The sequence below is a fragment of the Acomys russatus genome, chromosome 13 (genome assembly GCF_903995435.1).
Source record: "Acomys russatus chromosome 13, mAcoRus1.1, whole genome shotgun sequence".
Lineage (NCBI taxonomy): Eukaryota > Metazoa > Chordata > Mammalia > Rodentia > Muridae > Acomys > Acomys russatus.
In genome coordinates, this window is record NC_067149.1 from 32,447,608 (window position 1) to 33,024,323 (window position 576,716).

General features: G+C 36.8%; 1 protein-coding gene and 1 pseudogene across 1 annotated transcript; both read left to right on the forward strand.

The window, feature by feature from the left end:
• Positions 1–54,276: 54,276 nt before the first annotated feature.
• LOC127197001 (L-lactate dehydrogenase A chain-like) lies at positions 54,277–55,270 on the forward strand (annotated as a pseudogene).
• A 46,223-nt stretch (positions 55,271–101,493) lies between these two features.
• On the forward strand, positions 101,494–439,848 carry Cntn6 (contactin 6). The gene is made up of 23 exons (XM_051155006.1): positions 101,494–101,954; positions 163,849–163,988; positions 246,276–246,402; positions 251,635–251,810; positions 299,393–299,488; positions 319,115–319,318; positions 321,300–321,402; positions 346,253–346,437; positions 351,504–351,640; positions 355,045–355,174; positions 357,388–357,538; positions 382,985–383,112; positions 407,818–407,993; positions 408,348–408,465; positions 409,104–409,262; positions 411,224–411,373; positions 414,483–414,553; positions 419,545–419,779; positions 419,908–420,023; positions 422,063–422,249; positions 436,532–436,644; positions 438,297–438,465; positions 439,257–439,848. Exons 2-23 carry the CDS (start codon positions 163,934–163,936, stop codon positions 439,355–439,357), a joined length of 3,087 nt encoding a protein of 1,028 aa, XP_051010963.1. The 5' UTR covers positions 101,494–101,954; positions 163,849–163,933; the 3' UTR covers positions 439,358–439,848.
• Positions 439,849–576,716: the final 136,868 nt, after the last annotated feature.

Here is a 576,716-nt window from a genome sequence, read left to right on the forward strand (position 1 = left end):
TCAGATGGTGGATAAAAAGGAACCTACCTGTCAGAAGTCTAGGGAAGAGAGGAACAGGGTGGAAGAGGGAGGGAGGATGGCATAAGGAAGATAAAAGCGAGGTGATTACAATCAGGATGTAATGTGAATAAATTATAATAAAAATTAAAAATAAATAACCCGATTAAAATGGAGTATGGAAATAAGAAGAAAGTTCTCAAAAGGTGAAACTCAAATGACTGAGAAATACATAATGAAGTGTGCAGTATCCCTAGCTATCAGGGAAATGAAACCTGAAAGTAAATTGGGTTTTCATCTTATTCCAAGGTCAGTAAACCAGATGACAGTTTATGTTGGCAAGCATGTAGAGAGAAGGGAGAACATACGCACTGTTGGTAAAAGAGCAAATTTGTGCAGCTCTTGTGGAGATCAATGTGGATATCTGTTGGAGTCATCATTTTGTGCGCTGTGTGCAGGTTGTCTTTGTGTTATTCAGCTGATGATTTTTGTCTTGGTAGAGAGTTGAGTACAGGATGGACTTTGGATTGTTACTTTTACGAAGTATCACCTGCCTTGGTATTTTGTAAACACTTTTCTCCATCACATTTTTATTGGTTTAATAAAAAGCTGAACAGCAAATATGCAGGCAGAAGAGGACAAGCCTGACTTCTCGGCAGAGGTAGGAATTCTGAAAAGGATCAGGTGGAGATTCAGCAGCCAGACATGTAGGAAGTCAGGCATACTGGGGCTGAGAATAGAGAGTGGGCTACATGGAAAACATGGACTATTATAGACAGGGTTAATAAAGTTGTATGATCTAGTTGGAAAATAGCCAAAGCCAAGGCCTGAGCTATAGTTTCTATGTCATAAATAGTCTCTGTGTCATTACTGGGAGCTGGTGGGTTGTAACAGTCCAGTGGTAGATGTTCTACAAAAAGCTGAAAATAGACTTACCACAAGATCCAGATATATTACTTTTTGGCTTATACTCAAAGGCCTCTCTAGTCTACTACAAAAAAAAAAAAAAAAAAAAAAAAAAAAAAAAAAACCCTTGCTATCCGTGTCCATTGCTGCTCTATTCATAACAGACAGAAATGCGAGATGAGAGAGTGAATCAACTGATGCATAGACAATGAATATGTGGTACATTTAAGGAATGGAATATATTTTCAGATGTTAAGAAAAATCAAATATTCAAAAATGAAATTCTGAATTTTCAAGGTAAATTGATGACCTACCAACAATTATCTTGAATAATCCCTAGAAAAAAAAACCAGTTATTGTCTTTTTCTTTTATATGTGGACAATAGTTTTTAAGCTTTAGATTTGAATGTTTTAATTCAAATAACAATAAAGAGTAGGTATTTACTTAGAATCAAGAGCCTCAGGAGAATTTTTTAAAAGAACGGGACATAGGGTATAAGGCTATAAAAAGATAAAGAAGATATGAGATGGCAAGGTAAAGGAGAGAAAATGGCAATGAATAACAAGAAAAGTTTTTGAAAAACCATATGGAAACTCATCACTGTGGAAGATGCACACACACATATGTATATATTCACACACACACATATATGTATATTTTTGGGAAAAGAATTAAGTATATTTACCATATAACAAGAGAGACAATGGCCCAAATAGACATCTTTATGCCACTATGTAAAATTCCCAGCACCAAGAATAGTTTATGTTTTGTTGAGAAATTGCTTAAAGAAATCATAGACAATCCCAATAATAGCTTATTGTCAAACTGTTGATTACTCTCTTTATAGTCTCATGGTAAAGTCTTTTCATTAAAGACTAATTAAATATGTCATCAAACGTGGAGAAGTGTAGCCTGAGCCTAGCCATAATCTTCACCCCTACTGATTAGGATTCATGATGTTAGAAAATTCTTTGCATGTTCTCTGAGGAGAATAAGTAATCATTAATTTCATGTAGATACAAACCCTGGGAAATAAAACAGTCAACTACCTGCATAGTACAATGGTACAATAGTGGCACAAATGCTATGATAATTACATTTTTAAATGGAGTTTAAAGCCCATTCTATGAGATGTAATCCATATATGACACAACAAAAGTAGCAAAGAACCTGAAACTCCATAGCCCATGAGAAATTTTACTACAATAATCTAAAAGGTAAATAGCAATAAAATGACTTGGGGAGGGAAGGGAAGGAAGAAATGGTGTAATTATATTATATCTCAAACAAAAACAGGAAAAAAGACTTTCATGACACATTACTATTCCTATAGAACAGAGCATAGCTCAAAACTCATCAGAGAAGCTTCTTTTTGTTGAAAATGGTGATTACTAAGGAGACCTACAACAGGACAAAGTACAGAAAGAGACTTTGGGACACTCAATCCTAAATAGGATATTTTCATCAAACTCTTGCTTTGAGGCTCTGGAGCTATCTAGAAAAGGCAGAATGATTTTAAGAACCAGAGGTGGTGGATGACTCCAAAGCAGCAGTATCTTTTTCTACTCAACAGGATTGATACACTTATGATTTCAGAATTGTGACAGAATGACCCAGATCTGCAGTTTCTAATAGGATATACTCTTTGTACTGAGAAAGTATAGTGAAGACAAAATATCATTCTTATCCAAAATGATATTTGTGATTAATCTCTGCTCATACCATTGGGTTATCAGCAACATTTCACGTTACATTCCAGCTCAGGAGTAATTGGCAAAGATGAAACAGGCTCTATGGCTTTCTATATGTGTGTTTTGCTTTGTTTTGTTTTATCTTATTGAGTTTTGTGTTATGTTTGTGTACCTGTTCTGATTTATTTTTTATTAATTAATTAGTTAATTAATCAATATAATTTACAAGGGAGCCCAGTTATGGGGAAACGATCGAGAGGCAGGCAACATTATCAGTTACTGGGCTCCCTTATGTAGCCTCAATAGAAAAAGATGTATCTAGTCCTACTGCAGCTTGATATACAAATGTGGATTGATACTGATGTAAGATCTTTTCTCTAAGTAGAAAGGAAGAGGGATTGTGGGAGTGGCTGGGAGGAGAGGAGGAAGGGGAAACACTAATCAGGATTTAATGTACAAAAGTTAATTAGTTAATGGAAAAACAAAATGATAATATGCAAAGACATGTAGGTACACACACACACACACACACACACACACACACACACACACACACAAACTTGTACTACTCCTTTGGAAATCAAGTTGGTGGTTTCTCAGAAAACTGGAAAAGGTTCTACTTCAAGACACAGCTATGGCACTCTTGGGCATATATCTAAAAGATGCTCTACCAGAGCACAGGGACACTTGCTCAAGTATTTTCATAGAAGCTTTATTCATAATAGGCAGAATCTGGAAACAACCTAGATGTCCCTCAAGCAAACAATGGATACCTACAGACCCAAAGAAGCCAAGCAACAAGGATGCCTCAAGTGAGGATGCTTGAATCTCACAGAGAAGTGGAAATAAAATAAACATCAAGGATAGGGGGTGGATGGATAGAAAGAGCTGTGGAGGGAGCTGGGGGGCAGGGGGGAACAGGAACCATCAAGTATAGGGAGGATGGTAGGAGAGAAAATTGGGAAAGAGAACTAGAATCAGTGTGGGGCATCTCTGGAATGAACTAGAAACCTAAGACAATAGAAAGTCTCAGGAATTTATGAGGGTGACCCTAGCTGATGATATTTTTTGTTTGTATTTTATATTTTCTTTTCTTGAGAGAGAAATTGGATGGGTAGGGACATGATGAGGAAAGTTCTGGAAAATAAAGGTTAGGAAAGTAGAAGGTAGTGGATCAAAATATAGCATATGAAACAGTAACTAATAATAATTTTTAATTCATCAAAATGAATCTACAGTGGTTCTGGTAGTAGGGTGACTTCACTGTACCCTTGAGTCTAACACACAGTGCATATTTCATTGTGCATGCTATCACCCTCTGCTACACAAGATTAGCAGATTCTCCCTAGATGCCACAATTTAAATTAAAGATCATTATGTGCTCTGAATTGCATTGTTTCACTGTGCATACAAATCTTCTGCTCTTGTAGACATATGATGAGTTAATTGTAAAACAAGGAGGCATTTCATATTTTCTTACCATTCTGATATAATATTTGACTTTAAAATGTTGTTTGAATTTCTGATGTGTCCTTCACTTTTAATAAATCATTTAAATAAAAAATGAAATTTTAAATAGATTATTTTAAATAAGCCCCTAAACAAATTTTGATTTGTAATTAGGACAAATTTTCTAACAATATTCAAAAATGGCCCTAAGCATACTTCTATCATTTTGTATATAACATGTTTCTGTGAAGCAATGTTCTCAAAACTGAGGATTGATTAAAAAAATCAAAATATTGACAATTCAGAAAAGTATTGAAAATACTCTGCATTCTGCAATACTCACATAGAATTGAACTCATAATGTAAGAATAAACATTTCTATCTTTTTACTATATTTGTTTTTATTAAATGATTAAAATATACATATGTCAAATAATTTATTAAATTTTATTTTATGATTTATTATCAGAAAATAATAAACCAATTTTATTTGCATACCCATTTTATATCTTCATATAAATGGAGTCACGTTAAAAACTTCTGGGATACAGAAGATGCTCCAGCATACAACAGGAACCTATACTCAACCATATTCATATCAGTCTTATTCATAATAGCCAGAACATGAAAACAGCTTAAGTATTCCTCAGTAGAAGAATGGATAAAGAAACTGTGGTACATTTACACTATGGAATACATTCCAGCTATTAAAAACAAGGAATTTCCAAAATTTGTGGACAAATGGATTGAACTAGAAATGATCATAATGAGTGAGCTAACTCAGAAGCAGAGAGACTCAAATGGTATATACTCACTTATAACTGGACACTAGCCCAAGGGGCAGGTCCCATGAAAGTCTTCACTTACCAGAAAAGTGGGACAGAGGGGAGGACATCCTATTGAGACTCTAGGTGAGAAATATACAGGGGATAGGGAAATAGATGGATCCGAAGAGTCCTAGAAACCTACAAGAGGAACACTATGATGGGTGGATCTGAGCCCAGGGGTTCTGCTTGATCTAAGGCACCAACCAAGGACAATACATGCAGTCATCATCAAATCCCTACTCAGATCTAGCCAAGGGACAGAACATTCTCCACAGTTAAGTGGAGACTGGGGACTGACTTTCACAGGATCTCTGGTGCCCCATATTTGGCCATGTCCCTTTGTTGGGGAGGCCCAATGGCACTCGGAGGAAGGATAGCAGACTACCAAGAAGAGACTTGATACCCTAGCACCATATTCATGGGTAGGAGGTCCCCCTCAGTCACAGTCATAGAGAAGGGAGATTGGGGTGAAAGCAGGAGGGAGGGAGGAATGGGAGGATGCATGAGATGGGAAAGAAAATGAGATGTAATTGAATTATTTTATTTTTCAATAAAAATGTTTTTTTTGAAAGATATTTTTATTTTTTATTTTTTTTAAATTTTTTTTATTAATTTATTCTTGTTACATCTCAATGTTTATCCCATCCCTTGTATCCTCCCATCCCCCCCCCCATTTTCCCATTATTCCCCTCCCCTATGACGGCTCCTGAGGGGGATTACGTCCCCCTATATATTCTCATAGGGTATCAAGTCTCTTCTTGGCTACTTGCTGTCCTTCTTCTGAGTGCCACCAGGTCTCCCCCTCCAAAATGTTTTTTAAAAAACTTCTGGGATAAAAAAGTCATGAGCAGACGATATTTAAGATTTATCTAAGTAATGCAGCAGAAAAATACTTTTGTAAAGTTTGCATTTTACTATAGTAAAGGAGTGATATAAAGTATAGGAAGAATTACTAATTTTGTTATATGGAAATATTATGTCATGTTAAGAAGGGCAGTGGACATCTGTGGATGTGAAGCTCAGTTGGGGATTGCAATCATTCCTACAGTTATTTTAAAGGGTGAGTCAAATTCTCCAAGTATCATGTAGTCAACAAACATGAAAAACCCTTATCTTCATACAGAATGCAAACTTCCTTGGAAGATAGCACTCATTTTAATTACTTTATTTATTAATGGATAGTCCAATTGGTCTCCAACTTTCTATGTAGCCAGATATGGTCTTGAATGCCTGAGTGCTAGGTTTACAGACATAGATCACCATGCATGGTTCTCTATGATGCTTTGGATTGAATGGATTGCATAGCCCCATATGACAGACAAGTGCTCTATCACTTGAGTTATATTTCCTAAACACTGATAGATCTGCTTAATACACAACTTTCAAAATAGTGACCTATGTACTGGGATTTTATTTATTCAAGTGTCATGGATCTTGGTGCTGCTGCAAAGCCAGAAATAAAATAGAAGAGGCTGGAAATTATTTGCTTTTTCTAAACATTCTCTTATCTGAAAGAAGGTGTAATTATCCTGGATCAGACACTGCCTGTATACAGTAAGTCATTGTGTCATTCACCAAGCTTATTTGTCTTCTACACATGTGTGACAGTTGCCAAGAGACATCCTGTTAAGGGAGCTCACCAGGCATGTGGGCTGTCTAGGAGGTGATCTGGTATTTGCAGGTCTTCTACCATGATGCACCCCCAAACTGCTTCCAGCCTCTGACATGCTGTCAGGCGCCATTGATTTGGGGAAGTACTGTAGGCATGAGATCTCTGGAGGTGATAGGTATTTGCAAGGTCTGTATCATGATGTACACCAGAATTGCTTCCAACCTCTGACTACCCTGTCAATTGTGCTCTGCTGCATCTTTCTAAAATATAGCATTAGAGCCAGGCATGGTGGCACATAGGGAGGCAGAGTCAGGTGGATTGCTGTGAGTTTAAGGCCAGCTTGGTCTACAAAGCAAGTCTAGGACAGCCAGGACTATATTCATGGCCAGCCCAGTCTACAAAGCAAGTCCAGGAGAGCCAAGATTACACAAAGAAACCCTGTCTCAAACAACCAAAAAGAAAAACCATCTGGCATTGGTGTGAACTGTTACCTTCTGGGTATTGTGCAGCTCTGATTGAGCAAACTTCCTATAGGCATCTGCATCCAGCCCCAGAGACCCTGCCACACACTTCTTCAGAGCAGCAGATGGCCATTGACAAGACAGTCACTTCCCTTTTATTTCAGTTAATCATGACCAAGTACAGTATGAAAATTTTAATGGAAAAGTCTAGAAATAAACATTCATTCTTCATCTATGTCATGTGATGAAATTATACATGTTCCTACTGTGTTATGTTCAGAAGATTAATAATGATGCTCTCCAGCTTATATATGCTATACTAGCTTGACACTATCCAAATTGAAAGAGAATAGCCATGTAACTTTTACAATATAATAACTGAGCTATATATTGTTAGTTATTGTTGATAATCTCTTTCTGTACCAAAATTACAAGTGAAGCTTTGTTTTAAATGTATCCAAGGAGGTAAATAGTGTATGCAGGAATTGTCACTGTCCCAGCTTCTGAGATGCACTTCTAATATGCACTGTATGCCTTGGAATAGATCCATCTCTGTTGACCAACAGAAACTATTGTAATAATCTTTATAATAGTCTAATAGTGTATAGAGTATATAGTTTTATCAGTTCTGTAAATTCTTAGGGTTTTCCTGGGGCCATTACAGTCATCATTTTTCCATCCTGACACTTAGCATAAATCTTCATGGACATTACGTGATGTTTGCTTAAACAATGAATGAAGAGTAAGAAGGATTTTAAGAAACATGCTGTCTGCTTTCTCTACAGCACCTTGTATCATTCACTATTGAGTGAAGTGGTCTAACAATCAGAGAAAATTGTTTTCATTTTCACCCATAGGTTTAAGCATGTAAGTGAATAGCAAAAGACCAATATGATAGGAGACTACTTCATTGTTATTAAGATGCACTCATACATTGTAGAACTTGATTCAGGGTTGCTTGGCTTGAGAAGGCTATGGAAATCTCTAAACCTGAGAACTGCTAACCTGTGAAAGGGACACAAAAGATAAAGGTTTGCATTGTCTTTGATCTACTTTGGGTGTCTAATTCTGTTTTCCCTCCCAACATTGTATCATATTGAGCAATAATGTAGTAAAGATCAGTGGCTGGGAGACTATTATTACAGAGTTTCATGTTATTTTATAATAATAATCACAGAAACATATATGTGAAGATTATCTTAGAATTTAAATTACTTAATGTTAAAAAATTTCTCTTTATTGCACCATCTCTCTTTCTCCCCCTTCTCTCTTTTACACACACACACACACACACACACACACACACACACACACACAGTGTATGTAATTTTCTTCCTTTATTACTATTTGTGTCTTTTGTAACCTATTGTATTTACATTTTTATCAACATCATTTTGCTTTAACCCAAAAGAGTATCATGATGGAGAAGCAGTTCCATAGGAAAGAAATATTTTGTGTATGTGTCTATCACAACCACTGTAGCTATTTTAGCTTATTTTGTTTGCCTGACATAATGTTTCTTGCAGCTAAAATATAACCAAAGCTTACACAAATTAACTCTGTTGTTTCAAAATTGCAGAGATGGTAAGTTTCTAAGTATCACATAGTCATCTGAAGGATAATTTCTTCTCTAGACAGAAAAGTGTTGACATTGAACCCAGTATTAAGCATGGAATCAGGCGCTGAACGGTAAAATTCTTCCTATTTTCATTGAGTGTGTGTCAATTGAATAAATGAATGCTAAATAATTTCTTCATTTGTGAAAAATAGATGACTCACATGTTATATTTCATGGTGGAATACTTTTATTTACGTTTCCTATATAGATCATCAATAGTTATAATATAAATGTCATTAAATTAACTTTAGATATACCTTCTAACTTAAAAACTACTGTCCAATATTTGTTTGTGCATCCTCATACTTAACTATTACCTTGTAATCCCTTAGGTATGCAGTCATTTTGATAATGATAATCAGATTTTAAGTAGTTAATTTGTACTTCCCTACACTTTACTGTTTTTAAAACCTTGTTTTAAATAAGCTATGTATAGAATTTTAAAAATACCCAAATGTTTATGTCACTGACAGACTAAGGAATAAAGTGTCTAAATTTAGTAGATACAATAAAACAAGTAATTAAAAAAACATTAAGTAGAAAATGCTATTAATTTATCTCCAAAGGCAATCTACTTGCACTCAACTTCATTAATGTGTCCAGTAAATCCCAGAGATGGTGGAGACAGAGTCCAGATTGTCCTAGAAAACAAATTTAGATGTAATTTTAGCCAAAGTCATTGGGAAATAGAATGAGACAGACACATTTCATTTTATCTCTAAAATATTTCCTTTTAGGAAACATAATTTACTTCAACAGCAGATCAATAAGTATTTTTGAGGAATGAAATTCTTTCCTATGTCTTAACTCTTATAGTCTAAGTATATTTTCTTATGTTAGTATGTTAGAATAAAATGTTGACATATTCTTCAAATTAATCTCACTGAATAGGTAAATTGAGTATATTCTTTCTAATTTAATCAATAAACCAAGATATGTAGAATGCTTTCTAAGTTAGTCATGAGATACTATTTTTGACCATAAGTCAATACAATGTTGCTTTACACTATCAATTATAATATATTATTACAGAATATGATGTATATTAATGTTCAAATTTTGAATTGCCTTGGTTCTCTGATATAAACACCTAAGAACTTTTATTTATCAATATAGCAAAATAAAAGGATACAGAGGGTCCTAGAAATCTACAAGTAGAACAAAAATATATTTTTAATTGTGTTTAAAGAAAACTGTGAACTAGGTTACATATTATTAAAGCACTTAAGTTTCATCATAATTTTTTTTACTCCGAGTAATGTGTTTTGTGGCTGGTTCTATACATCAATTGCTAGAAGACTTGCTCAGCATGCAATCATTGACATTTTTAAATTTTAAAGTCAATTTCAGGAATAGGATTCAGTGAAGGATAAATGACAGTCCTAGCACTCAGGATGTTGAGGTATGTTTCTGATTAATCTGTCTCAAAAGAAAAAATATAAGGGATATATATAATTCAACATGTCACATATATGCAATATACATGTGTATGGGAGATATTGAAACTGTATAAACTAATTTACACAATGCATGTGGACTTCTCTGCATACCCAGTATCATACACTACTATGAAGCAGTATAATTGGACCTTTGTCACTTATCCATAGAATCCTTTGGAAAACTATGGATGACACTGCATGTCTCTAGACAGTATTATGCAGATGATATAAAGCAAAATGCAAAAAAACCCACATTAGAGTCATATATTTAGGTCCTATTGCTATGGTTGTTGCTTTGGTTGGTTGTTTCTGTTTTGCTACTTGAGTGACAGTTCTATTATGTGTATTTTCACACCTGAAATCCTCTTGTCTGTCCATTTCTAGTGCTCAGGATTCCGGTGTGCAGGTCTATGTGGAGCAGAAGTTTAGGAATAGTTGCTGTAAGACTCTGTTCCTCCATCTATGACATGGCATACTTAACACAAGCCTTAAGTAGTAATTTGAAGGAAAATGGCCAGCATAGACCCATGACACTATTAGGGAGGGTAGCTTTTTTGGAGAAAGTGTGTCACTGGAGGGGTGGGCTTTGAGTTTTCAGAGGCTCAAACCTGGTCCAAGTTCTCTCTCTCTCTCTCTCTCTCTCTCTCTCTCTCTCTCTCTCTCCATCCCTATAGCCTGCCAATTATAGAACCCCAAGCTACCTCTCCAGCACCATGCCTGCCTGTTGATCCAGATGTAGAACTACCTCTCCAGTATTACGGCTTTTGCTTGCTACCATGCTCCCCGTTACAATGATAGCAGACTAGACCTCTGAACTTTAAGCCAGATCAAATTAACTTTAAAAAAAAACAAAACAGTTGTCATGGTTATGGTTTGTATTCAGAGCAACAGACTCCACAACTAAGAACTAAGACAGCTTGCTTACTTAAAATTAAAATGTTTCATAAAATTCAGTGCAAAGTTTCAGAACTTAAATATAAAGCCATGCACTATGCTTTACAGCTATAATCTTGTTTCAAGAAATACACATAACATAGTTTAGAGTCAAACAACCAATCTTTATAGATAGTACTATCTCAGAAAATACACACTATTTCCCCCAAAGTATTGAAATTTTTGTGTGCATATTTCACATACTTCAAGTAGAAATTTTAAACCGAATGATTTAATTCTAAATGTGTTTCTACTGTAAAGACATTTATTGATGATATTCTTAGATGATGGCATCTAGTGTGTACCATGTCAAGAGAGTAGAGGATTGGGGGCTGTGAAATGACTGAAGAGAAGGAGTTGAGGAAGATCAAAACCATCTTCCCTACCCCATCATGACTGGACATTCCCCAGGGTTTGGGAGTCACAAGTTTGAACACTCGAATACTCGAGTGGACAGCAGGGCCCCTGGGGATCAGAAGATTGGTGCAGCTACACTGAGTCTGGAGAGCTGATTTGGGCACTGGCAACAACGCACATTAGATGCTATCTTGTAGAGAACTGTAGGACACCAGAGCAGCTTTGGACTTGGGTCTCCCTCCACCCACTCGAGTTTTGAAAAAGAAACCAAAACCATACAATAAAAAAAAGATAGTCTCTTCACCAAATGGTGTTGGTCTAACTGGATGGCTACTTATAGAAAAATGAAAATAGACCCTTATTTATCACTTTGCACAAAACTAAAGTCCAAGAGTAGTAATGATCTCAACATAAAACCAGAAACACTAAATCCGTTAGAAGAAAAAGTGGGGATGAGCCTTGAGCTCATTGCCGCAGGAGAATTTCCTAAACAGATTGCCAATTGCTCAGGGTCTAAGATGAACAATTAATAAATGATACTTCATGACACTGAAAAACTTCTATAAGGCAAAGAACACTGTCATCAGAACAAAACAACAGCCTACAGAGTGGGAAAAGATCCTCACCAACCCTACATCTGACAGAGGGCTAATATCCAAATTATATAAAGACTCAAGAAATTAAACCACCAAACTAAATAATCTAATTAAGAAATGGAGTATAGAACTATACAGAGAATTCTCAACAGAGCAATATTGAATGGCCGAGAAACACCTAAAGAAATGCTCAGCATCCATAGTCATCAGGGAAGTGCAAATCAAAATGATGCTGAGATTTCATCTTTCACCTATCAGAATGGCTAAGAAAAAAACTCAAATGACAGCACATGCTATCTAGGATGTAAGGTAAGTGGAACACTCCTCCATTGCTGATGGGAATACACACTTGTACAACCACTTTGGAAATCAACCTGGTTCTTTCTCAGAAAATTGGGAATAGTTCTATCTCAAGACCCAGCCATACCACTCCTGGGCATATACCCTAAAGATGCTCCAGCATATAACAAGGACATTTGCTCAACTATGTTCATAGCAGCTTTATTTGTAATAGCCAGAATCTGAAGACAAAGTAGATGTCCTTCAACCAAAGACTAGATAAAGAGACTTACACAATGGAATACTATTCACCTATTAAAAACAAGGAAATCTTGAAATTTGCAGTCAAATGGATGGAATTAGAAAAGATCATCCTGAGTGCGGTTACCCAGATGCAGAAAAGCACACATGATATATACACACTTATATGTGGATATTAGCCAAATAATGCAGGATACCCACACTACAATACACAGAGCTAAAGAAACTAAATAACAGAAGGACCCTAGGGAGAATTCTTAATTTTCAGTCAGGAGGGCTAATAGAATGGACCTTGGAAGCATTTGAAGAGAAGTAACAGGAAGGGAGTCTACCATAGGTGTCCTCAGAAAGTATCCACTGAGCAGGAGATCCAAGTAGATGCTGAGACATCAAGCCAAACTCTGGAGTGTAGCACAGGGGGTCTTATGGAAGAGTTGGGGGAATAAAAGAACATAGAGCAGGTCAGGAGCCCCACAAGAAGACCAATGCAGCCACAAAATCCAGTCAGGGAAGAGGTGGTAGGAGTGCTGCAGAGGCTGATATACCTACCAAGGACCATGCGTGGTTAGACCTAGAGCCTCTGCTTAGATATAGTAGATAGGCGGCACAGTCTTCTTGTGGGTCCCATAACATGAGGAGTAGGGACTGCTTCTGACATGGACTCTAAGCCTCACATATTGACATATTGATCACTCTTCCATGATGGGGCGGCCTTGCCAGGCCATGAAGGAGCAGGATACAGGCAGTCCAGATGAGACCTGATAGGCTGAGGTCAGAAGTTAGGGGAGGAGGGCTCTCTTTTATGAGGACGAGGGAATGGCGAGTGAGTGGGTTTGGCTGGGGGCTACAATCAGGATGTAAAGTGAACAAATTAAAAATAAATAATAAAGGAAGTTATTGAAAAAAAAAACCCAAATCTGTACCTTAGTAAATATAATAAGGAGATAGATGGAAGAGGTATATTCAAGTCACTTGGGCCATTTGAAAGATTTTCCTTATGAGAGGATATGACAATAAAATGATCACGTTCATATCTTAAACAAAAGCAATACAAATATAAGTATATGAATGTGTAAAACAATATTAAATATAAGAAGATGACTAGAAACTCTAAGCCATATTTAAAACTGCTTCTTTAGTTAGGGATATTGCTGGGTGGTAGGTAGAGTTCTTGTCCTGCATGCCTGTGGAAACATCGTAGCTACATTCATGAAAATTTTTTGTTCTACAGTTTACCCAAGAAATACAACTATTTTGAAGACCAATTACATTTGATTTATTTTATTTAAATTTATGTTTTCTGTGTCCTCAAAATGCTCCCAAAAATGTGTGATGAAAAAGACTCACTTGAAATTTTAATGATTGGTAAATATAATCACTTTAAAGGGAAAAGTTTTAATGAATAGCAAGAGAGTATAAAAGGAACATCACTAACAAAAGTAAAACAAAATTGTTTTAGAATTTAATTTTGATAAATTCAGAGTAGAATATACATTGCATAGAGGCAAGTCCTTTTTATATGTTTTGCCTTTACAACTATATTACTTCTGAGAGTCCCCATGAACACTTGGCATATACTGCTTGTTTTTCAGAAAATGTATATTGTGCCAGCTTGTAGAATCAGTATAGCTTTGAAAAGCAACTTGATTAATATGAGAAAATGAGTAAAATTCTCATCTCTGTAAGTAGCATCTGAGGGTATCAAACAAGTCTAATTATTGTTAAGGAGGGGAGCCATTCATAGCACTCTCATGAGCTCATTGGTTTCTCCATAGTTCCAAATGTTGTGAAAAATAAACACAAGAGCTACAACTGAATGGTAGAGCCCCACACATTCTAAATGACTGGCCACATGTACTCTATGCATGGAAACGCTGCCAACCTTGGCTAATTACACTGGTTTTAAACCAAGTTTAATGTTCCAAATAACAAGTGCTCCAGCATTATGAAAGCCAAAACATTTGAGTAAAAAATGTTTTTAAAATGTTTAGCTAATACTGTCATAAAATTATTTTTCTTACTAGGATAGTTATATTGTATCTTTGATAATACACTATTCATGCAATATAACACTTGTATGCTCTTTCAGTCTGTTTTATGTATTTGAGTATTTGTTATCTTCAAAGAGTTATAATTAAATGTAGCTAATCATGAGCATGATGAGTTTGTGACACCTGCAGATTTCCCCACAAATCTGAGTAAAATCATTGCTGATGAGTTCGTTATTGGGTACTTTTTCTTGCTTGTTTTATGTCAGTAATTTTAATATCAACATATGTGAATTTCAATCATTCCCAGAGTCTTATGTGTCATTCAGTGTAGTTTTTAGCCCTTGTGTAGAATCCCTTAGTGAAATCGCCTGGCTGTATAAGCACACAATAAACACGAGCAGAAGCAAAATTAAGGATATTATTTTTACCAGAACCTCAATTGTATGGTTTATTACTATTTACATTTCTGACCAAAAAAAAAAAAAAAAAAAAAAAGCCTTTCAATTCATTTACATTTCTATCCTGTTTAACGTGTTGGCAACGACATGAGCTGCTGGAGGGGAAGATGATTTGAAATGCTAATGTGGGACAGAGAGATAGAGCAGTCCAAGAGACTTTGGAGTGAGTAAGGCTTTCAAATCTGGGCTGGTGAAGGGAGATGAAAAATAAAAAGGCCTGTCTCTGGCTTTGTTACCAAAGGAGGAGAGCAGCGTCCCACTGATGTTCTCAGTAACAGTACGGGTTTGTGGTAAAGGTCCACCGAAGGTGAGAGGCTTTCCCAGGGTCACTCATGTGCCTGAGGGAGGACCTCGCAGTTAGTCTCCCAGATGTGTATTCCAGATGTATCCCAGCTTTTTTTTCCCCCTTGAGACCCACTTCTATTATATGTTCTGTGTTTAGAATTATAAATAAGCATTTTAAAAAACCATACTTAGCTTTTCCTATATGAGGATGAAATTACTGAGGAGTCATAATAGTCTTGCTGGAAATGAAGAGTTCCTACTGTTAGTGCAATGTAAGAATATGTGCTTAGCAACAACAAAGGAAGGACTGCCATCTGGTATTGAATGAGAAAACCCAAAAATCTTCTTGGATGAAACTAATAGCACTTAACTCCCACTCTCATGTCTCTGGATTGGGCTTCCAGTACGGTTGATCATAATCAGATGAGCACGATTTTTTTTTCTGAGTACTTTTAAGTGTCTATGCTATTCTGGAAGGTGAGCTGGGGGGTAGGTGTCTGGGCATGGACCTCATACCTCATGTATACTTATCTGGTGCTTGGCTGGCAGGCAATTGCCAGCGGTGTAGACAAGGCATGTGTTTTTCATTAACCATCAATATAGCCTGAGCTTAGTTTTATAATCCTAGACAATCAGGAAATTGAGCTGTAAAATGCCAGATCTGGGCATTTCCACCTTCATAGCTACTGCAATTTAGTTCACAAAGCAGTTTATGCAGCCAAACTAGATTCATACCATTACCATGATGACAAGAGGCAGCAAGCCACATTTTATAGAATATTCAAAAGATTTGTTTATAGAATGTTTTGTAGTCATTAGAAAAGCAAACTCTTCAAAGCAGTTGTAGAGGAGCTGAGCCCAAGAGGTAACTGGCTGTGGAGACATATATAGCAAACAAACAAACAAACACGTTTTGGACTGTAGATGAATAAAGATCAGTGTTAGAAATACTGTAAATTACTTTCACAGTAAAAATATGTTATTTTATTTATATGAAGCATTAATGTTTAAAATTAAATATGTAAAAATAAGTTAATCAATGATCAACTATAAATAAGTTTAGCATCGATTTGCATTCAATTAATGATGTTTTAAAAAGATTTTGATAGGGGTGAGCCCAGATTAAACCAAAAAATTAAGACAGCCACAATTTTGAATGGGTCAAGTGTATGTCAGCATGCAAGAGTTTATTATAGTCAGTACAAAGTAATTGTTGATTGTTGATATAACTATGGTTTATCTTTTAAACAATTTTTATAAAAACAATAAACATAACAATTTTTATAAAAACAAATATGCCAAAAATTTAAAAACAATACAAAGACTTATTGCATCAGTACAAAATTGAAAACAATATCGTGAATTTTTACTTAGAAATATTCAATAACTTTGAAACTCAAAGGTCATTTTCCTGGTTTCAGTATGTAGAAAAGATTATCTCGTTTATTTTTCTTATTTGGGATAGAGTATTCTTGTCTTTAACCGTCCTATATTTAGCATCGACATTTCTTAGGTAAGGTACAGCAAAGAGACCAGCCAGCCACTTGAAAAATCACAGTTAAAAAAGAGGAGTTTGATAGCCTTCCACCCATTAAACTCATACTGTCTTCACACATGAGTGTCTCTCTGCTTTGGGGTGAATCTTAACTTCTGGTTATGTTAGCCTGGGAGGAGTTAGTTGGCTTTTCACTCAATTCCTATGATAATGAGCGTTAAGCTTCCACAGTGTTAAAGCTAGATACAACAAATAGAAACATTAAGAACCACCACGTGATGAGCAACTAACATGGTGTATGTTAGCTGAGGAGTGGGTAATGAAACACTGGGACCTTTAAATCCATGCCCTACAAGGATGATAATAGACATGTCTAAGTGGAGCCAGGAAAGCCCACAAAGCCTCAACTTCACACAAAGAACTGCAGGAAACTGAGAAGTGCTGAGTGAAAGGGATAGTCCTTTCTAGGGAATATCATAACAACTTGTTATACACTAACAAATGGCCAGCACCAAAGCCATAAATACAAGTAACATTATACAGGCTGAGCAGGTAATGTTTATGAATACATTTATATTTATGTATATACATGTACACATATGCATGCAACAATTAATGGAAAAGGTTATGGATTTGGAAATAAGCAATGAGGGATTTAGAGGGGGTAAGGGAAGGACAGAAAGGGAAAGAAGAAATAATGTAATTATATTATAATCTCAAAAAGTAATCCTTGCCCTGCACCTTCTACTTAGTGACTCATTGTTCAAGCCTTCCATTTTCTGAGGCTCAGTGTCTTCACATGTGATAGTACCGCCCAACTTAATCCCGAGATATTGCATTTAAAAATGTGTTAATATCCCTTGCACAACCCTTCCATGAGGCAAGTGCTTCTGCTCCTATTTTAGCCACATAACGAATCAATTACACTGATCATTTATGAGAACCTCAAGTTCTCTAAATGACTAGAAATTAGTAAAAGTAAAACTTTGAACTAATGAATGAATCAAGGTGGCAAACTTGAGTTTTGTCAAGAGCCTGTCCATCAATACTCTATTAGGCACTTGCCGTATAAGCTTAGGGTCAACACCAACTTGTGTTGAATGTGAATTATTTAGTCATTGAAAAGGGAAGCATAGTCATAGGGGAGGGGAATAAGGGGAAAATGGGAGGGAGGGAAGAATGGGAGGATACAAGGGATGGGATAACCATTGAGATGTAACAAGAATAAATTTATAAAATAAAAAAAAGTAAAAAAATAAGAGAACTATAAAAAAAAGAAAAGAAAAGGGAAGCATACAAAATCCTCTTTAAAATGTTTCACTAATTACCTAATATATTAATCCTTATAACTCAATTATTGTTAATAAACTGTCTGACCTACCATGACCAATTTCAATTAGACATTTTTGCTTCTGGTCTATTAAGAGCCTACAGCTTCTACTTTATCCTTATCACTTAATACTCCCCTCATATAATTGCTCAACCTCTCTTTATATTTAAACTCTCTTAAGAGCTTTTGGTTGTTTTATTTTATTTTTAATCATGTGTAATACACAGTCCTTTTTCTCTTTGTGTGGGGATGCAATCTTCCATCCGGGTGCCCAGTGACTCACTGAAACTCAAGAGTGTGAGATGCCCTGAAGCTGAAGAATCAGACAGTTGTGAGGTTCCTAATTTGGATGAGGAAAGACAATCCCAGGTCCTCTACAAGAGCTGACACTCACTCCTCACCCATGAGACAAATTTGTAGACTATTACAGATGTCATTTTGGAGTTTTACACCTCAATGTGTCATTTGAACAGTGTCACCATTTATATTTATTTGAGGATAAATTAGAAAGATGAAAGCTCTGCCTAGACAGGGTAAGCAAGTCCTCAATAGTTCCTGCCTCAAAATACATCTGTCAGATATATTGGGACAGAAGGCTGAAGAAGATTCTCTAACATTATAGAGAGTTTTGGGTAACTATTCAGGTAGCAAACTGTCTCTGTCATCTTCTCATTTGGAAAGCCACTAACCTGCACTCCCGGCATACTCAGGAAATCAAGTTTATTCCTTCTCAAGTCTCTGATGGAGTTGAAGACCAGGTAGCTTAGTTGTTTAGGGCTTTAGGATGTTTTTAGGTCTAGATAGATGTTTTAAGTAAAAAATGACAATAGGTGATGGAGTTTGATTTACATTCATAATTTTAGATGCCGCAAGATAGGAAAGATGTTTTCTTCAAGGCTGTCAAATACAAATAATACAAATAGGGAAAACACTATGAATGTAACATTAATATAATTCCTGATTTTTCATGGTTCTCCTTGTTATAGGTAGTCTATTGTATATATGTGTAATAATATAAATATATATTTAAAAATTAAAAAAGAAAGAAGGAAAAAAGAAATAATAAGTAAGTATATTTAGGAAACTGACATTTGATATCCCACATCAGATAGATCTCAATAAATTGTTACTTTTAGTGAAAAATAAATTAAATACACAAAGAAAGAAAGAAAAGAAAATCAGGTAACCATTTTCTTTGAAATTCATAGTTGTAATTATGTCATCTATTCTTTGATTTAGTCTGTTATTTACATTAAGTTGTTTTCCTATAAAATAAAACAAAACTTCTTAGTTAAATGAAGTAAGGAGATTTGTTTTAATTAGCATTTACAGGGCTTATTTGTAAAAGCAGAAATAAATATTAGAGCAGAAAATTGTCTTTAAGAAGTCAGCAGCTTTACTGGGTCAAGCATGAGAAGGGGAGTTATATTCAGTCACTCTATTCTCCTTTCTCAGAAACCTAGTAATTGAAAAAAATGACAAAACAAAGATAGAATTGTAGACTAAGGACTGTGACTTGGAAACCTTTTTATTACATGATTTCGCATGGTAAGGCATAGAGTGCCCAGAGAAATCCTTCCCAGCCCTGCTTTCCTCCCCCATGTTGAGAGGAAAGGAAAGAGGCCTATTTGGAAGTTGAGGCTTCTTTGTGTTTCTGGAGCCAAGTATTTGGTTATCAACCCAGTGCAGTGCTGGTATTTGAGAAAAAGCAGTGATGTTGGAATCTTTGAAAATGTGATGCCTAGAACATACCATGCACCACAGCAATTGATCCAATTGTGCACCTGCGTAAGCCAACCGAGAATCCACAATCTTGCCTTTATCCTGCTTTATATGTCTAATATACTCTGTTCTTTTGGGATAACCCAACAAGTTTCTGTGTATAGAAGGTGACCTGGGATAATAGAGTTTAAAATTAAACAAGTGCTTAAAAATTACTCCAGAATGTTTTCTTTGAGCTATTCTAAATGCAAAATTCTCTAGTCACCCTTCTGTTAAATTGTATTTAGAAATTCTGGAATGAATTGTGTAATGTGTTTAGACATTCTTTTAAATTTTTCTCTCTTGATATTATTATCAGGCTCAATAAACTTAACTTCATCTCTTTAATATTGCCCATCAGTGAAGGCTCTTTTGAAATGCATCATAGCCCTAAACGACAAAATGTTTAGAAAAAAACCTATGGGGGTATACTTCCTGTTTCTTTTATTTTGCTCTGTATGTATTCTATATCACTTATTTGGATTTCTATTTTCTTCCTGTATAGGTATATATTTAGGAATTGAAAATAAATACAGATGATAGATAGATGATTGATAGATTGATAGATGATAAATAGAGATAGATAAATAGATAGAAAGAGGTAACAGTAGATAGATGGTGATAGATGATAGATAAAGATAAATTATAATGATGGCAAATAGAATTAGATGATAATAGATAAATATAGATTATTATGATGAGAAGATAGATAGATAGATAGATAGATGATAGAAGATAGATGTTACAATTAGATAAAAAGAAGATAAATGGTAGACAGGTAGACACATACTTTTAACTGATTAATTTCTTAATATAAATTTAGACATTTGAAAGTGAATGACCATGGAGATGATTATTATTATTATTATTATTATTATTATTATTATTATTATTATTATTTTGCTTAAGCCAAATTATTGGTGCACTTCTGTCCATTAAACTAGCAAAGATGCCAAGAGTAGTCACCATTTCCACACAGATTTTTTCTGTTCTTATCTTAGAAGTATGGAAACTTCCCAGGGATGAAATGTGCTCTTAAAGGGCAAACACAGTTTGCTTTTTAACAATCAAGGAAGCTTCTCTCCATAACATATTCTTAGACCAACTCAGTACTCAGAAAATGATGAGAACCTGGAGATAATTATACTAGCCAACCAAGGAAATGTCTACTGGATATTCTGGCCACAGCAAGCTTGACCTTAGCTATATTTATGGCCTTCTAGCTCCATAGCGGACCTGGTTTGAATGTCCACATAGGTTAATGTCTCCCTTCTGTTTTTCCTTTGCCTAAATACAATAACATGATTTTCCCAAACAATTTTTTCGTAGTTGGTTTGGGTTGTTTTAGGGAGTCCACTCCCAGTAGAAGCAAGAAGCACCTGTCAGGGGGAAGGAAGCTTCTGCTTCCAATTATTTCTGCCCTCCGGGCACTCCTTCATAAAGGAGCTTTCTCTGCCAAGTTCTAGTTATTATTTCTTGAGGCTTTTTATCCCCTCACCAAGATTCCCCTTGAGACCAAAACTTCTGACAGAACTGCAACTTTTGTGACACCAGCTATTATAGGACTCTCTCATTATTTTTTTTTTTTAACTTCATGGCTCTTTATACCCTTATAATTGCATGCTTTGCACTTTTCATTTAGATTAAAGGGGCATTCTGTAAACTGTTTCCCTCTATTTTTATTTCTATTAGATAATGCTAGTTAGGAAATTTTCTTAAAAACCAAAAAGTTGTTGGAGGAAAGTATCAACATATTTCGTTCAATTATGTTGCTATCTACAATGCTCTGTTCTTTCTAATCTTGGTCTCTGAATGGCTTAAAGGTTTTCTAAAGACAATCTGAAGGAAACACTTTCACCTGCTTTGCAGTTCACACAATAGCATTTTAGAAGACAATTTTCAGTGGGGATAGCTTGAGTAAGAATTCACACATTACCTAACCTTTTATTTCTAAATATATACACTAGGAAGCTTCACAAACATATAGGGTCTACATATGCCAGAACTTTTTATGATTTTGAAAATGCTACTCAGTTACTTCTGTTGGCCAAATAAGTCAGAAAGTTAACCATACTGAGTCAACTTTTTCAGGTCATGGCTAGTGAGATGGAACAGTCAGAAAACTGCTTTCAGTCAAAGCATAAGGACCCACAGAGAAAGCCTAGACTGGCATGTGCACCTGTAATCCTAGTGCTGGGGACTGGAGGATCTCTGGGAATTGCAAGCCAGACAATCTAGATGCATTGGTCAACTTCAGGTTCATTAACTAAGAATGACAGTAGTTAAGGAAAATACCCATAATTAACTTGTTTGACACACAACTACACCTCTCCACAAACAAATGAAACATACACTCATATATATACATACATACATATATATATATATATATATATATATATATATATATATATATATATGAATATGTGTGTGTATGTGTGTGTGTGTGTGTGTGTGTGTGTGTGTGTGTGATTAGCATGTCAGTTCTGATACTCTACTTATAAATTTGACTCTAACCAATCTTAGGAATTGTTCTTTAGACCAGGAATATTAAAGTTCAATTTAAGAACACATTTGTGTAATTTAAAATTAACCAAATGAGCCTGCAGATTTGTGTGATTTGGGTTTCTTAGTAATCTGTGCATCTATCTATCTATCTATCTATCTATCTATCTATCTATCTCTCCATCTATCTATTTGTGCAATCAAAAAATGCAGTTGCATATCAAAATAAAAAGTTGACCATCTTAATTACACATATGTACGTTCAGTGAAATTATACTGTTTCAAGTCCATTGAGAGCATCATTGGGGTTTTAAGCAAAGGCTTTACAAAATTTATTCATACTCATGCATTTTAAAGTCTATTTTCCTTACGACTGTAAATAAAAGTGTAGAAAGCATAACAGGATGATTAAAAAACAAGTGGATATGGGTTAGGTAAGTCATGACTGAAATGGCAGCACTAAGGGGACTGAGCCAAGAGGATTACTATGAGCTCAAATTCAATGTTGGCTACAAAGTAAGTTCTAGCCTAGCCTCGGCTATCATGTGACACATTCTCATAAAGAAAAAGTAAATAAACAGAGATAAAACCACAGTAAACAAACATATCTGTTAACCAATGCTGTCTGTTCTAAAACAGATTTTCCTAATACAATCTCTCTTGTAGGAGATTAAGAATACAGGACACAATTCAGAAAATTATTTCTTAAGGAAAGTTTTGCCACCAGGATAACAAAACAAAACAAATCCCAATAATCAGGAGGCAGAAGCAGACAGATGTCTGCCTACTTTACTTATCAAGTTCAAGAACAGCCAGGGCTACTCAGTGAGGCCCTGTCTCAAAAACAGAACAAAGCAAAACAGAAAAATTGTTAGAATTACTAACCTGTTTTAGCTCTCAAATCCACAGACATTCACATATACCCTCATGAACTGAGAAACAGCTGTAGTATTAAATATCATGAAACACATCTCCCTAAAGCTTTCAAGAATTGCAGATTTACTTGCATTTACTACTATTTTCTGTTTGGAAATCAAACAGAAAATTCAATTAGCTCGATTTGCTAAAGACACCTAAAAATACCACTGTAAAACAAACATACAAACATATACTAAGAATATGGCATTGTTTGCGAGTATAGTACCTCTAGCTTAAGACATGATCTTTGAATCTCACTGCCAGTGTTTTGCCAGGCCTGCCTCTGTCAAAATTTAAGTAGCATAGTGTAGTATTGGAAGTCGCTTTGCATGCCTGCGAAACATTTTAAGTTTTAATCAGGTAAATGATACCATTTGGCATCTATACTTCCATAGACCAGGCCATGTAGAAGCTACTAGCACAGCACATCTGCCCATATTGTTCAAAGTGCTACTGCAAATTGAGTAGGATGCTACTCGTTTAGAATCATGTTTACTGTAGCGTAGTTGAGAATAAAAGTAGATTGTGAATAAGCAATATAAGATCTGGGAAATATTTTTTGCGGCATATACATGGAAGGTCATTTTAGGCTCAACGAGAAATGATTTCTTGGAGTATAAGCATAATGAACCTCTCCATGTCTGAATAAGTTAGTCTGAGTGGGCAGGAACTTTCTTGCTAACTGCTTAAGGTAGCTTTACCTTGTCCCCTGGTCTGATGGCTAAAATGGCTCCAGCAATTACCGAGTGTAGCTATAGGACATTGCTTTATGCTCTTCATTTCAACTCTCTGCCAAAGACATTTCAACATGACCCTAAGATTCACTGTAGCTCATAGAGAGCCAATTTTCAGTTTTGTGGCTGAAACTAGTATGGCTCTGTCACAGTACACCATATTCCACATTACTCCTTGATTCATGCCGTGCAGGGGCTGAACCTGTGCTGCCATTTGACCGAAGTTAGCTCTCATAGACATAGACCATAACTAACAACCACTCTGCCAGCAAATGATTCAAGAATGCTACGAGCAGTGATTTTTTTTCCCCTTTGGTAAAATCAATAGCAACTAAGCTGCCTGCTGAATGATGTCGCTTGAAGCATTGTAAATACCATGATCAAGAAATTCGCCTTCCACCTCTGCCTTCAGGATCACCAACGGCTTCTCATATAGCTTGGAGCTGAAAATCAGTAGAATGAGTACAGCAAGGATTTTTAGGTATTAATTCCTAAGTGGTGCCCTTTCACCATCCTGTAAACAGCCACTCCTTTTTGCCTGTATGTGAACACCGAAGGGGGCAGAACTATTTCCATCTCATTCAGTAGCTGTGAGCTCCGGGCCTAAAGATGCTCTGGTTAGCCAGCAGTGTGGGGTTGATAATACATGATGAGACCAAGATCTGAGTGGCAACTGGCAGCTATGGAAAGTGGTGTAAAGTACTCAAAGGTTTCTTTCAGTTAAGCGTCTGACATTGCCCTTCTCCACCCTTAGAGCAAGAATGCCCATATCACAAACGTCTACATTCAGCACAATAATGCTTATTCTCAGGGTTTTTTGCTTGCATATTGTTAATGTAACCCATTTATTCCAAACAAACAAACAAACAAACAAACAAAAAGCACCCAGTAGATGTCAGGCAAAATACAATGCCTCAAACAATTCTGCAATTGAAATAGTCTTAGTGGACACAGACATAAATATTTTATTCAGACCCTTGTTCTCTGTTTTCTAAGGTATCCGTTGTTTATTTGGGTGAGTAGGTCCATGATGATGCAGCTTGCACACTCTAAGCATCAGTACTTTGTGAAATGAATCTTAAAAGGTCTTGTGAAATCTAGAAGAAGGCATCAGATCCCCTGCAACTGGAGCAATAAGGAGTGACGAACAGCCTGAAATGGGTGCTGTGAGCCAAACTTGGGTTCCCTATAAGAGTAAACAACACCCTAAAACAATGATATGTCTCTCCATCCCTGAAATGAATTTCTTGACCAAGTAATTTTTGACTCTCTTCAGCATTTCAAAAAAATCACAGACTCAATGAAAAAATTCAAGTTCCGACATGTGGGGTTTGAAATTAGGTAAGTATTGTTATTCTAGTAGTTATGACATGTTAATGTATATTTCACACTGTGAGGTAAAAATAACTTTAATGAGAAAATATAAGACATTACCATCAAGTTCCCTAGCAGATGTGATATGTATCATACAGGATCCATATGAGATTTTACAACTGAGTAAGTTAATTTGTATGTTCTTTTTGACCTTAAAATGACAGCACTTGTATTACAACTCTGGATACAAGTAAAAAATTACAGCTTCCAGGTGACTGCGAAATATTTTGTTATTACTTATTTAGAATGATAATAATAAAAAAGAACTCCTACATAGCAACAAGAATCTACAACTTCCATAAAAAATTGATTCAGCACTGGGACCCAAATAAACTGAAGTAATCAGAGCTACACATTACAAACTGCCACAGTGAGGAAGTGAACTACTTCCCTTAAAACTGTGAAATTTGACTATAATTCTACAAGTAGCTTCACTGAAGGAAGCAGCTGACAGACTAACAGAAACTCTTTAATACCTAAATTAAATGAAATATGCTGCACTAGTTTGAAACTTTAATTTTGTTTACTTAGTTTAATTGTAATGGGTTTTCAATATTTGAGAAAGAACTTAAAGATGCATGGGTTGGGAGGGGACAGAAGTCTGGAAGAATGTGGGAGTATAGAAGAATATGATTAAGTATATTTAAATTTTGAATAGTTTCAAATTATAAAAATATAGTAAAATGAAACAACCGTGATTTAAAAGAAATGATTTTTTAAAAATATGAGGTCACTAGTAAGATTTAAATGATTGTTAACATAGCATTAAGTAAGTATGAAGTGGTCAGTTGTTAATTTTAGTGATAAAAAATATACAAAAAACATATTGGTTCCCAGAAGTACATAAACAAAATAAGATATTTTGTTCTCTATTTTTAAAGCAGCTTCACAAACTCATTGATAGTTTGCAATATCTTATGAGTTAATTTAGTAAAATGAATTAAGTAAGGCCCTGAAAATTCAGTCTAAAATATTGCTAAAATTGAAAGGAATTGAAATTTTTATTATATGTGCCTATTTATAACCCAATTATATAGAAGCCACAGCAAGAATTAATATCCCAGGAAAATTCTATCGAGAGAAGTTATATTTTATATCTGAGTTCCAATTTACAGTTTACTATATCATATTACTTTTAGCTGTTGCCAAGAGTACTCTTTAAATAAATAGTCTAGAAAATTGTCCGCTAAGAAGTTGCAGAATTTGAGGTAATGTAAATCGAATAGAGACCATCCAAACATAAACTATTTTTTAAGCCTAGAGAAGTGTCCAGAATTTAGTCTGTTTGTGAAACCTTCCCATAGAGAGATGAAATTAGTTAGAAAAAGTGAGATTTTAAAAACTTAGCCTAAGATTATTCATTATGAATATAAAGAATTCGATGTTATTAATTTTCTATTGCATAAAAAATTAAGTCATTTGGAGGGTCTAACATTGATTATGTGGTTAAGATGCATAAAATTATGAATAAATTGTATGCCGGTATTTTATAACAATAATACCCAAAGAGAAAAATATAACATCAAGAGTTCTTTGTATCCTTTAAAATATTTTATTATTTAGGTGAGAAGCAAGGGCATCCGGGCAGATGCTGGGTCTTGCTGCTGAACTCATGCTTGAGTTTTTAGAGTGGTATGGAAGAATGGGGGGGGAGGATGGAAACACCCAGAGGGTTCAGGATCCCCACAAAGAGACCATCAAGGCTGGTGGATCTGAACTCAGGAGGCCCTGCACAAACTATTGCACCAACCAAAGACAGTGCATGCAGTGAACCTAGACCTGCCTCTGTTCATATATAGCCAACAGACAGCTCATGCTCATGTGCCAAGAGTGGGAACTGCCTCTGACATGCAATCTGGTAACCCCAAATTGATCACTTCCCCTTGGTGGGGGAATCCCAGTGGCACACAGAGAAAGGGGAATCAGGGTAACTAGATGAGATCTGCTATGCTGTGGTCATGTGGTGGGAGAGGAGGGCTCCTCTGTCAGAGGTTTATGGGAGGGGAATAGGGCAGAATAGGGATAGAGGGTAGAAAGGGGAAGATACAAAGGAGATGATAAGAATGAGCTGTAATCTGAATAAATTATAATAAATTCAAATTTAAAAAAAGAAAAGTAGAATTTCTTAAAGATGGGCTAAGGTGTAACTTAGAACTACAGATGAAAATAATCAAATGTAACTCTCACATACAAGTTCTATATTCTGGCTTATTCTCTTAACTATGGCATGTTCCCTAGATGCTGTTATTCCAATGTGCTCTCCTCAGTTCAGGTACAGCATATTGGGAGCACAGAAAGAAGGATAAGCTAGAAGAAGATAAGCACATAATATGTGTTACTGAAGATTCACATTTCAACTTTGAAAACAATCAGCGCCAGGTCAAAACGCCATCCAAGAACTCTTAAGGTGTTTCCTAGCTGTCAATCCAACAATTCCTACAAGCACATTTGAGAATACATGAAAATGGGCATTACTTTGGGTTTAGTTTAATATTGTCAGCTTTTTTCAAACTTATAACATCATGTGCCTTGAAGCTATGTATCAGAATGATTTGAATATGCACATGTAAGTCATCCAAATCTGCATGCAGTCCCTAACTTTGAGATTTTACTGTCGTAAGAGTCTAAGAAATGGAGACAAAAAGGTAAACCACAGTGGACATTGCCTTCAAATATAGGATAGGGAAAAAGACATATATCAAAATGAAACCCATTGTACTGGGGCATATATTAGGTTTGTGGTTTTTGTAAGCATGTGTCATGAGACACCATAATCTAGTTATAAGTTTCTGTCATCCAGGTGTTTAAGCAAAGCTGTAAGATATTTATTAATTAGGAACCAAAAGAAAATGTTCAAGCGCAGCTGAGCACATAGAATTCCCTGAAATATTAACTTGTCCTAGAGGCAGGCGAATTTGCTACAAGCATAAACAAAAACTACAGTTAACACTTGATTTATTTTATGTAACTTCTTCAGGTCAATCAAAATTGGCCCTGTAACATAATTGTTTTTGAAGCTTAAGGGGAATTGTTTCCATCCCACATGTGAGTCATTTTCACAAGTATTTCATGAAATGAAAACCGCTTGATTACTTAGTAAGCCACAGTTGACAAGAAAACATATTACACAAGTAAATGAAAAAAGTCCTTCTACATGAGATTGCAGATCTCTTAGTATGTAGACTATGAAATGTATAGATTGCAAATAATTATAAATTAAAACATAAGTAAATGCACAGGAACATGATAAATACTTCTCTCTACTTATTTACATTTCTTCCAAATAAACATAATAGGTAGTATAGTATGGAATAAGGTTAATAATAAATAAAATTATATAGCAAAAATTGGTATCTTTAAACAAATATAAAATAATACTCCAAATCCAGTATATAAATGTGAAGATGTTTTCTGTTTAATCAATTGAATCAATAAAGAATGGCTCTACCTCCAGTCCCCTCCACCAACTGTTAACAGCCTACCAACAATGCTGTAACACTATTTTAATGAATACTCTTATTTCCATTCATTCTAGAAAGATCAGAGAAATATTTCAGTTCCTGTCCACCATAGTGAACTACCCAAGTTTTTGTGGTTTCCTCTGGGAGCACAGAAAAACAATTATTAATGGGAGCATGGGTGGCTAAATCAGAAGTAACAATGACAGGCCCCACTGCAATGTGAGTGACAGTGATGGAAAGCACCATGCTGGAGTTCCCTGCACAACATGCTGGCAGCAAGTCCGCTAAGAAACGTCAGTGTCTGTGAACTTCTTAGTGGCTTATGTAATTTGACAATGGGTCTTATGAACTTGTAAGTTTTCACATGTTTGTGAGTCATGTACTTTTCTTGTGATACTAGTAAGGATTCTATGTTTTTTTTTTTAACATTCTACACAAGAGAAGGTTTTAATCTCATGAAATAGCTACATGAATACATAGAAATGTAGGAAATTATGAAAAGAGAAAAAATTATAGTCACTGTCCACTTGAAATTGAGAGAAAGAGAGGGAAGAAAGTATAGTGAAAAAGATAAGAAAAGAAAGAAAGAAAGACAGATGATCTTAAGGTATCGGGATGAGGAGTATTTCACTTCATAATTGTGATGCCCTTCTTCCTCTGTTGGGAAGAATGTGGGCAGAATCCCCTAACTTAGTTTCTAGTAAAAATTACAACAAAAGTTTGATCCACTGAAAGAAGTAGGAGGTTTGCTGCTGAAGATATGTCTGAAGTTGGCAGTGTGCCCTTTAATAACTAAGAAAACCTGGCTTCTAGTCCCAGTTCTTGGACAGAGAAGACAGGAAAATTAGAATTTTGTTACTGTACTCTACTACATACGAAGTTCAAAGCCAGCCTGGAAACATGAGATTATGTCTGAAAGTAAATAAATAAAATAAACACATGATCAAATAGTAGGAGGGGTTAAGATCTCAAGATCTACATACAGAAAAATAGTAAAACACTTAAATTATATATGTTGAAATTTTCTGCAACATAAAGTTTATGCCTACCTCATAAGTAAAATACCGTCAAACATAAACTTATAAAGGAGAATATAAATACAGAATCTTGTCCACTAAAGCAATGTGTCACTGCATCTGGTTTTTTCATTCCCATGTGCTCATTATATTTAATAAAATATTTTTCTATATTCTGTGTGTGTGTGTGTGTATGTGTGTGAGAGAGAGACAGAGAGAGAGACAGAGAGACAGACAGAGAGAGAGAGAGAGAGAGAGAGAGAGAGAGAGAGAGAGAGACAGAGAGAGACAGAGACAGAGACAGAGACAGAGACAGAGACACAGAGACAGACAGAGAGAGACAGAGACAGAGACACAGAGACACAGAGACAGACAGAGACAGAGATAGAGAGAGAGAGAGTGTGTGTGTTTTGTTGTGGATTGAACACTAGCCTCATATGTGTTAGGAAAGCACTCTACCACTGAACTATTTCACCAGTCTTAAGTCAGAATTCTTAACTTTATAAATAAAGGAAATTGAAACCCTTGAAATAAATGGGAAAATACATCATTTGCAAAAGACAACGTATCTTTGCAAAAACACCTAAGAATAGCAAATATTAATATATTAATAAAAGTTCAACAAATTTGGTGACTTTGAGGGATATAGCAGAAAATTAATTTCTTGGTTGGAAAAGTGTAAGTGGATGGAATCAATACAAATATCATATTAATTTCACTTTAAAAAAACACTAGAGTAGAATGTTCACAAGCTGAATTCACTCTTCTCTTTAACATATATATTAATATATACAATATAGATATTCAATTATTTTTGTGCCAAGACTATTATTAATAAATTTGTTCCTAATCAATAGAATAAAAATTTATCCAATATTTCCTTATCAAATTGTTTAAAACAAGAGTCAGAATTATTTTCTGAATGTGTCTGAGGGAGAATATCTTTAGAATGATGGAAATTTATGTATTTTCTCTACTGGATCTTGTCATACACATTGACAAAAAAGTTTAAAACGAATTATGCAGAAAGTTGTAAAATAAATAGGGATAAAATCAGTCAATACAAAAAAATTATTAACAATATTCTCAATTGTTCAAATCAGCTAGCATGTCTGTGAAATGAGCATGAAGCACATAGCTCCAGAGTTTCCATTGGCTTTGCCCATTCTGTTTTGCTCTAAACTCTTTATTACATAAATTACTTTGGGTTTTTAAAAATGAAAACAAAAGTATATTTCTCTTTGAGCTTTCTGGAAACGTTTTTTTTTTTGTTGTTGTTGTTGTTGTTGTTTTGTTTTGTTTTTGTTATTTATTTATTTACTTTTGTTGTTGTTTTTTATTTAGAGTGCAAGAACATTTAATGAAATGAAGAGTGTGGCAGATCAGAAATTACATCTCCTTCCTTACCTTCTACTTGTTCCACCTTCTTTTTTTTTAATTAAACATTTTTATTTTTACATATACATTTATATTATTACACATAAAGATTAAAATATCTATAGCAAGAAGAACCATGACACAATCAGAAATTATATAAATGTTACAATCTTAGTGTTTTGGCTATTTGTACTTGACAGCCTTGAAGAAAATATCTTTCCTATCTTGGTGCCTCTAAAATTCTGAATGTAAATTAATATCTATCATATCTAATCATTTTCAACTTAAAACATCTATCTAGACTTAAAAACATCTTAACCCCTAAACAACTAAGCTTAATTGTAAAACTAAACTATCTTATCTTCAACCCCATCAGAGACTTGAGAAGGAATAAGCTTGATTTCCTGAGTATACTGGGAGTTCAGGTTAGTAGCTTCCCAAACAAGAAAGTGACAGAGACAATTTGCTACCTGAAGAGTCACCCACATCACCCTGTAATGTTGGATCATCATCTTCAACCTTCAGGCTCACTAGATCTGACAGACATATTTGTGAGGCAGGAACTATTGAGGACTTGCTTTCCCTGTCTAGACAATTTGGCCGTGGACTCTGCCTGATACTGAGCTTGTCCTTTTTGGGAAGAATTCTGTCTGTGGTAGAAATGAGGATATTTTGCCAGTGGCTTGTTAGTCACATTTGAAGCCATATCCATAAGAAGGTTCTTGGATGCTCATTGTCCTCTTTGAGGTAGGTTGGGTATTGCCAGGAGTTAACCTGTCTCATTGTCAATGAATCTTTAAAATAATAAAAACATTTTAAATGCCATATTCTGTATGTCCCTGAGATTTTTAAAGACCTTGTCTAATTATTTTACCTTATCTTTCTATATAATCATATCTATCTGTTGCACCTAAGATGTATATTCTTGTGATAAAAATAGACTAGTAATTGATATGACCATGTTTTAATCAACAAACAATTAACTTGTATAACTTATTTATCCTAAACAACCTGCAATGGCACTTTCAAAGTATTGGAAGTACAGATCCTCCTGAGACTGTGGGAACCCAGCTGGACTGTGCTAGCTAGCTAGGCATCTGCTTGGTCCCTTTAGGGCAGTTCAGTTCCTCCCAGGTGAGCGGGAACAGACTGATGGGATGGGGGTTTTTGCCCTAAACAATCAGACAGAGCGGCCTGAGTGCGTGGCTTTGGAGCTGTGGCCAGATGGCGTGTCCACAGCTGCCTGTGCCTCTGTTGTGGGCCCTGGGTACCTCCGTGGACTCATGGTCCCAGATCCACACTTTCCATTCCCCTTGGGCTAGTGGCCCCACAGATTAGTCAGAGAGGGATACCGAGAGTGCAAGCAACCTCAGCTGTGCTGGGCTTTGGATTTTGTGCCCCCGTGGTAGCCAACACGTGGGGCTTTCTCAGGACTCATGGGAAGGTCTGACATCAGAACCACATGTTTTCCTGCAATTTCCCCAGGCCCTCAGCTCCTGGGTTGGAGTTACACCACTCACCTTTCAGTCTCAGATACAGATGGAGTTCCTGGGGTCGCAGATACCAGTACCTGGGGCCACAGAGCCACTCTTGGGAGGGTGCGGGTCCAGATTCTGGGGACTGGGCACCCATCCTACATAGACCAGCTGAGTGGCCTGAAGCCAGTCCCACGTGTGCTCTGCACTCACCTAGGGCTCTTCAGGTCTTGTGGTCTGTAGCTCCTTGACTGGTCCATAGTCCCTGTCAGAATTAAACAAGAATTCTCAACAGAGGAACATCGAATTCCTGAGAAACACTTAAAGAAATGCTCAACATCCTTAGTCACCAGAGAAATGCAAATCAAAATGACTCTGAGATTCCATCTTTCACCCATCAGAATGGCTTAGAGCAAAAACTCAAATGACAGCACATGCTGGTGAGGATGTGGAGAAAGGGGAACACTCCTTCATTGCTGGTGGGAGTGCAAACTTGTAGAACTATTTTGGAAATCAATCTCACACTTTCTCAGAAAACTGGGAATAGGGCTACCTCAAGACCCAGCTATTTCACTCCTTGGAGTATATGCAGAAGTTGTTCCACCACACAACAAGGACATATGCTCAACCATGTTCATAGCAGCTTTATTCATAAAAGCCAGAACCTGACAACAACCTAAAAGTCCCTCTTTTGAAGAATGGATAAAGAAACTCTGGTACATTTACACTATGGACTGCTACTCAGCTGTTAAAAACAAGGAAAAAACAAAATTTGTGGGCAAACGGATGGAACTAAAACTGATCATCCTGAGTGAGTTAACCCAGCCCCAGAAAGACACACATGGCATATACTCACTTATAACTGGGCACTAGCCCAAAAGGGATGTCCAATGAAAGTCACACTTATCAGATAGGGATAGATGCGGAGACTTCCTATTGGGATTCTAGGAGAGGGAAATATGGGAGAATGGGGAAATAAAAGGATCCAGACAGTTCTAGAAACTCAGAAGAATAACATCGTGATGGGTAGATCTGGACCTAGGGGGGATCTGCTCATCCTACTGTCCCAACCAAGGACAGTACATGAAGTAAACATTGAACCCGTATTCTGATCTAGCCAATGAACAGCACGTTCTCCAAAGTTGTGTGCAAGCTGGGACTGACTTTGACATGAACTCTGGTGGGGAGGCCTGGTGGCACTCAGAGAAAGGATAAGCAGGCTACCAGGATGAGACTTGATAGATAGCCTATGATCATATAGTGGGGGAGGAGGTCGCCTTGGTCATGGACCTGGGGGGGGGATTAGGGTGAAAGCAGGAGGGAGGGTGGAATGGGTGGATACGAGTGAGGGGAAACCAATTGAGATGTAATCATAATAAATCAATTAAATAAATAAGAAAAGAATTGGAAGTAAACCTTGTACTATATTTTCCATCTATATACAAAATTCTATCACAGTGAATTAAAAATAACCTTGTGAGTAATAATTAAGGCATTAAGTTGAGGAGCATATTCACTAATCTATTTTTTGTTCTATCTCCCCTATATCTTTCCATGTTCTCCCTTCTTCCTTTTCAACCCCTATCTCCAAACCTAAGAATGGGAGATAAAGGAAAAGAGAGAATCCCAAATCCAACCTTTTTTTTCTCTAAATAAGACAAATAATAACTTATAACCAACTGCTATTGAAAATAACCCTCTATGGCCCAAGAAAGCAACCAAAAACTTACCCAATTTCCCTTATAGGAAATCAGTAATCAGTCTCTTGATTTGGGACTAATAATACCTTTATAGGGGCCCAAATAAAATTGGAGCGCTAGTTAAACCAGCTAGGAATAGCGTTTGTAGTCCAGTTTCTAAATGTTGAGAAATTCCTGGCTGAGTCATAGTCCTGTGTAGGACACTCTGAAATACTGGAGCAATTGGGATTGGAAGCTTTCTTTGAAGATGTCTTGGGAGCTGTCTTGTTCTGGTGAGGAACAGCAACTGAAGCACTTGGTGCTGGAAAACAAAAGATGGAAGCTGTAAGTGTCCAGCACGCTGAAAGGAGTATATCCCGTCAGTTCTGATCCAGTGTCAGTGTCCAGTTCTTTTGCTCTAAGAACCTAATTTCTTATATTAGATGAAGTTTTAAGAGCAGTCAGCAGGTTACCAAGAAGAGACTTGATACTCTATGAGCGTATACAGGGGGAGGAGATCCCCCTCAGGAACAGTCATAGGGGAGGGGAATAAGGGGAAAATAGGGGGGAGGGAAGAATGGGAGGATACAAGGGATGGGATAACCATTGAGATGTAACAAGAATAAATTATAAAAAAATTTTTTAAAAAGCAAAAAAAAGCAGTTTGTTGAGTAGGTTTAGTGAAAAGGTGTTTTAAGTAAGATTGTAATGAAATGATACAGAATAGGGACCAAAAAGAAGTGTTAGTCAGATCAGCCACTACATGAGCTCTATTCTACAGGAACACTCTTTTTTTTTTTTTTGAAAGAGTTTCTAGATTTAATTTACTGAAGTTTTTTACACAGTAACTACATTTTTTGAAATTTAGCATCTTTAATATTTAAGGAAATGTGGACACCACTGTGCTATGGGGCTGGTGTCCTGGACTGAAGGAAAAAGTGAAAGCGAGCACAACCCCAGTGCCCATCTCTCTCCTTTCAGGAACACTCTTAAACATGGTGAAACCTCAGTAATATGTCCTCCAATATATGAAGGAAAGCATTTATTTAATTATTTCTGGAATTCCATTTGTTGAAAACTGGCCTTAGGAACTTTTAACACTTTGAAGCTTCCCTCTCACAACAGGGTATGACTGAATAGTTTCCAGAAGCCTGAGGAACAAAGAATGAGGCAGTGACAGCAAATACTCTGACTGACAAGTGATTCTGTTAGTTATGCAGTGTCTATTTAATGACTGATTTGCATTTCATTCCAAGGAAAAAGTAACATATTTGCAAAGTAATTAACAGTTCTTATTTATGTATTGATTTGCTCATTAGCAAAATCTTGATGTATAATGTTGACAGGAACATCATGGTGTTACCTTGAAACACTATATTGGATTTGATAGTGACAAAGCCTGCATTACTTACATGTGGCTCTTGACATGTAAAAGGCTGCTTGGTGGAGGCATCAATTCTTCAAAATCCTAATAAAAGGGATTTAATGTAAAATCATATCCACTTGCTTTTTATCGCCATTTATCTTATTTCTTGGTTGATACGGGACTAGCTGATGCTTTACAAGATTTATGATTTGTTGTTTTTCAAGAAGTGGATTTTGTCCTGGAGTGAAGTGTATCCTTATTTATATCTTGTGGTTACAAATCTCATAACAATTGTTTGGATACATGTTTTAAAGTGAAAGACTTGCTCACATCACTTACCAAAAACAATGATCTTTGCATGTATTATGTTAATTGAGCTATATAACATATATTCTATAATTCACTATTTAAAATGTACAATTTCAGAGGTCTAGAGGAGGGGAATAGAGCAGGCGATGGAGGGATGTTGGAATAAGAATATAAGAGTGAGGAGACTACAATTGGGACATAATGTGAATCAATTAGAATAAAAAATTGAAAAAAAATTCATTTATGGTATTATCCAACCAACCAACTTAGAAGAAGCTCCATCTTTATCAGCATTGATACCTTAGACTTTTTAATTCCTACATTCTACTGAACACTAATCCATTCATTCATTGTTAGCATTGTCCTACAATCTTTCTACTTCCACACTCTGCTAGCTGCCAATTTCTGTCTTTACAGGTTTGCCTAGCCCAGAAATTCCATATAGATAAAAGTCATATATGTGCCCTTTATGTCTGCATTTTCCCTGGGGAAAATGTTTTCAGATTTACTTATGGTATGGTACTTTGTCCTTTATGATGAATATTTTCTGCCATGTTTGTATATGGAAGACTAAGAGGAGGAGGGATATCAACATTCTAGTTACTAGCATATAATATATTTCCATTTGTGTCCCAAAGGACATTACATTTATCCCAGTTTGGCTCACTAGCAATAATGTTTCTGTAAAAGATTACATGTGATAGGCTATTGCCAAGGCAATTGGTTGTTCTTTACCACCTGATAGCCCGGTCCTCTTACTAAGTATAACACTAACTTGTCATAGAATTGAAATTAAGTTAGTGCCCAACTAGAGATTTAACCCCTACAAACAATCATTCATGTTTCTTGAAGGGATTCTGAATGCTACCAGATAATAAATATAATCATCAATGCCACACAAACACAAATCCTGGAATCTACAACAATCCATCTACAAGACATTCTGGTACAATAGTGTCACTTATGCTTTGTGCATAACTGAAAATTTTTAAAAATTGGACTTAAGACCTAGTCCATGAAATGGAACTCATGCTTGATAGTTCTAATAAGACCAACAATGTGTGGATGGATAGATAGCTTATGGGCCCAAGGGAAAGCCTACTGTTATTATTATGCAAAAGAAACATAAAAATAAAATTACTCCTTATGATATATTGCTATACTCTTAGACCAGTGCTTCACTCAACTCTCAATAGGGAAATTTCTTCTTGTAATATTTAAGAATTAACAACAATTTCCACAAGTGTACAATGTGAAGAGAATGGGGGATCTTGAAGCACTAGGGACCAAACAGGTATCTCCATTAAACTTTGCCCCTCAAGGTTATGGGAAGCATATGGAAGAAGAAGCAGATTTTGCGAGGCAGAAGTGGTAGATGACTACATGAAAACACAATCATCTAAGCCTGACAGCACTGATGCACATATAACACTCACAAACACTGTGAAAGCGTGCAAAGGACCTGCACAAGTTCAAGGCAGATAAAGTCATAGCACTGAGAGGTGTAAGTGGACACTCCTAACCAAGATTCTATTTACAATGGATACATGCTGGCAAAGGGAAAAACAGCTTTCTCCAATGGCAAATCATTGGACATAAATGTCATTAGAAATAAACTTGGGTTTTATTATGAAATTTTGTTTTGTTTCAGCATATTTTATATTACTACATTTTTGTTAATTTGCTTTCATTTTTGAGAGAGAAAGAAAAAGAAAGAGTATGAATTACTGTGGACAGGGAACTGGGGAGGACTTTGGAGGGGTGGGAGAAGGTGATACATAATAAAATATATTCTATGAAAATAATAATAAATATATAAATTCATTTGGCGACCTAAAAAGGTATATAGAGTAATTAAGTATGAACATAAACAGGGCAGCTGGAAAGATGACTCAGCAGTTAAGAGCTTTGATTGCTCTTCCCGAGGACATGGGTTCAAATCCCATGATGGCTCACAACTGTCTGTGCCTCTAAGACCTGACACTCTCACATAGACATGCATGTATGCAAAACACCAATGCACATAAAATAAAATTTGAAAATGTAATTGTTTCCATAGAAACGGAGAAGTAACTTAATATAACCCAGTAGCAACCCATAATAAAAATGTTCAGCAAATGACTATTTAAAAAGCATCTTCAGTTTGAATATAAAAAGAACTTTTCATTATATTGAGTTAAAGAGGTGAAATTGGGCACCTTTTCTGTGTTCTAATCTAAAAGGAAATACTCTTTGACTACCCGTAGTATCATGGGGGCTATAGGTTTGTCATACACAGATAGCTCTTATTATTTTAGTTATTCACTCAATAGCTCCATGACTTTTAGGAGAAATAAATGCTTAACTCTGTCATTTGTCTTTTCAGTCTCATTAAAGATGATCATGTAATTTCTGGCTTATGGGAATTTACATGGTGTTCATATTATTGATTTCCAAATGTAAGTTGGTTGAGCAAATTTACGTCTCCAAAAAAAAAAAAAAAAAGATGATTTAGATATAATACATATTTTTATATTTTTTGGTGCATGTGTATGTTCATTTAGTTAGCATGGATGTCTTTGGAATACCTTTGTAAAGATCCTATAGAAGTCAGATTGGATGTCAAATCTTTCAGAACTTGAGTTACAGGTGATTGTGAGCCACAATATAAGTTCTGTCAATCAGCCCTCAGTCTTTGGCAAGAAGAACCAGTGATCTTAATCACAGAGATTTTGCTCTAGATCCAATGTATGATCTTAGTATGTTCATAAATTAAGTTTGTAAGTATTTTCTTGATAATACTACAGCCATTATGAAAATTAATTTAGAGGTACCTAAACAATTTAAAACATACTTATGATATTATACAACTATTCCACTCATGTGCAATACCTAGAGAATCCCATACCTATCTCTGGTGTAATTTCATATTAATGTTGTTGCTGCAAGGAAATGGAATCAAATGACTTATGCATCAACAGATGTACAGATCATGGAAATATGGCACATATTCAATGTGGGATATTATATGTGAAAAAAACTAAATCACTGATTTTCAGAAAAGTGAATAGATTTGAAAAGTATAATATTAACTGAGATGTTCAAAATTCTGAAAGAAAAAAAAAAAAGAACATGTATTTTCCCTAATAGACAAATTTTATTCTTTATTGTATATATACGTACATGAAACTAATCATAAGTGTAGTTATAGAATAAAATTAAAACGAGACCATGAAAGGTGATGAGGCTGCATGGTGTGCAGACAAAGGTAGAGGTGAATCATGAAAGAGGATATGTTTATATCCTTACTTTCAGTTGGACATATCTTTAGTGAATAATCTATGGTTTCCTTGGCAATATTTTAATTGCATTATAATTTTATTATTACTTTATTTGGGGGAAATACTTTTTCCTCCCTCTTTCATTTTTTTCAGTTTTTTAGAATTTTATACCTCCACCAACTCCACATAGATACACAACCTTTCTTTTTTTTTTATTAATTTATTCTTGTTTCATCTCAATGGTTATCCCATCCCTTGTATCCTCCTATTCCCCCCCCCATTTTCCCATTATTCCCCTCCCCTATGACTGTTCCTGAGGGGGATTACCTCCCCCTATATATTCTCATAGGGTATCAAGTCTCTTCTTGGCTACCTGCTGTCCTTCCTCTGAGTGCCACCAGGTCTCCCCCTCCAGGGGACATGGTCAAATGGAGGCTCCAGTTACACAACCTTTCTTACACAAGCATTTTTGTGTTCTCATCCTTCACTGCTTGTCCATACATACATTTAACATGTTTATAATATTTAAGTTAAATCTTTTAAAGATTTACTTTCTAATTTTAAGATATATTTTATTAGGTTTCCCCGGTGGAAATTTGTATATTAGAATGTTCCAACTGAAAAAAATATTTCCTGCCCTTTTTTGGGCTGTGCTTCTTTAGACATTATGGGTATAATGGACTATCTGTTTAATAACACATAATTCCAGGTCTTTCTATAAATGAATTGTTCTTTATTGCAGATAGTCTTTATGCCTTGTAAGCAAGAATAAATAAAGTTAATGATAGGTCAAAAAACAGAGCAAGCCACCAGTTGGAGTCAACCTGTAGGGCATAGAGAGCTTGCAAGAGGAGGTCAGGAATATGGATAGAGACATGCACAGGAAGTATAAGGGAAAGTTATTGAGTTGGAGGTATTTTGGAGACGGTTTGGAAAACAGCAGCCTTATGGATTGTCAGCTGAGGAGGAAGGTCTAATTTCCCTGCCTCTCTGAGTTTACAGGATTTTTACCCTAACATCTTGCTCCTGGTTCTTTATTGGTAAATTCAACATATGCTGCTCCTCCAACACATGGCAAGACCCATGGACATAGAACTCATACCAACTCTGGACAAAATGAAAAGCCATCAGAAATGGTGAGTCACCAAGGAAGTTCTCAAGGAAAAAATTAAGATAGAAAATAACATATTGCAAAGTGTTAAAAATCAGTATAGTGCTACTTTAGATAGCTTGAAAGTAGAAGCAGAGAAAAAAATAGCTAAATGACTTAATGAAATTGGCTCAGTACTGACTATGATTGTTATCATTTTGGTATTTCATATTTTATCTTTACTATTCATATTGATTTTTATACTCTCTCAAAGGAAAAAAAAAGCTTTAGAGACACAGGACAAAGAAAAACATGAAAAGTGCGTTGATAAGATCCAAGCCTTAGAAGAAAAATTAGAGAGATTTATAAATAAAATACAAGAAAAATACTCAGACACAGACAAGAGAAATTAGGCAAGAAGCTACCACATCACTGAATAATCTGAAGAAAGGAAGGCAAAGGTAGTTCATCCAATTACTATAAAAGATTTATGAAGAAGTTAAGTTGAATCCTAAAAGCCTATTAGATTTGAAGAAGCAAGCATTTCATATGGCATGCATTTACCCTATTTGAAGCAGATATTAAATTCATGGGCAACTTAAAACAGATTGGAAAGATTTGGCAACAGGAATGTTGGATGCTCATCCTCAGTTACAATGGTGAACATAGTGGAAAGAGGAAGCTAGGGCCATAGAACAATGAAACAGAGCTAGAGGTACTAATGTTTCCCAGGGTCAGTTACTAGACTAAGGACAATATGCTGATTTATAAAGGCAGCTTGAATTTGATAATCACACCTTGGTTCCATGTCATTTAGCACTTTTAAGTGCTTGAGACAAGGTTGAAGAATCAGGAAAGAAATCTAAGTCATTTACTAAAATTATACAGAGCCCTAAAGAAGCCTTCACTGATGTTTTTTCTCTTTCTTTCTTTCTTTCTTTCTTTCATTTATTTATTTTTTGCAAAGTTTGACTTCAGCTATGAATATAATAGTATCAGATTCAGAAATAAGACATATTTCAATCAAATCTTTGGCTTTCAAAAATGCTAATTCAGAATGCAAAGGGGTTATTCAGCCTTTAATAGGAAGATTATTTTCAATAGATAAATGGGTTAGAAATACGGCTGATATTGAATCTCACATTTAAGATTCTACTCTTATTGGAGAAGTAATTTCTAAAAGTTTTTTTGAAAAATCAAAATATCATAGGTTTTAAGTGTAGTAGAACAGACCAATTGAAAAGGGCTTGTAGCCAAGGTGTTTCTAGAATTTTTTTTTCCTCTATAGATAATTCCAAAAGAAGGCCCTAGCCTTTTTGAGTAAGCAGAAAGTGTGGCAAAGGCTGGCATTGGATGAATGAATGAAGATAGCAAGGGACAGGCAAAGTAGCCCTTTCCATTTGGAAATGCCTGAGGCATCCCATAGGTCCCTATATCAAAATGGATTCAATAATGCCCTGTCAGTGTCATAGAAACTCATCCATAGATCAATTAAAAGATTTTTTTATGTTGTTATAAACAACACAACTCTTGAATATATATATATATATATATATATATATATATATATATATATATATATATATATTAAAGGACAGAAGAGTTTCAGTAGATTAAACAAAAACTATAAGAGCAAGCAGTAATCTAGTATTTAGGCAAACTTCTATACATGATCAGAGACTGCATCTAAAAATGCAAATAGTTGCCATTGAAAGTGAAGGTTTAGTAGACAGAAGCAGATGTAGTAATAATTTTACCAAAATCTTAGCATCCAGAATGCCTCTTCAGGAACTAAATATTCTACTTCTAGGAACTGGATTTTTCTCCAGCAAAAGAAATTGTAAGATGGGTAAAGTCTATAAGGATAAAAGGACAAATACCAAAATTAAAGCCATATGTGGCTAATATAGCCATGAATTTATAGGTACATTATTTGCTGCAGCAATGGAAAACAAATTAACATTCTTCCAATCTCAGAGACAAGCCACAAAATAATGTTTCTGAGAAAAATACTAAAAGGTTTATCGAGAACATACACAAACTGTTCAAGTTGCACATGTGGAGGGCACAATAGCTTTTGGTCTCTCAGAGGTACCAACCATCCATCTTTAAAAGAGTTAACTGACAAAACTGTGTGGGTGGAACAATGTCCTATGACAAAGGAAAAATTACAGGCACTAGAACAGCTGGTACCGAAGCAGCTAAAATCTCAACACACTGAAGAATATACTAGCACATGGAATTCCACAAGGTAATTATGAAATTATACCACTATTAATAGAAAACTGCTAGAAATCTCAGAATTTCATAAGAAACACCATGTTAACATCAAAAATTTGCAAAAAGATTTTTTTTTTACCACCTGGAAATAAGCCAAAGAAACCTACTTGTTCTTTGTATAACAAAACTCTATTACCTGCCAGAAGTAACACAAGGTACCCAAAGGCATGGTATTTGGAAAATGCAAGTAATTTATTTTTCAGAGTTTGAAAAAAATTTAAGCATGAGCATCATAACATACATACATATACGTATTCAGAATTTTAATAGGCATCTGCTTAGAGTTCTCAAAAGGCTGGTATTGTAGTTAAATATTTATTCAAAGTTATGGGTACTAAGAGGATCCATGTGCAAATTAGGACTGACATTGCTCCAGCATATGTTTTGAGTAAAATGAAATAGGTTGCTGCATATTACAACATAAAGCATATTATAAGTATACCACACAATCCTACAAGACAAGCAGTTATTGAAAGATCGAATCACACTTTAAAATATATGCTTAATAAACACAAATGGGGTAATAAAACATTTGGTTTAGTTCTCTCTGTATAAAAATGCTGAATTCTGGGCTCCCAAGAACTGGTTGTATTCTAGATGAGTGCATTGATATGTACTCTAATCAATGTTGTGTAAATTTAGCTCTCCAATTACCCTGATTGGTTAATAAACCATCAGGACATCCTGTAGTAAGGTAGAAGAGAGGTAAATGGAACTTTTGTTCTGGGCTTTGAGTCTAGGGTAGGAACCATGAGAGGGAGAAGGAAGAAGAGATAATGGACGTACCCATGAGGAATGGACATAATGACCCAGAAACATCAAAGACAGATTATATGGCAAGTAACTTGGGCCATGTAGCTGGGAAATAACAACACTAACTTAGAGGATTAATATAAAAGGATATCTGACCAGTTATTGGGTCTAAAAATTATTAATAAAATGAAACCAATAAATCTCTGTGTCTTTAATTCAGGAGCTAGAGCAGTTGAATAGAAAAGGATCCCTTCCTCCAGAATATAATTACCACATCTTTTGGTGTCCAACTTATGGACTCTTAGGATCCAAGCACAGGCTCTGAGAAAGTTCAAATTGCAAAACAAACAAACAAACAAACAAACAAACAAAACAACACACACACAAGAAAAAGCTTAGCATGGCCCATGGGAAAACTGCAGCATTATTTGAGTCCACACAAGAAAAGCTTACAACCAAACCACCTAGAAGAAGGGACTGACTCAAAGCAGACAGAGCCAAGAGTCAGCATCCCGTTAGATCATCCACCTAAGGAAGCACATGCTGGCCTGAGAAGCCTTCTGCCACAGGAAGTAAGAGAGGGGTCAGATATCCTGGTTACATGTGGATGGGACTACCCCTTCCCTGTGAGTGGAAGGGGTGAGGCTGGGTCAAAAACCAACATTTTGTGCTAGCTAAATTACAAAAAAAGCATACATCCATACAGTAGACAGCAGAGCAGAAATTAGAGGTTTATTTAAATAAAAATAAAGAATCTTCAGAGGAATCCAATCTGTAACTTACACCTACAGCAAAATAGGTAGCTCCAGATGAGAAAAATCCACAGAGGCTTAAAGGAAGTACAGAATTGTAGCCCATTGAGATACTAAATTTAAAAGAAAAATAACTTCAGCTATGAAGCAACAATATCAAACAATACTATCTTTATATCGTCTGAGGTCAATTACTAGATGAAGGTGTATATATTGAATTAAAAATATAGTGTCTGTTAAATGTCATCTTAAAACAATGTCATATAATAGCTTACATGTTTTATTTAACAGGTTAACAACATTTTTAAATGTCCACCATACCATAGATTCATATTCAGAATTCCAGTGGACTTTTGCCCTGTATTCTGAAAAAGATGATTCTGAGATTGCACATTTATTAAAGATGATGTCTATCTTAGAAATGCCTTTATCGAGTGAAGTTGATGTTGCTTCAACATATGTATCCTGTAAAATAAAACAATATACAGGTTTACCTTTCAATACTACAATACAAATAATGGTAATCATACCTAAAAGGACTTTAATGAAAATGCTCATAGGACAGAAAAGGGATAAGGGATCTCCCAGAAATTTATTAAATAATGATGTGTTGAATTTAAATTATTTAAATGTCAGTGAGAAAGGCACTAGATTTTGGAAAGGACTGCTGAATTAGAGCAGGCTATAAAGTTCCTAATTTCAGAATGGAAGAAATGTCTTACATTGGGGATGAAGCTTTGTCTATGTTTCAACAGGAAAAGAGAAACTGTGGTTTCCATCAAGATCAATAAGAATCAGATATGACCAGGGGAAACCTCCTGAAGATCTTGCCTACAGACAAGAAAAATTCAATCAAGATGACTAACAAAGCAGGTAACACATAATTCTGATTCCTCTACACGAGAACAGATCTGAGACTTTCTGAGACATGAAAAATGTCTCTACACAGCCAATAAATCTTGTTGGCTACAGAGTCCTCAGGACTTATCCTGCCATCCTTTCATACAACATAGGTAAAAATTGGTATCACAATTTGGCTTAAAATACAGAGTAGCTTATAAAGACAGATGACTTTCACTTGCCCAAACAAAGAATAGAAAATCATTTTCAGTTAAATTGTGCACACTGTACATTTCATAGATGTGTTTACACAAAAATGTTTAATACCTGTGAATGTTCATAGGTTTAGAGAGAAAAAGACCAGGAATCAATGAAGTGAAGACACTCTGTAGGACTCATCCTGAAGAATGCTGAGACACTAGCATGTTTGTTCTAGCACTCAATCATAGTCTGCCTCAGTAGTTGTTTTCTCAAAACTCTGCATCCAGAACAACTGAAAATGACTAGATAAATTATCCAATGTCACAAACTATTCCAGACAGGACTACAAATAAGCCTTTACTTTCACTGCACACAGGGACTGGACAACAAATGATATAGCTAGCTTTTGTAGATTAGTCAATATCCCAATTGTCTTATAGCCCCCAAAGAAATGTTGCCACTACCAACAAAAAAACAAATTTAAGAGAATGATGCCCTACTACCAAACATTTGGCTAATGCATGGTTTAATGACGGTTCATCGACCACTGGTGGAACCAAAGCTAATGGAAAATGGCAGCCTGCACACTGGGGGATGAAATGGTCAGAATGGAGGAAGGACCCACAAAATCAGTACAGCATTATTGGCTATAAGTCAAAAAACTAGGAATCTCTGTCTTCTCTAATTCATGGTGTGTGTGCAATGGTATAGCTATATGTACATCAAAATAAAGAACCATTAAATGACAAAAATATCGCATCATAGGAGGCATGAATGGAAATGGCAAAAATCTATTAAAACTTAGCAGATATTAAATTTTATGTAGTTTATATAGGCAAGAGAGATAACACATCTGAAAATGTAATAATGTACCAATTGGCATCATGTTTAATTAAGACTAGAATATTGATGCATGTGCCTTGTATCCCTACTCTCTCCAAGGCTTTAACCAAGAATTGGTGTTGAATTTTGTCAAATGTTTTTCGTCCATCTAAGGAGATGATCCTGTCATTTTTTCTTTCAGTTTGCTTATATGATGGACTACAATGATGGATTTTCATATTTTGAACCACCTCTGAAAATCTGGCATGAAGCCTACCTACTTGGTCATGATGAATGATATTTTTTATGTGTTTTTGGATTTGGCTTGTGAGTATTTTATTGAGTATTTTTGCTTCAATGTTCATAAAAGAAATTGGTTTGAAATTCTCTTTCTTCGTTGAGTCTTTCTGTGGTTTAGGTATCAAGGTGATGGGGCCTCATAGAAGTAGTTTGATAGTGTTTCTTCCGTTTCTTTTCTGTGGAATATTTTAAAGAGAATTGGTATTAGCTCTTCTTTGAATGTCTGATAGAATTCTGTGCTGACTCTACCTGTCCCTGAGCTTTTTTTGGTTAGGAGGCTATTGATGACTGCCTCTATTTCCTTAGACAATATAGGTCTATTTAATTTGTTTACTGATCTTGATTTAGTTTTGATAGTAGGTATCTATCAAGAACATTTTCCATTTATTTAGATTTTCAAATTTTGTGACATATAGGTTTTTGAAGTATGAGCTAATAATTATTTAAGTTTCCTCAATATCTGTCATTGTGTTTCCCTTTTCATTTCTGATTTTGTTGATTTGAATGTTCTCCCTCACTTTTAATTAGTTTGGCTGAAGGTTTGCCTATCTTGTTGATCTTCTCAAAGAACCAGCTCTTGTTTTTGTTGATTCTTTGAATTGTTCTCTCTGTTTCTAATTTCTTGATTTCATCCCTGAGTTTGAAGATTTACAAATGTATTTTTTCTGCTGATATAATGAGCAGAGAATGAGCCTTAGTTGTTCGGTGCATCATGAACATCTCATAAATTTATAATTTTATGACTGTATGATGCTTGTGAGTAATTATATGTTTTCAGAATAAATAAAGCAGAAACTGATGCTGGAACCGGCCTGACAGGATTAATTCCTCTTAGCACTGACATTCTGCATCCTTCATGTTCCAGCACCAAGTGCTTTAGTTGAGATTCCTCATCAGACCAGGACAGCTTGGAAGAAAATTCTGATCCCAACTGCTCCAGCAATTCAGACTCTCTTACACAGGACTTTAATTAAGCCTGGTATTTCTCAACATTAATAAACTGCTCCAGAAATGCTATTCCTAGCTTGTTTAGCCATTTTCACTAACTTTATTTGGGCCCCTCCAGAGGTATTATTCATCCCCAAACAGACAGAAGCAGCCTTAAGAGAATGATGCCCTATTTCCCTTAAGGGGTTTAGGTAGGCTTTTGGTTGCTTTCTTGGGCTATAGAGGTTTGTTTTCATTGGGACTTGGTTATAAGTGACTAATGGTCTTATTCAGAGAGAAATCAAGATTGGACTCAGGGATGTCTCTCTTTTCCCTTATCTTTCTTTCTTAGGTTATGAGATAGGGGTTGGAAATAAAGAAGAGTGAATATGGAAATATGTAGAGATGATAGTACAAAAAGTAGATTATTGAATCTACTCCTCAAATTAATGCCTTAATTGTTACTCACAAGATCATTTTTATTTCAGTGGTATAGAACTTGGTATATTGATGCAAAATAAGTTTAATTTTTATACATTGGTATAGAATTCAAATTTAAGATTATTCTTCACACACACACACAATATATATATATATATATATATATATATATATATATATATATATATATATATATATATATTCTAATATGAAGTATTATTCCAACAGAACTTATCTCTATCACAAGGCTTAATCCTATGACTTGGAAAGTACTGTTGCAGGCTGTTTCAGATAACTAAGTAATACAAGGTAATTGTTAGTTAACCAAATCATGCTTATGTCAAATACAGGTCTATTTCTATCACAAGAATATACATATTAGGTTTAACAGATAAACATGATTCTATAGATAGATAAGATAACATAGACAAGGTCTTCAAAAACCTCAGAGACCTACAGAATATGGCATTTAAAGATGTTTTTATTATTTTAAGAATTCTCTGACAAAAAAAAATGTTAACTCCTGGCAACATATAGACTAACTCAAAAAAGATGATCAGCATCAATGAACTTCTTTATAGAGTTGGTTACAAATGTGACAAACCAGCCACTGGATAAAATGTCTTTGTTGCTGCCACAGACAGAATTCTGCCCAAAAATGGGCAAGCTTGGATGCAGGCAGAGTCAATGGCCCAACTCTGCCAAGACAGAGTAACCAAATCCTCAATAGTTCCTGCATCACAAATGTGTCTGTTATATATATTCGGCCAGAAGTCTGAAGATGATGTTCGAATGTTATAGAGAGATTTGGGTGACTGTTCAGGCATCAAACTGTTCCTGTCATTTTCTTATTGTGGAAGCTGATTATTTGAACTTCCTCTCTACTCAGGCAATAAATTTTACTCCTTCTCAAGTCTCTGATGAGGTTGAAGGCCAGTAGTTTAGCTTTAGTTGTTTAGGGGTTAAGACGTTTTTATGTCTAGACAGATGTTGTAAGTTGATAAAGATGAGATATTATAGATATTGATTTACATTCAGAATTTTAGATGCACCAAAGTAGGAAAGATGTTTACTTCTAGGTTGCCAAATACAAATAGCTAAAACACTATGAATGTAACATTCATATAATTCCTGATTGTTTTGTGGTTCTTCTTGTAGGTAGTTTGTTGTATATATGTGTAATAACATAAATGTATATGTAAAAAATTAAGGCTAGGATATTAAATTTTAGACTTAAACTTTAGAGTTTACCCCTAACACTAAAAAACATGGGGCATGGGGAATCAAATTAAACCAGGACAACTCTATGGGAATACATATTATTAGGAATCCATAGAAAGGTAGTGGCTCACACCTTTAATACTAACACTTGGGAGGTAGATGCAGGCATATAAGAATTACAGTGATATATATTTAAAATCCACTTGTAAAAAAGTAGGCTGAATTTCAACCAGAATGTCTTTTGTGATTTAAAAAATATCGCTTAAACCTTTAATTTACATATGAACAGAAAAGGAAATATAGGTATATTTTCAATATGCTAAGGTATATTTAGTTTCAAATTTTCAAAATATTTTTTAAATTTTTAATTGAAAGGTAATACAAAAACAAAAGATATTTTGCCAAAACAGAAACCACTCAGAGTTAGGCTTGGGGAAAGGTTTTGATTTTGTCTTTCCAGGAGAATAAAAGCACACAACTAATGAATTCATACACCACTGGACAAGTGAAATTCTGAAGACAAAAGTCAGAGCATTAAGAGAAAATGTTCCAAGAAAAAGAGCAAATTGGCCAAATGTTACTGATGCTCTCTACATAGCCAATAAATCCTGTTTTCATGATATTTTTTCTACAAAACAATCATAGGTATCAGATCCTTCATAGTTACTGGAAACCATGGCACCAGATTCTCTCATTAGCACAGTGACAGATCTGTGAATTCAATGGTCTGAATTGCCAAAATCTGTCTAGGAAAATTCCTAGAATGTGTGATATATACTTTATTTATAGATTGAATCATGTATCCATTGCAAAGGTGTTAAAAGTAGTGCCATTCCTATTTGCATTGTGAATAATTGGATGGATAGAGTTCGTTGGGATAGCTGTAACCTTTAATTAAGATTAATAGCTGAGCTCTTAGCTATATTTAAATTTAAGCACAGCATTTACTTTGCCATCAATTTCCTTCATTTAAAATTTTTCTCTGAAGTTTATCATACTCACTGGCTAATCTGAACATCAGTAAAATTAGTAAGGAGAAAAATTATGCTTCTACTTTTCTCTACGTGGATTTTTTTGGTGGAAGGTATAAATGTGTCTTTGTTTATGTTTGTATACATACATGTACACATGTATGAGAATACTCCAAATGAGATTTTCAGTGTTGAGTGTCTGCTTCAATAATTTTTCCACTTTACTTTAAAATTTTTTATTTATTAGAATTTGTTCACATTACATCCTGATTATTATCCCCTTGATCCAATGTTCAATTTCCACTCTTCCTAGCTAAACTTTTCTACTACACCTCTGAGAGAAAGGGCCTTCCTCCATCAGCATCTGACCTCAGCCTATCAGGTTTCATCAGGATAACCTACTTCCCCTTCCTCTGTGTACCTTGAAAGCCTTCCAGGAGAAGTGATCAAATCATGGGCACCAGAGTGCATGTCAATAGCAATCCTTTCCCTCAAACCCCAGTGGATTCCTCAGTGTCTGTTGTAATGTTCCCGTTTTGTTGATGATTTTGTTAATTTGGATACGGTCTCTGCGTTTTGGTTAGTTTGGCTAAAGGTTTGTCTATCTTGTTGATTTTTCTTAAAAAACTGGCTGTTTGTTTTGCTGATTCTTTGTATTATTTTTTGCTTCTAATTCATTGATTTCAGCCCTGAGGTTTTTTTTCCATCATCTACTTCTCTTGGTTGTGTTTGCTTCCTTTTTTTATAGAGCTTTCCGGTGTGCTTTTAAATTGCTAGTATAGGATCTCTCCAATATCTTTATGAAGGCACTTTGTGCTATGAACTTTGCTCTTAGCACTGCTTTCATTGTGTCCTATATGTTTAGGTATGTTGTGACTCCATTTTCATTGAACTGTAGTAAGACATTACTTTATTTCTTTATTTCCTCCCTGAACCAGTGGTCATTGAGTAGAGATTTGTTCCATTTACATACATTTGTAGGCTTTCTGTTGTTGAAGTACAAACTTAATCCATCGTTCTCTGGTAAAAATATAAGCTGTTATTTTAATATTTTGTACCTGGTGACTCTTGCTTTGTGACTGACTATATGGTGAATTTTGAAGAACGTTCTTGTAGGTGCTGAGAAAAAAATATATTCTTTTGTGTTTGGATAGAATGTTCTGTAGATATCTATTAGGTCCATTTGATTCATAATTTCAGTTAGTTTCACTGTTTCCCTATTTAGTGTCTATCTCAATGACTTGTCTGTTGGTCAGAGAGGGCTGCTGAAGTCTCCTACTACTAATTTTGTTAATTTGGATATGGTCTCTGCGTTTTGGTTAGTTTGGCTAAAGGTTTGTCTATCTTGTTGATTGTTCTTAAAGAACTGGCTGTTTGTTTTGCTGATTCTTTGTATTATTCTTTTTGCTTCTAATTCATTGATTTTAGCCCTGAGGTTTTTTTCCATCATCTACTTCTCTTGGTTGTGTTTGCTTCCTTGTGGAGTTCAATATGTGATTTAAGCTTCAGTAATGTTCCTTTTATGAATGGAAGTGTCCTTCTTCATCTCTTCTGATTAATTTTCATTGAAAGTCTATTTTATTAGATTATAGATTGTAGGTAGTTTATTATATATATGTTATTCCAGCTTGATTCTTCGGTCCATTTGCTTGGAAAACCTTTTTCAGCCCATTATGTCTTTGTTGCTGAGGTGTGTTTCTTTTGTTCAGCAGAATGACGGATCCTATTTTCACCAACATTCTCTTAGCCTGTTTCTTTTTACTGGGGAATTGTGTCCACCAATGCTGAGAAATACTAATGACTAATAATTGCTAATTCCTGTTATCTTGATGTTGGTGTTAATGAGTTTGTGTTTGTATGTAATTGCCTACTTTTAGTTTTGCTCATATGGAATTATTTATTTCCTGTGTTTTCTTGGGTGTAGTTACTTCCTTGAGTTAGAGTTTTCCTTCTAGTATTTTCTGTAGGGTTGGATGGATAGATATTGTTTAAATTAGGTTTTGTCATGGAATATCTTGTTTTGTCCATCTATGGTGACTGGGTATAGTAGTAGAGGCTGTCGTCTGTAGACTCTTAGAGGCTTCAAGCCATGTGTCTTGGTCCTTATAAATTTTAGAGTCTCTGTTGAGAAGTCAAGTATAATTTTGATCAATCTGCCTTTGTAATTTACTTGGTATTTTTCCTTACATCTTTTAATATTCTTTCTTTGTTCTGTATATTTAAGATTTTGATTATTATGTGGCAAGAGGATTTTATTTTCTGGTCCAATTTATTTCTTGATATGTATACTTTTTTGTATGTTTATAGGCATACAAAACTTTCTTGATAATTTTGTTGAAAATACCTTCTGGTCCTTGGAGCTGAACCTCTTTACCTTCTTCTATTCCTATTATTCTTGCGCTTAGGTCTTTTCATAGTATCCCATATTTCATGAATGTTTCGTGTTAGGACATTTTTAGATTCAACCTTTTCTTTTTCTGATCTATCAATTTCTTCTAAATGTATCTTCTACACCTGAGAATCTTTCTTCCATCCCTGAATTTTTGGGTGATGCTTAAATTTGTTTTTCTGTTCTCTCCCCTGCATTCTCCATGTTCAAGATTCCCCCAGTTTGATTCAACTTCCATTTTCAGGTCTCGAACAGTTTTATTCATTTCCTTTACATGTTAGTGTTTTCCTGTATTTTCTGAAGGGATTTATTCATTCCTTCTTTAAAGAACTCTATCATCTTCATAAAATTGGATTTAAGGTCATTTTCTTGTGTTTCATGTGTGTTACCATATCCTAGGCTTGTTCTAGTATGATATATGGGTTCTGTTATTTCCCTATTGCTCTGGATCTTGTTTGTGTTCTTATGCTGGTCCTTAAGCATCGGGTTGTTTCTGGTATTCATAGGGATCACATGATGCAGGCTGAGTTCTAGGCCAGAAAACGGAGCCTGGGAAGGTGGTGTAGTTTATCTCTGGTAGTCCTTGATGACACTGCCTCTGGTTGTTCCTGATGGATGCAGGCCTCTTATGGGTCTGATGGCTTCATTCCTCTGGTTGTCCCTGATGGATGCAGAACTCATTCTGTCCTGGGTGGATCCAGGACTCCAGACATGGAAGCTGAATTGGCCACAGGCATTTAGGTCAGCAGGTAAGGCTATGGTACAGGATATGGAGCACACAATGAGCAGAGTACAGCTCACCAATTCTGGGCTTGCCCAGAGGACATCCAGCAGGCAGTGGGCAGTGGTATAGAGGTCTCTGTTGTCTGCCCAGGTAGCCGCAAACCTCCTGGGATTGAGATTGACCTGTGGGCTGGGAGTACAGTACACAATGGCCAGGCTACATCATTAATCCCTCTAGCTGGAATACAGACACACCTTTAGTACATACTTTTAATTGCAAACAATGATGTCTATTGAATGGCAGACAAAGTGACAAATAAGAGAAAGATTTGATAAAATGTATCAGAGATACAATAATCCAAACCCTTGGGAGAGAACAAACAAGTAAAAGAAGCTACTTAAGAGTAGTACATGGAGAGACAGGAAAGTTGAGCTTGGTGCAGTTCAATTTAAGGCAGTTGAGTTCCTACAGTCAGTGAATTTCAGTTCATGGAGTTCAGAGGCATATTTTCCAAGCAGTACACTTCAGTGAGAATCAGAGAGAACTCAATTTGAATCAGTCAACTTGGAGAAGAATTTTAAGGCAGAAAAATTGAGATGATCCAGCCAGTAAGAGTTTAGAAATAGCTGGAAAGGATTAGCTTATTCAGCAGAAAGTCTTGATGGACAAAAATATTCTAGGTCTAAGTCAGCAGACAGAGGCTGGAAGCTGAGGCCTTCAAGGTTTAGGCTTACAGAAGATTATATTGTATGGAGGATAGCAGCTTCTAGACATAAGCCTAGGGATAGTTAGATAGAAACACTGTGAGTTCAGCCAAGCCATGTATTAATAAAACTTGTGTAAGCTCTTATCTCATCCCATCATCATAAAAATTAAAAACAACATCTATATTCCAGTATATTAATGAAGAAAATATTTTATTTCTGAGGCACTGAAAACAACATTTACAAGAATGACATACAAACTATTGTCCAGCTAGTCCACTGGTGGTTGTCAACCAATAAAAAGTCCAAGAATCCAGTTGTTGTTCAATACATGAGGCTGGATGACTCAGGTGGTTTTCAGTATATCTGCAAATCTTCAGGAGGCAGGCTATGAATTCAGTGAAGAAATAGGCATGGTGTAAGAGTAAGAGCAAACTGGCAAAGAGATAGCAATCTTTCTTCTTTCATGTTCTTTATATAGGCTGCCAGGAGAAGGTGTGGTACAAATGAAGGATTGATCTCACCACTTCAAAAGATCTGGATCAGGAGATGGAGCCACTGTAATAAAGTTCAGGCCATCCTATCATGTGCCCAGTGCCCAACATCCTGCACTAGCTGCACCAAAAGTTCAAAGTTCAAGATGGCATCTGTCAAGAAACAGCTGATTATGAATCATTTTTATGAAGACCAGGCCCCTAGAAAAAAATAACAATTATTGGGATTGGTACAATTGGCCTGCTTGAGCCATCAGTATCTTAGTGAAGGACTTGGCAGATGAGTTTGCCATTATTGATGTCATAGAAAGACAAGCTGAAGGGAGAGATGATGGACCTCCAGCTTGGCAGCCTCTCCCTTAGAACACAAAGATTTGTCTCTGGCAAAGGCCATAATGTGACTAGACTCCAAGCTGATCATTAACCACAGCTGGGGCCTGTCATCAAGACAGAGAGATGTGACTCCATTTGGTACGGGGAAATGTGAATATCTTCAAGTTCATCATTTCCAGTCCTGTGAAGTACAGTCCAAATGCAAGCTGCTCATTGTTTTCAATCCAGTGGATATCTTGACCTATGTGGCTTGAAAATAACTGGTTTTCCCAAAAACCTAGTTAGTGGAAGTGGTTGCAATCTGGATTCTACTTGGTTCCATTACCCGGTGGGAGAAAGGCTGGGAATTCACCAGATAAGCTGTCCTGGGTGAGTCCTAGGGGAGTGTGAGGACTCCAGTGTGCCCTTATGGAGTGGTCAATATTACCTGCATCTCTCTGAAGAATCTGAATACAGAAATGGGCACTGGTGCATAGAAGTAGCAGTGGAAGAGATCCACAAGCAGGTTATTTATAGTGCCTACCAAGTGATCAAACTGAAGGGGTACTCATCTTGTGCCATTGGCCTTTCTGTGGAAGACTTGGCTGGCAGCACAATGAAGAATCTTTGGAGGGTGCATCCCATTCACACCATGATTAAGGGCCTCTATGACATCAAGGATAATGTCTTCCTCAGTGTCCCTTGTATACTGGGACAAAAATGGAATTTTGGATGTTGTGAAGGTGACCCTGCCTCCTGAAGAGGAGGCCCGCCTGAAGAAGAGTGCTGATACCCAATGGGGGGATCCAGAAGGACCTGCGGCACTGAAGTCTACTCATGTCCTAGCACTTCACTGTGCATGCTGTAGCAGGGTTTCTAGGGAGACCACACTCTATCTCCTCTTCATCTGAGCACTGGTTAGTGCAGTTGTCTTGAGATTGTCTGGGGTAAACATCAGTTCCCACACTCTACCCTGATGCTAAGTGGTACTTGGGTAGTTGTATCCTGGTTAGTATGACAGCCCCACTGTGCCCCACAAAACACACTGCCAATTGTGTCCAAGCTTCAATAATCCTGATAGACGGCTGTGTCACTGTTGTGCACCATCACCAAACATGTCTAGAATAGTGATATCCCAATTAGTCATAACCTGGCTCCAGTGTGTAAATCTTCCAGTGTGCATATCTTCTGCATAACTGTTCTAAAGTATACTATTTTGTGCATTATATGTGTCAACTGTACATAGCAATATTATGTAAAAAGATCTGCATATCGATGATGCAACCAACTGCCCCAGTGTCATACCAACAAAAGTACTAAATAAAACTTGAACAGTGAAAAAAAAATCTGATTTAAAGGTATATCTTCCAACCTCAGAATTCTATATTAGAAAGAGGTTTTCCTTCTTCCAAGTATTTATTTTAAAAATATGCCTTACCAATGTGCCCAGGCCTTTGGGTTTTAGTTAATTCTACATATAATCAAATTGAAACCAAGAATAGCCATTGCAAGGTCCAGTTTCATATTGAGTGGTTAAGTGTGGAGTAAATAAATATCCATTATTTTCATCATTTACACAAAATATCAGAGGAAAGGGAAAAGGTTAAAAAATAAATGTGTCCTGGCTTAGTGATGCCTTGCCCTTGTCATTTTGAATAATGCTTTCTTAAACTGAAAGCATTATTTTCAGGCTGTGAACTGGCAGAAATAATACAGCTGGTATTTTTATGCAGCAGAATCTTGTTCTTAATTTTTAATTACCCATGGAGGTAGGAGTAAAAGTTTATCTTTAATTTTTTGTAGTCTTTCTTAAAATTAATATTAATGAAAATAAATGAAAAAGAAACCATGGATTTGAAGGAGGATGTGGAGAGTTATATAAGAGAGTTTGGGAGTGTGAAAAGAGAAATATCATTATTTCATCAGCTCAAAAGTTTAAAAAATGATATTAGTATTACTGATTTCTAAAATAGAAGGAGGTAGTCTCAGTGCACAATAACTAAAGTAGAATTTGATTTTCCAATTGCAATTTCAGTGACTTCTTGTGAGACAACCACTTGTGTTTGGAATGCTGTCCAGTAGAATAGCAGGTTGCTTGTACATCATGATTTGCTCTCTCTGGCCTATTCATTGTCTCTGTGGCATGTAAGAAAATTAGATATAATCCTGTGCTAAGCTGATGTGAAATCATTATATGCAATAATCCTCTTTATGGCTTGAACTCTACTAGGTCCACCCTTGTCTGACAAGTTTTAGGTGCAAAGTCACAGCTAAGAGCTGCAAACAACTGTATAAGAACACCAAATACAATGGAGACTCCTTCAGGCACTCAAAAAACTTGATCGTGTATTCCTCCTTAACTAATTAGCAAATCCTGGAAATTTATTAGAAATAAAAATAAATATAATATATATTAATGACTAATGGTTTGATCATATATCAGCAGAAGCAGAAAGATAAATAATATTGTATCTGATTAATAATAAATGTTGTAATTAATGACCTTGCTGGGTTTTATTTTTCCAAGTCACACTCTTCATGCTATTTATTTTTATTTTAGGTTGAAAAAGAAACCTATTTGATGATCTTGAATTCTTAGACAACATTAAATTTTTAAATAATTTAAATATATTGAAAATTTATAATATTTTAGCTATATTGCTTGTGTCTATGACTCTCATTTTTTTTATCATTACCATTTCTCAAGAATTTCTGATAATTACACTGGCTATAAAGTATTCTTCAAAGTAACTGAGTATTCTGAACAGAAAATTTTGAGGTGGCTTCAAAGGCACATAAAATTTCTGATTGTATTGACCAGTGGTGTCAGAAATTCAAAGGTGTATTTTCAAGCAGCAGTGACAGGGTTATAACTGAATTTCATTAACATCACAGAGCAACATCACTTTCCAAATTAGAAGGATAACAAATGAAAAGTCTGGGAGAAAAAGGAACACAGTTGACAAAGTAACAAAGCAGTTTCTCAGCAGAAAGTGAAAATTAAAAAAAAAAAAAAAAATGGCGCTAGGTAGTGGTGGCCCATGCCTTTAACCGTAGCTCTTGGGAGGCAAAGATAAACACAGCTCTGTGAGTTCCAGGCAAGCCTTGAGCTGTTCTACACAGTTAATTACAGGACAGTCAAAATTATATTGAAATAACCTGTCTTGTAAAATCAAAATAAATAAATAAATAATTGTCATGCTTCATTCCTTATAGCTAAGGAGATGTGTTATATTTAGAGTTTTTATTATTATTCTCCTGGAGAAAACTAAACGTTTTATAAATTTCTGCTTTACTTTTAGACTTCATCTATCCATACCTTATGGATACAGAATTAGGTGTTTGAGAGGTTTTCTCATTTCCTGTTATTTCATAATAAGTGTCTCAAACTGATTTACCAAATGATTCATTAATTAGTGGGCTAGGCCTTGGTGATGACTAAGCATGACAAACACAAAGGTCATTGACTCACTGTGACTTCGAATCATCACAGACTCTAAAGGAAATTGGTGGGACTCAATCTTTCCTTTGTAATTAGTCCTTGACATTTCCATTTGAAATAAGTTTAAATTCAGTGAGGAATAACAGAGAAAAGATAAATTGTTCCACTGGGTGGCCCTATACCTATGTACACATGGACAGTGGTAATTGAAGTTTGTGGATTATACAAAAATAAATGAAGACATGAAGTTGAGAGAGGGACAAAGTGGGAGTGGGGTCTGAGAGAACTTGAAGGTACATGTATGGATATGATCAAAGACATTGCACAGATATGAAACTTTAAAATAATAGCTAAATATACATATTTTCTAAATATGTTCTAAATAGTGAAGAGGTGATATAGCAGAATTTTTGAAATTTTAATAAAAAGCAATGGTGTGAATGTAAACGTTGAACTTCAGGGCTTAATGGTGCCATGATTTTTATTGACCTTGTCCATTTCTATTTTTGAGGCTGTTGTTGACAGATTAATTTCCTATAATGAACATAACTTAATAGGCACATATTAGCAATTATAGAAGGAATGCCCACAGTATCTATGACATGTAAGCTCCAACTTTTCCAAACCTACATTATTTGGGGTTCTATAAATGTTTTATACCTCCCTTTGAGCTCTCCAACCTTAAACACTTGAGAAAGGAAATTTAGGGGAACAGTGGAAGTGGACCTTGTTGAATTCATTTCCTGGGAGCAAGTCCCCAGCATAGTCAGCAGAAGACTAGCAATTCCACCAAAGTTGCTGCTGGAACCTGGAACAGCAGCTAGAGCCCAGAGCCTTGTAGCCTTCGCTGGAATGGTTCTTTCTTGGAGCATCTTAAAGTACAGCAATGAACAGCTGAACAATATCAAGACCCCAAAAGGTCCCCCTTCTGTTTTGGTTATGTATACTCTCAGAGTCTGTACTAGGATGTTTTTCAGCTGGCGAAACCCAAGCCCTCACACAAGGTGGATCGATCTTGAAGTGGATAAATATCACCTGATCTCTCTTACAAGTTGGCTCCCATCCCACTCTTGAGATAAAAACTAAAACATGTTTATATTCACCACAGTGACTGACCAAGGATAACAAGAAAGAGGGAGTTGGATTTGGCCTGTTTGATAATATTTGATAATAGGAGAAATAAAACTAGTACGTAGGCAAATCCTCTTACTCGTTCTTATAGGCAAAGAACTAGTACTGGCTATGTAAGGAAATAGAGTTTGTCTATAGAGACGAAAACTACCTAACAAAGCGAGCATAGCATTCTTCCTCAAACACCACCATGATATTCTCATAGGCAAGCCCTCAGCATCAAGTAGAAAAACACAGGGTACAGAGAACAGCTGGTTTGAGAAACAAGAGACCTGGCTTCTCTCTGATCATTGCTTCTCAACAAATCTGTGTTTGTAGAAAAAAAAAAAAAACCAACATTCTTTTTTTTCTTGTACTTCACCTTCCAACCAGAAGGTAACTTTGTGTTTGTTTGTCCATAACATTTAATCTTTATAAAGAAAAGCTGTGAGTAAGCTTTGTCCGTTGCTGGAGACCCTGAACCAAGCATCACTGAGATGAATTTTCATCTTACTTTAATATAGTATAAAAATTAGCAATAGGTTCTGGTATGTGTTATCCCTGTATAAGATCCACTATGTAACAGTCAACAAGTTATGCAATCTTTCCACATAGTTTCTTTGACTTTACAGTCAGTGTGCTTGGTGTGGATGTTTAACGGATTTAATTAGAAAATGTGTATAAAGTATTTGGCTAAGTGCCTAGCATGTACGCATACTGAGTAAATATTAGTCATTGCTCTTATTAGTGTTACTCTTTTATAAGATTCTGTTACTTATAATAACTTACATTAATCCCACTCTCAAGATTCAGGAAGAAGTAAAAGTCATTCTTTCCTGGAGCAGGACTTCTTGTCGGAAGCAGTTTCTTGCCACTGTTGACTACATTTTTCTTACACTCTTCTGAATGTTCTGGATGACATAGTAGTTGCAAGGTAAATACCTTGCCATTCAACTGTGCTTTGAATAATTTTAAATTCAGAAATATTGAGTTAATATTAGTGCAAATTTTAAAGCAACTACCTTTCGTCATGCTGACAACATTGAAAGACTGGTAGGGTGGGAATTTTTCTCTTCCTTTTACTGAAGGAAATTAAGATATGGCCAACAGAGAGTTAAGTAAGGCAAATAATCTTATTCCCAGATAAGATCATTGAATGATATAGGTGTTCTGATATTCTCATGTACCTTGGGATTCTTTAGACAAGTAATTGGTCTTCCCATTACTGAGAAAGGCATTTGAAGATTGGTAGAATGAAGTTGGGGCATTTCTTAAATTAAAATCTAAGTGATGCTATCCCCCAGAGTCTAATTATCTCAGTAAAAAGTGTTTGTAATGATAGATCTTGGTACACAGATGGCACAGTCTCCTGCTGTGTTTTGTCCTGTTTCTATCACCTTTTAGTTGGGAATGTAATCCTCTTAAGTGTTTTACTAGTAAATTACCATAAAAATCATAGACAGAGTTCATGGACCAGTAACCATTTTGCCACAATATGTCTGGAGTAGATATGCCTTCACTACCTTTAAATATCTATCAAGAGGAACAAAATAACAAATGTTTAGAACGACTTGCAAAAATGAAAAATTGTAAAGAGATGTGTTATATCTATATGGAACTATAAGTCTAATAAACATGCATATTAAAAACTAGCAAACTCATGCAAGAACGGCACACAGCTGGTCAGAACGATGCTGCTGCTAAGAACCCAGGAGTTGTTTTTATAAATGTGTTTTTCAGTTTAGGATCAGCCCTCTCTCAGTAACAACTTCTTTTTAATAGCAGCATCATAGCCACTTGATCCACAGAAGGAAGTAATTAAATTTAATAGACGCAGTCCTCATTTTAAGGACACCCTCGATTTAAAGTAGCAGGGGAGCATAATTAAGTCTAATGGAAATCATGGTTTGAAAACAAAGATACACTATCAAGTAAGGAAAGGGAGACCAAGTCTACACAGTAACAATTGCCTGGCTAATCAGGGCTACAAGCTGTGTTTGTTTCATATTATTCAACAAAGGCAAAGCCTAAAGGCTGAGATTTGTTTATTTATTTATTTAGTTTGAATTGCATTTATAATTGGATTTGAGTAACTATAAACCACAATATTCGAGGGGCTTAAGGCTCATCCAAATCCACAAAGCAAAATGAAGAAACTGAAATAATTAACTGATTTTTCTGAACAAAATAGTCTCTCCTTATACACATGGATAATTAAAGAAAAAACACACATCCCAAATAACCAGCAAAGTCTTTAATGCTATCATTTTAATTTTGTACAACTTATCATAAGTTTCAGTGCAATTGAGGAGACCAACTTTAACCCATAGCTGCAAAATAATATACCTGAAATGATGTTTGAAATACACAAAGTTAGTTTAGAGCATTTGTAGATAACCCAGGTCTACAAGATAGTAGTTTTTGAGTCTATGTGATTTCAATTCACCAGTGCTTCAATTTGTCAGACTTTGGGCCTACAATGTTCTAATTTTGTAGATGATAAATAAAAATAAATAAATAAATAAATAAATAAATAAATGACATGGGTATAGAATATGTAGACAGATAAATATCAGAAAATAATAGTGATCAAATAAGTATTAGTAAAGTAATAGAATAAGTGCTTAGAGAAAGAATAAATACAAGTAATACATGGTTAGAGTTAATTTTCAAATATACATCATAGATGTCAAATTAAGATATTAAAGATGTCAAAATACAAGCATAAGTCTTAAAGACATAAATAAACAAAACACTATATAGCCACCGAACATCACAGAATGCTGTCATACTTTGATAGAAACTCAGAAGTAGTATTACGGAAAAAATGGCTCAGTAGTTAAGAGTACTTGCTGCTCTTGCAGACAAGTTGGGTTCTGCTATTAGTACCTAGGTGATGGCTCATAACAGCCTGTCACTACACTTCCAGACTATTGAATGTTCTCTTCTGGCCTTTCCACTTTTGAGTCAGAATTAAGCATTTGCCATGGGTCATCCTTGTTACTTAGCTGCTTAGGGCTGTCTTACCTGGCCTCCCTGGAAGGGAATATTCTTAGTCTTGATGTGATTTGATGTGATGGGTTGGGTTAGAGGCTTTGATAGCTTTTTCTGAGGAGTAGGGGAGGGGGAATTGTGTAAATACCGAGGGAGGATGAGTCAGTGAAAAGAGGAAAGGGGTGGCTATGATTGAGATGGAAACGGAATAAATAAAATAAAATAAATTTTAAGAATGGAGAAGCCAGGCATGCTTATGCTGTGCATACACTGAACATTTTAGAGATGACAAGGTTTTCAAGGAAGAGCAACATAAGCTGATATAAGCAACATAAGGTGGTCTTTGGGACCACCAGGATCAGGCTATGTGCAATTAAAATGTCCAAAGAGGAAGAGATAATGAAATAGGAAGATGAGAAAAAGTTAACATGACTTTGGGCTCCCCAGAATTTGGACCAGTTGACTTGGCATCTCAATGTATACCTCTAAGCTCTGTTCATTCTTCTCACAGATATTTTACAAATACTTACATTGCTTTACATATCAGAACACAAAGCAATAATAGATGTAATTCTCTCATTTTAGAATTGCTGCAGAAGGTGAACCAGCAACAGACAACATCTTTGATTATCATCAGTCAACAAAAATAGTATTGGAAAGATCCAGGGCAGCTTAGAGGCATGAAACAAACAAGAAAAAGTTGACTTCCAAAAGAACAGGCCAATGGGTTCCCAGAAACTACATGGTAAAACCTGCCTGGAAGGATCTTTGTACACAAGATGTGAGCTAGTTTACAAAGGGATGTAGTTATCATGAGCACAGAAGATAATGGATACTGGTGTAACAGAGCATTTTTCCAAAGTAAGCACTGTCCTGCTTGGTAGCTTTGAAGGCTTGTTCTAGTTGTAAAAGTTTACAGAATTGATACAATATGATTTGGCAGTTCATCATTTTGTGAATATACTTTCCTATCTTTAAAAAATGATCTTGCATTCAGGAACAGAATTTTGTATATAAAGGAATATGGCTTTCATCTGAAAGAGGATAGAAAAATTAGTAATAGCTTTTTTTTCCCAAAAGAAGTGGCCATGATTATATTTAAAGTGGTTCTATAAATAAACATTCTGCAGCCCTCAAAACACTTTAAAGAAAGAACAAAGTTCAGTTCTGTAGCTCATTTAAAAATATCAGTCTTCAGTTGAGATAGCCCCAGAGAGGTTTATTCTCATGGATTTATGTGCTCACAGAAGCTACATTTAAAGTACAGGCTAGCTGAAAGATGCTTAATTACTGACTTTGGTCATTACAGCACTGACTTGAGTCTCCCATTTAACGAGAATGACAGTATTATCAAAACTAACCTGTGAATCTTTATTGAAACTATCTTTGTGGCAATCTCCTTTTAAATGCATTGTTGTTAATTAGACCTTGGGTTTAAAAGCAAGAAGGGTCAGTGGAAAAAAGCAACTGCAATGGTATCCCAGCTACAGTGCTACATCTTTACAAAATTCAATTATTTCTCTGCCTTGTGGTACAAGAAGCATTTGGCAACTGATTAAAACAATTCTTAAAGCAAATTATAGCACTGTCAGAAAACAAGAAATCACAATGTCAAAACACAAGGACGTTTCTATGCAAAACGCCTTGTAAGTGTCTTTGACAGACGATTGCTGTCTGCTTGTTATATTAGTTTCATTAATTTGGTCCACATCAACCACAAAGGAGGGGGGGTACTCCAGAACATTTGCTTTTGATAGAAAAATATTCAAATGCTTAATATTTTCCAAGATAACTAAAGCACCCACATCTGCAAATGATGTTCTTTAATTTTATGTAAACTTACTCAGCACTCAAAGTAATCTGTATGCCAGGTCAGGAGTGCAGATTCTGAACTAGCGGCCATGTTGTTATTGTTGTTTGCAAGAAAGCAACATTTATAAAATTTTCTACCAATGTACAAATGCTACAAGACATAACTTTTATTTATTGCTTTCAGGGAAAACTATAGTATATCAATACATAGTTTGCAGTATATTTGATATATGCCCTATAACCTGAAATTATGAAGTATATTAACTCAAAAATATACAAAGCACTATTTTTTTTTGTTTTGTTTTCAGCTTGAGCTGCTAAGATTTCTTTATGAGGGAATATGTATTTTTTAAGCTTTAGGGGAATCAAACATATGCATTATAGAAGCTGAAACTCAGCTTACAGCAAATTAAGATTACTCATGAGAAATATATTTTATGGACATGGTTTCTGTCCAGTGTTGACACTCAAGCAGTAGACCTTTTATCCTGCCTATGAAGTCTGTATCTCATGATGTTGCACACGGATGATAGCTGAATTCAGGAACATGGAACTCTGTCTTTTATAACAATTCATGAAATTTCTAGAGTCTACCAAAACAAAGCAGCATGACTGTAGTCAACAGAACTTCCCTAATCACTTTATCTTGCTTCACAAAGCTCCGGGTGCATGGTATTTGCAAGGTGGGCATGCTCTGTATTATTTAAGAAGAGAAAATATTTGAATCATGAAGATTATTATCATAATACCATACTGACAAAATATATTGTAATATAGCTTTAACTAGATATAAAGACTCCAGTTGAAGCAAATTAAAGAGAAACATATATATAAGCATGTATAGATAGACTCACAGATGTGGAATCTGGATTTAACAAAGTTTTATGAGTACTTTATATTTGATTCATATAATGAAGTGATATAATCTTTATTTATTCTTCTAACAAACATATATACATGAACACATACATACATATGCACATATTTCTATTCATTGCTGTTGTCTCCATTCTGCAGGAGCATCCAAATTTTCTAGCATTCCACACTTACTTGACTTTTAAGATTGATTATCATTACAAAAAGGTACCAAAGTAGGGACCTTGTACTTTACCAAACCGAGGCAAAAGATGTAATGACCTGAGCTGACTATCACTAGACAGCTATGTCCTACCATGAAAATAAAATGTGTGTGTGTGTGTGTGTGTGTGTGTGTGTGTGAGAGAGAGAGAGAGAGAGAGAGAGAGAGAGAGAGAGAGAGAGAGAGAGAGAGAGAGAGAGATGGATCATATAAAAGAAATCAAAATTGGGTGTTTGTCAAAGGAATAGAGTAAAAAATGAAAACAGGCAAATATAGCAAATAACTACAAGTGGAATAAAATAGGGCAATGAAAAATAAGTAAGGGACAATTATTTATCATCACACTAGAGAGTGCCCTTTGCTAGTATAACTATAAGATCATGTATTTTGACTTCCTACAAATGTGTCTTACACTTCAGTGAATCTCTTAAGAACTCTTCCTCACACACCAGAAAAGAAGGCAAGAATTACTGTGGATCATGGAGTACTTAAGAAAACTCCTTATATAAGTATTTTGTGGAGATCACTTTGTACTCTAATTTTATAGTAACATAAAGCTAAATAGTCTGAAATTACAAACCTAACTTTCCATCTCTATCTGCCCATGGCCCAGCATTTAAGGTCAATTATAAACAAACATTTCATAGGTTGACCTGATTCTCATCCTGTTTAATTCATTATCTTTTATGTATTAAACTCTATAGGATTCTTCTTAGAAGTGACTTCATAATTCTAAAAAATAAAACTTTAAAAAATTTTTTTAAATTGGAGAAAATAATTAATTCAGATGCTTGCACCGAAAAGTTATCATCTTAACTATATTTATTAAGTTCACTTGATTCCAGGAAGGTAAAACTATGAATGGATCTGAACTTACTCATAAAAAACACATGCATCATACACAGAAATGCATATTCAGGTATTTGTAAGACAAATTCTTTCCTTGGGTCTGCCCTTTAAATCTATAATTTATAATTTATAGGATGTTTCTATGTCATTTAAAAAGAGATCATCTTAATTTTAGTTGCAAGATAACATGATATATATACATATATTTTATATATACATATATTCATATATACATATATTAATCATATATTTTATATGCCTATCTTTCAAAATATTGGATGATCTAATAATGTAAAGATGGGCAATATTATATATCATATTTTTTGTTTTTTTAATGTTTTACATATATATTTATGTTATTACATATATATACAATAAACTACCTACAGAAAAAAGAAGCACAAAATAATTAGGAATTATATAAATGTTACATTCTTACTCTTTTGGCTATTTGTATAGAATACATCTTTCCTATCTTGATGAGTCTAAAATTCTGAATGGAACTCAATATCAATCATATCTCATCATTATCAAATTAAAACATCTATCTAGATCTAAAAACATCTTAACCCCTAAACAACTATACTTAATTGCATAGTTACTTGGTCTTCAACCACACTGAGACTTCAGAAGGAATAAAAGTAATTACCTGAGTATACAGGGACTGCAGGTTAGCAGCTTCCCAAATAAGAAGATAACAGAGACAGTTTGCTGTCTGAACACTTACCCAAAATTCTCTATAATGTTGGAGCATTATCTTTAGCCTTCTGGCCCAAAATATCTGACAGACATATTTGCAAGGCAGGAACCATTCAGGACTTGCATTCTCTGCTTGACAAAATTTGGCTGTCAACTCTGCCTTCATCCAAGCATGCCCATTTTTAGGTAGAATTCTGTCTGTGATAAAATGGAGGAAAATTTTCCCAGTGGCTTCTTTACCACATTTGAAGCCATTTCTACAAGGAGGTTCTTTGATGTTCATTATCTTTTTTGAGTTAGGTTGGGTGTTGCCAGGAGTTAACCTGTCTCATTGTCTGTGAATATTAACAATAACCAAAAAATTTTAACATTATGTTTTATGAACTCTTTGTAAGTAAAAGAGAGTATTCTGAAATACAGAAATTCAAAAAAAAAAAAAAAAAAGTCTAAGTTATTTTGAAGTTGTCTATTTAAATTTCACAAAAACCTTAGTTAACATTATTCAGTTTTCATGGAGCTTACATTTAAAATGATAATAGAAGTGTCTTTTCTACCCTGAGATTATTAAGAAAAATATGCAAAACAGACTCCTACCTTTTTTCCAAACATCTTAGTAATGTTTGGAATCCCGTATTAAATTCTTTCGTTGTCCTTTAGCGCTGCTCCATTGACCGATTATAGGCTTCTTCATGTGCATAGTTCCATGCTGTTTGTTATGCTTTTTCTGACCAGACACTCAATAAATATTTACTCAATAGAAATAATTTGCAAGCACTGTCCTTTTCAAATCTCTGTGGGAGTATCTTTTCCAAATAAGATACTCTATTGTAGATATTTAATTAACTGACTCTTTTATAGAATAACTCTTAGTAAAAATTAATATATCCACTACTCCATTCTATTAAGAATTGTTAGGTCCCTAAAATAATAATAATAATAATAATAATAATAATAATAATAATAATAATAATAATAATAATAGGTCATATACTGTCTAATTTTCAAAGAAAATTATTCAGAGAGTTTTAAGGAAGGAAGAGTGTCTCTTTAATTAGAGTGTGAGCTCTAAACTCAGGCAATGATAATTCTGAAACTTAACCATACATATTGAAGCTATGGAAACACCTTTTATGTAATGTAGCTGGTTCTTTTGAAAAATTCTCTAAGACACAGTCTCTTAACCCGTGTGTTAGGGTTAGGGGGAGCCTCAATTCATTTAGCTGTTACAAAGAGTAATAAGCAAGTACATGGAAGCCACACTTTTTTTTTAGTGAGATAATATCCCTGCATGCACTGGGATTTCTTTACAACAGTGAACAGATGCTGTACTTTAGACTGTTCAAGAATAATGTTGAAAGAATCAATCTAACCTTCACACATGGCTTAAGGTGACACCATTCCAGTGTTTGAGCTTCCTTGTGCCTCTGTACCCACTGCAGAACACGCACAGCAAAAATAAGCTGAATAAACATTAAGACTATAACAGTCAAGCAAAGAGGTTGATTTTTAAGAGACCTTCACAGTCAAACTAGGGAATAAGTTAAATGCCTACAGGTCTTGTTTAAATACAATTAAGTTGCTGAATGATTTTTGGCAAGAATCTGTCTTCGTCTCAAGCTTGCTTGAGGGTATATATCTACCACAGTACCATAAAAGAGTATATATTTTCAACGTTCTCTGTAATCAATGCTACCAGCAAAATTGGACCAATAACAGGTGGAAAAGCCATAATCCAAAGTCAGTATGTTTGAATTTTATTAGATTAGTTAAAAGGTAACAAGTCTTCACTATAAGTAACTTCTCAGGATGCCCTCTATCTGCTCTCCTTGCCTTGTCTTAAGACAGTGGTTCTCAAGCTATACATCGAACCCCCTCATCCTGGTACACCTCTAGCTCCAAAAATATTTACATTATGATTCATAATAATAGCAAAATTATATCTACTATTACAGAAAATAATTTTATGGCTGAGGGTTAACACAGCATGAGGAACTGAATTAAAGGGTTGCAGCATTAAGAAGGTTGAGGATTTTGCCTTAAGGTAATGAGATACAGGAAAAATACCCATAATGTTAGCCTTACAAAATACTGCCCATTAGTTTTCCACTGAAAGTAAAACAAAATATGAAAACAATGTGAAATCCTAATAAAACATGGTGACTTTCAAAAGCAGTGTGGACTGACGTTGGCTCTTTCAGAACCCACCCATCATTGCTTTCATAGAAACAAGTGGTTAATGTTTTTGAACAGACCATGGTTGACCTAGGAGACAGGTTGACTTGAAAATGTCAACATATTTGTCAGAACCAAGAAAAGCATACATTGAACTGAATTCATACATTGAAAAAAAATCAATGTTTTTAATTCATTAAAGACAAGAGGACTAAAGGGAAGCAATTTGATTTAATAGAGTCACAGAGCGGAAGAAACAAAATGTATTTGTATGGGAAGAAATGATACTCCAGTGTGGAGGCACACTAAGTGATCGCAATAAAATATCCGTGTTGAAGTGTGTGTTGCTTAGAGTTTTTCCTTTGCTCTGTGAGTTTCTGGCAGTTCTAGTTCAGCAACCTTTGGAACTTGCTTTTTTTTTTTTTTTTTTTTTTTAAGCCAAGAGTTATGCTGTAGGATCAGAATGGCTGAATTCACTTCATGCTTTCACTTAGGTTAGTAAGCTGGCTGCCATCACTAAGTGTCCGGGTGTAGGGGGCAAGTTTTGAGTCTCAGCAGTAGAAATAATCAAATGGGTAAGTCCTGCTTTCAGGGCGTGTCTGCCCACATCCTTTGACCCTTTTCCAAAGCATAATGTATCTCTTGGGCTTTCAAAGTCAGGAACAAAATCCTTGGTGTAGCGAGCCAGCAGTAACCCTGATCATTACAGGATGAAGTGTCGCATCCTGTCCTGTCTAACTGTATTGGAGTGGAATTCTCTGCGTTTAGCAGGCACGGCTGGTCCTATTTGGTGCCTTCATTTGGCCATACCCGCACTTCACTCAGTTAGGGGGAACCGACCTTTCCTCTGGGCCATGCGTAACAGGGTCTTGTGGTAGTTTGAATTATTTGCCATCTACAGAGTGGAGATTGAACCGTTGCTTTCACAGATATGTTAGCCCTGCTAAAGTTCAGGAGATCTGGTCCTTATTGAGTTGATCACATGGTTAGGTACAGATTCAAGAAGCTCTTTAAGTTGAAACACTTGAAGAGGGGGAATGAAAGCACTGTTGAATACACTTAAAGTCTTTAGAAGGCCACTTGGATCTGACCATATAAAAACAGGCGAATACTAGAGTTTCTACTAGACTTAACTTTATTTCTATTCTGATAAATGAATTTTACAAAAGTAAAGAAAAATATAAGTGGCCTCTAGGGAACTTGAAATAGAAAAAAATCAAAACGACAAAGAAAACTGTTAGTTGTGTACTGGTAGTGTAGTTCTGAGTAAACTAATTTCCCAGCCCTGAGAAAGTACCATAGGTATTTCCTTCAATCTGAATGAATATGAAAAGTTATAATCCTATTCGCCTATATAGAAAACTTTACCTTGAGCAAATTTGAGAGCGTCGATACTTTGGTTTATAACAGAGATTAATCTGACAAAATGTTTTCCTTAGAAGAAGAATCCCTTTCTTTTTAAAACATAAGTTAAATTTCTGCAAAAATATGCAAAATTTGGGGGCCTTTTAAGTAGCTTCCTTTGTCTGAGACCATATGAATATTAATTTAAAATAATAAAAAATAAAATTAGGTTATCATAATAAAATAATGTGTTATATAATTATTTATATATCATCTTATGTTAGATAAATATGTTAAAATTATGATATATGTTATATATAATGTTACATAATATAAATGGCAAAATATATTCAAATAAATATGATATTTTTTCAATTATAAATTGCTTCTGTAACCAAATACAATCATGGAAAGACACGTATGTACTGTCAATTAAACACATCCTAATGATGGTCATTTATTCCTTTATACTACCATTAAACATATAATATTAATAAAAACAGATATCTACACTGAAACACCATGTCTTGAAAAAAATTAAAAAAAAAAACAAAAGACAAAAAATATAAACAGATATAGAATCCTGGGGTCAGTGTGACAGCATGTACTTGTACTTAGGGCTGGAAGGCAAAGATATGGAGATTACTAGGCTCACTGTGCAGATAGATTAAGAGAACTTGAGATTCTAGGCCAGTTAAAGATCATGTGGATGAGATCCTAAGGAATAACATCCTAGATTCTTTTCCATCTTACACATGCACATGTATGTGCAAAATGAAACACCTATGAATTTCCCAACAGTACAAAATATTCAAGTGTGTGTATATACACTCATATATATATATATAATATTAAACATGTATTAAGGATAGCATTCTTAAATAAATAAAATGATACCAAAATTACAATATCCTTTTGTTACTAGTCTAAGATCTTAAGAATGCTAACAATTAAACATGAAAAATCATAAAGATATATTTCTGGTAATTATTTTTAACACTTCTGGAAAACTTGTATTCATTTATGTATTCATCCATTCAATTGGTATTTTAATAATGAAGAGCAATAAGATAATGTTTTCATGTTATACTTCTTACCAGCAGTTATGTCAATTTATGACAGTTTATGAATCTGATAGGTAAGGCCCTTTCTCTCTGATAAAGAATATGAGTCAACTCAATCTGCTCCTTGGACAGATCATTCAAAGCAAGGCCTTGAGATCCCAGAGAAGCAAAGGCTATATAAGTATTCTGAAGAATGAAGTCAGGGAGCAGCCTTACAGAGAAAATAATGAGTCAAAACAATTTTGAAGAGAATGCAGATTGACAGAAGAACAACCAATTTCTCCACAAGTTGTCTAAGAACTTAAATACATTTTGTCATTGGTAGACTTCCCTCATCGTCATCCTTTGTCTTAAGAAACTCATTCTGAGACTGATGAGGAAACTATTTATTTGTCTTAAAAACTCAGAACCCATGTACTATTTCATTCAAGAAGAATGTTTAAATAACTGGTACCTAAACCTATGTCAGCAATAAAGTATGCATTATTTTTTTTCCTGACAGCCAATCTCTTGATATACATCAATATATTCATCATTAGTCAGCTACTAGGTTGCAGATAACTCATCATTTGAAAGTCTTTGTTCTGTAAGTTGTTGGGGGATGGTCTCATGTATTTTTATGCTAAATACTGCGTGCTGTCTCTGTGACCCATCTTTTGATTAATTAAAAAGCCATCCCACTTGGGCAGGGCAGAGGAGATAGAGGTGTGGCTAAGGTTCCTGGCCTTAGAGGGAGAGGATCCTGGAAAGGAGAAAGAAGGGGAGGAAGAATACCTGAGGGACCCAAGAAGGAGAAAAAGGAAGGCCACCATGGGTGTGGTGGAAGAAAAGCGCATTGCTAGTGTGGATGAAGATTTGGCCCAGATGAAGAACGTTAGCAAGTATTTGAGATTATGGATGGGAGGTAGCTTAATAGACATTATTAGAAACAGATAGCATTGGATTTCCAACTATGGGAAGTAGTTTAGAGGATTAATGTCTTCCCTGCCCCAGGTTAACTGAGGCTATTTTAAAATATAGCAAGTATCAGCGTCTTGATTGATTGCTAGCTGGGCATACTAATAATACAGATTAATTTACAACAGTAAGTCTTAAAATAGCTAGAATAATTTGGGATTTTATAGTAAGATTAAGAATAACTTGTCAGTAATTTCTATCACAAACTAAAAACACATAAAATGATAGTTTGATTATTCTTTAATTAAAAGAAATAAATCATCCTGTAAGAAAATTCACAGGAAAATAGTTAATTTTTAAAGATAACTTTAAAATTTACAAGAATGTAACTCATGTTTGCTACAAAGTTATCATAAAATAATTCTTAATTTTTAATAAATATTTAGATGGCAATTTGACAAAGTTGACTTGCAACCATAATATTTTATGATGATAAGCAAGACAAACTATTCAATGTAAGTTGTTGAACAATCAATAAATTGAAAGGTGAGTCATGAGCTGAGACTCAAATTAATACATGGAATTAATTATATGATGTGGATGAGAATAGGGTTGTATTTAAATTTCACTGTCTTGTTGGTTCTAATAAGGATGTTCATGTCCTGTTCCACAAATTATATTGGTATGTCTACTTGTCCAGTTGAATGAACTTTATAGATGTAGTTCACTAAGACTTAAAGATCAAGAAATTATTGTGGATAATATGGATGATCACAAGTAGCCAAATATCAACAATTTTTAGAAATGAAGTGTTATTAGCAGATGTTAGGACTGTTGAATCAATGGTCTAGAACAATGTGAAGAAGAGCCATGTCTACAAGGCAAGGGATACAGGGAGCTAGAAAACACAGGAAATCAATTCCTCAACAAAGCTTCCTGAATGATGCTGCCTGACCAGCATCTAAATTTCTGACCATCAGAATCAAAATTAATAAATCCTTGTCATTTAAAACCATTGATTTGTTGTTATATATCATAGAAGCAATAAATACATCTGTGCCTCAAAGAAACTGCACAAAGAAAGAATACTAAAAATGACCAAGGCCACTCTGGCTACTCCTTAAATGAGAATAACCTCTAACAGTCAAAGGTGGTGAATGCAAGAATCTCATAAGTGTTTAGAATAAATGATTGTTGGATAAGTGATCAACACTAAAAATAAATCTATATGACCACTGTAAGGCTCAAGTACTAATCCAGACAAAAAAAAGGAAAGAACATAAAATGAGGACTGGGAGGAAAGCTGCAAAATATTACCTACAGTGGATCACACAACTTTTGTAACATGATCTCAGTAGTAGCTATGCTGGGCTTCCACAAGACTGTTAGTAGCCACACACAGTTTTGGGAGCGAACTGTAGGTTTCTACCATCCCTCCTCATGAACTGTTGCCTACGGATGGCTTTCTGGAGAGGACAGTTATTGTTTTTAGCTGTGTAACCAAGAATGAGTTGAGAAGGCTCCAAGAGACATCCCTAGACTGCTTGTAACACAATTAGTACTCATTCAAATAAATGTGCCACAGAGCAAAATGAAAAGATATAAATTTGGGAACATGACCTATTAGGAAGAGGGTTAGGAATGGGCTAAGAGATAGTTGCATATTGCAATATGTAGAATGTAGTGTCTACAAAATTGCCAGAGAACAAATTTAAGCCATAAAAATTACCAAAAAAAGCTTATCAATCACATATTAAGAAATCATGCATCATATATTAGGTTTACTTTGCAAAAACTATATCATTTTTATCATATAGTTATGTGTAATTTCAAACAATATTAAATTCTTGTCATAGCAGTAGAAAATGAAGCTGGGATAGGACACATGCAAATGTTTTGAGACATTTTCAAGATAATATGGAAAGGTCTTAGCTTCCTCTTATTAGTTAGTGACATAATTTTCATATTTGTTACTGGCAAACTCTTCCTTGTCTTATTTCCAGCTCAGGTGGAAGTTAGCTATTTTCTTGTATGTTTATTATCATGGAATAAATGGCTGTTTTAGGCTATTTCTTTTTTTTCTAGCATGGCAAGTACACAGCTCTATAGAATAAGTCAGGTTACTTCTAACCTCACAGTAAAGCTCACACCAATATAGGGGACTTCTATGTGTGTTGAAAACTCTACTAAGTTACATCAACTGCTAAAACAGCATCACTATCTCTCACTATGTATGTGATTAGATAAAAACAGTCTGTTAGAATTTCCCAAAACTTACATTATTTTCTTACTGTAGTTGGAATCAATTGTCTTCTTTGACTCCAATCTATGAAAAAAGTTCTGTGGTTGAAGTAATAGTACAATTCGTAGAAAAGAGTGACAAGTTTGGAAAGGGGAAAAGAACTGCGAGACAATCTCCATCTTATTTAGTGCCCAAAGTGCTGATTGAAAAAGAACAACGTTTGTGTTGACTTAAGGGAAATCAGCCTATGGACCTAATGCTTTAGGGGACTTTTGTTGCATTTTTTAAGTTCCCTGACCTGAGTAGTTCCAATCAAACAGAATTTTATTCTTTTTTTTTTTTTTCTCGTGCTCCAGATGGAAGAAAATTTAAGCAGCTGTCCAGGCAATGATGAAGCCTTTTCTTCCACATTCTTGCATGTCATTATGTTGGAGATTTACTTTTTCAGCAAATTGAAATCTCTAAAACCTTGTAATCAAATGTTCTCTCTCTCCTTCTTTTTCTATTCCAACTCTCATCAATGGCTTACTCTCAGCAATAGTTCTCCTAAGATGAAGCAATGATGAGTATGCATGGTCATTATCATATTTACTCTCATCAGTACCATGTAGCATTATGTTGTTTACAATAATGAGCTGCTGGAGGCAATCCTGTAAACACAGCAGTGTGACAGCCTGCATGGTGAAAAGCAAGCCTGTGCTCGGGGTGGCTGTAGGTACATGCTGGCCTAACTACCATGATGTGGTTATTTACTATAACTGCAATGAAAGGATATGATAGGAAACTAAATAGTACTTCTAAGGTTACAGAATACATGTGAAAGAAATCTCAATGAAAAAAATTAGGAAGTTTAAATAAAGCTAGTGGAAAATTATGTTGTTGTTATGGGATAGTTTGTAAGTCAATGAATTATTAAATTCACGTAATAAATACAATAAAATTTCAAAGTTAATATAATATATATCAATTTAGGGATTTTTTTGCTTCTTTTACTGTGTTTGTATGTGTGGTATATTTACATGTGTGTGCATATTTACATGTGTGTGTGTGTGCTGGTGTAAACTCACATGTGTGCATGTAGAGACAAAAGTTGTTAGGAATTTTCCTTGATTGCTGTCTTCCTTATTGTTTGAGGTTTGGTCTGACTCAGCTAGTTTCCTATCTAGCTTGCTCAAGTACAAGAAAGCATGTACTTGGCCTGGCCAAGTTGCCTTGAGAGGTACAGGTCACAGACTTCTCAGGTTATATTCTACAGCTCCTGAGGCATGATGTGCCTTCCAGTTTTGAGAGACCAGTATACTCCCTCAGGCAGAGAACCACTCACGTTGCTTTCTGTTTCAGTGCTCATTCCTTCAGAAGTTAAGGAAGCACGGAAACTTGGCAGGACATCTGGTTGTAGACATTAATCTTGTATACCATGTATAGCTTGCAAACACCATTGTATACTGACAACTACAACTGTACTGATCATGGAAATTAACATTATATTCTTTTCTGATAAATGTATAAAAAGTCTGAGAGCTCAGAATTACATGGTCACAACCTCAGTCTTGCTGTGCCCTTCCATCCTGGCCTAATTTAATTCCTTGCAGTTATATCAGGTAACCTTGGCATAGTAAGGAAGCATGGGTGCTTATAATACAGAAGTCTCTGCCTCCCGAGACTAGAAAAAGAGGTGGGCCTCTACATCTCCCAGCATTTATGTAATGGGTTCTAGGATTTGAACTGTGTCTTCTTTTTATTTATTTATTTATTTATTTATTTATTTATTTATTTATTTATTTATTTATTGTTGCTGGTGCTTCCATACTAAGCTAACTTTACAGCACAAGAAATTTAACATTATCTGTAGGCTATGTCCATATTACATGAATATAATTATACCAAAAATGAGAAATGCAAGCTAAAGAGACCTGTGAAGTGTATGCAAAAATAATTTTGGGTTACCTGACCCAAAATGAAAGAAATAAAAATTAATCCAGTACTCTACATGTAGGTATTGATTTAAAAAGATTCTCAAAAGGCAAATCAAGGAAAAATTTGAGGTCACGAAAGAGACTAATACATAGTGAGAGACAAATCCACACAACTCAGACATCTGACTTTGTTTGAATTTTATTTGCTTTATAGAAGATAATTTTAATTTTATTGAGTTGTTGTTTCTTTAGATGACTTTATAATACGATTCCTTTTTAAAATGTATATTTGCACAAATTTGTGATTACCTCCAATACCTAAAGTGCTATCCCACAGAAGTACAACACAGTGCTCCTCTTGTCAGAGGCTGACAGCCTTAGGGGTTGTGGACACCTCGATGAGAGGCAGTGATGCATTTATTAACAGAATCATGTACATGTTAAGCTGATGGAATTGTGGAAAGTGGCATTGGGGGAAGTATATATAATTTCTTCATTATTATACTGGAATGTAAATGTTTTTATTTCTTCAGCTGAGTGCATGAAAAGATAGCTGTACATAAGCTTTACAAATACATGGCCTGGGCTCTCTCTCTCTCTCTCTCTATCTCTCTCTGTCTCTCTCTCTGTCTCTCTCTGTCTCTCTCTCTCTCCCTCCCTCCATTGCTCTTTCCTGTCTGTCCTCCTGAGAGCTGTGCTTATTCTATCTCTGACTCATTCTGTTAAATATTTATCTGATTTGTCACTTTGTTTTTCCTTCAATTAGACATCATTCTTTGGGATTAATGGTTCGTACTACTGGTATGTCTGTATTCCAGCCTGAGGGATTAAAGGTGTGTTGGGTGAGTCTATATTCCAGTCAGAGAGATTAAAGGTGTGTACTAACATCAGAGGAATTAAAGGTGTATACTAAGTGTATGTCTATATTCCAGATGGGTCACAGACCTAGGTCTTTCGATGTGATCCCTTGACAGAGTACCCTTGTTGCTGTATTAATCCTTCACTCTACACTGGAGAATTAGATTTTCTGTCTTCTTTCTAAATTAGCAGAAATCAGGGTCTGGAGAATCCTGTAGCACTTCTTTTCATGCATACACATGTTTCAGCTCACACTGCCTCTAACACTAACTCTAAGGAACTTAGTGCTCACTTTTGGCCTTGTTGGGTACTTGTACACACACACACTCACACACACACACACACACACACACACACACACACACACACTAAAATAAAATATTTTTAATAAGAAGTTAGATTTTTAAGAATATGCTTACAATAAGCAACTGATGGAAACAGATTGCAAGAATAGCCCATGGTCTGTGAGTTCTGTGGAAGGGTAAAAGGAAGGAAAGAGGGAGGCAGAAGGGGCAAGGACACCACAAGAAGACCTACAGAATCAATTAGAAGCTCACGGAGACTGAACCACCAACCCAAGAGCATGCATGGGCTGTGCATACTCTCCCTACATATATGTATCAGATGTGTAACATTGTGAACAAATGAGTTCCCTGAAAATGAGAATAGGTTTTTTTTTTTTTTTTTTTTTTTTTTTTTTTTTTTTTTCTGTCTTCACTTCCTGTCACTGAATCCTTTTCCCTTAGCTGGCCCCAGAATGGGAGGATGTTCTTAGTCCTGCTAAGACTTAGGTGCCAGGTTGATACCCCTTGTGGGTTTCCCATTCTCTGAGAAGGAGAAATGGATTGGGAGGAGAGGTGGGACTTGAAGGAGAGGAAGTGTGGGGATGGGATCAGGCTGTAAAGTGATTAAATAAAAATAAAACTTAAAATATACCCATTTAACCTGTTATTTACTTATCCCCTCTCTCTCTCTTTGTGTGTGTGTGTGTGTGTGTGTGTGTGTGTGTGTGTGTGTGTGTGTGTGTTCATGTAAACACATGAGCAGGTGCCCCCACAAAGACCAGTCAATGCATGAGCATCAGAAGACACATCTGTGGAGTTGATTTTCTTCTTCCACCCTTGTTCATGTTTCGGAGATTGAGCTCCAGCTTCAAGCAGCAAGCATACTTAAATGGCAGAACTGTCTCTCCAGCCCTAATTTAAGTCGATACCTAGAATGATAAAACAAATGTTTATCAACACATGACCACTCTTGTTTTGCTGCATTTTTATTATTGTGTACATAGGAATTGCATTCTCAAAAATATGTGAATTAGATTATGAAACATGAAAGCCAATTTTTTGTGGTCAACTTTGTGTTGCTAGAGTTCAAGCTGTTTGCTTTAAGAGTAATAGAAATATTTGTTTTTATGTATATTTGTCTTCTTACTTTATGGTTCTTGAAGCATTATTCCTGTTCTTACATTCTAGTCTCAAATTATTATTCCAACACTGAATGGTGTTATGGTTATGACAAACGACTTAACTGTCATGTGACATGCTGGTCTCAGTTCCATAGTGGCTACTGTGTTTAGTTTACACCAACCTGTTTTTAAGGCTCATTTATTTGTCCTTCAGTTAGTCTCCTCTAGTGTTCATGAGAGGTTATCCCAGACAAAGTGGAGCTGTTGTACTTGCTATTATTAATAGTTTTAGTGACTATTTTCCTTATCCTGGTAACTCATCATCTCTGTGATGCAACCCATATCCTGCAGTTTCTCATTAGGACAGCCTGAGTTTACCTTGGAGACATTTAGTTTTGTCCTAGTTTCTTTTGCGTTCCTAGTTCCATTTGTCCAGGGAACAACAGCAAATGGAACACAGCCATGTGTGCAAAATCTAAAGAAGATATTCTGAGAAATTTTCGTTGAACAGGTTTATCTTGTTGTCTATCATATTTTCTATAAGTATATGCAGTAGATAGGCAGCACAGTCCTCTTGTGAATCCCATAATATGGGGAGTATGGTCTATTTCTGACATGGACTCTGGCTGCCACAAGTTGGTTGCTACCCCTGGTGGAAATTCACCTTCTGAGCTTCTAGTTGTAATTTATAGAACCATAAATGCACAGTTTGTTAATAATCAGTATAACTTTAGTATGTGATTAATGCATCATCCTTGAGTGTTTTGATGAACATATCTAATAAAAAACTGTAGCCATGGTGTTGGCCAAAACATTGTTATGTGGCATATCAAAGAAGTGTATTTGAAGCCAGGATGCACATTTCAGTCTCCTTTTTGGGGAAATATAAGCAAAGTCAATATCTCTACATTACAAATACCAAAGACATAGATAGAATATATCAAATTCAATTATATTGAATGAGACTTGAATAGTGATCACATCTGTGGCTGTGCCTGAGGACTTTCGGTTTATAGGGTTTATTTGCATGAATAGATTCTTCTAGATTCGTTTCCAGTGATAAAACAGGGCCCTTTTGTCAAGCCTTGGAGTACAATTGTCCAATTGTCATCTTCTTATCTGTTTTGTTTTCACCTTCATCTCCATGTGAGGCAGTCAATTTGAGAAGTGATACCCTTATCTAAATCTAGCCAAGTTGCAGAAAGTAGGAACAACAAGGTAATCAGGTATACACACTTGAGAGAGAGAGAGAGAGAGAGAGAGAGAGAGAGTGACTGACTTGGAATTTAAAAAGCAAACTCTTTAATAAAGATATTGAAATTGGCATCAAATGATAGCTATCATTCATACATAATTGTTAATTGGAAAATACACAGAAAATACAATTGTTATTTTATTTTATTTTTTAGGAGACCTCAGAGATTAAACCCTATCCCATCCTTTTCTCAAATACACTCACTTATCGATCATTTTGACAGGGAGTTGTCTTGTTAAAGAGCCAACAATTCCATTACAGATAAGCTCTAAATATTGATTTGTACCTTTTATTTTCTGGGTCTGAGGTAGGGTGGTAGAGTTAAAAATTCTCAAATCTGCTATGCCTGGATGAATGGAATTTTCTTCAGAGAACATGTTATCAGACCCTTACAAAAGGAAGTTCACTGCTGTTCTACTCCACTAGGTGTTGCTGTGGAGAATTGGCAAAGATTTGCCTGAAGGAGATTGACAAAAGTGAAGGATGAATTCCACTCCAGAATGCATCAAATGTTATGTTGCTGGATGGTTAAACTTTGTAGAAGAAATGGGTTTCAATAATGAGCAATATCTAAGCCATTCTTTCCCTGAAAATACAAGTGTGGGCAGGTAGACATGGAAGGAGATGCCATTCAGCCAGAAAAAAAGTACTGAACTATACAGAATTCATGATGTCTAATTTATAAGCATCCCACAGTACAGTTGTGTGTCTGAAATATTTAGCATGAGCTTTTCAAGGTAAAACAGACAACAACTATACAAACAAAAACTGTATTTGTCCCTTTATCCTATTAAATTTGTATCAATGGAATAAAGTAGAGTAATGGTCATTGAATGAATTAATGAGCAAGTGTGTGAGAAACTTAGGACTGTGTGTGAGTGTATCAACCTTTTGGAGTCACGCAAGCCTTGGCTTGGTGTATTCTTCTTCCATGCATACTGCTGGGTGCACACTCTTACTTTTCTATGGAACATTTCAACATTATGGCTTCTCCTGTTATTCAGGTTCTGCCCTGAAAGTCCTCTTTTGATAATGTGTTTATTACCTTGTATCCTAGTCAAGTCTCACCAAGTCTTAACCTGCCTCTAAACCAAAAGATTTTATTCTCAGGATCATAAACGTTTGTCTGGAGCTTATGGTCTAACAATCACTTTGCCATTTCCTATCATCAATTTGACCTGCTTTTATGTGATACCAAATATGATTTGAAAATTTCTTGTTTTGCCACTAATTAAACAACATTTGAACAAATAAGATAAAGACGAAGATAATTACCTAATGAATTAAAACTGTATGAGCTTCTAATTTATTTAAACATTCTAAAGTAATTTGCATTTTCTTTCAGAGCAAATTCCTTCAATTTCTGTTTAATTTTTTTAATTACTCCATTCACTTTATTTAAGATAATAAAACTAACATTGGCTGTATTCAACACCCAGATATTAAATGATTTTTTTACCTAATAATGCTTTTATCAAAAAGTTTTCACTGTGATTGGTAACTAAAATTGCTGTGTTCATCCTGTACAGTCAGACAAGCATAGTCAGTGTCCCATCACTTCAGTTATATAGATTAGGTTTACTAGGTCCAGAAAAAAGTAGGAAATGCCTTCATAGGAAAAGAGCTTGCTGCAGAATGCCGAGAGCCTAATTTCAGAACTTCAGCAGTCACCAGCCTAGCAGTTCAGATGAAATGGTGATCGCCAGGTCAAGTGACACCCTGTCTCAAAAAAGTTACAGTATTAATTAAAGAAGTCAGGAGAGTAAGTGGAGCAAGGGAGTCAGAAGAGAGCTTGAATGGAAGAACGGATATGATATAAATACAGTACTAATGTTCAAGGTTATCAAAATATTTTAAAGTAAAAAAAGTAATAATATGGAGACCATTGTGGGAAGACATTCTTACTACACCCACACTCACATATGCACACAAACACATTAGGTCTCTCTCTCTCTCGATGTGTGTGTGTGTGTCTTTCCCTTTCCCTTCCCCCATTATTTCTCCCTCATATATGAACATGCAAAAAACTTAAGCAAACAAGTTGAACTGAAATCATAGAATCAAAATCTCCCATCACATTTGAGAACTGTTGCTCCAGTGCATTTGCTGCCAATTTTTTCTGACAGTCAACATGCTGGTTTAGTGGTATTAAACTCAGCCTTTAACACATTGTAGAAATCGTGCTGCAGAAACTGTTATTGTATACTGAGTGCTCCTTTCCCATGCCCCATGAACTTGATAGAGGTCACGTAGTTCATTCTCCTGCTGTAGAGGAGCGCTGCTCTTCCTTTACTGCCTTAGATGTTTAGAAATCATAGAAATTCCCTCTAGTTTTCTTCCTTCTCTGTAATCCTAAACAAACTACTGTACGGTGGCAAGGTGACAGATGGACATAGTCTCCTCACTAAATTACTTCCCAGCCTCAGCAGGGCTTCTTTGATCTTACTTCAAGTTTTCCCGGTAAAGGATCAGGTTTCTTTACACTGCACACAATCTGCCTTTGTCGGAGACCAGTACATTTTAATATTAAAAAACAGTTGTACAGCTTCCTTTACCAAAAAAAAAAAAAAAAAAAAAAATCAACCTCATGGAATTTTATTCACAGAGTGAGCCCTGACCAGGTATTATATTTTGTGATTGAAATGTAGTCATAAATGATACCCTCTTCAGAGCCAACTAATTAATCAAGGGAGGTCTAGATTCATAAATCACTAAAAAGATGTGATAAGTTATTGGCATGGTATTTAAGAACGACATTTGTTTGTTTCAGTTGGAATTGTCATAACAAAGTATCATAGACTTAGGGTCTATAGAATAAGACAAAACAGAACAAAACAACAACAACAAACCAATGAACTTCTCGCAGTTCTGAGAAGTAGGAACAGCAGGAGGATGTGCACTATGGCCAGAATCTTGTGAAAGTCTGTCCTTGTGTTACACAGCTGACTTCATCTATGTCCATGAGCAGCAGAGATGGGAAGGAGGGAAGTAAGGGAAAGACACAAAGATAGGGAGGATCGGAGGGACAGGTGTCTCTTCCTTTTACTTGTACAGCTAACATCCTGCCCTTATGATCCAACTTAGACTTATTTAACTCTTAAAGATTTTGCGTCCAGGATTCTGCTTTGAGACTATCTTCGGTGGGGTTGCTGTGAGTAGTAAATCCTTCTGTGCTCTTTTGTCTACTGGCTGTGCTTAATGGCCTCATACTCACATTAGGAAATATATATGACACTAGATTGTAAGATGAGTGACCTGGATGGGACTTCTTTCTTGAAGCTCCCTGCCCTTCACAACACTGTTATGAGCAGCCAGCCATAGTACCACCCTTACCCCACCACAACAGCTCTACTGTTTTATCTGTGAACAAATCCTGTGCAGGTAAGAGGAACCGCTGTCACAGGGCCTAAATTGCTGGCCTTGGGTTGCTGTCATTAGATGCGAATACAACTACTGTTCTGATACTTTCTTTGTCAGAACACTGAATGGTACTGGAACTTAGAATCTTGATGAAAATACAGTATTTTTGTTGTTTGTTTGTTTGTTTGTATGTTCTTTGTTTTCATTTTTGTTTTTTGAGACAGGGTTTCTCTGTGTAGCCTTGGCTGCCCTAGACTCGCTTTGTAGACCAGGCTGGCCTCAAACTCACAGAGATCCACCTGCCTCTGCCTCCCAACTGCTGGGATTAAAGGCATGTGCTGCCATGCCTAGCTCAAAAGATAATCGTGATAAGAAAGTGTAGAACAAATACTCAACCATATAGGCGAGGTGTTGGATTTTTTGTTCCAGGATATGGCATGTGAGAATACTCCTCATTCTAGCTAGAAAGGTTTGAATGCTCAAAGACAGATATAGACTGATGACCTGTGTCATTGTAAAAGACATCTATGGATGTGTGTAAGTGTGTGTGTGTGTGTGTGTGTGAGTGAGTGTGTGTGTGTGTGTGTGTGTGTGTGTGTGTGTGTGTATGAAAAGGCTAATGGAGGGCTATAGAGATGGCTCAGTGGTTAAGAGCGCCGCCTGCTATTCCAGAGGTCCTGAGTTCAATTTCCAGCAACCACATGGTGGCTCAAAACCATCTAATGTAATCTGACACCCTCTTCTGCAGATACAGCACTCATATGCAATAAATAAAGTACTTTCTCACAAGTGCTAGCTGTGTGATTTTTCAGGCCCAATGTTCTGAAATCCTTCATAGTAGCTCAGTAGGATGCACATTTTGTATAATTATTTTCCACAGTTCCTTTAGGGCAGGTATGGACAACAGGGCCTCACTGCTGGATAAAGGCAATATCTATTGCTAGCAGAACTTTGACTATCTACCTCCCAAATTCCTAAAACTGTAGCCTTCATGTGAGTTTCTGTTTTCTTCACACTCTGCATGGGAGGGTATTACTTTGCTTTGTTTCTCTTCTTCCCCTGTATCTTTTACCATGCCTTAGGGATGAGCAAGAGTCACGGTAACAATTTTTGTCTATTAGTTTGTGAATTCTTCTCATTTTGCTTGCCTAGCTAATTGAAAATCTGGGCCAGTCCCATGCTTTAGAGAAATTTTCTTAGAAATATGTTCAGTATTATCTTAAAATGCTGCCACATAGTTAGCAAACAATGACTTTGAGCTCTTTTTCCATTTCTCTATTTTAAATGCTGGCTTCTTGTTTTGTTAGGATCATCTTTATAAGTCAAGGTCAATTGAAGGTTTGTTGCTTCAGCTAGCCCTGTCAGCAATGCAAACAACTGAGAGTTAGTTTTAGAACTTTCCTGAGGCTGAAAACTGCAAAAAAATACCTACAAGTGGCTGATAGAAATGCAAATTAAAGCAAGATTCTATGTGTTATGTAAACATCCAACTTGTATGTGAAATGGCATTGCCTTCCAGTTTGGGTCTAAAATCTTAAGAGTGAAATAGAAATATTAAATTTCACCTATATGGATAGGATAAATTACTACAATAGATTCTGTCAGAGCTCTACATTGAATTGCTATTGATTTGTCTCATAACAGAAATTAAACAATTTTCACCCTTTTGTACGGTCTTGGTAAATGGGGTAAATATGTATAATTATCTTGTTCATGTAACTCGGTATTGGAGTGTTATATGATCAGGATGAAATGAGTCATTTCTAAGACTGTTGAAACACCGAGACATTGGTTTCTAAATATAAACTCAAGCACCCTTGGATTTAGAAATTCTATAAAAAATACCTGTAATCCTAGTACCAGGGGGAGGCTGAAGAAAAAAGATTAGGGAAAAACACAAGGAAATATGAACTAGAAAACAAACACAAAGGAATTGTTTTAAGTAAAATACAGACATTAGGAAAGATAAAATACCTCATACAGTCCCATATTTCAATATAGAAATTTGAAATAAATGTCATTCATTGAAGAATGGTAATTTTTGATAATTACAAATTAAATAGCAAATTTAGGATCATGAAAAAATGGTTTCTGATAGGATGAGGACGATCCTCAGATATCGGGAATAATATGTACTAAATATGTAATCTTCATACTGTTTCCTAGTCTTTAGCCCTTAAATCCCTTAGAAGCTTTCAAGTGGTGGGCTTTCATTGTGTAGCCTCATGGCATTCATAGATCTGTGCAATCAAAAATGTCTTTGAAACACAAGATGGTTTCTGGAAAGAGAAAAATGTTCATGAAAAGTCAGTTTCAAGCTCTAGAAATAGCAAAGGGCTACAGATTAGTCAGTTCCTGACAACCAATAATTCAAACAACTGTGTTTAAGGAATAAAATGTTTTGTAAGGGGGGCATCACCACAGAGAGGGGAGCTCGACTCTTGCCCTATGTGTCCCCTAGTTGGCTATTCCCAAATTAGTTATTTTTAAATAAACAAACAACTTTACTAAAGTGCTTTTGGGAGTTCTGTGAATCCTTTTAATAAATTATGGAATGTGAGAGGACCACACAGAAGTTGCCCTAGTTTTAGCTTGTTGTTAAAAAGGGAATAAAGGGAATAGGGTTTGTTACCAGCATCTTAAAAGAGGTGGTTTGTGCAGAGCCCTTAATCCATAGATTCTCAGAAGACTAGAGAGAGTATCTGAATCTGAATTGAATCTGCATATTCAAGTACTATCAGGAACTTGTTGAAACCACCATATTCTCAATGTTTGGGGGAAGGGGAAGCAATTTTCATCACATAAATTAAATATGTTATAGTATGAATAAATTTCTAAATTTATGAGTGTTAAAAGATATAATTAAATGGGCACAGGTAACGTGCTATCCCACCAAGAAGAGACTTGATATCCTATGAACATATACAGGGGGAGGAAATCACCCTCAGGAACAGCCATAGGGGAGGGGAGTAAGGGGAAGATGGGAGGGAGGGAAGAATGGGAGGATACAAGGGATGAGATAACCATTGAGATGTAACAAGAATAAATTAATAAAAAATTTAAAAAAATAAATAAATGGGCACAGGTGAACAAAAATCCATATTGGAATGGCTTAGAGCTCTATTTGAAAAAAGTCCATGATGAAGATTTTGAAAAGCTAGGGAATGATCTAGTCATAGCAAGGCAAGCCTTTAATTGCAAAATTTAGAAAGCAGACAGAAGTGGGTCTTTTGAGCCAAGGCTAGTCTGGACCACATAGTGAATCAGCCAATACTATGTCCTACACCTGCCTTAAGACATAAAAATAAAAGAATATATGTGATTAATATAATAAACATTCTGAGACATGTAATAGTCCATTGCATGTGAAAATGTTAACAGATGTAGACTCTACACATAAATACAAATAATCAATTTCTCCAGCACTTGAGATACTCAAAGATGTCTAAAACCAGAAAGAATATAAACTTAAAAGTGAGAGAAAAATTTTAAAATGATACACCTAGACATACCATCTAGGGTCTCAAAATACCAAGAGGGAGTGTTAGAATTTTCCCAAAAAAGAAAAGGATAATAAGAAGACAGATTGAAGCTGGAGTTGTCTGTTGCTTCAGTAACATGAGTCTCTAAGACTATCTTTTAAATTTGTTGGGACATTATTCTCACAATAAATTGCTTACTACCAATCATCCAATGCCAGAATAAATATTTCTCTGGCATAAAAAACTAGGTGAATTGCCAGAACAATTTGGGGAACAAACCAACAGGAAAGGATTTGCACTATGAGATACAGTGAGTGAAGGTGCAGTAAAAATAGGTCTCAGGATCACACCTAGAAAGTATCCAATTTAGAAAACGAGAGAGATGCTTAGATGATCCAAGCTGCAAGTTTGAAAATGCAAATGGAGTTTAAAAGAAAGAAAGAAAGAGAAAAAGGGGAGATTCAAACACTAAAAAATAGTAACTGCTTTGTGAGAAGTGAGCGTTTTTCTTTTCTAAAAATGATATATTAATAAAGTTGAGAAAAGTACAAAATCACAGGGTACTCAAAGTAATATTAAATTTTAAAATAAAATGTAACATGATCGTATATAGTTGGTGAGTTGGCAAAATTTGACTTTATCTGAAAGTGGATATTGAAAGTCGGAAAAGTAAAAGTGAAGTCCATATATTAAGAGATGCTAATGTTTTCAGTATTGTAAATCAATTGATCAAAACCCCACAGAAGTCATAATCATGTTCACTGAATCAGAAAATAGCATTCACAACTGACTAAAGAGAAAACAGAACAACACAGGAAGATATTGGAAGAAATGGGGAGTATTAACATTAATGCTGATATCCTTTCCCATAGTAGTTATTTAACCAAATAGAAAACTAAATTTAACTGTTAAACAAATGTACCTTTTTGAAAGGAAGAATAAAGAATATTACAAAAATGATTGATTATGCTTGTATATGAATGATCTGGTTGAAGGTGTTATGAAGCAGAATTCATACATTAATGTGATATGAGACCTATCACTACTAAGTGTGAGGTATACTCTGCAACTTAAAGTACTGAAATCAGACCACTGAAACTCAAAGAAAGATAAATAATAAAGATGGTAGGTTTCATTTGAATCAAATTCTTCTTGGAACACTTATCTGTGGTAGTCTTTCCTGAAGATCATTTCACTGTCAAACTATGTGTTGTGTCAGTTAATCCTCCATGGTCTGTGGCCAGTCACATGTAATTGGTAACATCTTTTCATTTCCTACAGTGTACTCTCCATTTTCTTTCTGCCCCAGGCCTTCCCTGACCTCATGCCTGTCCAACACCCATAGGTACCCATTAAGTGTTCGCATGTTCACAAAGCAGTGGTGTGAAGGAGTTAATGTCCCATGGTATGAACTCTGAGGAAATAAACCTGAGGAATGATGGACATATGATGATGGAATTTACTTCAGATTGGTCTGGAACAACCCGTCATTATAGAAATGAATGAATAGTGAAATGCACATCCTCATATTGGCTTTTCATTATTGTGTCCCCATCTTTCATGTCTGTTTCTTGGGCTTATACTCCACATTTGAACTCAGATATATATCTTTATTTTAGATCTGCCTTGAAGAAAGCCAAGAATATATAGCTCAGCTTAAGTATATTAGAAGAGAAAAATGAGTTACCAGGAGAATAACAATATATGAGTCTTTATCAAATATTCTGGGGAAAATATTAGGAAATGTTCTTCTTATAATTTTATTTTAGTATGTAGATGTTTTTTTCCTGTGTGTATATCTGTGCACCCTGTGCATACAGTGTCTACAGGGGACTTAAGAGGGCATTGGATCTCCTGAAAGTGAACTTACAGACCATTGTGAACTACCCTACGGGAACTTAACCCACATCTCTGGCAAGAACAGGCAGTGCTTTTACCGCAAGCCATCTCTTCCACTGTCAAGAATTATTCTTTAACAATGTTCATAACGGTTCCTAGAAAGTAACAGGAAATACTATCTCCAGTAAATGAGACTTAGAGATACAACTCTCTTACTATTGCCCTGAACAAATAGTCATAACACTGAAGAAATTAAGAGGGTTATGGTGAATTTCCAACATGGAATAGAAAACTCTAGCCTTTATACATATTTTCTTGCAGAGTTTTGAGAAGATTTCCTTCATGAAGATGACAAGAATATAATACCCCAGCAAGGGGTGTTCTGGTCTCGCTGATGTCTCTGTTACATAGACCAGGCAAGAGTTTGGTAATCAAACTTATAAGGATCAAACATTTCTACAACGAACATGGAGATGAGATTCCAGCAAGGAACAGCAACATGTAGCAGCATATTTTAAGGACAAAAACCTGTGAGAAAGAATTGATGCAATGGAAGCAGAATTTTCCATAGACATTTATGGCAATAACCAATAGATTATGATTTCCAACCAGGTTCTCTCTGTGATGGAAGGCTTGGATACTCTGCTAAGAAACTTACAGACTTAATTGTTTTAGTATTAAAGCAGTCTAGGGAGTGGTACCTCATTATCAAAGGCTACAAAGTGGAAAGCACTGGGTTTCAAGCTATAGGCTTCCAGACCAGTTATCACCTATTAATTTAAAGGAGCAGGAGAAACTTGCAATTCCCATCACAATTGTACGTAGAGAATGTGTTCCTAATTTTTTCTTAGAGAGAATAATGACCAGGAATATAAACCAGCTTCTCAAAACCTAAGATCCTCTCCTGTCATTCTTGAGCACTCATATACATATATTTCCCATTAACATACACAACTTCTGCTCACACACACGTATCACCACACTCCCATACACAATCCTCAACTCACATAAAAGAAAGCAGTGGTCATCTACCATAAAAATTTGTTAAGGGGAGGATAATGTGTGGTATTTGATGATATTTTTGATAATTGTTTTTAATAAAGTAGTAATAGATGCCTGTGTGCTTGAAAACCAAAATTTCTTTAACAAGTAGGGTTCAGAATCCAGGCGAAAAGTGTACAGACCTAAGGACGTACCAGTGTACACAGTGATCAACTATGTGATTATTTACCCTGATCCTATCTATTAAATTGCACTGCTGTATCTATCAGTAAACTGAGAGAAACTTCTAAATTGGCCCCTTGTCCTGTGGAATAAAAGATGTTATGATATAAAGAAACAAAAGAGGAGTCTTAAATGACTTTCCCTTTTCATACTCTGAGACAAAAGTTAAAAAAAAAAAAATTAGAGAAATATCTCATCTAGAACATCACGAATAGAATTTTGGAGATAATACCACTGATAGATTTGAAGTTTGGAGAGTGGGCAGCACCGTCACATGGCTGTTTATTTGGTTAGCTGACCCTTGAACGGCAAAGTAGCCAAGAGAGGAAGCAGTTGATGTCTTATGGGCTGTAATAACACTGGTGGACTCCAACTCACAATCTGAGGTAAATACATCCATTTGCCTGGAGCACATCAATATTCCTTGTATGAATTGGTCTTATAATGGTGTTTTTTCCCCAATGTTTATCAGAAAAACGAGGCAGGAAGCACAGCAAAGGTAATATCCTATTAAAAAGATCATATGTTTCAAGCTTGTTTCAGAATATGTTAATTTTTTTAGGTATTGTACTTCACAGAGATTTATTTGTGTACCAGATTGATGATAATTCTTATTCAAATATTTGGCCAAAACCAAATAATTTGGATGTCTTATTATGAAACAAACACATGCTGCCTACGTAAAGGGACTGGAACTCTGTAGAAAAGCACCTTTAAGAACAAAGCTATCGGGAGGATCCAAGATGGCGGCGAGCAATCATGTTCATAGCAGCCTTATTCATAATAGCCAGAACATGGAAACAGCCTAAGTGTCCATCAGTAGAAGAATGGATAAAGAAACTGTGGTACATATACACTATGGAATACTACTCAGCTATTAAAAACAAGGAATTCCCGAAATTCGTGGATAAATGGATTGAGCTAGAAATGATCATAATGAGTGAGTTAACCCAGAAGCAGAAAGAATCAAATGGTATATACTCACTTATATCTGCATACTAGCCCAAGGGGCATGTCCCACGAAAGCCTTCACTTACCAGGAAACTGGGACAGAGGGGAAGGCATCCTATTGGGACTCTAAATGAGAGACGCATGGGAGAATAGCAAAATAAAAGGATACAGAGGGTCCTAGAAATCTACAAGTAGAACAATATGATAGGCAGATTTGGGCCCAGGGGTCCCGCTCAAACTAAGGCACCAGCCAAGGACAATACAGGAGGTAAACTTTAAACCCCTTCCCAGATCTAGCCAATGGTCAGAATATTCTCCACAGTTGAGTGGAGAGTGTGATATGACTTTCTCACATACTATGGTGCCTCACATTTGACCATGTCCCCTGGAGGGGGAGACCTGGTGGCACTCAGAGGAAGGACAACAGGTAGCCAAGAAGAGACTTGATACCCTATGAGAATATATAGGGGGAGGTAATCCCCCTCAGGAACAGTCATAGGGGGAATAATGGGAAAATGGGGGGGGGAGGAATGGGAGGATACAAGGGATGGGATAAACATTGAGATGTAACAAGAATAAATTAATAAAAAAAATACTTAAAAAAAAAAAAAGAACAAAGCTATCATGGGAAACTGATGATCAAACTGAATTCTGGACACCTTCCATTTAGTCAAACCACAGCAAGCAAATGGAACACACTTCCTCTCAACGAATTTGTACTCCAGAAGTAAGGAACTAAAAAGGGAACGTGCGGATACGCCAAAATTAAGACTATGTTATGAAAAGAAGAGGATACAAGATATTGGAGGGCCACACAAGAATGTGCCCCCTGGGGGAAAGGCATCAATTACAAGGCAGACTGAAGTGTTATTATATTTATATCCCACCACACACTGAAAAGAAAAAGAACAAAGCTATCTATCTAGGAGTAAATCCCCAGTGTGTGTGTTCCCGAGACATTCGCTCATGGCACACACCTAATCACCAAGAAAGAGGCACAGAATTTGGTAGGCTTTGATTTTTTTTCAGGCAACATGTATTGTTTCTTAAAATCTTAACTAAAACATGATGGGTATAGTATATCAAGACATAACAAAAGTTTCATTAATGTTAAATCTTGATGGAAACCATAATTAATAATTAATACATGACTAATGATACTTTATCTCAACTATTGCTTTGAGCAAATGAACTTTTTCCGCAATACAGAGCTGTGAACTGTCTACCCACCGTTCTTCTTATGAGGAGGTTTCGTAAACTATGGGTATACATTGAATGCTGACTGGTGATGAATGGTCTATCTGGGTTGTAAAAGGTCAGAAAGGAAGGAGAATGTCAACTAGACACCAGAAACATTTATTCATGATGATAGACTCATGGAAATAAGCCCATTCCTCCTCTACTTCCCCTCCTTTTCTTTCTTTCTTTTTGTTTGTTTCATATCATTGTCCACAAGAGGGCAGACACTGCAAGCAGCACTTGTCTCTCAAGCTTTAAAAATTCCTTGACTGAAAAGAATGATCTGTGAATGTTGATTAGCTTCTCTCCTTGACCATGCATGGATGACTGCCACTGCATTCTGCCTGTCTTTGCTCGCAGTGGTGGTCAATCATGGCTCCTCAATATGGCATTGAAGAAGCACTACCACCACCTGTTTCTGACAGCATGACTCTAATGGACATTATCAAACCGAAAGAGAAGAACAATTTATCTTTTGAATTCAAAACTATTCATCATATAGATTTTTCTTTCCTGTTTACAGATTCTTAGTTTATCTCTCATCCTGAAGACTCATGGTATGGCTAATTTATCTAGTTATATTTTTCCTTGTGCATTGTTTACTAACTCCAAGGGAGACATATATTGGCAAAGCAGTTGGTGAGTGGTAGTGGATTTTCACCGGTTTTGCCCTATAACTCATGACTCAGAGGCAGGCATTCAAATAAAATGTTAGGATAAGCTATCGCAAACTCACATGAGCTTACAATTCCAAGAAAACAGCACTCACTGAGAACTCAGGAGATTGTAACATCCCTACTTGACCTATATGTGATTTGTGCTCATGTCCATTGAGAAGACAACGTATATATAGAGGAAGTGATAGGCAGTTGGTGACTAGTTTTCCAATTTGAAGAATATATCTATTTCCATAGTATTTCAGGTTTGCTGGATTTAGAGTTTTAAATGTTGAGAAGATTTTCATGGAAGGACATAAAATGTCTACATGCTATCTACAATAATTATATTTCATTGGACTCCTACAAAAATAAAAAAGCTAGTATTTGGGTAAGAATATCCCTATTCACCACGCACAGCTTCATTTGCTCTTATATGGTGCTACCATTAACGATTATCTCTACAAGCCTGAAAAGACACTGGCGTGGTCTTCTGAGGTGAGTTTTACAGTAATAATGGAAAGGGAACAGCTGTAATGAAGTTGCTCTTGAGCAAAGAACAAAAGGGAGCCATCAGGGCAGGGAAGAGAGTCATGATTATCCTACTAACAGAGCAACTTAAAAAAGCCCAAGTGACAGCAAGGTGTGAAAGACATTTAAATTTGGAGTAAGACATTTAGATGATAGATGTCAATTAAAACCTCAAACAAAGTTCATTGAGACAGCAAGCAGATTTTCACCAAATTATTGTTCTTTTATAACAGCAAGAATTTGGCTTGCACAGTCCAGAAGCTTGCTTGCTTACTGACTGAACTTAATGAAAGCTAATCGTGGATCTGAGTGTTGCAAAGTAGGAGGTGTATTTTCTGTGAATTTTTCCACACCATTTCAAATTTCCTCTGCCTGACCATATTCAAGCTCATGTCTCATCCATTCTATCACAGATCTAACAATGCTTCTAACAACTCTTACTTCCTGCTCGGAAGTTCTCCAGATTCAAGATACTTCAAGCTCAAAGAATCTTGATTCCCCCACCCCCCTCTCTTTCACACACATACACACACACAAAATGATGTAAGGTAAAATCCCAACAAGTGATTCCTGATCAATATACAAAGGAAACAATCAATTCATTGTTGGAAAAGAGATATGATTTATATCAATTCTTTCTCCACTCTCAAAATTATCCTATCTTACGACTGGCAATTTGAACTATGTAGTCATATATACCCTAAAATATAAGGAATAACAGATAAATCTTTTTTTTTATCATGGTTACTCTAGGTAAATGGCTTTAAGTTGACATTAACTGTACTTCTTTGATGGTCTCATAGTATTTAATGATCATTCCTACTTTGATTTAAACAATCCAATAAAAGATACAACACTGGTTAATTTTTATTATTGTAACAAAATACACAACAAAAGCTACCTAAGAAAAGGTCTGTTCTGTCTCACAATTTTAGGATGCATGCTTTCGTGGGAGGATAGGTATGGGATAGGTATGGTGGCAACAGCATGAGGCAGACCATTACATATCTAGAACCAAAAAAAAGACAAAAGAGCCAATGCTCAATTAGTTTTTTCATTTGTTTCTCAGTCTTTGACCCTGATAACATGAAACAGTACCATTCACATCCAAAATGAATCCTCCATCCTTGGTTAATCTCTTCTAGAAATACATTTATAGACACAACTGGAGGTGTGTTTTTATGATTGCATAAAATTTGACAACCAAAATTAAACATCACAGTTACTTTCATTGGCTTTCTTTAATTTAATATTTTAAAAAGGAGTTTGTTTATTTATTTGTTGTGTGTGTGTTTGTCTGTGTGATTATATGTCATGTATTTGCAAGTGTCACAGAGGCCAGAAGAGAAGAGAAGTTAAGAGAAAATGTAAGCTGCTTCACATAGATGCAAGAGTCAGGACCATTCTTAACTTTTGAGCCATATCTCTATCTAGCCTTCTCCTTTCTCTCAGTTCCATTATTCAATATCACATTTTCCAATGAATTATTCACATGAGACAAAAGACTAGTCCAACTTGGATTCAGTGGGTGATAAGATGTATCAGTGCATATTAAATGATTGTTGCATGGAAAAACCTCAAGACTAGGTGGCCATATAGCTTTTCTTTGTGTCTGTGAGACTGGTCATGTAGATTAAAGTAGGCTATAGTTGGCTGAGAAGCTCAAATTCCTACTTAGGTTTATGTATTAACCAGAACGGCTCTGCTCCAAGCATTGGTGCTCATTTTTTTCATTTGAGACAAACTAAAAAGAAACAAGTAAAGTGTCCTCAAAGCCAAGGCCAATAGCTGTGACACTGCCTTCTTTAAATACAGAGCTGGTCAAAGCAAATTCACAAAGATAGGCCCCAAATCAAGGGGCAGAGAGGCATTCTTTATGAATGATGAATCTCTAGCAAGAAAGCATATCTAAGGAACAGTGAAAAATTGAGGCAAATCAGTCTACCAAATGTTATAAAAGAAATACCCGTGTATTGTCTGTAAAAGAAAAGGTTACAATGTGTTGAAGGTAGTGATATTGTTAGTCTAATAGTTAAATTTTGTTCAATGAGCACTACTTAAATTCATATTGTATGTGTCTAGTCAACATTGAAAGTCAAGGCAGTGGTTCTATATCTCGTAAATTGCAGATAAGAATGGAGAAGGCAAAACAGTTGTTTAAGCCACTAATCTGCAAGTGGCTATCCAGATTTTAGAGTTTATGTGTTCTGACCTCTTCATTGTGACTAGGAAAGATGATATAGTGATAATTATTATGCATGGGAAATAGCTCAGTCTTCAGGGTTAAAAAGATTAGAAGAAGAACAGCATTAATGAAATACATTTATTTTCACTGAGGCCCAAGCAATTTACCCTGCAATTTAGAAAGAGCACAATGGGCTTCGTGTTAAATAATATTTCTAAAATAGTGAGACTCTTGCAGAGCAATTGGCATTCATTAAAATTCAGTGTTGGGAGCAGCAGGTGGCAAGCGGTTCCATGGAACGATTTTCCAGTGTCCTTCCACAGCTGAAGGAAAACAATTTATGTCAGAAGAGTCTAGGTCTTACTCCCTTTTGAAAGTGATAGTGTGTGTAACAGTTCTTCTATTTTTATATGAATATATTCAAAGGACCTGAACTGAGTTATTGCAATAGCTTTCTAAAATGTACATTTCCTACTATGTAGTTGAAAGAGAATATATTCATTTCACTCACTGTTTTGCTTTTGAATAGCAATACATTTCATGGTAAAGTGCTGTTGCTTTATTTGTCCATGGGGTAGTGAAAATTTGAATATCTGTAAAATTATACATATGTAGAATGAAGTAGAAAAACTACTTGGGGTAAAAGACCATAGAAATTGTTACCATTCAGCCTTTTTTTGTGCTTTTACCTAACAACGGGTAAACATGGTGTGTGTACTTGATTTCTGTTGATATTCTAATTCTGTCTTCTTTTTTTTACCCAAAATAGGAAAGAAAACTGTAAACAGAAATATGATCTGACATTCCTGGGATTATTTGATATAAAGCACAGTGGAGGGATGAGACAAATATTTAGATTCACACTGCTTTCATCAGCATAAAATGCTCTTTAAAGAAGAAAGGGCTTAAATATGCAGTTGACTATTGAAACTCTGGCTAGTTATAGCGGAAAACATTATAATATAGATAAACTTTTTCATAATGCTTTAAATAGTGGAAATAAACTTAGAAAGCCTTATTTTTTATAGTCTATTGGTGCAGCTGTAATGTAGTCTGGCTGCCAGCTAAAGGTTCAGGTTACAGATATTGGGGTTAAATATACCTAGATTCAAATCTCTACCTGACCTTTTATGTTTTTGTAATGTGGAATTTTTCCAAACTTCACTTAGCAGTAAAGAAAAGTTAATATACCTTTCTCTGAAGATTGTGGTAAGAACCAAGTGAAATTTTATAACTTATATCTGATATATAGGAAACTTAGGAAATTATGTAAAATCTTTGATATTCTGGTAACATTTTGTCTTTAATGGGCAGAGGAGAATGTCTTATATAAAACAGATTTTCAGCATGAGTTACTTAACAGAATGAGAGTATCTAAACAAAAACTCAACCATCAAATAACAAAACAAATGAGACCAACAGCACATTATTAAAATTGAGACTATGATTATTCATTATTTTCAAACGTTTCAAGCAAGTAAGTCCAACTTGTACCCCACAGCCAACATGGAGTTCTATGTAAAGTAATAAGCTTTCTTTAAGCATTATGTGTAGTTCTCCTCTCTCTCTCTCTCTCTCTCTCTCTCTCTCTCTCTCTCTCTCTCTCTCTCTCTCTCTCTCTCTCCCCACTTTCTTTTTGAAACTCATTTCTATAACTTGATCTAACAGAATTCAGCATTTATAGATGACAACATCCTGCTCTAATGTCAAATGTTTGGACTTGGCTATAGGAGGATTATTAATCCTGTGTAGGATTTCACCACAAAACAAATATGTGCATGCAATTGTTTACTAGTTGCTGGAAACAGACAATGTGGAGGTGATAAGAAGCCTGAATCTAATGGTATCAGTGCCAAGTTCATTGGAATAGCTCTAGTTTGACAAGTGAGAAGCCACCATATCACTCAGAATGTAAGTAGGGAGTTAGGAAATGAATTGGCAATCCCCATCCCCCCCTCAATGACAGTGGGAGAGCGGGTCAGTCTTCATTTAATTTATAAAAAGAGAACTTTATTCTGTTGTACATTCCATGGAATAAACTGTACCCAGTTGTATATTTGATAAGGTTTGTCAAAATCATATATCCCTGTCACTGCTGCCACAATCTAAAACAGGCCTTTTCATTAACCCAAATGTTCCCAGGTGTCCACACTTAATTAATCTCCTACACTGGTCCCAATTAACTAGGTTTTTTTTTTTCTATCTGTACTGATTTGCTTTATTTATTCTTGAATATTTTTCTCTTAGCATGATATTTTGGAATTCATCCAAGTCATACCAGTGATTTATGTCTTTTTATTTCTAACATGGACTATATTCATTAATATGCCATAATGTCTCTATCTATTCACCTATGGGTGGACTCTGGTGTTATTCTAATTTTGGTCTGCTATGGAAAAAACTTTCTGTAAACATTATCTGAATAGTTTTATGAGCACATATGCTTTCATTTGTATGGAATATATAAGTATAGACAATTTGCTATAGTAGTTGTTATAATTTTTATTAGTGTTTACTATTTGGGATTTGGAGCACATGCATGCTATGGCTTGTGTGTGGTTATAGGATTTCCTAGTTTGTTTTCTGTTGCTGTGATAAACACTGTGACAAAAAGCAACTTGGGAAGGAGAAGATTTATTTCAGCTTCCAGGTTACATTCCATAGTTCAGAGAAGGCAGGGCAAGATCTCAAGGCAGGAACATGGAGTCAGAAACTGAAGCAGAAACTATGGCCGTAGTGTTATTATTGGTGTGAGACTACCTGTCCAGAGACGGCACTGCCCATAGTGTTCTAGGTCCTCCCACATCAATTATTAATCAAGAAAATGTCTCACAGACTTGCCCACAGGTCATTCTGATGGAAGATAGTCTTCGATGAGCTACCTTCTTCTCAGATGACCATAGTTTGTGTCAAGTTGATAAAACGTAGCCAACATTGAGGAAAACTTACAGAACGTGGTTCTTTCTTTCTACCACATGAGATCTGAAGCTTGAATTATCAAGTGTAGGTCAAAGGCTTTCACTAGCTATTCTGTCTTACTAGACTTGTAATACTACTTTTTAAAATGACAACTTAATTATGGAGAGCTCTTCACTCTCATAACAACATGGAGACAACATCCCAGATACCAGCTGTAAGGAAAATCTTGGGAAATTCACTGTTCTTAATGTTATCCATTAATTTAATTTTTATTTATATATTTCTGTTTATATGTATACCACATATATGATGATGTCTTTGGAGGCGGGAAGAAGGCACAGACACCTTGGATCTTGATTTACAGATGGGTGCAAGCCCCTTAATGTGAGTGATGGGAATCGAACTCATGGCCTCTGGAGGAAGCCATGTATTCTTCACCTTGGAGACAATTCTGTAGTCCCAGTCTTTACTAATAGTGGCTGTGTAGTGGTATTACATGGTTTTAGTTTCATTGTTGAGAGAAGAGATCTGTGGCTCTCTGTAACCACTCTCACCAGTCTAGAGACTTTGACTCACACTGGAAAGCATTTCAGGAACAACTGGAGAATTTTCACTGGGGAAATTTTAACATAGACTTAAGAACATGGCTTAAGAAAAAGAGAGGTCTCAGAAGCAACTAAGTTGTAAAAGTTATTTCATGGTACACTCAAAGATTAGTCAATGTCTTTTGCTGTGATAAAACACTATGATCAAGGCAATTTATGAAAGAATGTATGTATTTAACCAGTTTTACAGTTTCTGAATTTTAAAGTCCATTTCAGCAAGATGGCATAAACATCTGAGAGCTTATATCTTGAACTTAAAGCAGGAAGCAAATGACACTGTGTGTGACACTTTTGAAACCAAAAAGCCTGTCATCAATGTCACACCTCCTCCAATAAGGCCACTCATTCTGATCTATTCAAACAGTTTTACTAAGTGAGGAAAAAGTATTCCAACATCAGAACCTATGGGGGTAACTATTATTCAAACTACCATAATAATTTTTAGTTTTGATGAAGTTCAAATTTCTATGTTTGTTTCTGGCTTAGATATTAGTTATAAAAATATATATTTTCCTCCAGCAGTAAAAGATTTGCTTTTACTTTCAAGTTACTTGCTGAGCGAATGGAGTGAAGTAAATGTTTGCTTCTTGTAAGTGATTGCACATTAGTTCAAATACCACCTCTTGAATTATAATGCTTTTGTGATTGAATTCACTTTTCACCTTTATCTAAAATCAATTGACCATATATGCAAGGACCAGTTTGCAGAAATTAAAATGTGCCTGATTTTTTTTTCTGGCCAGTGCAATGCTGCTATAATTACTTACAATGGTAAAAATCAAATGGTAAACACTCCTACTCTGGTATTTATCATTTTAATGTAGGTGTTTGTTTGTTTCAAAAGAAAAATATGATGAACTTTGAAGAATATGTAAAATCTAAGGGCTTATCTAAGGGTATATTTCTTCAATTATTTGGGTCATTTTTCAGTATTCCCCAGAATTTTTTTTTTTGTACTTTATTGTCCTAACTTAACTTAGACTATTCACAATCTTCAGTGTTTTAAAAATTCAAAAACTAAAGATGGCAGTTCCATGATAAGAAAGGATGGTGTGTGAGAAGGAAGGCAAACAGGAAGCTAAGCAAAGACAATCTTTAAACAAGGAGAAAGTGATAAACTGTGCCAATCACTGCCATTATGCCAAGTCAAACAAGGACAGAGAACTGGCTAGGGAGATTTTAAAATATGTAATCCAGTTTTGACTGTGACAAGAGGCAGTTATGTGGAATGTGAGACAAAAGACAAATCCGGCTGGATTCAAGCAAGGATCAGAAAGTCCACATGGGAGGTAATAAGTACAGACTGGTTTCTTCCCGGTGTGTTGTTATAACAGGGAGCCTGGAAATAGAGAAGAAACTGCTTGGGATTGAGATATAAAAAACATTAGTGATGTCAAAGACATGCAGGACCAATGCACATCTCTATGTTACAAACATAAGAGGAGAGAAGACAGGGTGAGCTGTATATTTGAGAAGATAGTATGGCTTTCAATGTCACATAAGGTCTGAGGAGAAAACACTGTTCACGGCCATAGTTTCTTAGATACAGAGAGTGATGCATTCTTAGACACAGTAATAGGGAATGGGTGAAATTCCATTACATTTCTTTTTTAGGAAGATAAAAATGAAGACAGAGAACTGTCTTGGACAAGGTGGAAGATGATGGTGGATGCTGGTATCACTAACACTATGTGAATTCTGCCTTTTGAAAAAAAAATTCTAGTGTGCTACTAGTTGCCTGGTTTTTCTCATACATCACCAAAAAAAAGGTATGTTGAAAATTTGCTTTTATGTCTACAAAGTTAAGGTTAACATTTAGCCATTATCTTAAGATACATATCACTGTAAAACTGTTCGTCTAATTGGGCCTACCAATAGGAGAAGATTACGTACTAAGAGAGTCCTACCACATCTGTATGACATGATGGAAGTCACCTGTACTCCTGACACTTGGGAGACTAAGGCAGGAAAATAGTGTTAGAGGGTAGTCTAGAATGCATGCTGAAATCCTGTCTCAATATAAACAAAAAGCAATCAAGAACAACAAAAGAGAATCATCTTACTTAGGGAGCTCTTAATGACAGAACTTGCCCATAAGGACAAATGACCTTCGGGGTAGACATAGTCACAGAAAAATGAAATCCATGGTCATCAAATCACCCAGTTATACAGACCTTAATTATCATGTGAATTGTAATGAATTCCAAAGTTACCTTTTGACCTAACTTCATTTGATTGGTGGTCTTAAGTTCCTAGCATCCTTTTTTTTTTTTCAGATGTTACGAATATGCCATCTTTGCATCAAGACCTGAAAAATGTTCTCCTGTTTTAGGCATGTTTGTACGTGTTATGGTTTCTATGTATATACATGTGCTTTCTGTGTGTCTTTGCCTTTTATTCTAAGCAGTTAGTCTCTTCAAAAACCATACCAAGACACAGACATATTAAAAAATGTAGTTCAGAGGTCTCTATGTGAAATACAAACAGCATTAACAACAACAGCAACAACAACAACAACAACCAGAACAGAACTGTTACAGAAGCACATGCAAACCTCTTCTTTACCCAGGAGACTGTAAGCAAGCTGTTTATGAGAACACTATTTCTCTGGACTATTTGACTCTATGTAATTTGCCATCGTTAAGAAACCTAATGCTTGTATTTTAATTTAGAAGGGTCTTTGTAATCACCCTTTGATTTTATTGGCCCCTTCTCTTCACTCTAGCTAGCACCAGGAGCTGCTGGCATGCTTCAGAAAGCTTGCATTTGAACACAGTCTACATCGGTGCAGACCCTTGACCGGCTTAATCTTTGCTTGCAAATGACAATGCAGTGAAACCAGAGGAGTTAAAAAAAAAAAAAAAAAAAAACTGCCTCCTTTCCTGTTGGCTACCTAATAAGTAGTTAGTCTGACCCAGTTTTCAATAAGAATGATTTTCTGATGACCCGACAGGAGTGACTCTATCTAGTAAAGAACGAAGGGTGTGAATTTAATCTTTCATGCCACTGGAATGGCAGCTGCTCTCAGCTGCCTGAGTCTATGAAGGATGGGGAAGACAGAACTGGCTTTCAGTGAGGAGAGAATTTTCCCTTTGAATATTCCAAACGGGAGCTTTGCACATGTGCCTCAAGAACTAATTGTCTAGGTTCCGTCAGGAATGCAGCAGGAGAGGAGCGTATTTCATGCTTAAGACCAGAGAGGAGCCACGCAATACTCAGTGGATAAAAGGCTTGCAGTCCCAGCTGGGAAAAAGGGTCCCATTATCTCCCAGCTGCATAGACATTCCATACGGCTTGGTTCTGCCTGGATGCACAGCATGCCTGGCTGAGGGCTCCAGACAGAGTTCTGCAGAAAAATTGTAAAGATCCCGAGACATTTCCCTGGTAAGATCCGTAAGTACAGAATTGCGCTGACTGCTGCAATGAGAATTTTGCTGGGCTAACTGCAGCTTTTCTTGCGTTCAATCTCTTTGTATTAGTAAAACAGGTAAAAGCTGGGGTCGTGTGTATGGTGTGTGTGTGTGGGGGGGAGTGGCTGTTTCATTGATGCTGTGTTTTTATGATGCTGATGGTTAAAAGACGTTTATTCTTGTGAGAGAAAAATGTATTATCTGTATAGGAGGAGGTAGGATCAAAGCAGGCAAAGTGAGACTACAGGTATATTTTTCAGTGTTTCACTAGTCTTTGCTGCAGTAAAACTAACGGGCAAGACTGGATGACAGTGCTAATTCTAGTACTTTTCTATGGCTTTGCACCCTTTCATTAACGGCAGATCAGACGACGTGACTGCCAATTCTTTTTTTTTTTTTTTTTTCTTCTTCTTTTGCTTTCTCCAGTGACTGAGGGGTGGGATTTGCAGTAGCCACAGCCACAGATGAATTAAAGAAACGGTTATAAAAGTTTCCTGGGGGAGGATTTTTACAATGGAAGAAACACAGGGGTGGAGGTCAAGTGGGTGCACCAAATTTCACCTGACATGTTGGTAGCACCCAGCTTACAGATAATAGCTTGCAAAATCGCCTTTCCTCCCCATTCACACCAGCTAAGCCTGCTATGATAAGAATCTTTTAATACTTTATGAAAGTTTCAGAACGTGATGGCTTGGGAGCAAAACTTTGCAGAGTTCTGAAATTAGCCACTATATATGGCCCCAATGTTAACATGATGCTGTAACATTGGAGGTTTGGGGGAAATTGGAATTCAAAGTTCTTCTTTCTCCAAATGAAAACTACTTAAGTTTAAACAATCAGCATCCTTACTATGTCCTCTGAGAAGCATTCACAGAATGGCAAATAGAAGTTCTGCTGAGAAAGAAAAACCAAGGAGAACAGTGGCCTTATATAGTATCATCCTGTAAATAAGAAATTCATGTTGATCTACAGTGATAGTGTTTCTCAAAGGTGTCTATACAGTAAGGAACCATACATTGGCTGTTTAGTCTCTGTTATGAGCAATTTTCATTTATCTGATGGATTTGTTTACTATCTTTTAAAGTCATTGCTGTTGAAATGTGTCATCAGTTTTTGTACATTTCAATCTACAATGAAATAAGATGTTTGCACATTATTTTTTCTAGCCCTTCCCCCCAACAAATGTAAATATATAAATTTCCACAAAACAAACATATGTGTACAAAAAGGCTGGCACAATTTATATAGGGATTAGAAATACAGAGTCATTTCATCTTTGATGATTCACAGATTTTTTTTCTTTAGCATTATCATGGCTATGCAGTATAAAGATTCCCAATCAAGAAACTTTTATATAAGGGGCTTTTTATGAAGTTATATAAACGCATAAGTTATCACCTCTTTCAAGAAGCCCATACCTTAAAATCTAATATGTTTCTTACTTTTATTCAGCATTTCTAGTGAGCTGTCATAATTTTATTTTTAAGATATGTGTGTAACTTTCTTTACTAAAAGTGACTTGGTCACTTAGAAGATGATCACATATTTGGACTGAGCTTCCCCTTCACATCCCACACACAATTAGTTATGTTGTGGAGATAATAAGAAGTACATTTGCTATAGGTCTCTACTCTCAAGCAAGTGAAAAATCGCATAAAAGCAGACGGTTTCCTTTTGGTTTTTTTTAGAGGAGGAAGAGATTATGACATATTCACTTAGTTATTAAGCTACATATTTATAATGACAACATGTAAAGAGGACTGTGGTAGCATAAGCTTTAGTACTTTGTAAAATAACCAAACAAAATTTGAAGGCTTGAAAGGGAGACAGATCCCATCTTCTACAAGAACAATCATGAGGTGCTATTTCTTTGTGCCTAAAATTCTTTTAATATGATGGGACAGGGAGAAAGATACTTTATAAAAATTATTTCTTGTAATATATCCTTTATTCGAAGGATAAGGAGTACTTAGTGTCATGGTATCACCAATGATTGGTAGATATCCTTGTGGAAGAATTAAGTGTTACTTTTCATTTAAAATACAAAAAGGAGATAAAATGAGATAGTACAAAAAGTGAGATAGTACATTGCAAAATTTCTGTTATATATTTGTTTGCAATAGAATGACAAGTTTCATAGAATATAGCTTTGTAGTTATGAACAAAAACTATGAAGAAATAATGATTTGGAGTCATTTTAATACACATTTAAATATGAACCAATTCTCAAAATACATATTTTATTATACATTTAAGTATTAACCAATCCTCAAAATAAACACCATTGTCAATAAAGTGTTGTTTGGGACTCTTTTCAGGTCTTTGTGGTCTCTAGAGAAAGAATTTTAAAAGATATGCAAAGTAAAGTGTAGAAGAAAGGTGACATTTATCAGCAAAAATGGTAGACACTCTCAGTGGATGATTTTGGCCAGTGGCTAAGTGGATATCTGGAGATCAGAACTCTCCCAAGGTGTCAGAAAGGAGAATGCAGAGACATGTTGTGTGCATTTATATTTTAGACACTTTTATTTTCTGTCTAATATCTGTAGGTACAGACAAGTTTCTTTAGATGCTTATTCTAGTCTCGGTGATTGAGAGGCCTATTTGGACTGACGCTGGTGGGAGGAGAAATACCATGTAAAGGCACTTACTATATAGTAGTCTTCTAAGGTTAAGGACTTCTACTCAGGCTTAGACTATGATCAACTTATGACATTCCTGACAGTTTAGAAGTCATGTGTCCTCTCCAGGACAGATGACCCAGATCCTGTGCCTCTGAGAAGCAGAGCCCTGAAGTTCCAGCCCTGTTTTTATAAGCTGTTGATTGTGAGGGAGGAGTACATCCTTAATGTCCTCAGACCTTCTATGTAAAAGTTCCTCTTCAATATTTGAGACTCTGAGATCATGTAGAAGGTTGAGACTAATAATAAGAATACCATATTTCTAATATTCTAACTATTATAATATTGTAAATCACCACATGTATATATCATTAATATGTATTGATGACCAATTATAAGTGAGTATATACCATGTGAGTCTTTCTGCCTCTGGGCTAACTTACTCAGTATGATTATTTCTAGTTCTAATCATTTGTCCACAAATGTCAGGATTTCCTTGTTTTTAATAGCTGAGTACTATTCCATAGTGTAAATGTACCACAGTTTCTTTATCCATTCTTCAACTGAGAGAAATTTAGGTTGTTTCCAGGTTCTGACTATTATGAATAAGGCTGCTATCAACGTGGTTGAGCATATGTCCTTGTGTGGTGGAGCATCTTCTGAGTACATTCCAAGGAGTGAAATAGCTGGGTCTTGAGGTAGCCCTATTGCCAGTTTTCTGAAAAAGCACCAGATAGATTTCCAAAGTGGTTGTACAAGTTTGCACTACCACCAGCAACGAAGGAGTGTTCCTCTTTTTCCACATCCTCACCTGCATGTGCTGTCACTTGAGTTTTTGCAAGGACAATACATGCAGTAAACATTGAACCCCTACTCAGTCTAGCAAATGGACAGAACACTCTCCACAGTTTTGTGGAGAGTGAGGACTGACTCTGACATGAACTCTGGTGCCTCATATTTGGCCACTTCCCCATGTTGGGGGCGCCTGGTGGCACTCATAGAAAGGATAATCAAATTACCAAGATGAGAATTGATAGATAGCCTACGATCATATAGTGGGGGAGGAGGTCCCCCTTGGCCATAGACCTAGGGGAGGGGATTAGAGTGAAAGCAGGAGGGAGGGAGGAATGGGTGGATAAGAGTGAGGGGAAAACAATTGAGATGTAATCTGAATAAATTAATTAAATAATAATAAAAAAGAAAACCTAAAAAATATATAATCAGAAGTGATTATCTTAATATATATACATAAATATGTCAATAATATATAGCCCCAAAATGATCATCACAAATATATACATAAATTATGATAATCATATGTATATAATATATACATATATATGATAATGGTCATTTCACATATATTTATTAGTGACATTGTGGTAATTACCATACCTTAATTTTAAAGTCACTTCAAATATGAGACAAGTAACACTTTAACAACCAGTATTTACACACCGATTCACCATTATTTCTCAGGTGGTTGGGTCCCACACTCAGGAAATGCATGAAGAGACAGTCACAGATTCAATCTTCGTCATATGCCTGAACATTATTTTATTTCACACAGTCAAGACAGGTTATCATTTTAGAATCAAACAGTCATACTTTCATAAATGCACACAGATTTGTAAACACTGCTGAAGACATCTGATATTCAAAGTTGTTACCCAGAAGTTTTAGCTATTATTGAATATGACTTGATTTTCTCAGATAAATGTTTGCATGGTTTTTTGATTGGTACATTTTTTTTCTTAAACTATTACCATAGTTGGTCAGTCTAAGGAATGTTTTCTTGATGTTACTTTAAGATTATTTTTCTTTTCTTATTTTTTTTGACAAATACGAATACCATTGTGATTGCTTATAAAGTTCAAGGGAGCAGTGTAGATGATCTGAACTACTACTGAGCTTACATTAAGTTCATATTATCAAATAAAACTTACGCCTCATTCATTAACTATAGATAATTAATACCTAAACCGTAGAATTGTTTCTCAAATAAGTTATTAAATGTTAATTGAATAAAAGTGTAGATGAGTGTATTGACCTAATCCAATCTGTATGTTATTTAGATTCTGCATCCTGTGCAAAATTGAGAAATCAATCTCAAGGATCTTATGTTTTTTTGTAAGTCATATTACTCTAATGCTTTCTAATCTTTATGAAGCTTTTCAAATAAAATGAAAAAAAAATAGATCCTGTCCACTTTTGTTAAAATATGGTTTATGTGTGTTCATACTACATGAGGTTGTCCATGCCCTAACATGACTAACAGAAGCTGATTATGTTTCTTCTGGAAGCAACTATCTCTGCAAATCCCATTATTGAGTTTTTGATGTATATACAAATATGCTTCCTACTGGGCAGCAGGCTTTCTAGACCTGTCTCTTTAGTTTGCCCACTTGATACTGTAGAATGTGAACCAATCAATTCTTACAATTTTTAAAAAATTTTTCTTTCCTGTGGATCACCCCTTGTGACTGTGTTGTATCTTATTTGTTCATCCTTCATATCTATAAAATTATTCATATTTGTCTTCAACTTTGGACTTATTTGTTTCCTGTCATTATTACAAGTATTTCAGTATTCATATTTGAAATGTTTTTATTTTCCTCAAAATGTTAGTTGTCTTTATCACTTGCTACTTTCATTTAGATGCTGAAATTCTGTTTTAAATATCTATACAAAGATTATATTTATAGGTATTAAAACTATATCGAAGTAATCTCTCACCAGCTTTTAATCTAAAAACTATAGCTACTACTCTTTCAATTTATATGTATTTCCTTAACTCTTTTAATTTCAAAATGTGTTCGTGAGAGATACTTAGAAAAAGAGCAGGATTTTTTTTTTGTTTTGTTTTTTTGTTTTTTGTTTTTTTTTTAGGGTTTTGGAAAAACTTACAGAGTATACAACAATCCTAAAAATAAACCTTAGAGTTACTGGGCTCTGTCTCTAAAGTAGATTAGAGATTTATGGAAACCATCATACTGTGTATGTGTCCCACATAAAATAGGTCCATGCCTGTTATACTTAAGGACTATAATAGTGTGAAATACCATCTATGTGCTAGTATAGGAAGCATATGGAAGCTTTTTTCCTGAAAATTTGATGTGAAATGCTCTACAAAAAATAAATTTGATGAAATTTAAAGTGCATTAGACTATTTCCTAGCAATTTCTTTAAGTAGTGTTACTTTGTACACAAATTCAACTCTTTGCAAAGAACCATGCCTTAGGTATTTGTTGCTTAATTCTTAGATATTTAAACTGTAATATAATTTTGTATCCACAATATAAAACTGCCAAATTTGTTGTTGTGTTTTATGAGGAATGTATATTCTCCCATTTGTCAGTTGAGTCAGTGGTGTAAGCTCTAACAAAGCCTTTATCATTGGTCTGTGTGGTGGAACCTTGTAGTCAAACTTTTCTCTCTTTCAATATTCTCTCCTGCTATCATCCGATCCAACAAAATTTGAATATTATATTATATTAAGATAAAATGGAAATATCTATCAAGGAAAAACAAATAAATACTTAACAATTTTTTTTCTAATTTCCCCCTAAAATATGTGTTTTTTACTGTTTGGAAACAATGAAAATCTGCTACAACTTTTGTGTTTATTATTGTGCCTATAAATATTGTCTCTGGGGTCAGAATGATTTTGTTGTTTCTGTGTGTGTCTTCTCAACACCATGGTTATCTTTTTTCCTTTCTTCTCTTTGTTTCTGTAGAACAATACATGAATGAAAAATCTCCTTGATTTGTTCGTTTGTTTCAGTTGAAATCTTTAAGTTTTGCAAGACTGTTTACATGAGATTTCTGCTCCAAAACTGTGACTCTTGTCATTTGCATAAACATAGACTATTGTATGTGAATTGAGGCTGTGCACATGCATGTGCATGTGTGCATGTGTGTGTGTATATGAGTGTTCAGTGTGCATTGCTATCATGGCATATATCTTTGTGGCTCTAACCTTGGCACTTGGGCATCTGGAAGGCTAAGGCATAGGATTGTAGGTTCTGTGTCAGCCTTAGCTTTTCTAGCAAAAGAAATAAGAGCAGAAGTTCTGTAGGCATATACAGGGGGAGGAGGTCCCCCTTAGTCACAGACATAGGGGAGGGGAGTAGGGGGAAAGCGGGAGGGAGGGAGGAATGGGAAGATACAAGGGATGGGCTAACAATTGAGATGTAATATGAATAAATTAATAAAATATTAAAAAACAAAAAAGAAATAAGAGCAGAATTCTGAAGTCTGGGTATATAGATTTCAGGTGCCACTTGTACCCACTTTTCTGTGTACTAGTTCCAAGAAAGCAATGGCCTCCTTTCATCTCAGTTTCTCCATTCATAACAAAGATAATAACAGTATCGACTTCACAGTATTATGAACAGAATTAAATGGCTTAATTTGTGAAAATATCTTGGAAGGAAGCCCAGCAATTAATAAGATCTCTATGTGTTCATTGGTTCATTATGGTTATATCATTACTGCTACTATAATATTTGTATATTAGCTTTAGAATCAATTGAGTAAAAATAATATAAAACAATGAACAGAATGAAAATTGTAATAATCATCTTATCAATTGCATTTGGTATTTAGTAGAAAATTAAATTTAGTGTGTAAATCACCAAACTGAAAATGAAAATAGTGCTTATGAAAACATTATAGAAAGATTACATACAGATTAAAAATAGTTTCATCCTATATTTAATAAAATAGAAATTGGACCTGACCAAGAGAGTTTATTTAATTTTTTGATATAGAACAGAATAAGAATATACTATAACTACTTTTACAACAAAATGTTACAGAATTATCTGTATTTTACTTGTTTTGTTATTAATTTCATTATTTTTTGCTTTAAATTAACTGTGCTCTATTGTGGTTTGAATGAGGAATGTCCCCCATAGACTTGTGTATTTCAACACTTGGTTGCCAGCTAATGGTGTTGTTTGGGGAGCTTATGGCACTTTTGGGCAGTGCAACATTGCTGGATAGAGTACATTGGTGGGTGCTAGTTTAGGAGGTTTAGAGATCACCTCTATATTCTTCTTATTCTCTCTTTCCTATAAGCAAATAAAATGTAATCCACTAATTCCCTGCTCCTGTCAGTATGTCATGCCTTTCTCAGTATTGTGGACAGCAGCCCTTGGGATCTTTTAGTCAAAATAAGTTCTTCCTCAACTTGCTTTTGGTCATTATTTTATCACAGTAACAGAGATATGGCCAATATATGCCCCCAAAGTTATCTATCTATCTATCTATCTATCTATCTATCTATCTATCTATCTATCTATATCTTCACACATATATGTATATATTCAATAGTTAATTTTACTGAAATATTTCCTTGTGGTAACTATTATAAATTTAAATAGCACATTTTGCCTTTTATAATTGGTTTTGCGTATTTAAGATAGTGTATTTTGAATCTATTTTCACTTTCTCACTTTTTTGAATTTTTATTACACAGTTTGAATTGTTACATATGTTTTTAATTTTTTTTTGCAACAATGAACATCTGTATACATACTTTCTGTTGCAGCAGGAAATTTTCAATATTTATGTGAGTCTCAAATTTCTGTGTTACTATTCTCACCAGTCAGATTTACCAAATGCCAAATCCTGGTATATATGTAACATCTCTTTTCCTCATGAAATATGGGCACAATATTAAAATAATAGGGGAGTAAACATTAATTTCTGTACTCCTTTTATTATCCATTATCATAAATTGTGGTCATAGTTAATTTGTTCATACATATGTACATAATTAAAAGGCTATTTTAATATATTAAGTGAATGAAGTGATAATAAAGACACATAAATAGATATTTGACTCATTGAAGAACTAAGACCAGCTCTTCTAAACAAATGTAGATCTTAGTTGATTTGTGAGTGTTATGCCTTTACTGCTTGCTTTGTCCTCCTACTGGCTTCATGGTTTAACTATTGAAGTATTCTATTGACACCTCTGCACAGTGTGAAAATTCCCCTAAAGATTATCAGTACTAGGATGTATCAACTACTGCCTGTCTCCTTCAAGTGGTCCCAGAATATTTGTCTTTTAGTTGATAAACTGAATTCCTCTGCATCTATTGTTATTGCAAATAAAATTTGACTGACTTTTCACCTCTTGCTTTATAAACTATCAAGAGAATTCGCTGTTCTTGAAAGACTTCTGGCCTGTAAGTCCCAGGGATTCTTCTGTTTCTAACCACCTAAGCCTCTCCTACTCTGGAGTTAGAGGAGCTCGCCATACTCAGACTGATGTATTTCTGAAGAATCAAAGTGCAGGCCTTCACACATACACAGAAGCACCACACCCACAAAGCCACCTATCTAGTACCTATGCCATCACTTTTTATTTATTTTCTATCTATAATTTATGTGGGAAATTATGATAAGTGTATGAGCATAATAAAATTAATGTTTTCGATTAATTAATTAAGAATAAATATAATAATGTATCTGTCCTCTTTGCAGTCAGGATAAGTGGCTTAGATATAATCCATAAAAACCCTCTAAAGGACCTAATTATACTATTTAGTTTTAAACTTCCTTTAAAGTGATTGGCTACTTTTTCTTTTATTGGCTTTTTATTCAAATTATTTGCTTCTTTATTTATCATCATTTTTGTTGCTATTGTGAATCTCGTGGATTCATTCTTATGTAACAGTGAGTATTTGAAATCTGTTCTAAGAACAGTTTTGTGCTTGCTTAATATTTAGGTACTGATTTTTTTTCTTACATTCGAAAACTGTACTAAGGCTCATTAAAGCACTCTGTATTAATCAGTCTTCTTATCTCAATGTTTTGTTTGCATTTCAGTCCAAGATCTTTGGGAATACAATTTAATACCATTGTTAATTGCCATTTTACAGGCAGATTATGAGAAACTGTACTTTTTATTCCTTCAGGTTTACGAAGAAATATAATTATAAATCATTAGGTATACATTCTGTTTAGTATCTCTAGCCTCCCAAGTCTCTTTTTCTTTTTTCTTGGCTATTAAAAATACCTAGCTACTGAGCACTTCAGTCTTGCAACGTGAATTACTTTTATTCACTATTTCAGGAATATTTCTTCAGAGTTTTCATTGTCTATTCTTCTGTCTTAGGTTTCCTCACAAACTTCTAATAATTTCCATTTTGTGATGTTGCATTTGTTCCATATATATATATATATATATATATATATATATATATATATATATATATATCATACCTTGAGCATTCAAAAAATCAACACCTTGATTTCCCTGTGTATCTCTAAGTATTTTCCTGGAATTTTGTGACTACTAGTTAGTGTCTCTTCTCTTCTTAGTTTAGATCTGTCTTTTGATTGCTGTACTATTTTAGGCATTAGAAAGAAATCCCTCAATTATTTATCTCTCTTGGCTCTCTCTCATAGTGCATTATTTTTCTGTTTCTTTGAAATTTCCTCTATGACAAATTCACCTTCAGTAGAAAATTTGTATGATAGGCGAGCTTTGTCAGAGACCTGTGTAAGTCTTTATGACTCACTTCACTTTTGCTTACAGAGGAGCACAACATCTTACCAGCATCCAATTATTTTTCTCAAATTTTTAATACTTTGTTATGATTATGTTCCCTGGTCAGTTTGGAAATAAGACTGAGCCTTTTGAATACATATAATAAGAAACAGCCAAAGATACTAGTATCAATATTTACATCCTGATTGTAGGCCCCTCCTTCGTCGCCTCCCAGTCCCACCTTCCCTTCCTTATCCCCGCCCCTCGCCTAGCTCCCCAGTCCCCAGAAATGAGGAGACCTCCCCCGTATCATCTGACATCAGTCTAAAAAGTCTCATCTGGTCTGCCTGCATTCTCTTCCTTTGATACTTGGCAAGACGGTCCTGGCAGGGGGAAGTGACCAATGTGTGGGTAACAGAGTTCATGCCAGAGGCAGCCCCAATTCCCCATATTATGGGACCCACAAGGAGACTGTGCTGCCTATCTATGACACCTGAGCAGAGGGTCTTGGTCTTCACCATGCATGGTCCTTGGTTGAAGCATCAGTCTCTGCAGCACACCTTGCCTCTCCCCACCCAGATTTATTGGCTCCATCGGTCTCCTTGTGGAGCTTCTGTCCCTTCCAGGTCCTTCTTTCCCCCAACTCTTCCATAAAACTCCCTGTGCTCTACCCCAAAGTTTGGCTGTGAGTTGCAGCATCTGCTTCAATCCTCTGCTGGGTGGAGTCCTTCAGAGGACCTCTATGGTAGGTTCCAATCCTGTTCCTTCTCTTCAACTGCTTCCAGCGTCTGTTCTATTTGCCCTTCTGAATAATAATTAAGCATTCTCCTTAGGGTTCTCCTTGTGATTTAGCTTCTTTAGGTCTGTGTATTCTAGTGTGGTTATCCTGTATTATTTGTTTAATGTCTGCATATAAGTGAGTAAGTATACCATGCATGTCTTTCAGGGACTGGGTTACCTCATTCAAGATGATCATTTCTAATTCCATCAATTTGCCTGCAAATTTCAAGATTTCCTTATTTTTAATAGCTAGTGCTTTCATAGTATAATTGCACCACAGTTTCCTTATCCATTTTTCAATTGGGGGATATCTTAGTTGTTCCTAGATTCTGGCTATTACAAATAAAGCTGTTATGAACATAGTTGAGCAAATGTCCTTGATGTGTGGTGGAGCATCTTTCAGGTATATGCCCAGGAGTGATATATCTCAGTCTTAGAGTAGAACTATTCCTAGATTTCTGAGAAAGTGCCAGATTGATTTCCAAATTTGTTGTACAGGTTTGCACTCCCACACCCCTTTCCCCACATCCTTCTAGCGTGTTCTATCACTTGAGTATCTTACCCATTCTGATGGTGGAAGGTGGAATCTCAGAGTTGTTTTCATTTGCATTTTCCTGTAAGTAGGGTGGATTCTTTTACTTAATATTTTTTCCAAAAACAAATGTAAAATAGCTCCTAAAAGCCAGCCAATCAGTACCCATAAGATTTCAAGATACATTGATATATCTTTCAATGTCTCAAAATAATTATTTTATTCACAGAAGTGCTTTTTCAAAACCTAGATATTGTATCTTTTTATGAGTTTCTTTCCAAGTGAAAAAATCTTCCTGAAAACACTGGGGTTAACTTGCCTAATGCTACAAAATACCAAATAAGCAACACTGATGTTTAGTTGAGTAAAATAATGACAATAAATCAATAGTAATTCAGACATTTTTACTGAAACTAGTATCATTGTAGTGGGCAAGTTAAAATGTTATATTGTCTTGTATATATTAGATATCTACACATATACATATACATACATATATTTGTATTTTTCCTTGAAATTCCTTTTTATAGATTTTTTCTAAATTTTTTTTCTGCAAGTTTTATTCATATATTAACTTCTTTTATTAATAAAGTGTTTGATTAATGTCTAGTTTCTAAATATTCCATGAGTGTGAACACTGACTAATTCTCCTTTGTGTATTAATTGCCAAATTGATATTAGAAGCTTTTCAGTAATGTATTAATTTAATGAATCCTGGCAGAACTATTGTCATTTGACAATTGCTGATGTGAGCACTGAAGATGTTACTTTAAGAAAGACATTTGTCCCAATAGGTGAGAGAAGCATGAGAGAATGGCAAAATAGAAGGATCCAGAGTGTCCTAGAAACCTACAAGAAGAACATTATGATGGGCAGATTTGGGCCCAGGGGTCCTGCTGACACTCTGGCACCAGTCAAAGACAATATGTGCAGTGAACTTCAAACCCCTACCCATATCTAGCCAATGGACAGGCCATTCTCCACAGTTGAGTGGAGAGTGGGGTCTGACTTTCACAGGAACTCTGGTGCCCCATATTTGACCATGTCCCCTTGATGGGGAGGCCTGGTGGCACTCAGAGGAAGGACAGCAGGTTACCAAGAAGAGACTTGATACCCTATGAGCATATACAGGGGGAGGAAATCCCCCTCAGGAACAGTCATAGGGGAGGGAAATAAGGGGAAAATGGGAGGGAGGGAGGAATGGGAGGATACAAGGGATGGGATAACAATTGAGATGTAATATGAATAAATTAATAAAATACAAAAAAGAAGGACATTTGTAAGTTATTCGTAGATTAAATATGTAATATGCTGATTATGGGTTAGTATGCATGGCTATAAATAAGAGACTATCTTGTTTTATTAGATGTCCTCTGAGAAGTGAACATAAGCACTATCTCTCTCATGTGTGTGGACTCTAACCTATACCACTTAAAGTATATTTGTAAATATATACACATGTGTATATAGTATAATATATACAAAGGAAAATAGGATAAGTGAATACTGGGTGATTCTTACTGTTCTTCTGCTTCAAATAAAATAATCCCATGAATAGGAAGTACTAAAATGATACAATAAGAAGAAATATTTGCAGATATTGCTGATCTTCCCTGTAGTTTCAAAATGAGGTACCTAAATCCAGCTTATCCAAACTATTCATAATCTGTCTAAACATTAGCAAGTCAGCCTGAAATCATATCTTATTTTATATCTGCAAATATTTCTTATTAAGTCACTTATGTCCTTTCCCTTAATAAGATGTTCCCAACAAGCAAATAGAAATTTCTCTCAGCAAGTCAAAATTTCTGATCTATATTCTTAAATCTCTGTGTAAACTTATGCATGTCTCATGAACATGTATTTATTCAATTAAATTTGAAAATTAAGACAATTGCGAATTATTTTTATTTATTTTTCTAAACAATTGACATCCTTTCCAATATGCATATGGATTTTTCAATTTTTTAGTGTGTTTGTGTCTAGATGTTTGTGTTTATAAAATAAAATATTAGGATAAATGTATGTTGTCTAACTCGTAACATGATTTCATTCAAATTAACAGTGTGCACATTTTAAATTTCACTAATAGTTTTCACTAAAGCTTTGTGTTCCATTGTTTGCTGACACAAGTACCTAGCTTCATGTTCTATTTTTCTCAGATTTATGAACAGTATTGTGAATTGCCTTGTACCGGAGTATAAACACTCACATAAATACACACACACACACACACACACACACACACACTGACGTATATATTTCTTAAAAATGTAACCCTAATAGTAAAATTTCAACTTCAAATGATGTGCACCTTTTTGAAGATTTCACAAAGAATTACTTAATTATATTTTTTCTAAACAGTCACAAGTATGTATACAGTAGCATTAGAGGAATTTTGTTGTCTATATCCCAATAATGTAATATAGAAGAGGTACAAAGAATCAGGCCCCTCTGAGAAACCTTTCCAGGGGATGAAATGTTACATTATTAAAGATAGGAAAGTTTCAATTCCCTTTCTACTTTCAGGCTTAGAAGTATCCGTAGTCCGCACCATTGTAAAATCTAAATTTTAAATAAAATGTTCTGATTGCACTAACAAAGAATCAAATATTTTACATTTAAACATTACTATAAATCACCTTTTTTTTTTTCCTCTCTATGAACCAAAACTGAATAGCCCATGGGCCATTTACATTTATCCCTTTGATTAACATCAGCCGTGTCCTTTGTGACATATTTACAGTGGAGGGGATACACATCCTTTCCTAACCTCAAGAAGTTGATCATATGTCAAGGATTATTTCATTGTCTTTGTGTCATAAATGTCTTTTAGTGTTTATAATACATTTATAATTCAGCATTTAAGATGTGAGATCTTATATGACATGATACAATCTTTTTTAGTCTTGGTTTCCATATGCCTATGACCAAGCCTTTAGGATGTGGTCTGATTTCTAGATGTGGCGTGATTTCTAAACACTGCTAGGGTTTGGTGAAAAAAAAAAAAAAAACAACAACAACAAAGTTAGCTGATTTTACCAAATATTCTCACAGCACTGTAAGTGATAGACAATTATTGCTAATCCTGTTATTAAAATTAAATAAATGTTGACCTATAGTGTCTTCTAAGTCATAAAATTCTAAATGAATAAATCTCACATTTACTAAAAATATTTCTGGTGCTTAATCTTTGTGGCTATATCACATAGCAGAGTGAGGGCCTGTAGTTGATTATCAATAAATGCTTGCTTAATGAATGAGATTTTCCAATGTAGTAGCAAAACATAATTTTAAACATGTCTGTGCTCACTCCAAGTATGCTATTATGGTGTCATCTAAATCTATGCACACAAAAATAACACAGGCTGAAATATAGTTAATATTCAACTTAAATTTATGTCTCTATTGGCCACCACAGTGATCTACTTTATAATAAAATAGTCCACAAAGTTAAGTATTAATTATGTCACTCCTAATTGCATTTCAGAATATATTTATCATATATTTCACATCCATGACTTTTTAGAATTTAGTATGGTGGAAAAATTAGGAGTGTATATACATAATAAAGTGTAATGAGGTTTAAGAAAAAAATAACTTATACACTGAAGAAAGATCAAATATTTTTCAATGTGTGAGTTTTTTCTCTTCAAATAACCCTGAAAATATGAAATACATAGTTTTTGACCCAGTTCCTCAAAACAAGAGAGGACTTCAATTTATTTTATTTAATTTGAATTCATGTTATTATAACATGTTGGATTTGTATATGGTACAATTTTAATTCAGAATGAAATAATGGCATCATATGTATAACTTCGCAAAGAGAGTTTTAGAAAGAATTTTTGTTTTGTTTAGACCCAAGTAAATTTGCTTTTTTTGTTTGTTTGTTTTTGCTTTTCAAGACAGGGTTTCTCTGTGTAGCCTTGGTTGTCCTGGACTCACTTTGTAGACTAGGCTGGCCTTGAACTCATAGCAATCTGCTTGCCTCTGCCTCCTGAATACTGAGATTAAAGGCGTGTGTCACCACACCTGGCCTGACCCAAGTATATTCACATATCTTTCTGGAACACCCAGCTTTAAAAAAAATTTTTAAAAGCACTATATTTTACATATAGATTAGAATGATAAAATTTATCATGTTATAATAGTATATTAGTCAGCTTTCTTCTCATTTTAAAAAGCACCTGAGATAACAATCATATAAAGATGCAAATTTGTAAACACTCTTAGTTTCAGGAGCTCTATCCTTGGTTGGTTGGCCTCATCATCTTTGAGCCTGTGATGAGATAGCATATCACTGCCAAAAAAATATGTAACTCTATAAGCTGCTCACTTTGGCTTAGCCAGTAATCAAAGTGAAAAGGAGTGTCCAGGATCCCGATATTATCTTCAAGGACACAGCCTTATTCTTTCACTTTCTTCCCAAAGTTTACACCTCTCACTAGCACCATGGAAAGGAGGAAGCCTTTAACACATGGGATTTCAAAGAGCACTAACACATGCTCCATAGCCACACTTTCTAAAGAAAATAACTGTCTCTAATTTACAAGTTTGATCAACAAGTTTCTTTGCAATTGTATTTGAGACAGAAGCCTCCAAGCGACCTACATTTTTCAATTTCACAATATTATTAAAGAGAATTCTGAAGACCTATAGTGGAAATTAATTATTTACACCCAGCTAAGATCTAGAGTCCCTAAATCATTTTTTATGTTTTTTTTTAAAAATTCTTTATTCACTTTATATACCTATCATAATGTCCCCTCCCTCTTCTCCTCCTGGTCCTATACTCCCTCCCTTTTCCCCACTACTCACTGCAGTCTTCACAAAAGGAGAGTCCCCCCCCCCCAACTCACCCCAGTACATCAAGTTATATCAGGACTGAGCACATCCTCTTAACCTGTGCCCTGGAGAGGTAGCCCCACCAGGCAGTAGTGAACCAAAAGCAGGCAATCCGCGCTCTCCTTGCTAGTGGTCCCATATGAAACCTGAGCTTCTCATTGGCTACATCTGTGTAGGGGGCCTAGGTTCTGTCCATGCGTGGTCCTTGTTTGATGTTTCAGTTTCCACAAGTCCCTCTGGCCCCGGTTAGTTGGCTCTGTTGGTCTTCTAATAGAGCTCCTGTCCCCTTCAGGTGCTTCCATCCTTCCCCCCACACCTTTTCACAAGACTCCATACGCCTTGCACAATGTTTGACTGTGAGTCTCAGCATCTGTTTTTGATGTGCTGCCAGATGGAGCTTCTCAGAGGACAACTCTGCTAGGCTCCAGTCTGCAAGCATAGCTAAGTATCTTTAATAGTGGCAGGACTTGGCTTTTCACTAACATGAAGTGAAATATCCTACTACCTCAGGGGAATATAATAGGAAGTGCTGATGAGTGTCAGCAGCATCCATCAGTTTAACTTTGATAACCCAAAGTATATAGCTCACTAGGCTGTTGTTCTCTAATCTCTAATAGTGATATGGTACAAATTCTCAATTACTCAGGTAGGGTTCTTTTGGTCTCGTTTCACGTCTGAGAATTTCCAGTCCTTGCATTTATTGATAGAGTTGATTTATTTCATACAATAGAGTAAGTGCCCACCTATCTGGTTTTTATAATTTTTTGGTTGCTTAACTATGTATCTGGATCATGTGCCCATTATATCATAAACTGGAATCACAGTATCAGAGTTTCTGACATGTCTAACCTGCAAGTGGCAGAGGAGAGGCAAGGATAGTTATGAATGTGGGTCCCTCATAAATCAGAAACTTACTTAAAACATGATGAAAATTATTTGTGGTAGTCTGTAAATCAGCTGAACTACACTCAAGCATCAGTTGTATAGATGGGAACTTTGTCCTGTCACAATGTCAATAGGTTGGTCACTCCCATGAGAGAACTTATTTGATTCCATGAATACTATTTAGACTTTGATATGGTTCTATAGAAATATAAGGTAAAATGGTTAAATACGGTCTTCAAATACCTCAGAGACATACAGAATATGGCATTTAAAATGTTTTTATTATTTTAAAGATTTATTCACAATGAGACAGGTTAACTCCTGGGAATACCCAGCCTACCTCAAAGAAGATGATGAACATCAAAGAATCTCCTTATTAAGATGGCTTCAAACCGGCCACTGGGGAAAATATCCTCATTTCTGCTACAGACAGAATTCTGCCTAGAAAAGGGCAAGACTGGATGCAGGCTGAGTTGACAGCCAAACTCTGCCAAGACAGGGTAAGCAAGTCCTCAATAATTCCTGCCTCACAAATATGTCTATCAGATATATTGGGCCAGAAGGCTGAAGATGATGTTCTAATGTTAGAGAGAGTTTTGTGTGACTGCTCAGGTAGCAAACTGTCTCTCTCATCTTTTCATTTCGGAAGCTGCTAACCTGCATCCCCTCTATACTCTGGTAATTAATTTTATTTTTTCTCAAGTCTCTGATGGGGTCGAAGACCAGATAGTTTAGTTTTACAATTAAGTTAGTTGTTTAGGAGTTAAGATGTTTTTAGATCTAGATAGATGTTTTAAGTTGATAGTGATGAGATCTGATAGATATTGATTTGTGTTCAGAATTTTAGACTCACCAAGATAGAAAAGATGTTTTCTTCAAGGCTGTCAAATACAAATAGCCAAAACACTAAGAATGTAACATTTACATAATTCCTGATTCTTTCTTGGTTCTTTTTGTTATTGGTAGTTTATTGTATATATGTGTAATGATATAAATGTTTATGTAAAAAATAAAATAAATAAATAAATAATAAAGTTCATATTTTAAAAAGATTTTGCAGAATTCTTATTTCAATTTAATTGCTTTAGAAAACTACATCATATAAGTACACCAAAAAATAGTCATCTACTGTCATGAGAAGATAAATTTAGTAGGTAAGGAAAGAACTTCCAGAATTCCATGGTAGTATCATAGAGACACAGCCATTTTCACTGTGGCATGTGTGAGGAAGAGATCATAATGAGAAGGGAAATGGCACATTAACCAGTTGTAAAAGCAAAGATTAAGAGCCAAGCTACTTATATCAGGATCCATAATATACTAAACAAGTAACAGTCTTTGAAACAGATCTTTCATGAATTCTGAAACACATTTCTTTGTTTTGTCATATTAATTAAAATAACTGTAAGAAAATAAGACAATAGCTTACTAATTTTTCAAGTATGATTACAATCAATATATAATGTTTGAAAATGAAGTATAAAGGACTAATTTAGGAGAAGAAAAAGTAAAGGAAAAATTTTTTTTAAAGCTTTCAAAAAACTGCTGCTGGATGTTTCCCTACATTACTCAGTCTTACAAATAAACATAATTCAACATTTACATCCCAAGATAATGTTTTATCAAAATATGGACCTGTCAGATTCTCACTCACATCAATAAATTAGTGAGATGATCACCGACAATGCCTGCATCCTTCTGGGTGTATATGACTCTTTCTTCCAAGAACTGGTATCACTGCATTTCCTTTCCTTTGATCTGGCATCATAATTTGTTTTAATGAGCAGAAATGGTAGAAATGAGTTGTATCAATTATTATCCCAAAAGAGGTCACGCAGTTCCTATTTTTGTCTCTGTGAATCTAGTTTCCAATCTGAAAATAAGATTTATTAAGTCAATGGAGAAGGAGAGAATGCACCCGGACTAATGAGAGAAAATAGTCACACCAGCTTAGAGTCTGTCTGGGAAGTATAATGTCATTTTTCTTGGACCTACTGGGACAATTTTGAAAGGAGTTATGTAAGATGATACTTTGTGAATCTAAAGATGTCAAATACATGCGTCAAATTTTGAAAAGTGTGTTTATGTTAATAATCAGATTTTGGAATGCTTTGTTCCCTAGCATGACATAATGAAAGTCAACTATTTAGTCATTTTAAAAAACTAAATTGCTACAGAATATTTCAGTGTCCTCTTCAGTAAATTTTAGATACCCTAATTTTCACACCAATGGACAGAAATCAAAAGTCATATGGAACAAACCTCTCTATAAAAGAATATGTAGTTAAATTTCAACTTCTTTTTAAATTAACTTTTAAATATTAATTTTTTGTTTTATGTTTGAAAAAGAGATTTTCTATGTCGTCTTGGCTGAACTGGAACTTCCGATGTAGATCAGGCTGGTCTCAAACTTACAGTGATCTGCCTGGCTCTGCCTACTGAATGCTGGTATTAAATGTAATAGTCACCACACCTGGCTTAACTTAGAATTCTTTAAAAATAAACTTCTAAATCAGATCAAGAAAATAAGCAGGAAATTTTATGTGGAATCATTTCCATTTCAATGGATATGATGTGTGAAGAGTTATTAAGACTGTTAACACAAACCTACATGTAAGACCTATGTGATGATTTTGGCCTTTGGGGGAAAAAATAAAAAGTAGAGCAAAGCAGGCTCACAGATGCCTATATAGTCAAAGGCAAGAATAAAAATGATTCCCTTCATTCTTGAAAGCCTTTAAGAATTCCTGAAGTGATTTATTTTCAGTACACTGTGTACTTGAGTGTTATTCTTATGTCTGATTATAAATATTGTTGTTAAAGCCTATCCAATGAAAATCCTACTTCCCTTCATATATTTTCAGTGCAATTGAAATTAGTCAAACAATTTAGGCATACAAATGTAAGTAAGTAAGTAAACAAATAAATAAATGAACATATTTATATACATATATTATACAACTGTAGCTATATAGATATATGTGTAGCTTGGTAAGAATGCATGCTACCACATAAGTATTTTTCTATACTGCAATAATTTTGATTTATTGAAATGAATTCTTTAAGTCAATAATTATAATCAATATTTTTCTTAAAGTTTTGAATTTCTTGGACACTATGACATGATTCTCCAGAGATGAAGAGTCACTCACTACTGACATATATTTGGAGGTTTGTTAAGCTGACTTGACATACATGATTACATGGCCTGAGAATTCCAGAATGTTCTGTCAGCTGGAGACCAGGCCCCAACTTATGTTTTGAAGTTTTCAGAAACAGTTAGCCTATGGCATAACTTAAATTCCAAAGGAAAGACAGGGCAGAAGCAGGAAGTTAGGCAAGAAGAGTACACATTCTTATTTTGTATCTTATTCTATTTAGAATTTCTTTTATATTTTTAATTTATTAAAATTTATTCACACATTACATCCCAATTGTTACCACCATGCACTCTCTTATCTTCCGTAGATTTAATTATTCTTAATGTCATTACCGAGGGTGGTCTATTCTAGTTTAAATGGTTAACTCGCTCTAAAAAATCCAATATATTTTATATAAAATGACTTTCAATAACATTAGTAGATAGGAAAACTGATTGGACCACATTTAAAAACAGATCTTTGTAGCACAAAGTCAGAAAGATTTATATAATAGGTCATATTGTTTTCACTTAGAATTTTAGAGTGCCCATTTTCCTAAAAGCTCTGCTATTCACTGGAGAACTAAATTTTAAATTAATTTAACTCAATATAGCTTGTGACATAATGACATATTGACTCAGCAAATTGAAGAACACTAATTTGCAGTTGTCATTTGGCCAATGTTAAAATTGACACTTTTTATTTTGGGTATTTTGAAAAGGCACTAAGACAACCTTCCCTGTTTAAAATTAAATTGGTCTTTAAATGTGTCATTAATCATATTTTAGCCTGAAAAAGATCAAAACAATTTTGGCCTAGAAGTTCAATGTTTCCAGGGTGATGAAAGTGAACAGTTTAGAAATCTTTGACCACGCTCCAGATATGTTGGCTAATTTCTGAAGATGTTTGGTCTGATACCTTGTGGCTTTCACACCAGGAGTTAATATGAGTAATTAGCATTGTTTTAGAGTGCTGGCCCCAAAGACAGATACTTATCAGATCTGGGGCCCAGTGAGAAAAGAATCACATGAGTTAGCTGTACAGTGAATTGAGTTGCAGAGTCTGCTGCAAGAAATTAGATAAAATTTACATCAAGAGATCCAAAATCAGGTCACTCAAAGTTACTTAAGGATGTAGGTTGACCTCCCAATATCTGGAGAATTTAGGCATGTGATATACAGTTGTAATAAGTATAATTATCACTAATATCCGGCATGTCTGTATAATATACAGAAAACTACTCTGGGCATAAGTATCTCTTAGTACTTATATTTATTTCATAAATTTATAGCTAATTATTTTTAATCAGATTTAAGGTAGAAAGATTCTTACAACAACTCTGAGTAATTACATAATATATAGAGAGCTATTGATCCTGATATTAACATCATTGATATAAATTTAAAATTATACATAGTAACTCACTCTGTTTCCATATATTTAGTGTAAAAAGCACTTGTATTGAAAAGCTGGGCAAGCCTTGGCTGATTAGATTTCGCAGAGTCTGCAGTGTTAAATCTGAAGGAAATGATGGATGTTAGACATACAGGTATACATTGCATGATGATTAAGTTTCATTGATAATTTGAGAGGAATCAAATCATAATGGAAGCACAGCATTGGACATTTCTATGAGGGTCTCCGCAAAGGAGCCACCTGAACAGGGAAATCCTTAGCTAAAAGCAAGTACCCTGAAAGGAATACAAAAGAAAAGACAAAACATATGCCAGTGTTCATGTCATTTTGCCTCTTTAATGCAGACATAATGTGACCAGCTTCTTCTCTTTCCTGCCATACTGCCTTCTTCCCACCATGATGGATTATGCACTCAAACACTGAATCACAATACATCACACCCTTCCTTCCTTCTTTCCTTCCTTTCTTCCCTCCTTCCTTCCTTCCCACCTTTATTCTTTCCTACCTACCTTCCTTCCCTCCTTCTTTCCTTCCTTCCTGCTTTCTTTTCCTTTCTTCCTTTCTTTTCTTTTTCAGGTACTTTATTAACACAACAAGAAAAGTAACTACTACAACCTGAAAATTATATATGAATTCTCTAATGTACAAAGTTTTGAAATGCTTAAAAGAAATAATGCCTGAAAAATGTGAAAGTGACACGTGAGATGTAAATATTTAAAATATTTCTTCAGCCTCTCCTTATGCATATTCTTTCTACTCTAAGAAGAAAACAAAAATTTCAACTTTAAAATAGCACCCAACATGCTTAAAATAATTTTAATGATGTCTGTTATCTTGGGGCCTTATTGACATTTGATAATCTCTGACCACAAAGAACAGAGTAATGTTATTGGCAAATATGAGAATTTTCTCTCTTATCATTTCTTTGCATATATATGTGCTCTATGTGTGTGTCATCTTGTGTACGTGTGTGTGCGGAATTATGTGTGCCCAGGCACATATGGGCAGAGCTCATAGAAAGACCTCAGGTTCACTTCTCTATCCCACTCAATTTTATTTGTTTGAGCAGGGTTTCTGGCTTCTCTTGAAGCTTACCATCCTCTTTAACTAACCACTAGACTGGCTGCCCAGTACTCTCCATTATTTCTCCTGCCTCAACCTCCACAGTAGTAGCTAATATGTGTTCATAGAGATGATTTGCTTTCATGTGGGTTCTGGGACTATGAACTCAGTTCCTTTTGACTCAGCGACACGAATTCCCACCTGCTGAGATATCTCTCCAGCCTCAAATAAACTTCTTATTACTAGAATTTTAATATTAATTGTGGACATATGGATTGATTCTCCAATTTTAAGAGAAGAACACCATTTGTATCAGAAACTGCAGTATATTTGACATTAGATTTTCATCTGATTGGCACCAAAATCCTGAATCCTAAAGAAACAGGTACTTTCAAAGAAAACACAGCAAGGACGCACATAGATATCCAAAGCCAGTCCTATTGATTCTGACTTCCTTACTCACTCTCAGAGCAAAAGGATTCCTTTTGTGAAATGCCTACAAATTTTTGGAATAAAATAGTGTATTATTCTGATGATAGCCCATTATCCTTTATTATTAATTTTATTATCTAAAACATATGAAAGGAAAAATAAACACAATTGTACTTTTATTAAGTTTTCTATTGGACAATTTTAAATCATCTAAAAACTCATGGAAGTAAGACATTGTCTACCATAGTTTTCTAATTCCAGTTTGAAATTAAGTTTATCTTGTGGCAATAAGTTTTAATTCTCAGTAGAGCAACTGGTTTTTCTCTAGTTGCTGATTTTTAAGAAGGGTATAGCTATTTTAGTCTGTATTCACACATATTCTTATATAGAACACATGGTTTGTTTTACATTATTTCTTTTTAACAAATTGGAAAATAACTGCTTATATGGCTGAAAAGGGTTTTATTATATTTTTAGCAATTTTTTATTTTTTATTTTTAGTAGTTTTTATGATGCTTTTCTATTAGCTAACTGGACAACATACATGTGCAGGGCCTTGAGCATCTCTCTCTATTACTATGCTCAGCTAATTGACTTGAGGCAGGTTCTCTAACTGAACTATGGCTTAGCTATCTCTACCAGGCTCATTGAATATCAAGCTTTTGGAATCAACCTGCTTCTGCTCCCCAGTACTAGGGTTATATGCATATGCCAGCATTTTTGGTTTATATGTAGTTTTCAGAAATTCTAACTCAATTTTTCATGCTTGGGGGACTAGCATTCCTACCCATTAAAGCTATCTCCTCAGCCTCCATGAGTATGTGTATGTGTGTGCATTTTTGTGTTAATACAATATAATACAATATATAAGCTTTTGACGATTGCAATATTAACAAATCTATAGTGGCTTACTCTGTTTTATTACTTATTATAATTTATAGTTATTTAATTATTGTTGTAAGTTTTCTTCAAACAGGTCTTAATTGCCATGGCTTCTCTAGTAGACAGGCTCTACACGGTGTATAGATGGTGTTTCAAAATCATAATCTCATGTTGGAGGATTTACTTATCAATTTCCATGACATGTTTGATCATGTCATCTGTATATTCCATGACTTATTGTTAAGAAAAGGGCTGTTTTTATCTCTAAACAACTCTTATTAAAATAACTAGAGGAGCCATTTTTAGGGTATAATGTCAGAAAAAAAAGACAGAATTTCTTTTTTTATTTAAGATAAAAAATATTCATTCTTGTTAAAAGATTGACTTTAAAAAACACCTGCACCAGATGACAGAAGAACATGTGCTCACCTCTGCTTTCCATTAAGGAAGTCACTTAAAGCAGATGTGCTATCACGGGAAGAGTAGACACTTCTTCGATCTTTGTCACAAAGCAAAAATTGTTTCTTGATTTAGGAGCCCATAAATGTGTAGGGAGGAATGAGTGGCTCCAGGAAATGCATGTATATGGACTATGTATATATTCTAACTTTTGAATACTTTGAAAATAGTCACTTGCAAAGAAGGAAAATTTTAGCAAATATATTTTATAGGCGAATACTGCAGAAAAAGTGTCCTTTTCATGTGTTCATTAAGCTTTCCCCCTAATAGTCAGACATCCTGAAATTTTCTCTTCATCTACTACCCTAAGTTCCCACTTCTGGAAAAAGTGACCCACAGGTTTGACAGTAGGCTGATGAGTTGACCAGAATGGCAAGTGCTTTGTGATATAAATTCATTCAAGTTGACCAAGTCCTGAATACATCCTATGTGCTGCATGGTTTATTCTGGAAATTATCTGGACATCTTAGTGTGGTCAGAACTTGCTTTCTTATCTTGATTTCTTGTAAGGGAATATGGTGTACAATTTTCAGCTATGTATTCAGATAGTCATACTGTCTGACTTGTAAAATTTGTTCAGGAAATGTCAGTTTGCAATATTCCTAAAACTATAAATAAAAGGATATACATGTTATAGACACACTGCTAATACCAAAAGAATAGCTATCACTTTATATAGTTGTACACACATATTCCTAAATATTTAAACATACTAGCAAATTCAGTCACAACCAAATCCCTCAGAGACATGTCTCCTTCTCTTCTATTTGTTTATTATAATTTATTATTATTATTAATTATTATTATTCCATTTTTTTTAACAAGAAAGATAAAGTGTAGATTTAGATGAGTGAGGAAGTGGGGGATAATCTGGAATGAGTTGGGGGAGTAGAAGTCATAATAAGAATGTAGTGTATGAAAAAAAGTACTTTCAACAAAAGATGAGTGAGAGGGAGAGAGCTTTCACATAAATAAAATGGAATGCAGAGGGGTGCAGTACTCAAAGCCAGAAATAGTCATTAGGTAAGAGAGCCGTAGTATCCAGGTCACTGCCCTTAGTCAACAGGCTTGCCCACCACAGTCTACATTCCAAAACTGGCTGCCAATGCACTTCAACATTTCCCCAGTGGTGAGAGCACAGTAGGAAGTATATATATGTCCCATCACAGGAGCAATGTGCAGCATCTGTCCTCTCCTGCAGAAACTGCTGGTGTTAAGTGGTTTCGTTTCAGCACCATCTTTCCCCATACCTCTCTTGATATCCTATCGATTTTGAAGCCAGGTTTCCAACCGATACTATGATTAAAAACACAAAACAAATTAATGCAATGGTAGCCAATGCAAAAAAGCCAGTGCACAAGACATGAGGCTAAGAAACCACATTTCAAGCTTGAGAATATTCCATATCAAGCAAAAGGCTAAATGTCATGAATACGAGGAGCTATTTAGGTATTTTGAAAATTCTGTATTAGTAAAATATGTGGTATTTTATACATGTGTAAAATATACTGTATAAAAGATACATATATGTTTGGGTTTTTGTTTGTTTGTTTGTTTGTATTTTTGGTTTTCTGAGACAGGGTTTCTCTATGTAGTCTTAACTGTCCTGAACTTGCTTTGTAGACCCAGGCTGATCTCAAACTCACAGCGATCCCCCTGCCTATGCCTCCGGAGTACTGGGATTAAAGGCATGCACCACCATGGCCAGCTCATGTATCTTTGAAACATCTAAGTTTTCGGAAAATAATTGGTTTAATTAAATACATAATATATAAAACAGTTACATAGTTTTTGTTTGAGTATGATATTCACAAATTTTAGTTAGACCCTAAGTTAGCCAGAAAGAACATAAAAACCTCATAATCTTATCTTTTGGCCTCCCAGGGAAAATGGTATTTGAACTTTTAAGAGTCAGAATTCTAACTCAAAGGCTCCTAACACAATGGGGAAGATAGACATTTATGTTTACAATAAGCTATTGTGTGTGAGCCAAATATGGAAGGGGCATACAGAGCTGAGGTAGGGAATTGTACTAAACAGATAATCTACCTTGTAACACCATAGGCAGAACTGGAGGTCATTTTTTAAATGAAATAAACAAAATAGAGAGAGAAAACTTCTCACTGATCATAGATGCAAAGCTCTAAATCCATCATATAGCTGTCAGAGGTAGGAGGATCAGATGTTCAAGATCATCCTCAGCAGCATAGTGAGATGAAGGCCAGTCTGGGGTATACCAGAATTTGTACCAAAAATAAAGACATATTTCAGGCAAGAGAGAAGAAGAACATTGGCACAAAAAGGATAATGTGAAGCAATATGATGACTTTAATGTTTAAACAAGCCATGGACTTTTAGAATAATAAACAATGAATCAAATTACTTTGGGTTAACTGGTAACCACACTCATTCACAAATATTGATATTCAAATTAGCTTCATCTTCCAGAAAAAGCTCTGAACTTGTATATATTCCTTCTGAATAAATGAAAGCTATGTGTATATTTTGCCAGAATCATAACTTATTCAGTTTATGGTCTATTTATTGGTTTGGAAGAGAAGTAAATATGAAATTATCATATGAAAAATGTGAGCTTTGGAATAATTAATGTAGTAAAATAGATTGCTCAATATGTGAACAAATTCATTGTAAATTCTAGGAAAAGGGCTTGATTTCTAAAGAAAGATAAAAACATCTAAAACAACAAACTATTAAATTAAGCTGTAAAAACAAACATTTTACTAAAGTAGTATTAAAATTCAGTGGCTCTCCATGAAATGTAGCATTTGTGTTGTATTGTCTGCTGGGGGAAATGACTTACATTGTTAGATTCTTGTGGAAACTACTTTGAATCTTTCAGGTAACCATGGACAACATTTTGGTAATAAAGGGTAGTTGCTGTTGAGTTGAAAACGGTAGCATGTTTCATGAATATATATATAACTCATGAATAATTACATTGGCATCCTATCACCCATTGCAACTTAAATTCTTCTATCTGCTCATCAGGCCATTAAAATCTAAGAATTCTTTCCATGATCATTATATATATATATATATATATATATATATATATATATATATATATATATATATATATATATCCACCTTGTCCCAATTACTATATGATTCAAAATATAAGATGATAGATGTTTGAGTAATTAAAGACATCTTTAGTTAGTAAGTGGCTGCAGTAAAGATAGCCAAAAATAGTAAATGGCCTAAGTGGCCATGGACTGACAAATGAGTGGAGTAGTGATGTACATATATTACCCAGATTGGACTACAACAATAAAGGTGATTTTTAAACTTCTTGTCATTCACAACAGCATAGACAGCATTGGAAATAATTTTGATAAACGAGAAAAGTAAAATACAAAGACAAGTTCATTATGATCTCTCTAATACCTGAGATTTAAACATGTTGAGCACAGCTGGAGATTATCAGACCTTGGGATGAACAAATCAAGGGGAAAGATGGGAAGATGGTTGAATAACAGCTATTGAGTTACAGTTACACAGGACAAGCAACTTCTTCTGTTCTATTACCCAACAAAATGACTGCTGGCAATAGCAACATTGTATACATATATAACATATATGTATATATACACCACAAGATTATTATTATGAAGATTCAACCAATGGAAATGATAAACATTGGAGAAGACATATATTTTAACCCTAGTTTGATTATTGAAGAAAATATAAACATTTTGAAGTATCTCCTGGTGCCACAAAAAATATGTCCAATTTTCTTGTACAATTAAAACATTAAAGACATCCAATTAGTAATCCAATAACTGCAGCTTAGATCACCATTGGCTTGTTTTATTTATTCTATGCACAAAGCTTTGGATATATACTATGCTGTCTCTACATGCAGCCTAAGAGTAGAGAGAAATATTGAAGTAATGACATGAAGAATTACCTCACCCTTTCTCCATTAACAACTGTATTCTTCAGTTTCCACTTTATACATGTTAGGCTCTATGTGAAATTGTATGCACACAAACTTAATACCTTGTTTTCTGCCTCAGGGAACCGATCATAGGTCAGTAGAAACAGAAGACTAGAGTAGTAGAATTTACCGGTAGTGTCAGATTCTTCACCACATAAAACAAGAGGTCTACTTAATTCTATGCATTTTACAGTAACTTGTGCAGCAGAGCAAGTCTTTCTCTCAAAAATCAAATGCAAGTCTATAGTTAATAAGTCTATAAGTATACATTAATAAATAAAGCATATGATGTGGATATAAGTGGCTGCTTCTAAGCAGTGAGAGACAGGTGTTATGATAACGACTTACCAAGAATGGTATTTTATCTCAATATATTTAGTATGGGCATTTCTTGCTCTGTGTCCTCTGTCAGATGACTCACCAATAATGAGAAGAACCAGACTGTAAAGATTCACTTTTTATGTGGCATAAAGTAAAAAGGTCACACCAAAGTGCTTTCCCAGGAAAGAAAATGGAAAATCATAAAATAAGTGACTTGCATTGCAAACTCCTTTGAAGGGACCAGAGCTACGCTCCTGCATCATGGATAGCAGTGGGAGGGAGGATGAAGTTCAAAATTGGAGCATTATTTGTGAGTCACTTAAGGTCCCTGCCCTCGTAGCCTGTGGAGTGGAGGACTATTTTCAGAGAAGTTGAGTTGGAACTGCTCCAATTTTCATGCATTAAGACAGAGGAGAAAATCAAATGGACATTGAGGCATTAAAAAACAAAAATAACCCTTTTTTCTAACCCTTCTAAGGAAACCTGTTAGACCCATAAACATAAATTTAATATACACACAATATATATATGTAGGTATAACTATATGTTCTCAAGAATTTCTATGTTTAGAGTAGAGTGAGTCTTGATAAGTTAAGAATAAGGACAGCAGTGAAGAAAATATAACTGTGAACAAAGATATATGAGTATGCTGGTGGTATTTTCACATTTGAGAAAGTTCTCAGAGCGAGAGGCAGTGCTGTTGACTAAATAAGGCAAACCCATAAATGTGAACATAACTAATCAGTTGAAATCATGAACAAATCACTAACTTGCAAACAAAAAAGTTATTCATGGTCTTCAGGGGCAACATATGGGAAATTGTAATAAAATAAAATATCCTGGGATTTATATATAAAAAAACTGAGTGCTTCATACAAGTTATAAAAATGAGAGAAGTAAATCTTTACTCATCAGGATTGGTCTCTGGTGGTCTTTCCTAAACATTCTGTGTCACGATATTGTGATGACATGAACATTACTTAGAAATATAAAACTAAGTGCCAAGAACAGAAAATAAAAGGAAAACAAAGCACAGACACTTTTAGAAAGTGGGCAAAGAAAGAGAATGATAATGTCTTTGTTATCTTCAGACTTTGAGCACTGTTGAGATCGAGTATGTAGCTATCTTACTTTAATAGAAATATAAATACATTTTAAAATAAAAACAAAGGATTGTGGTAAGATTTGGGATGGTATTTGTGTCTGCCACTCAAATAGAAGAGACTCAGCAATGAAATCCCAGATTAGAACCAGTATGTCCTACTCAGGTCACTGTTCACATATCCATAAAGTTTAATCATTAAAACAAGCAGAACAGTGAAAAAACCAGAACAATTACCTAGAACGGTAAGGGACTCAGGTTTGGAAATTAATTCTTGTTTGCATATTGGTTGTATGATGTGCTACAATTGCTATTTGACCTTGATTAAATTTTTTTCTGTCTCAGAAAATTAAAAACATGAATGCATAGTGTCAGAGACACTGTATCACTGGCCTCCAAGCTCACTCATAGACAATACCAAGAGCCATGTGCCTTCTTTAAAGTCCTTGCATTGCTCTTTGCTTCATTGTCCCATGCTCTTCAGTAATTAATTAGTGGACTCCCAAATAGGACTTGAAATGCTGATCTGAAGTTCCAGTGTCCTCAGGATTATCTCTGAGCCTACACAGTAGGAAATGTTGATGAATTCCCAGATTTCTTTATAGGGAAGCCTTTGCGTGCATTCTCTCTAGTTGCTCAGACTTATTAGAAGGACTGAGCCCCAAATACATGTGGTGTGACCCATGCTAAACCTATAGACATAAATAAATTTGCTCTGTCTTATAACTTTCTCTTTCATTTCTTATGGCTCTTCCCAAAACAAGAAGCACCTTCACAGGTTCTGCACTTGAAGAAATCAACTAAAAGCTATTTCAAGTTTTCAGATGGGCTCTATGGTATAATCCATATTAACATAGTTATATAGCCAATACTGCTTCAGGCACAGAGTGTGGCTAGACTAAATATTAGTTATTTGATGAGGAGAATGTCAAACGTGGGCAGGAAGGTGGGTGTTGAATGCCTGATATCTGACTTCCATGATTAATGCAATGGGAAGACTAGCAAACAAGGCAAAATGGCTTTAAAATGTGCTAGTAAAAGAGTCTCTCCATTATATGATTTTGGCTTCTTTGTCAAAAATCAAGTGTTGATAGGTCTGTGGGATTATTGCTTGTGTCTTCTATTCGATTCCATTGATCAACCAGTCATTGATCAGTCGCTAATACCATGAAGTTTTTATTACTGTTGCTCTGTAGAACAGCTTGGAATCATGGATGGAGAGACACCTCCTGAAGTTCTTTTATTGTATGACATTGTTTTAGTTACTCAGTTTTTGGTTTGTTTGTTTTTCCGTACGAAGCTCAGAATTGTTCTTTCAAAATTTGTAAAGAATTGTATAGGTATTTATGCAATGGAATACTACTTACCTGTTAAAAAAAAAGGAAATCATAAAATTTGCAGGCAAGTTGCTGGAACTAGAAAAGAGCATCCTGAGTGAGGTAAGCTAGACCCAGAAAAACACACTTGCTATGTACTCACTTATAAGCAAATATTAGCTATATATTGCACTATGACCATATTACACTCCACAGACCCAAAGAAGCCAGGAAAAGCCCAAGGGAAGATGCTTGAATCCACTCAGAACAGGAAATACAGTAGATATGTGAAGTAGATGGAGGGAGGAAACTGGATAGGAGATGGGGTGGTGAGGATAAGGGGAGCAGGGGGCAGGTGGGCTGAGAGAGAAGGAGGACGGGTGAGAAGAACTGGGAGAAAGAAAAGAAACTGAATCCCAGAGGGCATCTCTGGTACAGGGGAGGCTTCTTGTAGTCTGTAGGGGTGACCCTAGCTGAGACTTCAAGCAACAAGTGTTTAGAAACTTAAAGACTGCACTTACTATAGACAGGTGGGACTCCCAGTGGAGGGAGGTGGACAGGAACACATACATAAAGACTTCAAGCCAAAATGTGTCTTGTTTGTAGGAAGCATAGTGGCAGGCATGGAATAGAGATTGAGAAAATGGCAAACCAGTGACTGCTCCAGCTTGAGACCCACCCCACAGGGGAGGATAGACCACTGTCACTATTAATGATACTCTGATATTCTTATGGACAGGGGTCTAGCATAACTATCTTCTGAAAGGCTTTTTCTCCCAGCTGATGGAGACAGATGCAGGGAATCAAGGCCAAGCACAGGCTGAGCTCACGGAGTGCTATGGGGGAGTGGGAGGAAGGATACAGGTAGCTGGATGTGTCTAGGACACCACAAAAAGACCTTCAGAATAGTCTAACCTGGGCCCACAGTGGCTCCCCAGCACTGAACCACCATCCAATGAGGTTGCATGGGCAAAACCTAAACTGTGGAGTCTCTCTCTCTCTTTCTCTCTCTCTCTCTCTCTCTCTCTCTCTCTCTCTCTCTCTCTCTCTCTCTGTAGCAAATGTGCAACTTGGTAATTATGTGGGTCCCCTAACATTAGGGGTAGGGGTTGTCTCTGAATCTGCAACCTATCCCTGGGTCACTTTCCCCTAGCTGGGCTGCTTGTCACCCCCAGGAGGGAGATGTGCTTAGTCTTGTAGTGACTTTGAGATACCAGGGTAGATTCGTACCAATAGGGGGCCTCTCCTTCTCTGGGAGGAAGGTGAGAAGTAGGGGTGGGACTGGGAGGATAGGCGGGAGGGAGCTGGGATCAGGATTTAAAATGATTAAATAAATAAATGGAAAGAAAGCAAAGAATTTCTCAAGGTAAGATTCATTAGAAAAAGAATTGAATAGTAAACCCATGGGGAAAATATCCTCAGACACAAAACAACCGGGACTTTATTCTCCTTTAAATCAATTTTATAAGTGAAGAAACTCAAACCTCAGAGGGCAAAGTTTCACAGTCTTCTGATCCAAAGGCACTTAATAATGTACTTTTTCATCCTTTTTCTTCATTCTTCCTTGCTGATCTTATGGCTGGGGTACAGTTGGCCAAGGTGGCGGAAATAACTGCACCAAGGATGAATTGATTCTTATTCTGCAGGACCATTCACTTCACTTTGTTAATTCAGTTCAAGTACTGGTCATTTGGTCTTTCATACAGTCAAGTCTCTCTAATTCATAATTTGATAGAAATGATTTTGGCGGACTCTAATGAAAATCTGAATTGCATGTAGCTTTGTTATTGATAATGAATGTTTTCTGCCAAGTAGACAACCCTTGATGCTAATAAGATGGAAACTGTTCAAATCCTGTGTAGGAAACATTCATAATCTCTGCTTTTTAAGTTCATAAGGTGCAAATGGGGATGAGCTGGAATTTTATAGGATTACACATACAGGGCCAGATGTATTGATCCTTCACATATCTTTCCAGTCACTTAGAGACAGAATTAAACAAATCTCTGTGTTCATAAACAAAAGGAGAATTTATTATAAAGCACCTCACAGGCTTTTAGAAGAATAATTAAATACAGACTGTAATATTTTTTTCTTTATGTTAGTAGCTGTAGACAGTATAAAACTACTATTTAGTTTTTAATGTAACTTGTTTTACAGTTTTTTTTCTTTTCAATTTTTATGAATTCTTTGAAAACTCCATACCTCCTGTTTTGTCTATACTTACCTTCTTTCCCTCCAACTATTCCCTAAGTCACACCCTGCCTTACCAACCTACTTTTTTCTTCGTAGTTTTTAAATCTTTCAAGACCAATTTATGCTGCCTGAACGTTGTTGAATGTTATGGTTGTCTCCTGGAGAGTTGTTAACTTACAAGGGGCTACTACTGTCATAGAAGAAATAGTCCCTCCACCTTTCCCAGTAGCAAAAATTACCAATAGCTTCATGGATTGGTGTGGGATTGTGTGACCAAGTCACTTTCCTTACTGTCATTTGGTCTCGCTTGGGCTTGCATGGGTTTTATACATTGTTTTTTTTTTTAAATTTTTTATTATTAATTCATTCAGATTACAACTCAATTGTTATCCCATCACTTATATCCTCCCATTCCTCCCTCCTTCTTGCTATACCCCACTCCCCTCCCTTAGGTCTATGACCAAGCGGGACCTCTTCCCCCACTATATGGTCATAGGCTATCAAGTCTCATCTTGGTAGCCTGTTTATTCTTTCATTGAGTGCTACCAGGCCTCCCCACCAAGGGGAGGTGGTCAAATATGGGGCACCAGAGTTCATGTCAAAGTCAGTCTGTGCTCTCCACATAACTGTGGAGAATGTCCTGTCCATTGGCTATATGAAAGTAGGAGTTCAATATTTACTGCTTGTATTGTCCGTGGATAGTGCATTAGCTTGAGCAGAGACCTCTGGGCCCTGATCCACATATCATGATGTTCTCCCTGTAGGTTTCTATTGCAGCCAGTGTGTTCATGTGTGCAGTTTCCCTACTGAGTCCACAAACAATGTTTCCTTATAGTTACCTGCTGCCTCAGGTTCTATGCTTTTTCTTTCCTCTCTTCCTTGGTGATCTCTAAGTCTTCAGTGAGTGTTTCAGTTATATATTTTTTTAAGGTGGAGAATTTTGCAGTTTTATTCTTTCACTTTGGTCAGTTGTAAGTCACTGTATTCATCACAATCTGCTACAATTGGAAACTCTTGCATGGTGGGTGGGGTGCGGATGCAGTGATCTATAGTTATAACAGTAAATCATCAGGAATCAGTATAATATTATGTCTATTTAGCACCCTACTACTAGTGGGCTACCCAGGCATATGACTGGTCTTGCCATAGCGTCTTAGCTCAATATGGTTCTAGATGTAAGATTCCTCCTGTAGAGGGACTTATATTCAATCAGAAAGTAGTTGGATACTTCCTTGATGTTAGATTCACTGTTGTACCACTAGCTAGGCATATCTTTCTTGGCCAATCATTATTGTAGCCAGAAGACTTAATATATCGGTATGATTGATAACTATTTTGAAGATACTATACAAGACTACTCAATAAAAATATAGTTTACAGGTACATATCAGATTGATGCTGATATGTTTTATGACTGAAATATGTGGTGTGTTCAGTAACAGGGTCTGATTAGTGACCAAGAGCAATTGCAGTAGCCTATCGTATTTGAGGGTTTATGAAAAGTTACTGTCCAAAAACTACTGAAGTAATGTGTAATGGCATGGGGAATTTCATTTGTTAGCTTTTGGTGTCTACTTTCTAGTAGATGCATTGCTGCCCTATCATTAAGGTATTTACATTTTAGCTCTTTTTGCATCTCTCTCTCTCTCTCTCTCTCTCTCTCTCTCTCTCTCTCTCTCTCTCTCTCTTTCTCTCTCTCTCTGTGCGTGTGCATGTGCATGTGCATGTGTATTTGTGTGTGTGTGTTGTTTATTGATGGTTGACCTGATTTTATCTCTTCAGGCATTACTGTTCACCACAGTAATGAAGAGTAATATAAGATAAATAGGATTTATTTTATATTAACTCTTTTGTATTTGTTTTACTCTGTTGCTCATAATTATAAGGAAGTATTTCAAGCTTGTTCTTTCATGCAGGAACAAGATTCCACAAGTCTAGAATTTGAAAATTTAAAGCAAGGCAACTTCACTGCTTTAGATTATTAAGTGAAAGCCCCTGACCAGGCAACATCATAGAGAATGGATTATGGCAGAATGACATGTGTGAAAGAAGCATCCCATGGAATATATGTGAACCTAGAGGGACTGTTGTCCTTTCTGCTTTCTTGTTGAATTGGAACTGCCAGTATCTCAGTTGCATCCCTGTAATGCTACCACCACTTTATGGCATAGCAAAACAGCTCATTTTATAGTGTGCCTGCTGCTAGTCCAGACAACCCTAGTCTAATCTCCAGAGTCTACATGGTAGAACAAGAGAATGGAGTCTTAAAGATGGTCCCTTCATCCTCCACACATGCACCACAAATAAGATTGTCCTGCTCTCAGCTAAATAATATGTAAATACAAAAATACATGTATAACATGTAAAAGAAACTACTTCTATGACTTTTAAGCCTCATCACCATTTATATTCAACCCCATAACACATGAACCTGAAATGATGACCCACTTCCAAGCTATAGCAAATCCTAAAATGCCCTGGAGAGTAGCTAAGTGGCAGATTAAACTCTTTGAGATCTTACACCCACAAATGATATGATTGCAAATTTATTTTTTGCATATTTGGGTGTCGACATTGTTTCTGAAAATTTCTGTGGTTTGTCAAAATCAGATTGTCACCTTAGCTGACTTAGAGCATATCAGAAAGATATTGTCAATGGAAGCCACCCCGTGGTCAAGAAAATCAGGCTAGAGGCTACAGAACAAAACCAGTAATTAGAGAAGTACCTACAAATTCAAATAAACCCAATGAGGTACTTCATGGGGCTGACCTTCTAATTTCACATTATTTCTTGATTTATTTTTATTATTATTTTTCATAACCATCTCTTATTTCTTTCCAATATAGAAAGCTATAATGAACTTTATTATTGAGATTTATTCCATATACTCAATATATAATGGATAATACATATGTAACTTTTATTTTCTCTTGATATCCTCAGAATAGGGAATATTTTCATCATGAATAACACTAGGTTCTTTGGAAAAAACAATCTTAAAACTTCTTATTAAAAAACCCCAAGGTAGTTTTGAGTGTTGTAGTGTATATATTGTTAGTCTGAGATAAATAATGGGCCATTCTGTGTGTGGGAATTGTTTTTGAGATGGGGATAGAACCATATAGACTAGTGCAGTGACGGACTTTTGTCCATCTCTGAGCCTCCTGTGTGTGGGTATACAGCTATGTCTGCATCCTTGTCCTCACGGTAATCTTCTATTTACCGTAGTTCAGTATATTTTTAGTTCCATTTATGTATTTACATGTATCACAGGCTTTATCCCTGATCATTATTCAGTAGTATTCCATGGCCCATACTTTATTTACCCATATTTGTAGTAAAGGTACCCCCTCTCCCGTTTTAGGCTATTTTAAATAAAGCTTCTAATAGTTATGAGCATTTTGCAGGGCAGAAATTATCTGGGTTAAGTGTAAGAATTAAATGATAGTGTAAGGCGTGTTTGACTTATTTTTTTCCTAGTTAGTTGTGTCTTATATTCCCAACAGCAACAAGTGAAATTTTTGAATATTCTCCTTCCTTGTCAGCCTTTGCCTTGTTTTAGTTTTGATAACTCTAAGGAAGTGAGTGCTTGATTCTAATTTACATTTTCCTTGTGAGTAATTTACATTGTCCCTAGTTACACTGAGCCTCTTCTGTTTTCTCATTGAATACTTATTAGCTCTGCATTCAGGTCTCACTATTTGCATTAGATTGTTATTTCTTACTGCTACATTATAAGATGTCATTACGCTGCAGTTATATATTTCCTATTGAGTGTATTACATTTCTTCTAGCCTCTGTTGAAGGTTATATTTTAATTTTTATGATGCCAAGATTATCTATTTTTTCTTTTATGGTTAGTAAATTCTTTTGTTCTGCCTAAGGAATCTTTGCCGATTCCAAGGTCATAAAATTCCTCCTCTGTTTTCTTCTAGATTTTTATAAATTTAGCTTTTATGTTCAGTTTATGACCCATTTAAAATTGATTTTGGTGTATAGTGTGACATTTTATCCAGGTTATATTACTTTTTTCTGGTGTTATTTTTGGAAGCATCATATATCTTCTTGAATTGTTTAGATTTATTAGAAATGCGGAGAAGGTTTTATATAACCCCTTCCAATAATTTTATGGCAGGTTACATGAAACAGTCTAGAGTTTACATGGAAACCAGGATGATTAGTTTGAATAGATTTCATTTTATTTTTATTTTTAAGTTGAGCCTTTCAGCACTTGGTATACAGTACTTAGTAGCATGTGCCATTTTAATAGTGCAGTAGCTAAGTTAAAAAAAAAACATGACACTGAACTGGGAAGATGGTAGATTCACTACCCTTTGCTCTCTCTTGTGTGATGACTTTCTATCCTTCCGTGTCTTCATGTAATATAGACATTTCTTTTCTGTGGTGTGGTGTAATGCTACTGACTGTAAGTAGTGGTGGACACTTGGCATGCTTCGTATTCTGCTATTAATGTCTGACGAAATGCTAAAATTAAGAATCCTATGGCTTTAAAGATGAACATCTTATGAAATTACAGCTAGCCGCCAACCAACAGATATGTTGTATATAATATGTCCTTGCCATGAACCTCTAGTTTTCAGATAAATACTGAGGGATTACCCATGTTTGGTATATTTTGTCTTGAGCTGAAAATATGGCTTCATCCCACTCAAATAAAAACAAGCTTGACACGACTTTAGATCAATGTCAAAACTGCCACTTCTCAATGTCCTCTCCTTGACTAATGGTTTCAGCTGATGCTTTTCTGCAAGTACTCTATAACAGTGCTGAGACAGGTGACAGAAACCATGAGTGGATACACACTCTGACCACCACCAACCCAACACCACCCACGACAATGCCAATAAATCCAAGGTCCTGTTGAGTGATTGAACCCACAGGGGCCTTGCTAACTTTTCTCTGCTCTGGAACACCTTTCTCTGTGGAACGTTTCTCTCTGACCTGATTCCTATTAGTCTTGTCAACACTACTTGGCTGCACTTTGCTTGAGAAAGCTCTGGCACTTCTAAGACTTGGAGTTTTCTTTCTGTCAAGTTTCCCCCTGCTTTTTATCCTCCATAGGTACGATCTATTTTCCTCTGAATAGAACATTGCTCCTCTACTGAACTCTAAAGGGTTACCTCCAAGTTTTACTTCTTACTACTCAGCTCTTAAGGGGCACTTCTTTCAAGTAGATTTTGTAAGTTTCCCTAAGCCAAGGATGATGCTCTTCACCTTATTTCTCCTATACTGGCTCCAGCACAGCATGTAGTAAAACAAGCATTAATTTCAAGTGGTTGGCTTTGGCACCCAAGTGCAAACCCATCTGCTCACTACTGTATCTTCACGACCTGGGTCAGAGACAATCATAATACTTTTCTTAAACTTGTGAGCAAATGCAAGCAGAAATTAATGGAACAACCCGGGTTCCTCATTCTTAAATTACATGGAGCACTTAGGAAATCTGCTGGCTAGGATATATGGAATATGTGGATTTTAATGTTTGATTGGCCTACATTTCAGTTATGCTTACAAAATAGTGAGTACGTTAAAATATTTATCATGGCTATATAAAAATTTATAGTTATATCAGACATAGCTGACTTGAACAATATCTGAATTTTGGAAAGTGTTTAGGCTGTTGATCTATTATTTGTACAAGGGCTGAGGTACAAACCCAATGTTTGGCAGTGTGAATTTTTAGGCTTGGCTCTTGAATATATTATCAGATGTTCAACCAAAGTTTGAAACTGGAATGTTGGGGCAAAAGAAAGCAGTTCAATTTAGACTTTTAAATCAGTAAGCTTGGAGCATAGTTTTCTGCAAATTGATGCTTTTCCTAGGCAGTGACCAATTTCAGGAGAAAGAAGAGAAAAAAGCAAACTGCAATCTGCACACAGTCAAATGCCAGAGGCAATGTGAGTGCTGTGTAGGGTCAGACCAGGTCAGAATAAAAAGGACTACTAACCAGCCACCCATCTTGTCAAATGACATAGCAACTACTTATCATTTATTGCCCTTTACAAATATTAAAAAATAAATCACTGACTCAGCTACCAAACACGTGATTTCCCCGTGGCTTTCCTGACTATAAAGGTTTTGAATGGAAATTGACTATAGTCAGAATTTCTGTAAATTGAAGCTTAAGTTTTCTCTTAATCTAATCATGATTTGTTGATTTGTCAACATCTAACGCTTTGAGATGGTGTCACCTTGGGAGCAAATCCTCCAGATGACTCCACATTGTAATACCTTAAATATTCTTTGTCTTTGGGACATTATAGTTTTTAATTTGTTCTTATTTTTCCATGTGTTTTTAGATTGCTTCTACAATTAATAGTACTCTCTGAATTGTAGTATTTCCATCCACTCTTAACTTTATTCTGAAACTCATAGGACAATCACATTCCTTTCTGCCCTAGCATCTCCTCTAACTATTACGTTCCCTAGTATATTTCATGTATCTTCTTTATCCACGTTTTTAAACATTTAAATTGATTGTTTCTTTGGGGGAACTTTTAGGGTTTTATTATTTTGTCTGGAGTCCTTCCAAGCCTCTGTTTCCTCATTTGGAAAAATGGAGAGTGGTTAAGAAATGAATCAGTTCTTGACTGTTTAAAGCCAGTGTATAAACTTATCCTGAATAATTGAAAGTTATATATGCTTATAGGCATGAGTCTTTTTTCTTCAGGTTAAAATCAATCTGCAACGTGAGCTGAACCCACACTTTGCTTTACCATATAGGAGAAAAGCAAGCATACATACAGATAGGAGAGTTTACAGAGACTTCATCTTCTAAAGAAACTATATGGAACGGCAGCCATGATCGGTATTTTACTACTCCGTAGGTCACTGTCACATCATTCTTTTCATTTCCTTAGTTTTACTCACCAAGATCTGTATTTATTATGATTCTGCCTGTTTTCGTGTTATAACTACTTCCTTTGAATAAGAGTTACACAGCAGCAGGCTCCACATCTTCCTTGAACACGTTTACATAGTTATGTGAATAAACATTAGTAGCCACAATTCAGCACTTGGGAAGTGGAATTTTTGGTACAGCAAACACCACATTTGTCATTTGAAGAAATTCCTGCACTGGGCCTGAAGATCAGAAGACTTTCTCAGAGATCATGTAAGCTCTACCTACAGAATTTCTTGCTATGTTTACACAACAGTCCCTTATAAGAGCAATAAGAAAATTCCCACATAACGAAGCAATTGAAAAAAGAAGAAAGTCTCCTAAGCCTGGCATAAAGCCATTATCTCATCACCCACAGGTAGAATTTGTAAGATCAAGAATTCCATGCCAGTCTTAAATATTTAAGCATAGGTCTGGTCACCTGGAGAGTTAGTTAACATAATTCCCATGGATCCTGGCTGTTCTTATCTCCAGAGAATCAGAATATATATGATATGTGAGGCTCTGTGAATCTGGGTAATGATCTCTTCTGATTATGTACATATATATGTATAATTTCCATAGTGTGTACTATGATGTACAAACATGAAAATTGTATAAAGAATCATTTTGCTCTGTAAAGTATTTATTACTTATAAGCAAAATGGAAAATTTCAGGTTCCTGTCTTTCTTTATATAAAAAACAAGGAATGAAAGGAGGATCTCTAAAAAGATATAGATTCAGATAGTAGAATAAGAAATTCACAATAACTGCAAGCAAAGGAGAACAATTTGTATGTGTTTATACATAAGTTTTTCCATGTTACTTATGTTTTAATATCAATATATAATTTCCATAGAAATTTCATCAAGTTTTAAAAGTCACATCAGTTTTCTTTTTTTTAAATATCTTTTATTCTTTACATATACATTTATATTATTACGTATACATACAATAAACTACCTATAGTAAGAAGAAGCATGACACTATTAGGAATTATATAAATGTTACATTCTTAGTGTTTTGGCTATTTGTACTCAGTTTCACAAATGACTTCATTTCTAAAATATATGAGTTAAACTATCAGTACTGATAACAGCTTTAAAACATATATGTAAGCTCTCCACATAACTGTGGAGAAATGTGCTGTCCACAAACTTCGGGATTTCCTTGTTTTTAATAGCTGAGTTTTATTCCATATTGTAAATGTGACACAGTTTCTTTATCCATTCTTCAACTGAGAGAAATTTAGGCCGTTTCCAGGTTCTGGTTATTATGAATAAGGCTGCTATGAACATGGTTGGGCATATGGCCTTGTTGTGTGGTGGAGCATTTTCTAGGTATATTCCAAGGAGCGGAATAGCTGGGTCTTGAGGAAGCCCTATTCCCAGTTTTCTGAGGAAACCCCAGATAGATTTCCAAAGTGGTTGTAGAAGTTTGTAGTCCCATGGGGAGGCCTGATGGCACTCAAAAAAAGAATAAACAGGCTACCAAGATGAGACTTGATAGCCTGTGACCATATAGTGAGGGAGGAGGTCCTCCTCAGTCTTAGACCAAGGGAAGGGGAATAGGATGAAAGTGGGAGGGAGGGAGAAACGGGAAGATACAAGTTATGGGATAACAATTGAGTTGAATCTGAATAAATTAATTAAGTATAAAAATAAAAAACCTACAAAAAGTATATAGAGACAAAAAGGAAATATATGGAAGCACACTCTCAAAGATATCGTACTTTATTTCCTTGAAATAGTGAGATTTAATTAGGACATAATACCACTGATAATTTGACTCAGCCAGCAATACCAGAGGACATCATCTTTGGAGCCAATAAACTAATTCTGCATCTTATATACAAAAGTGATAGTTGATTAAGTTTCCCTGACTTCTAATCTCTTACTCTGATATCAAGAATTCCAGGCATTAAATATATTTTGTTGATTGAACTCTTCTGTACTGGGAAAAGACAATCGAAGTTATAGCTGGAGGGTCTTTTCTATTTTTCTTCAACTGCTTTGAGGTTTCCATTAGGTTAATATAGTAGGTGAAATGATATTCCCCGGTGTCTGAAGCAGCCATTGAGTTTTGTGTGGGTATGCATATACATTAAAAACAATTGTTCAAAGGAGCAAATTAGATCTTAAAAGAGACAGAAAACGTATTCTATACTCTCAAAATTGAGTAAGTAACTCTGTCACGTCTTGATTTTTACAGAAGAGAATGGCTGTCTGTAATAATTATCCTAAATTGAGTATCTACCAGACAGCTTTATATAGTTGATTTGTGACAGTTACTCCAAAGAATTACCTTGGGCTAGTTCTAGTTGGGTTTCTGTTACTGTTATAAGTACCATAACCAAAAGCCACCTGGAGGAGAGGAGGGTTTATTTAATTCACAAGGTTTTGGTCTATCATACTGAGAACCCAAGGCAGGAGTGCAATGCAGGAGCTGGAAGTAGGAACCACCGAAGAGCAATGTGTCCTAGATTGCTTCTGTGTCTTGCTCACCTACCTTTTGTATATATTCTAGTCCTACCAGCCCCAGGGACCACACTGCCCATAATCAGCTGTGCCTCTCCCAAATCAAAGTTTAATTAAGAAAATGCTCCAACGACATGCCCATAATCCAGTCTTATGACATGAATTCCTCGTATGAGATCCCTTTTCACAGGTGACTCTAGTTTGTAGCAAGTGACAAGAACTCAACAGCATGAGCACACACACACACACACACACACACTCTCTCTCTCTCTCTCTCTTTTGCCATATATTAATGAAATAACAAAAAGTAAGTCTGGCCCCTTTAGCTCAGGATTGGAAATTGCTGTATTTTCTTTCATCACTGAGCAAACATTTAGCAAATACAAATTTCAACATTATCGGCACCATGAAAAAGCCTTTAAGGATTTACAACATATATACTTTGCTGTCTTGGTACCCACTTCTAAGGGCACCCTGAAATGGCTAGAACCACCAGTGAAGATAAGATAGATTTCAGCCAACTTATCTTGCCTATTCCATGGACCTAGATACAGATTCAATGTTCTTTGTCATGAAATCAGTATACTTGGAATAATTTAGGGGATTCATGTAGTCCAGTGTTCTTAGACTGGGGGTCTCAATCCCATTGGAGGTTTATATCTGCTATCCTGCATATCAAGTATTTACATTAAAATTCTTAACAATAGCAATATTACAGCTATGAAGTTCTGACAAGATAATTTTATGGTAATGGATTACCACAACTTGAGGGACAGTATTAGAGTCGCAGAGCTAGAAAGGCTGAAACGACTGAGCTAATCAAACTATATTCTTGTCATAATTAATAAGGTAAAAATACAGTATTTAAACAAAGAATATTCCTAATGCCATATAGAAAACTAGGGACAGGACCTACCCGCAAACACAGCTCTATAGTTCAATGATTTCCGTGAAGACTTCTTGACTAAAAGGAGAAATTATCTAAGAACTAAAAACAAAGCAGCTTTCCTAGCGATAAGTCACTGAGCACCCATGGAATTACAAGCTACCTGGATATACACATTTACTAGTGAGCACCATGCTCATATGAGCTCTTTGCTTCTAAAGTTTTTGATCAAATGAATAACACCAGAACTTTGAATTTCCCCTTTAGCAATCCAAATATGCGCACATTATAAGTGGAAAGCGATTTGAATTTTAATAATTCAAGCTTTTTATTAAGTTCCATGAGATTCTTTGGGTATCCAACTTTTCATTTCTTATCTAATCTTCATTTCAATTTTCAAATAAGTATGTGTATGTATTCAGTTGTTTATATACAATTTGGTATTTATGTAAATATATGTATGTAGGAAAGTGATTAGCATATATTTCTAAAAGAATATTAGCATTGCTTTGTACCTAATACTATTGTTAAGAACCACTTTGAAGAAAATGGATTTCCTTTAAATAAAAACCATATAATGTCATCAGTCCCTGGAGAGATTGGCAGTGAGCTATTGTAAAGCTATAACTTTAGAGACCATGTACAGAACAATGTATTTGTGAAGGAGCTCAGCAAATGTCCCTAAAATTGTGTTCAATGCTTATGTTTCAGTTAATGTTCTGCCTTTCCTCCTCCTCTGGGATTTTGTAGATTAAAACAAACTGTTACATCAAGGAAACTCTTCATTCTCTGACAGAAAAACAAGCATGGGCCTCTCTGTCTGGGTGCCAACACTTATAACCCTAGAACCGAGGAAGCTGAAGCAGAGGTACTTCAGTCATGTCTTCCACACCAGTCTTGCCTATATCATGAGTTCTAGGTCAGAGAAGGGACTCACAATGACATAGAATCTGGACCTATGTTGTCTTGAAGTTATTATCAGGTTAAAAAAAGAGCTTGAGCTACCTTTGTTTTTGTGACCTAATGCAAATAACATGTTAATATGGTTACATCACATTTTTCAATTGTGTACTTTTTAAAATTTCCTCTTGGATGCAATTAATGGTCACATTCTCATCAACTTTGAAAATGTATACAATAAATATGAAATCTCTTCTAGTATTCAAAGTTCTATAAATATGTATCACTTCATTCCAGTAAGTTTCCAGTGACGACATTTCCCAAAGGACAATTGGTAAGGATATGAGACAATTGAATATGCATGCAATGGTGTGGATAGATATTTTTCAGAGCTATCAATAACAATTGATTTAATGTGTTAGGCTATTTCTGTGCAAAATATATTAGGCCTCAGATGATTCAGATAAACTCTTTTTTTCTCTAAACCAATTATAAAAATCTTCATGAAGTAATACTCCATTGAGTATATGCAAATACAAATAGATATATTTTCTCATTTGTATGTAATTATATGTAGGTTTATTCTCCTGTGTATGTGCATATATATGTGGACGTGTGTGTGGAGGACAGACATCCATGTCTAGTGTTTTCAACAGTTACTCTTGCTATTTTTAGTTGGGAAAGTGTCACTCAATGAATTTGGAGCCCACCAGCTGTCTAGACTGGCTGGACAAGCTTTAGTGATCTGCTTGTCTCTGCCTCCCCTGAACTGGGGGTACGGCCATATACAGCATCTTATCTGGGGGCTAGTAATCCAAACTCAGGTCTTCAGCTTGCAAAGCAAGGACTTTACATACTGAGCCATCTTTCCTTCTCCTCTGGACATATGTTTTAAGTGCATAACTTAAAAGATTGTTTCAAAATGTATCTTCAGGATGTGGTCATTTTTATATTTATATCTTGTCTTTCTGTATTGTTTTCAATTAATTTAACGACTATGGTGAGATGAATGTTCATCAAACTAGAAGACTGATTAGTAACAATTAGTCTGGTCATATAGCTTTGCCCAAGAACACTGCTTATATGGAGGGAGCTACTGGGTTTTGAAATCTATGTGTAAACTCTATGGCCAATATGGCAGATGGTTGCCAGTATAAGAATTGCCCTTGGTCTCAGCAAATCTACTGCATCCCCTCATCTTGCTAGCACTCTCCATTGCAATTCTCAAGCCTAATAGTATAAAACCTTTTTATAACTCAGTCCAATTTTATAACCTTGGCATCATTCTTCCATGTATATGAAATAAAACAAAATTACCCAACATTTTATACTTTCCAAAGCAGCCTTCAGTCAATACTGTACTGAGGACTGATGAAAACGCCCCTTCCAAGCCTCTCTGCAAAATCACTGTTTCGCTCTGCTCTGTCACTCAGTGATGCCTGAGGGACTAAGAGCCACTGGACCACACCACTACCCCTGTGATCACAAACATGTGTGAGTTCATTCTCTGAGTCTACTAACCCCACCCCACCCCACTGCAGCCAGAGGACTTGCATTCAAATATTTGAGTCCTAGGCTATAAGACAGAGGGAAGTTACATCCACAATGATGATGCTTCATAAATTAGCTCACACATGCCTGTATATGTAGAGCACATATACTAGCATGTTTGTAGTTCAACCTTTGTTTTTGTGCTTCCACAAAAGAACCACTTCATTTTCCTCTAAGCTACCCTGTAGCTTACTATCACAAATAGAGTTCATGTAGTAGCTAAAGAAATTAATCACTTAAAAAAAATAAAAGTAATTACTTTATCTTCAGAAATTATTTGAATAGAAATAATAAAATAAAATGAAATAAAGAATATAAATGGAACTAAAAACTCTTTTCAGATGGAAACTCGGCCCCTTAAATTAAGAGGTCAAATGTGAGACTGTGACATGAAGTTCCCTCCTAATAAGGGTTGTACTGAACTCTCTGTTGTGATAGAACTTGCTGGCACTGTTGGTGCCATTGCTTTGTTCCTGCAAATGGTAATTCCGAGGGGCACGCTGAGCACCATGATATGGCATGTAGAAATTAAACCCATGGCCTAGAAATAGATAGGATGTTAATTGTCCGTGAGTAGCCATGTGAAGCCATGTCTCATGCCTTGTCCGGCCTGGGGATATAGGGTACACAAAGGGAGGTTCCCAGTGATGCCAGCAGGCTTCCCAAGGAACAATTAGTGGTTCAGTGTCTAATTCAAAGGCTGTTTAGGGGATTGTTCTCCTTGAGTTAATGGGAATATGAGTGTTCAATGAAGGGAGAATAGCCCCAGAAGACAGCGAAACACATTAAGCCTTTATTTTGATTTGAATTGGGAGTGAATAAAGTACTCAATGTTCAGGGAATGTTGTGAAGTTAACATACAAGAATGAATGGAAACTGACTTCTCTGTGTAACAAGGGAGACTGCAGCAGTTAGTACCTGAGACCCCCCAGGGACAGAGCTGAGACAGAGGCGGCCATTCATCATACACTAGAGATTATGGGGTTTTTAAGTAAATGCTATATCAATGTAGTTAAATCTTTCCAGCACCAATAAAAATGCCCTTTGCCTTTCTCTCCTCTATTACAAGTAATTGCTATTCATCTTGTTACGGATATCTTAAAAGTATTCACAGGGTACTTGGAGGGCCTGGGGGAGGAAAAGTTAGAAGGAAAGAATAAAACTGTATATCATTGGCATTCATGAGAAAATTCACATTAGATATTTGAAAGGCAGGTCCCCAGTAGGCAATAGACAAATTGGGAATGATGTTGTGCCAAAAATACCACTCTGGCTGGGACCTTGGGGAGGGTATGTCAGGTAGAGTGAAGGAAAGTGATTTAGAGAGAAGAGATGTATGCGCTTTTCTATATGCATTTAATTTATTTGTATGCACACGTCCTCTGAGAAACTAGTATTCTCTGGGACTTGACAGGTGAGGTGGAAGTGAAGTTTCTGAATGATGCAGCTGTGATTAGACTTCTACTCTAAAGCAGGAGTAGCGTCTTGCAATGTGATCACTATGTTTCCAAATTCATATTCCATGCTTGTAACTGAGACGTTATACACTGGCCAGGTGGTGCAGGATATGGACCTTCTAGTGACAAAATGATGGGTAGCCAAAAGTGTGACTTTACATGCCGGAGCTTCATATACAGATAAAAATCACTGTGGGAAATTACAGATCAGTTGATGATGTGCCAGACATGCAAGTTAAAGCACATCCATAGTTACACACTGCTCTGCAATGGGAACACATTCTGAGAAACATGTTACTCAGAGATTATACCATTGTGCGAACATTATGGAGTTTTCTCATACAAAGACTACAGTGAAGTTCAATAACTCTACATGGCTTGTTTGTTCAATCAAGAAATTCAATAGCCATAAGATATGTGAGGCTATAAGGAGAAGTGCAGTCTGGAATAATAATCAAATATGTAGAACAGCCAATGGAGCAGCAGTCATTTATTACCCCCATTAAGTATTGTTCATGATGGGATGTGTGCTACCCTTACTCAATGGGTAGCAGAGCAGTTTATTTACACCAGCATTTCCACAAACGCATGGGTAACACAGTCAGCAATGAAATGATACTAGCCATGATATTAATAGGTGACAAAACACCCAGATTTATAATCCTATAGGGCCCCTGTTGTAGAGGCAATTGGTCCTTTGACAGAGAAAAATTTTGCAGTACACGGCTAAGTGTCTGTAGGGGTGAGGGGAGGGGGAGCGGGATGTGGTTGTGGGTGTGGGTGCGCAAGGATGACATCCTTACTTGATGAGTTTTTGTATAAAGAGAGTTGTTCTGTTCTCCCATCACTTATTTTCCTGTTTTAAACCAATTGGGTCATAGTTGCTTGGTGGCAGTTAGCCAAGGTTAAGTAACAGTATTTCTCTCTCTCTCTCTCTCTTTTTTTTTCTTAAATTTAAAATGAAAGTCTTTGAAATCTCCTTTCTTGAAGACTATGCTAAATTTTATCTAGAAAATAAAAAGAACGAAAGGTCAAACTATTACTACTTATGGAATGCTAGCTCTATCACATCAATGAAATAAAGGTAAGGCACTCAAACGGTAACAGCTCACACTAAGTGATTCACTGAATCCTTGTAGCTTAGTATACTATATGTATAAGAGAAATGCATGCAGAAGGTCGTGACAAGCAACTATAAAATATGATGTGGAAAAATATACATACTATGAATGTTCCATTTGTTACATTATTAAAGTTAACTTGATTAAATGGATGTATAAATGTAAACCTTGATAGAATAAGATTCCTATCTCTGAGAAAGATCACACAGTTAGAGAGTACCAGGAAGAGGACCAAAAATAAACTGAATCAGAAACATCTCCAATACTGCCTATTCCTTTATATTTCATGAATTTGTATTGAATAACATAGATAATAACAGGCATTACTTATTAAAACCTCAATTCATTTGACACCACTTTAAGCACTTTCAATGGCAAAACTTATCCTCTCCTGAAGCTTTAGTGACTTGTGACTGGTGAGGAAGCCAGGTGTCCCAACTAAGTAAGGAAAGTCTCCAAAGCCCTTACCTCTTATGAGGCAAAGACAGGGGATGTAAATAAAGCTACTGGGAGTTCTCAAGAGGGCCAAACAAAGCGATTCTCTCCATTCAGAACAGTCATTACTTGGTTCTACACTGACAAAATCCAGAGCAACAGAAATCAAACAACACAAATTTGTAAAAATATTATGTTACTAAAACCACTAAAGAGAATTTTTAAAAGAATAAATTAGCATTGACAGCTTGAAGAGGCCTCTTCTTCTTCTTGAGATGGCCATGAAGCCAGAGTCACTAACTGTTATTCCCTTTCCATTTCCTTCAGAATGAATTGGACTGACAGTGTCAATATCTTGTTCCCAAGGGCTTTGGGTCACAGTGTGTTGTATGTGTTGCACAGTGAACTGCATAAGTAAGTTGGTGGCTCTGCCAAATTTTAGGCTCTTTATACCCACATGGAGCCACCTTCCTCCTCCCCAGAATGGCTACTACACTACCACAGATATTTGCTCCCACTCTTTGCTTCCACAACACCCCTTACTCTAGGGATTGATGGAAAGGCCATTTTAGAGCAAACTCTAATGTTGATCGCAGATTATCTCTTTCCTTCCAAAGTGTCTTCTCAGAACTTCCTTCCTATTAAATCAGCCACCTGTTCTACAAATCCAACCACAGCTTTTCTCAGAGTGACTCCAAGTCATCTGGATAGCTGGCAACTTGACAGAATAGGAATTTACGGTGTTATTGTTGACAGGCAAATAACATTTTTTCTTCTGAAACAACTCCTGTTTTGGTGAGGTCAGAGCTGCCAGGGTGCACACAATAGTGGACATGTTGGAATAGAAGGTAGAAGATTCAATTGTCTGGGAGCTGGTGAGCAGGAACTTTGGACAACAGGAACAGGATGGAATTAATGCACATTTTCCTGCATGTGGTCTGTGACTTACTTTTCTTTTCCTTTTTCACAATTCACAGCTTTGAAAATGTGTATGCATGTGTGTGTATGTGTGTGTGTGTATGCGTGTGTGTGTGTATGTGTGTGTGTATGCATGTGTGTATGTGTGTGTGTATGCATGTGTGTGTGTGTGTGTGTGTGATGAATGTCACACAGCTCTGTGGTTTCATATACTCGTAGATAGTTGTTTTCTTTCAATTTTCATTTTCATGTAAGGCATAAAATTTATATATTTGCTCCTAATGGTTATGAAGATGTTAAGAAAGAAGGAAGAAAAGATGGAATAAAGAGACCTATGAAAGCTAACAGTTCTCCAGTATATAAAAATATGGAAGTTGCAGTAAGAAACTCCGCAAGAAAGGGACTATTTGGTTATATTTAATGTTGATTTTTTTATAATGTCTAATGTCATGCTATATCATTCAAGTCCCCAAACCATCTGTGAGATCTTGCTTAGTGTCATCTATAATAGTTTTGCATCAGTTTAGGTTATTCACTATGAAGGAGTTTTTAATTAATATGAAGAGCTATGTCTTCTTAAATTCCATAGAGTAAGCTTTGAGAAAAGTATCCACTCTGTTTAATTGGATATTGTATAAGTAATCACATGTTGGAGTTTGAGTGATATTGATAAATGATAGCTTTTCTATTTGCTAGTATGTGGGTTACAAAGCACCTCTCATTTTAGTCTCCTCATCTATAAAATTAAAATAATAATTGTAGACACTGTTTAGGATTGTGACCATAAACAAAAAAATTCTATGCATATTTGGGAAGCTTCACTTTCTATAAATTGTATTATCATTCTTAATTTATTGTTTTAGCTTTGATTCTTCATTAATTTTCTTCTCCTTAATGGCTGATATGGCTCAGAGATGGCTAGTGTAATGTGTTCTGAGACAGGGCAGGAAACATGAAAAATAAAATGGGCTGTCTGTTAGACTATAGGCAATTCTCCCAGTCTGTATGGATAGCAAAGGTATTGATGAGACAGTCAATCCCCTGATTGATAATATGTTCTCTGAGCCTAGTTATACAGGTTAGGCCACATCAGCTTGGATCAAACAATTGATGCTTGTTGTATGTTGTTTGCACATATTTAGATTTAGTAATGATTAATGAAGAGATATTTAAAATGAAGTCACTATATTCACATTTGTGTGAAATTTTTGAAAATTTAAACATATTTTGATGAATATAACTCAATTATCTGTTAATGACCTCTGCTTAGAAGACTTTCAGCTTCCTGCTTTTATATAAATATAAAGTGCTCCTGGGTTAGAAAGACTAATGAGGTCATCTAGTTCAAATTTCTGCTGGATTGGAAAGACTCTAACACATATCCCAGAAAGAGTGACAGCTAGCTACCCTTTATATATTTCTTATCATTAATTTTATACTATACCTAGGTACTTCACAGAAAGAACACTCCTTTTGTACTGTCATATGTATGTACTCACTCAATCTTTTTTGTAAATCTGAGTAGATGCTCTTCTTCCTGTTATATTTATCATCACAGTCAAATACATGGAGTCTGATTTCCTTTCTCTAAAAATCCCTGTGCTACTAAGTATGTGTGTGTCTCAGAATGTCTAGGTTTCCCAGCTGGTTCACTTGACCACTGGCTAAACATCCCACTTGTTAAAATGCTCAGGGTTGCTATTAAGCTGAGATTTGCTGCTTTAAAGTATCCACCCTTTGGTCTCAGTTCTGCTCTCCTGAGACACAAATAATAAGTTTAATCCTTCTTCCACAAGACAGCACTTCAAATATTTGAAGATGGCTCTCCTCTGCTGCTAAATCCTCACTTCCCCAGGCTAAACATACTCATTTCTTTTCACTGACCCTCATAACTCATGGCTCCAAGCCACTTCATCATCCTGGCTCTACCTCCCAGGAGAGTGTTTCAATTTGTCAAAGTTTTAAAGCATATGTTCAAAAGAGAGTACAAACCCCATACCTGATCACAAACCCATAGGTAAAAATGCCAATCTCTCCTTCTTTGTTCTGGCCACTATGCTTTCATTAGTGGACATAATGACATAGTTGTTATGTCAAAAGACAAGAAAACACGGAATATCAGCCTAACGCTCTGTGTCAATTTGAGGTTTTTACCTTTTAAATAATTTGCTTTTGAGATAAACCACTAATCTCCAACATACTTGCCCTCCTAATAAGTTCAAATATAACAGGTTCTTGGGACTAATCACAAGATATACTAATACTTCACCTAATTTCCATCTAGTTAAATTTTATTTATAGTTTTAGCATCTATACATCTACTTTGTTTTAATTATATTTAATTTTTTAACTATGGAAAAGCAAAAAAAAATGTAGAAATTTCTCATGTAGTCTTTGAACTTTCTCTTAAACATATAAAAAGTAAAGTCATTTTTCTGATAGCTCTAATATTATTCCTAGCATAACTCTATTTATGTCTTCACCCAAGGAAAATAAATGTTCTGCACTCATACATCTTTTAATAGAATCTTACCAAAAATGTTCTTGCTTATTTCTTAATTGGAATTAATGAAGAAGCAAGAAAACTAAAAAGAAAACATCTGTTTTCTCCTTTAGATGAAATCACATACAGGCAGATGCACATGCCTGTATACATGTGCATCTCTGTCATTTGATTCAATGTAGATATTTTTTATTTTTTCTAATAATTAGTATTTCTGTCAATTGAAAGTTCATCAAATATTGAATATGATTGGGCTTATCACTCGAAACCTCCAAGACCCATCCTTAGTAGAGGGGTTGATATAATGTTCATCATGGATTAATTTTCCTTCTCATATATTTTATCAGTAATGACTTTACTTGAACACTATGACTTCTCCTTGCACTGTTGGCTTTTGTTTGGCTTTCCTTCATGAGACAATGTCTCACGTAGCACAAGTTGGCCATGAACAGTTTTGTAATCTATCTATACTTTTCGATATCCAATGCCTTATAGAGGTGCCAGAATTATCAACTTCATGTTTTAGTGTTTAACAGCAACCTTACAAAATCATTTTAGCTACTAACCTTAGGAGACAATTCTTTTAAAAAGATAATATCAATTCATCCGACTGAATTGTGATCTGCGTGGTGGCTTTCTTCATTGTGCTCGCTCTTTTGATCAGGACTCCCTCGACATGTAAGATCTGTCCACTCCTATCTATCAATCTATTCTGCAAATGCAGGACATAAAACAAAACTATGTATAAGCACCATCTACCCTCTCCTACATCTGAGATATCAGTAGAGCTATGACAAGCTTTGTTTTCCTTGGCTACATAGAGTAAGCTTAGACTTGTCAGTGTTTATTATCACCATTTTTTAATAAATTGACAATGAATGTTCTAATACTCTAAGTAATAGCAATATTGCTCACCTTTATTCTTCTATTCTGGGTAAAGTTACTACCATGAACATTTCTATGACAATTTCCCACTACTTTGCAGCTGCAAATGGAGGTACACACAGAATTTGCACCTAAGTTTAGGGGACTAAGAAAAACACAAATTTGGGGAGAACCATGGTGACTTCAAGGCCTCAGGCTTAATCTTAATCCTAAACTGAAACAATTGTTGCCCTCTGGGCTTCTATTTCTTCAGCTAAGCAGGTGAAATGTCTGTCCTTTGTATCTGTGTACTGATTTGCCCTTAAATTTAAAATTCATTGGAAGGATGGATTTTCTGCAGTCCCAATGCCAATTTCCTCATATTGGCCACTTTCAGCAAGAATCCGTGTCTCTAGGAACCACTCTGAGCTTCTGAGAGAGACTGTATTGATGGCTGAGTTAGCACTCTAGCTTTGTTTCTCTTATTTGAAAACAAATATAATTAACTAGGAGTCAGTGCAGCATTTGTAAAGCTGAAGCAGAGGGATCATAAGTTCAAAGTCAGCTTGTACTGCATCACAGGACCTCGTCTCAAAAACATAGAAAAACAAAACAAACCAAAACACTAAAAAATAAATATAAAATAAAATGCAGAGATCATTTTCCTTCTGTAAAAATGTATTTACATTTATTTTATATTGTTAACAACTTAGCATGTGATCACACCCTCTCAAAATGAAGGCATCCTCTTTGACTGCATTAAACTTGCTGTATTATAGCTATCTATTTATAAATCATTTATTGTGGTTGCCTACTGTGAGAACTTGGCATAACAATTATCATAAATGATAGCTTATATTCTGAAAACAAACAACACAATAGCATTATTTATCTTGTTACGTTTCCTGACTTGAAGTCATATAGAGTTTCCAAGTCAAATCCAGAATTTTTTTCAAATCATAAATGTTTCACTCAAATTTACTTTTGATTTAAGTTAGTAGTAAATAACTTCATGAATGCCAAACTTGAAAGGCTGTTGTAAAAATTATTGAATATCTTCTCATAGCTACTGTCCATAGATGTTTATTACACTGAAATAAAACTGTAGAGCCACCTGGAGAAAGTGAAATGGGATTTTTAATTTATCTGATACAGTTAATTAACTGGTCAATTAAAACCAAAAGGGCAATTAGCACTGAGCACAATCCAACTGAAAATGGATTTTGATCTCTCCTAGGAAATTCATTAATGTCAAACACTGTTTCTGTAGATAGCAAAAGAATATAAAGTCCATTTGTGGCCATGATTTCACAACAACAGAATCTTGACAAACCTAAAGGGTACAAATGAGTCCTGCTTAGAGAAAGAAGTTGGTTATTTAGAGGAAACAGCCCTCCTTTGGCCATTGTATTGCCTTAAATTTAGGGAGAGCAATAACCAAAGCAATTTAGTGGGAGTTCTTGTTTTGTTTTCTACTGCTTTTATGAGAAAAAATTCCAATAGTGTAACTGAGTAAAGAAAACGGCAGAATGTTTAACTGACCTGAAGATTCCCATATATGTTAAATCACAGAATTCTCTATCTCTCAAGTCAATGTTATCTAAATCTACCTACAGAAATTAAGTAGCATTATATTAAGAAGGATGAACAATTTCTTTCGTCTCTCCATGTCTTCTCATCATAAAATAAAATATTCTAGGTTATCTTAGATATTCCCTGCAGTTTGCTAAACATAGTAATTAAGTACTGACAATGGTTTATGAGCTCCTTTTAAAGGCTTACTTCAAACTGTGCATATACACATCCACCCTGGCAGTTTAGTCAAGCAAATATCCATAGTTCTCTGAGAAAACAAAAGGCTAGAAAAGCCCTCTTGTAAGAGATAAGGAATGGTACTGTCTCTCTAATGATGATGACTCTCATTGTCTCCCAGGCATGCTGGGTATACCAATTTTAATGATGGTAACAAATAGCACTCGATTCCCTAGGTCCTTATGTCAAGTCAATATTTAATGTTCATATTTATTTCTGGCTTACAAACAATTCATGGACTAATTGCTGGGTTTTAGAGACAAAGTGTTCTGTATTCTTTCTAAAAAAACAGCAACAACAAATCCTGAGACACCTAAAGAAGCTTTTGTGATTGTCTGAGTTAAGTAAAATTTGCACTGGGTATTATCCCCTTGTCAGGGCAACAATTTCTTAATTATTCACTCATACAACTTGGGGATCAGGTGTGGGTCTAGAACACATGCTTAGAAGTGGTCAATAGAGTCAGGATTCAGCGTTGCTGAACATGCAGGACCCAGATTCTTTTTCTACATTACATATGGTATTTTCCCTGAGATTGTCTATATAAAGTTAGATAAACGCAGTTCTGTAATCATTGTACTGAATGAGCTTCCTTGCTAAAGGTATTGCACAGTTTATATTGTGTTAGTACAACCACCCACAAAGAAATTTATCTAAGCTTCAAAGCCATAAAAGGTCAGACAGTCAATACTGTTTGCTTTGCTCCTATTCCACTAGCCTTTGTTTACATAGATGATGCATACATAAACAGACACAGTGGGTTCAAGTGGGCTCGATTTGTACAGCAGGCTACCAGTTGTTGACCTGTGTTAGTGCTTATCTTAATATGTTTTATGTAGTTTACATGTTGTTTTAACAAAATACCAGGCAAAAGTAACTTAAGGATAGAAAGCGTTATTTTGGTTTACACTCTAAGAATATTGCCCAATCAAGGGAGAAAAGTCATAATGAAACTTTGCTTGGCAGCTGATCACATAACCTTGCCACATTGTATCACTGTCTTAAGTAGCAGAGAGAGGAATGCTGATTCTTTGCTAATTTTTCCCTTTTGATGCAGTCCAAGACCAGAGCCCAAGAATCAGTAAAACTGATATTTAGGGTAGAGCTTATCCCCTCATATAAACTGATCATTCTTCACAGACATGTCCCGAGGCTTGGCTCTTCAGTGATTCTAGATATTGTTACCTTCAGAATCATTATAACCTACAGGAAGGTATTATAGTATAAATGAATATTTATACACAAACATATATACAAACATATACATAAATATGAAAGCATGCTTTTGCACTGTATAAATGTATATCTGGTACTATGGGTATACCCAGTGTACAAAATTCCATCTTTGACAAATGTTTTTGTCTTATCAAAAAATTATAATATTCATACTAAGTTGGATGCTTAAAAGGTACAATCTACTACATATGGTTTTGAGAAATGTTTGCCACCAAAACCATATGCATATTAGAGTTTCTTTTAATTATAAGAAATAATTTCAGACCTATGCATAGTATTTTTTAAAGTGTTTGAAACATTGAAAAACGGACATTGAGCAATTCCATGAGAGAAAAATGTGAACACACATAGTCCTAGGGCCACATGGTTCATCTTGTAATAATAGAACAATAACCTTAGCAGTCAGGTTATGAACCAAGTCACCTACTTCTTTGATCCAAAATAGCATTTAAAAGATTGTATGGCCTATAACCCTCACCTGCAATAGGATGCTGGTGACATGTTTATAAAACTTTTTAAAACTCTAGAAATTGTTGTAAGTTAAGTTTGTATTGTAACCTTTCTTTCTTTACCCCTTTGGCCTTAAGTAATCTCAAGGTCTTAGGAATGTGTGATTGCCTTTCAGGCCACTGACCAGCATACATTTTATATATATAGTGAATATATCCATGTTAGTTTCTATGTGTAAATATACACCAGATTTTGCTATCCAGATAGTTTTATTGAGCCAGAATATTTTCCTGCTCCTTTAATGATCTTAACTTTTATAAACTTTACTTTTACAAAAGGCAATAGATACATAAATACTTAGTCTGGCTTCCTACAACAAGAGCAACTAAAATGCCTTTTGGGCTTTGCCCTTATTACCATATGCTGATAAGCAATCAGATGAGAAAGGACAGCATTTGCTATGAAATTATACACTGACTATGAATCAAGCAACTCTTGAAGAGATAGAAAAAAAATTTAAAGGTGATTTCTATGTCAAACTCTTCAATTTTGAAACCCATGATTATAAATGAAGGCCACACCCAGGGTGGCCTGCAGAAACTGATGCACCAACCAAAGACATTGCAAGTAAAGAACCTAGAACCCCTGTTCAGATGTAGCTGATGGACAGCTCATTATACATGGAGAAGGGGAGGGGAGAGCAGGGGACTGCCTCTGACAGGAACTCTGATGCCTGCGATTTGATCACTGGACCTTGATCAGAGGCCCTGTGAGAACACAAAGGATGTAGATGCAGGCTATCCAGATGAGACCAGATAGGCTGTGGTAGGATGGTGGGGAAGGTGACCCTATCAGAGGTCTAGGGGAGGGAAATATTGCAGAAGAAGGAGGGAGGGTGGGAACAGGAAGATAACAGTAGGGGAATTATAATTGAGATGCAATGTAAATAAAATTTTTTAAATGTATAATATATATATATATGTATATATATATATATATACATATATATATATATATATATATATATATATATATATATATATATATATATATGGGGATCTAAATATCCCAAATTATAGTTCATCCCTTTTCAAGTGCCAGTGACATACCCTGCACATTCTCAGCAATGATTCTGCTTTCTCTCTTATTCAGTTATAAAGCACATGGTGATACCTCCGAGTAGATCCTTCTAGAGTCTTTATGAAAAGCTGCTATAATTTGAAGACGAAGAGCAAAGATATTAGTGAAATGTAGCAGCCATAGACACCATATACACAAACAAAACTTGACAAAATAATTGTGTTAGTGACTCCGGCATTTTAGATATTCATGAGAGAAGACATGGTGGACTGCTTGTGGTTCTCTAATTGCAGCTTATTATTGTAGGTTTGTTAGGATGAAAGGAGAAATCTCTACAATGTTAGAAGCCTGAAAGCAATCTCTTTCTCACAGCAGCAAATGCGAGATTATACTTAATACAAAGAAAACAGGAATCTGGAAGAATAGGAGGTAACATGCATAACTTATACCGGGTGGAGTCAAGGTTCTGCTGGCACCATTGGAGCCTTGTATGTTGAATGAGTTGAAAGTTGAGGAAAGAAGGAACTGCTTTGGGCTTCTAATCATTTGGAGGTCTGGTTCTGACACTTGAGCTTATATCCTTTATAACACAGTTCAAGACTAAAGAGAGCAATTAACATTGCATATTGCTCGCAGAAACTCCTAAAACAGGGAATGTGAGCTTTTAGCCTCAACTTTTGACTGGGTCATTGTAACATATGTGAGAAACCATTTTATATGATGTTAAGGGATTTAAGTATTAATAATGGAAATGTTGTGCTTTGGCTTTGGCTATTACTGATTTCAGTGTTGAGGTGTGTTTATTTCCCTTTACAAGGTACTGCAGCAAAGGAAACGGAATTCTGGAAGTAAGAGGCAGAGACAACACAACTCTATAAAGTGAGGGAGCATAAGCTCTGCTTCTCTAGAGACACCCACAGAGCTTTAATCATGAGAGGAGGACAAGAGAGTCTGGTAGAAAAAATAATGAATATACATGAAATCAGTGGACCATATAATTTATCTTGTAAACTGTGACTTTTGGGAGAAAGAAATACTATTAATAATTCTGTCATGACATTTGGGTACACAGATATTGTGCAGGGAAATATGGTTATGCTACTGGTGTGCAATTTTTAAGAAGTATGTAGAGTCTTGGAAGAAATTTATTGTAAATCTAACAATATCTTTCCTGTTAATAGATAAAGTATGTGTAGTGATTAGGGAATAGATGGTTTCATGGGTATGTTTTTTAAATAAGCATCTGGAAGGTGAAGATTCTAAATTTATATGATTTTGAATATTATTCCAAGGAATTTGAGAGTGTGATGAAGAATGAATCAAAATTTTATAATCCTGTCAGAATAGAATAAAAGAAGTTTTATACAAAAAAAATTGATGTTAACTTTCTAGTGGGTAGAAAAAAAAATGGTTCAAGGGAGAAGGTTTAAATAGAGGTAAACATTTTTTATCTTCATGACTTCTAGTATAGGTTAAAAAAATCATTCCTTTTGGATCTCTAAAAGTAAATTGTAATTAATTTGCACAGTTATACCATTTATTCTTATTATTTTCTCGTGTGGGGTAGTGAAGATTTAAATTAAATCTTGGCCAAATATTTAATGTCCCATTTTTCTTAAGCTCTGATATCTTTCTCCATTGGGACCTATGCTCTCCACTGGAGCCTGTCACTCTACAAACACATTATAGGTCCACTCTACCTGGTGATGTTCATGTATGCTGTAGGAATCACAGTCCATCTCATGATTGATTATCTTACTAAGAATGTACCTTGTAATTTTCTTTCTCTTTCTGTGTGGTGTTTGGGTTGAGTTTGATTTTGCTATTTTTTTTTAATTTAGTTTTATTTTGTTTCCCATTCTTAATTTTACTTGTATGGGCATATGTGGTTTGCCTGAAAGTATACTTGTGCAAAACCTCCATATAGTATCCACAGATGCCAGATGAGGGCAAGGCATCAGCGTTCCTGGGACTGCAGTTACTGATAACTATGAGCTTCTATGTAGGAGCTGGCAAATTAACTCAGGTCAACTCAGGTCATCTGGAGGATCACTCAGTACTCACTATTGCTGAGTCAGTTCCCCAAGCCTATTTGTTATTGTTGTTTCTTTGTTTTGGTTTTGGTTTTGGTTCGGATTGTTTCTGTTTTTTAAATATATTTTATTAATTTATTCATATTACATCTAAATTGTTATCCCATTCCTTGTATCCTCCCATTCCTCCCTTCCTCCCATTTTTTCCCTTACTCCTCTCCCCTATGACTGTGACTGAGGGGGGCCTCCTCCCCCTGTATATGCTCATAGGGTATCAAGTCTCTTCTTGGTAGCCTGCTATCCTTCCTCTGAGTGCCACCAGATCTCCCCATCCAGGGGATGTGGTCAAATATGGGGCACCAGAGTTCATGTGAAAGTCAGTCCCCACTCTCTAATCAACTGTGGAGAATGTCCTGTCTATTGGATAGATCTGGGTAGGGGTTCGAAGTTTACTGCATGTATTGTCCTTGTCTGGTGCCATAGTTTGAGCAGGACCCCTGGGCCCAGATCTGCCCATCGTAATGTTCTACTTCTAGGGTTCTAGGACCCTCTGGATCCTTCTATTTCCCCATTCTCCCTTGCTTCTCTCCCTAGAGTCCATCCTATTGGGATTGTTGCTATTTTATGCAATGTCTCTCAAACCAAGATTTTAGATTCATTTAGAAATTCATTCACACTTGAAAATGTAAATACATATTCAAATATGTAATGGGAAATTAAATGGAAAGAGCTTGTGATATCATTATCAGCATCATCACTCAGCGCTGTTTATTGAACTGAGCATAGTTTGTTTCTTTGATTTTCATCTCTGCTTTAAGTCCTGTATACACTTATCTTTATTTTTATAAAGTAGAATATAATCACAATTTCATAAGTATTTATAGTTTTGCATATTTATATTTTGTTTCTCTTTATTTATTGACTGGTTTATATTTATTTTGAAATAAATAGATGCAGAAATAAAGGCATTTTGAAATTTAAAACATCAGGAAATTGTGAAATTCGTTATTCATCAGTTTTTTATATAACACCCAAACACTTTCTAAAGTTATTAGAGCTTGAATATAGTGGTACTACACACAAAAGTTTCACTTGGAGTCCAATATTTTTATCAAAATAACACAGGTGAGTTTATCCTAAGGTTATTTTAAATTTTTATGAGTTTATCAGTGTAATAAACTATTATTAGATTGTTTTTGTGAAGTAAAGGGCATGCTACCACCTTCCCTTGGTTTCATTTATCTTGGAATAGCTAAAATGTCAAAATAAATTAGCGACAATTATGGTGTAATCCCTTGGGGAAAACATATCTCCTACCAGTGAGATATTACCACTAGGAATTGGTTTTTTACACAAATTTTGTGATAATATTAATTTTTGTTCTGTTAATATTAATAAATATAATGACTCATAATGAGTATCTTCTCAATATCTTTATAGAACTTTTAGAAAATCTGTTGTTTTCATGAAACCTTTGTGTATATATATACATGTATATATATGGTGTGTGTGTGTGATGGAATATAATCATTGAAAGTTAAAATTACAGACTTAAAATCCAATTAATGGAAAATTTAATCCACATATTATGCATTGAATTGTGTATTATTCTAATTAATCAAAATATGACCTGATATGTGTAAACCTTAGCAAAATATAACTATTGTAAAATATAGTAATTTCTGTTGCTTTATTTTGATAATATCTTAAAAATAAATTTATTTAATGCTTATCATTTGGTATACATATTAAGATACTCATGTTTGTCAATTTTGTTTCCTTCAGATAGATTTCTAACATCCTGACTTGAAGATAAAATCTTCTTTCCTGCTGATTGCATGGGAGAAATTTTTGACCTTAGAACGTGGAGATGAGGTTGCTATGGAAACTGGTAATTCTGCTGCCACTCATAAACTCTTGTGCAGGTAAAGTGTTCTATTATTACGAGTTTAGATTGATAAATACATTGATGCTATATATCTTCCTTTAGATGAAACAACCCTGAAAATGCACAAGACATTTGTTATTTGAATGACCAAGTGGGAAAGTTGTGAGGATGACCTTTAGTTCAAATAGAAAGTTTAATACTTTAAAAAAAATACATAAAATGACTCTTTTGATACATTGTTATTAAATTTATGAATTTTCAAATACGATATTTAGTAAACTGTAATTAAGTGATTTATCATTTATAGATTCATTTTAGTGAATTTATTTACATTGAAATCTTCATGTATCTAAAATGAAAAATAATGTAAAATGTCCTTGGAAAATTGGAAAAAAAACCTTGGTGTTTGTTTTCTTCTTCCTCAATAACCAAAAAAGGATGACAGACATGTTCATCTACTCAATCTAATGACAATCATATCTGGTTTTGAAATAAAATTTCCTTGTAATAAATCACCTTAAATAAAAGGTTTTGCATTACCTGAAATATGAAATAGCCATATGCTTTCATGGTACTTCTTTGGGATTTTGTTTAGGATATGCTTAACAAGCCTATGCTTTGGGTTGTGCCCTGGTGCACTGTATCTATGGAAAGCTAGACTTGTCTGAGACAGAACTCCTCCAAGACAGGCTCAGTCAAGGTAGCTGTGTTGATTTGCCTTGGATACACATGATCTTTCATCTGCTTGTGGATCAGAGTTTTTCACATGATGGCTTCTTGGGGTTTCAAAAAAAATCCCAAGAATACATTATACCAGGGATTAGAGTCCAGATATAGTCAATTCTGTGGCATTCTTCCAATGACCTCAAGTTACTCAATTAGCCTAATTTTAAAGGGTATAGAATTATCTACAACTCTTGATAAGGACCTTTAAGGATTTATTTAAAGGGACCTGGAATTATAATGGCAATATCAGTGGCTAGAAAATAAATAGTTATCCATAATCTGTTCAGAGCAGCTAATTATTCTGTTGGTGTTGTTTAAGCTGAATTTAGTTTTATTTGATATGTGTGAGTGTTTTGCTTTCCCGGTACATGAGAAAGCCAAAAGAGGATGTCAGGTACCCTAGAACTGGAGTATACTTGTGAGCCACCACTTAAGTGTGGGGAGCTGCACCCAGATCTTCCACAAGAATAGAAAACACTCTTTACTGCTGAACCATCTCTCAGGCCAACGCTGCCTTAACTGCCAAGCTTACCTGCCTACACTGTACCTTAGTTTCGGCACTGACTTGGTCACGGAGCTATCAGAAAAGCCCTTGATCACCTTCACGCTGACTCTGAGTTTCCCTGCTTGTGTAATGATAGCTACCATCTATATCTTACAAAATTGTAACAGTTCGGTAATAACATCATAATTACAAATAAACCTTATCTATGTACATTATCTATGTACTACCAATACCAAGCTATGAAGAGTTAAAATATATGCAAATTAACCTGAAGAATCAGAAACCTTACAAATGTATTCTCATTATCAGGAAATCCGACATCTCCTACCACTGCAATGTTTATTCAGAGTGATCACATTGTTTTGGCTTATGTCACTTCTACTTCTCTATGAGAAAAATGAAGTTAATAATAATGTGGTTTTCATACAATATATTAAAAGGAGACAGGAAAGTCATTAAGATGCCCCCAAATTACCAATGTTCAAAGAACTCTATTCCTACTTTAAGTTTTAGCTTCCTGTCAAAATTCTACATTAACATTCTGCCCTTTAAATGTGTCTATTGAATTAGCATAGGCTCTCTTTTAGACCTTTTGTGCTAAACTAAAATAAACCCATTGTTCTCAGAACACATATCAAATATGAGACATACTCTGTCTCTTCTATTAGCTTCTATTTATACAATTTGGATGTGATTCAACGTGCCCTTTTGCCTTATCCTAAGGGAAAAATAATCATATGTCCTTGGTGCACAGTTTCATCATGAAACACATTGGATCTATTTCTTCTAAACCACAGCCATTTAAATATAATAATCTCAACGAAGTATTGCCCCAGAGGTAAAGATGATGATGCTGTTTTACACAAGAGAGCATTGATTTACGTCTGTTTGTTTTGTTTGAGATTTCATGGTGTGCACCACATGGGGGAACAACGGTAGGTTCGAGAACGCTGTCTTCCATGCCTCCTTCTTTTTGTAATCATTCTTAAAGTCAGGCAAGTCTTTTACAATTGTCTGTGTCTCCCTTCTGACTTTCCCTGTTATAACCCACTAAAATGTATATATTTTAATTCCCTGTTATTCCAATTTGAAGTACAAATTGTTTGTGGTCAGATTCTTTTGTGTTTTCTGTTGTTTAAAGAACTTCGTAACCTTTTCTTAGATCTTTACTACAGATACTGGATCCTGGGTCTCGCAATGACTTGTAGTTTGTTTAATCAGACAATATTGATCCTAAGACGTTTTGTCAGTGTGATCACTTAAAAATGTATTTGCTTTGCTTTAGTAATTTTTTTTATATTAGGAAAGCACAGAGGCCAATTTAGTTGAAAACGCAGCTCTTAAATAGACACACTTGAATTATTTTTTTAATAAAAAAGGGGAAGGGTTAAAAATGTTCCACAAATATCTTGGTGTTAACTGTCTGGAAACTGTAAGAGTTATTTAAGTTGTAAAAATGTGTTTTGAAGCTGTAATTAAGTTGAGTGTCTTAAGATGGGCATAATTATTCTTGATCTTCATCAAATTCTCCTCCTCTCCAGCCCCTCCTCACCTTTCTCCCTTTCCTTCCTTCTTCCTTTTTCTTCTTCTTCTTCTTCCTTTATTTTTCTCTGTTTCTTCCTCTGCTTTTGTCTCGTCTTACATTTTAATATATTAACAGGAAAACAGGAAACAGTGTGGCTGGGTTACCTCTCTATGAGTATAAGACAGAGCTGTGTTAACTATTTAGAAACAGAGCTTCTTGTTGCTGGAATAGCAAATATATAAGAAACCTCAACTTTGTGATGCCTGTGGTCTGTAAAGCCACTAGGAACTATGGCGAGACATGTGGCACATACTGACACCAGAAGTCCATGATCTGGGCTCCAGCTGACTGTAAAGGGCAAGGAAGCTACTTTTGTAGATGTATTGATGACTGCAGACTCACATTTGAGGAAGAGGGACACAGAGGCCTTCTCTGACAAGGTCTACCCTCACCATAAACTAACAACCTTTACAGAAAGCCTTCTAAGATAACTTTTTTATTATTATAATTTATTCAGATTGCATACCAATTGTTATCCTCTCACTTGTATCTTCCCATTCCCACCCTCCCTCCCTCCCTCTTTTGCCCTATTTCCCTCACCTAGACCTCTAATGGAAGGGTACCCCCTCTCCCACCATATGACCATAGCCCATCAGGTCTCATCCAGAGAGCCTGCTTCCCCTTCCGTTTAAAAATTATGATACGGATGCTGAGGTGTAGCTCTCTACTATTGACAGCTCTTGATGAGGGAGCCAGTCAAGAAGAACTCAGTTTCCTTTAAGGGACTAGCCACTGTCCCAAATACTTCCTAGAGCATGGTCCAGGGAGTATATGGGCAACATAAATTAGACATGTGTGTGTGTGTGTGTGTGTGTGTGTGTGTGTGTGTGTGTGTGTGTGTGTGTGTGTGATGGTGGGTCACAAAGGTAGGGGCTGTGGACCTGGAAGGGGGTTGGGGTACAATGTGAAATTCCCAAATAATAAAAAAATATTATGTAGAAAAAAAGGAATCCTGAAAAAAAGGCCATTGAATTTGTTTTACTTCTACTGACATTTATGGTGCCTATTATTAAGAGTTTTTTTGTATATCGAGAGAGTTTCTTTTGGAAAAAATAAAGTTTTAATTTGTGAGGGGTCAATAATTGGTGATAGTTTTTTGGTTAGTTATGGGGTCTTGTGTCCAGGTCCACTCTTGATACTGAGAATCCATCCATTGCATGTCCATTCAGGTAGTGTGCAGAGTTCTAGTCTCTATGTGGAACAGTTCTGCTGTAATTCCAAAGCCTTGGTGGTCTCTGTCACTTCTGGTTCTTATATACTTTCAGCAGAGAGGTAGTAGTATTTAGTATTCCCCTAGGTCACTGGCCTGTCTAGTCTCCGGTTCTTCATCACCAGGTAGTGTCAAAGATAGGTTCAATGTCATGGAGTGAACCTTAAATCCATGAAAATATTGACTGGTTAGTCCTACAAATGTTGTAGCACTATTGCACCAGCTCATCTTGCAAGCAGGTAACCATTATAGATGGAGGAGTTTGTAGTGTAGTCGGTGTTTATCTTTCTCCTTTGGTAATCTGCAAAGTACCTTCCAGGACCTTGAACACTATTCAATAGTGTTGAAGACTCTAGGTAGCCACCAGCTATATTTCTCCAAAGGGTACCACATTTTTCCTCTTTCACAATTTCATTTCCTAGTCATGAGATGACAATTTTTACTTGGTCCTGGGCTCTTGTCATTTGTTACCTCACATTTAAACAACAGAGCCATTTGAACATGGAATGGAGTCTTTGAAGCTTTGAGCTAAAATAAACATTTCTCTTGTTGATATGTTTATGTGCTTATGAAAGCAATAGAAAGCTGACTAAGATGCTATGGTTCTATGTTAAAAAATCAGAAATTTTAACAGCTTTCAAGGTTACAGTTAAAACATTAAAATTTGTCATATAAAATATTATTAATGGAGCAAATTGGTTGGTGATAGGGTAAAACTGATAACTGAGGCACCATATATTGTTGTTGTAAGGTATTCAGGATCAGAGATAGCAAGGGTTAAGCCAGAGTTTGACAGTTGTGCTACAGTCCTTTGTAAATGGTACTCCTTTCCTGTGGCTCCTGCTGAACTTCTGGCCTGTGTGAGTTCCTATTACCACTGCCTTTATGATGAACTGTGAAATGGAGGAATAAGAAAAGTAAAGCATTTCCACGTCAAATTGCTTTTGATCATGATGTTTATCATAGCAATAGAAACCCTAACTAAGACACTACTTTAAGTATTTCTGCTCAAGGTTTTGTGTTTCAACTTTATTGTTTTAACTAAATTATACTGTTTCAATGTGAGTTTAAAAATTCACTTGGCTTATAATCAAGAATTTTCCATTTCTGTGTCATTTTTATTTACTTCTTTTGCTCTGTTCTAAGTGTCTTTGTGTGAATCCTATAAACGCAAAGTGAGGACTGGTAAGATTACTCAGTCAGTAAAACTGTTTTCCTTGAAAATATAAAGATGTGCATTTGATTCCCTGAATCTATTTTTAAAAAGCTACTTATGATGCTTTGTAATCTCAATGTGGAGAAAGTGAAGAGAGTCACATCTCCTTTCTTGAAAAAGTTGGAAAATACATGAAGAAAAGCCCTTGAAGTTGATATCTGTTTTCCATGCCTGTGGGTACTCAACATGCATTTACCTATTCTTTCTTTCTGTCTGTCTGTCTGTCTGTCTGTCTGTCTGTCTGTCTGTCTATCTGTCTGTCTGTCTGTCTGTCTATCTGTTTGTCTGTCTATCTGTCTCTCTCTCTCTCTCTCTGTCCTTCTCTGTCTCTGTCTGTCTGTCTGTCTATCTGTCTGCCCTCCCCTCCCCCCCCCGCTCTCTCTCTCTCACACACACACACACATCTCGCACCTATCTTGTTAGACCTATATTCAAGGACATGGGCATGGAGTTAGTCAGCTTTACTGGCTGAATAAAATTAAAGGCCCATTCTATCATTGGAAAAATGCTTGCATTATGACTTCAAGGCTTAATGTGATGCTGTTTCCAACCGCATTAATTACTTTCGAGAAATAACCTGTCTTAAAATTGCAAGATTTCTTTCCTGCTACTGTTTACATACAAATATATTTACTTTATTTTAAAAATGTCTGGAAAAGAGTTTGATTTTTAATTAACTTATTTTGGACTGATATCAATAAATAAAATACCTAATTTCATTAATACTTTTATATAGCTTACTTTTTTTTAATAAATGGGTTAACATAAAAGAATTCAGAAGAAAATATAACTCCTAAATACATAGAGTTAGCAACCAACCTCTGGGAAAGTTCACTGGGAAATATTTATGATGTCTTGCACCTTACTGTGTTGCAAGTGAGCCTTTTATTGAATTGAGAGCCAGAGTAAATGAGCTACCTGAGACAGAAAGCCACTAGAATGGAAATGGTCACTGTGACCAAGATTTCTTCACAAAAGACTATGTATCACCAGCAAATCCATGGCAATTGGCAGGTGTAATAAACCTGCTATTCTCAAGGATCCCAGAAACACATAATGGATATTCCTTTGGGTCCAGGTGTGATGAATATTGAGTATATCACAAACTACACTCTGCCTATGGTCTGTACGGTCTGTTCATTTTTATTGTTATCATAATAGCACCTTGAGGAACAAAACATTAGGCAATACTTCTAATCCAAGTGACATCTTTGCATTTTCTGATAAAGATGGCTCAAAGTAGAATGTTGATAACACTATTTTTATGCAATGGCCACTGATTGGGTAGTTGTGAGGTTATCAAACCTTTTTCCCAAGTAATTCATTCCTAAACTCTGAATAAAATTGTTTTCCAAGACTGATATAGAAAAGGCATTTCTGTTTAGTCAGCATTGAAAGAGAGTCCCTGCTGCATAGGCTGACATGCCATAGGAAATATAGGCTCTTCACAGAAGAGGGTGACAGAGAGTGCTTCAAGCATGAGGTGTTTGAAAGAGTGTATGAAGTACTCCCATGCACCTCTTTCTTCTTCTAATCATCTCTTTTTCTCTATTTCTAATTCTTTTAGACATGGTATAGTGTATCCCATGCTGAACACAGACTCACTGTGTAGCCAACACAACCTTGAAAACATGATTCCACCTTCCCAATCCTACCAATCCTGGACTGCAGGAAGACAGGCATTATCAGCACAACTGTTTTTGTTGTTGATTTGTAGTATGAATAATTGTCCTCAGGATATTGCACAAGCTATATTATCACTAACAACATAAGACATATTTATTTTAATGGCATTTATAACCAACCACTTAAACATAACATTGGTGGTATTTAAAATAGCAATGATGAGTTTTTCTTCTCCCTATTAAAACTTTCTAGAAACTTAAAATAAAAATTTTAGCATGCCCAAAATATCACTGGACTTCATCATTCTTTTGCATATATCCAATGAACTGAGCCCAATCTTTTATCATATAAAACTTATATCATATTCAAAAATGATCAAGGTTTTTCCATGTTGAGTCTTTGTACTTGATATTAAATTATCTGGAATTCTCTTTAGATCTTTCTGTAACTAGCTGCTTCCATTATACCCATCTCAGATCTATCATATCCATGTACCTTCCTGTAGACTAATCCCATGTAGCCTGCATCTAGTCTAACTGGAGTTTCAGTGTCTCCAATGACCTTCATGGTACTTGAAATTAACTTATTTTTACATGCTGTTACTTTTCTATTTTGTGTTTATATATGGAGTAATATAAACTCTGTACATTGAAAATATTGTCACAAATAATTGCTATGACATCTCTTTCATAATGCAATACGTGACAAACAACATATACTTTTAAACAAATATATAACTGATTGACCTATCAAAATAAGTCCCCAGACTACTTAGCAGTAATCTAATATTCTCATATACCTTTAATAGTTTTATCAGATATAATTCTAATCCATATTTTAAAATAAATAATTTAATCATAATTCAATAGTTACCATCGGGTTGTTTTTATTTTATTTTTTTAAAACTCTAATTTGGGAGCTGGAGTGAAGGCTCAGCAGTTTAGAACATTTGTTGCCCTCCCAGAGGACCTAGACAAGTAAAATTTTCAGTTGGTTATATTAGCATTTGAGAGTAGCAGAAAACTATAAGTATTATTAGTTTTTTAAAAATATTTTTAACCTTCAGGCTATACTTCATCTTCTTTCAGGATTCGGTACAAGTTTTTATTGTTTGAGAACTTCAAGCATCACTATAACACATTTTGAGCAAGTCCACCCCTTCTCCCTCTTTTTAAAATTCTTCCATAACTTTCCCAATTATTTATTCTTAATGTCATGTGCTCTTTAAAAACAAGCTAAGTCTACCTAGTGTGCATAGGCAGAGCACTATCTATTGGAGTCTGGGTAGGCTCTCAGGGGCTGTTTCCTGAATAAACCTAACTCCCCTTTCTCCAGCCGCCACCACTTGCCGAAAGCTGTTTAGTTAGTGGTCATAGTTCATGAGACACTGCCTCTCTAGTTTTGCTGAGATTTTGGCTGCCTTGATCTTGTACATGTCTTGTACACTCAGACACTGCTCTAAGTTCCCATCTACAATGCAACTGTTGTACCTGGCAAATATGTGTTACTTACTGCAAATTCCCAACATCCTTTTTCTAAAAATCTTTCTGTATCCCCTTCCTGTGCCATAATTTCTGACTCTTGATCATAAGGGTTTGATGTAGTTGTGCTCTCAAGAGCTGAGCACTCCACAGTATCACATCTTGTGCACACTGGCCAGTTGTGGGTCTTGTGTTAATCACCTAGGACTGTAAAAAGAAGCTTCTCTGATAAGGCTTGGGAGAGGTACTAATCTGTGTATAAAAAGATAACAACACAGGAGGCAATTTAATACTGTGCCCATTTGTGAAAATGAGAGTATTAGGGTCCTCCCTACAGCCCATAAAATACCCAGTCACGCATTTATGTTATATCTTGCAGAGTAAGATTTATATAGAATTAGAAAATCGTTACTGCCAAACTGCTTGTGCCACTATTGCACCAGTTGGCATGTCAAAGCAGGCCTATTGTTAATATGGCCAACAGGGTTCAAAGGTGCACAGGACTGTCATTTTTATTCCCATGTAGCAGCTCAGTGCCTTACAGAACTATGAACCCTAGCCAGTAGGACTGTTCTACCAGATGAGCATGATGATCTGTGATTCAGTATGTGGTGTCTTCAGCAATGAGGATCTTACCATCAAGATCTGGAATGGAACCAAGATCAATGACAAGAGCCTTCATTTCATCTTTTTTTTTTTTTTCAACATAAATTTTTTTTATTAATTTATTCTTGTTACATCTCAATGTTTAAGATGAGGATCCAGAGGGTCCTAGAAACCTACAAGTAGAACAATATGATAGGCAGATTTGGGCCCAGGGGTCCCGCTCAAACTAAGGCACCAGCCAAGGACAATACAGGCGGTAAACTTTAAACCCCTACCCAGATCTAGCCAATGCTCAGAACATTCTCCACAGTTGAGTGGAGAGTGGGATATGACTTTCTCACGTACTCTGGTGCCTCACATTTGACCATGTCCCCTGGAGGGGGAGACGTGTTGGCACTCAGAGGAAGGACAGCAGGTTACCAAGAAGAGACTTGATACCCTATGAGCATATACAGGGGGAGGTAATCCCCCTCAGGAACAGTCATCGGGGAGGGGAATAAGGGGAAAATGGGAGGGAGGGGAGAATGGGAGGACACAAGGGATGGGATAAACATTGAGATGTAACAAGAATAAATTAATAAAAAAAAAAAAGGAAAAAAAGATGCATTCATTTGTTCCCTTATGGGGCCGTGTAATCAGGCTAGTTAAATCTCTCTTACTTCTCCCTGAGAACTCTGCAGCAGCCTTCTGAGGGTTCTCTATGTATCAGGGTTCCTCTATATTCTTTCCAAGACATAGTTTGTTGGTGCTGATTCTGGTACAGGCTTATTTTTATAGTACACAGTGGTTTTGCCATTACTCCCTGCCAAGATCTCCACAAATCTCATTTCCTATGACATTCAAACTGTCTAATCAAGCATTCAAATGAAATTTCCTTCAACATGTTTTGAAACTCCTCCATGTAATACAGTTTCTCTTGTGTCAGGAGCCCTGCTTCCCTATTTTTATATATAATTATTTCCTTGATTCAAATCAGAACAAGCCCCTGGAAAGTTCTCAATATGTTCTTTCCTTTTCCACTATTGCTCCCCTTCAGAGACATCTTATCCTATTTACTTCAAATCCAACCATTCAGGGTCAAATCAAGTGTATGTTTGCTCTGAAATATCTGCTGAACAGTGGAGGGTGCTGCTCTCTCCCTAATCTCTAATGGCAAAATAAGGAGTTTTGTCATTTTGTTGATTTTTCATTAGAGCCAGGCCACATTCTCAAATATATACTCATTCTGAGAAGCATGGAACATCCAGAGTTAAAGGTCAGAGTGGATAATTAGATGAGACCTTGCTTTAGAAAAAAAAAAAGTGAAAAGACATGGAGTATAGCTCAGTGTTTGCCTGACATGAACAGTGCCCTAAATCTATCACTATAGTACACAAAATATGCATAAAAAAACAAACAAACATTTTGTATTAGGTAAGTTGATAAGGAATCAGCATACTGTCTTCATCTTTGAGCAATATTGAACTCACTGTGAACTCTCCAAATGATGCTGATGCAGTGTCTGAGATCGAGCATTACTGATATGGAGATAATTGCTCATAGTATACCATTGCCACAGAGATTCTGCTATATTTCCATGGAATTCTTGTCATTGACCTCAAATTTTCATACGATCTCCCTTTGTTACCCATTTCAAGTTGAAAGTGATGAAATCTTTTATTAAATCTCCTAAAAAGCCAAGTATACTTTTCTGGAATTTTGTAAGCCAGCTGCTTAATATAACCAGTGTTTTTATATGTTAGTGTAGAAACTGTGGTATTAAAATAAAATATTCAGGAGTATACAAAAGTCACTACTTCTGAAGTGCTTTAGCATATTTCATTATTTAAGGCTTAAGGCTATTTTTCATGAGAGAAACTACATGATTATTAATTATTGTACTTTATGAAATTCCTCCTGGTATGTTGATAGTTTGTACTTATCCATGGTAAATGTTTATACAACATAAATTGTCAAACGCTAACATGAGGACTTTAGTACTTATGATAAAAAAGTTTTCAGTACAGCAACATAAACTTTACAGGGTTGAGAAATAGTTCAAGATGATTAGATCCATCATATATTTTCATTGGGCATAATAATAGTTTGTTGAGATGTAATTCCAACCATCAGATCATTACTGAATTACAACTAGAGACTATCTCTGATTTTCAATGTTCACTACAAGCTTTGGACAAGGACCAAATGACTTACAGGGTCAATGATAAAGAGTATTATACATTTTATTGTTTTGTTATGTACTTCATATTTATTATAGAGTAAATTTGATAATATACATAGTTACGTGCATGAGCACCAAAGTATAGACAATTTTTGTGAGAAATTTTTTATAATATTGCAGGTTACTCAACATATACACATTTTCATTTTAACCTCTTTTTAATTTTGAGCACGTTTTGTTTCTGGAAATATACAGTGCTAAACAAAAGTATTATATATAAAGTCAGAGAATTGGAAGCCAGACCATTTTCCCCTTGAAAATCAGTACGCATTTAAAGGTATATGTACATACACAAATACACTTATGTATTTATGTAAATAGATATTATTATACTGTATAAATCCAAGGAAAATATCAGCAGACACAGAATAGTTAGCGTCCCCAGTACATATGCATGTACAAAGCTACAAAATTTTTCACCTTGTGTATGATATTCTCTATTTTTCTCCTTTAATAGATTTTAATACATGGTTTACACACAAAAAAAATAGTGTTAAATTTAGAAAGACGTTTAACATATTCTTGACTCAAAAACAAACAAACGAACAAACCTATGTTTATAGGTGTACATAAGAGGTTACAGAAAGACAGAAAAAGCGGTTCTTTTCTCTCATGTAATTCACTAATTCAAACCTGCACTTACTGATGCTTCCACTTAACAACAGTGTTTTTTGCTCACTTTGCCAGGAGCTCACAATAGACCAGATTTGGTACAGAGATATCTCAAAACAACATTAAGGTTAGGAACAAAATTCTCCTGAAACATTTTGATGAGATCTGTGATTGGATCTCCATTCAGAGGCAGGAGACAATAGGAAGTATTTCGTGTGTCAAAAAGGGCAAGCTTGATGCTTTTGTTTGTGTTTTTCATCCATACTTACACACAAACAAATTTCAGAAAATACTTATAATCAAAGAACAAAGACTTGGGACACCTGTGGACATCCAGCTGCTCTCCTCTCATCAAATATTTTCCAATTGTTATTTCTGAAATGCTACTCAATAGATTATTGATGGATACAGTCATAAGTTGGCAATGTTCAGAAACCACTAAAACTGTGCTGAACTGATACCACTCCATGGCTGAGAATGTGCTATATCCTCTCTCATTCTTCAAAGTTCATTGATTAAGGAGCATGGCAAATGAATGCATGAACATGTTCCAACCCCACAAAATCTATGTGTATTTTTCCTTAGATGAGTACAAAGTGTCTTTCCCCATTTCTTTTGATTAGTTTGGTTGAAAGTCTATTTTACTAGATACTAGAATGGCTAATCCTACTTGCTTCTTATGTCTCTTTGCTTGGATTGCCTTTTTACAGCCCTTTACTCTGTGGTAATGTCTATCTTTGTTTCTTAGGTGTGTTTCTTGTATGCAGCAGAATGATGGGTCCTACTTTTCCATGCATTCTGTTAGCCTGAGTCTTTTTTATTGGGGAGTTGAGGCCACTGCTGCTGAGAGATATTAATGGCCAGTGGTTGTTAGTTCCTGTTTTTTGTTTGTTTGTTTGGTTGGTTGGTTGGTTGGGGTTTTTGGTGATGGTGGTGGTAGTATATACATGTTTTTCCTTTATTTTGGTTTTGAAATTGTGGGGTTATTAATCTTCTGTGTTTAATTGGGTGTGAATAGTTTCTTGAGTTGGAGTTTTCCTTCTAGTATCTTCTGTAGTGCTGGATTTGTGGCTATGTATTGTTCAAAGTTCATTTTGTTGTGGAATATCTTGTTTTCTCCGCTACAGTGGTTGAAAGTTTTGCTGGGGATACTAGTCTGCATTGACCGCTTGGTCTCCAGTGTCTGCATGACATCTATCCTGACCCTTCTGGCTTTCATAATCTCTGTTGAGAAGTCAGGTGTAATTCTGACAGTTTGCCTTTTTAAAAATGTGGCAAAGAACTAAAAAGAGAATTCTCAACAAAGGAATATCAAATGGCTGTGAAACACTTAAAGATATACTCAACATCCCTAGTCATCAGATAAATGCATATCAAAATGACTCTGAGACTCCATCTTACACCTATCAGAATGGCTAAGATAAAAAAACTAAAGTGACAGCAAATGCTGGCGAGGATGTAGGGAAAGGGGAACACGTCTCCGTTGCTTGTGTGAGTACAAACTTATACAACTACTTTAGAAATCAATCTGGCACTTTCTTTTTTTTTTTTAATTAATTTATTCTTGTTACATCTCAATGTTTATCCCATCCCTTGTATCCTCCCATTCCTCCCCCCCCCCATTTTCCCATTATTCCCCTCCCCTATGACTGTTCCAGAGGGGGATTACCTCCCCCTATATATGCTCATAGGGTATCAAGTCTCTTCTTGGCTACCTGCTGTCCTTCCTCTGAGTGCCACCAGGTCTCCCCCTCCAGGGGACATGGTCAAATGTGAGGCACCATAGTGCGTGAGAAAGTCATATCACACGCTCCACTCAACTGTGGAGAATATTCTGACCATTGGTTGGATCTGGAAAAGGGTTTAAAGTTTACCTCCTGTATTGTTCTTGGCTGGTGCCTTAGTTTGAGCAGTACCCCTGGGCCCAAATCTGCCTATCATATTGTTCTACTTGTAGATTTCTAGGACCATCTGTATCCTTTTATTTTGCTATTCTCCCATGCATCTCTCATTTAGAGTCCCAATAGGATGCCTTCCCCTCTGTCCCAGTTTTCTGGTAAGTGAAGGCTTTCGTGGGACATGCCCCTTGGGATAGTATGCAGATATAAGTGAGTATATACCATTTGATTCTTTCTGCTTCTGGGTGAACTCATTCATTATGATCATTTCTAGCTCAATCCGTTTATCCACAAATTTCGGGAATTCCTTGTTTTTAATAGCTGAGTAGTATTCCATACTGTATATGTACCACAGTTTCTTTATCCACTCTTCTACTTAGGGTGTTTCCATGTTCTGGCTATTATGAATAAGGCTGCTATGAACATGGTTGAGCAAATATTCTTGTTGTGTGCTAGAGCATCTTCTGGGTATATTCCAAGGAGTGGAATAACTGGGTCTTGAGGAAGCCCTATTCCCATTTTTCTGAGATAGTACCGGATAGATTTCCAAAGTTGCTGTACTAGTTTGCATTCCCACCAGCAATGAAGGAGTGTTCCTCTCTCCCCACATCCTCGCCAGCATGTGGTGTCGCTTGAATTTTTGATCTTAGCCATTCTGATGGGTATAAGATGGAATCTCAGAGTTGTTTTGATTTGCATTTCCCTGATGACTAAGGAGGTTGAGCATTTCTTTAAGTGTTTCTCAGCCATTTGATACTCCTCTGTTGAGAATTCTCTGTTTAGTTCCAAGCCCCATTTCTCAATCGGGTTATTCGGTTCGGTGGTGTTTAATTTCTTGAGTTCTTTATATATTTTGGATATTAGACCTTTGTCAGATGTAGGGTTGGTGAAGATTTTTTCCCAGTCTGTAGGCTGTAGCTTTGTTCTCTTGACAGTGTCTCCTGCCTTACAGAAGCTTCTCAGCCTCATGAGGTCCCATTTATTAATGGTTGACATTAAGGCCTGGGCCGTTGGTGTTCTGTTCAGAAAGTTGTCTCCTGTGCCAATATGTTCCAGGCTCTTTCCCACTTTTTCCTCTAAGTGGCTTAGTGTCTCTGGTTTTATGTTGAGGTCTTTAATCCACTTGGATTTGAGTTTTGTGCAAGGTGACAAATATGGGTCCAGTTTCATTTTTTTACACATAGACTTCCAGTTAGACCAGCACCATTTGTTGAAGATGCTATCCTTTTTCCATTGAATGGATTTGGCTTCTTTGTCAAAAATCAGGTGACCATATGTGTGTGGGTTCATATCTGGGTCTTTGATTCGATTCCACTGATCAACCAGCCTGTTGCTGTGCCAGTACCATGCTGTTTTAATTACTATTGCTTTATAGTACAGTTTGAAATCAGGTATGGAGATTCCTCCGGAGCACCTTTTATTGTACAAGATTGTTTTAGCTATTCTGGGTTTTTTGTTTTTCCATATGAAGTTCAGAATTGAACTTTCAATGTCTTTAAAAAATTGTGTAGGTATTTTGATAGGGATTGCATTGAATCTGTAGATTGCTTTTGGTAGGATGGCCATTTTTACTATGTTAATTCTCCTGATCCATGAGCAAGGAAGATCATGCCATCTTCTCAGGTCATCTTCAATCTCTTTCTTCAGAGTTTTGAAATTTTTTTCATACAAGTCCTTCACTTGCTTAGTTAGGGTAACTCCTAGATATTTTATATTGCTTGTGGCTAATGGGAAGGGTGTGGTTTTCCTAATTTCTTCCTCTGCAAGCTTGTCATTTGTGTATAGGAAGGCTGCAGACTTTTTTGAGTTAATTTTGTATCCAGCCAATTTGCTGAAGATGTTTATCAGCTTTAGGAGTTCTCTGGTGGAATTTTGAGGGTCACTTATGTACACTATCATATCATCTGCAAATAGGGATAATTTGACTTCCTCCTTCCCATTTGGATACCCTTGATCTCCTTTTGTTGTCTTATTGCTCTGGCTAGAACTTCGAGTACTATATTGAAGAGATATGGAGAGAGTGGGCAGCCTTGCCTTGTGTCCGATTTTAGAGGAATTTCCTTGAGTATCTCACCATTTACTTTGATTTTTGGCTATTGGCTTGATGTATATAGCCTTTATTATGTTGAGGAAAGTGCCTTGTATCCCTGATCTCTCTAAAACTTTAAACATGAATGGGTGTTGAATTTTATCAAATGCTTTCTCTGCATCCAAGGAGATGATCATGTGGTTTTTTATTTTCAGTTTGTTTATATGGTGGATTACATTGATGGATTTCCGTATATTAAACCATCCCTGCATGCCTGGAATGAAGCCTACTTGGTCATGATGAATGATATCTTTGATGTGTTCCTGTATTCGTTTTGCAAGTATTTTATTTAGTATTTTTACATCTATGTTCATAAGAGAAATTGGTCTGAAATTCTCTTTCTTTGTTGAGTCTTTGTGAGGTTTAGGTATCAATGAGACTATGGCCTCATAGAATGAAGTTGGTAATTTTCCATCCATTTCTATCTTTTGGAGTAGCTTGAAGAGTATCGGTATTAGCTCGCCCTTGAAAGTCTGGTATAATTCTGCACTGAAACCATCTGGCCCTGGGCTTTTTTTGGTTGGGAGACCATCGATGATTGCTTCTATTTCTATAGGGGAAATGGGACTATTTAGCTTGTTTATCTGTTCTTCATTCAACTTTGGCAAGTGAAATTGATCAAGAAAATCATCCATTTCCCTTAGATTTTCAAATTTTGTGGCGTATATGCCTTCAAAGTAGGATCTTATGATTCTTTGAATTTCTTCAGTGTCTGTTGTTATGTCTCCCTTTTCATTTCTGATTTTGTTGATTTCAATACTGTCTCTCTGCCTTTTAGTTAGTTTGGCTAATGGTCTGTCTATCTTGTTGATTTTCTCAAAGAACCAACTTTTGGTTTTGTTGATTCTTTGGACTGTTTTCTTAGTTTCTAATTTGTTAATTTCAGCCCTGAGTTTGATTATTTCCAGGCGTCTACTCCTCTTGGGTGTTTCTGCTTCTTTTTTTTCTAGGGCTTCCAGTTGTGTTGTTAAGATGCTTATGTGCGATGTTTCCAATTTCTTTTTAAAGGCACTTAGTGCTATGAATTTTCCTTTTAGCACTGCTTTCAATGTATCCCACAAATTTGGGTATGTTGTTTCTTCATTTTCATTGAATTTCAGAAACTCCTTGATTTCTTTCTTTATTTCTTCCCTGACCCAGGTGTCATTTAGCAGAGAGTTGTTTAGTTTCCATGTACGTGTAGGCTTTTTGTTATTTCTGTTGTTGTTGAATTGCAGCCTAAGAGCATGGTGATCTGATAGGATAAAAGGTATTATTTCAATCCTCTTGTATCTATTGAGGCTTGCTTTGTGACCTGCGATGTGATCAATTTTGGAGAAGGTTCCATGGGGTGCAGAGAAGAAGGTGTATTCTTTCTTGTTTGGGTGAAAGGTTCTATAGATATCTGTTAGATCCATGGCATTGGTTAATGATGTTATTTCTCGGCTTAGTTTCTGTTTCAATGACTTATCCTTCAGTGAGAGTAGGGTGTTGAAGTCTCCCACTATTATTGTGTGGGGATCGATGTGTGGTTTAAGCTTTTTTAGGAGATCTTTTACAAATGTGGGTGCCCTTGTATTGGGAGCATAGATGTTCAGAATTGTGATGTCATCTTGGTTGACTTTTCCTTTGATGAGTATGAAGTCATCCCTTTTGATTAATTTTGGTTGAAAGTCTATTTTGTTCAATACTAAATGGCTACGCCTGCTTGCTTCTTGTGACCATTTGCTTGGAATATTTTTTTCCAACCTTTTACCCTGAGGTAATGCCTTTCATTATGGGTGAGATGTGTTTCTTGAATGCAGAAGAATGTTGGATCTCGTTTATGTACCCATTCAGTTAGTCTGTGTCTTTTTATTGGAGAATTGAGGCCATTGATGTTGAGAGATATTAATGACCAGTGACTGTTAAGAGTTTTAATTTTGATGTTGTTTCCAGTCGAGCATTTGTGCAGTTGTGTTTTTGCCATGGGATAGTTATCTATTTCTTGGGTAGTTTTGGTTGTAGCTTGACCCTTTGGGATGGAGTTTTCCTTCTAGTACCTTCTGTAAAGCTGGATTTGTGGATAGGTACTGTTTGAATTTGTTTTTGTCATGGAATATTTTGTTTTCTCCATCAATGGTTATTGATAATTTTTCTGGGTGAAGTAGTCTGGCCTGGCATATGTGGTCTCTTAGGGTTTGCAGGATCTCTGTCCAGGCCCTTCTGGCTTTTACGGTCTCTGCTGAGAAGTCGGGTGTAATTCTGATAGGTTTACCATTAAATGTTATTTGGCCCTTTTCCCTTGCAGCTTTTAATATTTTTTCTTTGTTCTGCATGTTTTGTGTTTTGATTATTATGTGGCGGGCAGTTTTTCTTTTCTGGTCAATTCTATTTGGTGTTCTGTAGGTCTCTTGTATGTTTATAGGCATTTCTTTCTTTAGATTGGGGAAATTTTCTTCTATGATTTTGTTGAGAATAGTTTCTGGGCCCTGGAGTCTGATGTCTTCTCTTTCTTCAATGCCTATTATCCTCAAATTTCTTCTTTTCATGGTGTCCTTAATTTCTTGGATGTTTTGTGTCAGGAGTTTTCCAGATTTGGCATTTTCTTTAATGGTTGATTCAATATCTGTGATTGTGTCTTCTAGACTTGAGATTCGTTCTTCCATCTCTTGGATTCTGTTAGAAAAGCTCACCTCTGTGTTGCTCGCCTTCTTCTCTGAGGTCTCCCGTTCTCGTTTTTCTTCTGTCTGTGTGTTTATCATTGAATCCATTTTCATTTTCAGATCTTGAACTGATTTTTTGATTTCTTTCATCTGATTTTTTGTATATTCCTGAGTTTCTTCCATTGCCTCTTTATAGGTCTTCAGAGCTTGAACCGTTTTATTTATTTCTTTCATCTGGTTGTTTGCATTTTCCTGCAATTTTTCCAGTTCCACTCTATGTGCTTCTTTTATATCTCTCACCTGTTTGTCTGCGTCTTCCTGTATTTGATTACGAATTTTATTTGTTTCCTCCATTATCATCCTCATTACTAAGGATTTGAGGTCATTTTCTTGTATTTCCGTTGTATTTGAGTTCTCTGGGTTGTTTTCTTTGAGAAAGCTGGAAACTGGAGACGCCATTTTGTTTTGGGGTTTTTTGCGTATTCTTTTTCGTTGTCCTTTAGACATCTTGCCGTCTTTGTTTTTGTTGGGTAGCTTCCAGAGTTGGATGGAGGGTGTCTGACGATAGATTCACTTATTTTCTCACGATTTCCCTAGGCTGGGAGCTCAAAGGGTCACTGGTGTGGATGTTAGGAGGTTAGCCCTGTTGTTCTGGTCTCTCACAGCCAGTGATCTTCAGCCCCCCTGTGTTGTGGAACCTGCAATTGTTCTGGGTCTCTGAATGAGCGTTGGGTCAGGCCAAGGTATCCACAGCCTTCTGTGCTCCCTGCCAAGTCCAGCCAGGAACACTGGGCCTGAACCACGGGCTGAACTCAGCTAGATTCTCAGGGCCTGAACCGTCTGCCGAGCTCAGCTAGGGATTCTGGGCCCAAAATGCGCACAGGGTCCAGCCAAAATTTTTGGGCTGGGACTACGCACCAAGCTCCACTAGGGCCTTTTGGCCCAAAGTGCGTGCTGTGGTCAGTTATTGACTCAGGGCCCGAACTGACTACCAATCTCAGCCAGGAAGTCTGGATTCAAACTGCACACTGTGTCCAACCAGAGTCTTAGAGCTGGTGGAACCGAGAGCTCTGTCCAGCCTGCGCCACAGCAGGAGTACTGCGGCTGCTCTGAGTTAGCACCTGTGGTTCAACCAAGTGCTCCGCCCAGATTGTGTCACCACAGGGGAGCTGCCGCTGAGCTGAGGTGGTGCCTAGGATGGAACTGCGCACTCCACCAAGCCTGCGCCACAGCAGGAGACCTGCGGCTGCTCTGAGTTAGCGCCAATGGTGGAACCAAGTGCTCTGCCCAGACTGTGTCACTGCAGGGGAGCTGCCGCTGAGCTGAGGTGGCACCTAGGGTGGAACTGCACACTCGACCAAGCCTGTGCCACAGCAGGGGAGCTGTGGTCGAAGCTGAGTTAGTGCCTCGGACAGAATTGCTTGCTGGGCTGGGCCAGTACCCGGGACTCTGGGGCCAAACTGTCTGCCGAGTCCAGTCTGGGTCCAAAGGCTCCACGCGACCCAAATCCTGCCCCGAGTCCCCTCTCCCGCAGCAACTCCCACCAGCCACCACACCAATTGCCTCCACCGGAAGGCTATGAGCTGCAAACCTCAGCCACCTTTGCTGGTGCCGCTGGTGCTGCTGCCTCTGCCGCTGCCACTCCGATCAGAGAAAATCCACATTCCTCCCGTGTGCAGGGGCACACAGGTCCTCCGCACCCTGGTCCCTCCGAACCGTGGAGCACTCCCGCTGCCGTGATGTTCGGACCTCGGTGTTCCTGGCTCGGAAATCTGTGCAATTCCCTGAATTGTTCACTGGAGCCTCCAAACACGGTCCACGCTGCTCGCCGCCATCTTGAAAAACCCAATCTGGCACTTTCAAAGACTATTTAGAATAGTGCTACATCAAGAACCAGCTATACCACTCCTGGTCATACCCCTGAAGGATGCTCCACCAAACAACAAGGACATTTGTTTAACTATGGTCATAGCAGCCTTATTTGTAATAGCTAGAATCTGGAAACAACCTAGATATCTCTCAACCAAAGAACGGATAAAGAAACTGTGGTACATTTACACAATGGAATACTACTCAGCTATTAAAACAAGGGAATCTGAAATCCTAGACCAATTCGTATCAGAAACTTTCTAGAAAGCTGTCATGAAAGCTGTCCTGTTCTGATGGGTAACAGCAACTGAAGTGCCTGGGGCTGGAACATGAAGTATGAGGAATGTCAGTGTGCAGCATGCTGAGAGGAATTAATTTTGTCAGATCTGATCCAGCTTCAATGTCTGGTTCTTTCGTTCTGAACATATAATTTCTCACAAGCATTATACAGTTCTAAAAGTATAATTGTATGAGGTGTGTGGGAAGTATAGAACAATTGAGGCTGGTTCTCTGCTCTTTTTATGAGCAAAAGTAAGACATCTGCAAATTTCTCAACATTTAGAAACTGGACCACAAATGCTATTTCTACCTTGTTTATCCATTTCTCCCCATTTTATTTGGGCCCCTTCAAAGGTATTATTAGCCTTAAATCAACCTGAAGAAATCTTAAGCAAACAATGCCCCATTTTCCCTAAGGAGGGTTTCTGTTTGCTCTCTTGGGCTACAGATACTTATTTTCATCAGGAGTTGGTTATAAGTTAATACTGGTCTTATACAGAGAAAAAACTAGGTTGGACTCAGGGATGTCTCTCTTTCCCTTTATCTCACAAATATGTCTGTCAGTTATATTGGGCCAGAAGGCTAAAGATGATGTTCCAACTTTATAGAGAGTTTTGAGTGACAGCTTAGGCAGTAAACTGTTCCTGTCATTTTTTTTTTTGTTTTGGAAGCTGCTGACCTGCACTACTGGTTGACTTAGATAACAAAATTTTGTTCATTCTCAAGTCTTTGATGGGGCTGCAGACCATAGTTGAGGTTTAGAATTAAGCTTAATTGGTTAGGGGTTAAGATGTTTTATGTCTGAATAGAATGTTTAAGTTAATAGAGATGAGGTATGGATTTTCATTCAGAATTTTAGGCTCAACAAAATAGGAAAGATTGGGCTGGAGAAATGGCTCAGAGGTTAAGGGCACTGACGGCTCCTCCAGGGGTCCTGAGTTCAATTCCCAGAAACCACATGGTGGCTCATAGTCATCTGTAATGTAATCTGATGCCTTCTGGCGTACAGGTATATGTGCAGGCAGAGCACTGTATACATAATAATAAAAAAATCTCTTAAAAAATAGGAAATATATTTACTTCACATTTGCCAAATCACTATGAATATAACAGTTGTATAATTCCTGATTGTTTCATGGTTCTTCCTACTTTATGTAGTTTATTTTATTTATATGTAAAATATAAATGTATTCTGGGTGTTGCCAGAAGTTAACCTATCTTGTTTTCAAAGACTCTTTAAGATATTAAAAGCTTCTTAAATTCTATTTTCTGTAGGTCTCTGAGGCATTGAAGACCTTACCTAACTATTTTTCTTTCTGTATCTATAGGATCATATCTATCTGTTAGACCTAGGATGTATATTCTTATGATTAAAAATAGACTGGTAGTTTACATGACCATGATTTGATCAACTAAAAATTGGCTTGTATTACTTAATTATCCTATTCAGCCTGTAATAGTACTTTCCAGGTATTGGAAGTAAGCTTTGTGTTATAAATGAGTTGTATGGATTCAATACCTCATATTAAAGTAAAAAATATGTATATATATAATGTGTGTGGACAATAGTCTTAAATTTGAATCTTATACAATGTATCAAAGTTAATCAATATACAAAATTCTATACCAATGAATTAAAAATAACCTTTTGTGTTAGTAACAAGTAAGGCCTTAGGTGAAGTAGATGATGAACATCAAAGAACCTCCTTATGGAGATCTCTCCAAATGTAGCAAACCTGCCACTGGGCAAAACATCCTTGTTTTGCCCACAGACAGAGTTCTGTCTAAAAATGGGCAAGATTGGATACAGGAAGAGTCATCGGCCAAAATCTGCCAAGACAGAGTGAGCAAGTCCTCAATAGTTCCTGTCTCACAAATATTCTGTCGGCTATACTGGGCCAGAAGGCTGAAGATGATGCTCCTACATTATCGACGGTTTTGAGTGACTGTGCAGACAGCACACTTTCTCTGTCATTTTTTTTCTTCTTCTCAGTTTGGAAGCTGCTAACCTGCACTTCCAGTTCACTTAAGCAGTTAAGTTTCATTCCTTTTTAAGTCTCTGATGAGGTTGAAGAGCAGCTAGTTTAGTCTTACAATTAACCTTAGCTATTTCAGGATTAAGATGTTGTTAGGCCTCGACAGATGTTTTTGTTGAAAGAGATAAGATATGATAGATATTGAACCTCATTCAGAATTTTACACTCTAAGATAGGAAAGATGTTTCTACAAGGTTGCCAAATTGGCCACAACAACATAAATGTAGCATTCATATAATCCCTGAGTGTTTTGTGGTTCTTCTTGCTGTATGTAATTTTTCTACTTACGTGTAATAATATAAATGTATATGCCAAAAAATTTAAAATAAAATCTTAAAAAAATAAATAAATAAGCTTATATGCATATGTTTTAAAAAGAAATATAATAATATAAAAGAAAAAAAAACAAGGAAATCTTGAAATTTTTAAGTAAATGGATGAAACTAGAAACTACCATCCTGGGTGAGGTAACCCAGACCCAGAGAAACACACATGGTATATACTCACTTATAAGTGGATATTAGCCACATAATGCTGTCTAAATATACTACAACACACAGACTTAAAAAAAACTAAATAACAAGGAGGACCCTACAGAGAATGCTTAATCATCATTCAGAAGCACAACTATAATAGATATAGGAGGAACAGGACAGGAGCCTGCCATACACATCTTCCTAAAGATTCCACCCAGGAAGGGATCCAAGCAGATGTTGTGACTCACAGGCAAACTTTGGGTGTGGAGTATAAGGAATCTTATGGAAGAGTTGGGGAATAAAGCCAGCTGGATGGGTCAGGAGCTGGAGCCAAAGGAGCTAAAAGAAATCCAAGTGGAGGATGGGTATGCTGCAGAAATTGATGCACCAACCAAGGGCCATGCATGGTGAGGACCTAGACCCTCTGCTCAGATGTAGTAGACAGGCAGCACAGCCTCCTTGTGTGTCCCATAATATGAGGAGTCAGGACTACTTATGACATGGACTCTGGTCCTCACTCTTTCATCATCTTATCTGGCAGGGTGGCCTGGGAGGCAGCAAGAGAGGGGGTTTCAACCAGGATGTAAATCTTTTTTTTCCTTTTTTTATTATTAATTTATTCAAATTACATCTCAGTTGTTAGCCCATCCCTTGTATCCTCCCATTCCTCCCTCCCTCCCGTTTCCCCCCCTATTCCCCTCCCCTATGTCTGTGACTGAGGGGGACCTCCTCCCCCTGTATATGCTCATAGGGTATCAAGTCCCTTCTTGATGACCTATTATCCTTCATCTGAGTGCCACCAGGTCTCCCCATCCATGGGACGTGGTCAAATATGGGGCACCAGAGTTTGTGTGAAAGTCATATCTCCAAGTGGAGAAGGAGATCTGACTTTCACACAAACTGTGGTGCCCCATATTTGACCAGGATGCAAATCTTAATGTACAGAGAAAGCCTGAAGCATGTTTCAAAGCTGATATGTTAAGCACTTAGCCAACAAAGCCTCAGTTTACACTAGTGCTTATATTCAGTGGAAAACTAAAACTCGGGAGGAAATCTGGCTTCACAAGGACCATTCATTACATTTTGACAACCTTGTCTTGGTTGTGATTCAGTCTTCTTCATTTTCTGTTCAGTTCAGTGTTGGAGTGACTATGGAGAGAATGTGTGTCAGATTCTTAAGGGATAGGTAGTATCATTCTAAAAATGTCACAGACAAGATCAGATGAGGCAAAATTTCAAATGAACTTCTGCAGCCTCCTTCTTTTTATTCAGATCTTTTAACCAACTACTGGTGAAAATAACCTTTCAGTGACCTCAGGCTCATTACTTGTTTCAGTGGCAGCAGTGTTTCTTTTTTGTTCAGTGTCTGGACTTCCTACTTTCCCATAGCACTTTACAAGTTCTGCTCTTTGTGTGTCCAGGGACCAAGAAAGCTTACTGATGAAATCATGTTGACCCTTCATCTCTTTATTTTTTTTTTTTTTATTATTATTTTTTTTTTATTATTTTATTCTTGTTACATCTCAATGTTTATCCCATCCCTTGTATCCTCCCATTCCTCCCCCCCCCCCCATTTTCCCATTATTCCCCTCCCCTATGACTGTTCCTGAGGGGGATTATGTCCCCCTATATATTCTCATAGGGTATCAAGTCTCTTCTTGGCTACTTGCTGTCCTTCCTCTGAGTGCCACCAGGTCTCCCCCTCCAGGGGACATGGTCAAATGTGAGGCACCAGAGTATGTGAGAAAGTCGTATCACACTCTCCACTCAACTGTGGAGAATATTCTGACCATTGGCTAGATCTGGGAAGGGGTTTAAAGTTTCTCCTGCTGTGGCGCAGGCTTGGTGACCCTTCATCTCTTTAATTTTGTCTCTCCTTATCATTGTTTAAAGTTTCTTAAAAACAAACCCTTTATTAGAAAGCACTTATACTGATTCTAAGGTCTTGATTGAACCCTGACTAGCATAACTCAATTTTGTCATACCTGATGTAGGAAAATTACCAAATCACTATACTTTGATTTCCCCAGTGACAGCTGTTGAGTTCTGAGGTTCTCAGAGGATGAGATTTGTTATGTAAAGTATGATTAATATACTGCATAAATCCAAGGCAAATATTACGAGAGACGAAATACTTAGGGTTTTAATCAGCCTGGCACAGATGGGTTTTGTCACTTTGTGCTGACATGAGTACCTCACCATGCTACTAACGCTAAGGGAGCTTACCACTTAAATTGCTTATCAATCTAAGATATTTGCACCATTCCCAGAAGTCTGCTTTGCCTTTACATTCCACAGTTTTGCATTTATTTATGGTTCATGTCCTTAGACTGTGCTAATTTATATAAAATAATGAAAAACTAATGATGCTTTTAATCAATGCAGCTCTGGGTCATTTTACTTTTGATTTGGCCATGATTTGTGGAGCTTTCCTGAAAAGAAAAAGAAATACTAGTGCATGCAGGGGTATATCCAGTCTACAGGGGTACAAGATTGTCAATTTTTGTTTTCTTTTGTTGTATGGGGACTCCTATTGTACTCCATATAATGAAGAATAGGACACATTTTATTATTTTATTTCACTGTTCATGAAGTATTGGAAGGGCAGAGGTGTCATTTGCTTATCCAGTGCTTTTTTTCTGTGACTAGAATTTGACACAAAACATGTGTCTATTATTCAGTATTCTATCTAATGAAATATCCAGGCACTTTAGTGAAACTGGGCCACTGATTATTTGTATTTCTACTTCTTTCTATTGCCTCATTTCTGTTTGCTTTGCTCCCATGTAGGAGTTTGCAGGAGACTGTAGTAATCTTTCCCTTGCTGCAAAATCAATGCTTGTTTTAAGAAAATACAATGATTTTATGTTCTATATTGTGCTTAGCTGCCCCTCCCAAAAGCCTCCTATATTAACAGCTTCATCTCTGATGTAAGCTGTGATCACTGGTGGAACTTTTTTTTGAAATACTTGAGTCACGAGGGCTCTGCCTTCTTCAGTTCCGTAACGATGTAAATACTCTACTTGAAGGTGGGAGAGATGAGGAAGGTGAGGCCTCCTTGAAGAATTATCATCAAAGGCATAGTCTCTCTCTCTCTCTCTCTCTCTCTCTCTCTCTGCCTTTCTTCTGGCATGTGGTGAGCCAATTTTTTTCCACAACATATTTCCTACCCTGATGGCCAGCCTTACCATGGTCCAAAAATAAAGAAAGTAATTGACTAAGGGACACATCTGATAATATGAGCCAAAATATGCCTTATATTTCTTAATTTTTCATACACATTGCAAATCAATAGAAGTTTATGAAGAACAAATTTCTGGAGTCTAATACCAGTAGTCTATCTATGTTGAAAAATACACCTTTAATTTGATTCCTTTTCCGAACAGCCGAATGAATTTTTCTCAACCTTAGTTGAAGATGTTGCATATTCCTAGGGTGTCTTTTTAAGCATCTGTCCTCTTTTCTTTTGGTAAAAATGTTTTTTCAGGCCATGTTAAGTGTCCATCACATTTCTCATACACAGTGACTTCTGATAATAGCACCCATAATCCCTACCTTCATAGAGATTTTAGAAAGTACCACCTACCTTACACCATATGAGGTATGCATTATGACTGTTCCCATTTTTAATGTGAGAAAATAAATGAAAACTGGTGAGATTAAATGACTTGATGAATATAATGTAACAAAGACATAGGAGGAGTTGCATTTCAGTATAGCCAATTTTGAAAAAACTCAGTGGGAAAAAATTCACTTACTTTGCTGGGACATGAGGTGCTAGGGTGGGTTTGTACCATTAAGGGACCTGGGGATGGTAGGAAGGGCATGTGAGGGTGGGATTGGGAGGAGAGAAGGGAGGAGGCTACGATCAGGCTATAAAGTGATTAAACACATAAACTAATGAAGAAAAAAGAAAAATTGTTTACTGTACTCCATGCATTTTCTACTTTTCATACTTTCTTGTCCCCCAGAGCAAAAATTTGGATCCTTCTTTTTAGGCACAAATTTAAACCACGAGATATCTATAAATTCTCTGCACTACCAACTCAAAGGAAGTCTCCCTCTTTTAAGTTCATACAGTGTCCTGGAAAGGCACATTAGGCAAATGAGATCTAAGTTTGGTAATTTTGGTGATCCTTACTCAATGGGTTTTGGTTTCGGGAACAAAGGATTTTTGCTGCATCCAGAAGCTGATGCTCTGGGAAAGCATACCCGTATCTCTAAAGTACAGGAGACCATGTAGGCTGGCAAAACTACACTAGACTGGAAGTTACAAATGCCTCCTCTGTTGGCATAGGGAAAGTTGCTGTCTACCTCTTTCCTTACATACTACTACTGCATATAATACTCACTCAACCTCAGTTATTATCTGTAGGTAGTTATCTGTATTTTTCATCAGTTGCTCATTTCTTACATTATAGATCTTCATGGGTATGTGACTTACCTTTTTAAAATACATTTTATTAATTTATTCATATTACATATCAATTGTTATCTCATCCCATTCCTCCCTCCCTCTCATTTTCCCCTTACTCCCCTCCCCTCTGACTGTGACTGAGGGGGACCTCCTTCCCTGGTATATGCTCATAGGTTATCAAGTCTGTTCTTGGTAGCCGGCTATCCTTCCTCTGAGTGCCACCAGGCCCCCGCCCCAGCCTGGGGACATGGTCAAAAATGGAGCAATAAAGTTTATGTGAAAGTCAGTCCCCACTCTCCACTCAAATGTGAAAAATATCCTGTCCATTGGCTAGATCTGGGTAGGGGTTCAAAATTTACTGCATCTATTGTGTTTAGCTGGAGCCATTGCTTGAGCAGGACCTTTGGGCCCAGATCTGCCTGTCATAATGTTCTTCTTGTAGGTTTCTAGGACCCTCTGGATCCTTTTATTTCCCCATCCTCCCTTGCTTCTCTCACCTAGAGTTCCAATAGGAAGTCTTCCTCTCTGTCCCACTTTCCTGGTAAGTGAAGACTTTCATGGGACATGCTCCTTGGGATAGTGTCCAGATATAAGTGAATATATACCATTTGACTCTTTCTGTTTCTGCATTAACTCACTCATTATGATCATTTCTAGTTCAATGCATTTTACTACCTCAAGAGACCTAAACATTAACTAAAATCAGCCATAGCTGATTTACACTTTCATACTCCAAACTGTCTTGCATACATTTGATTAATATGTTTTATTTAGTGAGCTAACATACTAAAAAATTGAAATGCAATTTGGTTACTAATAATCATCAGAAAAAAACTGTTGGTATTATCTCTATGGCTTGAACTCTCTTATCGTTTCACACCTTTATTTTAGATGATCCTCACTACCAACCCTGAGAAGCAAATTTCATTGTCATTATTGACAGGAGAAAATGAAAATAAGGCACAGTTCAATAACTTCTGAGTTGTTAGGAGTGGAAATAGTATTTGCATGAACGTGGTCTTAGGGTATATGTTTTCCTATCATACTCAAGAACTGTTCATCAGAGGAGAAATATGCTAGCATCAAATATATATTGAACATTCATGTGTGGTTTAAAATAACTCTATGAGATGGGTTTTAAAGACAGGGCTTCTCTATGTAGCATTTGCTGACTTAAAAATCACTCTGTAAACCAGGTTGTCCTCGAACTCAGAGATCTGCCTGCCTCTGCCATCTTAGTGTTTGATTAAATGTATTCACCACCATGTGGAGCTTTAAGAAAAGAATATCATATCCCTGTTTGGGTTGGATGTTCCAGGTCCCAAGACAGGATTTGAGTGAAGATGGTTTATTTGAAGTTAATCCTGCAACATTCCAGTACAAATTAGGTGACCCACATAGAGAGGATAATGTTTATTCATGAGCAGGTCATATCTCAGCAGGACTGAGATTCTCTGGGTGGTAGTACTGAGGATGCCTCAAAATGTTATCACAGGAAGATAAAATATTTACTTTTTGAAATCTGTTGGAGGTTCTAGCTGCTCCAAGCTCTGTCTATGCATAAAAATAGCTCATAAGTAAAAAGTCACAATATATGCAATACAATTAACAAGGAGATGGTGACTCGAGAAATATTTCATGGTTCAATTTCTAAATTCAAAATCAAGGATGCACACAAGTTACATTGCCTGCCTAATGTCACACAGGTAAACAAAAACAGGGAGGGAGGGATGAATATAGATTGCCCCATATTTGACCACGTCCCATGGATGGGGAGACCTGGTGGCACTCAGAGGAAGGATAGCAGGTTACCAAGAAGATACTTGATACTCTATGAGCATATACAGGGGGAGGAAGTCCCGCTCAGTCACAGTCATAGAGGAGGGGAGTAAGGGGAAAATGGGAGGGAGGGAGGAATGGGAGGATACAAGGGAGGGGATAACCATTGAGATGTAATATGAATAAATTAATAAAATAAAATTTAAAAAAGAAAAGAAAGTTATATATTTCTAAATACTTTGAAAAGGAGTCATATTATGAAAGGAAGACTTCAGACCTGCAAAGATTGTGTGTGATTGGTCCACTGCGAGGTGGTAATACTTGGCAATGGTGTTGCATTTTAGCCTCTTCCTTAAATCACTTTCTCTTTTTGGATTCTATCCACACTCAGGTTTAATTCTTAGTGTTCATGAGATAATATAGCTTTTTAGTATATATTTGGTTCTACATGCATAATGCAGAAAATGATGGCCCATAACCATCTTTTCTCCAGGACAAACACACAAAAGATAAAGATAATATGAAGAATGTCGTTTAATATTGAATCTGTAATGTCCCTGACTCACTGATGCTTTGCATACTTGGCTCATAGTGGATGATGCTGTTTGGAAGTCTGTGTGGCCTTTGGAGATAGTACATGCCTAATGGAAGTAGGTCACTAGGGCAAGACTGAATGTTATTCTCATGCCTGCTTTCTTCCCTGTGATCCCTTCTTGGTCCTTGCTATCTACAACTGCTGCTATCCATGAACCAAGTAGTTTCAACCCTGTCTTTCTTACAAACAGAGAACTAAGTACTCTGAAACTGTGATCTTAACTAAACCCTTCCTACTTTATTTGCTTCTGTCAGATATTTTAGTAACCAATGATAAAAGCAGCTGATATAAAATTCTGAGCCAGGCATGGTGGTGCACACCTTTAATCCCAGCACTTGGGAGGCAGAGGCAGGTGGATCCCTGTGAGTCCAAGGCCAGCATGATCTACAAAGTGAATCCAGGACAGCCAAGGCTGCACAGAGAAACTTTGTCTCATAAATAAATAAATAAATAAATAAATAAATAAATAAATAAATAAATTCCATCACTACCTCTAAGAGTTAAGGTGGAAGTATTACTCTTTTTAAAAGTGTGATTAAATTGACTAATTGATAGATGCTTGTGGGGTGGTCTCACAATGTCATGTCCTTTGTATAAAGGATAACTTTCTCCTTTACAATGGGAGTTTTAGTCTTGGGGATTGACCTCATGTCACAATGCTTGGGAGCAAGTACCTTTAACTGTTTCCTAGATTTCTTTTGCATAGACATGCAGGGATGGAGAATTTCTTCCCACAGAATTCCTGGTGTGAGTGTATTGTATTGATGGTTCTATTAATAGGAATGGCTGAAGCAACAGTAATGGCTGATTCCCATGACTATCACATTGTGGGCATCACCTAAAGCCAGGCCTTCCTAGAGACTTAATATGCCATTTTTAAATCCTTAATCCTTGGGATGTATATAGTTACTTCTTACTGCTACAGGCTAACTATTTCTATTAATACAATTCCAGATGCTTGATTCATGACAATTGTAATATGTGCATAACATAAGTCAAACCTAAATTAATCTATAATTTTTGGTATCAATGTATTTGGAATAAATCAGGAAAATATAGGCCATGTAATCTTCAATTGATTTAAAAAATTTGGTTACAGAATTGGTGTCTTATTGTAAATAAGCTTCAGTCTCAACACCCTTGACTGATAACCAACTGTGGTTTGTACAGAATAATTTTTACTTTGTAGGACCATTGCTTGCACTGTAGAGTTCTTGGTGGAATCCCTTCTTTCTACCCTAGCATAAGGATACCCTACAAGCACCATATTTAAATTGACAAAAATGCCTTCAACATCAAATGTCTATTGGGAGCATAGTGGTCCTGCTGAACCCTCCTGCTGTACTTGGAAGTTCTACCTGCAACAGGCTAGGAAATGATGATGTCAATAATGCACCTGGCCTCAAGCATGAAGACTTGACTTTGATGGCCAGAATCTACAAGATGAAAAGTTAGGCTTGGTGGTGGGTTGTATAGTATTAGTCCCAGGGATAAAGGTGAATGGACGCCAATGCTTACTAGCAAGACAGTCTAGCCTACTAGGCAAGTCCTAGTGAATGATATATTGAGAAATAAAATCTGAATTTCCTTTTTTTTATTATCATAACTTATTCACATTATATCCCAGTTGTAATGCCCTCTCTCTTATCTTCCTATTCCCACCCTCCCTCCATCTTCTGCCCTTTTCCCCTTCCCTAGACCTCTGACAGGTAGCATCTTCCTGCCCTACCATCTGACCACAGTCTATCAGGACTTATCTGGAGATGCTGCATCCCCTTCCTCCTTGTGTCCACAGAGTTTCTCCACCAAGGGGAAACAATCAGATTGCAGGCACCAGAGTTCTTGTCAGAGGCAGTCCCCCACTCTTCTTGCTAACTCCTCACATGGAAATTGAAATGTCCATTAGCTATATCTGAACAGTGGCTCTAGGTTCTCTCCTTGCAAAGTCCTTGGTGGATACATCAGTCTGTGCAGGCCTCCCTGGGTCTAGATCCCCCAGCCTTGATAGTCTCCTTATTGAGCTCCTGACAACCCACTCCCTGTCCTTCTATCCCCAAACTCTTCCATCCAACTTGCAGCTCTTCAGCCAGAGTCTTGCTGCCAGTCACAATATCTGTGTCTATCCCCTGCTGGGTAGAGACTCTCAGAGGACATCTCTGTTGAGCTAATATCCACTTATAAATGAGTATATACCATGTGTGTCTCTTTCTGAGTCTGAGTTACCTCACTCAGGATGATCATTTCTAGTTTCATCCATTTGCCTGCAAGTTTCATGGCTTCCTTGTTTTTGATAGCTGAATAATATTCCATTGTGTGTACCATAGTTTTTTATTCTTCAGTTGAGGTATATCTAGGTTGTTTCCAGATTCTGGTTATTACAAATAAGGGTGCTATGAACATAGTTGAGCAAATGTCCTTGTTGTATGGTAGAGCATCTTTCCTGTTTATGCCAAGGAATGGTATAGCTGGAACTTAAGTTAGAATTATTCTGGGTTTTCTCACAAAGTGCCAGATTGATTTCCAAACCTGTTGTACAGGTTTACACTCCCACCAGCAATGTAAGATTGTTCCCCTTTCTCTATAACCTCTCTAGAATGTGCTGTCACTTGAATGCTTGATCTTAGCCATTCTGATAGGTGTAAAATGGAATCTCAGAGTCATTTGATTTACATTTCCCTGATGATTAAGGACATTGAGCATTTCTTTGTTTCTTAACCGTTTGATATTCCTCTCTTGAGAATTCTCTGTTTGGCTCTGTACCCCATTTTTAAATTGTGTTATTTGGTTTATTCATGTTGTACTTCTTGAGTTCTTTATATAGTTTGTATATTAGCCATTTGTTGGATGTAGGGTTGATGAAGATCTTTCCCAGTCTGTTGGCTGTTGTTTTGTTCTCTTGACAGTGTCCCTTGTCTTACAGAAGGTTTTCAGTTTCATGAAGTCACATTTACTAATTGTTGACCTTAGATCCTGAATTGTTGGTGTTCTGTTCAGTAATTGTCTCCTGTGCCAATGAGTTCAAGGCGCTTCCCCCACCTTTTCTTCTAATAGATTTAGTGTGTCTGGTTTTATGTAGAGATCCTTAATCCATTTCAACTTTAGTTTTGTGCAGGGTAAAAATATGGATCTATTTGCATTTTTCTACAGGTAGACATCCAGTTAGACCTGCACCATTTGTTGAAGATGCTGTCTTTTTTCCATTGTATTGGTTTTGCTTCTTTGTCAAAAATCAAGTGGCAATAGGTGTATGGGTTTATGTCTGGGTCTTCAATTCAATTGCATTGATTAGCCATCCTATTTCTCTTCCAGTACTGTGCAATGTTTATTACTGTTGCTCTGTAGTACAGCTTGAAATTAAGGGTTGAGATTCCTCAGGAAGATCTTTTATTGTACTGGATTATTTTAGCTAATCAGAGTTTTTTGTTTTTCCATATGAAGTCGAAAATTGATCTTTCAAGGTCTGTAAATAATTCTATAGGTATTTTGATGAGAATTGCATTGAATCTGTAGATTGCTTTCGGTAAGATGGTCATTTTTACTTTTTGATCCTTCTGATCCATGACCATGAGATATTTTTCAATCTTCTTATACTTTCTTCAGTTTCTTACTTCAGAGACTTGAAGTTTTTTCATGCAACTCTTTCACTTGCTTTGTTAGAGTTACACCAAGATACTTTGTATTATTTGTGGCTGTTGTGAAGGATATAGTTTTCATAATTTTTTTCTCAGCCATTTGTCCATTGTATATAGGAGGGCTACTGACTTTATTTTTAGTTGATTTTGTATCCAGCCACTTTTTGAAGGTGTTTTTCAGTTGGTGGAGTTCCTTGGTAGATTTTTTTTTTTTTTTGGCATACTATCATATCATCCATGAATAGTGATAACTTGACTTCTTCCTTTCCAATTCATAATCTCCTTTAGTTATCTTATTGCACTATCTGGGACTTCAAATTAGTATTTGAAGAGCTATGGAGAAAGTGCATAGTTTTGTCATGTCTCTGATTTCAGTAGAATTGATCTAAGTTTCTCTCGGTTTAGTTTGATGTTTGGCTATAGGCTTACTGTTTAGGTTTAGGTATTAGGTTAGGTATTATTATGTTTAGGTATGTTCTGTGTCTCCCTGATGTCTCCAAGACTTTAAACATGAATGGATGTTAGATTTTGTCAAATGAGTTTTCAGCATCTATGGAGATGATCATATGGATTTTTTTCTTTCAGTTTCTTTATATTATGAATTACATTAATGGATTTCTGTGTTTTGAAATACTCCTGCATGTCTGGGATGAAGCTTACTTGGTCACGGTAAAAGATATTTGCTGATGTATTCTTGGAATTCATTTGTAAATATTTTATTAAGTATTTTTGCATCAATGGTCATAAGGGAAAGTGATCTGAAATTCACTTTCTCTGTTGAGTTTTTCTTTGGTTTAGGTATCAAAGTTACTGTGGCCTCATTGAATGAGATTGGTAATATTACTTTTGAATCTATTCTGTGGAATAGTTTGAAAATTTTGGTATTAGCTCTTCTTTTGAGGGTCTGGTAAAATTCTGCAGTGAATCCATCGGTCCTTGTGCTTTTTTTGGGGGGGAGGGAGGGGAGACTTTTCATGATTGCTCTATTTCCTTAGGAGACATATGACTATTTAATTTGTTTATTTGATCTTGATTCAATTTTGGTAGTCAATAGCTGTCAAGAAAATTGTCCATTCCATTTATATTTTCAAATTTTGTGGCATATGGGCTTTTGAAGTAAGACCTAATAATTCTTTGAATTTTCTCAGTATCTATCCTTATGTTTCCCTTTTTATTTCTGATTTTGTTGATTTGAGTACTCTCCCTCTGCCTTTTAGTTACTTTGTCTATCTTGTTGATTTTCTCAAAGAACCAATTCTTGGTGTTGGTTCTTTGAATTGTTTTGTTTCTAATTTATTGAATTTGATTATTTCCAGAGGTATATTCCTCTTGAGTGTGTCTGATTCTTTTTATTCTAGAGCTTTTGGGTGTTCTGTTAAGTTGATAGTATGGGATCACTCCAATTTCTTATGAAGGCACTTAGTGCTATCAACTTTCCTCTTAGCTTTCATTGTGTCCTGTAACTTTAGGTATGTTGTGCCTTCATTTTCTTTAATTTCATTTTTTTATTTTGTTCCTGAGCCAAAGGTCATTGACTAGGAAATTGTTCAGTTTCCATAAGTTTGTAGGCTTTCTATTGTTTCTGTTTTTGGTTTCAAGCTTTAATCCATGGTGGCCTGATAAGGCATAAGTCGTTATTTTGTTCTTCTTGAATCTGTTGAGATTCGCTTTGTGAACAAGTATATGCTTGATTTTGGAGAGGTTATTTGAGGTGAAGAGAAGAAGTAATATTCTTTTGTGTTTGGGTGAAATGTTCTATAGATATCTGTTAGGTCCATTTGATTCATGACGTCTGGAACTTCTAGCCCACAGGAAACCCCACAGCCAGGAATGCATGGGTGTGAGGCCCCAAAGTCTAACCACATGCCTGTCAGTTTCACAGCTCTGAACTCTGAAGTTCAGAAGGATCTGTGGGTTACAAAAACCTCTACCCCAAGGAGGCAAGCAGGCACACTGAATATCTTTCTGTCTTCTCCCCAGCTGCCTAGCATACCTGGGTCACAAACAGGAAGGTAACAGAGACAGTGAACTCAACAGAATTGAGGAAGGCACAGGACTGAAACTCCATTGTCTATACCTATCCCCAAACTCTCTGGCCATCACACACCACCAAACCTGCAAACACCAGACACATCAAAATGGGAAGAGTATAGCATAAAAACACAAGGAACAATTCTCATGGCTATTTGATACCACAAGAAACCAGCATTCCAACCACCACCACAAACTCTGGAGATACTATCACACCAAAGACACAAGAGAAAGATTTCAAATGAGAGTTTATAAAAATGAAAGAGGCCTTAAAGGAGGAAAATAGACCCTCAAACTAGATCAGGAATACACAAAGAAAGAAATGAAAGAATTGAAAAACCTCTTAAAGAAAGTAGTGAAAGGGTTTAAAGTTTACCTCCTGTATTGTCTTTGGCTGGTGCCTTAGTTTGAGCAGGACCCCTGGGCCCAAATCTGCCTATCATATTGTTCTACTTGTAGATTTCTAGGACCATCTGTATCCTTTTATTTTGCTATTCTCCCATGCGTCTCTCATTTAGAGTCCCAATAGGATGCCTTCCCCTCTGTCCCAGTTTCCTGGTAAGTGAAGGCTTTCGTGGGACATGCCCCTTGGGCTAGTATGCAGATATAAGTGAGTATATACCATTTGATTCTTTCTGCTTCTGGGTTAACTCACTCATTATGATCATTTCTAGCTCAATCCATTTATCCACAAATTTCGGGAATTCCTTGTTTTTAATAGCTGAGTAGTATTCCATAGTGTATCTGGGAAGAGGTTCTGCATGAACTCATACATCTTTCTTTCTCTTTTTCTTCATTCCTCTTTTCTAAGAAGCACTTTATAAAAGTCTTTTCATTTCTCTGAATATTTGTTCACTCCGTTTTCTCATTTTTGAGGTTCTACAGAAACAGTAGGATCATTGTTTTCTGCAGATGGCACTGATGATGAACAATAAAACAAAACAGATTTTAACATAAAAACAGTATATCAGGAAAGAAGTTATAATACATTATTATTGTTTAAGTTCTCAGCAATCCAAAACATCCTGACTTGGTGGCTCATAAATATTACTTATAAAATATAATTGTTGGTGTAAAATTGTAGCCAAGGAAATTAAGACTGAAAGAGACTGTTTCCAATGTCATGCTCTGAGTAGCCTTTCCAGATTGTTCTGCCTGGTTAATGCCCTGTGGCTATTTTGTTGTAGCATTGAGATATTCTTGTCAAAAGTAGCATACATAGCCTTTGATTGTTGTATTTTCATGTGTCTTTCACTCCATCTTAATAAAACATAAATAAAGCATACTTTAGAAGCTTATATATTCCTGACAGGGCAATCAGATTTTGGGTAAGCAACTCTTGTATACATGGGTGCAGAGGTAAGCGTTTTCCACAGACCTGTCAAGAAGTGAGATGTCTCTTTGTGAATATAATTTAGAAGCCACTGGCTTTTTTTCTGCTGTTCTTTTCAGGTCTAGTTTGGCCATTCATCATCAGAGGCAGAAATCTCTGCCCATTTTCACATCAGACATGTGTCCTCCTGCTGAAAGGTCTTTATCCTGGCATAGATAGGTTCAAGCCAAGGTCTGTGCTTGTATAGAGAACTCAACACTATTTATATCACACCAGAGCTGCCTTGGTGCCACTGACCATTTAACCTGATTCTCTTCCAATTTTAAAGTGCTTTTCCTTGTTGGCTTTTCTGCCAGCTGTGACATCTGTCTTAAAAGACAGTGTTTTACAGGACTTACTTCCTGCTAGCAGAGTTTGCCATCGTCACCACAGTACTAGGCAGCAGTTGCATCAAATAGCCCTTTTTCTTCTTGCTCAGATTATGTGGGATCTTCTGGATAGTCTGTACCATACTTGGCTTCCGTTTTTAGAAACCTAACCCTCATGTGAAATCTCATCCTATAACATGAACAGTCACATGAACTCAATGTGAATTCTCAAGTGAGACAAACAAAAGCGAGCCAATGTTTTCCATAAGTCTTTCACATGAGTTCTCTTTGGTGCCCGGAAAACTCTGAAGGTTAAGAAATACACATTTCCATTTTAAATAAGGAAAATGACTCTAGAGAATGTCAATACCTGCCCAACTTGATATATCTGGCAATGATAGAATTGAGATTTGAACACAGGTAGGCCAAATCTACATATCTAGAAGTTTGTATAGGCTCATCCTATCCTTTTTTAATTCTCTAAAAATATTGTGAGCATCTAATTAAGATGATATTTCAGCAGTAGCACGGTGTTAATCATTGTTTTTTTTTCATTTTTCTTTTTATTTATTGTGATTGATACATGCATAGAATTTCATGGATAGGTGTGTCTATGAGCCTTTGTAACTGTGTGAAGGCCAGAGTTGCACTAGATTATCTTCCTCAATCATTTTCCATTTTTCTGTTTGAGAGAGTCTCTCACTGAACTGGAGATCACACATTTTGATAAGCTAGCTGGTCAGTGAAATCAGCGGTTCTTACCCTAACCTGGAATTATAGGCGCATGCCACCATCCAAGACTTTTGACATGGGTGGCACATATTTGAGCTCAGGACCCCAAGCTTACCCAGCTTAGCTGATTGTGCACTCTTCTTTTAAGTGATTTCAAAGCCCCCTTCATTGCATTTTGTTGTGAGAAATGCATGCTTTGTAGAAACTTCAATTATATAAATGGGATTGCAATGAAAACACTGTCTAGAATTACCTCTTTTGTCTATTTCTTTCCTATGTAAATAAAGAACCTAGACTAGAGCAGAATTCTGACACCAAACATGATATCAGATATACTTTATCCATAACTTTATTTATTTATAAGCTGATAGAGTGGTGATTTTAAATACTTAATTATCTTATATTTCTGAAATTGTGAGATTTTTCTGATGTGCCCACATTTCTGCCTAAAAAGGAGGTTATAGAATTTAGTAGAAGAAACACCAGTAATAGAAAGTTCTATATTCACATCTACTTAGCTTTTCTCACATTCAAATATCTCCATAGTTATCCCCAGAGACTCCAAGTCCTTGCTTAATTTAATATATCCCTTTATAAAATGGGCCTTGTCTGAAGAATCTCTGCTAGAGGCATTTCTCTGGTAACCACACAATACATTCACTTTTACAGAGACTTTGCTTTTTTCCCTAAAGAATTTCCTGTTCATTTAGCTACAGCCAGAGGTAACGTTAACAATTTGTACATCCTTTCGGAGGCACACAATTTACTAAATGTCTTCTAATTGGCATGGGAGCTTGTAAAGCACTGTGCAAGAGGCAATTGGAAGAGTTATCTCCTTAATTACAAATGCATAGAGAAGATCTTTTAGTTTGCATCTCTCTATATGCAGTAGAATAGTCTGAACTTCAAACTAATGATGTAGCATCACATAGAACATTGAATGCTAAGAATCACACAAACTAACTCATATCCTTGTCCTCTCAGGAATGAAATCAGTCACTAGCAGGTAGGATTAACTGAGTATTTTTTATGAAGTCAACTTTCAAAGACTAGGCTACAAGAAAAATACTGAGCAAACTGGTGTTGCCTCAATCCATAGCTTTTACACTACAGTAGTTATTTATTTTTAAATGTACACATACCTATGAGGACTTTTTAAAACTTGTTTAATATACAGTTATGGGTTTTTTAAATGAAACTTTGCTCAAGTATATCTTGTGTTTTCAATGCATTTACTTTCAGTTTCCCTGTTTTGCCTCCACTGTACCCCATTCCTCTTTTCTCTTCCTAAGGACCCCTTTTTTCATGTCATAATACATATTATTTTTGTATTATTGTGTTATATATTTATAAATCATACCAATGATCAATACATTGAAAGATTCATTTCACTAAGAGCTGATGACAGCAAACTTATTTGTTTTAGAAAGTTCAAAGAAAACACCGTAAAAAATGACCTTTCTCCTTACAGTCTGAGTAGGTATGGACTATTTCTTAACCAAAAATTCAGGTAAAATGCTCTTGAGAAATAGGTAAAAAAATATACAAAGAACAGAAAAAGAAAGAAGAAAAATAAATAGGTGAAGAAATGCAGGCCACCCAATGTTAAGACCAACAAAATGCAGATAGTATCCAGGAAAGTTGCTGCTAGGTCAGCAGGGGTTGGAAAATCACCTCATGCTAAACACTAGGAATTCTTTTTATAAACAAATGTGTTCCAATATTTCAGTTTGTCCTACAGTGGCATAAAGACATTGGAGAATTCCAAGCTGTAAAATGGAGAAAGAGTAGCGAGAATGATCCAGTAGGATTTGGAATTTCATGTCAAAATTATGTTGCTTTTCTTTTTCATTTGGTGGATTCATTTTTGGAAGGGAAAACTGGAAGTCAAAAGACAATCATGGAAATCACAGCCCCCAAAAACAGTTGCAAGAAAAGAGTACTTGAGTAGACATAGGACAGACTTAAAGTTTGAAAGTTGACATGGTGTCATATTTTATAGTGAAGTGAAAGTTGAAAGATGCCAAAGGGGGCACATAGTCACCTGATTTCCCAAGTTACTTTAATAGTGGCAAGTTTTCTGAATTAAAGTAAAAAGTAAACTCCACCAAAATTTGATTCATGTTGCTTCTCTGTATAGATTTCAAAGGTCATTCAGGCTTTTTTATTTTTTATTCATGTATAAAAGTTTATAGAAAAATTAATGTCTGTGGGAAAGAAAAGGATAAGAATGACTTGTAGCCTTGATGACTTCAGGACATCATTCCATAAGAATGGATAAAATATGGCAGAAACAGAGGAGATTAGACTCTACAGTGCAAACATGGAGTAGCCTGATTACAGATGGTGGGTTAAGGAGAATGGCTGGTAGAATGTGATTAATGTGCCACAGTTACTGCAGATGCAGGAGTCACAAAGATCTAAGCTAGGAAAAGTCTCAAATCATCGCATGAAAACAAAATTAATTTCTAAAGCATGAGGCTATGGAGGTAGATCATTAGGTAGAATGCCTGACCTACAAGTGTGTGTACCTGAGTTTAGGTCTCCAGCATCCTTGTAAAATTGGGTATGGAGGCAAAACTCTGTAACCCCAAGGCTGCAGGGTAGAGACAAAACAGGTGAGGGAAGGATATACTGGCCATCCAATCTAGACCAAATTGTAAACTCCATCCCTATCTCAGCAAAGTTAGGTAGAAAAATACTTGAAGAAAATATTTTGGTGTGAAACTCTGATTTCTATCTTGCACGTGTGCCAATACCACCAAGCACAGCGTGTGGTGTATGCACAATACACACACACACACACACACACACACACACACACACTCACAATCAGTAGTGAAAAGTATTTATAAAGGAGCAGGGATGAAGAGAGGTGGCTCAGTGATAATAGCATTTACTTCCCTTGCAAAGGGCCAGGGTTCCCTTCATAGCACTCATGTCACATCTCACAAACAGCTGCAATGCCAGATCCATAAGATGAAATTCTCTCCTCTGGTCACTGCAGTCACTGAATGCATGTGATGAACACACAGACATAGAACCATCATGCACAGAAACATAAACATAAGTTGTTTTTGTTTTTTTGTTTTTGTCTTTTTATGGTTTCTCTATGTAGCCCTGACTTTCCTGGATGTTACACTGTGGGTCAGGCTAGCGGATCCACTGCCTTCTCCTTCCCAAGTGCTGGGCTTAGAGGCAAATCCCACCATGCCTGTACATGAATGAAATTTAAAAAGTAATTACAAGGGAAGAAAGTATCTGTTTTTACTAATTACTCAAATTAATGGAAAATAAAAGAATTAGTTAAAAACCACTCATCTAAGTGACAAAAAGTTTTAAAAGCCTATGTAACAAAATAATGTTACTTTAAATCTGTCCATGTTATGTGTGTTTACCCTAGAAAGAGAAAACTGAACTTGTGAACGGAAAATAAAATCAAAGCAGATGAATATACAAGGAAATTTATAGATGTTTTTCAGTGATTTAAAAGGTCACTTCTCTGTGTGAAGTCTGTTTGTAGAGTATTGACTGACGTTTTTTCTTGTTGCCCCACCACTCATTTTGCAAAATTGCTTTTCATGGCTCTGGTTAAAAGTAGACTATATGGAAACGGAGAGAATAAATGCTGAAAAGACAAGTACTCCTCCCGGGAGCTTCAGTGGTTAGGAGCTCAAAACATGATGATTCAATGCTGAATGCATCCCTAGCCTCAACCTTCCTTTGAGGGAGGACACTTGTGTCTGTGGTGAGGATTAGTTTTCCTGAAGGCTTTTCTCAGTGTCTGCTCTACCCTGTCTTTGGAGTGTTCTCTTTACCTTGCTCTTCTAATGTGTTTTCTACTTAGACTAGACAGACACAGGTTTGAAACTGTCAAAGCTGTGTTGCAATTTACTTGTCATTCAAACCTCAGTTTGAGATAAATACTTTGTGACTGGATGTCAGACATGCTACTTTATCAATAGTCCTGTGATTTTTCCTGACATAATATTGCAGAATCTCTCTCTCTCTCTCTCTCTCTCTCTCTCTCTCTCTCTCTCTCTCTCTCTCTCTCTCTCTCTCTCTCTCTCCCTTCTCCGCTCCACACTTCTCTCTTCCCTCTCTCCTCCATCTTCCTGTCTCCTTTGCTCTTTCCCTTCTTCCTTCTCTTTTCTACCAACATTTGCAATGACTGTGCACCAGCTTCCTAAGGATCCCCCCCCCCTCACTTAGTGAACTCTGTGGAGAACAAGGGAAGGATATGTCTGTCCTCACAGGACTAATCTCTTCCCAGTGTCATGTGCAATGCTAATTTTCCCACTGACAATCATCCCAAGGTTCTAGCGAGGCTCAAGGACAAAGCCTGTAATTTGAATGCAAACTTCTCACGTATCTCATACATCTATGACTAAAGGAAGCAAGGTGAAAGCCCTCTTTTATAGCTACCTCTAAATAGTCCACGCCTCTTCCCTAATTTATCATCAGGTAATAAAGTGCTAGGCGCCTTGTATACCATGTGTTCTCTGGACACATCTTTTTTTAAATGAGTTAGCATTCTTGTGATTTCAGTTCTTTGATTGAAGATGAGTTGTAAATCTGCATTTTGTTTAGTTCATTTTTGTCATTCTAAGATTGGGCATAATTCTGTGTGAGTCTTTTCTAGTTTTGTGCATTAGAAGCAGAAACTAAAGTTCTCTAAAAGTCACTTACAAAAGAGTTCACTAAGAAAAGCGGGAAAATGGAAAGAAAGACGAGCAGGCAAATGGATGAATATGAAAGAACTTCAGACAAGGTCAGAGGTTGTGATGAGTAAAGAACAAATGTAAGGAAAAAGTAGAATTGGTGAGAGTCTATGTGAAGAGAGTATTGACATTACAAATACCTTCATTCCCATCTTTGCGTTAAAACAGTGTTCCATCAATACTTTAAATATATCAATAAAGATATAAATTGTTAGATGAAAATATCTTCCTCATAGGTCTCAAACAAAAGCAGCAAATTGTTTTTTATTCTTCCTTTTTTTCCTTATATTATCTTTAAGACACTACTGTAAATATTTAAGAACCTAAGTTTGTTAAATATTTTACTCATTTATCTCTCAGCAGTGTTCAAATAATTTCAGAAAAATGTACAAATCAATCACTAATTAAGGGTGTCAGCCAGTTGAAAAGAACATTAGACTTGAAATAAGGAAAATAGGCTTCCATGAATGCTGTGCTAATTCACAAATATTCAAGGAGATGCTGTAATATCCTGTGAAGTGCGCTTGAGGCTCAGGAGAGGTTCCTACCTCTGTTGACCACCAAGGGTTGACCTTGCACTGACTTTTTAGTGTCTTATCCTTGGTTCCCATTTTTCTGAAGCACTGATAACAATACTTGCTTAACTTGTGATGGTTAAATCATTGGTATACACTAAAATACTTCGTGACTCTTAAGGAAACAACCTACAGTCTATTACTACAAGTCTATGCCTGTTGTTTATTTTTCTCAATTGTTAGAATCTTTCTGTGCTTTCTTTCTGCATTTCTATAATGTCCTTGGCCTTTGTTCTTATGTTATTACTGCTTGTAATGTTATAGCCATTTACAACTTCATGTTAATCAAAACCATGAATTTCAACAAAGGCAACAGCCCCTGCCTCATCTGTGACCTTTTTCCCTTTGATCCTGACATCTGAAAGCTTTTTATACATTCTAATTCTCTTCCATTTTAATAGCTCTGTGAAGCAGTGCTATTTTCTTTGACTGATAAGATCATTGAAGGTGACCTGATTTTCTCCAGAGATACACAATGAATAAAACACATTCACACAAAAACTGAAACATGGTTCCACAGAAAGGGAAAAAAGTCCAGTTCTCTCTCTCTCTCTCTCTCTCTCTCTCTCTCTCTCTCTCTCTCTCTCTCTCTCTCTCTCTCTCTCCTCCATCCTTTCCTCCCATCTTTTCCCCCTCCCTCCATCTTTTTCAGTCATATTAAGTGCAAAAGAGTTCTCAGACATTATGATTATACATGTCTCATCAAATTATGCAAGCTGACTTCCTTATTGCAGATCGTAGATTTTGTTGGTGTTGTTATTTTGTCTTGTTTGTTATGAAATTGAACAGCATTTTTTTCAAGAAGAAATACAGTGGTTTGTGTCTGATTTTGGTTTTGCATTCTTAAGGAGCTTATAAAATACAAACATCTTAATTTGAAGGTGTATGAAGTTGAAGCATAGAATTATTCATACTCCCATGTGATTTTGTGTATGTATATGCTGTTGGGAAGGCATTTGCACAAGTTTTAGCATGCAAGGTGACCTGCTTCTACTTAGGAGTGTACTCGCCACAAAATTTCCTATATCTTTGTGAGTTGTTTGTGTGCTATTAACAATTCTTGTCTTAAAGAGGTAGGCTGTTCATGGGTGTGGAAAATTGATACTTGAGAGCATGTTATTCTGCTCAGTCAGGCTTATTCTTTATAAAGAATCAAAACAGTAATAACAATTACAAAAGCATTCTGAGTAAGATATGCATTGAGCTTCACTTGTATCTTTCAACTGCTCTATACTGAGCCCTCTCTTCTTCCCACATCGCCCAATAACCTTGCTGTTGCCACTTGTATTCTACAGTCATCAAAGAACAGATTCTACTTTAGTCCCATTCCTGAGCTTTTGGAAATAATCCTTAGAGTTTTCAAAACTCTTTATTGTCTATCTATTCAAAGAAGTTTGCATGATAGTAAGATGCTCTTCTATTCATCTGTGGTGCTAATGTTTGCTAAACTGCAGCTACTTCTCTATGTGGCTTGCTAAAAATAGTAGAAAACCCTACACACTGTTTTATTTCTACTACAGGGGGGCGGCAAAACATCTTATGATAACTACGTGGCTTCTCAATGGACTGCTACTCTATCAGATTGGAGTGTGGCATGAGTATTTTCTCTTTCCAAGATCAATGGAAGCTTCCTGGAGTTTGTTTTCACACCACCCTAGAGAAGTGCCTCATCAGGATGTGTAGTTCAATAAAGGCGCTGTAGGCATGTAGTGACTCTGATATATCTTTACCATTTCATTTTATTCTTCTTCAAAACAGTGTCAGTAGTCTAAGGATGCCAAATATGTAGACATAGTAAGCATTGTCTCACCTTATAATATAACGTTCATCAATATTCTGTATTAAAGATAAGCACTTCTAATAGCCTGTTACCATTTTCTCGGAAATTTTCTTGGTTGCCTTTAACTTCAGACATGTAAGTTATATACAAAATGTACATATATTAGAACATATATTACACCTTTTGTATGGGCAAAGAACAGAAAATTCATGAAACATTCCTGAATGCTTACAGTATAAAGTTATATTTTTGTTCCCACTATAAAAAGAATAATCCAATTGAAATGTTTATCATGCATCTGTGAAGGTTTTTTCTCGCATGCCTAATGGTGTTGCACGGACAATTTAATTTCTCTCTTTTAAAACAAATCCCGGAGATATCCATTCTTTACAATAGAGTACATGCAAAAAAAGACCAGCCCTCTAGAGGCCTGGGTTGAATACAAAGTTTATACAGCATCAAATCATTTTTATTTTGTGTATTGTGTTATTGACTTTACTGTCTACCAGCACTGGTACAATTTTATTTTAGTTTTTCTCAAAGATACCTTAAGAAATTTTATTTTTAAAACTAAAATATAATTACACTGTCTCTCTACTCCCTTTTTCTTAATCCATCTCTTCCCAATGCTGCCACACCTTGCTTTCTTTCAAATCCTTGGCCTCTTTTTCATTAATTCTCATTGCTATAAACAACCATAACGCCCCCCCACACCCTTCTTCATCTGTATAGCGTTACCTGTGTATACATGATTTTAAGGCTGATTAATTCATACTCATCAAACAATTGGGGGAAAATTACATCTCCTGAGCTTAACGTACCTTGGTTGTTTGTAGTTCTTTGTCTAGGGCTTAATCTCCAAAAAAAGCTCCCTACCTCCCATGTTAGCATGTCTGTGCGTGCTGCCTTGTTGATGCCGCCATACTGCAGCCTGTCATCTCCCTATCATTCCTAGGAGACCCAATCTCACTGCAGCTTCCTGGTCCTCTAGATCTTACAGTCACTCCATCTCCCTTCCGTAATGTTCCAGAAACCTTATGTGCAAGATTTGGAATATAGATATATCCACTGGAGCTGGATAACTCACGATCAGTTGTTCTATGCAATTTGATTCCTCAAAATTTTCTGTAAGTGCTCTCTACCTTTGCAGGAAAAGTTTCTTTAATGATGGCTGGGAACTGCAGTTACCTGTGGATATAAGGGAAAATAATTCCGTTAGGGATTGTATTGGTTTGGTAGAGTGCCACTAGTAAGTTCTTCTCTAACAACCATGACGTCACTGCCTCTGTGTAGTTCATTATACAGTGTGTTTTGCTTTTCTATAATCCCTGATGTCACATATTTTCTATGAAACATGAATGTGTCAGTTGAACGTTGCCCAAGTGTTCCCTACTTTCCATTATAGAATGCTCCTTAGACTCGAAGATCTGATTTGGTTCCTGGCAACCTTCCAAGAAAACTGTTGTTTGAATCCCTATATTGATTTTCTGTTGCTGCTTGGCAGTATTTTCACAAGCATAATGATTGTAAACATACCTGCCAACTATGTTATGATGTCCGTGGGTCAAGGTTCTGGGTATAGTACACCTTGTTTGCTACAAGTTCTCAACCAACAGCTCCAGTCAAAGTGTTGGTCACAAGTGACTTTCCTTGGAAGACTCTGCTTTAGAAGGGTCTATTCCCATACATATGTGGTTGATAGCAGAGGGCAGCTGCTTGAGTATTATGGATTTAGGGCCCCCACTCCTCACTGGACTTTGGTTGGGCAAATCCTTTATCTCTTGACACATGGACCTTTCCTTCACTGCTTCTTGAATTCATTAAAATATCCAAATTGATACTATCATGAGAGAAAACTTTCTCAAACATGAAAAGCACAGTAGTTTGCTTAAATATAACATGATGTGTTACTTCAGTGTATATCAGGAGAAGTCATGTGTATTCATACTAACCTCAGATGGAACAGTGCTAAGAAGTGCATCATCATCAACAATGAGTTATTGACCTTCATTAATGGATTGATGTCATCATCATAGAGATAGAATGTAGGAGTAAATTCTTTAAAACGGGTGAAATTCAGGTACTGTGTACACATGCTGAACTAACAGCTGTCAGTATGTGACCATGTGATGAGTTGAGCATATATTGTTCATATACCTCCTTCTGCATTAATTCTGGATATTTATACATGATTTTAGATATTTGTACCCATATTAAATCCCTACTTGGAGGATGCAAGAAAATGTGATGTAAAGTACTAAATAAACTGTAACCCACATTCAGAAATATCCCAAGTACATTTCTGAAATAAGTCAATGTCACAGAAATAAAGCAGCTTTCCCTGTGACTTTGTGAAACTAAATAAAGGTAACTGGGCTTTACACATACTTCATATACCACAGGTGCAATGAAACTCACAGAGGTGGAGTTCAAATTAAGAAATCATATAGGGATATAAAACTTGTATTAACATATAGGAATATGTAGATTGGGTTTATAGCATTATGAACAACAAGTGCTTGTTTTAGGATTAAGTTAATACACATTCATTGTGAATGCTATAGAGAGGGAGGGAAAAGTACGAGTTAAGTTTAACATAAAGAAGCCAGAGTGTGGTGGCACATACCTGTAGTAACAACACTGGTGTGGGAGGATTTCAGGCAAGCTAGAGGTAAACAGTAAAATAATGTCTCAAGAAAAAGAGAAACAACATCCTGGCATTGTGTCTCATGCCTGTAATCTCAGTGCTCTGGAGGCAGAGGCAGGCAGATTTCTGGGAGTTCGAGCACAGCCTGGTCTACAAAGTGAGTCCAGGACAGCCAAGGCTACACAGAGAAACCCTGTCTTGAAAAACCAAATAAAAAAAGTAAAGAAACATGAATAAATTGATAAACCTATAGAAAGAAAGGAAAGCAGAAAGAGATTAATTCTAATAGTAATTGGAATAATTATTCCTTATCAAATCTTTATTGTAGAAGGAGTCTCAGGTTTCTCACAATTATCAGATTAAGGACTATAGGTTACAAATACCACAACATAACTTCTTTAAATGTTGTACTTAAGAAACTGCTTCAGCCAGGCGTGGTGGCTCATGCCTTTTATCCTAGCACTTGGGAGTCATAGTCAGGCAGATCTTTGTGAGTTCGAGGTCAACCTGGTCTCCAAAGTTAGTCCAGAATAGCCAAGGCTACACAGAAAAACCCTGTCTCAAAAAAAAAAAAAAAAAAAAAAAAAAGAAAGAAAAGAAAAGAAAAGAAAAGAAAGAAAGAAAGAAAGAAAAGAAAAAGAAAAAGGAAAAGAAAAACAGCCAAAAAAGAAAAACAAAACAAAACAAAACAAAAAACAACAACAACAACAACAACAACAACAAAACAAAAAAAACAAAAAAAAAAGAAGAGAAACTGCTTCATGTGGGCTGGAAAGCTGCCTTAAAAATTAAGACCATTTGCTGTTCTGTCAGTCAACCAGAGTTCACTTTGCAGCACCCAAATTAATCATTTCACAAAGGGAATCTCATGTCCTTCTATGTATTCTGTGGGCACTGCCGTCATGTGGCACACACACACACACACACACACACACACACACAGAGAGAGAGAGAGAGAGAGAGAGAGAGAGAGAGAGAGAGAGATTGAATAAAGATCTTCATGGACTCTTTGTAAATTTTAAAGATATAAACATATGTAATAGGTGCTACCTTAGGGATTCTTATTTTAAAAGAGTACTTTATACTAAATACTAAAGCTTTATATTAAAAGCTTTAAAGAGAATACTTAAGTAGCATACAGACAAGAAAAAGAGTGGACAGTTCTAAACTACTTTGATCTTACAAAAAGCTTTGATTCTAGAAATATTCTAAAGAGACGTTCTCATTTCCACAACTTTAAATATTCGGGATGAGAGGGAAACCTTGGAGATATGAACACCTCAGTATAGGCTTGGCATAGTAAAGGCCAATAAAAGTCTCATCCTTGCTACCCTGGCACATGACCAGCTTCCATAAATAGGATTCATGGTAACGACGTGCTACAGCATGCAAAGCACTTTCCTGAGGCACAATAAATGCTCTCCGTTAGAGAAGCCGCAGAGAGCTCAGCAACCAAAGCACAGGTTGAGCATTGCTGCAGACTCTATTCTGACTCTCTGCACAGTTGGACCAATTAATCCCCGTACTTCACTTCTCTCCATTGTAATACTGAGTTATTAATAACTCATGAAGCTATTGTGAGTATTATGCAAATGAGTAAATTGCTTTCTCCAGCCATTAAGAACTATGTGATTTCAAAAACTATGGTTATCCTGTTTCAAGAAAAGTTATAATCTTAAAACATATTTTAGTTCTTTATTACCTCCATCTAACAAATACTAATTAACTCATCTGCTAAGTTCAAGATAGTCTTATTCATTGTTTGATGTAGGAGATAGTAAAATTTCTCATGTGATAAAAACCCCTTGAAGATCACAAACAAGCTCAAGATAGTAGGTTTACATAGTACTAGATAGTTTTCAGTATGGGCAATGTGTTTTAAATGAGAAATGTCTCCTACAGGCTCCCATAGTTGAATATTTCATCTCCTATGGGTGGCAGTGTTTGCGGAGGGTATAGAGCATTTAGGAGGGAGCTTTGCTGGAAGAATTCTGTAAGGGGTGGGGGAGGTAGCTTTTAGCCTTGACTCACTTCTAGTTCATTCTCTGCTTGCTGTGTATGAATAGCCATGCCTTCTCCAGTCTCTTTCTGCTTGTAGTGCATGGGTAGCCATGCTTTCTCTCCTCTCTCTCTCTCTCTCCCTCTCTCTCTCTCTCTCTCTCTCTCTCTCTCTCTCTCTCTCTCTCTCTGCTTGCTGTGTGTGGGTAGCCATACCTTCTCCACTCTCTCTCTCTGCTTGTAGTGCATGGGTAGCCATGCCTTCATGCCTTCTCCACTCTCTTTCTGTTTGCTGTATATGGGTAGCCATGCCTCTTCTGTAATTACAGATTAGCCCTCTGGGAAGAAAAACCAAAATAAAGTCTTTCTTCCATAAGTTGCTTTTGGTCATGGGGCTTTACCACAGCAACAAAAATAACGGATACAGATATAGATGCTACCCCAGGCTCACCTATCCATTCAAAGAGACTCGCAGAAATCAGTTTATATTTGTGTCATTAGTGTTAACTCTAAAACAAATTTTGGAGAACTATTTATCACAGAGAGCAACCATTCTACAAAACTTACTTAAAAAATAAAACCACGTGCTTCTCTTGGACCATTTGGATAAACTTTCACCTGTCAACAAAATGTTACTTTGGAATACCTCAAATGCGAGGTCTTAAGAACTAACTTATAATGTCAAATCCAAATGCGGTTGTTTTCCTTCCCTGCTTCTCACTGTGCAGTTTTCTTTTTTGAGTATTCCCTGTACATTTGGGCCATTTCATCTTCTATTTGTTGTTAAACAAGAAAATGGGTGCTTTGCTCTTAATTTAGACCAGGAATGACACAGAAGCAGGAAGTGGTTACAATGAGCTGTCCACATGTTCTAGCAGGATGGAGACCTTTTTCAGGGAGGGGCTTATTGCACAACTGCTAGACAGCTAAACTCCAGCTACCTTTTATATGTTTATTCACCATTTTAAAATTATATAAATGAGTTAAAAGAAAATAGAGGAAGAGATAAGCTGGCTTCATCCCTCTCTAGCTCAAAGTTGCACATAAAAGAAAATATCCCAACTACAAAAGTCTATTTCCTGATTCCTCAGAAGAGAACAGAAGCTGGAGAGTGAAGGCAATTAAGGGAGACCACTGAAGAAGTGAAGCTGGTGTTTCCCCCAAATGCTCCCAAATCGGAATTTTTACCCTTTTCATCCATACGTAACGAGTTGTAAAAAGGCTTTAGCTGTTGTTGTCTGTACACTTTGTGAAGTTCCCACTGATAAATCCCAATGGTCCTTTCCCCCTTGATGTGAAAGCCTTCCTCTGGGAGCTAAAGAAGCTGGCAAGCTGCCTGATGTGCAACAAAGGACTTCTCTCTTTACCCCATACCAGCTCTATCAGTACATAAAACACGTTTCCCCCTCTTTCCTACACTGTCATCCTTGGTCTTACATTCCTTTGAGTCATAGACGCCAAAGCGGATGAAATAAGTTTGCACCTGATGTACAAAAAATCACTCTCCATAGGCACTGATTTTATTTGATCTTTTATGGAAAACACAGCGTGTTTATATACACAGTTATAGGATTGTGTTGTCTAGCAACAAAAGCTTCTTTTGCCTTCACCCAGTGTCTTCACATTATTTTCCAAGAATCGATTCTGTAATTTCTCTTCTTTAGCTCAGCAGGTGGTTTAGTTTTACTTTGAGAATTTTTGTTGTCATAGGGGATAGCAGTGGAGAATTAGGAGTGGTCTAAAGAGTCACAGTGGTGCACCAGGTTTGTCCCTACCCAGAACAGGATACATAGTTTATGGAGCGCAGGGTTAACCACAAATAACCCATCTTTTGCTTGTAGATAATGGAGCTGATTCTGCTCAACAAGGTCCACCATTGGGTTGCATGTCGTATGTACAATATGCTGATCCTGCCTGTACCAGCCGAGACCCTAGGCACATAGATGGTAAAAAGCAGATAGGTTGATCTTTCTAGGACAAAGAAGCTGCATGCTCAGCCCAAAAGTTTCTCCTCTATCACATGCCTGGATAGTTTGCCAATGGAAGCTCAGTGTACAACTCTTTCTCTCCGTTAGCTACTACACCAGCATCCCTTCTCTGTGGCTCCAATTCCCCCTTATCATAATGCACCGCCTCCACATACTGCTTCAGCCACACCCTTGTTGAAATGTTAGCATCAGAAGCATTGAAGGTTCTTTCTTGTGTTACTAAATGCGTAATTAGAAACAACTTTAACTCACTGGATTTACAGAAATTGATATTTCTTAAAGTTTAGTTTTGCTTGTACCAAGAAAAAAAATCATGGAAAGATCACTGGATAAATGGAGATATATGGAACTAGTCGTTCCTTCATTCACTTCATACATCTGTTTGGTGTTTTAAAGCTATAGTGATTGGTTATTAAATGAAAAACCAAACACCAACTGGTGTTTTAAACCTTATTTCCTATTTCAAAGAACACATCATTGAAAAATAAGAAAATTATATTTTAGTGTAATATCAGAAATTAATGATGCCAATGTCAAAAATAAATAATTTACCTGCAAATACAGTGGCCATTTTTGGTTTAAATATTTGGAAAGATAATTTTCAGGTGGCTTCTGGAAACCAACAAGTTTTCTTCCAACTTTTTGTTGAGTAATATGATGAAAAATGTTTACTGCCTATTCATGAAAAATCATCAATATTTTTGTACTTCATTGGTCCATTTCCCTGGTGTCTAGAACTACCGTGCTTTCTTCTACACATTCTGTGCTTGCTTATCTGTATAAACTAGGAGTGTGCCTTTTTTTTTTTTTTTTTTTTTTTGGTTTTTCGAGACAGGGTTTCTCTGTGTAGCCTTGGCCATCCTGGACTCACTTTGTAGACCAGGCTGGCCTCGAACTCACAGCGATCCACCTGCCTCTGCCTCCCGAGTGCTGGGATTAAAGGTGTGCGCCACCACGCCCGGCTGAGTGTGCCATTTTTAAAATAGGTTTTGTCACACAATCGCTACAGACTCAGCATTGGCTTGAAGATGATATATAAAGGTGATATGAGAAAAATACCTTCCATATATGAAATGTCCAGACCCAGCATGGCTTGATCAAGCTACAATCAAGCAAGATGTAGCCTAATTTTATGCATTTTTGCCAAATGTTCTTAAAACCATTTCATAATCCATCTATGTATTTTACTGTCATAAGTAAATCATAATATATAGATTTCCTATGTATTGACACCAGCCTACTCCCACTCACTTCTCAAGTTTAGAACAATGTCCATGACAGTTACCACTGTCTCATGTACAATGGGAACATTATGAAGATACATATGAACATAGTATGAAAAAATTCTGTGATTGGATAGTAATGTCTGGTAGAGTTAGACCATTTGAAAGGTACCACCCACTCTGCTAAAAAGAGATAGCTCCCCCAGGATGGACTCCATCCCCTCAGTTTCCAGGTGAGTAAAGTTGGCTTTAGAGTAGTGAAGCATTTCTTACATGTTACACCGTGCCAAAATTATGATTCAGATCTCTAGTTTCTACCTATGTCTGCCTCAGAAAATACTGCACACAGAGTGAGTTAACCAACAGCCACTGATTGTCTTCTCCTTCTGAAGGCTGAGATTTCATGAGCTGAAATTGTTTGCTTAAACTTTCTTTTGTTCCTGGATTGCTTCTTTCTCTGTGCTTTCCCACGGCAGAAGGTATAGCTAGATCCCTGGGCCTCTTATTATTATGGGACAAATTTTGACACAAAGACCTCAGCTTCAACCTCATCTAAACCTCAGCTAAATTCATTCTAGAAACCTCCAATCCAATGATGGGGGAGGACTTGAATATAAGAATTTTGAGCGGGGACTGACTCTGACATGAACTCTGGTGCCCCATATATGATCACTTCCCCTTGGTGGGGAGGCCTGGTAGCACCCGGAGAAAAAATAGGAAGGCTACCAAGATGAGACTTGACAAGCTGTGACCATATGGTGGGGAAGGAGGTCCCCTTCTGTCACAGACCTAGGGGATGGGAATAGGGTGGAAGACGGAGGGAGGGAGGAACGGGGGGAGACAAGAAAGGGGATAAAAATTGATATGTAATCTGAATAAATTAATAAAAAAAGATAAGTGAAGAATTTTGGAGTATCTAAACAGTCCGTCCCTACTCCTAGACACCTGCACACTCTGTATAATGTCTCTTTTGTCATTATGCGACTCCAGCACTCTTTAGATAGACACTGCCTTCATTTTCATATTGCCATGCTTGGAGAATTAAAAGACCACAGGAAATATACATGGTTGAATTTGTGTGTCAGTTTATACATTGGGTCACACAGTGGTCAAACGGTAATGTATTTATGCCATGAGTTCCTTCCAAAGGAGAGAGTAAGGCAAGTTTAAGAATTGCAGAAACTCTCAATCACATCTGTCATGAGGGAAACATGTTAATAAGAGAAAGGAGCATGTCACTGGGAGTACACCGCTGAGAGCACAGCCAGGGATGAATGGCGTTATCCACCTGTAAAGTATCTTATAGACTGGCCATAAGTCAAATCCCAGTTCTCCTTGACACCTGATTCTGTGCCCAGGGATTCCCTTCTCCACCATACCTCATTGACAGGACTCAGTCTTGCCAATACAATTTACTGCCCAGGTGGTAGGCACTTGTTGGAAATGGAAAATCCATTGCTCATCACTTTGCTGTCCTCCTGATAGTGTCTTCAGATCTGTTTCTGCCATCTTATTAGTTTTAGCCTTCTCAGAGCACGTTCCTCATATGTACTTTCAGCCTAAGTCAAGGAAGTCACCGCATGTGACATAATAAGAAATCCTTTTTCTTAAAAGTCTCTGTTCCAAGTTCTAACAGAGAGCTCCTAAATCTTGTATAGTTCCCTGAAAGCTAGAGGGGCTGAGACTATTGAATATTTGGTTTGGGGCTCTAGTTCATAAGATGAAGTTTTAAAATACTTTGTGGTTTGGGGGTTATTAGAGTGTCTATTTTATTTTTTCTTTTCAAGACAGAGTTTCTCTGTGTAGTGTTGGCTGTGCTGGACTCACTTTGTAGATTAGGCTGGCCTCACACTCACAGAGATCCACCTGCCTCTGCCTCCTGAGTGCTGACGTTACAGGCGTGCACTACTGTGACTGTCTAAGTGTCATTATTTTTTAATGGAAAACCCCTTATTGGATACCTAGATAGCTTTGCGATGGAGGATATTTCTAGGAAAAACAATAATGATGAGAAGCTTGGAACATTCTATGTTAGCTCACATAGAGTTTGGAGGGTAAAGAGGGTAGAAATAGTTGCAAAATCAATTTCAATTATGTGTGAGACTTCCATTAAAATGTCTCAACTGTGAAGTTTGTGAAACCTCTGGATTGTGAATACAACCACGTCCTGTGAGGGTGGTCCACCCACAAGTCATGGAGATAGAAGTGCCTGTGTGCCAGATCCTCAGAGAGCTTTCACAGATGCATCCTTTTTAATAAAGCAGGAAATGTAATTGAAACCATGTGTGTAACATCTGAGGACTGTTATAGCCCTTTTCAAGACTCATAAGTGCTATGGGAACCTCCATTTTGCAGCCATGTTGAGCTGACGCTTGGATGTCCTGCGCACCCAAAGCTTACAACTAGTCTCTGCAGTACCGGTTATCATACCAAGACTCAATTCTGTACCTATGGTAATTCTGGCCACTGTCAGAACTGAAGCTATGGACTATGACATAAGTGGCATATGCAGAAACAAGGAGAATTGCATGGTGTGGAAAACCAACTGCAGTTGATGCCAGAAGCTAGTGAATAGAAAAGCAAGGTTTCTAAGACTTGGTTTTCAGAAGAAAAATACCATTATATAATTTTTTTTTTTACTCAATTGGATGATTCTTTGCAGTACTGGCACAGCCATCTCAAGTAATTTTTCCACCCACCACCTCCTTCTCACCCATTTACGTCAATCTCTTGGTACCCTACTTTACATCCTACTCAGGCATCCTAATTTTCTCATGGACAAACTCTTATAACAGTCCATTATTTTCCAGACAGATCATTGTTCATCCTAAGCTTTCTGAAGCTTACAATGTAAGATTCTATTTTCTACAGTCTTCCTCCCTACCAATCCAACCAAGTCCTAGGATTACAGATCTGTGTGACCATGCCTTGCTCATAATCCAAAATCTTAACATCACCAGAAGGTCTTCCTTGATTTTTTTTTTACCTAAAGGTTTCAATAGTTATCCGGGAAACTATGTCTACTTTACCAAGCCACCTCATTCTTTCTTTTCTTTGCATTTGTTTTTGCCTAATGAGCACCCCTCCAACCTTAACCACGTCTTCTGGCAAATGACTACCAATCTTCAAAATAAGAAATAAATATATTTTGTCCAGAAATGTTTCTCTATCAAACATAACAACTGTGGGAGCCTAAGGTCTGAGTGAGTGGATGGCAACCATTTGAAGTGCTTGCCCTCAAATATTGCTTATTTTCTTCACAATGATATTGGGCATTGTGCTCAGCAACCTACATTCTAATGACCAGAAGTAGGAAATACCTTCACAAAAAACTACTTTGTCTGATATTCCAAAGGGTTTATATTTTATAAAAAATATATACATAGTGTTGAGTTTCTCAATTTTATATCATTAACACTTTAAGAAGGACAAACAGGTGTGTGTTTGTGCAGATACACTCGTCATTACAAATACACCTATGCTGTCATGTTCCTAAAAAGGGGCATATAGTTTGAGGAAAACCTTATTAGATGACTTTGCTGCTGTGTATAGACATCAGAGAATGTGCTTACAGAAACCCAGGTGGATTTTCAGTCATGCCTCTGGCCACAATTAGGAGATATGTCGACACTGTTTTTTAGTTGGTTCATAATGAATGGAAAGGATATTTACTAATAATTTTAAAGTATATTATGGTAAATCATTAACCAGGGACCCAGTTCCTTGTTAATATGATGAACTATTATGCTCTGTATAGAACTGCATGCTATTTAATTTCACACATGGTGATAAAAAACGTTTCAGCTCTATTATAATCTTTGAAGACCTTTGACATGTATCTGGCCCACTGAAAATATGAATGGCATGTGACATATAAATTGTGTGCACATGAATAACCACACACACTGCGTATGTACCTTCCTTGTACAGTGAGATTTAATATTTATAATGAATACAAAAGTAAAGTAACTATCTTCCAAATCTTTAGCAACGTAGACTCATTCTATCTTAAATGAATCACTATCACTTCTTCAGTTTAACATGTCACAGGGCTAAGCTTTTGCTGTGTGCACAACTGACAAGTAGATATAAGTGGCAAAATATACAAAGTTCTAGGACTAGGGGTCACAAAATGACTAAGTGAGCACATCTTGTTCCCTTCCACTGTTTGGCAGCTTGGTGGGTGGATAATTTGCCTGAAGTTGCTGAATTGGTTTAATGGAATACTATTGCCTCCTGCTGGCCATTTTAAGTTATTAAAGCTTTATAAGGTCTACTGGTTGCATGCTGAGACTCACAGCCAAACATTGGGGAACAGAAAAGTGGGGGGAAGGAGGAAAGGACCTGGTGGTGACAGGAGCTGCACAGGAAGACCAATAGAACCGACTAACCAGGCCCCAGAGGGGCTACTGAGACTGAAGCATGAACAGAGAACCTTGCATAGACTGGACATAGGCCCACTACAAAGAAGTAGCTAAGGGCTAGCTCAGGATTCATGTGGGTCCCCTGTAAGGAGAGTGAGGCTATCTCTGACATGGACTCTCTTGCCAGCTTTTCAATCACATCCCCCTGGCAGGACTGCCTTGCAGGCCACAGGGGAAGAAGACACATTCAGTCCTGATAAGACTTGATTGGGGGAGGGAGGTGCTCCTCCCTTCTGAGGAATAGGGAAGGGGAATGTGGGAGAGGGAAGAAGGTTGAGACTGGCAGATGAGGAAAGACCAGGCTACAAGGAGGATGTAAAGTGAATAAATACATAAATTTTAAAAAATACATTTAGAAAGGAGAGAACATTTGCCATTTAATGAGTCAGGGTGCACAAAGTGATCTAGACTAAGCAATACTGGCCAAATAGAAGCAATAATTTTTGTTTGTGTGTTTATGCTTGTTAATTTATTTGAAGTATAGCACCAAAGAAAAATGTAATATTTTCCTTTTTTACATATATAATTACTCATATATACAAAGAACCATGGAACAATCAGGAATTATATTAATGTTACATTCAAAGTGTTTTGGCTATTTATATTTGGCAACCTTGAAGAAAACATCTTTTCTATCTTGTTGAAGCAAAACTTCTTAAGAGTAAATAATATGGACCCTTATAGCTAAGTTAAGAATACGAAGGCTCAGCTTTAAACTGTGTTATCTATATGACTTTCAATACATAATTTCACTTGTCTGTACTCACATGTTTCAAATGGTTTAAAAAATGTAACGACTGAAGTGTCATTGTAGGGTTTATAGTCACAGATTCAAATGAATTGGACTTGATAATACATCCCATAGCATGTGGTAAGAAATTATTCTGTGCTCTTAAATATTTCTCCAGTGATCATTGACATATTATGACTGACATATTATCATGCCAATTTTCTTTCCAAGCTTCTATTTTCTTGGAACTTTATAGCTCAATTTATAAATATTATATATAAGAATGCAGCTTCATCTGCTATATGAAGTACATTACTTTTGCCCTATAACCCCAACCCTGTTCCCATATAAAGCAATTCCCACTGACAATGCCAATTTTTTAACCCATTATTTTCTTCCCACTCTACTCATTTTTAGAAGCTAAACTACAGTAGTGAAAAAATTACAATGATCATAATGACTGAGTTCAGAGAAATTTTAAATCGTTACTCAAAAGACACGTGACTTTTCCATTCTGCTAGTAAGGCTCTCTTCCAGTTATTAATAAAAGAAAGACAATGCTTCAGCAACACACACATTATCATTATGTAAGGCTGCATGTCAATGCCCTCGTCATCAAGACACTTTCAGTTCATATTGCAGAAGGTGTCCTGCTCCTTACTATTCCAATTACCCCTCTAATTCACTCAAATCCAGTAGAAAGAATAAATGCCGTTTGTCAGTATAGGTTAGCAAGCCCTTGTTGAACATTACCCCTAATCCATTTGAAGATAGTGTCTATACTAGTACCCTTTTAACCTTACTAATACTTATACAGAGCTGAGAGGCCATTATGTTTTGAAATCATTGCATCTCAGAAACACATTCTCAGCTCTGTGGCGAGTGCTTTTCTTAGCAAACTCAGTTGATTTAATCATTATGCTAAATGTTACAGAAACTAATTTTAGCTATTTCTACATATGTCAGTAAAACAATGTATATTGATTTTTATTGCTTACTATAGTTCATGACTAATAGAGTCACGGCTGTGCTTTTTTATTCATTTGCCAGGAAAGTTTCATTCATTTTCAAGAGTAGCCAAAATATCTTTTAATCAACCTTTATCTGATGGCCACCTCTTTCTCCTTACAAGCATTTTTTAATCCTTGCCAATAAATTTGAGTGTTTTATGAATTGATGTGTTTTTATATAAATGAAACAATTTCTGTCTGCCCTCTTAACTCAAGAAATAATTTTCACTTTCTTTGGGGAGCAATTTTTAATTCATTTGAAAATGTCAGCCTTATTTCTTCTTCTCGCTACCTAGGAGAGCAGGATAGTCACATTTATTGTTTAAGTTTTAGATCTGTTGGCATCTGCCTTTTGCAGGATTAGCCTAATGGAGATGGTTAAGGTCTCTGTCTGTCTGTCTGTCTTTCTCTGTATGTGTGTATCTGTGTGTGTGTCTCCCTCTCTCCCTCTTTCTCTATGTTCCTCTCACATGCCTTTTATTTGCCATCTAGCCAATCCAGACTCAAGACTCAAGCCTAGCTCTGAGGTTTATTACCATGATCAAGAGCTCTTCTACTCACAGCTGCTCAGTTCCCTGAAGATTACAAACAGTGCCTTTGTCACGCTCTGCAATTGTTCAAACTGCTTCCTTTTCCACACCTGACTCTTCTTATACATTATGTATATACGCTCTAGTCCAATTTTCTCCAACCCCTCTGAAAACAGCCAAACTGGAGTTTTCTGGCAAGGTCTTGCTGGCAGGTTTCTATCCCTGGAGCTACAGCAAACTATTCGTACACTAGAATGTAGTCCTTTCTCAGTGTGTTGGCCTTGTAGTACCTGAATAAGCCAAAATATTTCTCTGCCTTTCCAAACCTCCAGACTTGATGTGGCTTCATACATAACAGAGATTACCCTAACCTATACCCATCCCAACTTTTTAAAGTAATGAGAGAAAGCTAGGCTTAGTATTGGAACTTGGAATGTTAGCATTCACAAGTTGATAGTAACATTGGGCAAATAACTTGCACTTCACTTTACTGTGTGTAAAATGTGATTCTGCATCCCTTTAATATGTTTTGAGTAGGAATTAAAACATGTAATCTGCTAATGAGGTAAGGAGTGTCCATGACCACCCTTCTTCCTGATTTGCTGACACTAACAAGTCAGTTCCAGAGTCATCATTTTTACCTTCAGTGTCACAGAATTCCACAAAGCCATTATTCTTTTGCCCCTAGTGTTTACAGTAAAGCTATGGTTACTCATGATTCAGTTAATTACAATGAAAAGATTCCTGTAAATTAGCCAGTGGCAGAAACCAGAAGGCAGATCCCAGGAGAGTAGCTCATGTGGACCTTTGTCTTTAATTGGTCTCTAATTGTTGGTTCATCATAGGCTTCAGCAGATGATGTTTATTTCTCTAATCAACGATGTGTAACAATACACAGGGAAGTTCACCTGATAGTTAATGCATTTTTTTTACTGGATCTTGATCATTAGACAGTTATGTGACAATTGTCATATAGAAAGCTATGTGACTGTTGTGAGCCTCATGCCTTTCCAGTCATCAGTGGATTCCAGGGAACCCAGGCCTCTCTTTATCTCTCACACCTTAAATCATGTAGTTAGCACATAACACACAGTCCAGACAATAGCACAATTGCAAATGACACTCAGAACATAGATTATAAAGCTTAATTCTCAAGAGCCCTGGGCAAAACAATAAGCTTATTATAGAAGTGGGACATTCCTGCATTCCAGATATTGTCTCCTTAGGAAAGCAACAGATGTATTCTATAGTAAGGTCAATTCTTTACTCAGCTAATACTTAGAATACTTGTCACACTCATTAAATCGCCTTAGTATTAATACTGATTTAAAAAACCCAATTCATTCTAGATTGATTGGATCTTTGGAGGAGAATCTGTCTTACCTGAAGTATACTATTAAAATGCCACAAATCTCATATTCTTCTTACTTTTGTTTCTGTGTCACTGCAGATAACATGCTGTAATGGTTTTGTAGTCATCATGATAACAATGGGTAGCTGACTGAACCCCCAGCCTTTTCTTTTAACTCTATTCTGCTTCTTAGTTTACCCCTTGAATGAACTTATGTGTCCACAGACATTTTCAGGTACATATTCATATTCGACCCCTAGGGCTACTTTGACAGATGGTTGATCTCATTAATTATGCATAAGATCGCAATATCCTCACCTTTAGTGTAATCATATTTCCACCTTCTGTGAGGCTACATCACAGTTACTTTCTATGTGCTATAGAAAAGCTATGTCAGATAATTCACAATTCAAGGATATCTTTTCTCCCATATGAGCCAAAACAGGAACTCACAAAAAACAGCTAACTATCCCTCTGCCCAACCCCAACACACTGCTCTGAAAAAGGTGTTTTCTTTCCCACCAAAACAAACAAACAACAACAAAAACAAAAAACACCTAGAGAAAGGTTAGCTTCTTACTGCATTATCTCAGTATTACTGATGCAAAACTCCATGCTAATTTGCTAGTCTTTAAGAAAATGGTTCCTTTAACCTCAGTGACTCAATAAGAAAGAATTTGTTTTCAAGATGGGCATTGCTTAACTGCAGTTGGCATTTGCTTAGGCTGAACATTCATCCAGAGACCACAAGCCTACCCTATTCTTTAGTGCAATAGGTTCTGCACTAATAGTTTAGAACACAACAATGTAGAAAATCTGGTTTGGCACGCCTAGTGTGGACACTGGGTGTTTTGATTAACAGTAAGGGCTTGACACTTGGGTGCCTGGATAACCCTAATGCCAGGCTGCTTATGACCATAGCCAACTCCTCTGCTAAAAGGCAGACAGTAGTAATATGACTCTCTATTTTTCAGATCTAAAAACAAGGACAGGTGTGTATGGGTTTGTTTACTTGTTGTATATTCTGTTTCTAAATGTGACTGCCATGGAAGAGGTACCCACTAAATGCTTATTGAAAGAATATAATATTACCATGAAGGTTGACTGACACCAGAGTGACAGAGTCCTAGACTGAGCCCTGTCACGTTATATCTTCCTAGAAACTGCCTACTCAAAAATGGAATCAACTAAAGAAAAAGCAAAATATACTATGCACAGAAGAGTTGAACGAGTTTTGAGGAAATGGATTAAGTATAACATTTAAAACCTACATTTGTGACATTCATTTATTTATGATCCACAGAATGAACTTACAAAAACATACTATACAGTACTATCACATGTCCTTAACATTCTGAAAAACAAAACAAAACAAAAGAACAAAAAGAACAAAGATAGCCTTAAATTATCTTTTGCCAGCCTTGGGTATGCAGCAAGCCAGGGCCCCTTACATCCATGATGGCCAGTTCCTGAGGGAGGGCCACCTGTAGGAAGTGAACAGAACAGGTGTTAGATTATCAACTTTACCATTAATTTTGTGCCATTTGTGGGTCTGTCAGCTTCTCTGACACTCTTAAGGAACAAAAGCATTTTCTTTGACACAATAGACAAGTCTGGGGTGCTCTCCTTCTCTGCCCGTGTCTGCCTGAGAGCCTCAGCTAGTTGTTTTAGCTTATGGACATAATTGGCCATCAGTCATTTGGGTACCATTGTTCATTGACACACAGCTCAGAATCATCTCTCAGCCACCTGAACAGCAAGGTCCTGGTTTCCTATTAATCTTTGACTGGTCATTGACTATACTGAAGTAGCTCCTGTTTAATGAGACCATTTGTGTCTAACCTCATCCATTTTCTGGATGCACTAGGAATAGAAGTGCCGGTGCTTCCCAGCACAGCCCTGAAAACGCACTAATCAATCAGTCTCTGTGATTTGCTAGGGGTTTCATTGTTCTGGTTGTTTAAATCAAATTCTAGTGAGAAGTTATAAGTGGCCGTTGTTATTCCCAAGTAAGTTATATACATTTAATAAAACCTAAGGAGCTGATACAGTAAAAATGCATAAAGGAGCAGCTAGTGACATCTGAAGCAATTACTTACATGAGGTAAACACACAACAAGGTGGTGAAATATAATCTAGGTGGGGATGAAGTTCACATTGTAGTGAAGATACAGGCATCTCACTTCAGTAACTGTGCATCCAGGAGCAAGAAAGACAAGATTCAGAAACTCAGGCTTCTTGCTATTAAGTGAAAATACTCTCAATGACTACAGTATTCCAGAAATTCAATGAAATAACATTCCATATGTTATTCCAGTGGCAAATACAGTATGAGGATTATACAGGGATCATTATGATTTTAGAAAATTACCCTTTCCCAGCTCACACAAAGAAACAATAAGCATATTCTGATAAATCACACAGAATCTATCTAGCTTCTACTGGAGGTGCTGAAGTAAGGATAAACAGAAAGAGAGAGAAGGTGAGCTATTGCACCTGTGTTCTTGAGGCATGTGTTTGGTCATGTTTTGATGTGCAGCATTTAGGTCAACACTTCCAGAAACAATGGGAGGCTGGAAAATAGTAAACTTTGTTCTCCAAAGAATACAAGGTTTCTCTTCACTAACATTCCTTTGGAACTCTACAAGTAATTAAGTTGCTTTTAAAACGCATTCTGACAAATTTGAAAAGTATTGAGGATTGATTTTCCCTTTGAATTACAATTCCCAATTTGCTGGCAGTGGAGACGGGGATGCAGAGAAGTCAAGAAATATTCTAATCATTGGAATAAAGGGAAGGCCTATATATCTGGTCTGCTCTACATTCCATGTCTCCTACACAAGAGAACAATTGACACCCTGAGTGGCAGCACAGTGGCCAACTGCAAGCTATAAAAAGAATCTTATTTAGGAAGAAGGTCTTGGAGAAGTGATTACTTAATGATCTTGAGATGAAATCATCTTTGACTTTTGTTATATTTAAACTGCAATGGCCAAAATCTGGAACAAAAAGAGCACTTAGGTTGTGGGAGGGGGAGAAGCTGGGTGTGTTAAACCCAGAGGTGCAGATAAAAGTAATTCATCTGAAAGCTAAGAAAATCAGGTCGTTGATGGAAACTACCAAAAGAGGAGAGAGGGGTGAGAAGTCTTATTCCTCAGAAACTCTAGTAAGAACTATTGTTGGTATGCATTAAATTCAGGCTTGTAACACTTGTCCTGAGAAGGAACAAATTAATTATTTAAGCTACTCAGTCATAATTTGTTATAGTAGCCACAGGAATAGATGTCATATAACTATCATCTATCTATCTATCCATCTATCATTCCTCAGTATATGTATATACACACATATAATAATGTATATACATACATATATGTATGTGATACATAAATATTTATATTCATGTCCATATACATAAGTAATTAGATGGCTATTGAAAATAAGAAAATAAACACACACACACACACACACACACACACACACATACACCCATCTTCTGGCTATTTTGGTCTGGTTCCATTCATTGGTGATTTAAACCTTGATGTGAACCTAGGACCATCGTTGTTTTATTTATTTATTTATTTATTTATTTATTTTTTATTTCTGTGTTCTCGTCTACACTATTATTTGACACTTGTGAATCATTGGTATTTAGGAAAAGCTTGTAAAGCAACTTTGTTCATAATACCTTTAAAATAAAATAAATTACATACAATATGCTGTCATTATCTCTACTATGCATTGAAATCATCATGGGAAATTAAAATGAGGGTCTACATTTCCATAGATTAAGAATGAAGAGAATTCTGTTTTCATGTCCTGGTCTAGATAAACAAAAAGGCAGCATGTGTTTTTAGTTCAGTTCTTTAGACAGCTGCACCCAGTAAGAACTGTGCCAAGATTGAGACTTAGAATACAGGTGGTAGGTCCTGGATGAACTACCTGTTATATTTCTGAAGGAGCCAAAGAAATGGTAAGGTCAAGATAAATGAAAAGCCAAAATAATATGGATCTTTATTCTTTTCAGAGAAATTAAGGACAAAATAGCTTTGTTCTAACACTGAGTTTTCTTTTATGGCTACCAAAAAAAAAAAAAAAAAAAAAAAAAAGCAGTGGGGGTAGGGAGGAACAATACCATCCTCAAATTGGAAGTTTAAAGGCAAAATATAAAGACTTTTTAAGAATTGTTTTTGACAAAGTCTTTCTGTTTGGCCCAGCTAGTCTCAAACTTAAAAGCTTCTTGCCTACCATGCTCAGTTCCTGAAGCTATGCCTGAGGGTACACCAAAACGCGTAGGTTAGCTGCTTTTGGCTTTGGAATTTTTGATAAATTACATTGTGTGTGTGTGTGTGTGTGTGTGTGTGTGTGTGTGTGTGTGTGTGTGTGTGTGTGAGCACGCGCGCCAGGGGTAGGGGTAGGGCATGGGTATGCATGTACTCTGCAGACCTTGTGGTCAAAGGACAGCTCTTTCCCCTCTCCTCTCAGCATGTGCTGTGATGAAAGCCCTGCCCCCTCTCTCTGTGTTGTTTGCCATCTGTATGTCTGATGTATGTGTCCATCTGTACGTGTGCAACTAGAGGGCCTAAGTTGATGTAAGATGTCTTCCTCTTTTATTCTCCATTTTATGGTATGGAAACAGAATCTGCCACTGAAGCTGAAGTTATTTACTTCAATAAGGACAACCTATCAGTGGGCAGGCCACTGAGGAGAGTGGCTTCTCCTTTCACTGAAATCTGAGTATTAGCACCTCCTCTGCAAGAGGCGGGACCCCGAAGGCCCTTCTCCATCCATGGTAGAAGGGTGATGAGCCTTCCCTTCCTTGGTTAGCAGCACACAATGGATGCTGTGACTTTGTACCTGACATCCATGCTTAGAGCTATTTTAGTTTTCACCATAGAATAGTGTCTTGTCTGGTCTTTTCTTCACTAGAATTCACTATGTTAACTTTGAAACAGGGCCTTACATCTATTCCACAGTGGTCTCAGACTTGTCTCCTTCCTGACTCTGCCGCAGTCATGCTGGGTCTAAAGGAGTTGGATCTGAGTTAACTTCCTTAAGGCATTTTCCATTTATTTTCCTTACTTTCCTCAGTCCAAATATTCTGAATTTTTATATCTTTGGGATGTTAAAGCCATTTTCAAACATTAGTCTAACTTGTTCAAATTCTTTATTAAGTGGGAAAAACAGGGTTTATCATAAAGTTCTGATAGAATGTAAATCAAATAACGTAGCCATAGAAATGAATATCCTCTTATAGATGTTTTTATGACCATTATCTTTGAACTCCTGTTGTGGGTCACTTGCAGTACAAGACAGTCTACAACTTCCCTCCATTGCTTTAGATAGAAATTAACACTAATTTTCAGAGCACCCCAAACTTGAATCCTCCCGCATATCAATTCAATTCAATTCAATTCAACTTATAGAAATTCATGCTGAGAAATGATTCTCTACTTTCGTTCCTTATATTACAGGGGAAAATCTTAAACTTATAGATAAATGACGCACATGACCAATTACGCTTTACATTTTTAAAAATATTTATTTATTATTTATACAGTATTCTGCCCACACGTGTGCCTGCCCACCACAAGAAGGCTCCAGATCTTATTACAGGTGGTTGTAAGCCACCATGTGGGTGCTGGGAATTCAACTCAGGACCTTCGGAAGAGCAGCCAGTGCTCTTAACCTCTGAGCCATCATTTTAAAAACAGGTTGCTTTATTAAACTTAAGTCTTACAGGGTCAATTAATAACAGAGATTATATTTATTTTACCCTGTGGTTTTTTTTTTTTTTGAATACACTACCAGGAGAAGCTTTATAAGGCCTAAGACCAAAGGTTAGCACTTGAGATATGCTTAACATCTAGGATATTGGAGGTTCAATGCCCAGTACCAATTATTTACATTTAATTTTGAGAAGAAACTCCATAAATTAAAAGGTATTGATATCTTAGTAGTTATTTTTCAATGATAAGGTTGAGCTCAGAATTATAATTCTGAATTTTAAACATATTTCATATTGAACCTTTATCATTTTTGTAATTTTAAGAAATTAGTCAATCTTAAAATGCTATTTGTATGAAAGGAAAATGTTTATAACAACATGTTCCCTTGTTTTCTTTTTCTTCTTAATTTTAATTTATTATAATTTATTCAGATTACATCCCAACTGTTCTCCCCTTCTTTGTATCTTCCCATCCCCACCCTCCCTCACTCTTCTGCCCTATTCCCCTCTCCTAGACTTCTGACAGAAGGGGACCTCCTCCCTCACCATATGACTGCAGCCTGTCAGGTTTCATCTGGATAGCCTGCTTCCCCTTCCCCTGTGTGCCCCTCAGACCTCCCCACCAAGGAGAGGTGATCAAATCTGGGGCATCACAGTTCATGTTAGAGGCAGTCTCCACTGTCCGCATAACCTTGGAGAATGAGCTGTCCATTGGCCAGAACTGAACAGAGGGTCTAGATTTATTGCATGCATTGTCCTTGGTTGGTGAAACAGTTTGTGCAAGTCCCCATGGGTGCTGATCTACTGGCCTTGATGGTCTCCTTGTGGTGCTCCTGAACCCTCTAGGTCCTTCCATGCCCCCATTCTTCCATACAACTCTCACCTGGAGTACAGCAACAAGTCCCATCATCTATCCCAATTCCACGCTGGGTGGAGTCTCTCAGAGGACATCTATGTTGAGCTAATATCCACTTATAAGTGAATATATATTATGTCTTTCTTTCTGAATCTGGGGTACCACCCTCAGGATGATCATTTCTAGTTCCATCCATTGGCCTTCAAATGTCAAGATTTCCTTGTTTTTAATAGCTGAGTAGTATTCCATTATGTAAATGTATCAGTTTCTTTTTCCATTCTTCAGTTGAGGGACATCTAGGTTGTTTCCAGATTCTAGATATAATGAGTAAGTAGGCTATGAACTTAGTTGAGGAAATGTCCTTGTATGTTGGAGCAGCTTTAGGGTATATGCCCAGGAATGGTATGGCTAGGTCTTAAGGTAGAATTATTCCCATTTTTTTCCTGAGAAAGCACCAGTCTTTTCCAAAGTGATTGTACAAGTTTTCCCTGCCACAAGCAAGGGAGGAGTGTTCCACTTTTTCCACATACTTGACAGCATGTGCTGTCATTGAAGTTTTGATCTTAGCCATTCTGAGGGATGTAGGATAGAATCTCAGAGTCATTTTGGCTTCCATTTCCATGACGACTAAGAAGTAAAGCATTTCTTTATATGTTTTTCAGCCATTTGATATTCCTCTGTTTAGAATTCTCTATTTAGCTCTGTATCCCCATTTTAACTGGGTTATTTGGCTTGGTGGTTTTTATTTCTTAAGTTCTTGTTTTATTCATCTTTTTGATGAAGAGCATTGGAAGAAGTGGATATGGAAAAGAAAGAAAATGCAGACATGGGTTAGAAGGGGAAGGAAAAACCTGACACATTCCTACCCTTGTAAAATGCTTCCAAAGTCAATGTAACATCTTCGGGGAAATGTTTATGTTCAAATACTTAAGTGAAAAAAAACCCAGAAACAACAAGAGCATCAAATCAGAACTGCTAGAACCTTGAAAGAATAAACAGAAATTTCCAAGGTCTTCTCCCACACAGGGAACATTCTTCCTGCTCATCAGAGAAATATAAAGATCCTTTGTTGATTATGAGTCTGAAAAATATTAAACTCCATCTCTGTAAACTCTCTCTGTCATCTAATGTTTGTACTGGGGAGAAAACAATATAGCATAATGAATCAGAAGATGCTACTTCATTTTCTTATTTCATATTCGAATTCAGTCTAGTATAATTATGGTGTTTATGAAGTTTAAAGTGATGTATGTTGCAAGAGGGAAATAGAGAGAATGTGTGCTCTTTTATGTCAGTATGAAGCCCATTTCCAGACAGGAAGACGATCTTTAAGAGTATAAGTAATATATGTTTTTGTATCAATCAATGATCATCATTTGTAAAAACATAACATCTCTAGGATGAATTCAAAAAACATTGGAGCTTTTGCTAAATACATAAAATTTAAAACCAAATGCATATAGCAGTAGCAAAAACATTGTATATGGAAAGAAAGATAGAAACTGAACAGAAACCACACACACACACACACACACACACACACACACACACACACACACACACACACTAACTCACTCCACCAGTCTATGAGGAAATTACTCAGAAAGAAACAGGAAATTATAAATGAACAGATCTGCCCTTGGCTGTAGGCAAGATCCCTGAGACAGTACTAAAGGATGAGGTTACCAAACACCCAGAAAGCTATAAGCTGATAAAACATAATCAGGCTGGTTTCACAAAGGACAAATATTTTACGACAAATTTGGTGGCATTTTTGCCTGGCACAGAGGGCATAAAAAGAAAATGAAGGAGGATGCTGTTGGCGAAGGAAGGATGGTATCCTTAGGAATGAGATGCAGCCACAGATCGTGAGAGGAGGCCACTTGGGTGACATGTAACCTCAAATCACTGATTTCATTAAGACATCCATGCCAGCCCTAAGCACAGAAAAACAGAGTAGATGAAATGACATCCTTAGCTGAGGGCCATGTTACAAAATTACATGTCTATTATCTTCAAAGGCTGTACATTTATGGCACATATCTGTATTCGTTCTTTGGAGTTTATTTAATGCTTTCTCAGAGTTATTTATTCTATTTTTTCTAAATGTTCTACATTCTTTTGTTTGTTGGTGTATGCATTGGAGTCAGTGACATTTCATGGAGACACACACATACCTCCAAGAACAATCTATGGGCCATGGTAATAACTGGATGATAATAATGGTTTTTGTAGGGTGTTGTAGCATCTTTAGTCTGGGACATTTTAGGAAAGTGCTTTTAGATGCTTGGTATACTTGACAGTCTGCTGCTATTTTTCAAAGGTTAATGTTGAAATGCTCTAAAATTGGGAAAGTAATAGGGTCAAAGACCTAGAAGTTCAAAAGGTAGAATCCGAGTCTCCTGCCCAGCTGGCCTATTGGTGTCAGTCTACAAATAGGCTTGTCTCTTTCATTCTAAAAATAAAAATAATAAGAACTGAAGCACACACACACACAAACAACTTGTCCAGGTCCCGCTGTGCTTTTTGCTCATCTCTTTTTTTATTGCCTGACGTTTCTGCACCATTTTCTCTTTTCCCCTGGTTTAAATGTGGCTTGTATGTCTCAATCCATTGTAACTTTGATCGGTCAATTTCTTCAAAAGAACATACCAGAGATTTCATTGCTGTTGTTCTTAGGCTTTCATTTTCATTTTTAAGTATCTAACCATTATCATTCTTAATATGTTGTACAAATATTACTATTAGTTATATCTACTGTTTCTTTTCTTTGTCTCTACTATGATGGATGAGAAAGTCAGAAAAATGGCCCCATGTCTCCATACGCTTGAAAATTACAGATATATTTACAAGATCAAGAAGATTTAATGTTATATGTATATTGACATTGATTATCATCCCTTATAAATAAGAATATCTGAGTTTATCTAGAACAGTATGATTACATATATATTTAAATAGGAAAGAATGAGAAGAAAAAAGAGTGGGGGAAAAGGTAAGTATGGATGTAAAGTCAGTCATTCAATGAGAGGTGGATAGAATGTGATATTGTGGAAAGTGGGACTGAGAAAACTGCACACACCAATGAAGAGGCATTTAGCCAGTGAGATACAGTTTGGAATTCTGAATTCCACCATTGCTAAATAACTTAGTATTGTTATTTTATGCACTATTAGGTAATTTTCTCCTTGTTGTGACACAATATCTGACAAAAGTAACTAAAAGAAAGGTAAATTTGGATCTGTTAGATTGCATAGCAGATGAAAGCACTTGTCACAAAGTCTGATGACCCTGTAACCCATAGAGAAGAAGGGGAGAACTAAGTCTACCAAGTTGTTCTTGACCTTTGCATATATACTGTGGCATATGGTACGCGCGCGCGCACACACTCACACACACACACACACACACACACACACACACACTTAAGTAGATAGATGATATGGAGATGATAGATAGATAGATAGATAGATAGATAGATAGATAGATAGATAGATAGATATAAATTTTAAAAAAGAAAAGAATGTTTATTTTTAGCACACAGTTTGATAGGCCAGGCACTCACTATGGGGAAGTCAGGGCAACAAGTCCATGAAGCATCTAGTCACATTGTGTCTGTTGTCAGGAAGTAGCTCAATGAATACCTGGACTCAGGTCATTTTTTTTTTTTTTATTCAATTCCGCACTCCAGTCCTTGAGGGAATATCACATACATTCAGTGGTGGGTGATCCGTTCTCTGTCAAATCTTTCTAAAAATACCTTCCTAAGAATTCCCAACAGTGTCCTTCCTTGATGATTCCAAAGTCAGTGAAGTTGATAATGATAACTAACCACCACATTTGCCATTAAGTTTGAGCTGACTTAATAATGCCACAAAGAAAAAGAATACCATGACATCTTAAAAATATTTTCTTATATGTTTTCTTTTGTTTTAAATATCTCTTTTTGGTTGGTGTCATCATTATTGGAACATCCTGGATTTTTGCCATATTTTCCTTTGATCTATGTTTCCAGTGACTTTACAAATCATTGTCACCCAATCCTACTCTAAGTAGATCGTGGCTTGTAGCTATCTGTATGTGTTCTACGTTCTATAATCCCCCCACTTCAAATGTAACATGTTCTAAAAATTTGTTTTAAGGCACTCAGATCATGACACTTAAATGTGAATTAAGTGAAGAGAAATGTTTTGTTTTATTTTTTGTCGCATATTATTTGAGGGAGGAATCAGTTAAATTTGGGGATTTTTATCAGTGCAAGGGGTACAAATCAACACACATTCACAAACCATACAGAATGTTAGAATGAATTTACAAACAGAGGCCGGTTTATCACAGCTGAATCTCATGTCATACAAATTATATTTCAAGAAAGCTGTTACAAAAAATAAACTAAAAGTCTAGTTTTTCTACAAGGTAATATTGAAAAAAAATTGCCAGCTTTTTGCTGGACATAATTTATATGTTTTGTGATGGCTAAGAATCATTTTTATTCTTAATAGTTTTCTCCTCATCATACTGTGGTGAAGTAGAAGACACTGGAAAACAGAATTAATCAAAACAGTACACTTGACAAGGACACTCTGCAATCCTTTTACGTCTAGATTGAAATCTTTGGTTCATTTTTCTGGGATGTCTATTACCTTTCACTGGTCTAAACATTTTCACATTTTCTTATACTCATTTATTTGACTCTTCATTTCAAATCTCCCATTCATTCTTCTACTACTTTCTGTCTCACCTTATTCTATGTCTTCCTTCTTCCAGAGGAAGAAAGAAAGAATTAAGATAATTTTAGCAAAATTTCCACATCTCTTAATGAATGTGTGTTGTCCCTTAGTGTGATACCATGTTAATATGTGCCACCATCTTGTTCTATGTAAAATCATGTTGTCCTTATGTGAGCAGTTCCTCTGCCTTCCTTTCTGTTATTCTGCAGGACCCTCATACCTCACTGAAGGCTGACCATTGCACAGTGAGGCAAACCCAAGTCACCAGGCCAACTATTATCTTCATCTTTTTACCTACCATAATGCCTTTATTATGTCATGGCACTCAGAGCACAGAAACATGCTATAAATCTTCTTCTTGATAGAGCAACACAAGACCCCATCCAGGTCTCCAATATTAGCTTTATTCCTAGAATCAGGCTATAGAGATTCATGCTAAATTAGTTTTCCTTACTCACTATTTCCAAATGATTCTTTATATTATTTCTTAGCCATGATTCTTCCTGGACCTACACCAGTCTACAGCCTTTTCCAATCTTGTAACATCTTCTGTGTTGATAAATCCCATATTTTACTTCTCTTTTATTTCACTTACACTAGCATCTCTCTTTGGAGAACTAACCTGTTTCTGATACTGAAAACCCTCCATTAACTATAGATTCTGTTCATCACTATCTGAAGAATATCCCCTTCAGTACTGCCTATTATTTCTCAGCAACTTCAATTATAATAGTCCGCTAATACATGTATTTCCAGCATGTCATTCTCTCATGAATTGCAGACTCATGTATAGAATGGAACTTTAATCATTTTCAGTAAGACACCTAATAGAAATCACATGCAGTATTTTTTTAAAAACCACTCTTGGAGCTAGTGAGATATTTTTGGCCAATAAAGGGCATGTCTGATAACCATGAAGACCTGAATTTGATCCTTAGAGTCCATATGAAAAGGCTGGAGATGGTGATGCATTCGAGGTGAGTATACATGCACACAAATGTACATCTATGTACATTCACAGGCACAGGTGTCTGCTCCAACACACACACACACACACACACACACACACACACACACACACACACATCCTACCTGTACAACTAATCTAACTTATTACAGTCTAGGTCTCTTCCCAACTGGGAGCATACTACCCCTGGATATGTTTGTTTCCTGAGGCTGGCAAAAATGCTTTGTAATTTTCTTGACTTACTATTTCTTCTAATGCATCATAGCTATCATTGTCTTAATCTTCCAAACAAAAACAGAAGAAAGAAAAATATTTGGGCTTCAGTTTATTAACTCCCACTATAGGCACCCTGCTCTACGACACTGCTATATCACAATTAAATTATATCAATATTTTTCTTTGAGCATTGAGGTCTTGGAATAAGATGTTTTTCTATCTACAATTTTTCTGCATACATATTATGATTTATTCACTTTTGATTTCTTCTCTGATATCAGCAGATCATTCTTGACATCCTTCATCATTAAAAATATAAAACCACTTTCTTTCCAAACCCCAATTTTATGTCTCACTAACCCTCTCTTTTTCTTCAAATACTTACCACAGTTTTATACATTTATTTATTTGCTGATTTATCTTACACATCCTCCAATTAGAATACAAAATCAATAACAACAGCAGCTTTAGTGGGCCTGGTGGCTGCTATATTTTCAGCACATATTAAGCCCACTAATAAATGTTTTTTCAATAATTGCAAGAAAAAATGAATAGACTTACTATTTTCTCATTTTCACTTAGCCTCGTGTCCCTAATATTTCCTTTCTTATGTTTTTCTTCTCTTTAGTGAGCAGCTTCAGCATGCATATATGCCTGGATTAATCCATTCATATAGACTGTCTCAGAGTCATCTTAATATTGCCTTTTCCTCATACCTCACATCCAATCAGCTTTTCTCCTTTGCTGGCATTCTAAATGCCTGAAAAACAGCTCTCTCATTATTTTTGGTTGCTTTTTTCCCACTGGCAATGCCCAATTATCTCAGTGTTTTCAATGTTGGATAAATAATCTCTCTGATGTGTGATTTCTCATCCTTTATCTTTGCTTCAGTGAATCATAGATCTAAACATGCCATAATCCTACATAAAAAGAAAGCTTGCATGGCTTCTGTTTTCAGATCAGATACACATATCTGTCATGTCATTTAAAGTCAGCCCTTCAAAGGCATTCTAAACTGACTGTTACAGTCTTTGTACCCATGGTTCTCTTAGTTTCTTATTATCCATGACAGTTATATTTTTTGAGTGGCATGCACTTTGCCATCTCTACTCACACAATGCTTGTAAATATAACTTTTATTAGCCTGATATAATTGTCATCTTGTAGGCTTACTGTTGAATGAGCTTACCCTTTGTAATTCCTTCTGAAATCTAGTTTGCTGGTTCAACTCAGCTGTTCTGATTCAAATTCTTCTCCAAGCCGACTGATACAAACTAGCTTCTTTCTATTTCTCATCAAATTGCTGTGCTAGAAAAGCTGTCTCTAAACTCCATGAACTGAACAGACAAAATCATCTGTACTCTACTGCTGAACTCTACTGTCTTCTTGTCTTTCTGTACTGTCTCTCTGTTCTCCTATATTGTCTGTCTGTCTGTCTGGCCCCTACTTCTTCTCTATTGTCTATCTTCTTCTCCTTCTTTGGCTGCTCTTAAGTAGCTCCTCTTTTCTGTCTGTTCTCTAGAGAGTTGCGAGTATCCTGTCTCTGAATCATTCCATCAAATCTTTCTGTAATTTGGCACTTTGTCTGCCCCTCAATTAGATATCACTTGCAAACATGGATGCTTTCTTCTACAAATTAACCTTACCTACATTATTTGGGATTAAATATGTGTACTTGTGGTATATCTGTATTCCATCCAGATCATACTTTAATCTAGGACATGCCTTCATTCATTCAGATCACGTAGACCTAGAAAGTCTTTGGATGTGATCCTTTGACAAAACAGCCATGTTGCTGGATGAAAATTTCTCTGTATATGCTTCTGCACAGAACTTACTGTACATAACTTCCATTTCAGGAATGTTCATACTTTCCTGCTTAGACACATACATGGCTTAAATATTGCTTCCTTTGGCACACTTCCTTAAGCCCCTGGTCAAATTAATTGCTTCCTCATTTGACACTCATTAAAATTATATTTATGCTTTTGGTATAATACTTAACTTGCAATATTGTAGTCATTTAATTATTCTCCCATTGGTGTTTCTTCCTGGAGTGTATCTCATATGAATTCAGAGTGCAGGTCTGGGGACCAGATGGCTTAGGTTCAAAATTGAGTTCCTACTGCTCACTAATAAATTACTTAGTCTTTTTACTCATCAATATCTTCATTTTTAAAGCAGGATTCTTATAGTCTTCTTCACAGAGTTCTTTTAAGGATCAAAGGTCAGAGTTTTTCACATACAAGTTCAATTTTAGCCTTGACCTTTACTCTGTGATGAAATTGCTCTTATTTGATCTTTGATATGAGTAATGTCTACTAATTTATTAATATCTTGCACTGTCAGTTCACAAAGAAAATTTGTCACAGTTATAACAGTTATATTATATATTATATTAGTTATAACTAATATCTGTCATCTGTGTTTTCCTGTGTTTTACTCTTTGCTGTGTTTTATTGCTGTGAAAGAGTAATAGCAAAACAAGCAATAAAGCATAATGCTATATCCTTCTGGCCTAAGCCTGAAAGGATTAATAAAATGTAGAATATATGTACTGAATGACCCTTATTGTGAGTTGTTATGTTCTTTGCATTATTCCTAATGCTTCAAATCATTTTTATGCAGGGTTAATCTGCTAGTTTCAAATCACTAGGTCACCACACATATCTAATGAGCTGGAATGCCTATGCTGCTGTGCAGTTTAGGAATTATAAACAGATTGTGCCCGGTGGGGAGAAGTCAGGCAGTGGGGTATAATCTTTGAAGGGATATTAGGACTCTGCACTTCTCTTTCTGTTTCACAGTGACTATAAATCAAACTTATAAAATATGCATTATCCATTTGTATTTTAGCACAGTATGCCCAAAGAAGTATGGATGGAGAATCAGATTGTTGTTAGATCTTTACAAAAGAAAATTTTAATTCCAGAAAAGCTAATAATAGACAACAAAGAAAGAACATTAAATTAGAATCCTAGTGCCTTTGCCATAACATTGCAGATTTTATTTTAATTTATATTGAAATATTTATTTTTGGAACTCATTTACTGTAAAAGTTTTGTCTTCATACTGAATAAGACACTTCTTAGAGTATTGTTATAATCACAGGTGATTTTAAAGTATGCTGTGTCTTCCACCCAAATACTTGATCACTTATTGTTACAAATATCTATGCTTCTTCTCCTGAGAAATTCCTAAAAGAGGCTACTTGAAAACTATTGTGATTGCTTCAAATGTGGCAAACAAGCCACTGGCCAAAAGGTCCTCATTTCTACTACAGACAGAATTCTGCCTAAAAACAGCAAGATTGGATGCAGGTAGAGTTTATGGCCAGACTCTGCAAAGACAGAGTAAGCAAGTCCTCAATAGTTTCTGCCTCACAAATATGTCTTCCAGATATATTGGGCCGGAAGGCTGAAGCTGATGCTCCAATGTTATAGAGAGTTTTTGGTGACTATTCAGGTAGAAAACTGTTTCTGTCATCTTTTCATTTAGGAAGCTACTCATCTGTACTCTTGTCATACTCAGATAATCAAGTTTACTTTCTCAAGTCTTGGAGGCAATTGCAGACCAGGTAGCTTAGTTATACAATGAAGTTTAATTGTTTAGGGATTAAGATGTTTTTAGGTCTGGATAGGTATTCTAAATTAATAATGACAATATGTAGTAGAGATTGATTTACATTTAGAAATTTAGATACACCATGGTAGGAAAGTTGTCTTCTTCAAGGCTGTCAAATACAAATAGCCAAAACATTAATATGTAACATTTATATAATTCCTGATTGTGTCATGGTTCTTCTTGTCATGGAGAATTTTTTGTATATATATGTAATAAGTTAAAAGTAACTATTTTAATTTCTTGAATCTGATATTAGAGCCTCAAAGACTTCCAACTCTTTTATATAAAAAATGAGCATTACCTTTGAAAGGATAAACAGAGGAACATAAGCTCACTTCACTATAGCATGAAAAAAATCTGACAAGCAGATTTAAAAAATCATGCTTAAAACCCAAACTTTTATTTATCATTTGGTGTGACTTCAGCAATCAGAGGCTGAGTCCTGAGCACTGCTGAGGAAAACACCACAGAATGGAAAGTTTGACTGATGAGAACTCACAATAAAATAAAAATTGATTTGAGTCATCCATACAATGAAAAGACAAAAGGAAATAGGAAAGAGATCAGTGTTAGTGATGGAATCATCTCATGGGCAGCCTCTGACCTCAGAATGGACCTCAATTTAGGATGCAGTAGATGGACACAGTGCTGTCATGCTTGGAGCCACTGCCAAATATCCAGTGTTTCCATCTGTGATATATTAATCTTAAGGTCTACTAGCAAGGGGCAGCTGAGGCTCAGGTCTTATGTCTACCTGCCCAAACATTAACAGGTTTTATATTTCTTTTTTCATGTAGGCACTGGGGTGTATGAAGGAAGCATATCCACCTCCACTCCCTTCCTACGTGAAGGACATTAGTTGCCTGTAATGGTGCCCCCTACATCATCGTTTTTTTTTTTCTTTTTCATGTTTGAAATACATGCATATGTGCCTTACAGAATGGGGAGACTTTGGTCTCAAGTTCCTCATCTATTAAACTGAAATGGCTGTTTTCATTTCACAAGTGTGTCATGGGACGTGTCATGGCATTTGGTGTTTGTAATTGTCATTTGAACACTGCCAGTCACTTCCACAAATGTTATGACTTACCAGGCTATAGATGTAGTTAAGTTGGTAGACTTCTGGCTAGGACACATAAAACCCTGGGTTCTGTCACTAGCAACAAATAAGCTGCGTTTGGTAGTCCATGCCAGCAAACTAAGTACTGTGAACCGATTACAGGAGACTCAAAAGTTCAGGGTCAATATCCAGTTTGAACTTACTGCTTTCAAACTAGCCTCGGCTATATAAACTACTTCTCAGAAAATATACACTCCATTTGGCATTTCTCAGGTTTGAACAGAATTTTTATCAGAGTAAAAGTAAGCAATGTAAATAAATTAAAACTTTTGTGAGTCTCTTTACACAGCAATATTGATGGAATGACTTTACATGCCAGTACTCTTTGTGGGATGTGATAATAGCGAAAATACTGTACAGAAATTCTGTGGTAAAAAGAACATAAAAGCTGCTCTATACCCTTATTATCTCAAAGTTTGTTACTATCTCAGTATCTTCTAACAATATCCAGTCATCGGTTTTAAAAGAAAAACAGAAATTATTATTTATATGTATTTTTGTTAATTCTTTGAGAATTTCATACATTGAATTCTGATTAAATTCACCCTGTCCCCTGACTCCTTCCATATCTAAGGCCTGTTCCACATCCAACTCCATTTCTTGTCTTTCTTTTCTTTTTTTTTAATTCTATCTAGTCTACTTGTTCCCTACATTCTTTGGATGTGTGACCATCCAGCTGATCATGTTACACCAATCATGGTCTACATGCTCAAAGAAAAGTAACTATACTTCTTCAAGGAAATAGCCACCAGTTATCTCAGCCAGTGACTGAATTATATTTTCACCTGGCATTTCCATTCTAATATGAAGTTTGACTTGAAATTGCACAGGTTTTTGCATACTGCTAGAACTACTGTGACTTCATATGTGAACCACCCTGTGGTGTCCAGAAAACACTATTTCCTGGTAGTCTTCTACCACTGCTGGATCTGAAATGTTTTTCGTTCTCTTCTTCAGTTATGATCCCCATTAGTCCTTTAGTATTACACATCTTTGTTTCAATTATGTAAACTGTGAAGAAATAGTAAAACATGAAAACCTTTTCTTCCAAGTAAAATTCTTCCCAGATATGACCCTTGTTAACATTTGGTAAAGTTAGCATCATCTTTCAAGGCATTTGAAGAGCTATGTGAGTATGTAGATAAGTAAGGATGAATGAAAGTTGAACTTTTGTGCAAATGAGACCAGGAGCTGATGAGGCACAGCATTCCTGCCTCAACTTCTTGTGTGCTAGGATCACAGTCGTGCACCACAGAGCATAACTTAAGTATCATCCTTAAACATGCTGACTAAGAAAAATCGATCCCCATGCTTCTGCATTAAGTCTGTCACACTGGACAAAAAGATTGCAGGATACCATTGTGTTTGAAATACACCTTAGTGTGGGTAAGAACAGGGCATTGAGAATACCTGTAGACATTTCTGCACTGTTTTCTGTGGAGAATACTCTTTGTTAAACTAAAGTTAGTATTGAATTTTCTTTTGCCCATAGATTAGCTGAGATTTAATCCTGGTCTTGCAAGTGCTTCATGTTTGAAAATAAGTCCTTTAGCCTGCACATCCTTTGGTGTTGAGTGTTTCTTTTCTTAAATATCCGTAGAGTTTGGAAGTGTTTTCTGTTGACAGCCCAGTTGTCTTCATCATATTTCTGGTACCTCTGTCTTATTTCTAACTAAGTAACATCCAATCTTTCTATTCTTGTATACAGTGTGTGACAACTTTCGAGAGTTTTGTGGCTTTCCTGAACTAATGTGTTATTTTATATTGGGTAATTTCTGTCTATCTCTGGCATGCTGTGATTATTTCTGTCATTTAATCAGTGTATTGAATTACCCCACCACATCTTTCCTACGCTGTTCATGCTTGAGCAGTCTTTATAAAAAGACTTTCTTATCTCCTAGTAGGGAGCGTATTCCTCAACTTATTTATCTTCTCTGGTACCTGCATGGTTTCTTTGTTGAAACACCTGTTTGGAATTTGGCTATATTGTGGAAACACACATTTTGTATACTTGGGGATTCATGGAGTTGGTTGAAATGCAGTAACTTCCTCAAATCACTGACACTGCTCTTAAGATTTTTAAAATGATTTTCATTAAGCTTAGCCTTGGAAAAAACTCTAAGTATGCATCACTAGGAAAGGTCACACTTTTCTAATGGGCTCTGCAGATACAGCTGCAAGTGGGCAGACCCAAGTTTCAAAAATGGAGTCAGCTTTACAGTGATCTAGATAACCATTTCAATGCTGTTCTGTAAGAATATTTGCTCAACTATGTTCATAGCTGCTTTATTCATAAGAGCCAAAGTGTGGAAACAACCTAGATGTCCCTCAATTGAAGAATGGTTAAAGAAACTGTGGTTCATTTACACAGTGATATACTGTGCAGCTATTAAAAACAAAGAAATCTTGAAATTTGCAGGCCAATGGATGGAACTAGAAAAGATCATCCTGAGTGAGGTAACCCAGACCCAGAAAGACAGACATGGTATATACTCACTTAAGAGGATATTAGCCCCATAATACCACACTACAATACACAGACATAAGGAAGGAGGACCCTAAGGAGAACACTTGATTCTCATCCAGAGGGACAAATAAAATAGACACCAGAGCAATTGAAGAGCAGGAATAGGACAGGAGCCTACCATAGAGGTCCTCTGAAAGACTCCACCCAGCAGAGGATAGAAGCAGATTCTGAGACTCACAGCCAAACTCCACTTGCATATAGCCATAATATTATGACAAAATATATAAGCAGAATAGCATTAAATGCTAAAACAATCATAAGTAATGAGGTCATAGGTGTTGTTCACATCTGCTAAGGCTGCTTTGATTACAAGTTTCAAGCTTTTACACACTGGCTCTGTTGTCTTTCCAAATTGAGAAGTTTGCCTTAAATGGTAAGACTTTTGGATTCCGTAGCACTACACACACAGACTGAAAACACTGTGAATAAGTCATAATGACAGGTGCATCGTTCAAACAGTATATTACCGTAGGCTGGCAAGTGCACTGTACACTGCACTCTGTACAATGCACTTTATTGTGTGTATTGGCTCTTCTGCCTTACCTCCCTTGGCTTTCTCCCACAGAATTTCTGTCCATTGTATAATGTACAGCTGAGCAAGAGAAACATCCAACCACACTAAATGTGGGAGCAGGGACTCATTCTAGCAGCCTGTTGTGAGATGTTGTAGCCTCTGAGAACTAACAAGTGAATTGATGCAGAGATGAACAAGGACAGTAGAGGACCAGAATGAGTTGCACTGCATTGATTGATAGTTATTTCATGAAAAAAGGAGACAGCCATTGAATAAGTTTGGATTACAAATGATGTTTTATTTGGTTAAAAAAATGGTTAAATAGGGTAAAAGAGCATATGAGTAAGGCATGTTAATTATTTAATTCTATTGCGATGGTGTAAATGAATGTTCTTTGTAGGAAGAATAAGCTACTAAATTTGGGGTGAAAAGTGATCAGTTCACAAAACTGATGTACATCATTCAGAAAATAATCATTTGAAAAAATTTTATTGCAATACATTTTAATGATCGTATGTATAAAATAATTATGTGTAATTATTTTTGTTTGTTTGTTTGTTAGTTTTTGAGGCAGGGTTTCTCTGTGTAACCTTGGCTATCCTAGACTTTCTTTGTAGAGTAGGTTGTCCTTGAACTCAGAGATCTGCCTTCCTCTCCTTTCCTTAGTGCTGGAATTACAGGGGTGTACCACTGCACCCGGCTTATGCAATAATTTTATATGTAATAATTATATATATGTAATTTTATATTATAAATATGGGGGTACAAATATCAGGGGACAACTTCCAGGAGTGTGTCCTTGCTTTTCTTCTTGACAACGCAGCTCACTGTTGTTTCTGGTGCTTCCCTGCACAGCCTTGTCTAGCTTATACTGTATATGATTTTTTTCACACTGTTTCTAGGACTAGAACCCAATCACCCGGCTTGTGCAGCTTGCACACTTACCTCCTGAGCTATCTCATCAGGACAGAAAAAAATTATAATTCTTGAAGAATATTCTCTAAGCTCACACTTGGTATTATGTAACAGTTTCTAATGTGTGCAGAGCTGAAATTTAATATGAATGTGTCCTGACCCATGGGAAAGTGTCTCAGTGGATATTTTCTTTTCTCTCCTCAGGTGAAGGTCGTTTCAGCCGTCCTATTTTTATTCAGGAGCCACAAGATGTGATTTTTCCTTTGGATTTATCCAGATCTGAAATTATTTTGACTTGTACTGCAAATGGATATCCTTCTCCACACTACAGGTAAAAGAATACTTATTTGTATAAATGTTGTCTTCTTTGTTGTTACTGAAAAACAGATACACAATAAAGACTTTCAGATATACCCTACATTTTAGGAGTAGACCTCATGATATCTTTCCACTGTCATTCAGCCTTTTCTACACAACTCATAGAAGCATTTTTACATATTCAGAACCTTGATGCATTTTTATGCTGTGTTATAGGCATCATTTCCAGGTAACCACAACTATGTATTTCTCTGCAGTTTATTTGACACTTATTCTTGGCATTCGTGACAAACATAGCTATATGTACATAGAACTAAAAAGAATGAGCAAAGACAGCACTGAATGGAGGAGTGGGAAGAAAGTGAGAAGAGAGGTTTACAACTTGAAAACCATATCAGCTTATTTTGCATTTTGTATACATTTCCTTCAGTTGAAGTGGACTTCCTCAGTTTCCATGTACGTATAAAACAGCCTTAAATAAACAGACAATAAAAGTGAAAAATTCAAATTATGCGATCAAATTCTGAAACTCTCCAAGCAGTTCCCGCCCCCCCCGTGCCAAACCAGCGATGGGAAAGGATTGCTTGTCGCTGGACTCTCTAGGAAAATCAGATAGCAGAGAACTTAATCTCAAATGTTCTATTGGAGAAAAGAGATGAGCACATACATACATGATTTCTGTACACAATATACTTTCTGTCAGAAGAAGTAGGGACATAGATGATGACTTCTGTTACCAGGAGAAAACAAATCCATTCAGTAAATGGTATTCTCTCCTAGAAGGCAAGAGAGGCAGTGAAGCCTTAAGAGATGTCATTCTTTTTTTTTAATTAAGTTATTCAGATTACACCCAATTGTTATCCCCTCACTTGCATCTTCCCTTTCCTCCCTCCCTCTTTCACTCTATTCCCCTCCCCTAGGTCTGTGACAGAAGGGGACCTCCTCCCCTACAATGTGGTCACAGACTGGCAAGTCTCGTCCTGGTAGCCTGCTTAACTGTGTTACATTTACACTATGGAATACTACTCAGCTATTAAAAACAAGAAAATCCTGCAATTTGCAGGCAAATGGATGGAACTAGAAATGATCGTCCTAAGTGAGTTAACCCAGACCCAGAAAGACTCACATGGTATATACATACTTGTAGTTGGACACTAGCCCCAAAGGGATGTCCTTTGAAAGTTTTCACTTCCCAGGAGATGTCACTCTCTCTTCATGTATTTCTCTGCTTCATACTGTTAATGACTTCCTGAGACCAAGCAGCATACACATCATGAAAGTTTTATAATGGATGGACACAAGGATTCACAGGACAGTAATGACAGCACAGACAAGAGGACTTTTTCCATGGAGTCAAGATTCTCCAATTTATTCTGTAGTACAAACAACAGACATACTTAGAATGTAGATTTTGGTGTCCTCCTCCAGGGATCTGGGACTAGGCCCAGAAATAGGTCGGATTCAGGAGCCCCACATGGAGACCATCAATGCCAATGCACGTGGACTCAGGGGGCCTTGCAAAACTGCTAAACCAACCAAGGACAATGAATGCAGTGAACCTAGATCTCCTGTTCAGATCTAGACAACGGATGGATCATTCTCCACGGTTGTGGGGAGAGCAGGAACGGCCTCTGACGTGAATTCTGGTGTTCCCCTTGGTGGGAGGCCCAGCAGCACTCAGAGGAAGGGGAAGCAGGCTATCTGGATGAGAACTGATGTGCTGTGGTCATATGGTGGGGGAGGAGGTCTTCTTCTGACAGAGGTCTATGGGAGGGGAGTAGGGCGGAAGAGGGAGGGAAGGTTGGAACAGGAAGATACAAGTGAGGGGATAACAGTCAGGATGTAATCTTAATAAATTAAAAAAAAAAAGAAAAAACTCATAAATATCATCTTAGAACCTCACAGATAAACTTGGAGGGACTGACTAAAGTTCTGTTCCTCTTCCACATGTTGCCACAATGAATAAATCTCTTTTATTTACTTTTTACATTCACACAAAAAAGTGCTCAAAGCAGAGAACCAATTTGTTAGACCTCTCTCTCTCTCTCTCTCTCTCTCTCTCTCTCTCTCTCTCTCTCTCTCTCTCTCTCTCTCTCTCTCTCTCTCTCTCTCTCACACACACACACACACACACACACACACACACACGCATACACACACACACACACACACACAATGCATGAATGTGCATGTTATCAAATAGAGTCCCCCATCCTTATTTTCCAGTTAGGTCTCAAATAGCTATGAATGAAATTCCCCAGTAAAAGGATCCGATTCCAGTTCAAATTCATCACACCTCCTAGAACCAATGTATTAGTTCCTATGCTTAAAAACATGCATCCAACGTGTGTTTTCTATTTTTTATCATAGAACAATTCCCTTGGATGTATAATCATGTCAGTGAAGTGTGTCTGACAATCACATGAATGAAGTGGAACTATTTCTCCATTTATTTAAGCATATTAATTAGGATAAAACCCACATCCAGAGCTGAACTCCTGATCTATATGCGCAGTATTATAATCATTGTACCATAGTGATTAGAATGATTGCAGGGCTACTGTGAAGAATTCATTTGCTGCAGCTAAGCCAACAACTTTGAGTTTGTGTTGAAAAAACAATTACTGTGCTTAATTAGGAGCATGTAATGATGACAGCAGTTATTTCACTGATTGATTCCAAAGTTAAAGAGAGCTGGCAAACTAAGTATGGTATACCCTTCTCTTTGAAAATGATAGTGAACACGAGGGTCTGAGATCACACCTTGTAAGCAAATTATGAAAGACAGGTTTACACTGAGTCCAAGGGGAATATTGGCATCTTAAGACAGGCCAGAGGAAGAGAAGTTTCCTGCATTCTCTGTCCTAAGAGCTCGGAGAAGAAGCAGGATGTATACATTACTTTTGAAAAAACTGCAGAAAACCCAAGGTGGATAGATAGATTTTTTTTATGACTGTCATTTTTGTTTTATTACAAAGAAGTTGTCGCATACAGAACGTGGGGAAATCACTTTAAATTTGACAGATTGGCTCAAATCCCATGACTGAATTGATATTTGACCCATCACTCCATATCTTTATTAGTTCAGGGGATTACCTAATTCTGCATTTTTTTCCATTTTAGTAAGCATTAGTCAGACTTTCTCCAATGAATCTGTCACAGTGCCACACCCCAAATCAAAGATATCCAGAATAACTTTGCAGAATGTCACTCTTTTCTCACAATTATCCACCCTAACAAAATGTATTTTCACTATCATATGCCCTTAGGAATGTGGTGTGAATACTACATATACTATGTAGGAAGAGTCCATTTGGCAGTGAGTTCAGGACAAATTAATCTAAAGCAGTGGTTCTCAACCTGTGGGTCTCCATCCCTTTGGAGGTCAACCAACCCTTTCACAGGAGTCACCTAAGACCATTGGAAAACACAGATATTTTCATTACAGTTCATAAGAGTAACAAGATTGCAGTTATTAAGTAGCAACAAAAATAATTTTATGTGTATGGGTCACCACAGCATGAGGAACTGTATTAAAGGGTCTCAGCGTTAGGAAGCTTGAGAATTACTGCCCTAAAACGTGGAGACAGTAAAAGAAGCAGACAGTCTTTCATTGTTTCCCTCGCCCTTATATTTTAAAGCTAAGGATAAAGTTCTCAATTCAGAAATCGCTTCCTGAAACCCTAACCAAAGGGACTTACTTTTCCCCAGAGACACATGCCATCAATGAGATCATGCACAGCAGGTTCCTGCTGAGTTTTCACTAACCGTAAACATCAGAACTCACTCGCTGTCATTTTGATCCTGACAACTGTGCACTCTTAAACCTAACACTTCAATATACAGATATGTCTGTGTTTAGGGGTTGTGTTTGTGAAAACACCAATTTAGTGTAAAAGCAATACTGAATGACTGGGTTTGTCCTAATCTGCCCTCTGTCATCGGCCTTCAGCCATGACCCCAACACTCAGTGAGGAGAGGTTATGCAATATTATCCCACCTCTACGGGTGCTAGTTATGTGAGTCATTATTCCTAAATTCTTATTTCCATAAATGCTTTAGAAGACAACATATGACTTACAGCTTTGAGGTATATATATATATCTCATTAATGTGCAACATTGATAATTTAAAATATGATGTTGGGAGGTGCCCAATGAGAGAAGTGACTCTTCTAAGAGGTGGTGGATGCATATTCAAGGATCTTGAAATGACCGAGTGGAGTCTTCTAAAGATATTTGTGCCTCCTTCCAAATAGTGCTAATGTCCGTTTACAGATAGATGGTCGATGCACTCAAAGACTGTTGACCAATAGCTAAGCTGAGAGAATTCAGCCTCTTAAAATAAAGCTCTCAAGCTGCATTTGTTTTGCTAGCATATAATTTTAGGTTGGCTTCCTTAACTACCACTGAAATATTTTCATAGTAATTAACTTTCCAAGTGGCAGACTCACAAAGACAATCATATCCTGAAACTTTCAGGCTATTATTGTTTTGTTATCAGCCTTGAATGGGTGTTGTCAAACCCTTGCTGGCATTCTTTATGCTGGGGGGAATGTACCTTTCTTGGGTTTCTGTTTCTAAACCATTTCTGACATTCAGTTTTACAGTGTCAGCTGTGGGGATTCAGGTATGGTATACATTATTTTGAAAAGTCTCTAAAGAAATATATGTCAGAATTATTGGCTGAAGCCTAATTTTTATTTCTCATGTTAGGAGGTCTGCTGCCCTTCTGGTTTCATGTGAGTGAGGGTTTATAACATATAAATGGTAGAAAGCTTCCAAGGAACATACCAATTCATATCACTGACCCCAGAAGAGTTGTATTTCTCAGGCCTGGTAGCATAAGCCTCTAATCGCAGCTTGTGGGAGAGTAATACAAAAGGATTTCAAGTTCAATACCCATATGGGCTTCAGGGTGTATTTGGAGTCAGATCAGACACCTAGTAAGAACATATGTTAAAATTTTTAAAAATTAAAATGAGGGTGAAGATGCAGTCCAGTGGTACAGCACACAGGCAGAGTGTGTGAGGACCTAGGTTCAAGCCCTTGTACTACATACAAAAGCCAAACACTGTTATCCTTCATGAAACTATTGAGATCACCCCACAGGTAATCATGTGTTTTGTCTTGTTTTTGTTTATTTATCTTTATTCTTATCGGAATACAAATCATATCATTTTTATGATAAACATACAGTTCTTCGTATTACAAATGTAACTTTACTTTTTATTTTCTCCTTGAAGGTGGAAACAGAATGGCACAGACATTGACTTCAGCATGACTTACCACTATAGGCTGGATGGAGGCAGTTTGGCCATCAGCAGCCCCCGCACAGATCAAGATATTGGCACCTACCAGTGTTTGGCCACCAATCCTGTGGGCACCATTCTGAGTAGGAAAGCAAAACTACAGTTTGCATGTAAGTTTGTCGAAAAATCCATACTCAATATATCTTAGAATATAGTCTAGTGATATATCTATGTTGGGCTAAAAAGACAGCTTTGTCAGTAAACTGTTCATTTAAGTTAAATGGAGTATTATATGTATAAAAAGTCCTGGTTGTGCATTTTGTAAATCTAGTTTCCTGAGAATAATGAAAATCTGTTTTTTAAGTGTAGAATATTTTTGAAATTGTATATTGTGAAGTATTCCTAGAATCATCCCTAAAAGGGCCACATGCCAGCATTAAGACTGCATAAATATATCGCTACCCTCTCTTTTTTTCTTTTGAATAAAGTATTAGTGTGAATTGCATGGAAAGAAACCCCAGGGCAGTGGTGTCATCTGGGCCAGGCGGGTGTTTCTCCAGGAACAGCGATCACACACCCACAGTGAGATGTAGGTGGAAATAAAGTGGTTGCCACAGGCAGCCTTTATATTAACTGTAACAATGTCCAGCTGTATCACATAAATGTCATCCAAGTAATTACCTTTGTGACATTTGGGGACATTAGTAGATGAACAATAGACACTGCTTCTTATATCCTTTATATATAGTGTTTCTAGGGATTAAAATGCTTCATATTGGATTCAGTGAAAGCCTTGCTTGAGAGTAATTATATCTCACAACCTGGACAAAACAGAAGGCTTGCATTTCCCTCCGGCATGGCTCCCTGCACTTAGATAAGTCAGGGAACTAGAATGTTAGCTCCTTCTGTTTGGGGCTCATGGAAATGTCTGAGCTGTCTATAACTTCAAAAAAACCCTAATTGATAGGTTTTGTTTAGAAATGTGTGTTCTATTCCACCCTGCAAAGGAACATTTGTCATCTACAGATATATGGATTAATAATTGGGTCTATTCCCCATTATCATGAACCCAAGTCTGTACTGCACCAGAGATCCCAGGGTACATGCAGGTCAATGTTTGGGCAATATCCCTGCTTTTGTATTAATATAAATCAATAATCATTGCAGTTGGTTTCTGTATTGGAGAATTACTTGAAAATACAACAGTGAGAAAAGTATAGCACATATACTAAAGAAATGTACAGCTGTTAAGGATAATAACAGGATAATAACAATCATTGTCTCTCCTGTTTGGAAAGCAGATATCCCTTGGCCATTGGAATTAGATTGCACACTGACAAATTAGAAAAGAAATTCCATAAAACATGTATTAATTGTAATGCTTCTGAATTTCTACTAAGTTTCTTGTCAAACATCTGGTCCTAGCATAGTGACGTACTCCTATTGCACTGTTGCTTGGGTGCTGAGACTATCTCAAAAAGGCACAAGCACACAAGCAAATTAAATAAATGCTAAGTATCTACATCTGAAAATATTGCGTTGTGCTCTCTATAGCTATGTAATCCTTTTTCTCAGTTGATTGCACTTTTAAAAATGCTTTAAATAATTTAAGGTCTCTCTCTTTTTTTTTTTTTTTTTTTTTTTTTTTTTCAATTTGACTTAAAGAAACACTTGCACCTAGTTTTCCAAAAAAACTAATCTGGCTTTTCTCAGAGTATATTGTTGGTAAAGACATATTAATTTAATTATATTTATTCATGAAACCTGAGATTACTGTATAAAATCCACTATCATTATGTTTAAAAGTAAAGACCCTTTTGTAACACCATCCACGTGATTCTTGGGAGCTGCCCTCCTCTGTGTTTCAGTTTGAAATGGTGCAATGTATTTTGTAGATGATCACTTGTAAAACATGTCCCCTGGTGGGGAAGACCTGGTGGCACTCAGAGGAAGGACAGCAGGTTGCCAAGAAGAGACTTGATACCCTATGAGAATATACAGGGGGAGGTAATCCCCCTCAGGAACAGTCATAGGGGAGGGGAATAAGAGGAAAATGGGAGGGAGGGAGGAATGGGAGGATACAAGGGATGGGATAACCATTGAGATGTAACAAGAATAAATTAATAAATTAAAAAAAAACAGTAAGCTGTGTGATAACCTTGGAGTTGGTGTTGTGGTCCCTGAAGCACAATCCTGTTCCAGCTACTCAGCTTTCCCCTCTGTGTGTTTAGTTCCCGGGTCTCTCCAGAGAACAACACGTACCCTGGGCAACAGCAGACGTACCTGCCCTTGCTCTATTATTCCCCATTTCTGTCTTCTTCAAGTGAGCTTCCCCTCAGTTCATCTCTTTCATAAATTTAATTGACTTTCTTTTTTTCAGAATTATTTTTGAAAACTTCATTATTACTTTCCAACATGTTTTATCGACACAGCTAAGTCTAAGCAGTCAAGCTAGTAAGAAGTTAACCTGTGACCATTTTTAGCTCTTTTTTCCTACAATTGTATTTATTTATTTTGAGACATTTGTACATGAGACACAATTAATCTTATTCATATAAATCTCTGCCCCCTTTAAGGAGTCCTAAGCTAGGCAGGAACCTTCACAATAAGATCTTTGGATATTTGATTTTCCTACATGTCATAAATTTGCCCAGAAGCCTCACTCATACAAACCTCTCTAAGTTTGAATTAAGTTGTATACCAACATGAAACTGTTTGAACTCTTTTGTTAACTGTCTTTTGGTAGTTGCTTGTAGCACTGCTTTGGCCTTCAGAAACAATAAATTCATATACACTGTGTCTTACCCTAAGTTATCCATATGAGATTCTGCAGGTATATATTAGGTAACTGATGGCTTTTGTTTATAACTTTTATCTTGGTATTGGCAATCTGATGATACACCCTGTTTATTTTTACATATTGCCTATAATTCTTAACCTTATGATTTATCTCAACAGGAAACTTCCCTGATAATGTGGCCTATGTGTAAAACAAGTTACCTATTATGAAAATAGGTCAAATGTGACTTTGCCTTTAACCAGTCATTTACTTTTCTGTCTTTAAGGCATGCTTTAAATTATCTGATCACAAAAGTCCCTGACAAACTTTCCTTAGCGTAGGATTCTAGTCTATTCTGTACTCAGGCAATATTCTTAGTTAACTCCACCCTAATGCCACTCAAGCTTAACTGAAAAGGAAATTCTGTATCTTATTACCGCTTGTCATTCATTCTAGAATTCCTGCACGATAGCTCCAGCTTGGGTCCTTAGTTCACATGTAGCTGCTTTGAGTTTTCTTTTATTTCTCAAGGACCTTCGTGTCAAATGGTGTATGCAGATTTCCTTCTTTCATGTGTATGTTAACGAATTACTCTGTACATACGTACTTCCGAGAGAGCACTGCAATTTGTCTCTGCCATTTAAAGTATTGTCCCTGAGAAACTGAGATAGGTGCTTAGGAAGAAACCCATAATTCCACTAAGATATGTTTAGGAGGCTTTTATTATATAGAAGTCTGATAACAAAATCATAGACAGATAGCATGAAAGTCATGGATCAAACTTTTTGATTCTGATGCATTTTGTATTTAGTCATAGTTGATAGTTCAAATATATCTCTTCTCTTAGTGCAGAATGGAAGGCAGCTTGAAAATTCTTCTACCTGACTCTACATTTATTCATCTGTCCACCATTTGGACATACTAGGTCTTATTTGTATTAAGCATGGTGCTAGGCTTTAAAGATGAAGTAAAATTAATCAAGGCACGTGCCTTCTGTTTTAACAGAGCAAACAAATGATGCCTTAAGAAGAGTTCTAAGAGGAAATCCCCCTCAGGAACAGTCATAGGGTTGGGGAATAAGGGGAAAATGGGAGGGAGGGAAGAATGGGAGGATGCAAGGGATAGGATAACCATTGAGATGTAACAAGAATAAATTAATTAAAAAATTTTTAAAAAGGAGAAGAGTTCTAAACAAAACAAAAAGCAAGTAAACTGCCTATACATAGCAGATACTTTTGAAACATTTTAGGTAAATTGATTATCTTATTTCTTATAGTCAACCCTCTGATAGGATCAAAATTCTTATTTCGGATGTACAGAAAGAGTGGCTTTGCCTGCTCAATAGACATGATCAATAGTCAATCCCAGAAAAAAAGAATATAAGATTCACACCTCCTCCACTCTGGCTGCCTTAAACCTTTTTACAAGGTGAAATAAGAGGTGGACTTAAGGTAACTAAGCACTATCCTGATCAAGATGTAGGTAAGTTTGGAGAAAGAATAAAGAATACTCCCTAAAGGAGATGTGATTTGATTTGAGCATTGAAATACAGGTTTTTGTTTTAAATACAGTAACTAAATAAAGTGTGAACAGGACCACTTATTTAAAAAGAAGCAAGTAGGCACAGAAAGAGGTGCTCATGGTGGAAGGGACAGAAGCTGGCGTTAGGAAACAACTGCTGTTCTGGCTTACTCCTGGAAAAAATGCTTCCTCTTTATGCAATGGGATAATTTAGCGAGACCGAGATTCTGAGGAGACCTAGGAAAGTCAAGTACAATGCAGTGGACATAGGCATCAAGGCAAAATGACTGTTTGGGAAGATCATTATGCATTCAATATGACTTTGTACACAATGATAATTCATGTATAAAATGAAGGGGATGACATTGTCCACTTCATATAAGGCTAATAGAGGACCAGATATTTAATACATACAGAGCAGAGGACAGGGACAAGTGTTAGGCTGCTGTGAGATGAATATGGAAAGGTAGGCAGAAGGCTAGACCTGTATTGTTAACAGGCTAAGATTTGTATTTTATTATTCATTCTAACACCAAGTATTTAAACCATGTCCAGAATTTTGAAGTTTCTCATTAATGGCAATTTGAAATTCATCATAGAGTTCCTTGGCTACGTTAGCTTTATATATTAAAATTACTAACACTAAAGTTATACATGTTTAGGGGTGTTCCAGTCTTTAGTTCATTTAACTTAAAATGTAAGCTTAAAGAATTCTGCATCATATTGCAAGACTGATTTTGAATGCTTCAAGTTTAACATGTAATGACAGCTCATTTTAAAGCACCATAAACATGTAGGAATTTATAACCATCATCATTTTTTTCCAGAGGAATGGAAAAGGTTTATATACACCATGTCATTCATCAATATTTTGAACCTATAAACTATTCTAAACCATAATTTGCAGATAGAGAAATTTGAGGTGATACAACTAGGTTATTTGCCCGAGGTCATTCAAACTATTCAGGCTCTGAGTCTGTCATCTGTATATCTTCCTATTTTGTTTATAGTGTGTATTTATTTTGAAAGTAGGATTCTCATGAATCACTGAGAATCTGGCCTGAGAAAGTAGCATAATATGTAAAGCTTTGCCTTCCAAGCATGAGAAGCAGAATTCAAACTTTGGGGCCATGTAGGAAAAAAAATAGCAGGATGACATTAAAGAAAGAGAGACAGAATGATCGCCAGGGTTTGCTGGACAATCAGGCAAGGATGCTTAGTGAGGTTTTGGCAAGTAAAGCTGCAGAATGCCTGAAAAAAATGGTGATTCAGCTTACTATGACTTCCATATAAGCACACATACCCTCCAAAATGCACATTCATATAGGTACTCATTTAAAAGAATAAAGAATTATATCATAGTGGATAAAAGTCTTAATATGAAGGTCTTTTACTATTTACAGAAGGATTTCAAGGTACTCGTGAACTTGAAAATTATGTGCCTCATTATTTCCTTAACTGGAGGACACTCACATTGATAAATAAAAATGAAAAGCATTTTGGGAGATGAGAAATACTAAATGTCATTGAAATGAGCCCAAAATACACATGATCCTGATGGTGATAAAGTATGTTTATATCTGGAAAACAAATTAAGTCCCGGGAATAGAACTTTTCAAAAATAACTCTCAAAAGTGCATTTGGAAATCACAGATTCTAGTAATTGTAAAGTGTGTATTAAGTGGGTAATACATGCTTAATTATCTATGAAAATAAAAAATGCCCTTAAACATCATTTGTAGAAGAAAATGACATAAACATATACATTAAAAATGTTTATAATTTCTTAAGTGAAAGGAAGTTGACAAATTAGCTTTGCTTTTCGTTACCAAGATGAAGGGCACTATGATATAAAATGGATTTAGTGTTATAAATTTATTTTAATGCTATAATAACATTACTGCCAGTTGGTATATTAAAGAGAAAAAATTGCTTTTAAAAATAATTCACATCTTAAACAAATGGTCTGGGAGAGTGGCACCATTGAATTACAGCTAGCTCCTATCATATTTATCTTGAAAATCAACAGGAATGTAGATTATCCAATGTGTTAGCCTCATTTTCCCCCATATCATCACTGTTGGAAATCTATTTATGTGTCTTATCAAAAATCATACTTTAAAAAAAATTCAGCCTCTTCCAATGCCTTCCTCTACTTATGTTCAGTAGGGCCTAATCTTTTTGGTCCATTTGAATAAAATTGCACATTTAAGCTGCATGGGCTAAGAGTCTTGGTGGGAGAGAAAAATATTACAAAATAAGAGATTCATCTTGTCAAAACTAAGAGTTTCTTATTTATAAAGCTGCATAAGAAACAAGAAGCAGAAACAGGCTTGCTGACACCATCGGACAAATGGCTTTGGTAGAGTCATGTCCACATCTTGGGATAAAGTTGCTCTTCGGACTGGTGAAAGGGTACATTTGCATTAAAGGATAGGATAAATCATTTCTTGGAATTTGTTTTGAATGTGTATCCAATATTATCTAAATTAGGATCTGCTGTTTAAAAAACAACTACACAAAATATATTTAAAAGAATCCTGTGAAAAAGTTTTGTTTGCTTCAAATTATTAATTTATATACTATATTCTTATGAAATATAATATGTACAGAAAATGCAAAAACCATGAATAGATATTACACTCAATGACACCTTACTAAGAGAAATATAGAAATAGAATATTACTGGCACCTGGGACAACTGTTAATGTTATTTTTATAAAACTGTGTTTGTTTCCTAATTTTTCTCTTAACTCAGCTATTTCAGAAATAATTGAAACTTCATTATATTATTTCAACAAGCTTCACAGCACAATCCTAGGCAGTATTAACTCTATCTTTAACCCTCTATGATAATATGGTTTCCTTGCAGCATACTTCCCAGAGATACTTGCACTTTTGTAGCTTTCCGGCTCCAGCTCCTGTCATGATGTCTCCTGGACCTCTGCCTGTGTCCGAATCCCCTACTTTCTTAATTCCTCTTTCCCTGGCTGGCAGGAAGTACATGCCTATTCTCTTCCATACTCGATGATTGTCTGCAAGCTGCTTTATTGGCATATCAGGGGATAATTGGGACGCATTTTTATACAACATTGAGACAGGAGATTTTCAGAACAAGGATGGTAGCTACATATTGGTAGTCCAGAAATCAGAATTTGAATTACACACTAACCTTATGCCTACAGGCAACTTCTCTGTACCTATCTCCTTCTAATGCTTCCTCCTCCTTCCTTCTTGAAAGATTAGCCCTTTCTTAGTTGACAGTTAAGAATTTGTGAGTTATGATTCTAGAAAAGCCCTTTTCTGTGTGTATATGATAAGTGTTTACATGCTTATGGTGTGTTCACTCTGTACGATGAGTGTGTGTGTGTGTGTGTGTGTGTGTGTGTGTGTGTATGTGTGTGTCCTTGTATATGGAGGTCAGAGGATGAGGACAACCTTGGTCCCAATTCTCTTCTCCCATCTCTCTTTGCTTTATTGTTTGATGTCATAGGCCTTGAGGAAATATCATGTCTCAGACAGCACCTTTTAGGAAGAGGACTGGAGTGTTAGATGTTGGCTACCATGACTGGCTTTATATGGGCTCTGATGATGCACACCCAGGCCTTCGTATTAGGTTGCAAGTATATTACCCATTAAGCTGAACACCCAACCATTATTTTTTCCTTTATATAATTTAAGACTAGATAATATATATTAAAGATTGACCCATTAGACAGCTAAAATTTTAAGTTTAATTGATTTTAAGTGAAAAAAATATAATACGTGTATAAACATTATCTCCTGTACTAGTTACTTTTCTCTTTGCTGTGACCCAACAAAAGCAATTTGAGGAAATAAGAGATTATTTAGGCTCAAAGTTTGAGGCTATAGTCTAGCATGGTGCGGAAGGTATGGTGGAGCCAAAGCCTGAGCAACTGATCACATTCATCCACAGTTGGGAATTAGAGATGCTCAGCTTACTTCTCCTTTGTATGAAGTCTAGGATTCCAACTCATGGAATGGTGCTGCCCCAGCTAAGGTAGGTGTTTCCTCCCAGATCTATCCAGACGTACATTTCTTAGTGATCAGATCTAAATCTCAGCAAAGTGATAGTCAGTATTAACTCTGACACCTATGTATCCTTACATATGTTCCTGTATACACTTTTCTATTGTTTATACATAAAACAAAGTCTCAGAGTATTAGTATGTATATGACATTTTTAATCAGAATGCTAGCTGGGCCAGGTGGCAAAGGCTGTAATTCTAGTGTTCAGAATATTGAAGCAAAATTCACATTCTTATCTGCCTCAAGCTGTGTGTGTGTGTGTGTGTGTGTGTGTGTGTGTGTGTGTGTGTGCTTGTGTGTGTGTTTAAAGTCTCTATATCAAACCAAACAAGCAAGGGCAATACTAAACTCTTATACTTTATTATTTTATTAATATATATAGTCTTATTGACAATATTTTGTTCTGATTCTTGATGATGCTTCCTATTTTTCTATCGACTATTTTTACAGTAATTGATTCTAGATAATACAACTGCTATTGTTATAGATAAAGAACACATCTCCAACTGTGTAACTTATCTTTTTATTCTGTTAATTATGTTTCTGATAAACAGAACCACCGAAAATCAATTTAGTCCAATTTATTTCTCTTTTCCTACATGGGTTGATAAATTTATAAAAATCTTCTGTCCTACAGTCCTGAAAGCAGTTTCTATAATAATTGTCTTACACATGTTATTTAAAGCTGTAGTGCACCTGAAATTAATTTATATATGCTGTAATACTGAATATTACATATGTAATATATTCATATATTTAATATAGCTATAATTTATATATAATCATGTATCATTGATATATAATTATCCAAACACACATGTACATGCACATACATTTATATACACACACACACACATACATATATATATATATATAAACCATTCCTCAGTATTCACGGGGTACTTTCAAAATACCCAAATCTGTTCATACTGAAGTCTTTTATGTATAAGGATATAATGTTGTTTTATAACCTGTATCCTTTTGTATACTGTGAGTCATCTTTAAATTTTTCTGAGTACCTAATATAATATAATATAATATAAACGTTTCATAAGGACTCTTGTTTTGACTTGTTTAGAAATAATAAAAATAAAAATAGCCTATTCAATATCAGTACAGAAAGATTTAATTTTAATGATTTTCATCCATAGTTTACGGCATATACAAAGGAATAATCTATTCCTACAAGAAATATTGGTGCATTTTGTGTCTGTAGAAATTGAATGGAACCAGTATTTATATTTAAAATATAGTCTTTTTTTTTTTGAGGTCCCACAGAGTTGAAAAGAATCAAGTGTTTATTCTTGCTAAAATCTGCTTTTTACTTTCCTACATTTTTTCCTTTGTCATATTTGCCTGTGTTCATGCAAATGCCCCGCACGGGGGCTCATTGCTAAGGTATGTTTCAAACACATGAATCTGTGATTATCCTGTAGACCTTAACTACTCAGCTGTGCCTCCAGATTTCATAGCCCTTACACTATGTTGTTATTATTTCTTTGTTGTTGTTCTTTCTTTGTTCTTTTAACGGTCACATAGTTTAGGTTGGCCTTGAATTTGCTTTATAGCTTGGGCTTATAGCATTTTGGCCTCTGTTTCCTGAGTGCTAACACTATAGCTATACCATTCGCAAAGGTGGAAAGGACACATTTGACAGATCACCTTAATTCTGAAGTCTTAGTATCTGAGAGCCACTACAATAGCTGATATGGGTCAAGGAAAAGCATGCCTTAAGTTATAAGCTAAATCCAATGAGGACCAAAACAGAACAGAATAAATGGAGGATAAAATAAAAATACACACCTTTGTAACTCCTCTCTGCTAACCAAGGTAAGATTTTTGTATTTTTAAGACTGAGTCTCACTTTGTAGTCCCTGCTGGCATGGAACTTACTTAGTAAAGCAAGCTATCCTTAAACACACAGAGATCTATTCACCTTTCTCCCTGATTGCTAGGATTCAGGAGTATGTTATCACACCCAGACAAACTTGATCTTTCTAATGTTAAAGTAGGGTAAATTTGGTATATATTACTCATTGACTTCAATGGACAAAATAAGTTTGGCCATCAAACCTGAGAGAAGTACTTTCTGTGAGTCCTCATACAAAGTATTTGTTATATATTAATGTTCATAGGCTGGAAAGATTGCTACCTGGTTTCAGCACTTAGCACATGAACAAGAGGAGTGGAGTTTTAGGTCCCCAGTGAATGTCAGGTGGGCGTGGCAGCATACCTATAACTCCAGACTGGTAAGGCAGAAACCAGGGGGCCCTTGAGATTCTGCTAGGGAGACTAGCTAGACAAGACTTTAGAAGTTCTGTATATGATTAAGTTAAAAGAATGATGAGGCTCCACATATATTCATATATGTTCCTACATACATATGAGAATACATGCATTCATATGTGAATAACACACACAGCTGAAAAGAAAATACCTCATTAACACTTATTAGGTACTAATTAAGTCTTTTACATAGTATTTGCTAAGAAACTTGCCAGCTATGTGCACGGCTGATTTTCCATAAAGTATTGTGACTTTTGCTTGAGCATCTTACTAAACTCAGGCTGTAGCTTTTACAGTGTCATAGAATGGCCCTCTGAAGTCCACCTAATGGGACTGATTTGCTAAAGTCATCCAATCAAGGGACTCTAATGTTCACTTTGCTCATGAATTATAGATGCATTATATAGGGAGAAAACTCCAGGCAGTAACTAAATCCAGATTTTATGCTGACCTGTTGCAGAAAACTAGGATGAGTGTTCATCTTGGTCAATTCTTGTGTACTTTTTGTGAGGCCAGTTCCTTCCTGTATCCAAGATGGATGTTCAGGGAAGGCAGACATTCTGTATCCCAAATATATATATATCAGTTACAGCAAACTTTTAAGTTCTGTGAAGCTGGGCATGACTTCTAGGTTTTTATATCTGTCTTTAAAAGAATCCTCATCAAAACATCAGGTTTATAATTGTTGTTTTTAATTAAAAGGAGTGGACTGTTTTAATTAATTAAAAGGACTGGAGTGTTTTCTTGGTAGTAAAGAACACTTACTGCTCTTACAGACATCCCAGATTTGTTTACCAGCACCCATAGGCTCACAGAGGCTATCTATAGCTACAGTCCTAGGAGACCTGATGCCCTCTTCTGCCCTCTGTAGACACCACATAATCATCTGGAACACATTTATGCACTAATGCAAAATACTCATAATACAAAAGCTAAAAACTCAGCCAATCTTAAATATATTTTCAAAAGGAAATCTTTTTAATTCTCGAGATTGCCATATAAAAATAAAGTTCTTGTTATAACATTAGTTTTACTAATGACAAAAATTTTGTTTATAAAAGTATAGGAATGTTATGATAGATCAATAAAAAAATAAACTGTGATTTAGTTTTGGCATTCTCGTGTTTTAACTATACTTCCATAATCATCTCTAAATAGTGCTTATGAAATTATAGGATATATGATTATTCCTGGCCACTCACTTCCACAACAATTTCTGAATCAACTAGCCTAACGTTAGACATTTAAATCTTTCCAGTGACACTGATGTTGCCAAGATTAATACAGGACTGTGGTGGTAGATGGTATCATCAAGAGATGCTATAGGCCACAACCTGGAAAAAGTCTATTACCTGAATTAGCCAAGGGTCAATGAGAGATGCTGCAGGAAGGCCTACTATAGCCAGTGGAAAAAGAAATTGTAACCTGCATTTTTGGATTCTAGAATGACCCTTCAACAACCCTATCTGTCCATCTCAACAATGTGTTTTTATTGAGCTAAGTCTCCTTAGGAAGCAAAGCAAAAGCAATGAGGTCATTGTGTACTATTCATGTTTGTGCTTCTCCCCCCATATAACTGCATTCTCAATTAAAAAAATAAGCAAAGCCATTCAATGCTATGGAATAAAGATCAACACTTGAACATTTGCCAAAGCAATAGGTTTCCAAACTGTAATCCCATCTCAGAAATACAGCCCTCCTAGGCAATGTTTCCACTCAAGACAGAAAATGCAAATGAGAAGGAGCTTAAATCTATAGCCCTGATTTAACAAGACAATTGCTGAATATTTTGCCCCTTTGTGAGAACTGTGTAGTCCAGATCTATTTTCACATACATATTAATGAGTTGTTTTGCATAAATCAATTCTGTTTGTTTATGAGTGGAGATTATATAACCTTTTCTTAATTCTTTCAGAAATCCCAAACAAACAAATTACTACCGTTTTTACTGAGCTCTATCCCTTGAGCACAAAGGATTTATTTTAATTATTTCATCAGGTTTAAGTAAAAGTGATTATTTTTGATCAAATGCAAGTAACTGTGCTGGAAGTCAACACCCATTTCCAGCTCTCTCTGAGCCTTTTGCAAGGCTCTCTGTTTTTGTACAGCTCTCGGTATCCCTTTACAAGGTTACCCACTTTATTTGACAAGGAACAAAAAGTATCGAGATCACACATAAAATTTATGACAGGTATTTGGTAAGCCTCACTGGCTGAGAACTGTGACTATTGTGTCAGTGTAAGTATTACTATTCATAAAAGTTAATAGGTATGCGGTCAGCCAAGTGCCAGACACAGCCATGCCCTAGCTTGCTGAAATGTTCACAGCAAGAGAGCAACAGAACCAGGACTTTGAGCCTGATGATGATTGGTAACAGTAGTCAAGCTTTGAACCCAACTTTGGCCTTATATGGCATTTCCCAGCAGCAGATGTTCTAACAGGCCCCTCATTCCAACCCGTAAGTCTAGCTGCCTCCTCTCTATGCCACCTCTGTTTCTACCATTAACAGGAGAAAATGTCAGAGGTATGCTCTTCAATAAACCATCTCTCCTCAGCTTCACATTTTTAAAGCAGGAGTGAAGGATATGATTCTCCATGAACACCCACCAAAAACTTACACTTGGACATTGCCGTTGCTGACTCTATGACCCTTTTCTCCCTGTATATGTAAAGCATTATAAAACAAGATTTCCTAAGGCAGCTCATCTTACCCAATGCTCATCTACTTAGAACACTGCATTCTGTACCAGAACTCAGGTCAAAATTTTCCTAGAAGATGAAATGTTTCTCTGGGCTTACAAAAACTAAAAGCCAATCTATTTTTTTGAAAAAAAAATTATTATGTTTCATTTTAACATATACATTTATATTATTTCACATGAGTAAAATAAGCTACATACAGCAGAAAGAACCATAAGGCAAAGAGGAATTATATAAATGTTAAATTCATAGTGAGTTGGCCACTTGTATTTGGCAAACTTGAAGTAAACATCTTTCTTATCTTGGTGGGTCTAAATTTATGAATGGATAATCCTATTTATCATATCTCACATCTATTAACTTAAAATATCTATCTTGACCTAAAAACATCTTAACCCCTAACCTACTAAGCTTAATTGAAAGCCAAACTATCTCGTATTCATACCCATCAGAGACTTGAAAAGGGATAAAACTTAAATACTTGAGTGAACCCAGAGTGCGGGTTAGCACCTTCCAAAATGAAAAAAATGGCTGAGTCAGTTTACTGCCTGAACACTCATTCAACACCCACTATAACACTGGAATATCATCTTCAGCCTTCTGGCTCAATATATCTGACAAACATATTTGCAAGGCAGAAACTATTGTGGACTTGCTTACTCTGTCTTGGCAGAGTTAGGTCATTGACTCTGGCTCCATCTAAACTTGCCTATTTTTAGGCAAAATTCTGTCTGTGGCAGAAATGAGGACATTTTGCCCAGTGGCTCATTTGCCATATTGTAAGCCAACTCCATAAGGAGGTTCTTTGAAGCTCGTGTTCTTTGAAGCAGGCTGGGTGTTGCCAGGAGTTAACTTGTTGTCAGAGAAACTTTAGAATAATAAAAACTTCTTTAAATGCCATATTCTGTTTCTGAAGACCCTATTTAACTATTTTACCTCATATGTCTGTAGAGTCATATCTATCTATTAGACCTAGAGTACAGATTCTTGTGATAAAATTAGACTTATTTTAGACACGAGCATGATTTGCATCAATACACAAAATTCAATACCACTGAATTAAAAAAATAATCTAATTTGTGAGTAACAATTAGGGCCTTGAGATGAGGAGTAGATTCAATAATGTACCTTTTGTTCTATTCTCCCTCTATATTTTTATATCCCCCTTTCTTTCTTTTCAGCTCCTATCTCCTTAGCAATCTTTACCAAATCTTCACACACTCATTCCTACAATGCCAGAGACATGACCAGTCCTCTGCCATATTTACTGGCTATGTGAGTTTCAGTTGAGTATAACCAGAGTTGCTTTCTCAAATATAATCCTGAAACATTAAAGCCCAGAGAATGTAGAAATACAGAATCTTTCCTTCACTAACTCAGTTATCATTCACCATTAGATTTTTTTTCATCTGTACAAAAATCTTAACGATTCTAGCCTATTCTTTGTATTTTATAACCTAGACAAACTCTTTTGTATTAGCCAGCCTTTTATGTTTGTTTTTATTTTTTTAATACTGTTTTAATATTAAATCTGGATACTGTTACTTGGTAATTATTGTAGCTGAATATATGTAAACAATGTGTAAATCGCAGGTCAAAATGTTCTTACTCAGTTAGTTATTCTGAACTACAACAAATTGTTAAAACCAAGAGTTATTCCACTGTGCTATCTATAGGGAACAAAACTACTTTCTTTTCTCCAGCAGTGGATGGGCACCCTGCTTCTCTCTTTTATTATGTTTTGACATCCTCACTGCAGTTTAAGGTTTCCCCTCCTTCTTCATCTCCCAGTTACACCCCCACCCACCCACCCACCCTGACACCCAACCCCGACTCCGACCCTCCCACCCCTCATCCCCACCCTCCTACCTCCCACCCTGGCCATCCATGCTTTCTTCTTTACTCTTCAGAAAAAAGCCGGCCTCCCATAGTTATCAACCAATCATGAGATATCAAGTTGTAGTAAAACTGGACACCTCCCTCCATACTAAGGCTGGACAAGGCAAGCCAGGATTAGGAAAAGGGTCCCAAAAGTAGTCAAAAAACGCAGGCCTCAATCAGTCCTATGCAGATTTCCTGGTTGACAGGTTGGTCTCTGTGGGTCCCTATGAGTTCAGGTTAGTTGATTTTGTGTGTGCATGTGCGTGTGCATGTGTGTGTGTGTGTGTGTGTGTGTGTATGTTCGTGTGTGTGAGTGTGTGGTGTCCTTGACCCTTCTGGCTCACACAATTCTCTCCTTCTCCTATGGTCCCAGCCTCTTCTGCATGATTCCCAGAGTTTTGGTGGCTGCGGGTCTCTGCATTGTTTCCATCAGTGGCTGGATGAAGCCTCTCTGATGACAATTGGGCTTGTTTCCAATCTATGAGTATCAAAGAGAAATTATTTAATTGACATTTTTTGTTTTTGTTTTATGTTTTGTTTTGTTTGCCAGTCACATTTGCTAGATCATTGAGCTACTCACATTCTGGTTCCTAGCTCTCCAGGAAGTGTTAGGGGTGGATTCCTTTTTGTGGCATGAGTCTCAAGCTGGAACAGTAATTTGTTGGCTAACCCCACAATTTCTATGCCACCTTTACCCCAGCCACATCTTATAGGCAAGACAAATTATAGACCAAGGTTTTTTTTTTTTTTTTTTTTTTGGTAGGGTTGGTATCCCAATCCCTCCACTGGAAGTCTTGCCTGGGTACAGGAGAGGGCTAATTCAGGCTCCATATCCCCTGTTAGTAAGTTACTATCTAATCCTGGAGATGCAATTTGTGGCTATATATTTGAGCTTATGTTACTTTTGTTTAAAGTTTTTATATGATTATGTCAGAGTAAACATATTTGTGGTTTTTTTATTCTGTATTTATGGTTTATACATAGCCGCATCTCTACATTATTTAGTATAATTTGTTTGATTGTTTGCTTTAGCTTTGTAAAGACAGTATCTCACTAAATGGACTTGACCAGCCTGAAATCATCTATGTAGAGCTTTGGACTTGGAGAGTTCTGTCTGCCTCTGCCTCTCAATTGCTAGAGTTAAATGTGGTGCCATCATACCTGGCTGCTAATTTCTTTTTCTTCTTGTTGTTAAAACCAATGCATTGTATTTCATCGAAAAAAAAATTGCATAGCTTTCCTCCTACTTCAATTTAAGGATGCAAAACTTTAAGGAACATTGTATTATAGTGGTACTGTCATGTATTTCTACATTTTTTCCTTCTTATTTGGGTATTACCAAATGTCAGACACTACTGTGCCAGAGGTATTAGGCTTTGTAAAGGAAGCACATTATTAATCTTTTTTAGCTATATGGATGATGAAGGATGGATTCTATGTACTCTAACAGCATAAAAAGTTTAATAAATAACCTGAAGAAACTCTAAAAAACTGGAAAGATTTTTTATTGAGAACCCAGGAACTAAAGCTGAAGATGAATGAGATTCTTTTCTGTAGATGAACATTGAGGGCCACCTAGTATTAAGTATCTTTTGTAATATCTGTGCTCATGGTGTTACATTGTGGTAAAACAAACCACCAGGAAATTATAATGTTGCACTAGGTTGTAGTTTCAGTTTTACTCTCAAGTCCTGGGGGCTGTTTCTTTAGAACTTGTATAAGCTCACATATGAACTTATTTTTCTGTTCTGCTTTCTTATGTATCATGGTCTAGGCTGAGCCAAGTGAATGACTCTTCCCCTCTACAGATCCATGTCATCCAGCTGAGTAGGTTAATCATTTTCCATAGAAGTAAAATGGGTTTGCATCAGTGAGAATGCAGAGGACTGCCAGGCTACTGGAAGAGTGCACTAGAATTAACCTGTCACCACTGCTGCCAAGAGTTGGAAACACCAGATTACATTTCAGAGTGGTGAAACAGACTTTATCTCTGATGGAAAATGTTCTAAAACCACACTGCAGTTGTCATGGTAGTCCATAGCTATGGATGTAAGATTTGAGGCTAGTTTGTACTTAGTCTTCCATGAGTGATATCCAGTATGGGTTTGAGAAACACTTCATAATAGAACAGTGTATTTAAAAGACTGGAGTTTGAATGAAAGTGAAACATTCAAAATCCTAGTAGGAAGGAAAAAGGGAGGAAAGGCCTTAGAGGAAGCTAGGGGGCAGCAGGGCCCAATAGAGTGGCCTTTTCACTTTGTCCTGTGTTTGAAGCATGTTCTAAGAAAAAAATACCTTAAGAAATAATTTATGTGATATCATTGTCATTAATTTTTATCTTATCTGTTTTATTGTTTGCTTGGGATGGAGCCTTACAATGTAGCCAAGGGTCTAGTTGGGGTTCACTGTATAGCTTAGGTCACCTTCAAAGATAGTGGTTCTGTCTTAGCCTCATCACAATTAAAAAACATCAAGGGCATGTGCAATTATATAATATAATATAATATAATATAATATAATATAATATAATATATTACATTATATATATTATTATATAACCTCAGTTTCTTTATTACATTACTTGTTATATTATTATTGCATTTAATTTAGAATTTGAATTTAACTTAAGTTTTTTGTACATTTTATAATTTACAAAATATAGTCATGAAATTGCTTTTAGGGCTGTCCACCATTCTTATGTTAAATAATGAAGACATGTGAGACATTGCTATGGGGGCTGAGGAACTTGAAGATATCGTTGGGAAATCTTAGATATCAAATCAAAGTTCCAGATGGCATGTATTTTTCATGGCAAGAAGAACATCCAAGCTCCACCAACAAATAGTTGAAGTGGATTGTTTAATTTGATGAAGATATGAACAGTTATTTGAGAAAAAAAAAGAATTCATTTTCAGAAAAGTCTTGGCTTGATTGAAGCTTCTATACTATTTAAGGAATATCTGAGCTAAATGACTAAAACAGAAAGTGTACTACAGAGGGAAGTTACTTTGAGCCATAGAGAACACATGAAGTCATTATTAAAAGTAAATATTTAAATTATAAAAAGAGAAAGGTCTTGAAATAAATATAAAATATTTCCAGTTCTTAGACATCATTGGGTCCAGAGAGATATATTCCTCTTCATAAATGGCTTCTAGTATTCCTTCATTTGGTTTAACAATTTATTTCATTAATTAAATGGTGATGAATTTTCTTAGAAGGCATTGGAGAGTTAAATAACAATTCTATATTCTTTATATTCTTATTCTAAATACTCTATAGTTGGATTTTTCAGGAAAATATGTTATATATTTTACATGTCAGTGTGTTTAGTCTAACAGACCTTGAAAATTAGCTATACAAATGTTGCTTGCAGCACCACCTCTTGGTTTTGCTCTTACTCTGTCTATATAATATTTAGTTATTTAGTATTTATTCTTAGCAATCTAATGAGGGACACATTATTGTCTCTCTCCTTTGCATTTGTTAGTTTATTAATAAAATTGGACTTTTCTTGTATGTTCCTTGTCAGTTTAGGAGTGGGCAAATTTCCTAGTCATGTTCTTTGCTCAGTCGTTGGTTGAAAACTTCAGAGTAATTCCTAGAGATGAGCTTGATATATTTTTCTATTATACATCCCATGGAATGTAAACATATTTATTTTGACATGTTCATATTGTTTTTATCATATAGAAACTTTATCATGCAAAGTCAGCACTTGTTAAAGTCAATTTATTTCTTATTTCCTTGGAAGTGTTCATTTGTGTCATGCATAAGAACATGTTCTGAAGCTCTGAGTCATGAGGCTATTTTGTCCAGTTCTCCTTTAATTTCATTTCTTACATGTAAGCCTTAGATCCCATGGGAACTTACTTTCGTTCCAAGCCTGAAGTAAATGCCTGACTTTGTTTCCTCAGGCTTCCTGCAGGAGGCTGTCTCATTTGAATTTATAAGTAGGCTAGTTTTAATAAAGCTCACTTTCCAATTAAATGGTACTATTTCTTTTGCTGTATCCACAATCTCTTGCTACATTGTGGTAACCCCTGAGGAATTCTTCCCTGTTCTGTTCCTCCTGGAAGAATGAGACACTACTTGGTTACAGTGAATTATTAAGCCCGGATTTATACAACAGCATGACATTTCTCCTGTAGAGAACATCGGATTGCCAACTAAAGGCAAACTTTTAAAATGGCAGCCCTGCCTAGGTTGCTGTAGCTTAGGTTCTTTATTGTTCCTGTGAAATGAGTCAGATACAAAGAATTCAGAGACATCACAGAGACACCACATCTGAACATGAGAAAGAGACTGAGGAGCTGCCTTTGAGTCTGTTCCATCAATTTCATTTTAATCTGATTTATTTAGCTATATATCTGTGCCTCTCTGTACTTCCTGTGTCAGTTTTATCACAAATCACTCCCCAGACAGCTGTATTGGAAAAGCAATATCTAAGATTGAGATATTGTTAACAACAAAGACTTTTCTTATTCCAGGGCTGCTAGATTCTGTTTGATAAAATTTAATATTTTTACCCTTTCTTTGCATTGTGGGTGAAGTTCATTGTGTATCCACTATTTTTGTTGTCACAACATGACTGGGATTCGAATAAATAATAGACCACAGTATCAATATGTCCAGATAATTTTTGGTACTGTTGTCACTATTTAGTTGGGTGATGGAGAAAAGGAGATAGTGGAAGTTCTGTAATAAGCATCAAAGCTTAACAATAAAATAAGATTTTTCATTGATCAGAATCTAATAACTCACCCAATTTATGTCTCCTTCACTGTTCTAATTCAGGTAAACTTGGTTTCATATGAGTCATGAAGCTTCAAGGTACTGTGGCCAGGCTCTGAGGGTGTATGGTTTATGTGTGAGAGATTAAAAGAATATCCATGAATACTTTTAGTGAAAAGTGTGGGGTGAAGAAGACTGCTATTGCAAACAAAGCCAGTGTCATTTTTGTGTAGATAAGAGGGCTGTTGAAAGTCAACTGCCTCCATTTGCTTCTGCACTTGGCATCTTCATAATTGTAGCTCCAGATCCTCACAGTATTCTTATATGGTTTTACCTACTCTAAGATGAAGCTGCCTTTTCCTGCTGAGACTGACACTCCTTCCCTCAGAAATGTTTGGTGTGATGATTAGTTTCAATTGTCAGCTTAACACTATCTACAATCATGGGGGAAGTGAGTATCAATGAAGAACTGCCCAGATCATGTGGCAATGGGCATACGGATGGGAGTGAGTTTGTCTTGATTAAGTTAAGGGGTGTTGGAAGGCCCAACCCACCATGCGTAACACCATTCCCTGTGTATCAGTCCTGGACTATATGAAGTTGTAGAGATGGGGCTGAACTGAAGTGAACATAAAGATATTTGTTTTTCTTTGCTCTTGATTATGGGTATGATGTTAATAGATGTTTTAAGTCATTCCTCACTTTTCTTTGATTTATAACCTGAAAAACAAAACAGCTTTCTTCCCTACGTTGCTTTTTGTGAGGAAATTTCATCACAGCAACAGAAATGAAACCAGTACTCTTGTCTATGTCAGTTATCTGTATGCAAGACTGATGGAGTTGTTAGTCTGTAGGGCCAACTGGTAGATCCTAGCAGTTAGCAAACTTTTCTTATCGTAAATACATTGTTGCAGGGTAAAGTCAGTCATCAGTATACTAAACAGAGGCATGTGGCTATGTTCCTCTGGTCCTTTAGGAGAAACAACCAAGGCAGTAGATTTGGCTCTTGGGTTGTAGAAAAGACCCAGAAGGTTTTTGTGGTTGTTGTTGTTTGGTTTAGTTTGGTTTGGTTTGGCTTTTGGGTTTTCGAGACAGGGTTTCTTTGTGTAGCCTTGGCTGTCCTGGACTCACTTTGTAGACCAGGCTGTCCTCAAAATCACAACGATCTGCCTGCCTCTGCCTCTGAGTGCTGAGATTAAAGGGGTGTACCACCACCGCTCAGCTGACCCAGAGTATTTTTAACACATGCTTTTCCGGTGTTGATAGATAGTCTCTACTGAGTGTCTGCTAAAATTTCCACTGAGTTTCATTTGCTAGAACACTCAGAAAAACAAAAAGTGAGTTCCAATGTAAGATTACCATAGAGATATATCAATGGAAATAGGTAAAGATTAAGGAATTTGTTAGAACATAACAGAAAGGCAGCCTTAAAAGAGGGACAACACTTGTAACCACTCCACCCAATGCTTTTCAATTTAGTTAATAGGGATGAGAATGCTATTAAAAATATTTTATAAAATGTAACCATATATAAATAAGATTTTCATTTTTACATTTAAAATTTAAGTACAATATACATTCCTGCTAATGTATTAGCTACTATTTGGGTACTACATACATTTATTTGTTTAAATTCATGTTTTTATAAAATTAGTCACAAATCTACTTTCAAGTGTGAGCGATGACTGATGAAAAATTAAAATCAGCAAGAAATAATAAAAAAGTGAATATAGTAAAAATCTGATATGATCTCAAATTCTGGATCTATTTGCAGGCTGTTGGATTTTGACAGTTTATGATCTGAATTGTAATTGTTATATTTATGCAGCTAGAAGAACAATGTATATATAATATTCATACATAATAATTAATATCTTATATGTAAATATTTTGACTATGCTAGAGAGATAGCTCCAGAGTTAAAGCACTTGCCCTCCTCGCAAAGGACCTGAGCTCAATTCCTAGAAGCCACAAGATTACAAAGAGCATCTTATAATTTTCTATGTCTTTGATACTCTTCTAGCATTCATGTGTACATACTCACACACACACAAATGTGTGTGTGTGTACACACACATATATATATATATATATATATATATATATATATATATATTTATTTAAAAGGTTATTATCAAGACTTACTGAAATAATACCTACTGAAATCTGAATTTTTTGGGCATTAAGTAAAATTTTATCACATATATTATAATAAATGTATAGATAACTATAGTTAATTATATTTACATCCACATACATAGATATTTATACACAGATATAGACAACTCCACGTATATCTGAAAATGTAGATTATAATTGCTTTATCTTTAGAGGAGTAGGAAAAAATCTCATGTTTGAATGATCTAAGCGAAAATTACTTTAAACTAAAAATTTAGAAGATAAATGTACAAGGTTTGAGGCATAACGATTGTTTTGGGTCAACGAGGCCATTCCTCTGTCTTTGGGCAGAAATATCTTTAAGCCAATGCAGATTTTTTTAGAGAAGCAATTTAGTGAAAATGCCTATATACCATTTGCAGACAGAAAGAGAAGCTTTTGAATACAAATTGACTTGCTGCTTTCAAGTGACTTTGTGGCGACAAGCAAGAGAACTTTTTTCAGAAACAGAATATCAAAAACATTTTTTGTTGATGTGTCGGTGGCTCGATTGCTTCACATGTCGGCTACTTGGAAATGGGGATTCAAAATTACAATGCCCAGGGGCTCTATCAGTTCTTACTAGGCAGCATGGTGCTTCTTGGGGTCCACAGGGGAGTCTTTATGTTTTATACCAGTAGCTGTGCAGTCCCAAATGTGGATTCAGGTGAGAAGTTTGATGTTGCCACATGTTCTGGTTGCTGAAACTGTAGAGAGCTTCCCTGACTCTAATATTGTCTCCTGGTAACCACTGCCACCATGATCATTACCACACCATTGTGTAATTAGAGAGATAATTCTCGCAATAAAACCAAACTTGATACATTTCCTTAATTATCATATTCTCTGTTATATGAAAAATAAATAAGAAAATTGATATTTCAAAATTTAATGTGAATCTTCAGAAAACTCGGTGTATGGAGTGTGAAACAAATTAAAGAAACTAAAATTTGGCTCAAGAGAATAACCCTATTTATCTGCTCAGCTTGTTGCTGGAGTTTTGACTCTAGAGCAATGCTTGGTGAATAGGAATTGCTCAATCAATTTGGCAGATAAGGCTTGCTTTACATTACTGGAGCACACTCACTTCATCCTCAAAAGCAGATGTCATGACAGAAAGAGTTAAATTGAGTAGCTCGGTGGTGATTTCAGGGAGCAGGGGAAAAGAGTAGGAAGGAAGATAGGGAAAGGGAAAGCCAGAAAGAATGAGGTCATGAGTAAGATATTCATATGGATAGCTGTGCCTCAGAATTGCAACACACATCTCATGAACATGGTACCATTGGTCAAACAAAATTGACTATTTACTCAATATCTTCCACCATGTGTGTGTATATGTATGTGTGTATGTAGGTATGTATGTGTGTGTATTTATGTATGTAGTTAATTCCATTATACTTGGATACTAGGCCCCTCTATCCTTCCCCCTCAATACCAGCCCAACCCCTCCTCTTTTTCCTCACTGTCCTTCCTCCCAAAGATGAGGAGGATCCCAGTTGGTACCAAGTCATCCTGGTATCTCAATTCACCACAGGACTAAGCACATCCTCTGATATTGGGGAGTAATAAGGCAGCCCAGCTAGGAAAAAGAGACAGCAGTATGTAAAAGATTCATAGACAACCCGTACTCCTATTCTTAGGGGACCATTTGATGACCATTGGCTACATATGTGTAGGGGTCTAGGTCTAGACCATACATGATCTTTGGTTGGTGGTTCAGTCTCTGTGAGCTCCTGTGGGCCCAGGTTAGATTACTCTGTGTGTCTTCTTGTGGTGTCCTTGATCCCTCTGGCTCTGTATCCTGCCTCCCACTGTTCCACAGCATTCCTGAGCTAGGCCCATTATTGGCCATGGGTCTTTACATCTGTCTCCATCAGCTGCCAGAAGAAGCCTTCTGAAGACAGTTATGCTAGACACCTCTCTTCAAGCATGCAGAGTATCATTAAGAGTGACAGTAGTCTGCCTTCTTCTGTGGGGTGGGTCATGAAATTTGCAGGCAAATGGACAGAACTAGAAAATATCATCCTGAGTGAGGTAACCCAAACCCAGAAAGACATACTTGGTATCTACTCACTTATAAGCAGGTATTAGCCATTAGTACAGGATAACCATACTACAATGCAAAGGCTCAAAGAATCCAAGGGGAGACCAAGGGAAGATGCTTGAATCTCACTCAGAACAAAAAATAGAATAGGTATCAGAAGTAGATGGAGGGAGGAATCTCTGTAGAGGATGGAGTGTGAAGGATAATGGGATTGGGGATCAGGTAAGTGGAGAGAGGAGAAGAGGAGGTGAAGAGAAGAACTGGGAGAGTGAATAAAAATGGGGTGGGAAACTCTGAGGCAGTGGAAGGCTCTTGGGAGTCTATGGGGTGACTTTAGATGAAACTAGGAGCAACAGGTATTAAGAAGCATAAAGTCAGCACCTCCTGTATGCAAGTGATCCTCCCCAGCAGAAGGAGAGGACAACAACCCACACATAAAACCTTGAACTCAAAATGTGTCTTGTCTACATGAAGTATAGGGACAAAGATGGAACAGAGATTGAGAGAATGGGAAACCAGTCACTAGCCCATCTTGAGGCCTACTTTGTTATTGATTAACACATTTGTTGAGTGTTTCTCCTCTGAGAACATGAAATCTCAGTAGTCTAAGATATTCTCTGTTAATGGTAGTGTGCACCATATGACATACAAGACCTAAAAACAATCTTGAAATTGGGAGAATCTGGTACTGGTGGTAGTGCACCCTTGGCTTTAACTGGCCCTAGGGCAACTGGTGAATTCCTCTGTCCACTGGGCTGATTGATACAAGGTGAGCAGTAACTGTATAGTGAAGACAAACATATATTTTCAAAATCAGAATACCTTTGTTTTGTAAAAATGTTCTTAATCCTGTTGGAAATTTTAAGAAACTGGTTTTAGTGGGTCCTGGTAGTCCATGGAATCCTGGCACATAGGAGGGTGAGGCAGGAGAATGTTTGAATAGAATAGTAAGGTTGTGTGTCAGAAAATAATAATGAATAAAAGAAAAACATTAAAAATGAAAAGAGAATTTGATTATATTATGTTAACATTTATTATATCACTTAATTTTTTATTTTAATAATATTTTATTGATTATTTTTGAATTTCACATCATAAACTCTAATCACATATACTTTCTAGTCCTCCCAGGTCTGCTCCTCAACACCCTTGAGACCTCTCCTACCACAAAAAAAAAAAAAAAAAAAAAAGGAGAAGAAAAAAAGTCTAATTTGTGTTGCTATATATTCATTGGAGCATAGTCAAACTCTCAGTGGACTGCCCCTTCATAAAAACTGAGTCCTTCCCTACTTGAACCCTACACAGAACCCATCCATTTTGGAGAGTTACACTTCATCTTCCTTATCACAATTTTAAGAGTTCTTATTTATGATTTTCTCTGTAGACTATTACTTTTTGGAGGATGGAAGTAGGAGTTGTCACATAAGCCTTCTATGGCCTTCTTTCTCAACTGTGAATCTGCAATCATCAATATCATGCAAAAGTAGCTTCCTTGTCCTTTATAGTAAGCATGAAAATGGATGATGGACTTCCACATGATTTCTAGCATCAGCACATGTCATGTACCTCAACATGGTCTCCAGTGGCAGTAGAGACCACAACAATCAACACAGCCCTCTGCCACAGCATGGGACATGGACACTGTCATTTAAATTTTAAAGTCATCCTTAGTCTTAAATCAGCCTTGAGAATACCATAAATTTTTATATAAATGTTTAAAGACAGCAATTTAGAAAATTAGGATGTTTAATATTTACTTTTTGTGCTCTTGAGTAAATAAGTTATTTTTCTGGTCTTTTTCATTGAGTATAGACCTTGTGCTTGAGGTGATTTATTGCATCTGCAAAACAAATGAGATATGTAATGGCTAAGTAAGAACATTGGAATGTGGTCTTGTTGATTAATCATTATACTAATATTGATAATTAATTTCTGCCTGTCTCATGAAAGGGAAACTTTTGGATGTTAGTATAAAGCCTCTTCTCTCACAGATGCTAGGCACTAAATACTAGAAGTAACAGACATAGGAAAACTTAATAGTAGAGTGAAAATCTGAGTAGTTTACAGGGTATTGTGGCAAGGATAAGCCAAAAGTACACCACAGGGTGATATTTGCTGGAGCCTGAACTATAAATATAAAACCCTCCAGAAAATTGGGCGTCAGAGAAATGAAGGAAAGAAAAAAATAAAGATAATAATAGAGATGGATAAGAGTAGGTGGGTCTAGTCAGATTTTATAGATGCTTGTGTGCTCTGAGGTTCCTCCTTCCCCTTTTAAAATGCCTCCCATCCCTTAACTGAAACTAAAGAAATTTATACTGATACTGTGAGGCTGGACACAGCCAAACTAGGAACACACAATTAATATGCCAGCAGAAACAGAGATAACCTAAAAAAGGAAAGCAATCTGTGGCTCATGTATGCTAACACTGTGGTAAAGATGACAAGGCACTTACATGTGTTGGGCTTTCATTCGAGTTCAGTGCCCTTTGTCAATTGTGTTTGAAAACATGCTATAACTTAGCAATGCATAGTAAAATATATATAATAATATTCATATATATCATATAAGATGTTCATAAAGTCCCCCTTCTGTATCTGAGCGGACAGTTTCCACCACCAGCTTCAGATGCTCATACCTAACAGTGTCAGTTCCCTTCTGCAAACACTACATGCTTCTTTGCGTATAATCCACACACTTGTTACATTTCAATCACTTTAGATTAGTTATAAAACTGATTATAAGTGCTGTATAGATGAGTATCATACTATTATATTTGTAAAAAAGCAACAACATAATACTCTGTAAAATTTAGTACGGAGCCTTTTTTATTTTCAGTTGAACTTCAGTTCTTAGAGATCATAAATATCTGATTGCAGTCCTTGTTCTGAGAATCTCCTGTCTCAGTGTTGTGTAAATACTCATCCCCAGTTGTCCATTGATATGCCAATATATACATATATCTATATCTATATCTATATCTATATCTATATCTATATATATAGAGAGAGAGAGAGAGAGACAGAGAGACAGAGAGACAGAGAGACAGAGAGACAGAGAGAGACAGAAACAGAGAGAGACAGAGAGATACAGAGAGAGAGACAGAGAGACAGAGACAGATAGAGACTGAGAAGAAATAGAACAAGAGAGAGAGAAAGAGAGAGAGAGAGAGAGGGAGGGAGGGAGGGAGGGAAGGAGGGAGGGAGGGAGGGAGCTGGATTAGGAGAAGCTACAAAATGCAAATATCTCTGAGATGTACTCTGGGATGAAACCATATTAATTTAGAGGGTTAAGAATAGGGTAGAAACCTACAAGTAGAACATTATGATAGGCAGATTTGGACCCAGGGATCCCGCTCAAACTAAGGCACCAGCCAAGGAGAATACAGGCGGTAAACTTTAAACCCCTACCCAGATCTAGCCAATGGTCAGAACAGTCTTCACACTTGAGTGGAGAGTGGAATAGGGCTTTCTCACGTACTCTGGTGCCTCACATTTGACCATGTCCCCTGGAAGGGGAGACCTGGTGGCACTCAGAGGAAGGACAGCAGGTTACTGAGAAGAGACTTGATACCCTATGAGCATATAGAGGGGGAGGTAATCCCCCTCAGGAACAGTGATAGGGGAGGGGAATAAGGGGAAAATTGGAGGGAGGGAAGAATGGGAGGACACAAGGGATGGGATAACCATTGAGATGTAACAAGAATAAATTAATAATAAAAAATTAAAAAAAAAGAATAGGGTAATAACTGCTCAGTTATTGTGTGTTGTGAAGCTTAGTATAAAACAAATATAAGAGTCTCAACTATTGTGTGATAGCTGGGTAAAGAGAGAAACTGAGAAACAAATATAGCTTCATAAAAATAATCTTGGCATCCTTTCTGAGCTGAGAGTGATGCTCCAAGTGCAAAGCTTCCTCAGAGAACCACTCAGCCAGAGTGGGGTATGAATTTGCTGCCTATCCGTTCTTCCAAGAGTTGGATATATCCTATCTCTGACTCACTGTCCCAAATCTTTCTCTGATTTGTCACTTTTCATGTCCTTCAAATAGATGACACTTTCAAACATATCTGCCCTTCTATGAAGTAACCTTATCATCACTGTTAGGGATTAAAGGTGTGTGCTAAGGGCCTACCTGTACTGTAGGCAGATTATATCGTAATCTGGCTCATAACTGCGTTCTGGACAGATCATATATCCTAAAAGGTCTTTGGATGTGAACCCTTGAAAGAGCAGCCATGTTTCTGGAATAAAGTTCTTCTATACTCAGTAAGTTAAAAAAAAAATGCTTTCCTTCTATAGGTGTTGCCTTATTGTGTTTGATGCATACTTAATAAATATATACTCTCCTTTGGTTTAGTTACTTTTGTATCCACTGAGACCACTAAAGATATGCTTTTTTCTCTCTACCATTATAGATTCGTTAGTAGGATCTTTAAATTCCCAGCCATAAGACACAGGTTCTGATGACACACTATCTGAGCTGTACCTTCTCTTTTACAGTTTATCTGTCATAGGTTCCTTATGTATAAGTACTTTCATTTGTCTGTGTGAGTGGTGTTTATATTACTTATCCATCCTAGGATGCACAAATAGCCCTGAGAAATCTCTTCAGAGATTATTGACCTAAAAGACAATGGCACTCTTCCCTTTATACCACAAAATGTCAACACTCATGACCATGAGGAGGAGCAGCCTGTGGTATTTTTTGTTTCTTTTCTTTTTTGTCCTGGCTACTCAAACCAAGCTAAGAGATTGCTTCTGTTTCCAACTAGGATAGATAGCTTTTCTAGCCAGTAGGGGTTCAATGACCCTCTATCTAACAATTTGTGTCAAGTTGGTAAAACAGGCTCTGGAATAAAATACAACATGACATGGCTGTGCTTGGAATAAGATTCACATGCTTTGGACTTGAAGCTTTTTTTTATTATTCACTGAACATTTCAGCTAGCCACTGGGAGGTAGCAAAGGAAGCCACACTCAGTCTTCAACAAACTGTATGGTTCAAATATAGCTAAGCTGAAGGCTGTAAAACTAAAATCCCATTGACATTTTCTCAGAAAATTATTAGTTTGTTACATAAAGAGAATAGAATCACTCATATCCTTTGATTCTGCTTTATGACATCCATAGCACCCTCCGATCCATTTCTGTAACTATCCTTGGAGTTGAACATTGATTTACAAAGAATAAAGCTCTGGTCTTTTGTAAAGTTGGCTCATAAGAACCATTTCACTGACTATTTCCCTCCTCAGGGTTTGTGATCATCTGTTTGATTCTATGTAATGATTTAATCAGATAGTTTTATTTTAATTTTCTATTTATTTATTTAATCACTTTACAGCCTAATCCCAGTCCCTTCCCTCTTCTCCTCCGAGTCTGAATCCCACCTTTATGCCTCCTCTCCTCAGTCTCCCTTTTCTTCTCAGAAAAGCGGAGGATCCCCAAGAGATACTAATCTACTCTGCATCTAAAGTTGCCACAGGACTAAATATATCCTCTCCCATTGAGAACTGACAAGGCAGTCCATTATGAGAAAGGGATGCAAAGTGAAGAAGCAGAGTCAGAGAGAGCCCCTACTCCCATGGGTAGAGAACACATATGTTGACCAGACTGTGCCTATGCTACATATGTGTAGAGCGTTTAAGAAAATGTGTTGGTCTGGAGAGATGGCTTGAAGGTTAGGAGCACTGGTTGCTTTTCCAAAGGTCCTAAGTTCAATACCCAGCAACCACATGGTGGCTCACAACCACCTATAATGAAATCTGTTGCCATCTTCTGGTATGTGCAGGTGTGCATGCCAGCAACACATTGTATACACAATAAATAAATAAATCTTTAAAAAAAGAAAGGAAAACTATGGTCCATTTACAGAATGGAATATTGTTCAACTATTAAAAAAACAAAGACATCATGCAATTTTCAGGGAAATGGATGGAGCTGAAAAGATAACCCAGTGAGATAACCCAGACCCAGAAAGACACTCATGGTATGTACTCACTTATAAGTGAATAGTACAGAATAACAATGCTACAACTCACAGACTCAATGAAGCCAAGGACAACCAAATGGAGGATGCTTGAATCTCACTCACAATAAGAAATAAAATAGATATCTGAAGTAGATGGATGGAAGGAACTGTGTGGGAGAGGGGATGGAGAGAGGTGCAGACATCATGATCAAGTGTGAGGAGAGTGGGAGAGGTTGAAAGGGTGGGAGGAGGACCCAAAGAAAGAATGGAAATCAGTGGGGGACAAGGGAGGCACCCCTGAGTCCATGGGGGTGACTGAGAGTTCTAGAAATGGGGATTAAGGAACCTCAATGCACCTGTAGCCAGGTGGTTCTTCCTGGTGGTTTGTGAAATTGGTGACTTGTAGGAGATATTGAAGTATGGCTAAAGAATGTCTGCTGTGTCCTTTAAAGAGAAAATGCTGCATTCATTTGAGACCCGTGCTAGGGTTTATTCATTTCAAAAGTGGAAAAAAATGAAGTACAAAAGATTCTGCTAGCAATCAACACCGTTTGTGGTAAAGTTAGCATTTGTACACGTTCTTTGGGTCTAAACTTGTGGACTGAGCATTTAGTCCAATCAGAGAGCTTTCCTCAGACTCAACTAAGAGCATTTTGAAATCTAATTTGCACACACACACACACACACACACACACACACACAACACATGCATGCACAAACACAAACACACACATATTATTTTCTGATTCAGAAACCCTGAAACTGTATGCCAATGTTTTGGTTGAAATGGCCTTTCCAATTACCATAAATTATCAAAGCTACTTCTCTCCTTCATTTCTTTTGTTTTCTCTCATCTAGTTTTACTCAAGAGGTATTTTTATTTTCTTTACTCTTTTGTGTACATGTTACATGTGTAGGGTTGTCCCTAGAGGTCAGAAGAATGCTGTCAATACCCTAACAGCAAAGTTGTAGGCCACTGGTAGCTTCTTAATAGGTGTGCTGGGAACTGAACTTGGGTCCTCTGGATAAACAGGAAGCACTTTGAATCATAGAGGCATCTCTGTATCCCCACATATGGTTTTAATTGCAGAGGATATTACAAACTTTTGGGTCAAGAGTAAGAATAGCGCCTAGGTAGAGATTGCCTGGTTGTTTTCCCTTTTCTCATGTGTGTAACTGTGATTGTCATTAATAATCAGATAAATGAGCTCATTATAATAAGTCAGATGCCGTTCTCCATCTTTAGTATAATAAAGCTGTTATCTACTGCAAATGTGTTAACTTGTTCTATTCACTAAATTCATATCTCCTTGAAAATCCAGATCCTGAGCTCATGGAAAAGAATCTTGTGGCTCTCTCATCTGATTATTTTTTATTTACATTAATAGAATGCCACAAAAAAGTTCTCTGTCAATGAATCATGGCTAGAAAACCAGGAAACCACTCACTTGGACCTACACTTATTCATAAATTACTTATTTCTATTACATTTATTAACCTGTGGGGTGTGTGTGTGTGTGTGTGTGTGTGTGTGTGTGTGTGTGTGTGGTGTGTATGCGCATGCCTGTATGAATATGTGGTGTGGTTTGAATGCCAAAAGCATCCATGTGGAGATTAGAGGACTGCTTGTGGTAATCTATTGTCTTCTTCCACAAGGTCCCATAGAGCAAATACAGGTTTTCAGCTTGACAGCAAGCACTTCTACTCTCTGGGCCATCCTGTGGTTGAACTATTTATTAATGAATTTCAATAGAAATATTTTTTTCATCATCAACAACAAAACAATGGAAAGACATTTCAGTTGGTATTCTAAATGTATTCTTCACTAGAAGCTCTTAAAATAGGTTCTTACTTCCTACATAGATATTAGCATTCCAGATTTGTGTCTAATCTCAAGTTTTAGCTATTGCTTCTTTTACAGGATTTGACAATAGCATTGCACTTTATTAGGTTATGTCATGTTATGTTACTGAGTTAAGCCAGGAAACACAATAATATCAGAAACAATGTAATGGAATATATAGCATCCAGAGAATGAGAACAGAAAATGAAACTGGGCTAAGCAGAGATATTTTTGTAAGCCACTTAATAAAAGTCTGAGAAAATCAATAATAGAACTAGGAACCCCTCCTTATTCAAAACACTCAAGACATAGGAAATATAGGCAAAGAAAAAGAAGTATGGAGAAATATGAATTCAGTCTGCAGAGTTTTACACAGACTGTTTTCCAGTTTTAATTCTGAAAGCTCTCTTCATGTATACCTGGGAGTCCTATGGGAGTGGCACAGAAGGAGTGGACTTTCCTTGGTGTCTCTCAGCACTTGCGTTTTTGCTGGGTAAGGTGTCTGCGTTTCACTGCTCAGCACAATGTTTGCCTTAGGCCAAAACAAAACACTTATCTTCAAACTGGGAGCTGCATCATGAAAGTGAGAGCGTGTTCCGGAGTCCTGTTTACTCCAGTGCATCCTTCAACAGGGAAACTTCTTCAGAAGGATTCTCAAAGGGAGGATGCGTATTTGATTGCTGGAAAGCAAGGAGCAGGAGAAAATAAATCTCTGCGTTTAAAGTCAGATCTGATGGCTTCAAAGAGACAAATACTTGAAATTGCTTTTAAGGTGTGGAGCAAGAGACAAACTGAGCAATGTCTTGGATTTGGAAGGAGGCTACAGAGTCTGTGTCTCTGTGGGGTGGGGGAGGGTTAGTGAGAAATGAAGTTTAGTCTGGTTCTAAAAAGTGTCCAGATATTTTAACAGACTGGCACTTGGAAATAAATCGTCTTTTCTTGTACTCTGTGGAAAAAAACAGTGCAGAGTTCTTAATTTTTGATTGATGGAAGGGGTCGGAGTATCTGATCTAATTTCTTTTATTTTATTTTTTACATAGAAGTGTAAATCCCGATAGGATGGTAATAGGGGTAGAAGGCTATCGAAGAAAGAACAGATACAAGAAACAGAAATCAGTAGCTAGAGTTTATGCTAAAGTGTTTGAGTTGCATCTTACTAAATGAGTAAATGAGATAAATGCCTTTAATTTCAGCAATTGGGAAGCAGAGACAGGTGTATCTCTGTGAGTTTTAAGCCAGCCTTGTCTACAAAGCGAGATTCAAGACAGCCAGAGCTGTTACACAGAGAAACTCTATCTCAAAAATCCAACCAAGCGCGGATCCAAGATGGCGGCGAGCAGTGTGGACCGCGTTTGGAGGCTCCAGTGAACAATTCAGGGAATTGCACAGATTTCTGAGCCAGGAACACCGAGGTCCGAACATCACGACAGCGGGAGTGCTCCACGGTTCGGAGGGACCAGGGTGCGGAGGACCTGCGTGCCCCTGCACACGGGAGGAGCGTGGTTTTTCTCTGATCGGAGCGGCAGCGGCAGAGGCGGCAGCACCAGCGGCACCAGCAGCGGCGGCTGAGGTTTGCAGCTCATAGCCTTCCGGTGGAGGCGATTGGTGTGGTGGCTGGTGGGAATTGCTGCGGGAGAGGGGACTCGGGGCAGGATTTGGGTCGCGTGGAGCCTTTGGACCCAGACTGGACTCGGCGGACAGTTCGGCCCCAGAGTCCCGGGTACTGGCCCAGCCCAGCAGGCAATTCTGCCTGAGGCACTAACTCAGCGTGGCCATAGCTCCCCTGCTGTGGCGCAGGCGTAGTTGAGCACGCTGCTCCACACTAGGCACTACCTCAGCTCAGCGGCAGCCCCCCTGTGGTGACACAGTCTGGGCGGAGCACTTGGTTTCACCACAGGCGCTAACTCAGAGCAGCCGCAGTTCTCCTGCTGTGGCGCAGGCTTGGTGACGTGCTCGGTTCCATCCTAGGCACCACCTCAGCTCAGCGGCAGCTCCCCTGCGGGGACACAGTCTGGGCGGAGCACTTGTTCCACCACTGGCGCTAACTCAGAGCAGCCGCAGTTCTCCTGCTGTGGCGCAGGCTTGGTGACGTGCTCGGTTCCATCCTAGGCACCACCTCAGCTCAGCCGCAGCTCCCCTGCGGTGACACAGTCCGGGCGGAGCACTTGTTCCACCACTGGCGCTAACTCAGAGCAGCCGCAGTTCTCCTGCTGTGGCGCAGGCTTGGTGACGTGCTCGGTTCCATCCTAGGCACCACCTCAGCTCAGCGGCAGCTCCCCTGCGGGGACACAGTCTGGGCGGAGCACTTGTCCCACCACTGGCGCTAACTCAGAGCAGCCGCAGTTCTCCTGCTGTGGCGCAGGCTTGGTGACGTGCTCGGTTCCATCCTAGGCACCACCTCAGCTCAGCGGCAGCTCCCCTGCGGGGACACAGTCCGGGTGGAGCACTTGTTCCACCACTGGCGCTAACTCAGAGCAGCCGCAGTTCTCCTGCTGTGGCGCAGGCTTGGTGACGTGCTCGGTTCCATCCTAGGCACCACCTCAGCTCAGCGGCAGCTCCCCTGCGGTGACACAGTCCGGGCGGAGCACTTGTTCCACCACTGGCGCTAACTCAGAGCAGCCGCAGTTCTCCTGCTGTGGCACAGGCTGGACAGAGCTCTCGGTTCCACCAGCTCTAAGACTCTGGTTGGACACAGTGTACAGTTTGAATCCAGAATTCCTGGCTGAGATTGGTGGTCAGTTCGGGCCCTGAGTCAATAACTGACCACAGCACGCACTTTGGGCCAAAAGGCCCTAGTGGAGCTTGGTGCGTAGTCCCAGCCCAAAAATTCTGGCTGGGCCCTGTGTGCATTTTGGGCCCAAAATCCCTAGCTGAGCTTGGCAGACGGTTCTGGCCCTGAGAATCTAGCTGAGTTCTGCCCGTGGTTCGGTCCCAGTGCTCCTGGCTGGACTTGGCAGGGAACACAGAAGGCTGTGGATACCTTGGCCTGACCCAACGCTCATTCAGAGACCCAGAACAATTGCAGGATCCACAGCAGAGAGGGACTGAGGATCACTGGCTGTGAGAGACCAGAACAACAGGGCTAACCTCCTAACATCCACACCAGTGAAGCTTTGAGCTCGCAGCCTAGGGAAATCGTAAGAAAACAAGTGAATCTATCATCAGACACCCTCCATTCAACTCTGGAAGCTACCCAACAAAAACAAAGACGGCAAGATGTCTAAAGGACAACGAAAAAGCATACGCAAAAAACCCCAAAACAACATGGCGTCTCCAGTTTCCAGCTATCCCAAAGAAAACCACCCAGAGAACTCAAATACAACGGAAATACAAGAAAATGACCTCAAATCCTTAGTAATGAGGATGATAATGGAGGAAACAAATAAAATTCGTAATCAAATGCAGGAAGACGCAGACAAACAGGTGAGAGACATAAAAGAAGCACATAGAGTGGAACTGGAAAAATTGCAGGAAAATGCAAACAACCAGATGAAAGAAATAGCTAAAACGGTTCAAGCTCTGAAGACCTATAAAGAGGCAATGGAAGAAACTCAGGAATATACAAAAAATCAGATGAAAGAAATCAAAAAATCAGTTCAAGATCTGAAAATGAAAATGGATTCAATGATAAACACACAGACAGAAGAAAAACGAGAACGTGAGACCTCAGAGAAGAAGGCGAGCAACACAGAGGTGAGCTTTTCTAACAGAATCCAAGAGATGGAAGAACGAATCTCAGGGCTAGAAGATACAATCACAGATATTGAATCAACCATTAAAGAAAATGCCAAATCTGGAAAACTCCTGACACAAAACATCCAAGAAATTAAGGACACCATGAAAAGAAGAAATTTGCGGATAATAGGCATTGAAGAAAGAGAAGACATCAGACTCCAGGGCCCAGAAACTATTCTCAACAAAATCATAGAAGAAAATTTCCCCAATCTAAAGAAAGAGATGCCTATAAACATACAAGAGGCCTACAGAACACCAAATAGAATTGACCAGAAAAGAAAAACTGCCCGCCACATAATAATCAAAACACAAAACATGCAGAACAAAGAAAAAATATTAAAAGCTGCAAGGGAAAAGGGCCAAATAACATTTAATGGTAAACCTATCAGAATTACACCTGACTTCTCAGCAGAGACCATAAAAGCCAGAAGGTCCTGGACAGAGATCCTGCAAACCCTAAGAGAACACAGATGCCAGGCCAGACTACTTTACCCAGCAAAATTATCAATAACCATTGATGGAGAAAACAAAATATTCCATGACAAAAACAAATTCAAACAGTACCTATCCACAAACCCAGCTTTACAGAAGGTACTAGAAGGAAAACTCCATCCCAAAGGGTCAAGCTACAACCAAAACTACCCAGGAAATAGATAACTATCCCATGGCAAAAACACAACTACACAAACGCTCGACTGGAAACAACATCAAAATTAAGACTCTTAACAGTCACTGGTCATTAATATCTCTCAACATCAATGGCCTCAATTCTCCAATAAAAAGACACAGACTAACCGAATGGGTACATAAACAAGACCCAACATTCTTCTGCATCCAAGAAACACATCTCACCCATAATGAAAGGCATTACCTCAGGGTAAAAGGTTGGAAAAAAATATTCCAAGCAAATGGTCACAAGAAGCAAGCAGGTGTAGCCATTTTAGTATCGAACAAAATAGACTTTCAACCAAAATTAATCAAAAGGGATGAGGAAGGACACTTCATACTTATCAAAGGTAAAGTCAACCAAGATGACATCACAATTCTGAACATCTATGCTCCCAATACAAGGGCACCCACATATGTAAAAGATCTCCTAAAAAAGCTTAAACCACACATCGATCCCCACACAATAATAGTGGGAGACTTCAACACCCCACTCTCACTGAAGGATAAGTCATTGAAACAGAAACTAAGCCGAGAAATAACATCATTAACCAATGCCATGGGTCAAATGGATCTAACAGATATCTATAGAACCTTTCACCCAAACAAGAAAGAATACACCTTCTTCTCTGCACCCCATGGAACCTTCTCCAAAATTGATCACATCGTAGGTCACAAAGCAAGCCTCAACAGATACAAGAGGATTGAAATAATACCTTGTATCCTATCAGATCACCATGCTCTTAGGCTGCAATTCAACAACAACAGAAATAACAAAAAGCCTACACGTTTGTGGAAACTAAACAACTCTCTGCTAAATGACACCTGGGTCAGGGAAGAAATAAAGAAAGAAATCAAGGAGTTTCTGAAATTCAATGAAAATGAAGAAACAACATACCCAAATTTGTGGGATACATTGAAAGCAGTGCTAAGAGGAAAATTCATAGCACTAAGTGCCTTTAAAAAGAAATTGGAAACATCGCACATAAGCATCTTAACAACACAACTGGAAGCCCTAGAAAAAAAAGAAGCAGAAACACCCAAGAGGAGTAGACGCCTGGAAATTATCAAACTCAGGGCTGAAATTAACAAATTAGAAACTAAGAAAACAGTCCAAAGAATCAACAAAACCAAAAGCTGGTTCTTTGAGAAAATCAACAAGATAGACAGACCATTAGCCAAACTAACTAAAAGGCAGAGAGACAGTATTGAAATCAACAAAATCAGAAATGAAAAGGGAGACATAACAACAGACACTGAAGAAATTCAAAGAATCATAAGATCCTACTTTGAAGGCATATACGCCACAAAATTTGAAAATCTAAGGGAAATGGACGATTTTCTTGATCAAGTTCACTTGCCAAAGTTGAGTGAAGAACAGATAAACAAGTTAAATAGTCCCATTTCCCCGACAGAAATAGAAGCAATCATCGATGGTCTCCCAACCAAAAAAAGCCCAGGGCCAGATGGTTTCAGTGCAGAATTCTACCAGACCTTTAAGGGCGAGCTAATACCGATACTCTTCAAGCTACTCCAAAAGATAGAAATGGATGGAAAATTACCAAATTCATTCTATGAGGCCATAGTCTCATTGATACCTAAACCTCACAAAGACTCAACAAAGAAAGAGAATTTCAGACCAATTTCTCTTATGAACATAGATGCAAAAATACTAAATAAAATACTTGCAAAACGAATACAGGAGCACATCAAAGATATCATTCATCATGACCAAGTAGGCTTCATTCCAGGCATGCAGGGATGGTTTAATATACGGAAATCCATCAATGTAATCCACCATATAAACAAACTGAAAATAAAAAACCACATGATTATCTCCTTGGATGCAGAGAAAGCATTTGATAAAATTCAACACCCATTCATGTTTAAAGTTTTAGAGAGATCGGGGATACAAGGCACTTTCCTCAACATAATAAAGGCTATATACAGCAAGCCAATAGCCAAAATCAAAGTAAATGGTGAGATACTCAAGGAAATTCCTCTCAAATCGGGAACAAGGCAAGGCTGCCCACTCTCTCCATATCTCTTCAATATAGTACTCGAAGTTCTAGCCAGAGCAATAAGACAACAAAAGGAGATCAAGGGGATCCAAATGGGAAAGGAGGAAGTCAAATTATCCCTCTTTGCAGATGATATGATAGTGTACATAAGTGACCCTCAAAACTCCACCAGAGAACTCCTAAAGCTGATAAACACCTTCAGCAAATTGGCTGGATACAAAATTAACTCAAAAAAGTCTGTAGCCTTCCTATACACAAATGACAAGCTTGCAGAGGAAGAAATTAGGAAAACCACACCCTTCACATTAGCCACAAGCAATATAAAATATCTAGGAGTTACCCTAACTAAGCAAGTGAAGGACTTGTATGAAAAAAATTTCAAAACTCTGAAGAAAGAGATTGAAGATGACCTGAGAAGATGGCGTGATCTTCCTTGCTCATGGATCGGGAGAATTAACATAGTAAAAATGGCCATCCTACCAAAAGCAATCTATAGATTCAATGCAATCCCTATCAAAATAACTACACAATTTTTTAAAGACATTGAAAGTTCAATTCTGAACTTCATATGGAAAAACAAAAAACCCAGAATAGCTAAAACAATCTTGTACAATAAAAGATGCTCCGGAGGAATCTCCATACCTGATCTCAAACTGTACTATAAAGCAATAGTACTTAAAACAGCATGGTACTGGCACAGCAACAGGCTGGTTGATCAGTGGAATCGAATCGAAGACCCAGATATGAATCCACACACATATGGTCACTTGATTTTTGACAAAGAAGCCAAATCCATTCAATGGAAAAAGGATAGCATCTTCAACAAATGGTGCTGGTCTAACTGGAGGTCTATGTGTAAAAAAATGAAACTGGACCCATATTTGTCACCTTGCACAAAACTCAAATCCAAGTGGATTAAAGACCTCAACATAAAACCAGAGACACTAACTCACTTAGAAGAAAAAGTGGGAAAGAGCCTGGAACATATTGGCACAGGAGACAACTTCCTGAACAGAACACCAACGGCCCAGGCCTTAATGTCAACCATTAATAAATGGGACCTCATGAGGCTGAGAAGCTTCTGTAAGGCAGGAGACACTGTCAAGAGAACAAAGCGACAGCCTACAGACTGGGAAAAAATCTTCACCAACCCTACATCTGACAAAGGTCTAATATCCAAAATATATAAAGAACTCAAGAAATTAAACACCACCAAACCGAATAACCCAATTGAGAAATGGGGCTTGGAACTAAACAGAGAATTCTCAACAGAGGAGTATCAAATGGCTGAGAAACACTTAAAGAAATGCTCAACCTCCTTAGTCATCAGGGAAATGCAAATCAAAACAACTCTGAGATTCCATCTTACACCCATCAGAATGGCTAAGATCAAAAATTCAAGCGACACCACATGCTGGCGAGGATGTGGGGAGAGAGGAACACTCCTTCATTGCTGGTGGGAATGCAAACTAGTACAGCCACTTTGGAAATCTATCTGGTGCTATCTCAGAAAAATGGGAATAGGGCTTCCTCAAGACCCAGCTATTCCACTCCTTGGAATATACCCAGAAGATGCTCCAGCACACAACAAGAAAATTTGCTCAACCATGTTCATAGCAGCCTTATTCATAATAGCCAGAACATGGAAACAGCCTAAGTGTCCCTCAGTAGAAGAGTGGATAAAGAAACTGTGGTACATATACACTATGGAATACTACTCAGCTATTAAAAACAAGGAATTCCCGAAATTTGTGGATAAATGGATTGAGCTAGAAATGATCATAATGAGTGAGTTAACCCAGAAGCAGAAAGAATCAAATGGTATATACTCACTTATATCTGCATACTAGCCCAAGGGGCATGTCCCACGAAAGCCTTCACTTACCAGGAAACTGGGACAGAGGGGAAGGCATCCTATTGGGACTCTAAATGAGAGACGCATGGGAGAACAGCAAAATAAAAGGATCCAGAGGGTCCTAGAAATCTACAAGTAGAACAATATGATAGGCAGATTTGGGCCCAGGGGTCCCGCTCAAACTAAGGCACCAGCCAAGGACAATACAGGAGGTAAACTTTAAACCCCTTCCCAGATCTAGCCAATGGTCAGAATATTCTCCACAGTTGAGTGGAGAGTGTGATACGACTTTCTCACATACTCTGGTGCCTCACAATTGACCATGTCCCCTGGAGGGGGAGACCTGGTGGCACTCAGAGGAAGGACAGCAAGTAGCCAAGAAGAGACTTGATACCCTATGAGAATATATAGGGGGACGTAATCCCCCTCAGGAACAGTCATAGGGGAGGGGAATAATGGGAAAATGGGGGGGGGAGGAATGGGAGGATACAAGGGATGGGATAAACATTGAGATGTAACAAGAATAAATTAATAAAAAAAAAAAAAAAAAAAAAAAAAAAAAATCCAACCAAGCAACCAACCAACAACCAACCAACCAAACAAACAAACAAACAAACAAAAAACGAGTAAGATTGGGATAGCCCCAGACTGTATTAACAAAAATTTTTCTTACTACTGTAGGGGCTTTGCATCTCTAGGTAGGTTAAAATAAGGGCCAATTCAATCTTGCATTGATGTGAAGATAGAGTTCATGTCAGTAAGCAAACAAGGATTCTGGAAAGTCAGAGAATCAGAGATGGGTCTAAACCCAGTAATACCACATCCCCTCTGTACCTTAAGGAATGTATGTAAATTCATGCAAAGACATTTGCCTTTACTTGGCTGGATTCTTTGGGCATAGACTTGCAGGGTAAGTGACATTAATGTCATGACAGAGTGACACAAACTGACATCTGCAGTGCAGAACATCACACAATTGGGAGCACGTGCTCAGGAACCACACACTCTTTCAATCTTGTCCTGACTCCTAGAGGCCAATGATTCTTTAAGCCAGAAGTTCCTTCTCAGCTCAGTGTGTGTACCCATTTCATATACATTACAGGCAATTAGTAGGATTCATTGACCATTCTCATGAGAATGTGTGGCCCATGGTAGCAATTCTTGACATATGAATAAGTGATAAGATAAAAGGAACTATTTTACACTGTTAAATCAAACTATTTTGAGCATATTAAGTGGTTATGGCACACTATTCAGAGTTTTAACAATTCACCTGTGCTATTTTGCACCCAGTGTTCACATTTTTCTGATGAATATGTATTTTTCCTTATCCTCAAAAAGTGAAGTGTTATCTTCTTGATTCTGGCTGATTGACCCTGGCTACTCAAAGACTTCCTTCAAGCTTGTGAGATCTGGCAAGTGACTGGCCCCCTTTGGTGTCAGGAGCTGGCACTGCCAACACATCGTCTGAATGTGCTCCTCAGGCCTTGGCATCAAAGGCACAGTTCCTTGCTTTAATTAAGCTGAGATGCATTCCTACGTGTGACAGCTGCAAAGATGTATTTTCCTTCCAATTGAATGTTGCAGTACTTACCATGGCATGAACTTCATTTTAAGCACATTTTTTGTAGATCTTGTCCATGTACTGTACCATGGAGGTTCCAGGAGAGAGCATATGGCCCAGTAATTCTTTAAAGCTCATTTTATGGGCCATTTATGAACACGTCCTGCTGGCCTTTGGAACAGAGCCTTGTATGTGGCTGCATTTTTGCTTCTGTTTTTGCCAAAATCTTACACACACACACACACACACACACACACACACACACACACACACACACACAAAGTAAAACCACAGGGCCCTATATGCTATGGTAATCAGAATAGTTTAATGAAAACAATCTCAACAATTGAGGTCTATAACAGCAGCCAGCACCACAGGACTTAAACCGTTAACCCAAGGACAGCCTATGCAGGTCACCTTTGGGGTTTATGAGAATATCTCAAAATGTTATTCAATTTGAGATGATCTGAGTGAATACTCTCATGTTGAGCTATTTTTCTCTTAAGAAAAAAATTGATAAGATAAAAATAGAAATTGGGGGTTTTCCTTGACCTCTTCTTGGAAAGAAATAAATCTAAGCTTTTTAAAGGTATTACATAGCAAAGAAAATATTCGTTGGATGCTCGCATGTCTACATAAATTCATTGGCTCTTGTCTCAAATTTTATCCCAACTAAGTGGTCATTTTTAGCTGACAGAAAGATATTTGAAATACAGACTGGATACAAAAACATATATATCCTGTTGAAAAGATAGGCACTACCTAGTACAAATAATGCAAATTATATCCTGACTATGATCTATATGCTATTAAACAGCTTTAATATCTGAATTATGAATTAACACTTATGAACTAGTCACACTTTGCAACAGCTGTGTTTTGACAGCAGGCAATATTTGTGTAAATTTTGAGAGAAGGTGATTTCCTTCATGGCAGCTAAAAGAAATCACATTGTAATCGCAAAGTTCCTAGACAAATTATGCCACCAATCGATGCTATTTACTTGGAAGTGAAAATGGTGCTTAAGGTATCATGGGTGTTATCAACATGGTCATAATGAGTTCTGATTAACCCTGAAAACATGCCTCATGTTTTTGGGAGTAAGAGGATGACAAGGTGATACCAGGAGCATCCAATCAAAAGCTTCCTAATATCGTACCACGACATTTCTCATCACTCACTTAGACAATATTTTTTCTTTCTGTGACCACTAAAAAGGAACAATAATTTAATGAAATCAATAAAATCTAATAGAATGGTATAAGGTGATAAAAATATTCTTAGATTAGCCACTTCTTAGGCCTACAAGAAACAGAAACAGCAAAGCCTGTCTATTAGCTTTCAGCTTTGAAATATAGTTAGAGAGCTTTGTATTTAAAGTGATGCAAAGCTAAGTTATAAGGAAATCACAGGTTAAGACATCAGCTTTATGTATTCAGTGAGGGAGGTTGAACTTTGCACTCTTGCATTGTTAAGTAAGCATTTATGACTGATTTGTGACTCTAACCATATCATTTCATATTGATGGCACTAAAATACATATGGCCACTTTAGTTTTGCCATAACCAAAGAGAAAATTGAATGGATTTGATTAATGTATCCACTGGTTACATGCCCAGCAGGCCATATTCTCAGCTAGAACACGATTAATGACCACTGATCAGGAGCAAATGGAGAAAGGGGTCATTATAGGGGATAAATAGATTCCATCTTAGGAAATTTTATCATTTTAAAGAGTCTGGACCAGGTGTTGCAGATATGACTAAGTCAGGGAGTATTTGCTTTGTAAGCATGAGGGCCCAGGATCCATCACCAGAGCCCCTGTAAATAAAGCCAGGAGTGAAGGCATACACTTGTAATCTCAACCCTGGAGAGGAGACAGTCAGATTCCTGGGTTTTACTTGCCATTCAACCTGACTCAGGTGAACTCAGGCTCATGAGGAGAGTGCCTGAACAGTGACACTTGAGAATGTCCTCCATCCTTACGTGCATGCTCACACACATGCTTGCCCACATGGCCAAACATGCATACCATGCACACAGTCATACTCAAAACTCTGTCGCGAACAGGTGCATTTTTATAAATTCACATATAGGGTCTCTCTTGTGCATCTCTTTCTCTGAACCCAGGACTTTATATTTTGAAAAACAAAACATATTTATGAAATAATGTATCAAAGAAAGAAACTACAGATGTGTTAAATAGAGATATCTACCTGTACAAATGTGAGTGGAAGCCAAGTGTTCTTTTCATGTTTTGTTTGTAAATGAGTGTATTCGAACACAGTGCTGGTTAAAAAGAGAAAAAGAAAAAGAAATATAACTGTCTTCTCTCCCTTTCCTTCTAGTGCCACTCTAGCTGCACTCTATACTCTTTATGTTCTTAGTTTCATGCACTCTCCACATCAAAGTGCTAAGTAGATATGATTCTTGAGTTCCCTATTCTCCCTAATGACCTAGCAAATATTCTCTTCTCAGTTTCATAAAAATATTTGAAGCCGTTATCCCAAGCTTTCTACTCTAATCAGTAAATTCTCTGCCATCCATATTAGATGCACAAGATATAGATCAGTTCTCCTCACTCCACTTTCTTACAAGGAACCATCCCTCCACATGTCCTCCGATAACCATTTTTCTAATTTAGCAAGCAAGGCAATCAGTATAGTTTTCAAACCCTTCCATGTTCTTCCTAAATCCCCCATCATGTTCCTAGCCTGCTCTGAAGAGTTGGTTTGTATGTCTCTGAACCACAAGCCCGCAACTACATTCGGTTTTGTTCCAAGGTGTCATTGGATTTCTCTTGCTAAGATTACATACGCTCAACATCTGTCTCATCTTTTTCTGCTTCTTCCTTGCTATGTTCCACATTTTCTATTGTTCCTTTATCTCTCTCCTACCCTTCCTATTAGCTCAGTGTCTCTCTACCTTTGAAGAGCATGTATATTCAGTATTTTAAGTCTAAAGATTTATCTGCTAAATTGCTCATATCAAAGATTGGGAAGTCATTCGTTATCTGTTATTGTGACTTTAAATACTTTATTTCCAGACAAATCCTCTTCTTACACATCTGGGCATTGGCTTCCCCAATCCAGGGATGAGGTGTTTCACAGACATATGTCTTTGATTTGCCCACCCCAAATATAACTCTTTAGATCACACTACAGTGAGACATTAAACAACCTTAAGAAAATATTCATGTACACTATGGTTATAAAATAAACTTCACAGACAAATTGACATACTTCAAATATTCTTATAAATAATGTTATTAAATTTTCAAAATATCCAGTTTGTAAGATACTTCATAACAGTTTAATGAGTTGTTCATATGTAGGTGTTTATATTGTTTCTTTGCTCTCTCTCTTTCCTCAAATAGCCAAGCTTAGTACTCTTAGTATCCATGAGATCTGTACTTTCTTCACTTCCTTTGAAGAATGCCTGAGAGTAGAAGGTTAAACTATAATAATAAAGAGATCACTCCATAAATGCCTCAAGCACAATAGAAATTTACAGTGGTTCTTATTCACACAACCATCTTAATGAAATAATTAAACTCATTTTTAATTTGCCATGCATGTATACATGTATTGATCATACACATCCATCGTTAGCACCATCCTCCTCCTCTTAGAGGCCCCAGCCCAGCTCCTGCTAAGCTTTTTTATTTATTATTGTGTTATTAATAATGCTTAGAATCCAGTAAGTACTCTGTGTTAGTGTGTGTGTGTGTGTGTGTGTGTGTGTGTGTGTGTGTGTGTGTGTGTGTGTGTGTGTGTGTTTATTGACTAGGGCATGAGCCACATACTAATAGCTGTATCCCCTAAGTAGAGTGACTGCCCCTCACACACCAGCATCAACCACCACTACCACCACATCTGTGCTGGAATTTTGACAAGGTTGATTGTGCATGGATAAGCACAGTACTGTGATTTGATGTGTAATAGCCATGCTATATCAAGAAGTCTTAGTGTTATAGCTATCTTCCACCTCTCTTCCACAATGTTCCATGAGCATTGCATGAGAAGGTTGATATATGACCACCTACAACTGAATGTTTAGAATTTATACTTGGTATTTGGACCAAGCATGAGTTTTTGCATTAGTCATTATCCATTACCAAAACAACTTCTTTTACTATAGATGAGAGAAGCACAAGTCTATGGTCTAAATAAATATATAGAAAGCAGTTTGACAGCATGACCATTTAGCAAAACAAAAGCAATATGTTTCTCTCTTAAGGCTTATGATCACTTCAGTCATGGGTTTTGACCAGGGTTATAGTACCTGTCATGGAATCTCCTCTGTGAAACACACCTCATATTTAATTAGAAAACATTAGTTATTCCATATTAGCCATGCCATTATTATACCAATAAGTACATTTTGCTTGGATGGTCAGTATTGTAGCATGCAGAGTCTAGTGCTGGGTAAGACCACTCGAGTGTTTTGTCCTTTAGCTGTCTTCATAGTATCCCATGCCACTAAGTAAGCTGTCTAGGATTGAGAATCATGTCCTGGTCAGGTCAGCATTGATTTTTCTGTGTTCTGAACCCAAGCAAGAAAGATCTTCAACAATAAGGTCTTACTATGAAGTTATGGTAGACAATCAAGACCAGTAGTCACAGCTTGTCATACAATCTCTTAAATACTCCAATAACAGTATATTTTTTTTGTATAAAGAGTAGTTTGTAAGTTGAAGTGACTTCCATTTTACTGGCATTTTTAAAAGGTAATGAAGTTGAATGAAAATGAACCATGAGTGTCTGTAGAGATACAGTCTCAAACACAGAGGTTCTTTTTTTTTTTTTTTTTTTTTTTTTCCCCTGTTTGGTGTATGTGCCCAAAGGGAGTCTGGAGGATGTACCACCTAGTAAGAGAAATACATTTTATTCCAATCCTGCCATTACAAAAGAAGGGAGAACAGATCCTGAAGGACAACAGACTCTACTTTAAAATGGTGGTCATGCCTTCTTAATAATATACCTTTTTTTCTATAAGTCTTCTGATTTTCCTATTCAATGCTGAGCAGAATAATAGTGACCCAGCTTTTTGCAATTCTCTGTTATCCTTAGAAATACACTATCTAAGCTTAAACAACATTCTGGTCTTTTAGAAGATTGCCAGTTCACTGAATGCATGAATGAATGGAAGGATGAATGGATGGATGATTTTTACCAATGAAAACATTGGCGTTCAGAGGAGATTAAACATTTGCCCAGTTTTGGAGGCTAATTTTCCCCAGGAATACTGAAAGAGTTAAATGTTGACTATATGGCTTATAAAGATTTCATCCATCTCTGAATTTCTAGGATTCCTTGATGTAGGAAATCACATCTCAAGTAAATTCAAGAATCAGTTTTATGAAGGGATGTAGAGAAAATACAGAATTTACTTTTTGACTCACTGTGCTGGTAGAGGCATGTCCAAAGATGCAAGAATAGAGAAAGTGCTAGGGCTCCTCCCTTGCATCATTGGTTCTATCAATGGCAGCTTTGTCTCTCTGCCAATATGTCCTAAATCTGAGACATTGACAAGCCATTAAAAGGCAACCAATAATCTAAGAAGTTAGACTTGAGTATATTGTCTTTATACTCTTTTAAAGACACTCATCTGGACCTGGAAAATATGTACTAGGCTTAGAGGACTACCTTCTGGGTTACAAACTAAGACAATAAAAGTAGACATATACTGAGTAGTCTTTGCAAATGTGTTTATCACAAACTCTATTTTAATTTTATAAAAAACAAAGATAGAAAGAAATGCAAGACATTGTGAAAGAAGCACAACTGCAGGTATATCAGCCTTTAATTATATATTCTGGTCAGTGAAATATAACTATCTGTAATTCATAACAATTAAAAGAACTTCTTCTTAAGATAGTCATAATCTTCTAGATTTCTTCTGGAAAGTAAGAAATGCTGAACCTGTTTTCTTTGTTTTCCAAGATATTGAAGATTTTGAAACCAAAACCAGAAGCACAGTGTCTGTCCGAGAAGGTCAAGGTGTGGTTCTCCTCTGTGGCCCACCGCCACATTTTGGAGGTAGGTTGTGGGCAGTTTGTGTCTGCCAATCCATGGGCTCCATCAGAAGATGAAGGAGGGCCCTAGAATCACTGACATTCCACCATACATTCAGAGGAACTACAAAAACTGTGAGGAGTTCATGAACCACACAGACAATCCTGTGTTCCAAATTTTTTATTTAAATTACTTTTCATTTGGCTACATAGAAAAAATATAATCGTGAGCCGAGGAGGCTGGGAGCTGTAAACAGTGTTGGTGTAGGCACTCTCACTCCTAGACCCTTGCGTGGGCTACTACTGCCTATTTATATTAAAATCCAATCCTAAATTGGCAGTGGTCTGTAAAGGGATAAAATAGATATTTTAAGACAAATGCAAATTTGTATTCCTAATGTTAACCTAAATAGCATTAATAGGTCATTAAAACATTTTAATTGTTATTTTCATTTTATACAACCTTTATGATGTGCTGGCACACAAAGCAAAATAACATAGTTAGAAACTAACAATATATTTTTCCTCACTACTAACAAATATAGCATTATGTTTGTTTGCCCAAAGTGTGAAGAGGAGACTTACCACGCACACAATGCTGTCTCAGCATAAAGTTATATTTTTGCCATGCACATGTGCCTTAGGCTTTTTGATAGTGCCTTTTTTTTTCACTTATGGAAAATTCTGTTCTAGTACTATAATCTGAGCCTCAAAAATAAGAAAGTTCTAGATCTTTTGGTACTCTGACTACATTCAAGGATTCCTGATGGTGTTGAAAACATTTTCCTAGTTAGTTAAATCATAAATGATAGAATGGTAAAACAATTGGAAGTAAACTGGCTATACATGTCCAATGAAAACTAAACAGCAGCTGAACAAGGAAAACATTTTGTTGTTAGTTTTGCACCTCCCAATCAGAAAGCCTGTGTTGACCTTTTAAAGCAAAAGCTCTCACTGTCATGTTGTGAGCCCTATGAATCTGTGTCAGGGGATAACACGGAATACATTAAAGTAAGAACATTGTAAGGAACAAGGCTCTCTGATGAGAGCAAAGAAAAACATTGCCTATTTCCACTGGGAATCATTTGCATAGTCCCATGGATATCTGTCAGTGATGGTACCTGGGTATTTTGAACAGTTTCCTCCTGAATAGCATTAGCATTCACTTAGAATGACCTCATCTCTTTTGGACACATATGATGGTGTAATGTTCTTTTCTTGTTTGTTGTAGATCACACCACATACTTGTGTCTTCTATACCTCTCTTCACTGTCATATTTTCATTAAGAGCTTTTTTAATTCCCTTGATTAGATTTAAGTGTACGCTGTTAATTTGTTTAATATTTTCCCCAATGGAATTGTTTTCTCTATTTCCTTCTTATAGGAAAGCTATGTCTGTGTGTGTGTGTGTGTGTGTGTGTGTGTGTGTGTGTGTGTGTGTGTGTGTTATACTCGGCCATTTTGACCAATTTGTTCACCAGTGCCAGAAGTCTTTTTGTGGACTCTCTAGGGTTCTGTAAGTATAGGATCATATGATCTGCAAAGAGGAATAATTTGATGTCATTCTTACTTGTTTGACTCCTTTTTAATTAAATTCTCCTGCCTGGTTGTTGTGGCTGGCATTATTTCTACACTGGATAACTGTGGTGTCTCTCTATATAATGTTACAGATTCTAGAGGAGAAAATGTTTCAATATTCCTCACTAATCATGACATTAGCTATAGATTTCTCAGCAGTATGTTTGCCAGTTATGCTGAGCTGTGATATTTCTATATACAATTTATTCAAATGTTTTAAATGCTTATCTTATTTGTGTGTGTGTGTGTGTGTGTGTGTGTGTGTGTGTGTGTGTGCGTGTGTATTTCATGGGCCAAATTATTTCTAATTCTGATGTGCTGATATCAACATTACTTCTCTGAGAAGGTAATTATAGTCTTCATAATGACAGATAATCATAAAGGCTGATACTTTTTTAAAGAAGAAATTGCATATAAATTAGTTGTGCCCTTCTGCCCACACAGAACTAGCACAGTGAGTACAATGAGTACCTCTATATCAAGAAAGACGTCATATTATCTGAGTGCATTAGATTGTCCATGTAGTATGGTCATAGAAATATATTCAAAATACCCCATAGCAATAGAGGTCTGCAAAATATATTTCAATGCATTTTATAAAGAAACATTCTAAGAACACAAGAAAATACAACATTTTTCAATTCTATATGTTCTCTGGAAAAAAATGTTTATGGACCCAAAAGCAAGGTTTAAAATTGAGTGTGTGTGTTTTCCGTATAAGTGCTGACTAGAAACATAGCATCTCAATAATGTAAGCATTGTTAACCCATAGCCATTCAAACAGAACAGCCCCAATTCTCATTAGATAAGCTGTACAACTTTGCTTTTGCTGCACATGCCCTGTGCCAGGGTTGTATCCATAGACACACATTATATAATCTAGCAAAGTTAATGGAAAGAGGATCCATCCACATAGCTATGGAGAAGGCATCACCTACATTGGGTACACACTTTCCTGTGCTACTGCTTTGATGTCACTATCACTCCTGCCAATAACTCCTTACCCATACTCTGTACATATTATGCACAATAAACTCATTGGTTCCACAGTATAAACTTTGGTGGATTAGTACTTTGGTTTGGCTTGAGACTTCATGGGGGTGGGGTAGGCAGTGTTTGGGAATCCTCATGAGTAAAAAATCCTTCCTGTAGTATTATATACATTACAACACAACATAACATAACATTGTATAATAAATTAACCTGACCTAAAATATAATCTAACATAACATGACAACCTAGCAGCAGTAGAGGATAAAATATCATATGCCTCCAGCTGAACAGATATGATTAAGAAATTACTGTTTCTCCTCTTGAGTGAAGAAAAGAAATCCAATTTCTAGACTTGATTGTTTTGTGAAAGCTTTCTACACAAATTTAACAGTAATCAAAAGTATAGGCATGCTATCCCTCTGGGAAAGGGAGGAGGATTTTATGAAGGTTGAAGTTATCTTATCAGGGATTGGACATATGAAACAGAATGTTACCTCATTTATAGAAAGCAATCATGATATAGGCTACAACTTCAATATATAATATTTTATTTAAGTAAAAAATGATTCTTTGTATTCTGTATCATTAAATCCTATGATATATGTAACATTGAGCTTCTTGTCTTTCATACATATACCTAAGATAATCCATATTTAAAGATAAAAAGTTTATTTGGGATCATAGCTTTTAAATTGCCCTTCAATCCTTGATGACATTGGTAGAAGACATTTGGCATAGTAAATTGCTCCTTCATGACAAGTATATAAAAGAGAAAAAAGGAAGGATGTAGGATCACACTGTCCCCTTTGAGGTCATGACTCCAATAACCTAAAGACTTTCTACCAAGCTCTATTACTAAAAGGTCCACTACTTCCCAATACCACTACTACATGGTCTAATCTTATAACTGGATGAGCTTTGGGTGGTGCATTTAATATCAAAACTATAGATATTTATATGATTAGGAGTTCCATGATGGTTAGATTCTTCCTTGTTCACACAATTCTCAGTACTCTGACATTAAAAAATTTCAAAAAATATGACTGTATTGATGGGTCAGAGGTTAAGAGTACTGGCTGCTCTTCCAGGTCTGGGTCATATTCCCATGACCCAATGACAGATCATTGATGTTCTAGGGGACACAGCATTATTTTCTGTACATACATGCAGGCAAAACATTCATACACGTAAAATAATAAAGAAAAATATTTCTGAAATGTAGCTTGCTGGAAGTTTTGTAACACTACTGTAACAGGGAGTATGCTTCACATCCAATTATAAAACTTTATTGAGACTCATCTGTGGACATCAATTCCTGTCTATTAAATTTATCCACTGGTGGCTATGACATATTTGACATATATATCTGTTACTGGTTGTATTCTCCTATGTGGAATGCCCAGCCATCTTAGTAAAATAAGCTTTGCATTTAGCTTCTTATAGTGATTCTTTGAACTGCAGTTTGGTATTTGAGCAAATGGTTTCCAAAGTCATGACATTCCATATAGATAAATGAGCTAGAGGCAGATGCTGGGATGACTCATGGCTAGGCATTGGGCAAAGCATGGGAAACAGTGTGGAAGGGGAGGGGGAGGGAGCAGATAGCCCTGAGGTACTGGAATGCCAACCCGGGACCTTGCATGAACTGGACCTAGGTCTCCTGAAGGGGATGTGGCTGATAGGCAGCTCAGGCTACATGCTTCATGATGGTCTCCTGATGAGGGAAAGAGGTGGCTCTCCCTGGTGTGTACTCTCTTGCTGACTTTTCAGCTTCTTTCAAAAAGAGCTGAACTGTAGCACTCTTTGTTCTGTTCTCATCCAAAAGCAGGCAGCACCAGGACCAACCCACTTGATGTGGAACCCAGGACCTGAAGGACAATGAACGACAATAATGATGCTGACACTTTAGCTTAAATGGAAAATTACTTCAAAGAAAGGCTCAAAATCATGTTGTTAAAGAAAAAGAGAGAGAAAATTATGCTGAAGGAAAGTAAAATTTTCATATCCCCTTTTTTCTAGTTGGTCTTTCTTTTGCTTCTGGGACCAATAAAAGTAATGTCTTAGACAGGACAACATCACAATGCATACACTACTCTTGTCAAACGTGGTAAACCAGGACTAGAGAGGCACCAGAGGGAGCATCATGGGCTGATGGCAACCTCTTACATAATAATTTCAAGCCCAGCCTGTGCTACATAGTGATTATATGTTTCAAGGGTCAAGTTATAAATTTCTGAATTCATAAAGAGTTAATATAAATCATAGAAACTATTAAGAAGTAGAGGACTCAACAACAGAGTATAGGGAATGGGAAACATTCCTACTACTCCTGTTTAGCTAAATAAATAGTTCATTGGAAGCTTGGGGAAAAAAATGAAGATACAAGGGAGACATTTTGTAAAAGATAATTTAGCAGAAATATATGCAAAAGAGCTATGGTGGAACCACATCTGAAATGTTTAAGGAGCAGGGAAAACATCAGTATGAAGAGAGCAAATCATTAATAGGAGTGTCAATGAAAATGCAGAATCCTAGTTTCAAACATTCTAGGGTCTTTAATTTTGTTTTGTTTTCTTAATGAGATCAGAATATATTAAATTAATTGAACAGAAGAGAGATCCACTTCCTGTGACTTCTATTTTCATTATTCCCCAGTCAGGAAGAGTATCTTCAGGCGGATAGTGACCACAATATTGAGGTGAGAGATAATGGGCTTAGACCCATTAATAGTGGTCAATAAATCATAACTTACCAAATTCAGTATATGTGTAGAAAGTATAAGTGAAATAATTACCTGAAAATTTGGATGGAGACTGTATAGGAAAGTCAAGAATAAATATAGGGTGCAGGTCCTTGGGCTAAGTAACTTGGAATTGGATGTTAATAATTAGTGGTATAGACACATCACATGGAGAGCAAGGAGATAAAAGGGGATGGAGACTATTGGGAATTTATTTCATTTTTATGTTATTATTTTGAGTATTTCATACAGTATATATTTTGAATATGTTTTTTCTATATCCCAACTCTCCCCAGGTCCTTTCCCACTTCCCTATTCATGTTAGTTGTATTTTAGTTAAAGAAAAAAATCAAACCAAAGAAATACACACACACACACAAACACACACATACACACACACACCTGAAATCATTTAGGCAACTACTCCTGATGGTGCTATCTGCCCTTGGACATAGTTGATATACCCACTGTCACTCCGTTGAAAAAAATAGTTTTCAATGTCCCAGCAGCTATCAATACCTTGTAAATACCTTCTTGGCTAGGAGTGAAACTGCTCATTTCCCTTTCTCTATGGCAGTATTTGTCTGGTTGTGCATTTGTCCACAATTCTGTGAGTTCGTATGTGTATCTGCTCTGTTTTGTCTAGAAAAGCTGCAGTTCAGAGAGTGTCCTTGTAGGGGAACTGAAATGGCAAAGGAAGTTTTGGTTCCATTTTTGTTTGGGTTTGATTTTCTCTTTCTTTCTCTTTGTCTTTTTTGCCTTTTTTCCTTCCTAAATGAGTTTTTCTGCCTAATATTCTTTTTTTTAAGTCCTTAAAAAGGTTGCAGACCAGCAGTTCAATGTTACCCTATTTCCTGGGATCCATCCTTGTATACAGAAGCCCTGTTGTCTCCCTTTCTCTCTCACTTAAGTTCTTATGTATGAATGTAACATAGGGAGATATTCAATTAGAAATCTGGAGGAATTGCCTAGGAAACATGATTTGATTTAGAAAGATTAATTCAGAACATGCCACACATAAACAGTACTTACTGTTTAGAGGAATAGTGAAATAGTGAATACCCACTACTGTCATTGTAGTTAGAGTTTCTTTTTAATTTTTTTATTTACTTTACATTCCAATCATAGCTCCTTCCCTGTTCTCCTCCCCAATCCCACCCCCTTCTCCTTCTACTGACTGTTCCTCTTGGATGTGTTCCCTTCTTTTCATTCTAGAGGTTTCAGGTGTGCTTTTAAATTGCTTGTATGGGATCTCTCCAATTTATTTATGAAGGTGATTAGTGCTATGAACTTTCCTCCTAGCATTGCTTTCATTGTATCGCATAAGTTTGCATACGTTGTGCCTTCATTTTCATTGAATTCTAGGAAGTCCTTAATTTCTTTCTTTATTTCCTCCCTGGCCCAGTGATCAGTGAGTGGAGAGTTTTTCAGTTTCCATGAGTCTGTAGACATTGTATTGTTTCTGCTGAAGTCCAGCTTTAATCGCTGGTGGTCTGATAAAATACAAAATGTTATTCCAATTTTCTTATATCTGTTGAGGTTTGCTGTGTGGCAGAGTATCTGATAAATTTTGGAGAAATATCCACGAGGTAGAGAAAAGAAGATGTATTCTTTTGTGTTTGGGTGGAATGCTCTGTAGCTATCTGTTATGTCCAATTGACCCATAATGTCAATTTCATTATTTCTCTGCTTAGTTTCTGATTGATGATCTGTCCATTGATCAGAGTGGCATGTTGAAGTCCCCTACTATTAATGTGTGGGGTTTAGTGTATGTTTAGGCTTTAGTACTGTTTCTTTTACAAATATGGGTGCTCTTGCAATTGGACCATATATATTTAGAATTAAGGGGTCATCTTGGTGGATTTTTTCTTTGATGAGTATGAAGTGTCCTCCCCCATCTCTTTTGATTAATTTTGGTTGAAAGTCTATTTTATTAGATATTAGAATAGCTACACCAGCTTGCTTCTTGTGTCTGTGTTCTTGGAAAACCTTTTTCCATCCCTTTACTCTGAGGTAATGTTTATCTTTGAGGTAATGTTTATCTTTGTTGCTGAAGTATGTTTTTTATATACAACAGAATGATGTATTCTGTTCTTGCACCTGTGTCTTTTTATTGGTGAATTTTGAGATCATTAATGTTGAAAGTTGTTAATGACCAAAGATTGTTACTTCCTGTATTTTGATATTGGTGTTGTTAATATGTGTATTTGTGTGTGCTTCTCTTCTTTTTCTTTTGCTAGTGTGGAATTATTTATTTCCTGTACTTTTGTGGATGTAGTTACCCTCATTGGGATGGAGTTTTCCTTCTAGTATTTTCTGTATGGGTGGATTTGTGGATAGATATTGTTAAAAATGGTTTTGTCTTGGAGGCGCTTGTCTTCTTCATCTACAGTTATTGAAAGTTTTTCTGGATATAGTAGTCTGGACTGACATCTGTGGTCTCATAGGGTTTTCAAGACATCTGTCCAGGCACTTCTGGCTTTTAGAGTCTTAGAGGAGACATCAAGTATAATTATGATAGGTCTGCCTTTATATGTTGCTTAGCATTTTTCTCTTGCAGTTTTTAATAGTCTTTCTTTGTTCTGTAGATTTAGTGTTTTGGGTTATTATATAGCAAGAGGATTTTCATTTCTGATTCATTCAAATTGGTGTTCTATATGTTTCTTTTATGTTTATAGGCATCTTTTTGTTTAGGTTGGTAAAATTTTATTCTATGATTTTGTTGAAAATACTTTATGGTCCTTGAAGCTGGGACTCTTCACTTTCTTTTATTGCAATTATTTGTAAGTTGGGTCTTCTCATAGTATCCAAGATTTGCTGGGATACTTTGTGTCAGGAACTCTTTAGACTTAACATTGTCTTTGACTAATGTATCAATTTCTTCTATCATATCTTCTACAACAGAGATTCTGTCTTCCTTCTCCTGGGTTCTGTTGGAGATGCTTGGATCTGTTATTCCTGTTCTTTTCCTTAGGTTTTCTATCTACTGGATTCCTTCAGATTGTGCTTTCTTTATAATAACAGGTTCTTGTTATTTTTGTTCTTACACTGGCCTTTAGCCATCTGGTTGTCTCTGGTATTGGCTTGTGGTCCCTAGGGTCCACAGCTTCCAGGAATGCACATAGGTGTGAAGTCCAGTAGATGGATGTTGTAGAGGGCCAAATGTAGCTCATCTCTGCTGTGTGTGCCCTTTGCCCTGGTAGTCCCAGGGGCTGCAAGCCTCTGTCTTCCCCAGGTGGCCACTGTGGACATCTAGGGATGGGGCACTGGACAGGGAATGGAGTATACCAGAGACAGGGCAGGTCTCTCTGCTGGTAAGTTTGCCAGGAGGACAGGACAGGCTGGGAGTTGTGGTCTGCGGAGTCTTACCTGGTGGTACCTAGGAATGGAGATGGGGTGAGGTCCAGTGGATAATGAGTGCAGGGAGACAGGTGTAGCTCACCAGTGTTGGGTGCTGCCCAGTGGATGGTTATAAGGAGGGGCTTGTAGAGATTGCACCTCTCTTCCCTGACCACCAAGGGCCTACAAGACAGGGATGGGGCACTGGACCTGAAATAGGGTGTGCAGGAGAAAGGCTGTAGTTAGGGTTCCTTTAATTGACAAAGCGCTATGACCAAAAGTAACTTGAGGAGGAAAGTGTTTATTTATCTTACATATTCCTGGACACAGTCCATTGAGGGAAGCCAAGAGGAGAACTGAAGCAAAGGCCATGGAGGGCTGAGGCACATTAGTTTGTACCTCAAAGCTTGCTCATAGAGGATGATGGCACCCAAGCCATATGCTCAGGGTTGGCTAGCCCATAATTGGTTCGCCACACCCCCATATCAAACATTAATCAAGGAAGTGGCCTATAGACTTTCCCAAAGGCCAGTCTGGCATGTGACATTTTATCAGTTAAAGTTCTTTCTTCTAGAATGCTTCTAGCTTGTGTCAAGTTGACAAAATTTAACCAAGACATCTAGGCATTTAGTACTGCACACAATCAATTTTATATGTCAATTCATTTGATATTTTCAGGTAAAATATCCCACTTTTTAAGCTTTAGTTATCATTGTAATGTTGTTATTTTAGTCATGGATTTGTATTTGGTATTCAAAAGGTCCTGTGAAAACATGAATGTATTTATACTTCCTCATGAGATTGGTGACTTTCTCTGGCCTATTCTAGCCAAGAGTATAAATGCATAGTTATAAAGATAAAAAGACATGTAGATTTCACGAAAAACAGTGGATTGTGTTGCTTTAAAATCCATGAATAGTGCTGCAACCAGAAAGCATATGGCTTTCCCATTCTTTAAACTGACCAAAGTTCAATTCAGTAAGTCTCATTGTTGCTAACATTCTCTCCCTGAGGAAGACATAGAGCAACATCCCTCCTCTTCCCAAGGACCCAAGGACAAATCCAAGCACTATTTCACTGAAGTTTATTCTGGGGAAAAATTAATTTATTGGGATTACCATCAGAAGCGAGGTCAGAGTTTATTTAGAGAGGTGGGAGCGTTCCTCCTCAAACTGACTGTACCCATAAAGCCTTAACAATCAGGGATGTGTGCCTCCTCAGAATCTGCACAAGTGGAGTCTTTGCCCCGGTCCTCCATTGCCTCTGTCTATTCCAGACCTTTCCCTAGGCCACATGCAGCAGTTTCCAGTGCACACGCACATACACCACATGCCTGCAGTAAAGAGAATAGAAAAGAAATTAGTATATTTCACTATTAAGTCACTTTTGCATCCTTCTTCATCACTGGATGCCACACACAAGGCACAAAGACCATCATCTCCACATTGAATATGAATGACAATGTATTCAGGTCTTGATAGCACTTAAATTGCATAAATAATCCTTGGCTGGTAAGAGTATATAGCCCCTTCTCTGCATACTTCCATAGAGTATGAACGAACACTGGGACAAAAGAAAGCAAGTATATTCCTTATAGGTTTATATTGCTAAACTTCTCTGTTTCTTGGAATAGGAGTTTATCCAGAAGTGGTTTTTTTAAAAAAAAAAAAAAAACTGTGTTTTCACTTCTTCTCTAGGTAGAGTTTGCAGTGTACAATCAATCCTGGAAATATCTGGACCTTAACAGTAGTGGGTACTCAGGGGACCTTTATTGGCTTGTTTGTAAGCCCTGAAAAATCCCCTTTCTATGGTTTCAGAGAATAGGTGTGTAAATCTGAAGAGAGCTAATATAATCTTCATTCCCAAGCAGCATTTGGAGACCACATGGGTGCGCAAATAGGGATAGGTGACAAACATGTAAGGTCATTTTCAGGATTGCATTATAACCTTGCTACACACAACATCAAGGAATATAGCACAATAAAGGAATTGTTATTCTTGGGGTAGATCTTTGCTTTTGAGCTGATGTACTCGCAGTTTACCAACCAGGAGTTGCTCAGCTTAAAGCCTAAAGAACTATGCAAGATTGGATGTATTGAAATTAAAGGGTTCTCATTCTGGAGAATCCCAAGCAAGGGGAGGTTATCCGTTAAATGTGAGTTCTATATTTCAGATTCTTTACATAATAATTTATTTTTCATCTCAATTTTGAGATCTGTTCTGCAGCCCTATGAAGTTTCTGGAGTGGGAGAGTAGGTATTTGCTGCTTTGGTCTCTTTCATCAAAGACAGTTTCCTTTAATAAAAATTATACTCCAGCAGGAATGATGGTGCACGCCTTTAATCCCAGCACTCGAGAGGCAGAGGCAGGTGGATCACTGTGATACGAGGCCATTGTGGTCTACAAAGGGAGTCCAGGACAGCCAAGGCTACACAAAGAGACCCTTTCTTGAAAAAAAAAATTTTACACTCCATGTAATGCTTATATTTGCATATATATTTTTGTCTGTATTTTAAATGTCACAGTATTATGTATAAGGCTGTCAAATATGTCAAAACCACAAATGTCCTCTGGGAAAATAGAGTTTGCTGTCTGTTTCAGAAAACAGCAGATAGCTTTCAATTGCTTACTGCAGATCTGCCATTTCTAATAATAATATAATTGTAGCGGATGGTGTCAATGAAAAACTACATGAATGCTCCAGAAAGGACCAATTATCATTCTGTACTAATGTTACTGCTGAATCATCACAAGAAGAATGCATCACCACCATTAATAACAGATAAATGTCATAAAGGGTGGAGAGAATATTTAAAAATCCAATGGCTTCAAACTAAGTGTCTCATGAATTATACATTTAATTAAGAAAGGCCAAATGAGAAAGTTTTTAAATTTCTAACTTGGAAAGCCTTTTTTTTTTCTTTCCCCATTAAAAAATATACAAATTATGTCCCAGCTGTGGCTGGTGATGAAACGCATGAAAAACATGCTTCCCCTGCAGGCTAGCTATGGGGATGGATGAGCAGAGGCAGCCTGTGGGGGAAGAGAGCAGGGCAGAGGAGAGTGATGATGGCAGGAAGAATGTGGAGCTTTATAAGTTGTGACATTATAGCCCATGTCTATAAATAAGTGTTTAAACTAGTACATATATAGGGTGATTGGCAAGTATCTTATAATAGTACATCAAGTTAAAAACCCAGAAACTTCTCTATCTACAGATGTTCTCCACCTCTGCTGGCTTTTATTGTGCAAAATAGATTGTCTTGCAATTGCTAGCCAGGACAGATGTTGCATGCATAATGTGTGTGTGTGTGTGTGTGTGTACATTTAATTAAGAAAACCAAAGCCAAATTCTTAATTAAATGTACACACACACACACACACACACACACACACACACACACACATATATATATATATATATATATATATATATATATATATATATATATATATATATATATATATATATATATTCACCCTTGAGTTCAGGCTGGAAAAATACCATCTTATATGTTACAGAACTCACTCATAGACTACTATATTTGTATTCTCTGCTTCTCCAAGTTTGAAATAGACATGGAATTTACATCTTAGGTCCCCATTATATCCAGTTTATGTGGTGCTTGGTATTATGTATTAAGCCCAGGGTATTATACATGCTTCAAGTTCATGGCCATCTTTTTAAAACCACCGTTACCACATGCATATGTGTATACATATATATTCCCAATTATAAGCAGTTGAGTCCATATACTGTTACTTGTATATGTTTTCAGGGCTTCCTGAAAGAGGAAAACAAGCTGGAGTGTTCTTCCCTAGGAGGGTCCACTTCTCCCCCTGTCAGTTTTATTCGGCTGCCTGTGGCTCTTCCTGTGGGGAAGAGGCTTTCCTCTGTCAGTTTGGCATGTTCACTGCAGTCATTCTTGTTCACCTCACATTTGAACATGGTAATGAGTCTTTACAGGTATACCTTCTGTTGTTTCTAAGAGACATAATCTCACAGCGAAGTCCCGGGTTATCAGAGTGCAGTAGTATCCAAGTGTAATCTCAGTATTCAGAGTATAGAACCAAGAGGATCAGGAGTTTAAGGCCATTCATAGCTGTACAGTTTAGCCAAGCTAGGACGTTTCAGACATTATCTCCAAACAGCAACAGTGAATTCTAAACTTCTGTTTGCGTATGAAACCCCCCAGCTAGGCTCACTCATAGACGTGTTACATTGAATCCAGATTGCAGCCAGACAACTTGTTTTTCTGCATCTATAGCCTTGGCTTTTAAAGGCCTATTTTGGGAATTTAGAATGGGATAATCAAGACTTTATGAGACGTGCCATGAGGGTTGCAAATAAACAATTAGAGATATTTCAAAGTTGATGAACCTGCCATCCTATGCAGGTTTTTTAGAATGCTTGAAGATCACAGAATAGAAAGTATTGATGAATTATATAAAGAGTGATAAATTCCTTTAAACTTTGGATCTGAGTTGGGTCTAATGCACGTGGATCAAGGAGGATTGTAATGGAATCTGAGTCTCAGGCAGGAGAATCAAGAAGTAGAAGGGTCAAAAGGCACCTTTACAGAAAGAGCAAGGCTTCTGAAGGATTTGGGTCTACTAATACTACTTACACATGATAACAACTTGATTCTGAAAACTTAACTCTGTTGGAGTCTCCAGCATCCTCTTCCATATAAGGAGCATGATCGTAATACCAAGTTAAATTTATAATACAGCTGTGGTAAGGATGAAGCTAAAGTACTCTTAACATTTTGTTACTCTTCTCTATATATTTTCTCATTCTTCCAACAGGTCTTAAATATTCCACTACTGAAGAAGGATACTCCACACATAGGAACAAATGGGAACATTTGAGTAGCTGAGAGAGAGGGAAAAAAATGAGTTCAACTAGAGAGGAAAATTACAGTTTAAAGTCCCAAGATTATAGGTTGAGGAATACAAAGATCTCTCAGGCACTGGTGGCAACCTGTAATTTTTGTGAAGTGGAAAGGGTTATGTTGCTTTGAGAAAGCTAACAGTTGTTCCTTAGCTCAAAAAGGTCTTGACTAAGGATCCCTAAACTGAGATAAGGCACAAGGAATTTGCTCGAGATTCTCTTTATTTTGCAAAAGGTGCAAAAGTTAGGTGATCAGAATTACATCTTTTTCTTCTTTTTATGTTGAGAAAAATTTACTATCCAGACACCAATCTCGTTTCAAACTAAAGTCTTTGAATATGTACTCCATGGAGAGAGAGCAATGGGCATAGAAGTGAGGCCGAAAGGGACATCAGTAAAGCATTGTAGAATTGTAGAATGAAGATACCACAGGGAAGGTAGAAAGTTCCCAACAGGAATTTGCAAAAGAAAATGGAGGTTCAATATCTGAGAAAAAGACAGCAAATTCACTGCATACTTTTGGTAATGATAACTGAGCTAGCTGCATTTATACGACCAGGAAACAACTCCAAGAGAGATGAAAATACTGAGAGTAAAGTATGCCATTCACAATCGGGTTGCCACCTATGACACATAGCATAAATATTTGTGGTTCATCTATATTGCAGCATCACTGGTCATGATTATCCATGCTCTCTCTGATCATTTCAAAAGACAGAAAGAGTTCATCCTTCATCTTAAAATGTATCAAGTGTCAGTCAGTTGAAGTGTCACACACCTTTAATCCCAGCACTCGGGAGGTAAATGCAAGCGGATCTCTGTGAGTTCGAAGCCAGTCTGGTCTACAAAGTCCAGGACAGAGAACCAAGGTCTAAAAAGTAAGTCCAGGATACCAAGATACCCTGTCTCAAATACACACACACACACACACACACACACACACACACACACACACACACACACACGGAAAATAATTAACTGTCATAGTTCTCAACTTTTCCAATAGATTTCTATTACTGTCATGAACACTGGTGGTATTCAATTCAAAAGAAGCAAAGGTTTCTTTCATTCATGGGTTTGGATGTTGCTGTGCTCCATCTCTGGGTTCTCTGGCTCTAGACAGTATGGGAGCGGTGTCTGTTGTGAAAGAGTGTGAAGTGAAGCTGTTTACCTTATAGGTGGAGAAGAAAAAAAAAAAAAAAAAAAAAAAAAAAAAAAAAAAAAAAAAAAAAAAAAACAAAGTAAGCAAATGGACTGATTTGTTTCTGTCACTTTTATGGCAGGCAACCCAACTGCAGGAGTCTCACTTTAGGATGTAATTAGTACGTTTTAAAGTTACTACCATCTCCCAACAGTGCTAGACTGGGAAAACAGATCAGTTACCATATTCCTGATTCAGGATACATCATTGGTCTTAGTGATACTTGTGTTTTTGTAGTGCAGAGGGCTTTTTCTTATCCATTGTGTACACCATAGATCTCCCATGTATGGAGTGGGTTTAATTTTCCCACATATTTATCATTAGCTTAAAAAATAGGATTTTGCTTTTCTGCTTTCATTTGTGGCATAGCTTCTAGCCTTGGCTACATTTTGTCTTCTATCTCTTGATACATTTGAGGTTGATCAATCCTTTTTTAGTAAAGTCTCGTACAAATATAACATTAAAAGTCAGTCTTGCAAGTCCCCTGGACCTTGTTAACAAAGCAGATTATATGGTATACCTATGGACAGAAGGAAATCAGACAATAAGAGTCAAATTACTGTCCTGTATTTTTAGAATTTTTCATGGTGCTTTAATGCATATCAAGATGGGTGTCAATGCCTAAGGAAAATGTAATGCTCCGTTCTGAGCACTTTTAAGTAAGACTACAAGTGATATTATGTTTATCAGCTGATGCATATTTTCATGTTCAGCTCTTCAGACACTATTTTCTTAAGGGTTGACATTCATTTCCATTTACACACAGAGAATACGCTAATTTAAATTCACGTAGGGCAGAAACATTTTATAGCCAACATAAAGATTTAGTATTTTCTATCTCTTACTGGGAAAGCTACTACAAAAAATAGAAAATATGCATGGACATTTATAAACATGAGTTCTTACACACAGATATTTAGTTTCAACAGGTCAGCCAGACACACCTTTTTTATATATTTCTCACATAATGATGTAGCTTGTGTTTTTTCTATCGATTATAAGATTATTAGGCTAACTTCTGCTTCATGCAGAAGCAATATTTCTATTGCTATTGCTTTATGTCATAACTCCACTTCATATCTTTATTCCTGAGAAAAATGTTTGACATGTGCGTGCTGCTGTTAAAATTATTTCTTTTGTTCTTTGTTGCTATTAAGGGTCTTTTGTTAGCAGATGATTTTATTATTTATTTATTTTTTAAAGTTTAGCTATTCAATTTACTTCCCAATCATAGCCCCTTCCCTCCTCTCTTCCCAGTTCCTCCCTCTCTCTTCCCCCGCTCTCCTTCCCCTGCCCCTTAGCAATGGAGAGCTTTGTTCCCTCCCCAGCCCCACCCACGCCACACACACACACACACACACACACACACACACACACACACACACACACTAACCCACAGCAGCACATGCGGTCAGATCAGGACTGAACACTTTCTTTTATACAGTGTCTTGTCAAGGCAGCCCCACTAGGAGAAAGTGATAAAAAAAAAAATATGCAGCAGAAACCATATCAGAGCAGCCCCTACTCCTATTTCAAGGGGATAATTGGGGATCAGAGTTTATACAATGTTGAGACAGGAGATTCTCAGAACAAGGCCTGCAACCAGAAATGGGGGATACAGAAATCAGCATTTGAATTACACAATAACCTTATGGCAACAAACCTAGCTTTAATTCATTGTTGCCTGATAAGATACAAGGGGTTATTTGAATTTTCTTGTGTCTGTTGAGGCTTGATTTGTGACGAATTTTTGGTAAATTTTGGAGAAAGTTCCAAGAGGTATGGAGAAGAATGTATATTCTTTTGTATTTGTTTGAAATGTTCTGTAGGTATCTGTTAGGTTCATTTGATTCATGATATTTATTAGTTGCATTATTTTTCTGTCTAGTTTTTGACTTGATGGTCTGTCCATTGGTAAGAGAACGGTGTTGAAGTTTCTACTATTAATGTGTGAAGTGCGGTTTAAGTTTTAGTAATATTTCTTTTATGGATGTGGGTACCCTTCCATTTAGGCATAGATGTTCGGAAGTGAGACACCATATTGGTGGGTTATAAAGTCCATATTGTTGATTATAAAGTCCTTCCTCATTTCTTTTTATTAATTTTGGTGAAAGCCTATTTTATTAGGTACTAGAATGGCTACTCCAATTTTGCTTCTTGTGTATGTTGGCTTGGAAAACATTTTTTCTAGCCGTTTACTCTGAGATACTATTTATCTTTATTGTTTACGTATATTGGTTGTATGCAGAAGATTAATGAATCATGTTTTCACATCCATTCTGTTAGCCTTTGTCTTTTTATTGGGGAATTGAGTCCATAGATGTTGAGAGATATTAATGACCAATGATTGTTTATTTCCACTACTTTGAAATTGTTGTTGTCGGAGTATGTGTGTGTGTGTGTATGTGTGTACGTGCTTCTCTTCTTTTGTTATGCTAATACGGGGTAGTTTCCTATGTATTCCTCGGTGTATTTAGCATCCTTCAGTTGGAGTTTACCTTCTAGTTTCTTCTGTAGGGCTGGATTTGTGGTTAGAAACTGTTTAAATTTGTTTTTGTTGAAGACTATCTTGTTTTCCCCATCAGTGTTGATTAAAACTTTTGCTAGGTATATTATTTGGGGTTGACATCTGTGGTCTGAAGGAGAGATAAACCTGTTTTTGTTATGATACCAAGTGTGGGATTGGAATGGTTTTGTGAGAACAGGTGAGGTTAATCCACTAGAAGATAAATCACCTTGATTGTTGCCAGCTGAAAATATCCTGTGAACAGATTCTGGGAGGAGATATAAATGAGCCCAAAACTGCAGGCTGAGCCTTTGGAGATTGGGGATAGTTTTGGCTGTTCATTGCTCCACTTCAAGATGCTCCTAGAGAGAGCTACTCAAGGGAAGGCTTCAGGGCTCTGGCTCCAGCTTTGGTTTCAGCTTCTAGTTACTTAAGGTTCCAGCAGAAGAAACCATGCTGGCAATGCCAGAAGAATCGTTCCTCGGAATTAATATCCTTGCGGTTTTCTTATTCTTTAATCCTCTTTTCCTATTGTTTCAGCTAGTCGGGTTATAAGTGACATATGCTAGGTTAATAAGTTTGTAATAAAATATATTTGTTAAGAAAAATAAGCCTACAGTGGTCTCTTAGTGTTTGTAGGATATCTTTCCAGGCCCTTCAGGCTTTTACAATCTCAGGTAAGAAGTCAGGTGTAATTACTATAGGTCTGCCTTTATATGTGACTTAGCCTTTTTCCCTTGAAGCTTTTAATCTTCTTTCTTTGTTATGTACATTTAGTGTTTTGATTATTATGTAGAAAGAGGATTTTCTTTTCTGGTCCAACGTATTTGGTGCTCTGGAAGCTTCTTGTATGTTTATAGGTATCTCCTTCTTTAGGTTAGGGAAGTATTCTTGTATGATTTTATTGAAAATATTTTCTGGCTTAGTAGTTGTGAGTCTTCTTTTTCTTTTATTCCTAATATTGTTTGGTTTGATGTTCTTATATTGTCCCAGATTTCTTGGATGATTTTTCTTCAGGAATATTTTTAATTTAACCTTTTCTTTGACTGAATTATTGATTACTTAAACCATATCATCGACACATGATATTCTTTTTTTCATCTCTTGTATTGCGTTGATGATGCTTATGCTTATGTCTGTAGTTCCTGTTCTCATCCTTAGAATTTTCGGCAGATTGTGTTTTATTTATTGCTTCTATTTACATTTTTAGGTATTGAACAATTTTATTCATCTCCTTCTGCTGTTTGATTGTATTTTCCTGTATTTATTTGAGGAATTTGTTTTTCTCTTACAAAGCCACTATCATTTTCATAACATCAGGATTTAAGATTATTTTCTCCTGTTTTATGTGATAGGGTCTCCAGAGCTTGCCGAAGTAGGATAGATGGGTTCTGGTAGTGCATATGTCTCTGCATTGTGTTGCTTGTGTTCTTAGGCTCCTCTAGCCATTTGATTATGCCTGGTGTTAGCAAGCCTGGTTGAGCCTGATGATAATAGGCCTCAAGAATTACAGATAAAGCTGGTGGTTCCAGATGGTAGCATTTCTCTGATTTTCCTGGGTGGTAGCAAGCCTCCGGGATACAGGAAGAACTGGTAATCTCTGATGGCTTCTGGTCTCTGGGATTGCAGGAAGATATAGGACCTGAGAAATGAGGTGTGCCTCAGAGATGGATCTCAGAGCATACTGGGGTGATGGAGCTCGGACGTCTCAGGAAAGACCATGCCTCTGCTTTAGCAGTCCAATGGCTGGGGGAGGCTTTTCACCAGTTGTTCCCTGATGGCTGTCAGTCTTCAGTGGACTGGATCTTCTCATATCAATTAATATAATTAAGAGAAATCTCTACTCCAGACATGGCCAAAACAATAGGAGTAGGAGTAGATAACTCCTAATTGAAAACATCTTCTAGTTGATTCTACATTGTGTCAAATTGACAACTAAAGTTACCCATCACAGTGATCTTAGTGGAAGAGTTCATGGAATTACAATATTTCTTGGCTCCTTTTTCAGCTGCTAAATGTGCTTACTCCTTCAGAAAACATCACAAAGCGCTGTTTTGCAATGAGTAGCATTGAAAAATTACTGTGACCCTTCTAACTAGCAGCGCTTTATATGCTCTGTGGGTTTTGCTCAAGAAACTTACCTATTAATTCTCTAAGTATCCTATTATTGTATTAATAAAAAAATGGTAACGGAGAAGAAAAAATTTTATTCCCAAACTGAAGTATATATTGGATATAGAAAATATTTTATTTACTGTGTTTCATAAGTACAAATTAGACCAATATAGGCAGACTTTTTTTGTAATGATTAAACAGAACCCAGAATTTGTAGATAAGAATAATTGCAGTACAGATAATGAATTTTTCTTTTCTTTTTTTTTTTTTCTTCTGTTTTTTCAGATTTATCATATGCTTGGACCTTCAACGATAACCCCTTGTATGTTCAAGAAGACACTAGACGATTTGTATCTCAAGACACAGGAAACTTGTACATTGCCAAAGTAGAACCATCTGATGTGGGCAATTATACCTGTTTCATCACAAACAAAGAGGCCCATAGAAGTGTCCGAGGACCACCTACTCCTTTAGTGCAGCGCACTGATGGTAAGACCATGAATTATCTTCAGACTCCACTTTGGGACTCTTAAATTACAGGGAGGGCTTCAGGTCCTTTTGTTTTCTTCTCATAATTGAAATCAAAATCACTAGGGTTTAGAAGAAATTCGCAATCACAATGGAGAGGAGAAATTACTAAAATTAAAAAAAAAAAAAAAAAAAAAAAAGAGAGAGAGAGAGAGAGAATTCTAGAGTTCAATACCCACATGGTAAATTTTACGTTTCTGGGTATACTGTGCCATTTCATTTCTGGCACCAGAAGAGCTTGTCTTCTCATTGCTTAAGGACTGGTGTATAAAACTGCTCTTGTTTGAGGGGATCTGGCGTGTGTGTATGTGTGCATGTGGAATCTGCTAAATTTTCATACTTGAATCGATGAACACATTTTGCGACCTCACTTGGTGTCTTCTTTCTTTTCCATCCTTGCCATTATTGTGCTGCTGTTGTTTATTTACCTGGCTGGCAAAATGGAAAACAAGAAATATTGTGTCGAAGGAAAACAAAGCATTCCAAACAATGATGGAAGATTCACGCTAAATTATATCTCTAAGGAGTGGGACTCAGATTGGCCTCTGATGCGCTTTGTAGCTTTAGTCAAATCAGAGCTGGGGCAAGATTTAGTGAGCTAGGAAGTCAACTAAGTGGGAAAAAATCCTCTAGTTGATTCTCTAATTAAATGTCCACAGTGGGATATGTAAAGATAAAAAAATCTGTTAGTTCATTTTATTATCAGATTTTGAACTTGAAAGGCAGTACCTCATAGAATCTTGTCCCCCCTGAGGAGTTTAAGACAAGCAAGGCTATAATGATAATCAAGCTAACAGAAATATGAAGCCAGCTCCTCAGAGTTCTCCTGGCAGCAGTTTCGCAATCTGTAACTATTCCTATATTTCTGCAAGGTTTTTTTTCTTCAGATATTAGCAAACATTAGAGTTATAAGTTCATTTCATCCTTTCCTGTGAGTACTCTTTCATGAGTGGAAAAGTGCATAAGCTAACAATGTGCATGAAGATTATACAACGTTTTCCCGTTTAATTTTTGTTTACTCTTAATTTTTATTTCCCCCTTCTTAATTTTTTTCTGCTCTCACCTCCTCTGCTCCCTTCATTATTTAAATGGTAAAAGTAGATTGTAAATATAATGTGTAATACAAATAAATTAAGTCCTCTAAAAGATGGCATGCAAGAACTACAACTTGTTCAGACAATAAGGAAAGCAAACTAAAAGCATCCAATTTCAGCATTTGATTGGAATATTATAATAGTTAGGGTTTGAAAATTAGATATTTATACTTTACATATAGATTGTAATTTCTGAACTTCCTAGACTCTCAGTGACCGTACAAATTCATTTACTTATAGCAGAAATGGGCTACTTTGATGTTTTCATATCACTTTATAAAATAGTTGAAGTTTTAAAAATAATCCCAATATTGCATTGATTAATTCAGCTAAAAATTAACCTAGAACTAATTTCGTTAGTTACAACTCCTCTGGCAGATAATGTGTTTATGACATCTTAGAACACTAACCTTGATTAAATAATTCCTTATTAAAACCTGACAATGGTGAAAATAGAGCTTTCACAAATGTGCTACTAAGCAGCAAAACCTATTGTGCTTATTTTAATACACATATGTAAATTTCATGTGTGTAGTTATGTTATCGGTTTTGCTGCAGAAATAGTGGTCTTTTGAATTGTGGTGCCATATCAGACTTCTGATAGTGGTAACTGAATCTTCCTCCCTTCTCCAAGAATACTCTGGCCCCATGAGTTCCACAAATGGAGGGTAGAACTGGATGTCCCTAGTGAAGGATCTGTTGAAAACCTAGAAGCATGTGTCCATCTGATGATTGGAAGCCCTAACTCTGATTAAAATCCAAGAGTCACATTTTGGTTAATGAAGCATTTACTTCATAGGAAACTTCTATTCTCCAGAAATTCTGCTAGCTGTTTTGGTATTTAACAGGTGTCATGGGGGAATATGAGCCAAAGATTGAAGTGCGTTTTCCTGAAACAATACAAGCTGCAAAGGATTCATCTGTAAAACTGGAATGCTTTGCCCTTGGAAAGTAAGGTTGTTTTTTTTTTAATGGTTGCTTTAACTTAAAAAAAAAAAACTTTTTATTATTCAAACATTGGTCTAAGGGAAATTACCAAACAGATTTCAAGTGCCGTGCATGGTGGGACTTTCTGATTGGAATTTAAACAGCAACAAAATGTCTAATAGTTAGAAAGTGATTGTAGCTGTAGATATGTCCAGAACACATCGTGTCCCACGTAACACACTCAATGACACAGAAAATGTGCATTTGTACAATATGTTGGGCAACTCACTGAGCATTCGACATACTCTTCACTCTTTTCTGACACTTAGATTGCCTGGAGTGTCTCCATGCTTAATTAATCAGCAGTTCTTATAAGTGAAAACCCTGCACCTCTCTCCTCTAAATAAGACTAATTAACATCCATTCTTCACAATGGATATTTGGCATTGAGCCCACTCTGCCCTAGGTAGTTTTGTTTTATTCAGATAAAAGTACATTAGCAACAGGTTTGGCCTTTAAGCCAGCAAAATATCTACATCTTAGGCACAAAACATCAGGGAAATTCCTTTGCTTTTCACGACATTTGAATCTTGTTTTTATGCAGGTAAACAGAAGTATGCACCAAAGAAACTGTCCGGCAGATCAGTTCTGCTGTTTTCAAACATTAGTGTGTACATTAGTTACCCTGGTATTCATTCAGTTAAATTCAGAGTATTGGCTACTGGTCTAGGACAAATTTTGATTTACCATCTTCTTAGGAACCCCAGTTCGTAGTGATTTTTCCCATCTCTCTAGAACATGTCCTAAGAAACATGAGAATAAGTTCTGAATTTGAGCAATAAAGGATTATCTTTAACTAAAGGCTATTTCTAATGTGACCCCCACAGTGATGAAATATTGATCGATCTTCCAGATGCTGAAAAATATCTTTAAAAGTGTAGGTCTTTTTATTTACTAAGTGTACCCAGAAGTACATGTAATCACTTCTGACTTTCAGTTTCCTCTCAGTCAATAACATTGCATACATTTGTGAACCTTTTTAAAATTTATTTTTAATTTATATATACACTTTACCTCCTGATCAGAGCCCCTCTCCCTCCTCTCCTGGTCCCTCCCTTCCACCCTCTTTCTGCTATCCGCACTCCCTTTGTCCTTGGAAAAGGGGAGCCCCTCTACCAACCCAGCCCATCACTTCAAGTTGCATCAGGACTGAGCTCCTCCTCATCTACAGTGGCCAAGCAAAGCACCCCTGTTAGAGTGAAGTGATCAAATCATATTTCTTATATGATTCATTTCTTATCAAATGAAATAAAGATGATTCATTTTTATACAGTGCTTGTCTCATAGTATTTATCCAATTGTATTTTATATATACATTTTATAGACACGTACATTTTTATACAGTGCTTGTCCTATAGTATTTATCCAGTTACTTATTGGTTGATTAATGATTCTTAATTAAGCAATACATAAATAATGGTTTGTGCTCAAGAGAGACTGGTACTATTCTAAACTTTCTCAAACCACTCATGAAAAGCATGTCAATAATACCATGAGGATTATTTCAAAAAGAAAACCAGTGAAATAAAGTATTAGAAAAGAACACTGGTCTATAATATTTGTCATAAGGAAATATTTCTTAGTTAAATAAATTACATTATAAGAAGAAACTATGAAATTACTTGAGGCAAGTTCTCAACATTCTGATAGAAAATTTTACTGAATGATATCATTCATTATAAATGTGAAAATGATTTTAGAGTAGATAAATAAGTAACCTGTCTTAAAAGTTAGGAGCATTTAAATAAATAGTAAGGTAGCTGCATATGAAATAATTGAAGACAAATTCAATTCCTAATTTTCTCAAGAGCTATATGCTCATTAGCGAAAGTATACAACTTCTGTGAATCGGCATATTCTCCAAGAGGAATTGTTAGCTTCCTTGCCTAGAATGTTGGTGAGGGAAGTAATAATGGATAATACATATAAAATATTTAGTTCAGCACTGTCACTTAGCCAGCAAATGTTCGCTGATTTATTCTGAAGCCATAGTGTGAAATCCATTCCAATTTGGATAACCAGTATTTCAGTGAGTGGAAGTGTTCCAATTACAATATTAGTTTCAGAGTGTCTGTGCTTTATCCTCTCTCACCAACACATTAGTCTCTCTGTCTTTGTTTCTATGAGCCTATAGAAAGAATGAAGCCAGAAAAAAAGAAATAGCAAAAAAGAAATAAGGGAGGCAACATGTTTCTTTGGAAGTTTGCACTGCTCATGTCATTTATGTTTTCTGTAATGTTCAAGTCCATTGTAAACTAAACCACTCCCACAGCCACCCCTCCCTTCTTGTTTCTGACTTTCTTGTCTTATCTTTCCTCCTTTTATCTCCTTTCACCTCCTTTCTCTCTCCTATGTCCTCCTCTGCCTCCTTTTTAGTCCATCTCACTACACTCTCTTTTTCTACACCCCTTTATTCCTCTCTCTCCATTTCGTAAATGGTAAAGAATAACTATATCTGTATTTATAGGTATCAACTTAGAATAATACTAAAGATCTGTGTCTCTTTTCAGAGAACATTTTGCTTAAGAAATTGGAAAATGGGAGAATACTGTAAGACACAGTGACCCTCACTGTTAATCTCATCATTCAGCTGCATGACTGTGATCCTGTCATATGTTAATGCTAAAACAAACAAACAAACAAACCTGCAAAATGTGGAAGAAATGAAATAAAAATGCACTAGATGTAAATAAGTCCTGAAAAATGAGTCCTACGGAACAAATTGAAATAAATAATATCTGAATTTTACTTGTACTATGATTGCCGAAACATTTTAAAAACTGAAAATCTAAACAAGATAAAATTTATAATCTTAAAATCACCAGAAAGCACCTAAATGATTTTATACAAAAATAAACCATCAATATTTAACTTAGGAACACTTGGGTTGGAAAATAATATTATATTATAAAAATTTTTAAATAGGTTTATATAGAAGGAAAATGATGCTGATTGAAAAGTTACGCTTAACTCCCATGTGTTGGGGAGGCCTGGTGGTACCCAGAGGAAGGGTAAGCAGGGTACCAGGATGAGACCTGACAGACTGTGACCATAAGGTAGGAAAAGAGGTCCCCTTCTTTCACAGACCTAGGGGAGAGGAGTAGAGTAAAGGAGGGAGGGACGGAGGGGAGAATGGAAAGATACAAGTGAGGGGAAAAACAATTGTGATGTAATCTGAATAAACTACTTAAATAATAATAATATAAATAATAAAAAAGAAAAATCACACTTATTGTTAACCTTATATAAAAAGAACTGTTTCACAAAACAATATCAGATGAGAGCTGAAAAGATGGTGAACACGCCTTAAGTATTCTTCATGAAAATTTTCATGGCAGAATTAGTTTTATAGAGTACAGTTCCATGAATTTTATTTGTTTTGATTAATCAATACCAAGATTGTGTTTTCTAAACTGTTATAAATACTGAATTGAAGTACCATAGTGTTGGAACCCAAAGTTTCAACATCCACTGGGTTGGAAGAGAATTTAAAACACTTTCTATGATATTGCACAGTTTTAAATTTTGAAATTGTTTGTTATACTTTGGAAAATATTCCAAAGTGAATTACCCAGAAAAAAGGTTTTATATATGCTTGCCAATTGTTTTTAGAAAATTAATAATATTTATTAAATATAACAAAATAATGAATGTAATTCTTGGTCTTTTACAAATTTTGGCATTTGTAAATAGTGTTTTTGTTAAAGGGTAATTATTATGGTATTTAAATCTACACAACTTTTTTGTAATTAATAATCTGAAAATAAAACCAGCTTCTTAGATTTTAAATTGAAAACTTAGAGTTATAGGTTTATTCTTAATTTTTATAAGCTCTATACAAACCATGCTTTTGAAACTAATTCAATTAGAAAAGTTAGTTGGCTTGGAGAGAAATGAATTCAATTATTTATTATTAAATTTGCTAAGCCAGTACTTACCAGGATGTATTCTAGAAGACATACAATGAGTGTACAAGGCCATGTACATTAGAGAGAAAGAGAGGCAGAAATAGAGACAGACAGAAAAGAAGGCAACATCTGGTTAGGATGGAGAAATGCAAACAAAGTAGAAAACAAAATATCATCTTTTTTGCCAGTTCTTATTCTTAGCAAATATTTTCTATTGTAGAAAGAGACAATTCCTGAAGAAATACTCTGTGTGTGTGTGTGTGTGTGTGTGTGTGCGTGTGTGTGTGTGTGTGTGTGTGTGTGTGTGTTTGTGTGTGTGTGCAATGCCCCATGTGTACATTGACATTTTTGAAATCTCTTCCTCATCATGAGTCTTTTTTTGCCTTTGCCTTGCTTGGTGTTCGGCTAGCCCTCAGACCTACAGTTTGGTATCTATCACTAATTTTAAAAGCATTTAGGCTTTACTTCAGAATTTTCCTTGTTTCTTTTGTCATCCTCTGTACATCCCATAACATATCTTTTATGCCATTACTCATTGTCACCTCTTTTATATTATAATGTTTTCTATTTCCTTCCTCTTGGGTTTCAACTTGGGCAGTGCTTCTACCGATGTACCTTCTCATCCATCTCACTTAGTCATCATCCATCTACTGTCCATCAGACCTCAGCAGGATTTTCTCCTTTGCATTCATGTATTTTATGTCCAGAATCTTCTTGTTGATTGTTTCTTAGAATTATATCCCCAGTTCCTGCATGTTGTTTATGTTTTTGGTTATATCTCCTTGCATTATGGTCATAGTGATTCAAATTTATTGTTTGTTAATAGAATCACATCTGAAAATCATTAATTCAATTAAAATTCCCTGTTGAATAACTCTAAAATCTTTACCATATTTAAGTTTGAGTAGGATAAGGTTTTTCTCTATGGATTGCATTTTTAGTGTAACACTACATTTTTTTTTTATTGAAACTGGGATATGATGCATTCCCTGAAACAAACTATGGTAGCATTGCTTTTGGGGTTTGCATTTTACTTTTTTTGTGTGACAGTTTGAGCTTTGCTACCAGTGTTTAAACTTGTCTCTACTGCCTTAGTCTCTGTCTCCTGTATTGTCCTTAAGTCTCCAAAACACCACCTTAAATAGACAGCTTCGTAGGGATTTCAGTTGTAACGCTGTTGTTTATATGAGACTTAGTCTTTATTTACTAATTCTATAATCTTGGTCATTGATATGTCTGTTTATATGGACTAGATTTTTTTTCATACTTAAATTATTAACTGTTCAACTACCTGGATAAGTATTTTATGTTGTATAATAAATATCATAAATACCATGTTTTTGAATGTGAGGGGATAATATATATATATATATATATAAATATCTAGCTTTACTCTGTAAACAGTTTACTTCATTGAATCTGTTTTTGCTTTTGTGTCTTCTTATTATGATATCTATTAGTCACTACATAGAAAGGAAAAGGGAAAATTACAGAGATATAGCCAGACATATTATTTCATGTAAAATGCAAAGTCAGGGGTATATGACAGTAAGCAACATGCATAAACAAAGCGTACGTCTATTATATCGCCATGGAAGCAAAAATCCCTGTTGTGGAGATCTAGAGGGCATGATAAGGCAAAGGGAGAATTCCCATTACTCCCCAAGTAAGGATGAAGGCAAAGCAGAGAACGAAAGCTTCTGGAATGCCACAGGCTCATATGCGGGAGTTCTTCAAAACCAGCTGAAAGAGGAGCTTTTCACCTTATATAGGAAGCAGACACAAGCATAGCTAACTGTATCCCTGTGCTAAAGTTGAATCATCTCAGGACATATTTTATAATCAAATTCCGTTGGCTAGAAAAAGTAGAAAATGAAGAGTTTTATGATTCAAAGCCCCAAATCCTTCTCCTTTTACACTGGCTAAACAGGCAGCCGCCAGAGAATTATAACAGATCCCATAAACCAAATTTAACTTGGAATTAGAGCCATGGGCAAAGTTCTTGAGTGGGAAGTGCAAACCAGCTTCAGGTAAGTCTATTTATGAAGCTGCCACCCAAACTTTGATAAGAAGAGAGAAACCAGCTGTGGGTGAATCTGAGTTAAGGTTCTAAGATAGAGAACTTTGTGGCCAAGAAATACAGGATTAATCAGATCTCATTTTCTACCCCACCAATGAAGATCTGCTTCTTCCTCTGAGTGGTTATGCCCAACTCAGAGACAGGGCAGAAAACCAAGGCTGCTTGGGAACCTTCCATACCACACTTGCACAAGGGAATTCCCTTTATCCTAGACAGCATGTCTTGCAGTTCTTGGGCTCAAGCTGTTAGGAAAGCTGGAGGGCTGTTCATGTATTCCTTGCTTTGACAAACCCTCCCACATGTGCAAAAATTAAACTGATGAGAGATCAGCCTATCACACTGTTAGGAAAGCAAGTATCTACCTCAGCTTGGAAACAGCCCCTTCTGGTCACTCACAGGTTTTGGATTCAGAGTTCTTCACACCAAGTGTATAACAGAGGAGATGCCTGGAGAATGAATGTTTCCACCTCTATGTCTTCGGAATGAAAAGAAATGATGAAAATTTTAAAATTGCCTTTATTTTCTCTACATTTACTTTATTATTATTTATTGTGTTCTGATTTTATAACTTTTTAAAAAATGTCTTGCTTCTGGGGCTAGACATGTGCTTCATTGCCAAAGAGTATTTGTTGCTTTTCCAGAGTTCCCAACACCCACATTAAGCAGATCACAATAGTCTGTAATTTTTCTGACACCCTTGTTCACTTGTACATATGAGGAATCTAATCACGCAGGCACAACACACATTGCCCTTTAGTTAAAACAAATAGTCTTCCCCAGGGAAAAGCACACCAACTGGTTCTCCAATACAAAAGTGTCAGTCCTAAAAATAAACATACGAACAGGTAACATTATATAGAATGACCAGGTAATATTTAGAATTATATGTGTGTATATAAATGATTGTACATATATACAAACTGCATGCACGTAACAAAAATTAATGATAAAAAAAGGCCATGAATTTGAATGAGAACAAGATGTGGAGAACATGAGAGTTTGGAGGGATGAAGGGAAAGAGGGAAGTGTTATATTTAAACTATAATTTAAAACCAGAATTTAAAAATGAAGTCCATCATACACTAAATGCTATGTTACATGGCTTTCTCATTTGACTTACGTATGCATTATCTCTAATATAAGTAATGACTGGAGGAGGTCAAAGGCTGGAATGAAGTCAAGAAAATAATTCATCAAAACAAAACAAATCATTCTTTTCTCTTTTCTCCATAACACTTTCCTTTTCTTATTCATTCCTTATTATCTTTAACTTTCATAAATTTACAGCTTATTTGAACTATATCCTAGTCACTTTATTTTATACCCTTATTAAAGATATAGTTGATGCTTTCTATTTTGCACATTTAAATTTTTGGTGGAACTTTGTTGTTATTTTTGTTACTACTCTCTCTTGTGAGTGATAAAATGCAAGACTGCCTAATAAGATCCCCATAAAATTTAAAGAAATGTCAAACCAATCTAAATTACAAAGTTGAAATATTAAAGATAAAGTCATTGCACACCTTTGAAACTCATAACTCTTCAGTGGCCAATTCCAAAGTTAGTAAAAATGGTTGCAATCCCAGAAAAAGTTTTCAAAGCTATAGTTTTGAAATGAGAAATGAAGGCTTCTGGGAGGATCCAGACAAACTGGAGGACAAAGCAAGGTGGTGAAGCCAAGACTTAGGCAGTAATTCTGCCTCATGAGTCAGTAATTCAGCAAGGGCTTTAAAATTGAGAAAGAGTTAAAATTCAATAAATGAAATAAAATCATTACAGAAAGCTTCATCAATAGACTAGATGAAGCAGAAAAGTAACCTGGACTTGTGGAAAGGCCAAGTAATGATCTCATTCAGGCAGTAATGAAAAAAAAAAAAAAAAAAAAAAAAAAAAAAAAAAAAAAGGGAAGCATATCGCAGTTTGTAAAAATTCTAGGATATGTTAATACCATGCCAAGGAATCCATGGGGGATAAATAGGAGTTTAAATACAAACTAATGCAGAAAAAAAACCTTCCATGGTATTATATCATAAAAATCTATGAAATATCCAGAGAAATATGGACATCATGGCCTAAGAGATGACGTAGTAGTTGCTGCTCTTATGGAGGAGTGAGTATATAGCTATAAACTAACAACTTTGACTTCATAGCTCATTTCCACAACCTGCGATATTTATGTCAGATTATTGTTTTCATGTGTGGGTCTATCCTCTGTTTCTGAATCAATATCCATCTTCTATAAATATCTTATTAACCAGCAAATTTGTTTTTTTGGAGGTAGGGTCTCGTGGTAATCCAAGCAAGCCTCCGACTGTTTCTCCTTCTGCCTCTACCTCTCAAGTGCTGGAATTACAGATGTGGGCCACCATGGCCAGTGGGTATGGCCATGATTATCAAACTTAGGGCTTTTTGAATGATTTACCAGCATTCTACCAACTGATCTATATTTTTAGTCTTTTAAAGCTAATTGTCAACAAATATCTTAACGAAGGCAAATGTGGAAATATTTATCATATGTATTGTCTGTTGATTACTAATACTCCAAGAATAAGCATCTTATTTTACATTTCAAAGCAACAAGCATGCAAACACACATGCTCTTAAAATAAATCAAACTATGGTTTTAATAAGAAGAAATAAGTATTTGAAAAATATTCAGAGGCAATGAGAAGATTAGATGTCATTAATCCATTAAAAAAAAAAACAAACCTCTCTAGAGATGATTATAAAGAGCCGGGCGTGGTGGCACACGCCTGTATTCCCAGCACTCAGGAGGCAGAGGCAGATGTATCTCTGTGAGTTCGAAGCCAGCCTGGTCTACAAAGTGACTCCAGGACAGCCAAGGCTACATAGAGAAACTCTGTCTCAAAAAACCAACCCCCCTCCAAAAAGAACCAAAGAGCTCTGAAAGCATAATTCAAATGACTGCATCCAACCCAGAATGCTGTTGCAGTCAGTAGATACGATGTGTAGCACATATGCCTACCAATGGTTAGCTGAGGCATTCAGTTACAAATCTCATCATCTTAAACCTCAGAAGGAAGTATCTAATAATTAGAACAATATCCGTCGAAATGGTAATTGCTATGACTTGGAGACATGTAACTCACTTTCTATGTTGGGATTTGAAAGGGAACATGATCTCATTGTTCAGCTCTCAGCTTCATCTCATTTGTTGAACATGACAGACCATTAATTGCCTAAGCTGTAAATTAATTGTATTGTGAAATACCCTGAAACACTTCAGTTGCATAGGTGCCCTGCCAGTGGAGTGTGATTGACTGATGCTTCTCTTGAAAGAAACATTTTTTCTTAGTGGAAAGAGTAAGTGTACCGTGGAACTCTCTGCTGCTACTTTGGTAAACAGAACAAAATATATAATATATTTTCTGTATTGCTTTCTTAAAGATAATTTAGCAACTTTGCCTTTAGTGCTCTATAAGGTACATAAAATTATTAAAGCTACTCTATTTTACCACATAAGCACAGTTAGAGACATTGAATAGTCACAGGTTCTTCACAGTTGCTTTTCTTTCTTATTTGACCAACTATCTTTATGATTTCCAATTTGACTTCTTGCCCTTTGCCCTCTCTCTGAGTTAAATTAGTAGAGAACAGAATATATTTATAAGCATGCTATGCCCCATTTATATCAGAATGTATACTGAAATCCTAATCTTAGGCTCTTGTTCTTTGTTTTGCATTATAGGATAACATTATGTTGACATAAAAAATTATAAACTCTACATAATACTCACTTGTTGACCAGGTACACAAACCTGAGGGTTGATAAATCTTCAAGGCTTTCACGTGAATGACAACAACAATTCCTGACAAACACATACATATACATCTACTTAGATAATCAATAGTGTATTGATATTTTTTCCAGTTCTGGGATCAAATCCAAAGCACTGAGAATTTTAGGAAAGTGCTCTGATACTGAGTTACAACCGTAGCCCAAGAAATGGTAAGACATGTTAGAGTTTTTTCTGATACTTTAAGGCTACATGGTGTTCTGATCAATGCAGATTTGAACTAAGCAATAGCACTCTTACTCATAATTTCAATAGCTATGGGGTGAGTGAAGAGGATCAGTTTTCTTACTTATAAAGTGAAAATGAAAATAGATTTGTTGATTGACATATACAATAAAATTTGTATATGTCAACCAACAAATCTATTTTCATTTGTTGTAAGATAAGAGGAACTATTAAATTATATGCCAAATTCCCTAACCCATAATAGGAAATAGTTATTTGTTTGTTTGATTGGTTTGTTTTTTTGTTTTTTTATTTTTTTTTAACCCTGGAAACTGCAGTGCTGTTCTGGCTGAGGAAGCAAACTTGAACATTCATTAAGAAAGGGGAATGGGCTCTCTGGGAATTCGGTATTGACAGTTTCCCAGAACTATGGGTGAATTATGATTTCAGCACTTGAAATATTCATGTTTAATCTTCCTAAACAGCCACTATCATTCCCTCATTCACTCATTTGACAAATTGGACACTTATTCTTATTAGCACAGCAATCATGTAGCAATGAATATCTCATTCTCTCAATAATTTTTTATTAGTCAGTGAGTCAGTCAGAAGGACATCTCTGTGCACTATGTGTGTATCTCTGGTATTTAGAAAGAAGAGGATGCCAGATCAACTAGAACTGGAGTTATACTTCTTTATGAGCCATGATGTGGGTGTTGCAAATTGAACCTGGGACCGCTACAAGAGTCAAAAGCACTCTTTTTTTTTTTAAAGTAATTTGACCCATTTTATTCAAGCATTCAAATTTCTATAACTGCTTTTTACAAATATAGCTGATTTAGAATATTATATTAAAGAAAGTCTAATTTAAATGTACTTTAAGTTACTTGCTTTAGACTTCACTTTGATAATGTATACATAAGACTATATAATGGAAAAAATTAATTGGTCTCTCCCTGCAAGTTCTTTCTGTAAGTGGATTTACATTCATACTGAGCAAACATCTACAACACATCATGATGAGCACGTTAAATTTGACCACTGGGCCAAAGACATGGCCCAGCCATTAAAGGTTAGGCTCACAACCACGCTGTCATCTCTTCATACCCATTAGTTTCTTTTTTAACATATTTTTTTTATTTTTTACATGTATATTTATATTATTACACATATATAAAATAAACTACGTACAACAATAAGAACCACAAAACAATCAGGAATTATATTGACATTACAATTCATAGTGTTTTGGCTATTCGTATTTGGCAACCTTGAAGAAACTGGCTTTCCTATCTTGGTGAATCAAAAATTCTGTATGCATCAATATCTATCAAATCTCATCACTATCAACTTAAAAGATCTATCTAGATGAAAAAACTTCTTAACCTCTAAACAACTAAGCTTAATTGTAAAGCTAAACTATTTGGTCTTCAACTCCAGTAGAGACTTGACAAGAAATAAAATTAATTACCTGAGGAAACAGGGAGTGCAGGTTAGCAGCTTCCAAAGTGCAAAAAATGACAGAGACAGTTTGCTGCCTGAACAGTCACCTAAAACTCTCTATAACACTGGAGCATCAAACCATAAGAGAATGACATCACATTTCCCTTAAGGGGTTTGGGTAGATTTTTAGTTGCTTTCTTAGGCTTTAGATGTTTATTTTCACAGAGGTTGGTTATAAGTTACTATTGGCCTTATTCAGAGAGAAAAACGAGGTTGGACTAAGGGATATTTCTCTTTCCCTTTATCTTTCTTTCTGAGATTTGGAGATAGGGATTGAAAAGAAAGAATGGGAAATAAAAAATATAGAGAAACGGCACGACAAAAAGTAGATTATTGAGTCTACTCCTCAACTTAAGACCTTAGTTGTTACTCACAAGGTTATTTTTAATGCCTTTGTGTAGAATTTTGTGTATTGATACAAAATAAGTTTAATTTTCATATGTTGGTATAGAACTCAAATTTAAGATTATTCTTCAGCCCCATTAGACAACAAATTGTTAAAAGTAGTATTAGATCACACACAAAAAAAATGAGCATTTACTACAAAGTAGTTCCATATAAATCCACACAGCTTCACTTGCTATTAATTACTTCCATTATTGTGGTACATTTGTCACAAGTAACTAATATTGACTAAAGTTTATGTGTCTATCTACTTGCCTTAGCCTTTACTTCTCATTCCCATAAGAGTCCTTAGCATGTTTCACAGTTTCTTGTCTCTATACAACACTGTTGGCTAAAGCACTAGATTAGACTCTACTCATTTTGCATGACCTGGATTGTTTAAAGAGTTATGGTTAGGTTTATTCTAAGCAAGTACTCCTTTAAAAAAAAGAACATGCTAATTAGACTGTGTTTACAACTTTTGTGGAGGAATAACACGTAGGCAAAGCCCCATTTTCATCTTGTAATGTCATAGATATGTTTCTATCACCATGATTTATGAATGTTGGAGTTAGACTCCATTACCAGCTGCAGTCATTTTTATGAACTTTCTCCACTGTAAAATTACCATTTTTGTTGTCTCCTTTTATACTGATTCTTTTCAAGAAGGTTAATTTCTGCAGTCCATAGTTCATGAATGTGAAGTTTTGTTTTACCTCCTGTTTCGTATTAAATCTACATAATTTATTTAGAATTCAGCCTGAGAGATTTGATACTTCTGTGTTTATTAATTTTAAATAATATATTTATATCTGTACTAACTTATAAACAATTATTTTCAATTTGGGTTGTAATTTTATACTTTGTGTTGTAATTACTGCTTTGCTCAAGTTGCTTCAGTTCCCAGTATTGGGAACTCTTTTTTTTACTGGCTCTTATTCTTTGATTTTTCAAAGTTTTTCGTCTTACATTTAATTGTGTGTCTGCATGATTATCTGTGTGGGAATGAGTGCACCTGTACCAACTTCTATAACGTCTGCAGGTGCCAGGAAGAAGTTGCTAAATACACTGGTTCTTGAGCTACCAGGTGTGACATGGGTAAGGAAACCCAGATCAGGGCTTATGGAACAGCAGGAAGGACTCTTAACTGCTGAGTCATCTCTCCATATACATCTTGTACCTTTGCTTATGTCTTCATGGATGTATGGATTGTTAGTGTCTTTAGCACTTCCTAAATTTGTGGTGTCACAAGATGTTTCAGGTTTATATTCTATGTTTCATTTCCTAGTCTTTGACCTAATCATTTTCTCACCAAATTGTGATCCCTTAGGCAAGAATGGTACTAGAATCCAATATCTAAATGACAGAGTATGGAGATGTATAGTAGCATAATTATTATTAATTATCTATATGTTTTATGTATAACTATTATGCAAAATTCAATATGCATACTTATTGCTGTCTCTGCCACTGTACCTTAACTCTCTGTTTTGATCTGTTGCTACTCATTTGCTTACTGGTAAAGCTCCATGCTACAAGTACTGTTCCTTTCTGGAAAACTTTCAGTAATAAATGAGAGACGGATTCTGGTATTCCTACTAATTTGATGATTTTAAAAATAGTTTATCCAATGTAGCATGTATGTAGTTATTTTTCTTGCTGTTATGATTTGCTGCTCCCTCATGAAAAGACATGTGAAACATTTTAATATACAGATTCACCAGATTCTTCGATAAGACATTTCCTCAGATAATTTCTGTGTTTTCCGCAGAATATATTTGCACACAATTTTATTCATCTCTATTGTTATGCTTAGGTCCTTTGCCTGTGAATATCATTTTTCCTGCTATCATGTTTGCCACCAGTTGTCTAAATATCCCAATGTCTGTTGCTGAAACAACCCAACATTCTCTGTGTTCTTCTCATGGAGACCATGCTAATATTGAGGCTCCATATTTTTATATCATGTTACTTAAACCCTATTGTTCACTTTTTGGAGTTCTTTGTGTATCATTCTTGGATTTGCCAGACTCATATTTTCTCTTAAAAAAATGAAACTATGTAGTCATTCAATTTTTGTCCTCAAAAGATGTTTTCTTTTCTTTTTCCCCATATTTGACCACATGCCCTGGATGGGGAGGCCTGGTGCCACTGAGAGGAAGGATAGCAGGTTACCAAGAAGAGATTTGATACCCTATGAGCATATACAGGGGGAGGAGGTCATAGGGGAGGGGAGTAAGGGGAAAATGGGAGGGAGGGAGGAATGGGAGGATACAAGGGATGGGTAACAATTGAGATGAAATATGAATAAATTAATAAAATATATTTTTTAAAAAGGTTTTTTCCTTATACAATATATCCTGATTATAGCGTCTCTCCTTCTGCTCTTCCCAGTTCCTTCCCTCCAGATCCATTCCATTATTGTCTCCCATTAGAAAAGACCAGACTTCTCAAATATAACCACCAAATATCACAAAAGAAAATATAAGATAAAAAACCCTCTCATAACAAGGTTAGACAAGGCAACCCAAGAGGAAAGAGTCCCACGAGCAGGCAGAAGTGTTACCATCCACTCATTCTCAGTCAGGAGTCCCATAAAAAAATACAAAGCTAATAACTATAGTGTTAATCAGAAGACCTAGTGTAAACCCACATAGGCCCTGAGCTTTTTCCTTTTTTCTCTATGAACTCATATGCATCTTGTTTGGTTGACTCAGAGAGCCTGTTCTCTTTGTATTTTCCATCCTCTCTACCTCTTACAAGTGTTCTGCCTCCTCTTCTAGGGATTCTCTGAGGTCTGAGGGGAGAGATTTGATGAAGACCTTCATTAAAACTCTCTCCTCGCCACATAGTCTCAGGCTGTAGGTTTCTTTATCTGTTACCATCTTTTGCCAGAGGAAGCCTCTGTTATGATGACTGGATAAGATGATCTATAACTATAGCAAAATATCAATAGGAGTCATTTTATTGATTTTTCCCTCTTAGATCAATAGTGGTTGGTTTCACTCTAGGTTTTTGGGCTATCTAGTCTCTGCTTGTTGGTTACCCAAGAAGTGTTGGGCATAGGTTCCTTCTCATGGAATGGGCTTTAACTCAAATCAGACATTGGTTGGCTACGTTCACAAGTTCTGTGCCATAATTGCCTTAGCATTTTTGAAAACAGCTAATATTGTAGGTCAAACATTTTATGGCTGAGCTAGTGTCCAAAGGTTTCTCTTTTGGTATCCTGCAGAGTACCTCCTTGCACCAAAGAGACTAGAAAGTATGGACGAATGCTCCCTGTGGACAAAAGCTTGACTTTCCCATATTCAGTGACTTGTTTAGGTCTTGCTATGTACCTTGGTGCCCCACTGCCAATTTACAGAAGGCAACATTTTGTCATAGCAACACCTCAAGAAAAGAAGGAAGAGTGTGGCTAGCTTTCACCTAAAACAAAACAAAATACCTAGTGAGGCTTATGTTTGCATTATTGCAAAAAGCTAATTTACTCATTTGAGACAGTGAGGGCTCCTGTAGCACTCACTCTTCAGCCACTCTCAAGCTACAGAATAATTCATTGTCTATTGTGCTGTTTCCATTTTTACAGTCATGGACAAGCATTTGCCAAATATTCTTGTGGTTGTATTTTTATCACAGACATATTAACATCCTCTATTTTAAGAATGTAGTTAAAGATTTAAAAAAAACAGAAAACAGTACATTTCCTAAAATATCTTGTCAAATTCTCCTTAAGAATAAATGCAGGGACACGATTCAAAGAATGCAGGTCTTTTCTATGCAAAATCTCTGTTCACTTTAAAGACATGTTCTCAATCCGACTTCAAAAATGCATTTCCTTTCTTTTTTTTCAAAAAGCATAAATTTGATTTCTTTACAGTACAATTTCAAAAATTAAATTAACTTAAGTGCTATAAAAAAAATCAAGAAGAATATATATACTCCTGAACATGAGGCTCCATCCTTTTCTTGATGGATTAAAGCTGCCACGCTAAAGAGTCCTGTTGTTCTTCCACTGAAATAGTTGGCAGTTTCAAGAGATATAAGTTCTATGTCTATTTTGGAAGCGATCTGAAAGAAAAGAATAAGTTACTTTTATTTCCTTACTTTAAGATAGTCATGAAGCCCATCACTTTAAGATAGTCATGAAGCCCATTACTAAGCTTTACTTAAATTTAAAATTAATATGATAAAGGTAAACAAACATATGCGTTCTGGCCCTTGTTCATATAGGGATCTGTATATTGACTGTGAGACACATTTGGTAAAGAACATATTGCTACTCTCATATTGTTCTCTTTAATATGATTTGATTTCATTTCCTTGATGCATAGACTTTGCAGGAGCAAGAGGGACGCGGCGTTCTAGAATTCAATGACTGAAGAACAATATATTGATCAACTTTATTTTTTAATTTTTTGTGTAATTTGAAAATGTGAAAGCTATCTATTCTTCATCTATTTGTTCTCAAATGTCTCGACAGCAGTAGTTATGTTTTCTAAAGTGTTTTTCTAAGTTCTTGCTAGTACATGGCATATAATATGTACTAAATAAATGTTACTTATAATACTAGAATAATTCAATATCATTATGCCATTTTATGATCACATTCTTTATATGAAGGGTTATAAACAATTGAGATGAGGTCAAAAAATAAATTGAGGAAGCTCAATCCCCTAGTTTCCTATAAATCATGACACTATTTCACTTCCTCTAAGAGTAGCAGAGGAGTGATTATGAGCTATTGTTAATTATTTAAAAAATCATGCACAAATTATCTTTTTTTTTGATAAATGTGGTATCATTTTCAGCTCTATCACATTTTGAACTGATGGAGTTCAGTTTACAATTCATATGTAAATTAATGCTTACTTTGCTTAGATCTAAATCAGAAGAGGCTGGAATAATGGCTCAGGGATGTTGCCGAAGAACAGTGGCTGTTCTTGTGGAGGACTTTCATGAAGTTTCCATCAACCATATCCAGTGGTTTAACACCACCTGTAATTCCTTTTGCGTAAGATTTAACATTGCCTTCCAATTTTTATAGGAGCCTGCTTGCTTGCTTACATGTGGCACACATAAATGAGTCAGGCACACAAACAAATCTTTTTAAAAAGATCAGTGATGAAATTGTTGACTCTGACCCCATTTGATCCCTGCCATTGATGATAATCTTGATAGTTATTTTATTTTAGCTTCATTCTGTTTCAAGCTTTATATTTCAGAATGTACTCTTACTGCTATTTTCTATTATTCTTATACCTTATTCAATCTTCTTATTCACCAATTAGAATATCAACTGAATGAGAGTGCAAAGGACTGAGACATTCCTCTAGAGAAGAGATGTAACTGATTTTAAGTCATATACATTTCTTATGTGTTATTTAATTGCAAGTATAGATGCCATTATTCAACCACTATTACTGTTCATGAACCATTTTTAGATTTTAAAATTAGGCTATTGTGAGTTAATAATGCATCCATAACATCTCAATCCCAATCAAAAATACTGTTGCCCCTTCAGAATACCAAAAAAAAAAAAAAAAAAAAAAAAAAAAAAAATTAGTCTAGGTAGATCATAAACTCTGGAACTGTATTTCTCCATTTTCTAAAAGATAGGATATTCAAGATAAAGTCACTTGGAAGATTCTGTGCCTGGTGAAGACCCACTCTTTACTTTGTACGTAGCCATTTGAAATGTGGTCTTGCACAGTGAAAGACCACTAATCTCCTTCATGTTTCCTCCTTCATGGACAACTCAAGTCTCCAAAGCCTCTCTTTGTAAAGCATGATCTTAGGGAATGGAAATTCAGTATATATAGGATGCAGACATTTTCCCAAAGCAATCCTGAAGAGTAAACAGAATCATGACCACATTTCAACCACTCAAGAAACTTTTACCCCTTACCAAAACAGTAGCTTTGCTCTGTGGAAATCAGAAATGTATCTATCTTATGTTCCCAAAGGAGAGTGTTACATTCCAAGTTGGGGAAATGAAAGCAGCCCGCTGAGCAGCTTTCAAATTTAACAAAGGCATTCTTCAGTGGTTTTGCCATGCTGCTTCACTGTCTGATTGAAAATCGCCACTGACAGGATTTTCTGAAATTAGGTTTAAATTAAGAATAATCCCAAACACAAACATTTTAGGAAACTGGTTGTCTGTACCAGTCTCTCCCTGAGAACTAGGGATGGCCTGGGTTTGAGCTGTAGATAGTTAAGTTTAAGAAATCTAGTAGAAATATGAGCTTTCTCAAATAGCAGTAGTAATGAAAATTCTATTTATGGGCTTAAAAGTATTGAATTGAAGCGTAGTTCCTACTGCCATGTGGAAAGCTTTAATTTAACTTGCAATTCAGGTTAAACTAGGCCAGATGGTTAACAAATGCATTCTCTATCTTTGGATAAAATTAATAGGATGCTCACTCCAAAAAAGCATAACTATGTGAGAGAATGGAATAGAATGCCCTCATTTTGGCACTACTTATTTAAGAAGCACAAACAGAGAGTGAAGGAAAAGAAGAAGAAAGAAGGCCCTGCTTTTATATCTGTGGCATTTTAGAACTGTGAGAACTTAAATTACAGGCAAATGGTTTATAAAACAGAAATGTAGTAAGAAATGGCTTTAACAATGTTCATTGTGAAGTACAACGTGGAAAAATCTCTCATCTAGGGTGCAAGGAAACATTGGAAGACAATTGCTTCTGGTTGGCTTTCTTTATTATTAAGCCTTGCATTGTAGATTGAATTGTTAATAAAATATGGAAAGACGCAAGTGGGTTGTAATTGAGAAGGGAAATTGACTCTTTGTGTAGATAGAGTGGCAGTGTACAACATGGCGAGTCTGACTCCTTCTAAATCCAGTCTAACACAAATCTGCATTATGAGGACCATTCAGAGTCTTCTGTAGCTCCAAGGTATTCTCAGGGATATTAAATATTAAATTTACTTTTTTATTGGTAGTGAAATGGTTCATCATGTATAGGAACCTGTTGCTAAGCCCTCATGACCCTGTTCAATTCCTAGGACCTACATGGTGAGAGAAATCTGTTCTGCAGTCTACACAGTCTTTCTTCCACACACATTTGATGGCATTCACCCAAAAATACATACACCCACACCATTGTACATTTAAAACAAAGTAAAAATGCAACAGTGAAAAGTTAAATCAATCTACCTTGATTAGAATAAATGAGCTGCCAGAAAATATGGCAGGGTGTCGTCAACATAATCAAACCAGGTAGAATCTAAAGGAATGGCTGAACCTACAAAGGAAGGTAAGAGTCATTTGTGCTTATAATTGAATGGGTGGAAACTAAAAAGGATTAGAGGGTGGATCACAATTAATTAGCCCCCACTGGAACTTCAAGTCAAGAAAAATTGGCAGGTAATAATTTAGTATAAATTATCTGTCCAAACGTGAGTACCATTCTGAACAGGTAATTAGCATTGTTAGAAGCTTCCAGCTGAGGATTTAACTCAGATGACATATGGAAGCCACCTGTCATACTGCCTGGTACATAGTAATTACTCAATTAATGATTATTATTAATATTACTTTCAATGCCAAGTTTTTTATACATGGCATTTCTTTTCTTTGATCAACAGTGTTGAATTTTTTTCTATCTATAACAATAGTCTCTTGATATTGAGACATACTTCTAAAAAGGATCTCCAAAGTGAGGTATGTCTTCACCTGAATCTGTTCACTTTTCAGCAAGGCTTAAACATGACCAAGTAGGATCAGGGTTAAGGCTTGTTTCTTAAGTGGTGAGAGTCAGGAAATGCAATTTGAAGGATGTATGTAGATTCACAAAAAACCCATGCTTTTCAATATACTACAAAATACAGATAAATGTAGAATATACGTTCCACTCTACATAACATAAATAACACACAAGTGTATTACAATCATTAATATTTAAACGGGATACTATATTTTAGAAAACTTTTACATTAACCCTTTAACTGTTACTATTAACATGTTTTCAGTCTTCATAGTTCTGGTTTTGCTATCCACTCTACAATTGAGGTGCTGTTAAAAACCAAAATATTTTATTTAGAGTTTTGACAAAATTACACGATAAAATGGAAACTTCAGCAGAATTATTTTTTCAATAATTAGTATTTTGCATTTTCTCTCTGATTCTATCACCTGTAATATCAGTGCTATCCAAGAGGAACACGGTATCTAAATAGTCCAAGTATTTACTTAGTAGTGACAAAATCTTATGGATATTAGGTCACATGGTTTGTTAAAATGAAATTTTGAAAAATAAAGAGTTATTAATTTTCAGGATTTTGTTGTCATGAAAATTATAGAATGCCTCAAATATAAACTATGTCCAAAGAATTCATATCATATAATTCAACCATGCTAATGGAACTAACCTAAGTTATATTTGAACTCAAGTTTTTAAATTCTATTTAATCTGTTGCTCTTTATTAAAAATATCAGGAATATTTTCAAATGAGTCAAAGATAAGAAAAGAATGTACCAACACACTAAAATGTTCAAAGAGTGTGGATTTTATGTTCTTTTTGTGATATTTGTGGCTTTATTTATTTACTTGCTTGTTTGTATGTTGGTCTAGAAATGTGTGAAGAATTTAGATATTTTTCTTGTTTGTTAGCTTTGGTTTTCATGAAATTATTTGTCTATTTTCTCCTATTTTCTCCATTATTGACTAGAAACTTAAAGTTCTATCTCCTTTGATTGAAACTTCCAGTTTAAACTGTAGTGGAAAGAGCTGTTCTCTCCAATAGTGCTTCTAAAGGTGATGCTAGTGCCAAGAGGAGCTACCTTTCATTGGTTTACCCTAGTTCCCATGGTGGGGAACACCAGCCTATGATGGTAATATCTGAATGGTATTCTCTGTCCTACATTTTTACACATATAGATGCCAGTTCAATTAGATCAGATGAATACAGAAGAAATTTATGATGTATGTTAGTAGACATTGAATGAGGAGTCTCTCACTTGCTAGAAAAGCACTTAAGACCTGAGTTTCAGCAACACCACTTCCTCCTTTCAAACATTCTTTTAGTAAGGCACAATTAAAATTTTCATGTGTCCTTAAATGCAGATTGTATCCAAAGTAGGCCTTAAACTCCTTATCCATCTACAATAGCCTCCTGAGTAACTTGGATACCAGGTTTGTGCCACCATGCTCAATTAGAGCTGATTTACTTAATGAAAGAAACTAACTGTCTTTAAAATGTAAGTAAGAAAATAAAGTAAGAAAATTTCCTGGAGACGTGGAATCCAAGACTCAGATTGTTTTATCCTCACAACTGAAAGTTATTAAATAATAATGTCATCTAATCCAGGTGTTGTTATATACAGCTTTAATCCTAGTATCCTGGGAGGCAGAACTTGGAAGATTTCTGTCAGTTTACTTAACAAGTTCCAAGCCAACCAGGAAGACACTGACTCAAAAACACAAAATAATACTAACAACAAAACATAACCTAAAAAACCAAACAAACAAACAAACAAACAAAAAAAAAACAACAACAAAAGTCATAACCTAGGCTATTGGCTCTTAAAACCTTTTCTACTATTGGTTGCCTTGAGGGATGTTTATTTTCCAAAATACAAGAGAAATAGAAAACAATTATTTTTGTCCTTTTTTTTAACCAGGTAATTTCCTAACTCTGCCTAGTCTCATATTTTCCCACATGTCTTGCTTTTTCCTGTTAGTTTCTTATAATTTTGGTCTAGTAGGACAGTAAGTTCTAAAAATAAATTATGCATGGTTTTGCACAAGAGGTCTACTGCTTGCTCTTTACGTCATTGCTGTTTAATTTTACAGACATCCATTTCTATGCAAATGTAACATCTATATTAGAAACACCATTCTGAGACACATTTAAGGATTTCTTGCAGTTGGTATTTTAACTGAAGTAGAAATGATTAGAATGTAAGAAGACTCTAACTATTTGCTCTTCCAGGAGATCTCCTTTGAAAGGATAATTTTCTGAAAGTGACTATAATAAGACTGCTTAAGAAATACCCATAAGAACAGGAAAAACTGAGGCACAGAAACAAGGCTCAAGAGCAGAGCGAATACAGAGTCACATAAAGCTCAAAATCTGCTCTCCTTTACTTAGTGAGGAGTGTAGAAAATGGAGGAACACTCAGTGTTAACCTGCAGCTGCAGACATAGCAGCTAGTGTATCTATGCTCAAACTTCTGTGATCAATGGATTAGGAGCCTTTCCTGGGGGTGTGGATAGTTCTAGACTCTTTCAGCATCCGGTGCAGCATCCTGTGCAGCTATAGTGGCAGTTTGATGGCTGTTGATAAGTTGGGAAGGGAGTTCATGAAGGTCTGTGAGGCATAAAGTCTGGAAAAAGTAGGGTGGTGAAATGACTGACATCTGATTCTTTCTGCTACATTGTACAAACTGGAAAACTGTGTCTTTACAGCATGTTTCTTTTCTGCCAGCAACAAACACTTACCTAGTAAAAAGTCCAATGTAATCACTGGGCTTTTTTGTCTTTGGGAAGGGAAGGATAATTAAGTTTAGTTGAGCTTATTATATTTGATACCACATAGTAGAACCAGCGAAAAGATCGGCCTGCTGTTTGACACCATAAATGCTAGGGTTACAATGTGTCATTCTTTCAATATATATGCCCTTGTAATTAAGGATAGCTTCATGAGTGCAGACATAAAACCCTATCTCTGCCTCTTAGGTATTAGGAGGGTCAATGAAATCATATGTATATAATTATATACAGTACCTAGCAACGACCTTATTGTCGGTAAAGTTTAGACATTTGCTGTGACATTAGAATGATTATCATTTCTATCAATTTCTCAGGTATTTAAGTATTTAGTAATCTGATGTCTGACCTTTACCTTCACAGTAGTTGTGACACAATAAGCTAAAACTATGAGAAAATATTAAAGATTTCCTCCTTTTTTGTCTGAATGTTTTGGGAAATAAGTGTCTTTTGGATAATTTTATGTGTATTTCCCATACACTGCAGATTTTCTGTTCTAAACAGATAACAAAGCATGCTTAATATATACACATCCCAGATTCTCTATTGTTCATCTGATAAACTAATGTTCTTAGAAGAAATTATAATACCAGTTATAAATATCTGATCAGTGTGTGAAGGATAAATCACAAGAGAGGAATATAAATGATGTTTGTTTCACAGCCGCCCAAAGGCAACCCTACTGTGCTTACATAGACAGCTTTTGTATATTTACAATTGACTATCATATAGAGTTTGAAATATTTCAGACATCAGGACTATCTTTTTATCTAACTACATTTTCCTGCAGAACTTCATTTTAATTCATTAGAAGACTGAGAAAATGAGTGATTAAGAAAATTAGTTACCTGAGGGTAATTGCATGGAATATGCCATATAATAAAATGTCAATCTAAAGTTGTGGCAAGTAACATTTTAAAAGGATAGAAACTAAAATTGGGATATTTTATGTTGAATAAATTTAAATTATAACTGGAAACTGTATATTAATATTGAGAAAAGAGATAACACAAGCATTGATTTGGGGCGTGTTTTCTGACCACTGTGGGGAAGCTCACAATAGTTTACAATGTAGCTTGTCTTTGATGTATGTAATAGACCCATCATACTGTTTAAACAGTAAGAATTCCTAAGGCTTCAGGATGTCAGTGGATTTCTTCAACGCTTCTCTGCAACTGTCATTCATTTCTTTCACTTATCTCATTATCTGTGGTTGCCTGGTTCTCCAGCATCACTGTTGCTGATTTTAAGAAACCTTACATCTTCCACAATGTTGATAAGTGGGCTTTGCAAAAGGACTTACTAATAGCGTTGTCCGTATGAATTTGAAATACAATTGTAGTAGAGATATCTAGGTTATCTGAAAATCTAAATGGGAATGAACAATGACTTAAAGGTAGAGAAGAGAAGCTTGCATAAATATGCTGCAGTTTCATTTTACAAATGATGAGTTCTAGTGACTATTTTCTTGTGCTTTGTCCTATAGCTCTGTTTTTTTCCACATATGATGATGTGGCCTCCTCTACCAGGAATGTCAGACTCATTGCTTATTGTTTGAAACTTAGTTTCATATCATTTTCTTATTTTAAATATAACCATATTATACTAACATATTAAATTCCTCTAACTAGAAAACTCTAAACATATTTTGTAATAGAACACAACTGTAATGTAAATCCATTTTTATTTTATTGCTATTTTAATAGTATATAAATTGTAATCTTAAGAGGATCTAGAGCCTGGGTTTCAAATTTATGTTTTATGTTACCTCATATCTTCAACAATTAAACTCACCTATCATGCATATTTTAGTTTAAATGCGAATTTAGCTATGGAATAAAATATGTTTTTTAATTAGTATTTCTAAATACATGGAGATGCTGCTTTAGTCTTAAATGTAAAATTCTCAAGTCAGGTATGAATCCCAGCAAACAGGGAGACAGTGGCGGGCTGATCTCTGTGAGTTCAGGGTAAACCTGGTCCACAACGTGAGTCCAGGACAACCAGGGCTACACAGAGAATCCTTGTCTCAAAACAAAAACAAAAACAAAGAGTTCAATTCTCAAAGGAATTTTCCATGATACACACATTTCCATTGATCAAATCATGCTATTTCTGTATTGTATTTCTTTTGCTTCTGTTATTACAACTTGCAAATGCATTTTTTACACACTGTTTATAATATGTTTCTCTGTTAATATATAAGCAATATAGGTGCAGAGGACATGTGAATCCTATCACCACTACGTTCCCTAGGCATAGAAGAATGCTTTGTATTTAGCAGATAGGTATATGAATGAGTGAGTGGTGAATGACTGCGTGATCCAAAAACTAATCACACTGTAATAGAATGGATTATTTTTCTTGAGACTTACTTTCAAGGTTTCACTTATTTTACCCTGATGTCATAATGGCAACCACCATCTATTCTAATGAAATGTAACTGTTTAGTCCAGTCCCTGATATTAGTTGGAGAAGGTTGGATGGAAGCCCGATGCCAGGGAAAGTCAAGTACAGCAAATCACAAGCTATCCTTGAAATCCCCAACTTCCAACAAGAAGATGAAGGCTTCTATGAGTGCATCGCAGGTAACCTTCGAGGAAGAAACCTTGCAAAGGGTCAACTCATTTTCTATGGTAAGTAAATAGAACTGCAAAATGTGTGTGAGTTTTTACTATGCTCCAGAGAAAATAGAAGAAGTCAATAGCATATGGTGGACATGTACCATGGGAAAAATTGGAAAGACATGTTCCCTGTTTGATGCTTATTTCAATGATTAACAATACAAATATTTGTCTTTAAAATATAGCTTTTGAAGTTGGCATAAAGTGCTAGTCCTACAAGTATTGGGACATGAATGCAAATCTCCATCAACCACATACAATTAATAGACATAGCATTATATTCTTTTTTTTATTAATTTATTCTTGTAACATCTCAATGTTTATCCCAGCATTATATTCTTATATTCCCTGGCTGGGATTGGAGCATCATCTCTCTGAGGTCAGCTTGCCAGTCTAGCTAGCCAGTTGGAGAGCTGCTCCAAGTTCAGAGACATGTGTTGTCTCAAAAAAAAAAAAAAAAAAAAAAAAGTCAATTGATGAAGATACCCCCTCAAGACCTAACTCTGCCCCAGGGTGTGTATATATGCACATATACACACATCAGCACATACTCATGCACACACAGAGAGACATACAGTGGCATCAAATTCATTACCCTCTATGGATGACATTGTTTATTACAGTTGAAAGGAGAATGTCATCAGTTTCATATCAGCAATGTTACAGTTTATCACGTAAGGTATTCTACAATACATTTCCCATAGAATATTCAGTAGTAGCCTGTGGCAATCATGATTAGTATTCTGAACAGGACTTAATAGAAAATAGACTGAATTATGGCTTGCAATATTTTCTTCCTTTTTTTGGTTTTTGGTTTTTGGGTTTTTTTTGTTTTGTTTTGTTTTGTTTTTTTTTAGACAGGGTTTCACCATGTAGCCTTGGCTGTCCTAGACTCACTATGTAGACCAGGCTGGCCTCACATTCATAGTGATCCAGCTGCCTCTGACTCCCAAGTGCTGGGATTAAAAGCATGTGCCATACCCAGCTGTTTTCTTCTATTTTTTTCAGTACTTGTTTGCCCATATGAAGTTAACAGAAAAATCAGTTCCTTGCCTCATAATACACCTTTAGCATAGTTTCTTATCATTAGATACTTTGTCATATAATGAATGCATAATTATCCAAATATGATCTTTATGTCTTTTTTATCTAAACCCAAATAAGAATGTCCTTGAATTCTTCTATTATTATTTTATATGTTCCAGCTCTTTGACCGTGCACCACATTCATGCCTGTTGCTCAGATACCAGTAAAAGGTGACAGAGTCACTGCTTCATACAAGTGCTGCTGAGACTCAAGCATAGGTTCTCTATAAAAGCAGCCCAAGATCTTAAATCTGCCATCTCTCTAGCAACAAAATTCATTTTTAAAAGGCAAAAGCTAGAAAATATATAAAGTAATTACCAATTATTTTGATGATTTTAATTTTATAATTATATATAACTATGTTACTGTTATAATTATGAATTATATAATTATGAATAATCAGATTATAATTTGATTATAAGATAGAGAACACCTAGATACTGTATTTCTAATAGTCAAAATATCTTCTATATATTATGATTCTATCACTAATAAAGTTATTAAAAATAATGTTTGGAGAATTTGAAAAGTTTATTATAGTTGTTTCATAGGTGTAATGGCTGAATATCTTGTGAGGAGAATATATGGAATATATTGTTTTCCATTTCATTTAGAGTTTCCAATATTACCTTGAAATGAAAGTTAAATCTTATAAACAGAATATAATTTCCTTTTTATTATTGTTCTACAATGTTATTGATGCTTGCCAAGAAAGGTAATTTGTTTTTCTGAATAGTATCTACTTATTAAAGGATAGACTTTGTCATTTGATATCTTTGGCAATGTAGTAGTATAGAAACAACTGAGATTTTTACCACACTAAAATATTAAATTTTTTTGGCTATATTTTAATAAAAATATCTCCTGATTTTTATGTAATAAGAAAATATATTGCTAAGTTAAGGACCAGAACAGAATTATCTATAATCTATGTAATTGTCAAGAATTAGGTTACATGGAAATTTAAAAATATCAACTCATATTTTCTAGAATAATTTTATACATATATAATTTTCAGTGATGTTACCTTTTGGAGATTTCAGGCCAGAGTGTAAAAGAATGACCTAACCCTGGACTATTTCTACCCTACCATAGACTTTGAACACAATGGTCAAAATCCATCTCACCAGACAGTTGCTCAATGATGACAAACATTCCTTTCAGAAGGAAGTTAGAAAACTGGTGGATTAGGTAATCACTTCACATAATAGTCACATATTAATGTGCATGTCGTAAAATGAAGATTACCCATTGTACACCAGAGTTGAATAATACTTGAAGAAAATCAAGAAAGACTTTCCATTTTTTTTTATACTGTTGAGGTTAAGTTGCAACTCAGGAATGGTGACATTGTATATCTTTCCATATTTTGTATTTTTACCTCTAAGATTAGGTTTTAATGTGTCAGCATGATTACAGAAAATACAATGTGCGTAAAGGAGTTTGTTTGTGTTCTATATGTAGAAGTAGAAGAAAAGCTTGTATGGTAAACCCAATTTATTAAATTATTTGTTTCCTGTATTTTTATGTGCATGAACATGTAAGAACGCTCTCATTAGAATGATGAGAAGCCAATGAATATGCACATTAAATAAATGAAAATGTCTTAGTGTTGCAATTATTACATTTAGCAACAGACATGTATGTATTTACTATGTATGTATGTATGTATGTATATTGTATCTGAGGCTTGAGGTAAGGCCTAGATTTATGGCATGTACTGCTGCTGTAGTGAACAGATTTCATTTTCCAGAACCTGTATTTGGCATGTCACAGCTGTCAGTCGGCAACTCCAGCCTCATGGGCATCTTGCACCTCTGGATTCTGCAGCACATGCGTATCCACCCACACAGACACACAGATGGACACACGCACAAATGTGTATATGCATATATGTATAAATACATAATATATTTTATATAATTTAAAATGATAGTGATGAATATTTTAAATGCATAACTTAAATTCTATAAGCTATGAAGTATTTTTCTCATGTCAAACATGTATTATAACAATTTTAATAAGTATTTAAAAATTATTAATAGTACACAGAAAAAAGATTCAGTTTTGTCAGAGCACAGGTTCCTATAAAGTTTGCTATGACTTATTTCTGAAGGCTTCAAGAAGCATGTTCTAAAATTGGAAATCGAGCTGATTTCCACAGGATATAATCATAGGCTAAGTCTTACCACCCAGGGATACCATGAGTCCTTCTATTTGGTGACCAGTTCTTACAGAGCCTTAATGGAGGTATGTATCACAGTAGAAAAGCCTGGAAATCAGACACTCAGGTTTTGTGGTACATAATGTTTCAACTCCACATAGCCTCCACTTCTTCCTTTATTTGGTGTCGTAAATGTAGCACAACATGTTGCAGGGAGCAGCTGAAAGAGTCTGTTATCAGGTGTATGTTATTCTGTACCTTGTTTCATAGTCAACACACACACACACACACACACACACACACACACACACACACACACACATCTCTTTTCGACAGCCTATTCAATGCCACTGCATTTACTGACAGGATTGCAGTGATTTATCCTTAGCTAACTGTGGGCAGGAACCACTCTGTCTGACTTGGCTTTCTCTAGGTAGAAAACTCATGAAGATTCATAAGAAGTTTAAGGAAAAAGAGATATCCCTTATTATGGGCTTGGTCAATAAAGTCAACTTCATTGATCTTATTTCTGTTCATCCTGAAGAATCTTTTCTTTAAACTTCTAGTGGTCCTCATCAAAGGATCAGTGCTTTCTTCATAATTTTGCCTCTGGCATCTTAAATTTCCATCTTGAAATGATATCTGATATCTCTGCAAATATCTAGAGGCATCAAACCGTGTTGTGAGCTCATGATGTGGGTACTGGGAACTTAACCAAATTAAAGTCAATAGTGTCAAACATCTAGTTAGCCTTATCCAGAGTTCCAAGGAAGACAGGTACTCTGTCTTCTATAAAGACACAAGGACAGAAAGGACAGAAAATAAAAGGAGAGATGAGATCATCAACTATGCATGTGTTCTAAGTACCTGTAAAAGAAAATATATTTGTGTTAATACATTTAATTATTTTTCCTGAATGACAGTAAGGGTACTAACTACATTACAATTTATTTATGTTTGCTTCTATACAGAACATTTTTAGATCAGAAAATGAATTTGACAAAAATCCATGTACAGGTTTAAAGTTAAGTATTTCACTGTCAAAATCTACATTCTTTCTCAAGAGGCAAATGGATATTAGACTATCTCATAAAGAATGGAGGTTCATGTTAACGTTTGCCAAGATATTGGGCTGGATTATTTCTGATTTAGATACACTTACTTTCTCTTAACTTTAAGCATGTATATTTAAAGAAAATTTACCCTCAACAGGTTTTTATTTCATCTCTACTTCTCAATTGATGTATGTACTGTTATTTAGCATGGTAATATTCTTTAGCTGTCTTCTGCATTTTGACCTTTACTCAGAATTTACAAGTTGTTGCACAGGTGCAGCAAAATGACAGACAGGAACCTTTAGCTTGAGCCAAATATGGGGTGATAATTGTGCTGGTTATCCATACTAGACTCCTGCTGTCCCCTTCCCCCATACATCACATATTTTAAGAAAAGTTCACCTGGGCTGTTAGTATCCTGATCACTAAGAACTTAGAAAGTACTGTATTACCTTGAGGAACCAACAAGATAGTCTTGATCTCTCTCTCTCCTCTCTCCTCCTCCATCTCCTCTCTCTCTCCTCTCGTCCTCCTCCCCTCTCCCTCTCTCTCTCCTCTCTCCTCTCTCTCTCCCCTCTCGCCCCCTCTCTCCCTCCCTCCCTCCCTCCATCCTCCCTCCACCCTCCCTCCCTCCGTCCCTCCCTTCCTCTCACCCTCCCCCCACCTCTCTCTGTCTCTCTCCCCTCTCTCTCCCTCCCTCCCTCCATCCCTTCCTCCCTCCCTCCCTCCCTCCCACCCTCCCCCCACCTCTCTCTCTCTCTCTCTTTAAACAGCCCCTCCAGAATGGAAACAGAAAATCCAAAATACATACCTTTCTATCTATGACAGCTTGTATTGGGAATGCAAAGCTAGTGGAAAGCCAAATCCTTGGTACACGTGGCTAAAGAATGGTGAACGCCTCAACTCAGAGGTAAGAAACTAGCTGTTAAAAATCCCCTTGTCTCTCAAGTACAGTTTGTTAATAAAAGTTGTTCTCAATAATAGATTATGTCTACCTAATTTTTTTGTGTGGTTTATGAAAGGAATTTATATTTTTGTAATTCCTTTTTTGAAATATTTTAATAATTTATTAATATTACATGTCAATTGTTATCCCATCCCTTGTACCTTCCCATTCCTCCCTCTCACCCATTTTCCCCTTACTCCCCTCCCCTATGACTGTGAATGAGGGGGGACCTCTTCTGCCTGTATATGCTCATAGGTCTCAAGTCTCTTCTTAAAGAAACTCATAGTGTAAATGTAGTACAGTTTCTTTATCCAGTCTTCAACTGAGGGACATTTTGGCTGTTTGCAGGTTCTGGCTATTATGGATAAGGCTGCTATGAATATGGTTGAGCATATTTCCTTGTTGTGTGGTGGAGCATATTCCAGGTATACACCAAGGAGTGGTATATACCACTCCTTGTTCTTGAGGAATACTATTCAGCTACTAAAAACAAGGAAATCCCAAAATTTGTGGACAAATGGATAAGACTAGAAATGATCATGAGTGAGTTAACCCAGAAACAGAAAGACTCACATGGTATACACTCACTTATAATTGGGCACTAGCCCAAAAGGCAAGTCCCACAAAAGTCTTCACTTTCCAGGAGATTGGGATAGATGTGAGGACATCCTACTGATTCTCTAGGTAAGAGAAATATAGGAAATGGGGAAACAGAAGGACCCAGAGGGTCCTAGAATCCTACAAGAAGAACATTGTGATGGGTGCACTGGGGCCCAAGGAGGTCAGATCAAACTATTGCACTAACCAAGGACAATGCAATAGTAAACATCAAACCCCTACTCTGTTTTACCTAATGGATAGGACATTCTCCACAGTTATGTGGAGAGTAGGAACTGACTCTGACATGAACTCTGGTGCTCCATATTTGACCACCTCCCCTTGGTGGGGAGGCCTGGCGGCACTCAAAAAAGAATAAGCAGGATACCAAGATGAGACTTGATAGCCTATGACCATATAGTGGGGGAGGGGATCCCCTTCAGTCATAGACCTAAGGGATGGGAATAGGGTGAAAGCGGGAGGGAGGGAGGAATGGGAGAAAACAAGCGATGGGCTAACAATTGAGTTCTAATCTGAATAAATTAATAAAGTTAAAATTAAATTAAAAAAAAAAAGAAACTTAAAGGTGTTGGCGTTCCTACTCAGATGGAAAGATATCTTGGGATTTGGGAGACCAGGAGCTACACATCTCTGAGTGAACAGTGTAACAATGGAAGAGTATCTGGAGACAAGGGACCTGAGGAACTACACATATCTGTGAGAAAGCCTCTTTAGCAGAGGCATTGCAGCCCTGAGGGAGGATACCTTTGTCTGTAGCAGCACCCCTTCAGAACTACTCTTCTCAGTTTGCAGTTCCCAGCCGTGTAGCTCAAGAGCCTCAGCCCTCTTCCCATTGCTTCTTGGCTTCTTCCAGTGTGAGGCTCACCAGGCAGCAAATCTCATAAAAGAAATTTATTGGGAGAGATGACTCTAAGGGTGGCTGCCTCTACTCCCAAGAGAAGACAGCAGGGAATTGAACAGGCAGCAGGACTCATGTAGAATTTCTTAGAGGGCAAAGCTTTCCAGGGCAGAGATTTCCATGGTGAGACTTGGTGTGCTTTCAAGTCCTGAGCTTGGGGGAGCTCAGGGATTGGTGGGTTTTCCTGTTCAGGGATTGGTGGGATTTGTCTTGTAGGGTGGATTCTGGCCACTCTCCTGCCTCCAAGCTGCTTAGAAAATGACCCTTAGGGACCTTAGGTAAGTGTAAGGGCGAAACATGCCTGCTGGAGTTAATTAGGCCAAGTCTTGCCACTTTCCTGCAAAGTATACAAAGTTTACAAAGGACGTCCATGTGATGAATCCACCAACAATCCTATACTGTCATTAGCAAGTGTTCCTATGTCACTAACTGAATTCTGCGTGATAGAAAGAAAGAAAAGAAGAAGGAAGGAAGGAATAGAACACGAAGTTGGGAAGGGATGCTTGGAATGGATATAAAGGGAGTTGGAGTGGGGAACTGGGGGTGGATCTAATCAAGAGCCATTGCAGAAAGTCTGAAATCCTCTAGGAATAAATAAAAATATACTAAACAGTAATATATTAAAAGGGTTGCTTCATCATCAAAGCTAATATTTGATGAGCTCTCCTGTGAGCCAGATCTCATATTCTGATTCTTTCTGTACATTGCTCTGTCCTCAAGATAATGTAGGAGAGATGGAGATATAATTATCACTTCAGTGAGATGAAGGAATGTGCTTCTGAGAGGCAGAAGTACTTGTCCAACATAATGCAGCAGCTACTAAGTTAAAATTAGCTTTCAGAACAGTACCTGTGGGTAGGACCCAGATGAGGTGCACTTATAGAAGTGAAAACAATTTCCAAGGTTATAAAACAGTGAATAAAAGATGCAGTCTACTAAACTTTGTCTAATAGGAGAACTCAGAATCTGAGCTGATACCCACTCTCCTGCTTCTAGGAAATATGATAACTGTCCCTGGTCCCATTAGAAAAGATCTGAGACTTTGTGCACATTTTCAATGTGAACATATTCTCCTTAAGTGTCTATCCCAGGAGAAAAATTTTCCCTATCACATTTTCTAGATAATTGTATTAATGATGCATTTTATTTTGCGCATGTAGCCATAGCCAGAGTCATTAAAAAACAAAACTAAACTAAACAGAAAAAACAATCTGTTCTTTGGAAGCTAAAGACAACAGTTTTCTTTGTGTTTGGTATTGTGAAGCTTCACCTCAGGATGCCTTTGGAATAGATTCTCTTTTTCTTTGTTTTGTTTAACCCATATATACCTTAGAGAATAGTAGTGGATGCATTGAAATGTTTAGTTTAGGTTAGATTCATATTATTAACTTCTTACTGTGTGCACTCCCAATTATACTTTGACACCCTAAATGGCTCCTTGGGGCAGATGTTAGCTGCTGAGGTAGAGGAAGTGACAGAAAGGAAGGCTGTGGCTTCTCTACCATAGAGTTCCAGCAAGACATTGTAAAGTCTTCACATTCCCGAATGGTGGAAGCTGCTAAACGATTTTTATATCATAGAATGGACAATTGCATATCCTAGACAGAGAAGGCCAGTTTTTACCAAAATAATTTAACTTGCATTATCCCCGCCAAAAATTCTCTCACAGAGAATTATACCAAACACATTTTTTATTTTTTAGATTTTAGAAAAACCACCCAGGATCTTGAAGTAAAAACTGAAGAAATTTTAGTTCTCAGTGATAGGCACAAATGTTGTTCACTGACATATTTTACAAAGGAATGCTTACATTAACAATGAAATACTTTTTCTATGTTTATTCCTTTATTAGGACCGAATTCAGATTGAAAATGGAACTCTTATCATCACCACACTGAATGTGTCAGACTCTGGGATCTACCAATGTGCTGCAGAAAACAAGTATCAGACAATTTATGCAAATGCAGAATTAAGAGTTTTAGGTGAGTCATTCTTTTTTAATCAAAGATTTGAAAAACCACTTTCATAAGCTGTGATATATACATCATCTGAACCTGTTTTATTCCTATAAACTAGAAATCACTTTCCTTAGAAACAATAAGATATTTCTCATTCAGTTTTTTCATTTTTATTAAACATTTTTTTATATTTTACATATACATTAATATTATTAGACATATATACAATAAACTACCTATAGCAAGAAGAACCATGACACATCAGCAATTATATAAATGTTAATTCTTAGTGTTTTGGCTATTTGTATTTGACAGCCTTGAGGAAAACATCTTTTCTATTTTGGCACATCTGAAATTCTGAATGTAAATCAATAACTATCACATTATCATTATCAACTTAAAATATCTATCTAAACCTAAAAATATCTTAAACCCTAAACAACTAAGCTTAGTTGTAAAACTAAACTATCTGGTCTTCAACCCTTCAGAGACTTGAGAAGGAATAAAATTGATTACCTGAGTATCTTCAATAGTTCCTGCCATACAAATATGTCTGCCAGATATATTGGGCCAGAAGGCTGAAGATGGTGTTCCAATGTTATAGAGAGTTGTGGGTGACTATTCAGGTAGCAAACTGTCTCTGTCATCTTCTCATTCAGTTTTTTTACAATATAAAATCTTTAATTATTATTCTGTTTTGGAAATGCATTAAGATCCCCTAATTAGATTTGGCCAATTCAGAAGAGATTCAACCATCTAGCTATATTCTAGCAGGTGGTCTTGAGTACAAAACAGAGGAACCCAATAGGAATCTTTTCAGCTAAAAATATAAGCATGAGAAATAATTTCAACCTCATAGATACAAGAAAGGCAATGAAAGTTTATAGAAACTTAAGATATTGTACCCTACTTTATCTCCTCTAAGATGTGCACTGGCTGTCAAGTAGAACATTGTAGCTGAACAGTAATACTGAAAACCTTTTCAGGCAGATATGTAGATATGTGGTTTCAAAATGGCCCCTTGGACTTGCAGACATCAAGTTCATATTCAGTGCAGAAGTAAAGTGAGATGATAAATCCTACCATATCTGTCTTTGTGTTTAAAATATTATCATTCTTTATGTTTCAATAGGAAATGTCCTTCATTTACTTAACTGGAAGTCTTCCCACATTGCCAGAAAAATATTGAGGAAAGCTTGGAACAAGGATAACAGTTCCTTACAGTAGAATCTACTAAGTTTGGAATGGTGTGTGATTGGCATTTTATGAAGTTCAAACAATGGTTTATGCTTCAACAAACATGTCTGGGGCATTTTTACCTATGAATTGATTAGTGATAGGAAGTGATTAGTGAATGGAAGAAATAAGGGGAAATAAGGTTAAGAGAACAAATATTATAGTCTTTCACCTGTCAGGCATCTACTAAGTTATTCATCCTTCAACCATTGCTACCATTCCACTGATCATTTATTATAGACCAGGTTCCAAGAATAAAATACCCAAATGAGAGTGCTCTTTACCTTTGCTGACCTCCTACTTTAACTGAGAAAATAGACAAATTTTAAAAGGTGGCTCTTCGTATGGTCAAGAACTGAACTGTTGATATCCAAACACAAGGCAAGCCAAATCGAACCTTAATTGAGGACATTCTTCTCAATCTGGGATCACAAAAGAAAGCTGCAGGGGTCAATATGAGGCAGAGAAGCAATTCCTGAAAAAGCCAAGAAGCCAGACAGCCTGACATACATGAAAATTTAAGTTCACCTGAACTTTAGGAATTGAGATTAGATACAGAGATCCAACTCTCAGGAACATGGTAGGCTTAAATGTTTCACAGACCTTCTGTTTGTTCTTGCTTCAGTATTATTTATCCAACTTGGTAGGAACAGGACTGACACTGACAAATACAAAGTTTTAAAATTTCTCTTATGAGATCCACTTCCATGGAAGACAGCTTATATTTTCATCCCTTAAATTTTCCAGAAGAAACTGGGCATCATGATAAAGTCCTGATTTCATTCACTGATGTAAATCACATATATATGTATGTTTTTATCAATGAATACACACACATATGTGTGTGTGTTGTACCTAAACTGGACTTAAATCAGCTTAAACACATTACAACTAAATTTGAATACAAATGTTAAGTTTTATACTATATGTTGGTCCTAAGTAACTGAATATTAACTGAGTGATTTAACTATTCCATTTTTAATTTTTTTTAATGTTTTTAGCTTCAGCTCCAGATTTCTCAAAAAAACCCATTAAAAAAATTTCAGTTGTTCAAGTTGGCGGTGACATTTCTATCGAATGCAAACCAAATGCCTTCCCAAAAGCATCTATTTCCTGGAAAAGAGGAACAGAGAGCCTTAGGCAAAGTAAAAGGTAAAACATCCTTATTTTATGAATAGATTTTTTTATTTTATAATGTTCTTTCTCCCAAATCCAGTTTCTATCCTCTGCGATAAACTTTCAGTGGAGTACCCCGAGATGCCAATGGTTTTCGCATCATGTACAAACATAAGTAGCTATAAAGCTAAATCCTGTTTGTGTAATTTGGCTGCAATATTTTCATTGCACACACTTATAATAGAGGTTTATTTTTAAAATCCTTTAAGACCTTTTTCTATATTCAGTTTGAAGACTTTTTCCTGACCCAGCATGCTGAGAAATCAGTGAGAACATTACACAAAGGCAAGAGACACTCATGTGCACTCACCTGGTACTGTGGTTTTTAAATAGTCACACAGGTGTTCACCCCACGACAAAATGAATTCACCACATGAAGAAAAAATGTGGAAGAGTTCCTGTAGAGAAGTAAGAGAGGTTTCCTTCCAGAAAGAATGCAGTTAGAAATCTAAAGTCAGCACATGAACGTTTTCTAGGACAGTGCAGCAGAATAGAATATTTATTTTTGTCAATATGTAATACTTGTCGTGGCATTGTTGTATATGTCCTCTTGTATCATAAGAACAGCTCTATGTGAATGACCCCCGTACATGACTGAACATCTTCATTGTGCATATATGGCTTCATTGTGCAGATTTCGTGTCATAGGTAGCAGTGACCCTCACTAGCAAGACAAGTCATATGAAAGAAAGAAGTAAAGTGCAGGGAAAATGACTGAAACATGAACAAGCGGATGCATGGCTGACAAACAATACACGCCTTGTTTGGGCAGGGGCTACTCAGGAGGTCGCTGTAAGAATCAGAGCCTGCTGTCTGCTTATAAACTCAGGGAGTTATAGGGCAGAAAGGGTGAGTGAAATAACCGTTTCCTTTGTTGTCCACAGTTGGCCCCTGCTAGAGGTAAGCCTGGGGGCCCAGTTAAAGAATGCTGGGTAATGGGTAAACATCTTTGCAGAATGGCCTTTACTTGGGGTCCACAGGGCAGGGAAGGCAAAATTCAGGGGAAGGACATTAGTACAGAAGGAAGATTACTACAGTTAAGGGAATTGTCACAGCTTATCTAAAATGGAGGAGCTTTTCCCCAGTGGGTTGGCCCTGCCTAACAGACAATTGGTAGTTTTATAGAAAAGGACCACACAGAGAGGTGTATGAGCTGTCACTTCACATGAACAGTTACAGCTTCATTTCATGCATACGTGTACTGGCAAAGAAACTCTGAAGCCAGTGAATCCAAACTGAGGACGTTGATTTGCTGTTAGCAGTCCTGATATTGCCTTTGTAGCCAAGGAAAAGAGAATCACAGATGCAACAAAAAAGGACAGATTTGCATTTTTTCTGTCTGTGTCTCATGGTTCTATCTGCTGTCTATAGATCTCTCCAAATGCCTGATAATGTGTTTATAAAGAAGTGTTCTAGTGTCTTATTCCATTCCTTAGTCTTGCTCTTTATAAAACGCTTTTATATTTCTGTCTTAAAGTCTTTCTAGAATAGAAATACCCTGAGATTTTGAGTAGATGAGTCAGAACAGATGAAGGTGTCAGGTATTAGAGTCTTAGAGAGTGGATTTACTAAGGGAAGTGCCTCAAGGCAAAGGGATAGGTGCCTCAGAACTAGGGGACATAAAGATGAAGGGAACCTGCTGCCAGAACCCAGCCGGGCCCCTTCTGGGAGACTGCTGGAGGTGCTCCTTGCAGAACACCATACAATTGCCTCCCAAATGTTTTCTTTCATGCCTACAATGTAATCACACTTTAAACACATGATGTACAAGAACACTCTAGACATCACACACAACTCTACTTCTGTGGATCTGGATAAAATGATTGGCTCTGTTGTGATAGATAATGTGGTTTAAAGTGTGAACACTTAGAGGCAAGAAAAGATGCCGGTGACCTTCCATGACCTTAAAATGCCAAAACACAAGAACATGAGGAGACAGCTCATTTGAAAAACTGAGGAAAACTAGAGGTAGTGATGAGAGAAATACGGAGGGCATAAGGAAAACTACATTTTCAAATATTTTTGTTTTTGTGTTTCTTTCATTTGCCCCAGATAGGATCCATCTCAGTTTTGGAATGGTTACTATTGATCATATTAGATTCAAGCTCACCTTATTGTGGTGAACACCATGGTCCCTGTGGCCTCTTAAACTACAAAGAGCCTCCCTGGTACCATCTGCTGGCTTGGAGATCTCATTATACATTTTTAACAATAAAAAGCAAACAAATTAAGTTCTGAATGTGTATTCCAAAAAACTTGAAGAAATAATTGAGTCCCAACAGGATACAATAATTACAGGCATCTGTATCTACCTGGTATGGTGGGTACTGAGAAGTCATTTGTAAAGGTCATGAATCTGGCTCCAAAAGGCATTAGATCACTAGGCTTTCCACCCTCTCCTCTCACCTACTGCCTCTGACCCCAATGGTTTCATTAATAGTGTGACCTCAAGCTGCTTATTGGAAAACACAACGTATTATTGCCCTTTGTATTGGTGTAATGGAGTTTATGTGGTCTTGCCATAGGTACTTCCAGACAAGTTGAAGGTTAAAACAAACAAACAAAACAGTATTATAGAAAGAGCAAAAGAAAAGGAAAATGTAGGAATGAGATGGAAAAGAAAGGGAAGGGTGATGGAAAAATTAATTTGAAAAGAGAGGGTCTACTAGGATTACTGTTGTCTATTATGTCAAAGAAGTTGAGTTGACAACTCTGCAGTATTTTGCTTTGAGTATATTTTTGAGACATTTCTCTACCATAGACTTCCTCATGTAAAATTACTTTAAAAGATAGCCTTAAAAATAGATTCCAATGCTGTCTTTAACCCATCAGGTATAAGGTAGATTCTTTCATTTATACTAGTAGTAACACCATGAGATGGGAACTGAATACTTTTCCATAATCAGAACTCACCCATAAAAACCATTATTGTTGGACACAGGACAAATCCTAGCAAAGTAATAGTATTTAACTTGTAAATGGCTCTCAAAAATGGAAGAAAATTTCATGAAAACAAATTTTTTATTTAAGTATTTTATTCATATTTCATCCAGATTGTTATCCCCTCACTTCTATCTTCCCATTCCCCCCTCCCTCCCTCTTTCAACCTATTCCCTTCCCCTAGGTCTGTGACATAAGGAGACCTCCTCTCCTACCATATGATCACAGCCTATGAGGTCTCATCCTTGTAGCCTGCTTACTTTACCTCTGTGTGCCACCAGGTCCCTCCATCAAGGGAAAGGGTCAAATAGGGAGCACCAGAGTTCATGTCAGAGTCAGTACCTGCTCTCCAAACAACTGTGGAGAATGTTCTGTCCATTGGCTAGATCTAAATAGGGGTTCAATGTTTACTGCATGCATTTTCCTTGGTTGGCACAATAGTTTGAGCAGAAACCCCTTGGTCCAGGTCTACCAGCCTAATGGCCTTCTTGTAAGTTTCTAGGACCCTCTGGAAAGTGCTAGGCATTGACAGTAATTACTACATCTGGAACATAAAAATTAAAAATTAAGATTATTGAATTTAATATGTCCTTGTGTACATGAGAGAGAGAGAGAGAGAGAGAGAGAGAGAGAGAGAGCATTTTCAAGGCAATCAGATACCTTTTCTTAGAGCCAGTAACAGAATATTAGACATAAAGGATGGTCACATATTAATTTTAAATTATATTTTAAAAACCAAGGTTAATTGCATAGGTAGACACAATGCTGAATAGTCTCATTTAAAGGAGAAAAAAGATTATCTAGCCCATTTTCCAATTTGTATAAGGCTACATCTTGAACTTCAACAAGTAACATGGAGCCCTCTTACATGTTCTTAATATCACACTAAGTAGATCATTTCATTTTATATGTATATATATATATATATATATATATATATATATATATATATATCTTTAGACTTCCCATAGGCATAAAAAATGAAAAACAGCAAGGCATGGTGGTGCATACCTTCAATCCCAGAATTGGGAGGCAGAAGCTGGCAGATCTCTGTGAGTCCGAAGTCAACCTGGTTTACAAAGAATCCAGGACAGCCAGAGTGCAGTGTAACAGAGAAACCCTATCTCAAAAAAAAAAAAAAAAAAAGAAAAAAAAAAGAAAAAGAAAAGAAGAGAAAGAAAGAAAGAAAGAAAGAAAAAAGAAAAAGAAAAACAAAGAAAAAGAAATATAAAATTTGAAATTTTTAGTGATCCTAAGTAGAAACTTTTCTGTTCTTGACCTTGGGAGTGTCTATATGAAACACAGACTTTTTTAGTTTCTGGTATTAAAACTTCTATATGGCACTGTCTTGTTTGAAATTTCATTCTTACTAACTTCTACTGCCAATAAAGTGTAACTACCTGAATGTGGTTGAGAGAGATTTAAAGAAACCCATTCAAAGTAATCAAACTCTATTGCCTAGTTTCAAAAAGTGGTGGCAATATATGTGTTTGGACAATTTCTTTCCTCACTCATGAATCAAGGGTTTCCATCACAGACCCTTTAGGTGATGAAGCCTCACACTTGCAGCCAAGTTTCCTCCTTTTGTATCCAGACAGTTTTGACTCTGGTGATAAAGAAGAATCTCTGAACCATCCCTTGCTTGAAGTAATGTTGACAGCTCTGTAAGCTATTGATCCATTAACTCAGGTCAAACAGCAGTTATTAATATGGCTAACATATCCCTTCTTAGCTATGCGCCGTCATCACAGTCTTGGCTACTTTTAGACTTCTGTCTCAATGGTAGGAGTCCATGAACATGAAAATTCCAAAGGCAGAGAATTTCCCTCCCCATGAACATGGCTTATCATCATTAAAGGGTCCCAAAGTGGCTTGATTTTCTGTGGGTATTGAATGCTTGGCTGTAGCCCATCTGTCTTGTTCTCTTGGTGCTACCACAGAATTAGGATATACCACAGAATATACAGGTTGGACACAAGACAAAGTGTGCAATGCAAAGAGCTCAGCATTGAAGTTAGAAAGCACCAGTTCTGATCACTCTCCTTAAGGCGGATAAGAACCTGAAAAAACAAACAAAAAGCAGGCTACTGTTACTTTTTTAAATTCACTCTATTAATTAAATATTGATTATTACATCCACATAATGGCTGCCTGTATGGAGATTATATGGTCACTATCAACACAAATGAGTGCCTGGCTAGTTAAAATAGTAAGTTTTTAAGTGTAGTAATGATTTACTCAGGTGTGTAAGTGACTAAGCTAAACAGGGTTGTTTCTGTGAATTATGAAACAGCTCTGCTGGTGTGTTTGGAAGGTTTGAAGTTATATAAGAATCTGCAACTAGTGGAAAATCCTTGAAGGACTTTAAACCATAATTCTTTCCCTCATCATGACAATGTGAACACTCAACCACAAAGCAGATCATAACACACTCAGCACATATTTTTATCTCCTGTAATCAGTAATAATTAAAGTTTGCTTTATTTTTTTAGAGATTATACATTATATAAGCTACTTTTCTTTTACAGGGACAAAACACCATGGCCAAAAGTAAGCTCAGAAATAGGGTATTTGGGCTTACAGTTCCAGAGGAAGAGTCCATAATGATGGGCAAAGCATGACACCAGGGGAAGGGGCAGAAAGCTGAGAGAGCACGTCTTCAACCATAGCCAGGAAGTAGAGATGGGGACCGGAAATCAGGACAGGTTGTACCCTTTAAGGCTGCCCACACTCACATACTTCCTGTAGCAGGCTTTTACCCCCTAAAGTTCAATTACCTATTTCCAAACAAAACCCCCAGCAGAAGACCAAGTGTTTAAAAAGCAGAACCTATGGGGTACATTTCTCATCCACCCTAACTACCACATGCAGGTTAACTGAAACTTTTGAAGATTAATAAAACCACAGTGTACTCATTTGTTAGTTCTTTCATGGATTTTACAAATGTTCACTCAACACCTATTATATTCCACTTAGTACACTGTATTCTGGTGCTAAACTGTTAAACTAGGTAGCTGCAGGTATATACCATTCCCTTCATCCTTTTTCAAAAAAAATTAGTTTGCCTCAGTTTTACTTCTCATTTAGATGATAGGCTTTTAGCAAATCCTTTACTTTTCTCTGGTTCTCATTTCAACCATTGTCGAGAAAATACTGTTTGTCTCTGACAGACGGGAGTCTGAGATCTAAGTGGCACAGCCTATGTAGAAGGACAGGAAGTCTCCGTGTGTTCGAAGACCTCTATTTGCTTTTCCAGCATTCATTCGACCTGTGTGCTGTTCCCTCTATACCTACTTACAGTTATCAGACAGAAGAGCAACCAAAACTTAGCCTTGGGAGGTCAAGGTGAATGCTGAGGAAGCTCATGTCTTCAAGGCATTCTCTGGCCACTGAGGAGTTTAATCCTACATCTGCTGAATTTGATTAATCACCTCGTTTCCTTGTAGATACACTTAGCCAGTGACCTGACAGAAATCAAAAGCCCTAAATCCATCTCCTTATACCCAAAAAGTTCTGGCTACCTTTTCTGGGATCATGTCCTGAATTTAATAAGAAATATTAACATGCCAAACAGACAGCTCAACAGTGTGCTCTGACAGGCAACATTAAACACTGTGCATGAATTATCCAACCCTTTTGGGATAGTGGACATAGGAGCTCCAGCCCACAAAAGCAAATGGAAACAAAACATTAATTTTGTTCTATTATTTGAAGAATCACAATGGAATTCATAAGTAATTCAGTGAATTTCTACCTCATTTCCAAAATCATAAAAATAAAATAAAACACAGCTACAACCAGGGAAGTATTCAATGATTATAGAAATATTCATTTAAGGCAACTCTTGTTTGCTAAGCAAAGTATCGTGTTTCTTGCATAACTCCAAACAAACACATTTTTCCACATATAGTATTATGTGGCTGAGGATCAGTGTTTTAACAGAGTACACATTACACTGAGTCACTTTCCCCCAGGTAATCTCTAATATTCCTTACAAAGAAACAAAAGCATTCCCAGTCGAGTGCCCTAGAAAGAACCATTTCTATGCCATGGTGGTGGTGGTTGGTCTCAGAATGAAATCATTTCTCACTGGCTTGAAGCAAGAAAACATCTTTCCCTTGTGAGATAATTTCTATTACCTTCACTATTTATTTAAATTCTGTTTATGGACAGACCTCTTTGGATCACCAATTCTTTATGCATCACCCAACTTGCAGTACCGCCTTTATTTCCTGCACATGTTTGGATGCCTGAGAAATGGAAGTCACTGTAGGAACAAGTAAGCCCACCAAGTTTTGTGGAATCACTCAGCTACTGAAAGTGCTATTCAATATATTTGTCTTCAAGCACCACATCTGAAGTGGATCTACTCTACCTCCATATTCTTGCCACTTACAGCGCCAAGTCTTCCCATCTGGAAGAGCACTGAATTGTAAGAAAGGATGGATTAAGAGAAGTAATGTGTCAGAGAGAACAAATGAATGAAGAAGTTGCAGAAGTGGGGAGAAAGGGGACCTGTAAGTGCATTATCTGTGACTCCCACTCTCTGATTGAGTAAAGGGAAATGTTACCTGTGGGAAGACATAGCTGAAAGCCTATAAGTGTGTAAAGCACACACACACACACACACACACACACAGACAGACAGACAGACACAAAGAGACAAAGACAGACAGACAGACAGACAGACAGTCAGACACAAAGAGACAGAGACAGACAGACAGAGACAGAGAGACAGAAGAAAGAAAAGAAAGGAATAAACATAGTTTGACTTTATTCTTTTCCTGAGCAAAGTACTTAGAAAAGACAATGCTTTTATTTAGAGTCCTGTTGGTATACCATTGTGCATTGCATTTTGGCCCTAGAACCTTTGAGTGGCTATCTTCCCTTGTAGGTACTCAACCAGCAACAATGTAGCTACATAGATGTAAGAGAGTCAAATTTTTACTCTCCCTGCTAGATGCTTCTCTATATTTTACACTAACTACATTCTGAGTGATTATTATACATTTTTTTCTTTTGCCTAGTCTCCCAAATGCTACCTTAATACTAAAACAACACTAACAACTCTTTCCTTGTTGCTTTAATCATCATCCAGCAAAGAGAAAAAAGGCATCTTCCTGATTCTTGCAGAGCCTCCTAATAGAAGAAGCAAATAAACCTAATTTTGTTTTGTACCACCAACTACTTAATATAATAGTGTTTAGTCCGACAAGTAACATGAGCATCAAGTAGACAAATGAACCATATGTTCCCATGTTTAAGGCAGAGTGGCATTCTGCATAATGCCAGCCTTATTACAGCCTCCCTCCTGTGATGCTTCTTTGTAATAAAATTTTAAATTGTTTATACTCAGCTCCTCAGAGCCTTGTTAAGGTGAACCTTTCCCAGGGAATACATGTCAAAGATGTCAGGAGCCATCTGATATTCTTGCATGTGACACAGGACAATGTAATAAGCTACAATCCTCTGTGTGCCCCTGTCCATCTTGGTCTCCCTTTTCACTTATGTCATCAATCCTCATTCCTTTATTCCTACTAGCGTATACCTGTCTATGTTTCTTACCTTTTTATACAATGCATGCAGAACCACCTGCCTGCTATTCTCTAAGAGTAGCTTTCATTCATAAAAGATATAAAGCATACAGCTGGAGAGCTGTCTTCTGGGTGAATTCCTTGATGCACAAGGCTGAGTGCATCAGTTTTCATCCTCAGTATCAACCTACAAAGTAAAGAATGCCAGTGTGAATCTGTAACCCACGGTTTGGCATGGGGAGTAGAGACAGGTGGTGCTGGCTAGTCAGTTTAACCCAAACAGTGAGCTCCAGGTTCAGTGACAGAATCTTTCTCAAAAGCAAATGTAGAATAAAATAGAGGAATACACAAATAATAGACCTCTGGCCTGTACACTTGCATGCACCTGTGGGTGTACCCACACATGCATATGCCTACATGCTTCTAACACTACACATACAAACATGGACACACAGACATCATCTCCTGAAAGCTGGAATAGAAATCTTACAGAAGAACATTGGCGAGTTACATTATGGGGTTCTCGAAACTCAAAGGCCATATCTAAGTTTTGAATTGTATCATGCATCACAAGAGCCTTGTGAAATATGCAGATCATAGAGCTGCACTTAAGGTATTGATTCTGCAGTTGTCAAATAGGACAGAGGAACTTGTAACTTGATAACTTCCAACTCAACTGACTCCACAATAAGCTGAGGCCAGCTCAATGCATGTTCATCTTCTAATAAAATGCAGACTTTCTTCATGTTATCCTCCCTCTCCCTTATGGGTTGTACACTGAAAGGTCAACTCTTCTTCCTTCACTATTGTGAAGACACAAGTCCTCTGTTGCCTTGCTTTATGAAAATACAAATCTAACTGGCCTTAGAATGATATCAATTTACTATTAGTGCTCATTTTTCAGTGACATTTATATCTCCAAAATTCACATCAATATTCAGAAGCCATAATTTCATAGATAGAAAAGGTCAATTATTTGTGTAATTTATACAAATGACCTTTTGTTCTTGGCTAGACTCTTTAAAAAGTGACTACTGGATATGTTGAAGTATGATGTTCTTTAAAAGAAGATAGTTTTGTCTTGATTCTGAGAAAAAGTAAGAGTAAATGCAAAGGAAATTGCTATCTATTATGGCATAGTTGAAGAAATACATACTGGAACCCAGTGTAGAAATGATCCATGGCACTGTATATAGGATGAGAGTGAGGCTCCCATAGAATTTTGTTACACTCTCATTATAATTTTCAAGTTTTGCTTTTGGTTTAGACAATGCAATTTTAATCTTTCCAAATAATTCAATGTAAAACATTGTCCTAATACCCACTGGAAATCAATCTGTCTATCCTAGAGGGAGAACCAGTGTCCTTTTCAGTTCCTTTTCCACTTTCACATCCTTGTGGCCTATTGTAGGAGTGGGGATCCCCAAAATGTGCAAGAAATGGGGTTTGATGTCTACTGATATACAGTGTAGATCTCTAATCTTCTTTCCAATCATTACCTATCAGACCATTTATTTATTAACACAGTAGCAAGTCAATCTGACCCGCACTCTGTAAGATCCTTGGTGTCTAGTGTGAAGGTGATTGGGACCATAGTTGCCATATAGTGAATCAGATACACCACATAATATGAAGACTGTGAGGACCATTCATCGCTTTGTCTCACACCAGTTCAGAAACATATAACAGACGTAGGTAAATGAGGTGGCACTTGAAGGGTGGATGGAATTCTGCATGTAGTATAGTTTAGTTTGGGGAGCTTATTATGGGAACAACTTAATCAGCAGCTTTAAATTGAGTCTGACATTTGGAGTAGTTACACTGCTTCTCACAGTTTGGGCATCGACTATCCTTCCTGTGATAAGATGTATTTCTTCAAGGATCATCTATATACAGGAAAGGAGACTAAAATTATTTCATAAATCATCCCACAGCTAACTGATGACTTAAATGATGCTTCGTTATACTTAATAATATATCTTTCCACCTACCTCTGATTAAATTAACCACTGCATCCAGAAATCTACCCTTCCAATAGTTGACCCTGACTTTCATCACATAAGAATGATGATAATGAGAGTAACACCTATTGATACCATACCCATCATGGAAAGATGGTGTGATGAAATGTTACATACATCATTTCATTTGATTTTCACAACATATCTATGACATGTACTTATTTATAGCATTTACTTTTGGATAGTAACATTAAGCCTTAGTGAAGTTAAATATCACACCCACAGTCATGTGCACCAGCTCCAGGAAGCTTTGACTTCAAGGCCGAATATAACTGTAACACCACACTGCAGATTTTTAATTAGATTTCTGATGACTTATAGTACCAATTTGTTGAACTAGAGATCCTAATACCATATACATTGCTTTTGTTGTTGTTGTTGAGCTTACATTAAAAACTCTTCTTAGAATAATCTCTCTCTCTCTCTCTCTCTCTCTCTCTCTCTCTCTCTCTCTCTCTCTCACACACACACACACACACACACAAACAGAGACAGACAGAGAGAGAGAGAGAGAGAGAGAGAGAGCGGAGAGAGAGAGAGAGAGAGGAGGAGGAGGAGAGAGAGAGAGGAGAGAGAGAGAGAGGAGAGAGAGGAGAGAGAGAGGAGAGGGGAGAGAGAGGAGCGGAGAGGAGGGGGGAGAGAGAGAGAGAGAGAGAGAGAGAGAACAATCACAGGGGAGAGAGAACACACCCCTAGACCCACAAAGACACTGTATTTATTTGTGAAAGATATCAGATACAGGTTATCTAAGTGCAATTTTTTGTTTTGTTTTTCTTTTATTATTGTTTTACCCTTACATATAGATTTATATTATTACACATACTTACAATAAACTACATACAGCAAGAAGGACGACGAAACAATTAGGAATTATATAAATGTTACATTCACAGTGTTTTCACTATTTGTATTTGGCAACCTTGGAGAAAACATCTTTCTTATTTTGGTGAGTTTACAATTCTGAATGTAAATCAATATCTATCATATCTCATCTCTATCAACCTAAAAACATTTATCTAGACCTAAAAACGAGTTAACCCCTAAACAACTAAGCTTAATTGTAAAACTAAACAATCTGGTCTTCAACCCCATCAGAAACTTGAGAAGGAATAAAATTAATTGCCTGATTAAACAGAAAGTGAAAATTAGCAGCTTCCAAAATGAGAAAATGACAGAGACAGTTTGTTGCCTGAACAGTCACCCAAAACTCTCTATAATGCTGGAGCATCATCTTCAACCGTCTGGCCCATTATATCTGACAGACATATATTTGCATCAGGAACTATTGAAGACTTGCTTACACTGTTTGCCAGGGTTTCTGCCTACTTAGAAGCTTGCCCACTTTAAGGCAGAATTCTGTCTATAGTAGAAACGAGGACATCTTATTACTTCCCATCTATGTGGATACAAATGCACTTGGAGGCCAGACCCAGAGATGAACCACAAGAGTCATTCTTCAGAACATATCTACCATTTATATTTTTGGGTACAGGATCCCTTAGTGGGAAGTGTGACTCACTGTGCTCAATACTTTTGCCATGGAACCCCATGAACCCCTCTGTTTTCACCTCCAGAGTGGTCACTATCACAACAGGTACACCATACTCAGACCTTTTCTTAGTATATATATATATGTATATACTCAGAGTCTGTACCAGGATGTTTATCAGTTGGCAAAAACATGCCCCCACATGAGGCAGTTCACCTTCTAGTGGAAACACATCAAGTGCCCTCTCACAAGTCTGTTTCCTGGCTCACACCTGGGACCAAAACAAAACCGTTTACATCCATTACAGTGCAGTATACTTGTAGTGACATGATGACATAGGTATGGAGACACACTATATACCTGTCAATTTGCTCAGCTTTGTAAAATAATTGATCTGGGTGTGGAATTGAAATAAGCATGTGGTCAAAAGACAAGAAGTCACATGCATGCTGATTGTCTAATCTCAGCCACTTTTTAACGCCTAGTTATGTAGTTGCCAAGGTGTATTTCAAGACACATAAAGGAGAGATCCACAGTCCGAAATTCTGCCAGTGTGCATCACTTCCAGTGACACCTTTATGAAGTAACAGTGTCAGTTCCAAGATATTTGTCTTCTGGTATCACCAGATTACAGAGTCCTAATGACAAGAGGCAACAAATACTAATCATTAGTTTTCTAGCTGTTCCTTTGCTATTGTACATGGCAGACTTGAAGGATGCTAGGGATGAAATCATCAGCGTAAGGTCATCTGGTTATAGTTGAACCTTGTTGATGTCAAACTCAGTGGCAAACAGAGCTTTCCACTTGTCAATTCTCAAAATCTTGATGAAAACATACAGTAATCCATTCATATGTAAAAAAACCATAACGAACACGTTCTCTGATGTTCAGATTTCTTCCAGTCTCCTTTGGTGCCAGTCTCTCAGCCTCTTTAGCCAGCCCTCCTCTAACTGTTTAGGGAACACACAGTTTCTTTACCTGATTTTTTTTAATACTGTGTTCACATGCTTGTTTGTTTGGTTTTGTATAGTTGGTTTGTTTGTCCTTTGCCATTTTGTGATTTCCATCTTTTTCTGTTTGCTGGGTGGTAAAACATAGACATGATTGCCTCTGAATCTATTATTGTCTCCCTTTCCCGTTCATTTGACAGCCCCCTCAGATATGATCACAAATATGGACACTCTTCTTATGTAACTTTTCCTGCTCAACAGCTACATGCTCTTTTAAGACAGGTTTCACTGGGTTCAATAGCTTAGCTTTGCATCTGATATGTTCAGTGGGTGTTAAATCATTTTCCCCTAACATTTGATGGAAGGCAGCCTGCAAATGCACTCCTTGGCATGCCATTGGGATAAAGACACATCATGACACCAAATTATTATGTTACTTAGACATTTCTGTTATCTGTCATCTGTTAAACTGTGTCTTGATTCAGGCATCTGGGTTTGCGTTCTGTGGTAGCCACTACAAAGCTGTTGCTTAAATTATGTGTGCATATAAAACACAAAGATAAATTGGAACGGATGCTGAAATCTGGATATCCAGTTCTTTGTTTCTCCCCTTGGGACATAGGAACGTTGAATCAAAGACTAAACTTTACATCAGTCCACAGTCCACACCCATAATGATACGTTAGGCACAAGAGAGAATTAACTATCAAGTACAGTCAGGAAACACATTTTTATTCTTACTTAAAATATAGTAGAGACAATTTCTTATCTCTAGTTAAAACTTCTAAATAATGCTTTTCAAAATAAAGACTTTCTGTGTTGGCTATAAAAACCCTGGATCACTTTTTAGATAATCAGTTCATAGGAAGTATATCCTGATCTATTTATTCAGTATATAATATGATTTTTCTTGTCTTCTGAGAGAAAGATTATGGATAAAAATGGCCCTGGTCACATAGTCCTGTAATCCTGGCTCCTCAAGAGGCTGAGGAAAGAGACAGTTTAATTGAGTCAGCCTGAACTGCACAATGAGCTTAAGACCAGCCTGAGTTACACTGTGTGTTCAAAGAATTAATGTGGCAGCTAAGTGAAACTCTGTCACATTTTGTCATTGTTGTTGTCTTTAAAAAGTGGGAAAAGGGAGGATGGAGGATAGGAATTGAACCTGTTGGTATAAGCCTTGTCTAGCATGCATAAGGCCCTAGGTTCATGCCCTGGCACATAACTAAAAGAAACAAATTTTTATTTGTTTGTTTATTTTTCCTTCTGTGAACTATAGAAAAACCTTGTTTCTTGAGCAAGCGTAGATTTGGGATGTCTTCTCTTAACATGGTCGCCTTTCATCTTGGTTTCCCTTCCCTGCTTCTCTATGTTACCTCATTGTCCAGTAAATTTAGTCATTTATGCCTAACTCAGTATATAGGCTCTGAGAAACACATTTGCCTAGAGTTAGGATAGAAACCAAAAGAATACTAGAAATGTATTCAAAACACTTTTTGTGAGCCAGATAATAGCTAGGGATCATCAATTATGGTCTAAGATATTGTGCTTTAAAAACATTGTGTACTCTAGAGATAGTTCAGCAGTTATAACTGCTTACTACATGCTCAAAGGACTGGAGTCTATTTCTAGCACACACATTGGCTTAAATACAATAACTTTAACTTCAGTGTGATCTGCTGGCGTGCATACATGCCTACAAGCAGAAGTACTTACAAAATTAAACATAATAAAAATAAATCTTTTAAAAATGGGTTGTAATGGATTGTGTCATAATCTTTACCTTTTTGGTGTAAAGAGCACACAATGCAGACTGAAAGAGTCCTTTTGTTTCAAATATTCTGCTCCTGTCTGCAAACAGAAATCATTCAACATGTTGAGGGATAGCTAGCTCAGTTGGAAGATTGCATGCTTACCACACATGAAGGCTTGGGTTTGATCCCAAGCCATAAGTGATCCAGGAATTATTACATGGATATGGCAGACCTGTAATTATGTAACTAGGAGGTGGAGATGGGATGATCAAGATCATCCTTAACAGCACATCCCATGAAAGTCTTCACTTACTGGGAGATTGGGAGAGATGTGAGGACTTCCTACTGAGACTCTAGGTAAGAGAAATATTGGAGATGGGGAAATAGAAGGACCCAAAGGTCCTAGAAACCTACAAGAAGAGCATCTTGATGGGTGGATCAGGGCCCCAGGGTGTCTGCTCAAGCTAATGCACTAACCAAGGACAGTACAATAATAAACATTGATCTCCTACTCTGATCTACCCAATGGACAGGGCATTTTCCATAGTTATGTGGAGAGTGGGGATTGACTTTGACATGAACACTGGTGCTCCATATTTGACCACCTCCCCTTGGTGGGGAGGCCTGATGGCACTCAAAGAAAGAATAAACAGGCTACCAAGATGAGACTTGATAGCCTATGACCATACAGTGTGGAAGGAGGTCCCCTTCGGTCATAGACCTAAGGGAGGGGAATAGGGTGAAAGCAGGAGGGAGGGAGGATCAGAAGGATACAAGTGATGGGATAACAATTTACTTGTAATCTGAATAAATTAATAAAATTAAAATTAAATTTAAAAAAGGATCATCCTTAACTACGTAAGAAAGATAATTAGCCTAGAGAAGATACTGATACATTGATTAAATAAGCACTTTATCGATGACTTTGACCAATGTTTATTTTTAAGCAAAGTGTTTGTACAAGTTCATTACTATATTGAGTTCAATAATGACATTAATAAAAGGCATTTTGGCCTTTCATGATACAAGTGAATAAACATAATCAAAATATACATACTGAAGTACTTGCTAATTGTACACTTTATAAAATTCATTTAAATATCGAAATAGAGCTATCATGTGTTTGTCATCATTTTTAGACACACACACACACTACACACATGCTGCACACACCATACACATACTATGTACTCATACCATACATTACCTCAGACTGTACATACTACACAAATCATATAATGTGCAGGAAACACTATACACAGATATTACAAATATACACTGTACAAATGCACACTTACCATACACACACACTATACAAACATACCAAACACACACACCATACACCATTTGTACAGACATTTAATTCTCTCATACAAAATGTAATATTATTTGCTTATGCCTGGTACATCTTTCCCTATGTATCAAATCACCTCTAGTACAATTATCACTCCTAGTACAATGCCAAGGCTTTAAAAGTACTGAAAATGAAGACAGTTTACAGTAAATATTCCATACAGATTGTGTTTGTTAAAAACATTTTTCAATCTGGAGTTTAATCTTTGGGCCAAAAATAAATAAATAAATAAATAAATAAATAAATAAATAAATAAAATCCCATCCACTTGGAGTTTTGACTATGCTTCTAATCTCTCTATGTGTTGCATTTATTTAAAGGCAGCAATGTTGATGAACATTAATAAAGTGATTTAAAATCCTATAGATGTTATTCTTATACCCTAACCACGGCTCTATAAAATGTTTACATGAGAATCAAGTAAGTGATCCCATGTTGCCTGTCTCAAGAGAGTAATCCAGGACCAAGTGCGGAAGTAGTAAATCTACCAGTTGTTGTGTTACCATTCATATGGCACCTATCTTTATGAAGAAAATAAAACAAATTTAGCTTTTCTACTGGATTTGGAGAACAGATGATTTCTTTAAAATGAAAATGACAAGGCTAACACAGCTTCTCAGCCATGTTTCTGTGGGAAAACCCCTCACACAGAAGAATGTACTGTGAACTGCAGGGCTTAAGGGCAGAGTGGGCTAGATATACCTGATTCCAAGGAAATCGAGCTTAGGCCTCTGCTCCAGAAAGGATGATGGAGTAGTGAGGATGGAGTCAGTGCAAGGTTATGTCTTATTGCCCTGCCAAGCATCACTTCAAGACATAGACAAGTGTAGTTTTGAAATCACATCCTTTTTCTGTGGTGAGTCTGTAGAGGAACTCGGGTTCTGCATATAAAGAAAAGAAAAGGGGACTCATCTGCTTCTCCTCCTGTTTTCTGCTGAGATCATATTATATGGGCCTATGACAGTCAGAGGAGTTGAAACAACATGAGAGATTTCTAAAATGCTTCTGAAACAGTCGTATTAAAGGATGAATAGGTGTAGACAAGCAGATTGGAGCTCAAAACTGTGGCATATGAGGGAAGGAGATTTCATCTGGCTACTCTGAAAACATAAAAACTAAATTACTTTTGTAAATTATGACCACATACCCCCATGGGACTTTCAAGACTCTTTATATGAAGGTATGAGTGTGTGTGTGTGTGTGTGTGTGTGTGTGTGTGTGTACTTATATATGCCTATTTAGGCCCATATATATATTTCCCAAAATTTTAAAACAATGGAATAAAGCTAAATAAAATATTCACTCATAGTAAATAGTCCTCTGCTTTCTAGCATCTCTCTCTCTCTCTCTCTCTCTCTCTCTCTCTCTCTCTCTCTCTCTCTCTCTCTCTCTTTGTGTTTAAATACTTGTTAAGATTACAAGTGTACCGTGCCACGCAGGAGATGATCTGCATCATTCAGTTTGTCAAGGCCCATTTCAAATAGGACCTTTGAGACAACATTGCAACTTAACCAGATCTCTCTTGTAGTTTTATTCACTATTTACTGCATGGATGATCCCATGAGAATATAAACTGTCTTCTAATTAATTAATTAATTAATTCTGAAATTTAAGCCTTGCTAGAAGTGCCTGATAGTCCCTCTATTATATTGTCATTAGGGTCATTTAAAGTTGTTGACACGGGGACTGGAGGAAGATAACCTTTATTTCTATTTCCCCATGTATGCTTTAGTATTTACTTTTCAGTCAATCAGCATGCCAGACATTTTGGTAGCTTATTAAGTGATGAATTCTTAAAGTGAAGGTTATTAATTGGCAATGTGTTTAGCATATATATTACACCATACCTTAACTATAATGATCGGGTGAAAAAAAGCAGTGGAATGCAGTATCAATATTTGATGTAAAATGGGCTCTGTGGGGTTATTTTACTTTGAGACTGAATTGTAAAGAATAAAAATTTATACAGATTTTTCTGCCTCTCATCTAACTCATTTCATTCCAATCTATTTTACATTTTCCAGATATCAGTAAAATTAGACAGTCAATTAAAATTTCATGGTCTACAGTATTATCTTCAGACAGGACCAGAAGCAATACTCTAGTTAATAATCTCACTATAAAAATAGCAATATTGCTCTAGTTTCAGCAATAAGAAAGTATAATTGCTCAATGTCCTAATTTCCTTCATTTTAAGAAATTTAGCTATTGCTAATCTTCTGTGTCCTTACATTTTGATAAGCATCACACACACACACAAAATACAGTCTCATTTTCATTTCAGGTTAGAGTCTATGTGTAAAGGCCCTATGTAAGTCTCTCTGTAAGTGCATTGGATATTTGTTACATGTTTATACTTAATTATAGATATAAAAGATATGTACATTTATACAGTTATGTACATAGATACAACATTTAGTTCAAGGAAAGAAGAAAACAAAACATTACATAATTCTGAGAATTTGATGTCTATGTTTCATATAAAAAAAGCCTTAATTGGTTATTTGCTGTGCTATTTATCATGACAATGTTACTTACAATAGTCCATGGAGTAGAAGGTAAAAGTTGGAAATCAGGTTGATTTTCATATTTTGATACAAATTTTGAGCCCATTATTTGCTCATATTATTTCTCCATGTCACTCAGAAGATAGTAATGTTGTGTGCTCACTCAGTTGTAGTATTTGAGTTGAACATTAACCTTGTATGTCTCTATGTGTTGTGTAATTTTTACAAGTCACAGTGAAGCATACCTGGTATCATTTGGCTATTGAGAATGGTTTACTATGCTTAATTCCTATGTTATGCACCACCTATGAAATCAAGTGAACCATTTAATGCAGAAAAATATGAACTTCTCCCCTTATTGTTATTTGGATGGACATATTACATCTATATATATGACTAATAAAGTCACCTTCTTGTACAACATTTCAAATATAAATGTCATATTGTACAACTGACTCAAGTAATAGAACACTTAGATTTGATAAATGGTAGGAATTGTTTCTCTTTAGTTATGTGAAGGGTAGAATATATCAGTTAAATATGTACTTGAGAATAAAGACATGAGGGAAAGAGGTTTTTTTCCCTGAAACAAAAAAACACAAATCCAGTGTCAAAACTTGTTGACACACAAAAAAACAAAAGAATAGGTAAGCATAGATAAGTTAGAACAGAAAGCACACTGCTGCATCCAATCAGACAAATTGTAAGAGAGTGACTACCAGCCACAACCACAAGATGTATGGATATTAGAGTTTTAATTATGGCACAAAGAAGAAGCCCAAATAGTAAGGTGGATATTGAACTGACTTATAACGGGAGGAATAGCTAGCATGTAATAAATTGAATTTTTGAAACAACTCTATAAGATAGCCAAACACAGACAGATATCATGAAGTGAGAGAGGAAAGCAAGCAGTGTAACTAGTTGCTAGAATCATCTTACTGGTATTACACTCTTTTCAACCCCCAGCATCCTGTCTTCCCAGTCCACCCACATCACCACTTTGATAAGATTCTCTGTCCTAATAGTTTAATATCATACACACACACACACACACACACACACACACACACACACATATTCAAGTGTCAAGTATGAAAAGACAAATACTGCATTATCTCACTAAAAAGTGAATTATAAAAATATGCTATCTGAGAAACTGAAAGTGAAAGAGTAATAGTTGAGAAAAGAGGAGAAGGGGAAAGTCAGAGAAAATTAAGTGTGCATAGCACTATTCTTTCAGAGGTAGCTTCTGTTGTTTTCCAGCACAATTTGGAGGATAAATAAAATCAAGAGTAAATGCATTATTTACCTCAAATAATTAGAAGGCACAAATTAAATCTATTTATCATAAAAGAATGATACAAGTTTATGGTGGTAGCTATGTTAATTGACATGAATTTATTACTGCTCAGGGCATCCATGAAACCAACTACCACATGTTCCTTTACAAATCTGTGCAAACATTAGGTGTCAACCAAAAATATTTACTTTAAAGCTTTGGATATACTTTTTACATACTTGCATTCAAATTGAACTGTGATGAATTTGTTGCTTTTTCTGTTGTATTGTTCAAGGAATTAAGGAAGTCTTTGCATACTTAGAGATGAGATACGAAGCCAGTTCATTAACCTTAAAAATGTACTGAAATCTAGCTAGAGTCAGAGAATATGTTTTTGTTTGTTTTCATTTTTTAAGAATTAGTGTTATGGCTATTAGCCAGAACATGGAAACAGCCTAAGTGTCCCTCAGTAGAAGAGTGGATAAAGAAACTGTGGTACATATACACTATGGAATACTACTCAGCTATTAAAAACAAGGAATTCCCGAAATTTGTGGATAAATGGATTGAGCTAGAAATGATCATAATGAGTGAGTTAACCCAGAAGCAGAAAGAATCAAATGGTATATACTCACTTATATCTGCATACTAGCCCAAGGGGCATGTCCCACGAAAGCCTTCACTTACCAGGAAACTGGGACAGAGGGGAAGGCATCCTATTGGGACTCTAAATGAGAGACGCATGGGAGAATAGCAAAATAAAAGGATACAGAGGGTCCTAGAAATCTACAAGTAGAACAATATGATAGGCAGATTTGGGCCCAGGGGTCCCGTTCAAACTAAGGTACCAGCCAAGGACAATACAGGAGGTAAACTTTAAACCCCTTCCCAGATCTAGCCAATGGTCAGAATATTCTCCACAGTTGAGTGGAGAGTGTGATATGACTTTCTCACGTACTCTGGTGCCTCACATTTGACCATGTCCCCTGGAGGGGGAGACCTGGTGGCACTCAGAGGAAGGACAGCAAGTAGCCAAGAAGAGACTTGATACCCTATGAGAATATACAGGGGGACGTAATCCCCCTCAGGAACAGTCATAGGGGAGGGGAATAATGGGAAAATGGGGGAGGGGAGGAATGGGAGGATACAAGGGATGGGATAAACATTGAGATGTAACAAGAATAAATTAATAAAAAAAAAAAGAATTAGTGTTATTCAATCTGTATGACTGTGGGAGGTAATATTAATGCCCTTATACAACACACACAAAAAAAAAGATCTGGACACTTGGGGTAATAACTAGCTCTTACCATCTAAGTATTAAACATAGGGCCTTAAGTCATAGTCCATCTGACCCCTGAAGTCCATACTTTTACCGCATTTATAAAATATCACCATGACACAAAAGAAAAGCTATCCTTAACTCAGTGTAGCCATCATAGTTACATCTTGTGTGGTGTTCAAAATTCTTCCATAACAGTGGATACAGTATTAAGCATGATGTTAAGATTTGAGGAAAGCCATGGCTGAGGGGAGAGATCACTTAGAAAGTGTTTGCTGTACAAGCATAAGGGACCTTGTTTGAGCTCTATCCCTAGACCCCAGGTGAAAAACCTGGATATTCCAGTTCCTTTTTTAAATCCCATCAGGGGTAAAACAGAAATAAGAGGATCTTGAGGCTTACTAGGAAGCCAGCATAATTGACACAGCAAACTGCAGATTCAGTGAGAGATCTTGACTCCAAAACCAAGGTAGATGTCTCCTGAGAAACTGTATCAGAGTTGAGGGGTGGTTTAGAAAAGCTAAGAAGTTACAAAGCTGCACACATGTGTACATACTACCTTTTCTGGCTCACTGCAGGGGATGACTAGATTATCTGAAACTCAGATTAAGAAAATCTTCCACTAAAACTCATTCTATACTAGTAAAACTATGAACCCATGTGAAATACATCAGTTAACTGTTTCTTTTGGAAACTGTATTTTAGAAACAGGAAGCGAATATAAACTAGTAAAATAAGTGTTTGATATTCTAAAGAAAACTGTGGTGAGAATTTCGGCTATATGCAAGTCAGCTGTCTCTTTGTTTACTTATTTAGTCACCTTTATGTGTACTCAGACTGGTGAAGTGGACTTGACATCAGCAGTGAGTTCAGTACTTGACCTGAGGATTCAATGAGCCCTTGCCTTTTATATATTGGCACATTTGCTCTTAATGGCTCATAATCTCTTCAAATTTTGACCAATGATTATTACTTTCAAAGAAAATAGTAACTTGGTATTCCTTGAATAAGTATTGTTAACAATAATATTGAAGCTACTTTAAATATAGTTATCTAGTAAACATTGGAGTAATAATCTAAAACGAAAAATCATGTTTTATATTACCAAACTCTCAGTTGCCTACTTAATTGTTTTTTAATTATGGGAAACCTTCCCATAATTTCATGGTGCTCACGGTTGTCCACACTAACTTACACAGTCTGTTCTTTACTGTTGTCTGAAGTTGAAAAGTATTTAGTTGATCAAACTATTATTCTTTTACTTTCTTCATTATAATCGTACTTTCTTTGCTATTCATTTAAATTTCCCTTTTTATCATCAGAATGTTCTTCCTGATTTTTGACAGATAATCAAATTCATATGTATCATGTCTTCACTTTGTTCTTTAAATGCTAAAGAAGCCTAAGTGTAGAGTACATAGAGCATTTTTAAATTAGTCACTCATATGTCACAAAATACTTTCTCATAATATGTTTTTGCAAATATCCCAAAACAAGGTTAACAAAATGTCAGTTTCTATGTAAATGTTGCCAAAATTATGAAGTAAACATTCCATCAGTCCATAGTGTGCCTTTTGCCTAATCTGTCAGTATCAGTGCTTCACTGTATCCTGATTATGGTTGGATGCGTTCTTGTTCATTTTTCTTGTTGTTATATTTGAGGAGCGTTTGCTTATTGTTAAGTAGCAGCATACTGATGTTTTTGTTCACATAATTTTTCTGCATTGCTATTAAATATTTTTAATATACATTTATATTATTACATATATATACAATAAAATACCTACACCAAGAAGAACCATGAATCAATCAGGAATTATATATATGTTACATTCATAGTGTTTTTGGCTATTTGTATTTGGCAGCCATGAGGAAAACGTCTTTCCTATCTTGTTGAGTCTAAAATTCTGAAAGTAAGTCAGTGTCTATATTATCTTGTCATCATCTTTTATTGGGCAATATTAAATTGGTTTAGGATGTAGGAAAGGTTTAGTAGTCCACGCTAGAAGAAGAGAATGCATAGCACTGCCTATTAGGCTGTCCTTTTCTCATTAACTCAAGTAAAGGCCTGCATACTATTTCAATTTAAGGTGAATCAGGATTTGTTAAACCAGATGCTTCAGAATTCAGAACTATAGTGCACATCTGCTCCAGGAGAACACGGCCATGCCCTAAGTAGCATGGCTAGAACATTCTTAATCCTTTCTGCTCACTGACAGAAGTTTGGAATCCTTCCTCAGTAGTTATCCCAGAATCAGTTTCTGGTTTCATGTAAATTCTAGTTGGCTGGTATCCACTGTGGTTCAAATTGGGTAATTAATTATATTAGCTCCATTTTGTGTTATACACAGATGAGAAACAATGGTCTGTTTGCACTTCTCCAAATAAAGTTTTGTTACTTTTAATAGGTATGACATGCATGCAGATAGGCTTGCCGTCTTCCTTTGAAAACCGGAGTCATCATTATTAGTTTGTTGCTACGTTCTTTGGTAGAATTCTGAATACCAATCAGTATTTTTAAATGGTGTTTTAGAAATTGCTAAGTAACATTGTGTGTCATAGACATGGAAACCTAAATTTGGAAAAATGCTTTATTTGTTCCCATTTTTCTTTCTTTAATTAAAATATTTTCTGATGAGGTGAGGAAGAATATGCTTGGGTTTTCTCTATTTACATTAAAATTATAATGTGTACATGAACTATTGCTGAATGTCAGAGAAAACTTGATGTGTACCATTCTGTGAAAGATTGGAAGGTATTAGCTAGTCCTCTTTTGTGCACTATATGGTGTAAGCATATTTAATTCCAAGTGGTGTATGACTAGTTCATGCTTCTGCTTCGGGATGCTACTTTCCCTAATGATGTGCTACATAAGATGTGCAGCTCTTGCACACAGCACCATATAGATCATCCTTTAGACTGTCTAGCAGAGGTAAATATTTTCCTGGTTCACACCTTGTTTAGTCATCAAAAAAAGGCTACAAAGACTTGGTTTATGACTGTACTGATTAAGATGTGAACTTTGGCCTCAATTTTTCCAAATCTAAGTTCAATTTTCAAAAGAGGGTTGACTATTCCAAAGTATGACAAATGCACTTTGTTCATTGGTTTGTTTATTTGGTTTTGATGGCACAATTTTTTTATTCACTTTACATCCGGGTCATAGCCCAGTACCTCCTCACCTCCCAGTCCTACCCTCCCTCCCTCTTCCCTCATTCCCTTTCTTTCCATCCACCCCTGCTCATCAAGTCATATGAGGGCTGAGCCTGTCTGCTTCACTTGTGGCCATGGTGGAAGTTATCAAAAAGCTGGCAACAGAATTCATGTCAGAGACAGCACCTGGTCCCCTTACTACAGGACTCACATGAAGTCTGACTTTCCCATAGGCTACATATTTGTAGGGGGCCTAAGTCCAGTCCATGTAAAGTCCTTGTTTCATGTTTCAGTCTCAGCAAGTTCCTCTGGGCCATGGTTAATTGGCTCTATTAGTCTTTCTATGATGCTCCTGTTTCCTCCAGGTTCCTTTCTCCTTCCCCCTGCTTTTCCACCAGACTCCCTAAGCATTACCCACATTTTTCTGTGAGTCTCAGCACCTGTTTTTAACTGCTGCTTGGTGGACCCTCTCAGAAGACAACTTTACTAGGCTCCTTTCAGTAAGCATAGAAGCATAGAAGAATATCATTAATAGTGTCAGGGGTTGACTCTCTCCCATGGGTTGGTCATGGGTTGGGCCAGAGATTGATTGGACAGTCCCTCAATCTTTGGTCCATCTGTTCTATCTTTATCTCTGTGCATCTTGTAGGCAGGGTAAATTTTGGGTCAATGTTTTTGTGAGTGGGTTGGTGTTCCCCTCCCTCTACTAGGAGACTTGTCTAGTTAGAGGGAGTACTCTTCAGGCTCTGTGACCTCTACTACTAGGATTCTGCTAGAGTCCCCCTCATATCTTCCCAGAAGCCTATATTAACTTAGGTCTCCAGCTTGTCACAGAGGTGCCCTTTCCCACAGTTTAGCTTTTCTCTATAGACACTTTTTATTCTACAAGTACACTTTTTATTCATCCATCAATTGAGTGTTAGAGTATCAGGTACTTACTTATTTAACTTTTAAGATGCACTTAAATAAACAATAATCATTCAAGTGATAACATAATTAATCTGTTTCAACCGAAAAATCTTATGACTTTTATGCCAATGCTTAGGTTTAAGATTATTTCTGAATAGAAATTATCATATACTCATGGTTTAAGTAACATTTGAAATTATGATTTATTCTTATCAAATAGCTTTCCTTTGTATATTTTCTTTTTAGAGTATTTCTTTTGGAGGATGGCAGCCTTAAGATATGCAATGTGACGAGGTCAGATGCTGGGTCTTATACATGTGTAGCCACAAATCAGTTTGGCAATGGGAAAAGCAGTGGCAGTCTCATCGTGAAAGGTAATCTGTTGTCCTCCTCGGGGAGCCTTGTTGCATATTACTGTTGGTTAGACATGGCTTGACTTGTGTTGCCATGCCAAACTGGTAACATATTGTATGTGTAGAATATTTCAGTTCAACATTTACTTAAAAGTTCTGTTACTATATTCATTAATGGGGTATGGTATGGTGTGCTATGGTAAATGTGAATATTCTGGCAGTTTACAATGCCAGGGTTTGCTTTTGTAAGAATAAGGTTTGCTGTGGAATATTAAAATTCCCCACATGCATTACTTTTGGGGCCCATGAACATTTTGGTAAAGTTCCCAGGTAGCCCCTTTCCTGGTTAAATGTCTTTCAGATGCTCTCATTTGATATGAACATTTTCTATGTATGTTACTTTCTTTTCTATTGCTGTAATAAAATACCATGACCACAGTAACTGGGTTAATTTTTTTTTTATTCAAAGGGTGTATTTTCTTGTTTCCAGAGGGTCCAACACCCTCATAGCAGCAAACCTTGCAACACACTGGCAGGCATGAAGCACGCAGCAGCTGAAAGTTCACCTCCCAGAGAGCACATTGGGAATATGTCAAGCCTGCAACACACAGGCAGGCATGAAGCACACAGCAGCTGAAAGCTCACTTCCCTGAAAGCACATTGGGAATATCTCAAGCCTTTGTAACCACAAAGCCCAGCCCCAGTGGCAAACTTCCTCCAACATGGTCATACTTCCTCATCCTTCTCAAAGAGTTATCCCATTTAAGGAACAAGTTTTAAGTATATAAGCCTATAGGGGCCATTCTTATAAAAGTGACAATACTATATATCTGACTCAATCCTGTATATAACCTGCTCATTTGTTTAAACAACCGTTGGTACATAAACTTCACTAAGGAAACTAGAGTCTTATCAACCCATATTAATAAGCAGCTTTCTTCAATGAGAAAACAATAAAGTCACACTGTGAGCTTTATGACATTCCCCTCCTAGCAAATAGTCTCACACAATTTGGGAAGGTAAAACTGCATATTCCACTGTTAAATCTTTTAAGCTGATATCAACTCACATGCACTTCAATTTATCAACAAGGGACATAATTAGTATCAGTATTGTATATTCTCTACTTTGGTTACTTTATTATATTTAATCTCAGCTCATGAAAATGGTATGTTTACTGGAAGTCATGTCACTTCTATCAATTCTTGCCCCCTGGATGATAAAACTGACTGTCCCAGTGAAGCAGTGTGTGCAGTTAATTAAGCCCAAATGATTCAATTCTGCAATTTTTCCCCATATTATCTGTTTAAATAATAAATATATTCAAGGAAAGCAGTTAATAACTATCTTCAACTATCATTTAAAATAACTCATGGAAAATAAATATTCACCTTTATCCCTAGAAGATATGTCTGTCAACTTGTCTCAAGTGTATGACATAATGTAGACAATTGTCTGAGACATTCTGGAAAAATGTAACTAATAAGAATTGGTGTGTCAAAAATCCCAACAGTGTGGAATATTTCACAAAAACAAACAAAAAGAAATCACATTTCTTAAGATGGTATTGTCATCAATTTCTAAGTCAGAGATGGACTGCTTGTTTCAAGACATATGTCATGGTTTTATTGAATAATAGGTTATTCTGCAGCAAAATTTTCAATGTTTATTGAATGTACTTTATATTTGAGTAAAAAAACATGTCATGGAAGAAAATGCATTTAGTTTTATTGTATCATTTTAAATTAAGACAGTGTAGAGAGTTCATTTTCATTGAATGATAGATGTATAATAAAGTATAGTGGAAGATGTTCTTGCATTACAGTTGAGTGTTAGAGATATAACAAAACTCATTGTTTTAAAAAGAAGAAGTAGGAAAGATAGATGTTAGCAGTATTAATGTGTTCTATGAGGACCAATTTATGTGGGATTTTGATGAATTAAACCACACTCCAAAATACCATAACTGGCCTCATGATTTGACTGGTAAAACGTTTTATACCCCTTCACTCCAAAGAGTAAAGCGAAAATGTTATGGGTAGATTGAACTGAATGAAAGGCTTCTTCAGAGACCTTGGAAACAGTTAGTATCACAATATTCATTGCACAGTAACAGTTAATGAAATAAAAATGAAAGATGAAGCCAGGTACGGTGGCAGAGGCAGGTGGATCTCTGTAAGTTTGAGGACAGAAAGGTCTACAAAGACAGTCCAGAACAACCAGGGCTACACAGAGAGACCCTGTCTCAGAAGAAGAAGAAGAAGAAGAAGAAGAAGAAGAAGAAGAAGAAGAAGAAGAAGAAGAAGAAGAAGAAGAAGAAGAAGAAGAAGAAGAAGAAGAAGAAGAGAAAGAAAAGAAACAAAGAAAGAGAAAAGAAAAAAGATGACTCACTTAGAAGAGTCTGGACTGTGCTCTGTTTTGGTGACCATGTGGCATATCTGAGGCAAGTAATCCTGTTCTGCAGGTTGTTTCTAATTTTTGCATTGGAAATAAATTCAACGATATTTGAGAACATTTCTAACAGCTAAACCTTAATCCACAAATGCGCTATTCCTGAAGAAAGACATGATTAAATAAAAATATTTTTGTTTGTTTACAAAAAAATCAACAGACTTACCTTCCTATATACTACTTCAGTTCACTGGCTTTGTTTATTTTTTCAAATTTTTGAGGATTTCATAAATGAGTTCATTCTATTTACATCATAGGCGTCACTCCAACTTTTGCTGTGTCCCCCAACCTTACTTGAATTCATGAGATTTCCTATAACTGTCATTGTCTATTTAGTGTTTATCCTATATTCATGTGCTTAGGGCTGACCATCATCATTGAATAATCTATTGGGGAAACTCAACCATGGAGCACAGTGATTCTCCCTTTTCCAGCAGCCATTGATTGCAAGTAGCTCTTCAGCCAGGCATGGGACAGTGTGAATAAAATAACAGATACACACAAAACATATAAACAGTATATTTACAAGCATTAAAAAACTATCGCTTTCCATAGTGTATATGTACCACAGTTTCTTTATCCATTCTTCTACTGAGGGACACTTAGGCTGTTTCCATGATCTGGCTATTATGAATAAGGCGGCTATGAACATGGTTGAGCAAATTTTCTTGTTGTGTGCTGGGGCATCTTCTGGGTATATTCCAAGGAGTGGAATAGCTGGGTCTTGAGAAGCCCTATTCCTAGTTTTCTGAGATAGCACCAGATAGATTTCCAAAGTGGCTGTATGAGTTTGCATTCCCACCAGCAATGAAGGAGTGTTCCTCTCTCCCCACATCCTGCCAGCATGTGGTGTCCCTTGAGTTTTTGATCTTAGCCATTCTGATGGGTGTAAGATGGAATCTGAGAGTTGTTTTGATTTGCATTTCCTTGATGACTGAGGAGGTTGAGCATTCTTTAAGTGTTTCTCAACAGTCATAGGGGAGGGGAATAAGGGGAAAAGGGGAGGGAGGGAAGAATGGGAGGACACAAGGGATGGGATAACCACTGAGATGTAACAAGAATAAATTAATAATAAAAAATTTTTTAAAAACTATCGTTTTTAAACTGTTGTTTCTCATTTTCTTTCATTTTGGGACATTAATGATAGCATTGATAAAAAGAACCAAACCAAAAAAAAAAAAACTATCTATAAATCTAAAATCTCAGTCTTGGAAAAATAGTTATGTTTAACTAACCATTCTCTTGTCTATTGAGTAAAAGGGCCATTTGGTTGTTGAGATGGTTTAATATTTATGAGAATTTGGGCTGTGTGAAACATAATGTGTATCTGATAGTCATTACAAAGTCAAAGATGATTTTATTTTCCAAACCTAAATTTGCACATGCTAGTGACCATAAGGATAACAGAGTCATGAATAACAGCTGAGAAATTTCAATAAAGCTGATAAAACAATCACATTCCTTTGAATCTACTTATCAGTTTCAGTCACGCGGGAAATGTTGCTGTTAGATAACATGTAAAAAGATAATAGTTACAAGAGTGAAATATTTTTGAGCTTAGTTTTAGCTGATACGGCTTATCTGTGTTAAGAGGATTCTGAAGTTATCTGCACTGTGTGCCTGGAAATTTCTATTTCACTAATGCAGCAGGATGAGGCAATTTTCCATTCAGACACTGGGAATGCAATTAGCAGCTGCCTTGCCAGATCCTTCCAAGATGCCCAGTGTGATCTGAGGACATGACAGTAGGCACAAAGAAGGAATCAAGAGGAAAACTGTTTTTAAAGGTTTTCATTTTTGAGGACTTGGACTAAAAAAAATCACCCCCTATACATATATTAAGGGTTACATGAGTATCATGTAAAGGGACAAATTATTTAATCTGGCACTTAGAAAATTATTAAAAAGCAGTGTAACAGCAGGCTATAAAAATGATCTTGTTTGCAAGCAACATTTGTTTTTGTTTCCCCACTGGAGAAGTTTTGGATGTTCAATTATAGGCCTCATTGCTTCAGCATTATTTTCAACTGAAATGTCGGAACTTGGAAAAGCATATCTAATGTGCAAATTAAGTTTATTGCCGCTCATTTAGTTGTTTATTCTTTGTGATAGAAGTCTTTATTATACCAGCATACAGAATGCCCTGTGCTTTTTCTAATGTGGAATGAAAGGACTCCCTAAAATTGGTCAGCATTACTGAGAGGAATATATATTCAAGACAGGTAGAAAATTGGAGGCTTTGTACATTTAAACGGAAGTCTTGAGGCTTTGACGTTTTTAGCCCAACTTTATCATAAAGCACAGCTTGTCTAAGTAAACCAAGTATACAAGCGCAGAGAACTGTCAAGACATTGGAACACAGTTGTCATATTGTATAGATTAAGAGAACCGCAGTGAAATTTTCTGTGAAAATGACTGTCTCATTTAACACTTTCATCTCACATTCTATATTCCTCCTACAAAGAGGGAGTTGATGTATTTTAATGCAGGCATTTTTGAATTATAAAGTATTGATGCAGGGATTATTTCCGAGGGGGATAAGACATTTATTAAATGTTAACAGTGGTCAGAATACATTTTATTACTTTTTCTTCACTACCACAATTAACGTTGGAGTGGATCCTTGGTCCTCAAATACTTGATGCTTACAAATTGTCAACTACAATCATAGAAACAAACAAAGTCATGTATCATTTCTTATCATCTATAGAACCACAGAATTCTCCAATCCTGCAGTGCCCATTGTAAGCTTCAAAAGAAAAACAGTCCAGGTGACACTGGGTTTTTATAAACAATATAAATTTGAAAAGACAAGCACAATAATAGCTTACTAAATACTGAGAGATTTGAAATTAAATAACTGCCCTTTGTAATTTCAGACAGTTAGACCAAATGACAGTCCCTTCATTGATTGATAGTTTATGTATAGACCTATATTTAATTTGAATTCTCACATTCCAGAAAAATATTTCAGGTAACATCGAACAGTTCATATACTTGCATGATATGTATATGGTCCAAAGTTGTGTCTTCCCTAATTCTAATTTTTGTTTATTTACTAATTACTCTGTTCTATTTAAATATTAACATGCAAGATAAGTGGCTAATGGTGACTTCAGGTAAACTTGTATATATGGATCATAATTACAATAATTACTTTGCACTGTGAAAGTACAGAACATCCAACCTGTGGTAGTATATAGTCAAAGCACTGCATGTAGATTTTACTGTATGTGAACATGCTTTAGTAGATAATCTAGCATGTCCCAAACCGTGGAAGACTCTAGTTTTTTGTTTGTTTGTATGCATGAACAATGAAAGTGTATTAAATAAAAATTCATTTTCCCACTTCCAATTAGCTTCAATCAGAAAAATAAAGACCACATCCCACTAATTTCTGTTTTTCTCTGAGCACTATTGGGGAGCATTATCTTTGCGTTTCTCATGTTTTCTTGCCCTTAGTCACTTGCTTAGTGTCCTGTGGACATAACTATTTCCGTTCCACATCTTTCTCAGTTTCTCCTTTCCATGTCAATGTACCTGTTTCTGGGTAAGAACACAGTGTTTTGTAAGTGCCACCCTTTTCTTCTGTTAAATATATTTCCTTATTATGGTAGATTTAATGTTCCAAAAGTTTTTTAAAACTAATTTGATAATAAAGCTATTTCAAAGGTGTCTTTATTCCATGATTTCCCTTGATTAATGGTTTTCTTGGAAATACAATTCTGGATTGAAATTGTCACTCCAGAATTTCACAGTGTTACTGTGCCCTGAAAAGTGAAGGTGTTTGCTTTTTCATCTCCTCATTCTCCCATCTTGTCTGTCTAACTAGGAGTCTGTTTTCTGCTGGTATTCCACAATTTCTTTTTCCACTATAATTTTGAGTGTTTGGCCAGTGTTAACTGCAGATTCCATACTTTCTATGGTGAGGTTATTTTCTTATAATTTACTTCATTCCTTGCTCTGAATTTAATTATTCAGAATTTAATTATTGGATTCCCTTCTTCAGATTACAACTCAATTGTTATCACATCCTTGTATCCTCCCATTCTTCCCTCCCTCCTGCTTTCATCGTATTCTCCTCTTTTAGTTCTATGACCAAGAGGGACCTCCTCCCCCACTATATGGTCATAGGCTATCAAGTCTCATCTTCGTAGCCTGCTTATTCTTTCCCTGAGTGCCACCATGCCTCCCAACCAAGGAGAGGTGGTCAAATATGGAGCACCAGAGTTCATGTCAGAGTCAGTCTCCGCTCTCCACATAACTGTGGAAAATGTCCTGTCCATGAAGTAGATCAGAGTAGGGGTTCAATGTTTACTACTTGTATTGTGCTTGGTTAGTGCAACATTTTGAGCAGAACCTCCTGGCCCCCGATCCACCCATCGCGGTGTTCTTCTTGTAGGTTTCTAGGACCCTCTGGGTCCTTCTATTTCCCCATCTCCTATATTTCTCTTACCTAGAATCTCAGTGGGATGTCCTCATATTGATCCCAATTTTCTGGTAAGTGAAGACTTTTGTAGCACATGCCTTTTGGGCTAGTACCCAATTGTGAGTGAGTATATACCATATAAGTCTTTCTGCTTCTGGGTTAACTCACTCAGTATGATCATTTCTAGTCCCATCCATTTGTCCACAATTTTCTAAATTTCCTTGTTTTTAATAGCTGAGTAGTATTCCATAGTGTAAATGTACCAGAGTTTCTTTATCCATTCTTCAACTGAGAGGCATTTAGGCTGTTTCCAGCTTCTGGCTATTATGAATAAGGCTGCTATGAACATGGTTGAGCATATGTCCTTGTTGTGTGGTGGAGCATCTTCTGGGTATATTCCAAGGAGTGGAATAGTGGGGTCTTGAAGAAGCCTTATTCTCAGTTTTCTGAGATAGCACCAGATAGTTTTCCAAAGTGGTTGTACTAGTTTGCATTCCCACCAGCAGTGAAGGAGTGTTCTTTTCTCTCCACATCTTCATCAGCATAAAATTTTCTCAGATAAGAAATTGTGGAAGAAAAAGTGAGCTGGACATGTGCCTGTGTGTGTGCCCTCAGACATTGCAACTTATTACTGTAGTCAAACATTAACATGCCTTTCTGTATTTCCCCTTATGGTGTTCCTGTGTGTGGTTTTTATACCTGAAGCTAACTGTCTTAGCAAAGTTCCAGTGCACAGTACAGGGTGGCTAGTCTTGTCTCCCTGTAGGACACCGGTGTTCTGTGAATACTCATCATACTAATGAAATACTTTTGTGCCCATTAGCCAGCACATCTGTGTTTAACCAGCCATCTTCTCTCTGGTATCTACCACTGCACAAACTGTTCTTATGTTCACGGCATTTTTAGATTCCACCTATAAATTAGTTCATACAATAATTTTCATCTTCCTGATAACAGTCCTTATAGCATATTATAACTTACTTCACATGTCCTCCCAGCCGATCTGTGCTGTCAGAAATAAAAATGCCTCTGATATATGGCTGAATAATATCCCCATATTCCAATGAAACTCTCATGTAGTAGTCTGCATCTTCTTTATCCTTTCAATGAATATGTTATGCACAGTAAGCTTTTATATATTAACTATTGTGAGCCACGCTGAGATCAACACTAAAATGTAATAATAGCAAGGAAAGATCCCATTTTAAGTTTTTAGTGGAACCTCCATATTGTTTCTTTTTCCTAATGGTTGTACCCAATTAACAATATGGTAAAGATAGCATGTGTTACCTTTGCTTCACAGGCTTAACAACACTTATATCTAGTCTTTCAGTTAATAGCTCTTCCAAAAGGTGTGAGTTTTTTATTTGCATTTCCTTGATGATCAGGAGTGTTAAGTATCTGCATAGATTATCTCTTGGCCATTTCTATGTTTCTTTTGGGGGAAATGTGTATTTACTTACAAGCTGAGCTTCAGTCATGTTAATAAAGATCTTATCCTTAGAAGAAAAACAATTCCAGTAGAAGCATGTAGATACAAAGAGAGAGAGAGAGAGAGAGAGAGAGAGAGAGAGAGAGAGAGAGAGAGAGGGTTAGCAGATTACAAACCATAAATATTCAGAAACTTAAGAAGGGGATCATATTTCCAAAGCATATTTTAATGTTTCCAGTCTTCACGAATTATCTTGTTAAAAAGAATGATATCACCTATTTGAAGTGTTATTTATATGCTATCATATTTTGTGTTGGTATCTTAGCAACACTTCCTGTCATACTATAGATACATGAAGGCAGAGCCCCATGTTTGTACAGAGAACACACTGATTATGGATCTTGTACCTTCTGGATCTTGGGGTAGAGTTGATAATGTCAAGCAGTCACCTTGGAAACGTTAGCACTCCAAATGAAGATTACAGCCATGGCACTGGTATAAAAGAAAACAAAACCAAATGATAAGCATGATTATATTAATTACAGTCATTTACACAGTTGATCACTCCTTTGGGGCTTCTAAGATGTTCTGAGAAATTATGACCTCTTAATAGTGCCATTGACTCTTGATGTAAAGAACCAATTTAATTTAGCTTCAAGAAAAACAGATTTTATGTTTCTGACAGGTTTTTATGTAATTAGTTGCCTTGTCTACTAGCAAGTTCATAGCTGAAGATAAATTGTGGAAACATTATTGGCAATTATGACAGGGTAAATTTGAGCAATGCTATCAAAAGTGTCCTCAATTCTATGAAACGTTCCCTTATATCTCTGAAAATCTAGATAGGTATGTAAAACTATTTTAGTGTAATGACTTTGCCTCACCAAAATATATCAAAAATTGATATATTGATATTCCAAATCACCTCCTTTATGTGTGGGATAAGCTTTAGGAAGTAGTTAGCTTTTATTACCTTAGAAGCTATGTGGGAAATATTCCTATCATATAGAACAATTTTCATTTCCTCTACCATTTTATGACTATTTTCTATTGAAGAAAAATGAGCAACTACACATAGAACTAGGGGATACGATACAAATACTCTTTTATACATATCACCCACTGTGGACATTTAAAAAACTAATCTCTAAATTTGTTTCATATAGACTCTTATCTACTTCCACAACACTTATTCTAATTATCTAGAGTCAACTTCCATATATCATATTTCTTTCTTAACAATTTCTGGAAGTGTTTTCTTTAACTAAGGAATAATTTTAATATAAAGTAAAATAATATAACTATCTTAAAAATTAGCAACTGTTTCTATAATATTAAGAGGTCTATTTTTTAATAAATGTTTCATACATATTAATATTTGTGTATGCCCATGCATATAGAAAATCCCTGCTTCACAAGATGTAATTAAGAGTATACAAATAGAAATTTCTGTATCTATCAAGTATAGGAAATCTTGAATTAGCAACTGTCTGTAACTCAAGAATTCTGGAGCCTTCTTTACACTAAACTGACAGCTCACAAAACTAATTTCTCATAACGTTGGACTACCATGTTTACATTTGATACTTTCTAACTAATAGTATTTTACTGATAGTGAACTTTTTCCTGGATCCACAGTATTAGACATTTTTGATGCTACATTTAATATAGTGTTATTTGTCCTAAAATAGAAATGTTATTTTAAAACTTTATCATTATTTCTCCCAGCCCAGCATTTGGGATAACTACACAAATCCACTGGAGAAGCTTATGAAAAATCCTTATTCTAGGATCTCCTTTACAATCTACTGAGTCAGTATTTCACATCGGCATAGAAAAATTCATATATTAAGCACATTCTATGAGAAATTCTTGTGCGTGTGAAACTTTACAATCATTTACCTAGACAGCTTATGAACATAAATGGTATACGCAAGAGGAATAAAATAATGTAAAATAGATTGGTTCATCCTTTTCCTTCTAAAGGTTTCACATGGGATATTCCAGCACAGTCCACCTCCTTTCACTTAATTTATATAATTCAGGCTCTAAGGCTCTCTCACTTATTGGTAAATTGAAAGGAGTCTTTCAACATTAATGACCCTCAAATAACTTAAACTTTTCTACTGGAAAGTACCCACACTTAGGAAAGGACTAGTATATATGAAAAAGTGTACATTCCCTTTGCTTTGGTCTGAGTGGTTTGAAGAAATCTCTGTGATGCTTGACTTTATTAACAGTTTCAAGAATATGCAAATGATGAAATTAATGGATTAAAACAAAGTCTTCTTTTTTTTTTCCTGCAAGTAGTCTTAAAGACTTTGCATATTTGTGTAACTCAAGCACTGCTCTTAATCTCAGCCAAGAGTGATCCTGTCCTTCTATTGTGTACATATTGAGCTTTCTTCTGGTGTTGTGCACGGCTGCAGAGTGATTTCTGTAAAAGAATAATCAGGGCTTCCTGGCTGTTTAAAAGTTCCACACAAAGTATTAAGTTGGTTCTCACACAGTTTGGCGAGGGTAATATGAGACCTTAGCCCATAGTCTAGCACTAGTTTTCAGAATGCATCCTCCAGCCCCCGCCCCCAGTTTAAACTATTTAGAAATACCCTCATATACATTACCAAAAGTGTGTTTCCTGAGTGATTCTAAATCCATTCAGGGTGACAATGTGCAGATTAACCTCTTAACAAATACTGCACCTTTCATACCCAAGATACAGGTGTTCCACTAGACCATATCTTTACAGCATACTTCCAATATTTCACAGTTTTCAAGTACACATTTCTTTAAGAAAAAACTTTAATAAGTTGAAATTGCATGTATTTATAGGGCAGAGTGCGATATTTTGATATGTTTTAACTGTTATATTGCTAAATTTGGCTAATTAACATATTAGTCATGTAACATACTTATTGCTTTTTAAAATGAAACTATGCTAATTCTACTCAGCAAATTTGAGCATATGATACATTATTATTAACTAGTCATCCTGCTGCTTAATAAACATTTAGGCATCGTCTTCCATTCTAGATACATTTTTCATGCCTTTGAACATCTTGTCCTTTTCCCCCCTCTTTCCTATCCCATCATCCTTCTGTAACCCTATTCTCTTCTACTTTACTCATATGCAAGAAGACACTTATTAGACGCTTTATCCAGTCTCACATTGTCTCTTGCTAAAATGTGCCCCACATTTGGTTTCACGATCCATTTTTTCCTTGAAGTTCTTCATCTTCCTAACACTGAACTTGTTTGGTCAGTAATGTCTAATGGTGTGATGCACCACGGACATGAACACTTGTGCATGGCTAACCACCTGAGCAGTAGCCCAGGCCTGGACACTTACTGGGCAGCATGCATGTGTGTGGCCCATTGTTCATGCCTGACTGTCAGTGGACATTGATTCCCAATGTGGGGATATTAGGATACACATCCATGTGAATGGATGTGGTAGTGGAAGCAGCAGTGGTCAGCAGCAAAACCTGCAGATGGAAGGACTCAAAGAGCCAATGACAGCGGGCTGGCTTGCCCAACTATTGCTGTGGCATTTTCTGGAATGTTGACTCTCCAGTCTCAGCACCAGGGTAGGAGCTAGTAGTAGATAGGCAACAAACTTTGCCAGCAAAATTTTTACAAATAAAACATACTTTTGTGTTCTGTCAGTGCAATAAAGCATATCACACAGTTGCATGAATTCTTCCAAGTGTTTAAAAATCTATGAGTTCTGCACCATGGCAAAGTTAATATCCACAGGGCTAGAAATAAAAATTTAATTTGAAGATTATTTGATCCAAGGAGAAATGCACTATTTTTATATGAAGCTTCAGGAAAAACCAATTATTAATGAGTTTTTTCTTGTAATTGAAGAAACCACAATGGAGAGAATAAGTGATACTTTGAACTAACACACAAACCATAAAGCTACTTTAACCTACTGTACAATATCCACAGGTTACAGCCCTTATCAAAACAAATGTTGAAGATCTCTCATACGCGTTTACCTGAAAAAATAAATAAAAACCTACTTAAAATATATTTTAGAGTGGCAAAAAATTAAATTGTTTTAGAATAAAAAATGTTGCACGTTTATTAACAGTTCTTACTATTCTAAAATTTACATTTCAAAGTAAATCGTCAGAAGTTCACAGTAATTTTTCAGTCTGAAACTGCAGTTAGTAGTTCTAAAAATGTTATGTTGGCCTGAAAGGTCCTTTAGAGAATAAAATACTTATCAAAAATGTGTTTATCACGCACTTACAAAGAGCGGTAACGTAGCACAAGTAATTACCCCAATTGAAAATGAAGCTGCTAAAAATATAGATTCCAATGGTCTGATGAGTTTTCGGAGAAGCAAGTAAGAACTATCTGATAATCAAGATATAAGTTCAATACAGTATTTAGATTGTATTTTATATAAAATTATGATGCGCAAAATGTGTGTTTTAGTGGATAGATAGATAGATAGATAGATAATACTACTGATGTGTCGATATTACCCTTATTAAATTTTATAAACAGTAAAATATTTTTTTTAAAAAATCATCCTTAATAATTTTAAATATAACCCTTCTTTATCATTTGACCTAAATCCTGTTTTATCAGCTAAAATGGCTTGATGAGACGCAAATCTCTCTCTTGTTCATGACTTTGTCTTCCCACTGTCACCGATTTCTTCTTCTCTGAGTCATCCAAAACTCTCTACCAAAACAGCTTCCTTATATCTACCAAACAGACTTTTTTTCATACAGATCCTTTATAAAGTGTAAATTTATCTTTTATTCACCTGGACGTAATTGTCATCTCAGAGGCTTATGGCTGAATATGCTCACCCTTTCTAGCTCTAATTGTCATCTCAGAGACTTATGGCTCTCTTTTGAATTCTTGCTGGGATGTTCAACTCAGCCAACTGTTCTTGCTCAAAATTCTCTCCAAAATGACTGATTTAAACTGGCTTCTCTCAGATTCTGATTGACTTGCTCTGCTTGGTCTCAAACTAACTTTAGCGATCTGTTCTAATCTTCTGGCTCCTTCTAATTCTCTGGCTTGTTCTTTTACCTGTACCTAGCTTGTTCTTTCTGCAACCTTTCTCTTTAAAACTGCCCCAGTAAAAACTGCCTCTGAACTCTGTGGGCTGAACTGCCACCAACTGAACTGCCAGACACTCAGCCCTGTACTACCTGTCAGCTGACTCCCAACTCACTCACTGACCCTCCCCGCCCTCTCTTAAATAACCTTTCTGCCCTGTGATATTCTTTTGAGAGTTGGGCATATCCTATTTTATCAGATCTTCATCTGATTTTTCATGTTGTCTGTCCCTCAATTAGACATCATTGTTTGGGATTAAAGGTGTGTACTAAGGGCATGTCTGTAATCCAGCCAGAGGGATTCAAGGTGTGAAGCTGTTGGCCCTCCAGCTGGATAACAACCTAGAAGGTTTTTGGATGTGATCAGAGCAGCCATGTTGCTGGATTAAAATTCCTTTATACGTCTGTTGCAACATAGGGGATGTGGCATTCTCTTGCTACTTGTGAGTTTTGCCAGCTTATTCTTATTTGCAATGAACCTCTGTGCTAAAGCAATTGCTTCCCAATAATTAATCCCTCCATTAGAACAAGTTAATGGAATTACTTCACAATGGAACTGCCACGTTTTTGGAAATGTACACAATAGTACAATCTCATATATGACAGTTTTCCTCTGCTGACACATTTCTGAAGGCAAATGTATAGTGTCACTCAGTCCTTTGCTTTACAGTCCATCCCCCACCATCATCCACAGTAATATATCTAATACTTCACAGAAGGATGGGCAGGTGAGGGGTATTCAATATATATATATATATATATATATATATATATATATATATATATATATTTGTTATACATTTCAAAGTTGGAACATTCTAAATGAAAGTGTAACAATGATATATCTTACTATAATCAGTTATTAATCATGAAGTTTTGATTCTCAATGTAGGACCAATGAGCATTGCAGAGAGGGAATAATTAGTCTAATTTTACCACTATGTGTTATCTTAAATGGAGGAAGTGGTTGTCATTTTTAATACTTAAAAAATTAGTTTAATTGCATGAACTAAAAACTTAAATTAGGACGGCTTGACTCCACCAACAGATATAATTAGCTAACTCTTCTGCCAAGAAATGTAAATAAGATATTAATGATTTTTTTTCAAAGAAATTACCAGAGGAAAACACTTTCCTCTTACTAGCAGTTTTGTTTAAAACTTTAGGTATCAGCTGCAAAAGTTGTAAGAGGACTTAGAATTGTGAGTGGGCGCAGTTATCACATCTCTCTTCAGAGTGCTCCTTGGTTAAAGTCTAACAGAGTGTGTCTAATATGACTAAGGATGCTATTTCTTAAAAATGAAGACATAGACATATATATGCTACATTCTCTCCACTCTACACAGAAATGTAATGCACTCTTTCATCTTTATCATGGCTATTTCATCACAGATTGCCTTAAAGTTCACAATTAGTACTTCCTGAAGTCTACTTCTATTTCTTTGTTATTACAATGCTTTTATATGAAGTAACAGCTGAAAGTTCTATAGATAAACACAGTCCGTTTTCTGTTGTACCTAAGTTGAAAAATATGTACAACTCTTAAATATATTTCCTTTCTAAGTTGAAATGTCTTCATAGATTTTTGTGGTAACTGCCTTAGAGCTTCATTCTGCTTGTGTATTACTTCAGTGATATTTTAGCTTTCATGAGAAGGGATTCTTTTTAGGGAATTTAGATTTAGTTTTACTTTTGTTTATGTTAAGATTTTCTTTTTACTTGTTTATACATGTGTATATATATGTCTGTGTGCATGTATGTGCACATGCCAGTGTACACACATGGAAATCAGTAGAGAGGGTCTCATTCCTGGGAGCTAGAGTTACAGACATTTGTGAGATCCCAATTTCTTATTTGAGTAATACGTAGCAAATATCCTTTTAAATGCAGCCACTACTCAACCCTTAGAAAGTAAATAAGTTAATATAAATGTATATTCAGGGTTCCTCTAGAAATGATGAAAAATTAGTTTTCTCTAACAGAGTTTCTCTGGGTATTCAAACTACAGTTAAGTTCAGGCTCCATGCTCAGCAATAGATGGCCAAAAATAAATGAAGTTATTTTTGAATGCATTTTTGTCTCATAAGAATTTTTCTGAGCAGCAGCTGCAGCAGTGTTGTCCTCTTGCTCTCTTCTTCTTCTTCTTCTTCTTCTTCTTCTTCTTCTTCTTCTTCCTTTTCTCCCCTACTTTTAGTCTTTCTCATTCCCCTTATCCTCTGTCTCCTACTTCTTTCCCAACATATTTTTTCTTATGCATATTATAGTTTCAAATCTTGTGATTTTTAGGGTATTTATATATGTTCCAAATCAAGTATCTCTGTTTTAAAAATGTTTCTTATGATTTTTCCTTTTTTTTTTGTATCTGTCAGTATGCTGGCTTTGTTCTAGTCAGGGTTGTTAGTTTTTCTTTCACCTTATTTTATTATTTATTCTTTTTTTTTTTTTTTATAAATGCCTGATTGTTTTCTAATGAGAGACAGAGAAAGAAAAGATATGGATTGAGTTGGGTGGGGAGGTAGGGAAGATCTTAGAAGAGTTGGGGAAAGTAGAATCATAATCAGAATAGATTTCATGAAAAATAAATTTAACAACAATTACCACAAAAGAAATTTGTGGTATCTGTGTTGGTAAATGCTCAATGCTCTGGAATTAAAGGTACATATTTTACTATAAATAAATAAATAAAATGTTTATGATTCTTACTCTTTGCTAGAACTCAAGTATACCTCAATCATCCTTGAGAATGACTTTGAGGATTTATGCTGTGACATTTTGGGACTTGTGGAACCAGTGTTGGTTGGCCTGTAGAAAAATGTGTCTAAAGAGGTTTCTACGATAGCTGCATATTTTGACATCAAAGATGATGGATTTACAAAGACAGAATTCCATCATTTCTATTCATGTTCCAATTTCAGTTAAAATGATCATCACAGGCATTACAAAAATATAATACATCACATCCATGCTTTTAAATATAAGAATACAATTATAAAACTACACATATTGTGGTGTATATAATCTTAGAAATCCAGTTTTGTCTCATGGAATCTTAAGCTAAAGAGTTGGTTAGAGTGGTAGCTGTTATTCTTATTTAATATTACAGCTGGGTACTTAGAGTAAAATATAAGAATATTGTGGCCCACGGTATATGGAATGTTGTCGTTTGAGGTGTTTATTGTAACTTATTTTCAAATGAAAAATGAATAAAGCTGTGTATAATGTAAGAAATATATCATTAATTTTTTGAGAATTCCATAAAATATGTTCTGATTATACTCATCCTGCTCAGACTTAGCCCAGCTCCATTCATCAGCTTAACTTCTCTAATATCCACTGATCCACACTACCCTCACAACTCCATACCCTCTTTTTCTTTCTTTTATTATTTTTAAATAAAATATATTTGTTTATATTCTTCCCCACTCCAACTCCTTTCAGATACTGCCAACCTTCCTAGACATGCAATTTTATGTTCTTTCTCTCTCTGTCAAATAGGGAAAACAAAAAATAAAACAAATAAAATAAATTCAAATAAGATTTTAAAATACCAAAGCAAACAAAAAACACACAAAAGACATGAAATCTGTTTTGTGCTGTCTAACTACTCACTCCTGGGCATAGGGCCTGCCTTGGAGTATGGTTTATATACACAATGTCACTCTATTAAAAAAAACAAACTGATTTTTCATTTCCAACAGGTATCTGTTTAAGTAGCTTCTTGGCAAGGAGTGAGAAATCATGTCCACCTTATCTCCTGAATAAAAGGCTTTTGTCTGTTTTTAACTTGTGATGGTCTTGTGAATGCTGCCTATCTCTGTGAATTCATATATCTATTAACCCTGTTTTGTTTGAAAGATGCTGGACACTGTTTCTTCAGAGCCATCCAATGCCTCTGTCTTTTTTTTATTTAAATTTATGTTTTTAATTTAGTCATTTCACATCTCAATCATAGCCTCCTCCCTCATCTCCTGCCCATCTCAACTTCCCTCCCTCTTCCAGCCATATTGCTCACTTAGTCTTCAGAAAAAGGGAGGCCTCCTCCCTTATCAACTACCCCACCCTATTAAGTCTCATCAGGACTGCCTACATCCTCTTCCTCTGTGGCCTGTCAAGGCTGCCCTCCAGAAGGAAGTGATTGAAGGGTAGGCAACAGAATTGATGGGAGAGACAGCCCCTGTTTCCCTTACTAGGGGACATACATGGAGATTGAAATGACTATTGGCTACATTTGAGCAAGGGATCTTGGTCCTCTCTGTGCATGGTCCTTGGTTGGTGCATGAGATGCCTCTGCAGGCCCCCTGGGGCCAGATTTGTTGGCTCTATTGGGCTTCTGGTGAAGCTCATGCCCCCTCTGGGTCCCTCTATTCACAACACACACACACACACACACACACACACACACACACACACACACACACACACACACTTCCATAAGAATCCCTGTGTTCTACTCAAAGTTTGGCTGTGAATCTCAGCATCTGTACTGGTGGTTCCCTAGTGGGTGGAATCTGTCAGAAAACAGCTAGGGCCAGATCTCATCCTCTTCAAATGTTTCCAGTATCTATTGTATTTGCCCTTTTGAATGAGAATTAAGCATCCTCCCTAGAGTTCTCCTTGTTACTTAGATTCTTTAGGTCTGTGGTCTATAGTATGGTTATCTTGTATTATATGGCTAATATCCACTTATAAGTGAATATATACCATGTGTGTCCTTCTGAGTCTGGATTAGTCACTCAAGATGATCTTTTCCAGATCCATACATTTGCTTGTAAGTTTCATAATATCCTTTTTTTTTTTTTTTTTTAAATATTCCATTGTGTATATGTACCACAGTTTCTTTATCACTTCTTTGGTTGAGGGACGTCTGGGTTGTTTCCAGATTCTGGCTATTACAAATAATGCCACTATGAACATAGCTGAGTAAACATCCTTGTTGTGTGGTGGGGCATCTTTTGGGTATATAGACAGGAGAGGAAAATCTGTATCTTCACATAGTGCTGTTTCCAAATTTTCCTAGAAAAATGCCAGATTAATCTCCAAAGAAGTTGTACAAATTTGCACTCCCCTCAGCAATGGAGGAGTGTACCTCCTCACCAACATTTGCTGTCATGGGAGATTTTAATCTTAGACATTGTGGTAGCTGTAATACTAAATCTCAGAGTAGTGTTGAATGCATTTTGAACATTTCTTTAAGTGCGTCTTGACCATTCAGTATTCCTCTATTGTGAATTCTCTCTTTAGTTCTGTACCCAATTTTTAATTGGAATTATTTGGCTTGTTGGTGTTTAATTTCTTGAGTTCTTTATGTATATTAGATATTTACCAAGCTGTCCAATGTAGGGTTGGTGAAAATATTTTCGCAGTCTGTAGGCTGTTATTTTGTACCATTGACAGCTTCCTTTACTCGGTAGGATTAACATAGTAAAAATGGCCATCTTCCCAAAAGCAGTCTATAGAACCAATGTAATTCCCATCAAAATACCAACATATTTTTTCTTTTTTTTTCTTTTTCTTAATTTTTATTTAATTAATTTATGCAGCTTACATCTCAAATGTTATCCCCCTCACTTGTGTCTTCCTGTTCTGTCTCCTTTCTTCCTTCCTATTCCGTTCCTCTTGGTTTGTGACAGAAGGGGACTTTTTCCACCACTATAAGATCATAGCCTATCAAGTCTCTTTCCGGTAGCGTACTTACTCTTCATCTGAGTGTCACCAGGTTTCCCCACCAAAGGGAAGTGGTCAAATTGGGAGCACCAGAGTTCATGTCCAAGCCAGTCCCTGTTCTCCACGCAATTGTGAAGAATGTGGTGTCCATTGGCTAGATCTGGATAAGGGTTCTAAGTTTATGGCATTCAGTGTCCTTGGTTGGTACAATAGTTTGAACTGACCCACCTGCATCCAGATCCGCCAGTCTTAATGGTTTTCTTATAGGTTTCTAGGACCCTCTGGAACCTTCTATTTCCCCATTCTTCCTTACCATTAAAAAGTCCCAGTATCTATCCCAATCTCTGGCTAAGTGAAGACTTTCAGGAAACATCTCGGTTGGGCTTTTGCCGAATTATAAGTGAATATATGCCATGTGTATCTTTCTGGGTCTGGGTTAGCTCACTAAGGATGATCATTTCTTGTTCCATCAATTTGCCTCCAAATTTTGTTTTTAATAGCAGAGTAGTATTCCATAGTGTAAATGCACCACAGTTTCTTTATCCATTGTTCGACTGAGGGAGATCTAGGTTGTTTCTAGGTTCTGGATATTACACACAAGGCTGCTATGAACATTGTTGAGCATAAGTTCTTGTTGTGTGGTGGAGTATCTTCTGGGTGTATTTCAAGGAGTGGAATACTGGGTCTTGAGGTAGTCCTATTCCCAGTTTTCTGAGAAATGGCCAGTTTGGTTTCCACAATGGTTGGATAAGTTTATTCTCCCACCAGCAACGAAGGAACGTTCTCCTTTCTTCACATCCTTGCCAGCATATGCTGTCACTTGAATTTTTTTTCCCATTCTTTTTTTTCTTTTTTTTTTATTAATTTATTCTTGTTACATCTCAATGTTTATCCCATCCCTTGTATCCTCCCATTCCTCCCCCCCCCCCATTTTCTCATTATTCCCCTCCCCTATGACTGTTCCTGAGGGGGATTACGTTCCCCTATATATTCTCATAGGGTATCAAGTCTCTTCTTGGCTACTTGCTGTCCTTCCTCTGAGTGCCACCAGGTCTCCCCCTCCAGGGGACATGGTTAAGAATTTTTTTATCTTAGTCATTCTGATGGATGTAAGATGGAATTTCAGAGTCATTTTGATTTGCATTTCTCTGATGACTAAGGACATTGAGCATTTCTTTAAGTGTTTCTCAGTCATTTGATATTCCTCTGTTGAGAATTCTCTGTTTAGTTCTGAGCCCCATTTCTTAATTGGGTTATTGGGTTTGGTGGTGTTTAATTTCTTGAGCTCTTTATATAATTTGGATATTAGACCTTTATCAGATGTAGGGTTGGTGAATATCTTTTCCCAGTCTGTAGGCTGCAGCTTTGTTCTGTTGACAGTGTCTTCTGCCTTACAGGTGCTTCTCAGCCTCATGAGGTCCTATTTATTAATTGTTGACCTTAAGGCCTGGGCTGTTGGAGTTTTCTTCAGGAAGTTGTCTCCTGTGCCAATGAGTCCCAGGCTCCTCCCCATTTTTTCTTCTAACAAGTTTAGTGTCTCTAGTTTTATATTGAGGTCTTTAATCCACTTGGACTTGAATTTTATGCATGGTGGTAAGTATGGATCTACTTGCATCTTTCTACATGTAGACATCTAGTTAAACCAGCACCATTTGTTGACAATGTTATCTTTTTTCCATTGACTAGAGTTGGCTTCTTTGTCAAAAATCAAGTGTCCATATGTATGTGAATTTATTTTTGGGTCTTTGAATCACTTCCATTGGTCAACCAGCCTCTTTCTATGCCAGTACCATGCTGTTTTAATTATTGCTGCCCTGTGGTACAGCTTGAGATCAGGTATGGATATTCTTTTGGAGGATGTGATATTGTATAGGATTGTTTTAGCTATTCTGGGTTTTTTGTTTTTCCACATGAAATTGAGAATTGATCTTTCAAAGTCTTTTAAAAAATTGTATAGTTATACTGATAGGGATTGAATTGAATCTGTAAATTGCTCTTGGTTAGATGGCCATTTTACTATGTTAATTCTCCAGATCCTTGAACAAGGGTGATACTTTATATTGCTTGTGGCTATCATGAAATGTGCAGTTTCCCTAATTTCTTTCTCATCACGGTTGTCATTTGTATACAGGAAGACTGACTTTTTTAAAGTTAACTTTATGTCCAGCCACTTTACTGAAGGTGTTTATCAGCTGTAGGAGTTCTCTGGTGGAGTTTTTGGGGTCACTTATGTACACTATCATATTATCTGCAAATAGGGATAATTTGACTTCCTCCTTTCCCATTTGGATCCCCAGTCTATAGGCAGTCATTTTGTACCATCGACAACATCCTTTGTTCTGTAGGATCAACATAGTAAAATGGCCATCTTCCCAAAAGCCTTCTCAGAATCAGTGCAATTCCCAACCAAATACTAACACAATTCTTACAGGCCTTGAAAAAACAGTTCTCACCTTCATATAGGAAAAAAAAAACAGGATAGCTAAAACAATCTGATACAATAAAATATCTTATAAAGGTATCTTCATCGCTGATCTCAGGCTGTACGATAGAGCAACAATAATAAAAACTGCAAGGTACTGGCATAGAAACAGACTGTTGGATTAATGGGATCAAATCAAAGACCCATATACCAACAGAGACTTAATTTTCAACAAAGAAGCCAAAACCATATAATGGAAAAAAGAAAGCATCCTCAACAAATGGTGCTGGTCTCATGAATGTCTAAATGGAGAAAACTACAAATAGATCTATACTTATCTCCTTTCACAAAACTCAAATGCTGGTGGCTCAAAGACCTCAACATATAACCAGATACACTAAATCTATTAGAAGAAAAAGTGGAGAAGATCCTTGAACTCATTGGCACAGTAGATAACTTCCTGAACAGAACACCAACAACTCAGGCTATAATATCAACAATTAATAAATGAAAATTCATGAAATCAAATAGCTTGTAAATCTTCTGGCTTTTATTTAGACTCTTCCTCCTTGTAGATCCCTGAGCCTTATGGAGAGGGGTTTGATAAAAACATCCCCTTAGGGATGAATACTCTGAAGTCTCTCACTCCCTGCACATTATCCAGTCATGGGCCTCTTTGTTAATTACCATCTAGTTCAAGAAGATTCTCTGATGAGAGATTATGCTCTGAGATATGATATAGCAAGAATCTTCTTTTAGCAGAATAATACCAGTAGGTTTTCCCTTAGGACCATGGCCTTATCTAGTTTCTGAATCTTTGGCAATTTTATTAGTGTCAGCAATGGCTTCCATCTCATGGAGTACACCTTAAATCCAAGAAAAGAAAGTTACTCCAATAGCTTTGTATCACTCTTATACTAGTATACCTGCATGCAGTTTGCTGTTGTAGGTCACAGGGTTTATAGCTAGGCAATATTCATTATTAATTTTCTCCTCCTATAACATACATCAAACCTTCTAGTACCATGAATGTTAGTCAGTAGGAATGAAGGTTCTAGTTGAGCATCAGTTCCATTTCTCCATCTTTGAAGACATAAGCAAGTGTGTCTTCATCAATAGAGTCTTACCATCAGAACACGGAGGGCAACTAATAATGTTGGCAAAGCCTGTAATGTTTGGGGTTCTACAGCAGCGCGCACTGGCCAATGACCTAACAAGATGTAATACAGTTTTCATAGTAGGCGTTACAAGTGGTGGTATAAGAGATTTAGTTAGGGCATTGTCTCCAGAATTATATTATAACTACATTTAAATTTTTTGCATATATTTATATTTTAGGAAGTTTCTCTATTAGTAGGTCTTCACAGAACAAGGATCTCAACTTAAGACCAGATATCCTGAATCTGACCGAAAAGAAAGTTGGGAATAGGCATGCTCTGATTCACAAGGGAAAATATATAGTAGAGAAAAGGATAACTATTTGGAACACAGGCATCAAGACCAATGATTAATCAACAGGACTCCAGGAAGCTAAAAAGTTCTATACAACAAAGAACACCATCATTTGAGCAAAGCAGCAGCCTACAGAATAGGAAAAATCTTTACTAACTATACATTTGATAGTGGGTTGGCATCTATAACTGTAAGGAACAACAAAATAAAACTAACAAATTGAAACTCCAAGCAGTAAGATAACAAACAACCCAATCAAAAAATGAAGTATAGAACCAACAAAGAGTTCTTAAAAGATGAAACAGAAGAATCTGATAAAAGCTTTAAGAAATGTTCAACCTCTCTAATCATCAGAGAAATGCAAATTAAAACTAATGTGTTATTTATCTTCTATCAGTCAGATAAGCCAAGAACAACAAGACAAATGAAAGTTCATGCTGGAAAAGATGAGGAAAATTGGAAACATTTGTACATTGTTGATAGGAGTGAATATTGGCACAAACACTATGGAAATCTGTGTGAGGGTTACTCAAATGCTGAAGATCCTAATGCCAGCACTCAGGAGGCAGAGGCAGGCAGATCACTGTGAGTGCAAGGCCAGCCTGATCTACAAAGCATGTCTAGGACAGCCAAGTCTACACAGAGAGATCCTGTCTCCAAAAAACAAAAACAGAAAATCAAAACAAAAATCAAATGCTGAAGATTCATCAATGACAAGATATAGCTATACCATTTTTGACATATACTCAAATGTATCTACCCCTTACTACAGAGATACTTCATCCATGGTCATTGTTGCTCTATTCAGAAGCCAGAAATTAGAAATAGTGCAGATGTCCAACAACTGATGAATGGATAATGAAACTGTGGTACATTTATACAATGAAATATTTTTCAACAGCTAAGAAAAGAAAATCATAAGATTTGCAGGTAAATAGACAGAGCTAGAAACAAACACTGTGCTTTAGATAAACCAAAGCTGAAAAGACAAATATTGCTCATTTTCTAGCCTTTATGCTTTATGCTTTTTATATTTTAATTAGAATAAACACAGAAATTATGAAACTAGTAAGAGACTGGGAAGAGGAGGGGGATCATGCAAGGAAGGGAAAATAGCATGGGCTTTAACAAGAGTCAAGGAAATCAGAATAAGAGGATTAAATGAAAAGGAGGACGGGAAGGCAGAATAAAGAAGGGAATATGGTGAAGGACATATTACAATAAAACACTTTTGAAAATCCATGTGAAATCACCTTATTAATATAACTCATTGAGTCCAATTTGTGCTTTCCATGTACTCTAAGATTTGAACCATTTACTGAATATTTTCAGTCTACCAGTAGTCACAGCATTACAACTAACTCTCCCACGTCAAGAAAGCACCCATAGTTCCTCAATCATGGGTTGGTCTCAGGACCCTCTTCATGACCTATGGTGTGATTTTGACTGGCTTGATTTTGTGAAAACAATCACACCCGCTACAATGTCATCAGTGAAACAGTCCTGTCATAGGCAGAAGACACTACTTCTGTCCAGGCCTCCCAAACAGTTGCACTTAGGATCTTTCTTCTCCCTCTGAAGGTGGGGGAAAGGGTGATATAGATGACTATGTTGTCTGCAAATTTAAGCAACAAAATAGTAACTACAAAATGTTTGAAAACATTTTTTTTCTTACTGAATATAATAATTGTTTGCTTTGCCTCAAATGATTGCATATCCTTAAAATATGTATTATATAACCATATGCTAACAGTTTCTAAACCTTTTACAAGTCATCTTTTCTCAACAGAGAGAACTGTCATTACAATACCACCATCTAAAATGGATGTTACAGTTGGTGAGAGTATCGTTTTACCCTGCCAAGTGTCTCATGACCCCACCATAGAAGTTGAATTTGTTTGGTACTTTAATGGAGATGCCATAGATTTAAAGAAAGGAGTGGCTCATTTTGAACGGATTGGAGGAGTAAGTATCTGAAATTGTTCAGTTCTTAATGAAGCAGACGATGTTTTACATGGATCCACGTAGTCCATAATCATCCTCTCTGTCTTTATTTACAGGCATAATGACTATCTATGTATAAAGCTGCATCTGTTTTTGTTTTGCTTTATTTTGTGTATTTCACAGAAATACTTGTTTTCTAGATGCAATTAGAGTAAAGGGGATAATAAAAGGGATCAATTATGGAAAACTATAATAATCTTAGTATATCTTCTAATTTCAAGACTGCCTTATGTTTAATATCTACCCAGCTGTAAAGAAACTGGGACCTGCTGTGTGTGATTATGATTTCATCCACTTCCCTCTTTCTGTCTTCAGGAATCTGTTGGGGATTTGATGATAAGGAATATTCAATTAGGCCATTCGGGAAAATATTTATGCACAGTACAAACAACACTAGAGCGCTTGTCTGCTGTAGCTGATATCATTGTGAGAGGTGAGCAGAAATGATGAAGGAGTTGTTTTATTGTTTATTCATGATCAGAAATGTCCATACAGAAATGGCAGCTGGTTGAGGAATTAAATGAGCATAAAGGGACAAGAGAAAACCGTAAGTAATTTTTTGTTTTATAAATTTCAAGATTCCATATTGTGGGTTCTATGGTTCTGAACATTAAATGCCTGCGCTTAGCACATAGTACCAAGTTCTGAAATTTAAAATGCCCTTCTGTTTATAATAAGCTATTAGTGTTAGACCAGAATAAATTCTGTAGCATTTTACATTTGTACATATTAGTTATTTTTACTTGCGTTACATTTTAAGAGAGAATGGATATCAAGTTTGAAATGACCTTGTTGGTATATGCTATTCAACAAATGCATGCTAGTGTACCCTACTCTCTAAAAATGGTATCTCTAATTTAATGTGCTATTTAGATAACACATCTGGATAAACAGATTGTTAGGATTTAATCTGTAAGTGTGTGTTATACATAGTTTGTATTTGGTAATATATTTTCTATTTAATGTATATATGCATGAATCTATGTATGACAGGTAGCCTAAACCATTGTTCTCCTCAAATGATATGCTTAAACATTTCCAACACAAGCATCATAAATGATGTTTCTCCAGGTCCCCCAGGTCCCCCAGAAGATGTAAAAGTGGAGCATATCTCTAGTACCACCTCCCAAATCAGCTGGAGACCTGGTCCTGATAATAACAGCCCCATTCAAATTTTTACTGTTCAAACTCGGACACCTTTTTCTGTGGGCTGGCAAGCTGTTGCTACTGGTAAGTGACGCAGGCATGTGTGATGATTGTCTAATAATGATACTCATAATAGTTTTTGGAATAAATATATTTTCTGACTCTTAATTTAATAATGTAAACTGTCACCTACCTCCCCAAACTGGAGATTTCTCATATTAATAACGTAATGATACACTTGAAAGCATTAAGGAAAACAAGAACACTTAAGAGTACATAAAGAAGAAGTAGTGAAATTCAGGGCTGAAATCAATAAAATAAAAATGTCAAAATATGTAATAGAGAGTCAGTGAAATGAAGAGTTGGTTTTTTGGGGAGAAAACAAATTTCAAAAGTTAGAAGTGAAGGGCCTGGAGAGATGGCTCAGAGATTAAGAACAGTGGCTCTTCTTCCAAAGGTCCTGAGTTCAATTCCTAACAACCACATGGTGGCTCATAACCCTCTATAGTGAGATTTGGTGCCCTGTTCTGGCATGCAGGTAAAACACTGTATAAATAATTAATAAATATTTTTTAAATTAGAAGCAAAAAGAAAGACATTACCACAAACAATAAGGAAATTGATAAAATCATAAGGACATACTTTAAAAATCTGTATTCTACCAATTTGGAATGCCTTAATGAAATGATTTAATTTCTTGATGTATGGGGCTACTAAAGTTGTATCAAGATGAAGTAAACAGATTCTACAGACCCAAAATCCCTAGTTAAGGAGAAGTAGTAATTAAATATCACAACAACAACAACAAAAACAACAACATGTAGGGCCAAATGGATTCGGCACAGAATTCTACAAGACCTTCAAAGAGAACCACTGCCAATATTTCACAAGTTATTCTAGAAAACAGAAATGGATGAAACATTTCTCAATTCTTGTTCTGTAGACATAATTACCACAATGCCAAAACTATACAAGGAGTTAAAAAAAAAAAAAAAAAGGAAATTATAGCTCACCATCCCTTATAAACATAGATGCAAAATTTCCCACTAAAGTGTTTGGAAACCACATTTACTAACACACACCTAAAAGATTACCCACTATGGAAAAGTTATCTTTATCCCAGAGATGCAGGGATAATAGGCATATGTGACTCAATAGATGTCATCTGTCACTTGCACAGTGGGAAAAAAAAAACAAAAAAACAAAAAAAAAAAAACAGGGACTACATGATCATTTCATTAGCTGCAGAAAGGCTTTTTGAAAAAAAACACAACAAACCAACATTCCTGCATGTTAAAAGTCTCAGAGAGACTAGGGATGTGAAGGACACACCTCAACCTAATGAAGGTAATTTGCAGCAAGCTGATATGATTCTAAATGGAGAGCAACTCAAAACATTCCCTTTAAGATTATTAACATGACGAGGATGTTCACTCTTTCCATACCTGTTCAATATTTTGATATGGCAACTGATGGCGATCAGGGGGATACAAAGAGGAAAATAAAATATCAAAGTATGCTTATGTGCAGATACTATATTATACCTAGAAATTCCTTAAGATTCCACTGTGAAATTCCTACAGCTAATAAATGTTTTCAGCAAAGTAACAGGATACAAAACTAATACAGAAAAATCAGTAGCCATCCTATATTCAAATGACAAGCAGACCTATAAGTAAATCCTGGGAACACTGCCTTTCACAATAGCCTCAGGAAGTAAAATATCTTATAAATCTAAACAAGTAAAACATTTATATATTAAAACTATAATACTTTGAAGAAAAAATTAAAGATGTCTTCAGAGGGTTGAAAGGCCTCACATGTTCATTGATTGACAGTCTTAACATCAAGAAAATAACCAGTCTATAGATTGAATCTGTAGATTCAATACAACTGCCATCAGATGTCCCACATAATCCTCAAAGTTTTGAAAAAAAATCTTAGGATTCATATGAATACAAATACAAATATCAGGATAATTTTGTACTCTTGGCTAATGCTCATTTAGCCAATGTTCTGGTTTTTGTTTTGTTTGTTTGCCTTAGTCCCTGAAATTCTCAGTGGACAGACATATAATGCAACGATAGTTGGTTTGAGTCCTTGGGTGGAATATGAATTTCGTGTTGTTGCTGGGAACAACATTGGGATTGGAGAGCCAAGCAAACCATCAGAATTGCTGAGAACCAAAGCATCAGGTAAGAACTCATTTTTTTACTGCAGATATGGAAGATCCTTTCTGTCAGAGCTCTTAAAAAAGAGGTTTTCTGTGCCTTCTAGGATTGTTTTAAAAAGTAATGTTGATAAGTTAGTGCTTCTAGTTTTCACATTTATACTGGACCGAAGCCAGGTGTATCCCACTCAGCTATTTCCCCATAATTGGTCCTTGAATTTGAGTTGAATTTGTGTTGAAATAATGTTAAACAGATGTGTGAAAAGAAGAACTTTTCAGGAATAACCTTTAACATATTTCCTACTCAAACTCCAATGGGAGTCAAGAGTTGGGAGATGTGTTAGGCTTGTTTGTTAAAATGGGGTAAAGAATTAATGCAGCATGTATTTGGTTCACCCAACCTTTATTTTCATCCACTTTTTCAATTCTGATCTAGTTAGAGCTTCACTGAGTAATACCATAAATTCTTCTCCATGTAACTGAGGTAATTCCTAATCTCACTGAACAAAGTGTGAAAAGAGCATCAGCTGGTTGACCTAAGAGCAGAGCCCAAGTGCATCCTTGCTTCAAGTCATGCCTGCTTTAAGTTTTTCATAACAAATCTTCATCTCCTCACCTCAGCTGTCACAACCAGGGTGGCACACCTAGTCTTTTGTTGTGCAAAGCTCATACAGTTCCCATTCTTATTCAGCCAAATAAACGTCAAATCCTTTTTTTCTGTTGCCTTAGTTTAACACACATGAATTAAATGTGAGTTTCCATAAAGTGTGCACAATTATCAAAAGCAGGTACCAATAACTTTCTTTTTAATGGAAGGTGATTTTAGTTTGTTTACTTGTTTGTTTTTGTAGTGCTGGGAATTGAACTCGGGACCTGTCCCATACCAGCCAAGTGCTCTGAGAAGCAATGCACATCTTCCTCCTGACCTCATAATTTTGCTTTAGAGTTGATTATAGAAATATATTTGGAAATACTAACACTGAATTAAATAGTGCAGGTGTCTAGAGTTAAGAGAAGGTTCTTTTAGTTTATAGAAGATGACGTGAAGAACAAGACTTAAACTCTTCACTTCTGGCATTCTGGATATGAACCCCTTTCTGTGGATTCTCACACCCCAGATTTGCCCAATTAATCCTTTACCCTCCACCCAGCTGATCAACAGCTTCAGTTCCAAGTAGACCCACTGAGTCAGGTGTAGCTCTTTCATCTGGATACTAGCTTTGGTTTCCAGTTTTTGTTCCCTTATTTGTTTGTTTGATTTCCCTGGCCACTTTGCGACTTTGGCAAGGTCTACCCCAATAACAAAGTTACTGCAGTAACACTGTATGCTTGCTACTACCAAGCAATATTGCTCTCCTAGCAGTAAGACTTGGAGGTTTCATGTTGACATTCTACGCAAGTCCACATATCACAAAAGGACCTGCCCACCCGCCTCTTTCTAGTCATTAAAGACACACTTTTCCTCTAAATATAGTTAATATTATAATTGAATTACAACACGATGGGGTTAAGATACAGCATGGAAGTTAAGAGCTCTTTTGTTCCTGCTTTCCTGGATGACCTGGACTGAGTTCATAGCACCCACATTGAGTGGCCCACAGCCACCTGCACTTCCAGCTCTACCTAGCATCGTCTCCAGTTTCCACAGGTGCCTGTGAGCAGATACTACACACTCACACAGGCACCAACACACAGACATTTTTCAAAACTGCATTTATAATAATATATACTTTTCATTATGTTGGAAACTAGAAAAAAAAATCATGTAAGTTTAATTTAAAAAGATTGCTTGCATAACTAAACTTTGGAAAAGTCTCAAAAATATGTGATGCAGTCCAAGGGCAGTATATCCAGCAACTATGTAGACATTACCATGATCATGATGCCTTTGACAGAACGAATGACAATACTTAGTATGGCTTATTTCCACTTGATCTTTATGAGACTGATAAGAAAACAAAATGAAGGGTAAATTAACCTTAAAATATATGTTGGGAACAAGCCATCTTAAGAACAAACATTAGGTTATCGTAGCATCATTTTGTTGACAGAGTTAACCACCTGCCTAAGACGGTAAAGGGGGCAGCCTAGGATTCTTCAGATAGTCCAAATGGTCAGAAAAAAAAAAAAGAATCTGCCACGAGTAGTTGAGTAACCCCCCTCCCACATTCAATCATTTTCATCTTTGACTAACATTTCCAAACATACCTAAAGATATCAATGCCAATTTCTGAATCTTGAATAAAAAATAGTGCCATGTAAGTAAGTTCAGATAGTTCAGCATTCAGAAGTCATGCAGAAGATTTACCCATTATTACAGATTTAGGATGGTTTTTGCTACTATGTCAAGATGAAGAATATTTTTAATACTTTTAAGTACGCGATACAATCTGTATTCTGGCTCCCTTCTTTCTCCCTTTGAGTCCTGTACCAGGACTTGTTATGGTTACCATTTACCTTGAGCCATGCTTACCACCAATCCTCATAGAGCTGAATAGCATAGTATTCTTCCTAGTACATCAGTATTACCGGTGCCTTGATCTTAGATCCAAAGACTAAGCTGAAGTCATAGATCTTCAGTCATGTTTTTTTTTTTTTTAAAACAGGAGAAATCTTGGATTTTACAAGGGAAAAGTTTAAAATTACTCTTACTCACTCCAGACTAATTTAAGTACAAGAATTTAATTTTAAATGTTCAAATATCCCGATGGTTAAGAAAGGAAAAACATCCAGCTTGTTTATTGACAAAAAATAATGAATTAATGTACTGCCTGAGTAACTTGTTTACAGCACTACTGTCTAATTAGGCACTAAATCAGCGGTGTCACCGTCACCATCTGAATGCAACATCATTTTGCCAATTAGTAGATGATGCATAATAATGTCAAACATACGATGTTACTTGATTTTTAATTAATTTTGGAGCCAAGGTGCCCATGTATCAAACAAAACTGTGTCCTCTCTCTTAGAAATTTGGATATGTGTAAACATCATTTATGTTCATTAAAAATGCAACAGTCTCTCGGTTTGCCAGGGTGAGAGCTTTGAAAGGTGAAACCCTCCCAAACAGAACTCTTCTTGATGAAGATATTCCTTTCGTCCTAACCGTCCACCTTTCTCTTGGTTGTCTGCAGTCCCCATTGTGGCACCAATAAATATCAACGGAGGCGGTGGAGGCAGATCGGAACTTGTCATTACGTGGGAGGTAATTTTCTGTCCAACTAAGTTATTTTTGAACAAGAAAAAGTTGAGCTGGCCAGGAAGAATACTGGAAAAAAAAAATCTTTATTTGATCACTTCAGAGGACATATAAAATTCAGGGCATAAAAGCATATCACTCTGACAATGAATTATTTAGCAGTGATATTATGCAATTCTTATTTCAACTAAAGTAAGGGAATGCGACTAGTTCGGCACAAAGTGTCACATATAAATATAAAACAATGCCGGTGTCTACTGAGAGCTGGTCAGTAGTGTCATTAAGACTAGGTGGAATGGGTACTGGTTTACTGACTAGCTATAGAATTCTTTCACTGTGGGTATGGTAGACTTCAAAGGCTATGATTATTGTTGCAACAGTGATCTTTACAGTATCAGCTGCTCTTTTCCAGCATCCACATGAAGTCTTAGGAGCATCAAATTGCTATGCTGGTCATTCTACTTCAGCTTAACGTATGGTTTCTTTCTTTCTTTTTTTTTTTTTTTTTATTAATTTATTCTTGTTACATCTCAATGTTTATCCCATCCCTTGTATCCTCCCATTCCTCCCCCCCCCCATTTTCCCATCATTCCCCTCCCCTATGACTGTTCCTGAGGGGGATTACCTCCCCCTGTATATTCTCATAGGGTATCAAGTCTCTTCTTGGCTACCTGCTGTCCTTCCTCTGAGTGCCACCAGGTCTTCCCCTCCAGGGGACATGGTCAAATGTGAGGCACCAGAGTACGTGAGAAAGTCATATCCCACTCTCCACTCAACTGTGGAGAATATTCTGACCATTGGCTAGATCTGGGAAGGGGTTTAAAGTTTACCTCCTGTATTGTCCTTGGCTGGTGCCTTAGTTTGAGCGGGACCCCTGGGCCCAAATCTGTCTATCATATTGTTCTACTTGTAGATTTCTAGGACCCTCTGTATCCTTTTATTTTGCTATTCTCCCATGCGTCTCTCATTTCAAGTCCCAATAGGATGCCTTCCCCTCTGTCCCAGTTTCCTGGTAAGTGAAGGCTTTCGTGGGACATGCTCCTTGGGCTAGTATGCAGATATAAGTGAGTTTATACCATTTGATTCTTTCTGTTTCTGGGTTAACTCACTCATTATGATCATTTCTAGCTCAATCCATTTATCCACAAATTTCGGGAATTCCTTGTTTTTAGTAGCTGAGTAGTATTCCGTAGTGTATATGTACCACAGTTTCTTTATCCATTCTTCTACTGAGGGACACTTAGGCTGTTTCCATGTTCTGGCTATTATGAATAAGGCTGCTATGAACATTTTTCTTTTTCAGACTACAAGTTTTGTTATCATTTGGTATCATAAACTTGACGGCAGTCATTTCCAGTCTTTTCACGTTGCAACGTGATGTTGCCACTTTTGCAGTTTGCTTTCCAGAATGCTGCTGCAGTGGAGATATTTTTTAAAAGTATATACAAAATAAAATCCCTCCCAACATTTTAAGTAAATTTTCTGCTTTGTTCATCGTCCACATGTCCATTCATCTATGCCTATGCCCAGCTGCATGCAGCCTGCAGGGTAAAGGTTGGGCCCGACTGTGTTAGGTTCAATCAATCCATAATTCATCATTTGTACTTCCGTTCTTCCTTAGCTAGGAATTCTTCAGTATGTTGAGGAATGTAGTCATATCTTTACTGTTTCACCAGTTTTCACTTTGATTTCTCCTTCCTCATGCATTCTATTGTCTCTTGACTTTTGACTTCCCTGATTTATAGTTGTTTGGAGGAAAAAAGAACATAGGTCAAAAGATGTGGATTTCAGACACATTTCTAATTTTGATTCAGCCTTTATCAGGCAGAGAGAGAGAGAGAGATGGAGAGACAGAGAGACAGAGACAGAGAGAGAGAGACAGAGAGAGAGAGAGAGAGAGAGAGAGAGAGAGAGAGAGAGAGAGAGAGAGAGAGAGAGAGAGAAAGATGCAAATATTCGATAGAGCAGTGATATGTGTCTGATCTTTTTGCTTTAACTTTTTGGCATATGGTTCTCAGGTGACATCCTACTAGATAATTTCAGTGGCCGTACAGATGCTATTCAAGAGTATCAAACATATTATTCCTGCTCACATTGGTTGGTGTTAAACGTACAGATCTTGTTTGGTTGTTTTATATTAGAGATTTTGCGGGTGCAGGTTCTCCGTCCTATATGGAAGACACCATTGCACAGCAGATAGTCTAGCCCTCTGGCTACTATCTTTCTGCTCTATCCTTCACAATGTTTCCCGAGCCTTCAGGATAGAAGCTGTATTTTAGAGCTATCAATTGTGGTTGTGTATCCCACATTGTTTCTGTATTTTAGCTGGTTGTGGATTTCCAAATGGTCTCTGGTACATAAAGCAGCTTTTTTTTTTTCTTTAAAGAAGTGAAACCTACATTTACCTATGATTATAAAGTATTTGGAATGCAGTTAAAAATTATACTGGCAAAGGAAAATGACAGTAGTAGGTCCTTCTTTAGAGCTTGTGACCTCCTTATCCAAGGGCATATCTCTATGTTTACAGTAACAGGTATGAATTTGCTTCTTTCAACAGACTTTAATTCCATTTAAATAGCTGCTTGTGGTATCCAAGATGTAAGTGCAAATATTGCACCTTTGGGGACATCTTACCACACTGGCCATTCATTTCTATTGTTCAAAGACATTACAGTTGTGTAGGACTATTGATTGCTTTTCTTACTTAACATCTTGCACCATAACTTCTCATACTATTAGAACCAGTTCTCAAGGAAGAAAGTTCTAGGTCAATTTTGATTGATTTTTTTTTTCTAGTCGTTTAGACTAAAGTGTGAGGATTTATGTCACTAGAGTTCTTATTTTAAACCCAGCCTACAACCCACGTGTGACTAGGCCTGTGTTTGTTTGGCATTGATTTATACTAAAGTACAATTGAGCATTATTAGTCCTTATCAATTTTAATAAATTTTACCTTCAATAAAATTTCTGAGCTTTTGAGAACTTTCCCAACGGAAGGAGACAACTCTCTTTTCTATCTTCAACTGCTACATAAATTTCTACATTATATGGCTCTCAGTCCATGTGAGAAAAATGAATGGAAGAACCTAAATAAGTCACTTTTGCTTCATGTTGAACTGAATTTCTCAGGCTCGGCCCTTCCTTGGATGACCATTACAATGAGGAAATGTACTTTACTGCAAAACAAGTGGCCTCTGCAAATGGAACAGGACATTGCAAAATCACATCTGAGAATAAAGGAGCTTCAAAGTAAATCAAGTGCAAGTTGTTGAATTCTTATAAACCTCTTGCAAATTATCCCCGAGTAATTATCTAATTCTTGTTCCTTTTCTCAAGAGAAAAGGTCTCACTCTTTCCCAGTTTCGTGAGCTGTGTTTTTTTTTTTTTTTTCCTGCCTTTTTGTTCAAAGTGTTTTTTAGACTGTCCCACCTGGAAGAAAATAGAGACTAGTTTGGGTCACCTCAGCTAATCGGAATTTATTTTAAAGCTACAATGAAAGTGATGAGGAAATGAAAATAGTGTCTGCAACTGAGCAGCTAGTCAATTGAGAAAGGAGGTTATGGTTGATCTCTGTAGGTCATAGCGGTTATACTCCAGTCAGTTGTTCCTGTAAGCTGGGCTCAGTCTCCTAGTTTCTTATGCATGCATGCAGCTCTTTCTGTCTCCTTTGCCTGCAATCTTGTGCAAGGCTACTAGCTATTTCCTCCCTACTTACTTCAGAGATTTGAGAGATATGCATTTAATTCATTTTGTCTCCTGCATGTGTGTGTGTGTGTACTCCTGTGCGTGCACATGTCCGTATGAAGAACAGAAGACAACCTGCAGGTGTCCTCCTCTTCCACCAATGTGAATCCAGAGATAGAACTCAGGTCCGAATGAGTAACAAGCACCTTTACCTGCTGGACAAATTCTGTTGCCTGAAAGCTTAGAAACAAGCAAACAAAGAAAAGCTTAGCCTCTATTTCCCCAGTGCTTTTTCTTCCTTACCTTTTCTCCTGGTTGCCTATGCTGGGTTTTACTTTGGTGCCTTCTAGACCTCAGGCTTCATATAGAAACTTTGTAAGGGAGTCAATTGGCTCTATTAATTGCTACAGGACATTAAAAAGTCTGCACCTTTTGCTCTAGAGTGTGTCCCTGGGAGATGCAGTACAAGCAGCAAGTTAAAGGGATTCAATAAGTAGACATGTGACCATGAAAACCAGTACTATTGGTTCAGGTACACACTTATCTAATTTTTAAAAATTACAAAATAACACAACAAAATATTTTTTCCTACAGAAAAACAGTAAATGTTATTGATTCATAAATAAATGTAGCTATAATCAGGTGCGATGTTTGTCACTGGTTCACATAATTATAATTTTCGTATCTATGGGGTTCTGAAAGAATATATAGCAGTTTCATTTAGTGAGAAATATTTTAACTGTTCTGTATGAAATTATCAATGTGTGTTTTTTGTCAGGATAAATGTACATTAATGCTTTTCATGGGGCACATACTATAAAATGCTGGGAGTGTCTTTATGCTTTTGAAGAAAATACTCTATTTCTTAAAGTATATATTATTAAAAGGTGATTATATCACACTCATCTTAGAAGATTTTTTGAAATATTGAAAATAAAGTATATTTAGCAAAAGATAGTTAATAAGTTAATTTGGTGCTGAACTTAAAAATTCATGTAATATTATGTTTAGCTTGTACCATTAAAGCTTTCAGTCTTCTAGTGTATTTTATCATGGATATGTATGAATGATCAAGGAAAAAATAAACATATGTAATACCTTCCTTATATATCTTTTTGAAAGCTACAGCTGTCTATTTGAATACCTTACACTAGAAATATTTTCTTGAATGGCACTCTAAATAAAAGTATTTTAAATTCTTCCTTAAATATTGTAATTATCCATAACTCCCTCTATAGAAGTAATCAACAAATATAATAATAGTTTAAAAAATTGCTTAAGAATGTTGAGTGATCAGTTGCATTCTGCCCAAGTCCATTCCAGAAGAACTACAGAATGGAGAGGGATTTGGGTATATCGTTATGTTCCGGCCAGTGGGCTCAACAACCTGGATGAAGGAAAGAGTAGCACTTGTTGAATCATCAAGGTTCATCTACAGAAATGAGAGCATCATGCCCCTGTCTCCCTTCGAAGTCAAAGTGGGAGTGTACAATGATGAAGGAGACGGATCCCTGAGCACAGTGTCCATTGTCTACTCTGGGGAAGATGGTAAGCTACCTTGAGCGTCAGAATGCTTTTCCTTGTAACTTTACGTACAATTTGATTTTTTTGGTTGTTTGTTTCATTTAACTTGAGTCTCTTTCTTAAATATGGTGATGTCTTTTCCTTGATGGTAGAACCTCAGCTGGCACCAAGAGGAACTTCTGTGCAGAGTTTTTCTGCTTCTGAAATGGAGGTTTCCTGGAATGCCATTGCTTGGAATAGAAACACTGGAAGAGTGCTGGGCTATGAGGTAAGTCACCTTGACTACACTCTGGTTGTAGATGCAACAGATCACTACACTGTAGCCTTTGTGCAGGAGTTTGTTAGGATGACTTATTTCCTGTCATGTACTAGTATACTCATTATTACTCTGCTTTACATCATTGTACCCAAACAGCTGATTGAATCAATTTTAAAAGAATGTGGGATATGGTAGCTGGGGGAAGATGCTGGATAGATAGACCTATGATTTCTTCTGGCTTATATGTGCAATACTGCACCTGGTCATACATACATTCTCACAGTTGGATATATACAAAAAATAAACTATTTTCAAAAAATAAAAGCATGAATAGCTTATTTTCACTCAGAATTTCAGAGCTTCAGTCTATGTTTGGCCTGTTGCGTTAGGGGTCACAGTGAAGAGAGCTGACTGTGAGAACACCTGGCAGGGGAAGATGCTTGCTGTAGTAGCCAGAAAAACAGTGATACAGGACAGGTCACATTATCCCTTTCAAGGTCATGACCTCAATGATCTAACTCCCCCCTACACGGCACCACCTCCTCAAGATTCTTCTACTTCCCCAAATTCATTGCCTGTGACAATTCTTTCAATACAGAAGCCTTTAGAGTAAGAGTGTAAATCCAACGCAGGCCTCTGGGTAAGAGGGTGGCGTTCTAGACGTGGAATTTCAAAGGGGTCTGTCACATGAGTAGAAGGTTTTGTTTCTTTTGGGGAGAGAAAGGGTGCAAGGAAAAATTACAAATGCTTGGAAAGGTGTTGTTCCATAAAAGACAAAATATCCATGTCCTAAGTCACTGGACTTGCAGGATGAAGAATTATAAATGATTAATGGCATTCCCTTTATGTACCCTCAGACCTGGAGCCTTGTGAAACACAGTCCTATAAATGTGATTTGTGTCTTTCTGTATAGTTTAAATGGAAGAAATTGAGGAAAATCTGTATTGTTTTCCCCCTTGTCACTTAGGTCCCTTAAACTCGATGATTAAGCTCTTCAAGTCATATTCTAAGCAGATTTCTCAGTAAAATTATGTGGTTTAAGACCTACAAAGGTACCCTCTCTAACAATATAATGACTGTACTTTGAATAACGAAATAATTTACTTGAGAGGTTCACTTGAGAGGAAATATTGTGAGAAGAAAATTTCTTTTCTTTTCTTTTCTTTTCTTTCTTTCTTTCTTTCTTTCTTTCCTTACTTATTTTTTTTTGTTTTCAACACAGAGTTCCTCTGTGTAGTCCTGGCTGTCTTGGACTCACTCCACCTGCCTCTGCCTCCGGAGTGCTGGGATTAAAGGCGTGCACCACCATGCCCTGCAGCAAGAAAACTTCATATGAGCTCTGTCTTCTTAACATATTTTTATGCATTCCTTTTTACTTTTGCCTGAAATGTTGTAGGCTACTCATCTTACTTAATTGCAACTGTATGCCTATTAAACTGGATATTTTATAGTGGTAAATTTGTTTGCTTAAGATCACATAGATGCGTTCCTTTCCTCTCACGTCTGTATTGAGTTTAAAACATTTCCAACACTGCTTATCTTCAAATTCTAAGATATCTGTTCCCATTTCCCAGTCTTTGGAATGCATCCTATGCTTTCTTTATACATACACATTCCAACCTGCTAGATTTTTTTGTCTTGTTTCAGTGTGTCTGAAGCAATGTTTTACATAGCAAGCCATCACTGTGGGTGGGGTTGTCAATTATCCTGGGACTCCAAAAACTCTGAAAGAAATAGTAATACCAAAACATCTAAAAATTTGATTTATGGCATGAAACTTGTTTTCGTCTGAATTATTATATACCCTTAGTTAACATTGATAACCGATAACCTTTAGATAGTTCATTAATTCCTTTGGCAACCTACAAATGCCCAGGCTCTCTTTCTTTTTCATGGTGAGTATTTCTTGTTTACTCGCTATTCATATTAGATATTTATTTTGCAGGGGAGGTATATCCATTCTAATTAAATACATGGTTTATCATCTATACTCTTCTTAGCTACGCTTCAATGGTTGACATTTTTCATCATTTGGTTTTACCACTCAGGTCTTATACTGGACAGACAACTCCAAAGAATCTATGATTGGTAAAACTAGAGTCAGTGGAAATGTCACTGCCAAGAACATTACAGGACTAAGAGCTAATACAATTTACTTTGCCTCTGTGAGAGCCTATAACACTGCAGGGGCAGGACCCTCAAGTCCCCCAGTCAATGTCACCACCAAAAAGTCCCGTAAGTATACATCACAATCGAGGTCATACAAGGCATTAATCTGTGAGTAACCAACCTTCCTGTGCTCCATGATCATTTCATCCTTCCCACTGCAAAGTTTTATTCTTGGGTCGGCTTGGTGATTTGGTTTGTGCCTTTACAGATGATATATGATGATATATATAACTAATAATAGAACTAAAATAAACCATTTTGATATATTTGAAATTATATAAAGAAAGAAGTTTGATTATATCTATAATTGAAATGACACATGCAATCTTAGCACTCAAGGAGGCAGAGGCAGTTGGATCTCTATGAGTTCTAGGCCATTCTGGTCTACAAAGTGAGTCCAGGACAGCCAAGGCTACACAGAGAAACCCTGCCTCAAAACAAACAAAACAAACAAACAAAGAGAAAACTTCTTTTTTAATTTTTTAAAATTCATTCATTTATTTATTCACTTTATATCAGGACAGTAGCCCCTCCCTCCTCTCTTCCCAGTCCCCTCCTCCCTCCCTCTTACCCCCTTCTCTATCCCTCAAAAAAAGAGAACCCCCAGCCACCCACCCCACTTTATCAAGTTGCATCAATATTGAGTGAGTGCACCCTCTTCTCCTGCGATCTGAAGAGGAAGACCTGGCAAGGGGAAGTGATCAAAAAGCAGGCAACAGAGTCCATGTCAGAACCAACACTGCTCCCCTTACTATGGGACCCACATGAAGCCTGAGCTGCCCATCTGCTAACCTGTGTAGGGACCCTCTGGGACAAGTCTATGCATGGTTAGTTGGCTCTGTTGGTCTTCTTGTGGAGCTCCTGTCACTTCCAGGTCCTTCTATTCATCTCCACATTTTCCATAATATTCCCTATGTTTTGCTCAATGTTTGGCTGTGAGTCTCAGTATCTGTTTAGATCCACTGCTAGATGTGGCTTCTCAGATTAAATCTCTTTACAGGAACTTCTTCTCTGTATGCCATAAAAATAATACGTATTGTAGTTTATATTTCTGTTCATGAGTGTGCCTCCGTGTGTGTGTGTGTGTGTGTGTGTGTGTGTGTGTGTGTGTGTGTGTGCCTGCAGGGGTCAGAAACAACTAACACATACACTTGGAGCTCGAGTTACAAGTGGTTCTAAGCTTCACAAGTGGGTTTTGGAAGCCAAACTCAAGTCCTCTAGAAGAGCAATTTGCAGCATTAAGGCAATGACAAGAGACTTCTCAGAATTTAGGTGGACAAGATCATACCTAAATTACACTTTTTTTCTTGTTTTCAGCCTTGAGTGATTATCATTGTCTCTGAGCAGAGGCAAGCAGGTGACTGACTTCGAAGATGAGATAGGAAGACTGAGATTTTGAACTTTAACGTGCCTTTAGTTACCATATATTCCCCAGTGTTCAAGTGCCGTCTCTGAGTGCCTGTTCCAGTCCATGTAAACTGAAATTTCCCAGACCTGTTTTACTCCATTTTCTAACTGCAGATAGAATGGACAGAAATACTTCTCAGGAAAAGATTAGATAAGCATACAGCCCTGCTCCACCTCCTGTTGTATACCGAGTCAGTTACATTTATGTTCTTTAACTGTGCTACGAGATTATGCTAGTTTGAAGGAGAAAGGCCACCACAGTCCCATGTATTTGAATATTTATTCCCAAGTTGGAACTCTTTGGGAAGGTATAGGTAATGAGCCCTTGTTAGAAGAGTTATACCACTGGTTGTAGGCTTTGAGATTTCAAAAACACTCGTGCTGTTCCCAGAGTGCACTCTCTGCAGGTGAAAATGTGAGGTCTGAGCTGTTCATAACACCATGCATTTGCTCTGCCCTCACAGACTCTAACCTTCTAAAACTACAAGCCCAATTAAATACCTTCTTGTATAAATTGCCTTATCACTCTGAAGCAGGTTTGATTTTAGTTAACCTCAAGTCTGGATGGAAATATCCAGTCAACCACTGGTTTTAAAATTGTTCAGGCATTTATTCTCTCTGATTGATAGGTACCAAAGGACAGAGAAAAGGTGTTTTTTTGTAGTTCAATTAATAGCTCATGCCGAATCAAAGCTTATTAGAAATGTATATTGGTATTAAAGAGACTCCAAGATTCATAAGGTGATAAACTGAGAAACTTAGAAACATTTTACTGCAGCTACTGAGCCAAGACTTAGTTCAAATCTGATATGTAATTGAATTGACCAGGTTAAGGTAGAATGAGCCTGGAAGTAAGTTGTGTGTGTGTGTGTGTGTGTGTGTGTGTGTGTGAGAGAGAGAGAGAGAGAGAGAGAGAGACAGAGAGACAGAGAGACAGAGAGACAGAGAGACAGAGAGACAGAGACAGAGAGACAGAGACAGACAGAGACAGAGACAGAGAGACAGAGGGGAGGGAGGGAAGAGAGAGGGAGGCAGAGGCATAGAGAAACAGAAAGATTAATAAAACTTTTTTTCTGTAACTCGAGTTTGTTAATTGGATTGCTCGTGCACCTTAAATTAAATGTATATAATTTATACCAGTCTATTATATGCCTTTAAGAAGATATATCTTCAAGTTTATTCTGTTGAACCAACATAGTCCTTCCAATAGCTCAAATGAAATTTATATTATATACCAACAATATTATTGTTTTTATCTAATAGCACAGGATTTCCTCATTAAGCAATATAGCTTTTCAAAGCAGTTTTATTACCAAGGAATAAGTTAATCTAGCATGCAGTATGTGGTAGCTTTAAATAGATATGGTCCACATAGACATATGTTTGAATGTTATGCTCATAAAGAGTAGCAATGTTAGCAAGTGTGGCTTGTTGGAGGAAGAATGTCACTTTGCGGGTGGGCTTTGAGGTCTCCTATGTTCAAGCCATGACCAGATTGGCAGACAGTCTCCTGCTGCCTGTGGATTAAGATGTAGAACTCTTAGCTTGTTCACTCCCCCCTCTCACACCCACCCCATGCCATGGATGCTGACATACTTCCCACAATGACAATAATAAACTAAACCTCTGAAACTATAAGCCAGCCCTAATTAGCTGGTATCCCTTCACAGCAATGATACTCTAACTAGGACAGAAATTGATACCAGGGACTGGGGTAACAGACCTGATTATACTTTTGTTTGAAGGAATGTGGATTTGGGGACTTTGAATTAGGAAAGCAGTGGAATGCTTTAAGCATGGCTTTATGGACCACACTAATGGATGCATGAAAGACAGTGGTTCTGAGGGTGATTTGAACTGTGAGGATTTGGCTCAAGAGGTGTCACAGGAGAAGAATTTTAGAATGTTGCTTTTATATCATTCTCTGTGATATTTTGGTGAAGAATGTGGTTGCTTTTTGCCCTTGTCAGAAGAGTCTACCTGAGGCTGTACTGAAGAGATTTAGATTTTTTGCATTAGCAAAGGAACTCTCAAAACAGCCTAGTATGGACTCTGTTATGTGGTTTCTAAGGTTTACTCTTAGGAAGAACATTTTGATGAAACAGAGCAAGCTGAGCAAGCAAAAATGCGAAATGTACAGATTGAGAAGAAAAGGGGCACCAAAAAGTGGAGTGGAGATAAATCCTATGTAAAATAACTTCGTGGGTCCAGGCTTGTTGGAACAAGCCTTTAATCCTAGGACAAGACAAGGACAGCCCATTTTAGGCAGTGAAGGAAACCATTGAAAACAAAGCTGGTCAAAATTCAATGGAAAGAGGGGAGTCATGTTCCAAGCCCAGCAAGCAGAAGAACATGACAGTGTCAGGTCAGCCATGTGGTTCTGGCTTTAAAGTCAAAGATAGAAGAAATGGGCTATGGAATCTCCTTCTACAAATAAAGAATATCATTTAGGCCAAGGCATGGGGTGGGGAGGGGGGAGTTCCTACATGTAGGACCACAGAGAACATTCTGTGAAAGGGTTATGGATCTCCTTCCACAACTAAGAAAATCCACTGAGGCCAGGTTTTTGGCAGAAATGTCCCTTCATGGAGGCCCAGAATGTCCATTATTTGAAGCTATGAAGGGTAAATACAGTATTTCTTTGGATATGCCAAGTGCTTAGAGATTCCAGAGCTGTAGGATACTAACTGAGGAAAGCTGCTAACAGGGTTCTACTCCCTGGTGGAACCAGCCCAAAAGAAAGAGTGTGTTGCAGTCAATGAGGCTGAAAGGAGTTAGAGATTTGAAGAATGTTTTGACATGAGACGTGGAGATGCAGAGTTTTGGAATTTGCCCAGCTGGCTTTCAGTCTTCCTTCGTTGCAATATTTCCTCACTATGCTTCTTTTCCTACATTTTGGCAGTTATGTATACCCTCTGCTATGATATTTTGGAAGTATATGATCTATTCTTTTATTTTTATTTTATAGGGGGTTACAGTTAAGAGATTGTATGAATCTCAGAAGAGACTTCGAACTTTAGACTTTTCAACATTGTTAAGAATGTGATAGAATATGGGGAGGACTTTTGAATTTGGACTAAATTCATTTTGCATTATGTTCTGGCTACAAGGCCTATGAGGGAAGAGAGTAGAATGTTGTGGTTTGAGTAGGAATGGCCCCTATAGACCCATGTGTTTGAATGCTTGGCCCACAAAGAGTGGCACTGTTAGGAGGTGTGGCCTTGTAGGAGTAGGTGTGATTTTTGTTGAAGGAAGTGTGTCACTTTGGGGGTAGGTCATGAGGTGTCCTATGCTCAAGCTCTGCCCAGTGTGGCAGACTGTCCCCTTCTGCTGCCTGTGGGTTAAAATGTAGAACTCTTAGCACTTTCTCCAGCACCATGTCTGCCTGCAAACTTCTGTGTTTCCTGCCATGATAATAGGCTAAACCTCTGACACTGTAAGGCAGCCCAATTAAATGTTTTCCTGTATTAGAGTTGCCTTGGTCATGGAGTCTCTTCATAGCAGTGAAAAACTATCTAAGGCACAGTGCTCAGAGGAAAATGAGAATCCACATTCTCACCACCACGATGCCATAGCCAATCAAGTGGAACCACACAAATATCAGTCAAACCCTTTAAAGCTATAAGCTAAAATAAAATTTTCTTCCATAAATGTTTCTTTTAGGCATTTAGTCACAGCATTTACAAAAGTAACTAATCAAAAGAGTGTTCCACTCAGATGCTGTCAGTCTAGTTTTCTAACTTTGATGTTCTTGCCTCTTTCACCCACTTTTGAAGATCTCTGAGGTTGTGTTGAATGTTCTGTAATGTCCCACATTGTTTTCCTTCTTGCAGCACTGTAGTCTCATTCCCTTCCACAAGCTTTTCTTTTTTATATATGGTAACATCCCCATTGACTATGGGGATCTAGAGCATGGATATGATAATTATGTTTAAAAATCTTAATTTGTCCACCAAACTAGCAGATTATTGGCCACTGTCCTGAAAGACCTCTGTTTGTTTTTATTTTCTCAATTAATTGTTTCTCCAATTCAGGTGTGCCTGTGTGCATTTCTGTACCTGAGAATACATATGCTGGGGATATCTTTGCCCTGGTAGCTCTTAGACTGTGAGCCTAGAATCTCCTCACCCTGTGCCCACCATCAGAATTCTTCCTTTTCCTCTTTACAATGTTAATCATTTCTCTTCATCTAGATGCTCAAATTCTTTTTCAACTGGAACTCAACAAAGATTTTCCCCCCAAAAAACCCATACTTCCTTCCCTGAATTTTTATTGCTTATGTTGTTTAGTATACATTTATCTCTCTCTCTCCATCTCTCTATCACTCTCTGTCTACATCTGTCTGTCTCTGTCTTTGTTTATTTGTTTATTTCCCTGTGTCTGTCCCTGTCTCTCTCTCTCTCTCTCTCTCTCTCTCTCTCTCTCTCTCTCTCTCTCTCTCTGCTCTCTCTCTCTCTCTCTCTCTCTCTCTCTCTCTCTCTCTCTCTCTCTCTCTGTGTGTGTGTGTGTGTGTGTGTGTCTGTGATTTCTTAGGTATTTTTATTTCTGTCTTGAAATTTAAAACATGTTTATTTATAAAATTTTTCTTAAGACAATTTCACACCTGCACATAACGCATACTGATCACTCTCACCCCCACTGCCTCCCATAACCTTACCATCCTTGATCAACCCTTCATCCACAGCAATAATTCTCACATATTCACATTTGTTTATTTGATTTCCTGACCCAATAAATTTATCCAGTACATCTTTGTGACCATCTGTTTGGAGTTTTTCCTCAGATGCTTGTAGAGTCAATAGTGGCAGAGGGAAAAAAAAAGACTCTAGTACTCATTTCTTTCAGTATATGAGTAGCCAATAATTCAGCAGTAAAGGGTAGGGCCTGCTAAATCTGTAGCCCTTCCATAGCTGATTGTTGACAAGAACCAGAGTCCAGCTCTGGATGAGGGTCAGGCTGGGAAGAATGGTGAATGTAAGAGCGACAGAGGGAAAAAAGAATCAGCTGCGGGACACCACTCAATTTCTTTTGATGAGAGACAGGACAGAGAGGAAGCCTTAGTCACTTTACCTGCTCTGACAACTTGTGTCTCTTGTAAGCTTTATTTATATTCAAAATCATTTCCTTAAAGACTTTAATCATTGATTACACACCTTGAAATCTTTTTTGGTTACATAAGTATATAGGGACAAGGGGAACAAAGTAAGCAAACAGCAAGTTTCCTGAGAACTAAAAATTAACTTTAGAATAAAATCAGTTTTCTTTTAACTCAAAACTTTCTTCCTTATGGTAGGTACTGTAAAGCCTTCGGGTTACAAAAGATGTTAAACAAAGTGACCTTATCGATTTTGTTTTAATTGGCATACAGTTAATAGATCAAAGATCAATCCCTCCACCTGATACCCTAAACTTGTCTTCCTGGCCCTTAGTTGATCCTTTGTTTTCCTTTTTTATATTTAAAACAAAACTATCATTTTATAATATTATGTATCCTTTTTACTCAGAGGCGGCTTGTTCTTCGGTCTTTCCATGACATCAGAAAAGTCCTGGCCTCTCAAGTTTATTCAAAAGGACAAGCAGTTCACTGAGCCAACATGCCTGTTTCCATGACGTTGTCTTGAACTCATTATCAATACAATTTCTATCTTTTCTGTAGTTTTGTAAAGAATAGAAAACTATTAGGACTTTAGGGCTACCTCCAATATCTTCCTTAAACTCTATCATGAACTTTTACTTCAATACAATTTCTATCTTTACTATAATCCTGTAAATGAACATTAGAATGTTAAAATTGTTTTCGTTTGCCTTGAAGAAGGTACCTAAGTCTATTGATAATGGCATGATCAAGATCTCTTTCTTTCGAAACTAGTTCTTAGTTTCCGAAGCTGAGCATAAAGACCTAGTGATTTTAAGTACACTTTGTCAGCTTTCAAAGTTTCCCTAAATTTTTCTTCTTTATTAATTCTTGTAAAATCCTGTAAGTCATTTACCAAAACCATTTATTAATAATCTAACAACGAATCTGAATAAATTCTATAAAAGACTCAATTTTCTGCATAGTTGTATTTTCCCAGGGAATCACTGATAACTTTATTAGTTTTTATTAGCATCAGCTTTTACTAATTTCCAATACTAGCCTTTGAAGAGAAGCCCCTAACAGTGAGGAATTTCTGCAGTACAGAGTCAATCCAAGGCATACAGGCACTGGAACGTTGTCAGGCAGTGCCCCCAAAGTTCTTTATTTCACCAGATAAGAGCTGCCCATTCTGGATAAACACAATTGTTGTGAGTTAAAGTTTGCATTGACATAGCTAGCATGACATTTCACAGATGTTCTTGATGTCTTCTGGCTCTTAAGTATCCAGTTCTTCTTTCACAATGATTCCTGAGCCTTAGAGGATAAGAGATACATTACTTCTTTAAAATAAGCCCACAATCATCCCAGCATCTTGGACGATCACTAGTCTATATTCATTGTTCTTTCTCTTAAGGGGCAATGTTTACAATTAAAGCTGAGAGATTCTTCTGTCTATAATTATAAGCAAAATTTTGGAGGCAGTTCTTGCAGTGCTGAACTAATTTATCTTCTGAAGCTTAATATTTTTTTTAATTTTTGAAAAAGACATCATTTCTTCCCTTCCCTTTATTCTTTTATTTCCTCCAACCCCTCCAATTTACTTCTTGATCTCCCTTAGGCTCTCAAATCCATAGGCTCTTTTATGTACATACAAACATATGCACATACATAGATACACACAAAAACACACTCATACAACACACACACACACACACACACACCCTAAACAAATAAATACAATTGTTACTTATAGGTATATTATTTAGGATCAATCATTTGATATTGAATAACCAATATCAGATGGGACTTTCTACTTTGGAATACTATTTTTCTTCCTCTAAGCATTTCCTTGTTTCCTGTAGCACTTTGTCTAGGTGTGAGATTACACTATCCCCTCCTCTTTCAGTAGCATTTCCCTTGGTCTTAATTATTATTCAGGTCTTCTTTAGATAGCATGCTGATTAGACTTCCTGAGTGTACCTCTCCTGCATTTCTAGGAGACACTATTTCCCAACAAACTTCCTGTTCTTCTGTGTCTTATGATCTTCCTTCCCCTTTTCTGTAATGACCCTTGAGCCTTAAGTGTAAGGGTTGTCTTGGTGCTCCTAAGGCTAGTGAAGTATTGGATCTTGGAAGAGAACCTACAATTTTCACTTTACTAGACCATCTGATTACATTCTAAATATTAATCTTTATGCCTACAGTTAAGTGTAGTTTGTAGCTCTTATCAAAGAAATTTCTTTTTCAAACAGATAGAGACCATTACAGAGAAACACTGATGCTTACATTGCAGAGTGCAAGTGGTCCTATGGTACACACATCCAAATGATAAATCTACAACTAGCATTTTTGTTCTGTCTTTAAGTAGACCCTCAGTTTATAGGGTCCCTGTCATTTCTAACAACAGAAATATGTCCTGTTTACAATGCTACAAATTTTGTTCTTCAAAATATTTGTATCTGAGAAGGGATCCTGTAACTTTGGGCTATTGTGAAACAGTGTAGCATAGCATAAGAATGGGACTCCAGAGTGAGATAAATGGGGACATGAATAATAACTCATGCATACACTATCATTTGACTTGTATAAATATGTCTATTGTGTATATGTTCCAGAGGGGATGCACCTCTGTGTGCTTCTGTGGTAGTCAGAGGACAAACTCAAGAGTATATCCAACTACTCTGAGAAAGGGTATCCTATTGGTTTATGACTTATCTATCAGACTAGAGTAGCTCACCCACAAGTCTTATGGATTCTTCTGTCTCCATCTTCCTGGGTAGAGATGTCAAGGATGCAGCACCACACCAGGCATTTTTAAACCTGAGAATTGAAGTCATGTTTGTGAGGAACCATTTTATCAATGGAGCTATTTTACAAGCCCAGGTCTTAGTATTTAATAATTATGAATATATATATATATATATATATATATATATATATATATATATATATATATATGTAACAGTTCTGAGGATAATGCTTACTTCTGGAATTTGCTAAAGAACTTAAAGATATGACATATCTAAAGGAGACTCAAAGGCTAAAATGCTGATGGCAACATGTACTACACTACTTGGTCCATAATTTCACTTTGATTTGTGTGTGTGTGTGTGTGTGTGTGTGTGTGTGTGTGTGTGTGATTCCCTCCCCCCACTCCCACCATTTTAAAAGCAATAAAAGTACTGCTACTTTCACTTTCTTTCATTGTATGAATTTTTTAGAGAAATTTTCATCAGAGGCCGCAGAAGGACACCCAAAGAGTTAGAGGTGAAATGACTTTAATGAAACATTGAAGGCAGCCCTGATTTTAAGTGGTATCCTTGGATTTAACTTTGATTTTCCCTGTCCTTGAGATGACATGAAGATTCCCTCTGAATACTGGTAGAAAAAAAATCTTCATCCATCATACACTGAAACTGTCACCATCTAGATTTTCAATTTGGTACTTGCTTTTTCATTGTAAAGTCAGAAAAACGAGAACTCACATTTACCAAAATCTCTGCCTCATGTGATTGGCTATCACAGCAGGCAAAGCTGCAAAGACAGAATTTTACTACTTTTTTTAAAATATAGAGATTCTGTGGTCGACACAATGACTAGTGCTGCCATGAGCCACACAGGCTTAAGTTCTGAGGTATGCTTGCTTGCTAATAATTTCTCTTTCACTGTGTAAACATCCCAGAACAAAAGAAGGACAAATTAAATTAATACAAGTTGTAGGAAATACCATGAAGAAAACAAGAAGCCAAGAAACCCACAAGAAAGAATATATGGTGAGGGATGCATGTTTGGATAAACATGCACAATTTGGAGAGTTAGCAGACAAAAGATCTCTATGTATGTATGTATGTGTCTGTACATATTTAGACATATATAAAGCTTCATAAGTGTATTATTGTTCACATGGTGATAATGGTGGTGATGATAGGGCAGTGATTATTTTAAAATAATGCGTCTGATGTGCTTGGAAGTACCACATCTTAGTAAAAATAGTGCACATTCAAGAGAGCCAAATGGTATGGCAAATGCACGAGACCCATACAGACATCTCGTAGATGATGCTTAGATTTACAAATAAAAGGAAACAATATTTACATCAATTGCAGGAGGAACAAAAAATGTAAACAAAACATTGCGTCTGTTGTAGAAAGTCACATTCAGACACTGTAACGAAAAGTGTTTGCAAATTTTGGCTCAATTTGGACATGGATGTTGGCTGAATAGCACTCTGTACTGGATTCTTTCTTGCTGTAAATATGCAATCAATCCATATTTAGACATAAAGGAAGCATTAAGCTTTTATTTCATCTTGCACTTATGTTCTTTCTCTCTTGCCCAAATGTCAACCCCATGCTGCTACTTAGAAGTGTAACATAAGAAGTTGTTTTGAATTGGGTTCACAGTGTGAACTACAGCTGAATATAAATGCCATCTACAGAAAAATTGATTACAGGGAAACCATTAGAGCTGTGAAGGGCTAGTTTAATGCCGCTCTGTCACTTGATTAATAGAACATGATTTTAGTCTTTGGAAATTGCCTGCAAAATTTAAAACAAAGGAGAAAAAGTGTCTGTTGAGTTTACCATTCATGCATGGGATGCAAACACCACAATATGTTTCAAAAGCTGCATGTGACAAGTGCTTTTGGCTTTCTTACAGTACAAGAAATTTTAATTTCATTAAAGAAATTTGCTGTATGCTTTAATCCTGTATATCAAACCTAGATTGTTCACAGTAGAAATACTAAGGTAATATCCTCCAAAACAGCTTTCAGGAGCTCTTTTTGCTTATTCGTTTTTGTTTTTGTTTATTTTTATTCTAATGGATGATAGATGATAATGATGCCCATGTTTTTAAGTCAGTATAAAATAAGGACAAAATGGCCATAGGACATAACTTCCTAGACAATTAGATGAGGCCCTTTCATTGCAGCTTCCTATTAAGAATATGTAGTGAACTAAAGAGCAGCGTCACAAAGGAATAATGTTCAAATTATGCTAATGATATTTAAGAAATGAATCATTTGCAAACATTCGGAATTATATTATCAGTGGCAAACCACTTTGAACTCAACCGATTATGCTATAACAGGCCAATGGAGAGCTGCTCTATCTAGGAGAGGCTAGTGATGGTCACTGAGACTTTAACGCAAACCTCTGGCAAAGTGAAAGCTTCCTATTGTATGTCATATGAACCAAGAATTTTATAAACTAAGAATTATGACTCTCATTTCAGAGATAATAAAGCTAGGGCCCGTGGGTACAAGTTTGGCTCTTTGACCTTGAAATCAGAGTCTTCCTACCCTCCAGACAGCAAGAGAAACCAAACATTTCAAGTAATCCGTGTAATTGGTCATACATACCCAGGAGCTCTTCTCATGGTATGCCCATGGGATGTTTTGCAATCTGCTTTGAAGAAACAAATACATACATATCAATGACAAGGTTATTGCCAAAGTCACAGCTGTATGTCTTTCAAGGGAGACAAAGTCGGCTCCCGACTCTTTGCCTGTTGCTTCAACAGTGGACTAAGTATTGTAAGGGATCCTTTTTACGCTAAAACAGTTGAACAAACAAAAGCTGTAGCAATAAATGAGTGATATTTTCAGAGAACAAAACAGCAACAACAAAAAACAACAACAACAAAACCCTACCAGTGATATTGAAGGGCTGAATTTACGTGTGCACTGTGTTGATTGCGTGATGATGTTAGTTTTGATGCATTGTTGTGAAGAACGCATCCAAAGAGTATTTTAGAAGTTACCAAGTCTCTGATATCTTGTGAGAATTTTTATATTAGCCTTTTATAGCTTAGAAAGATATTATAGAATGTATTTTGGAATAAACTAAGGGAGGATAACTATAATATGTACTCCTGCCACAGAGTCCTCAAAAATAAAAATATCATTTGACTATTGTTAAGTGTGTACTAAACACAGATATTTCATGCTTTTAATTGTAATTTGGTTTGTAAAGAAATAATCTAGCATATGACCAGTCATATTGACCCATATAAATATATATTAATGGCTATAGGTCTGACAAGAGTAATTTGAGCTTGATCATAGGAAGGCACAATAAATGCATTACACCCATTTTGTCACCTGTGAATCATACTAGTACCTGCTGCATATTCAATATGACAAACAAAGTAAGACATTGAATAGTTTAAGGTTTAGACTGGCTGGTGCATTTCTTAAGTACATCTGAATCATCAGGTTATTAATGTTTGAGCCATGCACTCTGCCAGGCGTTGAAGATACAGAGTAGAAAAAGGACACATGTCTTCATAATCTGTAAAAATATATGAAAGGGGCCAGCAATCTTTCAATGAAATGAAAATGTAGTAAATAATAATTGGACCTGATGAAACTGCTCTGTAAACACTTCTCTAGCTATCACATGAGAAATCTGGCAACAAGGCTAAATGATCAGAAGTGGACTTGGGGCGGGTGGCATTAGCAACAGCCCTCATTCAGCATGTTGAGCATATGCCATTGACACCTAAGGCATTAATCAACAATTGATTCAAAATGCTCAAAGAAGTAACCTAAGTTTCCATCATTGCTCTAATGAGTTAAATACTAGCATCACACTTTCAGAAACAAAACATCTTGCTGGGCAGTTTTATCTCTGCCTTGGCTTTCCAGATGAACTATTTTTAAATCTCTCATTTTTTTTTCAATCTCAAAAAAAAAAATAATCATGTGGATTCTTTGAGAAGCAATGTGTTGTCATGGCAAAAGCAGTAGACTGGAGCCAATAGCACAGGATTCTGTTTTGACTCAGCTACTTGCTAGCTGCAAATTTTGAGACAAGTGACTTCTTACTCTACAAGTGACATTATAGTTATCATATGCATATCATTAAAGTCGAACTCTATTATTTTAGGAGGGTGACGCTACACCCCCCCTTCCATATGTGCTACTCCTTCACTCCCACACAGCATTAGTTTTAGAGGTTGAGAACCCCAATTTGGCTTCATAGTAGATGTTATTTGGAGTGATCAACATACCTAGTGTAGGTTTTCTCTATCTCTGGGTTCACAGAACATTATTAATAATATGAAGTGTGTTTTTTTTAAATACATAGCCACCCCTGGTTGAACTAACATAAACATGTGTCCAAATGAAGGTCCCTAATCATATGCTTGACAAAACACCAATTTTCTTTTAGAATTTTAGACCGGGTTATCCCCATTTAGAGGAAGTTTCAAACTTTAGGTAGGTAGTGTGCACAGTTGTGATTTATGCCACATATACTGAGTGACAAAGAAGTGGTCTGTGGAAAGCTGGCCAGGCACTATAACTGTGCAATAAGAAGTGCAAAGGGGATGTGCTCACTTGGTGACTCTGCTTATCTTTAGACTCTGCCATATTTTGACAGAGATCTAAGAAATTATCCTATTTATTTCATAGTAATACGGTTTTGCTTAAAATATCCTAAATTGGTTTTGTTATTTACAGTTAAAAATAGTAATATGGCATGAAATAGTAGATAAGCATTAGGAATGAAATATATATGAACACTTGAATACAGTGTGTATGTGTCTATGCATATATGTAGAATGCTTCCAAAACCCTTCATCTTTTTCTATATTATAAAGTAAGCAAACGGAACCTCAATGATACTGGACATCCAGAAAACCATCATTGATTCACAAGTCTGTCAAAAAGACATTCTCAAATGACCTAGAATTTGAGTAAATTTGTTCACTAAGATGAGATCAGTATGATATTTCAAATAACAATAAACCATGTTTGCTCCTTTTATGCTAATGATGAGGACTTATTTTTTCTTTTCATGTTGCTGCGTTATACTATTAGGTAATTAATATTCATTTGGATCTTTATTGTATTTTAAAGCTCCAAGTCAGCCCCCAGCAAACATTGCCTGGAAGCTGTCAAATTCTAAATTATGCTTGAACTGGGAGCATGTAAAAACTATGGAAAATGAGTCTGAAGTGCTGGGCTACAAGGTAAGTATTTAGATTTCCACTTAATCATTTTAACTATGTTATTAAAGAATCAGCAGTGTTTCAATCAAATAGAAGAAAATTTGTGCTTATGAATACATTAGGGTTTTAAAAAACATTGTTTGAAAAAATACCTTTGCTACTTTCAATTCTTCATCATAAAAGTTCTATGTTCTAGGCCCAGTAATGGATACGGAGTAATGTGATATGGAGAATGAGAAATTCAAATCCTGCTGCATGAAAGCTTTTTCTCCACGTGATTGCCCTTGCTATCAAGAAATAGCAGTTCTTTGGATTTGTAGATAGGATACATGATTGATGTCAAAGGATTGGTTTAAATGGACTATTAGAAATTAGGATACAGTAGAGATGGGCTCTTAAGAGCACAAAAGGAATCTCACAGGAACAACACTGAGTAGCAAGAGCATCTCTAAGTGCACAGAATAAGTAATCTCCATTAGTGATAATGTAAATTAACTCGGGGCAGACATATATATTTAGACATTTGTAATGGTTCTAAACTGAACAATGGCTTTTCATAGTAAACCCTAAAGCTAATATGCACAAACTCCATACTTGAGATAAATCTACTCCAAATCCAGCAATATGAATCCTTCCCTTTTCTGAGAAGAAGGAAAGGGGGAATGGGGGAAATGGTGGGAGGGTGTGACCAGGAGAGGTGGAAGGAGGCTACAATCTGGATGTAAAGTGAATATGTAAAATAAAAATAAATTTAAAAATATAATGATGAATCACCTCCGCATATTTGCCTGTGAGGAATAGGATGTCAGTAATGGTTCGCTCATTATAAGTGAAAGCATTGTTATAAACATGTACATTATCCTTCGTCATAACAGCACCTGAACCTTCAACAAACCCCAACCCCATCTTTATTTTTAATTTATTATAATTTATTCAGATTACAGCCGGAATGTTATTCCCTCACCTGTATCTTTCTGTTTCCACTCTCCCTCCCTCTTCAGCCCTATTACGTCCCCTAGACCTCTGACAGAAGGGGACCTTCCCTCCATATGGCTGCCACAATTCAGATCTCATCTGGATAGACTGTATCCACTGAGGCCTCTGGGCCTCCCCACCAAGGGGAAGTGATCAATTGGGGGAACCAGAGTTCATGTCAGAGAAAGTCCCTACTCTCCCCATAACCAAGGAGAGTGAGAGGTGCATTGGCTAGATCTGAACAGTGGGTCCAGGTTTATTGCATGCATTATCCTTGGTTGGTGCAACAATTTGTTCAGGCTCCCCTGGGTCCAGATCTACCAGCCTTGATGGTCTTGTGGGGCTCCTCAACCCTTTGGGTACTTCCATCCCCTCCCATCTCCCATCCCCTTCTCATCTTTCCTGATCCCCCACTGGGTGGAGTCTCTCAGAGGACTTCTATGTTTTGTTGTTGTTGTTGTTGTTTTATTTCTTATTAATTTACTAATAGTACATCTCAATTGTTGTATCCTACCGTTCCTCCCTCCCTCCTGCTTTCACCCTATTCTATTCCTCTCCCCTATGTCTGTGACTGAGCGGGACCTCCTCTCCCCCTCTATATGATGATAGGGTATCACTGTGAGGAAGGATAACGGATAACAGGCTATCAAGAAAAGACTTGACTTCTTTGTCTTAATTTGAGTCTTTCTTTCATGCAGATCCTCTATCGGCAAAACCGACAGAGTAAAACGCATGTTTTGGAAACAAACAACACATCAGCTGAGCTTCTGGTTCCATTTGAAGAAGACTACCTGATCGAAATAAGAACAGTCAGTGATGGTGGAGACGGAAGCAGCAGTGAGGAAATAAGAATTCCAAAAATCTCCAGTGAGTAGATTTATAATCTAGGCAGCTGAGCACAACAGTTCCAAGGGGGTTTTTAATTGTTATGTAAATGTTGAGTGACAAACTAAAAGCACCTTGTTTCCATTTTCAATTGCGAGCCAGAGGTGACAAGCCAGTTCTCCTTAAATCTTAACAATAGGCATGCATTTTTAAAATTCTTTTATTTCCTCATTTTAAAAATAAAACAATAAAATAAATAAAAACAAGGAAGAAAGAGAAATATAGGGAGGAAGGAGAAAAGGAAGAATAAAGGAAAAAAGGTATATTTTCCTGATTTATTATACTGGCATAAAATTTAGAACCTTTGTTTTTTGGGTTTGTTTGTTTTCAACCTGGACAAAGGTTTCAAAGCAGGAACAATGAAAGCGAAGCCTGCAGAGCTATGCTGTTCTTTTAGTGTTTGTGTCAGACACCACTAATCAGTCATAGCATTTATATTGGAGCCTTCTCAGTCATTTTTCCAAACAGACCAATCCCAGAGTAAGCACGCACTACTAGCTGGCTTTGCTTTAGAAGCATTGTGCTCTCACCTGCCAAATGTTGGTCGGTTCTAGTATGTTCAAGTAGTCTTCACCCATTTGGATAGTTTTATTTTTTACTCTTAGATTTGAGATGGCATCCTATGGTGGAAGGAGTTGTTTCTTAAACTTAAATGTCATGCAATACAATGTTGCTAGAAGACAAACATGACTGTGTAGTTTCTGCCTTGTGGAGTTAATCCATTTAGCAGTTTTACTTCATGTTGATTGTTATTTGGTGTTTGTGTTTTCCAGGTTTGAGTTCCACAGGAGTTCAGATCTTAAAGCCCAGGCCCCAGTTCCTGTCAATGGTTGGGATTTTTTACTGTTTTGCTATTCAACCACTTTCACGATGAATCAGTCCATGGATCTTTGGGAATTTTCTGAAAGCAAATCATTCTGTAAATACATCCCCCAGCCTCCATCACAAGACATATTCTTAATACAGACTTGTTTGGAAAGAAAAAAATGTATATTACTAAGATCTTGTAAATATCTGTGGTACATTAATAAAACAGTTTTAAACACTTTGAAACACTTTGAATTTTAATGTTCACACATCATTACACATTTGAGGGTACCAAATTAATCTGAGGATATAAAACTGCTGTGTCTTTCAGGTAACTTATATGAAGAATATAAATAGCCACCTAGATAACAATTGTAGATATGAGACAGGTGTAAATCCATGTCCATTTTATGTGTTGCCGACAATATACTTCACAGTATATTTACAGTCCTTAGCCCCATTTGAAGCAAAATACAACCATTTGTTTGTAGTTGGGAGTCTCCCAGATATCAGATTCTTAAAAACTTGCCGCTGCAATTTCTGAATCAAGTTGGAAGAAATATTTTTACTTGAAAATATATCAGTATGTATGGTGATCTTCTCTTCTCCAGTTTTAGAAGGTCTGATAAGTAAAGAGCAAAGAAGGAGGAGTTTTAGACAAGAAAACAGAAATGAAGATAAATGAGCATTCATTGAAACTAACACACATTCCCCTAAATAAAACGCTTGTGAATAAATTCCAGCTACGTCTTATAAACTGATAGTTTTCCACATGGCTTTACTTTTACACAATAAAAAAAAATCTGGAAAAATATTTGTTTGATCAGATTTTATACATTGTGATCATAGTGAATTTTATAATTAATAATTAGGGCAGTAAGATAAGGTAATAAGACAAAAAGTTAATAAGGTACCAGATACAAGATATTATGTTTTAGAGGAGTTCATTAAATGAGCATGGGGAGAGAAGGAAAAGTGGAAGGAATACCCCAGAGAGAGAGAGAGACATGAAGAGAAAGAAGAAGAAAAAGAAGAAGAAGTGAGGGAGAGAAAGAGAGAGAGACAGACAGACAGACAGACAGACGACAGAGACAGACAGAGCCAGAGACAGAGACAGGAAGAGTGAGAAGAAGAGAGAGAGAGACCTCATGGAGGGTCTGTTCTTTTATATGGCCCTGGGCAGGGCCACACCCCTGTGGCAGGTAAGCAGTGACATCACAGGGAGGCTGACTAAAGCAGAACCCTAACAGTGGGTTTTTTTTTAAAAACCAAGATTCTCTACAACCTTGAATGTAGAATAATAATCTTGAGAATCTGGATATAGTAAGACTTTGTGGCCTCTCGGGTTCCTCATTTTCACCAATAGCCAGCAGCCCCGCATGCTACAAAAGCACAGCCTGCAGAGAAGTATAAGGTGAACGCCGCTATTCACACCATTCCCTTTCAAACACTAAAATGATGGCTTTCATCCTGCTGTTGGCTTGCGCCCCTGGTTTTCATTCTGGGGGACTAGATTTGCTTTTTACACATGGTTCAAGGTTTTATTTAAAAAAAAAAACTTATCTCATAGTTTACAATCATGAACTACTCAAAACTACAGTATGTATACAGGTATATATGTTCTTTTATTGATAAATTCATACATGCATATGAAGCATTTTGAGCAAATTGATCCTAACACCTTCCTCTCCAATTCTTTCCACTATATCCCACAACCATGTTTTTTTCTCAAATACATGTCTGACTCTCTCTTCTTTTCTTTAAAACCACTGAGGCCTTTAGTGCTGAGGCGCAGGTAGCCAACCTGGGACCACATCCCTGAAGACAACTTACTCTTATCTTACTCCCACAGTAGAATCAATTGCCAGTAGTGCCTCAGATAAAGGTGGTACTCAAGAGCCCCTCTGACATCTTTTCTGGGAATTTTGCTTGCTTTGTGCTTGTTCAGATTTTGTAAGTGCAGTCAAAACCAGCTACTGAGTTCTTGTGTGATGGTTCTGTCATAGTCATCTTATACTGTTTTTCTGAAGACACCCACAACTTATGGTTCTTATTATCATTACAAACTACTTCAATTTTTTTTTTCAGCAAGTAAGTAACACCTTTCTACAGAAAGTGCACCTTCCTTAGATAGTGTATATCATCCTCTCCCCTCCCTTCTCCCCTGGGGGAAAAAAGAAGAAAACAAGTCCATCCATCTTAGTGCAGCAAGAAACAAGAACTGGCTGTGCTTTTACAGACAAAAACTAATAACTGCAAGTACTTTTTGACACACTGTCAATAGCTGCCTATCTGAAACACATCTGTATTTCTCTAGCATATGGTCTGAATGGCTTAACTTTAGAGACAAAATTAAAGTCTTCCGTCCAAACAGAGGTTGATAATTAAATATACTATGGTGTTTGTGTGTATACACAGAAAAATTAAATATAGTTATATAGTTTTGACTCTAAAAGCTACATCAATATTTTTCCTTAAGTATGTTTTCTTATAGTGAATTTTATTAATAATTTATGGACCATGAAAGGTATTATTCATTGTTAACATTTTCTTTTTCTTCAAATCTTTTTTCTGTTTTTAAATTTTATTTTTAGTTCTTCCAGAATTGTATACAATGTGTTTTGATTATGTTCACTTCCATCCACCACCTCCCCCAATACTCATTCCTTCCCTGCCCACACTTTTGGAGCCTATTTTATATGTTTTCATTCACTGAGTCCAATTTGTGCTATCTATCTATTCTTGGATTGTGGTTTTCTATTTCAGAATATAATTTTGAATTAATCATAAGTAACATGCCTTTTGGTTCTTCTCAAATCTCTACCCTAGTGAAGGATGAGAGGCTATTTGACTTCATTCTGCTAATAACAAGATTATAAGCCACATAAGCCACTAGTCAATGAGATGGCTCAGCAAGCAGAAGCGATTTTTGCCAACCCTGACAAACTCCACAGGATCCCCATGGTGAAACCAGAGAACAGATGCTGACAGATTGTACTCTAACCTTCATGCGTATACTATAGCACATGCCTGAAAACATAGACAAAATAAATAAATGCAATTTTCATGATTATAGGTCATAAATGCCGTGCACGTATCACATATGTATGCATGCACAAGCACACATGCATTAGGTATAAATTCTGCACATGAAATAAACATTCTGATACTTGAAATTTTCCATCACTTTTTATGCAAGAAACCATAATAATTTGAAAAGAAAAAAAATGTCCACTGAGTTGATGTGACATGGTACTAGGACATGGAACCAGAGTGTATGGTATAAGCCCATTTTGGGGAGACATTCTCTTTAATGCCTGGTCTCACCTGATGATCAGGAAGGGTTTTCAATAGACTCTTTCATTAACTGAGATAACTATTTCTGTAAATTGTCATGAACATGCGAAGTCATTTTCATATTTCTTACTGAAGAAAGATAAGAAGGCATTTCCTGGAAACAGCCAGAAAAAGGAGGATTAGGAGACTTGACACAGGAGAAAAATGTCTAAAGCTAAGATATTCCCAGATAATGTCAACACCAGACCCAGCTATGTTCTGGAGCTCATGCCATGATACTTCTAGCTCAGTTCCCCCTTCTATATCAATATAGGAGAGAGCAGTTTATAAGGGAGCAGACAGTTCCATTTAAAAGTAGACAGATCCTCAACGTATTAAGGACTTATCTGCAAATCCACATGGAATTCAAATGCAGTGACCTACTCATTAACACAGACTTGTAATACAGTGTGTTGTAGTTGTCTTTTTGTTTAGATTTGCATCATTAAAGATGAATTTGAACTTCTCTTCCTCTTTGCTTTAACTCTAAAATGCTAGAATTATGTGATACCATCATATCTAGTTTCATATGGAACTAAGTATGGAATCCAGGGTTTGTCCATGCTAGGCAAATACTACCAATTGAGCTATTATCTTCATCCCTAATCAGAAATAATTTATGGCTACACATAAGAACACTTATGAAAACTGTATACATATTTCAGCAGAGTTTTATGGGTTTTGTCTTAGAATTCTAGGGTTTAGTAATTATCTTTTTGTTGAACTCAGTAAGAATCTTCAGAGGAATGCAGTGAACATTTCTGTCTGTCTATGATGAAATGCCCAAACAAGTCAAAGACTGCGAATCAGCTTAACCCATGGTATGAATACCAGTCTGACTCTTAGTTTAAAGGCAGTAAAATGACTACCCAGAACAGTGATGATCATTTGGGAAGCCAGAGGGAGGGTGGGAAGGGGAAGATACAAGGGAGCGGATAACAATTGTATGTAATCTGAATAAATTATAACACATTAAAATTAAAAGAAAAAAATTTGCTAGCACTCAGTTTGGCACATACTCAGGTCTTTAATGGGTAGAGTGACATCCACCTATACCTCTACTAGCTCTACTAGTCTAAATAGTAACCACACAGACACGCTACAATTACTTTTTAGCCAAACTGAATATTCAGGACTCAAAGGATCCAATTGAGTTGACTCATACAATTGAGTTAAAAAGTTATCCTTTTGCTGACATCGATTAATTTTGTTATAATCCTATCTACTTCTGCCATGAAATGGATAAATGTTTAACTCAGTTTAATATAAAGTGAAATGTTGCATTACAAGATTTCAGAAAACTAACAAGCCAGACATTTTAAGGCACACAGTGTTACCATTTCTGTCACAAAGTACTGTTCCCTAGTCCTACACACCTGGGATTTCATGATGTGTTCTCACATGTTTTCTTCTATCTGTAGTGATTGCACTAAGGTTTCATAGCTTACATATAAATATTTGAATGTATACATATATATACACATACATAATATTTAATATATTAGGTTCATCTGATGTATTTTGATGCTAATTACTGCTTGTTGTCTCTGTGACCTACCTGTACCTTTCCTAGAGCCTAATATATTTGACCAATAAAAGGCCATCACACCTGGCCAGGGCAAATGGGATAGGCATGGCTAAGGTTCTAGGGCTTGGAGAGACAGGGAGAATCTTGGGAGAAGAGAGCGTGGAGGAGAAGGGAGGAGGTTCTTCATCATGGAGGATTTGGCCCAGATGAAGAACATTAGCAAGTATTTGGGATTATGGATGGGAGGTAGCTTGATAGAGATTATTAGAAGCAGATGGCATGGGATTGGGGAAGGTATGAGATAGTATGGGAAGTAGTTTAGGGGATTAATATCTGCCCTGCCCCATGTTAGCTAAGGCTATTTTAAAATATTACAGGTGTCCGTGTCTTGATTGATTCTAGCAGGTTAAAAAATACTGCTGTAATAATAATTTTAGGCCTGATAGTAAACTTTATTAGGTCCCACTGCTATTTTAACCACAATATATACATTTTTTTTCAAATTAGAAAATCATCTTATATAATCAAACCCATCTCCCGGAACCTCATGGACTGATATGCTAGAGTAGTTACAGAAGTGTTTTGTGATTAAATGTGCCCTAAAGTGAAAACATAAAATAATCTTGTTAGTTTATATAACATCACATAATAAACAATTTGTAAATTCTTGATGTAGAATGAGTATATAAAGATGTTAACCAGGGATCCAAGATGGCTAAATGGATTGAGCTAGAAATGATCATAATGAGTGAGTTAACCCAGAAGCAGAAAGACTCAAATGGTATATACTCACTTATATCTGCATACTAGCCCAAGGGGCATGTCCCATGAAAGCCTTCACTTACCAGGAAACTGGGACAGAGGGGAAGGCATCCTATTGGGACTCTAAATGAGAAACGCATGGGAGAACAGCAAAATAAAAGGATCCAGAGGGTCCTAGAAATCTACAAGTAGAACAATATGATAGGCAGATTTGGGCCCAGGGGTCCCGCTCAAACTAAGGCACCAGCCAAGGACAATACAGGAGGTAAACTTTAAACCCCTTCCCAGATCTAGCCAATGGTCAGAATATTCTCCACAGTTGAGTGGAGAGTGTGATACGACTTTCTCACGTACTCTGGTGCCTCACATTTGACCATGTCCCCTGGAGGGGGAGACCTGGTGGCAATCAGAGGAAGGACAGCAAGTAGCCAAGAAGAGACTTGATACCCTATGAGAATATATAGGGGGACGTAATCCCCCTCAAGAACAGTCATAGGGGAGGGGAATAATGGGAAAATGGGGGGGGGGAGGAATGGGAGGATACAAGGGATGGGATAAACATTGAGATGTAACAAGAATAAATTAATAAAAAAAAAAGAAAAAAAATAAAAAAAATAAAAAAAAATAAAATTAAAAAAAAAAAAAAAAAAAAAAAAGATGTTAACCAGTCTCCTTTATCACAAAGGTACTGAGGTGCCTATACTTACTATTTGTGTCCATTAGGCCAGCCATGGGTGAAAAATATGGCCTAGCATTTATAACAGCCCTTACTGTAACTAAGACTATACTCACAATCAGAATAGAATGTGAATATCCTGATTCCCTCCCTCCCTCCTTCCCTTCTTTGTTTGTTTGTTTGTTTCTTTCTTTCTTTTGAAATAGTCTTTCTATATAGACCGGAGTGTCTTGTAGATTAGTGCTTGAACTCATAGAGGTCTGCCTGTCTCTGATCCCTGAGTGTGGAATTAAAGGTTTGTGAATGCCCTGTTACTTTTATTTTCTCAAAAGTGGTCAATACTTGACCTATAGCTGTCCTTTTTATATATTTTGAAGAAGTTTTATATTGTGTTTTTTTTTACTTCCTTTCATAGTTTCCAAAATAATTATTACTGAAAGGAAAATGGATTTTTTTCTACTTTTTTTTTATTAAGGGAAATGGATTTCATGACTCAGTCATTCTCAAGAGTATCCCAGTGTTTACTCATTTGTTTATTGTTGTTGTTTCATGTTCTGAGAGTGCCATCCAGGGTCTTGAACTTAGAAGGCAGGTGTCCTACCCTGAAGGGCATCTGCATTGTTTAGACTACTCATACCCTTAATAACACTTGGTGTAATTCCAGAAAATAAAATAAAACGATGCTTCAAAGATACATGTACTTTTTTGAATGGTTTATGCAGCCAACTATTCAGACAATTTATTATCTCTTTACTTGCCTTAGAAAGAGAAGTACTTTACTAAGTCTGAGGTAGAAAGCTAATCTTCAGTCCAGATTTTGGTAGAAAAACAGATATACTTAGAACAAATAAGACAACCCAATTCTGGGAACATTGAAGCATCTCAGAAAATGTTAGCAATGTTATTTCACTACTTTCAAAACATGCACTTTAAAACTGAGTTACGTATGTCTTTGAAGATGTGTATTCTGTTCAGCATAAAGTCTTAATAGAAGGAAATGTGAAGACCTTTTTAATGAGGGTTATAAGCATCCTGCTGCTCAAGTAGAGAGAAAAGAAATGCAGGTGTCAAAGTGCTCTATCCCACACTTCCATCAAAGAGGTGTATTGGTCTGAAATATTTTCAGTTTGACATATTATTCCTGGAACTAAATATTGTGTTTGGTCAGGTCCTGTTCTTGGTCAGTGATAATTAACATTTATAAGTCACTTTGAAGATGAAGAGTTAGCCATAAATTCTAATAATTTTATTATGGTGATTTTTCCCAGAAGTTTATTGGCTTTTTGCAGTACTGCTTTGGATACACATGCATTAGGGACTATGCCGGGAAGAAAATAGTTAGTGGGAGTTTTGAAAGGTAATAACTTGGATAAACTGAAATTTTAAATGAATTCTTAATAGCCTGCATAGACTAAGAAATTTTAATTCAATCCTGAAATAATCTCTATTTATGACTGAGTTTTCAGCTTATCAAGTAAATGTCACAGCAACAAATTTTCTCCTTAAATGATTAGTGTATATGTTCATATCAAACTTCAAGTATTCTCAAGCATTTTAGATAGTTACAATAATTACGTCAGGCAACTTGTATTGCTTTAACTGCAGTAGTTATAAGATGTACTGCAGCAAATTTTAGAAGTTTAATTTCTGTCTGTTTGTTGATAGGAAAGCTTAATTGAATACCACCCTTCTCAATTAGATCATTTTCATATCTGTTTAAATATAAGAGCTGGCATCTAAATTATCATGCTATTTATACTTGAAAACTCTGGCAGCTATTTTCAGATTCTGAGTTCTTTAGAAAGTGAAGCTTTCAGAAGTTTTGAACAACAGCTCTTAAATTCAAGGGCATATATCAACTTATTTTGGAGTAGGCATGGAATTAATATATCCAATCAGGCAGTAGCCAGAGAAGACGGATCTTAAGACACTCTTGAAAACTTATATAACATTCTACAAAGGGAAAGGAAGTGAATAACAACTTCGTAGCTGCTAATAACAGCTAGCATACTACACTTGTCTGTCTGCATATAATTTGCATAATTAACCAGAAATTGCCATGCTTTTTATTATAACATGCTACATTATGCCACATTTTGTTATATTACAGGACATTATATTATGTTATTTCTCTTTTCTCCCAATCTTACAGCACAGGAACACTGTACCCAGTACACAGACTGACCTCAAATTTACTACATAGCCCATGTTGAACTTGCACTTATGATCTTCCTGCTTCAGCATCCTAAGAGCTAGGATAACAAATGTCTTATCATGCCTGCCAAAATATTAGTTGTTTTAAAATTTTCTGGAATTCAACTGAAGTTAAAAAATGACACTTTTAATTGAAACCGTTATCGATGGAGAATCTCTTCATGTTACTTTGAAAAAAAGGCAAAATGTTAACATATGTATTTTGGATATAGATCTTGGTATAATCATGATAGTATGATCAAGTTGTGAGCAGCAGGTGTGGTGTCATAAACATGTATGGATCATTCCAGGATTGAAAGTATAACTATTTGCCCTTCAGCCAAGTCAACTAAAGTCCATGTGCTTAACTATACATAAAAATGAGATTAGCAATATAAGTTACCTGGTTGTTCTGCAGTTTGAATTCTTTACATCCCAATTGTAGCCTCCTCCTCCATCATAGCCTCCAGATCCCTGATCGCACCCTCTCTCCCTCATCCCCTCTCCCTCCTTCCCTTAGTCCTCAGAAAAGGGAGTCTTCCTCCTCTAATATTTGACCTCAGCCTGCCAAGTCTTATTTATCCAACTTGTATCCTCTTCCTCTGTGGCCTGGCAATGCTGCCCTGCCAGGGGAAAAGGTTAATGTGGGGGGCCAGAGTCTATGTCAGAATTAGTCCCTACACTCCATATTGTGGAACCCTCAAGGAGACTACAGTACCTACCTACTATCTATTGAGCAGAGTGTCTAGGTCCTCACCATGCATAGTCCTTGGTCGGTGCATCATTCTCTGCGGCAACCCCCTCCTCTGCCCAAAATTTTTAAATATATATTTTATTTTACATAATTTATTCACATTACACTATGGTTGTTATTCCATCCCTGCTATCTAACCATTCCCTTCTACCCTCCTTCTTCTGTCTATTCCCCTCCCCTAGGCCTCTGGTAATAGCCTATTAGGTTTTATCAGGATAGTCTGCTTTCCCTTCCTCTTTGTGCCCACTAGACCATATTGCTAAGGGGCAATGATGAAATTGTGTGCACCCTAGTGCATGTCGGAGGTTCAGCAGAAGGACCCCATTCTCCCCCATGAGGAGAATTGCCAGTCCATTGGCTACATCTGACCAGGGGGTCTTGGTTCTCTGTATGCATTGTCCTTGACTGATGCATCAGTTCGTACAGGCCCCCTGTGGCCAGATTGGCAGGCCTTGATGGTCTCCTTATGGAGATCCTGCTCCCTCCAGGTTCTTCCATCCTCCACCACCACTCTTCCCTTCAACTCTCAGCACCCTGCCCAGCTTTGAGTCCCAGTATTTGTCCCTATCCTCTACTGGATGCAGTCTCTCAGAGGACATCTATGTTGGACCAATATCCACTTACAAGTTGAGTATATACAATCCATGTCTTTCTGGCTCTGGGTTACCTCACTTAGGATGACCATTTCTAGTTCCATCCATTTGCCTGCAAATTTCAAGATTTCCTTGTTTTTAATAGCTGAATAGTATTCCAGTGTATACATGTATCACAATTTATTTATCCATTTTTTTGGTTGGGGGACATCGAGGTTGTTTCCAGATTCTGGCTATTACAAGTAAAGCTGCTATGAACATAGTTGAGCAAATGTCCTTGTTGTATATGGCACATCTTTTGGGTATATGCCCAGGAGTGGAAGGCTGGGTCTTGAGATAACACTATTCCCAATTTTCTGAGAAAACGCCAGGTTGATTTCCAAAGTGGGTGAGGAAGTTTGCACTCCCATCAGCAATGGAAGAGTTTTCCCCTTTCTCCATAGCTTCACCAGCATGTGCTGTCACTTGAGCTTTTGATCTTCACCATTCTGATAGGTGTAAGATGGAATCTCAAAGTCATTTTGATTTACTTTTCCCTGATAACTAAAGACGTTGAGCATTTCTCTCAGTGCTTCTCAGCCAATTGATATTCCTTTGTTGAGAAATCTCTGTTTAGCTCTATACCCCATTTCTTAGTCGGGTTATTTGGTTTGGTGGTATTTAATTTTTTGAATTCTTTATACATTTCAGATATTAGCCCTTTGTCAGATGCAGGGTTGCTGAAGATATTTTCCCAATCTGTAGGTTGTTGCTTTGTTCTGTTGACAGTGTCCTTTGTCTTACAGAAGCTTTTCAGTTTCATGAGGTCCTATATATTAATTATTGATCTTAGAGTTTGATCTGTTTTGTTTTGTTCTGTTTTGTCTCCTGTGCCAGTGAGTTCTAGGCTCTTAATCACTTTTTTTCCTAACAGATTTAGTATGTCTGATTTTATGTTGAAGTCTTTAATCCACTTGGACTTTAGTTTTGTACAGGGTGATAAATATGGATCTATTTGCATTTTTTTTTTTTTACAGGAGGACATCCAGTTAAATCAGCACCATTTGTTGAAGATGCTGTCTTTTTTTTTTTTTTTTTTCATTGTATGGTTTTGATTTCTTTATCAAAAATCAAATGACCATAGGTGTGTGGATTTATTTCTGGGTCTTCAATTTGATTCCATTAATCAACTGGCCTATTTCTATGCCAGTACCATATTGTTTTTATTATTGGTGCTTTATAATACAACTTGAGATTAGGAATGGAGATTCCCCCAGAAGATCTTTTATTGTACAGGATTGTCTTATTTATTCTGTTTTGTTTTTTCCATATGAAGTTGAGAATTGATCTTTCAAGATTTGTAAAAATTTGTGTAGGTAGTTTGATAGGGATTGCATTGAGTCTGTAGATCACTTTTGATAGGGTCGCCATTTTTACTATGTTGATTCAATCCACGAGCATGGATGATCTTTCCGTCTTTTCATATCTTCTTCAATTTCCTTCTTCAGGGACTTGAAGTTCTCTTCATGTAAGTCTTTCACTTGTTTGATTAGAGTTACACCAAGATACTTTATATTATTTGTGGACATTGTGAATAGTGTGGTTTCCCTAATTTCTTTCTCAGCCTTTTGTCATTAATGTACAAGAGGGCTACTGACTTTTTCTAGATGAAAATGAAATGTTAGAAATTTGTCATGATTAAGTAAAAAACCAACCAAATGACTCTATGTTCCTGTGGTAAGACTGGCATATGTAACACAGAGCTCTGACTTGCTGACTATATGTGTACCTTCCTTGTGTCACACTGTGAGAGTTATATAGCTTTTTTTCAATACTCTAAAAGGCATAATTAGTTTTTTGAAATATATGAAGAAAACGTGTTCTTTGGCATTACAATAAGCACAAACATTCCAACTAAGGTAAAGATCACTCCCAAGCAGTTGAGACAGAAGCATTGTTTGTTTATTTGAAAGGTAGAATAATTGCCAGAATTTACTTGTGAAATTTTAAGTGTATCTACCATTTTTAGGTTATTTCGGGCTGGCTTGTTTCACTGTACTAACTTAATAACCTAATGAGTAGTTTTCCTTTGGAGACAAAGTCTACTTCCCTTCTTCCTTATGACCTTCCAGATTCCATGTTCCATTTTAATTGGCCCTTGTCCCTTGTTACACAGTGTCTGTAGTATAGCATGACACCATGGCCTGCAGGCTATGGGTTTATAAATCCAAACGATATTATATTAGCAAAGCTTTTATTTACTCTCAACATCACTCATTTTCTTCATATATAAAATGACAACGGCATACCTTTGAAATACAGCCCATAGAAGGTTGTTCAAAGGGATCCACAAAACACATTCCTAAAAGGGTCAGCATTGAAAAGTGTTAAAAATTAAAAGAGGCACAGTTTTTTTGTATCTACTTTTTTGATAAAGTGTAGCACTGACTCTCAAATAAGCCTGTCAGAATAGTTACTTTCTGAAGTAACATTAGTTTATGGCAATTCCTAATGTTGCTGCATGTTGTTGATAGTTTAATAATATTGTTATTGTCTTCAATGTGCATTGCTTTATATTCGTTTCCATAAACACTTCTTTCTAGCTTTCATGAGCTGTAACTATTTAATGTAAGAAAATGGAACACTTATGCAAAATGAGGACATAAGGCTATAATTATGAGAAATTTATCCTTTAAAATCCATCTTTTGCTCACACTGGGGTCAGAAGCATCAAAAGCTTTTCATGGAATAGATACACACTTATAATTCAGCAAGTTATTAAACACTGCTCCTTTGCTGTCATTGTGTACATTGCACTAGACAGTAAAAAAGCAAACACATAAATTGAGGAGAGACATGATACTAAATATGGGAGCAGAAAACCAACCAATTAGCTTTCTCCTCCTTTACCAAGTATAGCAACATGTGATAAAAGTGTTCAAGAGAAATAGCAAAAGTGTTACAATAGAAAAAGAGATAAGATGCTTTTTTTTAGATGGATTTCACAGGCCCAGGACACTTGGGGGCAGGAATGAGCTGGAGCAGAGTCAAAGACACAGACTCTGGGAGTCAGGCAACTGGCAAAAGCAGACTGTTTTATTGTGGAAATAGGGCATACCTTTATACTCCACTCCCAGTGTCCTATTGGCCCCCAAATTGGGACCTGCTACTGTGGCCCCTCCTCCTTGGTTCCCATCTTGTAGTCACCAGTCTCTGGGCATGCCCAGGCATGTCCAGTCAGGTCTCTGGTCCATCTACATGAAGGCTCCTTCTGTGCATGTGTGTAGCCAGGTAGGTTTTGTTCCTGCTCAAGGGGAGTCTTGTTCCTCCTACAGGTGGGTAGAATTTTCTGGCTAGGGAAATTAGCTTTGCAGGGAGTCAAAAGGGAAAAAGAATTTGTCCTATAAAAGAGAAAAATTGCTTAGTGACCCTCAAGAGATTATTATGGGACAGGAGGGGAAAGACTAAGAGCCTTTGGTGGTGGAGTACTACAAAGAAACAGTGTTTTCTGTACACAGCAGGGCAATTGCACATACAAATTTCCTGTTGTGACAACATGCACAAGATCTGAGCAAGCTCAAGTGAGATAAAATCTTGCCAAGGAGACAGGATACAGGCACAAAGCCCACTATTAGCTCTGGAGAAAATGACAATTGAAAGATGCTGGGGAAGGAATCCTCAGCTTTCTTAAAGGGTGAAGCCCTTTGAGGTTGACCACAAAGGCCACATATCCAAGGCTTTAGAAGCAAGAAGGAAATAGAGGACAAGTAGGTAGGTGTATAGAAAAAGGCTGAATGGATCTTGGGAGCGTTTGGGCAGACTCTAATTATAATCAAAACATATAGTACTAATTTCACAAAGAACTAATAAATTTTTTTAAAGTGGGTATTTCAGAGAGGGAAAAATCCTCCAAATTCATTGAAGATTTCCTGTATGTTTTAAATATCCTGAAAAGATTGTATGTGGAGAATTAACCAAATAGGACAGGCACATGGGTTCAGAGGTAACTACAAGTCCTGGACTTCACAGTGCGTGAAAGAAACATGCATTTGTACTTTCAATGTTATATCTTAAGAAGCCAGTCTGGCTTCTGCAGTGAACGGACTTTCAGGAATATGAGTAGAAAGTGAAATTTCTAGACAAGAAAATTGTGTAGACATTTTGTTTAACACAAATGATGGCTATGCGTGTTTGACAGCAAGATACGATACTAAGAAAATAGTCAAGAGTTGCTGATTACCACAATATCCAAACAGAAAGATAGGACTTGAAGGAACCATTATTTCATCAAATGGGAACTAATAGGTTAGGATATTCCACAGAGAAGAAGGTGTTCCAAACTTCCTTGAGCATCACGGTAAGTCTGAGATATCAATAACAGCTGGGTTCAAATGTGAGCGGAACACAACACAAATTACATTGAAAGTGGCCTGCATTTTCTAGATGACCCCAGCCATTTTATAATGGGTACAGTGGACTGTTGACCTCCGAGGTGATTCTACAGAGATCAGTATCACCCCATGCATCTCAAATGTGTCTTCTGTATTACATACTACTTTGCTAGAGAAACCCAAAGTCATCTAAGTATTAGAGTTGTACAAGTGGGTATTTGTATTTTATAGTAAGAACTTTTTCCTCAAAATGCAGTTCAATCTTCACTCACCAAACTAGTTGAAATTACCATGCTGACTTTATCGAACTTGAAAATTCCTTTTGTTTTCTTACCTATAAGATGCTTAAAAAGCGAGTATCTACAGAAGACACAGTGGAACATTCTTCAGAAACATAAATGAGAGAATTGTGTCAGTTGAAATGACACGGAAAAGACTGCAGAGTACTATACTAAGTGGGAAAAAGTCAAGCGTGTAGGAAAACAACACTGCATGATCTCATTCACATGTCAAATCTGAAAATGTTGATTTCTCAAGAGTGGGACTATAATGGTATTTAAGAAGCACTGTGATGTGTACAGATGTGCAGGAGGTTAGACATTGATCAAACAGTTTTATGGGAGAAAAAAGTTCAAGAGATCTATGTATACATGAGGACTAAGAGTAATAAAATATTAAATTCTTGAAAAAAATGTAAAGAAAATAGATATAATATCATCTCAAAATAACTGCTTACTGTAATGGATATGTCAGTTAGCCAGTGTATTCTGCATACAGTTTATGTTGTATACGAGCAAATGATAATATTTTATATAAAATATAAAATCTAGAAAGTATAATAAAGCAGAATTAGAAACTAACACTTTATTTTATATTAAGGAAATGAGATTGGATATTAATAGTTAAAAATAGGAAGACTGTTTAGGTTTTTGACATAATTTAAAATTTTTATTATTGTTATGTGTATATTATATACATGTGAGCGCACGTGCATGCCGCAGTGCATATGTGGAACTCAGAGGACAATTTCAAAGAGTTACTTCTTTCTTTCACTATGGGTTCCACATATCAACCCTGAATCTTCAGGGATCCACAGGAAGTTTCTTGAGCCACTGAACCATCTCAGCTCAAATAATTAGATTTAAAAAGCAACGATTTATTTAACTTTAATTTTTTTATTTCATTCCCTGTCTCTGATTAGTAGCCTGGGAGGAACTGAGTGACCTGTGGTTTGCTGGCATTTTTTCTTTGTGTGAGTAGACCCCTGTAGATGTGTCTCTTTCCTTGGGAACATATCTACCTTCTTTGGCTGCTGGAAAATGGCATCTACAAGTCAGGAGCTTCTATGTCAGCAGTTGCTTCACAACCACCTGTCTCCTCCTCAAAGTGAAATATGGCTCTCTCAGTTTGTAGAGCTTCCTGCAGTATCTCTGTCATAGCCTTTCATATGTGATTTTTCAACTACAATTTCTTGCTTATATCTTATGATCATTAATTAATTAACCTGTAATTAATTAATTATAGATTCTTCAGCCCTGATTAACATGTTGGGAACACAGTATACTTTGTGGCAAGTATAGGAAAAGTTAGAAGATGAACAGGCAAAGAGAAGGGTTTCTGTTTTGCACATTTGGGTATGTTTTAGACTACAAACTTTCTTATCTGAAAAGTACGTTAGAATAAGAAAAGATGAACAAGAATATTAACAACAAGATTTTCTATTAGTTTACCAGAAGCCAGACTGACAAACAGATCCTGGAAACAATGATGCGTAACTCTACATGGAAAGGTTTTGGTGGTCTGTATTTAAGATGCTGTGTTGGCTTATGTGTTGAAGGCTTGATCTAGTGGTGGTCGTGTTGAGAGGTGGTAGAACCTGCAAGATCCTATTGGATGGAAGTTGGGATATTGAGGGCATACCTTGAAGTGGACACTATGACTCTGGCTCTTTTTTCCCTCTCTTCCTAGAGGTCATAACCTGAGCAGTACCTGGTTATTCTTCCTCAGTGTTGTATTGCTCAACACAGCAATTGGCCAGGGACTGAAAGCTTTGAAACAGTGAACCAAATAAACTTCTCCCCATTAACTTAATCATCTTCTGTATGTGTCACACCATCTATAATTCATTAAGTTACTCCCACCATCTCCGTTGTTTTGATCCTCACCATACATTCAGGCTATTTAAAAAATTATTCCATAGCCGTGTTGTTAAAGGGTGTCATAAAACTATAATTTTATATTCTTTTCTTAGTGTAAACTATATCAGATATTTCCTCATGTCTTTCAATGCTCTTAAATATGAATTCTGGCACTTGGGCTTAGTTAATAGAATATTTATTAGGATAAAAGGCTATTATTTATATAATAGGATATATTAGGAAAATAAACAAGAGACGTAATGGTGGCTTTTCAAAGAAACCCAGTCGTTAATACCCAAAACATCTGAATATGTTGATCTTCATGGTCAGCAGAGTTTGGAAGACTTGATTAAGGAAGATTCTTATATGAAGAATATCTGAAATTACTAAGATGTCTATATCCATCATAACAGATATAGAATTATATCCAAACTCACAATGAAATGATAAAATAAATATTATGTGGACCATTGCTGTCTTTGTAGATAGAGAAGGGGCCAACAACCTATGATGTGTATGCAGACTCTAACAGTTAGAGAAGGAAACAAAAATGTAGCCTTGAAAACTTCCAAAGAAATGCAGCCTTCCCAAAGCCTTGATTTCAGCTCAGTTAATAGAAACCACAAGACCAGAGACTACTATTGTAAACACAACTCAGGTATTTCTGTGAGAAAATAACTCAACTCAAAGCACATACAAGTGAAAAAGTATCTATTTTTGATATTTATTCCTTAGAAAATCTCTGAAAATGCTGTTTGAGAAAGAATACATGAAGACTCTCTCCAAAAGGTGTCATCCATGGCCAGTTTCATTTAACGCACATTGCTAGAATTTTCATAAAATACTTTAATCTAAAGACTCTTAGAAGTTTTACAACCGATAAATCAACTATCTTGGCCTAATTTAACATATCCAAAGTCATTTGATCACATTAAGCATTTGGGAAAAAATAGTAAAAATTTCATTATGTTACTACAAACATTATGTTACTACTCACAAAACTCAGGGAATAATACTCTAAAAGGATGAGATAGCAACTCCAAGTACCACACAGTGTTTGGATTCCCAAGAGAGGTGATAAGGTACCTTTTTTTTTCTTGAGAATGTGGAAACATTCGTCCTTAATAAACTGAACATTGCTCATAGACTCTGTCCGTTGCCAGTAGAACAATTTGATTCATTAGTATTGGGGGACAAGATTGTAGGCTGATTAACCTAAAGGGATGACCTTCCTCTCGGAGATCAAGTCATACAAGGAAGTATCTGCTCTGTCTATGACAGCTTACACACGTTCATCCCAGAGGTAGCATCTGCACTGTCTCTGTCTCTCAGAACTTTGAATTTTCTTCATGTGAAGGAGAACAGTGAGATAAGACATTGCTAGTAAATAAGGACCCTGTGACATTTTGGGCCAGTGTGGTTATATAAAGGTATGGCTTACCAGCTCCTGTCACGATTGGAGGGACATCATCAGTTTCCTTTGCCAAAGCATGTATGTCCAAGAAGTGAGCAGCACAGAAAATTCCATAGATTGTTAGACAGCCTTGAAATGGACCCAGGAGGCTTCTCAGTAATTGCCTACTCATGTAAAGTGCAAAAGAGAAATGAAACAATTAACCAGAAAATTAAGCCCTAACCAAGTCATAGGCGTTGATTTTAGCAAAAGCAATATGCTCTGGCTTTTTCTAACAGCTGTTGACACGTGACTCCCTAATTGATTGCTAGCCAAACATCATTGTTTACTGTGCTACGGTAGACATGCAGACACACGATATGTGTAATCTCATGTTCTTCTTGCAACAATCTGATAAGGAATGTATTCCCAATATTAAAAATTTAAAAAAGACAAAGACAAAGCTCAAAGAGTAGAAATGTTTCCCAAGTATAGACAGAAAAATGACAGGCCAGGCATTCAAGTCTAGTACACCCAAGTAGAAATTAAACCCTGGAGCCTCCATAATGGGCTGACCTCCGCTCTATGCTGAAAATCAACGTATTGCTCCAAGTTCATTCAACTTTCTTAGCTTCTCCTTCTGTCATGTGAGAATTATGGGTAAGATATGCTAATTAATTCTTTTTTTTCCCTCTGACTTCCAATTCTATGGACCTATTAGTGTTCAGTGGCCTGTAGTTGGTAGAGTATGAGGTAGTTGGAAGGCATTCCTTTGTCTGCTTTTTATTCTACCAGCACTGTTTTTTAGGAGACAGCTAATTTTGTCATTCTCTCATGGTCCTTAACTCCTTCCTCACTACTTCCAGCAAAGAGTTGTGTGATGTATTACTTGAACAGATGACTGCAATTTCCCCCCATTCTTTCATGAATGTTCCTATGCAATGTGCCATGTATGGTTTCCAGCATACAGAGTATTTTCTCATTCCATTAATAGAGACTGGATTTAACTCTTGCATTTTCCACCAGAATATGGTACATGTACTGTTTTTAATACAAATTGCAGAGCCTTGGCACTCAGAAGCCTTTAATCTTCTGCTCTTGTTTTCTTGCAACCACAAGATTCCCCTGTGAGGAAGCTTGTCTAGACTGCCTGAGGATACATGGCCATGAGAAGAGAGTGTCCCATTTGCTAGGAAATAATCCAGACACATGTGAACGTCTGGGAACATCAATCCCATTCAGTCTCCCAAGTCACTTACATGTACAGCCACAGGAAATAGTGACTTTCTCAGACAGTGATAGGGAAATTAATCTTTTTTAACCACTAAGATTTGAATTTTTTTAATGCAACATGTAAAGGATTTAGTAGCTCAACTGACCTGTGCTTCTGTGACCAGTTTTCTATTTTTTTTTTTTTTTTGGGTGTGTGTGTGTGTGTGTGTGTGTGTGTGTGCTTTTTTTTCTCTTTTTATTAATTTATTCTTGTTACATCTCAATGTTTATCCCATCCCTTGTATCCTCCCATTCCTCCCTCCGCCCCCCCCCCATTTTCCCATTATTCCCCTCCCCTATGACTGTGACTGAGGGGGATTACCTCCCCCTGTATATTCTCATAGGGTATCAAGTCTCTTCTTGGCAACCTGCTGTCCTTCCTCTGAGTGCCACCAGGTCTCCCCCTCCAGGGGACCAGTTTTCTTGTGCATAAATTTTGTGCATAGCTTCTATTTGGTGTATGGCATCCGTGTCCTTGCTGAGGCCCTATCATTATTACCTAATAAGTAATCAAAGAGTTCTTTGGAAGAGGAGTAATTAGTTCCTCCTTTATGTATTACCAAATCAATACAAGTATTTCTCAAGGAATCCTAATTACAATAATTACATATAATAGTTACTTGGCCAAGTAACTGCTTGCATTATTGTTAATATCCATCCGAGAAAACCTGAAATTAGCCCGATTCACCCATGAGAAAAAAGTTTAAGGAGTTTAAAACTGAGCTATCCATCCACTGGGATTCAAAGCCACATCTTTTGTTCCTTCAAACACTCATGCTCATTCCACGCCATCAATCTCAGTAACTGAAAGTTTCGTTGCAAAACCCATCAGCAGTGTTCCAGTGCCACTCTGCCAACTCTGGAATTTCTGAATTTTTACCCCATAAAAGGTTTTCAGATGCTGCAGTTACTTTTCTTGGAGCACAAAGGATCAGGGTCACAATAGTGACAATGTATTTTGACACCATCAAATGGATATGACTTATTTGGCTTTCAGTCATAGAAATTTTAAGTTGCTTCTGGAGCTTGGTAATGGGCCACTGCTCAACATTCCTGCAATTTCCAATAAATCTGCTTTGCAAATGCATCTCGCTGAGCCAAATAGTAAAAATAGATGTGCAATTCAAGAGGAGTAAGTAGCCTGTGGCCCTTGCTTGCTTTACTTTATACAGTTAATGTTAAGCTTCCTTAAACTAGTTGCTATAAATAGAGAATGTATGTTAACATTGGGCCCCTAAGGGATTACACCATCTAAAGTGACTCTCAAAGATTCCTGAAGTGTGACAGGAACAGAACAAACTAAATGATGTGTACTGAAGACGCAAGCAACAAAGAAGAGATGAAAGTATATTTTGGTGTCAAAATGTATACCATACTATAATAGGCTGATTAACAAAGGCTAGAATGATTCTGGCAGCTTTTGTTTTAAGGAAAGACAGTGTGTGTGTGTGTGTGTGTGTGTGTGTGTGTGTGTGCGCGCGCGTGCGCGTGTGTGCGCGCATACACATATATATGTATACACGCAGATACATATATACTGTCTTAGGGTTTCTATTGCTGTGAAGAGACAACACAATTGTAGAAACTCTTATGAAGGAGAACATTTAATTGAGGTTGGCTTACAGGTTCAGAGTTTTAATCCACTATCATCATGGCAGGAAGCATGGCACTGCATAAGTGTGCTGAGAGTTCTACATCTGAATCAGCATACAGCAAGAAAGGAGGATCTGAGCCTTGCTTGAGCTTCTGAAACTTCATAGCCGCCAGTGACATACTTCTTTCAACAACACCACACCTACTTAAAGAAAGCCGTACCTTCTAATAGTGCAACTCTCTGTGCAACAATGGGGAGCCATTTTCATTCAAACCACTACATATACACATATACATACATGTGTAATACATATGTATACATACATATATAAAATCACAGTGGATGCATATGTATGCTAAGAAGGGAGATGGTCCTGGACCAGGACCTGGATGTTTTTCATGATGTCTTCTCACTGTGAGGCACAGAGAAATTTACTTCGATTCTTCTGTTTGTTTTGTTTTGTTTTCACCAGGAATAAGCGACAGGGGCAATCTACCTACCTTATGTGCTGTAAGAACTATGTTAGATAACACAAGTGGAGAGTTAATTATGACACATGCTGAATTCTAATGGTAAAATAAGGGTATTTTTTTTCTTTGTACCTTGCATACTACAGCAAGACCTTAATAGGCATATCCTCATGTAGTGACTCTCCATGATAAAAAAAAAAGAAGAAAAGAAATAAAAACAACAACAAAAACATAGTTTCAAGTTTTTGCAGCTTTAGCAATTTAAATTAGTCTCCAACTCAAGACTTTACTGTCATTCCATGCCAGTGTGTTACTCAGATACCCACTGATTACCTAGGGGATGTTTCCCAGGCATCATCCCATTTTCTCCAGGATGAGGATTCTGTGTGTGTTTGATCATGCTTGATTTGAATGTGAGTGTGTTTGTGTATGTGTGTATCCAATCCTTTTGTTCCGTAGGAGAAATTCAACCATGGTACCACTACTTAACTAAATGAGCTTGTTCCCCCTGCCCCCACCCTGCCCGGTAACAATGTATCAAAATCACAGAATCCTCTCTTACCTTCAGTGACTGCTGTAGTGCTAGATGAACCTGGCTCTATTCATCCCCTGAGAACAGAGGGATGTGCCTGGGCTATATAAGAAAGGAAGCTTGAATCCATTCACATCATGCTTTAATCATCAGCACCAGGCAACCACTGGTGGCTGTGGCTGTGCAAATGCTCTGTACCTCATTTCCTGAAAATGTCAATGTTTAAAAGTATAAATATTACTTATAATCCTGAGGTGATTGTACAGGTACTAATAGAACAGTGTTATGGTATTGATTTTCAATAGCTCATTTGCCATAATCAGCTTAACTTCATCTACTAGGATGCAAATGTCTAATTTCAGTCTGAAACACAGTATAAGAAAATGACTTTAGCCTCGTCTGCCAGCACCTTGAATCCTTCATGAAAGTAGACTAGGTATAAATCTTAAATGACTAAATCAACTTTAGTGTCTCCTTGATTTTCCTGTTCTTGCAAGATTGATTTTCTTTGCTTTAGTAAGATTCTAATAAAAGAGATAGCTTCCTTGGGGGCACAGAATTTTGTCTTTCCTGGTTTTCATATTCTCATAGACACCTTGTTTTCCATTTCAAGAGGAGCAGCTACCTTCAGTGAACAGTCAGGTCTACAGGCATTTGTAGACCTGGTTGGAAGAATTCTAGAAAGAATGGAGGGTTTTGAAATGAACTGAGAAAAACAATGACTAAAAACACGTCCTCCCTTCCAAGACATGATGTGTGAACTGTGATATAAAGGTTATACCTCTCACTCCAAAGGCATAATAAAACTATTTTTCTCAGAAAAGAAAAGAAAGCCAAGCCGCACCAAAACAACACAACACAAAACAAAACCAAGGGGAAGTGAACCATATTTGCAACACATAGAAATGATAATAAAATTCATTATTCAGAGAACAATACATATTTGGCTGAGTTTCATTAGATCACAGATCTTTCTAAGATTGGGGCCATTGTCCAGTCACTATCTTAAAGATGTTCCCAGATTTAGAAAAACATTCCCAATGTCATGGAATAAATGGGAAGGTTATAGGGCTCCAAACAAAATAGCCACACTTCACAGCCCAGAAACTGTCCACTGCACCACTGTCTGTGAGGAGACATTGGGCAACACAGGACTTCGATGCTTTCCGAACTTTGCGTTTTGCTGTTTCTGTTCTTCTGCAGAACTTAGGATGAAATCAAGGACACTGTGCATGCTAGGCTAGCTCTCCACTCTTAGGTCCTACTGCAGGGCGTGGCTGGCATGGCCTGTCTTCTATCTAGGGGCCGGGCTTTCATCTCTCTCAGAAATTCACTATATAAACCATACATTTTGGTTTTTCTTGCTTGCTCTCTCTCTTTGCCCTCTCTTCCCCCTCCCCTTTCACTCCTTACCTTCCCCACCCCCCCCCCCAGCAAGTGCTACCCCTTCCCTTCTCCCTCCTGTGCCTCTTCTAATAAACCTGTATTTATATTACAGCTTCATCTCCAACTAGTTCATACTGTTTATTTAATCAATCATCCACCACTTAGTCCCATTAAGGATTCATTCTTATTTCTGGTACCTTTCTCTGGATATTGGCCAAATCATTTCACAAATACAAGACTGAGATTTCTAGTTTAAACCGGAGATAGCAGCTATTACTACTTTTGAGCATTGGTACATATCAGGGAGGGCTGGGAGGATTATTCAGTCAGCCACACTCGTGTTGTGCAAGAATGAAGACATGAGTTTCATCCCCAAAACCTGTCTAAGCATCCAAGAGTGATGATTCACGCTTACAATCTCAAAAGTGGGATCTCACAACAGAGATAAGAGGATTGCTAGTGCATTCTGGCCAGCAGGCGTAGCTAACTGATGAGCTACAGTCTCCAGGAAAACGCCCTATTTGAAAACCAAACACGGAATATACATATATATAATTTCTACTCTAATATGAGGCATTGTACTCATGTAACTCAGGTATAATGCAAGGTTTACTTCCAAAGCTTTCAAAGTGCTATTATGGGCTCCTTAGTATAAATAACTTATACAAGTTAATTGTTAGTTGATCAGATCATAGTCAACTGCCAGTCTACTTTTATCACAAGAATATACATCTTAGGTGCAGCAGATAGATATGATTCTAAAGAAAAAGAAGTTAGGATAGTTAGATAAGGTCTTCAAAAACCTCAGAGACACGCAGAATATGACATTTAAAATGTTTTTATTGTTTTAAACATATTGACAATGAGACAGGTTAGCTCCCAGCAACACCCAACCTACCTCCAAGAGGATGATGAGCATCAAAGAACCTCCTTATGGAGATGGCTTCAAATGTTACAAACAAGCCACTGGGCAAAATGTCCTCATTTCTACCACAGACAGTATTTTGCCTAAAAAAGCTTGGATGCAGGCAGAGTCAATGTCCAAACTCTGCCAATACAGGGTAAGCAAGTCATCAATAATTCCTGACTCACAAATATGCCTGTCAGATACACAGGGCCAGAAGGCTGAAGATGATGCTCCAACATTATAGAGAGTTTTGGGTGATTATTTTGGTAGCAAACTGTCACTGTCATCTTCTCATTTAGAAAGCTACAAATCTGCACTCCCGGCATACTCAGGGAATCCAGTTTATTCCTTCTCAAGTCTCTCATGGAGTTTAAGTTCAGGTAGCTTAGTTTTACAATGAAGCTTAGTTGTTTAGGGATTAAGATGTTTTTAGGTCTAGACAGATGTTTCAAGTTGATAATGACAATATGCGATGGAGATTGATTTACATTTGGAATTTTAGACACACCAAGATAGGAAAGATGTTTTCTTCAAGATTGTCAAACACAAATAGCCAAAACACTACAAATGTAACATTTATATAATTCCCAATTGTGTCATGGTTCTTCTTGCTATAGGTAATCTATTATATATATGTGTGTGTGTGTGTGTGTGTGTGTGTGTGTGTGTGTGTGTGTGTAATAATATAAATGTAGGTGTAAAAATAAAAAATTAATAAAAATAAAGAAAGAAAAAATTAAAACAAAGTGGACAATTCTGGGGATGTGAAAAATGAGGTTTAGATGAGCTCTCATCTAAACACACACACACACACACACACACACACACACACACACATGCACCTTCATTCTAGGATAAAAAGAGTATGCTCAAAAATCATGTTTTAGTTTATAGATGTAGTATAGTTACAAAAGCAGTAATAACACTCTCCTCAATATGTGTTCCTCACTAAAAGACATCTAACTATCAATTAAGCTAGTTCCTGCTAAGTAGAAATATTTCATTAATCTGCATCAGTTTTTTGTTGTTAAGTATAACTACTATTACCTTGGGTCTTAAAGATCTTCATAACTGAACTTTATCAAATGTAAGCTGTGTATATAAAAGTAAGAATTAAGGATAACATTCAGGATGTAATATGAAAAAATTATAATAAAATATAATTTAAAAAACAAAAAATAATTCAAATATATATGGACACAGGGTAAGAATGAGAGAGAGAGAGAGAGAGAGAGAGAGAGAGAGAGAGAGAGAGAGAGAGAGAGAGAGAGAGAGAGAGTTAGTTTCCCCTAGGTAAGCTAGTGTTCTTGCTGATTCTTTACAGGATGCAAGTGTATAAAGTATCTAATTTATTGAAGCCATGTGAAAGCAACAATTCAAACTCAATTCTGTGTGATCAAAGAAAGGGAGAATGCTTGCCTATCTTCCTTACTTTACAGGATGCTTGAACCAGTCTATGTTTATCCTTAGCTTTAGAGGCTCAAGGTCCTGGTACAGGCATCAGAAGCTGCACGAGAGGATGAAGGAGGATGGCCTCACCTCTGGCTTGTGCTGTAGGAAATGATTATATTTTCGTGGGATGCCAGACAATGATTAAGGTATCACTTGCTCTTAGAACAGTGCTTTCTTTTGAGAGCTGAGGAGTTGGGTGAAGCATACATTAATCTTTCTGGAAGGCAGCTCCAGAAAACATGAAAGGTGTTCCTCTAGCTTCTACTTCTTGGAAGTTCTGCACCATCCCCCATAACTGCCACCCTGGAGACTAATTGATTCTTCTAAGCTAAGAAGCCATGGAAACAAGACACATCCTAATAGCAGCCACAGTCCTGAGGCTTACCTGTGCATCCTAAGTGAGACTTTTAGGTATTTCTTCATGTCCTGGGAGCTCAGTGGCCTTTGACTGCTTGAAAGTTGGATGAGTGAGTGCAGATGTATGGATGAAAAAAAAGCAGCAATTTCCCAACTTCTTAGACAATATCTCCTGAAAGAATAAGTGTGAGATAAAAATTAACAATGTCTCTATTCCAGCCAGAGTTCAAATTTATAGTAGCTGCTTGTGAGCTATTCTAACTTTAGGTTCTATTATTGAATGTATATTGAAGGTTCATACAATGTTGTCTAAGTGATGTAAAAAGTTCAGTAAAGGAAACAGGTTTTTAAGGATTTGGAAATCATCCTAGTGAAGTTTATGGCAAGGCCTTAAAAGCCTGTTTCCTTTACTGACACTCCTGGAAGCAACTGACTATGGATTTGAAGATGTGTAAGAACATTATAAAGGAAAGTTTGAAATGAAGGAAGGGAAGAACTAAAGAGGATACAGTATCAATCAGTAGACAAAAATATACTTTAAGAGATGTATATTGAACACTTACGATAAACATATCTTGTGTAAAGCTTTGACTGAAGCATTGCATAATAGTGGTTAATATAAACATTAGGACCTTGTTACTTTATGATACTTCACCTTTCTGCACCAAGAACGTGGTAGATATTTAAAGACAGAAAATCTATTGCCTTTATTTGGAGAATTATATGTCAGTTATTTGGACTATGGGAAAACTGTACTGTACAATCAAACTATTGCTCCTAACTTCAAAACTACGTGCTTGTGTCTGGTGACAACATACAGAAAACAGTATGGCAAAATGTAAATATCATGGTAAAATATACCATTGAGGGGGCCTAGATTTTATCCGTTGTGTGTGTGTGCTCATGTGTATATATACATATACCTAGTGCATTTTTCAATTATTTACCATTTGCTTTTTTTTTTTTTTAAATACAAAGTCTCTCACTGACCCAGTAACTCACACATTGCTAGGCTATCTGACAAGTAAGTACCAGCGTTCCTCTTGGATTCCCCTCATAGGCACTGGGATTACATAACACAAAATATACCCAGCTTTTTATGTGGGTAGTATGGATCCAAACTCAAATTCTCATGTTTGTACAATCAGCACTCTACTGACTGAGCCATTTTCCCAGCCCTAGAGTCCAGCCCTTTCAATTTGGCTTATTTACTAGACATTGTTTTCTCATAAATACTCTCAGTTTAGATAATCATGGAAACACAAATGAACATTTCATTCTCTGCCTGATTAACAGGGTTGATGTTTTAGATCTAATAAAATATAATGCAAGTGGAATGGTTTGCACATTGCAAAAGACTGCGTAAATACCGATTCTAGTATTCTCTTTGAAATTTATATATAAAAGCAATTGGCAGTTTCAAAGCTCATGTTGAAGGCATCCGCTGTGAGAACTCAGGAATATACTTTGTGTGTCTGAATATCAATAATAGTAATGACTTAGTACAAATGAGATGCTAACAAGATACAGTCAACCAGGTATGTGAGCAATGTTTCTTCAAAGTACAGGGGAGGCTTGACAATTTCATTTCATGTTTATTATCTAGAGAAAGATGGGTTACAAGGGAGAGTTGAGTGGGTTAAAAAGAAAGGCATGTAGAGTGTCCAGGTGGTAAAGTCCAGGTAGGGAGGAATAAATTAAGTTTTTAACATTTCTTTTCTGGAGAGCATCTGCATGGAAAAGTTTGATTAGAAAGCTTAGACACTTATCTGCTGGAGAGCAAGCTGAAGACTTCCATCTGGACTAGATGGAATTTCGAAGTCTCCTCTTGAACAATTGTTTGTTTTATATTAATCCATTTTATTCCATGGAACTTCTCTAGTATCAAAGGACTATTTCTTTAAGAGTCTCATAATTACCTTAAAATTATTGCTATTACTCTTGATAATATTTCATATAGTTTAGATATAAAATAGAACACTCAACAGCTGGATTTAAACATTATATGTACATGTATTACACACACACACACACACACACACACACACACACACACACATATATATATATATAATTTCCAGAAACTATTTAAGAGTAAAAAAAAAATTGTCCTTGATCTGATTTGTTACACTTTGGAATCCCATGATCTATTATCAGAAATGAATCATTACTCTCTGATAATGATTGGGATTGGGTTACAAGTGGGAAGCCCAATTTTGAGTTATCCATGATTATGGAATTAGCAGTGAATTGTGTAAGTGTGTTTATGACACTTTGCTTTTCAGTTTTCTTTATTTTAATGCCTCATTATAAATGGGATATGTCTTGGATCTGACCTCTGAATTTTATTCTGTAATGAATTATGTTAGTGAGAAATATCTGCTTCTCTCATGATTCCTGAGAAGAAACTGCAACATATGAATCAGTGAACCAAATGCCACAACCCTGAGAAGAAATTAACTCAAAGTTTTTCATCTTCATGATCCCTGTCTTAGATGGTTCCTATGGTGACTCCCTAGCTAGCAGCGTGTTTGCTACCAGGTCATAATTGTTCAATTGCTCATCTGACTTGAGAGCATAATGTTTGGAAATTAAGGTCCAACATAAACATTCTCACTAAACATGACAGAAAAATATTGAAAAGACATAAACTCCTTGTGACTATTGTGGCTATAGATAGATATAAGGTGGGAATGTGGGTGGGCTGACAGAGATGGAAATGAGAAAAGAACAGACACTGGCCTGCCCTGCCCAATCACTGTGTGAGGAATGACTCATCTTCGCATTGTATTCTCAGAGCATCGACATGCTATAGTAGTGAAAGAATGCCTAATTATACTCAGACCTCCTACTCACTTGGTAACTCATCTGTCCCTCTTGGCTTCATGATAGATTCATTCACATGGTAAGACATTCACTCTAACAAGCACTGGTTATCAAAAGATGATCAGAAAGTTGATACCTGAAAGAAGGTTTGTAGGAGCTGGGGAATTGCTCAGTGGGTGGTTAAAAGCACTTGTAGCACAAGCGTCAGGAACTGAGTTCAGATCCCCCAGAACACTTGTTAACATCTGGCTGTGGCCAGGTGAACTTGTGTCTACATGCTGTGGAGGAAGAAAATGAAAGGGTTGCAGGTGAATGCTGGACACGGTCCAAGTCCCAAAGTGATGAACTCCAGGTTTAATTCTGAGTGATGACTTGCTCAGGCCTTGTTGGATGCAAAACTATGGATGTGTGTGTGTATGTGTGTGTGTGTGTGTGTGCGTTTGTACACACATGTGCATATACACACACCCAGAGAGAGAGAGAGAGAGAGAGAGAGAGAGAGAGAGAGAGAGAGAGAGAGAGAGAACGAACAGAAGAGCAGAAGAAAAAGAGAAAGGTTTAAGATAGAGACTACAATATATCACTTCTAAGAAGATTCTTAGAGTTGTTTTGATTTGCATTTCCCTGATGACTAAGGAGGTTGAGCATTTCTTTAAGTGTTTCTCAGCCATTTGATACTCCTCTGTTGAGAATTCTCTGTTTAGTTCCAAGCCCCATTTCTCAATTGGGTTATTCGGTTTGGTGGTGTTCAATTTCTTGAGTTCTTTATATATTTTGGATATTAGACCTTTGTCAGATGTAGGGTTGGTGAAGATTTTTTCCCAGTCTGTAGGCTGTCGCTTTGTTCTCTTGACAGTGTCTCCTGCCTTACAGAAGCTTCTCAGCCTCATGAGGTCCCATTTATTAATGGTTGACATTAAGGCCTGGGCCGTTGGTGTTCTGTTCAGGAAGTTGTCTCCTGTGCCAATATGTTCCAGGCTCTTTCCCACTTTTTCTTCTAAGTGAGTTAGTGTCTCTGGTTTTATGTTGAGGTCTTTAATCCACTTGGATTTGAGTTTTGTGCAAGGTGACAAATATGGGTCCAGTTTCATTTTTTTACACATAGACCTCCAGTTAGACCAGCACCATTTGTTGAAGATGCTATCCTTTTTCCATTGAATGGATTTGGCTCCTTTGTCCACTTACACCCATCAGAATGGCTAAGATCAAAAATTCAAGCGACACCACATGCTGGCGAGGATGTGGGGAGAGAGGAACACTCCTTCATTGCTGGTGGGAATGCAAACTAGTACAGCCACTTTGGAAATCTATCTGGTGCTATCTCAGAAAAATGGGAATAAGGCTTCCTCAAGACCCAGCTATTCCACTCCTTGGAATATACCCAGAAGATGCTCCATCACACAACAAGAAAATTTGCTCAACCATGTTCATAGCAGCCTTATTCATAATAGCCAGAACATGGAAACAGCCTAAGTGTCCCTCAGTAGAAGAGTGGATAAAGAAACTGTGGTACATATACACTATGGAATACTACTCAGCTATTAAAAACAAGGAATTCCCGAAATTTGTGGATAAATGGATTGAGCTAGAAATGATCATAATGAGTGAATTAACCCAGAAGCAGAAAGAATCAAATGGTATATACTCACTTATATCTGCATACTAGCCCAAGGGGCATGTCCCACGAAAGCCTTCACTTACCAGGAAACTGGGACAGAGGGGAAGGCATCCTATTGGGACTCTAAATGAGAGACGCATGGGAGAACAGCAAAATAAAAGGATCCAGAGGGTCCTAGAAATCTACAAGTAGAACAATATGATAGGCAGATTTGGGCCCAGGGGTCCCGCTCAAACTAAGGCACCAGCCAAGGACAATACAGGAGGTAAACTTTAAACCCCTTCCCAGATCTAGCCAATGGTCAGAATATTCTCCACAGTTGAGTGGAGAGTGTGATAGGACTTTCTCACATACTCTGGTGCCTCACATTTGACCATGTCCCCTGGAGGGGGAGACCTGGTGGCACTCAGAGGAAGGACAGCAAGTAGCCAAGAAGAGACTTGATACCCTATGAGAATATATAGGGGGAGGTAATCCCCCTCAGGAACAGTCATAGGGGAGGGGAATAAGGGGAAAATGGGGGGGGGAGGAATGGGAGGATACAAGGGATGGGATAAACATTGAGATGTAACAAGAATAAATTAATAAAAATAAAAAAAAAAAAAAAAAAAAAAGAAGATTCTTAGAATCTTCAAGTTCAGAAGGCATCCTTGAATATAGTTACTTCCTCTCTTAAGTTTCAATATAATGCCAATTATTTTTGCCCTTGATTTATGCTGGTGTCATAAAGCAAGAAAATAAGCAGTGTTTATGATAACCAAAACCTTTGGAAATTATGTTTGATCATAAATCAAGTTTAGGAGAAAAGTTCAAGAGCAAAGCCATGATCCTAGGGTTTCTGTTAAATATGATGCCTGGGTGTACATGAGCACATGTCTGGTAGGGGGAAGCTAGGCTCAGCCTGCTTGTCCATGTTCCTGGAGTAACAGCTGAGGATTCTAGGAATCAATTAATGAAAAGACGGTCATAAAACTGAAGCAAGACAAGATTATTTCACAGTCCTTGCAGGTAGAAATATGTAAGAGACAATAAATAATTTCTTCATTACATAGCTCCAGGTAAAATATGGCATTAAATGGTAATTTTTAGATATTTTCTGATTTTGATTAATAAGCCATTTATTAATGACCAGTTGATTGACTTCTGTCTTTGTAGAGGATTCTATAGCTGATGGGGAAGTTAACTGGAAAAATCAGTCCATTTCATCCTAAGCCAAACATAAACCTGAGAAACATTTTTATTCATTCATTCATGCATTCCTTTTACATCCCAATTGCAGCCCCATCTGTCCTCACCTTATCATCCCTCCCTACACTCAATCTCCCCTCCCTTATTCTTCAGAAAAGGGGAGCCCCCATTCCCATCCACCTCTTCTCATCAGAGCACATTGGTGCTGAGTGTGTGCTCTTCCCCTGCGGATTGGCAAGACAGGTGTGCCAGGTGTGGGAGGGAATGATTTAAGAAGCTACCAGAGACAGCCTTCTCTCCCCTTACTAGAGGACCCACCTGAAGCCCCAGCTGCCCATCTCTGTAGGGGGTCTAGGTCAAGTCTATGGATGTTTCTTGGTTGTGCTTCAGTCTCAGCAAGCTCTCTGGGCCCTGGATAGTTAGTTGGCTGTGTTGGTTTTCTTGTGGAGTCCCTTTCACCTCCAACTCCCCCCCCCCCTTTTTTTCACAAGACTCTCTATGTACCACCCTATGTTTTGCCGAGAGCCTCAGCATCTGATTCGAGGTGATGCTGGGTGGAGCCTCTCAGAGCACAACTCTGCTGAGCTACTGTCTGCAAGCATAACAGAGAACCCTTAATAGAGTCAATAGTCAAATAGCTATTTTAATTGTATTGACTCTGTAGTTTATACTACCTTGGGAGTTAATCACAAAAGGACAGTATACAATTGCCTCCAATCTACTGGTAGTATCCTCAAGAGCAAGGCTTAATATAAATAAGTAGTGACTAACTCCTTAGAAAGTCTATAGCCAAATTGAAAAAGAATCCAAGAAAACAAAGAATTGCATGTTATTGTCATATGGTAACCATAGAAACCCTGTTATGCTTTGCCTGAGTCATTCATAAAGTCTAGAGTTTAACAATCAAGTTTCAACTTGCATAGGTAGAGATTCTGTATGAGAGAGTACATCGTGCTGGGCTGGAGGAGGAAAGGCACAGAAGATGAAAAAAGAGAAAGAAGTATCTTTTCATGTATGCTTAGAAGCTCAACCCCCCAAAAGGGTATTGTGAGAGCCAATTCAGACAAACACATCAGTTGTTTTGTACTATATTTAAACTATTAATATTTGATATCTGTTGGGATAATATTCTTGTGGACTGTGTGCAGTATACCCATGTATATTCAAATGCTAATTTCTCTACCCCATTATCTCGTCTCAATCTCAACATTGCATTGTGATGTTTACTCTAATTATCTCCTGTCACAAGTTTGTGTAAACATACCACCATTTGTTCTCTGTATTGCCAATAAAAGACATCTAGCCAATGCTGAGCAATACAGAGATTAGGCTGGGACATCCTGGTCCAGTAAGGGGAGGAAAAAGGAGGAAGGACAGGAGATGCAAGTGGAGAAGACAGGGGAAATACCAGGAGGAATGAGCCCAACCTAGGATATGACTAAAAACAAATACAATATGGGAAATCTGAATGGGAGGAAATAATACTAGCTTAGAGGTTTAGGATGGAGTAACTGTTGATAAACATTGTGCACTATAGTCTCTCTATATGGTTATTTGAGTATAAAGCTAGTTAAAGAGTAACTGCTGATTTTTTAAAATAATAAATCAATATCATATATTAATAATAATTTAACATATCATTTAAATTTTTTATTCACTTTATATCCCTGTCTTAGCCTCCTTTCTCCTCTCCTCCCAGTTCCAGCCTCCCTTCTCCCTTCTCCCTCTTCACTCCCCAGTTCCTCAGAAAAGGGGAAACCCCCTACCCACCCATGCCAGCTCATCAAATCACATCAGGACTGAATTCGTCCTCTTCCTCTGTGGCCTGGCAAGGGAGTCCTGCCAGGGAGAAGTAATCAAAAAGCAGGCAACAGAGTCCATATCAGAGACAGCCAGCCCCTGCTCCCCTTACTAGTAGACCCACACGAAGAGAGATATCAAGGAGAGAATTTTACAGGAAGCATAACTTTTTTTATTCTTAACTCAGTAGTGGACTAAAATGAGAATATACTTTACGGTTTATACTTTCCCCATCAATTATAAAATGAGTATTTGTTTAGGAAGACCTCTGAGGTATGCTTGTACAAGTACATATTATCATGCTGCGGCATCCAGGAGATTCTTGGTTATCAGTGTCTGCCCACACGGTATTTGTTTCCTGTCACCTGAAGGAAGTTTTGTTTGACTCATGCACTGTGGACCAGATAAGTCCGTGTTGCAAAGAACACATGGACTTCAAAACATTCTACCTATTTGAGGATGTCTCTCTGAACATCACAATGTCGCCTCTTATCATCACTAACTTGCATTTCTTATAGTGTTATACAAGATAAACTGCTAAAGACAATAAACATCCTTATAATAATTCTGATGCAGAAATCTAACTTATAGTTCTGGGAAGAACTAAGAAAGTGATATTTCTTATTATATAATATTTTTGAAATATCCATATATGTTGTGAAATATTAAGTAGCTTAGGCAATTCATGAGATTCATCCTAAGTGTAAGGCATTAAGTTAATTTAATATTTTTCTCTTTTTCTACTGAGTGACTATGTATGTGCTTTCCTTGTAACTCATACTGTGGGCTAAAAAAAATTGGCATTTGGTGTCCTTGCTTATTGTTAATGAAAAAAGTGAATTGATGATTAACTGCAGTAACTAATTATGACGTTTGAAAAACACAGTTGAAAAAGAACTGGTCATTCAATATATACAGTTTTTTTTTTTTTTTTTTTTTTTTTTTGTGGGCCTTTAGGCATCAGTAACTGTTTGGATGTCTACAACTTACTTAGCTCATAATGAAGAGTCCAGGAGCTTATTCCTATTCTAAGACCTAGATTTCAACTACCTTTTTAGATTCCCCATTCATAAAAAGACAAATTCCACAATAAATTTGTGACTGCAGCAGAAATCTGACTTACATGTTCAACATGTTCAACTTCTTCTTTACATTTGTGCATCCTCATTCCTACAATTATTGTTTCAGCCACCTCTCTTGGAAATGGAACTGTCAGACGTTCCCTACCCACTCTGGCCAAAGATCTGTCACTTGTCCTAGAGGACCTTGATGATCTCATTCATTTTTCATGATATTTTGGGCTTGAGCAAAATGGTACAGAATTAAAAATCATGAATAGAGGTTTGAGTTTTGAGATAAACCAGTGTTTCTGTAAAAAACAGAAACTTCTGATCTGCTTTTGTTCCCAAGATCATGTGACTTGATATCTTTCTTTTATTTTTGCTTTTCTCTGAGTCCAGAGCTACAATGGCAAGCTTTATAAAATATTTATGAAAGATATAATTAGGATACTACTTTATTCAGACTAGTAACACTGTCTCAACAGTATAGATAAAATCATCATTAGACTGAAAATTAAAGTATTTTAATATATTTAATGTGTGTTCATATGTACATAATTTATATCAAGTGTATCTTTATATATAATATATTCTAATATATATTTTTAACATACAAGTATTACAAATATTAGGGTGAAATATAACATAGAGGATGAATTAAATTAAAAACTTACATCACTTACAAGTAAAAAAAACTTTAAATAATCTAAGTATATTGAATGTACAGACTAGCTAACACCTTATAACCAAGTAAAGAAAGTAAAACTAAATTAATATGCAAGAACATATTAATCACTTTATTACTTTTAAAAATTAGTATAATGTCAGCAGATGGTTAGAAACACCTGAACAATGTCTATATTTATTAATATAAATGAGAACATTCACCAATGAAAAAATATAACTTCTATAAGATGTTGTGTATTTTTAAATTACCTAAAGCTAATGTCACTTTTAATTGTGAAAAATCAAATGCTTTACCACAAAAAATTAAGGAATTAGACAAATATGTATTCTCACCCAACAGGGTGCTGGAATCCCTTATAAATAAAATAAAATAATGTAGAATAAGAATGGATGATAGAATAAAGTCGAAAAAGTAAATCAAAACATAAGTAAAGTAAAGACAAACAAATGTGTAAAGAAATGAAGAGAAAGAAGTAAATTTGCTAGAGGAACAAACATAAATTCACGTTAATATAAGTACACATATATATGTAACTGACAAGCAATTTTTGAATACATTTTGGATACACAGGGAGATGTTTAAGCTGAAATCAACAAAATACTATTGATAGGAGGACAAAACCCATGCAGGACTGACCTGGACATGAGTTGGAAGAGTCAATATAAATGTATTGATTCTTCTCGGGTTAATTTACAAAATCAATGTGTCCCAACAGACATTCCAAAATGCTTTTCAAAAAGTAGAATTGGACAAGTTTATTGCATGATTATATGATGAGCCATAGAACCTAGAATACCTAAGACAATCTTGAAGAAATCCTGTAAAAGCAGACCACTTACTATAATTGCTTTCATGAATTGCTTTATATCCACAACAGTTAGCACTCACTGAAGGATACAAGTAAGCAATGACACAAAGCCCAGCATATTGAGATGGATGCAGATATGTTGTAAACCGACTTTATTGTGTACAGATTTCTGTGGATAAATAAAAAATAAAGCTTTTTTTGTTGGAGACTAAGTTGAGGGAAAATTTGACTTTATTTCATCCTATATAAAAATTAATTTTATTTAAAGGGTAGAGTAAAATTCAAAATTTAAAGGTAGAAATCCTAGAAGAAATTTTAATAATTTTAAGACTAGAAGAGATTGATTAAATATTTTCAAACAACCGTGTGTTAGACAATTGAAATTAGACTTCATCAAAATCAATGTGTTATTTAGAAAGCCAGAATTAATAAGATAGGAGAGTTAACTCGAAACCGGAAGACAATGTTTTCAATGTGTGCATACAAGCATAAAGAAAGCCTATTGTCAGGGCCTAGAGAGATGGCTCAGCGGTTGACAGCACTTGCTACTCCTACAGAAAGACTGGCTTCAGTTCCAGAACCAACACAGCAACTGATCAATGCCTGCAATTCTGGTGCCTGGAGATCCAGTGTCCTCTTCTGGTCTTCTTACACACTACAGAAATGCACAAAGACATACTTACAGGAGAACACTAGTACACCTGAAATAAAATTAAGCCAAAAATGTAAGAAATGTCATCAGTTTAAGAAGGTAGAAAAGCTGTTGTAAACAGCAAATATTAACACTAAATATTAACACTAAAAGCAGTCAATGAAGAGTTTTAAGATGTTTTTTGCTACTAATTTTGATATAAATGAAAACCAAAATGGAGAGGGTACTCTGCTACCAATTAACTGGAAGACAGAAAATATTGTTTAAAAAACAAAAACAAAAAGACTAGCAATAATATTAATGACTACAGGGAATAATGAGCCATTTATATACTGAATGTGGAGCATAAAAGTTACATCCACTAGGGGGTGGGGGGAAATCCCATTCAAATGTTAATAATTGTAACCACACAATACCTGTGATTCTACAATTCTATTTCTAGACAGCTTCCAAGAAAATAAAAAATACATACCAGAAAAAAGTTTACTAGGCTTTTACTAGGAAACTTATTCGTAAAGCCTCAAAACTTGAAACATCTAAAATTCTGAATGTAAATCAGTATCTATCATATCTCATCTTTATCAACTTAAAATATCGATCTAGACCTAAAAACATTTTAAGCACTGAACAACTAACCTTAATTATAAAACTAAACTGTCTGGTCTTCAACTCCATCAGAGACTTGAGAAGAAACAAAATGAGTTACCTGAGTAGATAGGAAGCACAGGTTAGCAGCTTTCAAGATGAAAAAAATGAAAGAGACTGTTTACTGACCAGATAATCACCATAAATCTCTATAACGTTGGAGCATCTTCTTCAGCCTTCTGGCCCGAATGTCTGACATACATATTTGGGAGGCAGGAACTATTGAGGATTTGCTTACCTTGTCTTTGGAGAGTTTGGCCATGGACTCTGCCTTCATCCAAGCTTGCCTATTTTTAGGCAGAATTCTGTCAGTGGTCTCACTGAGGACATTTTTCCAAGCAGCTTGTTTGCCACATTTTAAGCCATCTCCGTAAGGAGGTTCTTTGATGCTCATCGTCTTCTTTGAAGTAGATTTAGGCTAGGTGTTGCCATGAGTTAACCAGTCTTATTGCCAAAGAATCCTTAAAACAATAAAAACATCTTTAAATGCTGTATTCTGCAAGACTTTCATGTGAATTACTAGTCTATTTATATCACAAGAATATACGTTCTACTTCTAACAGATAGGTATGAGTCTATAGACAGATAAGGTAAAATAGACAAGGTCTCCCTATAGTTTTCTAATTCCCAGTCTCATTCCTGGCTCTGTAGAAATACATTATACCTGGAACCTCAAGTTGCCCACACCTATCAAGCCCATATAAAATTTTCCACCATGCAACACTCAGCCACCACACACTACTAAGAACCATAAAGGAAACAGGAACCATGGAAGAAAACACTTTACCCACCAAACACAAGAGCAGGTCTCAGCAAATACAGATAGCGAATTCCAACCCTCCGAATCCCAGATACTAGCGTAAAGGAATATCTCTTTCTTTAGGTTGGGGAATATTTCTTCTATGATTATTTGGAAAACATTTTCTGGTCCTTGGAGATTGGCATTTTTCCTTTTTATCTACTCCTATAATCCTGATGTTATACCTTCTCATGGTGTCCTTGATTTCTTGGATGCTTTGTGTCACAAATTTTTGTTTTAATATTTTCTTTGAGAGATGTATCGTTTTCTTCTATTGTATTTTCAGCTCCTCCCTATGTTGGATTCTGTTGGCTATACTTGTCTGTTGGGTTCCTGCTCTCCTCTCTAATTGTTCCATTGCAAGGGTTTTCTCAATTTGTGATTTTTTTAATGGACTCTAATTCCTATTTCACCCATTTCCTTTGCCTGTTTTATTGTGGTTTCCTGGTTTTCCTTGATGGCCTGTGTTTGTTGGTTTGTATTACCCTGAAATTCTTGGAAGGATCTATTCATTTCCTCTTTATAATTGTCGAATAGCCTATAAACACTTGGAAACTGAGCAATGTTTAACTCAATGATAACCTAGTTAAGGATGAGATAAAGAAAGAAAATAAAGACTTCTAGAACTAAATGAATATGAAAGCACAACATACCCAAACCTTTGAGACATAATGAAAGCATTGCTAAGAGGAAAGTTCATTGCACTAAGTGTCTTCATAAAGAATTTGGAGACATCACATACAAGCAACTTAATGGAGCACCTGAAAGCCCTAGGGGGAAAAAAAAAAAAAAAAGAAGCAGACACACTCAAGAGGAATAGACAGCTGGAAATAATCAAACTCAGGGCTGAAATCAATAAATTAGAAACAAAGAAAACAATTCAAAGAATCAAGGAAACCAACAGAAAACAACAAGATAGACAAACTAACTAAAAGACAAAGGGAGAATACACAAATTAACAAAATCAGAAATGAGAGGGAGATGTAACAATGGTTCATAAGGAAATACAAAGAATCATTAGGTCCTACTTCAAAAGTCTATATGACACAAAATTGAAAATTTAATGATATGGACCATTTTCTTGATAAATTCTATCTACCAAAATTGAATCAAGAGCAGGCAAATAAACTAAATAGTCCTATATCCCTTAAGGAAATAAAAGCAGTCATCAAAAGTCTACCAACCAAAAAAGGCCCTTGGCCAGACAGATGCAGCACAGAATTCTACCAGACATTCAAAGAAGAATTAATATCAACATTCCTCAAGTTATTCCACAAAATAGAAACAGAAGGATCACTACCAAACTCAGTATATGAAGCCACGGTCACTTTAATACCTCAGGACACAAAGACCCAACAAAGAAAGAGAATTTCAGAACAATTTCCCTTATGAACTTAGATACAAAAATACTCAATAAAATTCTGGCAAACTGAATCCAAGATCATATCGAAAGTCTCATCCATCATATCCTAGTAGGCTTCATCCCAGGCATGCAGGGGTGGTTCGATATATGGAAATTCATCAATGTAACCAACCATATAAACAAACTGAAGGAAAAAAAACCAGATGGTTATCTCTTTAAAGGCTGAAAAGGCATTTAAAAAACCCAACAGCCTTTCCTGGTAAAAGTCTTAGAGAGATCGGGGATACAAGGCACATACCTAAATATAGTAAATGCAATATACTAGAAATGATCATCCTAAATGAGATTACCCAGATCCAAAAAGACACACAGGGTATTTACTCACTTATAAGTGGATTTTAGCCCAACATCGATGTCCTCCGAGAGTCTCCACCCAGCAGGGGATAGGGAGAGTTATTGAGATTTGAAGCTGGACTCTCAGCAGTATGGTGAGAGTTGCAGGTAAGAGTAGGGGCATGGAAGGACTGGGATGGTCTTGTGGATCGAGGCACAGGGAGGAGGTTGCACCATAAGAGGCTCCAGCCAAGAATAATGCACATGGAGAACCAAGAGCCCTTTCTCCGATGTAGCCAATGAACTGCATGTTCTCCACATGAGGGAAGGGGAGGCTGCTGTTGAATATCTGACATGCACTCGGGGGCCTAATACTTGGTCACTGCTTCTTGGCAAGATGGCGTAGTGAGCACACAGTGGAAGGAAATGTAGATTGCCCTGATGATAGTCTGTTGTTAGAGGTCTAGGGGAAAAGAATAAGCAGAAGAGGGAGGGAGAGTGGCAAAGGTGAGTAAAGAGGGAGGGGATGACACTCTAACAATCAGGAGGTAAAGTGGATAAATTATAATAAATAAAACATACCTTTAAAATCTGGATGAGGCTGGGATTTCTCCAGAGACTGATGTACCAACCAAGGACCATGCATGGCGAGGAACTAGACCCTCAGCCCAGCTGCAGTACATAGTCAGCACAGTCTTCTTGTGGGCCCCACAGTATGGAGGGTAGGGACTACTTCTGATGTGGACTTGGGTCCCCCAATGTGGATCACTTCCCCCTGGCCGGGTGGACTTGCCAGACTACAGAGGAAGAGGATACAGATAGTACAGATGAAACTTGAGGAGCTAAAATCAGATATTACAGGAAGAGGGCTCCCTTTGTGGAGGGCTGGGGGTGGGAGAGAGAGGGGATGAGGTAAGTAGGGATAGAGTATGAGGGAGGGAGGGTGGGATCAGGGGGTAATGAGGGAGGGAACTACAATGAGAATGTAAAAAAAAAAATTAAAACTGCAGAACAAACGGGTTATTTACATTGCTAATCCCTCTTCATGGGAATAGCTTTGAGACAGGCTGAGAAAGGAGTGTCTATGCACAGTCAATGTTTCTTCTAGGTTACAGAATACATGTAACTTCAGAATAGATGCAATTCTTCATCTGACATGAATGAAAATTTACAGATGTCTTTTTTCTGCTCATGCAAAAAGCAGAGAACTAGGCTGATTGCTATGTGCACTATGCACACCTCATACACTTATGATTTTAGGATGGTATATTGCTTATGAGAAACTATATGTTTTCAGAGCAAAAGAACCACACTTTGAATCTGGATCAGACCCGAGAGGATTCATTCCTCTCAGCATGCTGAATGCCAACATCCTACATCTTTCATGATCCATCACCAAGTGCTTCAGTTGTTGTTCTCCATCAGAACAGGACAGCTCCCAAGGCAGCTTTAAAAAAATCTTCTGTACCCAATTGGTCCAGCATTTAGCATTTCAGACTGTCCCACACTAGACTTTTATTAATCCCAGAAGTTCTCAACATTTAGAAACCAAACTACAGATGATATTCCTACCTTGTTCAACCATTTTCCCCAATCTTATTTGGGGCCCCTACAAAAGTATTATTTGTCCCAAATCAGTCTGAAGAAACCTTAAGAGAATGATGCCCATTTTCCTTATGGGGGGTTGGGTAGGTTTTTGGATGTTTTCTTGAGCTTTAGGTATTTATTTCACTGGGAGTTGGTTATAAGTTACTATTGGTCTTACCCAGAGAGAAAATGATGTTTGACTCAGGGATCTCTCTTTGTTCCCTTATTCTTTCTTAGATTTGGAGATAGGAGATGAAAAGAGGGAAAGAGGAATGTGGAGGTACACAGGGAAGATACATCAAAAAGTGGATTATTGAGTTCATCTCTCAACTCAAGGCCTTAACTGTGCACATAAGGTTATTTTTAATTCATTGGTTTAGAAATTTATATGTTGATTCAAAATAAGTTTAATTTTGATACATTAGTTTAGAAATCAAATTAAAGATTGTTCTTTACACACTATATATATTTATATTTATACTCTATTGCGAGGTATTGTACCCATACCACTCCAATAGAATACAAAGTTTACCTTCAATACTTTGAAAATGCTACTGCAGGCTGTTTAGGATAAGTAAGTTAGACAAATTAATTGTCAATTGATCGAGTCATGGTCATTTCAATTACTAGTCTGTTTATACCACAAGAATATACATTCTAGATGTAACAGATAGATATGATTCTATAGACAGATAAGGTAAAATAGTTAGGTAACGTCTTCAAAAACCTCAGAGTCCCACAGAAGATGGCATTTAAAGATGCTTATATTGTTTAATGGTTCTTTAGCAACCCCTGGAAACACCCAGCCTACCTCAAAGATGATGATGATGAGCATCAATGAACCTCCTCATGGAGATGGCTTCAAATATAGCAAACTAGCTACAGAGCAAAATGTCCTCATTGTGACCACTGACAGAATTCTGCCTAAAAGTCAGCAGATTGGACGCAGGCAGAGTAGATGGCCAAATTCTGCCAAGACAGGGTAAGCAAGTCCTCAGTAGTTTCTGTCTTACAAATATGTCTGTCAGACATACTGGGCCAGAAGGCTGACATGATGCTCCAATATTTTAGAGAGATATGGGTGACTATTCCAGCAGCGTTCTCTGTCATTTTTTTCTCTTATTATTAAATTAGGCATCGGCTAACCTGCACTTCTTGTTTACTCAGGTAATTAATTTTATTTCTTCCCAAGTCTTTGATGGGGTTGAAGACTAAATAGTTAAGTGTCACATTTGAGCCAAGTTGTTTGGGTATTTAGTCTGGATAGATGTTTTAAGTTGATAGAGATGAGATATGACAGATACTGAGTTACATTTAGAATTTTAGGCTCACCGAGATAAGAAAATGTTTTCTTCAAGGTTGCCAAATACAAACAGCAAAAACACTGTGAATGTAACATGAAGGTAATTCCTGAATGTTCTGTGGTTCTTTTGCTGTATGTAGTTTGTTTCATGTAAGTGTAATAATATAGATGCATATGTAAAAATTTAATAAAAACCCCAACCTCTATTAATATTACAGAGGTTCTTAAAGATAAAATAATAAATCTCTTAAGGAAATCTTTTAAAACACAGTGTAAAGAAGTCAATAAAACAGTTGAAGACCTGAAAATAGACATAGAATTAATGAAGAAAACCCAAACTGAGGGAAATTTGGAAAAGAAAAATTTGAGAACCTAGCAAGAATCGCAGAGGCAAATTTCACCAACAGAGAATAAGATATGAAAAAGAGAATCTCAGGCATTGAAAACACAATAGAAGGAATGGATACATTAGTCAAAGAAAGTGCTAAATCTAAAATAACTCCTGGTACAAAACACCCAGGAATTCAGAAACTCTGTGAAAAGACCAAATCTAAGAATAACAGGAATAGAGAAAGGAGAGAAGAAACAGAGATCAGAGACACAGAATATATATGCAATAAATCAGAGAACACTGCCCTAACCTAAGGAAGGAAATTGCTATCAAGGTTCAAACATACAAGACACCAAATAAACTTGAGAAGAAAACAAAGTCCCCTTGACACATAATAATAAAAACATTAAATGTACAGAAGGAAGAATGAATATTAAAAGCTATGAGGAAAAAAGGCTAAGTGATATATGAAGGCAGACCTATGAGACTTAGACATGACTTCTCAATGACTATTATAAAAGATAGAAGGACCTGGACAGATGTGCTGCAGCCTCTAATAGAACAAAGATGTCCAGATTACCAATCCCAGCAAAGCTTTCAATTACCATAGATGGAGAAAGGAAGACATTCCATAACAAAATGAAATTTAAACAGTATCTAACTACAAAACCAGCCCTACAGAAAGTGCTAGAAGGAAAACTCCAAGCTAAGGAGGTTAACTACATTTTTAAAAACACAGGGAATATATAATCTCAGATCTCAGACCAATAAAATCAAAAGTAGTTAAGAATCTCCCTCCCCCCCCCACACAAACAATAACGACAGCAACAAAATTACAGAAACCACAATTACTGGCCTCAGTAACTCTCAATATCAATGATATCAATTTTCTAATAAAAATACACAGCCTAACATAATGAATGAGAAAATAGGATCCATGTATGTGTTGTATCCAAGAAACAAAGCATAACATAAAGGAAAGACATCACGTTAGGGTAAGAGAATGGGAAAAATATCCTAAGCAAGTGGATCTAAGAAGCAAACTGGTATAACCATTTTAATATCTGACAAAAAAGAGTTCAAACCAAAACTAATCATAATGACAAGGGAGGACCCTACATACTCATCAAAGAAAAATACACTGAAAACACATTGAAGGGTTTTGTTGTTGTTGTTGTTGTTGTTTTAATGAGACAAGATTTCTTTGTATAGACTTGACTATCCTGAACTGGCTTTGTAGATCAAACTGTCCTCAAACTTGCAGCAATCTGCCTACCAAGTGTGCCACCATGCCTGGCCAACATAGCAATTCTTAATATCTCTGAAACAAACACAAGGGCACCAGAGTTCATAAATTAAACAAATAAACAAAAGCACTAATCTGCTTAAATTTCATATTGGTACATATACATTGATAGTGAGGACTTCAATACCTCACTTTTGCCAATATACTGATTATTCAGACAAAAACAAAACAGAAATGTGGGAGCTAAGTGACATTATTAAACAAACCAGGCCTAACATATATTTACAGAACATTTTACTCAAATACAAAGGAATATACCTTCTCAGCATTTTAGGGAACCTTCTTCGAAGTTGGCCACATATTTGGACACAAAACAAGTCCAAACATATACAAGAAAATTGAAATAACTCTCAGAATCCTATCTGACCACTACAGATTAAAGCTAGATATCAACAAAAACAGAAATAAGAGAGACACTACAAATTTTGTGGAAACTGAACAACTCAATACAGAATGAACAAAAAGGGTGAAAACAGAAATAAAGAAACTTACATTTTTCTAGAATTGAATGAAAGTGAGTAAGAGCATACACAAACTAATGGGACACAATGAAGTCAGTTCTAAAAGTCAAGGTCAGGTTACAAAGCACTTACAAAGAAATAACATAGAGATTCTATTACACTAGAAATTTACTGCATACCATCTTAGAACAAACAGAAGAAATCATGCCCCAAAGGAAAAGAGAGCAAGAAAAAAAAAATCAAAATCAGGAATGAAATCCATAAAACAGAAGCAAGCGAAAATAATACAAAAAGCAAATGAAACATAGACTTGCTTGTTTTAGAAAGTCAATAAAATTGACAAACTTTATTCAAATAAACTAAAAGGCAGAGGGACTGGATTCAAATGAACAAAATTAGAAATGAAAAGGGACACATATCAACAAACACAAAGAAAACCCAGAGAATCATAAAATCATAAGTACATATTTTGAAATCCTTCTACTCTAGGGCAAGGATAAACATGGAGGAAAGATGGAGAGGACGACCAACTAATTACTGGTTCAACTTGAGACCCACCCCATGGGAGAGAGACAATGCCTTATACTATTAATAACATTCTGCCATACTTGCATACAGGAGTCTAACATAATTATGTTCATCCAGTAGCTAATGGAAACAGGTTCAGGGACTCACAGCCAACCAATAGGTGTAGCTCAGCAAGTCTTGTAAAAGGGGGTGGGTGGGTGATTGAGGGAGCCAGAGGGACCAAGGCCACCAGAAGAAAACTATAGCATCAACTAACCTGGGCCCATGGGACCAAGAGGAATTTAACAATCAACCAAAGAGCATGCGTGGGCAAGCCCTAGGCCCCCTTCACATATGTAGGAAATGCACAACTTGGTTTTCATGTGCATCCCATAACAATTTGATCAGGGGTTCTTTGCTCTATCGCCCGCCTTTGGATGCCTTTTCATATAGCTGAGCTGCCCTGTCTGGCTTAGGTGGGAGAGGATGTGTCTAGTCCTGATGTGACTAGATTTATTAAGATGGGTTGTTACACAAGGTGTGTGTGTGTGTGTGTGTGTGTGTGTGTGTGTGTGTGTGTGTTTGTGTGTGTGTGTGTGTGACCTTCTCTTCTTTGAAAATAAGGGGATTGGGGAGTGGGGAATGGGTTTGAGGTTGGGAGTGGGAAGTGAAGAGAGAGGAGCTGAGATCAGGTTGTAAAGTAAGTAAAGAAGAACAACAGCCTCAAATAATGTAAACCATTAGGGAGTATCTCTAACCAAGCAAATGAAAGACATGGAGTATTAAAATCTTTAAGTCAGCTGGGTTTGGTGGTGCAGACCATTAATCCCCACACTTGAAAGACAGAGGCAGGCAGATCTCTGTGAGTTCAAGACCAGCCAGGTCTACAAAGCAAGTCCAGGACAGCCAGAGTTCTGACACACAGACAAACCCTGTCTGAAAAACAAACACACAAACAAACAAACAAAACAAAACAAAAAACCTTCATGTCTTTGAAGAAAGACATTGAATAAGATCTCAGATGAAGGAAATATCTCCAAAGTTCATGAATTAGTAATATTAACATAGTAAAAATGTCCATCTAACCAAAAATAATTCCCATAAAAATTAAAATGCAATTCTTCACAGATTTTCAGAGGACAATTTACAGGGTTATATGGAAACACACACAAAAAAGCAAGGATAGCTAAAGCAATTCTGAATAAGAAAAGAACTGCTGGAGGTCTCATGATTCCCAGTCTCATGCACTATTACAAAACTATAAGAATCAAAATAGTATAGTACTAGCAAAAAATAAAATAAAATAAAAATACATGTTCATCAATAAAATCGATTTGAAGACCCAGTCATAAATCCATACACCTATGAACACCTCATTTTTAATAAAGAAGACAGTATTGTCAACAAATGACAACAGTCAAGCTGGATGGGTACATGGAGAGGAATTTTAATAAGATTCACAGGTATCACTGTACACAAAACTAAACTCCAAGTGCATAAAAGACTTCAACATAAAAACTTGATATAGTGAACATGTTAAAAGAGAAAGTAAGCAATAGCCATGAACTCCCTGGACCAGAAAAAGATTTTCCAAACAGAACACTGACCACACAGACACTAAGACCAACAATTAATAAATAGGACCTCATTAAACGGAAAAGACTCTGTTATTTGGACAAAGCAGCAATCTACAGAGTGGAATAAGATTTTTGCCAACTCCACATCCATTAGAGGACTAATCTAGTATAATATACAAAGAACTCAAAAAAAACTATAAATAAGGAAGCAAACAATCCAATTTTTAAATGGCCTATATGTCCGCAGAGACAATTCTCAGCTGAGGAAACTCAAATGACTGAGAAATACTTAAAGAAATAACTAGCATCTTGTAGGTTTCTAGGATCCTCTGGATCCTTCAACTTTGCCATTCTCCAATGGTTCTCTCATCTAGAGTTCCAATAGGTTGTCCTCCCCTCTGTCCCAGTTTCCTGGTTAGTGAAGATTTTCATGGGACATGTCCCTTGGGCTAGTATGCAGATATAAGTGAGTATATACCATTTAACTCTTTCTGTTTCTGGGTTAACTCACTCATTATGATCATTTCTAGTTCAATCCATTTGTCCACAAAAAAATTATGATAGGCAGATTTGGGCCCAGGGGTCCTGCTCAAACTATAGCACTAGCCAAGGACAATACATGCAGTAAACTTCAAACCCCTACCCAGATCTAGCCAATGGACATGATATTTTCCACAGTTGAGTGGAGAGTGGGGTCTGACTTTCACACATACTCTGGTGCTTCATATTTGACCACATCCCCTGAATGGGGAGACCTGGTGTCACTCAGAGGAAGGATAGCAGGCTACCAAGAAGAGACTTGATACCCTATGAGCATATACAGGGGGAGGAAGTCCCCCTCAGTCACAGTCACAGGGGAGGGGAGTAAGGGGAAAATGGGAGGGGGAGGAATGGGAGAATACAAGGGAGGGGATAACTACTGAGATGTAATATGAATAAATTAATAAAATAAAATTTAAAAAACAGAAATAACTAACATCCATAGCCATCAGGGGCATGTAAATCAAGAGTACCTCAAGACTCCACATTATTCTTATAGAGTAGCTAAGACTAACAAAACAAGTGACAGCCGTGCTGGTAAGGATGTGGAGTAAGGTGAAACACTTATTCATTGCTGGAGGTAGTGCAAACTTATACACCTACTATGGAAATCAGCATTTTGTTTCTTTAGAAAGATGGTAATCAATCTACTTCAGGATACAGACACACCTCTCTTGCTCATATAATCAAAAAATACTTCATTCTATTACAAAGACATTTTCTCAACCATATTTATTTCTGCTTTATTCATAATTGCTAAAGTTGGAAATAACCTAGATATCCCTCAGTAGAAGAATGGACAAAGAAGATGAAGTACCTTTACATAATGGAATATTATCCAGCTAAATAAGTAGATCTTACTAAAATATATACATATATGAAGGCAAACTAAAAATCACCAAATAATGAAGGAACCCGATTTCCAACTGACAGTCTCTTGCCACCAAGAGAAGCTGCTAGTACTAGGATTGGGTTATATCTAATTATGTTGATGGCAAAAGGGGTCCCTTGAGAATGCACAAACAACCATTGCTTTTGCCAAATCAATCGATTGCTGTCCACAAAAGTAAAGCAAGGCTCTATTGCTGAAGACAGCATCTACACAATTCATTAAACATGGAGTTTAACTGGTTCCTACATAGAGCCTTCACTCCTATGTGTTGCTGTTAATTTAAAGTTAGAGTCTAATAACTGTTTATTTATTTATAATTACTATGGTAGTATTTTCTTACCTGCTATCAATCAATAAAAACAAAGACACCTGCTCTTATTTTAGAATAACCTTGCTTCACCTGGTGCAAGGCAGATATTAATCCTCTAAACTAACTTCCAATCTCCCAGTCACTATCCTATGACATATTCTTCTAATAATTTCTATCTAGATTCCTCCCATCCATAATGCAAAATACTTGCTAATGTTCTTCATTGGGCCAAATCTTCCATTCATGTCAGCCATGTGCTTTTTACTCCACCTTACCCATGACAGTGGCCTCCTTCCTTCTTTCTTCTCCTCCTGTCCCGTCTGAAAATTCTCCTCTGGTATCTGCCTGCTTCTCTTCCCAAGAACTTCTTTGTCACACAAGTCCAGGAAACTTAGCCCTGCCTATCTCATTTGCCCTGCTGGATTTGTTGGGTTATTTTTGTTTTGTGTATAGGTTTTGTTTTGTTTTGTTTTTTGGTCAATCAGGAATACATTTTTTGGGAATGTTACAAATATTTTGATTATGTGAGTCTGTTCATTTGGACAGAAACAAAATCAAACCCCAACATCTATGTATTAGCATCATTGGTCCAGAAAGACATCCTTTATGATACCAAAGAGAAATGTAAACACCAAGCCATCCACAAATCCTTTGACATACTACAGTGACTCTAAGATACGGTAGTGGAATGTTCATAAAATGCCTGAGTATGTAAGCTTCCAGTATCAGATTTGACTTAAGGCTCACTGCAAAAAGTGGAGCCCATATTTGACACTGCTTGCATGATCAACAACCAGAGACTGGAAAGCCTATGCTCCTGGGGTTAAAGACAAATAATTATTGTCTAAAAACAAACAACAAAAATGCCTTTAGAAATAAAATGACTACTAATGGTATTATGCTATAGTCATAGATCAGTGCTTTATTCAGTTATCAGCAGAGAAGTGCTTTCTAGAATAGCAGCTGAGAACAAAAACATAGATCCATAGACAGATATTACACAGAGAGCGAGATACCAAGCTTGGGACACTCAGCCTTAAAGAGAATGTCTTCCTCACATTCCTCTCCTTAGAGGTCACATAATCCTGTGGCAGAGGAGGCAAAAACAGTTAGAGGAGATGGATCTGCACCAGGTCTTGTGGCTGTAAGTTATAACTTTCAGCTTTATTGCTTTATAAGATTCCTGATTGTGGGAAAGAAGGAGTCTGTTTAAAAAAAAAAAAGAGTTGAAAATTAAGAAATGGAAATAGAAAAAAAAGTGACAGATGTCAATATCAGATGCCAGTGTCATAACCACTATAGGGATTATGGAAGGTATGCTTGGAAAGTAATGCTATTCATTCTACCCAGAAAACACACTTTGGTTAGTAGACAACTTAAATATTGTGTCAATGCCATATTAAGTCTATTTAATGCATAATCAAGATATAGCAATAACAGTCCAAAATAATTATTTTCTCACTCTATGGACTGTCAATACGTTACAGTTTAAGTTTTTCTCTTCCTACCTCATGTCAAGCAGATTGTGAATAATTTTTTGTAAAAAAATGTAAATTTATACACTCTGGGTTCAAAGAGAATAAAATATGTTTTGTGTTAAGAAGAAATAGAATCCCTTTTCTACTTGTCATATAATTTTCCTCTGTCCCCATGGCTCAGAAGGACAAGACCTAACATTTTAAAAACTGAGAAATAGTTGTTTTAAATCTACACCCCCCCCCACACACGTATAAATATACATGCCCATATTACATCTGGCTATCATCAAATTAGTAGAAATTAGCATTTTGAAAATTTCAATCCCCAAATTTTCTTGTATTACTGTCTTCAATTGCTTATCTTTACATATTCACAATATGACTGTTTCCTGTACTGAAAATATTTCTATGAAGTACAACTCTTCTAAAGCTGATGTTTTCCTATGAATATCATCACCACAGTAGAAATCGTATAAACGTAGAGTAGTTGGTGTTCCATCTATCCATAGCCCTCTTTCTATTGTCACCCCTGGAGATGGATCTGAGACAATTCAGGAGGTAGCAAGGCCCCTTCATCCCAAACTATGGTACTTAGGATGAAGCAAAGAGACGTAAGAGTAAGAACACTTCAGGCTCTCAATGGGTGTCCCTACTGGGTGAAGTGTGAAGGTTTTATTTGGTGCAGCCATTGTGCCCTGTCATCTGTACCCATTGTAAATGTTTTGTTACTTCAGTGGTGGGTCTGCCAATTTCCCTCTGACTTGATTTCACAGCTCTGGTCATGGCTGACCACAATCACATAAGCACAAAAGGAAGCATTTAGCTGTTCTTCAGTGCCAGACATTTTTCTTCAGAATGAAAAGGACAGCAGGGAATAACATTTGTCCTCACTGAGTTCTGAGCTATGGTAACTAAGGCCCCCTGGTTCCCATTGATCTGTGCAACACAGAACAGCAAAATTGGCTCCTGACAGCCAGCTGGGGCAATCAGCACCAAGATGTTGCCAGGGTTTCATTTGTCTTCCATTTTTAACTAGGCCCAGAGGCTACCAGCACTGCAACAGCAAAAGAGCAAGAAAGACTGGTTCTGAACACTTTAATCTTCACCACCTTTTGGCACTCCCTCCTCCATACTAGGGAAGGGTGGCAAAACAAACAAACAAACAAACAAAACCTTGCAAATGATGGCAAAACATATATCACTATATTACTTTACAGCTGAGAATATGGAGGTATTGAAAATACTATCCCTATCTTAAAATGAACTGTGTTATTCTTCCCATTGCCCTCAAATAAAGCTAATTGTTGGTATATGAGACTACCATCTTTTTTCTACTTTCCCTTGTCTATTTCATGTCTTCTGTCTGAGGCATATGTATGCTTCCATTTAAATTTAATTATTGTATAGCCTAATCCCAGCCCTCCCCTCCGAGTTCTGTCTTCATGACCCCTCTCTCCATTTCCCCCTCTTCTTCTTCTCAGAGAACTGGGCTCTAAAGGGTACCAACCCACCACAGCCCCTCAAGTCACAGAAGGACAAAGCCTCTCCTACGGAGGCTAGATGAGGCAGCTCAGCTTTGGAAAAAGATCTAAAGACAGGCAGCAGAGTCAGAGGTATTCCCATTGTTAGGGGATGCAAATGATGACCACACTGCACACCTGTTACTTATGTGTAGGAGGTCTACAGGGTCAAGTTCTAGCTCATGCAGGCCCTTTGGCTGGTGTTTGAGTTGCTGTAGCTCTTCTTGTCTTGTCCTTGACTCCTCTGGCTCCCTCAGTCCTTCCTCCCACTCTTCCACAGAACTCCCCATGCTCAGCCTATTGTTTGGCTGTGGGTCTCTACCACTGCTTCCATCGGTTGTTGGATAAAGCCTCTCAGAAGACAGTTATGCTAGGCTCCTGTCTGTGTACATAGTAGAATATCCTTAATAGTGTTAGGGTTGGCTTTCACCTGTGGGGTGGGTCTCAAGTTGGGCCAGTCATTGGTTTCACATTCCCTCAATTCCCACTCCATCTTCATCCCAACATTTCCTAAAAGCAGGACAAATTTTGTGTCAAAGTTTTTCTGGGTGGGTTAGTGTCCCCCTCCCTCCACTAGAAGTTCCTCCTGGATAAAGAAGGTGGCAACTTTACTGGTACCATACTTTTGGGTGTTGTGAAAGTAGTTTAAAAACAATTTTGACTCATGTGTTCACTATTATTCCTACAAGCAAGGCCCCTGGTCAATGCTCTGTTTGTTAAATGAATACCCTGGAAGTTACACAGCTTACAAAGTAAAGATGACAATGAAAGTAATAACAGCAGGATAGCCTGAGAGTATGCTAAGCAAAGGAAAGAGCAATGGCTGTAGGTGCATTGCTGGTCACCACTAGGTTCTTCCTCCTGTATTGCAATAGTGCTGATAAATGAACACATGCCTAAATTAGAAAGGACAATTAGCTGACTGCTGCTGCTACTGCTATACAGCTGAGAAAAGTATGCTAACACTTGTTAAGCCATAGGAACAATGATCTCTTGATAAATAAACGCCTGCCTATAATATCCTCTTGGAAATGCTAAAATAGTGAGCTGTCAGGTTTTTTAAACACAAGTCAGTTAACTATCTTGAAAATGATATTGATTGAAAACAATGTATTGAGGCCTGGCCGTGGTGGCGCAGGCCTTTAATCCCAGCACTCGGGAGGCAGAGGCAGGTGGATCGCTGTGAGTTCGAGGCAAAGCGAGTCCAGGATGGCCAAGGCTACACAGAGAAACCCTGTCTCAAAAAAACCAAAAAAAAAAAAAAAAAAAAAAACCAACAACAACAACAAAAAGTATTAAAGAAGCAAACAGAACACAGGAATACCAGGCACGTTTCATAAGACAAAAGCCAATATTATCTTGGGGAATAGAAGAGGCTACTTACCTTTGAATATCCTGGAATGACAGTATAGTTTTTCTTTAATTACAGATGTTAAATAGGAACTAGATCTTTCAATATATTTTAAACATCCTAACATTTCAGGGTAAAGGGAGAATATCTTTTCAGGTGCTTCCCATTTGCTGGGTGGACTGTTAATACTATAGAAATTTTCTTTTGCTTGAATCCGTAGAATTCCTCATATTTCTTCCTTATAGAAACTGACTTAATATTTCATTATCCTCATTTATATTTTCTGTTTTAAAGTGAATTCTAATGTATTTAATGAGCAGAATTGTAAAGAAGAAAGATTACTTATTCTGAGGGTTGTGGACGACTTGGAGATCACACATATTTGAAGATATTGGTGTATTGAAGTAAAACTGGAGAAGCTTCCCTTTTCATCTGGCATCTCTGGTTATTCATAAATTGGAGAGTGACATTTGAAGACTTGGCTACAAATGCTGCAGTGCAAGAAAAAGGGAAAGTCATTGAATTGTGATATATACACACACTCTTCACAGCTGAAGTGTGAAGAAGAAGAAGAAGAAGAAGAAGAAGAAGAAGAAGAAGAAGAAGAAGAAGAAGAAGAAGAAGAAGAAGAAGACAGAAATAAGACAAGAACAAGAAGAAGAAGAACAAGAAGAACAAGAGACAGAAGAACAAGCAAGAAGAACAAGAACAAGAAGAACAAGAACAAGAAGAACAAGAAGAACAAGAAGAACAAGAAGAACAAGAAGAAACAAGAAGAAGAAGAAGAAGAAGAAGAAGAAGAAGAAGAAGAAGAAGAAGAAGAAGAAGAAGAAGAAGGGCAGACGATTAGAGAAACACTAAGAGAGACTGACAACATTACCGTACATCATTGTCTCCATTGTTATAGAAATTAATACCCCATGAACTACAGAGAGAACATTTGTGTACAGTGCTGGGAACTAAGACACAGGTTTTTCTCCTCAATTTAATAATTCTATTCAACCTTTGTTTTCGATGCCTAAAATCAAAATGAAAATAAGTATGTATGTTTCAGTTTTTATTGGGGATGAAATAATGGATTAGTTTCAAGTGTGGCTCACAATATTGAACATCATCTAGAAGTATGCAAGTAAGTCTTTTTCCCATTTGCCCCCTCTTGGCCAGATAGTGCCTGACCTCATCTATGGAGCTTGAAAAGGCCTAGTATCAGAGGTCTATACTCAGAGGTTCTGGTCTAATAACTCTCAGGTATGTCCTGAATTTGAAGAATTTTAAATTTCCCAGTTGAGTCTCCTTCCCTTGACAGTCACAGTTCAGAACTATTTTTGGTGATGTACTTTAATTACTTTACTTAATCAGGAAACTCGGAGACTTGGTATACTTTAAACACTGCGACGTTGTTGGAGGAAGGTCCACCTATGTTTTCAAGTGTTGATTTCAGTGCCTTGGGATCTGCTTACAGCTCTATAACCACGTGATTATAGGAAATATTCCTCAATTATCCTTGATTTGCTAAATAAAGATACTGAAGACTATGACAGGGTAGAACTTTATGTGCCAGGTCTTGGGTTTAAGAGAGAAAGGTGCAGGGGATGATAGAAGAACAGCAGAAGATGGAGCAGAAGGAGAGGAAGCCAAAGAGAAAGGAATTGCCATAAGGCAAGATGGTGGTGAGCATGTGGCTATAAGGATAGACTGATGGAGCAGAACCACCTAGGCGTCTTCAGAGTGACAGGGATTGGCTTTTATGTAGGATTAAATTAGCTGAGAATTTGCCTAGCATAGTGCTTAGAGCTTAACAATAAATCATAGTCTCTCTATGTCAGTCATTCTTTCTACACAATATGATCATTTTCCCTCTGCTCATGTTTTCTCATTACAGTTTTCTTATTGTGAAACAAATAAAATTCTGCAAACTTGGTACTATTAGTTTAGAACTCAAAGGTACTTGTACTAATTTGCTTAAAAGTGTATAACAAAATAATATTTAATATAAGTGTTAAAAGACAGAGCAGAGTATCTGTCCCTAAAAAAAAAGAAAGACATACACACACACACACACACACACACACACACACACACAAACACAAACATACACAGAGAGTGAGAGAGAGACTTTTTCTTCTTACTATTTGTGTATTCTTGAATTTGGATTAATTTTAGTATCTTTGGGTAATTGTGAAGAATAGGAAACTAATGTATATTTCCACAAAATTGAGTCTCTCCTTCCTTTCTCTCTCTCTCTCTCTCTCTCTCTCTCTCTCTCTCTCTCTCTCTCTCTATATATATATATATATATATATATATATATATATATATATATATATCCATAATTTTTCTGTGTGCATGTGTTTTGCCTGTTTGTACATCTGTATACTGTCCTTGGCAACAATAAAGTCTAGAAGAAGGTATTAGATCCTAAGGGACTGGACTCACAGGTGATTGAGATGCCATGTGAGTGCTTAGAACCAATTCCAGGTCCTTTAAAATAGCTTCTAGTTCTCTGCTAAGCTGAATCTCCAGCCTCTGCCTTCTATTCTTTTCCTTGATTTTCATATCTTATATTAGGAGGTTACTCTTCCATCTTAAAGGAAAAGTGAATGCAGTTAGAGTTGCAAAGGTACAGCTAAGTCCCTGGGGATGAATCAGACTTTCCAAAGTGGATAAGGAAGTAGGTGTATGTCCTTTCTTTCCCCTTGTTACAGTTTGGTTTCTGCCCTGAGGAATTTCCAGTTATTTATTTTCTATCACAGAAAAAAGTGAGTCTTCCACAAAGATTAACTCTTTCCTCATTGAAAGAAAGTATCCACCTTCACACTCCAACCTTGTGCTGTGTCTCATCTACATGACCTTGTGAATTATGTAGATATTAATTATATGGATATTGTTATGGGGATATTAATTTCTCTTTCATTCAGAATTTGCCAGTAGGGAATTATATATGTTCATATGGATTAGGCCAAAATTTACAATGTATTGAAAATAAGGTGAAGGAAAATTACCACCTTGTCTGCTGTAACCAGACATTAGATTTTTAGTTCCCAGATTATTTACATGGGGTACATTGTGTTCACACCAAGATTTTAACAAATTCATGCTCCAGTCCTGGTAGAGTGTGTTTTTGTACCACTCTCCTTGTTATTAAGAATTCCAGGGTAAAAGTACATACCATCTCTTAGTTTGGGAAAGATTGAAAAATATGGCAGTTTTCATTGTATTATCTGAGACTTGCAGCTTTAATAGTAGCTCCTAGATGGTCTTCATTAGGAACACTTTAGATGGTTGTCAAAAACCGCAAATCAGTTCTACTCAATATGAGGGAATAAACTCAATAATTAAAAAAAATATTTAAGAGTTTATTAAGGCTACCTCTATTCTAGTTCCATCCATTTGCCTGCAAATTTCAATAATTTTAATAGCTAAATAGTATTTTATTGTGTAAATTACCACAGTTTATCCACTCATTGGTTGAGGGACAGCTAGGTTATTTCCAGCTTCTGGCTGATGCCAGTAAAGCTGCTACTAATATCGTTGAGCAAATGTCCTTGTTGTATAAGGGAGCATTTTTGGGGTATATGCCCGAGAGTGGTATGACTTGGTCTTGCAGTAGCAATATTTTTAGTTTTCTGAGAAAGTGTCAGACTGATTTCCAAAGTTGTACAAACTTGCACTCCCAACAGGAATAGAGGAGTGCACATTCTCCACATGCATCTTCAGTTTCTGATCTGAGCCATTCTGACAGGTGTAAGATGGAATCTTAATTGTTTTGATTTGCATTTCCCTGATGACTAAGGATGTTTACCATTTCTTTTTTATGTGTCTAATTTTTTTATTAATTTATTCATATTACATCTCAATTGTTAGCCCATCTCTTGTATCCTCCTATTCCTCCCTCCCTCCCGCTTCCCCCCTACTTCCCTCCCCTATGTCTGTGACTGAGGGGGACCTCCTCCCCCTAAATATGCTCTTAGGGTATTGAGTCTCTTCTTGGTAACTTGCTATCCTTCCTTTGAGTGCCACCAGGCCTCCCCATCCAGGGGACGTGGTCAGAAATAGGGCACCAGAGTTCGTGTGACAGTCAGATCTCATTCTCCACTCAACGGTGGAGAATGTCCTGTTCATCGGCTAGTCTGGGTAGGGGTTCAAAGTTTACTGCCTATATTTTCCTTGGCTGGTGCCATAGTTTGAAAAGGACCCGAGGACCCAGATCTGCCTGTCATAAAGTTCCTCTTGTAGGTTTCCAGGACCCTCTGGATCCTTCTATTTCCTTATTCTTCCATGTTTCTCTCACCTAAAGTCTCAATAGGATGTCCTCCCCTCTGACCCACCTTTCTGGTAAGTAAAGTTTTTCATGGGATGTACCCCTTGGACTAGTGTCTCGATATAAGTGAGTATATACCATTTAACTCTTTTTGCTTCGAGGTGAACTCACTCATTATGATAATTTCTAGTTCAATCCATTTGTTTACCATTTCTTTAAGTGTTTCTTGGCCATTCAATATTCCTCCATTGAGAATTCTCTGCTTAGTTCTGTATCTCAATTTTTAATTGGATTATTTCATTTGGTGATATTTAATATCTTGAGTTCTTTACATATTTTGGATATTAGCCTGTGGTTGGATATAGGGTGGGTTAAGATATTTTTCTCAGTCTGTAGGCTGTCATTTTGTTCTGTTGACAGTGTCCTTTGCCTTACAGAAGCTTTTCAGTTTCATGAGGTTCCATTTATTAATTGTTGATCTTAGAGCTTGATCTGTTGGTGTTCTATTCAAGAAGTTGTATCCTGTACCAATACTCTTCCCCAGCTTTTTTTCTAACAGATTTCGTGTGTCTAGTTTTATGTTCAGGCCCTTAACCCATGTAGACATTAGTTTTTGCAGGGTGATAAATAAGGGTGTATTTGCACTTTTCTATATGTACTCCTCTAGTTAGACCTGCACTGTTTGTTGAAGTTGCTATCTGTTTTCCATTGTATGATTTGGCTTCTTTGTCAAAAATTAAATGTCCATAAATGTGTGGGTTTATTTCTGGATCTTCAATTCAATTCCATTGATCTACCTGTCTGTTTCTATGCCACTACCATGCAGTTTTTGTAACTGTTGCTTTATAGTACAGCTTGAGATCAGGGATGGAGATTCCTCCTGAAGATCTTTTATTGTACAAGATTGTCTTAGCTATTCCAGTTTTTTTTTTCAAATGAAGTTGAGAATTATTCTTTCAAGGTCTATAAAGAATTGTGTTGGCATTTTGTGGGAATTGCAGTGAATCTGTAGATAGCTCCTCAGTGAGGTAACTCAGACCCAGAAAGACAGGGATGGTATATACTCACTTATAAGTGCATACTACAACATAAAAGAGGATAACCATGCTAACAGGATAACGCAGCCCTAAATTAACTACATAACAAGAAAGACTGCAGGAAGGATGCTTAATTATCATCCAGAAGGACAAAAAAAAAATAGACCCTGTAAGTGGTTGAAGAGAAGGAACAGGATGGAAGCCTACCATAGATGTCCTCTGAAAGACTCCACCCAGCAGAAGATTGAAGCAGATGCTGAGATTCAGAGCCAAACTTTTTGGTGGAGCCTAGGGAGTCCTATGGAAGAGTTGGGGGATAGAAGAACCAGGAAAGGACAGCAGCTACACAAGGAGGCCAATGGATCCAACAACTCTTGGGTCAGGTGTTGGGGGATGGGGTAGGACTGCAGAGACTGATGCACCAACCAAGTACCATACATGGTGAAGAATGAGATCCTCCACTCAGATGTAGGTGATAAGCAGCATAGTCTCCTTATGGACCTCATAGTATAGTGAGCAGGAGCTACATCTAACATTGACTTTGGTGTCCACTTTTTGATAATTTCCCCCTGGTGGGCTGGCCTTGCCAGACCACAGAAGAAGAGGATGCAGGCAGTCCAGATGAGGCTTGACAGACTGGGGTCAGATGATAGGGGAGGAGGGCTCCACCTTTCTGAGTACTAGGGGAGGTAGGAGGGGGCCATAAGGAAGGGAAGGTGGGAGAGGAAGGAAATGAAGTAGGAGGCTATAATTGAGATGCAAAGTGAATAAATCAAAAATTCTTTTCAAATTAAAGACCTATCTCTAACAACTAAGTTTCATTTTCACTTTTCCAAAGACAACAGTCATAATTTTAAAATCTTTTTTAATGTGTCTCATACCATTACTTAACGCAGTTATTTAACTATATAAATTGAGTAATATTTTGTTTGAAAAAGCATCTAATGTTATTAAGTTTTCATGTAAGTTGAAGTCTCACAATTATTGTCAAGATTCCCAACTAGTCTCCTTCTCTATTTTTTAATGATAAAAAGATATGTTTACTTTCTTCAGCATTAAATGTCATTTGAGAATCTTGGGTGGTGATATTGCCAATAAACTTGGGGTGGGGGAGACATAGCACAGGCAGTAGGACATTGTCAACTATATGTTGTTTTTACCCATAGAGGTAGGACAAGGTTTACTACCTCTGTTTAGACTGTTTTGATTTAAAGTGATGCCTTCTTCTGATATAGCGCTTGTGGAGGTTTTTCTGGCAACATCCAAATTTCTGGATTCCATTTACTGAAATGGACATCATAAAGAAGGCAGCGAATACTGTCTAGAGGGCTAAGCCTCCATTCTAACATGATCTTTTGCCCTTATGTCTTAGGATGACTCTGAGCTACTCACCACGAGTATTATTCTTGTGTCTTGTCACCCACTTAACTTTTACAAGAGCCACCAAAATTAACCCTTGAATTAAAATTATTGAATGCATGTATAACATCTCTGTACTTCCTGGTGTCTCTTGTAACAGAATATCCTCATGTTGTCTACAGGCACACAAGGTCTTCTTATAACCTGATAGTGTGCTTGGCTTTATAGCTATTCATGTCTTCAGGAATTTCTAAGTGAAAGCAAAGATCAAATGTATTCCTATACATTTTTACCAAAATTTAGGGCCCCAGTTCATGCCTTACTAGTATCTCTTTCTGAATGTCTGAGTATAACATATGCAAGCTTGGACTGTAAGCTCAAATCTTAACATGTCCTGAAAGGAGGATAAAGACTTTGTCTTTCTTACAAGATAGTGATGCTCCTTTTTAAAAGAATGATTTCTTGGATTCATGAGTTTATAATGAATACATTGTAAAATATTTTCACCAAATATATTTTTATAAGTTGATAAATAATAACTTCATATTTTGTATGAATGAATCCATTATATTTTAGTTTTACCCTCTTAATCATCAATGGAACAGAAGATGTTTAGCACTTAGAACAGATAACCTTGGGTGCTCCTATTTTCTTCCTTGAGCACAATCTGTCTTGGGTATGTTTGGCAGAGAGGTGGGCATCTCACATATTCAGACCCAGAGAATTTAAAACTTACAGCTTTCTAACAGTAAAGCACTATGCCAAATTTTTATTAAATAAATGTACTTTACCTAGAATTAACATTTCTTATGAAGAATTTAGAATCAATTTATCTACATCTTTCGAGTCTCAGTCTCAGAACAAACTGTCACAATCTTGTTTTTAAATGTAGATTTCATATAGAAGAAACAATTTCTGTATGTCTGATTCTTATTTATGATTACAGTTTTGGGAGAGTTTAGATTAAGTCTCTCAGAACAGACAGAAAAATGACTACCTTCTGGCTCCCTCTCAAAAATTTCCAGTGTTCAAATCCAAAGCCCAATGTTTTTCTCAGAATTTCTAATTTTTTAAAAGAGAAGGCTAGATATGTATGCTTGTTTATACTGTATTCATCCTGAAGAACATTTTAAAGCTTGTCCTTGCTCTAAGATGACTGGTCTAAGAAATCAAGAAGAGCTTGAAATCTTCAAAAAAAAAAAAAAAAAAAAAGCATTTTTTATGCTAGCAACAAAACAGCTTTCTGTCTCAAGGTCATTTCACTGTGGGAGGAAATTGATAGAGTCTAATTAGAGTAGAAATGCTATAAAGTCGCTCAGCAGAGATGCACTTGGCTAGCTCCAGTACCAGGAAGGAGTTGGAGGAAGTACATAAAATGTTCTCCTACTGACGTGTATTGTGTATGCCTGGTGAATTAAATGCATGTGAATATCACCTGCAATGTTTTACCCCTGTAAAGATATTAAAATATGGACTTAAAAAGTCTCTCCTGCTCAGTTTCTTATTATGAATATTCCGGTAAACACTGCTTTATAGATTCCATTCCTTACAAACTGTCCTTATTTAACGAGATGCTCAAATACTTCCTCACAAGTTATTATTCTATAAGATGGCTTGTACCAAATATACGTAAGATATGAATTTAGAGATACTTAAACCTGAAATGGCACTTTATTTCATTAGTTTATTTGAAAATTTCATTTTTTTATTTAAATATTATCACATCATCCCCTGCCTCCTTTCCTTCTTTCAACCATTGCCACGTTCTCTCCCATAATCCTTTCTTGCTATTAACATTTTTTTCTTTAATAGTTACTTTTAAGTAAGTATATAAATCCAATATGCCCAGATTTTTTAGTGGTGTGTTTGTGTGTGTATGTGTGGGTGGGGAGATTATTTTAGGGCTGAGCACTTGGTTTTGGATACATATATGCATACAAATATATATAAACTTATAGGTATTATATGTAATTATAGGTAATTATAAAATATGATTACTTATGGATTTTTCAAATTTCCATTGTGTTATCTTTCCTCCTTCCTTTTCCATCTGTGTTGAGCTCTCTTTCTTCTTCCCAGTTAAATTCTTCCTCCATTTTCCCCTTTTCACATATATATGAAAATTTCCCTCATTTTTTACCTGGAAAAAAAGGAAAACTTCTAATCCAAACATTTTTAACTTAATATATTTGAACACATCATTTGAGTGAGCTATTTTGATGTGTTACATTTATATCTGTGAATATAAAAGTAATTATAACTCCAATGTCCTTGAGTTCATTTCTGACTTTAAATAATAAGAGTTTAAAAGACTGTAAATAATCACTTCAAAAGAGTTTAAAATATGCTTTAACACGGCATACTTATGTGACTTTGGGCTCCACATGCATAGCACACATTGTGATGCATTTTCAAATCTATTCTTATTAAACTACTCACACCTTGATCTTGACTATTTTGCTATTAAACATGCTTTGATCTTAGAAGAATATGGAACTAGATGCCTGACTTGCATCTGACATCGCATCATAGAGCAGCTGTCTGTTGTCTCCAGTTCCACTAATGACCTAGGTCTCTATAACAGAAGTAGTTGTAAGAAGACATAAACTAGATGTTTTAAGGAAGCCACAGTTGACCTTTAAAAGAAAGCCAGCATAGCTACCATCTATGGCTAACCCAGCCCTAACACCCTCCTTCTCTGAGAACACGGATGAATGCTGAAGTTACAGTGAGCCAGTCCCTAAGTCGGTGGCTCATATCATTTCCTGTCTTTATTTACCATGATTATAAGTGCAACACTTTCTTCATTACTTGCTCTGCTGTCCATAGTTCAAAAAATTGGTGAAGTCACTGTATATACGATCAATGTGAATTTTAAAGAGGGACTCTAGTTCTATGTAGGAAAATTCCAAATTCTAAGTAATATTTAAGTCCATATTCTGTTTATTCCACTCTCATAGATTTATAGCCAATCCATTAATCCCACTTGACTTCATGGTGGTATTTTATCTTCTAATAATGTTTTTATGAGATTGCCATTGCATGCTGGCTTTTTTTGTGATATATGCGTATGAAAGACAGATTTATTATCCTTTACACATTCCTGTTAATATTGATATAGATTCTGAGTGCATGACCCTCTAAAGTTACAAAAGTGAAAGGCAGCATTCCAGGAAGAGGAAACTGGCTGTTGCACAAAGGATGTTCTGCTCCGTGCTGTATCTTCATTCAAATGAAAATGAGCCGGCATGGTGTGTGAATGCGAACAGTCTTTAAAATATAGTGTCATATGTAAAGCAAGTGGCCGGAAGGGAGATTATCTAGCTTTGAAACTTATCACTGTGTGATCTAGTGAAGTTAACACCTACTCTGTCTTTTGTCTTTTGAAAAAGTGATAATGTTAATTTCATGGACCTCTGTGAGAGTTACTGAAAGCTATACATGTGCAACACTGTAAGGAGTGTCTAATACACATTAAATGCACCAGTGTGTGTTCACCACTGATATACTGCACATGAAAAATACTAGTTAATAGAGTCTCATGGGTTGTTGAGATGGTCTAGAGGTTAACAGCACTGACTACTCTTCTAAGGAACCAAGGTTCAATTCTCAGCACCCTGTACTATCTCTATCGCAAAGTAATGCAAAAGATGACTTTGTTTAGCCTTCCTGTACCTTCTTGTATATACTGCATCCAGTCATAGGGGAAAGTGACTTGCAATGCTTCATGAAGTTACTTCATTGAAGTCACTACTTTGATGTAGTGGCTCTCACCTTTGGTATGGAAGCCACATTTAGAAGTACACTTAAGGGACCTTGACCTTAGACAAATAATTTCTTCAAGGCCTCATCAAGTTAATTCTAGAGTATGAATACTAAAGACTGCTGACTAGTGCCCAAATAGTGTAATTACTCTCATATCCTGCAAGAACTATCATGGCTGCATTGCTTTTTAATCGATGGACTCAGACCTCTGTTAACATAGACAAAATGGTCAAGTCTCCATCTACCCTTTCTTTTTCCTATACTCTCTTCTCACCAATCTGTGTTACTAACACAGACTGGTAGCATCCCCTTCTCTAACACACATATTCTGCTCATAGAAGGGGCTTAGAGACTTGATGCCACCATTCTGCCTTTCAGGAGCAGTCTTCAGAATAAAGGATGTACCTTGACTGCATCTCAGTTCTATTGCTGTGAATAGACACCATGACCAAGGCAACCATTTTAAGAGAAAACATTTAACTGGAGGCTTCCTTGCAGTTTCAAAAGTTTACTTCATTATAATGGCAGTAAACATAGCAGCATGCAGGCTGGTACAGGAAAGGTAGGTGACAGCTTCATCCTGTAGGTAACAGAAAGATACACTCTGGCTGGTGTGGCCTTTTGAAGCCTCAAAGCGCACCTTCAGTGACACTTCCTTCAACAAGGCCATACATCCTAATCCTTCAAATCCTCCTCAAATAGTGATACTCCCTGATGATTAAACCCTCAAATACATGAGCTTATGGGAGCCATTCTTATTCCAACCACCATATACCTTTTACAGGGAGTTACTAAGAGTCATTTTGTGTTTCAATTTTTTATGCCTTCATATGTGCTCTTGACTTGTATAGAATGCAATTTCTAATACCTTATACATGGGTATCCTACTGGGCTCATGATTAACTCAAAGTTAATTGCTGCCTTCATCTTGACTACTTATTCCTGAAAACATAAATCATACTGAGGCCACTGAAACTCAAATTTCATTGAAGCTTTCTTTGACTCTGTTGCCTGAGACTCTACCACCAAAATGCTTTTCTCTTTAATTCTCCTGAGCTCCATGGAATTTATGATTTTCTAAGCTATCTTTAAGGACATGCAGAGATCATTTTACACTCATCTTTTTTATTGCGCTTGTCTCAAAGAACAGTAAATAATAGCACAAATGTTTCAGTTTGACTTCTGTGTCAGAAAATGAAAAAGAAATCCCAAGAGCAAGAATCTAACTCTCATTACTCCTTTCCTGTATTCCTTTCATCATGTGGCCTGCTTCTGGCCCCATCTGTTATCATCTGATCTCTGGTGGTTTAATGATACTTCTGAAGTTGCCCTGTTTCTTATGGAGGTCAGCGATTCCCTGCTAAAAGTGGGATGTGAGTGACTCTGATCTGCGTGGACCAAACTACTTCCCACCTCAAGTAAAATTTGAAAGTGTATATTCCACTCACCAACGATGGTGGTTTAAATCAGAATTGTTTCAAACAGGCTCAAGCATTTGAACACTTGTCTGCCAGTTAGTGACACTATTCAGAGAGAATATGGGGAGGTGCAATCTTGCTGGAGCAACTATGACACTGGGTCAACCTTTGAGAGTTTAAAGCCACCTTGCACTTGCAGGTCATTCTGTCTGCTTCATGCTTGTGGTTGAGATGCCATCTCTCTGCTTCTTGCTTCTGATGCCATACCAGACACTTGGTGCCATGATGGACTCTTATTCCTCTGGAACCATAAGCCCAAACAAACTTTTTTTTTTCCCATCAGTTGCTTTGGTCACATTTTATCAGAGCAACTAATATCAGAGCAGGTAACTAATGTATTAATATTCACTGAAGCATTTTGTCTCACCCATAGGGTCCTGGTTGGGTCTGATCCTTCAGTGCATTGCAGAGGAGTCTAGCCTAAAGCATATGCATCCCATCATCTTGGTTCTAGTGATTGCTTCTAGGGTAGGGGCGTTGCCTAAGGTAACGGTAGAATACTCTTGAGGAGTTTGCTTGCAATATTTATTTTTAAATGTGTAGATGTAGGGTGCTTTATTAACTACTCTGCAATCAATTATGGGAAAGTATTTAAAGCAAAGAGATGGAATGAGAAATGACAGAGGAGTGTATGCATATGGATTCTCTGTCTACACTGACCTAAATTTTCACTTATAGCTGCAACATGCCACACTGTCTATGATTAAGCCTATGTGACCTAAGTCTTCTGTACATTGAAACTTAAATAATTAAAGACGGTTGCTCAGGAGCACAAATAAATACTTGATTACCAGAGTGTATTCTCAATTAAAGCCAGCTTAAACAGGGATATTAGAGGGTCTGCCATCCACCCAGTCAACACTGCTGTGCTTATCTGACAGAAAGTAGATTCAGTTTCTGCTTCTTGCCCCAGCCTACAAGTTGTAGACTAGATTTCATCTGGCATCAGTGTTAGGACCCTGCTTCAGTCCACTCTATGATGCCATTGCTTTTCTCCCACAGGGATGTGTCCCTGCCCAGGGCCATATAAAAGGACAAACCATCCACATGGACCCATCTCTCTACCCTTTCTTCTTACTATTCCTGTCACTGTCTCTGTCTATCTGGGGGTATCCCTCCCTACTTTCCTTCTCTTCCCATTCTCATTTAATAAACCTCATATAACATAGTATCTGGTACCTTGTATCTATCATTATCTTAGTCTCATCTATAAAAATCAGGATGCAGTATATATAGAAAGGAAGAAAGAGACTGCTATTCTTCCGTTAACCCCTTGCTGCAGGCATCTGTGCTTATGCTGTAGTTTAACTTTGCAATTCAGAGAATATTGACAGTCTTCTCCTTTTCACTTTAATGCAAATCTGAACACTCAGTGAAGGCTCTGAAAAGTAGAAGATCAATTTTTTTAAGGTAAAAGAGAAACTCTCATGTCCTTATCAAGGTTCTTATCTTAGAACAACTTCCAGTCTTCAATGGTATTTTTAAAAACAAGAGAAAAATCGATGAGAATTAAGGTCACAAGAAAAGACCAATCAGGTAATTATAGGTTGATCATGTCTTGGGTGCAAAGTGGTCATTTCTCACCCTGAGTCCATCTTCTTTCTCAGAGAGAAAACAAGCTTTTGTTTCTGTGTTTTCAGAGCTGACATGGAGATAACGCTGTTTGTTGACACCCTGAGAATCACAGCATGGTCAAGGGCATGTGCCTTTCAGATATTGCTTCCACTATCTTGGAGAATAAAAGGCGCTTGAAAGAAAAGTGGTTTGGGATCACTGAATGGATATAGAAGTGTTCTATACAACCACTGTGGAGCCATGACACCCAGCATGTATTCAGTACTCAGGAGAAAAGAGGACAGAAGGAAAAAATGGAGATAGTGAAAAGGAAGAAAATGAAGGACGTTTGGATAGCTCTTCTGGGGCTTGTGTAGAAGCCTCATTTTAGTCCGTAATTGAGGAAGCCTACAGAAAATCATGTCTGCAGCTCATCTCAATGGACTTTCAATGGTTACAGTGGGACTGTGTTAAGCTCAGATTCACAGCCCCCTGGAAGGGATCTAATAAAGCTTGTTATCCTCAGTTGGTGGTTGAAATATACAAAGAGAAAGCTACTGTCATATATTTAAAGATTAAGGTGAAGAACTTCAAATGTCACATCAATTACTACACAAATCCTAGAGATGTTAAGGAGCCCACTCAGCTGAAGGGTGCTCTACATGGAGCTGAGCTAAAATGTGGCCTTTTAAAGTTGTCAGTGAAAAAACAAATAGATGGCTGTGAATGCATAGGGTCTGACATGCCTCTCACTAGCAACTTCTAAGCAAAGCGTTTGTGGACCGGGAAAAATGTCATGGAGCTGACAGAGAATATGGAATCAATTACATAAATGAGGAGGCATAACTCACTGTTCTTTGTTTGTGTTAGAAATTTGCGATATTTTCATCTAGCAGACCATCTGTGACAGCCCCCAAAATGATAATCCTCTATGTTGAAAACAATACACAACCTTTAAATAATTGAGAGCAGCACCAGTAGATACTTGTCAGAGTAAACAGGGAGGAAATGGAGAAGGAAGTATGGCAGGCAAAGTCAGTGAGATGGAGTGAGCTTTTGATCTGCATGAGCAATTACTTTAGGAAACTTGTGTGGAATTGCTTGCAGATAACCTGGGGCTTAGATGGCCCTATGAGGAGCAGCAATCACACTTGTTTGTGCTGAGGTTTCCTTACAAGCCAGGTCTTTGCTGCCATTAATTTTCACACTTAGTGTTTATTTTAGAACAACAAAAACAAATAAGAAATTAACCATTATTTGTGGTGTATGGGTATGTATCTGGATTACTATTTATACATAGGTATTGGTGAATGGGTGATGTGGGCAAGAATGTGAGAGAGGAGTAGGGATGATGTAATCTCAGATATGTGAAAATGGCAGTCTATCTCAGAAGAAAGGAAAAAGCAAGCAGAACAGAACAGCTAATAATTGAGTGGCTTGTTCACTTGACATAGGAAGTGGCACTGTATATGCTGAGAACCAGGTGGCAAATATGCCACATACAGAAACAAAACAGACTGTGCTTTTCAGTTCTTGAAAGTGATTGCAGTTGTCTCTGGGTCATTTGCTAAAATAAGTACTAGGCGCATTATTCTAGTGTATGTAAGTAACTGACTCCTCTCCATACCAACCATAAATCCTTGAGTTCCTCTTCCAGTTGTGGCATTAGGTAAAGCCTTCCGGGAACCTGGCTTCGGTATTGCATAGCCCTCAGTGTGTGCGCCAGTGCCGGACTCTCCACTGTACTTCTCAACTTGTGCTGTCCAAGACAGGTTTGCTAATGACTTCTTCAAGCTGCACAACTTACTCTTGCTGAAATTCCCAATTCTGGTACCTGTTAAAATGCCTCACAGTTCACAAGACAGACTCTTTGTTGGTATATGATTGTTCAGTGTGAAATTAAAACCTGTTGAACTTGTCGTTTTTCATAATAAGGCACTAGGAAAAAAATAACAGTGTGGCCTTTTTATAGCCAATTCTGTCATTTTTTTCTCTATGTAGAATGTGACACAAAGAAATGGCAAACCCTAAGTCATGCTACAATGAAATGGATATTTCCAGAAGCCTGCCAAATTGAAACATTTAATAATTATTATACAAAATAATTGGTATTATTATTGTAATTACCATAATTCTCTTCTGTTTTGTGAGCCCTTAACATGTGCAAGTAATATTGCACATATTACCAAATAGTATGATCTTTAAGACTTATTTTGTTTTTATTCATGTGTCTATGTGTGTAGTTCTGTGTGTATACCACACATGGGTAGGGTTCCTCAGAGGCCAGAAGAGAGCATCAGATCCTCAGGCCTAGAATTATAGCCAATCACAAACTGCCAACATGAGTACCAGGAACTCAGCTAAGTCTTCTGGAAGAGCAATATTTCTAGCCCCTTAATGTTATTCTTTTTTTTTCAAATAATTTTTTTATTAATTTATTCTTGTTACATTTCAGTGGTTATCCCATCCCTTGTATCCTCCCATTCTTCCCTCCCTCCCGTTTTCCCCTTGCTCCCTTAATGTTATTCTAAAGATACTCAATGGAGTTGCTATTGTAATTATGCTGCAAATTATAAATGCACTAGATAAGACTTGGGGAGGTAAAATATCCTATTTATTGTCCTCAGAATGACAGAAAAGCCAACGTTTTACTGCTGGTCTTGAATCCATCTCTTCTGAAACAGGGTGATAATAAACTCTTTTTAAGTGAAGCAGCAAGTGGACACTGCATGTAACATTCAAAAAAAGACATGCCGTGAATGCACCCAGGGCCTGCCAAGTAGTAACAGAGAGAAGACACTGGCAAAGATGTTAATCTTTCACTATATTTGAAATTTGCCAACTACAAAATAAACATCAAAGGCAGCTGCGGCAGCCAGATGTTTTCTTTGTTTCTTCACCTGTGAGCCTGCTGCCTGCCCAGGAAGAATGGAGCAATGCCTGGACTAAAAGGCATCTCTCCACGGCCCATTCACTCCTTGGCCTCTGTACAATCCCTGCCAGCAGTACATCACTTAAATCCGAGTGCAGCCGTGATTTCTATAACAGAAACATCAGTCAATTAAAACCAGGAGTCAGCCAGCAAACACGTTTTACCAAGATTGCTGAGGAGTCATCCCCTGATAGATCAGCACATAGAAACATTTCCCTATGAAAAGGAAGAAAAATAACACCAAACCGGTTGTGAGTTGATCACAAAGAGACAAGTTCTCATTGTCCACCTGTCACCAACTGCTTTCCAGGAATATTTTCTTCCTGAGTTACATCATCTTACAAGACGAATTACTCTGTTACCACCTGGACTTGTATGATTATGGTTTCTTTGCCTGAAGACCAAAAGAAATACATTTCCCCCTTTATTTCGAACCCAGTTAAAGTTATATTGTATCATTTAAGCTGGTGATGGTTTTCCTACACCTGCTATCTCCCAAAATGTCAGAAAGGAAGTATACAGAGTGATCTTTAAGGATTAGTAGGTTTCAAACTCTGCGTTCATGAAGCACTATGTCAGACCACCTATATGTGTTACTTGTTTAATGCAGAGGTCCCAGGATGCTTCCGCAAATGACAGCTAATTATGATGGTGAACTGGATGGCATTAGAAATGCCTTGGCCAGGAATTAAGGAGGCATATTTCTGATTATGTCTGTGAGAGTGATTCCAGAGAGCATTTAAGAGTAGGGAAGGACTTCCTTGAATGTGAAGGTAACATTTAGCTGGAGAAAGTCTTATAAGCACTTGTGTCATTTTGTCTCTTCTGTCTCTCAATCTACACAAATGTCACAAGCTTATGCCACGACAGTCACTTGCTGTCACACCATCCCTGACACGAGAGATGGACAGCATCATGACTTGAATCAAACCCAATTTTCTTCCCTTATGTTGCTTCTTTCACATGTTTGCTGTGGCAAGCAAACAAACTAACACAATGAGTGCTCCTGACTCTCAGTCGTGGATCTGACACATGAGTCTAGACAATTAGACCCAAATCCCACCCTCATAGCTGCAACTCCACTTGGATTAAACTGCGCATGTTAAATGTTTAGATGCATTTTAATCATTTGAAAATCTAGCGTATTTGAAAATCAGGAGTAGACACATTGGATCTTATGCAGAGCTTGGTATCAGCCTGCAATGATGATGAAGAAAGCCACAGAGCCATTGTCATCTGTTCTAGGTCATCCTAGACTAAAAAGAAAGCCCCTCCATGTCAACAAACCTAAACATAGTAATAACTAACAGTAAGTGCCTTATTGCATAATGAAATTGAAAATTTCCACTGAAATTTGACAAAAATTTAAAAATAAGTTCATTAAATACATTTAATTAAAATTAAAATCACGAGAAGTCATCCTCAGCTTTACTTCCCTCTGTGTTAGTTTTGAGAATGTGCACCATGCAATCAAAGAATGGCATTCCTCCATGGGAAATAATATTTTGACTAGAAAATGGCAGCGATTCTGTGTCAGAGGAAACAGCAGATGCCGGTGTGTTGGGACTTCTTAAGCCTCATTCTGGAGGAGCGTTGTTGAGCGTCTGTCCCAGCTGGCAGAGTTACTGGTCTGAAAGCCTTTCAAAGTCTAGCAATCTCACCTCTGTGTTGGCTTCTGCTACTGGCACATATAAATTACCTGATCACAGAACCTCTAAGTCATAATGTCCTCTTTTTCCCAAGAAGTACCAAACTTCATAAAGAGATTTCAAATAAACCATTATTCCTGTTTTTCTCCTCCTTGTAATAGCACTACTCATCAAATATATTCTCTGTGTCCTGCTGGTCTAATCTGTAAATAACAAAAATTCTACCATGCCACCTTCACCTCCAAAATAGATATTTATATTAAATGTTCAAAATGAAATATTAATCATAACTAGTAGCAGAATTATATCGACTTATCTTTGACCTTTGAGCACCGATAACATGGGCTTCTTTGATTTTTATTATCACATGTACATGAACACACACATATGTGTTTAAAATAGATTAGTATGAATTTCAAAATAAAAAGTTTACATTTAAATAAATATTTAATATACTAGGCCAGACTCACAAGCAACAGTATGCATTATATACATATGTATCTGTGTGTATGAATATAGATATATAGACTAACATCTTGGTAGCCACCTGTGTCTAGTGCTATGTATGGCTGTATAATAGGATAAATATAGACTATCTCAATTATTATAGTAGATTCTCATAAAATATAAAATCATAGAGCTCTGTGGTACCCTCTCTAATCACCTCGCAATTATTTTCTGAAATGATATTGTACCACTTACAGTTTTTGAGTGGTTCACCCATAGCCACGCCTACGTAGCTTTTCTTCAGCCTCATATGCTTAGAAAATCATGCAAGAGCTGCTGGATTAACACCTACACATACTTTAAGGCTCAGCTCACCTGCTCTGTTATCTTTTGTACATAGCAATCCAGGGCTTAGCTAAGTGTTTTCAGGACATCTGTGCCTTCTTGTACTGTACCATATGGTGGTAATAGGATGTTGTGAACGTCTGCCTTTCTACATGATGGGAATCTTTGGCTCATGACCCTACCCTGTGTGTTCTTTCATCACAGAGCATAATGAGTGACATGTAATAAGTTATGTACATTTTTTTAAAATGTCAGTCATAATTAATGAGATGGGACACTCATTTTACCTTTCTTAAAGAACCACTTCCACCTCAGTAACTACTATGAACAGTGTATAGCCCTAGCCTTGTGCCTACCTTCTTTCTTATAGAACAAATGTCAACTCAACTCTAACCTCATGCTTTTTCTCTGCTTCATCCTTTATCTTAAATTGCTTTACCCTCTTCTATGTAGCACCAACAAATCTAAATAATGAGTCAAGGGTGATTTAAGACTGAACTTGTCTTCCAGTTCTAATACATAATAAAATTTATTAAATTAGTGTAGACTGCCTCTGATGCTGCAAATCGTTTAGACACACACAGTGGTAATAACATTTTTTGAAGCTATGATGTATTCAGCATCTATTAAAAGAGTGAGAGAGGAATGAAAACTGAACTAACTTTCTTAGAGATAAAATCATCATTCATTCATGGCACCTCAGAAACTAGGAAATCCTGTGCTTAAGCTTAGAATAGCCCTTCCTTTCATGGTTAGATACGCTAGCCACCTTACAGTAGACAGAAGCCCTTCCACAAATGAGCTCACAACAAACCCTGAATCGCTTTCGCTTTCCTATGAGCTTGGGTTAGTGGCACACTTAAACATTTTGCATGCCACTTTTAAATTTTCATCTAAAATCTTTTTTCTTCTATGTTTAGTATCATTTTGTCCCAGTAAAGGTTGTTGTGTTTTTGTGGTTGTTGTTGTTGTTTTTTGCAATGACTTTCTGACCTGACTTTTGAGTCAACACTCCAATCAGTCCGCAATGATACACAGAGAATAGTGACATATTGGCTTTTACAAGAGATAAATCTAGAGATGACAGCACTTGAATAGGGGGAACACCAGCATGGGGTTTTCCATATGAATGCAAGTGTCAACTAAACAAGAGAAGAGCTTCCTTCCTCAAGAGTTAATGTAGGTGCTTTGTCCACATAACACATATTTGATTTGACACTGCCTAATTCTGGTGTCACAGTAAAATTATGGACAAGGAATCATTTTTTAATGTAATATTTAATTTTATTCTCCTATGATTTACTTGGACATACAGCTAGAACTGTTCAGTCACCTATTAAATCAGTCTATCTCATTTTCTACTTATAACTGTGAAATCACAATGTAACTGTTTGTTCATTTTTTTCACCACTTAAAGTAAAATAAAGCATCTTGGAAGAAGGATCATCAATTGAGGAATGGCCCCATTACATTGGCCTGTAGGCATAACTGTGAGGCATTTTCTTGATTAATAACTGATGTAGGAGAGCTCAGCCTACTGTGGACTATGACACAGCTGGATGATTGATCTTGATTGCGTAAGAAAGCAGGTTGAGCAAGCCATTAAGAGCAGCCAGTAAGAACTAATCTTCCCTGGCCCATGCTTGGGTTCTCATCTCAAGGTTCTTGCCTTCGTTTCCTGCTTTAACTACCCTTCATAATGGACTGTAAACTGTAGCTATGTACTGTAGCCAAAATATCTTCTCTCACCTTAGTTATTTTTGGTCAGAGTAGTCTATCAAAATAAACAGAAAATAAACCAGGACATTGTACTGGTTTCAATTATGCCAACTTGACACAAGCTAGAATCATCAGAGAGAAAGGAGTCTCAATTGAGAAAATGCCTCCAAGATATTGAGCTGTAAGGCATTTTCTCAATTAGTGATTAGTGGGGAACACCTCAGTCCATTGCAGGTGGTCCCATCCTTGGGCTGGTGGTCCTGGGGTCTATAAGAAAGTAGACTGAGCAAGCCATGAGAAGCAAGTCAGTAAGTAGCACTCCTCCATGGCCTCTGCATCATCTCCTGCTTCCAGGTTCCTCCCTGTTTGAGTTCCAGTCGTGCCCTCCTTCAGTGATGAAGAGTGATAAGGAAGCTAAAGCCAAATAAGCACTTTCCTCCTCTACTTGCTTTTTGGTCATGCATTTTAATCACAAGGGTACCAGCCCTAACTAAGACAGACAATCACAAAATCTGAGAAATTTCTAGAGATAAGAAACTATAGGTGAATTGCTATTTTGTTTTGTAATTTCCTTGCAAATTCTTTCTGTGTGTTGATTTTGTTTATTTTGTGACTTACTTTGGAGGGGAACATTCTCATGTTGAGAAAGACAGTTAAATACTCACTCCATTCTCAAATTCTATCCCGTGTGTGGTTCTGCAGAGTGCCTTCATAGTGAAACGTGTTCTAAACACTCTTTGCAAAACCTGAGGAAGCAATATTAGTTAATGACTTTCTGATACTAACTATGTAAGCCTAATGTCAGCAGAAGTTTATTGCCATATCCTGTTCTTTTATTTATCAGTCTTAGGGAGGTATCAGGATTACTTCAGGCAATTCTCAAAGTAATTGCTTGGAGAAGAAAAAAAAAAGATGTTTTGCTCATCACCATTTTATAGAGAAGGACATTGAGTCAAAGTGGCTTCTTAAGACCATTAGAGTGAACTAATCTGGACCCATGGATCTCACATACCCTGAAGCCCCAAGCAAAGAACCTGCACAGACTGGACCTAGGCCCCCTGACACATATGTAGCTGATGGCTAACTTAGTCTTTGTGTGGGGTACCCTAGCAAGTGAAGCAGGGGCTGTCTCTGACATTTACATTGTTGCATGCTTTTGCACCACTTTCTCCTAGATAGGCTGCCTTGTCTGGCCTCAGTAGAAGAGGATGTGCTTAGTCCTGATGTGATTCAATGTTGTGGTGTGGTTTGGTGGGAGGCTTCCCTTTTCTGAGAAGAAGAGGAGGGTAGGACCAGGAAGAGTCCTCCTCCAGGGGGGAGGCTGCAATTGAGATGTAAAGTTAATAAATAAATAAATTTAATAAAAGCCAAATAAAACAAAAAACAAAGTGGCTTCTTAGATGTCAAATCTTACTCACTTAAATTCAAGTTCAGGATTCCAAACATTATTTTCACCACCATATCATTCCTCTTGCACATGTGTTGTTAATCAAGTGTGGTTTCATTTTTACCTATAAAAATATCAGCAGCCAGGAATGGTGGCACATGCCTTGTCTGGGAGGCAGAGGCAGGCGGATTTCTGTGAGCTCAAGGCCTGTCTGGTCTACAAAGTGTATCAGGGACACAGAAGGCTACACAGAGAAACCCTGTCAAGAAGAAAAAAAAAAGAAACTATAAAAATAGCATATTGTACTTAAGAACATATAACTTATAGTATCTAACTATGATTGTGAAAATTACATAGTAAAATACTGGGAAAAACAGTGAATATGAATCACATAAGCCTTTCACCTTCTAACTCATGCTTTCCTAAACTTGATTCTTGCCAAAACAGTGTAGTAATTAAGAATTATCAAGGGTATTATCAGTTAAATATCTATGCCAGTTACAAACTTAAAAAGAAGAAAAGTGCTAAAAGGTTATTTACATTATATGAGAGTTATCTAATAGCAAGTTACTTATGAAAATGAGAGGATTATTTCCAACTCTGTTTTCAAATTATGCACACATAGAAAATGTGTTCCTGTATTTTTTTTCTCAATTTGGCCTATTGGATTGGTTTTTGGCCCTAAAAAATCTGAAAAGAGAGAGAGAGAGAGAGAGAGAGAGAGAGAGAGAGAGAGAGAGAGAGAGAGAGAGAGAGAGAGAGAGAGAAGCAATGGATAAAAATATAAAAGTATATGTAGGACTTCTAAGTATAAAAAAGTCGTAAATATAATAAATGTGGAACATAAAAAATAAATGGAGGGGAAGCAGCTGAAATAGAAAGGTGAACAACAACAACAACAAAATTGAGGGATTTCTTGATGGTAGCAGACTGAATGTACTATATCGGAGCAGCAGAAGACCAAAGACTGATGTTATGGTGAGAAAACTAACAGCTGACCTCCCAAAACCCACATCAGTATTTCCCAGACAAGAGGGGACATCCCAGGAGCTGTGGATGGACAGTTCCAACCTCCACCCCCACACCCCACACCTGTGTCCTATGTCTAAGAGTTGCAGAAGATCATGTAGTACCTGGTCCATATGTCTATAGGGAGCATGCATCCCCAGTTCCAGGGACACTCCTCTCCAGCAGCCAAACTCGAATTCCTCCCACCCTCCTGAGTGCAGAGCCTGAACACAGAGTCCCAGAGTCATGCAGAATCCCAGTCTGCTGCAAAGTTCCAGACTCAAGGCACCTTGGATGTTCTGCCTTTATGAGCATGGGTCTCCAGTTTTAGGGACCCTCTGCTCCAGCAGTTAACCCTTGGATCCCTCCTGTTTCCCTAGAGCAGTATTTAGATATTTGGGGTCAGCATCACAATACCAATCCAGGGTTTAACTGGTCCCCCTGTGGAGACCAGCTAGACTGTATAAACATACAGTCTATGTGTCCAAGATGAATGCTAGGAGCCCAGCCAAATATGAGTGCTAGGAGCACAGCACCTGCTTGGTTACCAAAAGACTGTGCTATGCAGCTGAATCTGATTCCATAAAGCCAAGGCCTAATCAATGCCCTGCTGACTCATAACATGAAAGCCTGCTTGCTATCTTTCTGATCTACCAATCTCACCTGGAACACAGCCAACAGAGAGGAGAGCTGTTGGTAGGACCCAACTTCCATTGTCCACCATCTTGAGAAGGCCAGTGTGGGGCCCAACAACATTCAGCTTAAAGCCCTCTCCCTGCTGACTCCAGACTGGCCTGTCTCATCTGTGAGAAACCAGGAAAGGTCAGTGGTCCTCAGGCTCTAACCCACATCTTCCATCTGCCAATTCAAGAAGGCCTGTGCTGGCCAAGCAACATTCAGCTTACAGCCCTCTCAACCTACTCCCAAACTGAAGGACAACAGACCACCAAACCTGCTATCACCAGAGACAACCAGATGGCTAGCAGTCAGCATAAGAACACAAACAACAAACCAAGGGCCATATGTCACTACACAAAACCAGCCATCCTACCACAGCAAGTCTTGGAGATACTAACACACCTGAAGCTCAAGAAAAGGATCTTAAATCTAAGACTATGAAAATTATAGAGCCTTTAAAGAAAGAAAATAAATCTCTGAAAGAAATACAAGAAAATACAACTAAACAGATGAAATTCAATAAATCTTTTACAGAATTACAGAAAACTACAATCAAACAGGTGAAAGAAATTAATAAAACTGTTAAAGACCTGTAAGTGGAATTAGAAGCATGAAAGAAAACACAAACGGGGGCAATCACGGCGATGGAAAACCTAGGGAAGAGAACAGAGACTACATACACAAGCATCATCAACAGAATACAAGAGATGGAAGAGGAAATCTCAAGTATAGAAGATACGGTTGAAGTAATTGATACAGCAGTCAAAGAAAATGTCAAATCTATAAACTCCCTAACCCAAAACATGCAAGAAGTCTGAGACACTATGAAAAGACCAAACCTAAGAATAACAGGAATAGAAGAAGGAGAAGACTCCCAGTTCTATGGCTTAGAAAATATTTTCAACAGAATCATAGAAAAAAAAACTTCCACAATTGAAAGAAAAAGATATAAACATAAAAGAAGTTTACAGAACTCCAAATAGATTGGAACAAAAAAGAAAGTCCTCTCACCACATAATAATCAAAGCACAAAATGAACAAAGCAAGGAATATTAAACAGCTGCAAGAGAAAAAGCCAAAGTCACATATAAATGCAAACCTATCAGAGCTACACTTGACTTCCCAACAGAGAATATGAAAGCTACAAGGTCCTGGGCAGATGTGATGTAGAAACTAAGAAACCACGGATGTCATCCCAGTCTGCTATACCCAGCAAAACTTTCAGTCACCATAGAGGGAGAAAACAAGACATTGAATGACAAAGACAAGTTTAAGCATTTGCCAGCTACAAATACAGCCCTACAGAAGGTACCGAAAGGAAAACTACAACTGAAGGAGGCTAGCCACGCCTAGGAAAACACAGGAAATAAAACCCCACATCTGAAAAAAACAAAGGAATCTCCCCCCCCCCATGACCAACATCAAAATAAGAGAAATCAACATCACTGACCATTAATATCTCTCAATATCAGTGGTCTTAACTTCCCAATAAAAAGAAAGAGGCTAACAGAACGGATTCGAAAATAGGACCCATCATCCGTCTGCATACAACAACCACACCTCAGGAATAAAGATAGACATTACCTTAGATGAAAAGGCTCGAAAAATGTTTTTCCAAACAAAAGGACACAAGAAGCAAGCTGTAGCAACAATTCTTGTATCTACTAAAATAGACTTTAACCAAATCCAGTCATAAGTGATAATACTTCATACTAATCAAATAAAAAAATATACCAAGATGATGTCTCAGTTCTGAACATCTAAGCCTCAAATGTAGCAGCACCCACATTCATAAAAGAAATATTAACAAAGCTTAACTCACATATCAAACCCCACAAATTAACAGCAGGAGATGTCATCACCCCCCTTGCACCAATGGGCAGATTATTGGGACAGAAACTAAACAGAAAAATGATGATAATAATAGATATCATGAGTCACATGGACCTAACACATATATATATATAACATTTCACTTAAGCACAAAAGAATATACCTTCTTCCCAGCAATTCACAGAACCTTCTTCAGAATTGTCCATATATGTGGTCCCAAAGCAAACCTCAACAGAAAGAAGAAGATTGATATAAACCCTTGCATGTTATCAGATCACCACGGATTAAAGATGGAACTCAACAACAACAGAAACAATATAATTACTACAAACTCATGGAAACTGAATAACTCCCTACTCAATGGCCACTGGGTTGAAGACTTCCTTGAGTTCAATGAAAATAAGGCACAACATACCCAAACTTATGGATCACAATGAATTCAATGCTAAGAGGAAAATTCATAGCACTAAGTGTCTTCATAAAAAAAAATGGTAAGATCCCTTACTAGCAATTTAACAGCACACCTGAAAGCTGTAGTACAAAAAGAAACAAATACACCCAAGAGTATTGGAGAACAGGAAATCATCATACTCAGGGTTGAAATCATCAAATCATAAACAAAGAGAACAATACAAAGAATCAATGAAACCAAGAGATGGTTCTTTGAGAAAATCAACAAGGTAGACAAACCCTTAGCCAAACTAACTAAAAGGGACAAGTAACCAAATTAACAAAATCAGAAATGAAAAGAAGGGCATAACAAAGACACTAAAGAAACCCAAACCTATGTTCCACAAATTGGAAAATCTAAAATAAATGGACAATTTTCTTGATGGATTTCACTTACCAAAGTTAAATCAAGGTCAGGTAGACAGCTTAAACAGTGCTATAACCCCTTAGGAAATAGACACAGCCATCAAAAGTCTCCAAACCTAACAAATCCCAGGGCCAAATTGTTTTAATGCAGAATTTTACCAGACATTCAAAGAAGAGCTAATACCAATACTCCTAAAAACTATTCCATAGTATAGAAACAGAAGGAATATTACCAATCTCATTCTATGAATCAACAGTCACCCTGATAGCCACACCACACAAGAGAATTTCAGACCAATCTCACTTATGAACACTGATGCAAAAATACTCACTAGTATACTCACAAACTGAATCCAAGAACACTTCAATATCTCATCCACCATGATTAAGTAGGCTTCATCCCAGGGATACAGGGATGGGTCAATATACTGAAATCCATAAATGTAATCTACCATATAAACAAACTGGAAAGAAAATCTAAGGATCATCTCATTAGATGTAGAAAGGGCCTTTGACAAAATTCAATACCCTTTCGTGATAAAAGTCTTGGAGAGATCAGGGATGCCAGGACAATACCTAAACCTAATAAAGGCTATATACAGTAAGACAATGGCTAATGTCAAATTAAATGGAGAACAAGTCAAAGTAATTCTACTAAAATCAAGACTAAGACAAGGCTCCTCACTCTCCATATCTCTTCAATATAGTGCATGAAATGCTAGCTGGATCAGTAAGACAACTAAAGGAGATCAAAGGAATACAGATTGGAAATGAAGAAGTCAAAGTATCCCTATTTGTGGATGATATAATAGTATTAATAAGTGATCCCCTAATTTCATCAGAGAACTCATACAGCCAATAAACACGATCAAAAAAGTGGCTGGATACAAGTTAATTTAAAAAAATCAGTAGCCTTCCTCTATCAAATGACAAAAAGGCTGAGAAGAAATTATGGAAACTACACTCTTCACAATTGCCACAATTAATATAAACCATCTTGGTGTAACTCTAACCAAGCAAATCAAAGACCTGTATGAGAAGAACTTCAACTCTCTGCAAAAATAAATTGAAATAGATATCAGAAGATGGAAAGGTGCCCCATACACATGGATGGGTAGGATTAGTAAAAATGGCCATCTTAACAAAAGCAATCTACAGATTCAATGCAATTCCCATCAAAATATGAACACAGCTATTGAGAGAACTTGAAGAATAAATGTAAATTTCATATGGAAAAACAAAACAAAACAAAAACACGGGATATATAAAACAATTCTATACAATAAAAGAACTTTGTAGATATCTCCATCCCTTACTTCAAGCTATACTGCAGAGCAATAGTAATAAAAACTACAGGATACTGGCATAGAAATAGACTGGTTGTTCAATGGATTTAATTGAAGATCAAGAAATAAACCTACAGACCTACTAGATATTTGACAACGGTGCTAAAACCGTACAATGGTAAAAAGACAGCATCTTCAACAAATGGTGTTGGTCTAACTGGATGTCTACATATAGAAAAATGCAAATAGATCCATACTTACCACCCTGCACAAAACTCAAGTATAAGTGGATCCAATACCTCAATATAACACCAGATGCACTTCATCTATTAGAAGAGAAAGTGGTAAAGAGCCTTGAAATCACTGGCACAGATTCTCTTCCTGAACAGAACACCAATAGCTCAGGATCTAAGACCAACAGTTAACAAATGGAACTTCTTGAAACTATAAAGTTTCTAAAAGGTCAAGGACACTTCCAATAGAATAAAAGGATAGTCTACAGACTGGGAAAACATTTTCACCAACTTGACATCTGACTAAAAGTTAATATCAAAATATATAAAAATTCAAAACATTAAACACCAACAAACAAAATAACTCATTTCAAAAATGGGGTACAAAGCTTTACACAGAATTCTAAATATAGGATTCTTGAATGATGGTGAAGCAGTTAAAGAAATGCTCAATGTTCTTAGTTGTCAGGGGAATGCAAATCAAGAAGATTCTGGTATTCTATCTCTTACTCATCAGAATGACTAACACCAAAATTCAAGTGATGTCACATGCTGCCAATGATGTGGATCAAAGAGAACACTCATCTATTGATGTTGTGAGTACAAACTTGTATAATCACTTTGGGAATCAAGTCAGCACTTCTCAGAATATTGGTAATAACTCTACCTCAAGATCCAGCTGTACTATTCCTGGGTATATACACAAATGATTCTCCATCATACAACAAGGACACTTGCTCAGTTATGTTCATAGCAGCCTTATTGGTAATAGCCACAATCTAGAAACAACCTAGATGCTCCTCAACCAAAGAATGGATAAAGAAACTGTGGTTCATTTAAACAACGGAATACTACTCAGCTACTAAAAACTAAGAAATCTTTAAATTTTCACATAAGTTAATGGAACTAGAATAGATCCTCCTGAATGAGCTAACCCAGACCCCAAAAGACACACATGGTATTTACTCACTTACAAGTGGATTTTAGCCATATAATACAGCACAAACACAATACAATGCCCAGACCCAAAGAAGATTAAGTAAAAAGGAGGATCCAAGGAAAGATGCTTGAATCTCAATCAGAAGAGGAAATAGAATATGTAGAGGTAGTGGTTAAAGAGAAGGAACCAAGTAGGAGAAGAAACACAGGGAGATATGAGGGTGGAGACCAAACCTGGGGAGAACAACAGCAGGAGGACAAAATGCCTATAGAGAAAAGAGAAACTATGTGCATGAGCATCTCTGTGACAAAGTGGAGACCAAAGTCAGTGTAGGTTCCCACAGGGATAAAAGAGGGACTCTAGTATGACTCCTAATAGTAAAGGCCATAGAGACTGCAGAGGATATCCTTTAGCTAGATGAGTCTCCTAGTAGAGGAAGAGGAATACCAACTCACCTACAAAATCTTTGACTCAAAAATCATTCTCCCTACTAATTGTGCACGGATAAAGATAGAGCAGAGATTGAGGGAAGGTCCAACCAATGCCTGCCCCAACCCAAGACCCATTCCATTAGAGAGAACCAACCCATGACACTATTAATGATACTCTCTTATGCTTGCAGGAGTCAAGCAATTGTCCTCTAAGAGGCTCCACCCAGCATCTCCTTGAAACAGATGCCCAGACTCACAGCCAAACATTTGGTTATGTGTAGGGAGCCTTGTGGAAAAGTGGGAGGAAGGAGAAAAGGATCTGGAAGTGACAGGGGCTTCATAAGAACCTCAACAGAGCCAACTTATTGGGGCCCAGAGGGGTATGCTGAGACACAAGCACCAACCAAGCATCTTGCCTGGAATGAACCTACACCACCTACACAGATGCAGCTGATGGGACCTGAGGCTTCATGTGAGTTCCCAATAAGTGGAGCAGGGCTTCTGTCTGACATGGACTCTATTGTCAACTGTTAAATTACTTCCCTCCAGCTGGACTGCCTTGCCAGGCCACAGAGAATGAGGACACACTCAGTCCTGATACAATATGATGCGCTAGTGTAGATGGGAAAGGGGTCACTTTTTCCTCAGGAATAGGGGTGGGAGAAGAGAAAGAGGGATGGAGAGTGGGACTGGGAGATGAGGAGAGATGGGGTTACAACCAGGATCTAAAGTAAATAAACAAACGAACAAGCAAACAAAAAACTTAAAAGAAAGAAAAAATATTTCAGGATATTTTTGCAACCTGTAAGTCAAAACAACTTGCTTGTAAAAATGTTACCTGGCAACCAAGTCACAATAATGAACCTCATAGAAGAGCCCCTCAATTAGTTATCCAATACAGTCTGTTCAACTCTGAAACCATACACATACAGGTACATTTTATAGGGACTGAATAGGTTCCATTGATACACTTAATAATATACAATATTATCATTTATAAAATATATAACATCTAGCAATTACAGATAGAAAGGCAATTATTTTTTAAAGAGAAGCAAATAAAGTGGAATGGGAAGAGTAGTGGGGAGGAAAGAAAAGAAAGAAAGTATGTAATTATATTTTAATTTTAAAAAATGTACAGTGTTACCTGAGGCACAGTGCATGTGGCTTGTGTCTATTCAAAGCAAGAGGATAATGATTATTCTGTCTCCATCATCAAGAAATAAAGAAAGGAAGAAACACATTCTAGAGCTATATAAAAGGAAAATGTGATCAGAGGCCACTATATTTAGTAGAAATTTCAGCCAAAGAGATAGATACATAGAATGAGGCAGAGATAAAAGAGGGGAGAAAGATGGACTTAGAACACTACCAATGAAATGTAAGAAAGGGGCTTTAAAAACTACATGCATATCATCTCTCTTACAGTAAGCATAAGTATGACTGAAGAAGAGACACATTCTGTGTGAGAACTCAGTCCTTATGAAACATGCTCACATTCTATCCTTGAGGGTCCCTAATTAACAGTCACAGACGATTCTATTTCACCTATGAGAATCACCATGCATAAATAGATACTATGGCGTTATAGCTATGTGCAACCAAACAGCATTTACCAGATAGATAGATGATGAAACTCCATTAGAATAAAGGAATAGATCAAAACTAAGGTAAATATGATAGTAACAGTTTCTATGAAGTATATTTATAACCTCGAACAATTAAGGAGGTTGTTGAACCAGGAAGAAAGAGGGAGAAGGAGAAAAGTGTTTGTAACTGGATATTCAAAACAAAGGGAGGGAGAAGTCACATAATCATTTTACTAAAAAGTAGTGGAAAGGGATGAAATACATTCAAAGAACATGAGGTATGAAAAAGGAATTTTAAAGACATAACAGTTTTAAAATGCAGATTTTCATGCAAGGAAAAGAAATTGTGAGGTTTTCTTCATTGAAAATATTACAGAACTAAGGAAAAACAGAAAATATTAGTTACTGAATGAGTCTATCTCACAAACTTTCAGAATTCCAAGGATAAGAGAAAGCTTGTAAATGCCTTCTGCAATGAGGTCATGTTCCTAAAGATTTCCTGGAAGACTTTGAGGAACCTGATGTTGCTAACTTAGGAATAAGCTATTAAGTAATGATAATGAGGTTGTAAGAATGATTCTCAACTGGTGAGTTTAGTGTTGCATTAAGGAACAGCAGAGGGCTTGCTTTTTCTCTTTCATATGAGCCCATACAAAGAAGGTAGCTACCACAACCTGGTACGAGGGCCCTGGCCAGAACCCTGTCAGCTGGATCTTTGTCTTAGACTTAGTAGGTTCTAGAAACTTTAATAATAACATTCTTACTGCGTTCGCTCAGGCTGTTTTGTTATCAACTTTACTAAAGGGCAAAATGTCCACTAACAAGCAGTGTCAGAATCAGAACAGCTTAGACTTTCCAACAGCAGTGCAAGCATATGATAAACCATCCTTAGACATCCAGGGATGAAATGACTTTGAACATAGAATGAAGAACTAGTAAGTCAATCCAAGCACCATCATCAAGGCAGTTCAAAAATAAAAGCATTTCATTTATACTGTGGTTTCAGTGGGTTAGAGTCCTTGATGGTGGAATGAAGGAATAGCTGAAAACTCAGCTCACGATCCACGCCCACAACACAGAAAGCACTAGGACTCTCAGAAGTCTTTAAATCCCCATAGTCTGCCCTCAGTGACACACCTCCTTCATTAAGACAACACATCCTTCCCAAACAGTTTTACCAACTGGAAAACAAACATTTACGCAAATGAGCCTATGGGAGCCATTCTTATTCATCCATCCATCCTCACATATGTTGTATACATACATTAGAGTAAGAGAAAGTTCAGTACTTAATTGGAAGAAAGACTCAGGAGAAGGACAGCAGGGAAATTACATCTGGTTTTTCTTCACTTTTTAGCATTCAAACCCATTTGTAACATTTTAAAAGGTGACTGTGTGATTTTGAGTAGATTTTAAGTTTTTAAAATGTCCGTATTTAAAGATATTTGACTCTTCTCTGTTCAGAACTATCATTGCCCTATTTGGCTACTTTTTTTTTAGGGACTTGCCTTAGACAAGTACAGTCTCAGAGAAAACGTGTAGGCACTGTTCCTTCTGCTACGGAGTAGGGAGAAGAATAATTAATGGCACATGTTTGATAGGAAACACACAGCATGTGCTTGTAGTCAGGCTGTCTGCGATTATCTTCTCAGTAGTGGGAGGGTAGTGGGTAGCATAGCTAGAGAAAAGGTGGAAGGAATCTATAATGTGTGACAAGGAGCACATTTCTTTAAGGAGTATGTATTATCCATGTGGGGGTGGTGGCATAGCTCTTTGATGACTTGTAGTTTAGTAGCCTGGGGACTGCCAACTTTCATCTATGAAGTAAGAATTAGGGCACCTACAACTATCCTGGAATCCAGGTGTCTTACCAGGGAGGGGAGTCTGTTAGTGAGTTACAGGTTGTACAGCAGTGTCTCTCCTATGGCATCTTGTCTCTTTGCAGCTGCAGAGATTGCAGGATGCATTACGACAATGAAGATAGTAATGACTGCAGATGAGTGTGACCAGAACAGCATCCACACCACAGCAACAGCTAACCTATTATGAGCATTGCAGAGATAGGCCAGGAATTCATCAGGTGTTAATCAGTAGAGTATGTCATTAAGGCAAAAATAGTATTGAATTGGAAGACTTCTGATTCCCCTAGTACCCACTTAGTGACACCAAGCACCATCCTTTCCTATTCCCAACTCATATGAAGTTATGCTCAGAAGCAGTTTTAAAAGAAACTGAGCCTTTCATATCCATATCCAAACAAAAATATATGATGCTAATATATAGGCATCCACAACCCCCTCTCAATGTTGTTTAGATTTTCAGTTTGCTGTTTACTTTTTAACAAGTTTACATAATATATTAACCCTTTGGCCATGATGATGAGGTAATCTTTGTTCTTCTCTACAAATTGCTTCATGCCTTAAGAATGTAAGTATTACTTTATTTGCTACAGTTTAAAGTCTTTGAGGCCTTTCTTGTGTGGTTTTGTAGCAGCATCTCACTGATTTCCAGGCAGCCTTTAGATTTGTAAACAAATCTGGCTGGCTGCAAATTTCTGGAAATAACCCTGCTTTAGCCTTTCAAATGCTGGGAATATAGGTGTGAGCCACCTTATCAGCTATACTTTGAAAGGCATGTGTTGGTGCATCTGGAGTTTTCTCAACTTAACTGTTTTCTCAAGGAAGGCACAACCTTTTCATGCCTTTAGGAATCACACAGTTCAAAGAGAACTGGTACGCACAAATGAACACTAAGTAAGTGTCTGTTTGATGGATCATGTCTCTTTCTCCACTAAGCATACAGGAAATCATGTTCACTTACCCTGTTTCACCCTTCTCTGATAATGAACCTGTACCACAGATTTTTCTGTTATCTGACATGTCCACAGAATGGTAAAAAGTTGTCATAGTAATCCAAGCCTGGTACACATACAAAAACAATTTCTGTAAAGAAAATATGGCATGCTAGGTCTAAATAGATAATGATTTACATTTCTCAACCCTGTGTATTGTATCCAACACATTGTCCATTATTAACTCATATACTATGAAATTGTAAGCTGAGAAGAAATGCTGGAGAGCACATAGACCAGCACTTATGGGAAAGAGCAGTGTGACGCACACAATCACATAGCCTGAAAAGGCTGATTTCAATCTTGGAGCCACCCAACAGAGTCTAGTACACAAGGCTTCTAGCCTCCTGGAAGCTGAGTGTCATTTATCACATTGAATTTTTCTATGTAGAAGCCCAGGAGATTGTTTCTCAGAAAACATTTTGTGTTGTGTTTGCTGAGATTATCTTATATATGCTTTACTTTAGAAAAGTTGGCCTATAATAGTTTCCTAAGATACTCCACAATGCAGGAAATTTCTGGAATTCAGAGCCAGAAACTCAAAAATTTTTTTTATTTCAAAAATACATTTTATACAACTTTCTTTTTACAATTTTATAAAAGATAAATCCAGAAAATGAAATGTATTGACCAAAATCATACACAAAGACAAGAAACCTCTAGAACTGTTCTAACTAGCCGTTGGAATGAGACATTCTATCATACTAAATTAATTTCAAGATTCCAAAACTAACTTCCTCAGGCTGTTGCATTTTGTGGCAACCTCTTCAAAGATAATATAGTATTAAACTTTGTGATTGCTTGGCTTAATATTTATAGAAGACTACTGCTTGCTAAAGAATTCTCCTATTTCAGCAGGTCATCTTCCCTAATGACTGTCACAATGTAATGAATTTCACATTTCCTTTTCAGACACACATTTGAGAGAGGGAGAGGGTGGACGCTCTCTTGTATTGCTCTTATGATGTCCCTCCTGAAGCATATGAGTTGGCAGTATTTTGCTGTTAGACCAATGACAAAATAATCATCTCTGTTCATTTTGCCCTGAGCAATAACCCGTACATTATTCCTGGAAGGAATCTATCATGCTTGTTGGAAACTCTGAGTAATTTTAATTGTGTTGCCATTAGAACTAGATGATATTAATCCATGTGTTGATGCCCAAGATAGTTAGAAAAAAATGATTTGACATATGTGGCATTCCCAGACTGCCGAGCTAAGAATGCTGACTGTGCTTCATACCAAAGCTTTTTCCATACAGGTTTAGTAATCAGGAAAAGGAAGATAACTCATTAATAATTGAACCGGAGTTTAATATTTAAACTGCCACATCCCTACAGTTGTTAAACTGTTATCAGAGAATGGAGAAACAGCAGCCAACTCTCTGATAACTGTCCATCTCACATGTGCTTCCTGAAGCTGAGGACAGTGACTGAATGTCACTGAGCCATCTGGCAGAATGATGTAAATAACCAAGACCCACCACAATGTGAAGCTGTACCCTGCCCTTTCCGCCCCCTGGACAGCTACTGTACGGTCCACTACTGTTTTTTCTTACATTTTGATTTTACTTTGTTACTATTAAAGGTAGACATCATTTTCCTGAAAAAGGAAAAGAAATAAACAAAATCTTAGATGGAATAAAGCTACTTCATGGAAATTACTTCCCTCCCAACTAATTACATAGGATTATGTAGGATATAGTTTACAGAAAGGGACAATGTGTTGGAGGGCACTGAAAACGGTGACATGTGATACTTTACTACAAGGTTACACTTTACCTCTGCGAAGACGTTTTATGTTGTCATAGAATTGCAGATCTGGAATTTAGCCAATAATTGAGCAGTTTCCATTGAAACAGTTAAGTTCAAAAGGAAGTTAACTACTTCTGCTGCACCTGGAAACTTAACTGAATACAAGCTAAAGGGTTAAAACAAATTTCATCTTATAATATCTGTTCTGACATTCCTGTTCTGAAACATGTTTGGTGTGGGTTTATTATTACTATTAAATATAATTGTTGCTTTTAAATGGACTTTATTTGATTCAAGTCTAATCTATTCCAATGAGGGATTTAGGTGACAGCCATGCAACTAAAAAGTCCCAGGCATACTTGAAAAATTTTTTTTCAGTATGGTGGTTCTTTCAATTTACCTGAAATGATTTCAGTGACTCATTTTGTTTTATTATTAATAATTATTGATTATTATTATTAAGTTATTTATTTACTTTACATTCCAAAGGATCACAGCTCTTCCTTCTTCTTCCCCTCCCAGTTCCTTCCTCTCACCTCATCTCCCTCACCCACATCCACCCCTCAGAAAAGGGGAACCCTCCCATGAACATCAACCAGCCTTGACATATCAAGTTGCAGTAAGACTAGGCACATCTTCTATTGAGGCTAGACAAGCAGCCCAGTTATGGAGAAAGGATCCATAGGCCAGCAATGTAGTCAGGGATAGCCCGTGCTCCTCCATAGGAGTGCCACATGAAGACCCAGCTGCACAACTGTTACATATGGGCAGAGAGCCTATGTACATCTCACTCATACTCTTTTCTTGGCAGTTCAATTTCTATGAGATCCTATGGGCCCAGGTTAGTTGATTCAGTAGAGGTGTTTTGTTGTTGTTGTTTTTCTTTCTTTCTTTCTTTCTTTCTTTTTTTTTTTTTTTTGTGTGTGTGTGTGTGTGGTGTGGTTGGTGCCTCTAGCTCTTTCAGTCCTTCTCCTTCTTCCACAGAATTCTCTAAGCTCCAACTACCGTTTGGCTGTGGGTCTCTGCATCAGTTTCCATCATTTGCTGTGTATAGCCTCTCAGATGACAGTTATGCTAGGCTCTTGTCTGAAAGGATAGCAGAATATCTTTAACAGTGTCAGGGGTGGGTTACCTCTCATAGAATGGGTCTCAAGCTGGGTCAGTCACTGGTTGGCCTTTCCCTTAAATTATGTTCCATTTTTTTTTTTTTTTACCCTTGTACATCTTGTGGTAGGACAAATTGTAGGTAGACACGAATCGAAGATTTTGTGGCTGGGTTCATGTCTCAATACCTCCATCGGAAGTCTTGGTTGGTTACAGGAGATGGCTGGTTCAGGCTCCCTGTCCCTCAATGCTAGGTATATGAGCTAGAGTCCCACTCATATATTTTGGAAGTTGTCTTGAGAACAAGCACATGCACTGAAGCTTTGACGTCAAAAGCTGTTCACTATATACCCTGGTGCTTTTTTAGTGTGGCTCTTCCTTGGAAAGATACAATGAGCCTAAAATTAAAGACTTCTGAGCTTCAAATCCAGGAATGTTGAATAAGCAACAATGATGTCAGGTGTCATCAGAAAGGTGGGTGTAATCCAAGTGGTTGGAATCCCTCCCTGCAACCCTCTATGTACCTTTACCACGGGAAAACTGGCAGAGGTAAACTTAACCTTCAATTCTTCATTGCTCTCAATTGTATAAATAGAAACACCAAATCAGAAAACTTCAATAAAAATAGTGGCTAGCAGACATCTTGAAGAATGTATCTTTCAACAATAAGTTATACTAAGACAGTGTCACTATGACCAGCCTATGTCTCCTTTAGTCATCTTGGGAAATATAAGTATCATCTTATTTTGTAACTGATTTTGTGAAGAAATTCTTCCTTTTTAAATTTTTTTTATTATTAATTTATTCTTGTTACATCTCAATGGTTATCCCATCCCTTGTAAACTCCCATTCTCCCCTCCCTCTCACTTTTTCCTTACCCCTCTCCCCTATGACTGTGACTGAGGGGGATTTCTTCCCCATGTATATGCTCATAGGGTATCAAGTCTCTTCTTGGTAGCCTGCTATCCTTCCTATGAGTGCCACCAGGTCTCCCCATCCAGGGGACATGGTCAAATATGAGGCACCAGAGTAGGTGTGAAAGTCATACTCCACTCGCCACTCAACTATGGAGAATATCCTGCCCATTGGCTAGATCTGGGTAGGGGTTTGAAGTTTATGGCCTGTATTGTCATTGGCTGGTGCCATAGTTTGAGCGGGACCCCTGGCCCTAAATCTGTCTATCATAATGTTCTTCCAGTAGGTTTCTAGGACCCTCTGGATCCTTCTACTTTGCTATTCTCCCATGCTTCTCTCATCTAGAGTCTCAATAGGATGTCTTCCTCTCTGTCCCAGTTTCCTGGTAAGTGAAAACTTTCGTGGGACATGCCCCTTGGGCTAGTATGCAGATATAAGTGAGTATATACCATTTGAGTCTTTCTGCTTCTGGCTTAACTCACTCATTATGATCATTTCTAGCTCAATCCATTTAATCCACAAATTTCGGGAATTCCTTGTCTTTAATAGCTGAGTAGTATTCCATAGTATATATGTACCACAGTTTCTTTATCCACTCTTCTACTGAGGGACACTTAGGCTGTTTCCATGTTCTGGCTATTATGAATAAGGCTGCTGTGACCACGGTTGAACAAATGTTCTTGCTGTGTGCTGGAGCATCTTCTGGGTATATTCCAAGGAGTGGAATAGCTGGGTCTTGAGGAAGCCCTATTACCAGTTTTCTGAGATAGTACCAGATAGATTTCCAAAGTGGCTGTACTAGTTTGCATTCCCACCAGCAATGAAGGAATGTTCCTCTGTCTCCACATCCTCTCCACCATGTGGTATCCCTTGAATTTTTGATCTTACACTTTCTGATGGGTGTAAGATTGAATCTCAGAGTTGTTTTGATTTGCATTTCCCTGATGACTAAGGAGGTTGAGCATTTCTTTATGTGTTTCTCCGCCGGTTGATATCCCTCTGTTGAGAATTGTCTGTTTAGTTCCAAGCCCCATTTCTCTATTGGGTTATTTGGTTTGGTGGTGTTGAATTTCTTGAGTTCTTTATATATTTTGGATATTAGACCTTTGTCAGATGTAGGGTTGGTGAAGATCTTCTCCCAATCTGTAGTCTGTCACTTTGTTCTCTTGACAGTGTCTCCTGCCTTACAGAAGCTTCTCAGCCTCATGAGGTCCCATTTATTAATGGTTGACATTAAGGCCTGGGCCGTTGGTGTTCTGTTCAGGAAGTTGTCTCCTGTGTCAATATATTCCAGGCTCTTCCTCACTTTTTCTTCTAAGTGACTTAGTGTCTCTGGTTTTATGTTGAAGTCTTTGATCCACTTGGACTTAAGTTTTGTGAAGATGACAAATAAGGGTCCAGTTGCATTTTTTTACACATAGACATCCAGTTAGACCAGCACCATTTGTTGAAGATGCTATCCTTTTTCATTGAATGGATTTGGTATCTTTGTCTAAAATCAAGTGACCATATGTGTGTGGATTCATATCTGGGTCTTCGATTCGATTCCACTGATCAACCAGCCTGTTGCTGTGTCGGTACCATGCTGTTTTAATTACTATTGCTTTATAGTACAATTTGAGATCAGGTATGGAGATTCCTCCAGAGGATCTTTTATTGTACAAGATTGTTTTAGCTATTCTGGGTTTTTTGTTTTCCATATGAAGTTGAGAATTGCACTTTCAATGTCTTTAAAAAATTGTGTAGGTATTTTGATAGGAATTGCATTGAATCTGTAGATTGATTTTGGTAAGATGGCCATTTTTACTATGTTAATTCTCCCGATCCGTGAGCAAGGAAGATCATTCCATCTTCAATCTCTTTCTTCAGAGTTTTGAAAAATTTTTTTTTCAAACAAGTCCTTCACTTGCTTAGTTAGAGTAACTCCTAAATATTTTATATTGCTTGGGGCTAATGTGAAGGGTGTGGTTTTTCTAATTTCTTCCTCTGCAAGCTTGTCATTTGTGTATAGGAAGGCTATAGACTTTTTTGAGTTAATTTTGTATCTAGTCAATTTGCTGAAGGTGTTTATCAGCTTTAGGAGTTCTCTGGTGGAGTTTTGAGGGTCACTTATGTACACTATCATATCATCTGCAAAGAGGGATAATTTGACTTCCTCCTTTCCCATTTGGATACCCTTGATCTCCTTTTGTTGTCTTATTGCTCTGGCTAGAACTTCGAGTACTATATTGAAGAGATATGGAGAGAGTGTGCAGCCTTGCCTTGTTCCCGATTTTAGAGGAATTTCCTTGAGTATCCCACCATTTACTTTGATTTTGGCTATTGGCTTGCTGTATATAGCCTTTATTATGTTGAGGAAAGTGCCCTGTATCCCCGATCTCTCTAAAACTTTAAACATGAATGAGTGTTGGATTTTATCAAATGCTTTCTCTGCGTCTAAGGAGACGATCATGTGGTTTTTTATTTTCAGTTTGTTTATATGGTGGATTATATGGATTTCCGTATATTAAACCATCCCTGCATGCCTGGAATGAAGCCTACTTGGTCATGGATAATGATATCTTTGATGTGTTCTTGTATTGGTTTTGCAAGTATTTTATTTAGTATTTTTGCATCTATGTTCATAAGAGAAATTGGTCTGAAATTCTCTTTCTTTGTTGGGTCTTTGTGAGGCTTAGGTATCAATGTGACTATGGCCTCATAGAATGAATTTGGTAATTTTCCATCCATTTCTATCTTTTGGAGTAGCTTGAAGAATATTGGTATTAGCTCACCCTTGAGGTCTGGTAGAATTCTGCACTAAAAACATTTGGCCCTGGGCTTTTTTTTTCATTGGGAGACTATCAATGATTGCTTCTATTTCTGTAGGGGAAATGGGACAATTTAGCTTGTTTATCTGTTCTTCACTCAATTTTGGCAAGTGAAATTGATCAAGAAAATTGCCCATTTCCCTTAGATTTTCAAATTTTGTGGCATATATGCCTTCGAAGTAGGATCTTATGATTCTTTGTATTTCTTATGTTGTTATGTCTCCCTTTTCATTTCTGATTTTGTTAATTTCGATACTGTCTCTCTGCCCTTTATTTAGTTTGGCTAATGGTTTGTCTATCTTGTTGATTTTCTCAAAGAACCAGCTCTTGGTTTTGTTGATTCTTTGGATTGTTTTCTTAGTTTCTAAATTGTTAATTTCAGCCCTGAGTATGATTATTTCCAGATGTCTACTCTTTTTGGGTATTTCTGCTTCTTTTTTTTCTAGGGCTTCCAGTTGTGTCGTTAAGATGCTTATGTGCAATGTTTCCAATTTCTTTTTAAAGGCACTAGTGCTATGAATTTTCCTCTTAGCACTGCTTTCAATGTATCCCACAAATATGGGTATGTGGTTCCTTCCTTTTCATTGAATTTCAGGAACTCCTTGATTTCTTTCTTTATTTCTTTCCTGACCCAGGTGTCATTTAGCAGAGAGTTGTTTAGTTTCCAAGTATGTGTAGGCTTTTTGTTATTTCTGTTGTTGTTGAATTGTAGCCTAAGGCCATGGTGACTTGATAGGATACAAGGTATTATTTCAATCCTCTTGTATCTGTTGTGGCTTGCTTTGTGACCTACAATGTGATCAATTTTGGAGAAGGTTCCATTGGGGTGCAGAGAAGAAGGTATATTCTTTCTTGTTTGGGTTAAAGGTTCTATAGATATCTGTTAGATCCATTTGACCCATGGCATTGGTTAATGATGTTATTTCTCGGCTTCGTTTCTGTTTCAATGACCTATATCCTTCAGTGAGAGTGGGGTGTTGAAATCTCGCACTATTATTGTGTGGGGATCCATGTGTGGTTTAAGCTTCATTAGCAGATCTTTTACAAATGTGGGTGCCCTTGTATTGGGAGCATAGATGTTCAGAATTGTGATGTCATCTTGGTTGACTTTACCTTTGAGGAGTATGAACTGTCCTTCCTCATCCCTTTTGATTAATTTTGGTTGAAAGTATTTTGTTCGATATTAAAATGGCTACGCCTGCTTGCTTCTTGTGACCATTTGCTTGGAATATTTTTTTCCAACCTTTTACCCTGAGGTAACATCTATCGTTATGGGTGAGATGTGTTTCTTGAATGCAGAAGAATGTTGGATCTTGTTTATGCACCCACTCAGATAGTCTGTGTCTTTTTATTGGAGAATTGAGACTATTGATGTTGAGAGATATTAATGACCAGTGACTGTTAAGAGTCTTAATTTTGATGTTGTTTCCAGTCGAGCGTTTGTGTAGTTGTGTTTTTGCCATGGGATAGTTATCTATTTCCTGAGTAGTTTTGGTTGTAGCTTGTCCCTTTGGGATGGAGTTTTCCTTCTAGTACTTTCTGTAAAGCTGGATTTGTGGATAGGTACTGGGAATTCTTCTTTATATATTCTCCAGGACCCCTGTTTCCCATTATGTCCTTCATTCTATTCTTCTTGGAAGAAGCTCCTTTGACATTAACCGGGTCAACTTCTGTGATATTTAACTTCAATTTTTCCTCCAAGAAATGGCTATGTTGGGACCTATGAATGCGTCTATAGGTTTTGTTTTGTTTTTTCCTCTACAGACCAGAAAGACATTCACAAATAATCAAAATAAGAAATTTCTTAGAACCACGTCCCCTGGATGGGGAGACCTGGTAGCACTCAGAGGAAGGATAGCAGGCTACCAAGAAGAGACTTGATAACCTATGAGCATATACAGGAAGAGGAAGTCCCCCTCAGTCACAGTCATAAGGGAGTGGAGTAAGGGGAAAATGGGAGGGAGGGAGGAATGGGAGGATAAAAGGGATGGGATAGCCATTGACATGTAACATGAACAAATTAATAAAATATAAAAAAAACTTTCTTAGAAAGATCATCATTTAGGTTTCTTGAAGAAAGAAACATAAATTTGCATTCATGAAGATAAAACAAGTAGACTGGATAAAAATGCACCCTAAACTTCCCATCTAAAGAGATTTTGCATGTGAGTTTAATAATAAAACAAAATTTTCTTTCTCCTTTGTCTTCATTTAATTGGTGACACTTAAGATCAGTGGTCGTAAATGTTTTGACTTATTCTGCTACAAGAACCCAGTATACTTCAGGATATATGTGACGAAAAATTCACTTAGATCCTGACAGTCATTGTCAGTGTAAATCTACACTATGGTGCATTTTCTTTACTTTTCCTTTTCTTTTTCTTTTTAGTTTTTTTTGAGACATGGTTTCTCTGTGTAGCCCTGGCTATCCTGGACTTGTTTTTGTCAACCAGGCTGGCCTAAAAGTCACAGAGATCCACATGCTCTGTCTCCTGAGTGCTGAGATTAAAGGCAATTTTCACACACACTTATTTTATACTTATCCTTTGTATTTTTGAAATTAGTTTTTCTTAAGATTGGCTTGAACGATCCATTTCTAAATGGAAATAGAAGGTACAACTGAAACATTGGGTCATTGTTTATTTTTAATATTACAAGGTTGTCCCTTTAATTCCATTTGGTGAACAATCTTTGTGAAAAAAACTTTTAAGTTGTCAGACACTGCTTGCCTAAAAAGAATGAAAATTAAATATTTAGAAAGGAATGTACTGGAGTGTTTTCTGTAACGTGAGGGAAAATGTCATGTTCTATGACATCAGTTTCAAAAATTAAAGATAGTATGGAAATAATAAAACAGGTAAGATCACTAGAGCTTCAGTTATCACGGTGTCCATGAAAAAAAAAATGCTAACCTAAGCATAAACCATTCTATATTCAAATCTTGAACGTGAGATAAGCAGCAAATTTGGTGCCTTTAATGATTTTTTTTCTTGGGTTCATGCCTTTCTCAAAGGCTCCCTTAAAGGAATTTATTTTCAACCAATACCAACATTATAAAAATAGAAACCATGAACTACTGTGTCAGTCATTTGTTTCTGAACATTAGGAAAATACCTTAAAAGATTAATTTGTATTTTCAACCAAGAAATCTGAAAAGCTCCATTGTTTCCAAAGCCACTGTGGATACAAATGGAAAGCACTTATGTCATATTTTCATTTTATCTTTTGCTTCTGGGAAAGCCTGTCCCAGAGGCTGCAAAATATTAAGTTGTTGGAAAATCCAATATATGCTAATGTAGTTTCATGTGTTAATGGTGTTTTCTTGCTCTGTGTGAATTCTATATTTTCTACATATCATCCTGTGTACACACATTGAACAGAGAAAATACATACATGGATACTGTGTATAGTTAAGTGAATTTTGTCCTCCAAGAAGCACATGTCTCATTTTAGAGTCTTTTGGAGACTCACTGTAGAGCAGGACAGGCTAGAAGATATTTATAAGAATAATTCAGTTTACTGTTTCTTGGCCTTTTGGATAAAATCAAGTGTAGAAAAATCATGCAGGTGTGACCTCTAGGAAGATGAAAAATGTGCATGAATCAAATAAGAAGAACACAGTTCATTTCTTGACACTTCTTTGCCAGGTTCAGGAATCTTCTTTAAGAAAATTTCCTTATTCCTCATTCACTGAGCAGTATTGGGCTAGCACAAATAGCCCTGCCCTCTTCAGTTCCTGATTGGAAATCCACAGTCACTACGTCCTTTTATGTAGCAACTTAAAGTTGTCAACTTCCTTTTTAAATTTTAATTTTAAATATTTAATTAAAATACAATCAGTGCTTCCTCCCTCTTCTCTCTCTAACTCATTCCAGCTACCCTCTCTGAACTGTCTCCTATTAGCTTTGAAATAATCTTTTCCTAGAAACGACTGCATAAATAAACCTGGGAAATAGCAATATCAATGGGCATGTTAATGTGCAAGGGAGAAAAGTGAATGGTGGCCCTCCACAAGACAGAAAGCTAAGGACAACTATTGAATGCTGGGAAAAATTGGCTACGTCAAAGGATGAGCGTCCTAGTTGGTTTGAAAAATATCTGGGCACACTCTCTCCATAGCTTCCTCAACACATATAGCTTCTGCAACATACACACATACACACACACACACACACACACACACACACACACACACGCACGCACACAGTCTTCACATCTGAAGACCCACATATACCAAGGCACAAAATTTTATTATAACTAATAAATTGAAATGTGTATAGATAGGGCTGATAAGATAACTTGGCATGTAAAGTGCTTGCTGCACAAGTGTAAGGAAATGGATTTCTATTCCTAAGAAATGAGGCAGAACATGTTTGTATCCCAGCACTGAGGTGCAGGACTAAGGAGGGAGCTGAGCAGTAGTCTAGTTACATTAGTGAGCTCTGGTCTTAGTGAGAGAGCCTGTTTCAAAAGATAAGATTGAAAGCAATGAGAAAAGGCATTGCGGCATCAAGCACTGTCCTCCATGTACTAGTGCATTCTTATAAAGTGAGGAGAAAGGAGCAAAGATAGACAGTAGAGGAGAGAGAGAAAGAAACTGAGAGATGAGGAAAGAGAAGTAGAAGAAATTTTGGAAAAGGAAGGAAGGAGGGAGAGAGGGAGGGAAGGGCCTGCAATCACATACAAGAAACATTTTGTATTGAATAAACTTAGGGAAAAGGATTACAGACCAAGGGCATCTTGGCTGTGGAGAAACCTAGGCAGAATCAGGTTGCTGAAATAGTGTTTATATAAGTGGCTGACTTACAACCTGGGCCTGAGACAGACCTTATTTCTGTGATGGACAAAATCCTGTAAAGCTCTTTTAATTTGTGTGTTTTCTCAGAAATGTTTTTCCTTTGCATTAACTCCCAGCCATGTACAAATATCAGAATGCCAGGAAACTTACCTACTCAATGTCACAGAGTCCTGAGGCAGAGAATTCAGGTTTTAGATTCCTGATTCTAGTAATATTATATGAATGCAGAAGTCAAAACACACAATTACACAATGGCTCTCATCCTCCTCCCCACACAAACAGCTATCTCTTTGCCCATGTAATTGAGCCAAAAGACCTTGTGCTTGCCTGTGTCTGTCACTCCCTTTCAGTGGTAAGTTCTGTTTGAAGAGGTGAGTCAAATACCCCATCTCCAAATACATAACCCATGTTTATGTAAGGATTTACTGCATGGCTTCTTACACACAAAGATAAGCAGCTTTATTATGGAGTGATACAATGTACTATGTGGTAAATAGCTCCCTGAAATACACTGTGCTATGGCTGTATTTGTAAAACAACAGTCTCCTGAATACTGTAAGTACATTACTCAGTGATAGCAAGCCTCTGATATGTGATGGGCATGCATCATTTCCGTGAGAAGCAGCCATTGAGAGGCATTTGGAATACATTCTTGATTCTATGCCCAAGTTTTTATCATCAGAATGTAACTTTTAAGTACTTGTTTTTATTCTGTGAGAATTGCATGCAATTATACAATGTAGTTTGATCCTATTCACCTTGACTGTTCTCCACCTCCTCCCAAGACCCCTACCTATCACACTTCCCTCCCTCACATCCTCATAGTGCTACCCAGGCTGTGCATTGAAGCATAAAAATCTCCCAGGGCCACAGCTCTGAAGAAACTTGACTCACCCCTCTAGCAGATATCAGCTGTCAATAGGCCCTCAGCTAGGTCAGGAGGTGCCATGATCCATTGGGACTTTGATTGGCTTCATCTTCTGCAGGCTTATGAAGGTGATCCCTATTGCTGTGAGTTTGGTAGTGCAAAGGTCCTTTGATGTCTAGAAGACACCATATTTTCAGCAGCCCTTCCTAGCTTCTGTGATACTTTGAAGGAACAAGCTGCTACAAAGAGCATCAGCAATGCAGACCTACCTACCATTGCCAGTCACTGACCATGAATTAAAGTGACAAAGGGCAAGCATCCCCAGTGCAATCAGAGAGGGTGCATTCAGTTCCTAAGTGTTAATTTTGCTTTGTCCTTGCCCTTATATACATTTCTAAGAAGTAATCAAAAGTGTGTAATGCAAAAGGAAGAACTTTTCTTCCACTGATTCCCAGTCCTTTGTCCTTCCTAATTATATTTGGAATTAGTTAAATATTAAAGATTACATTCCCAGAGCACACATCCTTTACAGGAACCCATCATAGACATTCTGTACAGTAAGACAAGAATAATATTTAAACATTTTTGTACATCAAAGATTATTTACACATATCTAATTAAGAAGTTACAGCCTTTCACATCCTTCAAAAGGCCCTTAGCTTAGTAGAGAAATAATACTTAAGGTCTGTATTAACACATAATTTTAAAAAATGTTTAGTCTTATAAAATAATATAGAAAGATGTGAATCTAAAATCACCCTAATTGATAGAAACAAGCATTTGCTATGTTTGCCTTAGTGACACCATGTGCAAAAATATGCTAGAAATTCTTAATATACCAAGAATGCCCCAAATTTGTTTATGGCACAGCTGTCTTCAAATCCATGGTTTAATTTTATATTTTTCATCCTTTTAGCATCAAATCCTGAGACTCTTCAGTTCAGACACCTTTGCAGGTGCTCCACAAAGGTAACCTTTCAATCAGATTAACTGCCAGACTGTGACATTTGATGTGTCATAATGTAAGGCTTTGTGAATTTTAAAAGGTTCAGCAGATGAGGCTGAAATACAGCACAGAGTTCTTAAGGTGTAATTTAAAGACTAACTATTAAAAGTATTATATACAATTAAATCATATAACTATGAAAGAGTTAATTTGCCAGATATGGTGGCACAATCCTATGAACTTAGCATACAGGAGGTTTAGGCAGGAGAAACAGAAGTGCAAAATTAGTCTGGTCTACATAATATTTGTCTCAAAAAATGGCATATTTTATCAGCTTTTTTGTATGTTACACTCTAAGCACCTACAGACCAAAAGCAATCACAGAAACTCTCTGTTTCCAAGGGAAAAATATCAGTAATGATAACAGAATTTCCAAAGGCTATTTTGAAAATTTTGTAAATCTACCTTCCTACATGCCGTTTGTATATTAATTTTATTCTAATTAATCAGCTAGGTTTTTCTGAAGCATCTATGGCCCAGAAAGTTTAATTAACTGTATAGAGATTGAGAAGAAAATCTCTTCCTCTATTTCTTTGCCTTTTTCAATCTCAAAATAAATGTTTCCCAGTTTTCCTGACACAGAGACTCTCCCATGTGGACTGTGACCCAGGAAATGTGATGTGAGCTTGAAAATGTGAGTTTGCTTGGGTAAATGGTAAAGCATTGTCACACTCTACATGCAGATACCCAGCTAGCAAGGGTGGTGCTAGAAAGACTTCCCAACACTGACTTTGACTCATCAGTGGAAGCAGGGCAGAAGGTAAGTCAATCTAGAAATGCATGAGCCAGGCATTCAAGGGACTTTTATTTTCTTTAGATACCATCACGTTTATAAATTGTATAATAGTATATATCATATCCATTTTACAGAATAGATATTTTAGGTTAGCTAGTTAAAGACATGCCCATCAAATAGGCATAATATGAAACCATTTTCATAACAGTATTACACATTGTGCAAATTTGGGAGATGTATTTGATGCTTTAAAATAGGAAAAAGAAATGAAGTTCATTTTGACTAGTCTTAGGAGATCAAATTCAATAACAAAGTTCATAAGAAGCCAAGCATTGTAAATCCATGAAATGATGTCCATAGTTGATACTTTGTGGCAGCCACCGTTTATCCCTTCCTGTATCCTCCCATTCAGATCCAACCCCCCCCCCCCCCCCGCCTTCAATCACTATGTCTAGCAGGGCCCTCAACAAACAGCAAATTGCAAATCTGTTATTCAAATAGCACTGCTAGATTTTTTTTTTAAATCCAAAGGTCTAATTATCTTTTTGTCTTAGTTATTATTGGAATGCTGTGAAGAGACACCATGACCAAGGCAACTTCAAAAAGAAAGCATTTAATTGGGGTTTGCTTACAGTTTCAGAGGGTGAGTCCCCAAGCATCATGCTGGGAAGCATAGCAGCAGGCATGCAGGACAGCATGGTGCTGGACAGTGAATGACAGCTTACATCTAGTCCACAGGCAGGAGGACACAGAGAGGACGATGGTGCCTTATGTGAGCTTTTGGAACCTCAAAGCCGGCCCCCAGCAATACAACTCCTCCAACAAGGCCACGACTACTTTATCAAAGTCATACCTTCTAAACCTTCCGACATGAGGACCAAGCATTTAAACACATGAGTCCAAAAGGGCCATTCCCATTTCAAACTACCACACCATGCTAAGAAACATCAAATAAAAGCATTTATAACTTAAACACACATTTAAAAAGTGTTAGCCCTTCAAGTGACATAAAAATGATAGAATTTGAAAAAGAAACTTGTACATCAGAAAACACAATACATAGCCAAGTACGGTTATATATTAGGTAGGCAGATCTCTGTGAGTTCAAGGACATCCTGACCTACATAGTGATTTCTAGTATAGCAAGGGAAATACACTTATATCCTGTCTCAAAAACAAACAAACAAATGAACAAATGAAAAACATGAAAGACAATATATACATTAAAATCAGAACCTAAATTGAAGCAGAAATAGAAAATATGTAATTAAAGGTTAATAAAAGTTCTAAAAATAAGAAAAGGCTTATGCCATCTATTGATTCTTTCCTAACAGAGACAATATTAAAATTTTGTGAATTTTATATTACTTTAAATTTAATATATCCTGTGAAAAATAAAAGAAAATTATATATATTATTCAATCAAGATATATTTGTTCATATATAAGAGACTTATATTTAACCAAATTGCTATTTTTATTGCATCACAGAAGCATCAGCAGTTACACAAAATTACAAATTTCTACTGATATGTAATTTCCAGATGGTAAATCACATTGATAGAATATATAATTGAGTGAAAACATTACTTTTAAAGTACTTATTTATTTATTACATGTATGTATGTATGTGTGACTGAGTTTATATGTACAACGTTGAAAAAGGTCAGAGGGTGTCAGGTCTTTAGAATGAGAATTAGGGGAAGTTGTGCCATCTCAGTTAGATACTGAGAAACAAACCCAGGTCACTTGCAAGAGCAATAAGCTTCCTTAACCACTGAGCCACATCTCCAGCCCCAAGTAAAAAGAAACTATTTTAAGACAAAATAATATATCAATTTTGAGTTTTTCAATGTTGCTATTCTTAGAATAGAAAGGGGGAGAAAGGGGGGAATGGGAAGATACAAGTGAGGGAATAACAATCAGGATATAATCTGAGTACATTATTTTTAAAATTTTTTAAAAATAATTCTGATCCTTTAATAGTATTTCATTCACTATTTTGGATTTTATTAGTTAATTCTACTTTTAAACATATTTAGGATAAAGCATATTTTTTGCTATTATATGTGATATTTAAATGGAGATTTATGTAACATCATCTTTCATGTCCATCTTTTTATTGAAAATTCTGAACGCTCACTCTAGTCTCAAAGGTACATGCATTTTTAACATAAGACTAAATAAATATTATATTCTATTATTTACAAAATTGCTAGAGGCTACTAGAAAAGAGGAGAGGAAAATAGACATCATTAAATAATACATAAAATAATAGAAACTGAATAATGTTAGAAATATGAATTGATATTTATTTTTTTGGTAATACTTGCAGACTGAGCACTTCATAGTATTCAATAATACTCTAGAACCAAGTGTCTGATAGGACAGGTTGTGAAGTCAGATGATTTGGATGGATTGGACTTTGGATGTGTCTCTAACTGATAGTTAATACTGGACACCTTTCCAACATGGCTCAGTTCCAGTTTTCTCATGTATAATGTGATTGTCAGGCTATTTCTATAACCTAATGAGCACACCAAAATGATACTGGTTTTAGTCAGGTATTTGTAACAGTAATTGAAAATAATTTAAGTATGTGCTTTCCAAACCACTGCAATGTTCTCTAGAATATATTTGTGTATTAGGTTCAGCATGAAGAAGTTCTTGGACCAAACTCTACTACTATGTAACATTTTACCTCTATGGGCTAGTCTTTAGGGTGATGAAAATGACTTTTGTGAATTAATTATTGGTATTCATTACAGTATAGTTAGTTTAAAATTTAATGTGATTGACAGCTGATTACCAAAATACGAGCAGACAATCAAAGGGAGAAAAGGGATTGGTATGAAAATCTACTTACTAGGGTTATAAAGAAATCATTGTAATAAGAAACACTTAAAAGGAAAACTAAATTAAACAATGACAGAGACAAGGACTGTCCCATATTATATTTAAATTGATACTTGTAGAGAATTTGGTTGTTAATTCAATTATTTAATATTATTCATAAATGTAGGGGGAGTCAATGAAGTAGCTATCTCCTCAAATGAGTCAAGGACCCTCCTCTTTATCCATAAATAATACATTGATGCCAAATCTTTCATATTTTAGAAGCGAAAAGCTTTTAAATAGAAAATAGATTCTCTCAAACAATAATCCTGATCACAATTTTCTGTCTTTCCACTCATCCAAGCTCCCTCCAACCTCTCTCTCCTTCAGACTCATCTCCTTTGGTTTCCCTTCAGAAAAGAGCAGGCCTCTCACAGACAACAATCAAACAAGGTACAATAAGGTAAGGCAAAGGCCCTCATGTTGAGGTTACACAAGACAACTCAATAGGAGAAAAAGAGTTCCAAGAGTAAGCAAAAAAGCCAGAGACACACTCACTCACACTGGTAGGAGTCCCACAAAACCACAAAACTAACAGCCAAAACATAGACAGAGGAGGTGGTGAAGAAACTTGCAGGCCCTGTGCTTTCCTCTTTAGCCTCTCTAAGCCCATATGAGGCCTGCTTAGTAGACATAGTGGTCCATGTTCTGGTGTCCTCCATCCATTCTGTCTCCTTCAATCTTTTATCCACTCTGATTTTTCAAGAGAAAGCTTAACTACTACCTCAGTGTTTCAAAGAATTTTAAATCTATTAATTGAGCTATGTGAGAGTTAGGTATAGTATTGTGTGGATCTAGGAAAAGCTACATATTTATTTGAGTAGTTTAAACATATTGGTATATAATTACTCAAAATCTTCTTTATGCCTTCTTTTGTTTCATAAATTATTTGTACTGCTTTACTTTTATCTTCTCCAATGGCAACTTCATTGATTATCACATATAACACAGAAATCATATTGATATTGTAGTTTTACTATCTACCACATATTCACCAAAAGGAAGGTGTGTATACTTTTGAAGGACACTTTGATCTATTTCAAAGCACTCCCTGCTCAAACCAATAAAGAACAGCAACATCAAAAACATAAGCAAACAAAAAAAGCCCACCTATTACTATGTTCTTTTATTAACTAGCGTGAATATTAAAGCTTAGAAAAGGATAACCAAAATTAGATACAAACGTTTTTAAATAATATTTTAATGATTATTCAGGCAAGAAAAAATGAAAATTGATAATTAAGGTTAGTGATGAAGACAAAGACAAGAGAAATGAGAGAAGAGATTAAATTAAAAACTGAATGGCATTTGCTCTGACTATTCTTCACAGAGAATAAGATAGTGTGAAACTACTCATCTTAGTTGCTAAATGCATTCAGTTTTTTCATTTTAGAATACAAAAAAGAGAAACAAGGAAGAAAAATATTTGTAAGCAGCAAATAATGAATTTAAGGCAACTAATAATAAAAATGTATAAACGGATATGATACTGGATGAGAGAGACACCTTTGAAGTGAATGGGGTAGTTTTCTTACTGCTCATCTAGAACAGTTCTTTTTCATATCCATTTATTTTTCTTTGCTGCAAAGATAAACTATTATAGAGTCCCTTACAATATGTGCGCGCTGGTTCGTTTTATGTCAATGTGAATGAGTATAGAATAGTGATATTAGCTAAATGAAAGAGTATGCCATGTAAACTTTTTAAAATTCCATGTTCAAGGATCTGGTCATGAATTACTATATTACAAGTTATTGAAGAGGTTAAGCCAGGAGATTGCTGGGTAGAGGGAAGATCGCAATTTAAGGGGCTACAGAATGATTTCAATCCTACATAAACATGTTAATGACTCCTTGGCTCCAGTTTTTGAATAATAGAGATCTGGGGATTAAACTTTTTAGTATGCAAATGGTCTCATATGCAGAAGATGCTAGATTCAGTGCTTGGTTCAGGTCTTACCACTTTTCTCAAATACCCCCAATATCTCACAGATTCCACACATTTAGAAGCATAATTAGGAATGATTTTTATTTTTCTTTAGAAAATGTTTTAAAAATAAAGTTGTATGACATGGCAATAGGTGCTCCTAGCGTTAGATGTTGACTTGCTCTTTCTGTTTCACATAAACAAGTTCTGCTATCCAACGGATTAACATATGTCTTCCTTACTTCACAAAGAAATTTTAATAAATGTCAATCAACTCTAAATCTAAATTTATGGTGAGGTTAAACTTGATCCAATATCTGTTTTATCAGGTGATGATTAAAATTGATCATGCGATGGCCTGTAAGGGTACCATCAGTAAAGAAGGAATGGCAGGCTTGAGGAATTCAATTAATGAGGAACGAGTAAAAGCAGTCTCAAACGAACTTATCCTCATCCTAGGGAACATAGTGCTTTATTTTGTTCATGGAGATAATGACTTAAAACAGAAATTCTAGCCTTTGGTCGTTCAATCAGTCCCTAACCTAAAACTGCATTGAATCCCCATCGAAAGTGACTTTGTTAGTTTGAAGTCTTATAAAGATGAAAGGACTATGAATAACTAAGACACTTTTTATGCCTCCTATCAAGATTTTACAATGATTTTTTTTTTTTTTTTTTTTTTTTTTTTTTTTTTTGCAACTCTGTGCAGGACCTAAGAATACAGATCAATATCTATTTTTTTTTTATCATATCACAGAATCATAACAAACATAACTTCTTAATCAATGAAACCTTAAATAAAGCATAATGACAATTTCAGGGCATATACTTATTGACTCTTAATATATTAGATTCCTGTTGCATTTGTTTTTATAAGATGCTGTAGAGTTCACATATTTTGATATTAAATGTGATTCACACTGTAAACCTGGGGGTAGATGATGCTGAATTCACTTCATAAAACAGAAGGTAGGAATTTCTGTTACGCCACAGTAAGATAGGTAGCTCACTTAATGAGCCATCCACTCAGAGAGAGAGCTACTTTTGACATTATATCATCCAATGACATGTGTGTTGATCGTTCTAGTATGCGGGTTTTCCACAGTAATTCCATATTACCATGTGTGTTTTGGTAACTCTGTGATTGGAATTCCACATTTTGAGGATGGTTAGCCCTCAGTAAATGCCAGAAAAACCATTTTCATTGTGGTAGTCATTGCATTTTTCCACAGGTATAGTCCATTGTCCTTTGGAAAGTGAAAGCCTCACTTTAATACTTTATAAAACAATAGTTTATCAAATATTATTAAGGTATGAAAAAGCAAGTTGTATTTGGTGATGAGGTTTACGCAATCACATTTAAACACACACACATACACACACACACACACACACACACACACACACACACACACACACACACACTGCAGAAGGACTTTATTATGACTGCAATCGGCAAAATCATTGCTCATAGTTGAGGATGGCATGTTCCAGAGAGACAAGCATGCAAGCAGACCAGTCAGTATGCTTATTGAGAGGTGAAAACTGACTAAGAGTTGATTCAGACTGACAGAATTTTCTGCTTCAAAGGAAAATTTTGGTTCACTAAATGTGCTTTGTTTATGAAACTTAATATTCATTTTCCATTGAAAACCTCAGTATTTCTGGTGTTAATCTTTTGAAGTCACCACATAACTGATTTTAAAGCTTTGCTTGTGACTTTATTGAGATGTAACAAAAGGATAGTTTTAACTATATTCGGAAGTCTTAGTAAACTAAAAATATGAAATAGCATATTTTACCTGATTATTTTCTAAATAGTATAATCAAAAAGCATTTTCTGATTTACTTGAGTTGATTTTTTTCATTTGTTCTCTTTTGAGGAAGGACAGTTGTTTTCTGACTGAAGAACCCTTTGCAGAAAATGAGCCAATTACTGTTCCTTTATCTTGTTAGAGATCTCAGATGAGAGACTGTTTAAGAGAGAAAAGTTTATCAGGAATGCCACCTGAGGTAAGCTAAATTGAATTGTAGTTAGCTGAGAATTTTGACTAATTTATTCCCTGTTCCATTTTCACAGTGGATAAATTATTTTTTACAATATGTTGATTTTTTATAAGGCAATGCCAGATAGTGGAATAATTGCTATTGAATAAAAAGCCACAGTTGTTCTGTAGTAAGATATTTGTCTTGAGTAGCATACAGATGCATGTTGATGACGAAACTAGTTTAAATTAGTTGAATGATCATTTTATAAGAAAGACAGATTCATTTAATTTGAGCCCTGCTCAGAGAAAGTCAATAAGAGATTGCCAATAGAAGCAATTACATGTTAAATGGAATTTGTACAGTACATTTGAGTGTAGAGCTTGCTTTTCAATTTTTTTGCATAATTGCAAATGATTACATTGCAATGAGACAGTCCACGCTGTGCATCATGGGGAATGTCAGTGCTTCTCTTTGCTAACAGGACAGAGACACAGCTTGAAGTTTAAGGCAGTAGGTGGAAATAATAGAATCAAAGGATAAGGAGGACAGAGAGACACTGCTCAAATTTTCAGACACAGTATTCCACATAATGATTGAGCCTGTTTAGGAGCAAGATCCTCACCTGATTAATTCAGAACATTTCTCCTTCTCCTTCTTCTCCTTCTTCTCCTCCTTCTTTTTCTTCCTCCTCCTCCTTCCTTCGTTCCTTCCTTCCTCTTTCTCCTCCTTCTTCTTTCTTCTTCCCTCTCTTCCTCCTCCATCCTTCTGTCTTCTTATTCTTATTCCTCCTCCTCTTCTTCCTCCTATTATCTTTTTTTTTTTTTTTTTTTTTTTTTTTTTTTTTTTTTTTGCTATTAGTAATTTTCTAAGCTTGATGCTCTTTGTTACCCTTTCTTTTTCTAGGTCACTACTGTTGAAAATGGAAAACGTGCTTTTTATCATTGTGTTAATGCACTATGGAGATAATAGTTATCCAGTGCAAACTTTGAAATTTAGAAAACATTATTCTAATTTAATAGAATTTCCATTCATTGATAGTCACACTTTACTACTCAGTAGTTATAGACTTGAATTCTTTTCTGTTTTGTTTTGTTTTTTCAAGACAGGGTTTCTCTGTGTAGCCATGGCTTTCCTGGACTCACTTAGTAGACCAGGCTGGCCTCAGAGTCACACTGAACAGTCTGCTTCTGACTCCCTGGGTGCCGGAATTACAAGCATGCGCCACTGTGGCTGGCTGGACTTGAATTCTAGTTTCACCTATCTAGTGTTAGTTAAACATCTTCCATATGCCAGTTCTCATACTAGACATCAACACAGAGTTTACCTGTATTTAAATGTATTGAACTCTTAAATAGAAAGTTGTGGGTAAGGCACATTGTCCATTTCTAGTGTGTCATACATGGCAAGGAAACAAATAAGCAAAAATGATAATTCAGTCATGTGCTTTATAGAAATGGAAACTGTGGTCAAAATAGTTTCAGTACTATTCGAAGCTGGTGAGGGGAGGTATATTTCCTTCTGGTCAGAAGAATGTGTTTAACTTCTGGGTGGAGACAAGCCAGGACTGGTTGATCATCAGGACATGTTCCAGGAGCAGACAGCTGCTTTTCCTGAAACCGTGCTTAGGAGATGGGAGGAACTTCCTTCCTGAGAGAAGGGACTTTTTCTTCTAAGTTTTCCTGCCTTTTGTGCAGTCAAGCAGTAACCATGTGGCCATGTGAATCTACCTGTTTTCACAAGTCCTCACTCAGGAAAGCAATAACTGTATCTGCTTTCTTCTTTTTAGGATGTCTCCCTTTTGTCTACCCCTGGGCATGCTTCCCCAGACATCGTGAACCTTCTCACTCTTTTTCTAAGTTAAACTGCTACACATGCCACCTCATATCTGCTTACAAAGAACATGGATTTCTCTTCTCTGTCTCTCTCTTCCAATCATCCTCCAAAATTTATAGCTTGCCTTCCCTGGGGTATTTCTTTAAAACTCTAATGAAGTTTGCAGTAGACTTTCTCTGATTCTATTTTTACATTATTTCATTAAGGAAACTAATTTCTGGAAAAGTTTGTGAAAGCTATAAAATTTTGAGGAAATAGCTAAGTCTCATCTTCCTTTAAATAATGACAGATGCCTGGGTTTTTTAACTTCTCTTATCATATGAACTGTTGGTTGACTCTAGTCTGTATCTTTTCCAGCTGGTATTTGTAAAGCATATAACTAATTAGGTCAAAGAAACTTGAAAAATCTCCTTATCCATACTGAGCATAAATTACCAAGTAGATCTGGAAAGGCACCAATGTAAAATTTCACCATAGTAATGATACTTTGTACTTTTATACGTAGGATTGTTTTGTATTGCCTCCAATAAATTTGTCGTCAAAATAGTTTAAGTCTAAAAAATAGACAAAATAGTCTAGTACCAGGTCTTGTAAGAGTTGTGTTTCATATGAGCTGGCATGTCACTAGAGAGAAAATGGTAGATCGGTGATCCAAAAACTTGCCCATTTGCCCTTATTCCAATAAAGTAGACATACACGATTAAGCAGCAGTCATGAGGATTATCATGCTTCCAAGCCTTGTCCTCTTTCATTTGTTGACATCCCTTAAAGATGACCATTGTTCTGTTGAGCCTGATCATCTCCCATTTGACGACCTGCAATTTAAATAAACATCTATCTTGTTTCACTTGCCCTCTTTAATTAATTAGTCACTTGCAGAGATACAATGAGCACTCCCAAAGTGTTCTCAAACCTGTACACGTACAACTCATACTAAAGACTGATTTATTCTCTTAAGGATTCAGAACAGAAATAAAGTCGATTTCCAGTACTATCTAGTAATTATTTAATTCATTATATCAGCATAAAGAGATAGCGCAAATATAATCCACACAATTCAGCTTACAATTAAAAGCTATGTAGTAGATTTTTGTCTGTTTGTTTCAAATGTTATCTATCCAATTATTCAAACTCCTCTGAATTTATGTCATAGAGCTGATGGCTTAAAGAGAATTAGAAAAACTCTGGTTTAGTTATAAATATACTAACAATATTCCTATATTCTTTTTATTATGATTTTTTTAAAAAGATTTACTTTGTGTGCGTGTGTGTGTGTGTGTTTGTGTGTGTGCGCGTGCGTGCCTGGAGCTGAAAGGTACTGGAACGAAATGAAACTTGATCAGCAGGCTCTATTAAGTGTTGAGCCATAGCTCCATCTTAAACATTACAGTATTCTAACTCTTAATACTATCCTGATGAAAGTTGGTGTGCAATAATTGAACTCATTTGTGCATATTTGTATGTATACATGTTTGTGTGTGTGTGTGTGTGTTCAGGGATAAGTATGTATATACCTGTGGAGGCCAGAGGCCATCATCTTGCTCAATCACATTCTGTCATATATTTTTGAGACAGGCTGTCTCACTGATTCTGGAGTATGACCGTTTGGATCAACTGCCTTGTCAGCAAGCCCTGGGAAAACAATTCTCTCTGTCTCCCCAGCACTGAGATTACAGATCCCAAACACCAATCCTCACATGATTAGATGGGCGCTGGGGATAGAACTCACACTTACATGGCAGGCAGTTTACATACTATGATAGCTACCCATCCCTTCTGCATTATAATGTAGCTATAGGATATTATTTCAGCTTAGTTGTCAGCAGGGGTGGCATCAGTTTAGACGATGTGATACTAGGCAACTATGGTGCTGAGTGCTATGAATTAGTTCATAATATGGGGATATACTCATTGCATGATATTAATGAGTGTGAAGCATAAGACATGTTCAAAGTTTGTTTTCATTTTTTAAATAAAACACTGCATCTTTTGGAAAAGTATATACTTTTGGAAAGATTGATGTAAACATTATAAAGTTTCAAAATATATACATAATATATAACATACTATGCATTATTATATAATTGCATGTAGTAATATAATATTATATAATATAATACAATACAATATAATATAATCTTATATACTCTTATATTATATTAATTATTCATTTCTCGGGTGACTATGCAATTCATTCTAAGAGGAGACACTTCTAAGAGCAAGTTAAGTCATTTGTCATAAATATTGTAGGACAACATGACAAATTATTACTTTATTTATTTATTTATTTTTGGTTTTTCGAGACAGGGTCTCTCTGTGTAGCCTTGGCTGTCCTAGACTCACTTTGTAGACCAGGCTGGCCTCGATTTTATTGCAATCCACTTGCCTCAGCCTCTCGAGTTCTAGGATTAAAGGCATATGCCACCAAGCCCGGCCTATATTATTTTTTTTTTTTTAGTTACCTGGTTTTATTTTATTTTTTTATTTTAAGATTTATATTTTGTATACAAATGTAAGATACAGTATATTTCAATCATATTTTTCCATTCCCCAACTGCTCCAAGATCCTGTCTACCTCCCTATTCTCCAAACTTTCTTTCTCTGTCTCTCAAAAATAAGAGAAAAAAGAATCAAAATATACAAACAGAATCACATGCAACAAGACAGCATATACAAAACCAAACAACATGTACATAGAAAACATTGAGTCCCTTTTGTGTTAGCCAATCACTCCTGTCCTTTCCTTTCCTGGCATGTGATCAATATACCAAGTGTCACTCCTTTATAAAAACCTGACTTTCCCTTTCTCAGCAGGTACCAATTGCAAATAGCTTCTTGATGCAAAGTGAGACTTCGTACTACTTCCACTTCTCCATGCTTTAGATTTTTTTCTGTTTGAACTTGTGCTTGCTGTCAGATAACTTTATTTTTATCAAAGTTCCATACCTTCTGTTTTCCAGGGCATACTGTATAAATATGTTTTTGATGGCAAAGAATGAGTCAAGATGTATATTAGAAAAGGCAGTAAATTGACTGCTCTCATCTTTTCTTAACAGTGTTATTTTAAAAGAAATAATTGTTGAAGACTTACTCCCAGCTTCCCAGTCCTGATAGTTTAAACCAGGAGAATTGCACAAATTGAGGCACCATTCTGATATGCAGCTCCTGGCATGTTGTATAGTATGTGTAAATCATAAAATATTTCCATCTCCCTGGGGCCCAATAAGTATCTAAAATAAAAGTGGTTGCTTTAAGGAAATACATCCATATGTATAGTAATAGGCTAATGCTTTCTCTGTAGTGGGTTCCCAGTTCTCTGTTATCTGTTGTGTGATTTCAGCTTCTTTGTACTATTTTACTGTTTCTTGTAGAGACACTTTCTCTCTGTGTTTGTGACTGTGTACGTGTGCACGCATGCGTACACGCACAAGTGCACACATATGCATCTTAAATTTTGTGTACTGTTTTATGAGAAGATTTAAAAAACATATAATTGAAATATTTAGATGAAGTTGACAACCCAGGTTTACATGAAATCCTAAGTGTCCATACTTATGGTGGCTTTATGAAGATTTCTTAAAATTTGGAAACAGCCATGTTGCATTTCCATAAGTAAAGGATTAAAAAATGTTTGTGTATTTTTAACAGGGAATATTATCCAGTAGAAAGAATATGACTAAAATGATGACATAACCATAGTTTGAATGTTCAAGATGTTAAAGAGATCTTAAAAGGCTATAAAGGATTTGATGCCAGCTATATGTTATTCTGGAATGGACAAAATCATAGAGATACTAAAAAGATGATTGCTACCAGGGAGCAGAGTAAGAAAGTACAGAGAGTAAAAATTATTAGGACATAAGAAAGGAGAGGGGGCCCTCACCCCAAACTAGGTGAAGCCTTCTGCAACCTGAGAGTTGTATATTCCACCACAATTAATTTTTTTGTCTACTGTTTTATAATTTCATGCATGCATATGATATTTCTCCATCCCATTGTCACCTCTCATTCCCCTCCCACTCCTGCTGAAGCCCTCCTCCCAAGCAGGAGGGTTGTGTCCTTCCCTTCCCTCACATTTTGATGCACTGTTTTCTTTTGATTTTATTTATGGGGACCTACTGAGTTAAATCAGTGTTGCTTAAATGAATGTTGTGAGGGTGTGGTTACCTACTAGAACAAAGGCAACTTGCCAGTTGCAACTTCACGGAAGAAAAGACTGTCCACAGGAAACAAATCATAGAGGATGTAGAACCCCTCCTTGTTGTGGTTAATTTAGAAGTCGGGCCTTCTAAATTATGATTAACCCTATTTTTTTTTTTTTTTTTGGTTTTTTCGAGACAGGGTTTCTCTGTGTAGCCTTGGCCATCCTGGACTCACTTTGTAGACCAGGCTGGCCTCGAATTCACAGCGATCCGCCTGCCTCTGCCTCCCGAGTGCTGGGATTAAAGGCGTGCGCCACCACGCCCGGCTAACCCTATAATTATTATTACAGGGAATGTTTTAACCACAAACAACCAGTGAAAACACAGATACCTGCTATATATTAAATTAGCCTTGGTTCACCTGGGGCAGGGAAGATATTAATCCCCTAAACTACCTCCCACATTGTGGCAAGTATCGCATACCCTGCCCCAATCCCATTCCATCTGCTTATAATAATTTCAATCAAGCTCTCTCCCATCCATAATCCCAAATACTTACTAATCCTCTTCATCTGTGTCAAGTCCTCCATCTACTCTGGCCATGTGCTTCTACTCGACTTAACCCATGGCGTGGCCTTTCTTCCTCTCCTCTTCTCATCAAGTTTCCTCTCATCTCATCTGGTTTCTCTCCCAAAAGTCTGGACAACTTGGCCGCAACTTTCCTATTTGCCCTGTCCCTGTGTATTGGCTTTTTATTGATCAAAAAGGAACAAGGTTTTGGGCAAGGTTACAAACATTTTGGTTTACATGAGCCTGCTCATTTGGGCAGCAAGCAGACCAAACTCCAACAATTCCCATTTTCTGTCTAAATTGCGCAGGTCTAGTGTAAGTAGTCACAAGTGCTGTGAGTTTCTGAGTACAAGGACCTCTGGGTGTGCAGAAGATGCTGTTTCACGGAGCTCTTCCTCATCTTCCAACTCTTATAAACTTTCCACCCCCTTTTCTGCAATTTTCCTAAGCCTTGGAAAGTGAACCATAGATGTCATCGATGTGTCATTTAAGACTGAACAGCCAACAGTCACCTATTCTCAGTATGTAGAGGAGTTATGAGTCCCCGCATTAGCATCACGCACAGCATTACAAAATTCCTCTGACCAGGGCTGAGAACAGAGCCAATCTATCTGGATAAACATAAATGCTTAGAAGCCATTAGACAACAAGCTCAGTGAGCAAAACAATAGAGTAGATTTCTCCCAAGAGCTTCTGGCCTTTCAGCCCTACACTTTTGACCAGGTTTATAGTACCAGGCATGAATTCCCTCCTGTGCAGTGAGCCTCAGAGCCCATAAGAAAAAGTGATTGGCTAACCCTTTAAGAGTCATGACTCTATGTCAGTTATAGAAACACATTGTGCTCTACAGGTCAGCTCTGTAGCTCTCAGAGTCCACATTGGGTTAAAATACTTTATGACTGTGTAGCCCCAGGCACCCCTGTGGATAGTTTTGAAGCTAGTCAGCAAAGAGGAAGCTTACAGCTTATTTGTCTACATAAAGAAAGTATTCATTTCATGTAGAGATATTACAAATAGGAATTTAAAATAAAATCACAAAACTAGAAAGCATCATATACATGCAAAGGACCGATAACAAAGAGAGAGAGAGAGAGAGAGAGAGAGAGAGAGAGACAGAGAGAGACAGAGAGAGAGAGAGAGAGAGAGAGAGAGAGAGAGAGAGAGAGAGAGAGAGATGCAGAGCAAAAGACCTTGACAAAACATTTTGAGACAAAGAACTTTCAAACTTCTATTGAGTTCCTTTTGCATGGTGCATGGGCCATCTACTGCTGGGCATGTGGCCTGGGTCTGCTCTAACTACTGTACCAAACAAGGACAATGCATGCAGTAAACCTAGACCCCCTATCCATATCTAGCCAATGGACAGCACATTCTCCACAGTTGTGTGGAGAGCAGGGACAAACTGGGACATAAACTCTGGTGCCCCCTATTTGACCACTTCTCCTTGGTGGGGACCTCTGGTAACACTCAGAGGAAGAGTAAACATGCTACCAGAAAGAGACCTGATAGGCTATGATCTTACAGTGGGGGACGAGGTCCCCTTCTGTTACAGACCTAATGGAGGGGAATAGGATGAAAGAGGAAGGTAAGGAGGAATGAGTAGATACAAGTGAGGGGATAACAACTGAGATGTAATCTGAATAAATTACTTAAAACAAACCAACAAAAACAACAACAAAAAAGAGTGATTTGTTTGGCCAGGCATTGGTTGGACATTTCTACAGTATCTGCTTTATCTTTTTCCCTGTACATCTGGTAAGCATGGTAAATTTTGAGTAAAAGTTTTTGTGGGACGGTTGGTGTTCCCCTCCCTCTACTAGGAGTACTGTCTGGTTAGAGGGTCCCCTAATTAAGGGAGCAGGAGGATGTCTCTAACGTGGACTCTGTTGCATGCTTTTCAGTCACTTCCCCCAGGCCACTGAGGAAGAGGATGTGCTCAGTCTTGGTGCAACTTGATGTGCCAGGGTGGGTTGATAGAGGGGCCTCCACTGATGTCAAGGGTAGAGGAAGGGGGAAGAGGGAGGGAGGGTGAGACTGGGAGGAGAGGAAGGATGGGGCCACAATTGGAATGTAAAGTGAATATTTTTTTTTAAAGGAGTGGTTTGTATCCCCAGTGAGACTTTGTTGGAGCAAACAAATTTGGCCATTGTGAGCAGTTATAAACTGGAGATATCGCCTTGGTTAGGGATGTAGTCGCGTGTTCACGTCTCCTCTCAGCACTGCTACCTCATTTGGCAGACCTGTGTAGGTCCCAAGCATGCTGCTACCGTTTCTGTGAGTTCATATGTGTGACCTCCCTTCTGTGGTTTAGAGGGCCTTGCTTCCTTGTTGTCTTCCATCCACTCTAGCTTTAAAAAAATCTTTCCACTTCTTCTTTTGCAGGGTTCCCTGGGTGTGAAGGGAAGGCATTTAATGCAGACATTGATTTCAGACAGAATATTTCAAGATCTCTCATTCTCTGCACATTGTTCAGCTTGGGTCTCTGCCACCATCCACTCCAAGAAGAAGCTTCTCTGATGGTGGGTAAGCCAAACACTGATCTACAAGGATAGCATAATGTCATTTGGAGTTGTTGTACGGCTATTTCCTTTTGCAGAGCAATAGTATTTGCATTGTCCTTGTGTCCCAGGCCTCCCTCTGCTCAGGTGCATGGCCTCCTGCGCAGGGCTGAGGATGGGCTCCATCTAGTGGGCTGAGCTTCAGTGTATGTCTCTGCATGTTCATGTGCTTCTTGCACTTCTTTAGTTTTTTTGGGATTGTTTGTTTACTTTGTCTCATTCTGGGATTTTTTTTATTCTTATCTTACTTCCCTATTAGTATTTTTGTAGACACCTCTTTGTATCCTAACGAGAAAGAGAGGGAGACATGGTATAGATTTAGGTGGATGGGGAAGTGACAACCAACCTACTGGCAGAGTTGCAGAGGGATAGAAGATATTTTGTGGGATGTGAACATATCTGTTTATGTGTGTACATGTGTGTATTCATGCCTGTGAAGGTCAGAGGCTGACACATATGCCTTCTTTTATTGTTCTCTGCCTAGATCTTCTGAGACAGGTCTCTGCCTGAAGCCTGGCTAGTCAGTGGACTCTGGGGATTCCCTGTTTGTTCTAATCCCCTTGTGATGGCTCCGTAGACGAGTACCATCAAACCTAACTTTAAAGAAATCAGGTAGATGCTGAGATCCAAACTCAGGTTCTCATGCCTATTTAGCTGTCACTTTATTAACTAATCCATTCTCCCAGCATCTAAGGTATTTTAAATCAGAAAGAACAATCATTGCAGATTTAAGCATGTTTTCTAAGTACAAATGCTCTTTTGAGGTCCAGTTTAGTTTTCTCTGAACAACAAAGAATATTATAATGCTGCCATGGGTAAAAGCTTTTCCCCAGTATTTACAGGTTTTTATCTCCATCAAAGAAACAGTTCAAAGAGGAGTCAAAGGAAGATGCTGGGGAAAGTTTATTTCAGAGCAAAGGACACACTAGAGGGGTTAATGCCATCTTCTCAGGATAGGTTTATAAGCTGGAATTGGGATTGCTTGTTTTATGGATGAATATTAATCAAAGGTGGGGTTTCATGAGTTGAAATGGGAGGGAAGGGATGCCATTTTGGATGTGGTTCTATATTTCTTATCATTACATGGCACTTGGGGGTGTATTTTGGAGCATAAATGACATGGAAACTACATTATAACAATCATCCTGGTCTAACATATTGGTCCAGGTGGTTTGGGGGTGAGGCTAGAGCCTACTTACGTCATTGTATCAGTTACAGCTACCCTGAATTTGACTCTTGTTAGTTTGGGGGTTTGTTTGTTTGTTTGTTTAGAGGAGTTTTATTTTGTTTTAATGCGTATCTTCCCCAATTCAGATGGATTTTACAGAAAATAAGTTCAGCAATTAAACCAGGCAGTAGTGGTACAAGCCTTTACTACAAGCACTTGTGAGGCAGAGGAAGGAGGATCTTTGTGAGTTAAAGGCCAGCCTGGTTTACAGAGCAAGTTTTAGGACAGCCAGCTCTACACAGAGAAACTCTGTCTTGAAAAATAATTAAAATGAAACAACAACAACAAAAACTAACCAATTAAATCATGTTGCTTAACAAAGGTGCTTTCTATTTTTATTTTCCTTTATGTCTTTTCTAAGGAAAATACATCTATAGATTTTTTTTCCCTGCTGTCTTTTCTACTTTGGTATATGACTATCCTAAACATGCTAGATTTTATCTTTGCTACTTAACTATTCATTTTTCACATTTTTCATATTTTGATTATAGAACCATCAAGTTCTATAATTATCCATACCTTATGACACATACAATATAATCTTGCATTTACCATCAAGGTCTTTCAAGGTATCTTCTAGAATGTTCATTGGGATTTAATGCCCAGCACAACACTGACCTCTTGCTTTTTATGAGCTACATGTACTTCATATCCCCTTATCTACAAATTCTTTCAAGTAGAATGATTAAAATATTTTGTCATAAGTCATTAATAACTAATTATATAATCAAGTAATTTACACTTCTACAATATTGACAGGTTAGAGGAACAATGAGTTAGTTTACCATAAATCACATTCTTTACAAAGATTTCAGTGCTTTTCCTGAGAAAGAAGTAGCAGTAAAAAGTGTAAGCAATAAGAAATTTTAGAAAGCTGTTTTTGACTGACTGTTTACAGGCCTTGCTTTCAAACATAGAAAAACTATTGGAGAAACGTGATTTTGATTATATTTTAAAACAGCACTAACATTTTACTACATTTTTTCAGTTAGCTAGATGAGATTAATTTCTCCTTTTTCTGTTACTATTGTGTTAATGACACTGTGAATGTAAAACAAAACAAAACTAAACAAAACAAAAACCAGATAATGGAAACCTAAGGAAGAGTCAAAGGAAACCTTACTCAAAAGTAAAATTATCCACGAACCATTAAAACTGCAGACAGGAATCTATTTAAAAGCTGTGTTGGGTGTCAATGTGTGTGTGTGTGTGTATGTGGTGAGGGATGGCTGGTGGTAGTTTCTGGGCTCTGTGTTTGGGAATAGGTGTTTGTCAAGTTTAGACTCCACCACCCGCAGAGCAGTAGATATAAACTGTGTTTTCTGATGACTATGTTTCAAAGACTTGTTCCGGGTACTTACATTCCAGGAATTAAAACAGAAGTGACTCTGAGACCATGTATAGCTCTGGACTAGAGAGAGAATTTAAAGTTTAGTTTTCTAAGGTTAGTGCTGTAGAACTACAAAGCTCAAAGACTAGGAGTCTGGAAGTAGGCTACAATTAGTCAGACCCAGGGAACAGTCAGATCTTGGTCTAGTCTACTGTACATTCTGTGACTCATGTACCAACTGCTGCTTCTTATAGTCACAGGACTTGGGTTTGCTGGATATTTGCTAGTCTGGATTTAGGGTTTAAATAGTTGTTTATTCATGTTGTAAAAGTACAATTTAGCACTTGACTGAGACCCATAAAGATCTGTAATTTCCTTAAGTTCAATATGAAATAAATTTAAAAATTCAAATTTATTTGGTCTTTCACTTAATAGCCACTTTAGAAATTGATTTCATTTGATTCTTTCCCAAGAGTTCTTCAAACGTTCTGCTCCCAGAGAAAATTTTCTAGTTTGTCCCCTTAAATGTTTAAGTGATAAAAATACTTCTTCTTTGAATGCCAATGATAGTAACTTATTAACACAGATCAGGAGTGGGAAATTTTAAGTTAATATCATACTACTGATGGATTCTCAAAGTGTACAGCGAAGCAGCCAAGGCTTCATGCACTGTGCCTCATAATGTACTTACTGGTAGCAGAGGTGCCTGGTGGTGTGATAGTGAGTGATGATCATGGTAGTGATAATGGTGAACCAAAATCAAAACCAAATTTCAGGTCCTATGAGATGGGCAGTGGGTAGAAGTACTTGTCACACAAGTTGTATTGCCTGAGTTCTGGCCCTGAAATCCATAATAAAAAGAGAGAACCAATGAACAAATGTTGTCCACTGATTTCCATAATTGTGTCATGGCACAGGCATTCTCTGCCACCCACCCCACCAGTATCATATACACGCATACGTACACATGCAAAAATAATAAGGAAAACTTTCTGAAAGCGTCCACACCTATTAAATGGGACTTTGAAAGACAAAGGTCTTTTTAAAAAGCAATTAGAGAAATCGTGTCTGCCAGCTTTTATTTAACATTGTGAAGTAAAACAAGAAGGGATAAGTAAGAAGATTGGGAGAAGAAGTAACTTGTAGGCCTCTTGGGTCTGTCCCATTTGTTTCTGTTTTCTTCTTTATTGTGATCTAGCTGCAATTGAATGGCTTTGATCGATCTCTCCCCTTGCCTACTTCCTATTCTCCTCAGCCGCTTTGGTCAGCATTCTCTTTTTAATTCCAAGGCCATCAGCTTTTTATATTCATATAATTGTTACAGTGGCCTTTAATGGGACTTTATGAGGGTCCATTAGAGAAAGCTATTTCTCTGGCTTGGGTAGGGACTTAACATTCCAAGCCATCCATAGCATAAGAACATTACCCAGTTCGGCTGGTCAGTTACCTGGTCACAGTAGGCCATGCCAAAGAGGTAGCCAGAATATTTTTTGAATGACACATTGCATGCTTACATCCCAGAATTCTCAGCCCTAGTGCCATCCATATAAACCTCCACATTGCTCTTTTTAATCTGTCTGCCTTGTTGAGTCCTGACTCACAAGGCTGTATTTCTTTTTCCTTCTTTTTTGTCTTCTTCTTTTCAATGCTGACCATAACATGAACATGATTTTTTTTTTTTTTTTTTTTTTTTTTTGATTTTCTGGTAATTTCAGCTTCCTTACGTTCTCCAAAGCTCCCTTCCCTACCTGTTGGCTGCCTATGGCCATAGCTAAATTCATACAGCTTATATCACATAAGGATTTTTTTTTTTACATTTCTCTTCTACGTTCTCCTCCTCCAGGCAGAGGCCAAGATTTAAAGCCTGAATGCCCTGGGATTTTTCTTTAGAATGTTAATCAAATTGTCTTCAAGTATCCACTTGAGCCCAAATTTGTTTCATTAATAAGACTAACCTGAGGGAATCCCAGACATCCTGGTATCATTGCGAGTGGTGTTACCAACCCTCTGAAATACAGAGGGTAACAGTTCCAAAGGCCAAAGAAGCTGATAACAAGGAGGTAGCTAATCCCATTAAACGGAAAGCTTTTCCCTTCTCACTGGCCTAGATTCAGGTTGTATTTAATTACTAAAACGGAGGCTTTTCTTAGTAAAACTGTATATGTGGAATGTCAGCGTAGTCCATGTGTGATCAAAGCAAACAATAGTAAATTGGGACTTGAACATTTGTAAGAAAAGCCATAGTCCATGTCATGTTTCTAAACCACTCTGTAAATTCTTTATTCTGTACAATGTTTTATGCCTATGATTAATTATAATGGCATTACATGTGGCGAGTGAGTGGAATCTTACCTTGATAGCTTCGTCGGCCCCAGAGCAAGCAGAGAAGGTTGCTGTGGTTGAACTCCAGTGAAATTAATTGCTGAATGTGATATGCTTTGGGTCACTTGGGATAAAAGCAGGTCTTTATTTCATAATTGAAGGTGGACCTTAATGAGAAAGGTTATTTTTGTACTGTTAATGATAATTATGATTCTAGAAGCATAAAAGAAAGTTGGTGCGATGTGAAACACTATGGAAGCATAAGAAGGAGATGCCTGTTTTGTATTAACCTGTTTAAAAATGTATCTTCCTAGGCCAGCAAGATGACTCAGTAGGTAAAAAACTTGCTGTGCAAGTTTGACATCCTGAGATACATCCCTGGAATCCATGTAAGGTTGGAAGAATAGAACCAGCTCCAAATCTACTCTGTCATGCATGCATGTACTACAAACAACAACAACAACGACGACGACGATAATAATAATAATAATAATAATAATAATAATAATAATAATAATAATAATAATAATAATAATAATAAATTTTTTAAATGTGTCAATGTGTCTTTGGGCCAGGTGTGGTGACATGTCATGTGAATCTCTGTGAGTGTGAGGTCAGTCAGGTATGCATAGTGAAGTCAAGGGATGCAATCTTAAATTTTTTTCTTCCATAACTACAAATTTTTTCAAGACAAATATCAATTTGAGGATATACGTACTCAAATGTATTTTCATCTATCATTCAAGAATTCTCTATATCCATTCTGAAACTGTTTGATAAAATGAAGTAAGGGTTTGCTTTCAATTGTTACTATTTACTTTTAAACATCTAATAATATCCCTCAATATTTACTAATGAGTTTTAGTAGCAGTAGATAGGGATATTTTGTAACTATAATTGAACATATTTAAGACACAGCTCACAAATATCATAAAGATTTGGTCATTCTTTCGCATCATGAGTACACAGAGAAACAATATAAGAAGAAGTCTAAGAAACTGTGTCATGCCACTGTGTCACGTGTGTTTGAGGAGAAAAGAAATGACAGCCTCTCAATCACACACCAGTAATTAAAATGTGTACACTGACATTGGAGTCCTCTGCAGTGGGAGAATGAATGTGAAACATGCACAAGTCCCTGGGCTTTATTGACAGGTGGGGAGGGAAGGGAGCTTCTACCCAAATCATCTGATGGTAAAACTGAATTTGGGAGAAGTCCGAATAAAGATTTGTTCAGCTCAAATCTTACCAAATAAATTGTTGTTATTTCTCTTACTGTTCTGTTGTTGCATTTGTTTACAGCACTAGGGTTTCGGGTTTCGAGGAATTTTTGTAAGGTAGCTAAAGGTCAAAAATCAACTCAACATTTTGAGAGATATGCAGCAAAACATATATGGGAGTGAAATAAATAAAAGGAGTAGGCTGAAAAGGAAAAGGAAAGATAAAGTGCTGGAAAATAAGAAAAGGCAAGCTGTGAAAGAGTCAAAGAAGTACTGGAATGCTTTACTTGGTGACAATCTGAATATACATTCTAAAAACATTGCTGATATATTGAAACAAAAATGTTTTAATTAGGTACTAGGCAATATGTTTATAAATGCATGTTGCGACCTAGTCAGACACATTTGCCTCCACAGTGTCATTACTTTATGGAAAAAATATTCAAAATGCTTTCTTCTCGCTTTTTGAGATATGCAGAACACCATTACTCCCTGGGTCCCATACTATGCAAAGCACACTAGAATTTTTTATTCGGACCTAACTGTGATTTTGTCATTTGGTCAGTCTTTTCTCACCTTTCATTACAATTATCAGCTTCTGGAAACTATTATTCTACTCCTAATCAACTTTTATACTCCATATTTTAATGAGATCATGCAGTACTTTCTTCTTTGTACTTGGCTTATTTTAATTTTCATAATGATTTTTATACCTATCCATTACCTGAGTGACTGCACTTCATTATTTTCTATGTATGAATAATATTACCGTGTGTATATATCCTGTACAATGAGAACATGAAATAAAAGCTGGTATCCTGAAACAGCAGTTAGAGGCTAGCAATACCTAAAGAGATTTCCAGTTCCTGTTTGCCTTTTATCTCCCAAATGCTCATATCTATCAACTGAGAAGGAAGCACTTGAAGACTTAGCTGGGCCAGCTTCTGGGTACCTAACACCCCTCTTCAGTCCTTACCCTAGTTTCTGTTATAAGTCCTTTTAAAAAACTCCTAAGCTAGCAGTCCCATGGCATCTTGTTTCCTGGGACCATTCATTGTACAGATCTGTGTCTGGTCCCCCCTACACGCCCCCGTTATGTGTCTAGCTCTCTTTCTGTTTCTCTGTCTCTCATACCACCACTTTCTCTTTATATCTGTCTCTGTCTTTTTCTCTCTTTCCTTTTCCTCCTCTCTTTTCCTCTCCCTTTCTCCTTTTTTCTCTTCCTCCTTCTGCTTTCTCTCTTAAGTTTCCACTTAGGAATCTAAAATGAAGTGTCCTCCAAAATCACCTATTACTTTTATGAAGTTCTTTCTTGGAATTTGCTAGCTAGAGAAACTCAAAAAGCCACTGGCTTTTGGTGATGGTAGAGTTTTCTGGCACCTTAAATTCTCAAGCTGAGAATGGCTCTGCTGTTCTGAACACTACCTCAATATCCATATCAAGTACTCTAGCAACTCGTGGGCTCATGGACTCTTAGAAGGTGTCCATTGCTTGGCAGTTTTATACAGCCTGTCACTAAACATGGGGAGTAGGGATGGAAGCAGTGGTGCATGGCTTCAGCCCTACCATTATTAGGAAAGGATGGGTTCCTCTTTTGGAGTGCTTAGTCTCGTTAATAAAACAATTTAAAAATGTGTTAGTTTGTACTGGGGAGATGGCTCAGTATTTATGAGCACTGTTTGCTCTTCCAGAGGTGCTAAGTTCAATTCCTGGAAACCACATGTTGGCTCATAACTATCTATAATAGGATCTGATGCTCTCTTCTGGCATGTAGTTATATATGCAGATAGAGCTGTCATATACATTAAATAAATAAATATATTTAAAACAATTTTTACGTATCTTTGAACACCAGATCTCCTTCTAGAGCCTCTGACAGTACTTATGACTGTAGAGAAAATATAGCTAAATGGGCTTTGAAAAGAATCCAGGATACCTGTACCTTTCCATACAGTAATTAAAAATCATAAGCATATTCTCTTTTTCCTAGTGAAAGAAAGTGTTTGGGGTGAGAGATGGAGGGGTTTTGGGCCCATGCAGTGGCTGCAGTTATCTTTCTCCCTCGAAATGGAGCCAAAAACCTGCCTGTAAGTTGCCTTAGAAAAACCATACGTGGGAGCTGTGCATAAGGGAGAGCAGTAGAATATTTGCCTACCATGTGTAGGCCCTAAAATTAATCTCTAGCATAAAAAGAAAACCACTTAAAATATAAAACAAACTTCAAAACGTTTTAGACAATGTACAGTAACATGCTGTAGGGCATAACTTGAGAGCAAGCGAAATAGTATATAAGCACTGTGTGCAGGGAGGGGCTTTTAGAGTATACAAGTCATATCTCATTAAGGTGGCAGTTAGTCCTTCTCTTTCCTTGTCTCAAGACATATTCAGCCTTTTTCTGGCAAGAAAAGGGTCAACTGCCTTCATCAGATATGTCATTAGCTCCTAACCAATGAATTTGTGAAGAATCTAATAGACATTAACCATCACATTTCAAACTCTTAATGATGGCTTGCTGTACTCTTTGTTTCTTTCAAATTAATGTGTTACCTGAAGATCTTATTTAGGGTTTCTACTGCTCTGAAAATAACACCATGACCAAAAAGCAAGTTGGGGAGGAAAGAGTTTATTTGCCCTACATTTCCATAGTACTGGAATCAAAGGAAGTCAAGAGAGGAACACAAACAAGGCAAAAACATGGACCCAGGAGCTGATGCAGAGACTATGGAGAGGTGCTGCTTACTGGCTTGCTTCTCCTGGCTTGCAGAGCCTGCTCTCCTATAGAACCCAAAACCACCAGCCCAGGAATGGTACCACCCACAATGAGCTGGGTCCTCCTTCATTGGAGAAAGTTTCTAATAGCTGGATCACATGGAGGAATTTCATCAATTGCGTCTTCTTCCTCTCTGATGACTCTAGATTGTGTCAATTTGAGACAAAACCACCCAGTACACTGAGAAACAGGAATTGGCATCAAATGTAAGAGAGTTAATTGTTAATGACCCTAAAACCTGCTCATGTTTGACAAATTACCAAACATTAGCACAAGGAATGATGAGTGGTATACTTAAATGCAGGAGTTTAGAATACAAATCTCCCAGCTACTTTTCATTAGGTCATCTTTGTTTTGAGTTGTATTTAAAACATGAATCTGTGAAGACTGAAGTGGCCACCTCCTAGCCAGGAGGACTTCCAGTGGAGGGAGTGGAGACATCAACCCATGCAGAAAACCTCTGACACAAAGATGTACAGGCATAAAGATGTGCAGAGATTGAGGAGGTGGGCAGACAATAACTGTCAGTCCCTGACACTATTAACAATACTCTGCTCTGCTCCCAGATAGAAACCTACCATAACTGTCCTCTGAGAGGCTCCATACAGCAGCTGATTGAAACAGATGCTGAGACCCACAGCCAAACATTAGGCGGAGCTCTGAAATCTTGTGAAAGGGTAGAAGAAAGAGCAGATGGGCCTATATGGAGCAAGAACTGCACAAGAAAAGCAACAGAGACAACTAACCTAGCCTCATGGGGGCTTACAGAGACTGAAACATCAACCACACCAACCAAAGAACATGCATGGACTGAACAGATATGTAACTGATGGACAGCTTGGTCTTCATGTGGTTCCCCTCACAAATGGAGCAGGGGCTATCTCTGACATGGACTCTGTTGCCTGATTTTAGATCATATTCCCCCAGCTGGGCTGCTTTGTCTGGCCTTAGTGGGAGAGGTTGTGTTTAGTCCTGATGCAATTTGATGTGCCAGGGTGGATTCTGAGGAGATGGGGAGGGGAGAAGGAAGAGGAATGGAGAATGAGACTAAGATGAGGGGCTGCTATCAGGATGTAAAGTGAATAAATAAATAAATGTAATAAAGAACAAGGACCTGAAGAAAATGTTGGAGGACTAGAGAAGACTTAAGGTCAGCCTTTCTTCATTACCACCGTTCCTTTGACTTCTCTATTTGAATTTCAGCTAGTGCACAATAGCTTTCAATAAATAAAACAATAATACATGATACAATAACCACTTTTTATTCTCCTGTAGCCTTTTATGAGGCAGAGGCAACAGAAGCTTTTACAAACTCATATGGGAGGAACAAAGTCTACCAGCAGAAAGATGGCATGAGGAGATTCCCATGGGATTTCACGTATCTTCGTTCTCTCTCTAGCTCTCTTGTTAGAGCCATTGCTTAAGTCCACAAGTTTGCTACTTATGCTCTGATTTTGCCTTTAAACAGTTGAAAAACTGTTAGTTTCATGCACGCTTGTCTTGCTAATGGAGTATATTAAACAGCCCTTTGCTTTCTCCTCAGCTCCTTCAAATCACAGGATTAACTTGTTGAATTAGAATTGCTTCACTTCCCTTTTGACTGAGGAAGTCTCTTCCCTAATTAAATTTGGTAAACAAAATGAGTAAATTCATATTACGGTGGAGTTCTTAACTTTAATTCATTCAGGAGTTGGCAAAAGCACAGCACAGGTTTTAAGATATATTTAATGTACTATAACGATAAGGGAAGTATGACTGGCATGAAGCTATAGCACCAAAATAATAGTGTACAAGAATGATTGTTTTAAGCATGTCTTGCCAAAAGTTCAATCCTAAATAATGATTAAATCATAACTCATTTTCTTGACAAAAATCGAACTGAATGTTCTTTTTAACAAAGAAATAAAAAGCTCTTTAATTTGGAACAAAGCCCACTGCACTGAAATCTTACTTGTGGTAAGCATAATGGGTTCCCAGTAGGAAGAGAGTGCAGTCCCCAATTCCAGATTTTATAGAGACCTGCCTCTGTCCTTCTGGCTTCTTTAATGGAAGGGATCATTTCTATTAAAGTGAACAAACCTGAAGATTCCGTTTGTACTCCCAATAAAGTTACATGCCCACTGATAAGTGGAATTTGATGAAGATTTGTGTATTAGAAGAGGGATGTCACCAGCCAAGAACAATACAGGCAGTTAACTTCAAATCCCTACCCAGATCTAGCCAATGGACAGGACATTCTCCATAGCTGAGTGGAGAGTGGGGTCTGACTTTCTCACAAACTCGGGTGCCCCATATTTGACCATTTCCCCTGGATGGGGAGACCTGGTGGCACTCAGAGGAAGCATAGCAGGTTACCAAGAAGAGACATGATACCCTATGAGCATATACGGGGGAGGAAGTCTCCTCAGTCACAGCCATAGGGGAGGAGAGTAAGGGGAAAATGGGAGGGAGGGAGGAATGGGAGGATACAAGGGATGGGATAACCATTGAGATGTAATATGAATAAATTAATAAAATATTTAAAAAAAGAGGGTTGACTTTGGAACAGGATCACTCGGTTTGTCCCTGAAATCAGCCATATTCTAACTGTAGCTTGACAAACTAGCTCAGATTCTCCATGTAATTTCTATATGTTTATTGATGGGATTGAATACAATGACTACCAGTCTTAGGAAAGTGGTCACCTGCTGGAACATTCAATAATTAATAATGGGGTTGTATTTATACTTTTTAACAAAATCCCAGTCATAGTTGATAAAGCATGACAACAGGCCTTTGAAGACTGGTTAAATTTTTAAATTTTTAAATAAAGCATTTTTTTTTTTTGGAAATTTTATACTCTTTTTAACAATTTAATTAATTTATTCAAACTATATCTCAATTGTTATCCCCTCACTTGTATCCTCCATTCCTCCCTCCCACTTTCACCCTATTCCTCTCCCCTAAGTCTATGACCTACAGGGACCTCCTCTCCCACTATATGGTCTTAGACTATCAAGTCTCATCTTGGTAGCCTGTTTGTTATTTCTTTGAGTGTCACCAGGCCTCTCCACCAAGGGGAAGTAGTAAAATACGGGGCACCAGAGTTCATGTCAGAATCAGTTCCCATTCTCCGCACAACTGTGGAGAATGTCTTATCCATTGGCTAGGTCTGAGTAGGGGTTCAATGTTTCCTTGGTTGGTGCAGTAGTTTAAATAGATGCCCCTGGGTCCAGATCCACTCATGATGATGCTCTATTTGTAGGTTTCTAGGACCCTCTGGGTCCTTCTATTTCCCCATTCTCCTATATTTCTCTCACCTAGAGTCCCAATAGTATGTCCTCACATCTATCTCAATCTCCTGGTAAGTGAAGACTTTCATGGGACATGCCTTTTGGGCTAGTGTCCACTTATAAGTGAGTATAGTGAGTATATACCATGTGAATCTTTCTGCTTCTGGGTTAGCTCACTCAGTAGGATAATTTCTAGTTCTATCCATTTGGAGATTTCCTTGTTTTTGATAGCTGAGTAGTATTCCATAGTGTAAATGTACCATGGTTTCTTTATCCATTATTCATCTGAGGGACATTTAGGCTGTTTCCAGGTTCTGGCTATTATGAATAAGGCTGCTATGACCATGATTGAGCATATGTCCTTGTTGTGTCGTGGAATATCTTCTGGGTATATTCCAAGTAGTGGGATAGCTGGCTATTAAGGAAGTGTCACGACCCCTCCAGTGGAGTCTGCATGACAAATGATGCAACACAACCCAAGGTGATGACCCCGGCTCAGGGACAGCCTCCTGGAATGGGTCTATTGTTCCTGCCAGGAGTAATTGATTGCAGCCCCGCCTCCTTTTTGCTTACTCATTTGTTTTGGAATATTCTGCCTTTGTTTTTACTTTCATATCAGAACTTTTCAAACATAACGGTGTTGCTAGGAGACTCCCTCGCTTGGGATTGCAGCCAAGGGTCATTCAGGCTATTTTACCACCAAGTTCCGTTCCACTTGCTAATAAAAACATGGCTAAGGATTAATCATAGTTTATATTATGACTTACAAATAAAGTGTTTAAGAAAGCTCCAGATAGTGATGAGAAGAGCTTAGAAAGAACTGTCTTGATTCACAGATGTTTGGCATAATGACAAACATTGACCTTTGATAAAGAGGGCACATGTGTACTGATACCAAGCTAATGACTTAAGAATGCTTACTCAAGATTGATGATAACATTATAACTCTGCATCCTGTATTTTGAATTGTATAAAAAAAAAAGTAACCACAAAAGTACTCCTCGTTCCAAAAAAATGTGGATAAAAATCAAACTTGCTTACCTGCAAAATACACTCAGACTTAAACTCTCCCCTGGGTTAATCTGTTTGTCACTTCACCTATCTTTGCCCACTGATGCTTCCAGAACCCTGATTCCCAAGGACCTATACCTGACTGAGATGGTCCATGGCAAGGAATCCCTATGCCCAGTTTTCTGAGAAAGCACCAGATAGATTTCCAAAGTTTGCATTCCCACCAGCAACGAAGGAGTGTTCCTCTTTCTCCACATCCTCATCAGCATGTGTTGTCACTTGAGTTTTTGATCTTAGCCATTCTGATGGGTGTAAGATCGAATCTCAGAGTCATTTTGATTTGCATTTTGCTGATGACTAAAGACATTGAGCATTTTTTTAAGTGTTTCTCAGGCATTAGATATTCCTCTGTTGACAATTCTCTGTTTAATTCTGAGCTCCCTTTCTTAATTGGGTTATTTGGTTTGGTGGTATTTAATTTCTTAAGTTCTTTATATATTTTGAATATTAGACCTTTGTCAGATGTAGGGTTGGTGAAGATCTTTTTCCAGTCTGTAGGCTGTTTCTTTGTTTTGGTGACAGTGTCTCCTGCCTTACAGAAGCTTCTCAGCTTCATGAGGTTCCATTTATTAATTGCTGACCTTAAGGCCTGGGCTGTTGGTGTTTTATTCAGGAAGTTGTCTCCTGTGCCAATGAGTCCTAGGCTCTTCCCCAATTTTTCTTCTAATCGATTTAGTGTCTCTGGTTTTATGTTGAAGTCTTTAATCAAATTGAACTTGAGTATTGTACATGGTGATAAATATGGGTCTAATTGCATTTTTCTACATGTAGACGTCCAGTTAGACCAGCACTGTTTCTTGAAGATGCTATCCTTTTTTCATTGAATAGATTTGGCTTATTTGTCAAAAATCAACTGACCATACGTGGTGGATTAATTTCTGGGTCTTTGATTTGATTCCATTGATCAACTAGTCTATTGCTGTGCCATATCATGCTGTTTTAATTACTGATGCTCTATAGTACAGCTTGAGATCAGGTATGGAGATTCCTCTGGAGGATGTTTTATTGTATAGGATTGTTTCAGCTATTCTGGGTTTTTTGTTTTTCCATATTAAGTTCAGAATCTATCTTTCAATGTCTTTGAGAAATTTTGTAGGTATTTTGATAGGGATTGCATTGAATCTGTAAATTGCTTTTGGTAAGATGGCCATTTTTACTATGTTAATTCTCCCAGTTCATGAACAAGTGAGATCTTTCCATCTTCCGATGTCATCTTCAATCGTACTTCAGAGTTTTGAATTTTTTTTCAAACAAGTCCTTCACTTTCTTGGTTAGAGTTACTCCTAGATATTTTGTATTGCTTGTGGCTATCATAAAGGGTGTAGTTTTCCTAATTTTGTCCTCTGCATGACTGTTATTTGTATAGAAGAAGGCTACTGAATTTTTTGAGTTAATTTTATATCCAGCCATTTTGCTGAAGGTATTCATCAGCTGTAGGACTTCTCTGGTGGAATTTTGGGGGTCACTTGTATACACTATTGTATCATTTGCAAATAGGGGTAATTTTACTTCTGTCTTTCCCAGGTGGATCCCCTTAATCTGCTTTTGTTGTCTTATTACTCTGGCTAGAACTTCAATAACTATATTGAAGAGATATGGAGAAAGTGGGCAGCCTTCCTGGTCCCCAGTTTTAGAGGAATATCCTTGAGTATCTCTCCATTTAATTTAATGTTGGATAATGGCTTGCTGTATGTAGCCTTTATTATGTTTAGGTATGTACTTTGTATCCCCGATCTCTCCAAAACTGTTAACATGAATGCGTGTTGGATTTTGTCAAATGCTTTTTCTGCATCTAAGGAGATGATCATGTGGTTTTTTTCTTTGTTTGTTTTTATGGTGGATTACATTGATGGATTTCCATATATTAAGCCATCCCTGCATGGCTGGAATAAATCCTACCCTTGTCATGGTGAATGATGTCTTTGATATGTTCTTGGTTTTGGTTTGTGAATATTTTATTGAGTATTTTTCACCAATGTTCATAAGAGAAATTGGTCTGAAATTCTATTTTTTTCTTGGGTCTTTGTGAGCTTTATGTATCAGCGTGACTGTGGCCTCAAAAAATGAATTTGGTAATGTACCATCCATTTTTATCTTTTGGAGTAGCTTGAAGAGTATCAGTATTAGCTCTTCTTTGAAGGTCTGGTAGAATTCTCTGTTAAAACCATCTGGCCCTGGGCTTTTTTGTTATTTTTGGGAGATTATTAATGACTGCTTCTATTTCTGTAGGAAAAATAGGACAATTTAATTTGTTTATCTAATCTTGATTCAATTTTGGCAAGTGGAATCGATCAAGAAAATTATCCACTTCCTTTAGATTTTCAAATTTTGTGGCATATATGTCTTTAAAGTAAGACGTTATAATTCTTTGTATTTCTTCAGTGTCTGTTTTATTTCTCTCTTTTCATTTCTGGTTTTGTTAATTTGGATAGTGTCTCTCTGCCTTTTAGTTAGTTTGGCTAACTGTTTATCTATCTTGGTGACTTTCTCAAAGAGCCAGCTCCTGGTTTTGTTGATTCTGTGAATTCTTCTCTTTGTTTCTAATTTATTGATTTCAGGCCTGAGTTTGAATATTTCCAGAGGTCTACTCCTCTTGGGGGTTTCTGCTCCTTTTTTTTCTAGGGATTCCAGATATGTCATTAAGTTGCTTATGTGGGATGTTTCCAATTTCTTTTTAAAGGCACTTAGTGCTATGAAGTTTCCTCTTAGCACCACTTTCAATGTATCCCCCAAATTTATATATGTTGTTCTTTCATTTTCACTGAATTTCAGGAAGTCCTTAATTTCTTTCTTCATTTCTTCCATGACCCAGAAGTCATTAAGTAGAGAGTTGTTTAGTTTCCATGTGTGTGTAGGCTTTTTGATATTTCTGTTGTTGTTGAAGTCCAGCCTTAGACCATGGTGGTCTGAAATGATACAAGGTATTATTTCAATCTCCTTGAATCTGTTGAGGCTTGCTTTGTAACCTACTATATGATCAATTTTGGAAAAGGTTCCATGGGGTGCTGAGAAGAAGGTATAATCTTCTCATAATGATTCATGATGTTGGTTAATGTCCTTATATCTTGGTTTAGTTTCCGTTTCACTGACCTATCTATCCTTTGGTGAAATTGGGGTGTTGAAGTCTCCCACTATTATTGTGTGGGGATTGATGTGTGGTTTAAGCCTTGTTAATAGTTCTTTTACAATTATGGGTGCCCTTGTATTGGTAGCATATATGTTTAGAATTGTGATGTCCTATTGGTTGACTTTATCTTTGATGAGTATGAAGTGACCATCTTCATCTCTTTTGATTAATTTTGGTTGGAAATCTATTTTATTAGATATTAAAATGGCTACACCAGCATGCTTCTTGTATCCATTTGCTTAGAATACCTTTTTTTCTAGCCTTTTACCCTGAGGTAATCTCTATGGCTGAGATGTGTTTCTGGAATTCAGAAGAGTGTTGGGTCTTGTTTATGCATCTATTCAGTTTGCATGTACCTTTTTATTGGAGAATTGAAACCATTGATGTTGAGGGATATTAATGACCAGTGACTCTTAAGCCCCTTGTTTTTTATGTTGATTGTAGTGGAGTGTTTCTGTGGTTATATTTTTGTGATGGTGTAGTTACCTATTTCCAGTGTAGTTTTGGTTGTAACTTGTCACTTTGGTTTGGACATTTTCTTCTAGCAACTTCTGTAAGGTCAGATTTGTGGATAGGTACTGTTTGAATTTGTTTCAGTCATGGAATGTCTTATTTTCTCCATCAATGTTTATTTATAGTTTCACTGGGTACAGTAGTCTAGCCTGTTATCTGTGGTCTCTTAGGGCTCACAGGACTGCTGTTCAGGCTCTTTTGGCTTTTATGGTCTCTGCTGAGAAGTTGGGTGTGACTCTGATAGGTTTGCCATTATATGTTACTTGGCCTTTTTCTCTTGCTGCTTTTATTATTTTTCTTTGTTCTGTATATTTTGTGTTTTTATTATTCTGTGACAGGAAGATTTTCTTTTCTGATCTATTCTATTTGGTGTTCTGTAGGCTGCTTGTATGTTTATACTCATCCCCTTCTTTAATGTGGGGAAATTTTCTTCTATGATTTTGTTGAAGATATTCTGTGGGCCTTGGAGTCAGGCATCTTCTTTTTCCTCAATGTTTATTATTCTCAGGTTTCATCTTTTCATGGTGTCCTTGATTTCTTGGAGGTTTTGAGTCAGGAATTTTTTATATTTAGCACTTCCTTTGATGGTTGCTTTGAGTTCTATGATTGCATCTTCTAGTCCTGATATTTGTTCCTCCATTTTTTGGATTCTGTTAGAGCTCACTCCTGTTTGCTTGCTTTCCTCTCTAAGCTCTCTCATTCCCATTTTTCTTCTGTCTATGTCTTTATCATTATATCCATTTTCATGGTCAGATCTTAAACTATTTTATTGATTTCTTTCATCTGATTGTTTGTATATTCCTGAGTTTTTTCCATTGTCTCTTTATAGGCCTTCAGAGCTTGAACTGTTTTACTTATTTCCTTCATCTGGTTGTTTGTATTTTCTTGTATTTTTTTCCAGTGCCTCTCCATAGGCCTCTTTTATGTCTTCCACCTCTTTGGTTGCATCTTTCTGCATTTGATTATAGATTTTATTTATTTCCTCCATTATCATCTTCATTACCAAGGATTGAAGTCATTTTCTTATATTTCAATTGTGTTTGAGTTCTCAGGGTTGCTCTCTTTGCGATAGCTGGGATCTGGAGATCCTGAATTGTTTTCATTTTCATTGTTTGCATCCTTACATTGTCCTTAAGTCATCTTGCTATCTCTGATACTGGGAGGTAGGTTCTGGAGTCCTTCACTGGTCATTGAGAGTGGATAGTTAGTGAATGATTATAGGTCATGTGCCCTTGTCTGTGGGTTTCAGGGAGTTCTTTCCTGGAACAGGCAGGTAACCTGGTTTCTGCTCCAGGAGACTTTGCTCTACACCTTAGGCTCCGAACTGGGCTAGCAGAGGTAGGCTTCTGCCTGTACTTGTTTGCACTACTGAGGTGATTCAGACCAGCTGTGTTGGGATAGCTGTTAAATTTTCTCTTCTGACCCCCTCAGGGATGTCCAGCCTCTCCCAAGAGCATGAGAGAGCCTGTTGGGCCATGTAGACTGCCTAGGCAGGGCTTTATCTGCCCTACTGTGCAGGCATGAATTTCTGTGGCCTGCAGTCAGATTCCTGCCTAGACCAGTCTAGGTAGTGCACCTTTGGCAGTTCAGTCCCACAGAGTTGTGTCTGCTGTTCAGACCTCCGTCGTGACCTCTCATGGCTGTCTAGCCTCACTCAAGAGCATGGGATATCCCGCCAGGCCATTGAGACTGACCAGCCTGAGTTTTATCTGCTCAATTGTGCAGGCAAGAACCTCTGTGGCTGTCCAGATTCTCCAAAGAGTGTGGGAGACCCTCCTGGCCATGGGGACTGTCTAGGCTGCGTTTTATCTGCCCAATTTTGCAGGCTCAGTCTGCCATTGCCAGAAGCCTGGCTCCTATCTGGTCCTGTTCAGACCATGTGCCCTGTGGCTGGCCAATATGTTCACAGCCACCTATGCTTCCCCATGGCCCTTGCCCCCTCCATAGACTGGCGTGGGACAGATGGGGGATCGAAGGACAGGTTTACCCATTTCCCTGAGGGTTCCCCAAGCCAGGAGCTCTGGTGTTCCACTGTCCCACACACCGACTTCAGGCTAAAGAGGCTGGCTACAATACACAGGTGGGTTCTGGTCCAGCGTCTGGGGAGTGGGCTAGGTCTCTGTGGGCTATTCTTTGACCCAGGGCCAGGCTCACCTGTGGTCTGCACTGTGCAGGAACCCACTCACCTAGTGTTCTCCAGTTCTTACAGTCTGTGGCTCCCAGTCAAGTCCCTGGTCTCCATACACACAGTAGATCAGATACAGTGAGTGATAGGCACTGCCAGCTTGGACCTATTTGAAATTTCATACTCTTACGCCTCTGCCTCTCACAAATGCTCCTCCACATACCTATCCATTCAACTTTATAGTCTCTTTCTCCCTCTCTCTCTGTTTTTAATTAAGCAAGTCCAATTTGTGTTTTACAACTATTCTTAGATGTGGTACCTGCCACTAAGGAATGGTCAGCCCTTAAAGAAAACAGACTCTCCCTCTTCTAGCAGTTATCAAAAACCTATAGTTTATTAGGTAGGGGTGGGACTTTATGCCTACAGTCCTTTCCCTTTCTATGCTGGGATTTTTGTCTGCCTTGGGTATATAGAGGTCTTGTGTATGCTTTCAAAACTGTTATGAGGTCATATGTGGAGGTACATTGTTGCATCTGGAGAATACACATTCCTTGTAATCATCTACTGCCTTCGGGTCTTATAATCTGTTTGACCCCTCTTTTCACAACGATCTCTTAACTTAGAAGGGGAGGAAGTATAATGGATGGCCTATTTTGGCCTGAGCATACTGCACTCTCTTTCTCTGCACATGGAGCAGATATATGTCACTGTTTTAATTGGTATCCACTGCAAGGAGCTTCTCTGATGAAGGTTGAGAGATATGTTAAGCTATGAGTATAGCAAAAGTTATTAGGAGTAACTTTAATGCTACATCTTTTAGCAGAAAAACAAATAGTGAGTTCTCTCTTGGGGCATATTACCTATCTAGCCACACCTTCTTGACCCTGGTAACAATGTTAGATGTGTTTTGCAGATCAGGCCTTTACTCAAAAAGTGGTTGCTTACTCCTATAACATCCATGTCCATCACACCAAGGTAATCAGTACTATAGCTCACATGGTTTGCAACTGCGGAGACTGATGTTTGTTTGTTTGTAACCCTACTGTAGTGTGGTTATCAAAGCTATGCAATAGGGTTGGAGCTTCAGGTCAGTTGAGCTTGATTTCTCTGTGTTTTATGATCCAAATATGTGAACTCTTAAGTGATGGGTTTTTTTTCCCATCAAATTCTGTAAGGTAACCAAAAACAAAGGCTATGTTTAGGGGAGGGGGTTGGCTATGGAATATCATTGAGTAAAACCTCAAAAAAAAAAAAAAAAAAAAAAAGAGGGTAGCCTATTCCTGGGATTAATGTTGTCTCTCGTTTTAGGATAAGTCTATTTAAACTCTTTTAATATGTTTATGTCTATATTTTATGAAGTGTCTGCAGTAGTACATACTTGAAAATGGCTTTTTCAAAAGGCATTTAGTGTTGACTATCCCTCATTAAATTTCGTTTTCTATCCTGATGTTTCGTCTTGCTACCAATTTATTCCTTCCTATTACATTATTGAAGATTCAGTCTTTCTATCACTATATTTTATCACCTTCAGATGAGTGATCACTTTGTCACCAATGGCCCTTTACTGGTTTCTTAACCCCTATGGGTGTACTAAGTGAATAAACATATCTAAAGGCATGGTCCAATAAATGTTTATTTTTGGCCCTAGAATTATTATTACAGCAGTATTTTCTAACCTGCTATCAATCAACACAAATACAGACACTTATTATATTTTAAAATAGCCTTGGTTCACTTGGAGTAGGGCAGATATTACTCCCTAAGCTGTCCTCCCATATCTCCCAGTCCCCATGCCATTCCATCTGCCTCTAACAATTTTTATTTGAGCTACTTCCCATCCATAATTCCAAAATACTTGTAAATGTTCCTATGCCATGGCAATTCTCTTCCTCCTTCTTCCTCCATCCTATCTCCTCCTCTTCCCAAGAGTCTCCCTGCCCAAAATTGACAGAACCTTCATTCAACTCAGTATGGTATGGGCTATACTGTTAAATTAACTTTTATTTGCCTGATTAATTGTCATATCTATAGCTTACTGAATCTGTCTTCTAACCCAGGCCTAGTCCTGGAGGCTTCTAGACCTAGAATGTTTTTAGCCTTTGAGCCTTTAGCCTCACCTTTTCTAGTTTTTTTTTTTTTTTTTTTTTTTTTTTTTTTTTTCCTAAACTCTGGCTGGCTGGTTTCACTCAGCTGTTCTGGCTTAAACTCTTCTCCAACATGATTGATTCAAATTAGTTTCTCTCTGTCTCTGATTGAATTGTTCTGCTTACTTATACTAACTTTTGCAATA

Excerpts from the sequence above, each read along its gene's own strand:
- Cntn6 (XM_051155006.1), top strand. The coding sequence starts at position 163,934 with ATGAGGTTGCTATGGAAACTGGTAATTCTGCTGCCACTCATAAACTCT. Across the intron at positions 246,403-251,634 it reads TATCCTTCTCCACACTACAG|GTGGAAACAGAATGGCACAG; the intron begins GTAAAAGAATAC and ends TTCTCCTTGAAG. Across the intron at positions 436,645-438,296 it reads CTGAAGTGCTGGGCTACAAG|ATCCTCTATCGGCAAAACCG; the intron begins GTAAGTATTTAG and ends TCTTTCATGCAG.